Here is a 576,716-nt window from a genome sequence, read left to right as displayed (position 1 = left end):
ATAACAATTGGCTTTATTAAAAAGTATATTGGTCCAAAGGATCTTCAAATTCTAGCGAAAGTTGTTGACTTTTAAGGTTTGCATTACCTTCCATTCATTTCATGTCGCCATCTTGTTTTTCCAGATTATCGTTTCTATCCACGATCATCGAGCTCAAGATGACAGCATAAAACCATAGTTTATTTTTGAAAATTTTAATCATTAAAATTACTTCTTTAAATGGCATTTAGTAATTGGATCATAATCAAATAACACACTATTTATGGATAACAATTACTGTGGTTTATTTCACTGCGACGTTTCAACATCTCCTCAAATCAATTACAATTTGCTTTACTGCATATTGCCTTCACTGTTAGGATTAACTGCTTATGGCTTCAGTTTCACCCCCCATAATACTTGTCCTTTCATCTATTATTATTACTTTCATCTATAACTAATTACTGTATATATATATATATATATATATATATATAGATTTATTTAATATGATTTTACAGCCAGGACCAGTTGCTCGTGACTCATTATACCTGCTAATAATTGTTTGATCCTTTGGCTTCATTCCTGCACTTATCTATACCAATTACAGTTTATAACCATCTATGTACATTGTTTATTTAACGGCTTGGGACAGTTGCTCATGCTTGCTGATTTTGCATCCCATTGGAGGGTTCGCACTGCTCGTGTATATATATATAGCTATTTTGTTTTCATTTTATTTATTTGTGTTATATGCTTGATAACGACTTGTGAAATCTTGTTGAAACGTCGCAGTGAAATAAACCACAGTAATTGTTATCCATAAATAGTGTGTTATTTGATTAAAATTACTATTTAAAGGACTTTTCAAACACTCCATTCAGTTAAAATTAGCTTAGGCCTATGGATATGGCGATACGGCAAATTGGGGCTTTCACTGTTCCCGTGTATAATGCAATGAAATGGGGTTTAACATCCTACTGTTCTGCTCCGACTAGGCTAATGAAGACGGGCATAGGTCACACAGTGTGATATGAGGGAAATTTTGCCCGGACGGTGGCGCTACGACCTACTCTTATATCGAATTCCACCTGCCAAGGGATCTTTTACGTGCACGCCAATGTTTACACAGGACATCGGGTTTTCGTCCCATCCGAACGACTAGATAGCTGTCCTTGTCAGACCCTCTGTCCTGCACCACTGACAAGAGGAATCCACACCGGGAAATCCGATGAATTTTCTCATCCAACACCGGGCGGGGTCGAACCCGCGACCTACAGGCTAGCGAGCCAGTCTTACTTATACTAAGCCACCGTGGCTCCCATTCTTGTGTATAACTTCAGCTGATTCCGCAATTCTGTTATTTCGTCTCAATTAGTCTCTCTGCTGTGAGACCTTTGTGTGTCTGGACACCAGAGAATTAAATCGTATCAAACTGTGTAATTCCAAGATAGATGCAGCGAGTTTAAGTTGTTTGCCAGGACGTTCAAGTCAACCCTTCAGCACGAATCCGAAGGCAGGCGAACTTGGCACAGCTCTCAAACAGAAATTATAAATAAGAAACACTGTATATATATATATATATGGCTTTTGGATATCAGATGTATACTATTCAAAAAAAGTAGGGGATATTTGATTTTTAAGTGTTATTAAAGTCACCTAATGAAACTGACGAAGAAACAAATGGCAAAATGAAATGAAGTTCACATTCATCGATTTATTCCAAATGATCGTTAGACTAAGTAAGGCACAGACTGACCATAATAAGGGTAAAATGATACCCGGGGTCAAACAGCAAAGTTACCACAGCATCACAACCAAGTCAGTAACGGGTAAATCCTCCTCTGTTTGCCAAACAAGCATTGATCCGACGTGGCATACTCCTAATGAGACGTCTAAGGTCATTTTGGTCCAGATTGTCCCATTCCTGTTGCAACGCAGCAGCAAGTTCTTGGACATTGGCAGGACGTTGTTGACGTTGACGTAACCTCTGTCCAAGCATGTCCCAGACATGCTCGATGGGGGAGAGGTCGGGACTCAGTGCTGGCCAAGGTAATGTGGTGATGTTCTGTTGTTGGAGGTAACCTGTAACGATCCTGGCCCTGTGACATCTTGCGTTGTCATCCTGGAAGATGAAACGGCGGCCATGACGTCGTGCGAACGGCACAACATGGACTGCCAAGATGTTGTCCCGGTAGTACTGGCCTGTAACACGCCCTGCAACAACATGTAAAGCCGTTCTTCCAGCAACAGTGATGCCTCCCCACACCATAACAGAACCACCCCCAAATCGATCATGTCTGATGACGTTAACGTCTTGGAAGCGCTCGTTTCGACGACGCCACATCCTCCTACGTCTGTCCAAAAAATCAACAGTGAACCTTGACTCATCTGAAAACATCACATTGCTCCAGCGTCGATTATCCCAGTGTTGATGATCCCTACACCAACGACGTCTTGCCTGAATGTGATGATCTCTCAAACAAGGGATCACGCGAGGACGTCGGGCGCGAAGGTGACCCCTATGCAGTCGATTCCGAATCGTCTGGCCACTCACTCTCACACCAGTGTCTGTTTGAAGACGAGCGCTGATCTGATTTGCTGTGATGACATGATTTCTCAAGGCCAAGGTACGGATAAATGGATCCTGGGCTTGAGTTGTCGCCCTTGGTCGACCTGAGCGTGGTCTGTCCTGTACAGATTGTGTATCACGGTATCTGGACCATAGCCTGCTTATGACAGACTGAGAAACATTCATCGTCCGCGCCACAACCGCCTGTGTTGTGCCGATCTGTAGCATGCCAAGGGCACGTAACCTTTCATTTTGGGTAAGCCGACGCATATCAAAATTTGTTTTCTGGTCACTAAAACAATTAAACTGATGTTTCCACCCTGGAATTCAATGCCACAATGACTGTAACATTCAAAGTCAGAGTCGTGCAAATCTTGGGTTGGACCCCCATGATGATCCCAAGCATCACCTGCATTCCATGCGGTAGCTATTGGTGCGTTTGGGCGTCACATGTAACTGGAAATGTTTCTTCTGTTAGGTTCTATAGTGACTTTTTTCGTAGTCATTTGCATATTTTAGTATTATGCCCCCAAAATCAAATATCCCCTACTTTTTTTGAATAGTATAGCTTCTAACTAGAAACTTGGGTACATGATCTGGTTGCAGATCATATGTCAAGACTAACATTTTTTTTTACAGTATTCACCAATCACCATGAAACACAACGGATATCCGGAACATTGTTTTCATATGCATAAAAAGTCGACGCAACTAGATTCCGGAGAAGAATGGTAACAAATAGCAAGATGTCTGGTCTATACATTAATAAAGGTCAATGGTCGTTTCATTCCAGAACCCCTGTTGTCTAATGTTATTCAGTACCCTCATGTCATAATCTAGAAATTGAGTTGGCCCGTTGAAATAGTATTCCTTCCAATGAAGGCGTTGGTAAACTTTGTAGAATGAAAGTTACGGAGGACGAATTTTATCAGGTGTTCGGTGTTCCACAAATTGATGAAAAATTCCCATCCATGTAAATATACTGCATACCCTAAAAATATTATACAATTTATTCAATGACCAAATAATCCAACACAAATTTTCAATAAAACTAGTGACCCTACATTAGTTATATGGTCTTCATTAACATAATATATAATTGGTTGTTAATTGTTACGTATTTAGAATAGGCCAACTCCTAACATTGTCCGATGAGGATTACTTCCCTTTGCCAACTACCTTTTCAAATAACAATTTATGGGATTGGTCGATAAAAATAGCACAATCATCAAGGGCGGATAACTTGAAAACGTGTCTCCCCCATAGATTAACCCAGGGTATAGTGAAGTAGAACGGAATGAGTACACTGGGTAACCGAGGATGACTCTATACAGAATTGAATTGGTAACATTTTGGGAGATGAAGCCATTAATCTTTAAATGCATTACTATAAATTGTCACCAGTACCGCCATAAGCCATACATCAGTTTTCATTGTCAGAAATTCCTATATTAAGGATTGATCTCCATTTTAGATCATCCAAATCAGAAATAATCATTTGGTCAATTTCATCATTAATACTGCTCCAACTACAAAATAAATAGCAGCATTAAAGTTCTTGTAAATCTGTTTATTATGAAGTTATTATAATCTTGCTTTCTTTCAGTTTCAAGGGTGTTCACATTGCGTGCAAGATGGATAACTCCCACGAACCAATACTGCAATATATATTTCCATATATAGAGAGATTTACATCATAGTAAGGTTGTATTTGGTAGAAGAAATTGGGACACGTACTTTTAGTACCATTTGATATCTGGTATTTCCCAGGGGACCGTTTCTGTCTGGCGAGTTTGGGTGGCCGATTGGGTTCGCGTGCGCGTCAGAACATCAGGACCATCATTGAGTCGAGTGGCGTGATTTCAATCCCCCGGGTTTTCTCTGGGTCCTCCGGTTTCTTCCAACAGCTAAAGACCTCTACACACAAGCGAATTGTTGCAATAAAATTAAACCAGATGTTAGTCCCCAAATAAGCCAGTTTGTGTCGAGTGCATGTTAAACCCCCCCCCCCCCCCCGGTTTCGGCCTCAAAACTGTTTAAACCAATTCAACAAAATGGTTAATATTATTATTATACTGGGCATTAGTGAATATTCCGATACGTTTTCAAAGTGTTATATGTAAAAGAAACATTTTTTAAAAGATTTCATTGCTGTCCTGAAAATACAAAATATATCAGCTTATGATGACTAACATTTTGTTGGAATACTTTTAAAATAAGCCATTTAGAACACGCGAAGGACATGAATGATCGTTCCACTGTCGATTTCATTTTGTTATTGGCCATTTATTTATTTTATGAAGTCTGTGCAGGTGTGTTATATGATTGATATTCTTGGGGGATTTATTTTCTTCAAAGGCATTTAGCATCGTTACAGTGTTGATAAACGTAATTTTTATATTAAAAAAAGGAAACACATTATGTTGCAAAAGCCTTGCAAAATTTTCATCTTTAAGCCTTTTTTTAAAAGCATTTAACCTGAGAGCTGGTAATTTTGAACTGCCTTATTAATGTGAACCATCTTTCAGAGAAAGCAGGGAACTATTAAAAATGGATCTGTCCATACGCTAGTCCGTCGTCAGATCCTTTAAATACAATAACTTTGGGATTGAGGCTTTTTAAAATTTTTTTACTGGATTCTAGGCACTTTTATTGTTCATCGTAGTCTTCAAAATTATCTGGCGAGACTAAACACCATTGCATTGCTTTAGATTGTGTTTCGGCTACACGTTCATATGTTCAAAGCAATATGTCTTTAACCAGTTTAAGGAATTCAGGAGATATCTAAACTACTATGTGCAGGTCAATGTTGTGGTGTTTAGATTGATAGCGCAAGGCTTAAACAAGGAAATATAGAATACAAGATGAATGGAATGACAATGCCATTCGTTCTTAAAATATAACAGCATGTAACTCAATCATCTCTATTAGAAAATTATATTTTTCCCGACTTAATGTGAATTTATTGCCGCTAAGCTATGATACAGTTTCTCAATATATTAACACAGCAAGAGAGACGTAAAACGCTTTCCATTAGCTATTAATTTATTGATACCAGAAACGACCTATCGTCTCATACTCCTTTGCGATACAAAAGTCCAAATATGCAATGATTATTAGTTTTAATAAATAGACGAAAAAATGATTCTCTATACAATCCGATTTGTATAGTGTATGTTGTATTGTTCGGGTAACACGAGTTGTTTTACTGTTAATATTAACTGAACATTTTAAACTACATGTATATATGAATATGGAAAATCATTATAATATCACTCTCTAAGCCACATGTTACGTCCAAAATAAATACAAAAAATCGAAAGAGATCGAAGGAAAGTGTCACGTTGAGAAAATTACCGAAAACTTAAATTTGAGAAGTTATGACATTTTAATGTCCATTTGCGACAGAGCTGTCTGCCACCGAGAAGAAAACATAGATTGTTGGAAGATTCAGTTAAATCTGATATCGATTGCTCTAGGTGACGATTTGCGCAGACGCGAGTTGGAGCTTTAGCAGACGACATACCGACTCACTGTTGTAAGGCTATATCATATGTAGCATTATTTTCACACGGAGACATAGTCATAAGTTTTTGTTTTATTTTTTTCATAATATTGATGCGAAAACATCAGGTAAGAATATAATATTATTTTACTTTTGAATTTTAACAGTAATTGCATGCCATGGTCCGTCTTGATGTAAACAATTTAGGAATGTCTCCATGTACTTACACATCATCGGTCACAATAATTCTTGACCGGCATGCGGCATTTCCATTACCATATCCATTCTTCGTTCAGACGACCAAAATCAAGTTCACTTAAAGGTTACAATAGACTCGATCTATGCTCTAATTTGTGTAATTTTCTTTAATACCTTTAAAACGCGTAGCCAAGATACCATTACTAGAAAAGTCCATCAATTTAACACACCTCGGGAGATAAAGAACTAGCATGATTACAAATATCTGAAATACTTTTTTTTATTAGAGAAGACAATTAGATTAGTATCGCTTTTTCGCTGTCATAATAGCATTGCAATAAATAATAAATTAAAGTACTATAGCTGTGAAAGTATTGTGGTCAGTCTTTTTCTTTTCTTTTGTGAATGGTCGCACCCGTAGGGAAACTGCAATCAAAGAGAGGAACATGTAAAATAAGAACGGACAACTGTAACGTGACTTTATTATTAAGAAATGGTACTGAGAGCAGATCGTTCAAGTAAGATGATCTCTGTGAGTATCTCCTTGGAATAATTTCCAATACAAATGTAGCTTTGTATAATATTTAAAACAGTATGTTATATCACATTATAATTTGTAATAGAAAACAGTTCGATTTACTATACATCCACATATTTTGAAGGAATACAATTGCGTCGCGGGTGATAAGTGGGGAATAATACTACTTCGGTGAAGTGAATATCTGACGGCACAAAGCGAGGAGATCCAATATTTTTTGTAATATGCATTGCATATACAATATCTATATTGATTTAGATTTGTATTTTGTTCATTCAAATTGATTATACTACAGTTTTAACGCACTAGGTTACCAGACGTTTATTTCAAAATGATACCAACCCACACAACAATGAATGTATAAAATTCATTCCGCAATTAAATATTCTCACAAATAATAGTCTATTGTAATAATACTAATATTCTCCAAAGCTTCGTCTATCTCACAGTACACACACGGCTATCGGTACGCCATGAATGAAACCATGATAGTATTCTGTAATGTGGTGGGGTGTGTGTGATGTTTGTCAGGATTTTAAGCATCAAGAATATATATTAACTCAATGAGGGAAGGGGGGGGGGGGTAAATGGGGTTTAACGTACACTCGGGACTAACCCATGGTTCAATTTTATTTCAATAATTCGCTTGCAAGCAGGGGTCTTTAGCAGTGGGAGGAAACCGGAGTACCCGTAGAAAACCAACGAGGTTCGACAGGCAACCATACCCTTTGTCACGTACAACTGGGGAATGGCAGATCTTATGATAAATCCAAACTCTTAACTCAATGAAAAACCAGTTAGATCAAATAAGAAAGGATCTGTACGATCATTTTATCCATTCAGATAACTCTCAAATGATTTTTGAGCCACAGGCCAATCGTTCTTGGGGGCCACGGTGATTCAGTAAATATGTTACTGGCTCATATTAAGGAGGTTCCTAGTTGAATCCTGATTTTGGCCGAGTATTTTCCAGCCAGTTTTCTCACACTTTGAGTGCAGCAGGACGAAAAGCCGAGGTCCACAGGTGTTCAAGACGTCTTGGTCCTTGACAGTTGGAATTTGATAACGAGTAAGTTAAAACGTTGCTGTCCAGGCAAATCTTTCCTCATAGCTCATTGTACATGTCAGTCTTCATTAGCCCTGTCGGTGCTAAAACGTAAGATGTTTCACTCCATTGCATTTCCATGGTTTTGAAATGATGGAAAAAACAAAATATCACGGATTGATTTTCTGATATGACGCACCATGATGTCACGATTCGTGACGAAAGATATGCTCATAACGTTATGGTCACAGTGATACCCGGGTTTGGGAACCATTCACCTACGCAAGTGTTAGCGATTAAGAAATCCCGAAATTCGCATTACTAAAGTAAACAGTAGAATGAAAACTGACCAATTTTCAAATGGATGCTTTTCCCTTTATACCATACGAATGTACATTGGTTGTAGTCTGCGTAAAGAAATGATTAAGAATTTTTAGGTATAACTGTCTCCTAAAGGAGAATATTATAGCACAGCATATAAAATTAAAACATGTAGTCGGATTTGTGTTCCCTCAGTCCAAACATCTTTTGCATTTGTCTTGCCTCCCATTTATTGCGTTAAAAGGGTCGATAATTGATACCTTTTGTCTATTAGAACATGTTAGTGGACCCCGAGGGCGTGTAGTCGTCTGTGTATGACATGCGCGCTGCATGGTTGTTTTTCTTTTAAGGGAATCCGGTATTTTTTCTAGCAAGATTGGTGTGTCTACTTTCCATATATACCGAAATTGTCATACTTTTATTGGAAATAGTTGGATGGCTGAATGGTTAGCGTGCGCGCGCTGTATCATAAAGTCTGTCATTGAGTCGACTCGCGTGGTTTCGAATCCCCGGTTGTACGTGACAAGGAGTAGGGTCGCCTGTCCAACCTCGTGGGTTTTCTCCGGGTCCTCCGGTTTCCTCCCACTGCTAAAGACCCCTACGCGCAAGCGAATTATTGAAATAAAATTAAACCATGTTAGTCCCGAAATGACCTAGTTTGTGTCGAGTGGACGTTAAACTCCATTTCTCTCTCTCTCTCTCATTGGAAATAGCCACCCGATAAATACCTTTGTGGGACTGCATATTTAAAATCTAGTTGTGTTTTGAGATCTTGAAGTAAATATAAAGAGCATTAGCATAGTACAAAAATAATCTCTAAAGAAATACTAATTGTAGAAGATGTATCCAAATAAAAAAAATATTTGGAAGTTAAATTGATTACTAAAATGTTTATTTTTATAACAAAATATGCCTAAAATAAATTTTCTATTTTGAGTACACCTTAAAAGTGCCCATTATCGTTTTTAGCAAAATATTTTCACTTCTTATTTTCTATTTCACGGATGTTTATTTTCAAAACACTTCTTCAACATACTGCTAATTTCGCCGGTTTTTTTCCGGAGACAATAAACATTTGTCAAATTGATTTTGTAGACAAAGTGGTTTTCGACAATATGATATTTTGGGGTTCATTTTCTTAATGCCAACACGCATCGAACGACATATCTGTCGATTATTGGTCAGAGAACCGTATATCATGCTCTATTCAAAATGGAACCTTTGATTTTTTAGTTCCTTTGCGGGCAGATTTATCGGATAAACATTTTCCACTTGGTTTAAATGAAGGGAATTGGTATTCCTTCACGTATCTGTAGCAATTTAATAACAACGTTCCCTTTGGCTTTCATCTGGTTTTCAGTATACGATGGTGTTTCATGGTGAGCTGGTATAGATTATTTTGCAAGTTCGTGACTGTATTTTGCAAATACTATATAAATAACAGCACATCCTAACTTTGTGCCATTGCGCAACATTTTAGTCCACGAAAGTGGGAATAAAATAAGGATATAGCTGTATCTATATGTCATGTTAGTTCCTAATGTAGGACTCAAATATTTGACAAAATGTTAAGATTATAAATAAATATTGTAGAGGTAATGACTGAATTAACATTTACGAACTATCATATAACGTTAAAGATTTTTTCCCTCGGGAATAATTTGTTTATCCTTAAACTTATTTAAAAATGTAGTGTTTGTAAGAATACGCCAACCACCGCGTCTGCTGTTGCTACTTTAGGATGCGCATTACTCACCGTTAACGCCATCGAATTCGTCGATTTTGCACAATGTAACGTGTAATAGTCACTACGTTAAATTGTGAAGATTGTCAAAAAGCATCCATTGAAGTTTTTTGAAAGGTAATTTGTTTAATATGGTTTTCAATCAATTGATACGACCGCGGCTGTTGAGGAAATATAATTCTTGAAAACGAAGCTAATCCAAATCATTAAAGTATGTTTTCAATTGGGCCATGGGTTATTTCCATACGCAGTCAACTCGTGTATTATTGTCTTTTGAATATTTGTGATGTGATTGACTGTATCTGAAAGCGGTAGAAGGTCCTCAGAAGTTACCAGTTCATATATTGAATAAAAGCGCTCACAAGATATTAATGAAAATATAATATATCGAAATTGACCAGTCAAGTTATCTTTATATCACCAGCTTTGATTTGTTATTGCTTCATAGACTTCAAACAAGTCACAATCGTTATCAAATCAAATAATTTTAATGAAAGTTCCAGCTCCAGAACAAAATGATCGGATATATAGTCCACCAAAAGTTGCCGTTGCGCATTAAATTATGAAAGCAGTATATGATATGAGGAAACAAATGCTTAAATTTGACCGAGAAGAATAATTAAGACTTTTGAGATCGTATCATAATCAACGAAAGAAAGGTAATTAAAATTGACCAACCACAAATGGATATAATTCGAGTCGCTCTAGATTCGTGTGAGTTACCCGTGTATTATTATTGTTCAGTATCCAAACTGGTTGAAAAACAAGCCAACTGTTAGGCTGAAGTCCCCCGCCAAAATCCCAAAATAAATAGATGACACATATTAATTAATCGCACATTTATGTTTTCAAAAGTATACACTAAGTTTCATCACTCTCTGTCAGATAGAATCAAGATTATCTTGTCCCAAAGCATCGACCAATGAAATTGATTAGCTCTGCTTGGTTTCGGCTCGAAATGTTAATCATTGAACTCAGTCAAGACATTCACCTAATGAACATCTACATCAAGTTTAAACATTCTACCTCAATTAAAAGCAGAGTTGTTATGTTCCAAAGTGTTGACCAATCAAATTGCTTATCGCTCATTAGCCTAACCAAAAAATTCTCACTATCGAACTTAGTCAAGGTAATGATATAATGAATCTATATTCGGAGTTTCATCGCTCCCACTTTTATTATAATCACAGTTATCGTGCCCCAAAGCATCAACCAATCTGATTGCTTATCTCTCCATCAAGGCATTCCCCTATTGAACGCCTACGTCAAGTTTGAACATTCTAGCTCGATTAGAGAGTGAGAGAAATGGGGTTTAACGTCCACTCGACACAAACTAGGTCATTTCGGGACTAACATATGGTTTTTTTAATTTTATTTCAATAATTCGCTTGCGCGTAGGGGTCTTTAGCAGTGGGAAGAAACTGGAGGACCCGGAGAAAACCCACGAGGTTGGACAGGCGACCCTACTCCTTGTCACGTACAACCGGGGATTCGAAACCACGCCAGTTGACTCAATGACAGACTTTATGATACAGCGCGCGCACGCTAACCATTCAGCCATCCAACCCCCCCCCCCCCCAGCTCAATTAGAAAGAGAGTTACTGTGTTCCAAAGTATTGACCAATCAAATTCTTATCGCTCTGCTTACCCTGAGCAAAAAATGCTCATTATCGAACTTAGTCAAGGTATTGATGTAATGAAACTATACACCAAGTTTCATCATTCTCACTTAATTAGAACTAAAGTTATCGTGTCCCAAAGCTGAGCAGCAACCAATCAAATTGCTTATCCCTGCTTACCCATCAAGGCATTGACTTAATAAACACCTACACCAAGTTTAAACATTCTAGCTCAATTAGAAAGAGAGTTATTGTGTCCCAAAAAGTGTGACGGACATACAGACGAGCCCATTTTAATAGCCCCCTGCTTTCTTCGAAAGGCGGGGGACAATAAATATTCATATCCGCACACCAAAAATTGAATATGGCTAACTGTGTACCCGGGTAAAACGATCAACACGATAATTTAGGTAGACATCTGGATACAGTGTTTTAATTAAAAGGGTGTGAACATGGTGAAAAGTAATACTGGACAGTAAGGCTGGACATTTACTGACACAAATATTCAACAACTAACCACGGAGGCTATAACAACTTAACTTTACAATGAAACGTAGGCTTACGGGATAAAAATCAGTAACATATGTGTCCACCCGGAGCAGCTACACACGTTATCCTCCGTTGCCTCACTGAGGAGATACGCTTCTGAATTTCTGCGGAACACTTCTCTACTCGCGTTACAATGATACTTCCAGATTTTTCCAGCTGGCGGGACCTGTGAGAGACGACGTCAAATACTGTCCCACAGATATATTAACGCCTGCTACCACCACTTAATCTGCTCTTTCTGTCTTCCTCGTATATTATATCCCTTGGCATGTCAATATTCTTCTTTGTGATATAGGTATTATATTTACAGCTCTAGGCTCAGAATAATGTTATATCTTCTCCGTTTTGATTTATGTTATTCTTTTGCAACACACTTCATCAATTTCATAGAAACACGTCATGTCCCATAATATGTTCATATCCGCAACACTGCATTGGTAGCTGCATTTATAACCCTGCTCAAGACTGATCCGATATTTTTGTTTAACAAGCCAACAGTGAGACGGGTGTCCCCCGCCGCAATCCCAAAATAAATTGATGCCACATATTACTTAATTACACATTCATCTTTTTGAGAGGTATCGAGCAATGGGACTGATTATTGTCCCCCGCCTTTCGGAGAAAGCAGGGGGCTATTAAAATGGGACTGTCCTTCCGTCACACTTTTTGAGATACAATCACTCTCCTTCTAATTGAGCTAGAATGTTCAAACTTGGTGTAGGTGTTTATGGGGTGATTGCCTTGATGGGGTTCGAAGATGAGCTTTTGTTTGGTTAGTATAAGCAGAGATAAGCAATTTGATTTGTTGATGCTTTGAGACACGAGATTTGTTGATGCTTTGAGACACGAGACCTTTAGTTCTAATTAAGTGCGATTGATGAAATTTGGTGTATATACAGTTAAAAATTTATAATAAGGTAGTTTACACCAATTCGGGTGGAAACTAGTTGCCACCTAAATAAGGGTAACTCCTAGCCTTTAGTGGTGTAAACCGACAACACCCAAGTAGTGTAGAACATTACACCAATTCAGGCGGAAACTAGTTGCCACTTCCAGTAGTGTAACCTGCCTGATTCACTCAGTGTAATGTTACACTTAAATAGTTTACACCCGGTGGTGTAGATTAAGCATTACCCCCACGGATGTTTTGTAAATTAATTGTTACACAAACGCGGGTGTAATTTGTTTTGTTGGATATTTATTTCAAGCCAACGACTTCTAACTTGAAATTGGCTATCGGTCTCTATGATAATTAGTATAGGGCGTTTAGCTCGACTTACCCATCAGACAAATTCAAATGCAACTGCTGTTGGGCAATTAGACAATCTGCATCAATCTACAATGAATATAAATCATGAGAAAAAAATCAATACACATATCCTTACAACTTAGGTGAATAATGTGGTTTATTCATTTATGCACCTTACCTGAATTAATAATTATTAAGATACTGTACTTGGTAATATTGTGGAACATTTACACGTCTTTAGGTGTATACAAGCTAAAATAATCTATACTTTACTCATGATGAGTAAACATTCTGAAATGAGTTATAGTTGTGTTACTAGTGCAATTACCGCCATATTTTACAAAAACAAAAAAGAGAAAAAACACACAAATTGGAGTACACAAATACTTATGTAACGCAAGATACGGTGTAAAATTGACACCTTATTCGTAGGAATGTTGCCCTAAAATAATTACATATATTGGTGGAAATGCAATAAAACGCTTGTAGAGGGGTAGCTCATCCCAAACACCCTTTAGCGGCTACAATTACACCTATTCTGGTGTTCAGTACACATGAATATCGATAAGACTTTTGCCACCCAATAAACGCTGTAAAATTAACGCTGTTCTATGTTTTATTCCCCAATAATAGTTCCACGCTTTGGTGTAAATGCAGTAGAACACTGGTAGTGGTGTAGCTTATCCACAACACTCCACAATTAAACCTATTCAGGTGTTCAGTAGTCATGAATATCGGTTACACTTGTTAGGTGTAGTTCTTTTAGTTGGTTATCCTTGGACATGTATTACATTCAAAAAAACGCTAGCTGTCGTTTACACTTAATTCAATTTTTAATTACACCCGTTTTTAACAGTGTAGTTTCATTACTTAAGCAGAGCGATAATCAATTTGATTGGCCGAGACTTTGTAGCTTGATCACTTTGAGTGATATATAAAAACCAACAGCGCCTTAAAAACTGTTTTCTTCAGTATTAACGCGGTTTATAAATGACGATATTATTATTATTATTATAGTTTCATTACATCAAAGGTCGATATTGACCATGTTCAATCTGATTGTTCCAGACTTTAGAACATAATAACTTGGTGTATTAGGTGAATGCATTGACAGATTTCGATCATACTTAATTTAAGCAGAAAATGTTCACGATCGAACTCAGTCAAGGTTTTAAAGTATATGGTAGTGAAACTCGACACCACGTTTCATCATTCTCCATAAGTTAGATGATAGGGCGCCCCACGGATCGACATTTAAGCACTAATAAAATGTTGTCCTACCTCACGGGGTGTTAACTGTCAAGTGGCACTCATCGGAGTAAACATTCATTAAATCACGAATGCTCACTCGTCCGCGGGTTCACTAGTCCGTCGGTATCTATTACGGTCATTTTTACGACTGATGATCACATGTAAATGCACACCCGTAACGAACTCTTGACAATAATACTAACACACCCACCAAACCTAACAATGAAATGTAACGCACCAATCCCGACAATGGTATGTACGCAACGCACCCACACTGTCAATGGTGTGTAACCATTTTCCCAAAAAATGATCGGACACGTTGAGCCAATAGTAACCATTTTTCCATGAATTGATTGGACACGTTGAGCCAATAGAGAGCGATCAAATGCGCAACATTGTTTCAATTTCCCCACTTTTCCACGAAATGAAATAAGAAAGACGGGCATACGCAATACAGTGTACTTAAATAAAACCCCGACAGTTGGAGTTCAATAAAAGAATTTTCCAGTGTGTTTTCTCTTTGACAGTATTGTAGGGCTAGGTGACAAGGAATAACGTATAGTCCTTCGGATGGTACAGAAACGTAAAGGACCCACTGTCAGAATTCAATATAAGAGTAGGCCGAAGTGTCGCTATCCAGGCAGTTCCCCACCATTGTACTTTGAATAGCGCATGTCCGCCTTCATTAGCCCACTCGGAGCAGAATAGTGGGACGTTAAACCAAACCTATCCCCAAGGCCCACTTTAAATCCAATTTAACCATTTTTACATACCTAGTCATATTAAATTGTTTATAAACCTGTCAATCAAAACTTATTATATATTATATATATATATATATATATATATATATATATCAATTTCCAGACAAAATGTATTTATCCATTTGTAAATATTCCTCCAAATTTTATTTTTTCTTCCACCAAGTTTCTTTTGGTTTCTGGTTTTCACGGGATTTCTTCTAGACAGATACTTCCCCTTAGAGGTCGAATCCTAATCTGGCGCCAAATCAAATATGTAGCACCATGCCTAGTGCTATGTGTCGCTGGCTAGATGTGGAAAGCCAGTAAGCCGAAGACTCCCCACATCCAACATGTGACCCATACTCTCTTCTGCTATATATTTTCATAGCCCTGTGATCGTGTAGTATTTTTAATTGTCTTCTTTGGCTTTCTTTTCACGTTGTGTATTTTCTTTTTAGTATCACAGTAGTTAAGACGTTTGCCTTACCAGGAATAACAACGCATAGATTAAAATAAAGTCATTCTCTCAATCCCATTGCTACGTCTTCTCCCTCTCGAATCTAGTGGCTGTCTGTCGAATGCCCAGAGATATAATAGTTTTCTAGCTTTGGGGTTTGGCTGTCAATTATCTAATTGGTCAAATGTGACGTAATTAATTATGATTGGTTAATTAGCCTGATGACGTCGAAAACCACCCTCATATGGCCAATGGAAACTTTCCAACAGGAGTGTCAGACTTGTTATTTTGTTATTTACCTAAAATTACATGTTTACCAAATTATAGCTGATTTTATGTATCAACTTATCGTTCATTTGAATGCATGAGATCTGACTTCCCTACAATATATGTATGTGGACCCAATAATTATTTAAAGATATAATATAATGCTATTATTAATTTAAAGAGCAAAAGTTTTACCAATCTTACTACATTTGCCAGGCCCATCGTCCGCACTACCGACAGGAATATACCACGCTGCAAAATTCTGGGGAACTTCTTGACCAACACTAGGATCAGTGTACATAATCCTACTGTATATCGAGAGGAAGGTGTCGACAATCCGGCATCACGGCATTTTTACGCGAAATTACATTTTTAATGTCGTGTTAAAATGTCGGGTTGTCGATGTGATACCAATCAGCCATCATACCTGTTTTTTTTTATACCCACATTTATAGCGGCGGACTAGTAAACCCGCCGACTAGTGGACCCGTCTCCATTCAACATAAAATAATTTATAAGGCCATGTAAAAAAAATCTCACCACGCGTTTGTCTTTAGATATTATTGGATCGCTAACTACGTTAAAGTTTGTAGAAATCATTGTATTTTTTATTTTTCAAATTGCTATTTATCTCGAGAGCGACATCGTTTAGTTTCAGCGATTTCATATCTGCAAAACTCTCACATTAGTCAAGATAAAAATACAACCTGTAATTTTCTTTTAATTTTGCAAGGTTTATAAAACCTTCGTTGCATTGTCTTCGCAAAATTGTAAATCTTAAGTCATTTATTGCTTTGCCTAGCCCAAATATATTACAATCTAATTTCTTCAAACATTCCAATTCTGTTTCCCCTGCTTACCTAAATTTCGTTTCGTCCTATAGGGCCGAGTGACATAATTTTAAGCGTTACCCTATATTTAGATTTCAATGGCTTCTGCCAAGCTGTTTAGAAGAAGGGGACGTATTTTTAACAGCATGTTGTGTCGGGCATACTGACCATAGCGAGGTAAGCAAGGTCTTATTTTTTCACTAAAATGTTCCTTTACATTGTACAGCAGTAAAAAGTTACCAAGTAAAATTGACTTGGAACCGAAAGTTTTTCGACAATTGGATTCAATAGGACGGATTGTAAACGTACAGGGCGAGTGTAATGAGACCTAGTTCAGAGCTGAACTAGTTCGATCCCTGCATTGGCCAAGAAAGTTCATCTAAATTTTCGACGTGGTGCAGGACGGAGGGCCTGACACGGACAACCGTCTAGTCGTTCGGGTGGGACGAAAAACATTGGCGTGCACGTAAAAGATATAAGAGTAGGCCATAGCGCCGCTGGCCGGGCAAAATTTCCCTCACAGCACACTGTATGGCGTAATGCTGTCTTCATTAGCCCAGTCGGAGCAGAACATTAGGACATCAAACCCTATTTCATTTCATGTAAAATTAACTAATTGTTTCGTATTTTAAATTTGCTACCGGAAATTAAAATAAACGAAATGTAGTCTCAATTGTTAGGGTTAGGGAAACGCATCTTTTTAATTTGTTTAGGAATTGACACCCCTTTGTTGTCATTTGATTCGGTTAGCAGGAATAGCGTCCAACGATGAATTACTATCCAACATTGGTTTAGGCGAACACTATGATTTCGGTACAATATTTAAACGTCCCATTACAAAAATTACAATTAGGTCTAGGCATTATTAATTAATTTCCGACCAATACGGAGCACCAGTCTATATTACTGCTTTACATGACGACTGCGTGACGTTTAATGACAAAGATGTTCGAAATAGGCTGGCCAGACTGACAACAAAACCTAGAAAGCTATGTAAAGAAGTAAATAATTCTTATAAATCTTCAAAATTAAATGACGATTATCTCGACGGCCCTTTATTCCGGTGATAGTCGACTAGACACTTTCCCAACCTTGTGGGCAAGAAGTATTTTTGAAATTCCGCTATTTCATATTGAGTGTCAGGCTTTGGGCTTGATAGTTAAATTAATTACTGCTCCATTTCTAGCGCATATTAGAAAGCGACAGTAATGATCTTGATATGGAAACTATTTATCAAAAATGACGTATTTTTCTTTAAAAGAAAACCGCGAATACTCAAAACTTTGTTAAAGGTAAATCAGACCCGTTTGAATCTCTAATAAAAATTGAAAATGATTGGTCATTGCTAACCTGACAAAATTTAATTCTGATCTGAATCTTAAATCAGCCCTGATCCATGTTTTGGAAATACTATTTGCCGAGTTTAGAGAGTACATTTCAAAAAGTTTACTTGAATATCGAGATGACTTTAATCCTTCGTGATCGAGTTCTGTTTGCCTCACAACAAATTGACGGTAAACCGTGTTCAGTCATCTCACTAGATTACTGATGATCGCGCCCTCCTCCCAGCAGACCGACTTTTCCGACACTTCTGCCAGTGTTTTAACAATTCATTATTCAATAAATGGTTTCTTCAAACCATTCGATTAATTTTCGGATGGCAATTTTGGTTTACCAAATTTATTTTTATGTCGTGTTTGAAAAGTTGCCGTTGACATAATTATAAGTAAAACTATTCGAAAGGACGTTTATAAGTTTTAATAACTTTTGTCCAATCCAATTGTATCAATTAATATAAAATCTGTTTAAACTAAACGAATAGAGTCGAATGGTAGTGGGTGTTCATTCGTTTCGGTACAAAAATTTCGAATTTGGATAAAGAAGAGAACCCAACTGCGTTAACATTGAAACCTCAAAACAAATATGTCGGACCCATTGTAAACAAAGGCAGTCTTTTTTAACGGACATTCAAGTACATATATCTTAGGAAATACAACATGGAGCTACATTTTCTTGCTAGTTTATGATAGAGAATCCCTGAGGGTTGTTGTATAGCCATAACTATCCACAGTTTTCAGCTCGGGGCATCCTACCCATTATACGTCAATTAGAAGGTGAGTTATTTTGTTCCAGCCTGGAACAATCAGATTGAAGTCTTTACTTAGGCTAAGCAGAAAATGCGTAACATCGAACTTGTTGTAATGAAGCTATGCACGAAGTTTCAACAAGTTTCGCGCAATTAGAATCAAAGTTATCGAGTCCCAAAGTCACAACCAATTAAATTGCTTATCGCTCTGCTTATCCCGAGTTTCATCATCCTCACTTAAACATATTATGCAAGAGCTAAATCTGTCTATAAACTATTTTATCACCTAATAATACAGTAGATATCGCTTTTGTGATATATTTCATAATCTACTGCGATATCTCCTTAGGAGATATCGCTTTACATGAATTTGTTGGTCAGTTGAAAAGGAACTACTTTTTTTTATTTTCAAACAGTTCATTTATTATTAAAAGTAACTATTTTTTTTATTAAAAATGAACTATTATTATTCAATTGACCTTGATGGAAACACTAGGTCAATATAAAGGACTTTGCAATGGTTGAATTGCTGTCAAAAAATAATGTATCACTACGCCGTAATGTTCAGTAAAAGTGAAATCTACAGCAAAGAATTATAATTATCTATTTGTGCATGTAAGAAGGGATTGGGTGATAAATAAAATCTCCTACTCGTCTTTTTTGATATAAAAAAATATCAACACTCGTTGATAAAGTAAAAAAACCTCGGCAGAGCCTCGTTTTTTGTTACTTTATCAACTTGTGTTGATATTTTTTGATATTAAAAAAAGACAGGTAGGAGATTCTCTATATATAAACTATTAATTAGTCATTTATTAACATGAAAAGGCCATAATCAACTCTCGATGCCATCTTATGTGTCCGATATTCATTGGATTTTATTCCGATCTACTGTTCAATACGCATTGCTGATTAACCGCTAAAATGGATATTCAAGACTTTGCTAATTATCGCGAAAGCGGAAACAATGACAATCGAGGCTACAGTGATTTTAATTTGAGTGAAGCAATTTTACTGCAATTTTCAGCATATTCCCTTTACATTATCTAGTTTTTATCTATTATAGCGAGAACTACCTGCTCTTTATCTAATCGTCCATAATGTCTCTTTAATTAGAACCAAATTTATCGTGTCCCAAAGCATCAATCAATCAAATTGCTTATCTCTGCTTAGTGTAAGCAGAAAATGCTCATCTTCGAACTCCATTAAGGCATTCAACTAATAAACACCTATACTAAGTTATTGTGTTCCAAAGCCTCGACCAATCAAATTGATTATCGCTCTGCTTACCCAGAGCAGAAAAATAATACTCATTATCGAACTTAGTCAAGGTATTGGTGTAATGAAACTATACACCAAGTTTTATTACTCTATATTAATTAGAACCAAAGTTATCTTGTCCCAATACATCAACGGATTTTGGAATTTGACTTACTGTTGGAATCGGCACCAACCCTTTCGGACATATTTCCTTTTATCGTATCTGCTGTTCAAGATCCACCTACTAGCAATTCTTTGTCTGAAATATAGTGAATATTCATCGCACCATGCCCCCGTCTAATACAATGTCGTTTTTGTTCGTGAGAAATTCATCAGCCCTCGTGGTTTACATAGCAATATGCAGCTCACACGAACAATGTTAAAAAAAACATTTATATAAATATCAACGGGAGTTTTTTGTTTTACTGTCTCCTTTGTCATTTATCCTTTGTGTCACACAGATTAAGATGACACATCTTCAACAAATAAGCTTATATATCATCCAACTATATTCGTCTACACGGAATGTAGGCATACAGCAAAACATAGATCACTGGCGTTATCTTATACATTATACCACGCACAATCACAGACGATTTCCTTTATATTGTAAGTAATATTTCCGATTGAGTTAGATTGGAAAGGAGAACCTGGCTATATTGTCGAGAGGTCGTGTTTGGACGATGGCCTAACATGAAGTAACAATGGTATAAAGGAACTATAAAATGCGGAAAGGAAGAACACTTTAGCGCATTTCACCTTATTTAATTATAATGTATTTAAAGGAGCTAAATCGCTAATATTTGGGACTTAAAAATTGACACAAATGGACCGCAACGCATAATGTAATATGAATGTATATAAACTGATTTACATTCAATTGTTTCCGTTTTATACGCCGACATTTTCATGTGGACGTATATTGTCGTCGCCCTGTCCGTTCACAATTTGATTGTAGACACTCTACAGGTCACAATTTGTATCCAATTTTGACGAAACTTGAAATATATGTCTATCTCCCAAAGATCTCGGTTCCTTTCGATATTGGCATGTATCGGACCATAACTTCATGGATTATGGCCCCTGATTGTACGACAAATCACGTTTTTAGCTTGTGAACACTCTAGAGGTCACAATTTTCATCCGATTTTGATGAAACTTGGAATGCTTGTTTTTATCACAAAGATTTTGATTGCTTTCGATATTCGCGCATATTGAATGGTAACTTCCTGAATAATGGCCCTTGATTTTACGAAAAATCACCCTTTTAGTTTATTGTCCCTCTAGAGGTCACAATTTCTTTCCAGTTTAAAAACGTTTTAGTATATCACCGTTACACTCTAATGATGTTTGAGTTCGAATTTCGTGAAAATCGTACCAAAACTGTCGGACAAAATGGCCGCCCCTTATACGCAAATAGTGTAAACATCTGGTCTATCAAGGTTGTGGACCTCCTAGACTAGAGGTCACAATTTTTATCCGATTTTGATGAACCTTGAAATGCATGTTTATAACTCAAAGATCTTGGTTCCTTTAGATATTGGCGCATATTGGATCGTAACGTCCTGAATTATGGCCGCTAATTTTACGAAAAATCGCGCTTTTAGCTTGTGGTCCCTCTATCCAATTTAAAACAAAAAACGTTTTAGTAGCCTATATCACCGTTACTCCCTAGTGATAGTTGAGTTCGAATTTCGTGAAAATCGGACAAAAACTGACGGATATAATGGCTTCCCGTTGTACGCAAATAGTGTAAAAATATGGTATATCAAGGTTGTGGACCCTCTAGAGACCACAGTTTTTATCCGATTTGGATGAAACTTTAAATATATGTTTTTATCATAAAGATCTTGGTTCCAATTGATAATCACACATATCCGAACGTAACTTCCTGGATTATGGCCCTCGATTGGTCGAACAATCGCATTTTTAGCTTATGGATTCTCTAGAGGTCACAATTTTTTTTCCGATTTTAAAACCCGTTTAGATATATCACTATTCCACCACAATGAAGGTTGAATTGGAATTTCGGGAAAATCGAAATGAAAGTGCCCGACAAAATGGCCGCTCTTTGTACGCTAATGGTGTATAAGTATGTAATACAAAGGTTATGGGCCCTCTAGAGGTCACAAGTTTTATCCGATTTTGATGAAACTTGAAAGATATCTTCATATTCCGAAAATCTCGGTCCCTTTTGATATATGCGCATTTCAGACCATAACTTTCTGGATAATGGCCCCTGATTGTATAAAAACTCGTTTTGTTTTTAGCTTTTCTCTATCCATCTCTTGCAAAATGTGGGCGTATCCTGCCTGGCAGCCGCTGGTTACTCTTAATTTCAAATCAGTTATGTTCGGCGAAATACGCCTGAAGTCTCAATCGAATGGCAATCTCTAGCGTCTGGTTATTCCAATTTACACCAATAGTATTTATTGCGCATGCTCTCCAGATAAAAATATGGCATCACTGTTCGATTCCCTGGTTACAAATAGCGCTGAACGCATTCCAATGGTAAAATATTTATTTTGTCTTAAATACTGGATATCAGAAGCCTATCTTTTCACGGTAATATCACAACATAATGTTGTTTGAATTAACAAATAATTCGTGTTTTTTATGTCGAAGAGACTTGGCTACTATAAAAGTTCAGAAAAAAAGATGACAATCAGAACAAACTACTTTTATTTTTATTATAGGAAAGCTGAGCTTAAGAGTTAATGTTGTCTGAAGATTCATTATCTGTATTGGATTGAAAATCCTCTCTGGATCTCTTTCATTAATATGGACCTTTGCCTCATTTAGCGATATGCAGTGGCGAAGAGTATCTAGATGTAAAAAATTGTTCCAACAATTTCCTTTTAGGGGGGTCACCTAGCTAACAGCCTTTACTATTAATTTCTAAAACACGAGCTTCAGTCTAATTGCTCATGGACTATCTTCTAATCAGAAGGGTTAGCTTGTGAAGTCGTGATTACCCCCACATAAGTCAAAACAGTGTTCTGTTGTTCATAAATGATCTTGGTGCATAGCTGACAAAACTATAATTTTGCTTTCATTAGATATAATATGTATTATCAAAGTTCCGATGCGCCGTTTTAGCACTATTAGAATCACTTACAAACTACCATATTATTGTGAAAGATGAATCTCTAATAGAAATATCAGTCCATAAATTCCGTTCATTATTTACAAAGATATTCGGAATGGAACAATTTATATTTTATCAATCTATGCCGCTTTGCTCTGTAATAAGCCCAACTCTATTTTGTTGTCCGTGAAAATTTATTGGTAGGCCTCATTTTAAATATACTTTCCAGTGATGTATTACACACAAAATTGAATTTCGTATTAAGTCCCGTAATTTGACATGTTAAACACTCGCCGCCGCCCTTTCTCTCTATAGAGTTTCGTACATGCTAATTAACATTAATCCATTTATTAAAAAAATATATATGCATTGTGTCCAGCAAAAAATGAATGTAGTTAAAGAGAGGAATGACTAAACATTTTTATACGCCTACATTTTCATGTATACGTAATATGCCGTCGCCCCTGTCCGTCCGGACGTCAACAATTTGTTGGTGGACACTACAGGTGACAATTTGTTTTCGATTTTGACGAAACTTGACATATAGGTTTATCTCCCAAAGATCTCGGTTCCTTTCAATATTAGCATGTATCGGACCATAACTTCGTTGATTATAGCCCCTGATTGTACGAAAACTCACGTGTTTAGTTTTTGGATACTCTTAGAGGTCACAATATTCATCCGATTTTAATGAAACCTGAATATGTTTATAACTCAAAGATCTCGGTTCCTTTCGATATTGGCATGTATCGGACCACAACTTTCTGCATTATGGCCCCTGATTTTACGAAAAATCGCATTTTTAGCTTGTAATCACTCTAGAGGTCACAATTATTATCCAATTTATAAAACAGTTTAAATATATCGCCGCTACACCGTAATGTCGGTTAAGTTCGAATTTCGTGAAAATCAGATCAAAACTAACGGACAAAATGGCTATCCATTTTACGCAAATAGTGTAAAAAATATGGTATATTAAGGTTGTGGACTCTCTAGAGGTCACAATTTTAATCCAATTTTAATGAAACTTGAAAAACATGTTTATAACCAAAAAATCTTGGTTTCTTTCGATATTCGCGCATATTGGATCGTAACGTCCTGAATTATCCAACACTCTTTTTTTATCGTAAAATTTCTTTCTTCATAGGCCAAATCTATTTTTAAATTAATCCTAATTCACCGTCATGATTCATGTTTGTTTATATTAATGCAAGAATTATGGGATTTACTTCGGGAAGGGGAGCAACTCTTACTTGACTTGGCATGGGCAATGGACTTTTCGTCAGATATTGACAACGGTCCCAGATGTTGAAGACTATCAGCTATCTCTTGCAAATGTGGGTGTTGCCTGATTTAGAATAGATATACGGAATTCTGGATTAGTCTCCCCCCCCCCTCTCTTTCTCTTCAACTTGAACGTGCTTTTCAGTTATTAAGACCCGTATGTTTACTTTCAATACCCCTAACCGCGTCATTAAATATAGTTTCTTACCACCCGACTATTTTCAAGGTATGCAAATATGAATGTGCCAGGAAGTTATTTACAGATTTGAAATGGGCAATGTACGTGTTTTTCAGTTATAGGCAACACGATACTTGGAAATTCGTATTTTAACATTGAATTCTCACCCCACTTGTAGAGGTTAGTACCATTCATATGATCTATTCACAAGTTATGAAAATACGAATCAAAAAATTCCTGTAATCATGGTTATAAGAGTTTAGTACCATCCAAATTTGATCGTTCAAGATTAAGTAAATTTCTAATAGTGTGCCAAGTTAATTTCCTCTTTTCGTATAGTGAATATCCTTATAGTGTGCTGGCTTATAGTTTGCCAGGTTGATCCCGGCGTCGTTTCCATATATGTTAATAAGTCACGTGGTATCTACGTTTGCAGTCCTGTGCGTAAGCTGCTATGTAGAAAGCGTGAAGGACAAATGAGATGCGCCAGAGGGCAAATGTAGAATGGAATGATAGAAATGTAAAATGTTGACATGTCAAAAACAGCATTTTCCATTAAAACATTTGTCATTTGACACATTACTTTTGACGTTTTATATTTAACTTTTGTCTTAGTGGTATTTTGACTTTATCATTACCGGTATGTACATTGTACTTTTTATACATAATCAATGGAAAATACATTTTAGCACAGCATTTAATATTGACAGCGATACCCTTCAATAGGTTGAATGTCGTTTCTCGACTGATTACGAACACCACTTTGTAATTTGAAGATGATTATCTACAACATTACTTACACGTATCTATACAGATTAATTATAGAGATACATGTACCAACATCAATTTTCTATATATAAAAAAACAGTATATACAATTTAAATTACAGTATAGATATATGTGTATACATCATAATCGAGTTCTGTTTTTGACGATACTTTAAAATATTTTACGTTTACTATTTGTATGTTATGTTTGTGCAACTTGAAAGTAAATAGCCATGACCTTTAATTCGGTTCTTCGCTTGGATTGGAAAAATATGTTATTGTTGCTTCTATTTTATGCTTTTCGGCCAGTGGGAATAGTAAGATGTTTTACATATCCAGGTAGGCCCTTAGAATGCGAGAAAAGTTCTAGGAGCTCCAGTGATCATATATTTCAATTTATTCTTTGTTGACCACCACGGCGACTCTATGCGTATGCGAACATCAATTGGAGAAAAAAAGCTAGGTTGCCAGGCAATAATACACATATTCACGACCGCTTGATCGGCCGAAGCTGTCAATAAAGACTGACGAATTGTTATTCTGTTGTTGGCAACAGAAGGGCAACAATTATTTAAGGAAAATGGATGGGGTTTAACGTCTTACTTCTCAGCTGCTTGCGGGCTAATGAAGACGAGCATACGCCATGCAGTGCCAATTAAGTAATCATTGGAAATTTCAATTTCAAGTCGACCAGATAATATTAGCTTCTAAAGCGCGCAAATTTTTTTTTAAAAAAAAGTATCCAAAAGCATGAATCAAGAAAGTAATTATCGGAAATCACCTCATGAACATAAACACTGTTTAAATTAAATCAATCGGATAGTTTATGCCTCCAGCAATTGTGGTGGAAGGATTAGGATGACGACACAATACGACCGCAGATAAATATGTGGGCGTAAAACAACAACTAACTTTACTTCGTTTGATGGTATTAACGTCTGCTTCCACCGAGGGTGATATGGCAGATGAAACCAACCGTCTCTTTATCAGCAGATTAAACTGTACAGGACAACGTTAAACCAATAAAAGGTTGCTCTACCCCTTCTTCAGGATTTTATAACAGGTTAAATTATTTTACTTCCATAAAATTTAAAAACTTATAAATTTGGAATTAAACACTTTTTTTCTTTTTATTATTGTTTTTTTCCCGAAAAAAAAGAAAGCCGAATTTGTAATAAATTCAAATTGGTGCATAAGACACGTTCCGATTTCATCTTTGTGTGGTTATGGTTTGTGGCGTATATGTACCACATAAATTGACACCAGGGAACGTTTACCCAACAATGTCCGTGGCAAGTGCGTTTCCTCCAGGCGTTCAAGTTAAGGTGATAATTGGCTTAAACACCAACCAGTTGTTCATTTAAAGTTTAACTTGATTTAATTGCTTGCGTCCTACCTTTCTGCTCCGAACTGGGCTAATGAAGACGGGCATACACCATACAGTGTGCTATAAGGGAAATTTTGTCCGTACAGCGGCACTACGGCCTACTCTTAAATCGAATTCCAACAGTCAAGGGATCTTTTACGTGCACGCCAATGTGTACACGGGACCTCGGTTTTTCGTTCCATCTGAACGACTAGACAGCTGTCCGTGTCATGGGGAACTACGCCGGAAAATCTAGATGAAATTTCTGGGCCAATGCAGGTATCGAACACCCGACCTCCAGACTAGCGAGCCAGCGTCCTACCCACTTACCCACCGCCTCCCCCCACCCGCTTGCGGGCTTTAGGCCTTAGGCCGGAGGCCTTGACAATATGAGACCCGTAGCACTAGGCTAATACAACACTAGTTTAAGAGAATATTTTACAATTGAATTTAATATAAATTCTATAATATTATATTTGACAAATTCTTATTATGCCGTTTCAACATATTCTCTATAATGATAAGAAAATCACTTAGAAATTTATTATCAGAACTTATGAAAAGGGGCCCGATATAGGGTTGTAAATGTTTGACTGAACCAAATCGGATTGCTATCCTATTTCATTTATTTGGCCCAAAATGCTAAACATGGTGTTACAAGGTTGATGGGTAGCTACCCATCTTAGCTTTGATCATATATATGTATATAATTAGGTAGTCCGGTGTTTTAGGCAAGCTCAGTGGTATAGTTACATTTTCGAAGGAAGTTATAAGCAAATGAGTCTTTTATGGCATACATCTTACATTAGCTAACCATGCACCCTCGTTACTGAGTATCGACCCTTTTCTACTGGATACCATTTGACTCGTTAGACCTTTATAACGTTGCCATTTACAAGTTCAAACAAATGACTAGATAGCGCATCAGGAAAACAATTAGGAGATAACATAATTATCGACGAAAAGACATTATATATAAATGACCACATCTGTCATAAGAGGGTAGATTAATAACACCGCACTTTAATGTTCGCGGCTCCATATCATCTTCAGGGATTTCTAACACTAAAAAAGACATTAAGGACAACTCTGTAAAACTGAACAGACATAATATCAACTGCGATTATTTAAGATAAGCTTGGGTTTTATTTTGTGTTAAAAACAAAAAGCTTACAAAATCCGTGACATTAAAATTTGTTGACATTTGGTGGCGAAAGGGCAAATCATAAAATTTCACTTTTGTATCCCACCCCCGCTTATCGTGTAGATCGTAAATCTGGCTAAGTAACCAGTCGTATATGAAAGAGGTGATTTTTTTGCATCTGATATCCACACCAACGCTACAACTAGCTATAATTAGGTACGGTGATCGGGATGTGATAGCTTTATGGACTAAGTTTAAAGTTTGTGTAATTTTTTTTACCTACAGCATATTTAGTTTTAAAGCTATTCAAGAACATAGACTAGTGATTATCAATTACGTCTTTCAAATTCGATCCGACAAATAATTTTTAATCATTTAAGTCAGTTATCTGGCATTTTAACTAAAACGTCATCGAGGTCGTTTAGGCGTTCGAAATTTACGGGATCAACAAAGCAGCTTGCCAATTTCAAACAGTGTTCTTGCTTATATATAAACTTCCCATAACGACTGTTGATCATGGCAATACAATACTAGTGTTCTACTTTAATAGATACTTTTGGGTATAGGTTCTAAGAAATAAGTACCGGATCAAGTTACTAAGTAATTGTTGATGAAACTTATATAGATATTTTATGGGTATAGGTTCTAAGAAATTAGCACCGGATCAAGTTACTAAGTAATTATTGATGGAACATAATATGATTATACTAGCAGGATACCCGGCTTCGCTCGGGGGTCATAACTCCGAAACCGGAAGTGGTAGACTAACGCCACCTGGTCTATGTTACTCCCAGGTCCGAGCTACCCCTATACCCAAAATTTCAGACTCGGGGCAGACCTAGTGTAGCCGCCAACCCCGAACAGACCGGCTTCGCTCGGGGGTCATAACTCCGAAACTGGAAGTGGTAGACTAACGCCACCTGGCCTATGTTACTCCCCGGTCCGAGCTACCCCTATACCCCAAATTTCAGACTCGGGGCAGACCTAGTGTAGCCGCCAACCCCGAACAGACAGACAGACAGATACCCGGTTTCGCTCGGGGGTCATAACTCCGAAACCGGAAGTGGTAGACTAACGCTACCTGGTCTGTGTTACTCCCCGGTCCGAGCTACCCCTATACCCCAAATTTCAGACTCGGGGAAGACCTAGTGTAGCCGCCAACCCCGAACAGACCGGCTTCGCTCGGGGGTCATAACTCCGAAACCGGAAGTGGAAGACTAACGCCACCTGGCCTATGTTACTCCCCGGTCCGAGCTACCCCTATATCCCAAATTTCAGACTCGGGGCAGACCTAGTGTAGCCGCCAACCCCGAACAGACAGACAGACAGACAGACAAACGACAGTCACAAATATATATATATATAGATTAGATTTATATCATGACCATGAACTTAATATACATTTTGGTCATTAAGGATCATTACATTTCGTTCCATGCGTCACTGTATAAAACAAACGGTTGCCATGCAAGATAGGCCCACATTTTGCAAGAGATAAACAAAGAACAAGCTAAAACTTAAACATGCATTATGCAAGAGCTAAATCTGTCCATTGCAGGTCTTTCTTTAGGCCTGAAATATTATCTAAATTATTAATTAGACATTAATTAACTTATCCAGACCATAATCAACTCTAGATGGCATCGCTAGCCTGCGATCTTAAGTGGATTGTGAGCGGATTTACTGCATAACTTTCCTTCTCGATTAGGGAGCCACGGTGGCTAGGTGGTTAAGACGCTGGCTCGCTAGCCTGGAGGTCGGGTGTTCGATCCCTGCATTGGCCGAGAAAGTTCATCTGGATTTTCCGACGTGGTTTCCCCTTGTCAGTGGTGCAGAACGGAGGGCCCCGACAAGGACAGCTGTCTAGTCCTTTGGATGACACGAAAAACCGAGGTCCCGTGTGTACATTGGAATGCACGTAAAAGATCCCTTGGCAGTTGGAACTCTATATAAGAGTAGGCGATAGTGCCGCTGCCCGGGCAAAATTTCCCCCCACAGCACACTGTATGGCGTATGCCCGTCTTCATTAGCCCAGTATAGGAGCAGAACAGTAGGACGTTAAACCCCATTTCATTTCCTTCTCGATTAAACGATTAAATGGATAATCAAGACTATGCTGTTTATCGTACTTACTTTAGTAAGGATGACCGAGGATAGGCAGAAATGTCATTCGCTTAGTTCTCGGTTCATAGTGGATCAATTTGAATGACATTTTCAGCAAATTGCCTTTACGTTATCTGGTTTTTAACTATTATAGTGAGAACTGCCAGCTCGTTATCGAATCTCCCATAATGTATCTTTAAGCTATTTTTCGTACAATCAGGGGCCATAATCCAGGACGCTACTGCTTGAATATCGAAAGGAACATATATCTTTTTAAAATTAGATACAAATTGTGACTTCTAGAGGGTCCACAAGCTAAAAACGCGATATTTCGGACAATCAGGGGCCATAATACAGGAAGTTACGTTCAGATATGCGCGAATATCACAAGGACCCGTGACCGTTGGAAAATAAACATAGTTTCATCAAAATCGGATCAAAATGGTCATTTTGTCGAGTAGTTGCGGTCCGATTTCTACGGTCCGATTTCAATATAACGTAACGGTGATATATTCGAGGGACTACAACCTTGATATTGCGTATAAGGAGCGGCCATTTTTTGAGGAGTCCGATTTCTTCGAAATTAGAAATTAACTGTCATTATGATGTAACGGTGATATATTCCAAGGTTTTTTTTTAAATCGGATACAATATCTGACCTCTAGATGGACCATAAGCTACAAACCCAATTTTTCATACAATCAGGGACCACCACACCCGATATGCGCGAATATCGACAGGAATCGAGATCTTTGGGTTATTTCATCGAAATCGGATAAAAATTGTGACCTCTAGAATGTCCACAAACTAAAAACGTGAATTTTCGCACAATCAGGGGCCTTATTCCATGAAGTTACAGTGCGCTACATGACAATATTGAAAAGAACAGATCTTTAGGAGATTAACCTATATTTCAAGATTCGTCAAAATCAAATAAAATTGTGACATGTAGAGTGTTCCCAAACAAATTGTGGACGGACGGACAGGGGCGAAGACAATATACGTCCACATTGAAAGTGTGGGCGTGTAAAAAACTGTGTATTGGATCTTTAGTATTTATAACCATTGAAAAATTTGTGTAAACGTTATCATCTAAATTCGCATAAAATTGGTAAACAATAGTTTCGAGGTGACAAAATTGTTTACGAAACGAGAATTTTCCAGCTTCTCAGGACTGCGTTATTTCCGGACTAACACTTTTATTTCAATAATTCGCTTCTTTGTGATGACCCGGAGAAAATCCACGTAGTTGGGAGAGTCGACCCTACCCCTTTTCCCATACAAGATTGGGATCGAAAGTACGCCGCTTGAATCACTGATTTGAACACCGAGAACGCGCTATTGTGTTACAAATGGACACAGAGCCGTAACCCGGGGGTTTGGATGCCAATACACTGCTATCCCGGTACTCACCGAACCATTCCCACAGACGGAGTCCACTGGGGATCAGCCAAGCCCTGGCATCTCCTCGGTAAGACTGGCCCCTTATACGGCTACATCTGCAGCTGCCAGTTTGCTGTACTGACGCGGGACGGGGATCTCGTGTAGACAATGGCGCACGTAAATAACGCCTGACATTCGACGAAGAGTATGGGGAAACGCCACTGTTCGGGGAATTTTCCTGGCGTATGTCAGTCTCCATTATCCCGGTTGATGCAGAAAAGTAGGACTTAATACCGCAAGTTTATGTCCTGTTCGTCGTCGACTACGCTCTGTCGTACTCCGTGTCAGACTACCTTACACATGGACTCTTACACAGTGCCCGTTTTTGTTTCATTGTAAAGTAAGGATGTTATCGCCGCAATGGTGGCTTCCATTGCGATGAAATATTGCCCCACCACAACCATCCAATGTGAAAAGTTTATAAATATATCTCTTTATTATACGCTGATTGGCAGATGGCACAGTGTAGAAAACACATTTCCGCACAGGAAGTACTTTTCCATGGTCGTCATCATACGATTCACCATAGCAGATGTCGAAGATTACTAAATTATACATGTATTCATTGTCTGTATGTATATTATGGGGTCCTCTGGCTAACAGTCACCAAATCCACAGCTTTGTAGCCCTAATAAAGTGTATACCTAATCGGTTCAAAGCCTGGTGGACTAATAGGATTCCATTGAAACAGTCAATGCGAATGCTCGTATCACAATAAAATCAGGCAAACGAGACAGCAGGGCCCTTATTCACGATAAATTAAACTAAGATACAATCGAAATTTTAAGAAATACTGCAATTCGATTGGCTGACCAGTAAAATCAATTTGCATATATCCAATGAAGTTGCAGTATTTCTTAAAATTTGGGTTGTAACTTAGTTTAAGTTTTCGTGAATAAGGGCCCAGAAATCAAATGAACGTAAGTTTTCGTGAATAAGGGCCCAGAAATCAAATGAACGTAACATTATGACTTCACATTGGTTTTGCCAGCGAAATGTACCAAAACTTGCCAAAATCCTGATATATTTCAGAGAATAAAACTTTTTTTTAATTCGGTATGTTAAGATTTTTAGAACCGATTATTATAGCCAAAGACAACTACTAATTGCAACTTGGGTCAGCAGAGGCAACCAGGAACACAAAACCATGTCGCGGTATGACGGGTATAATAGGCACTACCTATAAGTGCCTACCTATAACACCGCAATACGGTTTCCGCTGCTGCCAAGTTGCCAGTAATAGGGTGTGCTATGATACGTTTTCAAGGGAATACCTACAAGTTGTCATGGAGGCGAGCGTGCTGAATAACAGTCACCCATGTGCCTGGATAAACCCTTTAAAAACGCATACCATACCCTCTCTACATTTAGCTATATATAGTGGTATGTGCCGTATATATACAGTGTATGTTAAGGACCACTCTTTCTACAACACCTCATAACATCTCATTTGTGAATATATCACTCATTTTATTGTATTTTCTTTCTTAAAAAAAAAGGGAGGGCGGTAAAAGCAAAGATCATCTACAGCAATATGATACGTTCTTTCATATTTCACTTATATTATTGGAATAAACATATACCTTAGAATACCTCGCAGTGCTGTTTCTAAATTGCTTGGTCTGTCGACATTGCTTTGCCTCGTGCATATCAACTATGTTGTGACTGCCACTCACCTCGTGTACCGCTGAATGATTCGAATGCCAACGTCAAAAACATTTGACATTTCATAGTTGCTCTGATGTTATTAGCGGGTTGATGACATCACTAGCCAGTCGTTACTCTACAAATACATCAACCAAAAGCTATATATTCATCTTCATTAAGCTTGACTTCTTTTGTTAGTGTATGACACTTGAGGATTTCTTCCTTTGTGATCGGATCAAGGTTGATTCCTGATATCTTGAACAGCTTCAATATTGCACGGGTGGCCCTGGGAGCCAGATAGTAATTTAAAAAAGACAAACAATTGTCGATTCATTTAGACCGTTCTCAGAATCCCCCCTCACTCGTCTTGTATTTATTTTTATGTCGTACTTGTTTTTCTGGTTATGTAGCAAGGTTGAAACATCCATGTTGAGCTTTGCCAATTCCAGGTAGAGGCGGGGAAAAGAGGGGGAGGGGTTACGGTGTTGAGCTCCAGGATGATACTTATAATAGTATATTAGTGATTGGACATCCTAGTAAGCAATATATAAAAAATTTACAAATTAAACGAGCTTACCTTTAGAGAAGTGAAGTTTGATTTTAATTCTACGAGTCATGTTCTGGAACGGAGAATTCATGTGAGATGCGCATGCGTCATCGCCAGTCAATCTTTAAAGAGTATACTTATATTATCAGAACGGAGAATTCAAAAAAAAAAAAAAAAAAAAAAAAAAAAAAAAGGGTGGGTTCCAGTAAATTACTATTCCCAGGGAGGGACATGAATTCTCCGTTCCAGAACATGACTCGTAGAATTAAAATCAAACTTCACTTCCCTAAAGGTAAGCTCGTTTAATTTGTAAATTCTACTTCATCATTGTTCTGGACTACAAAACCATGTGAGACTTGAGAGCAATATAAGTATTACGCAAGTTCAGATAAAAGCACAACTTAAACACATGTATAAACTTCACATGTCTTTATTATTATTAAATAAGAAAATGCAAATAATGAACAATATGAACTGTTGAGTCACTTTTTATCAATACCTATGATAAATTGTAACAAGTCAAATACACTTTATCACTGTTTATCAGCACTTTAGATAGACTTAACAAACACTGTTTATCAACACTTTAGATAAACTTATAAACCTGAGATAAACTTAAAATAAACTAAACAAAACACATTTTTCATGTTAATTTAAGTTCTTAATGAGTTCACTCCCAAAATTTAAACTATTATCATTGTAATGGGTATCTTTCCCTTTAAAATAAAACTTATAAAAAGTAGAATCTCTGCTCCAGCCAGCTGCTTTCATTATTAATGAAATAGGCAAATTAGAAAGTTTAGCTTTCGAAGTTGCAGCTGACCGAACACTATGTGATGAAAACAAGGTGGTATCAATTCCAGACTCTTTCAATGCTAATTTTATCCATCTGGATATAGTATTTACAGACACAGCCTTATGTGGCTTTAAATAACTAATTAATAATTGAGACGTTGCTCCTCTTAGTGTTTTAGTCCTTGCTATATATTCATTTAAAATCGTTACAACACAAACATTTTGATTTTCTTTATATGTCTCAGATTCTAAGGGTTGTATATGATGCCCAGGTCGAGTTTGTTTCAATGGCATCATTATATGAAAAATAATTGTTTTTTAGTTCCACTTCTCCACGACTGCATGATGGTATCTGAAGTTGAGACTGATAATCCTTCATTTTGGCATTCATCCCTGATATATGGCATATCATTAGTTTCAAAACTTTTTGCATTGGATGATGAAGGTTTGGAGAAGTCTTTGATAACAGTAGATTCTGTCTTGGAGAAATTAGTATTGGATCTGAGATTAACATCCTCATCAACTTTGGAAACCACGGCTGAGTTGTCCAATATGGAGCCACTAATACACCAGTTGCCCTGTCATTCAATACCTTTTGGAGACATCTTGGAATGACACTAAAAGGTGGAAAAGCATAAAAATCATAATGTGTCCATGATATTGTAAAAGAATTCACCGCAAAACAGTCTGGGTCACACATATAAGAAACATAAGGTTTCAACTGATAATTTAGCCTACTCGCAAATAAATCTATATTTGGCTTAAAGTTCAAAATATTCATAGATTCGAGAAAAATATTAACATTTAACATCCATTCTAGATCTGTTCTAGATTTTCTTGACTCAAAGTCAGCCTGAACATTAGTGACGCCTGGTATGTAAGAGGCAGACAACCAAATATTATGCTGTTTAGCCCATAACCAAATATCACGGGTAATCTGATTACATTTCTCAGAATGACTAGTACCCATATGGTTAATGCAGAAAACTGCAGTAGTATTGTCTATCAATAATTTAACATGACTATTTACAATCATAGATTTAAAGCTTTTCAAAGCCAGAAAAACAGCACATATTTCTAAGTAATTAATGTGCTCAAGTTTTTCTTCTAAAGACTATTCCCCCCCAATACAATGATCATTCATAACAGCTCCCCATCCAATAGTAGAGGAGGCATCAGTTGAAATAATGTGTGAGGGGTTAGAAAGTTGTATAAAATTATAAGATTCATCAATATTATGAATCCACCATAGAATATCAGAAACATTCTTTTGGGAAATTGACATAAGTTCATCAAAATTTCCATATTTAATCTTTAAGCAACGAGTTTTTTCAGTTTCTAATTGTCTATAATATAATTGACCATGCATGACACCTGGCATGCTAGATGTCATTAAACCTAAAACCCTAGCAACAGATCTTATAGTCATAAATGTTTGATCAAGCAACTGTTCACAAGCCTGTTTCAATTTAAGTTTCTTTGCAGGTGTCAATCGTACAGTCATATTAACAGAGTTAATTAAAAAACCCAAAAAAGTAATAGAATTTGAGGGAAAAAATACAGATTTATCTGGATGTACAGTAAATCCCAAACTATCAAATAATTCAGTGGTATCTTTAACATTTTGAGCACAATCAGAAAAATCTGACCCCATTAAAAATATATCATCTATATAAGCAGATGAAATATGTCCCCTTTTTCTCAAACTAGCTAAAGGAGGCTTCAATAATTTTGTGAACTTCCTTGGGCAAATACAAAGACCATTAGGAAAGCATGTGTAACAATAACATTGACCTTTCCAGCAAAATTTTAAATATTTCCTATAATTTTGATCAACATTAACAGTATAGTAAGCATCTTTAAGATCAATGGATGCCATAAAACAATTTTGCTCTACAAGACTTAAAACTGAAGCAAGAGTATCCATTTTAAAATGGTTGTATTCAATAATAGAATTAAGTTTCTTTAAATTTAATATCATGCGAAAAGATAAATCTTTCTTTTCTCTGACAAAAATAGGAGATAGTATATCATTCTTGTGTTTACTAGTTTTTATTAGCACTTCTTTAGATAGAAGCTTTTCAATTTCAAGATCAATTGCTATAGTTTCTGTTTCATTAAAGTGATTTAAGTAATGCTGATTTTTCTCTGGCCTTTCTGTGAAAGTTATTTTTGCACCCTTAACTAATTCTAGAATTTCATAATCAGACGTCAATGATTTCCAGTTGTCTAAATAGTTCGTTAAACAACCAGCTTTAAACTGTAATGCTTTACTAACTAATATTAGTTTTAATTCAGCACAATAATTTTTAAAAGAGTTCACCTCTTGAGCATTTGTGGTTTCTGTACAAGTAGCAATTATTGTTTTGCTCGATTTTTGTAAATCTTCTGTTTTGTCTGTTGATTGGATTTTCCTGTTGACCTCTGTCTGGGGTAGTTTCCCCTCCCCTTTTTGTCTAAAAAATGACTGGTAGATGTATTCGTGTATGGACGATATGATGATGAGGGTCGAATAGGTTTCCCTGATATCTTTCAAGTGTTTATGTAAATCGTCACTAAAAAGATATTCAGGAGTAACAGGTACATTGGTCGAACAAAGACCTCCAAATTTAGGACTGAGACCGGGTTTTATTAATTCGCGCCTTTTAAGAGAAAGGTCGTATGAAGCATGGCCCAATAAAGCAACTGAGTCAATTAGTTTCCTAGCCACAACTGACTTATCATTAATCTTGTCATCAAGTATTTCATCTGCACATACTGTAATTGCAGAGGCAGCTTTAGAAATAGCTTTCTGTATATAACTTAATCTAAGGTCTTGCCTTTTAATGTTATTTGATAACTGTTTCCAAATTTCGTTATTGACATTTGGAATACTGAGACCAGAACAATTCCTTGGTCTGAGATATTTGGAAAAAGTCTTTTTCAGAATATCATCTGTTAGTCTATTTTGAAACCTTTTGTTAATTATCTCTGCAAGTTTGTCTGTTACCTCTGGCCCAGTTTGATCTGGTTCTTCAAAGGACTGATTTATGTCTTGTAAGACATTATCATTGCTGGTGCTAGCACCTGTATCTAAAGGTTTGGTTTGTTTAGATGTATGAAGTAAATCTTCTATGTCATCAGTGACATCAGTCTGGGAAGGCCCACCAATAGGCCTATGCCTAGATCTGTCTTGCTTGAAACGTGCATCCTTACTACACGTAAATGAACCAGAGGACTGACTGTCTGAATCACTATTACTGATAGAGTGTGATACTCTTCGCCTTTTAGGGGAAATAGATGGCGACAAAATTGACCTCCTCTTTTTATTGGGTGATATAGAAAATGATCTCCTTTTTGGGATCCTAAAACTGGACCGTGACCGAGATCTCGAACTTCTTCCTTCCGCCATCTTACCCATAGCCTCACTCAATTTTTCCAATGATTGAGACATAATTGCCATTGTGTCCTGAACGGATACTAAAATGGTATCAGTCTTGAGATCAGAGTTACCAGTACAGGTTTTCCTATAATGTTTTGAAGACTAGACTGTGATGCCGTAATAGTACTACTAGTAGCAGTACTACCGACAGTTGTCGTAATCTCTATCGACTTCGACGCCATATTAAAAAAAATAACCACACTTAAAACTAGTCAAAAACGAAACTGTACAACAGTCAAACACGAGCCGATAAATTACAAAATTAAAGTACCAAGAGAGTCTCTGGGTACTAACAAGTATTATGCAGAGTCTGCTATTACTAAAAACCTTTATTAAAGTAATAAATCGGTAAAAATGAAAGAACTGTGAGTCACAGACTTCCTGACTTCGGCAAACGCACGAGCTAATTGACTGGCGATGACGCATGCGCATCTCACATGGTTTTGTAGTCCAGAACAATGATGAAGTAGAATAAATATGTTTTGACTTTCTTAGAACATACGCAGCTATCGCTTTAATGTATATTTCCATAATAACGTAATTCACAAACTGTAATTATTCCCCCAAACAGTCTCTAATAATGCAGTAAAAGCATCTACAGAGGCGTTTATCGGGTCTGTAGGAATTGCCATTCTGCTGATGATACAGTCATTGGCTATAGGATAGCTGCTCATGCTGGAATGATTAAAGTAGATCACGAAGAAGTAGCTGGGGCCAAGAAATCAAACCGACCAAAGAGGGGGACGGTGATCACAACAAATGGCGAAGCAAAAATAAGAAACAACGCTTGAACGGAAAAGATTAGGTGTAGGAATGCTGGGCAGAAAGAAATATGACTGTTTTGACAGAGATGGAAGAATTCTGGGAGATGGGGGATTAAATCAGAAGATGTGAGAAATCTAGGAAATGTCCACAGAAAAATATTTCTAGTCTTGAAATGGGAAGGATCTATACGTAGGAAACTTGGTTGAAAAGTGTAATAAAGTCTGTAAAAAATTGTTTTTCTCGGTGCTAGGAATAGCTGAACATAATTTATAAATGGATGGAAGCAACGCATGATCATGGTCTACTAGGAACATAAATATAAACCCAAGCAACTCCCCAGAATGCCATCGCATTATTACATAGCTTAATCAACAAAAGAATACTACCTTTTCTGAACTTTATAGTGTATATAACGGTGATTACGACACCAATAGAAAACTGACTGTCAGTTCAAAAGTCCTTCGGAAATGCACTTATCTTTATATCAACCAAAGAAGGAACAACGCGACATAAACATGACACAGGGAATGTGACAAATTATGCAGTCCATGTTAAATGTAAAATGCCCATCTATTTCCCATCAAAACTACCTAGAATTAATGAAATATACTAGACGAAGTCAACCATATGTAGTGAACTACCTTGACCGTGACTTCTTTAAAGAGTATAGCACATTGAAATATTTTACAATCTGACCAGAAAACAAAGTCGGGGATCCTTACGACAACGTTTTGGGAGTTTTGAGATATTTACTATCCGGTGTTATTGAATTGAAATTTGACGAACGCTATCAGTCATTACCAAGACATTGAAATTCAAATGCACCAGCAAATTAGGATATCATTTCCACCGGCATACCATGTACAACGATCAATCAATAAATCTGAGTGTGATCTTCCAACAAATTAAATCTGTTATCCCAGTTGATTATCATGCGTGTTATGATGAACTTTCTCATGATTAAAAATAAATAAACTATGGTAGTCTGTTGTTTTCAAAATAGTTGACATGACAAATGACACAATACAAAAAACTGTCGTTAATTCTCCACATGGTTAGTCCTTGTTTGTTACTGCACGAAGAATGAGACCAGAGCTCCAAATGCGCACGTAAAAAAGAACCCTCGACAGTTAACAATCGAAAGTATGAAGGCGAAAACAATGTCCTACCTAACATTACTCACGTAGCATAAAAAACCAAAATTACTATAAAATAATGCTTGTCTCTAAGTTGGTGAGACATTAAACCCAAGCATTCCATATCTTCCATCTTTACTAAAGAGTTTCTAAGCTGTTAGAAGACAATAGCTATGGTACGAAATTCCGTACTATGAAACAGATTATTAGCCGCTCCATTCATTAACATATTAGCAAATATATCTTCATTTTATGAAAGAAATCCTCACATCTTAAATTAGATAGTTTCATCCAAAGTGTTAGATGAGAAAATCTCGCTCAACTCGTATCACAAAAGTTAAGAAAATATTTTGGATCAAATTTCCAATAAGTCGGAATACAACAAAGGCAACATGATTTGATTTTCTGGACTCCGACACATGACAAAACATTTCATTTGGTTCTGTTCTAAACGCTTTTGAATTAGGTAATGTTTTTTCTTCCTCCCACAAGATTGAGAAAATCGAGTTCAGGCGCCCATAGACGATGCGTAGATAATGCACAGTTAAGATGAACTTCTTAAGAAAAAAATGGATCTGGGACTGACCAACAATGACACGTGGATTTCTTAATACAATGGAATGAATTTTTACATGATAAAATTATTAAATATAAAAAAACCCAAATCAAGCCGATAACATTACTTACATTTAATCAGACTGTTCAGAATAATAAAATCTCTAAAAATAAGGAGTAGGCTTAGTGCCTTAGTTTATTATCACAGGGGTGCAATAGACTAATTCTAATCATCTAATACGTCTTCCGGCGCATGCGCCAGAAATTGGCCATTGCTAAGTTATACCATTGCTTTTAAATTAAATACGCATGCATACAATTGATGTTAAACTCTTTTTTTTAAAAAAAACAAAACATAACCATCGGTTATGCCCTGTTAGTATTGTTTTGATAATCGAGTCCGTCATTTCTTAAATCCTTTGTCTAAAATATTGCGAATTAGTGAGTATTGCGACTGGTTGACAGAGGGTATGATCTCTATCCAGGTGGCTTAATCCCAGATTTGTTATTTTTTAAATAGATTTTTCATTCATGTTAAGTGCTAAAACGATTTTGGAACAAAGGTGCAGAACTCTGGATGTTATAGAGGGTGGCTTGAATTCTATGGATACGCACGACGTTTCGACGAGATTTTACCTTATGCTTGCTAGCGACCAGTGAAATCTTGTCGAAACGTATTGTGATGGGGATTTTTATTCATATAACTGTGTTGTGTTGTATTATGTTCAATCGCTAAATACCATTATGATTATGTTTCTAACAACAGTTTAATAACACTCGACAACTCAAACCTTTCGTATTATGGTAAAAAAAAATTCCAAAGCAAAGGGGAATATCCCTGTAAGTGAGTATGGAAAATTGTTGAAAATAGACAACCTATATAAATTTCAGAAAGATAGGTTAATGATTGTACTCTGTCAAGTTTCGTAAGAAACGCACATAAATCTGGTTATTGAAAAACGTTAAAAATAAACATCAGGATTCTTCGTTTCAAAGTGCGAACAAGAATGGGTTGTAATAAGAATACTCCCACATGTCTTCCACAATAAAACATTAAGATATGAAAAGTAGAACTAGTTGGGAATATACATATTATAATCGAAGATAACTCAAATTTTGGCCTTCTGAAAAAGTTGCAAATGTTTTCCTAGCAACACTGCTGTGGGTACAAAAATCAAGGACTATAATAACACGTGTTTAGTCTCCGATTATCTAAAACTCAGTTTTATTGAATTATGGCATTGTAATTTATCAGGCGACATAGATATTGTTTTAAATTCAATGAAATCTATAAGAAGAATAGGATTATTCATGAATTTTTTTTTTATTTATACAAGACACCTCGTAATGAGTTTCTGAATAATTCAAATGTTTTACAATAAATAAAAACCCTGTTGAGTTTTTTAGGCAATGTTTAGCGATTTTAATGAGTTAAAGCGCGCTTTTAGACTGTTTATGGAGATTCCTGCAAATGCCTCCAGCAATATCTAAATTAGTCTAAACATGTTATTGATGAAATCGTGGTAACCAAATATTCTTTATCTAAATCTACTTATTTAATTACGACATAGATAAATCAATCCGCTATTGTCCGCTGACGCTTACATCCGTATAAGAAATAAATGAACTGGAGATTTCAACCTCTTACTTTTGTACCAACCGGGATAATGAAGAGGGGCGTACGCCTTATAGGGTGTTTGAGGGGAAATTTAACCGGGCAGCTCCATGGCCCATCCGAACGACTAGGTGTTGTTCCATGCCAGTACATCCATCACCACTGACGAGGGGTAAAACAGGGTGGAAAAGAATTCTATTGGCCAACATCGAGATTAAACCTACCCCCCCCCCCCCCACGGTTATTGAGCCACTCCCATTCTCACTGAGTAACCGTACTCTCGGTTATCTGAAGGTACTAAATCTCGTGTGTTCCGCTCTGCCTTTTCCTCAGCGGTTGGTTTTGGTTGCTGACGTAAACCCATCGATAAAGTTGTTTCATCGAATCTATCGGCGAGCATGGCATATTAAAATTATAATATTTATAAAACAAATAATTAGTTTAGTGGATCATTGGTGAAAACATGTATACTTTAATGGACGCTCCAACATGCGATATAAATCCATACAAAATATGTGCCAATGTTTATTATAGTTCTTATCCCCCATTAATACAAAACAAAATAACATTTACATAATAGATAGGCAATTACATCCATTGGTTGTAGCCGGTGCCTTTTCTGAACTCTATCGTTCAGCTTTGGTCATTAGTCATGACCTGACGATACGGACGACACCAGTAAACAACAGACGTCATTTTTAGATCTTCATAATGTCTCTTCTACTTGTTGATCAAAAGAATATTTCATTCCTAGTAGATTTTCAGTCTTAACCAAAAAATTAGAAGGCAAAATCATCACTGACATGGGCATAGACAAGGAGTTATATGAGCTTCCGACATTTCTGAAAACCTACAAATGGAATGACACCCAGTCGAAATATTTTCATCATAAGAGTTTCTTAAAATTGTATTATGGAAGATTTAGATAAAGAGGTAGCCGTTCAAAAATAGACATATTCAAAATTTCATTTAAATTAAACAGAAAACCATATTGTGTTAACCTATGTAGAAGTATATAAACACGCAAACAGATCAATTTTTCTATGAATACTGTGCAAGATTAGCAGGAAATGTTAATAAGTCGGATGAGAAATGATTATCAATGTACTGAAGATCGCCTTATTGTGGCTTTAGAGCACTAGCCGAACCGCCATTTTGTTACCCATTTCGCAGAGGCATTAGACATATAATGGAATGAAAATAAAAACCGGAATAAACCGTATCTATCGTTTATAATGTAAGCACAACATTAATCAAAGCTAGTCGATGTACAAACTGCTTTTTTTCTGTTTTTCTCGCTATTTCTGATCTCGTGGCAAACAATTCTTTTTATTAATAGGTTTCGAAGAGATATAAACAGTCTTACATACTGTTCAAAAAAAGTAGGGGATATTTGATTTTTAAGTGTTATTAAAGTCACCTAATGAAACTGACGAAGAAACAAATGACAAAATGAAATGAAGTTCACATTCATCGATTTAATCCAAATGATCGTTAGACTAAGTTAGGCACAGACTGACCATTATAAGGGTAAAATGATACCCGGGGTCAAACAGCAAAGTTACCACAGCATCACAACCAAGTCAGTAACGGGTAAATCCTCCTCTGTTTGCCAAACAAGCATTGATCCGACGTGGCATACTCCTAATGAGACGTCTAAGGTCATTTTGGTCTAGATTGTCCCATTCCTGTTGCAACGCAGCAGCAAGTTCTTGGACATTGGCAGGACGTTGTTGACGTTGACGTAACCTCTGTCCAAGCATGTCCCAGACATGCTCGATGGGGGAGAGGTCGGGACTCAGTGCTGGCCAAGGTAATGTGGTGATGTTCTGTTGTTGGAGGTAACCTGTAACGATCCTGGCCCTGTGACATCTTGCGTTGTCATCCTGGAAGATGAAACGGCGGCCATGACGTCGTGCGAACGGCACAACATGGACTGCCAAGATGTTGTCCCGGTAGTACTGGCCTGTAACACGCCCTGCAACAACATGTAAAGCCGTTCTTCCAGCAACAGTGATGCCTCCCCACACCATAACAGAACCACCCCAAATCGATCATGTCTGATGACGTTAACGTCTTGGAAGCGCTCGTTTCGACGACGCCACACCCTCCTACGTCTGTCCAAAAATCAACAGTGAACCTTGACTCATCTGAAAACATCACATTGCTCCAGCGTCGATTATCCCAGTGTTGACGATCCCTACACCAACGACGTCTTGCCTGAATGTGATGATCTCTCAAACAAGGGATCACGCGAGGACGTCGGGCGCGAAGGTGACCCCTATGCAGTCGATTCCGAATCGTCTGGCCACTCACTCTTACACCAGTGTCTGTTTGAAGACGAGCGCTGATCTGATTTGCTGTGATGACACGATTTCTCAAGGCCAAGGTACGAATAAATGGATCCTGGGCTTGAGTTGTCGCCCTTGGTCGACCTGAGCGTGGTCTGTCCTGTACAGATTGTGTATCACGGTATCTGGACCATAGCCTGCTTATGACAGACTGAGAAACATTCATCGTCCGCGCCACAACCGCCTGTGTTGTGCCGATCTGTAGCATGCCAAGGGCACGTAACCTTTCATTTTGGGTAAGCCGACGCATATCAAAATTTGTTTTCTGGTCACTAAAACAATTAAACTGATGTTTCCACCCTGGAATTCAATGCCACAATGACTGTAACATTCAAAGTCAGAGTCGTGCAAATCTTGGGTTGGACCCCCATGATGATCCCAAGCATCACCTGCATTCCATGCGGTAGCTATTGGTGCGTTTGGGCGTCACATGTAACTGGAAATGTTTCTTCTGTTAGGTTCTATAGTGACTTTTTTCGTAGTCATTTGCATATTTTAGTATTATGCCCCCAAAATCAAATATCCCCTACTTTTTTTGAATAGTATATAACAACTCTTCATATTCATTTAAATTTACAGTGGGCTGAAAATTGTTCGTGCAGCTGTTACCATTATCTACTTCAATGGCAACAATAATAAACCTTTGTTAGCGTTCAAGACCTCTATGTAACAATTATATTTGGAATATAAAATAAATGAAAAGGGGTTTAACATACTACTGTTCTGCTCCGACTGGGCTAATTAAGACGGGGGAATATGATATGAAATGAGATGCTATGTCCTACTTTTCTCTAACACAGGGCTAATGAACATGCAGTGTACTATGAAGGAAATGTTACCCTGATAGCGTTGCTACGACTTACTCTTGCTTAGAATTCCAACTGACATGTGTTCTTTTATGTATACGCCAACATGTTCACGGTAACGCGTGATATTTGTTCCATTCGAACGACGGCTAGCCATTGTTCCTTGACAGGTCCTGAATTCCTGACAAGAGGGAAACCTGGGCTACGGTGCCAGCGCCTTAGTAAGCGCATTGGAATATGCTTAACCATTTCGAACGACGGCTAGCCATTGTTCCTTCAAAGGCCCTTCGCCATGCATGCCTGACAAGGGGAAATCAGGCCAGAAAATCCCGCAGAATATTCTCTGAAAACATCAAGCGCAAATCCGAGACACCCGGGCTAGGGCGCCAGTGCCTTGGGATATGCTTAACCATTTCTAACTACATTGGTGAACACGAACATTGCCCTTTAAAGAGTTTTCCTCGTTTATTAGTTCAACTAATATATAAATTTTGATTATTATATAAATCATAATCTGATGTACTCAAACTTTAATTTTATCAAATATAAGAAAGATATGGAATATTGTTTAACTTCCACAATTCTGCACAAAGCGGGTTAATGAAGACTGAGTATCATATACAAACTCACAAAATAGATTGTAATAAGGTGGGACCAATGGCATCGCGTCGCTTTAGGTTATTAGGAAACACAACATTCAATATTAACATTCATTCGCACATGTAACAATGTGGATACTGTTTAACCCCAAAAATGTACTATTGGTATAATGCTATATTATTATATAAATCAACAGAAATTTACCGTTCAAGGTGGCAGATGAGATAACATACGCCCGGCATCGAATTAAAAATTATATAAATGTACCACCCACGATAATACATTTAAAGATCACATTACTAACACGAAAGTACATGTTTCGGTCTACAAAAGATATCAACTTTATTATGACATTTAATCTTGGAAGTCAAATTTTATCTGGCTTACAAGAAACTGTCTTTATGAAAGTTGTTGTCAAATGTGATTGATTTTGTCAAATAAAAAAATTAACATTATCTTTAATCATTTATAGATATTTGAAATCTTGTACATCATAAAAACAAAGACAGACTTTTTATCGCTTACTTTATTAATTCTCATCTTATTTACTTATTTTATTAATACTTATTAAATACTAAGTAAGTGAAAGTATCCATAACTTTCAGCAAAAATCGGTTTCACTACATAGTTTAAGAACTGTTTATCATTAACAAGCATTATCCAGCCAAATTACTATGCCGAAATAAAATGATGGGTTCAAAAACATTTTGGTCAAATAGCCCAATTTACCCCAGTGTGGAGTAAGTTGTTCCACCATATGAGGTAAGTTGAGTCGAGTCAATGTAATGAAGAAGTATTAATGTATTTCACAAAAATACCTTTTATTCATGTTGTTGTTTCAATTCGTCAAAGGATATTACAATGATATATGTATGCTAAGATCCACAAGCATTTACTTATGTATTAGGAACACCCACTCTATATAATAGAATTCGTGTACATTTATTTTAATTCTACTCGGTTAATGAAATAGAACCTGTATTCAAGAAATTTCACTTTGGAGTTTAAAACTAGATTTTTGTACGTGGCTCCTTTGCTCTTGATAAAATTGACTTGTCCCGTACATCAAAAACTATCATTTACTAGACGTGATAAAGACTGCAGCTATTGGATGTTTTTCAAATTTGATGAAGCATTAGAATTTTGACAGGATGAACCCATTGATTTTCAAAGTTGGTGTGAAGCATTTGGATCGAAGAGGACGAACCCTGTTGATTTTCAGCATTTCAGTGCCCGAGTGAGAGAGAAAGGGGATTTAACGTCCACTCGATACAAATTAGATCATTTCGGGACTAACATATGGTTCAATTGTATTTCAATAATTCGCGTTTATCAGTAGCAGGTAGCCGGAGAAAACCCATGAGGTTGGATAGGCGACCCTACTCCTTGTCACATACAAGCGAGGAATCGACTTGAAAACAGGTTACTGGACTCAATGATAGATCTTATGATTTCACGCGCACGCGTAAAACCACTAGACCATCCAACCCCCTATGCGAGAGATAATTATGTGTTCAAAAAACACTTGTGAACAGGATAGAGATCGGATTTCTTGGAAGAATCCTTATAAACTTTGGTTAACATCCAAGTCTTACTTTCGGATAAGCTGCTGTCTTCGGCTATCTGTGTGGGCGTATTTCCACGCTTTGCCATGATTATAAACATGATACAGGACAGAGTTCCTAATGGGCTTGATTTAACAACTTGGTTGGGTTGTTTGAAACATGTTCATGTTTGCAGCAATTTGAAAGCTATCGCGGACGACGTTATACTGAACCAAAGGGGCTAGAGAAATGAAATGGTCGTACTTTGGGATAAGTTCTTTAGCAATGCCACGTTTTCCAGTTTTATCAAATTTAAACGTACCTCACGGAAACTATATAACAACATTTTCAACAAAGGTGTCCCAGACAGTTGGTTTTCCATTAATTGGTAAGGTATATTCTGGTGGATATTTCTTAAACAAAAATTAAACCTTTATGAGATCATTTTGTAAAAAAAACCTCTAAATTTAACTTGCTTTAATCCATTGTTAACGTTCTTATGGCCAAAGTAATAACATTAATATTGAAAATAGGCAGCCTATTGATCTTCAACGGTTTCCGGAAATTCGAACCGCTAAAATTATCATATGATAATCGGTACATATTTTGCTCTGTTGGCATTAAGAACAGGGCTATCTAATTTTAATAATTTCTAGTAATGAGTTCAAGAGTTCTTGTCTTTTATAACCGTTTTAAATGACCCCTTACCTACAAAATTATATAACAATGCAACAAACATTATGGACTGTCTAGATTTAGCTGCCGTGGACAGGTCTGTTGTGACCTGAATGACAATTTGCCTTTTGAAAATAATTTGAGGTCTAACAATGAATAAGAAAGAGGGTTTATTTGAGGTATTTAGTGTTGATCTCATACATGTAGCTTAGCTCAACATGTATGGACTTCTATGTGGATATTTAAAGATCCCCAGTCTTAAGCATATATAAGAAGTTTGAATTCAATTGACCTCATTTTTACTTAACAAATGAAGTGCTACCCTTTCTTAATAAATAATTACAACAGATTAAATCCTACTTCAAAGAGAACAGTTAACTTAAAAAGAAAACGCTAGTCCTTCTTGTATTGTAGACCAACGAAATATTTAATTTAGTACGCAGTACAGATTCAATTATGATACGATTGGTACCCCAAACTCTGGAAGTGGTACCTTTCGCTTTGGAACATAAGTTTTTGTGTCACGTTATCGATAAATCAGAACGGCTATGAGGCATACTAGATACGTGTGATTGAAAGTATGATTACGCACAAACAAGTGAAAGATGTGATTCAGCTGGACAGTTTTGACACGAAGGCAGTAATAATAACTGTCTAATATATAGTGACGTGTCAGTTCCCCTATATCTTATCGTTCATCAGTTATATTACATTAAGAAATCCGAACTCGTAACTATGTTCAAAATAATTAACTTGGCGAAAAAGATCGAATCATGAACAGTCTTTTAGATTTCAATTACCCTCTGGATAAAAAATCAACTAAGACTTTTATTTTTTTAAAAAAGGGAAAAAGATCATGACTGTAGTGTCCTACTATTTTTGTCTGCGATTAACTTACCAGTTGAATTGTTTTTATATCAAGAAAGCGAATTTCGCATTACAAGGAAGTCTATTATAATATGACATTATACTGGCATGGTCCGACAGGAAAATTTGATAAAGGAAATCTTTTAAAATCATAACAAGAATGACGAGAATAAACATGTTGTTCTTATACCCAGCTATTTATCAGTCAAATAAATATGAATAAAATGAACGTTGAATAATTTTGGTCAGAAAGTTGTTTTTCACCTTTATGTATTACATGTATAAACTTCATCCAGTTATATGAGGATAATAGAAATGATACGAAGCAAATTAATAAAAATGATTTATTGTTCGGAAATAATTAAAAGGATTTGGAGTCAATAATACCACTTTGATATATGAAGATGCTGGGGAAAGGATATTGGATGGTGATTAATTCTGTAATAACGATTAAAAAACAGACTTTTGTTGAGAAATCTTGTAATATAAGCGATGCCAATCACGGTTCATCTGAGTGAACTTTCTATTCTTCTTTATATCATTGCCAGATAATACGTTTCTAAGCAAATATTGTTTTCTGATATTCGCTAAATTAAATGTGCAGTTTTCTGTCAAATAAATCAGATCTGAAACTGAAATAATTAAATATTCAAGGGGCATACCCACTTCTTCATCTGAGAGGCCTTTAGGATTCTGGAGCGGGGAATAATTGGTAGCATACAGGTAATGGAATGGATGAGTATTGAGGTGGATTTTGTGTTGACAAGTTTTATTTGGGCTGAATGTTCGTATTCTATATTCATTTTTGCGAGGAGGTTATTCTGAATTTTCTCCTTGCAATAAATTCGCAAACATAGCCATTTAAAAAAAGAAAAAAAAAAGAAGGAAGAACAAGTATAATGTGAACTCAAATGATATATTATGGTGATATTTATAAAATTAGTGTATGGACATTTGGCATTTAACAAAATTAATCAGCTGTGTCCCTCCGCCCATTAGTTTATCGATGAGTAGGACGTTTACCAGAAGGATAGATTGCAATGAATGTCATGTGCCCAGATATCACTGATATCAGCACTCCAGTTAAGACTTATTATGACGATATATTAATTGTTTAGTTGATGTCGACCAATCAGATTGCAAAAGGCTATTTAAATACGCACATATCAAAATCTGGTCACTCAAAGTCATTTTGTTTCAAAAGATCAACCAGATTATAGTAAACCAATTATGTACATGACTGTGATAAATATGGTGTACAAGTTTCATCAAAATCCATTCACTAAAAATAAAGATAACCAACCAGACAGTACCAGACCAATAGCGCGTTCTACGGCTGACTTCACATATTTTGACGCATCGCCTTAAGAAAGTTTTCAAGTATCGTTCTTTTTTCGGAAGATATAACACATAATTGTAGAAAAAGATGTCCCCGGAGCTTGTTTTTCCAGAAATTCAACTTAAATATTCGGTATTAGAGTTAATTATAACGATTGCTTGAATTTACCATGGTGTAAAACGAACAAGGCAAAACTACTATTTGACAGCGGGATTCAACTGCGAATAAGAAAGTAACATATCCTAAATTAAAAAGTGATGTTAGAACGGCGAAGACCTCAGATTTAAAATTATACCTGGTCCAGCGCTAGATATCCGTAACCGAAACAATTATACGGGTTGCTACTGCCAAATCAAATTTTATTTGTACACAGTGTTCATGTAATAAAACTTCCATACTAAATCCATTTCTAGTCAAATAGTTTATATAAAAAAAAATTTACCGGTAAAATTTATTCAGCACAGTCAAACTATTTGTCCATATCTCGGCATATTAGATACTTGAAAAATAATTAATAACTAAATATAAATCGTCATTGAATAAACCCCGACGAAATATAAGAATGATATGCGCGTGGCGTGCATATTATATTATCACCTTCATGTGTCATCGAGTTACAGATGGAATTAGGTTAACAAGGCAATTATCTAATATTTACCGGTAAGACATAGAATGTCATACACAAGCTTTGCCTTTGTCCTTATTAGTGAAGGCAATTTCAAGTATGGACAAGTAACCGTAACGCACTGGCTCACTAACAAGGGGGCCCGGGGTTCGATCCCGGTATTGGTAGGTGTTCCCCTGACAGTGGTGCAGGACGGTTGCCTGACAAGGAACAGTATCAAGTCGGATAGGACGAACAACCGAGGCCTGTGTTCAATTAGATCGGTATACGCGGAGAGCATTAGATGGATTCAATATGCACAATGAAAATCCCTTAAAAGGAGTGCATTTCAGACAACTTTCTTTTTTATCGAAGTCGTTTTACAAGAACAACACGTGTAGAAAAAAAGTGTTATGGTGGTGGTTGTGGTGGTGGTGGTAAAGGGTATTGGAAAATTCACTTTTAAACTGTCATTATTGTTGGTGTGTGTAGATATTAAATTGTGGGGGTTGGATGGCCGAATGGTTAGCACGTGCGCGTTGTATCATGAAACCTGTCATTGAGTCAGCCGGCGTGGTTTCGATTCCCCGGTTGTACGTGACAAGGTGTAGGAACGCCTGTCCAACCTCGTGGGTTTTCTCCGGGTCCTCCGGTTTCCTACCACTGCTAAAAGACCCCTACACGCAAGCGAATTATTGAAATAAAATTAAACCATATGTTAGTCTCGAAATGACCTAGTTTGTGTCGAGTGGACGTTAAACCCCATTTCTCTCTCTCTCTAGATATTAAATCTAATAAGAATATTATTAATTACATGTACATTTTCAGAAAACAATCAGTTCAATCATTCGATGACGACTGTTACCAATGCAATGGATTATATATCTTTACTGTATCAACTAAGAAGTTGTAAGCGGATGACCGTTGTCAAATAAAGTAATCGATTCATATTCGAAGATTAGTAATGGTGGTCGTTTTGACACGTCCAAGTGGTGAAATCCACAAATTGTTAAACGGAAATGAACTTTTCATGATATGCATTATGTGTTTTGAGTACCGTTTAAGAATATCGATAGTATTACATTTTAATCCAGATCAAGTTTGAATTTCAGCATACATATTAAAGATACCTTATGTAAGATTTAGATAAAGCGCTAGCCATTCTTGCTATAATAGTTCGAAAATAGATAATGTAAAATGAATAATTTGAAAATTTCATTCAAATTACTCTATTGCGAGCGAAGATATTAGTCGTTGAAGGTTTGACGAGACGTGTGCAATAATTTCAACTACCGCACTGGTTCGAAGCTAAGCCTCGCTCCTCCATTTTTAAATTATATCAAAATATGGCTGAAACTTTTTAATCTATTTAATATCGCAGATATCTGATGCCATCGAGAGTTGATTATGGCCTGGATCAGTTAATTAATGTCTAATTAATAATCTAGAAAACATTTCAGGCCTACAGAAAGACTTGCAATAGGCAGATTTAGCTCTAGCATAATGTATGTTTAATGTTAAATATTTTGATCAATTGCATTTTATGTTGTATTCTGAAGTGATAAAATCAGTATCAACATTTGCTTCCTGCAATATGTTTGGTTTTATGACTAAAAAATAAAAGTAATTGATTGATCGAACCATAGTCAGTTTAAAATTCATCTCATCAGCCTATTAAGAAACTCAAGAAAACTGTAATCGAAGTAATAAAACTGGGCTCTATCGGTGATAACAGTAGGAACTGTTGGTTTTATTGCTAGCCCGTTACAACCTCCGTACACGTTAGGAATAAAAAAACAACATCGTAACCGAGAAATCTAAAATTTATATGCTAGCCATGTATCAAGTGGAAGTATTTTGTAGGATTTACTGCTTTAGCATGGTATGCAAGAACTACAGAGATTTGTTTAATGTTGTTTATTGATGCATCGCTGCGCTGCACCTCTCTCTAACCAAACTGAGTAAAATCGAATGATAGGCAATTCAATGATTTTAGCTAACACTCTAACACTCTAAGCATTCTAATTATTGAGTCTGTTTAGGAAAGCAATCTAACCAATACCAAGATAAATAACAAAAATACACAAAAGAATTGTGTACGCTGAGTTCTATATTCCAACCGAAAATACATCACAATTCCAATGTAATATCAGTCTGACAAAGTAACCAAAAACGGATTATTTGAGCATTTTGTACATTGGAGTTTCGACGCCCCATGGTATAATATTTAAAGTATTAACATATAGCATGTAAAACACTCGTCAGATGATCTACTCGATATTCCAGACACGCCAGATTCTGGATTAAGGCGACGATGCTTTGTTGTCTGGTATTATCCTAATTAATTGAATCAGCACATACGTGGCTTTCAACGTATCATACCTTAATATTCTACTACGCTTTTAATCAAGCGGGAGATTAATGTTTTTCATTAACTGCGGTCCTGTGAAAAACCCTAGGAGTTCTCTCAAGTCATATTGAAGTCTTCATATATAATTGATTCAATATAAGTAAGTACGTAAAGATGCCACTATGAAACAATGTTCATAACTCGAATAGACATGATATAGACTGACTTTTGCCATTGATGACATGAGTAGGAAATCTATAATGACATTCCCATCTGATCGTCCAAGCAGTGATTGTCATAGATGGTCAGGACAGAGTTGGCTTGGTGTCGTTTTGGGGGCATGTACAAACTTACTCTATTCCTATACTCCACTTATTAATGGCGTATTGACTTGCACAAGCGTATGTGGAACAAATCTAATGTGTCTATTTTATTATCACACGGTGGAACGAAATTAATTGAAGGATATTGAAATGGGCTCTGTCCGTCGTTTCGTACCGGTTCATGATATCTTTAGAAAACACGTATCAATAACCAATTATAGTAGCTACTTATGTCATTTGCTAATTAGTAATTCCTTGAATTTGATATTTGTTGCCATGGAGGTATCATACTCGATACTTTAAGAGAAGTTTAGTTTACCTTCTATGAATTTAAACATTGTCGCCATTGTGTTTGGAAATGAACTGGTGGTGGTTGGCGTTACTGATCAACGTGAGATAACCGGAAGCACTCGGATAGCCAAGACCCAATCGCTGACTCTTCTGTTATACTGAATCTATTGGAAGCTACCTATGCAATTTCTCGGTCATTAGAAATGTATTTTCAGATGAAATAAGATCTGTGGGTTGAAATGATGACCTACGTATGTGCCCGGGGAAAACATAGATTTGTTAAGATTATGAAATACATAACATATAGTAAAACATGTATATTATGGAAATGTTATTTAATTTTTTATATCAATATTCTGTATATAACTTATAAATACGGTTTGCTGTATTTATTACATGGAATTGGAGTGATTGTACTGTAAAATTAAGCTGACAAATTCCTAAGTGGAAGATGTATAAAGTCACGTAACATCAAATCAATATGCCATATATCTAGATACAACGTCGCCAGAACAAAGCCAGCAGGCTTAATTTTCCTTATGAAGCATCGGTACACAAGTATAAAACACTTCTGAACTTAGGTTATCAGGTTAAAGAATCAGTCATATTAAGGCGAGTGGTCATGCAAGAAGGTGGTATGATCGGCTAAAATTAAAAAAGGACATCGATATCGAATGATTATGTCAAGTGAAGCCTGATAAATTGGTCATAACTTCAGTACAACTTGATGAAGTTCCCAGGTTTTGATCGATATAGGCGTTAGTATACGACAAACAATATCATAACTTCCCTCATATCCTTATTAACAAGGACGCAACCAACTATTTGACTTAAAAACATGAAAGTATGGATTTAATTAACTCTGAAAAACATTAATAGAGACTGTGGCTCACTAAGGCATTGACTCACTAACCAGGAGGTCCGACGTGCATTACCGGTGTTGGACCAAGAAGTTCTCCTGGATTTTCTAGATTGGTTTCCCCATGTCTAGTCATTCGGGTGTGACGATAACCTGAACTGCCGTGCAGACGTTGGTCTGTACGTAACATAACACTTGATAGTTGCGCCAATGAGCAGAAAAAGCAAATGAACCATCCTAGTAATGGCCAATATCAAAACGTTGATACACTGGATCCATTAGTATAACATTATTGTTTATAATGGATAATAGCGGTCTCCATGTGGGTTAATGTCCACAGACATGTAATTGGTAATAGGATACACGTGCGATTCCTGTGTAAGTACTTAAATAGTTCATTAGATAAATAAATGAAATATCGTTTTGTTTTATTCTATTAATCTTTTATTATTTCTGGTACGGTCTACGAAACGTATAGCTATTGCCAATCAGACGCAAGGGGCCCTGTTTCTCGAAATCTTAATTAAGATAAAATCCAAATTTTAGTAGATACTTCAATTTTGATTGGCTAAGCACTAAAACCAATATGATATTATCCAATCAAATTACTAAAATTTGGATTTTATCTTAGTTAAAATTTCATGAAACAGGCCCCTGAACTTCATCATACTTTACATTAATCCTATGGATTCCATCGTTAAGAAAACACTGTATAGCTACTCGCGATATGATTTGACAACGTTCACAAATAGTGCTAAAATGGAAAGCACACGTTTCATAGTTCAATCAATCTGAATTACCCTGTCAAGTCGAGGAGGATCGGAGATAGTCTCTGGGGAACTGAATCTTTTTAACTGTAGACAAGTACATGCAGGAACAATCTCTTCTGCAATATACCATAAATCATTTAATTTAACGATCCAATATAAATGGTCTGATAGTGTTGTGAGGTATCCTATATGGGATGCTTCTTCAAAGTAATGTCTGGAGACCATCAAGTTATGGAGTCTTTGTAAAACCCCAACAGAATTGATAGTCTATAATCTCCTTAAACCTTAGAGATCATGCAATTTGTCTCAAGTGACGCAAAGTTTCTGACAAATCATGCTTGCATCAATAATATAGGTTATTGTCAGTTATTACATTAATTATAGGCAAAACGAAGAAAACTTAATATCCCACAGTCCACATCATACTACATATGACTATTTTGGTGTCCATTGATCTTCGTTGGGTCAACATGTGCGCAAAAAATGCTGCACCATAAGCATATTACGCATGACCCTGAAGCCTTAAGATGGAAATACTAGCTAGGATTGCATCATTACGTAGACAAAAACTATTGAAAACCGATAAAACTGGTTTTAAGTGCATGCATTGTGTTAGCCGTCATGCGTTGTCATTTGAGTCTCGTCTATATATGGACAGAAGTTTTGTTTATAAATAGTGATAAGGTTTTGATTTGTTAATGAAAATCGGAATGATTTTTATTGATGACTGTGCAGAAACAGTGGTCAAAAGTACAACCATCTTTTTTTATCGTCTTTGAATTTCACAAATAATAAGTGATATCCTAATCAGGATTATAATTATCAAGCCAGTACAAACGTCTAGAACCCGGCAGGCATATGGATAAAAACCGAAACATTAATATCTCATAAATATTGATTGGGTTTCACCACTGCGAAACTAGAAAATCCCTCAACGTGAACCGGTGTCGTTTAGTCCGAAAGATGGGTTATACATGGAAGAATATATAATACATATTTTAGACATCGAAGTTCAAACATTACTAGTGGTTGACCCAGTGTAGAACTGGAAGTAGCATAACTCAAAAACCGGAGGTGGTAGGTCATTGCCACCAGGTGTATGTTAATCCCCGGTCCGGGCCACCGCTTTGCACCAAATTTCAGCCTCGGGACAACCCTAGTGTAGCCACCAACCCTGAACAGCCAGACAGATAAACAAACGAGTCACAAATATTAGTATAGATAAAATAGCATTCAATATACATAGTGTCTATACGTTTATATGACTGTCATCTTGATGATTGAGTAAAAGTGATATCAATGTCAAGCTATCAATGGATTTCTATCTAGGTTGGAAGCATGTCTTGCCCGTTTTATTATTCACCATCAAGACGTAGCGTTTAGTGTCTTTTTTACCCGACTAAATCTCCTCGGTATAGGTGATGGAAGCAGAAGAGCAATTTATGGGTATTCAAGGAAAGTTTATGGTTCTTATGGATCAGTTTAGCAGCCGGAAAGACATAATTTACGGCTGATTTGCTTTTAAATCAAGGTTGTGTGATGTATGCTTTACGGTGTAAAACCCAGAACAACAACCGCATCGATATTAGCGTCGATTGAAATAATTACGAACCGGGAAAGATAGATTCAACGACAATTTGTCTTCTCGCCTATTAAGTAATGTAAATGCAATTATGAAAACCGTCAAATTGGTAATGTTCAAATTAGATTGGACTTAAAATTAGGTTTACATGTTTTAAGACCCATTACCGGGGGTTGGATGACCGAATGGTTAGCGCGTGCGCGCTGTATTATAAGGTCTGTCATTGAGTCAACTGGTGTGGTTTCGATTTCCCGGTTGTATGTGACAAGGAGTATTGGCCTGCCCAACCTCGTGGGGTTTCTCCGGGACCTCCGGTTCCCCCTCCCCCCCCCAAAAAAAGACCCCTATGCGCAAGCGAATTATTGAAATACATTGAGCCATGTGTTAGTCGCGAAATGACCTAGTCTGTTGCGAGTGGACGTTAAACCCCATTTCTCTCTGGTTAAGACCCATTACACACAACAGTACAGATCATATTCTGTTTTTTTTAGGAGCAGAGCGAACACTGATCGAAATTTATTAGCTATAATTATGTCTCTAAGAATACCTGTCAAGAAAGCATAACTGAATAGATTCATATTTCAATACCGAAGACTTATATTGTTCTGATTCGAGTCGTAACTAGCATAAATGTAGAAATGAAGTAAATGGGGTTTATTGTCCTACTGTTTTGCACCGACTGGGCTAATGAAGACAAGCATACGCCACACTGTGTTCTATGACGGACATTTTGCCCGGACAGCAGCACAACGGCCTACTCTTATATCGATTTCCAACTATCGAGGGTTCTTTACATGTACGCCAATGTGTACACTGGACCTCGGTCTTTTTGTCCAATCCGAACGACTATACGTTGTCCCTTGTCAGGACCCCCGTCCTGCAGCACTGAAAAGGGGGAACCACGTCGGAAAATCCGACGAACCTTTTCGTTCAAAATAGGGATAGGGGTAGAACACAGGACCTCCAGGTTAGTGAGCCAAAGTCTTAGAGCTTTTTCTGCATGAAAAATTTATATAGAATCCAGACGCATAGGTTTCCTCTTACACCAGCACGCTTCATTCCAGCCTTGATGATTGGGTAGTAGAAGCGATATTAATGACAAGTTATCAATGGTTTTCTATCTAGGTTAGAAGCATGTCTTGTGTGTCTTTTATTCATCATCAAGACTTTTTTTTATATCAGATCCAACCTCCTTGGTATATTTTATCCGATTCAATCTCCTTGCTATATGTGATGTAATTTTATAAAACGGGAGGCCCAAATAAACAGATCTTTAAACAGTAAGTAAATTATTTCAATATTTACATCGCATCGATCTAATTCAGTATTATCGCATTTAATGAGACAGAATATCTCATGAATAGCATTGTTCTTTAGCTTGCTATAACTGTATTGCGTTTCTCAAATGTTTCTATTAACCGAACTTCGTATTCAGTTTTTCCTAATTACAATCTATACCATGTCTGAAAATGGAAATTACATATACAATGGGTAATTATATCTCCTATAACCATATATTTTAACCGCAGGAAATCTAGGATGAACGATAATTCCTCATAATTTACTCCATAAAGTTGACCGCGATTAGACGTTTTCATATCAAAATAATAATCTTATTTCCATTCATTCTAGATTATATATCAATTATGTCTGTACTCTACTTTCTGAAGATTATTGCATTAAGCAAGATATATATTATATCAGTCAATTTACAATGTAAACAAATGTTATCTGGTTTAAACAGCATTGTACGCTTCAATCAAAAATGGCAAACATCAATTCTGTTTCATTATCCACTGGATAGCCCTAAGCTATACGTTTAGCTCAAGATTTTTTTAGTTAAGCCTAGTCTGTTTTAATACGCCAATATATAATTTGGTGGTATATTGCCGCAACCACTGATCGCCCGTCGGTTTGTTACATTGTTTGGGAGATTACATATACTATTCAAAAAAAGTAGGGGATATTTGATTTTTAAGTGTTATTAAAGTCACCTAATGAAACTGACGAAGAAACAAATGACAAAATGAAATGAAGTTCACATTCATCGATTTATTCCAAATGATCGTTAGACTAAGTAAGGCACAGACTGACCATTATAAGGGTAAAATGATACCAGGGGTCAAACAGCAAAGTTACCACAGCATCACAACCAAGTCAGTAACGGGTAAATCCTCCTCTGTTTGCCAAACAAGCATTGATCCGACGTGACATACTCCTAATGAGACGTCTAAGGTCATTTTGGTCCAGATTGTCCCATTCCTGTTGCAACGCAGCAGCAAGTTCTTGGACATTGGCAGGACGTTGTTGACGTTGACGTAACCTCTGTCCAAGCATGTCCCAGACATGCTCGATGGGGGAGAGGTCGGGACTCAGTGCTGGCCAAGGTAATGTGGTGATGTTCTGTTGTTGGAGGTAACCTGTAACGATCCTGGCCCTGTGACATCTTGCGTTGTCATCCTGGAAGATGAAACGGCGGCCATGACGTCGTGCGAACGGCACAACATGGACTGCCAAGATGTTGTCCCGGTAGTACTGGCCTGTAACACGCCCTGCAACAACATGTAAAGCCGTTCTTCCAGCAACAGTGATGCCTCCCCACACCATAACAGAACCACCCCCAAATCGATCATGTCTGATGACGTTAACGTCTTGGAAGCGCTCGTTTCGACGACGCCACACCCTCCTACGCCTGTCCAAAAAATCAACAGTGAACCTTGACTCATCTGAAAACATCACATTGCTCCAGCGTCGATTATCCCAGTGTTGACGATCCCTACACCAACGACGTCTTGCCTGAATGTGATGATCTCTCAAACAAGGGATCACGCGAGGACGTCGGGCGCGAAGGTGACCCCTATGCAGTCGATTCCGAATCGTCTGGCCACTCACTCTCACACCAGTGTCTGTTTGAAGACGAGCGCTGATCTGATTTGCTGTGATGACACGATTTCTCAAGGCCAAGGTACGGATAAATCGATCCTGGGCTTGAGTTGTCGCCCTTGGTCGACCTGAGCGTGGTCTGTCCTGTACAGATTGTGTATCACGGTATCTGGACCATAGCCTGCTTATGACAGACTGAGAAACATTCATCGTCCGCGCCACAACCGCCTGTGTTGTGCCGATCTGTAGCATGCCAAGGGCATGTAACCTTTCATTTTGGGTAAGCCGACGCATATCAAAATTTGTTTTCTGGTCACTAAAACAATTAAACTGATGTTTCCACCCTGGAATTCAATGCCACAATGACTGTAACATTCAAAGTCAGAGTCGTGCATATCTTGGGTTGGACCCCCATGATGATCCCAAGCATCACCTGCATTCCATGCGGTAGCTATTGGTGCGTTTGGGCGTCACATGTAACTGGAAATGTTTCTTCTGTTAGGTTCTATAGTGACTTTTTTCGTAGTCATTTGCATATTTTAGTATTATGCCCCCAAAATCAAATATCCCCTACTTTTTTTGAATAGTATATATATCTTTATTAAATTAATATAGGATGTCTATCTGATTAATCAAAAAAGCATATCAATTTGCGATAACGACTCCATGGCTCCATATGCACCTTTGTTACGAAATCTCCGAAGGATTAACAATGTTAGCTTCCAGTTATGATATGGTCATTCTGAAATTGATATGAACTGCATTTCTCAAAAGTGCTCATAGGCAAGTAAAGCGATTTAGTTCGTATACGCCAAAGGGCGTATAGAGCTTTATTCTGTAAAGTAGAAAACATTAATGTAATGTGAATGTATATAAATAAAGTGATTTAAGAGCGAGTCCACAAAAGAACCATGCAAACATTGAAAAAAAAACCGACAAGCCTGGGGGTCAGCAATTCCCAATCATACTTGGTCTATGGGGAACCCTAGGCGATGCAATGAACATGTTTTGAAATGTTAGTCCCGAGGATATCTGACAATTCATAAAAATAATTGACTGCCACTAGATAAGAAAACACGGAAGAAAAACAGAAAAAGTCCGTGCATTACCATGTTTTTATAAGGTAAAGAATGAATATAAACAAGGGAATGTACGGACTATTTCTATTTTTCTCGTGTTCTCTTATCTAATGATATTCAATTACTTTATTGAATTGTCAGGTATCCTCTTACAGTCCCACATATAACAATTTTTGGTCTCGGAAGGAATTATTAGTGAGCAGAAATTCGGCCGTGTATCTGTTATCACTCGTCACTTCAGTCAGTTACATAGAGGGGTGGCTCGTGTTTTCCTTTGGCGTTCGTCACTTCCGATTCAGGAAACTTGTATTACTCAGCTATCGTAGCAATGATCTCTGTGATAAAATTATATTTGGAACCACATATGTGATAATGACTGGCGCTAATATTGTCCTTTAAAGTGGTCATTTTACATATATTGAAAACTATGTCATCCTAAAACGTGTGTACTGCTTCTGGGCGGGTATGACATAGAATTGCTTGGTGTAGTTGTCAAGGGCATTCGTCCAAGTATATGTCAGACGAAAAAACTGACCAGCACTAAACCCATTAGTGTACTACAATATTCTGAATATGTGTAAAAATCAGTAATTTCCATGCGATTCTTCATTTACTGTTGACCGACGACTATCTTCAAGAGTTCAAATGACCATTGACTATCAACATTAGTACTATTCGTGCCAAATATGTTATTTTGGTTAAAAATCATAACGTTTTTGTGACAAAATCGGACGATCACGATCATCGTAACTGGTGTATAATTTTGTAGAATCAGACAACAATTATTCTCATTTGTATTAATTAATTAGTAGCAAAGAAGTGAATAAATGTATGGACTGGCATGGCAAACTTTTATATCAGCATAATATAACCAAAGCAGCACTTTTTCACCAATGTCCAACGATTATTTTCATAATAATTACTGATGATCACCATTACTACTATAAGTTTCATTTATTGAATATGTCTGTCTAATAGGGTTTTTCTGACAAAATCGGACTTTGAAACTTGTGTGAAAATCTGCACAGCACTTCTCTTAAAATTTCTGAAACTTGTGTTGAAATTTCGCACAAACTTACGTATAACCACCAATAAAAACTAGTGAACTGTATTTTACCAATTTATATCCAGTATAGCAGCCTTTACCATGCAGCCCCTCTTTTAGTTCTGTTTTAAATATAATGTTTCATAAATGACATGACAATAATTTTGTTTGTAAAATTATTATTTATTCATTCATTCAATTATTATATATTCATTAAATGCTATGATTAATTAAATCAATGTCAAATCAATACTAAACAGACATTTCGACGGGTAATAGAAACAAGTAAATCCAATACTGATAAAATTGTGGTATACACAATAGCGCCCTATAAGTCTTTATGATTTACGACCAAATTCTAAGTGTTACAGCCTATATTTTACACAGATTTCTGGAGAGAATTACAATATAATTGTGTTTGGGAGAAGGGAGAGAGAGAGAGAAATGAGGTTTAACGTTCTCTCGACACAAACTAGGTCATTTCGGGACTAACATGGTTCAATTTTATTTTAATAATTCGCTTGCGTGTAGCGGTCTTTAGCAATGGGGGAAACCGGGGGACCCGGAGAAAATCCACGCCTCGATGTTAGACAGGCAACCCCACTCCTTGTCACGTACAGCCGGTAAATTTGTTTGAACAAAACAAAACCCCAATAAAAGTGGGATGTTAAACCCTGTTTCATTTTATAAGCAAAGGAAAGTCACCATAATGTTACTGCCTGGACAGAAATACCCTCATAACATAGAAAAGTAGGATGTTAAAACCTATTTACTACTTTATGATTTCCGACCAAATTGATTTATAGGTCACTTTAAAGTATATATTTTACACAAACATGGAGATAATTACAAGATAATTGTGTTTGTGAAGGATATTTAAAGTTACAATTTCATAATTTCTAAGAAAGTCAAAACATAATTTTTTCTATGTCTTTTGTTCAATAGGTTGTCAACTAACTATTATACGATCATAGGTTATCTTTCGTACACTTACAAATCTTCACACCGGAAATAATAACACAATTACCTCCCAATTACCTCCCCTGTTTTCCTATTCTCCACCATGGAATAGCTATCTTCAAACATTTGAATTTGAAGTTGAAAATGATATTTTTGCCAATTTCTCAACTGGCAATAGTGAATTATGGGACTAATAGGATTATTCTTTAACAAGATAGGACTGTTTATAGATACCATATATTGCATAGCTTTATTTTAATACATTTTAAAAATATAACTTAAAAATATGAAATTGTAACTTTAACATTAAAAACAAAAACAAATATTTAAATAACACGTCAAATTCAATAGATAACTTATTAGATTTTACAATCACTGCATTCTTTTTCAGAATTATAAAATAATTTGATGACTTAATATTCAAAAGGTTTATGCTTTGGCTCTCTTGTTGTTATACATCAAATGCTCTTTAGCCTGAAAAAAATAATATTATTGTTGGCAATAAATGTATTTCTGTGGTTCAGAATGTTTAAATAAACAACTCGTTTTGCCACATACTTAGTCTCTATTTTGTTTCAACTTTGCATAACAGTTATTGGGCCTTTTCAAGTTACAGACCCAGGCAGATTAGTATACCTCAATGGGTCAAAAGCCAGAACAAAAGTCTTGAATTTTGGGACTAAAATCTTATAACAGGTCATCTATTCACTTTTATAATATTGTGTCTCCAAATCCAGATTCATTCTACATAAAGGCAATGGCTATTTACTTGGCAATGTGTAATTACTTTTGGGTCCATTCATTTTCTTCTAACAACCTTTTAAAATCTATTGAAATCCAATATTGAAACTGAAAAAATAAATATAAGACATGTAATTAACCTTTAAAGATACCTTACCATATACAAACTGTATGATATGAAATTGAAACTAGTGTATCTACATTATCAAACGTTTGTTTCAAATCCTCTATAAACATTTTAATCCCAAGGAACTACCTAAGCCGTGAAAATCTATTTTAATTATCCTTTTTTGTCACATGATTTCACTGTCGCAGTAATTATGAGAGAGCCACGGTGACTGAGTGACTAAGGCGCTGCCACGCTAGCCTGGAGGCCGCAGGTTACCCCTTGGTGTTGACCGAAAAAGTTCATCCGGATTTTGCAGCATGGTGTCCCCTGGGGTCCCATGTACACATTGGCGTACATGTAAAATATCCCTTGGCAGTTGTAATTCAATATAAGAGTAGGCCATAGTGCCCGTCCCCATTAGCCCATTTCATTTCAGGGAATCCACTATTTCTCTCATAAGATCAAAGTCTCTACTTTCTTTATATGCAAATGTCATATTTGAAATAAGACATACTTTTATTCGATAGGTCCTACGCTAAATACCCCTACGCGAAAACGAATTATTCATATTAAATTGAACCATATGTTAGTCCCAAAATGACCTAGCGCCAGAAAGTACATCTAGATAAGGACCCATCCTACAAATTCATGCAACATATCAATTTTTAATACATGTAGAATAAGGCAGTACGCAGGAAGGGGGCGGAAACGGAAGTAGGCTACTCGTCGTAGTTGATTACCGGTAGGCTATGCATGCAGGACATAGCATATGCTATCTACACAACTTGAACTACTTTATTCGGTCAATACAAGTACATGTCAGGCCTTGTACATGTCATGTCCCCCCTATTGCATATAAGTACGGGGATCACGGTGGCTAAGTGGGTAAGACGCTGACTCTCTAGCCTGGAGGTCGGGTGTTCGATAGGGTGTTTTATTTTACAGACTTTAGATTACATTTCAACTAACACAAAAGTACAAAAAGTTATTATCTACATGTATGTCTACTTTTGCCAGAATGTGTATAAAAAAACATGAAACAAGAATCAACATTGGCCGCCAATCCACCCTCCCTGAATATAATTTCAAAACAGATTCTTACCTGCTGGTAAGTCGAGCAGTTTCTGGTTGGATGTGATTCCGTAATATAAGTATTTGAACAACGGCGTAGCGCCGGTATACAGACAACTCATCCCAAAGACAACTCATCCCAAGTTAGACGACAACTCATCCCAAGATAAAAGACAGCGCATTCCAACTTTAAAACATGGGTCGAGATATAAGATAACTCGTCCCAACAAATAGACGTGCTAGTTATATTTGTCTTAATACAACCGCTTTCTTCAAAGACCACTCCCGCCAATCTGATTTTGTTATGTGTTATTTTAATCAAATAGATATTGTTGTTTTAATCAAATTGATATTGTTGCTTTGTTTTAATCAAATTGATATTGTTGTTTTAATCAAAGTGATGGTTGTGTTTCATTGTTTGTATTAATGTCGACTAGTGGTTTTAACAGATTGGTAGTTGTGTTCGTTTGAGTATTTCATCATGAAGCACTTCAAAGAAAATCAATTAACAGAACATCGATTTACTAAACTGAGTAGTAGTACTTTTACACCGCTGTGCTTTCCATTGGGGTCAGGCAGTTTGGAGAAATGAAATGAAGTTTAACTGTCTCTACCGTTTCTACCTTCGGAACACATACTACCTACATTCGATAAATAAGAGGAGAAAGCCGCCACAGTGGCTGTAACGCGCTACATATCTGACAATAGGATATAAGGCGGCAGCATAGCTACCAACCCAGATCAAAATTTGATTAATTTAATATTATATTATAAATTGTTGGTGTAAAAAATTCTTATATTACTGATTAATTTAATAAATAAAAATGATAAATAAAATACAATATTTGTTGCAGTACATTTTTTTATTTGTGATCTTCATAACTTGGTCCGAGTGGTCTTATATCTTGACCCGTGTATTAAACCAAACAAAACTTTTTTGCGATGAGTGTTTTTTTTAAGTTGGGATGAGTTGCTTTTATCTTGGGATGAGTTGTCTTCTAACTTGGGATGAGTTGTCTTATATTCGGATGAGTTGTTTTGGGATGAGTTGTCTTTGGGAAGAGTTCAATATTTGTTGACGGAACACATTACTTGTGTTAATTATATGGAAAAAAACAACAAGATTTTATAAATCTACACACAAAACGAACACACGTTTGTGTTAATGAAATGTAAAACAACACAAGTTTGTGTAGAATAATTTTCACACAAGTACCTATGTTGAGATCCAACACAAGATTCTTTTCAGTGTAAAGATGTATGATGGGCCATGGCTACCATAAACTTGATATATCTATTATCTACATTCTCATGTAAAAAGAACTACAAGAAGAAATATTTAGAAGTGGTCATGGAGAGGAATGTACTACCTGGTGGTGTTCTTGTTTAGGAGAACGTCTTGCTTTCCATATTGAAATCCCTGAAGGGGAAGATGGCATAGATCACAACAGGATTTATGGCACTCCAGACAATCCAGGATAATTCTGACTGCACATGCTAACGTTCTACATTTGCCCACGTTCGAGCAGAAATGTTCACTTACTTCGATTCTGACCTGTCTTCCCATGTTCTTAGTTTTGGGACCCCATTTTTGTAATGTTGCTTTTGGCCAATACATGACATCTTCCCCTTTAGGCGATTTCAATATGGAATGTATGTTGTCTCCTGATTTTCAATACCTCTCCATTAAAACTTCCAAATGTTTATATACATTGATCAGCTCCTAAATACAGATGGGAATAAGCGAGGAATGTTTTTGACCAAAATAACGTATTTGCCACGAGGGATGTTCAAGGTGATTAAAGATAGACGATAGTTAACAGATGCACCCGTTGAATAATGCCATGCTTACCACCTCTATATATGTGTACATATGCAATTCTAACCAAAATGAAATGAAATAGGGGTTTAACGTCTTACTGTTCTGCTCTGAACTGGGCTAATGAAGACGTGCTATGGGGGAAATTTATTAATGAAGACGGGCATACGCCATACAGTGTGCCATGAGGGAAATTTTGCCCGGACAGCGGCACTACGGCCAATTCAAACCGCCATGGGATCTTTTACGTGCACGCCAATGTGTACATGGGACCTCGTTTTTCGTCCCATCCGAACGACTAGACAGCTGACATTCTCGGGCAATGCAGGGATCGAACACCCGACCTCCAGGCTAGCGAGCCAGCATCTTACCCACTTAGCCACCGTGATCCCCTGCAATTCTAACATCCCATCCATTGTTTATTTGAAAGATATAATGATAACCAATTTTGGCTTGTGTAGTCCCTTGCTGATCATGTCTCAATGTCACTGGATCATCTACAATCCCCCGTCCTTAAAATCTGTTACACGAGCAAACATGTACATTCCTCAGAAAAACTTGGAATTTCTTCAAGCCATGGGCGACGTTGTCCGGTTCCCCACGGAACATTTCCAATCACGAGAACGTACTGGCGATGCAGCTGAGAACCTCCCGCATCTATTGACAGCTGAGTGATCTTTTACCCGAGAGCTGAAATATGTTTCATAGCATTACTACATATATATCATATTCATATAAGATTTATTCTGTGTAAATTTCATTGGACATTCGTGAAACTTGTCCCTTGATTAAGTCAATGGTTTAACGTCCTACTGTTCTGCTCAAACTTGCTAATGAAGACGAACATACGCCATACATTGTGCTATGAGGGACATTTTGCCCGGACAGCGGCGCTACGGCCTACTCTTAAATCGAATTCCAACTGTCAAGGGACCTCGGTTTTTTGTCCCATCCGAACGACCATACGTTGTCCTATGCCAGACCCTCGGTCATGCACAAGGAGGAACCACGCTTTAGATCATAAGGTATGTCATAGAGTTAAGTGGCGTGGTTTCCATTACAAGCATGTAGGTAATAATGATCTAGTGTTGTCTGTCCAACCCCATGGATTCTCTCATTTCGCGTAAGCGAGTTATTGAAATAAAACTGTCATATGTTAGTCCTAAAATTACCTAGTTTGTGTCGAGTGGAAGTTAACCCCCATTTCTCTGTCTCAAGTCAAAATCATGCTTGATGACGACTGAATGGAATATACGAATTTTGTAAAGATGTCCAAACATATGCATTATCATATGTTCGTCCCAAAATGACATAGTTTGTGTCCAGTGGACGTTAAACCGGTTTACCTCTCATGTCTAAATCATCCTTGCTAACGATTAAATGGAATATATCAAATTTGTAAAGATGTCCATGCATATACTTCATCTGGGGTATTGATAAATAGAACATTTTATCCCTATTTTTGGTGTTTTTCATTTACGTCTGCTGATTTTATTATGCCTGTGTCGGACATTTTTATTTTGTTAGTAGGAAGGTCGCTAGTTGTGGGTAACATTCAACTTTGGTCCTAGTCCCTGCCATGAACGAGCTATAGCCTCTCATTAATTCAATTTTCAGAGAGAGTAGAGTACCTGGCCAGTACCAAGATATCATTATCAGTAGAGATTTAAAACTCTGTGTGTAGGAGGAGCCTGATTGGTCCCACTAATGCTCAAAATCTTGTCTGTCCAAATCTATTATTGTCCGAATAAAAGATCATCCAAATTTGGTGTCAAAATAGCCCCAGGTCTGTATCAACTGAATCAATCTAATATTTTGTGGGGGTGTATCTGGGTACTAACCCATCTCACAGAAAAAAAATAGGTCCAAATCCCCGACCCAAGGGTTATCACCCTCTGCATGGTGCTCTCGCGGACACGCTCTTAAATTCAATTTTGTTGTAATTCGTAATGAGTTATGTTCGGTAAAATGAATGAAAACAACAGTTTGCGCCCACTTAGTCAATTATTAGTTTACCGTTTGTGAATCACCCATTTCCAGGTATTCCCACATTGTCTTGTGGATGTGTTTTCTTCATTATAAATAGCGCTCGAAACCATAGTGAACACGACGTTGTGCATTGATTTAAAAATGTCCGCAGTTTCTTAAATGTAAGGTATTAGCATCCAATATTGCCAGGGTAAGATATCAAAATTGATTGGAATGGACAGATAGTGACTTCTAATTTCGAACATTATGAATAATAATGTTTAAGAAGTTTAGCTCCTTTAACGACAACTTCGGCGAAGATTGTAAAGTAACGAAGAACTGCAGGTACCCAACATTCCGCGGCCTTCTGTTCCGGGCTTGCCGCTATCCCTTTTCGTACAATCAGGGGTCATAATCCAATAAGTTATGATCTGAAATGCGCGAATATCGAAAGGAACTGAGATCTTTAGGATATAAATAACACAAATCGGACAAAAATTGTCACCTCTAGAGGGGACCACAACCTTCGTATTACATACTTTTACACTATTTGCGTACAAGGAGCGGCCATTTTGTCGGGCAGTTTGGTTTCGATTTTCCCGAAATTCGATCTCAACCTTCATTATGGTGTAACGCTGATATATTTAAACGGCTTTTTTTAAATCTGATAAAAAAAAAAGTGTGACCTCTCGAGGGCCCACAAGTTAAAAATGTCATTTTCCGTAAAATCTTGGGCCATAATCCAGGCAGTCATGGTCCGATATGCGCGAATATCGACAGGTACCAAGCTCTTTGGGATATAAATATACATTTTATTAAGCTTCATTAATATTGGATAAAAATTGTTATCTCTTAGAGTGCCCACAAGCTAAAACGGGATTTTTCGTGCAATCAGGGGCCATAATACATGAAGTTACGGTCCGATACATGCCAATATCGAAAGGAACCCAGATCTTGTGGAATTCGACCTACATTTCAAGTTTTGTCAAAATCGGATAAAATGTGTGACCTGTATAGTGTCCACAAACTTATGCTTTAATAATAATGTTTTAATATTGACAATGACAGCTATATCTATATCTTTAAGGCGCCAAGACTTCGGATCTCTATTGTTGTTTACGAGCATCTTTCTAGAAAGCTGAAATAAAATCAACGCTTCACACACAATTTGAGAATCAATAGGATTCACTCTTTCACAGTAATGCTTCACACTAAAACTAAACTCCAGATTGGAAGGTCGCGGAACGTTGAATATCGATAGGGTATAACAGTAGGGTGGTTCAGTTAAGTATGGTGCAGGCTCGCAAACCATGCAGTACAATGTTCAATCTCGAACTGAATTCCCGATGTCGGCGGTGCAAGGCAGTTGTTTTATTTCATTGAAATTTTGAAGTGTTGTTATGTAAGTCCGGAAGATTTGAACACTTTCTATATCAATTTTATCACTTCAAAAGCCTCTAACTGTCATTTTATAAACGCTTCGCATGGGTGGTGCATTGCTTCATTTGAGTGTTAGCTGATTTTCACATAAAATAAACGCAAGAAATGTGCGCATAAAATGTCAAACTAACCCCTGGATACATGACTCATTAAATGTCATTTATAGTTTTTACCTTCATGTAGATAATTACAAAAAAATAAATTTAATCGACCCCAGCCGCTATATTTAACCATAGCATCACAATTCCTGGCAAGATAATTATTCGCGTGACAGTTCATCGAAGTATTTGGAAATGAAAAACCGAAATATTGTTACAGGATAAAGGCAATTTGGTCATATCGGTATTCATCACGTTTACGTACTGAAAAACATGCATTTCAAGTCGATAAAAATACAGACTTATAAAGGCGAAACCAACGATGTGGTGATGCACACAGTCTTTGTCCACAAATTAAATGGTTCTTATCGCCCATCAAAGCAATCAAATGTGGCTACATGGACGATCCAATTCGCATCTTTAATATTTGCCGAAATTGCTTTGTTTGATCAACATTTTGATATCTGAAGCATTTTAAATTGCTTTATTTCTAGAATGATGAAAATAAATATATATGAAAATTTTATTGTGCACTAGTAAAGAGAAGAAACTGTTCAGTGTTTTTTTTCCTTTGAAAACTGGCATATGAGAATATATCGATTCCCTAAATGTTCTGAATGCAAGAGTCAAGCGAAAATATATGAGCTATGTGTATGCCTTAGACGAGAATTTGTAAGAGGTGTTCCAGAAAGAGTATCCAGCATGGGGTAAAACAGTCGCCACTGATGCGGTTTTAGGAAAAAAAAAATCATAATATCAACATTAACGTCATTAGGCATTCTTTTATCGGCATGGAAAAGTACTAAATAAAAGAAAGACGTGATATTAAGTGTCATAGAACTGCAGACTTTTTAAAAGAAATTTCCTACGAAGTACGTTTGGCCTTATAATGGGGTAAACGATTCTTATATTATGCAGATGCTAGTCATGAAATTTATTAATTTCAATAAATATGACGCAAAACATTATAAAGTTCAATTTTTGAAATGACATTTAGATCTGTGTTCTGTTATCTTAAATGTCGTCTATACGATAAATTAAACGGCACATTATTTCTTTATTTGTATGTTTCTGGTGTTACCTTATTACGAACTACCTCATATTAAGAACGTTGGCAATTAATGTATCCTATATATGATTGATATGAACAATACGTTGTTATCTTTTGTTGAAATCTTGTTTTCTTATAAATGCTTTAAGCATACTCAATAATAATGAAGTCCACATATTTATAATAAATCTATCTATACTAATATTTGTGACTGTCGTTTGTCTGTCTGTCTGTTCGGGGTTGGCGGCTACACTAGGTCTGCCCCGAGTCTGAAATTTTGGGTATAGGGGTAGCTCGGACCGGGGAGTAACATAGGCCAGATGGCGTTAGTCTACCATTTCCGGTTTCGGGGTTATGACCCCCGGGCTGTTCGGGGTTGGCGGCTACACTAGGTCTGCCCCGAGTCTGAAATTTGGGGTATAGGGGTAGCTCGGACCGGGGAGTAATATAGACCAGGTGGCGTTAGTCTACCACTTCCGGTTTCTGGGTTATGACCCCCGAGCGAAGCCGGGCATTCTGCTAGTATTTCTTAAAGATGCCTTCCCGCGACAAACTGGGTGATTTGACTAATTGTAATCTATCAAAAACTTACTTCAAATCCCTCGTGATGAAATACCCGTATATATAAAAACGTCTATTTTTGGAAGCCATGTTTGTCATGTAACTTAATTGAGGAAGGGTCCATTTTCAGAATGTATTTGTCGTTACTGAATGTCCATTTGCATTGGACACGGTGAATGTGCACGCTTCAGTGACCTGTCTCGAAGTGATTTCTACCCAGTCACGCACTTTCTTTGAGCCTATAAATAGCCATTGCACGTGAAATTCTCAACACATCTATCAACTATTACAGCCGTAAAAGAAATCTATGGTTGACGATTCTGAATAGCAGTAATACTTAGCTTTTTGGTATTACAGCAGATTTAAAAATTACGTTCGTTTTATTTTTTAAATTGCTTTATCATTAACTATACCGTTAGGAGCGGCATCTTTTGGTTTAGTACAAATAATATCTCTGAAAAAACTCGGGTTAGACAGGAACATGATACTAGCAGTAGTTTCATTTAACTTTTATAAGGTTCTTAAAACATTTGTTGAGTTGCCTACCGTGCGTGTTTCTAAATTCAATTGCTTGTTCCAGCTTTCTGTCATGTTTCGTAAAAAAGTAGTCTTGATTATCCCGGCCTGTCAATCAGACGGAGAATGGTCGGTAGACTGGTTAAGCGAGACTAATTTCAAAACAAGGGCGCGTAACCTATTTTTTGCTCAAAAGAGCTTGAATATTATTTATTATCGATGGTTAAATGGTCATAGCTTATTAAGTACAATATGGCCGTTTATTTAGTGACTATAAATGTGCCAAACAGATTTAAGGATTGGTATATATATATAAATATTGTGGTGTAATGTCGAGCTATTTGGAGATATTTATTTATGGTGGGGCACCCTAACTCTGGGGCACCCTAACCCTGGTATTACATACTCTTTACACTATTTGCGTAAAGGGGAGCGGCCATTTGACGAGAAGTTTCGGTCCGATTTTCAGGAAATACGGACTCAACCATAATTATGGTGTAGCGGTAATATATGTGAACGATTTTGAAAATAAGATAACGTGGTTTTTCGTACAATCACGGTTCTTAATCCAGAAAGTTACGGCCCAATAAACGCAAATCTGAAATAAATTGTGGCATTTAGTTCAACCCCTGGCCGTGACCAGCCGATAGAGCACGGTCGGGATATTTCAAGGATGGCTGTAAAGGCTGATAGGTGTGTAGATTTGTCTGAAAAATATAAAATTGCCGATTGCCAATGCGTCATTTACACCATGGACCGTATTTCAGGGTCAATGTAACGCCCGGGAGTTAAGTTAAAGAATGAGGGTTAGGGTATAGATATTAACAACTTTGATTTTTATTCGAGTTTTCTTGATGAATTTGACAGATTAAGATCTTCTTATTTGAATATATATATAGGCCCATGACAAAAAAACTTTGTGAAATGATCCATGTTACCAGTTAACCCGGATGGAGTCAGCGTTGTAAGAAATGTTTTAAAAGCATTTCTTCATATAGTTTTAGAAATGAGTAAATAGCAGAAAATGTAGCAGGCGAAACAACTGACATGGTCCGGGCCATTTGCGTTCGGGTGCTGGTTCAGACTGTAGTCGCGACCACAGTTTATATTCAAAGGTCGCCCTGGGTATTATATGCTTTTACATTATTTTCGTAAAGGGGAGCGGCCATTTAAACTTTGAATTTGTACTCAGTCGTAATGGTGTAACTGTGATATATTTGAACGGTTTTTACAATCAATAAAAAACTGTGAAACCTAGAGGGTCACAAGCTAAAAAATGAGAGATTTCGTACAATCAGGGGCCATAATCCAAGAAGTTATGGTTATAAAGATACATTGTAAGTTTCATCAAAGCCGAATAAAAATTGTGACCTCTGGTTATAATATTATGTATATATTTGTCCAGTTCAGCATCACAGGAAATCAACACCGACTGCAGTGCTTTCGTGGTAAGGGATTAAAAATTTTACACCATAAAAACTTCATTGCTGAGTAATTTTACTAGCCAGTAAGAATTGCTTGAAATAGTATAGGCCTAATTATCAAGTTGTTTATAGATAACCTAATAAGGTATCGCGTTATTTAAAATATTTGTCATCTCAAGAGATCAACATTTGCTTCAGTAGCATATTTATCCTGACATTCATGATGAGATCAAAGAGAAAATGGAAAAGAAAAACGTTTGTGGTAAAAACCCACGCTAGTATTGAACGATGTAATCTTTCGTTTCCATCTATCGACCTATCAGTTGATTGTGGCCATTAAGCGCTTTACTTAAGGTTTTACCCCTAAGTATGTTCGAATTGCTGACCTCTATTTCCATGGGGACGGTCGTGCTTCTATAAACGCCCAGCGACTGAAAAACGACCATAGATATCAGTGTCCAACATTTGCACAAGAACTGGAAACCCCAAAGTGCGAATTGGGGTAGAAGGAAGTGACAAATTAAATGAGACAAATTGATAGGCCGGCGTCTTTAATTACGCTTTGACAAATACACGGACACTTCCTGTTCCTACCACAGTAACATTGTTGTGTTTCATGGCATTTCATAATGTTTGGTACGACGTGAATATGCTTCATTGTTTTACTTCACGTTTCAAATCACAGAATAATCAGTACAAGTCATTTCGGTACACATTTTCTGTAACGTAAGAAAACTCGTTAGCATTCGATTGTTTGTGTCATCATTATAAGGCAGTGGCTGTGATACAATGTAGATGCAAACATTTCCGACCAGATCGGGAAAGATGTAAAGCTTGAATGCTACGGTTCTTGTCATTTAAACTAAGTTATGTTGTAAATACTAGGGCCTACTGTCTTGGGCACATGATTACAACATCCCGGTGGGGGGGGGGGTAATTAACTTATCAATGGAAACGTTTTATTATCAAAAGCATGTGACGTACACGGCATGACTATTATCGACAAAAAATACATGTCTAATCTACAGAAATAATGTTGTTGGTATGCAAATAATACTAGTTACGCTAGGTAATACGTCAGATAAAACTGCTAGAATCTCATTGTTAAAATGGTATCGCCCCTTCCACCCCATTTATGAACTTTTAGTTTAAATAACAGGTAATCAATCCAGTATGTGCTTATTGAGTGTGCATCTGGATAATCCCCAGGGATATAACTACAATGATCTGGGTTAATTGTCGCAATTAAAGTATAAGTAAGGTTTTGAAACGCTCACGCCTGATATTTGTGTCAACCGTCGTCCGAATGCAGTTAACGGGACTAAAGCTCGAACTCAATATCATCCATAATATTCAAGATTAATAAAACGAATTAGAATTCAATGTTGGTCCATTTCAATCAATATTGGTGTTGTTGTCTTGCTGTGAAAATATGGGATTCTAATATCGACTAGTGAACACACAATGAACATTTTATAAAGGTTTTGAGCTCCATTTGTAATTTACAAAGCAAAAAAAAATTTCCCTCAAGACATACTGAACTAATTAAAAGCGATTGATTCACAAACGACAAAATATTTTTTTAGAAACACCTGTAGAATGAACAAAGCAACAGCAAACTTGTCCAATTTGGACTGTTCACGCTTTTTAGCGAACTTAATTGATAAGAAATTGTAATTTTAACAAAAAAATTGAACGTAAATCATTGTATATACACTCATATTACATTAAGTTGTGCGTTTTGACCCAGAGGACAGAACTTTTTTACACCCAACTCACCTATATTTTACAATCGCGGTCATAATTCTGTAGTCATCGATAAACGAATTAACATCTAAACTATCGGGAAGCACCAAGCCAATTCTAATAATTATACCTTACGGGAAGCATAATTTACTGGAAATAGATGAATTACACGTAACTGACGTCAATTAATGATCGTTAGAAGAACAAGCCAAGAGCCTGACAATTTCCCTCTACCTCACAGAGTTATTGTTTTCCAAAGTGTCGACCAGTCATATTGCGTATGACTTCTTAACCCAAGTAGAAAATGCTTATCATACCTGCATGGTCCAATCTTGGCCTCAGAGATAACTTTACCCTCGGCCATAATTCAGCGTGAAATCGGTTCCTAAGCTTCTCCCCCAGTGACTCCTGATTGGCAGGATTTTTTTTAATGAAATGCTGTCGATTTCCCGACAATTAGGCTTCGATTAGTTGCATGAGTTACACATTAATGATTCTTGGAACCTTTTACAGTTCTTGACATCAAAAGTTTATTCGAAAACAGCGGATTTGATGATTTACCGGTAACTATTTTTAGCGTACAATGTGGGTAATTCGGCTAAATACGTGAAATTTCTGAAGAAACGCGAGTTTGAGCCGTCATCTTGGATCTTTATGAACCGACCGACGAAAGGATACATCACGTTACATTCAAATGGCTTTTGTATGGTCGGCGAGTTATTGTGTTTTAAAAAGTGGGACGGACTGAGACAAACCTGCTTAGACTAAGCGGAAAATGCTCATCATCGAACTGTTTCATAACATTCATCTAACCAACATTTACACCAATTAGAAATGGGATGGGGTTTATTGTCATACACCAACCAGGGTAATGCATATGGGACAATTAGAAGCAGAGTTATGTGTTAGAAAACGTGTTACGGGACAGACAGTCAGTCTGATGAACACGTGCTCAATCTAAGCAGAAAATGATCATCATGAAACGCAGTAAAGACATCGCCTATTGATCATCTACACCAAGTTCAAATATACTATTCAAAAAAAGTAGGGGATATTTGATTTTTAAGTGTTATTAAAGTCACCTAATGAAACTGACGAAGAAACAAATGACAAAATGAAATGAAGTTCACATTCATCGATTTATTCCAAATGATCGTTAGACTAAGTAAGGCACAGACTGACCATTATAAGGGTAAAATGATACCCGGGGTCAAACAGCAAAGTTACCACAGCATCACAACCAAGTCAGTAACGGGTAAATCCTCCTCTGTTTGCCAAACAAGCATTGATCCGACGTGGCATACTCCTAATGAGACGTCTAAGGTCATTTTGGTCCAGATTGTCCCATTCCTGTTGCAACGCAGCAGCAAGTTCTTGGACATTGGCAGGACGTTGTTGACGTTGACGTAACCTCTGTCCAAGCATGTCCCAGACATGCTCGATGGGGGAGAGGTCGGGACTCAGTGCTGGCCAAGGTAATGTGGTGATGTTCTGTTGTTGGAGGTAACCGGTAACGATCCTGGCCCTGTGACATCTTGCGTTGTCATCCTAGAAGATGAAACGGTGGCCATGACGTCGTGCGAACGGCACAACATGGACTGCCAAGATGTTGTCCCGGTAGTACTGGCCTGTAACACGCCCTGCAACAACATGTAAAGCCGTTCTTCCAGCAACAGTGATGCCTCCCCACACCATAACAGAACCACCCCCAAATCGATCATGTCTGATGACGTTAACGTCTTGGAAGCGCTCGTTTCGACGACGCCACACCCTCCTACGTCTGTCCAAAAAATCAACAGTGAACCTTGACTCATCTGAAAACATCACATTGCTCCAGCGTCGATTATCCCAGTGTTGACGATCCCTACACCAACGACGTCTTGCCTGAATGTGATGATCTCTCAAACAAGGGATCACGCGAGGACGTCGGGCGCGAAGGTGACCCCTATGCAGTCGATTCCGAATCGTCTGGCCACTCACTCTCACACCAGTGTCTGTTTGAAGACGAGCGCTGATCTGATTTGCTGTGATGACACGATTTCTCAAGGCCAAGGTACGGATAAATGGATCCTGGGCTTGAGTTGTCGCCCTTGGTCGACCTGAGCGTGGTCTGTCCTGTACAGATTGTGTATCACGGTATCTGGACCATAGCCTGCTTATGACAGACTGAGAAACATTCATCGTCCGCGCCACAACCGCCTGTGTTGTGCTGATCTGTAGCATGCCAAGGGCACGTAACCTTTCATTTTGGGTAAGCCGACGCATATCAAAATTTGTTTTCTGGTCACTAAAACAATTAAACTGATGTTTCCACCCTGGAATTCAATGCCACAATGACTGTAACATTCAAAGTCAGAGTCGTGCATATCTTGGGTTGGACCCCCATGATGATCCCAAGCATCACCTGCATTCCATGCGGTAGCTATTGGTGCGTTTGGGCGTCACATGTAACTGGAAATGTTTCTTCTGTTAGGTTCTATAGTGACTTTTTTCGTAGTCATTTGCATATTTTAGTATTATGCCCCCAAAATCAAATATCCCCTACTTTTTTTGAATAGTATATTTACCTCAGTTAGAAGCAGGGTCATTGTGTAGCAAAACATTGAATAATCAAATTACTTATTTCTGATTATCCTACACGTAGTAGGGTGGAATTTATTAATGTTTAATTGTATATTTGTAAATATACGGTGTTGTATGTTATACTCTTAAAAAAAAGTAGGGGATATTCAGAATCAATACAAAACTGCGGAAATGCACTGCTGTTTTTATTAGAGTTAACCAGTGTATGTTAATAACAGGCTAATTGCCTACACATGGACATAAACAGTTAATCATATGGGCGACTTATCTGACGGCCCCATTTCACTCGCAAAAAGATACAATGGACGTTTTAGATTTTTGTCTTAATAATGAGTAATTGCTCCACCGATCCTCAGACATTCAGCAATTCGTCGTGGCATGCTCCTAATCAACCGTCCAATCACGATTTGCGGCAATCTGACCCACTCCTCTTGCAGTGCCACGACCAATTCTTGCAGTGTTGCCGGTTGACGTCGACGAACACGTCTCCTGGTCAAATTAAAAGTAACACACCAAAGCAAAGATACACTGAACAGTAAATCGTATGCAAGAACCGATAGGAAAGCAAACATGCACAGGATAAACCAGGAAGTGGCAGTTTTCATCAACCCTTCCTTGAAGTGTCAAATTTGACAATGAACCCCTCCCATGTGTATGGCGTGTCGCACATGCAGCTCAGTGGTTCTGTTGGGGCGATAAGTTCTTCATCTGTGAACATACTCTCAAAGCATGTCAAGTGTCCATGACTATTTATCATATCACAACCTGCATAGGACTAGCCAAGTTGTAAAATCCAGTGTGTGTGTGTTGTATGGTAATTTTGTTCACGGAGTTGTTTTGTAGTACTACGGACTTCTTTATTTGTTGTGTTCCTTGTGATCGTAAATAATACTACAGCAACAATGATTTCACAGCTTTATTAGTAAACTGGAAATAACTTTGCAGGTTCCTCGTTCTCAAATATATAATGGGTTCTTGGAATAATCTGGTGAGAGTCTAAACCAGCTCTCCTCTACACCCTAATTTATACCCCCCAATTTCTGCAGGTCTTCGATAACCTTGACGTGAATTTCCACTCCATATAAGGAATAAAACTCTTTATTTTCCACTAATAAGATAGGAAACATTACCTATTTTTGGTCGACCGACCATAGGTCAATAAACAGCTAGAATTTGATGACTATTTTGACAATGATTATAATTTAACCAAAACATCACTGTTTTTTACGAACAACTATATCCACGTTCATTTAGTACTGTGTGATTTGACTTTATAGACAAAATTGAAGAGACAATTTTATAAAGAGCCAAAATTGTCTCAAGGGCCAAAGTGCTACAGTTTTTAACGAGTTTACCCGGTTTGCACCGTCTTGTTTAAAATTGCACTTTTTACTTGATATGACTAATACGTTTTCTCCAATTTCAGGTATTCTATATCTCTTGTTTTAGTAATTTGATTAAGTTTTGTTTTCCCGCCTTTTTTGCATTTTTCCCGTGGTCGATACTTATTGTGGTGTTTGTTTTATTTTAGCTTTGCGAAATATAGTTTGTACATAATTGGTACTTTTATAATTAAAACACCTTTCCCAGGGTATGTTTAGTTTTCTTGCTTTCCTCTTCTATCTTTCTAAATGTCTATCCATGTATGTAGTTTATACTAATATTCTTGGTCCCTTTTGTATATTTTATTATTTATTTCTAATTTGATTCTATGTTCTGTCTGTCTTGATTGTAATATATTTGTATTTATATTTTCAGTGTTTTTTTTAAGTTATCTTAATTTTGTTTAGGTTTGATTATAAATAAACTGTTTAAAGCACGGCTGCTTCCTCTCCTCTGTTAATAATAATAATAATAATAATAATAATGTCGATTTCTAGAGCGCCAAATCCATCCATAAGCATGCCCAAAGCGCTTTTAAAAAGGAGTAAAAACATATCAATTAATTTAGTCTGGATAAGATAGTTTAAACATGTAAGTTTTTAAATGTGATTTAAAACTTGATAGAGTTTTACAGTCACGGATATTGATTGGCAAAATTTTCCAGAGTTTGGGTGCAGCAACACTGAAACATCTATCGAAAAATTGTTTCCATTTTGATGACGGACTGCATAAAAAGGTTTTGATGTTGGGATCTCAAAGTACGGGTAGGCTGGTATATAGTTAATACTTCTGAAAGATACAAGGGTGCAGTACCCTGTTGACACTGGTAAGTCAAACACAAGATCTTAAATTCAATACGTGCATGAATCGGAAGCCAATGCAGGGATTTCAAGACCCCTTGTTCCGGCTACATACACTCATAATGGTCATCATAGTAAGGAGTCATGACGTAAAGTACTTAGAAGCAAAGGTGTGACAGACGGACACATTCATTGTAATAGTCCCATGCTTTCTTCCAAAGACGGGACACAATTAATACCACTAACAATTATACGGAAGAACACTATTTATTGCAAGTAGCTGAAATTATTGAAAGACACGTCACTGGCGTTTTAACTTGAGTACTCTGTATGTTTCACACACCATTATTTTATCTTTATTTTTTACCATTTTGCTTATCTCAGGAAATAGTTGTGGGATAGATTCGGACCCTCATATTTTATGGGTAACGTTAGTGTAAAACAGGTTATTCGATAGCAGCAATTTCTATGACACCAAAAACGTCATTCCTCACGGCTATTGTTTGTGCGTAATCCGCAGGTCATGTTTGGTTTAAACATGTTTTATTGACAATACATCAGTAGGATGTGATACAAGTTTTAAAAACTTGGGAGTAGCCTTTTGCGTGAATATTGTCATAGACATTAGAATTTTGTATAAGATAGCGAAAAGAGAGAGAGAGAGAAATGGGGTTTAACGTCCACTCGACACAAACTAGGTCATTTCGGGACTACCATATGGTTTAATTTTATTTACATAATTCGCTTGCGCGTAGGGGTCTTTAGCAGTGGGAGGAAACCTGGGGACCCGGAGAAAACCCACGAGGTTGGACAGGCGACCCTACTCCTTGTCACGTACAACCGGGAATTCGAAACCACGCCAGTCGACTCAATGATGGACTTTATGATACAGCGCGCGCACGCTAACCATTCAGCCATCCAACCCCCCAATAGCGAAAAGGCATACATTATTATTTAAATACAGGTATTATATAACGCAATAAATAACAAACCATATCAAATAAGTGTAGTTATATAAAATAGATCAAAGCAACTTTGAATACAACTTAAAAAAGAACATCCTGAAAAACATAATGTTTAAAATATATATGTAATTAAAAAGTTGATAGAATATAACTGACCCTGTTATGGCTTAACAAATGTGTGATTGTGGTAAAGATATAGGTCTAATGTAAGATTGTGTAGAATGTGATGGTCGTATCCGTCGTTCCAAAAGTTTAAGATGCATATATCCGATTCAGAACCACACAGGTGCAGACCAACGATGACGTCACAAGAATGTTAGAATTAGTAACAGGCACCAAGCAAGTAATTACTATTCTTATGGGTACTAATTCTGACCGTGTACTTATTTAATTATTTATGCATTCTTAGGAGACAGATTTAATACAAGGCATCATTAAGAAAAACACAGCTGTTACTTTATTAATGACCACCTTTCCCCAGAAATCAGAAATGCACAAGCTGGAGGTTAAATATATTTCAACCCGGTATCTTACTTACGAGACAAAATATTCAACTAATATGTTGAAAGTGTTTAAATTATTTACACTGGTCAAACAAATCTTCTGTACTTAAGAGACAACCTCGTATTATCAATTGCACCCATTGAGTGCCTAAGTGAAATCCAGAGAAAAAAATCATCTAAATCTGAAAGGAATTAGTGAAATACTTTTTCATCCGTAACAAACCCACTTCTCGTAATGTAATAATTCGATTTCTAGAGAATAGTCAAGTCTCATCTGGAAGGATAAGTTTTGAATAATTTAAGCGTTGGCGCTGTGTATGTTGTCACTAAAATGCCATTTGGAAGGTAAAGTTTTATTTAATTACTTAACTATGGCACCAAATTTCTCTACTTGTGTTATTAACGCCTCGAAATAGAGACACTAATGACCCTTAAGAATACCAGGTTGTGACACTTAGGTTACATTCTGGTAAATGTAGTAATTTTATGTGCTTTATGAGTGCCATTATTTTAAGGAAAAAATATTTAATTAACGCACCTATCTGTAAAATTTCCATTATTCGAACCTTTAAAGTAAATGTCTAGATCATTATTTCTAGTATATCTAATAATATGATCCAAATGTTTACCTAATAATCATACTTATATTAACACGCTTTGCTGCAATAAAACTTCAATATTTTAAAGGGTTCATCATAATCTTCGTTGACACGGAATGAGTAATATATGATTTGAGTACTAGAGATTTCTATTTCAGCAGGTTAATTTTGAAGTTATTTTGGTGTTATGAATCAAAAAAGACTATGTCGCATTTACATTTTGAAATACATAACGATAATCTTAAACCAAGAATGTCATTGAGTCGACTGGCGTGGTTTCGAATCCCCGGTTGTACGTGACAAGGAGTAGGGTCGCCTTCCAACCTCGTGGGTTTTCTCCGGGTCCTCCGGTTTCCTCCCACTGCTAAAGACCCCTACGCTCAAGCGAATTATTGAAATAAAATTAAACCATATGTTAGTCCCGAAATGACCTAGTTTGTGTCGAGTGGACGTTTAACCTTTTTTCTCACTATCTCTCTCTCTTAAACCAAGAATCATTTCTTGCTGAGAGACCTGAACATTTGGAAACAATCTATATAATTTACTGGGTGCCAATAATTATTCGCCGGTTATGGAGAATCGCCGACTTATTAACCTTTTTGTGCGTGTGTGGAGGTGGTGTTTGTGGGGGCGCAGGCCTTGATATGAAAGTATAAAACAAGTGATAGTTCGGTTTATACTTTACGAGTCGTAGTTTTTTAGTTATATTGTTTTCAAGTCATTTATTGAATAAATCTTTGAAGCTTAAAGGGCGTAATGGCTCTGTTGTTGTTCTTGGTGTTTAACGCCCGCTTCCACCGATAGTGAAATCGCAGACCAGTTGTCTTATTTCTATTTTTATTATCTGTCTTATGGAAAGAAACCCACATCTCCAAGCCACATACGCTCACACCAGGGATCGAAACCACGACCGCAAGCTAGAGCTGGAAGCGCGACACCCTAGGCCACTAGAGGCTATTCCAACCCCCGTATGACGCTATTCTGTGAAGCCTAAAAATGACGAAAATAGGTCTAAAAGTACATATTAATGTAAGATAAATGCATATAACGTGATTTATATTCAATTTAAAAAAAAATATGTAATTTCTGACCAAGTATGTTCGATGAAATACGCGAACAGTCCAAATTGACGCCTGGTTGTCCATTCTATTATTATTTTGTCGTTTGTGAATTAGCCATTACTAATTAGTTCCGCATTGTCTTGTATGATATGTTTTGAATTGTTCATATCAAAAATATTGGATATTAGTATCCCATAGTTTCACGGCAACAAAACAACATCAACATTGATTGAAATGAACTAAGACTGAATTCCATTTCGTATTGAAAATATTGAGTTAGAGGTTTAGTTCCTTTAATATAATTGATTACTAGCAACAAATCTTAAGATCTTAAGAAATTCGATCTCATGAAAGGGAAAAGTAATATCCGATATTAAAAATTACCGTATTAATTTTTCTATTTTACAGACTTTAATTACAACATATCAGTGTAATAATTCACCCCTAGTAGGAGATATTTATCAAAAAGATAACAAAATTACCAACTGCTGAATTATTCATCTGATTTATCTCCTTTATAAAATCTGTATTGGGCATTAAATATATTTTACCCTGAAGTGTTGTTAATAAATGTATATATATAAATATACATACAGACCTCTGCTGTAACCATTATCACCATGCAAATACCAGCAATTTCCTTTGTGCCCTTAGATCATTTATAGCTTTAATCTGGAAAATGATAGCCTAATTATTTTTCATGTAACGGTTCAACTTTCATTTTCGATGATCAAAGTGTAGCTAAACGCAAAAAACTGAATTTTAGCATGGAGAAATGACACGGAGAGTGATGAGCTAATATATCTTCCAGGAGAACAAAATGACGTTTCATGTATTTTGCACTATATAGCTGCTGACGATTTGATCTTTAATCTAGACTATCTCATTTGATCATTTGGAAATCCTCGTCAGATTCTTTTGACAGTCTATATTTCAAGCATTCAAACAAATGAATCCGGAATTGGATGTTTTGGTTTTTCTTCCTTCAGTGAAATACATACGACTGAAGGGTGGGAATAATTGAATTTTCAATGCATATCACCCAGTAGAGACAGCTGGTGATAAACAATATGTGGATTATTTTCTTCAAGATGAGCTACAAACAATTTGACCATTTACCTATAGTAATCATTCCACACACAAAGGATATTATGCCCACCCTTCTTGGGCCACCCCTCACCGAGGACCCCGGGCCCTGGGATAAACATCTCGGCGAGGGGTTGGGGTGTGCTCATGGGTTCGAAAATGTTTGAAAGATACATGTTCTCTAGTATCAGTGTGGCGTATATCTAGGGTAACTTTGCTAAAAACAGAAAATAAGAGTTAACACAACATGGGACATACCAAATACATATACTGTGTTTTAGTTTTACTGATGTAATAATACTCAAATGGTGGTATGGCCGAAAGGATAACAAGCTTCTCCCAGACATTGGTCGGAAATTGGTCCACAATCGGCAAAAATATTATAAAACGAAGACGAAAGCAAAATTTTCACTTTCAGCTTTGTTTTTAATGATCAGATACGGCCACAGATCACTAAAGATTTCCCCATTGACTCCAATGTTAATTCTCGTATCTTAGACCGGCTATAACTTTTTCCCAAATTTTCGTTTGGTAGAACGCTTTCTACCACAGATGGAGCAACATGTGGCAACCTCTTGCACAAAAGCACGTATGAGGTTCTTCATGAAAAACCTTGAGATACACAAGCTGGAAGTAGAGACAAAGTAAACATGCAATTTTAGGCCCTACATTTCAACCTAACCAACCTCTCAACTCTTGTATCCTTCCGCATCAAAATTATGAATATTCACCAAAACCTGGCAGAAAATGTATTTTCAAACCCTTTTCTTCGATTCTACACCAAAAAGTCAACAGATATCGCCATGCAAAAGGGGAGAAAAGAAAAAGGGAGAGGAAGACTAAAAATAGCGTAGAAATATTTGGTGATCTGTGACTGTGTCCATACCAGTCAGCTTATCTAGAGTGAAGGATAACCGCGTACATGACCATCATTTTAGACTAAGCCCCGATTGTCTGCCGGGGCACGGATACCCTGACAGTGACGAGACCCTCAAAAGGAACGAGGACGGATCGGGGCCCTCGGCGCAGAGGACCGGGCAGGTGACTTATACTTTTTAATTCACTAATTTTTCCAAAAAAAGTGGACCGACAGTATATGATTTCAATTCAATCCTACCCACGCCACTAAGTACACACATTATTTTATGCCAACAATGTTTTTAAAAACATTACTCGACATACCTCTAGGCTCGGGCCCCTGGTCAAGTGTACCAACCGCCCATCCCCTTCTCACGGGCCCTGAGTATTCCCTATTATTTTCTTTCTTCCTGCCAAACAGAACAATGAATTCTGTGGATGGCATTTTCACATCGATTTTGTCATTAGCGACAGTGCTGACCTCCATCTAAACGACTTTCTTACCTTAATGATTATGCCCTAATCGAAGATTTTTTTATTTTAAACTTAAAGTAGCATTAGCGCCACATTTATGATCAATGTGGCTATATACAATAAATGCATGTTTTATGTCTATATATTGTCCACCAAAGATTTATAATGAATTGTAGTCTACCACTGCATATTCTTCCATTCGTATTATTTTAAATTTCTGAGATGCATACATATGTATCACCCAATAATACGTTCTAAAGTAGATATCGCGTGTGTGATAATTTACATATTCTACCGACAGAGGAAATATCGCTTTACATAAATTAATATCAATACCAAAGAATTATATTTATTTATTTGTGCGTGTAAGAATGGGTTGGGTGATACATAAAATCTTCTACTCGACGTTTTGGATAGCAAAAAAAGACTCATAGGAGATTCTCTATATAACCTATGCACGCTTTGTGTGTATATAGTGACCAGTAAAGATTGATATTGAATTGTATTCTGTAACTTTAAGTCTCACGGAGGTCAGTCTACAACTATCTAAACTTCCATTCGTATTATTTTAGTAAATTTCTGACAACAAATTCGTAGTTCGATATATCATTTTATTATTTCCGGGTACACATTTGGGAGTCAAGTTTACTATTTGTTTGTAAGTACGATGACAGCAAAAGTGGAAGATACAATTTAAGCAGTCGTGCATAAATACCCCTGGGGGCCGTGTTTCAACAATCAACAAAGTTTTGATTAAATTTCATATTATACATAGATTTGCGGTTGATTAACTCCAGTTTTAAACCAACCGGTTTGAAATATCATGAGAGAAATAGATTTATTTTGGACGAACATAAGTAAAATACTAAACCATAAAGATCAAAAGTTGAACGGTAATCTTTGATTCTACTTCTTTATAGAAAAGCTGGTGTTTACGAAGCACCAATATATCACTTGTCATTTGATAATTCAGATAGCTAATTCAGAAGAACATGGAATACAACAAACATAGAATATCACAACCATGGTTGTATATATACGATTATAGTATTGATTATCTTTTAGGGGAAATATAGGATCGATTTTATGGAAATGTAGAGGGATCCGTTGATGCATTTCGTCTCATTAAACAACGCTTAACTTTACTTCAACCAAAGTTCAAGTTGCAATTCACAATTGATTCGTGGAGTGTTATCACCAGCTTGCTATTTTTTTCCTGTGTTTTGATGAAAAGGCGTTACTCAATCGCTTAGCATATCTTAACAAAATTGAAAATACGTATTTATATAAGTTAATTTAACCATTGCCGTTATAATCTGACACTATGACAGAGAAGACATTGTTTGAACAGTACATTGCAATCGTTAAAACAAACTATCTTTAAATCGATAATTTCAATAGCAATGCTGCTATTACCATATTGTAACAATAAAAGGTTAATTTGGGTGTTTAATTGCCTAACTGCTGATCGATGCTATAATTTATAATATAAGGTCACATTGCTACGGTCATTGATTAAATGTCCGGCTCTATTTGAACTATATACTAGTAGTTGTAAAAAAATCCAATTCTTGCTATCTGCCCAATTCCCCGGATACATCAATCGTAGAAGAGAAAGGGTTAATCTTATTTTGGGATTCGCTAATAATGTTTTCCGTTTTTTAAACAATTTACGGAATTCGTGCAGGATTGCTAATGTCATGTTATAAAGTTGGATGCTGATTGAATTACTTAACATGTTCCCGAAAGATCGACATCGGGAGGATTTTTTTCAAGCCCGAAAGAAACAAAAATCAGAAAAACATTAATGAGTATAAATTGATGCAATTACAAAATAGTGTTATGACCAAAGTCACGAATCTATTGTGTTCTGTTTTCTTCCAGGAATAGTTGTTGATCTTTAATGGTTATATTTCAAGTTGTTTTCAGTATAGTGCTAAAAAGCACTTATTATATTTGCAGATCATGGATATTGGTCCTGCAAATATTTCAACCAATCCATCTTTACAAACGATATGGCCTCTTAAGTTCCCTTTTTATACGCCCACATTTTCATGTGGACGTATATTGTCGTCGCCACTGTCTGGACGTCCGTCCACAATTTCTTTATGGACACTCTACTGGTCACAGTTTTTATCCGATTTTGACGAAACTTGAAATATAGCTTTTATCTACGAAAGATCTCGATTCCTTTCGATATTGGCGTGTATCGGACCGTACCTTCATGGATTATGGCCCTCTTGATTGTACGAAAAATCACGTTTTTAGCTTGTGGATAGACTAGAGGTCATAATGTTTATCCGATTTTGATGAAGCTTGACATGTATATTTATAACCCAAAGATCTCAGTTCCTTTCGATATTCGCGCATATCGGACCGTAACGCTGTGGATTACGGCCACTGGTTGTATGAAAAACCGCGTTTATAGATTGTGTTCCCTGTAGGGCGTCACAATTTTTATCAGATTTAAACGACCTTTCGGGCAAATCACCGTTACACCATAATGATGGTTGAGTTCGAATTTCGTGAAAATGGATTTAAACTGCCGGACAAAATGGTCGCTCCCTGTACGCAAATCATGTTAACGTGTGTAATATTAAGGTTGTGGGCCCTCTAGAGGTCACAATTTTGATTCGATTTTGATGAAACGTGTTTATATCACAAGATCTCCATTTCTTTCGATATTCGAGCATATCGGATTATGGTCCCTGATTGTACGAAAAGTCGTTAATATAGCTGGTGGACCCTCTAGAGTTCACAGTTTGTGTCCGATTTTAATATATTACCGTTACACTCGATGATATTTGAGTTTCGTGACAATCGGACAGAAACAGGCCGACAAAATGACCGCCCCTTGTAAAATAGTGTAAACGTATGTAATACGAAGGTTGATGAAATATATCCAAAAGACCTCAGTTCCTTTCGATATTCGCGCATTTCAGACCATAACTTACTGGATTATGGCTCCTGATTGGAAGAAAAATCGCGTACTTTTTTTTAGCTTGTTCTCTATCCATCTCTCGCCAAATATAGGCGTATCTTGCACGGCAACTGCTGGTATTCTATTGGTTCAACAATGTCACTTTTCTCTAAGATTGTTAGCAATAACCGATGTCTGGGCGATATTTCATTATGCGACAATGATGCGCAAGACGGGATCTAACCCGTTTCTTTTAATAGTTTATATTACTATCTAAAGAATTTTTTTTATTTTTATTCTAATCGTTTTTCTTTTTTTTTATTAGTATTATTATTATGTCGTTTGTGAATCAGCCATTACTAATTACTTCCGCATTGTCTATATATTGTCTTTGTTTATTCATTACAAAGGCGCTCGAAACCACAGAATACACTACTCGTGTACTGTCTTAAATATTGATATTAAGATCTCATATTTTCACGGCAAGATAACAACATCAATTCGTGTTTTTGATTTCGAATATTATGGAAAATATTGAGGTAGCGGTTTAGCTCCTTTAAGATATAAAGTAAAGAAAATAATATTGGTCCGCCATGTTCAAACTACATGTAATTACATTGTGATCAGCATATTTCTTTTTGGCGAAATCAAAGGCAATATACCTAAATATAACACGATCTTTTATAGTAAACAGCGATCCAGGTATTTGTATAAATACTATAACCACATATCAAAGAAAAATGCAACCTTTTCGTTCAAAGTATGAAACACTTAAAATAATATTTAAAATAATATATGTGATACTCTGAGAGAAATGTTAAACATACGGTTTGCCGTGTGCACGAGATTATTAGGTTAAAGCTTGATTTGCAATAGAAAAAACATTACAACAAAAATTCATGAAATCAATAAAGAGGACGAGATTAATGTTGATATTCATAAGCGCGAACAAGCAAACGTTATAATAGGAAGTAAAAACAGTTATACAGCAGAGATATTGATTGAAAACAATATTTACTTAAGAATCATTTTCTTAGACTCATCATCCAGTAAATGAAAATACCCATAACATGACAGGTTATATTGGGAAACACCGGTTGCCATCAATCTCCACATCGCCCGGACCAGCGTTATACCATTATTTATGATCGTCTATGGTTTAGGCGTGTCAGTAACCGTAACATTATCATAGTATATTCATTAACTGTATTATCGAAACAATCACGCCGCCGAAATAGAATTAAGAGACTTAACATGCTAGCCCGGTATTCTTAGACTGTCCGAAAACATATTGACACATTGGAAATTAACTTGTCTAATTCGATTATTCAATTTAGCCTAACAGATCTCACAAGGGGAATTGGGATCATTCACTGGGGTTAGTACATACGCTTCATTAGTTAATGTGGTTTGAATCAGACCATATTAACCCCTCCTTACCCCTTGTAGCGAAACGGAATTTTGATATCCATGACAATCTTAATTAGTTGCTACACTTACCCCACATAAAGAAGTGACATACCAACACGACATTGCTTAGTGGGGAATCCATAAAATACAGTGCACTGGATTCATGTGTTACGTGACTTGATTGGCCAGCGAGCTCTGACTTAGATCATTCAATGATTATTACCGGAACTACTTTCTAGCAATGATTTGATTTATGATTATCTTAATTACACCTAGACATCAATAATGATCAAATTAACCTTTCATATTCTATATTGGTGACGGAAGAATAATTCACATGATCATAAAGTAGAATTGGGTGATTTTTAAAATTGACGAAAACTTCGGTATGAATCGACATAGTATTGGTGTTTTAAAATACTAATTTTGGTAAGAAAAAGCTATTAGAACAAGGCTTGTAGTGTTGGCCCTCTTCCAGAATTACTTGCTCTTCAAATCTTGCAATTATCAACATTTCCTATCTTAGGGATATATTATTATCTAGATTAGACTGACCTATATAAAATTTACCAAGACACAATCATTCTAAACTCTTAAACATTTATCTCTGATAGCAGTCATCAAGATACAGTTGATGGTATGGCGAGACGATTCATTCAGTCGATGATTCCAGGCATTATTCATCCTGAATAGCTATTAAGAACAGTCTTGGGAATGGAGAATCAGAGACGCTCGCTTTATTGCAAGCACCTGGTGGCAAAATTAGTACCGATTATAGGCATACTGATGTCTGTACCTCCAAGTCTCGGTCCATTCTAAACAATTACAAACCCAACTACAAAAAACAAGCCGCTGGAGTTTTAACATTGTCTGCGACATCACAGCGGTGGAAGCTGATGTTAAATAAAGTTATTTGACACGAGTTTTAAACATAGTTTTCTGTGTACATTAGTCTTCAAGTCCAAGGCAATACGTCCTTAGAAAAGAAATGCGGAGATTTATAGTTTGAGAAAAATACTGGATTTGGTCATCAAGTGCCACATAAAGCAGTATCTCAAAGAGCCTTCCAACGTACAAACTGTGTGATTTGATAAAGTATTAGGACTAAAAACATTATTCATACTAATTTATGAAATTCAAACTAATTTATCTATCCAACGTTCACTAAAATTCCGCTCATAACATTTTAAACTCAAGCAAACTACCGCAAGCCGTAAAAATCTATTTTAACAGCATTCTTTGTCACTTGACTTGAATGAGGGAGAATCCAATTCTAGTTTGTATTTGTCTTTACTGGCTGCCCATTAAACCATAAATGTCGAAGCCGGGGTAAATTCTTGGATTATTCCCGGCCAACTTCTTTTTCCACCGTTTAAGTGCCCCTTGTGTCACTCAAGTAAGCAACTGGTTGCCAGTAAGTGACACACCTACATTTTGGTCCCGTGGGCGCCCAATGAGTGTTTTTCACGGAATCCTGTGTTTTCTAGTAAGGCCGAGTGTGTCTCTACTTTCCTTTACTTTTATGCGAATGCATCTTTAAACAAAAAGTATATAATTTGTTATAACATAGGAACTCAACTCAACACAACACGGGACTGACAATGACATTTAAAGACTTCATTATTGTATTTATTCTCACTATTCACTCTCTCAGTCTATAATTTTATTGTTCCTATAGCTTCCACAAGAACACACTATCTTAAGTTACATCTATACTAGTACTTTAACAGAATACAATTTTTATGGAAAACAATCGCTTATACCGTTATCAAAATTGTATTCTGTAAATGTGTTTCTCAACCGCTTAATGCCACTGAAAGATTATGTACTACTGGCGGTATTTATACATGTACTTGAAATTCAACATGGTTTTACAATCATTATATATCGTGTTAAGCAAACAATCTGTTTTTCAATCAGTGATTATGAATTCAGGTTATTTATAGGTATAAAATAAATTTGTATAAAACAAATTTAATGTGGACTTGCGCTGTAATTAACTTGATGGGATGTCTTTTGACATAATAAGCTGAAAATCTGACTAGACAACATTTTTTTCAAAGAACAAGACAGTAAATAAGACAACCGTGTTTAACATGATTAACTTTGTGCAGCAAGAACTGTGGGAATTTTAAAAGAAATATAATTTGATTATTGTGGCGTCTATGAGTCACAATGCAATACCAGCGTTAATCTTTATCATATAAATAAATTCAGGTTTCTGGACCGTTTGAGTTTTGGAAACATTGTAAAATGCATATTTATTATCTGATCTCATGGATGAAATTATTATTTAATTATAACCGAATGCCATGAAAAGTATTATATTTCAAATGAAATGACATCCCACGAAAATTTTCATCTTCCACAGTGTAATAAAAAAGTTTGGAAGGTGTCAATTATTCTTGTGTTTTCCTTAGTATTTTCTGGGAAAATGTCTTGTTTTCCAATTTAATAAAAAAAAACTTCGAATGGATATAATGTAGTGAAATCTATAAATAATAATTCAACCGACCTCGAAGCGGTATCGATCATTTCAGTAAAATATAAATGTTTGGTCGAGTCGTCGTTGTTTTCAAGATAGATATAAGATCAAATTACTTAAGTGCCGAAAAGTAGAATACGGTCAAAGTGCGATTTGGGAACATGGGCGTTCTAATAAAAAAAAGGGCCTGAAATGACCTAGTTTGTGTCGAGTGGACGTTAAACCCCATTTCTCTCTCTCTCTCTCCCTAACAAAAAATATCGACGTTTATACTTTAAAAGCTCTGAAGCAAAATTCAGGGGTCTGATTTCCAAGGTTCATCCACATGGTCAAAGTCTAGCCGTATGAAGTAATCCACTTTACTTCATTTAAATTGTAAATTATATTAAAAAATGAGCTCAACGAAAAAAAAGGGGGGTGATTTCTGTAAATGTTGAGAGCATAACCAGATTTATGTATATGTCTTATACATTAGAAAAATATGAAACCTCCTATAGAAAATGTCATACATGTACACGATTAAATAATTATAATAATAATATGAATATAAGAATAGGGAAACATTATAAACATTATCCAAACTCAAATTTAGAAATAAACACGATTTTAGAAAGACCAATACTTTTGATAAAGTTGAAATAGGAATATTAATACTTTCTCGGTTTATTTCTCCTTTCTGTGTGTGTATCTGTATATGTATATACCAGGCACTACTATAGTTGAAGTTAACGAGAAGCTGATGAGCTGCACCTCGAGTTCTAATGATTTATATTTATCCATTTGGGAGCTACCAGTCGTATATTGCCGTTAAATCGTGGGAATTATTGAGAAAACATCGCCGTTATATTCGCCTTCATAACTATATTATAGCTTTAATCATTAGCTGTATTCTTCTAAATTACAGGTCATTAACGCAAATTTTACAAATGGAACTCGTCTCTCAACTTTCCGTTGCCCTTCCTTTGTTTTATAGCCAGTAAGTGTTATATTGGCCTTCCGTAAGTGTCGTTGAAGTAAATATTCAGTGAGTGGCCGAAAATATTTTCAATGAACACTGAAAAAAATGTGTTGAAACAACATAAACTTGTGTTGAAAACAACACAAACTTTTGTTGTTTTCAACACACGTTAGGTGTCTTTATTTAAGAACACAAACTTGTGTTAAATGTTGAAACAACACAAAACTCGTGTTAAAATTTATCAAACAGCACAAACTTGTGTGAAAATCATCACATTTGTGTTGAAATTTCTGAAATGTGTGTTGAAATTTCTGAAACTGGTGAGTTTTCATACAAACTTGTGTATGACCATCAACTTGTGTTGTATTTCCCCCCAATTTATATCCAGTATAGCAACCTTTCCCATGCCGCACCCGTCCTTTGCTCTATTTAACCTGTAAAGTTTGATAAATGACGTAACAATAAATCCGTTTGTTAAATTATTATTATTCATAAAATGATAAGAAAAAGTAAATTAATACTATCAAATAAAAACTAAATAGACATTTGGCATGTTAACAGAAAAATAATTCGAATAGTAATAAAATTGTGTTACATAATGACAAAATCCCCCCCCCCCCCAATCACAAAATAGCTATTTAAATTTTTCTTTACAAAACAAGAACTGAGAATATAAAAATATGTACATAGTATTCCTACCCCCAAAAATATATAATTCAAATATATATAAATTTAATAACATCCAAACCAAGCACTAATAAGATTAATTATGTACTAAATTGAACTACTTTCAAAAATTTAAAGGGGTACAAAATCATATTACAAGTGATTTGTGGGGCAATTAGAAAACTAACAATAGAAAAATACACTATTGAAGGAGTTATAAAAAAACAAACAAAATGAATCTTTTGTACATAAAAGAGGCGTCCATTGAATAATAAAAGCATCAAGATTACGGGTTGTTGAAAAATAAATAAAATAAAATTATCAGAGAAAATGGCAAATATTAAATAATATGTACAAACTATTTATATACAAGTCATAAGCAAGGGTGGGGGGTTGGTTGGCCGAATGGTTAGCACGTGCGCGCTGTATCATAAGACCTGTCATTGAGTCAACTGGCGTGGTTTCGAATCCCCGGTTGTACGTGACAAGGAGTAGGGTCGCCTGTCCAACCTCGTGGGTTTTCTCCGGGTCCTCCCACTGCTAAAGACCCCTACGCGCAAGCGAATTATTGAAAGAAAATTAAACCATGTTAGTCCCGAAATGACCTAGTTTGTGTCGAGTGGACGCTAAACCCCATTTCTCTCTCTCTTATAAGCAACGGGGAGCCACAGTGGTTCAGTGAGTATAAGGCGTTGGCCGAGAAATTTCGTCTGGATTTTTCGGCATAGTTCCCCCGTGTAAGTGGTGTAGGACATGACAAAGGACAATATATAGTCGTTCGGATAGGACATTAACCTAGGTCTCATATACACATTGGCGTGCATTTTAAAGAGAGAGACACAAACTACGAGGTTCAATTTTATTTCAATAATTCACTTGAGCGTAGGGGTCTTTAAAAGTGGGAGGAAACCAAAGGACCCGCGACGTTTGACAGACTCCCCCTGCTCCTTGGCATGTGCTGCGTTAACTTATTTGACTCAATGAAAGACCTTCTGATCCAACTTGCATGTGTTAACTATCCCGCCCCCCTCCCCACCTACGACTACTTTAAAGAACCCTTGACAGTTGAAATATTTGATATAAGAGTAGGTTGTAGGGCAGAATTACTCTAATAACACAGAAAAGTAGGATATTAAACCCTATTTCATTTCATATTCAAGGGAAAGTCACCTTAATGTGGGTCAAGTTTTTTTATTGTAATTCTGCTATATTTGATCTACATTTAGTTTCTAAATAATGCCTTTTAAGAACGCGTCCGTGAGAGGACCATGCAAAAATTAAGAAGAACGATAACCCTGTGGGTCAGCAATTGGTCTTGGTCTATGGGGACCCATAGGCGTCAGGAAGTCACGCGATGCAGTGAAAAAACAATTAAACGACATCTTCCGATATAACTGGAAATTGTTGTTTTTGGTCAATATTTGCCATATTTCGACCAATGTTTTGCCCAAATTTCAAAACGCTCCTACTCGAAATTTTGTGACCCTAAAATTTTTATATTGGTCAGGTATGATAGGCCAAGTGGTCGACTTAAAATCCCGCAGTCGTTTGGGAATGAATGAATCGTGTGGAATTTTCTGTGAGTTATCTTAAAGTGGTCATTTTGCGTATATTGAAAACTATGTCATCCTTAAACGTATGCAGCAGCTTCTTGGCGAGTCTGACCTAGAGCTGCTGGGTGTGGCTATGAAGGGCATTCGGCAAAGTATATGTCAGAAGAAACAAATTGACCGGCACTAAACCCACTAGTGGGCCCCAATATTCTGAAAATGTGTAAAAATCAATTTTCCATGCCATTCGTCTTTTACTGATGACCGACGACTATCTTAAAGAGTTCAAATGTCCATCGATTATCAACGTTAGTACTATATTTTGTTAGTTGAGCGTTCATCATGCCAAATATGTTATTTTGGTTAAAAATGTGACAAAATCGGACGTTCACGAACGTCATTTGTATTATGTAGTTGATAGCTGGGAAGTGTATAAATGTATGGACTGGCATGGCAAGCTTTTATATCAGCACAATCTAACCCAAGCAGCGCCTTTTCACCAATGACCAACGATTATTTTTCAATGACCACTGATCATTACCATTACTACTATATGTTTCGTTATTTGAATATGCCTGTCAAATGGGGTATTTTGGTAAAAAAAAATCATAACGTTTTCGTGACATAATCAGACTTTCACGCTCGTCAGATAACCGAAAGGAAGGTTATAAGTCATGCACAATTTTGCAGTGATCAACCATGTTATGAGATTTTACATGAGAACCTCAGGACATGTCTATTGCACAATAACACCCATCTAAATGCGAAACTGCAAGTGTTTATCTCCTAAATATTTTTAAATATAAAAAGCCTGAATGGGGTGTAAATATCTCACTTTGACACCTTTTTCACCTTTAAATCGAAATAGCGCAAATGCAAAACCGAAACTTTTTTTCCGTCTGTAGTAGGTGTATTCATCTTGATCTGTAAGATTTGTAATAATTAATATTTACTTTCAAAAAGACGTTCCTAACCGCCACAATAGTAGTTTTTAGCAATATTACGTCATTTCCGGTGCCGACAGAAAACTTTGTCGGTAATAAAAAAAGTTGAGAAATTGCACTATTGAGCATCTGAACTTTGTTTTATACAAATCGAGCAATATATAATTAACATAGAATCCATAAACTGAATTAGCCAATAACGGCCAAGGAAAATTATCGAGACAAAAATTGTTCACGTTTGTGCTCAAATTTTATGACCTTTTAATCCTGGGTAAAATTTCATAAAAAAAAAGTATTCATAAAAAAGAAAAGTTTTTTGTCAAAATTTAAACTTTCAAAATTTGGCGCCTAATATCTTCGAAGATTAATCAAAAATCTAAAGAATCGTAGCTATTTGCCTTGTCTCGGGCTATGTCAAAATGTATCAAATGTTAGAATCCGACAATTATTGTTAATATTACGGCAATATTTAAAAAAAAACCCGACAACTTCCGTGATTTCGGATATTTCGCATTGTCGCAGAAAGTTCGAAATAGCTTTAATCTCTAAGTCACACCCACTTTCTCAATAAAACCGAAGACATCGAGTTCCAATAAGTAGTTTCTGAGATATGCTCAAGTGGAAAAAATAATAATAAGAAGAATAATAATCTTAACAAAAAACAATAGTGTTTCACACAAGCCAGGGGTGTGAAACCCTAATAAGAGCGGTTTAATTCCTAAAATATTTTTGACCAAAATAACCTTTATGGCACGTTCAAGTAACCAACCATGGAAGAAAAAGTGATAATCAGCGGTCATTTAAAAATAGTCGACAGTGACGAGACGCACCCGTCGAACAATGCTATACTTAACATCTCTATATTTGTGTAAATATGGAATTCTAACATTGTTAATTGGAAAGATATAATGATAATCAATTTCAGCATGTGTAGTCATGCTGATCATGTATTTATGGCCCAATGCTACTGGGCCATCTACAATCCCCCCGTCCTTAAAACCTGTTACACGCGCGAACACTTCAATTTCTTCAAGCCACAGGCGACGTAACAGTTTGTGATCGGTTCTCCACGGAACATTTCTAGCCACGAGAACGTACTGGAGATGCTGCTGCGAACCCCCTGCAGCTATTAACAACGTAGTGATCTTTTATCCGCGAGCTGAAATATGTTTCATTTCATTACTATATCATATTCATATAAAATTTATTCTGTGTAAATTTCATTGGACATTCATGAAACTTGAACCTTGGTTAAGACAAAAATGGTCTAACACATGCGCTTTAGATCATAAGGTATGTCATATAGTTAAGTGGCGTCGTTTGCATTACAAGCTTGTACGTAACATGGTCTAGTGGTGTCTGTTAAAATCTCACGGATTCTCTATTTTCGCGCACGCGAATTATTGGAATAAAACTGTATCATATGTTAGTCCCAAAATACCTAGTTTGTGTCGAGTGGACTTAAACCTCATTTCTCTGTCCAGTCAAAATCATCCTTGATGACGGCTGATTGGAATATATTAACTTTGTAAACATAAGCATCACCATAATATCTTCGTCCGAAAATGACCTAGTTTGTGTCCAGTGGACGTTAAACCCATTTTTTTCTCCCTCTCAAGCCTAAATCATCCTTGCCAATGCTTTAATGGAATATTTTAAATTTGTAAAGATGTCCATACATATTCTCCATTTGGGGTATTGATAAACGGGACATTTTATCCCAATTTTTGTTTTGGTGTTTTTAATTCATTTTTGCTTTTTTTATTATGCCTGTGCTGGTCATTTGTATTTTTCATTTTGTTAGTAGGAAGGTTGCTAGTTGTGGGTAACATTCAACTTTGGTCCTATAGTATCTTAAACTTTGGTTTTCATTAAATTCAATTTTCAGAGCGAGTGGAGTATCTGGTCAGTACCAAGATATCAAAACTTGGAAGAAAATCAACCGATATGATTGACAATAAACAAGCATGCCAAGTCCTAGGCATTGCCCCAAGAAGAATAACTAGATTACCAAGTGTATAGACCCAGTTCCTGATTACAAAAAATATGTATGGCACTTACTTTTTGCCTGATTATCAAGCCCTTAGCTCCGTGAGAAAAAGTTTCCACAATATGAATAGCCATTTCCAACTGTCTTGATCTTTTCAATGTGGTTAACTGACAAAAAAAATACTATGTATTGGTTGACTTAAATTGCCTAGACAGTTAAAAAATGAAAGTGTTAATTTAATTACATTGTATGTCTGATGTGTTGGTTTGCTTTGTCACAGATGAGACGAAATGAAAAAGTAAAATGAAATGGGGTTTAACATCCTGCTGCTCTGCTCCGACTGGGCTAATGAAGATGGGTTTATGCCATACAGAGTGCTATGAGGGAAGGTTTTCCGGTATCGCAGTGCTAAGGCCAGGGGATCTTTTACGTGCTCGCCAATATGGAAGAGTGGGAAGGATCAACATAACTGAAAAATAAAATATCGAAATATAGACAAATTTCATCAGACATAGGCTAATGGTTGAATCAGTGAAGGTCTAATATTAGACATTGACATAAAGCCTGACGGAGTGTTTGCGGGAAATATCTGCTTATTTGTTTGTTGTTATTTTTCTTTTACAGAAATTAGATTACATTTCAACCAAACCAAATAACACAATATTTATTGTCTAGTGCATGCTTGGGTTTATTTTTTTCATTTTGCCAGAACGTCTATAACAATCAAAGATGGCGGTCAATTATCATCCATTCCTTTCCGGGTACATGAAATCAAGACGGATTCTTACCTGCTGGTCCTAGTCGGGAGGTTTCTTGTAATTCTAAGTATTTCAACAACGGCGTAGCGCCGAACAACTAATATGATAATTAAGCATGATTTCAGAAAAATTAAGACAGATTCATTAGATCGCTGAATTACTGAAACGCTTTTATAACGCGCCGAAATTTGTTCCTTGTCCACAATTATATAAATACACACTTCCGGTGAAATTGTTCTGAATCTGAATTAGTCTCTGTCATCCGGAAAAATATTCTACGAAGACTATGAGGTTCAGGGTAACCGAGACTAAATCTGACTTGTTTGTTTTAAACGAAAATAATTATTAATATACATAGAAAAGCAATATCGATGCTAGATTAAATACATGGTATTATTTTTTTGTACAAATTTACAAACCTGCGATCTTGTATTCTGTCAACAAATAATATTGATAGGGGAAAGGGAGAGCACTACTATACATACAGCGATATTGTGGTTACCGAGACACGGGAAAGTAATTGGTGATCTGTATCCACAGGTTTGGTAGAACTGGCCAATTGTCATGTAATGACGCTATTTGAAATATATGTGTATGGTTAACCCAGTCATATCTAATAATATATGCTTTATTCAGAAACAAATAATATGGGGATAGTTTTGGATGTGGTTCCCAATCGTTGTTTATATAGAACATAACTAAAATAATTAAAGCTAATGATTCATGTCGTCAATAATATTAACATTACAACAAAATGCTGTAACACGTACGTCCGGAAGGTGATGACAGATACAAGACATTGAACATAGACATGCGTCTACTATATTGACAACAGCAAGCCATAGTTTACACTACTTGTATGTCTTTATCTGTAAATGTCATAATCGCATCGGATCACAAAAGAGGTCAAATCATTTTGACAACAGATGAACATAAACAACGCCGTGTTTCTGTTAAATTATTGTACGCGAGAAATCTAATGCTCAAAACATACATCAAATTTTACATGACACAAAATGTCATAGACGATAAGGAAAAATAAGTACGGACCAATGATCTTCGGGTTTAACAACTTCTCCTCTCTTTAATAACAGTTACAATACCTCGAATCCTACAATTAGAATCAATTATTAAACAAAAGTTGGCAGGCATGTCAAGATTTCATTCACACGGTGTCTTACTTTGGAAATCTAAGGGAAATAGGATTCTGTCTATAAGAAAACGGTGAAATTGTAGAAGATCAAATAAGGATTTTGCTTTTCCAAGTTACCGAAATTATAATTGAAAATCAATAAGATTGTTCCCTCCAGTCAGCAAGAACGCCCATAGGCGATTGATTACAAATTGGGTGATGCATGCACAATAAGAAGAAATATGAATAACGGACAAAGATTTGTGTTAATATGAATAACAAAGATTTCGCTAATATGCGGCTGTACAACTAGACGGAAAGTGTTTACTTTTATAAACTATTATTGATATTTTACTTATTTTAGTTATTGGATATAAAATATAATTCAACTTATTAATTTCGCATCAACCAATAACAGGTATAATAAATCTATTTTTCGAATACATCACCACGCTGTTCGCGTAACAGGAACCGATTTATGATTCCCTCATATTGCTTATTATTTTCGATAAGCACGTTCTTAAAAACAAGACTCGGTTACTTTCGTCGGCTGTGATTGTTACGGATACCTTAAGTGAGTAGAAGATTTGACAGACAGGAATAATGGACGGGAAATGTCAAAGAAATCAACGTAAACTACACTCCAAGCATCGCACTAGCGAGAGCAATATTGTCTCCTTATTAATGTTATTAGGAGGCAAATAAGCCTTGAAGATTGGTGTATAGTTGCCACCCTGGGTGTTCAATCAACAATTGCTGAAAAGATCAACAAATTGATCTGAGAATAGCCCCAAGACACCGTCATTAAGTAAGATTCATTCCGTTATAACGACCATAAATAAGACCTTAAGTCTGATCATCAATAGCCAAGTCTTGAATAAAGCATCTCGGGGGTTGTATGGTCGGTGTAGCGTATACAATTTAAAAACATGCTCTTGCTTTGTGTTATTTTTGTATGATTGTACAATATAGCAGCAATCACAGACTCAGCATCGAAATGGGTTAAGATTCTAAAATTTGTAATCGTATGCTGTTTGTTGTATTGTTTGTTGGGAATGTATTGTCTATTTTGTTATTTATCTCTTAAATTATGCTGTTGTGTTTCTAAACTGCACTGTAAAAGTAAAAGTATCTTAAGATACAGAAGTTAATTCCCGCATTCGATTTAGATTATAAAAAGAATGTGCTTCATAGAATGTTACTATTGAGTTTACAATATATGTATTAAATTATAAACTTAAATCGATTAATTTATTATTATCCGCCTGCCTAATGTGTTTGTTTTATTCTAATATTTAATTATTTTTTACAGGGAGATTTAACATTTGACTAGAGAGCACAGAGTTGGTAGAATCAGAGAGGCAAGTGTTGAATTTAGGTCACCTCTCTTTATTGGTGTGATATAAAGTTGAGAAGTTGCTTGGATTTATACATCCGTGCGAGTAATGATCAATTCAGTGTATACCGTACCATCCGTGAAATGCGTAGTGCCTGTAGTCAATAGCTATGTTTGGTCACATTAGTTTTAAACCAATTTCACATAACCTTATTTGATTTGTGAGGTGCCATCTCTACCGTAGGAACACTGCCTGGGAGGCGATTGTATGTCGTGAAGACCGGAGAAAATAAACCAATCGATTTGTTGAGTATTTACCCGGACAAAAAACACACCGGGAATTCATTTAGTCAACTAATAAAGTGTCCAAATAGCCATATCATAACATAAGTGTTTCAGTGATAAATATTTTGGAATTTTTTTTAGATCTTATTTACAATGATATCCGTGGGCGTGTTTTATTTGCCCGTTATGAAACACGAATTGCAGTTCTTCTGTATCCACCTTAGTCTAGACAACCTACTTTCATTTTAAACACCTTGAACGTATCGCACCGGTATTTGTGTGTTTATGTAATGATCCAGTAATACATCGCTCCTGTTTTCGATTAGAACCGATAGTTTGCAAATATTTGACTAACACCGAATCACCATAATAAGAAATAAATGTGTTCTATCATGAATTATGTGTCTCTTGGGATAATAAACTGGTGATTGTGTTAGTGGCTTTAAACAGGCTTGCTTTATCCCCAATAAATTAGACTTGCCTTTCATATAATCGTTTTTGATAAAATATTTACCCAAGGTTATTGGGATCCACATATCTTTCGGCTAAATCCGACAGGATTGAGCATCAAACATATTTCTGGACATTGCAAAGCATTTAATGTGTAATCAAATTGTCATCTGAGTTAAACTAGATTTGACTGTCAATTGCCAACATATCGACATGGCATATGTGCATCTCTTGACGATATCTTTGCTCCTTAGCGGAATCCGTTTTTCTGAAGCTGTAACCCGTTCTTTTTCTGTGGCTAAAATAACGACTTTATTACCAAGTAATGGGGAATATATGTTTTCTGTCAAAAGAGTTGCACCTGCTATAGAAGTAGCCGTAAAGCAGGTTGCAAAACAACGAATTTTGTCGTACGTAAACCTCGTTGTATATTATGCTGATTCAAAGTGTTCAATTTCGGATGGTATGAACGAAGCTATAGATTACTATGCTAAGAAAAAAGTTGATGTGTTTTTTGGGCCAGTGTGTGATTATTCGGCAGCACCAGTGGGACGTCAAATAAAATATTGGAACATACCTATGTTAACAGCAGGGGCTATTGCTGGTGACTTCGGTCGCCATAAGAAGGCCACCTTCCAGACAATGACAAGGGTGGGGCCTCATATCAATTCCTTGTATCAATTCATGAAATGTGTCTTGACGACGTTCAATTGGAGAAAAGTGAAACTAGTTTATGACCCTAATGGCCAAGGATACATCACAGAATTATTTTGTCATATTGCCACTGATGGACTTCACAATGGGCTCAGAAAGAACCATTTCACCCACACGTATTTCAAGTTCCACAATCCAAGAGATATTTTTGATTCAATGAAGACAGAAATAGGAACAGAATACTCAGGTAGGTAAATATAATCATAGAACAGCCATAACCATGTATGCACAAAACTACCCGGAACATACTGACGGTTTCGCAATGTTGACATATATTTTCAACTTCAACTATATGGTAAATTCCAACACCTACGTAGCTAATAATCGAGTCCCATATACATTACAGATTGTATATTATTGCCATTCTTCACACGTGTGTCCAGAGGAACCGTACGAATAACATTCAGTTTATAGGATACCATGTTATGTCTTTATAATACATCATCCACAAACATCAATAGATAGACTGGGGCAATATTATTGAAACACGGTAAATAAATAATACAATCTTATAATATATAGCAAGACATGGGTAACAAAAAAAATATGCATAATTGATAAAGTACGGACGTGAAATATCCATATACCCGAGTAAGAGTAGTGCCACTGTCCGAGCAAAATTTGCTTAATAGCACACTGTATGGCGTACGCCCGTCTTCTATAGCCCAGGCGATGTGGAGTGGTAGGGCGTTAAAAACTATTTCATTTCTCCTAGTAAGAGTAATAAATGTTACACTCTATTGGAACTTCCTGCTTTAAAGCATGTTATAACGGAGCCGTATTACAACATCTTATGATAACTTTGTTGTATCAACGAATATGCGCGCGTTTTATTTCGTAACCAGCACATTTAGTTTTCTAGTAACAAGGAAGAGTGTCGTGTTAGTTTCTGCAGATATGAAAATAATAAATGCATTTGTATATATATATATGTATACGTACAATTTATCATGGATTGTATGTTATCACTAATTCCTCTTTAATGTTTAGTATATCCATAAACCATATGAAATTATATGGAAATGATCTCCGCTGATGATAAATGAATAAACCCACTCCCTGATAAATTACTATTTGCTGTATCATTTGTATTCAACTACTTAATGATTCACAACCCTAACAGCGTTCGAATCCATGCCACAAAATTGCGTAATTATGTTTTAACAGCACATTATCTGTCTAATCACTAAAATGGTTTATGGTGCTCTTTTTAATACCTCGATCGATTCAGATAGAGAAAAAAGCCTATACCAGGTCTCCGGTAAGTATGTACTAAACGTCTTATATTAAGTAATTTCGGGTCACCTTGCTCGCGTAGAATAACATAAAGAGGTTGGATTTAATTACTAGGCTAGCCATAGTGATTTAACACCATCATTAAATGATTCACTTAGTAAAAACGCGCAGCATATTATGTTTCATTTGCTTGGCTTTACATTGAAATTAGCAATCAATGAACACTAATATATAACAAAAGCCTTTGAACATCTTAAATAATGAGTTAATAATACCAAATTATTTATATCACTAGGTATTTGTATCTATGAATGATGCCTACTTCACCAATAATGTTCAATTCCACAAGTTGTTTAACTTTCATTTTTATTATCAAAAATTGTTTTCTTCTTGATAAAATTTTAGAAAATAATGGGGCGGGGGTCCTTAAAAAAACAACGCTCAAATCAACAGGCTTCATCGGACTACATACGGATAAAAAATATTACACGCTTATATATTAAAACAAGGTCATTGTTGGTATCATAACCTTTAATCTCTTAGGAGACGCTTAACAAATTTGGCTAAGGGTCAATATCCGGCGTCTTGTTTGCACTATGGAAAGGTTAAGCTAGAGAGGAAGGTGGACCGGAACACGGAGTGGATAAAGAACAGATATCTTCGACTACAGCAAACACTACTTCCATTCACGATCTTTGTATTGAAGACCTACACATGATCAATACATCCTATTTGGCCCCGTGTCCATTTGTTTACAATTCATCCAACTAACATGTTCAATTTCATTTACTTCCATTGCCAAACCCACTTAACTTCCCAGGGCCGTCGTGATCTATTATGTCAGTTCCTGGGTTTAAGGAATATTTATGTTATTCGATTACCATTCCATAAAATGGAATTTATTTCTATGAAAAACGAAATTGCTATTAATCTGAGTATTCTATTTAAATGAATTACTGAATCATTCTTTTTTAAACACTTCGCTGCCAAGTTTGAGTACTAACAACATATTCAATCTGTTAATGGAATTTATCACACATTGCAGGTCTACAAAGCAAGATACATGTAAAAGTACTTTGATATTGCCAGTGATAATTTTAAGACAATGCAAAACGGCATTTAGATAAAAAGAATACAGCACAACATTGTGTCTTATACGTTTATCGGCAATATATTGTTATCCTTGTTTAATGGTATTTTAAACAAAGAGGTGCCGACCCCGGATTTAATTTGCTGATTTCATATAGCACCCAAATACAAAACACGCTGATAAGTATGTAAATCTGCATTTTTGGACATGTGTGTAATAATTGTCCATTCGGTTTTGGATTCCGAAATAGTCAGGTCAATAGCATACCACCATAATAGTCTAGTTAAATTACGGGAAGACCCACCACAAATTCCTTTAGTAGGTTTTTTGGTACCAACTTGTAGATGACCTTTCCCTGTACATCATACTGAAAATACACCGAAAACCAATGATTAAAACACAGATCCTATTTCGTTTCGTTTTTTTTCTAGTTCAAAATTTCGTTTTACTTGTCTTTACTACACTAGGATCTGGAAGAGTTGTTATATTACCGGCGTTCTGGTTGTAGTGAGGGATTAGTCAATGAAACGGCCTGTTAGTGTTACGGTGAGTTCGTGGCGTGTGATGTACGGAACTGTGGGTGAACCACTAGAAGCGTCAATCCCGATTGACTAATCAATGTCTGGCGACATAGGGTTAAAAGCCGCTCGTACCTCTGACACGACCATCCAATACAACAGGTCAGATTTTCATGTAGTGTGGACCATCGAAAGTATAAAAAAACGAAACGAAATATAGATCTGTGTTTTAATCAGATTGCCGAAAACCATGGATATTCTCTCCCGACAAAGGTTTTCGGGGGAATTCATGGATTTTTAGTATGATGTATAGGGGATGGTGCTCAACAAGTTGGTGCCCAAAAATCTTCTAAGGGATTTTGTGGTGGGTTGACCCCTATATTGGCGTATTTTGACTAGAATAAAGCTCGGGTCACAGTAGTCGACATGCAGGGGATCATAGTTAGGCAGAAAGTTAGCCAGAAATGCACATTGTGATAGATTATTAACGCATTTAATTGCGTGATAAACATCAAGGCCCCAACGGATTGTGAGGTACTAAGCTAGAGCCAATGCCTAAATTGGGACTTCTGAATCAAGCAGGTTTTGATTTCCAACTATCGCTAATAACGATGTAATGTAAGCTTATAGTTTTACACAATTGCTAAATATTCAGTTATTTTGACAAGTATTGACATTGTAATGATTTGTGTTATAATATAGATTTGTATGTTGTCTCTGAATAATATTAAAACAATATCAGCTTATATCCAATGCAAAATTTGGTTTTCTTAGTCAGTTATTTAGTACCAGTCAAATTTGCTTAATAATGTTATGATTACTGTACCAACAGAACGTTGGCCTAGTAATAGGATGCTTCAGAACCAGTCTACAGACATTTCTTGATAGAGTGCCTTCAGTAATGCGCAGATCAACCTTCTGCATAATCTACTGAAAGGCTTTGATCACCAAGTCAATATCATCCAAAGTCTTCAACATTATATAATTATTTGTCAATTTAAATCAACATTGATGTTGTGATCTTGCTGGGAAAAGATGGGCTTCTGGTATCCAATATTTAAGATAAACTAAACATTTTACCATTGGTGCACGAATCGTGCACCAATATACGTTTCAGTGCCATTTGAAACAAGGGACCCAAAGAAAGAGGCTAGACATATTCCTCAAGTCATGTCAAACGGTGACCTCATTTTCTTATTTGGAGAGCATGCGCAACAAATACTATCGGTGTAGACTGGAATAACCAGACTTTAGAGATTGCCATTCAATTGAGACTTCTGGCGTATTTCGCGGAACATGACTGATTAGAAATTATAGTAAAAACAGAAACGATTGAATGTTAATCAGTTTATATACATTCATATTACATTATTATATGCGTTGCTACCCATTTGTGTCAATTTCTAGGTCCCAGATATTAGCGATTTAGCTCCTTTTAATTAAAATATTTTAAGAAAATTAATATTTGTTGGAGGATCTTAACCGTTCACCAATGAGAAAGCGCCTCATCCTTATTTTAGTATTAAGTTTTCATGAATTAGCCGAAGTAGATTGGGTTGGGGGTCACTGTTTTCAGAATGGGATATAGACCTGGTTACTGTTAATATTGTTTTATTAATTAGAACTATATACCTATCATTGATATTGAACTTGCAACAAAATGGAGCACATATTTGCCTGTCCATGAGTCCATTCAGTATTTTGTTAAATTTGGTTTTCATTTAACCAGAATAATCTCTATCCAACCTGCCAAAAACCGAGGCTTCGATGTACAACACTAGTTTCAGCATGCTAAAGATCAACTGACAGTTGAAATTCCAATAAGAGTAAGTCGTAGCGCCGCTGCCAGGGCAAAATTTCCCTTATAGCACACTGAATAGCATATCGTATGCTCGTTGTCATTTCTATCCGCAATCTAGTATTTTGGTTTAAAGTTAGCAATAATAGCTGTATCCAGTCCAGAAGAATAATTATTAGTAGCAATGATTGATTCTATTTTAATTATGTGTATGCTGAAAAATTCGCTTCCCTGTTACACTCTACCCAAAACAAACAGTCCTATGTTTATTAGAAAAGTGGATATGGTACCACACTCACCGAGATTCGCTAAATAATGCTAAAGTATATTGCAACAAATATAACCAAGCCCCTATCAGTTTCTTTCTTAAAGCTGGGTGGAAGATCAGTTTTTTGTGTGCTGAATTATTTTCGGGTTTGGAAACTGTATACCACTTATCGTGTGAGATTTCACAAGCATAGTTAGCAAACGTTTGTTGAAATGGTATACAGACTCCAGATAATTAAATTTTGCATTGAAAAACTTGATTAACTTACCTAACCAAAAGTTTGTATAAAATGTAACCAACTTTTAAAATTTTACTCTTGGGGACATACTTTGGGGCTCCTTCATGATGTTTGGTCATTCAAACATGAACATATCCTTTAATTATTGGATACGTTATTGACGCGTTTGAATCATTTACCCTAATTTCATCTTTTTCATATGAGATATTTATACATATGAACCTTCGGATCTCAGTCTAGACTACTGCATTATTTACAGATATAAAACTTCTGCTCGTCACTTTCTTCAGATCAGCAGTTCTACAATTATTAAAGCGTGGTTAGAAACAAGGCAGTGAAAAAAAACCCTAGACAGGGTCATGGAAATATGCGAAATTCGCGCATATCGGCATCAGCGTAGCCAAAGATTCGACTGACCAGCCCACAACCCCACCCCCACCAATTCGAAAATGCTCCAAATAAAATCAAATTAATAAATGGTATTTGATATATACGGTTTCACTCCAGCGAAAAGAATTCATCACAATCTGAAGAAGCGCATCGCTGTGTGTAATCGGGTACGTACGGATACGGACTTGGTAGTATTCTTTAAGAAAATTTTGATATTTAACTTCGTTCAATCTCTGTGAGTTCTGTACCAAATTTTGGGAATTTGATTAATTTATCTGCTTTTCTAATACACATTGGATTGTCTTGCCTAAAGCAGTTCAATGTGTAATATCGCAAACAAAATAATTAAGATAGGCATGTAACATCGCTATGCAATTTACGTCCTTTGGGACAAAGAAACCCGGTATTTAAATGGGTAGCCGAGACTACTAAGGGTGTTGGAGATGGACGAGTGGTCGGCCAGCAGAGAAATGTCTGATATTTTAAAACCTTTTTGGAGCAATCTGGACATTCTGTGTATTTTTAAAAGGACGGGGGCTTGATCATACCCTTTTGCTTGTCTACGAAAAGGGGGACGGGTGCGCCACACTAAAAGCTATCATTAGATCTCCGTAGCACTAAAGAGAAATAAAATTGTCATTTGCCCATACTGCCGCGTACATGGCTCTAGAGAAAGCTCTTCAATTAATAATAGCAAAGCATGCATATGTTATCGATAATTCGTGGTTTAGACACAAAGGCTGCCACTCGTAGCCCTTCCTGAATATGTCCAAAGGAAGAAACAAAATTATCTTATTAGACCAATGGACCTGAGCCAATTATACCTTGGATGCGCAAAGAACATAATAGATACGATCGATTCGTACATTTATATGCTATTTATATTTAATTAAAGACAGAATCTTCTAACGTTGTGTGTAATAAAGTCAACAGTGAGGACATGTTTTGATGCGCAAAGCTAGGATTATGTTGCTCTGTTGCCTTAAAAATTAAACACAGATTTATGTTGACCATTGCATTATCGTACACTGTGATCCAAATGAAATGAAATGAAACAAAGTGAGGTTGAACGCTCTACTATTATGTAACAACAACAGGTATGTCGTTCCTAACTGTAATTCTACCATCGGTAAGTCACCAGCAGAATGACAGAAGTGACTTGTAAAAAGTAAAGCCTTGAGCTATACATTTTGTTACCCAATCTTAATGGTGAAGCCAAAAGAAATCATGGATCAGGAGTGTTTTCGGTGCTATTTAGTTCGGCATCAGTCATTAATGGGGTAGGGCTTGTGATTTAGGGCTATTTATTTGTCAATGGGTGGCTTATTAATTATTATGTAAACTAGATGCGTTGTTTTGTCGACCATCGTTTATTTGTTGACTAAATTATTTACCGTGCCTTATACAATATTCATACATGTATTATACCTAAAAATGTTACTGGTAACCCTGCAATCGCTCTGCAGGTCGAAATGTTTAATATATTTACCCAAAACTTGTTGGAATAGTTTCACGAAATATGTAAATAAAATGTATCGAAATCATGCACGCAGTATTAAGTGATAAATTAATACTTTATTCTGAGCGAAATTCTGAATATTCTTACAAGACATAGTCAGGTGGAGGATCCGCCCACCATTCATATTCTCCATTTTCAAGTACCATTGCCATGATAATATAGGAAGTCTCCGGTCATAATACCGTTTAACTCAGATAATGTGGACATTGTCTTGTCGACTCAATATCTAAGCCAGTCGGTGGTCTAGCGGGTTAAATTTGAGCTTGTGTGATAATTAATATAACATTCGAAGCCTGCAGTATAGCGCCCGGCAAAAGGACCCGGGGGTCAAGACAAGGTATAATTGTTCCAACGGGACGAAATATCCAGGTCTCGTGTACTCAATGGCATACACATAAAAGTACAATGGGAATTGGGAATTCGAAATATAAGTAGGTCGCTGTCCTTTCAGAATTTCCCTCATAGACTACTACATGGCATATACCCGTCTTCATAACCCCATTTCAGTTTATTTCAAATGTGATCTTATTTTGCCGTCAACCTGGCTGTCCGTCGATTGTTCACATTTCTTGTCAGAGAGGCAACTATAAACCATTTATCGTTTTTGAAATTGATACGAATATGAAAATGAACAAACATGTTGATTTACAACTATTTCGCTTTGTTTAGAAACCTTGTACAGGCTTAAATTATAAACCGATCTTTTTAAAAATGTATATAGGTTTTCTATACTTAGACAAGAGCAATAGTTATTGATGTTTAAAGATTTTTAACCACAAATTCCAGAGGTGTTCCTGTTGTTACAAAATGTTGTTAACACTTGAGAGGCTACAATTATCATCCGATTTGCCGCACGCCTTACCTTCTTGTGTTCTGGTTTCGTTACCGAGAAACCTATATTTATTTATCCTCGCAATGAAAATCGCGGAACAGAAGACTGCATACCGGTTATAGACGTCATGATATAATTAAATTATTATTGGAAATAGGCATTAGTGGCATCTATAGCTTTAAAATAATCCTGGCATCCATTAATTTACTTACGATTGGCGAATCCTGTGAGGTCCAAACAAATGACCTCGTCAACTCTTGTTTCCGCGATCTATAGGGTATGCTGTCTTGGCTCGATTATTGCGTGACAAACTAATACTACTTTGAGACTGCATATGTTTAGTTCATGTTTACAAAAAAAAATATTAATAATTTGTTTACGTGTGTCCCTTGGGAGAAAACACACTTTGTGTCAATTTTGTAGTCTGCGGTTATTCATCATGGGAATATTATATAGAGGGTTAGTTGCCAAATTGTAGAGACAGCTAAAGTGAAGTGCTAACCTTCGAATTAACATATGTTCAAAAGTATTAGACAAAAATAATGGCAAGAGGTGACCAAGCTGTAGATCCTAACTAATTCACCAAGGATTTGTATCTTGGTATGTTGGCTGTTAAGGGGCACATATAGACAACACTTAACACTAAGATGCGTAACACATTGCCGGAAATGACCGCGGTTTACCTAGGATTTTCCCGGCTCATAAACAAGGGCCGTTTTGGCGGGAAGTCAGTCTAGTTCGCGTCTCGACTACGGTGCCACTACATTTATTACCACTGCACATCATCAAGATCTGTGTAAGGTTTGTCCCGGTATATCCCGATTCACCACGGCAACTTACGGTAGTGATACGATGCCACCACCAGTCGCTATTTTGCGGTGTTCTTCCACGGTTCACCCTAGTACACGTCACCATTTTAAAACCATCATAGCGACCTACTGTTGAATACGGTTTGTCCCCGATCCCATACGGTTTTCTCACTGTAGGGCCGATTACCGGTAAGGTGTGAATGGGGCTTTAATAATGAGGATTAGCGGAGTCTTTATCTACAAGGTCTCATGTTACAATATCTATGCAGATATTATGTGACAAATGGTTTGAATTGTAGTAGAATTGCTTTCTAAACTTCGATAATCTTGTCAAGACTTGTTATATTTCTTATGGTCAGTCGTTGGAATCCCATTGGCAAGCGCTTGTCATTTGATTGTCTGATATTGGTAATTACGTGATTAATAGGTTCATATAAGCATAAATTGCATGTAACCGAATGACACTTGTCTGCTGTTTCCCCAACTACTGACCAGGTCTACTTGTACATCTTACAGAGGAAAGGTCAACAGCTAAAGCTCAATATGACAGAAATGACCTCGTGTTTATAAAATCAATAAACCCACAATAGCCGATACGACGACGCTGAAAATATGTTTCCAAGATGTAAAACTTACACAGATATACATCAAGCTTGCTATAATATTGACATGATAAAATGGCATTAAGTAATATTAAAATACAGATGTATTTAATCCTTTGAAGCTGACGTATCATTATTTCAAATAATGGTACGGGCAATATGCCAAGCGTACATTATTTATACTAGTTAAAATTTTGGACCCGTCTGGCATATTTCATTACAAAGCACGTGCGAGTCTGTATTTTAAGTTGTTTAATGGTCTCGAGCTTAAGACATTGCGTAATATCGTGTTATTTCAATATAAAATTACTTAATGTCTCGCTCTCGACCATTAACAACTGGCGTGGTTTCGAATCCCCGGTTGTACGTGACAAGGAGTAGGGTCGCCTGTCCAACCTCGTGGTTTTTTTCTCCGGTCCTCCGGTTTCCTCCCACTGCTAAAGACCCCTACGCGCAAGCGAATTATTAAAATAAATAATTAAAGGATATGTTAGTCCCGAAATGACCTAGTTTGTGTCGAGTGGACGTTAAACCCCATCTCTCTCTCTCTCTCTCTCTCTCTCTCTCTCTCTCGACCATTAAACCACGCTTAATGGAACTGAATAAGGCATAAATCCCAAATCAAAAATAAAGACCAGCTCCTATACATCTCATTTTTATCTCTAAATAAAAAAAATGTCCGGAGGATAGTCTGATATATTTTTTATATTCTTTCGTTTCCTAGTCATAGATCGTTATTTGAAATTTCAAGCTTTCATTTCTAAGAAGATAATACCAAGTAAAGCTCTGAAAACAAAATAGTGCACCTTATTCACGCGTTAACCTGATCAAATATTAGAAATTCATACTCTTAAGAGATTGGATCAACAATATAATATCTTTATTCACAATAACAATAATATTTATTTATTGCATTACATATTAAAATATAAACGTTATACATTTTAAACCGAGAACGCCCACAAGGAACTAGGGTACTCGTAATTTGTATATCATCCAAGTAGAATACAAGCATTGGAATTCATAACTAAGCAATTTTGCTCATATGTAGGATTTAACAATTTATCCATATCAGTTAAGTACATATTTCTAAAATTCTTAACTGTTAAATAGGAAACATCATTATAATATAAAACAATATTAATTTTAATATTTATAAAACACTGCAAGCTTCATCAAGTTCATGTAGCCTTTGTGAAAGAGTTTTATTTAACGCCCGTTTCACCGAAGTGATATCATCGAGGAGGCACACAAATCACCCCACCCCCGCTTTACATTCACAGTCTGTGTATGAAAGGAGTCTATCTGTTTATTAGACGTATTTGTCAGTTTTGTTACCAGGTAACGAAGGATTGTTCAATGGGGTCCTACGAAGAATTGACAAGAACCGTCAATAGCCTTCTATTGTCAAAGGCGCCAAAGTACTGCAACACGTCGATCAGTGCAAGCCATTGTTTTTACCAGTCGGTATTACGGAGCTTTGGCAAAATTTCAATTATACATACTTCAGTGATGTATTTATGAAATCATATAAATTCTGGATATGTAGAATATGTACGTTTAACATATATTACCTTGGCAATATTTTGGGCGCTATTGACCAAAACGCTCATATCGGTGATTAATTATTAGGACCGGTCCAATGTACTATTAAGTAACGCCATATCAGAACAATACGGATTGCATATATGATGTGAAGTAATTGGCAGCAGTTCGTCTTAACCCGATAATGTGCATCCACATAATATTATTTAACTCGGAAGAATCCAGAAATTTTCTCCTAAATCGCTCATTAATTAGTATTGAAGAATAGGGGTGAGCACTTATTGTAGTTTTTGTACCTTGAAGATTGAGAACGATGAGTGGAATGTCTCGTTAACATTTTATACTTTAATATTTATTTCTAATACATAAAAGAGTTTCAATCCAGCATGGTTGTATGTGCAAATCATTTGGTGTAACGTTTTATTCAAAAAGTGTTTTTACGCCTGAGTTTTCAATTTTTTTTAAAGTCGCCATGCAAGTGCAATAATGATATAAGCTCTACTCTATCATCCTACCGACAAATGGATGGTCTGGTCTAAAGCTGTTAATGACATTTTACCATAATTGCGCTTTATAAAATCTTTTGAAAAAAATGTATAAAGCTAACCGGATTACTGGTGTCTATAGGTGATATTTGCGAAAACAAATGAACTGGGTTTTTAAAAAATGGGACAAATAAACGTTTAATATAAGTAGGAATCTGTCTCTGTTTACATTTAAAATATTGGGTCCACAGATCGTGGCGAGGTTGGGATATAACCGATTTTGTATTTAAATTAAAGTAGGTTGCCAGGCAAAAAACATACAATTCTTAAAAACTAATCAATTCCAATAAATTCACCAAGTTTGACACAGCGAGCGACTACTGTTAGTTTTTAATTCTAGGGGAATTACAAGGTTTTGTTTAATAAATCTAATGGGTTTAACATCCTATTCTTCTGCTCCGGTTGAGCTAATGAAGACGGTTTTGTTTTTATTAATTACTTATAAATGATACAACTATGACTTTCGATATTTCATAACTGTTTCAGTAGTGCTAGTAAGTTTCGACTCATCAGATTAACCAAATTCTATACTTTATTATGATTTAATAGAGATTATGCTCCTTTAGCAACGACACAGTACTAGTTTGTACTAATATGGATCAGGCGTGTTTTGATGCCTTGTTCCTTTACCACTGATCAAAACTGAATCGAGTGATAACCTTTCCGTTGTGGAATTTAGCTTCTGTTGATAGGCTTATAGTGACAAAACCATGTGTAGAATATGATCTAGGGAGCAGCTTATGGGACTATTTATTAGCTCTAAGCCATAAAGAAAACTTCACTTGGGAGTAATTAACCAAACTTTCGTCTACAATTGTTGTGAAGAGCGTAGTTTCTTTATATCTCCACTTTTACACTCGTGAAGAATATTGAGATTTCTTTTCGTGTAAATCCCAGACAGTGGATCAGGCAGTACATTTTCCCATATTTTTTAAATTAATGGCTCGATTTTATTTTGACAGGAGTGGGTACATGAGCATCGATTGTCACTTTACGGTTAAGAACTTGAGTTTGAGAGAGATGATATGCTGCAAATACGGTATTGATATACGTATATAGACTTGTGCCCTATCCCGATGTAGTTTAGATACGATAAGCCTAATCATGTAAACATATTCATATTTCAACCACGAATTCGACAACCCACCGATGTGTGATATGAATCGTTAGATACTTCAAAATAAAATACAAAGTTTATATAATTGCCATGGTTGAACATGCCCAAAACAAACTTCGTGACTCGGCGATCAATGGCGACCATGGAGACCATATCACGATATCTGGCGTTTCCACCACGCTTAGGACGATCTTGACCCGCTCGGAGACATTTTCCGTCGCCGTAGCAGCGCAATAAGGACGCCACCCCGGTCTGACGGGGGTATTACCAACAAGAGCGTGGTAACAGCTACACTGACATTTTCTATGTAGACAAAGGGTTGTTATACGAGACTCAAAGACACTAGTTCGAAATTAACTAATCATAATAGGAAATGACTTCTGTAATATCTATCAAAACGCAGAGAGAGAGAGAGAGAGAGAGAGAGAGAGAGGGGGGGGTATCAATGATAGACGCTATGATACATCGCGTACGCGCTAACCATTGAAATAATTAAATCTTCAATGTGGATTTGAAATTCGATAAGGATGGGCAATATTTCAATGAATTGGGAAGGTTATTCTAATATGAAGCTGCCAGATATGAAACGATCTTGATCCAAAACGTTTTTAGATTGTAGGTCGGTAACTGTAGCTGCATTTAATTATTTCTTCATCGGAGGTTCCTTATGGCTAAATCTTAATGGCCGAATTCCCGGGGTTATCCGACGTGCATGAACAAAATAATTTGAATTCAATACGTTCATTTTACCATCTCGTCCGTATCCGATTTCTACCAATAAGACATGATATTTATATAAAGGATGATCTCTGTCTGGAACTAAATACGAGAACAACTGGTCAGGTTTCTAATAAGTTTATAGTTAGTAAACGTAACTCAAAATATGAATGATAAAAATACAGTAAGTATTACAAAATAATATTGAATATGAATAATTTATGATATCAAGTTAAAATGAATATAATAACTATTATTAATTATTCTTAGAAACTTAGAAACTTGATATTAAACCTAATATATTTACACATACCTAAATACGAGAACAACTGGTCAGGTTTCTAATAAGTTTATAGTTAGTAAACGTAACTAGAGAACTGGCTGTTTCTTGGGTTTATATAATTATCTTTGAGTTGTTAAGTTCCCAAATCTATAGAAACCGTTACTAACTTACAAACAAACTTACCAGTTGCCTCACTACGATTACGTAAAATGGTTAATCCCCAACAACTTAAACAATTCTAATTACTATATTGTTTAGTTGATTATCACGAGAACAGTAGTTATAATATTTAAATATGCAAATTTCAATAAAGCCTTTTCAGGAGGAAATGTACAATCATTTATTGCTATTCTATGGACTCTGGTATTGTACTTTTAAGCTTATATGATACCAACAAAAGTGTTGGTGCTAGAGACGTCGATCAATATTTGAAAAAAAATCCCAACGAGAGGTGAAGCTCAAATTACCACTTCAGGGTTTTGAAACAGTAAAATTCCAGGTTTAGGATACGGGATATCTGTACATATTGACCTAGAAGGCAGGAAGTATGAGTGTAGTTCTTATTAACAATTAATGCATCGCTTTTTATTTGCTATATAAGAACAAGAGGAAATAAAAGCAAATTTACTGAAAATACCTTTTTTCCCACATTTGGACATTTGAGGATTTATGGGAGACCAAAGTCTTTAACCCAATCAGAAAAGGACAGCAAAACAGTGGTCCTTCGTAAAAGTAAGAATCTCTTACTGCCAACGCTGTGATGACGCGTCATATTGGTTTTCCAGCAAGAATAAACAAACTTGCTGCTCGTGGCTTCTAACAATCAAGAAATCCATCTGTAAAACAAACTACGACCAGCACGCAATAATATTATTCTACATATCATATAATGTTTTATATACACTTGTCATGCAATAATATTATTCTACATATCATGTCATATTTTATATACACTTTAGATTATAATCAAACAGTATATTTAGATTAAATAGACCCATACAGGGAACGCAAACATTAATTATATGAAATAGAAATAATGTCGAATACAGTAATTAATTTCGAATGTCATTCTCCGGTAAAAAAAAAAGGAAAAGACAAACTATATCGCATTAAGACCAAAATAATAGAGATCCAAACAAATGTGTATATTTAGATTAACTAGATCCATAAAGACAATGCAAAACATACATTATATGAAATAGAAATAATGTCAAATACAAGTAATTAATTTCGAATGTTAAAAAGAAAAAGACAAACTATATCGGATTAGGCGCAACATGATAGAGACCTTAGCAACTTATGTATTGTTTACTCAATTTACATTGATCTATAAAGGTTTACCATCTATAGTATAAATTACTATCAATCGATATTTTATCAAAATAACTCGTATAAATATAATTTCCATTTTAGGACCAGGAAGCGAAGTTTAGTTATTCATGCGTCCTTTATTAACTACACAATGGTATAGTCACATATTTCTTTGGATACGTAGTATGCAGGTTTTGTATGGTTCTCTACGACTTAACTAACTCAAAACCATAAAATAATCCAGTTTTTGCTTTCCTTCGATGGATGCATTAAATAAGTGTGCAATTTGGAAGATAATTATGTCAATCAATTATAGTGAAAGGGTATAATAAGAGAAATACTGAAGACTTCATCATTGCGTCTGAAGTTTATAATTGCCATTCTAGGAGCACTTCAAAATTAACCTGAGAAAAAACCTAATTAACCAAAGTTGAATCTAGAAATCAAATTTGTTTCCTTCCGAATGGACATTAAGTTGTCAAGACAGTTTCTTAATTCGAAGATTTAGTTAAATAATTGCATAATATTGGCCATAAACAAGTGTACCATCGATTTTAAGGGGTGAATTCAAGGTCCATAAATACAAACTGACAAATTAGTGTTATTTAGTACGTGACGCTGGATGGCGTCAAAGTGGTTGAATTTACAACAGCATTGTGTGGTGTTAAGTAGAAGGGGCCATCTACTACCATTATAGCTTTATCTTTATTTGTATATTATCTGTCATTGTGTGTAAACAAAATATACCGTCGATCCTAAATTCACAATATTGTGTTGATTGGGTGTTGAGATGAGAAACGTGGGAGGGCATCAAGGTTAGTAACAAATAACAGATAACTTTTAAAAGATAATTAGAACTTTAAATGAATAATTCTAAAAAATATCAGTATTTGATTAAAGAAAGTGTGAGGGCATCAAAATGATAACTGGGGAGAGGAAATATTACAATGGAAAATTGTTACTTTGAAAATGTTATGATAAGCAACTACCAAAAGTTGAGGGGTGTCTAATACATAACCGGAATGAAGTGTTGGGGTGGAGAATGGCTGTTTTCAAAATGTGGGGAGCAACTGTTCAAAGTGACATGTCAGTGTTTCTATATTATGATATTGTACATCTTCACCCAAAACTATAAACATATTAGAAATCTGACCAGTACTCATATTTAGACTTGTATAGAGACCGAGTTACTCGATACAAGACAACATTAATCTTGAACTCGACCCTCCTAATAGTACTTCGTTTATCTCTAATAACCTACGTGCAGCGTTTTAACATTTCACCTGAAAGCTCCAGAACAGTACCCATGCTGCGTAGAAGAGCATGACACGCCGGGTCTTTTGACATGATGATAAATGGAAACTAATTTTTACTGGGTCGTTTTTAATTTGCCACCTGATGTGGTAAAAGAAAAGTAATTAGTACTATAGGTTTATTCTGTCAGTATTTCCAATTTGTTATTTTGCAATATCCAATACTGTAGAATATACTATAATGTCTCGCCTTGGAGCAATGAACTACTACACATCAACATGTATATGATTACTTAGAGGCATCACCCCTCTGGCATACTTAAGTCCATAGAACTTATTTTTATCTGAAATGATATTGTATTTCTAATGAAATTATACATAGAAATTGCACACTAATTACTGAGTGTTGTTAACAACTGTTTGGAAGCCTGCTCTTACTAAGCTCGATAACATCAGCGATCTTCCATCCATCACCAAGAGCATGCAATAAATATTAGCGATTGCTTTAAATTTGGTAAACTGGGAAGCGAACTTCACGTGAAATATCACGTAAGATAAAAATTTTTGTCAAGGCTAAATTGATTTTCCCGTTTATGGTCATGTATTTAGGATTTCAGCTTTAAAATTTGACCATGGGTATCAATGCGTTCTTTTGGTGTAAGATACTTATATCATGTGTTTAACCCTTGTGCGGACACGTCGCACGAAAAACATTGTCGGCAATAATGGGTAATCTAAGACTCCGGACAGAAATTGTTTTTTGGATGCATAATTTTATTCAAATATGATCAAACTATATAGCTTCATGTAAAGACTGAATAAAAATCAATGAGAGTAAAAAAAAAATATTTTAGGTATTAACAGTGACGATATAAATTATAAGGTATTTTTGAAACCATACAAATCTACAAATAACTTAATTGTCATTTCCATGTAGAATCTTCTTTTGATGGGGTTGATAGAGTGCCTAGATTTGCTTTCAGATCTAGATTACTAGAATGACCAACACAATATCATCAGAAAGATTCCAAATACAAAGCTTGCACCGAGAGTAGAACATATTAGACACTTGAAACCAGAAAAATGTTGAAAGGAAAGGGAAGGGGGGAGTCCACAAGTCCCCCTGTGTCCGATGATGTAATACTCGTAGTTTCCTGTCAAATGATGAATGCTGTCATTGCCTCACTTCCATTCTATTTTCAGCATTATACTCGACATTAAGTATAGCTGACAATGAATAAAATTCTCGCTAGACAATAAAATGAACCAGTTCCTCGCAAACGTTAAGGATATGGTCGTGGGGTCCCGAAATGCCCCTTGTTTACTCACAAGGGTTAAGTAACGAATCAAGTGAACAGGTCGGTTTTAAGGCAGAGAAATATTGTCTATAAACTGGCGAGTTAACCCGGTAAGAACACATTATTAGTTTTATGCTGTAAGTGACAAGGCGTATGGTCGCCTGTCCAACCTCGTGGATTTTTTCCGGGTCCTCCGGTTTACTCCCACTACTAAAGAACCCTACGCGCAAGTAAATTATTGAAATAAAATTGAACCACATGTTAGTCCCGAAATGACCTAGCCCGGGTCTAGTGGACGTTAAACCCCATTTCTATCTCTATTATATTTATGATGCAAGAGTGTGGGTTCCAGAAAACTAAATATAATTTGACCCCAACAGCCTATTGGTTGTTATGGGAATATTATACACCTCAGTAGGTCTTTGCTTGTAATACCATTAATTCCAATTTGTAGGCAGACTATACTATAATCCAAGAGGAGACATTGCTATGACAGGCTAGTTGTTCGCAACACTTCAGTCGGAACCATAGTACGAAAACGTTCTTGTTTGTCTCTCAAATGGATGGTACCCTTTAAAACCCCGATGCCAGATTGGATTTTACGTTTCATGAATATGTTTTAATGAGATCATTTGAGATAACGGTTAAAATATTGCACTTCAGGGATTTTAGTTTCTGTATAAATACAACAGAAATTTACATTAATTCCGAAGATCTATTTTTCTTACGCGGACCCATGTCTTTATAAATTACTCTACATATTATCATCTGTCTATAATAGTGATATATATTATTTTCTATCTCATTCAGTGATTTAATCCAGATACTTTAACAATTCGATGTCTGGCTTTAACTTATTTCACTTGTTGTCCATATTGATAGCTGTAGTTGATAATGACAGGCATTAACCTCCTGCGATATATTTCCTCTCGTAGACTATTACTTCTAATGATAAGACAATTTATTGCCACAGACGTTGTTGATCAAGTGGCTGCAAGACGGAGTAATAGATTATATAAATCAAGTGACCGTTCCTTAACAATAACATCCGATACACTAGCGGGGTCCACAGAAGATAGCGTAATGGATTGATGACGCTGATGATTGGGTAAGGTCTGAAGGTACTATCAAAAACACTGTAGGGGAAAATTGCCTTTTCATTAACTGAAAGTGAAAAAGGTGGGGAGCCACTTTTCGGTTCTAGCTGAAACATACATTTTTCAGTGGAACAACACTCATTCAACCATTATGCCCATGGCCATCTTCCTTTTTTCACTTTAGTATTCCTTAGTTAGTAATCTATGTCATTTTAATCTTAATGTTGGTAATCATTTTTGTGGAGTCACGGTGGCTAAGTGGGTAAGACGCTGGCTCGCTAGCCTGGAGGTCGAATGTTCGATCCCTGCATTGGTCGAGGAGTCCACAGGGATTTTTCGACGTGGTTTCCACTTGTCAGTGGTGCAGGACGGAGGGCCTGACAAGGACAGATGTCTAGTCGTTCGGATGGGACGAAATACCGAGGTCCCGTGTACATGTTGGCGTGCACGTAAAAGATCCCTTGGCAGTTGGTATTCGATATAAGAGTAGGCCATAGTGCCACTGCTCGGGCAAAATTTCCCTCATAGCACACTGCATGGCGTATGTCCGTCGTCATTAGCCCAGTCGGAGCAGAACAGTAGGACGTTAAACCCCATTCTCATTTCATTTCCATGGTAATCATTTGATTGCTACAATAACGAGACCTCTTTGTTTTGGGTAAAAAGGAAATGTCAGTTGATTACGTGTGCTGTTTTGCTTTGCGAAATGGATATAAGTGTACATTAAAAATTTTAGGTAGGCAGTACATGTAGATAGAGACAGTAATGAGATACAACTGATTTGGTTCTCAGCAGTTGACAGTTTATGAAAATCCCGAAACTAAAACAAGTAAACAGACCAAATTCCACTTTATCTATCAACGGTATATTAGATAAACTCAGTTTAGCACTGTTTATACGCCCACATTTTCATGTGGACGTATATTGTCGTCGCCCCTGTCCCGTCCGGACGTCCGTCCACAATTTGTTTGTGGACACTCTACAGGTCACAATTCTTATCCGATTTTGACGAAACTTGAAATATAGGTTTATCTCCAAAAGATCTCGGCTGCTTTCGATATTGGCATGTATCGGACCGAAACTTCATGGATTATGGCCCCTGTTTGTACGAAAAATCACGTTTTTAGCTTGTGGACACTATAGAGGTCACAATTCCTATCCGATTTTGTTGAAACTTGAAATGTAAGTTGATAACCCAAAGATCTCGGTTCCTTTCGATATTCGCGCATATCGGATCGTAACTTCCTGAATTATGGCCCCTGATTGTACGGAAAATCGCGTTTTTAGCTTGTAGACCCTATAGGGGTCATAATTTTTATCCGATTTAAAAAAAAACGTATTATTATATCACCGTTACACCCTAAGGACGGCTGAGTTCGGATTTTTTTTGAAAATCGGCCCAAAATTGACAGACGAAATGGCCGCCGTTCGTTCTCAAATAGCGTAAAAATATGGTATATCAAGGTTGTGGACCCTATAGAGGTCACAATTTTTATCCGATTTTGTTGAAACTTGAAATGTAAGTTTATAACCCAAAGATCTCGGTTCCTTTCGGTATTCGTGCATATCGGACCGTAACTTCCTGAATTATGGCCCCTGATTGTATGAAAAATCGCTTTCTTTTTAGCTTGTTCTCTATCCATCTCTCGAAAATGTGGGCGTATCCTGCCTGGCAGCCGCTGGTTGTTTAACAAAAAGGCTGTTAGCAAGACCTTATTTTGTTTACCCAAAAGATTATTAACAAGACTTCTTACCTATATCATGTACGGGCAACAGAACTACGTGGTTTTTAAAAGGTGCATCAAAACATAATGTTTTATCTTAGATATCGATTTTAGAAACCCAAGCCTATCTGAAGCCATTGGTAGAGCACCGTCAAGTAATAAATAAATGCATACTTAGTTTTTGTTTTTCAGTTTATTACACCTGACACACGCCCATTTAAGAATACGGAATGGCAGAAATTCAGCATTGTGAGTCACGTGTCACTTAAGACTGCTAAGACTAATATAGCCTAGAGTCTCTAGAACTCTTGTAAAAATAATCAACTTAAGATGGATAAGAAATAGATAGCTTTGTGTTTCTGGTTCTCGAGCAGATATTGGAATGGCTGAACAAAGGCTAGAGCTAGTGTGAACTGCTCCGCGTGCAAATTGAGTCAGTCAGTCGTATGAAAGTGAACAGATTAGAAGCGACTAGTTTCTATAGGGCCCCCATAATGAACCCCCAACAGTTGACTTGTCATTTATTAGACCCTCTCAGCTATATATTTACAAACTGTTCATTAATAAGTTCATACAGGGACACTTTATGAACTTGAATACCAAAATTACCTAATTTCCCACGAACAATTTATTTATCTTAAATTGGAAATGATAACTGCATGGGAATTGCAATGATCAAAAGAATTCGGTCTGTTTACATTTTGACAGTTTTCTTCGTTTCCAAAAAGCTATACTGTACTAAAATATAAAACCACTTACTATAAATCAAAATTTCACACTCGATAGATCCATATTATATGCTTATGATTCATTGAGTCGGTATTAGTTGTCTCATTTGAGAAGATAAACAGTCAAATAATATTTACGTCCTGTGAACGATTAATGGAATTATATACCCAGATTGGGAATACATAGGCTAATATATTAGTAAAGCTCGAAATATATCGTTTGATCTATATGCAGTCACCAATGTTGTTATTAATAATCCAGTTAATGCACCAGCTTTGAATTAATAGCAAGGACGCATTGAGTTTGTTTCCAAAGGTTGAACATTAACTATGGCTACAGATTAGAAACGCTGCCAGGTTAATTTGAAATTCATACCTCATTGGGATAAAATCCTAAAGAGATCTCTTCATCGTATTGGACACATGAATGCACATCCATTTAAAACTAATAGCATGTAAATATTGCTCCTTAAGTGTACGTGACATATCTGGAAATTTACTAAATTTCGAATGTTAGAAATAGCCAAAAGCATGATCAATAGTGGTGTGATACCGTCTTTAATTGGAAAATTTATATTTGGGGGCATAACCATGCACGCCAAACTGGTGCTGTGTATGGGTTTTTTTGGACATTAGGATTTGACCGATGTTTTTGATCACCATAGTTTAATATTTATGATATAACATAAACGTATTCTTTTGTAATAAGCACACTATGTGAAAGTTTTTTGTCTGTTCGCTGGCATGTTAGTAGTGTGCTATTTTTTTAAAAGAGGGCCAAGGTTCAACATTTTCTTACGGAACCGCATATGTTAGAGATACATACACATTATTTTACACATCGTATCTAATTGATTTACAGAATACTGACAAGGATGGACTATAATTTACACTGGATAAAACCAACAGCTAAGAACGTGTCCGGCTTAGGGGCCCATGAATGCATACACGATCAACGTTTGTCACCAATGAGCACGATACATTCACGTACAAGGACAAAGATACTAGAAAAATATATATTGCAGCAATATATATTCTACCTTTATCAATAAAATAGCTATGTTTGTATAAATATTAATGGAGATATTTCAAAAGGAAAACTGCTTTCCCTATAAAATAAATGCAGCTATCTTGAATCTCCAATACCCATTCAGAGAAGTTTACTTCTTTAACTGAATATCGTGGACTAAGATTATGGAAATGCCATAGATTTATAGTAAAATTGTACCTTAATAGTAAGTGCAGGAGGACCGCACTACACGCAAAACAAAAATCTACAAGATAAACCTGCAGACAAGACAGAAAATAGACATTGCACCAAATAAAATATACGTCCACATGAAAATGTGGGCGTATAACAAATATCAAATCAAGTGAATGGATCCGGGGGCCAGCCGTAAGCGTCCACTGCGCTGCACAGTTCCGGGCCTGTAGTGACACAGACTTCACTCAAATTTGAAAACAATCAGGAATACGAAAAAGACGTAACAGAAATAATGCGCCGATCTTGACAGTGGTCGTCTCCTCAATGGCGATAGTCTGCCAGTTGACGTCATGAGTTATTACATCAAACAATTTTAAAAATAAGGGCGATAATCCGGATAGAATCTCTGAAAACGCTAAAATAATAAGTGTAGTGAGTAAACAGGAGCAAAACCCAACAAAGATAACATTCTGCAGTACGAAGGGTTAAAACTCTATACTCTAATAGTAAGTGCAGGAGGACCGCACTACACGCAAAACAAAAATCTACAAGATGACCTGCGGACAAGACAGAAAATAGACATTATATCAAATCAAGTGAATGGATCCGGGGGCCAGCCGTAAGCGTCCAGTCCCGGGCCTGTACCTTAAATTCAGGATAGTTAACACGGATCCTGAAGATATCATTACAGGTGTAATTCATCATGCCAGTCAGTAGCTTGTATAAACATAGTCCAGTTGATTGTATATTATACTTGCAATAAACATAGTCCAGTTGATTGCAAATTACATTAGCAATACACACGGACCAGTATAATGCATATCATACTAATTTAGGTCTCGATCACAAGAACAGATAAGTCCAATAGGTCATCATACTTCTGTTTAATTTTTTTTCCAAAAAATAAAATAAAGTTTGCCTTAAAGTTGGACCAATATCAAAAAAGTTTATCCCCTTGAGAATTCTTCGAATACAGCGTATAAATCTGCAATTTATTTTATTGAACAGCTGCTGAATGTGTATTTGCCTGATTGTGTCTGTTTTTGAGAGGTATAAACTTTGAAATAACCAAGGCTCGGCTCGCCCAAAGGCTTGGGGTGTGTTTAACGTTAATTGGTTGTCTGCTCTTACCAGAACGTGATTAGTTATCTTGAAACTTGTATATGATTAGACATTCTTCGATAGATTTTTGAACACGCGTGTGACAATTCTTTCCTTAAGGTAACCTTATTTTGTTTAAGTTACGAGAAAACTGCCTTTTTCCAGAAGGCAAATGGATTGTTTATCTATGAAAACAAATGTAAAACAAGAGATTTGAGCTTGACTGATACATTTGTATTTTTTCTTAAAACGAGGTGATCCATCCAAGAAGTTTTATATTCTAGTAAAACACAGATAATGATGACAGATACCCGTATCCCATTTTTTGAAAAAAAAAACCAACAAAAAACACTAGGTGCATAAATGTAAAGACAAATGTGTACTAAATAAGTTTTTTTTCTTTTGTGCATGTGAAAATTAGTTTTTAAACTATCAGTATTTGTTCATTTATATACCAGAATCCTGTGCATCATTTTGTAAGGATAGCCATTAGAATGAGAAAAATGAAATCTACATGTATTTTCCACCATAAACATTAATTGATTAAACATTTTGTTCCCGTGATAATCCGGTTATCTATAAGAAGAAAATATCCATCTAAAATTTCTTTAATCATGGTTGCTCATGGCAAGCATTTTATTGTAAAATATATGAAAACACGTGGTTATAGAGTTGTTCCCTCATCTGCTCAGTTCTGAAATGTTTATGGAACATTAAGATCGTGTTAAGTTATGTTGTGCAGTGGATGATGTATCGAAGAAAATGTACAAAATTGTTATACAAAACCGTGTGGAATATTGAAGGCTATACTGTTATTACACGGGACATTTAATATTTCGCATTTTGCAAACATACCTGGCAATCATTTTAATATACTCGAGATAACTAACAATTTGGTATTTTTCTTGCATTTCCAATGGGTTCAACATACGATGAATAACTGGGAGATAAATGTATATTAGGTTCAAGAACACAACAGAAAAGGGTTAATTTAAAAATCAATTTAAAAAAAAAATATAACAAACAATGGACATTTATCAGACTTCTGGCTCAGAAAGATTTTTCGTAATGCTACATAAAATTGACCAGGGGTTAGAGCGGGCGTTGGGTTGGGTTAAACTGTTACGGATTTCTTCTTTGAGCGGCATTTAGCAATTGACATACGTAATACACACAAAAACATAATATGGAACACAATTACTATTTTAATTAAAGCGACGTTTCGTTGATGGTTCTCTCTATGTTTTCAAGCAACTGATAATGAAAATTCGTTCGTTCGTTTCTAGAGTTTTACGTCCACTTCCACCTAATGAAAATAATGTACAGAAGGTTTATATACAAAAACAAGTAACAGCTAATTAAACATAATCAATAGAGAAACTATTTAATATATTAAGTCAATCTCCGATATAGGAATAAGAGCCTATGAAACCATATACACAAAATATATAACAACTAATTATACCCAATAAACTATTTGGGAAATCACTAATCATAGTAAAGTTACGGGTCAAAGGGAAACTTATAATAACATACAAAATAAATTACATCTGATTAGCCAATAATAGTTACGGATTTGTTGATTTTTCACATTCTATTAAAAAATGATTTACAATTTCTTTTGTTGTATTGTTCTGATTTATCATACAATCCAATAATTTTATGCCAAACCAATGAAGTAAGACGGCAACGTGACGGACTTAATGTCACTCTAAAAATTATGGGGGTTTTATAGTCCTTATATATTATTAGTAATGGTTTAGAACCCAAGCTTGTACTCGAGATTTATTTCCTGGGTTAATAATGGATATTTTTAGATGTCGGTTTAGAAATGACCTAGGCTGAGTTGAACGGGCATCGAACAGCAAATTAAAGATTTGACAGTTTCTTGAATTTTTTCTCCAGATAATTCTACGTTTCTTCATTTTTAAGGTAAGCTACGTGGATGCCACAAAAAAAGTTAAATACATGTTCTGTCTAGTATTTTGTGTGAACAAGATTAATGTTTTCTCCAGTACGTAAATTATCCTAGATGCCATTGATGTAGTACAAGATTTTTAACTCGCCATGTCTAATACATTAATAACACATAATCGCCTATAAATGTCAATTAACCGACGCTTTCATTGTGATGAGGGGTGGGGGATCAATTCTTGGTAATTATCTTGATGTTTACTAGGTACCATCATAGTACATGTATAATTCTCTATGAAAACATAGATCGGTTTCAAATTCAATTATTGTTTCGAATCAACTCATCATGTATTAATTTTGAACATCACGTATACACATAGTTTCGAATCAATTAGCATCGCGTTACCTACCAACATAGCGATATCTCTGTATCCGGTGTTCTGTAAATAGTAAGCACATACTGTACAAGTCAATTACTTCTTCAAATGCACGACACCAGTCACTGCCATCTACAGCTAAATCTAGTTAATAGTTTGAACATGGATTTGAGATACAAAGGTACAACATAAAAGAGTGAACTTCTCAAATGAAAAGTTGTATCAAGAGGAACCATAAGTTCTAAACCAATTCAAATGAAGCACACTCGCCCCTTAGGTCAAATGCAGTGTCCAGTGGACGCATTTGGCAAAATCAAATAACGACTAGAACTGCGATGCAGTAATGACGGGTTTCACCGGTGCCACTTTACCCGTGAACTTATGTCACTTCCGGTATCAATGAAACCGTTAAACATATTGCACTAGCATTGCACACACGTGTTATAAATTTTTTAGCTGTCTTTCTAATGGGAAAATCAAATGCGAAAAAAATCTTAAAAGTAATCTTGACAAAATTGATTATTTCTTGCCAAGGGAAGGTGCTAGAAGCAATTTTTGGACATCTATATATTCGTATTGATCCAATCTATATGTCCATTGGAATCAAATAAGTAACGTTAAATGAATAATAAATATAACTTACTTCAACAACAAATGTTTGTTTTAAAGGCTCCAAATACAGTTTTTACAAATATCATAATTTTAAAAAAATTACAAATCAGACTCATTTGAATAAAATATCTGTTTTGAAGGTTAAAATACAGTTTTTGCCCAAATGACGTCATTTCCGGCGACAGTGAAAATGATAAATTGGTTTGACCAAGTCAAAATTGGCTTTAGGCATAAAATGGTAAAAACAAATAGAAACTCGAATAATAATTGACTTTTTTTACAGGCAAAATATCGTGAAAAGTGACGCATGCAATATTGCCTATTTCTCGACAACTGCTCATATTACAAACTAATTTTCACACACATTGTCTTCGTATGGATTAATGCTACAGGTTTATGAGAGATGTCAAGAAATATTTTAAAATATGAAAAGCCTGAATACATTGTAAATAGCTAATTTTTACCCTTTTTTATTCCTGTAAATCAAAATGGCACAGATACAAAACCGAAATTTTAAAAAAAAATAAGCCCGACATATTTTGTGTCTTTAGTAGGAGCATTTATCTTGATCTTTTAGATTTGTAAACATTCATATTTGCATTTGGAAAGACCTTTTAACTGTCAAAATTGAAGTTTTGGGCAAAATTACTTCACTTCGGGTGCCGACAGAAAATTTTATTGGTATAAAAAGAAAGTTAAGAATTTGCACATCGGGGCATATGAGTTTTTCTTTTATACAAATCAGGCAATACATAATAAACCTAGAACCCATGAACTGAAATTAAAATGCGAAAAATCTTAAAAAGTGATCCTGACAAAATTCGTTATTCCTCGGCAAGGGTAGATGTTAGAAACATTTTTGATATCTATATGATCGCATTGATTCATACTATTTGTCCATTGGAATTAAATATCATAATTTTATACGAATAATGAATATCACTTACTTCAAATAAATATTTGGTAGAGAGTCTAAAAATACAATTTTTCTCAAAATAACATTACTTCCGGTGATAATGAAAATCTTAAATTACTTGTATGAAATTGTAAATGGCGTTAGGTATCACATGGTGAAGATTTTTATGAAAATCGAATAATAATTAACACATTTAAGGGCCAAAAACATTGAAAAATGACCTGTTGAAAATCGCCTATTTCTACGCAACTAAGTTAGAAACCATTTTTTAAAGGGACAATAACACTCTGGCTGGCTTGACAGCTCCAGAAAATAAAAAAATAGCCTTATTCTAACTACTAGATGTGTTAGTGTCTTACCTGATGTGTAAATTATCCATTAAATCCTATTTTACTTGTCCAGAGGGTTCAAAAATATTTTTAAATCCAAGTCACATTTGAAAAGCTTTACGTCAGGCTTTTCAAATCATTTAGTTGAATTTTTCCAATTTTTGAAATTAGGTGTGTTAAGATGAAATTTATATCACCAATTAATTGGAATATTGTAAAAAAAAAGTACAATTTCTTGACCAGAATAAAGATTGGGACATATTATTCAGTTACAACAAGAGTGGTATTGAGCCTTTAATATCTATATGATCGTATGGGTTCATTCTATTTGTTGATTGGAATCAAATATCAACTTTTAAAACAAATAACAAATACGACTCATTTGAATAAAACATTTGTTTTTAGGGCTATAAATACAGTTTTTGCCAAAATGTCGCCATTACGCTTCAAATGGTGCTTTTACATAGGTGGTTTTCATAGGAAAAAAAGATCTATTTCATATTGTGAAATATAATTTGTATTTCGGTGGAAGGGAGGTAACTGCGTTTGACGAAGTATACAGTGGAGACCGCAGCAGTGTAAATGTTTTGCTATAAGTATTACAGGTTTGTTTTGTTTTAGATAATAGTTATTAACACTATTGTTTAAGGATCTCATGACTTACTTCGTCTAATGTTTTATTCGTTATCTCACGGGACTGGGGTCCTGGCTTATCGCGAGAGATTTTTATGAAGAAACATACGGGCAGCAGTATTTCAGGCCAAATAATAAGAAGTAATGGCATTTCATCCGGGTTTTTTTTTGTGTGAGAGAGATTCCAACTATGTGCGCGGTTTTCACGTGGATTCAATACCTCCTTCATTGTGGGCGAAACAGATATAAGGTGTAGTACCCACCCTGGAATCTGGCGTGCACGTTTCTTGATGATTCATGACAGTTCAGTCTTTTTTGTATAAGAGCGATTCCTAGCGGCATTCCAACCCTTGTGTGGTTTTCCTTACCTCATTGTTGGATGAAACCGGTATAAGTACCTTTGAAGGGGGATAACTCTTTTAAATCTAACTTACACGTTTGGCCACAGATCATCAATAATTTCCCTATTGACTTTAATGTTAATTCTCGTCTTTAAGACCAGCTATAACTTTTTCCAAAATTTTCGTTGGGTAGAACGCTTTCTACCACATATGGAACAACATGTGACAACCTATTACCCAAAGGCACGTATGAGGTTCATGAAAAACTTGAGATACACATGCTGGAAGTAGAGACAAGTAAGCATATAATTTCCCGCCCTATATTTTAACCTAACCAACCTCTAGACTCTTGTATCCTTCCGCCTCAAAATCACGAATATTCACCAAAACCTGACAGAAAATGTATATATAAACCCTTTTCTTCAATTCTACACCAAAAAGTCAACAAAGATCACCATGTAAAAGGAGGAAAAAGAAAGGGGGAGAAAGACTAAAAATAGTTTTAAAATAGATGGACATATTTCTGAGCATACCATACAATGGAACTTGAGCAATTATTTTCTAATATTGCACCAAATAGAAAAACATGACACAGCAATTTTTTTTAACCCGTAAATATGTATGTCCTATATGATCCGAAAGACATAACCATGGATGTCCATCAAAATCATATCCAGACCACCAGAAAAATTATGTAACCAAAACATTCTATTTTCCGGGATTCTTAAAGGGAAACCTTTCCTTGTTATCTACAAATTTTTGACGTAGCCGCAAATATGTATTACATTATGCAAGACGATTAATGGACGGGCGCTGACATTGCCTGAGAATAATGTGTGGGAAAGGGATGGACTTTAAAATACGAACGCCTGAACGCCTCAGCGGTTGACACTCTGTTAATGTTATAATTAAATTTCTTAATTTATTGCATGCTCATGGGTCAATTTCAGTTCATAATTTGATTTGTACTATTCATAATCATACAGTGACCCTACTTTATTTGATACATTCATAATCATACAATGACCCTATTTTATTTGATATTTACTACTCATAATCATACAATGCCCCTATTTTATTTGATATTTACTACTCATAATCATACAATGACCCTATTTTATTTGATTTTTATGAATCATAATCATTCATTAACCCTAGGGGGTTGGATGGCCGAATGGTTAGCACGTGCGCTGTATCATACGGTCTGTCATTGAGTCAACTGGCGGGGTTTCGATTCCCCGGTTGTACGTGACAAGGAGTAGGGTCGCCTGTCCAACCTCGTGGGTTTTCTCCGGGTCCTCCGGTTTCCTCCCACTGCTAAAGACCCCTACGCGCAAGCGAATTATTGAAATAAAATTGAACCATGTGTTAGTCCTGAAATGACCTAGTTTGTGTCGAGTGGACGTTAAACCCAATTTCTCTCTCTCTCTCATTGACCCGTAAATTGCCTATTGATTATTTGTTTTTTGAAATTATTTTTTAAGAATGATCTTGTCTTCTACTTCAATATATATGACTATTAAATTTTTCCGAAACCATTTTAGGCTATGAGGAATTTATTTTGAGACGTAGTTTTTGCTATATGCTAAAACATATAAATTTCATGGTGCTATATCTCACCCAATGCAGGACTGGGAACAATTCTATTAATAATGGAAGTTGAGGACTACTTATACTAATATTTGGTTTTGACAAAATGACTGGCTCGGATTTCTTTCATATAAAATTTGATGGTCGAACTTGAAGAAAATACATCATTTTTCCAATAAAATCATCCATTGCCTGGATTATTAGGCCTGATAATGCCCCATGCAACCGCCTTCCAGCAACCCTATGTTGGGCCGGTACAGATGATTCGGGAATTCCACAAGGATCAGTCCTTGAACCTGTCCTTTTTGTAATGTATACTAAGAATTTAGGACAACTGATGGATAATCGTGGTTTCTAGGACATTCTTATGCAGATGATACACAGCTGATTGCAAAATACTCCGTTTGAAAAACTGTTCCATCCCCTAACTATTCTGACATAAAATTGTGTACACATGACATTAAATATAGGATGACAAGAAATATGTTGAAATTAAATGTAATTGAATTAAGTAAATTAGAATGTATTTTATTTGGTCCAAATACACATCTGAAAAATACAAGTTCAAATGATGTGGTTGTACGAGATGCAATACTTGTACCATGAGACACTGTGAAGAACTTAGGTGTCCTCTTAGGGTCCAATTTAAGCATGGACCGTCACATTAGTGAAATTTGTCAAAAATGTTATCTTCAGTCAAGGAACATTGGCCATATAAGACACTTGATTAGCCAGGAAGTAGCTGCTACACGTGTATGTTCTTTGGTATTCTTAAGGATTGACTACTGTAACAGCTTGTTAGAAACATCTAGTGCCAATATCTTGTACAAAATACCGCAGCTCGAATTGTTACCAGAGCATCAACATACTCTCATATTACCCCTGTTTTGAAATCACTCTATTGACAGCCAATAAATGAATGAACCATCTTCAAAGGGCTGTCTTTGACGTATCAGTGTGTGAATGGCTTAGCTCAAATATACTTATCTAACTTTATGCAAATACGGGTTAACTCGCGTAACCTCCAGCCGAACACACCTCCATCAGTTGTGTTGCTCAAGGTGGAAATTAAAATCATTTGGATACGGATCGTTCTCAGTGAATGTGCCAAAACGGTGCAACAATCTTCCAGAGATCATTAAATCATCTCAAACTCTTTCTTGTTTTAAATCAAGACATAAAACCCACCTTGTTGTCTTTGACGTATCAGTGTGTAAGTGGCTTAGCTCAAGCTCAAATATACTTACCTAACCTTATGCAAATACAAGTTCCACCGCGTAACCTCCGACCACCCCCACCCCCATCAGTTATGTTGCTCAAGGTGGAAATTAAAATCATTTGGATACGGATCGTTCTCAGATCATTAAATCACCTCAAACCTTTTCTTGTTTTAAATCAAAACTTAAAACCCATATTGTTATCAGGGTTAATTAAGTTAATTTAATTGTATGCGCAGTAAACATGCCTCATTATTCGTCAGGCTGAAGTCAAATTTGGACTCCAGCATCCAAGATGGCGGCTGAAATCAGCTTTTCATTTTCTTGTCTTTTCCACAAGTAAAATGCGGTTTAGTAGCCAATTATCCGAAAGAAACTACAATAGCATATTCCTGAAGTAATGACCCGAGAAATACCTATCTGGCCATTGCTGGGTTGACTTCTGATACTTATGTTTTTGAGGGAATGTGCCTATTCTTCCCGTTGAATCAAATCTCTCCTAAGTACATCAACATGACAGCCCTTCGTTTAATCTGGGTTCTTCTCCAAAACCTTGGACAGTGATTTAATGTATTAAAAACAGTATTGTTTACATTGTAGCCGTTTTGATAGCCTCGTTTGTCACGCAATTAGTTTTTCTTCAATATTCTGCTATGAACTAGTTAATTGGGCTTTATAAATTTCGTGAATCATGACATAACGTTATGTAAACATATTTGGAGCCCTGTTTAAACCCGAATGATATTGTTACATAGTTAGGTATTGGTTGTTAATCGGACTATTGACCAGTTATAATTTGGAACAGAAATTTGCTTCCATTACGGCAGTGTTGAGTGGGATTAGGTGTATGCTATTTGTTTTTTTTTTAAATATCACTTGATTCGTTTGTCAAGTATAGACAGATGTATATGACTACTATGCTAGTATAAAATACGACTTGCTGTTCAAAAATGCACCATCCATCTACTAGATCATGAGATTATATTGCCGAATTAATAAAATGTTGAAAAATAGTCTAGAGAGAAAATTGAAATATTTATGCAGTTATCTCCCTTTACAACCGATAAATAGATTAATCATATTGTTGGACTTTGCAGTTTGTTTTCAAGATGACGAAGTGGAAATAAGGAAAACAAGTTGTTATAGATGGCCCCGCTATAGTTTATTCATCCAATATTACATGTTAAAAGCTTATAAATATATAATATAACATAAAATAAAAAGAGTTTTAAAAGAAATTAACAAAGACTTAAAAATGCATTAAAGTAAAATCAGTTTATAAAATAAACAGCCAAACATCCAAATAAAAGAGTATTTTAGAGGTTGATTTAAAATTGTTCATTTAACGGTCTCGTGGCCTACTCAAAAGTCTTCTTATACTATATTTCTTCACGCGGTCCTGTAAAACATCATTTGGGTATAATTTGACAGGAAAGCACACGAATTTATCTTTATATCTGTCTTTTAATGACTTATTAACGCGTTTCCTTTGTATTTTAAATGATTCCGGTTCCAAACTAGGCGCCTTTGAAAAATCTCCTCTTGTCAAAATTTCACCAATTCTTCGAATATTATTGTCACTATTGAACAAATTCTAATTATTCTACAGTACATATGCACAGGTGACGATGTCGCGGCGATTTCATTACCACCTAAGTGAATAGACACGGTCTCCAGTTTCCTCCCACTGCTAAAGACCTCTATATGTGCAAGCGAATTCTTGAAATATAGACCTGAAATGACCTAGTTTGTGTCGAGTGGACGTTAACCCCACCCTCTCCCTGTCATGTCAAGGATTAAGTTATTGCAATTTACTTAATGGGCAATGTTTTATTTTAACGAAATTGCGCATGTCTATTACAATGCAAATGTGGAATGCTCTACTCGTATATACATAACAATTAATCCACGGGGTTAAGATTGTTGATTGAGTAATCATGTTCTGGTTTATTTATCTTATCAAAGAAACCGACAGAGCTGTAACAGGCCGCAAATGAGAGAGAGAGAGAGAGAGAGAGAGATGGGGTTTAACGTCCACTCGACACAAACTAGGTCATTTCAGGACTAACATATGGTTTAATTTTATTTCAATAATTCACTTGCGCGTAGGGAGGAAATCGGAGGACCCGGGAGAAATCCACGAGGTTGGACAGGCGATCCTACTCCTTGTCACGTACAACTGGGGATTCGAAACCACGCCAGTTGACTCAATGACAGGCTTTATGATACAGCGCGCATGTGGAACCATTGTAAAGTATACGGACATTTTTTAATTTGAAATACTTATTGTTAATAAGTATTTGTAGTTATGATAATGGAACATTTTTTAAACCTGAATTATTTGATGAAAGAATATTATGCGTTTATATACATTTGTTTATTTCTATTATGACTTGTTCTTAATGGAACTGGAACCCACGTTAATTTGGTTTCCAGTGCCATGTTACACTTTTCAGTGTGTAAATAAAGCGGGTTTGTTGAAAATCGTTATTTTTGGACAAAAATGGAGATTATTTACTACTTAACGGATCGAGTGCCACCCAATTTTTTACTTGATCTTAATACTATAGATCATTGCCTTTTCATTCAGCATTCCCCAAAAATTCTTACACCCGCAGTGGCTGAGATATACATAGAATAAAACGACATACCTAAATTGAGCTATTTTGGTACCTTGCAGCACTAAGTCCCTGTACCAAACACCTTTCGATGAAAGTCTATCAAAATTTCAGAATGTATACTCACTAACCATACCTGTTATCCTATAGAGTTTCATTAATCTACTCGCCGTAGTTTAGATGTACCCCATAATTGAAAAAATGGCCTGAAAATGATGATTTCTTTTGGCTTTATTCGGTCTTAAAATTTAAAAAATATTTCTACACTCTAAAAATGGGTCGATTGATCTAAATTGTGGCAGTGGGGTTTGGAGGGGTTACTCATCATACATAAAAAAAATGGTGAAAATCCGTCATCCCTCATTCTTAACAGAAAAATACCCCAGTGGAATGCGGTATAAGTATTATTGAGTAACGAAATTATCGTTGTTCTAAAAGACGTTGTTGATGATATGGGTTTGGTTTAAGGCAATTCTTGGCTTGTTTATGGTTTAGTTGCCCTTATTTGACCCCACTAGTAATCCTCTCATTTCTACTTGCTTTTGATTGTTTATCACTTCGAATTCGAGGTATAGATTTCATTTTGGCCGTATCAGAAAACGTCTTGTATATCCTTTTTTTTCAAATTCTAACATCTACTATACATGATTGTGATATCTTATTACAAAGCAAATACCCAGAAGCGACCATTATATTCAGACGAGGAGCATTATTCCTACCAACGAAAGATTCATACTGGATTGGACATTAGCTTGCAAAAGGTGTATGGGGAAACCTAATTATAAACAAATTTTCTTCATCGTCTCTTTTGCCCTTAATGGCACGGACAAGTACTAATTAAATATCGCATTAGTCTTTCTTGACCGCTGTGTGACCGTCAATATGAGAATCTTCATGTTATATTCACGCTATGTGCCACTGGTACAGAATCATTATGCTGCACAGGCTAAGAAAATGTGCTAAAATCCTGGTTATCGTAAAAGTGCCTAAACTACTAATGTTATATGGCAGTGGTTTTTATACGCCCACATTTTCTTGTTGAGATATCGTCCCGTCGCTCCTGTCCATCGGCGTGTCCATTCGCATTTGTTTGTGGACATTCTACAGGTCAGAAGTTTTATCCGATTTCGCTGAAATTTAAAATATATATGCTTATATCCTAACGACCTCGGTTCCTTTTGACATTGGCACGTGGATTGTAGGACAAATCGCGTTTTTAGCTTGTGCACCCTCTGGAGGTCACAATTGTTTACCTAAAATTTATGGTTATATCCCAAAGATCTCGGTTCCTGAAGATATTTGCGCATATTGTACCGTAACCTCCTGGATTATGGCCCCTGATTGTAAGAAAACTGGCGTTTTTAATTTATGGGCCTCCGAACGATTATGAAGGCACATATGCTCATGACAATGGTTGGATTGAAGAAATAGAGCCTAAGTGGATGGAGACAATGGTGCCTGCAGGATTTGTTTATTAACCTACACAGGCCCATATGCTTTTCTATGAGTTGTTAGCGACCGTTTTTAAGAGCGCCCTCACAATTAATGCAAAATGTTGCCATTGTTTTGCCTAATAAATGCATATTTAAAAATATATACTGTTTATCTATGATTTTCTCGAATATTCATAGGCCATAATCCATGAAGTTACGGTCTGATATATGCGGGTATCGAAAGGAACCGAGATCTTTGCGAAATAAACCTATATTTCAAGTTTCGTGAAAATAGGATAAACATTGTGACCCGTAGATGGGCGGACGGACAGGGGTGACAATATAAGTCATGTGGGCCAATACAAATATACAATGTAAAAAGAACATGACGTGCAACTTAAGGGGTTAAGATAATTATATAAAATTCAATCCTTTAAAATGACAGTTATTTCTAAAACTATGAAAATACACACGAATTAGAGGTAAGCGATAGACAATGAAATTGGATGGACTTGTTTTGATCGAAGCGCAGGGGTTGGATCCCTAATTGTTATCGCGTGCGTGTTGTATCATACGGTCTGTCATTGAGTCAACTGGCGTGGGTTCAATTCCCCGGTTTTACGTGACAAGGAGTAGGGTATTCTGTCCAACCTCGTGGGTTTTCCCCGGGTCCTCCGGTTTCCTCCCACTGCTAAAAATTCCTACACTGTAAGAAAAAATTCTGGCAGCTGGTTTACCAGAATTTCTTTTTCTGTTGCTTTTATTCTGTTTTTTTTAAACAGAGAATATACAGAGAAAAATATCTGGTAAACTAGCTGCCGGAACTTTTTCTGTTGGTTTACAGAATTATGCCCTGTTAAAATAGGGCTTCTGCCAGAAGATGTTCGGTTCTTAACATAATTATTTTCGTTAAATATAAAACAAAATCATTGTAAAAAATAATTTATTTTCTGTAAATGTAATTTTTCAGTAATGCATGTACAAACATATTAAAAATGAACAGAAATTAAGAGCAAAAAAAATATTGAATGGCTTCAAATTTTGTAATTTCTGAAGGCCAGGTTTACTACTTTCTGCCGTCCTTTCGTCTTCTTGCAAATTTTGTTACCTTCAATACAAACCTGAAACAAAATGATGAAGCACATATATAGGACATAAAATCAAAAGGTCTTAACTTTCCTGGATATGTCATGATGGAGTATCCTCTCGACGACATCTTGCCAAGGAAGCGGAGATAACTGTTTAGGGCTTAAGGACCTTTAACAGGTACGGTCAATAGCACACAGGGTCCCAGTTGTTAGTCCAAACTGAACAATTTAGACCATGTACCATTGACAAGGAAGGGCAAGTTGCAAAATAAGCACGGGTAGTTTTCTAGGCTAATGGTTAATAATCCAGCAGCATATTCTCTGAACAATAATTTAATATTGTTTACATGGTCGATTTTAAATTCACAATACAGCATACATTTGCATGGCCACTATGTATATTGATCATAGATTCTAAACATAAAAAAGCATCAAACTGAACAGATAGTACAGAGGCTGTATCTTTAAATCCAATAACATACTCAGTATCTACCTATGCTGTAGATTTGTCTTCACACCTACATACTTTTAGGAAGACTGACCTTCACATCTTATTTCCCCCTGTTCTTTCTTCTGCGTCGTCAGCACACGTTCGAACATTCACCGCCATAAGTTAAGTCTGCGACGCGCATGCGTTAACCGAATCCAACAGTATAACTATGTGAATTAACATAACTGTGCCGTTAATATACAAGTTATTCTGGAATATTACAGGTCTTTTTATTAATGGTACGAATTATATTGTTAATAAACAGTTTCTATCAGCTTATATACTGATACGTATGTAACAATACAGGCGTTTCTGTCCAAATACAGAAATGCAACTAAAACAACAGATTTTATGGTAAAAATACGAGTTACATGTATTTATCTCAAATCACAGATATTTCTGTGATAATATGGATAATTTCCTTTAGATAAAAAAAGTAGGGATTTTAAAAACACATATTTTTACAGTGTATGCGCAAGAGAATTATTGAAATAAAATTGGACCATTAGTGCCGAAATGACCTAGGTAAGCAAGGTCTTATTTTCTCAATAAAATGTTCCTTTAAATTGTACCGTTTAGCAGTGAAAAGTTGTCCAGTAAAATTGTCTGGGAATCGACAAGGATTCAATAAGACGGTTCCCGAACGTACAGGGCGAGTGTAATGAGACCTACACTCAGAGCTGAACTACACTGTGAGTTAAACACAGTAAACTGGAAAATATTGATTTTATGATCAACATATTAAACAATGTATGCTTCAATCTTTGTTCATTGTCCCTAATAATAGACAATAGCCTTGGCGGTAAATCTTGAATCATATTTTTTTCTAATTCGATGTGAGACACGGGGACAGCGAGAGGATGCATCCTATTGATTTTCACTGTTCTACGCCAATCTATTGCAAAATGTGGGCTTATCTTGCATGGCAACCGCTTGTAATTAAAACTGTCATTTCCATCAAGTCCAATATAAACTTTCTGAGAAAATGTTTATGCCATTCAGGCTAATAAAAATACACCCCTTTTCTTCTAAACTAGAACACATCTACTTCACGAGAAAACATATGTTTTGAGATCAATGAGGTCGAAAGACTATAAACCAAACGGAGAAAAAAATATCCCGGAGACATGAAATTGTTAATGACAAAAAACGCAAGATTTATCCCTGCACCGTGTAATCTTTCCATGAATTAAAGGGAGAATATTTCTATTCAGTGGAACCTTAAACTAGACGAAAATGGTCCTAAAGGCATATGTAATAAGAGTGCATATAAAGATATTACTTTTCAATTTTTAAAGTTTTGATGGTAATTTCTAATTATATTCGATGAAATAATTGAATGGCAGTCATTTGCGCCTACTTATTCCATTCTACACGTTTGTCTTGTTTGGTTTTTTTTTTCGTTTGTGAATCATTTTTAAATACTTCCGCATTGTCCTCTGAGATGTTTCTTTGGTCATACCAACTGGCACTCGAAACCTTTATGTCCAAGAATTTTCAATATTATGGATCATATTGAGTTGAGGGTTTAGCTACATTAAGTTATGTATTTAAAAATAATGCGTCATGGTATGCACAATGTTCTTTTGTCGACATGTAGATCAACTTGGGACAGGGGGAGAAAAAGCCATGCATAAATGGGTATTTTATAACTGTTTGCGTCGCTGTGGCAATGATTATTTGATCTGGTTAAGGGTAAGGGTAATACCAAACTCAGATTTTAAATAGATGACGGAGATAAACCAAAGCGCAATCATTACTAACTTCATGGACTTCATTACTAACCTCATTCGATGTTTGGAGCTATATTATTTATTTCATTCAATATCTATTGAATTTCATTCATTTTACCGACGTCAAGTCGAAAAAAAACCCCGCCGTAACTGAATTTCTTTTAAATACATAAGTCAAACGAAGAGGAATATTAAGAACGTTATTTTTTATTTTCGCCAGATTTCCTTCTGACCATTCCAACATCAAATAATGCCTTCTAGCCAAAACTCTTAGATGGAAATATAAATTCAACTCCTAAACAACAATTCTGTAGAACCGTAATGTCAACAAAATCAAATTGAAATGCAGAGGAAAAAATGTGGCTAAAATATAAACTAGCATACATTCAAACTCGACGCAAGTAATAAGTCTTGGTCGTATAAAAGTCGATTCAATCATGGTGCATGTGTTTTTGTGATCTACGAATACCAGCTAGGTTGTTAGATATAACAAAATGTACTTAGTACAACGGCCGGGAGAGTGTTTCTCTTCTGTTATGTTGCTTTAAACATAATTTGAATATTTGTCATCCTCTTATGGGTTTTTAAACGTCAAAGAGCCGGGCACTCGGGGATGTCTGATAATTTGTTGATTCGGGATCCTAACCTTTGAACTACAGCCCCATTCATACAAAACAGCATTTTGAATATTATTTTATAGTCAAAATTATGCACTGGTAGTTATGAAAACCTACAGCATACCGAATATTTATGAGCAAGAAACACGCGTTTTACAGCAAATACATTTCTCTTGAATAGTATTAGATTAGAATTCGTAATTGGTGTGTAAACGTTTTATATTAAAAGGAATTTAATTGGCACCCCCACCCCACACAAAGATGTAAGAGAAGATATTCGAGAATTTCCGCTAGCAACTGCTGGTTTTAACATATTAATGTCTAGTAAGGTGTGAGCACTTACCTCTTAAAACTACGCAATTACAAGGGACGCCTACAGTTGTGTTGTGCAATTACAGGCAGGGCTTCGGAATAATCTTGACAGCTTAAAAGAATATATACATGCATTTCATGTCTCTGGAGACAGTATTGCCTTTTTTTAGTTTAGAGACAATCATTGCTAACAAATTTAGTAATTATGGCATGTTGCAGGTCAAATTAGTGTGTATGAGCGGTCATTATGGCACAAGGAGTGTTCAAACCACAAGCTTGCGCATTTTATGTTTTTGTTTTTCTTAACCCTAACCCTTGTTTGTCTTTATTTTCTAAAACTAAACACTAAGAAAAATGTTCATTTTTATACGCCTACAATGCTTGTGAACGCTCTAGAGGCTAAAGTTAATATCCGATTGACTTTAAATTTATACACCGTGTTTAAGGCTATGAGACAAAGAATCCTACTGATTTCAACATTTTTTGATAATTACTGCCTGAGTTATGGCCCTTTAAGGTCTTGAGATAAAGAACCCTATTAATTTTTAACGATTTCCGATGATTATGACAATAGATATTAAATGGTTTGTATGCTAAATGTTAGAAAAGGGCAGAACTGGAAGCCAAATGGATTGTTACTTGTAATCAGATTTCAGTGTATTGTAAATGTTTTCATTTCTAACAAAAGAAAAAATATGCCACAACCCTTGTTGACTCCTCGGATGAGTTAGCTGCTGTGGGCGTATGTTTCGTTGCTTGGAAACCATCTTCCAACTGTTTAATTCGTGTAATCTTGAATTATTACTACCAGCGGAGGTTTATGTCCGCTTCAACCTAGAGTGGATCTGGATTGAACTAAAGACATTTCTTTAAAGGTTATGACCTAAGACGAGCTTACCAATCAAAACCAGAAAAATCTTTTTAAAGGCTTTGATTATCCAAACATTTGACTGGGAGTATTAGATTGTTGTCACCACAGGCCAAGGACGAGTTCTTCTTAAATATATCTTTAGATGGAGTCAGTAACCGAATACATGTAAGAAAAATAACAATTATTATTATATTATCCATATCCATATTGTATACTGGATACATCCTTACAGTTACAGATGTCCCCTCAGAATTAGGTATCTTTCTAATGACAAGCAAAGTAAAGTTATAGAGTCTAATATCTGAGGTTCGGTGGATCAGTGAGTTTATTGAGAGAAGCGCGTGCTAATATGTGTTAATATCGCCACACAAATCACAAGGCGTAATGTTATATACGACATGCAAATAAATAAATACATAGATCAGGAAGGCATATGAAAATATTTGATATGTCGCCTCGAGACGTGATAGACTGACAATGAATAGAAAATACAGCAAATCAATTCTGTTTTTGTGAAAAGAGAAGACAAACAAATTGACAAGATAAGTGACCGGACAATGAAGTCCTAATTCAATATCACTAGAGTAGCTATTGGCGACCGCGAGGAGAGATATTTTCAGGAAGGTGAATAAATCAAATAAGGCCGGGAATTGATTTCTAAAATCTATCTGCTTCTGAATGTATTACCTCCATGATTCAATATACAATAAAGTAAAGAACGAATTATATACTCAGTGTTCTATTGGCACTTTCTTAGTGAAATACCCTTGAACAGTATTAGTATCGCTCCAGACGGAAGTAAAGATACATAAAACCGGAAACATAGCAAGACAAACCAAACTGAATGTTGTTACATTGTAGACAAAATAAAGATAGGAAGCAATTGTGACTCAGTGAGTATTATAGATCTGGCTCACTTATATGGGATACGGGTTCCATTCCTTAAGAAAGTTCGTCGGGATTGTCCAACCTGTTTTCTCAATGGCGCAGGACGGAGGTCAGGCAATGAACAGTGTCCGGTTGTTCTGATGAACGCACAATCGAGGTCCTGTGCATGTAAAAAAAAAGGAATCCACGGCTGTTGGAATTCGATGAAGATTACTGAGAGGGGTTTTACGTAGGCGTAGGCTAAGCCTGTTCCCCAATCCCACTGAGATATCCTGAATAAAATGTTTAAAACCAGATGAAGAGTAGGCCGCCTTAAATATACTGGTTGGTGCAGAAAGTAGGAGGTTAAAGCCCCATTCAAATGCACGCCACAAATAAAAGTTAATATTGATAATTGGATATTTTAGCGCAATTTGATAATAATTTTTAAATTATCATCAAACTGTTGACGTTTTATTAATTGTTTATTTAAAAATTAGATGTAGCACCCCCCCCCCCCCCTCAACCATTTAGGAAAACCATTAGAGCTGGATCAGTAGGAAGGTCCAAGTCGTCATGTTACAGTACACTTGAATATTTCGATTTGTACACATGAATCAAATAACCTTCGATATTTTTATATCCTAAAAATCAGACATTAATAATATGTCTACCTGTAATTGTGAACAACTTTTAACCGCCTCGGGTATTTTTGCCCAAAACCGGTAGTATTTACGGATATTTCGCTCATCCTAAAGATTTGTGCGACTTCAAAGCGTATCTCAAAGATGAACATACTTTCAGTTTCAAAGAATATAGGTCAACATAAAGCGAACATAACTATTTTGCCTATAACGTTTTTTAGGACTTCGAATTCTGTCTTATGATTTGGATTGTTCGTACTTGGTTTTATTTTATGTAACTTGGTCTAGAGTTATAATACATGTATTTTCTCGGGGTAATCGAACATTGGCCATCTAGTCAAAGAAGCATAGAGTTTGGTGATTTTAGGTATCAGAATGGGGCTGACGGTAAATTATTTGTTGTCTTGGGAGCGGCGGTGCTACGTGCCTCTCAAGGGGTAACTAAAGGTGGGTAGGAAATATCACATTATAGACGACATTGTATAAAATGCAGTAATAGAGCAAAATAAACATAATAAATGCCAGTCTTACATATCAATGCCATGAGAGAGATGGGGTTTAACGTCAAATGACACAATCTAGGTCACTTCGGGACTAACATATGGTTCAATTTTATTTCAATAATTCGCTTACGCGTGGGGGTCTTTAGCAGTGGGAGGAAACAAGGGTACCCGGAGAAAAACCACGAGGTTGGACAGGCGACCCTACTCCGTGTCACGTACAACCGGGGAATCAAACCACACCAGTTGACTCAATGCGCACACGCTAACCATTCAGCAATCAAACCCCCGCATGGCATAAAACAGCTCTCGTTATTTTTACGGCTTTTAAAGTACAGCTGTCTTCTTTGTTTCGTAAAATAACAACATAGGAAAACGTGATTTAACATTTTTATAACGTAAATAATATTAGTGTTGAAGTCAGTATAGTGTCGTCCGTATTCCACCACATTGCCCTTCTAACAGATATCCAGCAAACGGCTTATTTTCGGTTTTTCTAAATACAGTGGCATACATCTGTACATCTCTACGATGTATTCTAATCTTTTTGTTTTATTAAATGACAACACATAAATACGAAACTTAGTTAAGCAATTTTGTACATTAAAACTCCTTTTTTCATAGGGCTCTTATAATAGATATACTAGTACCTTGATGTTATCCAGAAGCTTGCAGCAAATTCATCTGCTGAGATAAATGCAGTGTAATTCAATATTCTGATCAAATGAAATCAATTATTTGAAACATCCATGATATTGTTTTCACCTGTCAACTGACACGTTTTCTATGTTTCAATTACTGCTATATTGATCTATATTGATGGTACAGTTTTTTTATTTGGTAAAATGGTAACATAATTTGATTTAATAATAATAATAATAATAATAATAATGAATATTTATATTGCGCGCATTCCATCCAAACAGTATGCTCATGGCGCAGGTTTGTTTAGCTCTTCAGTTTTATAGTTCACTCTTTATAATAGGATTCAAACATATGATATTTTAATTTTGATTTGAAAGTTTCCAAACATTGCGAAGTTTTAAGATTTACGGGTAAAGAGTTCCATAGTTTTGACACACTGTGAGAAAATCGTCGAAATCCAAAGGATTTAAGTCTATAACTTGGTACTGTTAGAAGGTGATGATTTTTTGACCTTAGGGTGCGTTTGGGGATATATTCAGATAGCATTGAACTAAGATATTCTGGGGCTGTTCCATTTAAACATTTATGGGCCATACACAGGAGTTTGAAATGGATTCTGTGGATGATTAATAGCCAGTGCAGTTCTTTTAAAACAGGTGTAATGTGACAGTTTCTGTCAGATCTGCAAACGACCTGTCGGACAGACCGGAGATGGAAGTAGCAAACTTTACACAACTGATTGACATGGTTTTCCATACTAAGCTCATAATCAAATGGACACCAAGATCCTTAACCGAGTTAACAATATTTATTTGAGAGTCAGCGATGTGGATGGTAGATGCTGATTTATTAGAAAGCTTTTGTTTGGTACCAATAACCATGACCTCTGTTTTATCATCATTGAATTTGAGCATATTATTGGTCATCCATGATTTGATATCTTTTGTACATAATGCGATTCTATTAAATGAACCCTGATGATCTATGGAATTCCAGCTGTCAACAATTTGTGTATCATCAGCATAAGAGTGGTACATAAGCTGGTGCTTCTTAAGTATATTGGCGACACTGACTGTGTAAAGTACAAATAGCACTGGTCCCAGCACAGAACCTTGGGGAACTCCATTCGAACGATTAACAGAATCTGAGTTGGTGTTTGTAATATGTACCGACTGACTACGACTGAGAAGGTAAGATTCAAACCATGCAAGGACACCGTCTGTAATGCCAAACTCTACGTGAAGTTTCTTTAGGAGCACGAATGGATCAATCGTGTCGAAAGCGGCTGAAAGATCCAACATTACTAAAGAACAGCAGTTACCTATGTCGGCAATATGTCTGATATCATCCACGACCTTGAGAAGAGCTGTCTCGGTTGAATGGCCTTGTCTGTAAGCTGACTGATACTGATCTAACAGTGAGTGCCGAATCAAAATGATCGTTCAACCGAATGTTTGCAGCTTTTTCCAATATCTTTGAAATGAATGGTAAATTGGATACAGGACGATAGTTTTTGAATATTTCCTTATCCATTGAAGGTTTCTTAAGTAGGGATTTAACCAATGCATGTTTAGAAATTTCGGGAAAGACGCCTGATTGAAGGCTGTTATTAATTATCAAAGTTATTGTAGGAAGAAGCACGTCTGCAAGTTGAATCACTAGAGGTGTGGGAATGGGATCTGATGAACAAGTGGTTGGCTTAGATGAACGGATAATCTTCAAGACGTCATCTTCAGAAAACAACTGAAATTTTTCGAGTGCGCCACCAGAAAATTCAACTGTTGAATCAGTTGAGGTTGAATTATGAGAAGATTCAAAAAGCAGGGTTCTGATTCTATTGATCTTGTCAACAAAGTAACGATTGAACTCGTGGAACTATCAGAAGAAGGCAGTTTCGTTTCAGATTTCTTACATAGAAGAGAATCCATGAATGTGTGTATCCTGCGTGCATCTTGACCACAGTGCTCGAGCTTAGCTAAACAGTTTTTACTTTTAGCTTTTCGGATAACGCTGGTTAAGTGAGAGTTCTGAGAGCAATACAGTTGTCTGTGGATCTCCAATTTAGATTTACGCCATTTTCTCTCTGCTCGACGCCGAGAACGTTTTGCTTCTAGAACATTTGAGTCATACCATGGTGTATTAGGTCTGACAGTCACAGTTCTGTTTCTTGGAGGCGCATATGAGTCTAGAAGGTCAGACAGAGTCTTGTTGTACAAAGTGGCAAGATCATTCACAGATTGGAGTTGATCTTGAAGAAGAGTTGAATTTAGCAAGTCAGATCTGAAATTACTATAATCAATAACTTTAAGATTCCTACACACAAGATGTTTTTGTTCCTTCTCTGGTTTCTGAATCTTACATTCAGTAAGAATCAGGTAATGATCAGAGATTTGTTTATCTTCTACCATGACACTTTGAATGATTTCCGAGTCTTCATAGGTAATGATTCAGTCAATAATGTTACCAGACCTGTGAGTTGGTTGTTGAACATGTTGCCGCAAGGAATGAGAGTCAACAATGGAAATAACTGTTTTACATCGGATCTATCAGATTTATTCCAGTGAATATTAAAATCTCCCAAAAATATTGTATCCAATTGGTGATACTATTCAAAAGGTTTTGTAATATCTTCCGAAAATGATGGATATGAGAATTTATTCTTTGTCGAGGGTGGAGGCCTGTAAATACAGACAAGGTGGAATGATCTGTTCTGAGCGCTCACTGTCAGACTGAGATTCTCGACCGAGGGCAGATCAATTGACGATGCGTTGAGTTTTACTGAAACTACGGATTTATAGATTACTGCAAGACCCCCTCCTCTAGATGTAAGCCGAGGTTGGTGTAAGAGGGGGGTGTTATCTGAGCAATTATTGCTTCGTCACCAGTAGGTTTAAACCATGATTCTGTGACGATCAATTACTAAGTCAAATATTTCAACACTTTTATTACGAGCCGACTGTGCATTCAAGAGCGCAATTTTCAATGATGATGATATTTTTGTTTTCTTCCTGGCCTTCTTTGTGAGCCAGAAGTACACCCACGCCGTGTTTTAGTTTGAACATTTTTTAAGAATATGGAGTGTTGCATCTTGTAAAAATTAAAACTGGTTAACAGATAAAGTGTTAAGTTGTTGTTTTGAAATGAGTTCCTCTCTAGATATCTTAATCACATGTGAGTTATACTTAACTGGATTAAAGGTGAGCATGTTAAAACAATAGGAAAGAAACCCAAGTCTAATAAAATGGCTGTTGCTATGCTTCATTGATCACTCTATAACACTTCAAATGTATTCCAATTCTCTGAAAATAGTAAATACTGCAAGAGATAATCCAATGACAATGATTCGTTCACAAATGTGTTTCATGTAACCTTATACACACATATTTCCACTTTTCACATGAATAAACTAAATTAGCGATATAAAGTTTTTGATAATAATGTACCAATAGTTTGAGTGAGTTATAAGAATGGTAAAGATAATTTTGTCGTCAATTGAGTCACAAAAAAGTATGCACAAACGTTTCTGACGATAATACATAATCACAGACATTTCAGTCTTTGGGTTTGCGGCTTCCTTTTGTACAGTAATGTCCACAATGTGATATTGCTATAAAACTCCTGGAAATACACTGCATGAACTTAACTTAAATATGCTGCTGTTGTCCACGACCATGGTGGGCCCCACAGCAATTGCTTTTTGATGCAATTTTACGCCCATTGGTTAAGTTACAATGGCTATTTTAGTTTCAGTAGATTGTGACCGCAAGATTGCATGTATGTACCGATGGAAGCACGACTATGTCTTGCTGAGATTAAAGGACAAAATTTGGTATCAGTCATTATCACATATTAACGGTCATCGTCACAATATTAATAAGGGTAGCAACTAGATTCTTTATAGACATTTTAACCAACCTGACCACTCTACCCTATCTATGACGGTGTCTATATTAGAGAAAATTTACCACCATACCAACAGCCCTACTTTGAGTACTCCCTTTCGCAGAAGCCGAGAGGAATAATGGATACTTGATAGATTGCAATCTAGATCACTGCCACCCCTTACGAATGCAATGACAATGTAGCTAGTATTGGAAATTTGTCTAGTCCTGCGTGTAGCAATGTAATGTTAATGTCATGACGTTATTCCCAAAGTTTCTTCGTCGAAAACGCAGTCATGGACATCGTCGCTACACACCACCCAAGCTCAGCACTATTTCACTTGATGCCCCTTTGGAAATTATCCATACTAAATTATATTCGATTCCACTTACTATTTTGAAATGTTTGGATTCAAATTGTACTGATCCTGCATCCACTGAATACAGGGTTGTATCCATTGTTCTTGACATTGCCCACCGTGGTTTGGACATTGCGACTGAGCCTAATGTGTCTTAACACCACCAATAGTTCATTTCTAAAACTGAAATTTGCTAATAAAGGCATTGATGCTATCGGGTTAAGCCAAATATTACACCATAAGCAAGTCACATCAGACATCCTTCCTTACTTCAAAACTGTTACTGTTCCTAGGATTTCTTATACGTATACTAAACCCATTGCATCCAAAATATTTAATTACATCATCTAATTATCTAACATCAATGCATAAGAATTATATGATAACCCTCTACCCTGTTCTTGCTCTACGTCGTCCTTCATTTACCAACCAGCTGGACATGTAGTCACTGGTGATTTAAACATAGTCCAGAATAATAAGTTACGTGAGATTTTGTCTAAAGGACCCAAATACCGGGAACCGCAACCATTTTCATGGGATCAAAATTTCAAACTGATTATGGAGGCCGTAGAGGACTACGCTAGATCATGGGCCAAGAGGGAAGATGTTATCTCTGATACTCTCTCAGATTGGACTAAGTCTATCAGTCGTTTACTTAAACGAAGAATTTATATGCAACGTTTGTTAGTTGACACTAGGCCTAAATCTATATTCAATGATGTTAGCATTGTTGAAAATCTCAACGCCTTACATGACAAGTATGTCATTGTACCGGCTGACAAAGCGTCCAATCAATTAGTGTTTATATGTAAACGATATTATTATGACTGCCTGTTCTTTCGGGAAATCAATCGACAGTGCTACGTATAAACGCTCTACACTTAGTAAGGATTAAATTATATCCAATCACAGATCTGTACTCACTTCATTTGGTACTCCATGTGGAGATACCTATACAGATATGCCCTTGTTATATTGAATACCTAAACTACATAAAAATCCCTACAAGCAACGTTTTATAGCAGGTTCATCCCGTTGTTCCACAAAACCACTTTCAAAAGTATTGACATCTATTCTAACGGCAGTGAAAGAGGGTATTCAAAAATACTGTGAAAAAATATACTCTCGTAGTGGTTATAATCAAATGTGGATATTAAAAAATTCCAAAGAATTACTTGATGGTTTGTAATCTAGATCACTTGCTTCAATCTCATCTATACAAACGTTTGACTTTTCTACTTTGTACACTAAAATTCCCCTTGGTAAATTAAAAGCTCGGTTAAAAGACATTATTCACAGTGTCTTTTCATCTAAATCGGGAAATGTTAGATATCAATATTTAGTTGTTAATTACAATTTCACATATTTTGTTAAGAACCATAGTGATTCTAAATATAAATTCACCGCCAACAAGATAATTCAGGTGTTGGATTTTTTAATTGATAATATCTTAGTTGAATTAGGAGGGGAAATTTATCAGCAAGTGGTAGGTATCCCCATGGGCACCAACTGTTCACCTTTGCTTGCTGATTTGTTTCTCTATTCCTACGAAGCCGATTACATACAGGCACTCGTAAAATCAAATAAACGATTAGTCAGACATTTTAATTTCACTTATCGATATATCGATGATGTTCTATCACTGAATAATCCAAAATTTAGTGATTATGTAGAATTCATATATCCTGATGAGCTCGAAATTAAAAACACTACTGACAGTGACAATTACTTTTCCTACTTGGATCTGCGTCTCGATTTTGACAATTGCAATAAACTTAAGTGTTAAATTGTACGATAAACGTGATGACTTTGACTTTCCAATTGTTAACTTTCCATTTATTTGTAGTAACATTCCGATATCACCAGCTTATGGAGTGTTTGTATCTCAGCTAATTCGTTACGCGAGAACTTGTTCATTTTATTCTGATTTTTTAAGTAGATCGAGGCATTTGTCATTTAAGCTTCAACTACAGGGATACTTGCGAACTAAACTTATTAAAACTTTTAAAAAGTTTTATGGTCGTCATATTGACTTGATTGGTAAATATAACATGTCTCTCTCAGCTATTATTCTAGATATATTTAATTGACGAGTATACTATCTCCTTGATAATGTCTGTCTACTACATCGTTAACACTGTTTATCACGTGCATTTTGCATACCGATAGTCCATTGGCAAATCACGCTATTTTACCGAGATTTCGCCTAATAGTTTGGATGCAGCTGTGGCGCCAGGCGGGGTAAGCTTACTCTTCCGGGCACCTGTTACCACTGTTTGTCGTGTATTTTGTACACGGTGAACAGTCCATATTATGCTGATTACACCATTTTGCCTGATTACACTATTTTGCCTATACAGCTTTTTTAGGACTTCGAATTTTGTCTAATGGTTTGGATTGTTCGTACTTGGTTTTATTTTATTTATAGAACTGGTTAAACACGTTCCAGATATAATTTTAACACAGAGATCATTGCTACGATAGATGCGTAATAAAGGTTTCAACAATCGGAAGTGACGAACACAAAAGGAAAACACGAGTTATCCCTCTGTATAATTGACTGAAGTGACGAGTGATAACAGATACATGGGCAAATTTCTGCTCACTAATAATTCCTTCGAAGACCAAAAGTTGTGTGAGACTGTGAGAGGATATCAGACAATTCATAAAAAGTATTGACTGTCACGAAAGAAAAATAGATAAAGTCCCTGCATTACCATGTTTTTTTTACCATTTTCATGTGGACGTATCTTGTCGTCAGTCCGTCCACAATTTGTTTGTGAATACTCTACAGGTCACAATTTTTATTCGAGTTTGACGAAACTTAAAATATAGGTCTATCTCCCAAAGATCTCAGTACCTTTCGATGTGGCCATAGATCACTAAAGATTTCCCCATTGACTTTAATGTTTATTCTCGTATCTTAGACCGGCTCTAACTTTTTCCCAAATTTTCGTTGGGTACAACGCTTTCTACCACAGATGGAGCAACATGTGGCAACCTCTTGCCCAAAAGCACGTATGAGGTTCTTCATGAAAAACTTGAGATACACAAGCTGGAAGTAGAGACAAGTAAACATGCAATTTCAGGCCCCACATTTCAACCTAACCAACCTCTCAACTCTTGTATCCTTCTGCATCAAAATTGTGAATATTCACCAAAACCTGGCAGAAAATGTATTTTCAAACCCTTTTCTTCGATTCTCCACCAAAAATTGCCATGCAAAAGGGGGAAAAGGGAGAGGAAGATTAAAAATAGCTATGGCCCTTGTCGTGGGCGTAGGAATACTTGGTGATCCGTGTCCTATATTGGCATATATCAAACCATAACTACTTCATGAATTATGACCCCTGACTGTACGAAAAATCACGTTTTTAGCTTGTGGTCCCTCTAGAGTAACAATTTTTATCCGATTAAAAAAAGTTTGAATATTTTACCGTTACACCCTAATGATAGCGGAGTTCGAATTTCGTGAAAATCGGACCAAAATGGCCGCCCCTTGTAGGTAGGCAAATAGTGTAAATATATGATATATCAAGGTTGTGGACACTCCGGAGGCCACAATTTTGATCCGATTTTGATCAAACTTGAAATACATATTTAAGCTTGTGGTTCCTCTAGAGGTAACAATTTTTGTCCGATTTAAAAAAAAAACCGCTTGAATATTTCTCCTTTACACACTAATGACGGCTGAGTTCGAATTTCTTGAAAATCAGACAAAAACTGCCGGACAAAATGGCCGCCCCTCGTACGCAAATAGTGTAAATATATGGTATATCAAGGTTGTGGACCCTCTAGAAATCACATTCAATTGTGATCCGATTTTGATGAAACTTGAAATATATCTTTATAACCCAAAGACCTTGGTTCCTGTCGATATTCGCGCATACCCCGATATCCCGAAAAATCGCTTTTTATTTTAGTTTGTTCTCTATCCATCTCTTGCAAAATGTGGGCGTATCCTGCCTAGCAGCCGCTGGTTCAGATATATATCTCCAAATATTTAGCTTACCATTATAAATGTGGAAATTAATATAACATGTTTATTAAAATATAAAATCTACACTTAGCTTGACAACTGTGATAGAAAATAAAATTATAGAAAATTTCAATGTAATCTCTCTTTTAGATTTTATGTCATTAACTGAGGTATTCCTGCGGTGTGAAAAATGGACGGATGAAACATTAACCCATTTAAAATTAACCCCAAGCTGCTGCAGTACATCAACGCATAATCTATGTAACCTATCATATTATTCAAAAATATTGAAGATCATAGAAAAAGGGCTGGCCGTTCTCGCTATAATATTTCTATAATAGACAATGCAAATGAACATTGAAAACTTCATTCAAATTACTTTTTTGGTCGAAGTTATCAATGGTTGTAGTTTTGACAAAATATGTGCATTGGTCGTAAACACCGTACTGGTCATTCGAGTCTTAGCCTCGCTTCTCCATTTTTATAGATATGATAAGACCTGGTAGGATCATCACGATTATTCAAAGATTAAAACCACGACTTAAATCGTAGCGCGAATCGTGATGGTGGGAATCTAGAAATGGTCGCACTACCGATGTCTTTCGTCTTGCTCCAAGTTACTGGCCTATAACCCCTTAATTTCCAATTACACTCATCCAAACTGTACAGTACATAGCTTAACATATAATAAACCAATTCCCATTGAAATAAAGGAGAAACCTTAACGCATAATTATATGTTTGATTAAACGCAACTGATCTGCGAAATTTCTGTTCATTTTAAAATGGCCACCGAACCAGAATTAGGTGATTTCATGTCACTCGTAAATACAGAAAAACTGTTCCGCAAGATAAGATTAAAATTTCAGTGTTCCACTCTTCACTATTTGTAACATAATTAAACATTTCCATGCAAACTGTTTTGAAAATTTGCAGCTGAACCTACTTTTACTTGCGCAAAGTCTCGAATATTGTATCAATTGTAGGTGCGTATAAGACAGGACACGGGTACAATATTGTAGCTAGTGGGAACTTGGCACAAAGGACTGATACGCTCGTATAATACTTCTGTTGTGTTTTGATGCCCAATGCATTAAATTATTGGCAATGTTTACACATGCGATATTGCAATTATTAGCACCTAGTCGAGGGAATGTCGCATTTGATTACTCGAAATTAGTTGCTGAATTGCCACAACTATAGTAAGATTTAACTCGCTAATTTATACCAATGTAATCAAATTGTTTCAAAGCCAGAAAACGTATCAAGGAGATATTTAAAGCAAAAACAGAAATAATAATTGCATCATACCGCAGTTGCATCATACCGCAGTCAGATACACAGGCGAAGGTGGTTAATTTCAATCAATATTGATGTTATCTAACAGTGAAAATATAAATTCATTATATTTAAGACAAAATTAACATTTTAATATCAGTCGGCGTTGTTTCTATATGCTCTCGAGTGACATTTGTTATAACGTCATGCTAAAACCGTACAGCCGATGGAGATTTGACTAGACAGGCACAAGCGACTGTCATTCAATTAAGACTGTTCGTGTATTTCGACAAACATAACTGATTAGAACAAACTAGTTTATATAAATTAATATTACAATAATGTGTGCCGTTTGACTTATTTTCGTCATTTTAAGTTCCAAAGAATAGAGATTTGGATCCTGTAATAGGCGGTATAGGCAAGGGAGTTAATGTCACATCCATATTTGCAATACGCTGCATTTCCTAATGACTCCAATTCTTACAACTACGAAGGTTTAAGCAAGTGACAAGTATCTGCATTATGAAAACTGTTAACCAGCGGCTGCCAGACAGGATACGCCCACATTTTGCAAGAGATGGATAGAGAGCAAGCTAAAAACAAAAACGATTTTTTGTACAATCAGGTGCCATAATCCTGAAAGTCATGGCCTGAAATACTCAAATATCGACAGGACTAAGATTTTTGGAATATAAAGATATGTTTTAAGTTTCATCAAAATCGGATAAAAATTGTGACCTCTAGAGGGCTCATAACCTTTTATTACATACTTATACACAATTTCGATTTTCTCCAAATAATTCGAATTCAACCTACATTACGGTGGAATGGTGATATATCTAAATGGTTTTTAAAATTGGAAAAAAGTGTGACCTCTTGAGAAGCCACTAGCTAAAATGCGATTTTTCGATCAATCTGGGGCCATAATACAGGAAGTTACATTCAGATATTTGTGACTATCAAAATGAACCAAGATCTTTATGATAAAAACATATATTTAAAGTTCCATCCAAATAAGATAAAAATTGTGGCCTCTAGAGGATCCACAACCTTGATATACCAGATTTGTACATTATTTGCGTATACTGGGCGGTCATGTCCGTCAGTTTTAGTCCGATTTTCACGAAATTCGAACGAAACCATCATTAGTGTATAACTGTGATATAAGCTCAAACGCAATTTTTCGTACAATCAGGGGCCATAATTCAGGAAGTTACGATCCGATGTGCGCGAATATCGAAAGGAACCACGATCGTTGGGTTATAAACATGCATTTCAAGTGCAATCGGGGGTCATAATCCATGAAGGTATGGTCCGATACATGCCAATATCGAAATCAATCGAGTTCTTTGGTGGATAGACCTATATTTCAAGTTTCGTCAAAATCGGATTAAAATTGAGACCTGTAGAGTGTCCACAAACCAATTGTGGACGGACAGGGGCGACGACAATATACGTCCACATGAAAATGTGGGCGTATACAAAGGGTTACCATCTTGATTACCATCTTAGGATTTTCCTACGCCATATCTGACGAACTGGGAGCATTCCTATCACGTCTGTTTACTTAATGATCTGTCCGCTTAAATGCACTAAAACCTTAACACATGAAACAATTATGTGGAATACACGTTACTTGAAGAGTTTATTTCGGTGACGTTTCGACGATGGATCTCCCGTCTTCATCAAGCAAAGAATGACAAACAACCATAGTACAATGAAGATATATATACCAAATATGGAACAAAGACAAACATCTATATAAAATTAGAGATAATCATTTGGAAACCATCAAAGGGGTGGGAATCCATAAGGGTGGGTATAGTGAACTATGTACAAAGAAAACATGATAATAAAGACAGCTAGATTGGGCGGTGACTATGCTAGAACAGAACGAACCCACTAAGAGACCATATAGAGAAGCCATATTGTGAAATAACATAAGATTATCCGTTATTAAATCAATGAGGCATTTAAAAAGTAAAATACAAGATTTTTTTTTTTTAAAAAATGGATATACATAAATTTGCCTAAAAAATTCCCGATTTATCAATATGTTTAAGAATTTAAAAAAAATAATAATTGAGAAACAGAGTGGAAATTGAAAAACATATGAAAACTATAACATATAAAGGATATACAAAAATATTTGGGTAAAATTGTTAAGATAGAAGTATGAAACATTGGGTGTTAGGAAATTAATTAAGTACATGTATAAAGATAAAGTACTTAAAGTAAAAATTCAAGTATAAATGAAATTATGTAAAAGACATGTTAAAATTCATTTCCAAAAGCATTGTTAAATATAAAAGAACATTGCGCCAAACTATATGCTATCACAAAGTATTCATGTACACAAATAAAAGCAAATATCACAGTGTATTTAAATTATTAAAAGTAAAAAACACAACTTCATGTACACAAATATTTAAAAATGAAAAACAAGATGATATATATATTTACAATTAAAACTGACGACAAAACTTTGTCTCTTTTAAAAAGTCTAGCAGTTTGCAATATAGACCCGGTTGGGCAAATAATTGATTTAACGATTGGCAACGGTAAAACTTAGATCTGATGTCCGAAACTTGCACTCAATCAGACTGTGCTTAACTGTCAAAGAAACATGACAGTGTTGACATTCTGGTTGAGGCTCTCGCTTTAAGATGAAAATCTGTGTTAAACAAAAGTATGACCTATGCACAACACATCTCTTCTGTTGGTTCTGTAGGAGTTTGGCCAATCCCCTAAGAGATTTGTTAGTGCCTGCACGATCCTAAGACCGTTGCCAGCGGCCATAAATGAAATTGTTTATGGAAGCTTTAAAATCCTTAAATGGTATTAAAAGGGTGATTGGGGAAGATCTAAAGCAGCTTTGGCAGCAAAATCTGCTTGACCATTCCCCCTTATATCCACGTGAATGGGGAGCCAGCAAAAGACGACGTCTTTGTTGTTGAACTTGCAAGATAGTAGCAGACGATAAACATCTGCTACTAATAGGTGTTCTAGCTGTTTATAGTTAAATGCATGAAGTGAGGGTAGATAATCAGTAAAGATGATGTGCTGTAATAGATGCGATGATTGAATGAACTCCAATGCCTGACGAATGGCATGGGGCTCAGCTGTAAATATTGAAGCAGCAGGTGGAAGACACACAGAAATGGTCTCAGATGGTGTCACAGAAGCCGAAGCTACCCGATCGCCATCTTTAGAACCGTCTGTGTAAATAGGAGCATAATCACCATATTTAGGCCTTAGCTCTCAATAGAGACAGAAATACCATTGAGCTAGTATCTCCTTTTTTTATGTTGAGTAAGATCGAGATCAATCTTTGGGGGAGATATAGCACACGGTGGAATCCTAATGAAAGGGGCTTATCACAATACTGTCAAGGCTGATACCAGTATCAGGCAAAAGAAGTTGTATGCGAATACCGAATGGTGGTAACTTTAGTCTTGAGCAGGTATAAATGCTCATGATATGGTCTAAATTGGTGTTAAATGAAATATGATTTGGTAAAGATACTAATTTCGTAGCATACTGCAGGGCCAGTTTATCACGTCAGTTGTGCAGGGAGGGCTCATGCGCCTCGACGTATAAACTGTCCACTGGAGATATACGAAATTCTCCTAAAGTGATTCTAAGTCCCTGGTTGTGTATAGTGTCAAGCTCTTTGAGATAAGACTCGCGGGCAGACCCATAGACAATACACCTTACGGTCTGCTCCCCAGTCAATATTTGATCAGACTCTCAATATGTTGAGGGCTTTCAGACATTTCTTTCGACGTATACACTGTCCACTGGAGATGTACGAAATGCTCCACGACTGATTCTAAGTCCCTGGTTGTGTACGGTGTCAAGTTCTTTGAGATAAGTTTCGCGGGCAGACCCTTACACAATACACCCATAATCGAGTTTTTATCGAATTAATGCTCGATATAATCGCAGCTAGATCTTACGGTCTGCTCCCCAGCCAGTATTTGATAAAGACTCTCAATATGTCGAGGGCTTTCAGACATTTCTTTTTTAGGTTTTTAATGTGGGGGATAAATGATAATTTCTTATCAAATATCAGCCCCAGAAATTTGGTTTCACCCACAACTGGAAGGCGATTGCCATCCAAATAAAGTTCTGGGTCTGGACGCAAACCTCGTTTCTGACAGAAATGCACGCAGACAGTCTTGGATATCGAAAAACGAAATCCATTTTCGGTTGCAACTTACGTTCGATTATCCGCATGCCTGTAGAACCATAGCACATCTGAAAGTCATCAACATAGATAGCACCGTTTGTACCTGTTTTAAGGCACGCTGGGATCGTGTTAATTTTTATAGCAAAAAGTGTTGGTGATAAAACACTTCCCATTGCTTGACGAAATGGGTCAGAGAATATTTATCCCAGTCGTACCTTAAATGATCTATCTTCCAGAAATTTTTAATGAAGATAGGTAAGCGACATCGTAGGCCGAGGTTATGGAGGTCGCGCATGATACCATGTTTCCATGTAGTATCATAAGTTTTCTCCAGCTCGAAAAATATTGCAACTAATTGTTGCTTCTGGATGAAAGCGTCCCCGACAAACGTTTCAAATCGAACGAGATGATCAAGAGTGCTCCTTTGGGGCCGAAATCCACATTGGAGGTCAGTAATGAGGTTGTTGGACTCAAGGTACCAAACAAGCTTTCGATTGATCAATCGCTCCATGGTTTTGCAAATACAGTTAGCTAAAGCGATCGGACGATAATTGGTAGGATTCGGGTGATCTTTACCCGGTTTAGGAATGGGAATCATTGTGGCTTCGTGCCACGAATGAGGGAAATTTCCATCAATCCAAATCTGGTTAAAAAGATCTAATAATATTAAGAGAGTTGGAAAAAGTAAATGTTTTAGAATTTGATAGTGAATTTCATCTGGACCAGTGGCAGTGTCCCGAGCTCGCTTTAGCGAATCCCGGAGCTCTGCAATGGAAAAATGATCATTATAGCATTCATCATTAAGGGACTTGAAATTAAGTCGCCTTTTCTCCTGTTGTGCTTTAATGTCTGGAAAGGCATCAGAGGAAAAATTGGATGATGAATTGAATGAAAATGTACTGGCCAGAGAATTAGCAATATCAGGAAATGTTGTTAAGGTGGTATTATCAACATTTAGATGATTAACTGATAATGTACTACTTTTACCTTTAATCCTTCGAATCCTATCCCATACCGATTTAGATGTGGTACGGGAATTGATCCTCGAGACGTAACCTTGCCATGAAGACTTCTTTGCTTGACGCATGGTTCTACGGGCCCGGGCCATTTGGTATGATGCAATATCCTCCATGGAAGGATGGTTCTTTAATCGTCTCAGGATACGATCACGCTCTTTTAGAGCGGATTTTCAATCGTCATTATACCATGGTTTATTGAAACGTTTTGGTTCAGTCGTGGTTTTTGGAATCGCCTGCCCAGCTACATCTTGAAGAATTGAAGTGAATAAGGCCATAGGCTCATCTACCCCTTCTTACTCTTTTGTATCAAAAGAAAAGAGACGCAACGATTCAAATAGAGCCCAATCAGTCTTATGCAATTTCCACTTCTAGGGTATTTAGATCGGAGACGGACCATTATTATGAATCAAGATAGGAAAGTGGTCACTGCCACATATATCTTCATTTACTCTCCTCGTAAAATCATGAAACAGGACCGGAGAGCAAAATGGTGAGATCCAGGGAAGGTTAATGAAGTCCGCTATTTGTTTATCGAAACAGGACCGGAGAGCAAAATGGTGAGATCCATGGAAGGTTAATGAAGTCCGCTATTTGTTTATCTCTGTTGTGTGACTATTGAAATACATGTTAAAATTCATTGATGCGACTGTCGCGGTTGAGTTCTGGATAGTACCTTTTTATGTTGATGGCTTCTAGAGTTTCCTTGTCTTTTAGTTGTGTTGGTTTACTGTCAGTGTTTTCGTACCTTTCCAATTCACTTTGTGACGACCATTGTTGCTGAGATGTTGGGCTATTGCAGAGGTATTGTTGGCTGCTACGGATGGGTGCTCTTTGATACGGGCATTTAACGGGCGTTTGGTTTCTCCTATATATGTCTGTTCGCACGAAACATGGTAGACACATTCTTTTGGTTGTTGTGGGATGGTTGGTTTTATTTTTCCGTTGGCTCGCAGTAAATCTTTCAGGGTACTGCTACTGGAAAAGACCGTGTAAATGCCTGCCTGTTTCAGGATTCATTTGATATGGTAGGATGAACTGCCGTTGAATGGTAAGCTGACGCGTATGGGTGAAGGGTCTATTCTTGCTGGCTTCACGGTAGAATGTCAGATTGCTTTTGTGGAATTAATGGTTTGATTGATTAGCTGCTTGGGGTACTGGATAAAAGTGGAGAAGACTTCCCTGAGATGTTCGATTTCATGCTGTAGGAGACCTTGGTCACAGATATTGAGGGCGCGGTTAGTGAGTGTTGTAATTGTGGCTTTCTTCGTTTGGGACGGATGGTTGGATTTAAAACGGAGATACTGATCGGTGTGGGTCGGTTTCCTATAAACTGAAGTACGGAGAGAGTTGTTAGTCCTTTGAACACTGACGTCTAAAAGGTAATTGTCTGTTTCCAATTCGATAGTGCGTACAGGTGGTTTAATAGGGCTTGCGGGTCATCTTCATTATCCAGCATGACGAAAGTGTCGTCAACTCGCCTGTACCAGCAGAGGGGTTACATAGGTGAAGAATTGAGAGCGTGTTTTTCAAAGGCGGCGATGTAAACTTAAGCTAACAGGGGTGATAGTGGGCTTCCCATGGGTAATCTTCTAGTTTGCTCATTTATGTCGTCTCCCCATGTGAAGTAGGTGGCCGAAATACAGGTTTGAACTAGGTCTATGATGCTGTCAGTGGTAAGGCTGGTGATCAGTGGGATTTGTATTTACTCAATACATTTACGTAAGCTATTAATGGCTCCCTTTCTTGGTACATTGATGAAGAGGTTAACAACAACGTAGGAGACGAGTTTCCCTGAATTGGTGACTTTTCTGATGTTGCTGCAAAATTCATTGGAGTCCAGAATCTAAGAATCAGCAGTTTTGGCTATTGACGATAGTTATTTGGATAGGTGCTGTGCTGTTTTGTAGTACACCGAGTCTCTGGAGCACACAAGTAGTCTGGCTTTGGGTGTGTTTTGTGGATTTTGATTGTGGCTCTGACAGAAGGCGGGTGAGGGTGAGTCGGTTTGAATTGGTAGAAAAGCTGGTTTGAAATCTTGATTCTGTTCTTTAAGGGATGTGAGGCGTTTTAGGAGCTTCGTTTGGTAGACAGAAGTAGGGTCTTTCCCTTATCTTTTGTAGCTGGCTTGGTCTTGAAGGAGGGTTTTCACTGTGTTGACGTAGTCCGGGGTATCCATTATAACCGTTGCTTTTCCTTTGTCTGCAGGAACTATCATCATATCTCTGTCTTCTTTAAGTTCTTTGAGGGCTTCACGTTCAGTCTTAATGATTTTGTTGGTTTGTTTTGCTGGCTTGGGGAGGACATTGGTTATCTGGTGAACTAGGTAGTCGACTTTTTCCCCTGGTGCTAATTGGCGTAGACCCTTCTCAATGCCAAGGATGTAATGGTCATAATTCTTGGGCTTGATTGTGGGTATAAACTTGAGTCCACGTGAAAGTAGGGTAATCTGGTCATCTGTGAGGGACCGTTGGCTGAGATTAATAACAGTTTTGGTGATGTATTCTTTCTTGGTAGTTTTTGAAGTGGCAGGATTGGTGGGCTGTTGGTTGTTGCGTTTCAACTGGTTAAACTTATTGGTTTGGGTGTCTAGCTTAGCATTGGTTTCTACCTGTTTGTTGCGTAGAGGATTATATGTTTCCGGGGTTAGTATAGTAGCGAGTTGGTGACGTTGATCTTCTGTTGCTTTCAAAATACGATGTATTTCATTTCTTAAATGCTGAATACGTTCACGCATTTGGCACTTAATAGCTTTACGGGGAATTGTCTGTTTTGTTGATGACGCAACTGGTGACTTGAGGGTGAATCCTTTCGGCACCAAACAACTATCTCTACTTCGCATGAGAAATGTTAAGACTGTTACACACCTTGATATATTTACCCTAAGATTTACTAATCTGGTTGATGAGATTGACTGCCACATCTCCATGTTGATGACGAATATCTCCATGTTGATGACGAATCAATTGTTTAAGTGGCATATAGTAACTGGATGAGAATAACACATGATCCAATTATATGGAATATAAGTTACTTGAAGAGTTTATTTCGGCGACCATTGATTCTAGATCAAACGTTGACAAAACCCGCCATTAATAATGTGTTAGACTTTTTAAAAGAGACAGGATTTTATCATAAATTTTAATTGTATGTATATGTATATTATTTCATTTTTGTATTTTGAATATTTATATGCATAACAGATTTACTTTATTTTTTATTTTACTTATTGTGATATTGTTTGTATTTTAAATATTTATATGCATAAAAGATTTATTTTATTTTTAATTTTACTTACTGTGATATTGTATGCATATAATTTTTTCTGTGATATAAATACTTACCATATGTTTGGCGATATATATAGGCTGGTTGGAGCTGGCGTGCCATAAAACCACATTTCATTTCATTTCAATAAATAGAGAAACTATAATGAAATACGGTGATATAATTATTATTCTCGGTTAGTTTTGGCGATAGTCTGCTGTGTCGAATAGCTTTAGGAATGGACCTAAGGCAACAAGAGTAATAGTTCAGTTAAGCGAGGTTATTTGACCAGAAGAAGGCTGGATCCATATATAAGAAAAGTTAAAGAAAACAAAGTTAAATATTAGTCTGATTAAGACAAGCCGACAAATTAGATCAGCTTGACCTATCCCACTTTTCTTACCCACTTCCCAACTGATGGACATTGACTAACTTGTGGCTAGCTTGAAGTGGTCAGATTTCGTTGACCAGTCCAATTAATGTCAATTTCGATAACTTCACAAAGATACATGATTTATTAGAAGACTCTCGGTTGTATTCAGCGTAGTTCCAATGTCATTAATTTCAACGCCATTTCATATACATGTAATTTAATGGCCGTGAGATAGTGCACCATCTTTTAAAGAAACTGGCGTAAATTCGATTCTTCCATCAAATTGGAGAGCCTGACAAGGACAGCTGTCTAGTCGTTCGGACGGGACGTAAAAGGTCCATTGGCTGTTGGAATTCGATATAAGAGGATGCTCTTCTTCATTAGCCCAGTCGGAGCAGAACAGTAGGCCGTTAAACCCCATTTCATTTCATTTTCCATCGAATCACAATCTTAACACTTCTAATGAGGACGAATGCATCTTTTTACAAATACATGTGTAAATTAAAAACCACCAATGAATTCTTTGTGGATAGCTTTTCATAAACTTCGTTTCTTAAGCTTTAAATCAATACATATTTGTATACTTGCTTGCTACGCTTTGTATTACAAAGTTTAAGTTAAATCCCGATTTTTGCGTCAGTGGGAATACTATTATTTTGAAAATCGATATTTTATGTCCTGTAGGTGGCACAGAAGTATTTCTATCTTATCCCGTTAGTTCTCATTGGGTATTTAAAATATAAATTCTCCGCCGTTTAAAGTTTTTAGAATTAATGACGACGACATAAGTATTTAATTTGAATTATTTCATTTACAATGGATTATTTCTCTATTTAATTACATTTTCATTCCCGAAAGTAAGTCTATAACTTGTTATTCTGCTGGGGATGTGGAGGAATGGTAACCGTTAATACCATCACCAGGCTTTCTTTTGTGGATATAAAATAAACTAGGATTAATGTGGCAACCTACAGCCCATTATATCGTATAAATCGGAATGGCCGTTAATCTTCATATGGAAATATTATTGATATAAAATACAATGTATTATGATAACCGTGGGACTATTTTACAGTATCAGGGTATCCATGAAAGCTCTAGGGTCAGTATTTCCATTTGATAATGACTAAACGGGCTTCTAAATGGTTGTAAATGATCGTCAATGGGATATCCCAATTCTTTAATCTGATTGTGTCTACTTTGAAACCCAGGTTTATAAATATGTTGCTTTTGTTGTTGGTAGACCAATAGGTTTTACTCGGGAATCTAATTTCAATCAGTATAGCTTTTATCATTAACTTTTTTTCAGACAGTACAGAAGACTACCTCTAAAGTTTTAGCGATGTTATTGAACAAACATAATGCCAGGAGCCCTTAGATGATTAAGTGGGTTATATAAAAATGTTCTTCGTAGATATAATCAAACTATATAGACAAGGCCATGCTCTGTAGACATTCATTAATCCATTTATATTTAGTATTCAACTCGCTATAGCCAGGAAATTAATGAAAAGTCTGTTTTAATACTCAATGGGGCAAATTGTAATATATATTATGAAGTGATTTTTCCGCCGCTCTTGGAAAGTAATCAACCGTTGTTGATTTGAAAATATGGTTGTGTCTGTTACTGAAGTAGGGCAGCCGTTGATTGGCTTGTCTTAAAGGGCTATCACAACAATTCCAAAACACAAAAAAATCCACCATATGTAGGACTGTCGATGCAAGGGGGACTATTACGCGAATTTGAACGTAACAAAGCATGTCTCAGGCCATAAGTCCTTTCATTTCATACATTTTACAGAATCGGGTTTTCTTAGGATATTTGCATCGGTTGGCGACCATTTGCTGCAAATTGATTAACAGGCATCAGTTCTTTTAAAACACTTAATTATAATATACGATACATTCATTGTTTCAGTATCGGTATATGGAGTCAAAAAAATACTATAGCATGCGGGTATGGCACCTGGCAGGGTAAGCTTACTCTTCCGGACACTTGTTACCACTATTTGTCGTGTATTTTGTACACGGCGAACAGGCCATTTGCTGATTACACTATTTTTTTACCGTTTTGTTTAGGACTTCGAATTTTGTCTGTTTGTACTTGGTTCTATCTTATTTATAGCAACGGATAGAAAACGACATTAATGTTACACCTTTTATCACTAACCTTAACATTATTGGTTTTAACCGAGAAAAGTCGATTTATCCTAGACGATCACATTTCAGGTATGTTCATGAAAATGAAACTAATCGAATTATATTATTCATAGCAAACGGGGATTTAAAGACAGCAGTAAAATATGTATGTACTATTGCGGAATACACCGAAGGCATATCTTATTTCTCAAAGATTTACCTTATTGGCTTTTTTCTAATTAAGATAACGAAAACAGTCGATGTTCATGACCACGATCTATAGAGCAATGATTAAATAAATATCTTTTTTTTTTCAAAAAAAGTTAGTTCAAATCTCATAATCATGTTTTTGTATTCTGTAATTCCTTCCCATATATTTATATCCAATAATAATTTCCCCAAAGTTTTCAAATTTAGTTTTGAACAAGGTGATTATTGGTAATTGAAAAACAATCGGAGGCAGTAGCCACTATCGATCAGATCGGATATAACAAGAAGTTTTTTTAAGAACAGCTGCCACATTACTATGTCCTTGGTATTAGTTTTGCCACATTATTGATTATCCATCACCACCCCCGTTTACTAAAAAATATGAGCATACGTTTTAGTTTTAGTTTATCTAATTAGCCTAAGCAAAAATATACTTATCTCGACACCAGGTATAAACATTCTAACTCAAAGTCTCGACACATGGCATTGTTTATTTATGCTTATCCCGGGTAGAAAATGTCGATCATATAACTGCATCAACGCATTTACCTAATGAACATCTACACCAAGATTGAACATTCTACCTCAATTAGAAACAGAGGTATTGTGTCCCAAGGTCTCGGCAAATGGCATTACGTTTATATGCCGTCACCACGCCAAGATTTACATAAGTGGTCCAATCATTGAAGAGAGAGAAAGAGAGAAATGGGGTTTAACGTCCACTCGACACAAACTAGGTCATTTCGGGACTAACATATGGTTTAATTTTATTTACATAATTCGCTTGCGCGTAGGGGTCTTTAGCGGTGGGAGGAAACCGGAGGACCCGGAGAAAACCCACGAGGTTGGACAGGCGACCCTACTCCTTGCCACGTACAACCGGGGATTCGAAACCACGCCAGTCGACTCAATGACAGACTTTATGATACAGCGCGCGCACGCTAACCATTCAGCCCCCCCCCCCCCCCAAATCATTGAAAGGATTCTTAGAGATTTTCTGGATATAGAATATTTCCGATGTGCCCAAGAAGTGTCGCCCCCGGGCATATGCCTTCCCCAGCCCTCCCCTGTGTGAAGGCCATGGCCCTGGTTCTTGTGTGTGCACCCCAACCGGAAAACCTCGCTTGAAAAATCTCGTTAGTGAAATAGCTCGATAATGAAATTTTTTTATGGTACAGTTTGTAGCATTCAGCACCGAAATAGACGGCGTACTTATCGGCATTTAGATCGGTTATCAATGTCTAAGATATCTTTTAGAATTTTCTTTTCGTCCACATTTCGTTTATTTCTCCACACACTCCAAGACTTGAAAGTATGTATAGCCCAAAAGTTCCCTTGTAAAGTATTTTTGGGTACAGTCCACTTAACACAGTCAATCAAATCCTTCTCTGAACATACTGAAAACCTTAACAGTTCACCGTCAGAATTATCGGAAAATATTGCCTTTTGGTCGAAATTTTTTTTCAGCATTTGACTAGCAATAGTAGATCCTCGTCGGAATTTACATTCACATCTATTCCACCGTCAATCTGTTGGCTAAAACGAATTGATTATTCGTCTGATAACGTATTACTGTCCATTTTGTTTTGCTTTCAATTCATTTGATCCTATATTTGCTCCAAAATGGCGACAAGATAAACAATGCATTCACGTAATTAATTCGGTAATTTCGTTATTTGGCGGAAACTATCGAGCAATTATCCAATCATTGTTGACTTTTAATGGAAGAGTCCATTTAATTTAAGGGTGATTAAAACTATGACGTTGTATATGTATGTCGGATATAAACCGATTTTTGAATTTTGATTTCGTTGACTTCTGGTTTCACTCTGAATTTCCAGTTCTCACCCGTTTGTGTCTTCCTGCAAACAGTGAACGAATTCATTCAAATTGGCCAAACTATGTTATAGACTGTATATTTGTTTTGCGTGATCACTGGTGGTTTAGATTCATCTGGCGATTTTATGGAGAAAATTATGAATGTTGCAAAGTGATAAAAAAAAAATGTTGTTGATGGGAATATTTGAATGTCAAGCCTATTTTGAGATAACGAAATGAAATGAACTGAACTGAACTGGTGTTTAACGTCCTACTGTTGTGCTCGGACTGGGATAATGAAGACGGCAACCGAGATAACAAAACGATTTGTGGCAGAACTGCTTATTAAAATCTTGGGCAGTATATACTACTGGTTGATTAAAACGGTAGTAAACCTGACCTGATAGACCATAAATATCGTTCAAAAATGTACACATTTCAATGAAATATATTGCACGTAAGTAACCCTGCAGGTTGTGCTACTTTGAGAAATTTTCTGATCGGTAAATAACAAGCTTACAGAAACATTGCACCATAAAGAAATAAGCATCGCCTCTGGGAATAATAATTGTACAGGTGTCAAGACAAGTGCAAGTCATTATATTGGTCAATAGCTTTGCAATAAGTCATACTTAATTGAGCTTCTAATGCCCAGCTGAAAATAATTAACTCATTCCAGACTGGCGGATGTCAAGCGGTAATTCGTTAATATTATTTGCTTAGGACACCGGCCTTTCAATGTTGGATAATTTTTCAATTGCCCAGTGATGTATGCTTCGTTTAGATCACAGTCATCGTCGTGTATCGTGTAACTTGTTTTTAAAAAAAATGATTTTTATACACGAATACACGAATGGTGTATAATTGACCACGACGTATCCCTTTTTTTAATGTACATGCAATGCAATAACCAACGCTATGTTTATTACAACTAATCTTTTTTTTTAAACTGATGATAATATGGGTGTCAAGACAAGTGCAAGTCATTATATTGGTCAATAGCTTTGCAATAAGTCATACTTAATTGAGCTTCTAATGCCCAGCTGAAAATAATTAACTCATTCCAGACTGGCGGATGTCAAGCGGTAATTCGTTAATATTATTTGCTTAGGACACCGGCCTTTCAATGTTGGATAATTTTTCAATTGCCCAGTGATGTATGCTTCGTTTAGATCACAGTCATCGTCGTGTATCGTGTAACTTTTTTTTTTTAAAAAATGATTTAATACACGAACACGAATGGTGTATAATTGACCACGACGTATCCCTTTTTTTAATGTACATGCAATGCAATAACCAACACTATGTTTATTACAACTAATCTTTTTTTTTTAAACTGATGATAAATACAAATCCTATCACGAAGTCGTCTATTTGTTTCATTCTCTTAAGAAGGGATATTATTGAACAAGTGCGAAACATTTTACATTTTAAGATCATTAAATTTTATTAGTAATGAATTCGTTAGTTGTATTAACCAAAACTTGTGTAATATCTTCATATAATTAAATTATTTAGTAATTAATTCATTAGTTGTATTTCCAAAATTTGTGTCATATCTTCAATACCACATTTGCACACACTGATTCGGTTAACTGACTTGTACTGGGTCAATTTGCCATTTCGACACACTTTTTGAGAGCCAACAAGAAGTGGATTTTGCTAAACATGGAATGTAACTTCATTATCACAATCAATCGAACAAGAACGCTATGAATTTTGATCAAACATGGATTGGGTGGGGGGAGGGGTGACGATTGTCCAACGCGTTAGATCATTCGGTCTGCCATTGACTCAAGTGCCGTGGTTTTACTTTCCAGCTTATTACGGGCGTGGCAAGTAGTAGGATCGCCTGTACAACCTCGCGGGTTTTCTCAGGATCCTCCTGTTTCCTCCCACTGCTAAATGACCCACACACGCGAATAAATTATCAAAATAAAATTGAAACATGTTAGTCCCGAAATGACCTAGTTTGTGTCGATTCGACGTTAAACCCCACCCTCTCTCTCTCTCTCTCTCAAACATACATTTATCATCACAGTCATTCGCCTCTAGTGCAAGAATTGTGAAGATATTGGAAAATACAGACACAGTTACGCACCTGCAGCCACCTGCTTAACTTTATAAGTTAGTGTTTGCAAAAATCTTGCATGTTAATTTTACTCATGTGACAATGTGTGCAACATATCTGTACAAATGTAAACTTGCGATTATTTGAGATAAATTATGCCTTGTGCATCTCTCATGTCAAATAAAACTGTATGGACCATAACCATGTTTAACTAAAATCAAGTAAGATTGCATTTACCAAGCAATATATTTAGTGAGTACATGATTAAATGCACAACTAACTGCAGCTTGTAACCAGGACGTAGTACTGTGTACCAGTACTGTGGCCTTAACCATGTCAGGGACCCAAGGGCCACATAGACCGCCCCTGAAAAGGTGAGCTGAACATTGAAAAAAAAAATTCTACCCGCAAAAACGAAAATACCCCCCACAAAACTAGGTAATATCTAGTTTTATCGTGTAGTCGTGTTTCTGGCTGCAACCCGTGACAGCACAAGCGCAAAATACTGTATATTCTAAGCCATCCCTAGTGCAGCTTAGTCTCTATCATCCAGAAAAATATTCTACGAATATTAGTCTGGATAGGTTGTCAACATTTGAGAAAAATTGGCTAGATAATCCGGTCTTTCACATTATCATAAACAATGTCTAAGGGAAGTAACTCCTCTTAAAACAAGATGTTTACGCCTATGAAATTAATTTAAGAATGTCATTTCAAAAAATCCATTTGATTGCATGCGAGTTCAGTATCTAACACTCTTAATTTTTTATTGTAAAATTTCTCTCTTCATGGGCCATTTCTATGCTTTTAAAATTAATCCTAATTCGTCGTCACGATTCATGTTTGTTTATATTAATGCAAGAATTATGGGATTTATTGTGGGAAGGGGCGCAACTCTTACTTGACTTGGCTAAAGAGACTGGATAATCAACCACATTAAAAACCAAACTCCCGGTTACGCATGGGCAATGGACTTTACGTCAAATATTGACAACCATCCCAGGCCCTCCGTATGTTGAAGACTAGGAGGTTCTGGGTGACCGAGACTAAGTGCAGCTAAACCAAGCGTACTACTTGTAGTGCCACTCTTGCATCCGCATCTGGTGAGCCACATGACAGACTCAGGGGCAAATTAGGCGGTTATAATGTTCTCAAGTTAGTACCCTTCACCCAGCAAAACACTTCCGGATTACGTTCCCGGCGGATTACGATCTTCCAGTGAACGCCATACAATAGCTTGGTGATGAGCTCTTTAACGTTCCCTGCAAATGCATAATTCGTTGAGCATGACTACATGGTTTGGTGGGGATGATTACATACATTTCCAGTTTTGGATGTTCATATCCCTCAGCGTGTTTCACACATCGATTTGCTAGAACCATGGACCGTATATGCTGGAAAATCCTGATGACCAAACACGGAACCTCCATGTTATCGAGCCAGCATCTTACCCACTGTGGCTCCTATCGGAATATAACTAAATATGTATATACTATTTTAGAATATTAAATATGGCGGATTTCTTGGACGCCATCTTGGATTTCTCAAAACGCCCAAGGGTGACCGAGGTTCACCCGGCAGATTCTGAAAGAGGACACCCTAGACTACTAAAATCAATCATAGAAAAATTTGTATACAATTTTCAGGTTCGTCGGACTAGATAATACGTGTCTAAGAACTTGATTTGATCGCGCTGAGCATATTTGTGCCTACTGAGATATTTTGAATTTGAATCGTTCTCAGTATGAACATTCTCAACACCTGCACGTTAACATAACTAATTAAACCAAAATTGGTATCGTCACACGATTGGATCATTAGTTTTTGTCTAAATCAGTAGTCAGTATTCAAATATTTGATTTTAATTAGCTTAGTAACTTTCACGAATACCTAGAACAATTGAATGATTGTTCTATATATAAACACACAGTGCCTTTATTCTGGTACATAAAAAATGACGACAATGCTCTCAAAGGAATCTGAAGATAAATGGAGAGATGTCAAGTATGGGAAAATCGTTATACTTTTTGAACAAATATTATGCTGGGATGTTAACACCTTCATTGGACATAGTATAAAATCCTCATTTACTCGCGAAAGCCTAATTAATACAGCGAGGTTAAATCGTATTGAATGCTAGGTTCAATAACGATTCCAGAATGCCCTAAATTATTTAAACGATAACGTTGACATTACAAATTAAGATTAAGTGTCTACATAACAGGTACTAACAAATAAATGGTGGTGTCAAAGTGAGAAATAAAAAGAATGATGTTATACCTTTGGTCTGTGTCTGCTTTACTAAAGCTAAACGAGTATCATAACATGTCATACTTGACATCTCTAAGTCATTAAAACACGTTTGCCCGTATTAGATCTCGCCCAAGATGACCCACGTACCCAACTCTCCTAATTTCTTCCGAGTGCACAAGACTGGGAGTCAATAATGATAAAGCGCGTGGATGGGAGTAATTATGAAATTACGTCGTAATTTGAAGCAAACCAAAATATCACAAATGCATGCGTGGTAGATCATACGTTCTGTTATTTATGAAAGCCGTGGATTCGATTGTAGGTTTGTTCGTGATAAGGGGATGGGAGGAGTCGCCTGACTAACATTCAGCGGAGCTCTCTGGGCATCAGGATTTCGACCCACTTCTAAAGACCTTGTGCGCGTAAGAATTGGAATAAAAATATACCGCGCTTAGTGACCTGGAGGTACAGTGATATTCCCATCCCATATTTTTATAGTCTTTTACCCATGTGGGGGATCACGTGGCTAAGTGGGTAAGACGCTGGCTCGCTAGCCTGGAGGTCGGGTGTTCGATCCCTGCATTGGCCGAGAAAGTTCATCCCGATTTTCCGGCGTGGTTTCCCCTTGTCAATGATGCAGGACGGAGGGCCTGACAAGGACAGCTGTCTAGTCGTTCGGATGGGACGAAAACCCGAGGTCCCGCGTACACATTGGCGTGCACGTAAAAGATCCCTTGGCAGTTGGAATTCGATATAAGAGTAGGCCGTAGCGCAGCTGCCCGGGCAAAATTTCCCTCATAGCACTCTGTATGGCGTATGCCCGTCTTCATTAGCCCAGATTAGGAGCAGAACAGTAGACGTTAAACCCCATTTCATTTCATTTTCATTTCTTTTACCCATGTGATATCGGGGTAGGATTTCAAATATCTTTTCTGTTTAAATTATTATTCCCCCGCATACAAATCTAAATTCATACCAAAAATAAATAATCCAATGGACAACCAAAAAGGACGCCGAAAGAATGTATCTAAACATAACGCTCACTACAAAATGTTGTTCCTATATAATAAAGTTCATAACTCGCTTTGACGCTTAACAGTAATAAGGTTTACCACCACCGTCACCTATATCAGGCGTTTATTTGAAAGCAGCTGCTTACGGTTACTAGTTTGTGCAGCGGTTGTACAGTTGCCCAAAACGTTCATATAAATAAATAAGTAAACAAAGAAAACGTTGGCATTCGAAACTAATTTCTCTGCCAACACGAGTATGATTAACGAAATGAATCACAGGGAAACAGTTGTGTTTTATGTAGTTTAGAGCAGCTTCGTTTCACTTAACAAAAAAGCTCAATATTATTGAAGGACTGATTGTCAAATATTACCAATTGTTGGGGTTTATTATTTTTACATTAGCAGAGTACATCAAAGATCCCACAATAGTTGTAATTTGAGTAGCACGAATTTAAAATGAGCACTTCTTGAGGTTAAAATGAGAAAGAAAAATTCTGTGCCATTCCGTAAACAATTTCCAATTGTGCGTAGTTTAGGATCCATAGATATTCCATATTTAGAATCATTTGCTTGAAGTCCCATAATAGTAACAACCCAAGGAATTAATGAGAGAATTGCTAATCTGGTCTATTAGGCTTGGCCGTTAATGACAATGGTCCATTCAACCGTTCGATCTTTGCTCATATTGCACTGTCTATTGTGATTGGTTTGCTGTGAATCAGTCATTGATTATAAATAGTGCATGAATTAGATATATAATTTAAAGTCTTTACATCTGGGTATCATTTTGATATAATAACTACGGATTTATCATAAAAATAGTAACATTATCCAAACATAGACGTTTTTCACGAAAGCCTTGACTTAAAGGGCAAATAGCTGACAAGGTCGTCTTTTAATAACATCTACACTATGTACGATATAAGGAAATGGTTATGAGTATGACAAGGGTATGATATGATCAGCTTCATGTTTATGAAAAAAATTCTAAATAAATCCCCAAGCAACTTCCTACCAATATAAAAGTCTTCGTGTATAACAGACCTATTATGTCTGGCTCCCGGGTATTGGCTGATAATAAAGGATGCTTGACGTTAAACCGGGTCGATTTAGAATACCAGTTTTCTTTAAAAGTATATAGAATATGTCGACAACGTTTTTGATTTGTACGTAAAAGGTGCACTAACCATTTTCTAAAGAAATCGATACACGGGGCGGACTGGTTGTAATTCTTGTACTAGCGTTGTATAGCGTAGAGTTGTTATTACTGCCAGTCAATATTGGTCATGTGTGATTGATGGTCAATTAGGGGATTTCCCGCTTGTAATATCGTTCTCTTGGTAGTACCTATGTGAAATGGTGTTTTGCCTGCCAGCAACAGAGCCAACACATCACTTCTACAGCGTCTCTCGTGGCGCGGCACACTGAAAGGTTTTAATGTGTAACTCAAAAGATAGTTGGCGACTTTCTGGTACATATTTTGAATTCAAAAAAGTGTGAAGATTTTCTGAAAAAATATTACCAGTCAGTATGACTTATCGAGAAATATTACCAATTATTGTTAATGGACACCATAGCCTCTTCACTAGAAGACATTTGTGCTTTTGATCGTAAAGAATTACATAACAATGCGCATGATGTTTGGCGATCATTAGGAGCGTGATTTATAAGCGATAGATACATATTACACAGTGTCAAATAATATAATTACACAGTGAATTTATAAGAGTGTCAAATAATATAATAAATCTGTCCTGTTATGGTCGAGAACAATATACTCGATTCCATCGTGTACACCGATTCTTTGGATTATTTATACTATCGCATTTAATTACAGCCAAGCTAACTACTAGAGTAAGCCTTCCTGAAGTCTGTATTTATTGTATTGTGTATACCAATGACAGATAGTATTGTTCTTCTCTGACATATTGATACTCGCAGGAACACTGTTGGTGCCAACATGTATACTATTCCATTTCATACATTGTTTGATCGTCATTGGGATTAACACGTGAACCTTGTGAGCTTCTACTTGCCACAATTCGCTTTGTTATTGCAAATCGTATTTGAATTCATTTACACGTAACTGCGAGTTTGAAACATAATTGAGAGTATAGCGGGATTTCTTTAATCAAGTTCTGAGATTCAAAAATTTCCAAATAGTATATAGAATTTGCGTTCTTATTAAATTTGCTTTTGCTATAATTGATGGCAATATGTCGTTACCATTGTTTTTACATGGTCGACATTGTTGATCGTTAAGGGCATTTTTATTTGAAAAATTACCAATCGGATTAAAAATATATATAACTGTTAATCGATATCTTTTTGGAATCCACTTGTTCGGTTGGAGTGTTATTTTTTAGTGAAATAATTGTTTTGTATTAAAATGGAATATTTATGCATAACATGTCGAGATGTATTGAAAACATACCAGAACTTTCAACTGAAGGTAAAGCATTGATCCTTTAACATCAACTGTAGCAACGGTGGCGGTCGACTTGTAAACTTAAATTGCAGCAGGAGAAAAATAGTTCTCCGTTTGTGGCCTAAATGTTAAGTGAAACTTGTTGCAAAACAGCTCGCAGATTAGTAAATCAAATACCAAGGACAGCAATTCTTGATCGGTGATTATAGCCAAAGGGCAACCATGGGTGGACGAGTGTGTGGAGTTTATTTATCTTTGTTTATTGTTATCAGTAGTTGTGCAAAGTTAAATGTGAAGCTTGCGGCCATATTACCAAGGATGGACTCGCGCAAGTTTTCGATTCATAATATCCAACCCGTATTACAATATACTACAGATTATGTGGAGAGAACAATCTTACCGAATGTTCACATATCCGTTAATTATGCCAATTCACGTTGTACATCAAAAGATGCTCCCATTGCCGCTTTTAATTTCTATATGAAAAATGAAGTGAATGTATTTTTCGGTCCTGTTTGTGACTACAGTTTGGCCCCTGTAGCACGTTACGCTCCTTATTGGAACATACCGGTACTTTCTCCGGGGGGATTTGCCCATGATTTTGGAGACGATAAAAGAATAGCCAACGCTGAATACTCCTCCCTGACCAGAGTAGGAGCAACATTTAATTCTCTAGCAGTGTCCATGATAGATATGGTCAAGGAATTTAAATGGCGGCGTGTTAAGGTTATATATGATGGAAACGGTCATGGGAATATTACGCCCCGATTTTGCTTTTTGGCTGCTGCAGCTTTTGTAGCTTATAGCAAGAATTTTAAACTTGCGTATGACTTTCATATCTACATACCATCAAATCATGATATTGAGGAAATGTTGAAGGAAAAGATTGGCAATGACTACAGTGGTAAGTATATCAGATTAAGATACAGATCTAAATGTCGCTTCATTTGATATATACTTTAAAGTCATCCAATGGTTCTGGAGTGTTAAAATGAAATTTAAACTCTAAAAACGAAATAAAAGAGGCTTATGTCTGTGTTAATCTGATTCCTTGAATTTTTATTATCGTATTTTTATTATGAAAACCGTGACAGATAACATCTTGAATCCTTTAGAGAAATGGCAAAATGTATATTTTGCATTATTAACAAAGAATTAATAAATGAATAGGAAACAGTTTTTAAAATTTACAAAGCACCTGCTCTGAACGCCACACAACGATTAATATATTATGATCAGGGGGTAAAAACTGTAACCTCGACAAAAACATATTTTTCTTATAATCGCTAATTCCATTAACCCAATTTGCATGCCATTACCTTAGATCGATAGGGCAAACTTTGATCTTAATCGTTTACATTCAGTGTGGAAGAAATGTGTCTCCAAGATGACTACATAAGCTTTAATTTTGTTTTAGATGTAGGGATTTTTGAAAAGAACTTATTTCAACATAATGCATGTTCAGTCAACTTTGGCGTCTCCTCTCCACTGCAATAATTGCAGAACAGTTGATCACATCTTTGATTACTACTGATGGTTGTGATGCACTGGTGCGATTATTCAGTTTGTTCGCAAAATAAGTTCCGAGTTCGGTATCTCGTTTTCTTGTAACATATACATGTATATCAAAGTCATTACTGTCATCGAATAACAGAAAATGTTTTCTTGGGCACCCAAAAAAGTCCACAACTCTTGCTTATGTCATCTCATAATTGGACATTTAAGTCATTTTCTTAACTGGGGTCTCAAACATGAACACCCCAACTCATTCATTTCCAAAATAAGATAGAATGTGCTCAATTATTAGGTTAGTCAAAATAGACAAAATAAATCCATCTATTCCGAAACGTTTATTGCATTAAACCCAGAGATTTATTGTTCCAGAGCAAATTATGTGAAATATTTGAATTGTGGTTGTTTACAAGCATATTATAAAGGCTCCGTTTCGGCCTTTATCAACAACCTTTAAACTGTTGAAATAGTATGAAATAAAAATAAAACGTTCTTAATTCTGGCGACTTATTCCAAGCTGCTGACCACTGCTTATTTGAGCGTGCCAAATCCTATTTTCGAGTAATAAGGAAATAAAGGTCATATACTGAATGAACAACGCCGTCGGCGTTGTTCGTTTATAGGAATTATAAGTTAATGAGATATCGTCTATATTCAATCTGCTTTATTTCCGTGCACAAACACAGACAAAAATGATAAATTTTTCATTGCACATCAATTCAATATACCTATCTTCATCGGGTAGAAGTTTATATTTGAAGAATGCAAATTGAATCAGAAGCAATGGTCGTTTTCTCAAACTGGCTTTATAAACAGCGAAGTAACTATTTAAGTACTATAAATGTAGTTACTGGTCTTTTTTGCACGACCGTTGTAATGGCACTTCACATGTTTAATAGCATTCCAAGCCTCTCAGGACATGCCATTACTTTCTCAAGAAACACTTAAATGAAAAAAGAGAGACGTTTTGTTTAGAGCTCGTCTACTTAATTCATATTGTTTCCTAATCGTTCACCTTTTTCTATCTTATTCTCTTATCCCTTTCTTTCTTTCCACAAGACATACAGTTTAGATATTGTTTATTTATCTTAGTGCGAGCTTCATCTTATATTATTAAGTCGATATTGCTTATTGGCATAGCTCTATGAAGAGTATCCATTAATAGCAACAGACATATTCGCCGACACATTGATTATTTGAAGAAAGAAGTATTCAAAGTATATTACAGATAGTTATCTGTTATTAATGTTTATATAGTAGAAATACAAAAGGTCATCAACAGTGTATTGGCCATCCAGGTGTTTTTTTACCTTGATATTACATCGTTTTTTTAGTCAGATATATCAAATAAAAGAAGATTAAAATGTAGGATTCAGAAGGAATAATTTTTTAAGTGGAAGATTGAACCTTTTTTCGTCAATGTATTCAGACAATTATGAAAATATAATTCAATACTTATAACAACAGAAAGCTTACAATGTATGATCTGTACACCGGTTTAGGAAAATAAAATAAAATCAATATACTTATCCGCTAGTTTATTGTAAACAAACACTTTATACCTGTAATAACAGAAGGTATGCGATATAAGAATTTTTAGGCAGGTCAATAAAAAACAAAGAAAACACATTTTATACGCTGCTTCTCGTTTACTTTAGTTACTATAACGAAAAATTGTTCTTGTGTCTAGATTATGAATACACTTAAATTTAAATTTCATGAAGAGTAACTGTTGTGTATTTCCCAGTGGGGTAGTTTAATAAGTTTAGACCAGGAACCCACGAATAATTAGTATCCCATATGTGTTTCCATTCTACCCAAGGTATCTTACGCACTTTGATTAAGATTCGTAATGAATAAAGAGCGAGAATCAGAAGGCCATTTGAAACATATCTAAAACTGTACATAATGGTAGTTTCGTATAGTTTATTAATAATCACATCTGATGAATTCGGACATAGCATCCACGTGTTCATTTTCTATGTTTTTTTTCAGCGGTGTCTAATGATGGAAAAGATCCTATAATATAAATCGCATATTTTGTTTTAGAAAAGAAATCTGGACTCACAAATAAAAATATGTTTCAAGATTGTCTTCCATGTTCTTGAAGTGTATATTATTTGAATTGTGGGCCATGAGTTCCTGGTTTATCTCTGAAACGTTGGTATCACAAAAAAATCAGCTGTTCAACTGTGGGGTGATGGTCTTACAGAGAATTAATATTATTTTTTTTCTTAGTAATATCATATGGACCCAGCTCACCAATTCCCCCCCCCCCATTCATTTGCATGGGGTTCATTGTTGACTGTTTGGTGTAGAAAGGAAGAAAAAAGGTTTGAATATACCTTTTCTGTCAGGTTTTGGTGAATATTCATGATTTGGAGGCGGAGGGATATGAGAGTTAAGAAGTTGGTTAGGTTGAAATGTAGTGCGGAAAGTTTCATTGTCTCTACTTCCAGGTTGTGTATCTCAAGTTTTCAATGATGAACTTTATACGTGCTTTTGGACAAGAGATTGTCACATGTTGCCTCATCTGTGGTAGAAAGCGTTCTACAAAACGAAAATTTGGCAAAAGGTTAAAGCCGGTCTAAGAGACGAAAATTAACATTAAGTCAGTGGGGAAATCATTGGTGATCTTTGGTAATATGGCTGACAAAAAACTGCAATACTGATGGACAATACTGGCATAATTAGTTCTATTCCACGTGGACAGGTGTTTCAGGTTGTTATTAATAAAACCTGATGAATGCTTCAAAATGTTGTTACCTATAAACTATTATTCTCTTTTTTTTAGTTTCCAGGTAAAAGTGGTTCGTATTATTGTCAAATTTAGCATAAACTTTATTGGTCAAGTATTATAACGAGTTAAAGAGTTGATATTGTCAAATGTGTGGCATTACTGTAATCAACCGTTTCCATTTTAAGAGTCCAGGGGAAGAACGATCTAAGTCACATTTTTGTATTTTCGCATAAAAGGCAAAACCGACTTTTGGACGAGAATGCTTAACGCAAACAGAACAACGAGTGGGTTTAATTACAACTTCAAAATGATGTTTAATGCGAATCATAAATATCAGTACAACAAGCGACATCCACTTTTCAGCCAAATAAATACGATGGACATTTATTTGTCCGGAAGGCCATTTCAGAAGGGCCTTGTTCTCGATGTGACTCCGATCGTTTTTACCTGAAATGGTTGTTCCACAGAAAGCTTATACAATTTGCTACCAGATGGCGCCATTAATTGGGGTTCGTTGAAAAAGTGATTTAGATCGTTTTTTCCGGGGCTCTTCATTTGTGACTTTCGTTTGCTCTTCATTTGTGACTGTTCAGGGTTGGCGGCTACACTAGAGTTCCCGAGATTAAAATTTCGTGTATAGCGGTATAGCTCAAACCGGGCAGTAACACAGGAGTTATACTACTTTCAACCGGTGCATCAAGGTATTTAGTGACTTGGCTCAGGGGGTCTTGAAATCAATAATTATACATGTATGATACCCCGTGGTTTTTATTTTTATAATTACCATTGCTTGATTAAGACTACATCTTCGTGGTCAAACTTTACTAATTAGGTTTGTGTCCCTTTCACAAAATGGAGGCGTGGCAAATTTTTAATTAGCCTTTCATATCCAGCAATATACTGTAAGCCTTATGTTATGGAGTGTACATTTCTCTGATGACTTGACATGCTAGAGCTTACACCAATGAAATACCCCATCTATAATTAAATGGTCCTCGCATAGGGATTAACAAATATTGTTTGTTAATTCATTAGATCATATGGTTTATAGTTGTGTTGGGTGCCAAACGCGGCCAAAGTGTGCTTACTATTTCATAGACACTTGATACTACCTTTCGACCTCTGTAATCCAGCGCCCAGGATAGCTATTTAGCCGTCGTTTGCGAAGCATGGGTGTACTTTTGCGTTTAACCCACTGAGTCAGACAACAGAGGCCTTAATTAACTCAAGTTTTAACTTAACACCAGTAACGGCTTCTGAAATCATTGGACTGTGGACTCCTCGACCGGTGACATTAATTTTGACTCTTATCTTAAATCTATTAAACTTCGGTTTCTGAAATCTAGGAACATTGTTCACAAAGTCTTAATGTGAAATGTTGGTCTAGAAAATCGACGTGTGCTGTGCACATGTCATTGGATGTTTTCTTTCTAGAATACATGATATCACTTCTCGTTTGAGGAGTTGTTAGAAAACTAACAAATTTTTGTTTTGTCTGATGGTTTCCTATTTAAGAATTTCATGTAATATTTGCTCAGTTTTGCCCTTTGTTTCATCTTTATGTGATTATTATATATTTATACACCACACCTTTCACATAACATGTGTCCGTATGTATTTCACAGTTTACAAACATAAATACAATAAAAAGTAACGATTTTACAGATCTTGGTAAAACATTAATAAAATGAGTTTTTTAATTTAGAATTAAACATATAGTGTCAAATGTGCAGCGTCGGATCTCAAAATACGATAATTCCTATCGTAGACCACCAAATATATATTGGCATCTTCAATCTTACAACAAGGAGGATAATTACGTTTCTAAAGTAGGCCTTAGCTCTTTAATAGCCACATTTAACCATGTATTCCAGATCTATGCATACCACAAGATGACATCTAATCCGTGCTCCCGCAATGTTTGCTTGTTTTACTTGTTATTGGATAGTGTGTATTTACTTTCCAACCGCAGGAATGAAAACCCTTACCATATGTTCAGCAACTATCTCTTTTGCTTGCCAATATATATACCTGTTTAACAACGCAATTAACGCTAGGTACCCGCATTCGAGGTCTTCAAATCAATCTGTCGAAATTAGCAGTACTAAAACACTGGGTTTTAACGCCTTCTATCACTATCTGTGAGTAGAGCAATCTCGCGATGTTCACCTAAACATACAGTAAATCTAGACATCACATTTTCACAGCGTTAGCAGAATTTAGACCAGTGCAGATGTTAGAAAACATGGTTAACAGATTTTAAGGAACACTTCATATCTTGTTGATGTAGACTGTGCTTCAGACTATTTCCTACCATATCAAGGCTTTGATTATCAACATACATAATTACTTTTTGAATTATACCCTTGATATATGGAATTATATTAAACAAAAAGTCATATCTAATTAAATTGTCTACTTTATTATGAGCATGCTTTTATTTAAGAGTTCATTGATATAATGCAATATTGATTACAATCTTTTCGAAAGACCCAATGATTACAGGCTCTAGGGTCCACACTACTAATTAAAAGCTTTACGACACACAACTGATTACAGTACGGTGTATAATGATTACGATACGCAATTTATTACAGTACTGTACATGCTCTAGGGTCCACACTACTAATTAAAAGCTTTACGACACACAACTGATTACAGTACGGTGTATAATGATTACGATACGCAATTTATTACAGTACTGTACATGATACCGAGTACAGGCTCTACGAATACACAACTGATTACAGTACGGTACATACATATACTACTGAATATAAGCTCTACGATACACGCGATTGATTACAGTGCGGTACGTACTACTGAGTGTTTACAGACTCTACTGTCTTATTTTTATGCTCTTTAAATTTGATTTTAAAAACAAAAACATTAAATTTTCAAGTCATACGGTACAAATTGATATAAACATAAGATTAACGCCAACTCGATTCTTAATACAACCTTAGTACCGTCTTCAGTAGCCCACTCGGAGTAGGACGTTAAACCCCATTTCATTTCATTTCTAATACATCCTTGGACGTTCTGCGCTATATTACTCCTTTTAAGTTGCATAGTCAAACTAGAAACTCGGTAAAGGACGCCAGGACAAAACTACTCATATTGACAAATCAATCCTAAGCTTCAACTGTATGCATTGAACTTTGCTGCAGTATTTGGCAACACCCCTTTAAAAAGATTTAGAAATCTACTAAGAAAACGCAATTTTCGCAATGATGCACTTCCGAAAAAAAGATGAATGTTTAAGTTTAGATTATTCCATATAAAGAATAATATTGCTTTATTCCCCCAAGCATTTGAGTTCTATCTAAAATACTGACAACCTATAAAAATGCCCTTGAGGATCTTATCATGTAATTCGTATTTAAATCATGGCATTACTGTATGATTATGCAGGGAAATTTAATAACCTAGTACATTTATAGAATATGCGTTAAATGGAAGGGTTAGTTTTGCCTACAGATAGAGCAATAGCAAATTGGATGTTAAAGTGAAACAATTCAGATGCACCATGTTGAGACATTGACAGTGATTCTGAATTAAAGAACCTGGCATATGCATCCCCCGGTCTGATTTGAATCGAACTAGTCAATGTGTACACCCAATCATCACTTTGTCACAAATTACCACTTTTAAGGGGCGTATAGATCAAAATCAGTATTATCCATAATATTCCACTTCAATACTTGTCCATTTCAAGCAATGTTGATGGGGTTATCTAACCGTGAAGGCAATTTTTAAGACCGAATGCAGATTTCAAAATCTATTCCTGACGTCGAGTTCTCTGTGGTTTCGTGTGCCATTTGTAATGATAAGACTTGGTGAACAAAGTAAAACATTACATAGTCAATGCGAAAGTAATTGAAACTAGTTGATTCACAAGCGGGAAAAGGGATGATTTGCAGACTGGCTAAATGGGTACAAACGACAGCCCTTCCGTAACACCGAAGCCAATTGATTAGAAATTATAATTAAAATAATAAACATTCAATGAAAATCAGTATGTGCACTGGTATAACATCAATGTGATTTTTATCTATCTTAACATTCCAAAGACTAGAGTTATACACCCTTTAATATAACATAAAGAAAAAAAACGATATAAGGCGAAAAAAGTAATTCTAAGAATGAATAAACGAGAAGTATTAAATATAAAAATGGACTCGAGTACGGATGATAAAGAAAAGCATATACTGGTTATGGTCAAAACACAAACTAATGATTTTATATCCCAGTCCAATCAACAGCTAAAACTTTTCTTTGATTAAATATATTTCTACCATAAAATAATTATTATTATCCTGATTAATGTAAATCAATATTTGCCAGGTAAAGTTTTAATGAACCACACAGTAATACAGTGCTTATATTTAAACAGAGAACTTACGTAAAGCTTTCATAAATGGAAGAGGCAATTTATTAATACAGTGCTTATATAAAAAAAAATTGATTTGATTTAAAAAGAGAACTTCGGTAAAGCTTTCATAAATGGAAGAGGCAATTTATTAATAATTTGTAGCTCTATAACAATACGGTTTTCATCTTTGAACCTGTATTTGACTTGTGTTAATTTTGTTTTATTTACTTGTATTAGGGTAAGGTAAATACGACAATTTTTTCATAAAATACTGACACTACAAGTGTTTCTTAAGGAAAAATTCAACGCTGAATCCAAATCCGTTGAAAAAATGGCGGCCAAAATATGACTTTTTGCCGTTATACTCCTAAAATTATGTGAGATATAGCGTGTAATATGTTTTTTCAATGGTTTTCTGGACCGCGGAGTACGATTCCGCGTTCCAAAATGCAGTTAAAAACGCTATAGTGGAAACATAAACAAGTATCAGTGTAAAAAATCAGAAATTAAGTCTCGCATTTACAGCCACTGAAGCAATAGAGACGCACAAAAGCAGCAATAACATCTAGTAAGGAATGTAAGAAACAGATTGATTGAGAATGAACATGCTTTGATACACTGAAAGAGTAAATAGATCATCCAAGAACAGATTTCAATAATGTATCGGGATTATTTTCAACTCATTTCTGGTTTTATAGCATTCCGAATAGAGGTTTTTAGCTCATCCACTGAAAATCTTTCGTACTTAAATTTACCACCAGGAAGGTTAACTCCTCGCCTGTAAAGGATGTCGGGGCGATGGTGGTGCACAAATAGCTTATAATTAAGAGTAATTGTTTTTCGTTGAATTCGTCAAGTAAGTTTATATCAATCTCATTTACTGGGCCACCATGTTCAAACCAAGCATTTTGGACTGTTTAACTGTCGCTAGAATGTCTTTTTTTCAACTTTTCTCACCGGCTTCACTTCATCTGAAGTTCTCACCCACTTCCATTTATGTTTCTTCCCTTCTTCCATCATCCCAATGAAGTCTGAATCAATAAGATGCGCATTCCTAGTTACATTATTCTTCTGTGATATAGTCGGTACTAATGTTAGTCCTCCACATACCTGAGAAGATTTCAGAACTAGAAAGGTATAAAAATGGCACGGATTTGGAAACTGGTAAAGGAAGGTTGATGAAAGTGGTAATTGAAGAATTTCTGGAAATGCTTGAGCGTCAGCTCAGTGAAATGAAGTTCTTTGCGCCTATCTTTGCTGGTGAAGTCGTGGAAGGTACACAAGGTAGGTAGCTGACTCAAAGATGAAGTTGGGGTGCGAAAACGAATTTGCGAAGCTAAATAATCGCTTAAAGGTATGTGGAGGAACAACATCAGTACAGACTATATCACAGAAGAATATTGTAACTAGGATTGCCCACTTTTTTTATTCAGACTTCATTGAGATGATGGAAGAAGAAATGAAACAGAAATGGAAGTGGGTGAGAAATTTAGATGAAGTGAAGTTGGAAAAAGACAGTCCAAAATCAAAATACTTGGTTTGAAGAAAAAGAAAGACTCTAGAAATATGAAGGAAATGTAAAGAACATGGTGGTCCAGTAACTGAGATGGATATAAACTTACTTGACGAATTCAGCGAAAAACAATTACTCTTAGAAATAAGATATTTGCGCACCACCATCGCCCCGTCATCCTTTACAGGCGACGAGTTAAACTTCCTGGTGGTAAATTTAAGTACGAAAGATTTTCAGTGGATGAGCTAAAAACCTCTTTTGGGAATGCTATAAAACCAGAAATGAATTGAAAAATGATGCCGATACATTATTGAAATCTGATCTTAGATGGGCTGTTTGCTCTAAGAAGTTTGTTTTCCTCCTTTCAGTGTATAAAAACATGCTTATTGTCAACCATTCTGTTTCTTACATTCCTTACTACACGTTATTACTGCGTCTGTGCTTCTCTATTGATTCAGTGGCTGTAAATGCGGGAAGAATTTTAGATTTTTACACCAATAATTGATTATTTTCTACTATGGCGCTTTTAACTGCATTTTCGAACACGGCATGGTTTTCTGTGATCCAGAAAACCATATAAAAAATATATTACACGCCATATCTCACATAAGTTTAGGAGTATAACGGCAAAAAAATAATATTTTGACCGCCATTTTGGAAAATGGAGGCTGTACTGACCGAAAGACACACATTAGGTCGAAAATGTCAACGGATTCGAATTCATCGTTTAATTTACCCTACCCTACTTGTATGTATTATTATAAACTATTTTGACGTCCAACAAAACTTAATCATTGTATATTTGCTGTAGTATGATGGAATAAATCATTAGAGATACCGGAAATTGTTAATCATGACTATATATCGATGTAACATAATTAGTACGTATATATAATCAGTTCGAAACCAATATTGATTGCTATGTTCATTATCTTTGAAGCTTCTGTTGTCACTTTGTATATTACGATAATAAAGGCAGATACGTGTGAAAAACTCTAATAACGATTGGATTGGATTTAAAGTAACATAGTCCTTTGAAAAGTGTATATAAATAAAAATTGTCTTTTCATTGGGTTTTACAAGATTTTTTTTTTTCGTGTGGGATTTTACGTCCATAGATAAATCCAGAGTTGAAATATAACAAGTGTTGTGTTCTATTGTCAACATAGTAAACCAAATTTAATATTAAACTAATCTTATTATAGTAAACCCAAGACACCCGCTTAATTTAATTGTATAGATTGTCACATTGAAAGAACACAACAGGTAAACCTTATTCAATGGCGTAGCTATAGGTCTTTCAATCAGGGCCGTCCTTGCGTTCGATTCCAGTGAGAAGTTTTGCATCGAGTTCACAAGTTTAACAGAAAACTGTGAACGGAAATAAGCGACATGATAAAATGTGATGATTTTGTCCTATGTCGCCTTCATAGTTTAAGGTTATTGCTTGCAACCCTAATGAACAGTCCCACCGAGGTATAAAAAGCAAAATGGTTCTTCCTGTATCTAATGCACAAGCTTTCATAAAAATGTGAGGATAGCTTCTGAATTACTTGTTTATTCTTACGACCAAATGTGGGTGAAAAAGAGGCATTAACAGTATACCACATTCCGCTAATAACAATTGCGCAGTAAGACCGACAGAATCGACCTTCCAAAATTTAGCACGCGTGGGATATGCTATACACTAACGACCTTCGATACCTCGTTATTTTTTAAAACTCTTCCAGTGTATAATTTTGTATATACTACTCGAATAAAACAATAACAATAATATGCAGTGACAGAATCGGCCATCCAAAATTTAGCACACTTAAAGCGTGGGATATGTTATATATATATATATACTAGCTTAAAATAGGGGAAAAATAAAATGATAAATCAATATAGAGATACGTGTATAATTTTTAGGTACACGAGAATAATTATATATCGGCTCAAAATTTCATCGCCAATACAGTATATATAAATTAAGGTTACCCCACCGGTGTGCACCTCGGTTTTTGCCCCATCCGAACGACTACGCGTGGTCCCTTGGCAGCGCACGCCAGTGTACATCTCGGTTTTTGTACCATCTGAACGACTACACGTGGTCCCTTGCCAGGCCCTACGTCCTGCACCATTGACGAGAGTGAACTTTCTGTCAACACCGGGATCGAATATTGAACCTCCAGGTTAGCGAGCCAACGTCTTACCCTCAATTCGGAAATGGTTTCATTTTCTGAATGGCTTTAAATCTTCAATTGCATTCATCAGTTGTATCGGTGACTTACTAATCGCGACGATCACTTACATATACCAAGTATATGGACACTATCTAAGCACTTACATAGCGCTGAATTTCGGGACTTCGAAAAACAATCACAGGGCTTTCAATAATTGCACAGGGTCGTGAAAAAGTATACCAAGAATAACTCAAGCAGGATTAACCTGTCTGATTTCCTAAAGTATATCTGCTTTAACCATGTCGACTGCTTTCTACAAGTGTCATGGATAAAGTCGATTATATTACTTCAAACTATATCCAACCTGAAGACAATATTCTGACATATTTGTTATAACCTGGTACTGGACTATAGATTTGATTTAATATTAATTAATATATAATTAATAATCATGCATGGAATTCCCAAACTTCTGTGGTGCGTTTTAATTACAGAAAAAATCCAACTTCCTGTTGTCAGAAAGTGGAGACGAGCTTTTTAACTAGAGATCACCTTGTGGCTTCACAAACGCTAATGAAAACTGGAATATGTTCTATAATCTATTTCTTTAATGCAGATTGTTATATCTCCTGTTTAGCTGTTCGCTTTGAGTATGTATCTATCCATATCGACGCCGGAAAAGTATTCACCCGTTTGTCTGTTCTGCGGTCTTCTAGCCATACCAGTATTTGTGTCTTATGAAATAAGCTAGTCAGCCCTATTGTCCGTCCCGGACGTCTTCATGAGCCAAGTCGGAGCAGAACAGTGGGACGTTAAACCCCATTTCTTTTTGTCCGTTTAAGAACACACTTCTAAACTACGAGACAAAGTTTGAGGTACACGAATTCATCCTCATTCTCGGATAATACCGTAGCTGTTCAATCACATTTTCCCTGGATGACAATTAATATGTTCTATTCAACTACAATGATGTATTATATGGCGAATGGCTTTTAATGGCAAAGAACGTAAATACAATTTCGTTATGAGTAATGCCATCTAAATCAAATTGTTGGCAGCCAGTTGATATATGTATGAGTAAATGTTACTTTCTCCACTTTTTACGAAATAAAATTTACTATTAACGCCAAATTTGATTTATTCAATTGTCAGAGGTTGAATTATCTTTAATATTTCCTCATCTGTATATGTCTATAAAGATACGAGTCTTTCCATTTGGGCAGGTTTTTCATGCAGAATATGTACAAAGATCATGTTAACGACTCTTTTATGTTGAATGAAGGAGGAGATATTAAACGGTCTGGGAAGATTTGTTTGGCTAGATGTTCATTCGTATTTTCTACAGCAGAGAAAACTAATGGAACAGAAAAATGACACGATATTCCAATATTTGAGCAATGAAGACAAATTTAAGGAAAGATGTGAAGCTAAAAAAAAAACCCATCAAGCACAGAGAGATAGTAGCGGTTTACCGTACACTCTACACAAACTAGGTCATTTAAGTTTTATTTCAATAATTATCTTGCACGTATGGGTCTTTAGCAATGGGGTGAAACCGGGGGCTCCGGAGAAACCCAAGAGGTTGAACAGACGACCCTACTCCTTGAAACGTACAAGCTGTTGACCGAAACCACAAAATCTGAGTTAATCTGTTAATATATTGCCTAATATAGTTCAGTAAATGTAGCTTAAAGATACACTATGTAAGATTTAGATAAAGAGCTGACCATTCTTGCTATAATAGCTAAAAAATAGATAATGTAAAATGAAAATATTGAAAATTTCATTTAGATTACTTCATTCTGAGCCAAGTTATCACTTTTTGTAGTTTTGACAAGATGTGTGCATTGTGGTAACCAGGGCACTGGTATATTCGAGGCCTAGCCTAGCTTTCCCATTTTTAAATTAAATTTTTAAATGGCGAACATTTCTAATCTAGTTAAAATCATCTCGAGTATCCGATGCCGTCGAGAGTTGATTATGGTCTTGTTTTGTTAATAAATGTCCAATTAATAGTTTATATAACATTTCATGCCTACAGAAAGACCTACAATAGGCAGCTTTAGCTCTTACATAATGTATATTTAACTCGGCCAAGATAGTTTAATTTAAACAATATTTTATTTATTATATCGGATCGAACAACAGGTAGACACATCTATAAGTTATCTCCAAAAATATAAAATGGTTAAATCTTATATTTATACAAATTAACAACTGTGGCCAAACTAGTCCCACTTTTCTGCTCCGACTAGGCTAATGAAGACGGACAAACTAGTACAGCTTTACGGTTGTGCCAATACTTTTGGGTGTATATATAGAGAGTGATTTATAAACACACAATTGTTGGGGGTGAAATGTAAGATCATTTGAAAGATAAAGGTTGCCATATAAAATTAGATAATACTGTAACATTTTGAGTTAGGTAGTGTAGGTTATTTTGTAGAATTGTTCTTGGGACATATGAAAAAGAGCGGCATTTATCTTCGTCTGCAGAATTGAACACAGGGGCACTGAATTTAGCTAATAAACCTGTTTGTCAAACTTGGTCGATATAGTTCATATCGGCCCCAATAAAATGTATCGACAGATCCACATACATTAGTCAAGTCGCTAAGGTGACGTTCGATCGGGCCCCATTTTCAATTTCAATTATCCGATAAGAGCTTCACAATTTAGAATATATAGTTCAAGTAGACATTACAGCTAATTACAAAGAATGTCTCTAGAGGACTGCCCAAAAATAGAATTATGTTTTTTCGGTGGCTAAACTTAAAACTGTGGCAATAAACGTACTTCTGATGAATTCAGAGGGTGCAAAACATAGATCGACCATACTAGACCGGAGGCTCAGTGCGTGTGGGGGGGGGGGGTCAAATGGGCACATAACCAGACCCAACTTACGTAGAATACGATGCCGAGTGGCAATCAGTCGTTGGGGCGTTGCCGAGATAATCGGGGTCAAGGGTCAAATGAAGTCATTTGCACTAAAAGTGAATGCGCAGCCATTCTTGTATCATGAAAACATGCTGAAAATGGTTGAAAGTAATCACTCTTTCAATAAAAATGTAAACTTGCTAAATTCATCTTTGTTATGTGTGACCCCGGAGGTCAAATTCTTCGTTTTTGCACTAGGAAGATTTAAAGCAATAACATGTCAGCGTAAAATATACAAACTAAAGCGAAACCTGTTCTAATTAATAATAGGAACATTTAAAACCTATCTTTAGGTGGTCTTAGCACCGTATATTTACTTTGGAACGTCGAAAAAGATCTTGCATAACGTAACCAAAACACTTCGAAGCCTGTTTCAAAAATACGTTTGGGTTTTGTGCCCATTTGAGGGACACCCCCATGATGTCAAATCACGGGTTTCCCACTCTTATATCCCATATAAATAACCATGTACCAATTTTGATGCTTTTTCAAAAAGTTAACGATTCTTCGAGAATAGCGACCTGACTTCATGGGATGTCAGTCTATGCCTATGAATAATAATGGTAATGGAATTGGTCTTGCTAAATAATATACTCTTCAAAAAAAGTAGGGGATATTCAGAAACAATACAAAAATGCGGAAATGCACTGCTGTTTTTATTAGAGGTAACCAGTGTATGTTAATAACAGGCCAATTGACTACACATGAACATAAATAGTTCATAGGGGCGGTTTATCTGACGGTCCCATTTCACTAGCAAAGAGATACACTGTCAAAAGTAAAACTGGACGTTTTTGATTTTTGTCTTAATAATGAGTAATTACTCCACCAATCCTCAGATATTCAGAAATTCTTCGTAGCATGCTCCTAATCAACCGTCCAATCACGATTTGGGGCAATCTGACCCACTCCTCTTCCAGTGCCACGGCCAATTCTTGCAGTGTTGTCGGTTGACGTTGATGTCCACGAACACGTCTCCCGTTCATGTCCCAGATATGCTCTATAGTGAAAAGGTCAGGACACATGGCTGGCCAAGGCATATGGATAATATGGTGACAATGAACCCTTCCCACGGGTATGGCGCTATTTGTCGCACGTGCAGCTCAGTGGTTCTGTTGGGGCGATAAGTTCTTCATCTGTGACCATACTCTCAAAGCATGTCAAGTGTCCATGACTATTTATCATATCACAACCAGCATAGGTATTTGCATTTCAATATCCCCTACTTTTTTTTTGAAGAGGATAAACATCGATTTAAGTATATTATTATTATATTTTGTCTTTTCTCAAATGATATATTGGAATTTCGAGAAATCTTAAATTAAACCCTGGGGTCATTTAGGTATAATACAGCCAGTTAGAATCTAGGTGCATTTTATTTTACGGGATCACGTGTCTAGGTCGGGTGTTCGATCCCTGCATTGGCCGAGAAAGTTCATCCAGATTTTCCGGCAGGACGGAGGGCTTGACAAGGACAACTGTCTAGTCGTTCGGATGGTACGAAAAACCGAGGTCCCGTGTACACATTGGCGTGCACGTAAAAGATCCCTTGACAGTTGGAAGTTGATATAAGAGTAGGCCGTAGTGCCGCTGTCCGGGCAAAATTTCCCTCGTAGCACACTGTCTTCATTAGCCCAGTTTGGAGCAGAACAGTAGGACGTTAAACCCCATTTCATTTCATTTCATTTTATTTTATTTACTCTTTCTAGAAAACCCTTTACCACTTTTGTTCACATGGCTTATATAAGTGTTTGTTTTAACTTTGTAATTGTAATTTCTTTATAGAAATAAGATGTAGACTGTAAATATTTCAACCTTTAGTTTAAACATGACCAGACAATCATTTGTATGTCTATCCCGAGGCGTTGGGATTTTAAAATTTATAGATTATCTGTAATTTCTAAAATATTTAATCCGAATGTAAAGCTTAGATCGCGTGACAAATTTAATCAAGATATGTGTATGTCGACTATAATAATTGAAATGCCCCTGTCTCAATATTGTTTTGAACAAGCTTATATGACTACAGGCTAAGACAAGATGAATAACCACCGAGACATGATTATATGAAATTAAACAAAACAGAACCCTTTATGGATATATAATCATTCATATACATGTTAAGTCAGGGATAATTCTAATAGATAAATATAGATTTCTTCTGGGTTTACTGAAATCACAATTACATTATTTATAGGAAAAAATATGGTTGTCGGGTCATTTTCATTGAAAAATTGATTTTGATGTAAACAAGCTATACAATGGATTTTGATGGATTAGGGTTACAGCTTGGGTTCGAGGTCTTTTACACCTAACAACTGAGTATCGATGGACACTGCCACACGTGCAGATATTCTCACCTGTCCACCGAATTATTGCAAGTAAATAGAATATCCCCCAACTTATGATCATTACGAGCCATTAAGTTAAAACTGTATGGCTAAAAAAAGTATATGTTATATATTCCCTCATGTGTTTAGTATATGCCAGCTTTGAGAAGAGACTTTATAATTGAATCCACAAATGATTTTAATTAAAGCAGTTATACTTATCGTATGGTAATATTCCCTCATGTGTTAAGTGTATGCCAGCTATGGGAATAGACTTTATAATTGAATCCACAAATGATTTTAATTAAAGCAGTTATACTTATCGTATGGTAATATTCCCTCATGTGTTTAGTATATGCCAGCTTTGGGAAGAGACTTTATAATTGAATCCACAAATGATTTTAATTAACGCAGTTATACTTATCGTATGGTAATATTCTGCAAATTATAAGATTTCAATTTTCCAAAATCGTAAAATACTTGCTGAGAACACCTTTAATGTTAGACAGTGGGCTACTAAATAACACACGTTCATGTGTCCGGTATGATTTTAATTTGTCAATCAATGAAGGCGATACGATGTAACAAAGATCACTTGGTGGCAATGTGAATTCCTGAAACTCCTTACTTAATTCAACTTTTTGATCCCATTAATTCTCAAGAGTTAAAGGCTTCCCAGTGAGATCGTGAACTGGATATTAAGAAGAAAAAAAGACCGTTCTTCCTTTCTCTTAAAGTATCGATTGCCGTTTCATTCAGTAGTAATGTCACTACCTCCCAGCGGTATCTGACAGTCATCCGACCAAAGTGCAAAACTACCTCAACATTCTTTAACCCACGTGTTCATTAATTTTTGAACTGTGTGATCTGCTTGACAGTTAAAGACATATAGCTATCAATAATTTCACCCCCAGTGTCTAGATGAAAATTATTAACTTTTTGGGGAGGCGTTTCTATTGTGCTACTCTAAGGAAAATGATGAATGGGTATCTAATTTGTTGATTTCGTTCAGGTATATTGATGGGAGACGCGAGTACTCGTTTCGGAAATTGTTTTCATGTCATCAGTAATTTAGCCACATAAGCTAATCATCAAAATTAGAAGATATAACGTTGATTATTGGCTTACTCGGTTGTTGGGCTTTTTCGACATCCGCTTATTAAATTCTATATAGGAAAGTCGGTAAGAACCAGCATTCCGTATCCAAAGGGATTGCTTTCGAAATTATCTGGAGATTTCTATCTTAAATCTACCCAGATTTACTCTATGTTGATCCGGCATTTCAGTACCAGTAGCCCCCCCCCCCGGCCCTCTCGAGCATATGAAAATGAAATGAATTTAGTTACAATCTAAAAGCTTGGCTTTCAATTGCGGAATATTTTTTTTATTTAATTTTAGGATTTTACTATCTCTAATGTTTTTGCATTAATCCACATCTATAACCTTTCTTTCAAATCTGTTTTTAAAGAAAATCCAGGAATGTATAATAATTTAGTTTCCTATAATCTTAACTAACTTAAAAGACTTAATCTGAAAATCAGTCAAGTTGTACTTAATTGGACTTAAATCAGATGCCAAAATTCTCTGTGTTGGTAGTTTGGCTTCGCCGTGTGATGAATTATGTGAATTTGAAATCCCAAGCGTGTAAGAGTGGATCTGATGGGTTTTGTGAGTTGGTGAACATGGAACACGATTGGGATAGAAATAAGGTAAGATTATTATCAGAGACGGTAAACGAAACGAAATTATAGGAAAAGATGTGAAAAACAGATGTGGCTACTGGAACTTTAATAGATTATACCCCAAAATGGAACTGGTCCATTAAATTCATGTTGTACAGGGGCGCCGGAACGCAAGGTTATGGGTGCAAATCCTCCCCCCCCCCCCCGTCTCCAAAAGCATGGGGCATTTGCCCAACGGACCTTACTTTTTTGCTGACTTTCTTTTAAAATGTTTTCGTACACCGGCAATGAAATTATCTGACCATCCTTCTCGCTTCAACTCTTCACCGATTGTAACAATTGATATGTGTTCGAACATTGGTTGCTTAGGTAAGGGTGGGGGATCCCATCTTGTGCTCGTCTCGGGTAAGTGAGTGGAGACATGAGTGCAGGTTCGCACAGTTTGCTGTATTCATAAAAATCGTATGGACGAAGTAGATGTATATAAGGTAGTATTAGAGTTCCTTGCTAGATCGCAGCAGCACAAAATATATTTTGGTTAAGTATACGATGCCGCACTATGTCATAATAAAATTTTATATTTTTGAATATATCCGATGATATTGTTTAAATAGGTTTAGAGATTTTTGTTCTATATGCTACGTCGAAGAAAACCGAATCAGTTATTGATTCTAGTGATCAGAGTTGTATTTTTGATCAGATAGGTTCTGACTGGTAACCTGCCTAAAGACCTCTCGGGAGGAGAACGGCCCCTCCCCCCTATGAACCTCGAATGTTCCGGCGCCCCTGATGAAGGAATGTATTCAGACTGGAATTCAGGGAAAAGCAGGCGAACCGCCAATGCAATAACTTCTGCTTTAACAATTCAAATATTATAAGTTTTTTTGGAAATATATAACAGATAAGGATGCTACTGTTTGGAATTCTGTTTTTGGTCTTGGAAGAAAGCCAATCATATCAGATTATTGTAATTAACCATTTAACACGGTCCTGGGAATAAGCTTGACCACATGACGCTAGACAACACGAGTCTTTAATATTTAATGAAAGTGATGTTAACTTTGTGGAGTACAAGAAGGTCATATTTTGTTGACCTCATCTTAGGGAATTTGTACTAACGTTAGTTGAAAAATTGATTTTGAACAACACAGCTGAATTGTAAATGCCGTAATTAAATTGATTTGGGTTTGTTTGGAAGTGACTTGTAGTGCCAGTTGGCCGATAGTGCAATAAATAAAACAATTTATATTCAGGAATTCGACGTAAATCTTGCTACATATTACGTTTATTACCGAGGACGAAATTCTAATGGAACAATGCTTTCTCGAAAATGAGATGATAAAAAGTCGGGATGACTTTTTGATGCTGAGTGTTTGAGACAATCAGATTAGAGCGCAACATGGCCATAGCTTTTATAATTTGTTACATGAATTTTATGAGTTCTTTGCACCAGACTTCTTGATTTATTTTGACTGGTATGAACTTACAATTTATAATAAGATAAATTATAAGACCAGACACGTCTTCATATACGACAATCTCGTCAAAAGAAATTGGAAACTGGGCACTTTAGGATACTATTCACCATGATAGTAACTCCCCAAAGAAAGTAACCGTAGAGAAGATGTCTTTAAAATAAACCAAATTGTTTTCGAATATTTTCATTCTTTAGGTTAAATTTTACTGTTCTGTTTTTTCTCACCATGGTGATCGTAATATCGCTGTTCTTGTAGGTGGATTTGTTAAGGGTTCAAACGGTGATTGAGTTGTTCTTGCGGTATGATTAAATCTTCTGCGATGTTGTTATTCCTAATGTACAACAATTCTTGATGTCTCCATTTCCAATTTATATGTATTTATGATAATGATCGTGAGAGATCCAGCCATCATGGGCATTTGAGTTATTTTAAAGAAAGTTCTGTTTATTTATATATCATGTCCAATAAGCCAAACTAAGATAAATTATTATTATTATTTTGTTCCTGTAGTATAGGATAAGAAGTACTGCTAGGTAGTCGACATTAAGGTAACTAATATGGTTGGCATTACTGCCTTGTCAGATCACAAGATTTACTTCGCTAACCTTGATGATACTAAAGATACCACTATACCACATATTGCTTATTAATATATATATCGTCTCTGATTTATAGTAACGCCATGTATTGAGTTAGCACAACGTCCACGCAAACCTGTATAGTTTGGCTTATGAGCAGGGTCAATAACGTGATATCATTCCGATAAAGCCGAATACATTTATCTATATGTTCGTCATTGTGGTAAACCCTTAAGTGCGCAAGAAAACTATAGGGACGCTGCAAATTCGGTAACCTGCCCCCTCCCCTTGCATACCTGATAACGTGAAATTTACATTTAGAATATTTTCGTCAATGTGGTACGCCCTTCATGTGTGCATTGACCAAGAACAACTATAGGGACGCTGCAAGTTCGGTTCCATGCCCCCTCCCCTTGCACACCTTATAACGTGCCCTTTATATTTAGAGTGGTCTAACGCGCGTGCGTTATAGAAATAATAGGTATGTCCGTGTGGCGAACCCTCCGGCAGCAATCCCAGGGCTGTACGTGGCAAAAGGAATCGGTCGCTGCCCTCCGCCAACGTTGCTAAAGAACCCTGCACGAAAGAAAATAATTATTGAAATACAGATATACCATAATGTCAGTTCATCTGTGACCTAGTTCGCGTTGATTGGACGTTAAACTATCACTCTGGTGAATTCTAGACTAACTGGACTTTTACTTGAGTGTTATGACTTGTATTGAAAAACTGAACATTTTGACCCGAATGGACACATTAATTCAACTGCCTCTTTCGACCCAGAGGTGTGATTAAATATGTTAAGACAAATAAATCGCTTGAATTTCCACGCTCGATATTGTGAACACATATCAGTCACCAGAACTGCTTGCTTCATTACAAAATATATCAATGTTAAACACCAAACACAATTCTAATTCTAGATTATAAATTTAAAGGGGCACATGTCGAGTGGTGAGATGTTCAAATCAAATTACAGCAATCATTATGTTGCTAAATTAACGTTAATTACATATCAAATACGACCATGCTTTACATGGAAATTCGTGATTCATACAAACTAGTCTTCCGCAATGACCCCATGGATTTGGTTTAGATATTACTTACGACTCTCTTGAGATCTTTGTCGAATCCACATAATATAACTTAATTCGATAATAAATTTCTCTTCAGTTTCAAGATTATATGTATGCTTGTATCTGAAGTATTATATTTGTAATTAGCAAATAGAGGCATGCATGAGAAATAATGTACCATTGTTACCCACAAGTAGTCTTGATGGAGATCGCTGTGTTGGTTTTTTTCTCCCATATTTATCTATTTGAACAGTTTTCGTTCAATCAGGGGTCATAATCCATGAAGTTACGGTTCGATACCCACCAATTTCGAAAGGAACCGAGATCTTTGGGAGATACACTTATTTCAAGTTTGGTTAAAATCGGATAAAAATTGTGACCATAAAATACGTCCACATGATAATGTGATGTGAGCGTATAAAAAACAAAGTATAATCTTTATTCCTTTAATTTCCGTTATTCTTTAAGACATTAAATATCAGCCATCGCAGAAACAGATTTGTTCACATCATTTTGTGCCAAATGATTTTGTAAAGAATGTCTGTGTCAAAGTCTATAAAAAAAACACTTCTGTTTTTCATCCACGTTAGCGATTTTACAGGTTTTTGACTGACATAATGACAGTTTAAATTTGAGTATTGACATCATCCAAAAAACTCCGTCTTCAATATCTCATCTAAACGAACATTGTTAAATCTTTTTCTGAACGAATCAACGATTTAAATGTATTCACGCGATTGGAAACGGAGCTTTTAAAACGTCTCACAGTTCGTTTCAACAAAATAGAAAAATCAAAAAATAATTTAGATAGAGGAAAGAAATCCTGTGCTCGAGACGTAAGACGATCGAAGTTGAATGAAGTAATCTCGTCTGTTTCTAGAACTATCATGCATAAACCCCACCGTTCCCTTCTAAGACATTTAAAATGAAAACGCTTATCATTAGCATTTTTCTCAATGGACCCTCCAACGACAATTCTATACGTTAAAGTAATGGTATCAGAGGGGTCAATTTTTGATGATGTGTGACTTATGGTTAGCCTAGTTGAGGTCCTCATTTTAGGATCCCGAATGGTTAGAAATTTTTCTACAGTTGAACTATCCAGTTTGTTGAAAATGTATCTTTTGAGATGAACCGTTTTCAAGTTGGAGGTTGACACCCCACATCATCTCCACTCCTTAGTTCTTTTTTATTTTGCACGAACTAAAGGTGGTGAATTTTCAACAACATTTTTTGGGAAAAATTATCAGCGATGTGGAAATAAATTTTCTCCCGATGACTTATGGAAATGATCGCCGATTCAAAAAGGGATGTTCTTTATGCAGGTCATCAAATGGTCGCCGAACATTCACCGAGGATTCAAATATCCCCGAAGGTCCCCCGATACTTTGGAGAGACATCGTTGATGCCTCGGGGAAATAAATATTTCGCGGAAGCTCCAGGGAACCATTCCCGTGGATCTGGAAACTCCAGGGATGCCACCCGACCTGTTCCCCTAACAAAATGTCGGAAAACAATTCTCCCCATGCCTCCTGGTGCTTCCATATGGCTCTCGACGCTCCCGAAGTTCCCCGGGAAACCTGTTCCCGCCTCTCATCTATTTCCATCGGTAGTATATATATTCCCGAGGTATAAAATGTCCAGTGGACTTTGGCTTTAACTCCAACCGGCGTTTTGGACATGACACAAAATAAATTAGTCGGATTTTAAAGGTGCGGGACACACGATTTAACTTTTCGTTTTATCGGATTAAGTCCATATTTTAAAGGCTTCCGAATTAACAAAAAGTGCTACCTGTTGACGTATATATTTGGAAATAGGTGGGTATTCGTTTCGCAAAGAAAATCAGATTTAATTAATTTGCCTCTTTTAATTTGTATCTTTATTTCCGATAGACCCACAAGAAAATATTAAAGCACCTTAAATTATAAATCTAATGTGCTTAGCAACGAGAATATAATTATTCCCTTGCCTCTCGTTTTAGTTTGTTGCTTCCGATTTTTAATATTTTTATTATTACACGAAACTAATGACCCAGTAATGACACCATAAAGGGCCAAATTAGACATATCAATCATTGTTGGTCGCTGTAGCTGTTTTCTAATATCTAATAATATAAAACGAATTTATTTTATGATCAGTAGTGGAATACCGCGTTTTATCAGTGAAATAAAAGTGTTATTCCACTGGCTAGTTGTTTTTACCTAAAATGATTGTAAAATCATAAAATAAATAGAACATTTGTCGCATTCGTGAAAATATAAGTTTTCTTGCTTCTCGATGAAATAAAATATGTTATTCACGACAAAACGACAAATATCATCTATATATTATATTGAGAATTAGGAATCCCGAGTTACTGGAAACGGTATTGAAAATGATCGTGTCTACGGTGAATGCTGATGCTCACGTGATGATTCAGTTGCCTCTTGACATTGATTGTGGAAAATCCGTATAGAACCTTCAGCAGGTGCTTTTGATACACATATTTATAGCAATATACATTGCTGCGGACTTGTGAACCCGCGCACTTGTGAACCCATTTCGTGTATGATGTTCACGGAACGTGGTTTTGGTTCGGCTGATTTATAAAACAATATTTATCATAATAATGCTACTTTTCGGTACCAACAATCTGCTATTAACAATTTTTCTGCTGGGCTGGGTACAGTTATTATTGTTAATTTTAAATCTAAATACTACATTGGCGGATAGAAATGAAAACGGGTATACACGTGCTGAGGGAAAGTTTGCCCTGACCAACGGCGCTACGTACGGCCTACTCTGATTTCATAGTGTTATACATATAAGAGTTAAGACCTAGAGATTATTCTGGTTTAATCCAAACCGATATTAACAAAATACTGACTGGACAGGCAATTTTGTGCTCCATTTCGTTTTGCTAACTTAATGATAGGTATATAGTTTTAATTAGTAAAACAATATTATCAGTGACTAGGGCTATATCACATTCAGTAAAACAATATTAACAGTGACTAAGGCTATATCCCATTCAGAAATCAGTGCCCCCCCCCCCCCACGTCCAATCTATTTCAGCTTTATTCACTTAAACATACATTATGCAAGAACTAAATCTGCCTATTGCAGGTCTTTCTTTGGGTCTGAAATGTTATATAAACTATTAATTAGACATTTATTAACATGAAAAGACCTTAATCAACTGTTCGATGCCATCTTATGTGTTCGATTTTCACTGGATTTGAATCCGATCTGCTGCTCAACGCTCATTGATGATTAAATGCAAAAATGCGCAATCGAGACTATGTTTTTTTATGGTATCGACAAAATTTAATCGCTAATATCTCGGTTCAGTGTGTAGCAATTTGACTGAAATTTTCAGCATATTCCCTTTACACTAAATAGTTTTTAACTATTATTGTGAGAATTGTCAGCTCTTTATCTAATCTTCCATAATGCCCCTTTAAACTAAAATATGTATAAGGATGAGGCTCTTCCTCATTGGTCGAGGGTAAAGATCGTAGAACAAATATTAACTTTCTTAAAATATTTTAGTTTAAATTTTCGTGAATAATTACGCCCGTGATCGAAGCCTTTCAGTAGATTATGCAGACTTTTCAGCATTTTCAGGCTTCGATTGGTAGATACAACTGGAGTTGACCCAATCTGCGCATTACTGAAGGCACACTACACTATCAAGAATGTCTGTTTGTTTTGAAACACCCAATTACTAGGCCAACGTACTCCTGATAGAGTAGTCATACTATTATTAAACTTATCTTTTTTGTGTAAGTGGAATTTGACTAGTACTAAATAACTGACTTTGAACGTAAGAAAACAAAATTTTGCATTGGATAGGAGGTGATATTATTTTAATATTATTCAGAGAAAACGTACAAATTTATATTATAGCCCTAATCATTACAATAAATGAATGTTAAAGCAGTTGTGTAAAACTATACATAGTTATTGGAAAAAGTTGAAACTGAAAAGACTTCTTTGTCAACTCGCTCAAAGGACCCCCAAGTGCATGAGCCTCTTATATCAAGGTAAAGTCATTGTGCTAGACCGTCTCCAATCTAGCATTCTCCTATACTATTAGCATTCATAAGCACTTCCATGTATGATGAAAGCTAAATAAAAGAGAGAAACATATCTGAATTTCAATTCCTGCTAACATGTAATTTATACTTATTCATTCATTTCTAACTAGTTAAGATTCAAACCTCATTGCTGCGAATTCAAGCCTCACTTCTCTGAGACCGTTGAATGTATACTATACATATCTCAAGGTAGTGTCACTGTGTCTATTATTTGTATCGTGCCAAATCCGTATAATAAAGAAACTAATCAAATATCGATGTACTATGGTATACGCGGTTGACAATTCTTTGGTTTAAAAGTTTTATTCAGTTCTTGATAAACTCTTGGGTTTTTTTTTAAATGACCATGCAATCCTGATGGCTTACATTATGATTCTGTCAAATCATTTCTTTACCTTGCTAATATTATTCATAATCGTTAAATATATATATTTTCGAGTCATTTTGCGACCTAATGTGGCTGATCTGGGTATCTAATTTTGGCGTCTCTGTTGTAGCTTTTTCTGTTTATTGTAGTTATACTGCATTACGCATCCGTAGAATTAAAACTAAAATGAACACAATCATTACAGATACTCTGTATACATTTTAATGAACATGAATATCAGACAGCTTCAAATAAGAATGATAGATTCAAATTTCGCACATGCATTTTTTTCTTAATATCATAATGGATTCGTTGGTAACAAGTGGATCCGAGGGTGGGTCTTTAAATTACTGGTGTCGACATTGTTTCAAACACAGACATTTTCGTTAAATATTCTTTCCGGGTAAATTCCGATCTAATGTTGATGTAGATTGTGTCGTTTTGCGTACTTATCATGTACATAAGTGGGTTAGATAAATGAATTTCGATAGAAACTAATTTTGTGTCTGCTCTGGGAATGTGTACCTAATTGTGACGTCTCTGCTGTGGATTATTTTTGTGTAGTGTTGCTGCGTAATTATCACGTACATAAGACGGTTAGATATATGAATTTCCAAAGAAACTGAGAAGTGGTATCGTAGAACTCTCAGTCTCGGCAATTAACCTTAGAATGTATAAACCTGTGCTACTTGGATATTGAACAAGGTCAGTGAGATATACAATGCGATAACAGCAAGGCGTGGAGTTAGCTTCTCGTCAGCACAACACTGCTATCATTTAAAGATTACGAACCCGTGACACTTTACAAGTGGGACCTGGCCTTGAAAAATCCCAATCTTCCTCCCGACCCAAGTCGGGATTCGAACCTGTTGCATTCTACTCGGGAATCCAACGACCTTATTGCCCTCCCGCCCCGCCCCATACATGGCGATATATAGGATTGTTAGTTGTTAAGCAGGGTAGACTAATTGGATTGTAGAGCAATGGACATGTTCTGAAATTGCCAACACGACATCCTCATAGGATATTTATTCATTAAAATTTATCAAATCGTGAGAAGAGAACTTGTCACGCAGAAAATGGGGGCTCAAATGTAAATAATCCGATGTTATCCACAACCCTATTACTCGTAAATCTTGAAAGTAGAATGAGTTGATAACCATTGGGAATTGGCCACTTCCCGCTCGAATTTGTATTTGATGAAGTAATTTGTTCCTTTACATGTTTCTCTTTGCCTACTGAACACACTAGAGTAAATGCAGCATAAGCTAAAGGGTATTCTATACATTTCATTTTTCTTACAAATAAAATTGTAATTTTTCTGTGTACACTTTTGCTAATTTAAGCGATGTTCTAAACATTGTTTTACCAATAAACTTGTAATTTATCTGACTATAATTATGAAGTCAGGGTATGCTCAGTATTTTTGAGGGCTTTTGATCGTGGACTGGAGGTTAATTCAAACTTAGCAATCTTCGACTTCTGAAATAGTGACTGGCGTTGTGCACGAGGTATGCGCACTCTTTCTTGAACACCTGATATCACTTCTTGTTTGAGTAGTTCATATATACATGTGGCTAAATATGTTGTTCAACTGACATTAGCTTTTAAGCATTATTGGTACTTTCATCTCATTATACATTAGTAATATGGTTCTTGTATGAGATCCGATCTACGTTGCTTGTACAGAATATTAAAATACGAAAGGTTAATTAACTTTGTATACAGCCTTTTGTTTCTTGGTACCACATATTTCCATGGAGAACATATCGCAATAGTGAACATAGTTTTCAGTCAACGATAGACTTCAACGACCATCTCATTCATCAATGAAAACCCGAGGTCAATAATTTCGCTGGGTTATTAACGAAGAAGACTTATTGAGAGTATTTTGGCGTGTGTCGACATCTTTTTAGTAATCGACGAGTGTTTACTGAGGAGGAATCACAATCGCCTGGTGTTTACTTTTTTATGAGAGTAGCGTTAATTCCAAATAGCTTTCCAGATTGCTATCAATATTTCCACAGTAGGTTCGCTACCGGTATTACCCGAAACAGTTCCACGTGGTTCCTCATGTATCTGGTGCAGATTGGAGGGCCTGGCAAGGTACAATGTTCAGACGGAACAAAAATTGCGGCCCCGTGTGTACATTGTCGTGGACAAATCGGATCGAAACTGCCCGATACAATGACCGCTCGCTCCTTGTACGCAAATAGTTTAAAAGTATGTAAAATACGAAGGTTGGTGAAACTTAAAATATATCCCGAGGATCTAGGTTCCTGTAGATTCACCCATATCGGACTGGAACTTCCTGGATTATGCCCTCTGGTTGTACAAGAAATTGTTTCTTTTTCCTTTGAGCTTGTTCTCTGTCCATCTCTTGCAAAATGTTGGCATATCTTGCTTGCATGACAATCGCTTGTTTTAAAAAATGCCAAACTTTGAAATCGGGTAAAATGTTGATGGTAAACGAGTAACTAAGCAATTTGGTGCTTATTCCGAATTTTTACCATACTAGGTCTGTATATAAACATAGGAACAGGAAATTTTGCTTGCTGAAATTTTTTTAGCTATATAAGATAAGAGACTTTTTGACAGATTTTAATAATCCTATTTTTCTTTGAGATTCTTGAGAAAGAAAACCAGGACCACAAAACATATTAATCTACTTAACGTTGAAAGATGTTAAAATTAATGTATAAGTTAAGATTGGGTTGTATAAAAACTATCAAACCCGTTTCGGGGACAGGTCTAGTTAATCTTATTTTTTATGTTAATCAAGTAGGTATCCGCGACAAAATGTAGGATTTTGTGAACTTTTACAATGTTATGCCATGCATGTTCAGTTTATTCAGATCCCACAACCCCATATATTCATGATGTCCTCTAACAACACTGACTGCATCATTAAGTATCAATTTCAACGAGGACATCCGAATAGCCTTTATGTGAATTTGGCGAGGATATTGTCTAGGAAGTGTTCTGATTGAATATTGTTAGACAATGAAATTCGGTTAGTTGATTGTTGTTTACTGATTTGTAAAATATTATCGACATAATTCTATTGGAATGTGAAATTAATTGAAGTTGTATTTAATAACGCTAGATTGATTAGATGTCAGGATTACAATTAAGGAACTTCCAGCAGTTCTTAAGAATATGTGATATCATTTAAGACGTTAAAGATATTGAAAACCACTGCTAATTATTTGAATATTCCCACAATCTTAGAAAATGCCGAAATTAATGAGAATGTCTGAAAACTCCGGACACGTAGGTTAGGGCCTTTGATAGACACAAACGGATCATATTCAGACCGTGGAGGATACGTCTAAAGCAACAATTGTTATGTTTTAATTAATCGTAGTAAGATATACAATTTTATACATTTTGTATTCTATTAAAACCGAATCTTAGAATAGAAAGCGGTACCTTCCAAATCAGAATCAGGTAGATTAAATTAAATACGTATTTTCGAAGTAACAAAACATTGATTGTCACGAATTTGAAACTAATGAAATACAAAAAGTCAATCACCATCTTACACCAAGGTGCTTCGCAACTACAATAACTTTTACACTTACTCTTTTTACTAGAAAGCGTGAAATACGCCCACATTGAAATGTGGTCGTATATTGCCTTCGCGCGTCCGTCCATAGTCCACGATTTCTTGTGAATGTTTTGAAATAAATATATGTTGTTTACATTAATTAAACAAAGAATCATATTGAATTTCAACAATTTCCGCTAATTACTTCTAGAGTTATGATCCTTTTTTTTTTAACTTTGTTGAACCTTGTGAACCTTATATGCATCATTTGAATTGTGAAACCCAGAATCCTATTGAATTTCAGCAATTTCTGTCAATTACTTCAAGAGTTGTAACCCTTGTAGACCGCCCGGATGATTTAGCTGCTATGGTTAGCCAGCCACTTATTAAAAACCTGTTATAATGAACCCCTCAAAGGGTTCCTTTATTAATTAGTGATCTTCTGCAGAATCAATGGTGACATTTAACTAGCGCTCTGATAAACTACATTATCTTTTTCAGTTAGCGTTACATCTATATCTGATTTAAAAAATATATTCAAACCACGTAAAGCAATTCCTGTGATTAGAAATCAATCTGTCACAACTTGGCACCAGGGACATGTGATATTATACTGTATCCTCGTATTTAACACCGATATCTCCACTTTAAATATTTTAAGCGCTAGTATCGGGAATCTTAATTGCTAGATTTAGTTAGTATCACTCTCAGACTGGCGGTAAATCTGAAATAATTCTGGCTCTTGCACGGAGACACTCTTTACATTATCGCCACCATTCGTGTATACCCCAATGGGGTAATATGTTAGTAATTATCTTTTAACATGACCTTATATAAATGACATGGACCTGGATTCAAGAGAAACATTGGTAACGAGTTTTATTTTATTTTGTCTGAGTAATATAAGGTTATATAAATTTGCCGTCATGTTTTTTCAAAATTGCGTTAATTGGCGTGCCATATCGTAGACTTAAACGATCTTTGGCGGGCCGATCTGCTTTTGATCCTATCACAAATTAACAAGAATACTTTTGACACACCTCCGTTCTTAAAAAGATTAAAACCTTTTCCAAAAGTAATAAAATGCTTATTTTAAACTCAATTAAACCTTAAAATGTTTTTTAGAAAAAATATTTCGTTGTTTTGGTTTTTGCATTAAAACGTCCATTCTTAAAAAGAGTTAAAGCTCCACCAGAATTAATGAAATGCTTACTTTAATTGAAACTAGATTGTTAAAAATTACCAGTTTTAAGAGTCCACGTTGAACCTTAAAATAACGTCTTAAGCGCAAACAACGTTTCTCCTTTGTCGTTCTGGTATTTGCATTCTATATAATCGTTTAAATTTTGGTTCAAGTTGAACCCTAGGCCTAAACGTTGCGATGTTTTTCAACACGCCAAATACTTTCGTGACCAACGAGTCTCTTGCATAAAGTCTTTAGTGAGAAACATTTCGCAGTTAAGTTTAAAATATACTTTAAGAAACCAAGATCATGACTTTGCTATCTCAATTATAGCCGAGATCAGCAACTGAAACTCGCCTTGTTATCGCTGTTAGCTCTCTATGTCAATCTCATCCCATTATTCACTCCAACTATTGGCTTTTTAGATCCATGTAACTGATGGGTAAAGTCACGGAAGTTTGAAAGTCAACATGTACACCAAGATAGTTTACTGAGAGAGGACGTCATTTCATTTACTACTGCGAATACAACCTGATTTATTGGCGATCCAAGTAAAGGGATTAGCTATAAATCACATAGACATAAATCTAGCTTATATCAATTTGAAATGTTGAATTACCTAACAAGATGAAAGTAATGTATTTCCTATACGCATGGTGGAAGCAAAGTTTCCTAATCTGTGCCGTTTTATGGGGCCATATTTTACATAATACACACGGAAGCTTCTGTATTGTAACAAAGTACTCTATAATTTTCATCAAATTAAACGATCATTTAGGTGCTTAAAACTTTAGGACCTCGGCTGGTTTTTGGTCATATATGATGTTGACGTTTCAACTCTGTATAAACTTCTGTTAAGTGACGAACTGGCTTTGATCTAATTAAACATGTAATAATCCCATATGTCATTTACAAACTACATAATTATGATCTGTGTACAAGCTCCACATGACTTCAAAGGAATATGCACTGGTCAGTAAGCATACCATGACGTGATAAAGAGACAATTGCATGTATGATCATGAGTCTTATCTATTCTCCGGCGCTATATAATCACGAGTTTACTGAGAGACAGACAGAGCGGGGAAGAAAAGGGGGGCTTGGACGAGTGCATGGACTCACCCGAGTTCAGCCGCTGCCTTGGCAGAGGGGCGGAATGGTGGATTTAATATTGTTATATGTGTTCCTGTTGTGGTCTAGTTCATGATGTAGTTTAGTTCATGTTGTATCTATGTAACTGTTTGATACTCTGATCCGATGTAAATAAATCCTATATTTACTAATCTGTTCTACTGCTATCACTAAGATAGTGTTACAGTGGAAAATGACATCGCAACTATTAAAGGTGATGGGATACACGTAGATTAGATTACAGGACAGTTATTACTACTGTAGAATTAGCGAGTATTCGTCAGCACTTAACGAGATATTTCTTCTTTTGCCATTTGGCTATATTGATTTCAAAAAACAACCATCGATATGTTCAAGACCCAAACACTGTATGCTACATAAAAATATATTAACCAAACAAAACAACTGTCATTTTTATACGTCCACATTACGTATGTGTCGCCTACAGGCCACAATTATTAAGTGCTCATCTTGAAACTTTCCCCACTTATTCCTTATACCCTAAGGATGATCCCTATTGTTTTTGGTGCATGCCCGATCCCCAGGGGCAGAGCCTCTCCCATTTCTTGTGTTTGTTTGTCGTCTAAAGGCCGCATTTCTTAACGTATCATCTTGAAACTTTGCATACTTATTCTTTGTTTCATAAGGAACATCTCTATCTTTTGAGGTGCATGCCCTACCACCAGGGGCAGAGCCACGCCCGTTTTCTTTTTGTGTGTCTGTGTGTCGCCTACAGGCCACAATTCATAAGTGATCATCTTGAAACTTAACATACTTATTCCTTATACCTTAAGGATGACCCCTATTGGTTTTTTGTGCATGCCCGACCCTCAGGGGCAGAGCAACGCCCATTTCTTGTTTGTTTGTCGTCTACAGACCGCATTTCGTAACGTATCATCTTGAAACTTTGCATACATATTCTTTGTACCCTAAGGAACATCCCTATCGTTTGGGGTGCATGACCAACCCCCAGGGGCAGAGTCACGCCCAGTTTCTTTTTGTGTGTCGCCTACAGGCCACAATTCTTAATCGATCGTCTTGAAAAAAAATTCATATTAATTTCTTATACCCTAAATATGATTCCCTATTGTTTTTGGTGCATGCCCGACCCTAAGTGGCAGAGTCACGCCCATATGATTCCCTATTGTTTTTGGTGCATGCCCGACCCTAAGTGGCAGAGTCACACCCACTTTTTTGTAAATATTTTGTCTGTAAATTTGGTAAAACAAACCCAACGCCTAGCCTTCTTTGTCTCTTGTCATATTACAGCCATTTCATATTTCAATCTCTTCATTTTAAAAAGTACCATATATCAATCAAAGCAGGCATGTGGACATATATTGCAGCGTTAGCGATGCTCTTGTTTTTACACGACCAGGCTTTATCTTTTAACCCATGTCATAAATATAAGGCAACACACCTTATAGTTTCTTTAAGACGTTCTACAAGTATGTTGTGTAATTATGGCTACCTATTATCTCCTGATGCTAGAATTAAATTAACTAGAAAAATTGGTCAAACACTTTCAAAGTTTTATGGAGCCCCATAACAGTCTTTTTCTCTTATCACCTTCTTTCTGGTTGACAGCATTTATTGGTCTCCAAGAATGATTAATAGGGTTGGTTTTCTGGAGTCTGTTTAAGTTACGGATTGTATTATCCACGTGTATACAGTGTGAAATTAAAACTGTGATAGGAAGATAGCTGGGTCTCATTATTATCAGAGCAAACTGCAAAATGTCCACGATTTTATCTGTAATATTTTTATATTTTTGTTTCAAAAGATCGATCCGGTTGTAAATGCAGGAATAGAAGTGAACTTCTCAACTCCCCATTCATCACTGTTTTTATGGGGATGTATAAACGCGAATAATGTAGTTTGTAACATGAACATTATTTCGGACGCTTAGAAATATAATACAATGTAGGATTGACCGATACAAATATTGGTTATTACATTTTTATTTTTCAAACATACAAATCATAGCTTCAACTCAACATTTGATGAACAAAGATGATGTAATACCTACACTGTTGTGAACAGATCTGTAGTAATGTGTTAATAAATCAAAGTGCAAGCCAAATTTTCGATTAAAAAAACATAGAGCATTTTATCAACATAAAAAATCAACATTTTTTGAAGAAAAAATAAGACCAAAACCTCCCCATCTATCTTCATACCGCGAGGCGCAACCATTGGCACAATGTAATCCGTTTCCCAATATCTCAATCGCTGTAAGCTCTGGATGTCAATCTCAGTCACAAGGCAGCTAATTTCTTACTGCAACTATTGACTTTTTTATATCCATGTAACCAATCTGTGAAGTGAATGAAGTGGTAAAGTAAACATGTACACCAAGATAATTTAGTGAGGCATGGTGCTATTTTGGCACTATCTATACTACTTATTCATTAGTGATTTACATAACACTCATTTCTAGAGAATATCAATAGTTGAAGTGTTGAATTGCTTAACAAGATGAAAGCCTAATATTGACTGTTTACTCAAATAATTTATCAGGCTTCATAATCTGTTGATTACAGTCTGCAACCGACTGATCTCTGCACACAGCGACATTAATAGATGCCCTTTTATTCAATATTGTTAATTGGCACATACAAAGTCTTCAAATGTATGTACGAATCCATGTCTCCTCTTTTATCAGTTTTAGAATGAGTAGGTATGCGCGACTATCTATGCTGTTAGATTTGAAAGATTCACAAAACCCTGATGCTATTAAAAAAACCAGTTAAGATCTATTATTTTGTTGGGGATAGTATAGGGTAAACACATCGCTCTGATTGACAGTATAGGTCTCCAAGAATGATTAATATAGAAGCTTTAGTTTTCTGGAGTCTGTTAGTGGTATTATTCTCTTGTGTAAAATCATAACAATATCAACGTTTCATTTAAAATAAACGCGTGCAATAAAGGAAAGGGGTTGCATTCCAATTCGTAATGTCATAACATTCCAGATTGGACACGATTTATAAAAATGAAATGAAATGGGGTTTGTCGACCTACTTGTCTGCACCAACAGGAAAAATAAAGACAGGCATACGCCATACTGCGCTATGCCTACTCTTATATCAAATTCCAACTGTCAGGGGTTCTTTCACATGTATGCCAGACATGTTATCAAATATATACGCTATGCCTACTCTTATATCAAATTCCAACTGTCAGGGGTTCTTTCACATGTATGCCAGACATGTTATCAAATATATACATGTATTAGCTCTATTCCCCAACCCTAATATTTCTGAAGCGATTAATCTTTCACCTATATATAAAGGTGTTTTACAGATGTCAGTCTACATTAGGTTTAGGATTAAACGTGTTTGGTATTCAGGGAGTTTGGTTGCAGTCATATTCATATGGGTCATTTTTCATATTGTCAGTTTTCAGAGAAATTATACATGTGGGGTTTTCTTACTTACATATATTCTAAAACATTTCGACATGATTAATGGCATGCCATGGTGAGTTGATCAGACCAAATCTTTAATTATATATAACATTTGTCTCTGTTTCATATAAAGAGACGATATCGTACCAATCGTTTAATCTTTTGAACATATTTATCTTTATTGATCAGATTTGTTAATGTTCCTTTAAATACGAAAAGGACATTTAAAAAAAAGAAAAGAAAAACGGCAGGATAATCTTCGATGATAAAAACAATATGTCGGTTTAGTACTATCATTTTCAACTAATCCCAACAACGTTCGCTAAATCAACATTCCGTCAAGCTTTCCATTTAACGACAGCACTACTACTGGGACACTGATTTTTTTTGGATAATACCCATTTCAGAAGTCAACTAACTATTAGCTCTGCTGTGCCCTTTGGTTTAATATATTTTTTTTTTGTAGTTGTCTTAGGAAAGTATAATTGATGTATTATCAGCCAAAGTCTGGATTTTAGATTTTCCATATGTTGTGATCAATCACATAAATCAGCCCTTGATGATTTGATTGTGTTGTTCTGACACTGTGAAATTATTTATTCAAGCTTATTGGCCAGTGATTGAAGAAGCTGTAATAACAAAGATTATTTTCTAGTCATCGAATTTAATATCCTCTTTATTTTCATGTGTGCATAGATCGGAAATAATAAATTTTCTCTTGATCGTGAAAGTGCATTCAATTCGGTTTTATATAACTTTTTTTTTTCGGGGGGGGGGGGTATACAAATGTTTTAAAGGTAAAATTAGTAGTTTATTCGGAATCACCTGTCAGAATCTGCCATGAACAGAATGACAATTTAAAGGGACTATGAAATTTAAGCGCCCAAATATAGACAAATGGTGTATTTACCTTGTCGCCAAATTTCAGCTCAAAATATTGAGTCGTTTGGACGTGAACGTCAAAACCGCTTATCCAGACACATAACTCTTTTAAGATTTGGGGTCAATTTTTTCGTTGGGTGATCTGATAATCGATTGCCGTTCCTTTAGAGGTGTATACAGTGCAGGACCCACGTGCTGTATTTGATAACGAAAGGAAATTTTATCCAGACACGGTGTAATACAGCTTGGGACACAGGTCAACATTTCTAGTGCCAGTATTCTGTACTAACTACACTAATGTTTGTGACCTCTTACTGCGAATTCTGAAGCTGTTTTAGAATGAATGAATGGATCAGTGAGGTTGTTCTAAGAATGTAGTGCAACAAGTCTTTAGTGATCTGATTTGCCTTATGATCTTAGCGTATGTAGTAAATAGTCTGTTTAACAAATTTCCAAACAACTAGGCTATTAGTGATCAGTTGTCTGGGTGACGGAAGTGTGTTAAAGATACATTTCTGAACACATAAAAGGCAAGTATATTAAAATCTTAGAAGATGAAATGTATGGAGTTTTCATTTTCTGAAATAAAACCATTGATATAATGTATGCTTTTAGTGTGATACACATTCTTGAAGATTGAGTCAGGGAATTACGGGGTATAAATGAACAGAGGGAAATCTATAACGGTACAAATATTAAATACTTGAACATATTCTGACTATCTAAACTGGTAAATGTTATAAACGTGGTATGCGTTTCTGTAAGTCCAATCAAACTAATTGCTATTTACCGCGCTCGCCTAACTAAACAAGTATGTTGATAGCAGCCACAGACATATTATGTCTATCGACATATTCATAGTGCCGACGGTAAAAGAAGACTTCATTTATATACTTTTCAAAAAAAGTAAGGGATATTCAGAAACAATACAAAACTGCGGAAATGCACTGCTGTTTTTATTAGAGATAACTAGTGTATGTTAATAACAGGCCAATTGCCTACACGTGAACATAAACAGTTCATATAGGCGGCTTAATCTGACGGCCCCATTTCACTGTCAAAAGTGAAAATGGACGGTTTTTTTTATTTTTGTCTTAATAATGACTTATTGCTCCACAAATCTTCAGACATAGAGCAATTCGTCGTGGCATGCTCCTAATCAACAGTCCAATCATGATTTGGAACAATCTGACCCACTCCTCTTGCAGTGCCACGGCCAATTCTTGCAGTGTTGTCGGTTGACGTCGACGAACATGTTTCCCTATAAAATTAAACGTAATACACTAAAGCAAAGATACGCTAAACAGTAAATCTTATGCAATAACCGATAGGAAAGCAAACATGGATAGATAAACCAACACGCGGCAGTTTTCATCAACTTTTCCTTGAAGTGTCAAATTTGACAAGGAATCCCTCCCACGTGTATGGCGCTATTGCGTGTCGCATGTGCAGCTCAGTGGTTCTGTTGGGCCGAAAGTTCTTCATCTGTGAACATACTCTCAAAGCATGTCCATGATTGTTTATCATATCACAACCTGCATAGGTATTTGCATTTCAATATCCCCTCCTTTTTTGAAGAGTATATATCCTAGTCTTAGCATTTTGGATGTTACAAGTCGCTAGATAGTGCATATAAACAATTATATACTTCAGAAGCTGGTGACTATTGCTGCATGTAAATGGAAACTTAACGGTAGGGAAATATAAATAGAGTTGTCCATTTCAATATAACTGCCATCGTGTTGCTTTCTGTGCGTTATAGACTATCCCAAGACTACGACGATAACTCAGATATATAAATTGTACGTTTTAGTCGTGTCCATAACCTACTGTCTGTAATAGTTAAAACAACGAACCGGTCTCTAGACTAAATTACAAATTGTAATTCTATTAAAACATATACCCAACACATATCTTAGATATAAGTATAATAATATTTGATAAGACATGTAAATTGTACATAGCACCAGCGCGCGTTAATTATAATTACACAACATAATACGTTCATATCATTCATAAAGTGTAAATAGTTAAGAGATTTCGAAATTGACGAGATATCAAGTCGGACATTGGTAAATTCTTACTTTTAATTTTAACCAAAATTTTAACAATTGAATCGACTTTTAATTGTAACCACTACAGTGATAAACTAACTAGTGACAGACTTCCAATATGGAGCATGGTATTCTTACTCTCCTCAAATAAAATTATTATTATTATACAACTTATTATATTGTTACAAAAACTCAGTCAGTTTCTCGGCAACATTTCTAAACAATTATCTTAAACGACCCGTTATTGTGCTGTTCTGACAAAAAATATTATTTCTAATTTCGATCAAACATTTCTCAAGAGAGAACACCTGACTGCGCTAATATACCATTAGATTGGAGGTCGCATTACCAGCAAAAGGAAACAACTTCATCAATAATCCATTGAGACTGTACGTTGATTATCGGCTAATAGAACGAGGAACTCCGACAATATTTAATCCAGCTGCATTATGGAGTTGAGAGCTCCGAATCCCCTTTACTTGCGTATAGCTATTCCGATCCAAGACGTGACCATCGATAGTAATTGGTTTGTCTTCGCGTATAATCCCTTGGTGCTTGACCACGAAACAGTATCTGCATATTTTCCTGGTGAATAGTTGAATATAAAATCAGATTCCTAAGTCAATTATGTGTTTTTTGTACACGAACGGCCTTAGGAAATGATTACACCAAGAAGCATGCATTTGCCTCAAAACATCTAACTGCCTTAAAATGGCAAGACATTTATGCAAGTCGGAATAACGTGGCGTCATTAATCAGCCTTTAATCATACACATTGCTAATATGCATATTGATTTAGATCTCTGACAGTCTAAGCTTCGTTATACAAAACACTTTCAACTAATATCCCTTGTTTACACCTCGATAACGTCGCCATTTAAGAAGTGGGATTTCCAAAATTTAATTTATGAAAATGTGGGTATACAGTAAATACATTATGTTTTTACATTATGCAGAGTTTGAGTTATATAGATTTAGGTTATATGGATTAATAACAATATTACTTTTACAATTAGTGGTATCAGTGGTCAATGGGCTACCTTTTAAGAGAAAAGCTCCCATATGTGACTTGATTGGATTTTTTAATGATACGTACGCCTGGTGGGAATTATAATTATTTGGTCTAAAAGGTTTAAAGAATGAACAATGGGCTATTAAGCAGTAGAGAGAAAGAGATAGAGAGAGAGATGGGGTTTAACGTCCACTCGACACAAACTAGGTCATTTCGGGACTAACATATGGTTCCATTTTATTTCCATAATTCGCTTCCGCGTAGGGTCTTTAGCAGTGGGAGGAAACCGGAGGACCCGGTGAAAACCCACGAAGTTGGACAGGAAATACCTATGCAGGTTGTGATATGATAAATAGTCATGGACATGCTTTGAGGGTATGTTCACAGATCAAGAACTTATCGCCCCAACAGAACCACTGAGCTGCACCTGCGACACGCAATAGCGCCATACACGTGGGAGGGGTTCATTAAAACTGCCGCCTGTTGGTTTATCTATCCATGTTTGCTTTCCTATCGGTTCTTGCGTAAGATTTACTATTTAGCGTATCTTTGCTTTAGTGTGTTACGTTTAATTTGATCGGGAGGCGTGTTCGTCAACGTCAACCGACAACACTGGCCGTGGCACTGCAAGAGGAGTGGGTCAAATTGCCCCAAATCGTGATTGGACGGTTGTTTAGGAGAATGCCACGACAAATGGCTGAATGTCTGAGGATTGGTGGAGCAATTACTCATTATTAAGACAAAAATCAAAAACGTACATTTTCATTTTTGACGGTGTATCTCTTTACGAGTGAAATGGGGCCGTCAGATAAGCCGCCTATGTGAACCGTTTATGTTCATGTGAAGGCAATTCGCCTGTTATTAACATACACTGGTTACCTCTAATAAAAACAGCAGTGCATTTCCGCAGTTTTGTATCGTTTCTGAATATCCCCTACTTTTTTTTTGAAGAGTAGAGTTGAAATTTTGCAACATTTTGATCATTTTCAAAAAACGATGCTGCTGCTTCAACGAAATCTCTGTGGCACCTTTACGTCACCCAAATACCGACACTCGCCTTGCCCTTCCTTTGTACTCACAAAGTGCGCATTGACCTACGTAAATTCCTACGCTAGGTGGCGCCATTGGTACACTTCAAGGAACATTCCTAACATGGCGGATGACCGAGTAAGCTGCGCTTACCCTTTCAGGGTTTTACTCGTGTGCCGAAATTTCGTATTTGACACTTGTTAGGATCGATTGTGCGTCACTGTCTCCTTAACTAATAAATAACACCTGTATATATATATAATTACAAATCTGAATGACCGAATTTCCTTATGAACAAAAATAACTTTGGGGTTCGGTGGTCTATGACCATGTCCTACGTGGTCACATATTTAACAGCTACGGATTGAGGATGTACCGTTGATAGTGTGAAGATGAATGGAAACGTCTGTCTGACCGATCGATAGTCATTGTGAACGAATGTTTCATTGTATTTATATGTATATTATTTACTTTTGAATAACAATTACTACATAAATTGCTTAATCCAACTAGACAATACGCTTAAAGCACAATTTAGGACGAATTAGTGGTACAAAATACAACATAACACATTATTTGTTATGTTTAAGGAAGTCGCCAGTGGCGTGAAGATGGAGACCACAGCCCCAGGGATTCCTTTCAATATGGATTGGATTGGAATTTTTTTTAAAAAAACAAAATGAAATCGTACAATTTGCGCCACCGTCCCACAAGCTGGTGTGAATGTTCATCAATCTTTTAATAAGCGAGAACAGAGTGGAGAACCTGTTACATTGAAGTAGTTCAAGTGTTTTCTTTCAGGAAATCTCATTTGTGGCACCGAACTTAATTAATGTGATTGATTGATATTTGATTTCATCTGGTTTTACATATTTAAATTGCCTTACGTTCTGACAGTTCTCAGTACTAGGCCCTATACTTGAGTCTTGGGGGCGTACATTCGTTGGCCCCGTGCATCACCGAACCTTTGAACGTCATTTGTCACATGCAAATGAATTTTCAGTTCATCCATCTTTAAGGATCTTCCAAAAATACGGGAGATATAAATGGATTTTATAGTCATTCGGTCAGTGAAAGGGGTATGTCTACTGTATTCTATTTGACGTATGTCTTCGGTTAGTAAGTTTGAAGTTTATAGCGTTACAACACAAAAATTATATATATTATATGTACAATAAATCATTGTCGTACACATTTTCTTTAAGAGCAAATAGTTTTTGTACAAATCTTCATTTTGACTTCTGTTAACTCGGATATCTATTAAAGCTTAAAGCAAAATGTAACTATAGATGGTGCATCAATGTTAAAGCTACTGGGATTATTATTTGGTGATAACAAAAACTTGTTATTATTCATTTTCGATACTTATAAACCTATAACGGTAAATCTCTTTAATCTTTCTGGTATATTCTATGCCCGGAATAACTTGCGGTCACAATATATAGAGAAAGGAATTTGGGGTCAATAAAATCGCCCACTATACTTCATTAGCCCCCTCGGTTTATTTTAGTAATTGAATAGATTTGTGAAATTGCGTTAGAAGTTGCGAGATTTTTTTTGTGTCAATATAAATGATGTTTTTGTGTGGCAGACAAATAACATTATTTGTACCTTTTATCCTTAAAGGAGACAATACATAATTCACACAAAATATATAGACCGAACACTTAATTATCAAACTATTCAACTTGTATGTAAATTTAAACCATAAATATTTATGTGTTAGAAGAATGATGGCCAATATTGCTTAACGGGGGATAAAGAACTTAATATTTACTTCTAGTGGGTCACTGTCACACTATTGCAAGCGTAAGAGTTATGAATTCGTGCCACTCGTTCCCGACCACCACAAAAAGTTAGCACAGAGTTTAATTAGCTTATCATACGTGTCCAAACGAGAGGTTAGCCCCTACCAACGAACGACATTAGCTATACATAATGTAACGGTGACACAACTGGTAAATTGTATCATCGAGTGATGTAAGGAGCGCCTCTTATGTGTTGATCTAATGGCTAACGGTTGTGGGAACATTGGGAGACGTAAACGCCTAGTAGACTCTGCAATTCAACAATGGACATCCACTAACGACAAAATAAACAGTAAATGAATTCTCCATCAATCAAGTCATCTGACAAACAATAGTTCTTAAAATATTTGAGAGGGCGTTGAAGCAAGCATTTGATAGAATATGTTTTAGTCTAATTTATCATCCAATAACACAGTTTGTTCGCGGGACGTCACCTTAAAAGTTAAGCTCTGTGGACATCTAAACCGTAATTCATTGGTTCTAGAAATATCGAAGTTTGTTCCCCGACCGCCATTCGTTTATAATGAATAAAATAAAAATGAGAAAAAAATCATTGTATTACTGCTTCCGTCTAAAATTGCATCATAATTGCTATTCCTTAGGTAGAAGAAAACATATTTCACTTGCTTAAAAGTGAAAAGAAATAAATGTTGTCTCGGAACGAAATGGAAAATAAATTATACTTTTATTCTTCAAAGAGAGAAATGTGTTCCCCCTGAAGTGTAATTGCCACAAAGAAGTCGTTAAAAGCAGTTTGTGGTTTTTTTTGTAACTTTTCGTTGTATCTATCATAATATATATCTCCATTAACCTTAAATTATCTTCTGTGTATCGTGCATGTCATCACGCACTTATCTTAAAGTATTTGTGTTCCTTAAAGCAGCATTATGGAAGATTAGATAACGAGCGGACAGTTTTCGCAATAATAGTTAAAACAGATAATGTAAAGGGAATATACTTAAAATTTCAAACAGATACATCCTCAGTTTAATAACACTGTAGCCTCGATTATCACTGTTACCGTTTTTGCGATAATAAATAAAGTCTCGATTATCCATTTTTACGGTTAATCATCAACGGCCGTTGAACCGTAGATCGGTTTCAAATCTGTTGAGAATTGGACCCATCGGATGACATTGAGAGATGATTATGGTCTTGACATGTTAAAAAAATGTCTAGTTAATAGTTTATGTATTATAACATTTAAGGTAATTTATGGTTAACATGTTTATGTAAACGATTCTAAGAAACCTTCATATTCGTATCAAAATATGCAGAGGTATTGGTGATAACTTCCAATTTGTGTATAATTGTGATTTGGCTGCTAATCTTAAAACTCGGGCGCTTTCAGATATAAAGGGCATTATACACAATAAATAATTTCATGTTTTTATTGATAACATTGCGAAACGATCCACACTTATTGTTAAAATTTCTGATAAAATCTGTTACAAAATGGTAGACGTAAAGCTTAATGTGGCTCATTTCTTCGCGACTAATGACAATAAAACAGAGCAGAGGCCTTCGCTTTGAAACAAAATGAGTAGTTACAATGATTTCTAAAAGTAAATTTAAATACATTGCTTCTTTTAATGCTCCCTTTGGAGACTCTTGGGGTCTTAAGCCAGCATTTAGTATTTAAATCATAATTATTTCTTTGCTCCTTATACAGCCACCATAGAGTTCCTAAAAACTGTATAGACAATACTAAATGTATGTCTCCATAATACAAGTATCATGACGATACTCGTTTGGAGAGTTTGTTCGACATTATCCAACTGTTTTACAATATAAAGTGCACATACGACCTTTAAAAGGAAATACTTTAAACATACCTTTAAACAATACAACCCCAATTTAACAATAAGAATCTGGACACATACTATACATTTACTGAATATTAAAATGGGTATTTGGTGAACACGAACGTACAAAATAGGTTGTCAGCTTGGGGTGTTAGATGCAATTGTATCAGATGGTGCTTTTGTCTATTTGTGCGAAACTTTACCTTTTTACTACTGGTTGAACCTATGTGAAAGGTGATTATTATTACAAAGTTTAGCTTCAATCTTTTCTGAATCGCGGTAGAGGAGCACTTACAATACTGCATCTTAGGCAATCCCGAGTTGAAATCTGATACGTCAGCAACATTACTATTTGTCAGGGTTAACGTAGGCCTATGCTTTTTCGAAAAGTCCTATCCGGACGAAAACCCGATTGCCATCCGTTTACATATTGACTTGCTGGTAAAAGATAGGAAACTACTGGATCTGTAATTGTTTAGCAGAAACTAGCTTTTAAACAACGAGAAATAACAGTTTGTTTGAAACAACACATTTTTTTATTATGTTGCCGGAAGTTTGTCTATTTAAGGTAATATAATATCTCAGTTTTATCCTTAGGGAAAAGTATTCACTGTTAACGGTGTCTTTTGCATCATGGTATTCGCTTTCATATCACTATGGACCACATATTTAATCAATTTGATGGGCTTTGTAATATAAATTATCATTTTAAGTGCCAATGTGAATAAAAGGACTTCTGTGATATTTCGTTTCATGTTATCTATTATATTTCTTTATAACATGACAGTTGATTCTACACAGATATAAATACCGGATATCATAAAACAATCACACACAACTGATATTGAACATTATAGACAGTTATATAACTAGTACAAAATATCAGTTAAATACCTTTTTAGAACTATATGCTTCTGAATCTTTTGTGTTTTTGTATAATTTTGTTCATAATGGTGTGTTTTTTTGTGTGTACGTGTGTAACTAGGCCAATTTCAAACCTTATACTTAACAGGCATTAGCGCGGTGGTGAAATGACATGAGTGTAACGGTCCCACTTTTCGACACTAATCGAGATAATTTGCGCTTTGGTATTTTTCTGTTAACTTCTCTTAGATACATAATTATTTTGATTTAAAGAGCCGTACAAGTTTTAGTGATTTTCAAGGAGTTTAACGAACGCTTGTTAATAATGCTTTACTCTATGCAGGCCAAGTTTATTTTTTATTTCCGATGAGATTATGTTATAATTAAACATTAATTACGTTATTTTCTTGGTTAAGGTCATAACTCTTTAAAATTCGGTATATCTTCTGTAATGCTTTCAAAATCCGAAATTCGTATGCAATGACCCCTTTTCTTCTTTAACATTCAGTGTAATTTGTAATTGAATTGTTCAAAAATCAATACGGAAATTTTTACATAAACGGGGTTGGCTGTTGTTTTCATTTCAGAATATTTTAGTGAAAGTAAATTCGCCCCTATGGCGGAAGCTTTAGCATTTTTTTTTCTCAATATCTGCACAGAAAAGTGCTTGGCATTAGCTCGATGCATGTTATGCTATACCTCGTTAGTTTGCAAAGAGCGGAATCTATGTAGTTTCTTTCCAAACTTATTCTTCAGAGAGAATGAGTTTAATGTATCTAAATGTAACGGAACGGATGGAGATTAATGTACCCAGCTGTCGATTATCGGAACTAGTTAAAATGTTAAGAAATAACAGGAAAAAATATTGCAGCGCATATCTAAGAAAAGTGTTAACTTTCATTTTACAGTTCGCAATTACGCCTACACGTTCATCAGTTTATTTACCCTACTAACAATTTTATATGGTCATTTTTGTTTATTTTTTTGGTCCAGAATGGAAGAAGAGAGTTTGAATTAACATTGTTAAACACTTATCTGCACCAACCTAGCTAATGGGGACGGATTTTATTTTTCCTTGACAGAACGGTGTGATAATAAAAGTTCGTAAAATTACAATGTAGTGTAAAAAAACAGAAACAAATCTAGTGGCATGAAGCTCAATAAATGTAGTCTTTGAACCTTTATCCACAACCTTCTAGAGCATGTATATCAGTCATAGCCTGATGGAACAGAGCATTTCTTGACCTAGAAGCTAACTTTAAATTACGTTTATTCTAGATTTAAGATATCTCAATACAAGAGATCTGACATGTATGTAACATTGTAGGTCAGTAGTGAAGGCGTATATGGTATAAAATGTGATTAATCCACTAACCAACCGCAGAAACGTGATCAGCATTCTAAGTACTGTTCTTGTACTGATTAAAGGAATATGAAGGAGGAAGACATGTAACATTTAAAAATCAATTAGAATTACGATAGTTTCTCTATTATTAATATGACAAGTTCTGAGTCTATATTTGGTTACTTCGGTTGAGGAAGTCAAAAGATAATTTAACTTCTGGTAATATACATAAACTTGCCAGTAGGCTGCAAAATTAAATAAAAACTGCGAGTGGACTGTGTTTTAGATAATTACGTTGGGTGTGGTCCGAAAAAGGAGAGACAGGTCTATAATTAACAATGTCGACAATTATGGACATCAGAATAGACAATCTAATTAAATTTATGTATCGGTTGTTTATCCCACATTAACTCGCCAAAGGTTTCACAGCTGTAATGTGAAATCCTTTTTTTTTTAACACTGCACAAGCTGACTGACCTCTAAGGTACCGCCCAATGTTGTTGTATGTGTGACGTCAAATCAAATGGCGTCGATAACACGTGCGTTGATTACATTGGACATGACAGTAATACAAACTCATTATACACCCTCGGGTACGTAATTTACTCGCAGATTGTTGTGCGCTACGTGTGCCCGTTGTTGATCGGCCGTAAAATATCGCTGGCGAATTTCAATCGGCGCGATTAGGCAAAAATATACGCTCGTCTGCCCATAGCATTAGCATAGAAACCATCGCGCTTCATATTGTCTACACGTCTATCAATAATGATAAAGCGCTAAAAATCAAATTTTAACAATTCTCAATTACAGTAATATCTTGGTTATTACAAGAACTTTAGAAAATTACGTTCGCACTTTTCTATTATCAATTTGCTATGTTATTAACTCTACCGTTAGGGGCTGCATATTTTGGTTTCTTTACATCTTCGAAGTTCGCGAGGTAGGAAAACATGGAATACTAGTCGTACTGTCGGTGTGTTTTACAGGGGTTTTAAAATATTCATTGGATTGCCTAGCTAACTGGTGGGCTTCTGAATAAGGGTTCTATCCACGTTTTCTATAATGTTACATAGAGTCTTGATAATCCACTGCCGTCAGTCAGCCAGAGAACTGTTAGTAGAGTGGCCTAGCGCGGTTAATTTCAACCATGGCCAGGTAGTTTTCAAACTGCTCATTAACCTTTCTTAAAATATTGTCCGTGAAATTACCCTATATGAAAGCGAATGTTTACCCCAGTTTAATGACGTGGGTCTATTTTGATCGGAATAATGCCGGAGATTAAAAAAACACGGCATTGTTTATAGAAGCATAGAGGTTATGTTCTTGTATTTAGAAAACAAATAATCCCTCAAGTGTCTTTGATGCTACTAATCACGATGAAAATTTATCGGTTTTATTTTATTGTTTTAGACTTTCCTAAAGCTCGCATCACAATAGAATTTGTTTAAAGAAAACAACCATGCACTAGATGAATGATACTGAAAATAGTGTCTTCAAAGGAAATCTTTTGCTACATCAAGTCTAATAATACAAGACAATTAAGATAGCAGAAGAACCTTTGTAGTTACGAAAGGGTGGATAGGTTGGATTTAATAGCCATGATTAGTTGCTAAAATGGAAAATTGATTTTAAGAGATGCTGACTGTTGGTACAATGGAGAATTCTGTCGTACCGAGCTCTAGAATGACACATGCGGTTTCTCAAATTCCAGTGGTCGTCATGTCGAAATTGAATAATAAATCGAGGTGCCGACTGTAGTTGCAGTGGAATATTCTTTAGTATACTGAGTTCCAGATTGACATGAAATTATGGATACTGTTTCTTAAATCTCAGTGACCACCTCGTTTTAGTAAAGTGTATGTATGAATCATAGATTGGTCCCAAAATTGCAATCTATTTATAATTGTGTATTGGTATTCAAACCCCCGCCCCCTTTAATGACATTATGAGGGAAATGAAATAAAGTTTAATCTCCAGAATGATAATAAAAGAATCCCGATAAAACAATTCGTAAATATTAATCTTGAATTTGAAACATAAAAAACGAATCTCATGGGAAAACAATATTATTGCTTTTTGAATAAAGAATAAAAAAATGGCCATAAAATAATTCGTAAAGATGTGTATTTTCAATAAACATCATAAACTAGAAATTGAAACCTTTTTAAATTTTCTCATAGCAAACCAGTATTAATCTTTTCATACGTTATTTTAGAGAAAAGATTTAGTTCAAGTCCCGAATTCCGTTTTCTTGGCAAACATAAATCAAAGTTATAATAGATCTTGCTGGCAGAATCACATCCTAGGGGAAGAACAAATTATTTTTAAATTGCATAAGCAATCAGCGCCTTTAGCCCCTTTGTTCCGGTGTAACTGCAAATGTATCCCAAACCGGACATTTTATAACAGAGTCGTTATAACCTATGGTTTAAAATGAAAAATATCAATATGTATGCCTTTGTCTAAAAAGTAAATTTATTTCGTGAGTTTAAAATCAATTGTAAAAAAACGAAAAAAAATGTTTTTTTTGGTTTTTTTTTGGTTTTTTTTTAAAGTGGCAAAAGACAAAAGACAATAACCTTTTCTGAAAGTGTCTAAAGGTAATAAAATTTCCTGTAAATGTCTAAAGGCAATAACATGTCTTGTAAATTTCTAAAGGGTATAATAATGATTTAAAACTATACAACAGCCAACGATCCATGTTTCTCGAAACAATGAGTTGGTGGTGTCATTGTGTCAAGTCGGTAAATTTATTTTATTGTTAGATCAATTTGTCAAAGTACTGTTCAGATGTCGTCGAAATGTCTCTCTAATCTGAATTAAACGCCATCTATAAAGCTATTAGCACTTTAAGAATATTTGCCATTTTATAAAAACAGTTGTATATGATTTTCGACTTGACTATACACTTGTTAGGTTAAATGCGAAATGTGAGACAAATCTATCGACCCATCCTAGAGATTTTAACTGCAAATTTACTGGTTGTACAATATGTATAGTGGTTAAGGACTTTAACAAATAATTTTTGTGACTATGGTTATTTTGAATATGATACTATTCGAAATTAATTACAGTTATACTGCCTATTTAAGTGAGAGGTTTCATTCAAAAGTTGATCTGTATCGCCGAGATCTACCGATAGATCCTGTGACAGGCGATTTCCAGTAGTCGAACTCTTTGCACTTTCCATTTTCCTAATGCCAGAGCCTTTTAGAACTATTAACTATATTGCATCTTCCTTTATATATTTATCATAAAACCCTTCATCAAACCCCACTTATATAATAGATAACATCTATTGCTTTAATATCCGTATTTAAGAAAAAATTATATAGCAATAAAAGGTGACGTGTACTACTACTCTTTAACTAATGTTTAGTAGTTCATATACTTTTGGATATTACGGATTCTATGCTTTGTATAAGCAACGGCCTGATATGTCTGTACATACACCATGACAGCATCTTGATTTTACATCCGTGGGAGTAGGTTTATAGTGGGATTTATAGCTCTAATATCTTAAATTTTCATCTTACCCTGGCCTAAAGGGAAACGTTCTGCTTTTAAATCTAAATTACCTTCTATAGCAGCATATAACGCTATCAGTATGAACATCACGTTGGAGTATATCCGAGTCTCAGATGTCTCATTTAATGTTTTCGTCGAACATAATTACAGGAATTTATGATGTGAATAGGTCTGTCTGAAGGGTTAATATTTCATTGATTGGGTCAGATTGAAATTAAGGCTTATGGATTTCGAGTAGAACTCGTCGTATCTGACTCGGTAATTATTTAATGGGAAATGAATAGGGCACGGGGATTACACCTGAACCTGTGTAAACCCAATGCGATTCCCGGGACTCAAAGAATAAGAGAAATCAATTTAAACATCATCCCCATTATAATGATAGAAAATCCTGTTGTTATACTGCGGTATTTTGTTTATGATATAAAAACCGCCCCCATCTAAAACAACGCAAAACGGAGGCATTTTTTTTTAAAGCTTAACCTTAAAAGGTCTGGATGGAACAGAAGTAGGAACATCTTTAATGATTGTAGTTAATATATAATTATCAAGATACAGACCATAATATATTGTCGATCTTACCCATAAGATCTTTTGGCATACACATTAAAGAGCAGTTTGTGTTAACTATTAGCCGGGAAGAAGACGTTTATTTGATAACATACCACATAGTTTATATTTGGAGACATCAAAAATAGCCGTAAAAGTGCTTTCAAACTAACGATTTTTATATGTTAAAAATAAAGATAGGTTGATACGCCACAAAACATACGCCCACCAGCAACTAAGTTAATCAAAATGTTATGAGCAAAATAACTCATAAAAAGATCAGATCATAATTAAAGCCTCTATTAAAATTTGCAAACAAGATTTCGTAACAAAGGGTAATAACCCTGGGAGATGTTATCGAAAATCTTTGAAAATCAATAAGATGATTACTTTCAAATGGACAGAAACTGATAACCAATATCCGTTTACGAAAGGCAGGTTAATATTTGCTGGTTATAAAGTGCTAAAGCAAATTAGGTTAACGCTTCTAATTATTATCCAAAATCAATAGGGTGCGTAATTTAAATAGAACAGATAACCATATAAATTTCAGACAGATTTCGTAACAAAGGGGTATAACTCTAGACGGGGTTCTGTAAAATGTTCAAAGTCAATAGGTTTCTTCATTTGAGATATACAAGTTTTATCAATTACAAAAAAATACTAGAACTCCGAAGGAGTACTGACGTGTTTCGGTACGTCAGGTCACACCTTGTCGCGTCAACAATCAAGTTACATCATCGATTATTGAGTATAGTAACATCCAATACCTATTAAAGTGGAAAAATCTGTCATTTTCAACTCCTAATAAAACCCGTTATACTTGAAGTCCGAACTTTTCGATATTATCTGTTAGTTGACATCAGGGTCATTGAAAGGCTAGGTCACCAGATAGAAGGTCAAACGTCCGGAAGTAATCGAAATTGAAAAATCGGACTGTTGCCATTTAGAGTAGGTTCAAAACAAAACAAGTTTTTGAAAATCGGAATCAAAATGGCGGCTGAATATCGATTTGAAGGTTGTTTTTTTGTAAAATCCAATATGGCGGCCAAACGTTTGAAAATGTTATGGAACAAGGTCTTTGAAAATGAAAGATAATATCTGGGGCTAACATTAGTCTATATTATGTCATTTTGGTCTATTTATGTTCGGGAAAAATCGGAAGGCCTCGGTTATTTCCGTCACAAAATTTCTTAATATGTAATTTTGAAGGCATCAATGTGTTCATTATTCCTACCAAGTTTCAACTTGATACCTCAGATACTAAAGGAGATACGCCCTCTTGAGTGCCAAAAACATGCTGAAGAAAACATTAAAAAATCTTCGGATGTTCGCTCGGTTAGTTTTAGCAACTAACCGAGCGAACTTCCGAATTTCGAAAAACCAGTTTAACTATTCTGACCTCTTCGGTTGGAGGTTAGAGTTAAGTACGCATGGGTAGCTTCATATTGTTTATTCGGTTCTCGCACGCTTTCGATAACATTAGCACTGTCTGACCCCGATATTTTCACAGGAATGTAACTTACTGCGTACTGCGCATGCTCAAAGCAGACTGGAGCCGGGGTTTTTGGGCCAACCCGTTCAGACGGCTAAGATGAACCAGTTTAAAATAAAAAAGCCTTCTCGAAGACAGGTCGCGAGCTGGGGTTTTTAAGCTGGTTTATTTGCCCCACATTTGCGTTTAGACGCTTAAGTTAAACTGGTTTAAAGATCCCCGGGGATTTTAAACCAGTTCAACTTAAATGTTGAACTTAAAGACATTAAAGTGGATGTTTAGCAGTCTTTGCTTTTGAATTGATTGACAGCATCGATCAAAATGGGACTAAATTTGTTTAGATTTGAATCTAAGTATTCCCAGATATGCTTTTTGATGTCAGGTTACCTACTTCTAGAAATATTAGATGGGTTGAAGAGATCAGAGCTAATAATCTCACATGTCATAAACGGAATTAAGTATTTTATAAGAAAAGGGCTGTTATTATATCCAATATTAATGTGAGGTTTCGCTCACGATTCTAACTAGTCATTCCAGTACAAGATAAATCAGTGCCTTCGGAAATTAGCCAAAAATTCCTTGATTATATTAAAGCTTATGTCGCCTTAGTTTCTCAAGCCAAAAATCGACGTCAGTTATCTATTAGTCTGAATTGGTAGCCGTTCAGAAATGTGTATATAATTGATGGATACAAAGATTTTTCTTACTAGATCCTTGACTAATGCCATATTCATCAAATACGCGAGAAGAAACTAAGTCTTCGCCTTATTTTTATTTCCGATGAGTGGAAGGTATTAATCCCAACAGCGACTCTTGTTCGCTGAATTATTGTCAATATGTGTTAGGCTGATCAAGTGTTATTTCCGATCTAACGTTGTGATATTGGAATGGCGGAAAGGTCAACACCAGGGGTCTCATGAACTTCTTTCCATTCAGTCTTTTTTTTTATGATATATTGAATTAATTACACGATTCCTAGAACTGTCTGTAGTGGAAGTGGCATCATATTAATAATTACTAGAATTAATTTAAAGGTCGTCTAAACCTCGTGCTATGTTTTGACCTCGGCTAACTAGCTGTATCATCTGAAATGAACAAATTACCATTCGTTTCTGACATCCAAAGTATTAGAATATTGAAATCTGTTGTGAAAAATTCTGAGTTTCACTTCAACCTGTGACATCACATCATACCACGCCGATAACACAGCTGCATTATTTACATCGAACGGCGTAAGGCAAACTGATCCGAGCAGAAGTGGTGCCTTTTACTCATTTTACGCCATAGGTCTTCGTGTGACGTCACACCATAAGACGTCGTTAACAACGGCATTGTTTACACCGAACGTCGTTAGACAAACTGATCTGGGCACAACTAGTGCCTTTAACTCATTTTACGCCATCGGGTACTATTTTATGTAAACATTTATACTTAATACGAAATATTCTTTTTTCAGATATACGCCTACATTTTCATATGGATGTTATCTGTCGTCGCCTCTCCTCCGTCCATCCGTGTGTCCGTTCACATCTGTTTGTGGACAGTCTACAATTTTTATCCGATTAAAAAAAAAACGTTACACCATACACCATATTGATGGTTAATTTCGAATTTCGTGAAAATCAGACAGAAACTGTCTGACAAAATAGTATAGTGTAAAATAGGTCACAATTTTGATCCGATTTTTATGAAACATTACATTTATGTTTATATCACAAAGATCTCGGTTCGATTCGATAATCGCGCATATCGCAACGTATCTTCCTAGATTATGGCCCCTGGCTGTTCGAAAAATCACGTTTTTAGCTTGTGGACCCTTTGTATTCAATATATCATCGTTATATCTCAGTGAAGGTTGAGTTCGAATTTCATAGAAATCCAACGGAAACAGCCAGACAAAATGGCCGCTGCTTGTAGACAAATAATCTAAAAGTATGTAATACCAAGGTTGTGAACTCTATAGAAGTCACAATTTATATCCGATTTTGATGAAACTTGAAATGTATGTTTATAACCCAGAGATCTCAGTTCCCTTCGATATCCACGCATATCAGACCGTAACTTCCTGACCGTACACAAATCACATTATTTGTACAAAAAATCACATTATTTGTATAAAAAATCACATTATTTGAATAAAAAATCAAATTATTTGTACAAAAAATCACACTATTTGTACAAAAAATCACACTATTTGTACAAAAAAATCACATTATTTTTTTAGCTCGTTCTCTGTCCATCTCTTGCAAAATATGGGTGTATCTTGCATGGCAACCTCTTGTTTCTTAATACTTCAAAAAAAGAATTTAGTGTTGAATTTTCAGAAATAAAAAAGTTAATATTGAGAGCCTAGTAACCTGTCCCGATGTCATCCCCTTCAGCGATAGTAGCGGCCAGGCAAATATTTACTGCTCATCAGTTAGGTTTAACTTGTGCCATGCTGAATACAGAATATGCGTTAAATTGAATGAAATGAAATGGGGTTTTACGTCCTAGGCTTACTGTTCTGCACCGACTGTGCTAATGAAGACAGGCAGACGTCATACATTGTGCTATGGTGGAAATTTTACTCAGACACTTATTTCGAATTCTAACTGTCAAGGATTCTTTTTCGTGCACGCCAATGTCTACACGGGACCTCGGTTTTCTATATTAAATTTCTCTTGCCAGGCCCTCCGTCGTACGCCACTGACAAGAGAGAACCACGCTGGAAAATCCCGATGAACTTTCTCGGCGAACGCAGGGATCCCACACGGGATCTCTAGGCTAGCGAGCCAACGTCTTCTCACCGGGTCACCAGAAAATACACTAAAGAAATTGAAATACTTAATACTAAACTACCTATAAGCAGTATTCAAAGCAAAAAGGTACCGAAACTACATGTAAGTTTGCCAAATTCAGCTATCTTTGAATGATAAAGCCCATATTTTGAAATTATATTTCAGATTTGGTAGGCCGATATTATCGAAATAATTAGGTGTCAAATTAACAAATTTCGAAAATTCGCATTTTATTTTATTAAAAGAGAAATACTTTTTCAAACATACTATAATATGTCAAATGGCTGTCTTCTCAAAGGAAAATAGACAGAAATAATTACCCATTAAACAGCAGTAATTTTGAGATCTCTAATAGAATTAAACATTATTACTTTATAATGTATAGATATTGTATCCGGATGTCATCCGCTATACTGCAAAATTATCTGTGGAAGGGTATGCTGGATAGCAACTGTTGATATTATAATATTCAATGTGCAACGCCTCACACAAAGCAACAACGACTGGTCTTAATATCGGTAAAATATAACGGTAATTTTCATTTTAATAAACTTGTGACAATAAATCAGTCTGGAAAGTAGCTTTTTATGCTTCCTTTCTTATTACGTTCATTTCCCATTGTTCCACTTCACAATTTCCGTAACTATAGAATATACCGAATTGAATTTATTAATAATGTTGTGAGGTAGCAGTCTAATTGAAATTATGTCTTTATGGTTCTGGTGTTCTGTATCAATATTAAAACCAAATCCGCTGAAATATAAAAAAAAAAACGTGTAAAACGAATTGAAAAATTGGCTATTGCTCACGCCCTGTATGGCTTCTTGTCTATAACTTACTAATAATGCTATTGCTATTATATCCAGTGCGTTATTTTATCATCCGTTAAATTTAGCATTATGAAACAATTTTATTTGACATCCTGGCAACAACGAGGCCGTTAAAGATGCATTATGTATGATTTAGATAAAAAGCTGGCATATCTTGCTATAATAGTTCCAAAATAGATAATTCAAAATTGATATATTGAAATTTTTTTTTGCTTAAAGTTTGGCTATAGAGCGTTTATTATCGTAGCAACATTTCTTGTTAATCGAGACTCGGCCCCATTCAAATCATTAAATGGCGATCGTATTTCAATCCGTTTACATCCGCGCCACTGAATGTCCTAGAGTGTTGATTATAGGCTTGCCATGTGAATAAATGTCAATTTATGTCAATAAATTTCAATTCGTTTTCTTTCGTTTTACACCCCGTTTTTTTTATACTTTACCGGATTTGGTTTTAATATTGGTACAGAACACCAGAACCATAAAGACATAATTCTCTAACTCAAAATAAAAACCTGTAATAGGCAGATTTAGCTCTTACCATAATGCATCTTTAACTAATAATTTGCAAACGCCAATGTCGTACGTAATACCCTACGCTTAAATTTGTTCTGTCAACTAATTTATTGATGTCCGCTGGGTGCTCAGTTAATTTTATATCAGGATCGCATTAAAACATTGCCAATATATAATGACTTAAAGAACTAATCATGTCTTAGTTATTGCTGTTCCTTGGGGCCAAAAAGCCTGATCAATAAATGTATATTGGTCATTGGTGAGATTATCTTATACTTTTATAGTTTTTCTGATTAGTTGATCACTGTCTTACTGTGCAAGATCGTGGCGATATAAATAATAGACTTTTGTAAGTAGCTATGGTATGTCCACCGACTCGGCAATACATTTATGATATTACTTTGATTATTGGGATAAGGGGTATAATTTGAGGAAAATCGATGACCTCCCTCGTGTTTTCGTCAACCGACCTTTGTTACACGTATAGTTACAATTAACGTATATAATTCATAATGAGCTTAAATTAGAAGTCCTAGAATCATAGGGGATTGGTAATTATAAGTGGGTTTCAGTATGTACATGTCAAGTTTCATTTCGATCGCACTTGAATTGGCAGAGCCATAGGCTTTTTTGAGATCTTCGACTACAAGAAGGAATAGTTCATGGTTCAAAAATACTGAGTCCTTGGGGGAAAAAAGGTCTGCTTAACGGATAATTCGTTCAATGGAATAATGTTGTTCAGTTATATAAATGGCTTGATAATCGCGGCATTCACCACTGCAACATCCGCAAGCCTATTCAGGCTCCTCCAATACAGCATGAGATTTTGTGGCCTTGCATGCTAACAAAACGTTTTATTTGTCACCTAAATTCAGATAGGTTGTACGGGACTAGTATTATAGGTTCCAATATTCTTCAAAGCGGAATTATCAAGTTTTATTCGCTGCAAATATAACGCAGACTGATAACATTTGTCAGGATATCTCAATATTTACTCAAAATCATTTTATTTCCTGTTAAAATCTTTGGTCATCTCCCTCGCACACTTATAATTACATTTTCTTTGAAATCACGGGATTATTCATAATTATACACGAAAGAAGTTTTACGTTGCTGATAATGTAGCCAATCAAACACGTGGTTATATTTCAAATTTTAGGTTGTAAGACGGAAGGGGGGGGGGGTATGGGGTTTAACGTTAACTCAACACAAACTTTATGAAATAACATATGGTACAATTTTATTTCAATATATTGCTAAAGAAAAAAACCTACGCGGAAGCGAATTATTGAAATGAAATTGAGTTACGAATCGTGCTTGTTTGTGTCGAGTAGTCGTCACACCTCATTTGTCTCTCTCTCTCTCTCGCTCTCATCGAAGGTAACAACCGTGCCATTCCAATGGAAATTGTATTGCCTATTAAAATTAAAACTGTTTTATGCCATCCTACAATGATCTAATTTAATGATTTTCAAATTGGCAGATTATTATAAGTGGCCTTAATCCAGTTCATACCTGCAATGTACATGAATATGGAAACTAGTACCACCCCGAATACAACTGATAAGTTCTATTTCAAGGATATGGATGGTCTCTAATGAGTATCACAAATCTTTAAAAACTAGATACTCTGTGGAAGATAACATGGATATGTATTAGGCTGTATTAATATACAAGATCTTGACGCTATAAAATATAATATAGTGACTTGGTGTGTGGTGGAACACTGGCGTTGGTAAATATTTTTCTTCTTAATCAACATGCTCAATCTTTCAATGGGTTTGGGGCGTAGGGGAGACAACCTCAAAGACTATTATTAATTAATTTGTTATCTTTTGCGGTAATCTCACATTATAAGAACAAGTTAAATGCTTTTAAAGTTATTAAAGGTTTATTAAACCACGAGACAGCTATAATCGATATGTATAATTGAATGACTATAATGAGAAGTTAAATAAGATAAATCTATAACTGCCATGTCATTTCGTTGTATAAGTAATATTATATCACCAAGGGCGAACACATATGGTTAAATGCTACTTCCGGATCCATTTATAAGAGCCCCATTTGTCAGCGTCACAGATAGATGGATATATGATGTTATACTTAGTAACGGATAATTCAAATGTATGGGGAGAGATGACGAATGAGTCTGGAGTTCACGACCAGGAATCGGCTCATGTTGGGATTTTTTTAGCGTAACATGACCAACCAATTTATTGAATTTTGATTTTGCGAGACGACGTGAATTTGAGACATCAAAATTTCAAGAGTATTTTACAAAATTAAAAAAAATATATAAGGCGTTATTGTCATTGTAATACATGTATAACACACAAAAACATATTTTGCGTTATTATCCCTGTGGGTGTGGTGTGTGGGGGAAGGGGGTGGGGTATTTCAGCAAAATGTCAAGAGTATAAATTTAAAAAATGCAAGGCGATACTGTTATTGTAATATAACACCCATGAATTTAAAAAAATATATATATTGCGTTATTATCCCTGTGTGTGTGTCGGTGGGGGGGGGGGATTTGAGCTTTTCGAGAAAAGAAATATTAAAATGAATATAGTGGCAATGCTTTCCAAACTCTAATACGAACTGATGATATCAGAACCACTTTTAATCGAATTTCAATTGTCGGGGGTTAGTTTAAGTGTAAGGGATCATGGTGAGCTATCCCTTGGTTGTTTCGTAACACCCGAAAGACAAGACACTATTACCGGCCAAGGCGGAGATTGACATAGGGGAAAGAAACTGAGAAATACCACGGAACGTTATCGACCAACCCGGGATTTCCATGTTAGTGAGCCAGTGCCTTACTCACTGACCCACAATGGTTTCCTTAAAGAATAGCAATCACATTGATACATGGGGCAATCTAATTAGTAACGGTATTTTGCGAATCTTGCAACAAATTACATCGAGCAATTTCTAAAACTGTTTAGGTGATTATATATCAGAGGAATGTTTTCGATTGACACTTAGATTTGAAGAGACTGGTGAAGTCAAATACGCTTAATCTAGCATTGCGAGGCTGAGGTAAAACTAATATTTACCGGCTTTCTCTGCGTTACTGCCTGGATTACTCTAATGACAAAGATAGCTAGAACTGTGTGAGACGTCCATCAAATTAAAGCCCACATTCTGACTTAAAGTAAATCCTCGAACATGGATTTGAAACGTATTTCTCACCGATCAATCAATCTAAATGAATGGTGATTAAATCTATAAATGTTCTCGGTACAATAGGTCAATTCCCAAATAACATTAACTAGATGAAGGTCAATATCTAATCTAATTGTTTTAATGGTTTCGACAACTTTTAATATGTACGAGAAAAATACCATTTAGCTACTCTCACAATTGCAATTCTGTCATCTTACCATTTTAAAGAGATATGCACTCGAATAAAATTGTAGACTAACCCCAAGGTTTCACATTAAATTGCAAATAGAATTCGTTAACGAGGATTTTGGAAAAGTGTGTGTGTGGTGGGGGGGGGGGGTACGGAACATAAGGCTCGCAGAACGCTGAATATTGATAAAATTCGTCCTAATATTATCAAGCCAATTGTTGACGATCGAACTGTGGTGTTGAGTTGGTCGAAATAAATAAGACGTTGGCTCGATAACCAGGAGATCTCGGGTTCGCTGCTGACGTTGATGGTAAAGTTCCTCGGGTTGTCAGTGGCGCAGGACGAGGAACGGTATCACTTAGTGCCGGTGTCTGTGCAAAATTTCAATCACTAGATAGTGTATGCCTGTTTTCATTAGTCCAGTCGGTGCAGAACAGTAGAAATGTAAACCTAATTTTATTTCTGTTCAACTAAATAAGGGAAATAACTCTTTTACGGAATAACTGTGCCAAATTGTATAACCATGCTGTGAACTAGTAATAGTCTGATTTCCTCATTGCATTTTCCCGAATGGATTGTCATAAATTCTCATATTGAGTTGGAATTCATTATTTGTAAATAAACGCCATATTACTGTTTCACTCAAAGCACGTGTCTTTAGTTTCATTCAGTGTTTTTCTTGCTTTTCTGTGATTACCACAAATCAGAATTTAGCAAATTATGATTATATAAACTTTTTCCTTTCCTATTTGTGAATACAAGATTAATCGAATATTACACCTACTAATAAATATGATCATTTTACTACTGTTGTGGACCTATCTTTATTTCGTGTTACATAAACGTTTCTCAACAGTTCGTTGGGTTTTTTTGTCAGTAAGTAAAGGGAAATAACTACAATATATCGGCGTGTCTCTTGATGAATATGAACCAATAAGGTTGGTCCATTTTGGGCTAATGAAGACGGGTATACCCGGACATCTTATATCAAAATCGAACTGCCAAGGGTTCTTATGCGTGCACGCCAATTGGTACACGGGACCTCAATTTTTCGTCCCATCCGAACGACTATACCAGGTGGAACATTTAAAACAAGTTGTTAATTCAATCTTTGTGACATTATTCAAAATAAATGAAATCGGAAACTTCAGTGTGATTGTCCTAATCGGGTTATGGTTTACTTATATATAGTTATTTTATCGCCTGTATTTCACATGATTTTGAAACGACGTTTTCCCCACTTTTATTCCTTCACTCATCCCCGCCGTCTGGGTAAGTATAATAAGGATAATTTTTTGTAAATATTATTTGTTTTCCATGGTAATGTTATGATATTTGTAAGTGTTTCAGATAAGTATAGTAAGGTCAATATGGATAATATTCTCCTCAAACGAAAAACAATGAATATCGGTTGCACTTAAACAACGTAAACAGTTTTCCTTACAACAGATAATTCTAATAAAATTTTCACAGAAGGTAAAGTAGCACCAAATCGATCTTTATTGGTATGTCCGTCATCCTGTGTAATCAAGCATAAAATAGTCTGTATGGAAACGTCAATCAAAGTAGCTACTGCTTTTTTTCTTCACTTGATGTCACTGACAATGATACGAATTATTCAAGAACTATCTCATGAACCGTGTTTTCCCGCTTAATTAATAGATACATCAACCCCGCTCCCCAATTGATGTCTAAATTCGACAATGGCATATGTTGTCCTTATGAAACCAAATGTTCAATTTATTTAAATGTAATAAGTTTCTTTATGGACCGATGGTGGCGTTCAAAATATCCAATGATAAAATATGAAAATGAGTTTGAAACAATTTATCAGACATCAGTATGGAGATGTGGCAGTCAAACTCATTTTCATATTTATCATTGCTTGATAATCATGACTAGAGAAGCCTAGTCGAAACGTCGTTCAGTAATAGTCCAGGAGCTAATGACAAAATAATATGGTCATCAGTTACAAAAGGTTTGAACACCCAAATTCGTAGCAGGTGTCCGTACGAGTAAAAATCAGTTGGTCAGATCGGGCACTGCTGGGGCGTATAGCCACAGCAGCACCTTAACGTAGGCCCCAGGGGGCCTTGAATTAGGTCATAAGTTACATGGCTGAAACTTTGTAGGGATAATGGTATCCATAGTCGGAGTAAATATTTCACAAATCTAACCAAAATTTCCGGGGCTTTCCCCAAGTCAGACCACGCCCAATATCGCCTCACGGGGCTAATAATATGGTCATAAGTTACATGGCTGAAACTTACCAGAAACAAAGATCCACACTTGGTAAATACAATTTTCAAAAATCTAACCAAAAATATGGGGGCTTTCCCCAAGTCAGATCGCTCTAAAGTATGTCCGACCACACCCTAAAAATGGGGCTTTTTATATGGTCATAAGTTACATGGCTGAAACCTACCAGAAACAAAGATCCACACTTGGTAAATACAATTTTCAAAAATCTAACCAAAAATTTGGGGGCTTTCCCCAAGTCAGATCGCTCTAAAGTATGTCCGACCACACCCTAAAAATGGGACTTTTTATATGGTCATCAGTTACATGGCTGAAACTTACCAGAAACAAAGATCCATACTTGGAAAACATATTTTTCAAAAATCTAACCAAAAATGTTGGGGCTTTCCTCAAGTCAGATCGTCCTAAAGCCCACCTGGCCACGCCCTAAAAGTGGGACTTTTTATATGGTCATTAGTTACATGGCTGAAACTTACCAGAAATATTGTTCTATGCATGAAAAATGTATTTTTCGAAAATCTAACCATAAATGTGGGGGCTTTCCCCAAGTCAGACGGGCCTTAAAATTGCAGCCCCACCCACCCCCTCTATATAAAGCTTATAATAAGGTAATATCAATAATACATTGTTGATCCGCAACAAGATTCAAAATTATAGCACAAAAATAGAACAATTTAATGTTTATTAGCTATGTGAAATCCTAAAATGAGCAATGGTATCAAGTGTTGTAGGAAGAGTAAGCATGTCATACCTCATTCACGACACATGTCTCCACACGTTCTGTATTCCATCACAACAACCCATTCAACGATGATTCAGAATGTTATTCAATATCTTATATCAAAGTGGAAAATTCAAACAAATATTTCGAAAGTATTTATTGTATTAAAGATACATTATGTAAGATTTAGATAAAGAACTAGCCATTCTTGCTATAATAGTTCGAAAGTAGATGATGTAAAATGAATAATTTGAAAATTTCATTTAAATTACTCTATTGCAAGCGAAGATATTAGCCTTTGAAGGTTTGACAGACGTGTGCAATAATTTCAACCACCGAACTGGCTGTTCGAAGCTAAGTCTCGGTCCTCCATATTTGATTAAATCAAAGTATCGCTGAACCATTCTAATCTATTCAATATCGGAGAAAACTGATGCCATCGAGAGTTGATTAAGGCCTGGATCAGTTAATTAATGTCTAATTAATACTTTAGAAAACATTTCAGACCTAAAGAAAGACCTGCAATACGCAGATTTAGCTCTTGCATAATGCATGTTTAATAAGTTGCTTTGGTTTGAATTCGGTAGTTTTTGCCTTTCCCGATCTTCGATCATGAATAACAACCTAATGGATTTTTAAAAATGTTAGTCAGTGATGAATTTCTGAAATTATGAAATCTATTCATAGTTTTAATACATATAACTTTAGTTATCCTTCCTCATCATTGGTAAATATTTGTTCCACATAACATTTTAATGATTTAAAATAAGTGAGTAAGCGTGGCTGGATGACGCAAATAGTTAACCTGTCACACTTTCATCATCACTACAAGGATTGTTTGATTCGTCATCGAAGTCCTTGCTTTCTTGGTCACTATCTTCATCTATGCAAATACTCTCAACTAACACGGGAGCAACATCACCATCAAACCACTTTAATTCATACACCCCATCATCATTTAAAATCCTCCTTCTATTCTCTGGATGGAAATTGGGGAGATTATTCTTTGATGCATTTATCCAGATACTACAAATATAATTCGCTCTCTTGATTTTCAAAGTTAATACCTGTGAGCATGGCGGCAAAGGACTTACTTCTATGCCTTTAATACCAGAAAGGCATCCATTTTTAGGCATCCAAACAAATCCTTCAATAACTATTTACTCCAGAAAGAATGGATTCGCTTCTACCGAGAGAAAACAAGGCTTTCTGGACATAAACAGCCTTTTCTAATAATTTTAAAGGTCGGGCATTCCCTTTCCTATTAAACGATGTAGTATGATCAAAGCCAGTGAGTGCATGGATGCTTCAAATCTTTTTCTCCTTTTACGGCTGATTGGTTTATATGCAATTATTGGCGATTGGTTGAATGCCTACTGTATCAAGAAGAGTGTCTTTACCAGAAAGAATTTCAACAAATCTATCGTAATTTTTAAAAACAATCCTAGTTGATAGGTGTGGTGACACCATCATGCCAATGGGTGTTTCTTGGTTGCGCTCAGTGGATGTAAATGTCAATTCTGTTCGAGTTCCTCAATGCTATTGTAACTTAATGTATGTCCCAAACGATTAAGAATCTCAATAACTTTTTTACTGCCTGTAAGACTTTTCACTGCAAGACCCAGTTATAGGTGATTTGATGGCTTAGTTGTACCCCTGATTAAAGAATAAATGACATGCTGACTAATGGAATTAATTCTCTTGACTTTGTTTTATCCACAATTAGATTATGGACCAACTAGTAGATGTGTAAAGAAAGCGGAGACCATGTCTGGTACTGCTATTTCACCAATTATGATATGTTGTATGGTTAAATTTTCAGGCAGTTTAATTTTCTTTGTACTGAATATTTCTCATCGGAGTAAGAAAGTGACACCCTGAACTGTATGTTCAGTTTCTCTGGCGTTGTCAGATGCCTTGCGAACAGCGTCATCAACATTTAAACCTTTACTGAAGACAATATTACCATATTTATTTCCACTGTCAATTGAAATATTCTCACCAAAGAATTTATATAACCAGCTTGTTCTGCAAATCGCTGGGCAAAATACCTAACTCTGTATAGTTTCCGCCACCAAATTCTAATAAACATGACTGATAGTATTGCAGTAAGCTATTTAACAGGTAGATCTCTTGGTTTTCCAGAATAATGTCAGTCACAAAACTACATAAAGCAGTCACAAAACTACATAAAGCATCAAATGCTTTGGTATGTATATTCCTAGCATCATGTCATTCACTTTTATCATATGACCCGCTTACTTCTCGCATCTTTTCAGCTCTGCGTTGATATTCTATTCTGCACATTACATGATAATGAATGTCTTTGCCAATGAAATCTATATCTTGGATGTTCTTAAGCATATTTTCATCCTGAAGAATTGTTGAATATTCTTCAATATTTTTTTCGATTGTCTTTGTGACACAGGTTACTTTCTGTTTCTGACCTTGATGTTTTCTGTTTGATTTTCTGCAAAACAGGCAGACCTTCTCGAACACACCAGAACTGGATGCAGAAGTCAATGTTAAACATGATCTCATCAATTTGGGATTGGAATTTGGATTGTCATTTTCTTGTACTTCATCATTCTGTTTCTTTTGAATTTTAGATAGCTCCGTAAATCTTTTACATCATTCCATATGAAATCCTTGAAACTCATTAACAACTTTGGGGAGCATAATTTCAGCATACTTCAAACGTGACTTTTTCCGGATTTCTAAAATTTGTTGACAGTTTTGTAGAGTATCTTTCTTAAAAACAAGAATCCGACCGACATCTGGACCATTTCCAGAATGAAGACAGCACCAGCCTTCGTACGATATGATGTATACCAGAATATAGAAGTAAGGGTGGTTGATTTTTTCCAACTTGACGTATTTGTATTTTTGTATGTATTTATCTACATGGACATATTTGTACTGGATCTACTCTAATCTATATACATGCTTGTATATATTACTGCTTGACTTTACGCCTTAATTCAGAATATTTGTAAATTTCAGTTGTATTACCAATTGGATTGATTTTAACATCGTCTTTTTCAATTTCCATGTTGTAATGAGTTCTTAGGCTTCAACTTGCAAAATGAATGAAATTTGTTCCGACTGTAAAAATTGCATACCTGTTGTGTGGAAGAAAACAAAATAATTGTACTCTATGAGACACTGTAACTGAAGACTAATATACAATACATGTACACCTATAGAATATTATATTGTACAAAATATTTATATTATGAGATAAAAAAGTTCATTGTTGGTAGCACAGAGATAAACTGTTCTAATGATCACCATGGGAACTGCCAGACCCAAGTTATAAACCATACTACAACACTGTTATTTAATTTTAAATGTAAATATGTTTAGATGATTTATATAGAGGGGCTTGGTGGGGCTGCAATGGTAAGGCCCTTCTGACTTGGGGAAAGCCCCCCACATTAATGGTTAGATTTTCGAAAAATACATTTTCCATGCATGGGACAATATTTCTGGTAAGTTGCAGCCATTTAACTGATGACCATATAAAAAGTCTCATTTTTAGGGCGTGGCTAGGTGGGCTTTAGGACCATCTGACTTGTGGAAAGCCCCAACATTTTTGGTTACATTTTTGAAAAATATGTTTTCCAAGTATTGATCTTTGTTTCCAGTAAGTTTCAGCCATGTAACTTATGACCATATAAAAAGCCCCATTTTTAGGGTGTGGTCGGACATACTTTAGAGCGATCTGACTTGGGGAAAGCCCCCAAATTTTTGGTTAGATTTTTGAAAATTGTATTTACCAAGTGTGGATCTTTGTTTCTGGTAAGTTTCAGCCATGTAACTTATGACCATATAAAAAGCCCCATTTTTAGGGTGTGGTCGGACATACTTTAGAGCGATCTGACTTAGGGAAAGCCCCCAAATTTTTGGTTAGATTTTTGAAAATTGTATTTACCAAGTGTGGATCTTTGTTTCTGGTAAGTTTCAGCCATGTAACTGATGACCATATTATTAGCCCCACGAGGCGATATTGGGTGTGGTCTGACTTGGGGAAAGCCCCGGAAATTTTGGTTAGATTTGTGAAATATTTACTCCGACTATGGATACTATTGTCCCTACAAAGTTTCAGCCATGTAACTTATGACTTAATTTTAGGCCCCCTGGGGCCTACTTTAAGGTGCTGCTGCGGCTATACGCCCCAGCAGTGCCCGATCTGACCAACTGATTTTTACTCGTACGGACACCTGCTACGAATTTGGGGGGTCAAACCTTTTGTAACTGATGACCATATTATTTTGTCATTAGCTCCTGGACTATAATAATTGTGACCTGTAAACATTTCTATTACATACTTTTACACTATTTGCGTACGTGGAGCTGCCATTTTTTCTGTCAGTTTCGGTTCGATTATCAAGAAATTATCACGCAACAACCATTATCATGTAACAGTGATATATTTAAACGGTTTTTAAAATCGGATAAAAATTGTGACTTCTAGAGAGTCCACAAGCTCAAAACGCGTGAATATACAAAGGCTATTTACAGCTTACTGCATACCAAATCCTCCAATATTTCCTGGAATACAGCGCTTTATAATCTCATTCTTAAATTACTTGACTACCAACATGGCGTTTGATGCTCAATATCTAGAGACAGACCAGGAATAATGATTGAGGAGGTTGTAATTACAGAGCCTAGATAAACTGTTAGAATACCTAAATCAATATTTAACAATTCTTATGATTAAAGAGTATTTAGTGACAGCAAATTATTTCCTCTCGCCAATTCAAATTTAGAATTTCGTTTCTATAACATTGCATGTGGACATGAACTTACAAATCAGTGAAAAAATAGAGTGGTTGTTCATGTTGAAAACATGATAGTTTATATGTGCTCGATAGGGTTTAAGGTTGTTGAAAGGTTCTGAACATTAATTTAGATTTATAAAAGTATTGTTAGTTTATTGCCAATGAGGCTATTCGTAGATGAACATGTTGGTTCGACTGAATTGCTTTTGTAATATTATTCATAACCTAATCATGTTCACTGTTCCGTTTCTTTTTAACAAATTGTCACTGTACAAACTATTAAATGGATCTTTTCCGAAAAAATACACGTGAAGAATAACAACTACTTGAATGATCGCTTATTAACCTGGTCATGTTCGTTCTATTATTTTATAATTATCTCAATGAAAGATCAATTCAAAAAATAATGACATCATATACATAATCTTCTGACGTCATGTTATATATATATAGAAATTGATTGCTATTATAATCATCACATTATGACATTTATTCTTGATTTTAATATTAATTAAGTAATGCTATTACATAGTTATAATGTAGAAACCTATCAAAACACTTCATTTTCTAGCAGTGTGGTATATCAGTTTTGATTTGATTTGACGTCAAGGACAAGGTTATGTAAAATAATTTGCGTCAGTTATAAGTATACACAAATTATGAGATATGTACTTATCTGCTTTTTAGGCATCCTATCACTATGCGATTTCTCTATTTTAAGATTCGCTTTTAGAATAGAATGCACTGTACCGAAATAGGTGAATAACGCTTGCGTTTAAGCATGTTTTATTAAACACTCACATCCGTAGGTTACAAGAGAATTTCTTCTTAGCGCATGTAAACATATAACACTAAAAGACCTGTTGACCATTATGAAGTACACTATTTGCATACATAGTCATGTAAATTGATTTTATCAACATCTTCCCACAAGATAAACCATTCATTCTAGACGAATGTTGCCCATTACGCTTTAAAATCTGTAATAACAAACGTTATCTAGACCGGTTTTGTAAGAAAACGAATTTAAGATATCTGACTTTCCTAATTCCTGAGATTGCTAGCTTAAAACGATAGCCAACTAGTCCGCTATTGAATTATACTGCACTTAAATGCGAATTATCCTTCTAAAATGACATTTGTTAGATATTCTACTAGCACCTGCATACAAGGAGTCACTGAGAACTAGGAACATGTGACAAACCAATTTGTTCAAATTTTGGAGGAGAGGAAACAGCACGCACATCAAATAAAACCTGTAATTGTAAACCTTTGCAGCCATTACAATAAGATGTTCTGTCCATACTGTCAAGAAATGTATTTTAACTCCGAACGATGCACTTGAAATGCAGTGAATTAGGAAAATTCTGATATCATGTGTGATTGTAATGTAGGCGATATGTTAAGGCAGTGCACTTTTGAAGATATTTTACTGGACAATCGGCTTAATAATTCGATTGAAAAATGTGCTCGAACAATCAAGGACATAATATATTTCCAAAGACACCCCTAAAGTACCAACCATTATTTGGCACACGAATAAGTCACAACCTTGCAATGGGGAGGGTGGGGGGTGGTTAGCACGTGCGCGCTGTATCATAAGATCTATCATTAAGTCAACTGGCGTGAATTCGATTCCCCGGTTGTACGTGACAAGGAGTAGGGTTGCCTGTCCAACCTCATGGGTTTTCTCAGAGTTTTCCGGTTTGTTCTCACTGATAAAGATCCCCACGAACAAGCGAATTTTTTAAATAAATTGACGTTGACGTTAAACCCCATTTCCCTCTTTCTCTGCAATGGGGAGAGTGACAATTGCGGTAGACGCTTCGATAATACATAATTTAGTTAATTTACTGTGAGCTGAGCTTACCGTGCCATTTGATCCATATTCTGATATTTCTTTGTTCTTAACAATATACTTTCAAATAAAAATAAATCACACGATTGTGCTTGAAGGGACGTTACTTTGGCTTTGATCAGTCAAATTAAAGTTTTGATATGTTTTGTGCCAAACCCCATTGGCTTTTACTGTTATGTTTATCAAGACAGGGACAAAAACCACGGATGCCAAAAGGCTTCTAATCGAATCAAATAACAACATTTTAGTTACTAAAGAAGTGGGTAGTTCATCTTATGTTATTGGAGGCATATCTTAAGCAGGACACTTTTCATTGTGATTGTGATTATGTTTTTGCAAGGTTTGTTCGAACAGATCACGAATTTAATATTGTGGTAAAACCACTGAAATTTAACCCACTTTATAGTATTTATGTTTAAATAAAATACGAACTGTCTAAACCATTAGATAAAATTCGAAGCCCTAAAAAAAGTACAGGCAAAATAGTGTAATCAACAATGGACTGTTCACCGTGTACAAAATACACGACAAACAGTGGTAACATAGGTGTCCGGTAGAATACGCTTACCCTGCCTGACGCCACACCCACCATAGCTGCATCCAAACCATTAGACGAAATCTCGGTAAAATATCGTAATTGGCCAATGGACTTTCCGTATGCAAAAAGCACATGATGAAAAGTGTTAACGAATGTAGTAGACATAATCAGGAGGATAGTATATGCGTCAATTAAACATATCTAGAATAATAGCCGAAAGAGAACGCTATATTTAGTATCAAGTCAATGGCGGTCATCAAACTTTTTAAAGGTTATTGTAAATTAGTGGGCAAGTATCCCAGTAGGTGAAGCTAAGATGACAAATGCCTCTATCTACTTAACAAAATCAAATAAAAGGAACAAGCTCTCGCGTATCGTACTAGCTGATACACATACACTCCGTAAGCTGGTGATAATGGAATGTTACTACTGTACTATAAATAAATTGAAAGTTGACAATCGGAAAGTCAAAGTCATTACGTTTATCGTACAATTTAACACTCAGTTTATGGTAGTTGTCTAAATCGAGACGCAGATCCAAGTAGAAAGCGTAATTGTCACTGTCAGTAGTATTTTTAATTTCGAGCTCATCAGGATATATGAATTCTACATAATGACTAAATTTAGGATTTTTCAGTGACAGAACATCATCGATATATCGATAAGGGAAATTAAAACGTCTGACTAATCGGTTTTTTTTGTTTTTACGAATGACTGTATATAATCGGATTCGTAAGAATACAGAAAGAAATCAGCAAGCAAAGCTGCACAGTTGGTTCCCATGGGGATACCTGCCACTTGCTGATATGTTTCCCCTCCAACAAAGATATTATGAATTAAAAAGTCCAACATCTGAATTATCTTGTTGGTGGTGTACTTATTTTTAATATTACTATGGTTCTTAACAAAATATGTGGAATTGTAATTAACCACTAGATATTCATATCTATCAGTTCCCGATTTAGATGAAAAGGCTGACAATGTTTTTAATTTACTATGGGGTAGAAAAGTCAAAGGTTTGTATAGATGAGGCTGAAGCAAGTGATCTAGATTGCAAACCATCAAATAATTCTTTGGAATTTCTTAATATCCACATTTGATTAATACCACTACGAGAGTATATTTTGTCACAGTTTGTTTGAATACCATCTTTAACTGCCGTTAGTATAGATGTCAATACTTTTGAAAGTGCTTTTGTAGAACAACGGGATAAACCTGCTATAAAATGTTGTTTGTATGGATTTTTATGTAGTTTAGGTATCCAATATAACAAGGGCAGATCTGTATAGGTATCTCCACACGGAGTACCAAATGAATATAATTTCATACTTACTAAGAGTAGAGTGTTTATAAGTAGCACTGTCGATTGATTTCCCGAAACCAAGTTCTTCGACGAGATAGTTCGAAGTCAGTGCTGACATCAACCAATAGAAGAATCTGGGAAATCTATACATTTAGTGAGATATCTAAACAATCAAAATGGTACTAATAGAGAATGACACTAGAGATATAAAGGCATGTACTTTTATCTCCAGACTTTCACAGCAAGATCTTCTGAGGATTTCTCATAATAGCTCCTTTCAAGCTTATGTTCGGTTGAAGATGGAATATACTGCATTATTAAAAGCACCAGGGTCCAGAACTGGAGTGAAATAACAGCACATAACATAATATGACTAATAACATGGGTGACGGTCATATCAATTTTTATAGAATTTATTGGTAGATTGTAGAAATAAAACGCAAGTACAAAATTGAATGCGACAATATCATCGCGACATAAGAAAGTACCAGAAATACCCTTGGGGTGGGATACGAGAAGTGTGATAACAGTATCTAGGTATATATAACATTAAATGTGTGGTCGTCTGGTTCTCGCTTTAAATTTCGCTGTTTTCTTTAAGATCAAAAGGATCCCCAAATCATTAAACCTGTTTCTATAATAAAGATGTCTGAATATTATTGTAACGATTAGAAATGTAAAGTATTCAAAACTACAGGATTGTCTGTACTAGTAGTTGATAAATTTCAGCAATTTTTAATAGTGTATCTGAATCGAAAATACAGACAATATTTTTATTCAGTTGTTGCTGTCACAAACTGTATATCGTTCCATCTATATAATGCTGTTCATGTTTACTTTATTACGACCATTGCAAATATATATATATATGGCCAGACAAAAGATATGTCAAAGCTTTCAACCATAATATTTCTATTTCTCTCACGTCAAATATTAGTGGGAATGTGTTGCTATATTTCGCTGATTCTAACAGATCAACCAGAAACCAAGCGGTAGCTTTTAACTATTGCTATATAACAATCAGTAAAATCATTGATTATATTAAGTTTTCATTTGTGTGCTGTTGTGCTAATGAGAATGAATCAGAGTTAATTAGAAATGCGAATTCGATAGGTCAAGTAACTTGACTGTAGGGCTTATTTTGCTGAATAATTATGTTTGATTGAAAAGATCAATTAATCAAGTTCGTCGTCTTAAATTTATAATTTTATGATTGTTTTATGATAAATTAAAGCCCAATGAGAGATAAAGGCTGATGTCCCCCCCCCCCACCATTCGCCAATCTATTTACGGGAAAGGGTAAGTTACACTCAGTAGATTTGGCAGACATCTATGTTCACATACCAACTACCTCTCCCTTTTCTTTAGTTATCAGTAGTATGAAAGTGTGGCATATTTTGTTATTTTTTAATTTTAGATAAAGTAACAATTAGCCGATGTCCGAATTGATATCTCACTATTCACTGAATTATTGACTCATTGAATTATTGAAGTGTCCCAACTGCATTGCTCACTTTGTCTGAAACACTGCAATCGGCAAGTCTAGTTCACGATCTGCTAAAATGTCGCGAATAAAGTGGGACGGGAAAGTAAACCCTTTTCAAATAAATTTCTGAAGGCGTTTAGCGACCCCCCCCCCCACTCCCTGATGTAAATATCGAAACTTTGTGTAAAACAGATATTATAATGTGCGGTCGACATTAACCTTGATAACGAAGAAGCCAGAGAAAATTGTTTGAATATAGAAGCTAGAAGAGAGGATTATCTACAATTAGTTGTCGCGGCTATTATAGTGTTAGACATAAAAGTATCTGAAACTAGAAGGGATAGGTATGGTATATTATGTGTATATCTGTATTCGACGGAAGACGTCGATATGGGTCACGCACGCTTGCGCGTGGCTTCTGTTTAGTTGTGGTGGATTAGGGTGTGTCGCCAACTCCAATACAAATACGGTAATAAATGTCTGATTTTCTTTATTAATACATTTGGTCAGCCTTATTGTTCTACAATATTTATACTCATCGACTATTTCGGCAAGTTTTTTGTCTTTAGTAATTTTGAATAAGCCTGTTCAGCCTTTATTGTTCCGTAATCTAACATGGAATGTCCATTGTTGTTGTTGTTTATTACAAATTTAACGTCTAATACATAATATATGATATTATGGACATGTTGATTTAATTAAGTTATTTATATGTGAAGGAGTAATTTATAGAAAATGGGCAAAAAGACTAAAGACTAAAAATAACAAAAATATTGTATATCAAAAGTCACTTTAAATCACAGTTTTAAAACAGGGGTCCAGCTGCTGATGCCATCGATGTCGATTGAAGAGAAACTGTGTGAAAAAGAATGCGCTGTTTTAATGTGGAAAAGCCAAGTTCTCACAGTAAAACCCACATAGCTGGATCCGTGGAGTATTCACATATAAAAAAAGTTATTTCCATATAATTAAAAGTTAGTTAAAAGTCCTTTGACACAGATCAGAACTTCGGTGTTTCAAATCATTTATTGTCTGCAGTCCATTAATTAAATAAATTTCTTTGTGGGTGACTCTTCCCTGATAAAAGTTACCTGAAAAGGGAAAGAGGAGCCAACAGAAAGACAGAACCATTTTAACATTTATAAGAATAATGCATTTCTGTAGATGTTTAAATACAAATTAAATAGATTTTTTGCACTGCCATTGTTAATAAAGGGTTGTGTAGGCCCCTATTCCCTTTGTCATTATTATTCTTTGATATGCTATTATATTAAATCATGCAGTAGACTGAACCGCTGTCCTGCAACAATAGTTCCTTCCTTTGTAACTATATATTATTATATAGTTCCCTCCCTTAACGTTAATTTATTCTGATATTATTAAAGCATCCAGGTCTACACAACTAGTTATTCTTCCATGAATATAGTCATAGAGTACTCTATTTTGCGTATTAGAAGTTTATTCCCGATTCAGCTATGAATTTTGAAATTGCTAGTATTAGTGAGTGTTTAAGATTAAGTAAATGTGTTAATAAAGTTCACATAATTTGTTATTGTCTTAGTTTTGATATTCCTAAACTGATCCCGGGGTGGAAGCACTATGCCTGCAATACTTACATCTATAGGCAAGGCGGTAATTCAGAGGAAAGTATGCATTGCTGCTTATGTAAAATAGCTTCCATAAACATTGTTCATTGAAAAGGTATACGACTGGATATATGCAATTTACATATTTTCCAGGGTGCGAAAGGTAAAGATCCCTTGGAAAGAGCGTACAAAACACAGACAATACGTTATAACGGTCGATGTTGATGCACATTTTGAGTTGGTTTGCTCGTGAAAAATAATGATTAATATAATATATAAAATAATAGCGCACTGCCTTGGGGGCCCACCTGGTAGTTTTGGTGGTGATCCAAGGAATTTTAAAGCGTTTAGTTAGTTTGATATAGTGATGTACGATTTCAACGATGAAAGAATTGTCCTCAAAAGAAATCGCTGTGTGTTTCTCGAAAGTATTGTTTGTGTATGTTTGTGTTCGAAGTCTAATTTATCTATAGTTATTTTTCGCTGGGAATTGTAAAGTAAACAGTATAAAAAAAATAATGCTTACAGTCTTCTACACCATCATGACCACATAAACAAGAGTTTAAATCGCTCTTTGTGTTTCGAAGTTTACAATGTATTCTCTGGACAGGAGATGCCTTTCGCCTATATAGTAGTGGTCATTAGTTTTTATTAATATTAAGCGAATGCTTGATTTTAATTTCGATTTCAATTCAAAAATAGTTTTACAATATTTTATTGGCAGGCTTAGTTCATTCCACTGTTTAACAGGGAATGGAAAAATAATTTTGGTAAAGTAAATGTTCTATACAATCAATTTGTTTTTGGTTTGAGTTACGAAGAAAGTAGAGTTGGTCAGAGGAGACAATCGGCGGAACTATATCAGTTAGATATTTAGGAACTAGTCCTTTGACAATTTTATAGAAAAGTATCATTTATCTTGATAGCGTCTTAATTGAAGCTGGCAAATTCCAGTTTCAGTATAAAGTATATTATGAGAGGTACCACGTGGAAGTCGGGTTATAGTACGCAATGCGTCGAGTTGAATCTTCAAGTTGGTTCGATTTATCTTTAGAAAAATTATTCCATACAGAATGTGCATAATCGAAAAATGGGAGAATGAATGACTCATGTACATTTTCACATTATTTTAGTCCTAAGATTGTATATGTTCTATATTCTACTGGGACTTTAGTCTGGTGACTGGCTCGCTCTAGCGATACATGTCTCATTATTGTGACCGTTAGCCGGTTTTGGAAACTCGTTTGTTAAAAGTGTGTGTGTGTGTGTGAGAGAGAGAGAGAGAGAGAGAGAGAGAGATGGGTTTAACGTCCACTCGGCACAAACTAGGTCATTTCGGGACTAACATATGGTTTAATTTTATTTCAATAATTCGCTTGCGCATAGGGGTCTTTAGCAGTGGGAGGAGACCCTACTCCTTGTCACGTACAACTGGGGAATCAAAACCACGCCAGTTAACTCAATGCCAGACTTTATGATACAGCGCACACACGCTAACCATTCAGCCATCCAACACCCCTGTTAAAAGTGTAGTTTTAATAATCGTCGTTAGTGTTGGAATAAGCTACAACCCACAGAAAACAGTACTACAACAGTGGTAACAAGAAATGAAATGAAATGGGGTTTAACGTCCCACTGTTCTGCTCTTTTACCCCATCTAGGACATGTAATACCACTTCTCAATTGGGTCATTCTCATTCCTAAATAAACTGTTTGTATAGCTCTTATTTTTACATCTTTTGTATGCAGGTTTGTAGAAAGTTCAGCTGGACGTATTTGCATTTTTATATTCAAATTAATAGAAAAATTATATCATGATCAGCATTGTATTTGTTATTAGTAAAGAATGTTGGTACACATGTCTGTGTTGGTTTTAAAGAAATGTTGGATTACCTAGACCATACATAAATAATGTGGTGTGGGTTAATGCAATTTTATTCAAGTAATTTGATAGAACATACTTCCGAATCGTCCCTCAGTTTACCTAAGGTCTGTAAACAATCTTTCTAATTGTGACTTACTGGCGAAGTCTCGCATTATCGTCGTGTCCGAGCAATTTCAATTTCCTCTTAGGACTATTACGCGCACTATTTAACAAAGATGATGACAGGCCGATCACTCTATAGGATTGAAGAGATGAAGTGAAGCAATCTCAGTTTGTAAGCTTACTGTCACAGTTCTACAAGATATCGCCATGTTTGGCCACACTAACACTAAACGGTAAATTGATACACAGTTTTTCGTTGGCGGATCATTTTAATGTTTGCCCAACACGAATTTGTGTCCTAATACAAATATAACAACTGAACGCGTTCTTGTTCAGCGATGCCAAATTAATATCGGTATCTAGTCAAGCCTATGTAATAAGCTTACACGTTTTCAATTTTCTATTCTCTGATCGGTTTCATCTGTAGGCAGCATCGCTAGAAAGTATTTAAATTAGTCAAAAACTCAAAAAGATAAGTTTATTCATTTAACCTATTTTATTCAACAGTTTTGTTAGGCATCTTCTTAATTATTAGCGTTAAAGTCGACATCAATAAAATCAGTTTATAGTTGCACTCGGTCATAATTAAGTTAACATAAATGGGTACAGAAAGGCCACCTTGTTGACCAAGCCTTTATAGTTGCAACAGTAATTCAAGCCAGAATTCATATATGTGCACCTTAATACTCATACAATGAGCAGCATGTTAATTGGAATGGTCTAAATTAAAACGTGTTCCTTCTGGTCTACTTTTATAGTATACTCGATTCAAACTGACGATCAAATTAAAAGATGTTACGGAACGAGTAACAATACCTTCCCTGCAACCATTTTTACACATATAGTTATTGAGTTAGGTAAATAGAGCAAAATCAAGGTAAGAAACAGAATAATACACCTTGCCTCGTTCTCTTATATTTTCTACGATTTATACCTCCGGTTGGCCTGCTCTCTCGTATCAGTTTACTTTCTAACCAGACCGTTTCCACCACAAAATTACGGCCTGGTTGTAATTCAATGGTTTGGACGAAAAGGCGTATTTGCACGCTGAAGCATAGTAAGGTATTTTCAGCATTTACAGTATTTACACAATATCCATTAGCTATATCTTAAAGGAAACAAAAATGAAAATTTATCTATCTTTAATGGCTTTCAATTGCTCTGTTGTATTTTACGTTTAAAATTTAAATTATTTATATTTTAAGTAATTTTATCATTCATGTATTGTGTTAAGTATGTAAAGTACGCCGAAGCACTTTATTGTTGCAAAGATATGCTGTAATCTGTAGACAGCTGCAGAGACCGTGCCAAGAGGAATCCCTCGTGGTAGATTTGCATCCTTCTGCCAGAAAAGGAGTGACGAAAGAGCGGGGCTGGTGTATTAAATTAGGCTCCCCAGACTTGTCTAAAGTACCCAGTTCCTTCTGATAACTTCTCTTGAGTAACCAACCCTTTCTGATAACTGATTTGAAATACCCAACCCTTTCTGATAACTTGTCTGAAGTACTCAGTCCTTTCTGGTAAGTATCCAACCCTTTCTGATGATAACTGATCTGGAATGGCCAACCTACCTAATCTGATAATTAAATACTCAGTTTTTATCCCAATCTCCCTACAACTTTAACTAACGAGTAGCAAAGGCCAGAGTAGAGGATGGAGGTCCCTAGAGAACATTTCAGAACCATCTGCTGGCGACTTTCGGGCGCTATGTAATCAGCCACCACCAATTAATTAGCCTATTAATGGTTGTTAGCTTGGTGTGTCATAAGTCTGTAGTCACAGTGTCTAATATTTGCCATTAAATCTGTACAAATTATCCCATATTAATTATAATTTATTTATCATTTTGACATATACAACACCTCACAGCCTCGCTGATTAATCAGGATTGATGACTTACGATAATTACGAGTTTCCAAATGAAACAAGTTATGAAACACGACGAAAAGATAAATAATGGAAAACCATTTTATTAAAACAGACGTTCCCCAGCTTAATAGTCAATAAGTAACAATTGGCCGTTAATTTAATTAAATTTCTTAATCTATCCCTAGAATACCTTCCACTCATTGTTCCTAAATTATTGTATCCATATATAATAGATTAACACACGTGTATGCATGTTTTCTGTTAGTTACCTATATTATACCATGTAACCATAGACAATGGTAACTATAGACAATGTTAATGTGTAAATATGTATAAATTATATATGGTGTCCATCTCTATGCAATAATATTATTTATAAATAGCGCGAAGACGGGTCAAAAGTACTTTAAAGTGTTAGTAAACCAGAGTAGAAATCAGTTTGTGTCGGCATATACCTATTATCTTTTATCGTTTACCGTGAAACACAGTAATGCAGCTTTACGGTTGTGCTAAGAAAAATATGGGTATGTATATATACTCTTCAAAAAAAAAAGAAACGCATAGGGACATTTCGTCGTAGGTACACCCTCGTTGTGTGTCTGAACCCATTGAAGTCAGATTTGACGGTGTCGGCGTATTTCAAAACAACAGCCCTAACGGGACGTCTTGCTCGTAATCCGGTTTTACGTAGGTGTTTATGGAGTGTCGGGTCTGGGACCTACGACGTCCAGGAATTGCTGCTGCAGTAGAGATCTATGTTGTGAACTGTTTCCGCAAATGACGTAACCAGATGTGACGATCCAGGGCAGGTGGGGGCACTCTTGTTTGGCCTGAGCTTGGGCGGTCACGTGTTGAACTTGACTGTCAGTACCTATCCCAAAGGAAATATTCAGCAGCCTAGCTACATCTGTCTGGGATTCATCTGTTTGTAACCGACCGATAGTGTTGTTGTACTGGTCTTCGTTCAGATGTGGCATCTCTTGGCTCGTTGAGTATTTACATGTGCAACTGATTTTGAAACCGAGAACCCCGGGATTTTAAAGGCCTTAGAATTTGTGTTTCATGCGAAAAACTTGCGAAGTTGTTAACCACATGTGTCTTGGTGCAATCAAAAGCATGATCCTACATTTAAAACCAATAATGAATTTCTTTTATCCTTACATAATGGCATTAAAAACAAGTAAGATTTTGGGATACAACGATCCCGTTCAAATAAAAAAAATGATGAAAATGGGATTGTAATATTGAAAATGGGCCCTTATTTGTAAATAGACATATCTTTAGATGTGCACAACACCTACAAGTAAAATTCCTAATTTTCTCTTTTTATAAAATGAAAACCGATGAAATCACGAAAAGGAAATTAATGGAGAACCATTTTATTAAAAATACGTTTCTCGACTTAATAGTCAATTGGCCATTAACTTCATTAATTTTCTTAAATCTATCCCATGATTATCTTCCACTCATTGTTCCTATACTACAGATTAACACATGTGAGTACATGTTTTCTATTAGTTAGCGATATATACTCTTCAAAAAAAAAAGTAGTAGGGGATATTGAAATACAAATACCTATGCAGGTTGTGATATGATAAATAGTCATGGACACTTGACATGCTTTGAGTGTATGTCCACAGATGAAGAATTTATCGCCCCAACAGAACCACTGACCTGTATATGCGACACGCTATAGCGCCATACACGTGGGAGGGGTTCATTGTCAAATTTGACACTTCAAGGAAGGGTTGATGAAAACTGCCGCGTGCTTGTTTATCCTATCCATGTTTGCTTTCCTATCGATTCTTGCATAAGATTTACTGTTTAGCGTATCTTTGCTTTAGTGTGTTACGTTTAATTTGCAATGAGGCGTCTTCAACATGATGAACATCTACGTGCTATTGGCATGCTTCAAATGGGTCCTACAGTAGTCAACATGCTTAATGTGTCACAGTCTGTGATCAGCAGACTGTGGAACCGGTACCAACAAACACACAATGTTGATGATAGACATCTTTCAGGTCGTCCTAGAGCCACTACACTAGCCCGGGATCGATACATTCGTACACAGGTCCTGCGAAATCGAGGACAAACGGCCAATCAGCTTTCTGTAAACTTGTGCCAAGTTACAGGAATTCGAGTTACACTCCAAACGATTAGAAATCGGCTACACGTGCCTCCATTAACTCGCCAGCACATGGCAAACAGGCGTCAATGGTGTAGGCAGCGTAGAAATTGGGGTAATCGTGTAATGTTCTTAGATTAGTCCAGATTTACTCAGCATTACAGATGTGGGCGTGGGTCTGTTATGGTGTGGGGAGGAATCACCATGACTGGAAGAACGGACTTGCATATTGTTCAAGGACGCGTCACTGGTGTGTACTGCCGTGACCACATCCTGGCACCGATATTTCTGCAATTTGCTCAACATGCAGGTCGACGTTTCATCTTTCAAGATGATAATGTCCGTGCCCACCGCGCTCGTGTCGTGAATGACTACCTCCAGCGTCACCATATTATTCATATGCCTTGGCCAACCATGAGTCGTGAACTTTCCCCTATAGAGCATGTGTGGGACATGATCGGGAGACGTGTTCGTCGACGTCAACGTCAACCGACAACACTGCAAGAATTGGCCGTGGCACTGCCAGAGGAGTGGGTCAGATTGTCCCATTTCTCGATTGGGCAGTTAATTAGGAGCATGCCACGAAGAATTGCTGAATTTCTGAGGATTGGTGGAGCAATTACGCATTATTAAGACAAAAATCAAAAACGTCCATTTTCACTTTTGACAGTGTATCTCTTTGCGAGTGAAATGGGGCCGTCAGATAAGCCGGCCATATGAACTGTTTATGTTCATGTGTAGCGGCAGTACTATATACCGGAAAACACCGGAAAAGTTTTCCGGTATATAGTATAGCCCATGTGTAGGCAATTGGCCTGTTATTAATATACACTGGTTACCTCTAATAAAAACAGCAGTGCATTTCCGCAGTTTTGTATTGTTTCTGAATATCCCCTACTTTTTTTTAAGAGTACTATGTAACCATAGACAATGGTAACTATAGCCAATTAAAACTACAGTGCTACTCTCTAAATATGTATAAACATTAAAATATACTATACTATTCGGCTTGATATATACCTGTACTAAAATAGCTGAAACATTTCTCCTACTTAGTACTTTTAAAATACTTGTTACGCTCACCCAGGGTAATATTTTAAAGTCTCGTTTTCGCACATCTTTATACATGGAATTTTATTGAATCAAGTTCCGGCAACAGAAAACAGGATTTAATTTTAACTCATATAAGCGAAGCTTTATGAGCTTCGTGGCGCTTGGGGCTACACGATTAAAGGAGATGTCCAACCGTTGCAGACCTTTTAAATTGTATTCGTCATCTGTACTATATCTGCTCAATCAGTACTGTACTATATAGTATAGCCTCCGGGCCAATGACATTCTGAGTCCTAGAGTCACATATTTGCGCAGAGTAGCTGCTATTGTACGAGCACACTGTTTTGATGAGTAACGGTAACGTCAGTGGAAACTGTTTTAATAATGAATAAAATTTGCAGCGGTAACTTATCCTTTGAGCACATTCGAGAATTCGATCACGTGTTTTTCTAAGCTACTCAAATGATCACATATGATTACGTGTCAATTTCACTTATGTTGTGTTATCATCCAAACAGTTTAGTATAACGAACAACAAAAGAAACGCCTACCCCGACCGTGATATTTATCATCTATAACTATTCGTAAAATGTGTATTCTCGAATAGATGTAGTAGGATATATTTATCAGAACGTATTAGGTCTGGGTGTCGTAAATGTGGAAGTGGTATCGGGTGTTATGTACTAAGCATACACTGCCTCATGAGCGACTTGAAATCGTTCTTTGATTATAAGATTTTGTAATATTGTAACAGAAAAATGGTTTGTGGATTTTTTTTTTTTTTTATTCTCAAGATTAATGATACATTCGTGGGGGGGGGGGGGATTCCATCAAAATAACCCAGTATAACGATGATATGCAAGAATTTTCAGTTTGGTCCAATATTAGCCAGTATATAAAAATAACAGAATAATCGCTGCTGGGTTAGTAATATGTGACCTAGTTTCACAATAATAACACATTTGCTCATTATGGTGTTATTATTCTTGCACGCTGTATCCTATTATCGTCAAACGTATGACGACTGTGACAATTCGGATTAGAAGAATGTGAAGATGTTACAGTAACTCTATTTGTTTTGGTTTTTTTTTGTTTTTAGCAATTCTTGAGCTATTGGATTTTGAGAACCGTAAAAGGGTATTTGGTTCACAAGATATTTGTATAGTTCTTTTTAAATGAGGGCAGGTTGCTAAGCTACGATATTAATATATATTTCTATAGCGGTGACTAGTATTAATTTTGGCGTACAATTTACCGAACACAATCATTTCATAGTAAACGAGGCAATACTAAATCGGTTATTAATCCATGCATTGCTCTGAATTCTAATTAGGCCACTAATAAGATCAGGCTTTTAAACTGACAAATGGGGCATGTTTTAAATCAGTCTGTCTAATATTCAAATAACTGTTTCCCGCCAGCTGTTGATTTATGAAGTTACAAATTATTGCCTTACATATATTGCTGAACAGGTATTAATGTAATTTATGCCCCTATTCTCAAAGTCATCTTTAAATCTGCATTGAACAAGTATTACAGTCCTATTGTTAATGGGTCAGTTATCTTCCCGTTTATAGTTTATATATATATATAGTTTATATAAAAATCCAATCTACAATCTACTACATCCTACTACACTAATTGGGTAAAAACTTATATATAATCAAAATCTGTGCACGGCAAAGGGAACCAAGTGGATGTCAAATGGTCGTCAAATCTCCGTAAAATGTTACCATGACAACGAATGCAATCGAGAATCTACTCCAAAGATACACTTTATTATATACTATAAACTTTCCAATAAGTTTTACAAATCAGTCTTATAGTTTAGCTTTAACTTTACCCAAAACGATAAAGTCGGTATTTGGATCACTTGGCTACTCAGCCCTCCAATTGTAATCCAACCCGAGTAATCATCTTAAGAAAAGTATTATCAGTCGGCTTATTAAAGTGATATTTCTACTGTATTCTAACAATGTTATAATATCAATGAACACAGTTATGCGAGATACACGAGCAAAAACCTTATTTATACATTTCCAAAGGAAAGTTACTACAACCAAAGATAGAACTAAGCAAAATCTATCATGACAATTCTAGACATCGGTCTCCAAAGTATAAGCTCTCGGATTTAATAATTTAGAGTGACGTATATTAGTTCTGATTGGCAGTAAAAAAGAAACGCGGCACCCGGATATCCAATAAACCATCGGCATTTCATACCAAGTGAGATGTAAGGTGGATACATAGCGTGATTGGTTTAAGGGATATTCACGTGTCTTTGATATTGGAACAAATTGATAAAAAAAATGTGAGAATGTAGGGAAATATTGATAATGAGTAAACGAAAGCTGATGTTTGTGGTATAATGGTGAGAAGACAGGAAAAAGAAACATTAATGGCAATTAACGGGCTAGGAAAACTGGAATTAATTGAGTATACAATACTTGTTATCAAGTAAAGAAGGTATACAGAATTCAATATCGAAAGTGCGACGGCTTTCGTAATGCCAATGTGTTAATCGCTAAATGATAATAGCACGACGGCCTATAATAGGCAAGGTTTATAATCAGGTGGCATAAAGGCGGAATAATATTCCTGGTAGAAAACTCTTTATACAGAAGTTATTACTTCAACTCGTAAAGTAGTCTCTTAAAGTATGTCGTCCTCCAACAACAAAAGATGTCCGAGTATGTTTAGAAAGTGAAATTATTGCCAGATATTGTTATATAAATGTCAAGTGCAGCAATTGATGTTTAAGGATCGGTTCTTACTAAATCATTTAATCAGCAATCAGGAAAGGACGGGACAACACACAGGGCGAACGGCAGGATATTAATGATATGGCGGGAAGACGTACAATCTTCAATTGAGACGTATTAATATAGCGAGGAGAACGATGAAACAATAACAGGAACATCTAAAAACAATTCTCTAAAAATGTCTCCAGCCTTCAAAGAATACTCAATGTGAACAATTAAGGATTCCGTATCGACTAATTTGCGATTAAACCAAACATAAAGGGCTGTACATTGTTTAAAGCGGACAAATCTCTATCGATCTACCATACTTGAGTATCCAGTAATAACCAACCAGTAGGAATTTGGTGACAAATCTATATGTATCTAGACAAGAGAGATACGGTTTCAGATATATGAAAGCTTTGGCATATGCAATTTCCATCTTACTGAAAGATTAGTGGCATATTATAAATCAGAGCAATATGTATTTAAGGATAAATCCTTTAGTAGGCAGATCTGTTGTTTCGTCGGAGACTCGTCACAATCAATTTCTTCAGTGACGCTGGCGCAAAATCGTTTGTGACACCACTGAAAACCATCATGTAACTGTGGACTTCAGAGAGATGTTTTGTTAGAATACGCATATAAGAAAAACGAAAGACGATGTGGATATATTTCTCTATTGTATTCTTGTTAAATAGTGGTTTAGGTACTATAGACTGTAAGAAATTGAACATTGGTGTCATTTTACCTTTTAACGGAAGATTTCCTTGGGTGTTAAAGAGAACAAAGCCAGCAATTGAATTCGCAGTGAACCACTCTTTTCCAAGAGATTTTGATGTTTCCATTCTATACAGAGATTCAGCATGTTCGGACACGGAAGGGCCCTTAGCAGCAATAGACATGTATGTCGAAAGAAAGGCTCATGTGTTTATCGGACCAGCTTGCGATTATGCCGTGGCACCCATAGCAAGATTTTCCCTGAGATGGGGGATACCGGTTTTAAGTGCCGGCGCCCTCGTTAGTGCGTTCTCAGACAAGAGTGAATATAGTCTGTTAACGCGGGTTCAAGGATCTTACGCGAAAGCAGGTGTGTGTTTTGTAAAGTTGTGTGAAAAGTTTGATTTTAGATCCATCGGTTTAATTTATCACGATTTCAAAAACAAACCAAACGGTGCCAAATCGAATTGCCATTTTACGATGGAAGCAGTGTATTTGTCTATTCGGTCCAAATTTAAGGATCCCTGGTATAAATCATTTGATCAAACAGCACCGAATAACAATTATGAGGAATTGCTTAAGGCAGCATCCGTAAATACAAGAGGTAGGTCAATATTAGAAATATCTTCTTTTTTTGGTCGGGAAATCTTACAGCTATATATGGCGAAGAATAAAATCAATTATTTTATAACCCTTTGAGACCATGTAATTTGATATTTCGAAAGGATGACTATTAGGGTTAATGTTGATTTCAAACGTGATTTTTCTTAACTTTGTCGTATAAAGCTTATCACCAATAACATTCGTGATATCAGTTACCTGTTGATTACATGGACTTATAGTCAATGGACATTACTCTCTTAAAATATCATTCACTAAAAAGAAAAACTTTATTGAAGTTATAGGAATCGATTGATTGGTACACATTGGTGAAATGATTGATATAATAATCATTGACGGTAGAAGTCCGTGCGAACTGGAATCAAAACGATCTCTCCCCATTAACAGGAAGATTAATTACGCACCGTGTTTGTCTGAACTGAACACCTAGCTTTCCCATGATCCCATTGGCAATCGACCTCTTTAGATCCTAGTTATTGGAATATTGTGGACATGTTATTGATCAAGACTTTCTTAATGCATATTATTTAGGAATATTATGATAATTAGCACCAAAGCAGCTGTCCTCGGTGGATTTGGAAATGCATCAAATATTAATCATAATAAAATTGCCATGACAACCAAGATTATATTTTTAAAAAAGGTGTTTGTTTGGATGGAAAATGTTTGCATGTCATCGACAGAAATCTTACGGTGTCTATAAGAAGACATAGAGTTGTACACTGGATTTCTTTCGCTATTGAATTCCCCGTAATTGTAGCCCAGAGTTGACCCGCAAGGAAGATATTGTCATATTTGTATTTTTAATACATATGATAGGTCTTCCTACAAGCCAACAAAATTGTATAGCGCCATATTCTTTTTTATTATAGAAAATATTTGAAATGGAAAGCTAGAAGCTCTGTATTCAGACAAAAGAAGACTACATGTCTAATATATCTTCTTGTTAATGAATGGGAGAGTTATTTTAAATTCAAGTTCGCTCATTCATAAATATTTGAATTAATCAATGGATTCTTATATCTTTTTTTATTACTTCAATATAGTTAATTCCAGTGAATATTTTAATAGAGTGGTATGCCCATTGACATAATACATGTAATCAATACATGTAAACGTTCAGGAAATCACGTTTGAAATCAACCTTAACCCCTAATAATCATAACTTTAAAATATCAAATTGCTGAGTATCTAAAGATTCTAAATTCATCTATTTAACAGGTAGAATTTTTATTTTTCATTTTCAACACGTCTCACTTGGTTCTGATAAAAGATCATAATAACTAGCTTAACTCTAAACCCAAACTGAAGATGCAATCTTTTCCTTTTAAGACACTTTGTTTTGCAAACGTATGCCCAGACGTAATAATCATTCTATGCCATCTAGAATATTGATAATGCATTAAATCTACGTTTGGGGGTGTCGCTCTTCTTAAACTTTAGTATTTTACAGGGTTTTCTCACGAGATCTGTACGTGCCTATGTCTGAATTGTTATTTAAGTATACAATAAATGGCCAGCCGGATTTAAGACACATCTATCAGCATTTATTACCCTTCTTATAAAGCATTATAATAGAGATAGGTTTGCTGTTTTAATTGCTATTTAAAAACCGCATTTGATAGTATGAGATCATCGTGGTTATCTTAAAACAATTCAGTAGTTAATGGACTTGGTTGAAATTGTTAGGTTCCAAGATTCGTGGCTGTATAAACATTCTCATTAAGTAAAAAGTAGTATTGTGTGTTATATAGAAACCTTTATCATACCCTATATCATTAAAGATCCCACCAACTTGTACAGTAGTTCTGAACTTGACTAAAACGTTGTTAGTCTCCCAAATCCTTAGCTGTCTGGACTTTCTAAATAAATACGAAATGGTATTTTGTGTTATAGGAACCTTAAGCATGTCATATATCGTGCACAATCCCAGCCACTTAATGTTGATAAAAATAGATAACATTATACAATACTTTGGTATGCAATGCCTACAGAGATCTTTATATTATAACAGTATACAGTTCCGAAAACCATATAATATCTGGCAGGAAATGAATTAAAAGCGACAATCTGAGAAAACAGACTAGCATGGCATATTTCACAATAATGTGACGTATTGGTACTCTTTATAGTTTATATCAATTATCAAGTGATATTTAATAATATTAATACATATATCGAATCTAACAGATGTGGTAATTGAGCCATAATTGTTGACAATCCTTATTTCGTACGACCTTTAATAGTAAGCTAACTAAGAAACAATGGAGGATGTTAAAGTAAAAGACTTATATAGACCTTGCCTGTTGTTCTCATCGGTAGTTGACAAAAGAGACACAATCGATATAGTCAAAAGGAGGGTCAGATCCGGGTATAATATTAAATAGTCAGGGGTTAAGTAAAGGGGGCGCGTGGGTTTAGAGATTTTGTGCCTCATTTCAAATTGAAAAAAGCACTTGGTTTATATAAAGTTTGCAACGCTAAAATATGCTCAACCAGTGTCAGTACAGTGAATAAGATATACCAATCGACGATAGCATGTTCCACACAGCCCAAAATATCTCGGTGCCGAACCGTATAATATATAGAAAACACATTTCTGCGTTATTTGTACTTTCATTTCAATTATGTACTACTAGGTTTTTTTAATACACCATCTCTGTACCCTTCAATGCATATTCCAATGTAATATGTAATATTGAAAATGTAATCTAATTCCTATTACACTCCAAGAAATGTATTATTGTGTGTAACTCGCTGTCCATATATGTCCGCCATTGTTTATTTTAAATAAAAGATTTAGCTATTTTTTATTTTTGGAGAGAACTTATTATAGGTTTTTTCCAGTTGTTCAATGCCATTCATTTTATTGAATAAAATTTACATGTAGTTCGAGCAAATATTCTAAATTATATATAATGACGTAGTTCACAAGAAACGTTTATATTTAAATATTCCTATATCAATCATTATATCATAGCAACACTTGAGTTATTTTCCTTCCCACACATTTATCTCGGTCGAGAAATCGAGTAAATTCTTAATTTACATGCCAACATCGTTTGTGTAAGAATTCAGAAATGGCAAGGAACCAATAATAATGGTGTTATACGTGCATTTGACGTCAAATTTGGATAGGGATGTAAAATGATTTATCAAATTAGGCAGACTAATGCATAAATTGAGCTAGTACAATCTACGAAACAAATATAAATTATGTTATTTTAGCCCACTATAAGCTAATTTGTATCGCACACTCACCTGCAAAAACAATCGGTGTCATTCTCTTTTTTCAGATTTTATTTCAACTAGCATAGCTTAAAGTACACCGCGAAATTTTACATTTGTTATTAAAATTAAACCTTATCTCAATTTTTTTCTTCTGTCCATTTATTGTAACATCGGTGGAAATAATGAATTTAGCAGGTCTGCATATAAAGTGATGTATAAATGTAACCACTCTGGTTGTCTTCTTATAATTAAAGATTACGATGGTATGAATGTAAATGTAGAAAATAATCATAGCCATTGATTTGTAACGAGCGGATTAGCAACACAAATTAGGAATCCAATGACAACAAGTTATTCCTTGTTATCAGATGCTCGCTGCCTTAACATCAATTAGAATCTAGCCATAGAAATAGTATTAAAGAATGGGATAACCGGTTCTCTAATCAAATACGTTCCCCTCGTCAGGATCTATGATTTTAAACCCATTTTACCTCATTATCGCGTCTGGTAGATCGTACAGCAAATATTCCATAAAACAAGTACATGTATGCTTAATTATATACCCACAGCAAATTCTTTTTAACTGGGGTAACTGGTTTCAGAAGAAATATGTTATCAAAAGATTAATTACATATCTATATTTATAATGAGATATTACCTAGGGGTTAATTGAAATAAGTCTTCAGACAAAATACTTTTTAAGTCAGTTAACGAAATAATTTATAAGTCTTGATGGCAAGTACAATTTGTCCAAGCGTTTACGTGCCATTTTTCTGAACTGATATAAAATGATAATCTATTAGGGCACACAGCTTAAGCTTGATGCTTTGTTTTAATGTTATAGAATTATGCCATGTCTAGTCAAATAACTCAGTTAATTACATACAAGTATAAAGTCAAATTCCCCTAAGATGTACATTCATTTAGGCTTTACCCATCTGAAAGCATGGCTTTATTCAAGGAGTTAGTGTACATTCGTTTAAAATGGTTTACTCTTGTTTTAAGTAGGTATGTGCCTAGATTTTCGATTCAATAATTGTTTTTTTTTTCTGAATATGACATTTTAAAAAAATACTTTAAAGAGATAATGCATTGTTAATAATTTAAATATCTCTATAGTAATTTGGATATATTTTCAGAACAGTATACTAAAAATATAATTACAGTAGTGTTGATTCGCAGGAAAATCCATCTGTAAGTGCTCGACTAAATGCTCTATATCAGGGTTGATGCATGTAAGAACAACTAGACCGAGTTGGAACCGTTAACATATCGCGTGTTCTAACGCCCAAGTAACATTCTTCGAAAGACAATATCGTAAATCGATGACTAAAGGTTGGAAGTTTAAACAAAACTCTATTTGATTGTGTAAAAGCGGTCTAAAACATATAGATACGTCTAAAGAAAGCTTGTGGATGTAGGCAATATATTAATTAAACCTTGCAAAAAAAATTGTAAATGGCGTCGATGTACAGTGCATAGCACATCTTTAATTTGAAGGACACTTCAAGCAAATACATTAATTGGTTTTCATTTCATCCAAATGGAATCTGGCATATCAAAATCAATCTTCGATTAACATGATGGGTGTCAAATGAACAAATTACCCCTGGGTATAACAGGTTATTCGAATGATTAGCATTAGTATTGTATTCTTATCCTGCTCATATCCGCCTATTCGCTGGTCGTTTACTGGACATCTTTGCCATGGTCATCTCTATCTCCTTGGATATCATGAATTTAAAGTACGATAATCTTCTCTCTCCTGAGTATTTCTTAATGGTAAATACTACCAATTCGTCAACACAAAATTAGCACAATCTTAATTAAATCCAGAAGTACTAGCATTATGGGTAGAATTTTATATTCATTAATAAAGTCATCATTTGTTTTCTCATTCTTCATAGTTGAAATATCTTGTAAATTGAAGAGGCAAAAGAGCAATTTTTGTACACTATTAACATAAACAAAAATGTTGTGCAGTGGATACTTAATGTTAAATTGGACGCATATATTGGTTAAGTTTTCCATTGGACCCTGTGTATTTAATTAGACACTTGCTAACCCTGAGGAGTAAGACACTGGCCCGCTGACCAGGAGGTCCGTGAGTCAATCCCAGTGTTCGTCAAGAAAATTCTCTGAAATTTTCACGTTTAATTTCCCCTTGCCAGTGCATACAGGGCAGAGTAAGAGTAGGCCGTAGCGCCGCTGTCCAAGCAAAAGTTTCTCTCATAACTGAATGTATGGTGTATGTTCGCCTTCATTATGTCAGTCTGCAGAAAAGTAGGACGTTTAACCTAATTTCATTAAACCTTTACGTCATTGGACGTAAAGCACCGTAGAAAAACTTGGACGTTCGATTATCATATTACAGTGGCGTCAAAACTATAAAACTTTGATGGCAGCACTATGAGATAATTCGCTCTAATTGATACATCAATTACATAGTCTACACGTTACTAATGATCCTAAGATTGCGGACACAAACATCGCAATTACCGCAAATTTAAATAGCAAGAAAACTACACTAGAAAGCATTTAGGCCCATATTTTCGAAAATGGATTAGTCCAAATCAAAGATTTAATCTCCGATTTTTTGACCAGCTGATTAAATTTTAAACTAAGGTTTTTTATAAACTCTGATTAGCCTAATCATTGATTTTATCATTGTTTGAGAATACCATAAAGGCCAGTATTCTTAAAAAGTGACTTGGTCTAATTGGAGGTTAAATGATTGATTATAAAGCAAATGATATTTGCAAACGTTGTCTAATTTTAACAATAAACAGTGATTAACATAAACTTTGATTAATCTAATCACTAAACAAATCAGCTTTTGAGAATAAGCCAAAAATTTGTATTCTCAAACATTGACTTGCCTTTAATCTGTGTCCAAATGTCAAAATTCAGTCAGCTCAAGGGGTAGTTTAAAGGCTGATTAAATTCAAAAATTGTCTAAAATAAAGTGAAATGTATGGGTTTAATGTGCGACTTTTCTACGTTAACTGGGATAATGATCATGGGCTTACACCATGCAGTGGGATAGAGAGAAGAGATTAGGGACTACCATGCTTCATACAGGTATACGCCATACAGTGTGCTATGAGGAAAGTTGTGGTCCGGCCAGCAGCGCTATTGCCTACTCATGTATTGAATTCCAACTGCAAGGGATCATTTACGTTCACGCCAATGAGAACACAGGACCTTGGTTTTTCGTACCATCCGAACGACTAGACAGTTGTTCTTGTCGGGCCCTCTGTCCTGCACCACTGGCACGGGGAAACACGCCGGAAAATCCGGATGAACTGTCTCGACCAACACCGATCAGCGATCTCCAGGCTTGTGAGCCAGTATCTTACTCACTTAGCCACAGTTGATGGAAACCACCCCACTTGACTCAATTACCTTATGATCTAAACCACTCCATCACACCACCCCCATCCTCTGGTGAGCTATGAGGATAATTCTGCCCAGACAGTACGATACTGCCTACTCTTTAATTCGAATTTGGCCAATACCAGAATCGAACCCACAACCTCTTGGTTAGTGAACCAGACCTATTTAATCACTGAGCCATCGCCCACTTACATCCATTGTGTGGTTCATCAGGGAGAACATATTATGGTTTAATTCAACAAGAGGTCTTCGTACTAAGCTGACTATACGTATAAGGCTCATGAACCATGTCATGCCAAAAAAAGCAAAAAAAAAACATGTAATAAATTCCTTTTATTAATGTAAAACAAATCATATAAAATCTGAAAAATTTAAAATAAAATAAAAATAACCATTTCAAAATCTTGTGACAAGGTGTATTACCTTTCACACAAGTGAACAATAAACAATAATATACATACAAAAAACGAATGGATTATATCAATTAGAAATCAAGCTTTAGATACCATAAAAGTCAAAGGGATTCCCCGATCTCTAAAAACACGCTCCCTACGCATTGCTCTTCTTACATAATTTACTGGATTAACTTGAATAATTGTTTGATATGCCATACTATTAAATACATGTAACTTATAACAGTCTTGAAAAGTATACATGAATAATGCTTAATTAAAAGTTAAAGGAAATTACCTTCATGAATATACTTAAGTAAATAATACTACATATATCAAACATAAACCATGAACTATGGGTGTATAACATTGAAAAAACATGAATTTGGTTTAGATTTTAGAAATATTTCCAAATCATATTCTAAAAAATAATTATTAGGTGCTAGCTTCAAAAATAATGAAAAAATGTTATCAATCAAATGTACCATAATTACAATTTCTAACATTAAACAATAAACAATACTTCGTATAAAGGATATTAAATCATTCTTCTAATTGAACTACTGTGAAATATAAAATTAAAATGGTCTGTAAAGTTAAAAATATATTTTAATAAAACAACTTAAACATAAATTATTCAAGAGCTTAATCTGCCTATTGCAGGTATTTCTTTAGGCCTGAAGTGTTACATAAACTATTAATTAAACATTAATTAACTTATCCAGACCATAATCAACTCTCGATGTCATCGCTATCCTGCGATATTTACTGGATTAGGATCCGGTTTGCTGCTCAACTTTCATTCATAATTAAATCATGAATTGGATAATTGAGACTATGTTTTTTTTATCGTACCGACTTTAGTAATGATCATCGAGGCAAGGCCGAAAATTCAATCGCTAAATTCTCGGTTCAGATTGGATCAATTCGACTGAAATGTTCAGCAAATTCCCTTTACATTATCTAGTTTTTAACTATTATAGTGAGAACTGCCAGTTCTTTATCTAATCTCCCATAATGTATCTTTAACTCTTTTTTTTTCATTTATTTAAATTAACTTGGCTATTATGACCTATATGCTGCTTCTTCCTAGGACAAGTATAACAAGCGGTTGTCATGAAAGATATGCTTTACAAGAGATGGTCATAAGCTAAAAAAACGATTGTTCAATCATAGTCCATAATTCAGATTGTTACAGCTCAAAATCGGATAAAAACTGTGATTTCGACAGGGTCAACCACCTTGGTACTACATGCTTATACTATTTGCATAAAGGAGGGTGACCATTTTGTCAGTCAGTCCAATTTTCATGAAATACAAATTCAAATTAGATTATGACCTCTAGAGGGTCCACAAGCTAAAAACGAAGGGAAAGGTACCAATATCTGTGGGTTATAAACATACATTGTCAGTTTCATCACAATGGGCTTGATGGGCATGGTGAGCTTGGTCTTCTGAAATTGTTAAGTTTATTTTCTAGAAGTTGCTTCTTAAGATCAAGAATTTGCATTTTGATGGTATGTTCTTCTTTCAAGAGCTGTAATTTGCAGTTATGCTCTGTTTTGGAGTTTTCGTATATACTGCTTTCAAATTCACTCACTATTAGTGAAACAGAAGTTTTCACTCTTTTTTGAACTGGTTCAAGTTTTCGCCTGAAAAACATAGCATAATTTACCAAATTAAAGATGCATCCCCGCGTACAAACTGGCTGATTATTCAAACTAATTAATTTATCATAATTTTGCTTCATATCCTTCACAAAACATTGTAATTGTCAGGGAATACTCCTGCTATAAAAATCGATCAAAAAAGGGCATGTTTGTGTTACGTGACTTGCCTCTCTCGGTACCTAGCAACGGGTGCGAACCCGGAGGAGAATTCATTGCATATACAAGACCAGGTTGTCTTTAATCGCTAACTATTTATTACAAATTTTGAAGCCCAATAAATTCTCGGATTATCCACTGTCAATAAAGTTTTTCTTCGTGTTTTTTTAACTCAGAAAGGCAATCTTCGCGTGCTATACCTTTGACGTTACTCGAGCAGACATCACTAATCGTCGGGTTGCCGGTTAGGGAAACCCTTATATTTTTGCCTTGTATGCACATCATGGGTGTTTTTCATGGAATCCAGTATTTTTCTAGTAAGATTGGATGTTTCTACTTTCCATATATACCAAAATCGCCATACTTTTATTGGAAATAAACACCCGATAAATACTTGTCTGCGAAAGTATCTATCAATCAATCTCGATTCTTTATTTAAAAAATTATGAACAGAGAGAGAGAGCTTAACGTCCAATCGACACAAACTAGGTCATTTTGGGACTAACACATGGTTCAATTTCATTTCAATAATTCGCTTGCGCGTAGGGGTCTTTAGCAGTGGAAGGAAACCGGGGGACTTGGAGAAAAAACACAATGTTGGAAAGACGACACTACTCCTTGTCACGTACAACCGGGAAATCGAAACCACACCAGTTGACTCAATGACCGACCTTATGATACAGCGCGCACGCGCTAACCATTCGCCCCCCCCCCCGGATTTATCGTACAATTACGGGCCATAACCCGGGAGGTTAGGGTTCGATATAAACATATAATATTACGTTTTATCAAAATCAGATGAAATTTTTGTTTGATTAGATTATGACCTCTAGAGGGTTCGCAGCCTTTGTATTACATAATTTCCAATATTTGCGTTCGGGGGCATCATTTTTTGGGGCACTTTTGGTCAGATTTTCACGAACTTCGAACCCAACTGTCATTATCATGTAACGGTGTTATATTTTCATATTTCACCACCTAAATCTACAGGATTGTTACTTACCTTAAAACTGGGGTTTCATTTTCTAATTCTTTAATTCTTCATCTATCGCCAATATCATTAGGTCTAGTCTCATCTTCAGCTAATTCTATATGTTCATAAACATCCTCAGTCATTTCTGTGTCCTCCTCACTTATATAAAATGCACCTAAAAATGAATGCTTCATACATAAAAAGGGGATTCATAGGTACTTTGACCTTGAATGCTGTGAAAGCTATTACACGAGTAGGGTGGCCTGCCGAACCTTGTGGGGTTTTTTCTCCGATTTCTTCACGCAGCTATTGATCCAAACACAAGCGATTTATTGAAATAAAATTGTTTCACAAGATATGGGCCTTTTATTGACGGGGAAGGGGGGGGGGCTGCTGTATCATTTTTTTCCCGAAAAAATTATTGTATCAGCGCCCGAAATACCTGATGTAAAATCTTTAAAATTAACGACAAGTAGCGACCGGGGTTTGAAAACTGCTCACCCTGAGAATAATTGTGCGTTTTTCTGAAACTATGATCTACCTCGATTGGGAGATGCAAGACAATACCCAACCAACTTTCGGATTACGATCACTTCATTTTGCCGGGTGGGTGAGGGGTGTCGCTGGGTAGATGCTCGAAGGCCTTGTCAAGCGTCATATCCAAAAATGACCTCATCTAGTGCGTGTCTAGTGGGCTTCTCTCCCTCTGCAAGCTTGACTTTCAAAAAATATCTTTCCATGTGCCTTCTATATTAGTCAGAAATTTTCGTTATTCTGCAGCATCGTCGTCATACGGGTTGTTAAACTGGCCGATTTTCTGGGTAACCTTCGATGGTAGTGGGTGTCCTCCAGTTTTCTTCTGTTCTTTCAAATGGTGCAAATACTCTTTCTTAGTATTATTTTTAATCCGTATCCATTGTTCTTTCATTCTCTTAAGTTCCTTGTGGTCATGAGTTTTCATGAAATCCGTCTGGATTATTTTTTCAGATAAGTTTCTTTTTTTTTCTTCGCGTTATTATCCTTCTTTTTATTTTTGCCTTTTACCTCTGTCTTGCCATTGCCATGTCACTCGTAATTTTAAATAAATTCTCACCTTGGTTACGTCTAAAACAAATTTGTGAAATGGGAAGAGTAAAGAGTAATCCACGTGCCTTCGGATTGAGCTATCTTCCTGTCTGAAGGAAAAAATACCTTTTAATTTTCGACTATCAGAAATCAGCGATTAAAAAGGATAATATAAAATCGGTGTTTAAAGGGGAATTAAGACAGCGGAGATTTTTTTAATCATCAATTGAAAATACGGGCCTTTAAGACAATGGTGTTTGGTGTGTAATGTGTACTGAAACAGTTCTACCAGGGGATATCCTCCATCAAGGGCAACGGTCTATCTAGTGCAGGGTATATTTGATTTCCCTTTTTTTTTCCAAAACATATCCAATAAAACCATATAATTATATGAAAGAATTTATTGCATCAGAAGGATAGAAACGTTGTATACAGATTTTTGTTATTAATGGAAAAAGAACTGTTAAGGCATAAAAATGTATATTATTTAGATATGTCTGTAAATATGCAAGCGACCATCTTGAGATTTCTACAGTCCCCTGAGCGTATTGTATGTTAACTCTCAGATGTCTTCAAACTTATTAAATGTTGTTTACCTGTTTTCCTCTTATGTTATACATTTTTATTGTCTGTTTTCTATTAGAACATAATATTTCACTGAAATTTTGCAATACTTTTTAAAGCTTATTGGTAAAGCTTCCATGGTTACTAATGCATCAGAAAAGACTAGCCAAGCTTTCACATGTGATGTGTATAAATGCCCTGTCTGTTATCATCAACATTAATCCAATCTTTCACTTTATGTGATTCCTCTCTACAGCTATTCATTTTATGACTATTGTGATTTGCTTTATAATCGACCTTCGTGTTGGCACGGAACACATAAAACCACGTCCCAGTAAGGATCCTTCGAGCTTATTGTGTAACTCCGATAAAACCCGCTAACAATATTCCTGAAAGCCCCTCTTAGCGCTGGAAACCAGATTTTTGTTTATTATCTGATGAATAAGAAAAGTATGTCATTGAACGATTCGACAAGATGGGTTGTTGGTATACCGAGCTAATAATCCAAAGTGATTTATAACAAAAAATTTGAGGAGGTTGATCTTAGCAAGAAAAGAAATTTAGACTTAACGAGGCTTAACACAAATACGGACCGACACATTCATTTGGTTGTATTTGGTATAAGTTTGACCCAACCGTAAGTCACATATCACCGATACGATTATCAGTATATATACCGATATACAATATCCTCGAAATTAAAGGGATCATTAGGTAGCGTGACACTGTGGAGGTCATCTAAATGATAATAGATTTTAAAGGGAAATTAAAATTTGTCTAAATCTGCCCATGACACTTGTTGTATACATTTTGATTTTTTTAAAGATCAAAGAATACATTAAATAGCTATGTGTTATGAGGGTTTCTAGATATATTAAATATTCAATGCCTCATGCACAAGATAGATACACCGATAGTTTTGAACTAAATTGCAGAAGCTGAAACTCATGGGCTTCTGATATCCTCTGGACCAACACAATCACTAGTCCAGTACAGTGAAAAATGACAAGACTGTTTCAGTAATAGTTTACCTTTGTTAACTAAATTTTCTATTAAGACTTCTCTAGTAACTATGTGAGTTAGTCAGAATGTCTAGCTTGAAATTTCGCTACATAGTCCTCCAAGCTAATATTAAATAGATGAGCATATTTTAAAACTAATTCCAATTAGTTCCAAGCATTATGGGCGCACAAACGGGAGCAATTAATAATTATATTTCTACCAAATTTTATTATGTCGCGCTGTTAAATATTACTTTTAAGGTAAACACGAAACAGTAAAGATTGTAATTTTGATTTTCCTTGTTTGTTTTATTTAAAAAAGTTAATTGTGAAATTGGATGAAAGAAAATAAAATGAAAAGAGGTTTAACTTTAACGTCCTACTTTTCTGAACCGATAGTGCATACAGACACACAGTGCGCTATGGGGGTTCTTCTGCGTTCCATCCGAACGACTAGACACTGTCCTGGCCCTCCGTACTGTACCACTGACAAGGGAAAACCGTACCGGAAAATCCCGAACAAATCTCATGGCTAACACTAGGAGCGAACCCGAGATCTCCTGGCAAGCGAGCCAGAATCTTATTTACTTAGTCACTTCAGCATTTTTAGTATAACCATAGCATTCGTATATGCATAGCATCTGGCTCGAAATCGAGTCTGTGCAAAAGTTTTGCTTGGAACTATGTGAATTCGTGTTCCTCGGGTTTCTAAGCACGCAGGTAATTCTGGAAGCAGGTCTACTTGTCTGGTCGTCGATGTCAGATTAATTTGTTTTTACTCACAACTATTCTGGGCGTTGAATAATTAATTACATCGTCTACTGTCTATCACGACTCTTTTATTTCTAATAGTTTGGTGAGATTAATAGTAGCATTGTTTAGGTTTAGCAGGATTCTTAAATCAAAACATTGTCCGTAATCACACGCAAGAGCAACCAGTCTTGCATTTGTGAACAACGGATTTCTGCCTAGCAGTATTTTTTGGACAAATGCATTCAAGATTTGTCAAAATGAACCTTTGTCACAGTCAACATTTTCATAGGATTCCAAATCATTAGCTGATCAATTTTCGATTTTTTCGATAATAAAGATAATCCCAAAACAAATCCTCTTTGCTTTACAGGACCTTTACAAAAGGGCTAAACAAGTGGTGTACATATTCAGCGTGAAGTGATGAGACTACACGACATTTGTATTTTGTCGTATAAACCATATTTAAACAGATAAAATCAATCATACGTTCTCGAGTGATTGAAAACATGGAAAATGTATATTGGCTTAATATGCATTATTTATTACTTTATATTTATAACTTAACGGTCCTCCTTCTATTTTTTACAGTTGTCGTTTTGTGTGCATCACCAAATTCTGTTCGAGAAATAATGATAAAAGCTCATGAACTGAACTTCGACAATGGTGAATATGTCTTCTTCAACATTGATTTGTTTAGCAGGTAAGCTTTAAAACACTATTGGTGGACATACAGACTGGTGGTTATTTTTTCAACCATTTACTTGAAATACTTTAAAGTCAACTGTTTTAAAACAACTGACTGCACGACGTTCTTATGGCGGGATTCATTTGGATACCGGTACATGGTTTTGTTTACAATAGTGACTATCAATAACACCCCGATGATGTCCTATAAGGCGTCTTAATTTGTTAATTAAAGTCAAAATCATTTGTATTCATGGTTGCGAATATATAAAACTATTTTAATAGATACTGTATAAATCGAAAGCCACTACTTTAAATTCTCCGTTTATTTGTCCCATTATAAAAGTAACCATTATAAAAGTCTTTCGATATAAAAAAAACTACCAATCAATTCCATCCCCGTAGACAAATAACGAGACCTCAAAGTATATTTGTATTCTTCTGAGTATTCACATTTTCTTCTATCTTTATCAAGGATGTGGTCAACCATTTGAACATCATCGGAGTAAATACATACGACTGTAGACGCGCGACACTTTGCAATATATGTTTTTAAAATTTCGATATTTTCCCGAAGACGAGCATTCTTCCTTAATATATTTATATCTTGCTAATTGCATCATTATGTTTAGATAAGACTGCTTGTTAGGGAACCGTCACTACACATCCATGACAAACACGAGAACTGTGAGAAACTCATTAATGAAACCGTTAAAGATATTAGACAAATCATATTGAGATCTCTTTAAGAAATGTAACGGTAAAGCTGAACACTGGTTTTTATTATATTTGGTGTGTTATTTAATCTAATTAACCTTATCAAACAATAGACAACCCATCGTTTTCTTAAGGCTTGTAACGTATTTCATCTAAATTTTCGTTGAGCTTTATGCTTTCTATCACTACGAAACTCTTGACAATGTCGCTTTTAGAGGTGGAGTGTTTGAAGGGATGTACAAAATTTAATTAAAATCGCAGTAAACTTGCCCATTTCCTAAAAATCAGAATTTGCATAAATCAAACACTTGATCAAAAATTTCACCAAATATCAGCATGTACAAGGGAGGAAACGAGAAGGGTTTTGCAAAGCTATATTCGTCAGTAACCAATTGAGATGACTAATTATACAAGACACGATAACAACTTTTTATGGAATAACGACGACTGGTTAATTGACATGCTACGTCTTTATCAAGCATATGAGTACAACCCTGAGTAAGGAAGCCATAAATATATATATGGTCTGAAGTAAAAGTTCTTTTCATTACTAAATGTCACTCAAAGAAGTGGTCATACAAGAAAGATGTGGCTAAGATTTGTTTGAAAACTCTCTTAAGGGTAATACATTTGGCGGAAGATAATTTCTCCAAAGTTTAATTAACTACCTGCAGTTGGTTAAAGTTATAACAATTTCTGTTTTCACCATTCGTTTTCTAATCTAGTCGTAATAGCCATCGGCAAATTGGTTCCTAAGTGAGATGTGCCAGCAGCTGATGTATAGTAAGGATTAATTCATGCGACCAGTGCACAACGTAATTGGGCATTGTCTTGTCATTGCATCGTAAAATATAAATTAGTTCGTGTTGCAGAACCTTAATAACCTTCTTGAAAGTTCTTGTCCATCAATTTTTGTTGTTATTAACACGAGAATTAATTTACAGTGGAATGTTGCATGAACTTTGAAATGCTATTTTATGCCATTAATGAGACGGAAACTACTTGCAGCGTCTAAAATGTAGCCAAAACTCTTAACATACAGGACAAATTGGGGTGTTTGCAGTTATTGCAAAGTGCATGGAAATCGTGTTTAATTCGCTTCTATGGCGCCTTAATAAGCTACACGATGGTAACTTGTCTTCGACTGATTGCAAATTCTGCGCTCGTCTCATGAATAAAGTAAGACAAAATTAGATTTCTAACACAGAGGAATGGACACGAGGACAATAAATCTCGCAAGTTTTTCAAATGATCACCCGCTTGATTAGCTTTTTTGGATATTAAAGAGCTATTTAGATTAGACGAGTTCACTGAATTTGATTCGTTTAACAGTTTTTTTCTGTTCAGTTATTCCGCATCGTTCATTCATCAAAAATATCATGCATGGAGTTGACACCAAGACGCCTGAATTTGAATAGCATCGCGATTGAAGACGTTATTCATTTTCTTTTAAAAAATATGTATTCTGGTCTTAATATATGCAAAGTCAATGAAGTATCCTCTTCATCTTGTGGGGCTTTACGTCCGCTTCCACCTACGGTCATCTTATTAAAGGAAACCTAGGGTCATTATACGTTCAGTGTTCAATACACGTCTTTCTATATAAAGAATAGCAAGCCAAATACTATATCGTCGACCGAGGATTAACTAGTTCTATCTGTCAAAATGAAAAAAAATGTTTTATTGTATTAAAATAATCCCTTCTCAAGTAGCTCCATTTTGATTTAAATATAATCCCTCTGTCATATTTCCCTAAATATTATACCCATTATTACAAAGGTGTATCTGTAAATTTAATCTTTCACTAAGTGTTAACTTGGTATAACTAACATAGCCAATAGGAATGCCCGTATATGGTCACGTGATAACAAAATCCAACATGGAGGGCACAGGCAGAAAGCTTAGGTCAAATAGAGGAAAACTGATGTCTGCTGATGAAATTAGATCTTTATTTGAAACGTAATTTTAGTTTTATGTTCTTATCCTATCTCAGATAATTTATAACTAAATACAGATATAGAATTTTAAAAAATAAAGTCAATAATGGTGATTATTGTGTAACATCAACTCTGCAGATACACCTAGTTAATCCTAATTTTTTGTGGATCATGCTATTTATTAATTAACTATCATTTATTTAGTATCATATTACACAATTTAATGAAAATTATTTTAAATATTGGTATTTGCTACTTGGCAACATTTTGTCAATTATTTTTTAACTGGTAGTTTGTTTTTTGGCAATAGTTCCTGCTAAAACACTTCCACAGGATAAAATTCAAGACATTAAAGCTATGTTAAAATTTATGCCACCATCTGACAGGGCTTACATGTCATTAGTATGTTAACTGTACAGCAGTTTTGCCATTATGATTATGTGTTTGATGCCGAACCAAAAAAAAAAAAAAAAATGTTTCCAAAAACTGTGTTCATTAAACTGTTGTAGGTTGTTAAAAACTTTATTTTATACTTAAATGAAATGATAATTTAATGTTTATGGTTTAAATGTTCAATAATTCATGAAATATTATTAGTTAACCTATTTTGTTATTTTTTTTAAAACAACAGATATTAAGATACACCTTTGTGACATCCAGATTAAAAACATTTCGAAGTCACAAAGGTGTATCTGCAAAATCGACCAATGAAATTATTATGTTCCGGTGCTACATGGGACATGTCAATTAGTATGGACACTAATATCAACCCATGTTAGTTACATGCAAAATACCAAAAGCAAATCTTTAAAGGTAACAGAAATATAGAATCCCGAAACTTTAAACTCAATTTCCTCAGAACTAGAAAAATGTAAGATAGAACTAGTTAATTCTCTGCCGACGATATGTGTAATAGACCCTAAGGGAATACCATGAATACGTACGATGTACTATTAGCCTTCTAGATCGTTGATGACACTTCCAGATGTCTGAATATCTACATTACTATTTCTGTCAACACGCATGCGTTAATCCCGATTACAATTAAACGGATGACATTGATTTTAACTTATTGGTTTTATCTTATTTGGTTTTATCAAAGGCCGTAAAATCTTTAATAGAAACAGGTCACATACATATTTGGTTAATCTTTTTATATAACATACGTTGCAGATGTAGATCTCAAAATTATCAATCGTCAAGAAATCATCGTATTGATGAAAAAAAATTAACCGGGACTAGTATTTATTTCCTAACAAGCGACTCAATATTCTGTCCAATTTTTAGTCGATAAGTATTTTTCCAGTGCGTGTAACTGTGCAAAAGATATAATTATTATATATCGAGACATGTACTCTTTCCACAGCCACCTGCTCGATCATGTTTCCATTAAAACCTAAATATCACATGTGTAAACTTGTATATGTAAGTGATGTCGTTTATAAATCATTTAAATTACAATTAGTTGTTAAACGTACAGACGATAAGACAATATCAAAACGCTACATAAAATATTAACGTAAATCAAGGTTCTTGATTAATGCCTAGAAAGGAAAAAAAGCGCGGCATCTATTAGAAATACATAAAGCATGAACACAGCAATGTATACAATGGGTGAGTTCAGAACAAAAAGTTACTGTTAGAGTTTGTGTCAGTAAAAGAGTTAACATGCCCATTAATCTGATCTTATGGCTAGCAAAAAGATTACAATTTGGAAAAATATTAAATTTTAAAATTTAAACTCATGGTTATTTTCAATAATTTATTTGTTCTATCTACATGATAAGTAGGTAGGTAATTATATGATTCATATTAAAACTTTATTCTTTACTTTATTATTTACCTTATCATACATTCCTGTGTACAAACTGGGCAATTTGATGATATATTTGGCCTAAAAACATATTGAAACTAATTAATTTATCATAATTTTGCTTCAAATCCTTCTCAAAACATTGTAATTTTCAAGGAATACCCTTGCTATAAAATATCGACCAAAAGAGGTCATGTTTGTGTCACGTGACTTACGAGTGCGAAGTCGGAGGAGAATTCATTGCATACACAAGACGATGTTGTATTTAATCGCTGAATATTTATTACAAATATCGAATCCTAATTAACTTCTCGGGTTATCCACTGCCTGCGTCTTTTTCCGTGATTTTTATCTCAGAAAGTGTTGTACGTCTAACTCTTCATAAAGTTTTATCAACATGTACATCAAGCGTTCAATCTCCGCGTGCAACCGTTGACGTCACGCGTGCAGATATTCCTAATCGTCGGGCTGTCGATTAGGGGAACCCTGACATTTTTGTCCTGTATTACGCTCCATGGGTGTTTTTCAGGGAATCCAGTATTTTTCTAGTAAGATTGGATATCTTTACTTTCCATATATACCAAACCTATCTTTAACAATAACTCACTGTTTTGACCTCAGCCAAATTTGTAACATTCTTTTAGCTTTTAATTACGCAAGTCAAGTGTTTCCCTAATCTCAGTTCATGGAATTTTCCCCATGCTTTAACATGCACTCCAATAGGACAGTACCCCTAGAGGTTGACACTTTATCGAAGTCAAAAGTACGATATAAAGTGTTAACTAACTTGCATAAAATGTTGTCATGTTTTCGCCTAGTATCCATATTTAATATTAAAAGCCTTTCAATATTAAAATAAAACACACAAAATCTGAGATTCCTTGGGGTCAATTCTTTATAAATAGGTCAAGAAATTAAGTCAAGTAATTTTATCCACAGTTGAATAAAAATAAGCTGTAATTGTCTCCCATTTTGACATAACATTTTATTTGATGTCAAAAGTGAGGAAAAGGGGTACACTAGTGTTCCATTACGTCATAACTATTTACTCCTTTACTCCAACACTACGCTTGACCTCAACCAACGTAATGCTATATGGAATACAATTACTGTTTATAAAGACCACATAATTCTATACAGGTCACAATTCTATGGAATACAATTCAATTACTAAATGCCATTGAAACAGTTCACATAATTCTAGTGAAACCTTAGAATTGTATACTATGTATTTCCAGTTCATTTACTAAATATCACTACAGTTTTAATAGTCAAATCATCAAAATTGCAAAGATCTTCCAAGAACCATGGTGTTTTCTAACACTCAAAAGGGGAAGTTGCAGTATCTATGTGGACAATCTCGCCGGGGTTTTAGTTTAAATATGCAATATTGAATACCTAAATGTTAAGAAATGGTCTATTTACCATGGCTGTAAATTTCGGCCTAATAAATTTTTCGTGTTTAAAATATCAAATATAAAGGGCTGAATTGTATTCTTTGGTTATTTTGACGATTATAACTATTTACCCTTTATGTATGTGGATATTTTCAGTATCTATAAATAGACAGCTACGTTTACTTTACCCATCAATTAGCTTGAATTATGGTTTAATCAATTTTTATAAGTTTTGGGTTCCTATGCATTTGGTAAGACTACAGTAAAGATTTTAGTTACAATTATTAAGAAAATACAGCAGCTTTGGAGACGATTCAAAAATAAAAACAAAACTGACGGTTTGCATTTCTTCGAAAATTATCAAAGAGCTTCTAAGAATCGTTCACCCGATATTACTTTGTTATCGGAACGCCAATTGCTTTGTCACATTTCCTTTGTTATGTACACGTACTAGTATACTAATTTGTCTATTTGTTTTTATAAACTTTGATAGGTTTGATGATACTTGATTTTGTTTTCACGCAGAACTAACCAGTCCAGAACATATTTTAAAATAATTTGGCGACTGCGACCACTGGCTATACTTCCCATTTTAACAATATATTCCCTTATGTTTCCTGTGAGGATGGGTAGTCGAGTGGTCTAACACCTCGTGGGTTATCCCTGCCCCCCCCCCCTCACGATTCCTCTCACTGCATGTTTGTCCGAAAATGACATAGTTTGTGTCGAGTGGACGCTCAAGTCCATTTCCCTCTCCTCCCACTGCTAAAGGACATATAATTAATCCCGAAATAACCAAGTATATGGGATTGTAAAAGTGTTCGTTTACTGAGTTTGAGTGTTTCTGAAGAAATAGCACTGTGTTCCGGGTCAGGCTAAACGTTCTAAGTTATCATACATGCCTATTTTTCAGTTTAGTCTTCTGACCTTAGAAGTCATTTGCTTGGGGAAAATGGTTGCCACGTTACAGTTATGTTTCCGATGTTTCGTTGGCTAAAATTTACTTTAATACATAAATAATTATTGTGAGTTTTCATTGTGACCTCGGCCTTCAAGCCTTTAACTCACTGTTTACCTTGTAATTAACAAACGAAAATAAAATACTGGTTAACGGAAGAAATAAAACTACATAAATATGAACATTTACGATTGTAAGCTTAATGGTTTTATATGCCTAATATGGAAATAATTTGAATTTTGACAACTTCCATTAAAACGTTAGGGGGATTTCAGCATATGTGGTCCAAACATGTGATGCATTATATCTTCGATATTTCAAAATGTTTAACGTGTTAATGCTACGTTGGACTCGTGCGTTTAGGGTTTTACGAATACGTGGCGTCCAAATCACGTCACACGTTATATGTTCTATTTGCAAACACTAAGAGTTATATAAGCATTCCATTTGATAGAAGACGTGTATCATCATTTGAGCAAACCTTTTTAGTCAAGTCTATATTAAAAGCCTGACGCACACTGGTGATTTTGTTTTTTCGCTTGCTGAAAAGCAGAAGAAAAGTGCACACTTTAAGCAATCAGCTGTGCTGTCGAAATTTCAATTGTGCGTAGAAGCAGAGTGCAGCCAATGGTTCCGGGAATATCACCGATGACCTTCTCAATATTCAGACCAGACATTTAATAAGACGCGTAATGTATAAAGGGGTGCATAGATGAAAAATGTAGGCCAGATCATTTTTAGCGTTAAAATATGTAGGAAGTAAGACATTAAAATTACATCATACTTTTAAAATTTATTAATACGGCTAATTTACCCTTGAAGTTATCTGTGTTTGAAACATCTGCCTTAAAACCTGCTGGAAGTAACATACATGTAATACAAATTGTACTTCGTTAAGTCGGTCTATTATATTGTTTTTGGTGTAATTTCTATTCGATTACATGAGATTAATTATTTCGAATAGTAAAATGAAACATTGTCCTTGTGTATATAGTTAGCCGAATAGAAATCGTGGGTTTCGTAGTTTTACTCAATCCGTCGTAAGCCAAATGGTAAAACGGGACACCTGTTGTTATTGGTGGACTTTACGGTCACAAATTACCTACTTAACACATCCGATCTAATGAATTTGACACCTTGATACTCCACATAATATAAATAATAGGACTTCGATCGGTGTGTTGGGAACAAGCTGCGAGGCGAATTCGCCATAAGCTATATATATCTCACCGACTGTTGGGCTACATAGCTCTAAGTTACAAGTGTCTTGCCTATAAGTATTCGTGGAGGGTAAATTAAGTAAAGTCAGTAACACTCTTTGACTTTACAGTTCTGCTCGTCTTGTCAGTTATAAGATGTCTGATTCTCAGTCGTTTTAAGTAGTTTTGTCAACATGGGTTTTTAATTTTATTTGTTCTGCTCCTAGCTGGGCTAATGAAGACGGAAGATGTGTTAACTATTATCCCGTTCAATGTGTGATATATTTTGACAGCAGTCGTCATTCCGATTAAAAATTAAATTATCCGAACAATTATTCGAATTACCCGAACGACGTAAACCAATAATTAAGTACGTACATTAGAAGGTATCACAACAACCGAAACCAGTCGCTACATTCTCAATAAATTCCAGCCTTTCAAATATTTATAAAAATGTCTCAATATTATCCATTTTATATATCCCATATGTTCTATATTTATGTAATAATATATATATATATATATTGTGTATATTCTGTTCATAGGCGTACACATAGGTATAGCCTGTTCTCCAATGCAAATTCAGATGTCTACTGAATCAAATACTGTGTGTTTGTAATAAGAAAAACATACAAGAAGAGAGAGAGAGAGAGAGAGAGAAATGGGGTTTAACGTCACAAACTAGGTCATTTCGGGACTAACATATTTTTTATTTCAATAATTCGCTTGCGCGTAGGGGTCTTTAGCAGTGGGAGGAAACCGGGGGACCCGGAGAAAACCCACGAGGTTGGACAGGCGACCCTATTCCTTGTCATGTACAACCGGGGATTCTAAACCACGCCAGTTGACGCAATGACAGGCCTTATGATACAGCACGCACGTCCTAACCATTCGGTCATCCAACCCTCCTAACAAACAAGAAGATATGTGGGTTTTTCCCGTGTCCTACTGTTCTACTCCATCTGGGCTTAAAAAAAAGGCGGGAGCGTATCTGGATTTAAATTGATTTCATACAAGGTTAACAATTCGGTTCTGTAGGGACGTGATATTTTTTAAAATATAAATTGCTATATCTGCTCACATGATCCCAGGATGTTTATTTGTATAGGTCATAAGGTAAATATCTTACTCTTAAATCTCTTACCATTGAGCAATCTAACGTTAATGAGTGGAGTTGGTCTTCGATGGCAATAATGTTGCAAAGCTTATTATAATATATAATCTTTAAGCCATGAGCATCTTAAAGATGCTTAATATATTCTCAATAGGCAGACGAATCACATAAGTTTCTAACATCAAATAGAACTACACAGCCACAATTATGCAAACTATTTTTATCGTTGGTGTACAAGGTGGATCTGTTAAATGCATCAAGATTGTATAACATTTTGAAAGAGTACTGAGGCAGCTATTAAGAATTTGGCACTTTATGCCCTATAATTATTCTACATATTGAAATTAATGATATGTTAACACACGTTAATGTAAGGAACTTAACTAATTAGTTGTGCATGAACAAAATATAAATGTTTTGATCCTCCATTAAATATCATATAGGTATGAGTGATAAAAATGTTAAAGGTCAAAGGTTCGTATCGATCATTAACTCTGATCAAAGAAAATGGCATCTGCTGTTGTCATCTCCCAGTTAATCAGTACCTAGTTCACTGTATTAATCTAAAATAATGATAAATAAACCCCGGGGACTACTTTTCCATCAAATCTTCCCATCTCAAAATGAGCTGAATGTTCGTCTCATTAATTTTCATTCAAACATTGCCACGCATCTTTTAACAGTCTGAAGACTTATTTACACATATTTTTTTTCCATTGAAGTCGACTTATTTCATTTTAATCATAAAGATGGTTGTGTCAGTGAGAGCAATCATTACAAAAGCTTGATATGATGAAGATTCGCTAAATAGCTGTAGATATCGACTCCATTTTGTGTTTTCGTCTTCAATGGGCGATCTCTTAACTCTCTATACAACATATTACTGAATCCGAACAGAGAAGTAGGTTACTTTAAAAAGAACGTACATGTCCAATGTAATAGATATACAACATGAAAGTTATAGGGTTTACGTCACACTTTTCTGAGCTACTGGGATAATGGCGATGATAATCTGCCATTCAAGGGAAATTTTTCCCGGACAGCGGCGTTTCCGCCTACTCTTTCACGAATTCCAACTGCCAGTGTTTCTTTGACGTGCTCGTCAATAGACGAAACGAGGTCTCGTGTAGACATTAACGTGAAAAGCAACATGTGGCATCGAAAGCATAAAAAAACGGAACGAAATATAGATCTGTATTTTGATCAGATTGAATTAAAATCAGACGTCAATTAAATTTTATTCTTATTTATTTTGGTACGCCAACATTTCATTGTGGGCGTATTATGTTGTCGGTTCGGCAACTTCTACACATACCATTATATAGAGCTATCTGGTTTAAAGAAAGAATCAGATTAAAATTGCAATTGTCAGAATGTGTATTAACAAGTTACTTGTTTAATGATATTGGTTCTGTGTCGTTATTATCATTTGCTATACGGCTGTTTAACATAAACAGAAATCTTTTTGGCAGAACCCGTTGACGATATAGGCAACAATAGGCCTATACAATTAATTTCCCCATTGACTCCAATGTTAGTTCTCATCTCTCTGACCGACTCTAACAATTCCCCAATTGTTAGTGGAATAACGCTTTCTTCCTTAGATTGCAACCTCTTAACTATCTTCTTACCTTCCGCCACAAAATCATGAATATTCACCAAAAGCTGACAGAAAATATATTATATTCAAACACTTTCTTCGATTCTACACCAAAAAGTCAACAAAAATATCTATGCAAAAGGGGGGAAGGAAGAGAAAGATTAAATATAACTTCTGCGCTAGATTCGTAACCAGCACGGGAATTAATGGTGTCCTGTGTCCATATAAAGTTGGTTAGATTTCAGTCTAGTGTAAAAATCAGAAAAAAAACATAAAGAAAACGAAATTATATTCTAATTCTAGATTGTGACTAGCCATGCATATTTTACAGTAGTTCAAACTTTACTTATTGTTTTCTACCGTCTTTTTCCTCATGAATCTATATAATCTATCATCACTGTTGATGTTTCGCTGATTTTGGAATTGAGTTTCTTATTTCTGTATTTGATTCGTATTTTCAGTAAAAATGAAAGCCAGACTCCTTGGTACAGAGCTGACGACTCACAAGAGAGAAATGAAGCTGCTCGAAAATCGTACGAATCATTAATGACGGTGACATTACGAAAGCCAACGTCCCCGGAGTACAAGATATTTTCAGAGGAAGTAAAAAGAAAAGCCAAAGAGCTATATCCTAATTTCACCTATGGTGAAGAAGAGGTAAGCATTTTTATGTAATATTCTTAATTGTTTGGAGTCATTGATCCATGTGTATACCATTCTATTCAAAGTTCAATTACATAACATCATGAAAAGGTTAAGGCCGCCAGGTACCTCACGATATTACGGCCTTAACTTAAAATAGTAAGTGCAGGAGAACTGCAACACGCACTCATAAGACAAACCTGCGGACAAGACGCACCCAAAAGCATTGCAAGCAATATGGTTAATATTTCCCCCCCCCCTTTTTTTTTAGATGGGTACATGCATTGAGAACAGGTGACGTACATGTTTATCCATTTAGGCAGGGTTTCGTTTTCCTTTTTTAAAAGGGAGGTTGGGAGGCCAAATGGTTAGCATGAGCGCGCTGTATCATAAAGTCTGTCATTGGGTCAACTAGCGTGGCTTCGATTTCCCGGTGGTACGTAACAAGGAGTAGGGGCGCCTGTCCAACCTCGTGGGTTTTCTCCGGGTCCTCCCGTTTCCTCCAACTGCTAAAGACCCCTACGCACAAACAAATTATTGAAATAAAGTTGAGCCATATGTTCGTCACGAAATGGCCTAGTTTGTATCGAGTGGACGTTACCCCCCCCCCCCCTCTCTCTCTCTCTCTCTCTCTCTCTCTCTCTCTCCTTTTTTTAAAAACAAAGTAAGATCTGTCCCCAAACATTGGATTTTGTCCATGTCAAATGCGAATTGTTTTTTTAGCCACATTTAAAGCCACGATAGAAACATTCTATAAAACAAATGCAAATCATATTCCTTTGGCCATTGTTATTATACCGTTATGTCTCGTTAAAGCAACGATTTGTCTGGATATTTCAACTTTGTTTCAAGTAATCCCATTTGACAACTCAAGTGTGAAACAATACTAGTTGTTTTCAAATGAGTATATTTGATAGGTTTTTGGGGTGTTACAATGTATATCAGTGGGTATCAACGTTTAATATAAGTGTTGAATGAACCATTTATTACAAAGATTAATATGTCTGGTTTAGTTTACACCAGTTACCACTTTTGACCATAGATAAGCCACTGTCACTATCTCAATGGATCTGATGTAATGGAAAGCGTGGTCTTTTCTTTGATTTAGGGGGGAAAAATGTCAGCTACATCTTTTATTCTTAGATAAGCCAACCTAAATTTATGAAACGACATTAACTGTGATCACTCAACGACAATCTCAATCACAATGGATCTGGTGTGATAATAAAAACGACTTTTACTTTCTTCTTTTACTCAGGATAAAAATGGGTAGTTCCATATACTTAGATTGGTCAAAACGAGATTGAATATTAGTATATTACGAAACGAAGTTCGCAATGTCACAATCTCAATCAAAGGATCTGATGTAATAACCAAACGCAGTCTTTTCTTCTTTTCTCTACTTAATCCCTTATACTTAGATTAGATCAATTTGATATATATGAGCCAAATATTACGAGGATGTCGTAATTCAAAGAATCTGATAAAATATTGCCAATAAAATATGAATACGCCCACCAACAACTATGTCTTCATGAACTCCTCTTTCGTCAACTTTTTTTTGTTTGAAAAGACCCCTGAGATCGGTTTTATTGAAGAAAGAATCAAATTAAAATTGTAACTGTCATATTCTACATCGACAAAAAAAGAATGCTCATAATTATGTTGTCATATTAAGTTCCTATTAAATTGGCCAAATATAGAAACAGAACGAGATTTCCACACAAAGGTTTTGTTGAAGTATAACTGATCCAGTTGTGATAACTGAAAGGTTGTCATTTTTTTCAGTTTGTCTTTTGTGATATTAGACTGATTAAAAAATAAATAGAGCGCTAAATACAGGAAGATTAGTTTACGTGGTCGTTTGTTTCGCGTTAAAAATAAATGCACGGCGGAAATTAACATTGAAACTGTTTAACACCGGAAATCATGAATTTAGAAATAAAGTTCACATAGACCTATGTTGATCTGAGATTAGGTGGTGGGATGGTTAACGCGTGCGCGCTGGATTAAAAGGTCTGCCATAGAGTCAAATGGTGTGGTTTCGATTTTTCGCTTGTATATGGCAAGGAGTAAGGTCGCCTATCCAACCTCGTGGGTTTTCTCCGGTTTCCTCCCACTGCTAAAGACCTTCTACACGCACGCGACTTATTAAAGTAGAATTGGACCATTATGTTAGTCCCGAAATGACCTAGTATGTGTCGAATGGACGTTAAACATTATGAAACATCCGACATTATAATGGCCCAATTTATATTTACATTAAAATAAGGACTGACGAGCTTTAACTACAATGTAGGTTAGTTTTTGGATCCAGTAATACTGTTGGTGAAAAATTTTCAATTACGATAAACAATTACAATACTTCCCATAACCTTAAAGTTGCAATTTCATATTTTTATGTTATATTTTTAAAATTTATTAAAATAAAGCCTTAAAATAGATGGTATCTTTAAACAGTCCTACCTTGTTAAAGAATTATCCTATTAATCCTATAATTCACTATTGCCAGTTGAGAAATTGGCAAAAATATCATTTTCCTCTTCAAATTCAGACGTTTGAGGATAGCTACTCCATGGTGGAGAATAGAAACCAAGGGAGGTAATTGTTTTATTTTTTCCGGTGTAAATGAGTTTTAAGTGTGAGAATGACACCTATGATCGTATAATAGTGAGTTGACAACCTATTGAGCAAAAGACATAGAAATAATTATGTTTTGACTTTCTTAGAAATTATGAAATGGTAACTTTAAAGGAAACACCGGGTCAGTATATGGGCCATTCTATGAACTCGCTCACCTTTTGACGGCGCCCCTACGCGCAAGCGAATTATGGAAATAAAATTGAACCATATGTTGGTCCCGAAATGACCTAGTTTGTGTCGAGTGGACGTTAAACCTCTCTCTCTCTCTCTCTCTCTCTTTTAACGGCGAGAAAGTAAAATTAAAATATATTAAAATGGTTGATGATTGTTATTGATTATACAGATTTATTTTTCGAGTGAATAATTGTGTATGTGGGCACGGTTAATTTGCGCAACTTTTCCGAGTTTTTGACTTATTAGTAATTACTACTCGGGGAGTTTCATCATTACCGCGATCTTTCTTTACTCTTGGACAAAATGGAAAAGAATATGAGCATACTATCGAAAAAGGGTACACAACAACGTGAAAGATTTAAATAAAAGTGTATACGAGAATCAGAATAAGCAAAAGAAAAACACGAGCTTCTGCATTTTCAAAATAGAGGAATTTCAAAACGTTGTTTTCAGGAATAAGGTGACAATAATTACACAAACGTGTACGTTTTAATTGATCACACTTCCTACCTTTAAAATAAACCTACCCGAGACTGTCATTCGCGGTGATGACAAACGTCTTATTCTAGACTCCCGGTAATGATGTTTTTTCGCGGCAATGACGTTCAAATTGTATTTTATAACAAGGAAACTTCAAATGCGTATACTCATTGAACATTTCGATTGGGTTTTTTTTTGGTTTTTTTACAAGGCCCCCACGAACAACATAAATTTATTCGGCAATGGAGTCAAATTCATTCAATAATTTCTATTCTAAGCAATGACCAAAGTAATAAAAAAACAAGACGATCGACGCTGAATTATCTTAAATTGTCTTTAATATATAACACAAATCAAAATGCCAACATTGTCATACAATAAAAATCACATAGTCCCGATGCGTCATTTTAACGCAACACCAATCCCTTGCCAACTGTAATATTATGAAAGCTCGATCTCAGTATTTACAAATATTATGTTGAATGAAAATGAAATAAGCCGGCCTTCATTTTGCTGCGGGAGAACAGAAATGATAGCCCATTTTAAAATCCGATCTAAGCCGGGACATTATCTAGCGTTGGTATTTTGATTTCTTAATTAAATGTTACATAATCAATCTGGGTACATATTAGTGTGAAATAAGCCGTGAGAAATTTGATACAGCGAAAAGTTCAAAGTGCCTACTTTAAAGAAATTCGTCGTATTTGATTGCTAAAACTTTATAAATCTCCGGGTCTATTTGGTGATGACGTCCAGTAACATGCGCTGGAGGGTCAATCAATGCAATGACTTGATCTGGTTTATACCATAAAATATCTTCAGATGTTTGCTTAAAGTATCGGTTTTTGCCAATTCTCATCATGACAGACACCTCTACCTCCTGGTCATCTACATCAATAATTTGACCGGGATAAAATCTGTTTTGGTAGACGACAAGGCACCATTTACTTAACAAAGAATGATCTATATCAAAAATCTTCTTTTGATATGTTTGGTTCTTTATTGGTTTCAAAAAACAATGTTTTGTGTCAAAGCAAAAACAGATTTCCGGATGTTTGCAGAAACAGCTGATATCGCGGTAAGAAATCGAAAATGGCGAATTTACTACTACTTGGTGTATTTTCATCGAACCTGAAATAGTTTTAATAAATTTATACTTAGTGTTGTCCATCTTTTTTATATCTTCGGATGATATCAGCTTTATGTATATATTAGTATTTTCAGCAACAACACGGGCAAATGTGTCTGCATCCCCAATTGTTCCACCTTGGGCAACAAAGCTGCCCGCAACCGTGCGAACTTTCAAAATAGTTCCACGTTGCACCCTTAAACCCGAACTGAAAAATAATATCTTACATCATATAGAAATTTGACTTGTTTCTATACTGGGTTGTAGACCCGTCACTTTGTATCACTACGCCGTAATGTAATCAGGCTCAGTAAAATTAAATCTATATCAAAGATTTATCTTTTATTGTCAGACGCCTTTCGAAGAAAGCAGGGGATTATTAAAATGGGTTCGCCCGTCTGTCTGCTTGCCAGTCCGTATATCTGTCTGTCCGTCACACTTTTTGGAACACAATAACTCTCACTGTAATTGAGCTAGAATGTTCAAACTTGGCTTAGGTGTTTATTAGGTCAATGCCGACAATGTCTTGATGGAGTTCGAAGATGAGCATTTTCTGCATAGGGTAAGCGGAGATAAACAATTTGATTGGTTGATGCTTTGAGACACGATAACTTTAGTTCCAATCAAGTGAGAGTGATGCAACTTGGTATATAGTTTCATTACATCAATACCTTGACTAATCTTTAAGTTCGATAATGAGCATTTATTTTCTGCTCAGGGTAAGCAGAGTGATAAGCAATTTGATTGGTTGAGACTTTGGTACACAATAACTCTCCTTCTAATTGAGCTAGAGCATTCAAATTTGGTGTAGGTGTTTATTAGATCAATGCCTTGATGGAGTAAACAGAGGTAAGCAATTTGATTGGTTGGTGCTTTGGGACACGATAACTTTAGTTCTGATTAAGTGAGAGTGATGAAATTTGATGTATAGTTTTATTACATCAATACCTTGACTAAGTTCGATAATGAGCATTTTCTGCTCAGGGTAAGCAGTGCGATAAGCAATTTGATTGGTCGAGAATTTGGAACACAATAACTCCCATTCTAATTGAGCTAGAATGTTCACACTTGGCGTAGGTGTTTATTCGGTGAATGCCTTGATGTAGATAATAAACCTCATCTCTCAACCCTCCAATTTTCGAGATAAGAGATGGTCCTATTAACTTCAACGTAGCAAATGCGAGCGCGAATCGCATCGGGCATTAGTAAACAAAATTGACAATATTTTTCATCAAAACAACGATTGAATATTGTTATTTATAATATTTCTGCCACACCCAACTACAATTACGCATATAATCCTACCTGAAATGGGTACAAATCATCTCATTTTAAATCGAGGCGTTGTAAGTCGTTACTAGGAAGCCAACTTGAAAAGCTGTCTGTGATTACAAGAAGTCAATCGGCACACCTCGGTTAACTCCGGTTCCATAAAACCATGCAATGAAAGCTCTACCCACTCTTCGAACGGCGCCATTTTGATAATTTCTTTCTAAAAGCGGCAAGTTTTAATAATAAGTAAACCAGGAGCCGCATCACAATTGTATGGGTTTAGCTACATATTATCATTGGCCGTATTTACGGTCCATGATATCACTTACCGTCGCACAGCCGATGATAGATGTGGTCCAGATGTCGAGGTTTTCCGAATGAAAAGAAGCGTGTAGGATGGATTTCGATGACGATAGTAAGTTTAATAAGTCATAGAGTATAAAATTATTTTATTTTTAAGATGATACATGTATTAATAAAATCATTGAGTTTGACACGTCAAACTGAAGGCTCCCAATCTTAAATAAAAACAAACATTTCAGTATATCTCAATAGCTACGTTCTCATAGCTAGCCTTGATGGAGTTCGAAAATGAGAATTTTCTGCTTAGGGTAAGGAGGGGTAAGCAATTTGATTGGTTAATGCTTTGGGACACGAAAACTTTAGTTCTAATTAAGTGAGCGTGAGAACACTTATTTATTTATTTATTTATTTATTCTTCTTAAAGTAAAGGTTACAACATGACAGTTAATTAATGTATTATAATACGACTGGGAAAGTGAGAACAATAATTACATATATGTATATGAAAATGTGCTACATTGTATAATTGGGATGCCAAATGAGACAATCATAGAGAAATATGATAGGTATGGTGTCATGAAGAGACCTTTAATTGGGATAGCCCATAAAGCCTGACGTATATAACATCCGTTGCTTGGTATATAGTTTTATCACATCAATACCTTGACTAAGTTCGATAATGAGCATTTTCCACTATGGGTAAGCAGAGCGATAAGCAATTTGATTGGTCGAGACTTTGGAACACAATAACCCTCCTTCTAATTGAGGTAGAATGTTCAAACTTGGTGTAGGCGATAGGTGAATGCCCTGATGGAGTTCGGTGATGAACATTGTCTGCTTACTGTAAACAGATAAGCTATCTGATTTGTTGATGCTTTGGGGCACGATAACTTTGGTTTTAATTAAGTGAGAGTGATGAAACCCCGAGTATAGATTCATTTATCATTACTTCAACTAAGTTCGATGATGATAATTTTCTGCTTAGGCTAAGGAGCAATAAGCAATTTGATTGGTCAAGACTTTGGAACATAACAACTCTGCTTTTAATTGAGGTAGAATGTTTAAACTTGATGTAGATGTTCACTGGGTGGATGTCTAAGCAGTTTCATTGGTCGATGCATGATCAAAATCTAAGAGATCCAGCTATTTTATGTCTTTTCATGGACTATTATGTTGCTTTGTTGCTCAAAATAGTATTTCATCGCTTTATTATATACATAAAACCTTACACAATAAAATATAATAAACCAAACGTAAAAATATGTGGAATGCCAGTGCAACAGATGCTGTTTGGTACTTCTTGTGTAAAATATGTGTTATGCATTACATCGATGATCTCATTTTGTAGTTGACTGAAATAGGTTTCAAATCTGATGTAGATTTATTATTTTTTTCATGATTCTGATATAAAAGACGGAATTCATGTATCATTTAATAAGGTATTTGAAATTGGGCATATTAGAGAAGGAAGCGGTTATATTATAATTTATAGTTCCACAATTACTGGAATGTCATGTGTTTATCAGAAGGGGATGTTAGGGTATTAAGAAGCTTAGAATTTAGTCGCCTTATGTCAGGATAAAATTCTTGTTTACGGCCAAGTAAAGTCAGAAAGGATAATAAATAAAACTGGATATGATTCGGGTGTTTAACCTATCAGTGTTCATCTCTACAGATGACCGTTTCTTCCATGAATAACAAACAGACAGAAAGGGTGTCGAGAACGTCATCTAGCACTGCTTGCGTGAATAAATCGGATAATGACTAGACAATGCAACTTTGTTAGGCATTTTATCTTTCTAGTCTACTGAAATCTAATTAACGTCGGAACAATGTATGTAGTGTATCTGCAATTTGTTTGTTCAGTTTAGGAAAGATTTGACTTGACTGACGACACAAGATAAATGTTCGCTATGACTTGAATAAAAATAGTTATTGTCTGGATCCAAGAATTACAAAATGAAATTTCGCTTGTATTTTAAAACTACAAATAAGACGATTTTGCTTTGGGGTAGTTTTTTCTACACACTAAACAATCTCTGAAATTATATCCCCACTGAAACCATTGTCTCATAGAAAATGTTGTTAATAACTAAAGATAATGAGCAAACAAAAATTGTATTTGTAACCCATGTTGTACAGATTACAGATACACAAGTTAAACAAAACTATGTTAGCTATGTGAACTCCTTAATTAAGAATGGTTACCGCATGTTCTGTAGAGAGCAGGCATACCCTACTAAAGCGATAGATTTCAGATTTCAGATGATGAAGCTCTGGTGATCATTATTCTATGCATTTCTCTATTTATCTGACATTAGATCCAACCAAGAAAGTTCAGATCTCAAAAACTGTTTACCAATGACAATACCTAAAAAATAATGATGGGTGACCCTGGATTTCGATACGGTCAATTCGAGCAAAGTTGAAAAACAATCCCAAAACCATTGACTTGTAAGAGGGTCGATTACAGAGTTTCGATGGAAAGGGCAATAATTCTGCGAATGAGTTGATAAATAGTTGGGCGATCGACGGGACAGCAACTTTGTACTGCATAGGTTCATAATGTCACAAGACTGGCTTTCTTTTATTTACCATTATAACATCTAAACCGCACTTTATTTTGTTTTGACCATGGCTTTAGCCATTTGATTTAGTAAGGTCACTCTCCTTTGATTTGTGTCCACATTTACAGCAGATAATTCAGCTTTATATCGACGGTGAGTTGACATGGACAGTGATAACACTAGATAAGTAGGAGTGGAGGAAAAGACTAGTGGTAAGAGGGCCGTGACCTCGCTACTCAATTAAACAGTGGTTTGTCATTTATTGTATTGATATATATTAAAACATGGACGACCATGTAGGGCCTGAGATTAATCGGTACGATGACATCTTGATTTGTCATGTTTCATCTTGATTTATTTTCCCTCTGCACGAAACCTTCAAGTTGGTAATATAGTTGTTTAACTTCTTATCGTGGTGAATTGATATTACAACTACTTGTGGTAATCTTTGTAACTTTAGTGGCTCTCTTTGGTGGGTGGGGGGAACGGGGAACATGGTTAGGGGATCTTAATATCCGAGAATCCAATTCGGGTAGGGACTGTATGTCAGCTAGATCAACTTAACCACGTGATGTGAAGTCTTTGGGCACAATACGTTGGCAGTGGATGCACAGGGATTTAAACAACGTCACAGAACCACGTGTGCTATTGTACTACTATTTAACACGAGATCCCTCACTCCATGACCGGTAGCAACAGGGGCTCACTGGCTGATGGCATTTGCCTTATCATTGTGAACATACCATGGGACGTTTTCTAGGTATTTGACGCTTCTTGACATTTCACTAGGAATTAGTAACGTAATCAATGAGTAGCAATTAATCAAGCATTATTGATGATTTGTTCAAGTTCAAATGATATCATCCTTTTTGTGGAAGGATAACATTGCCAATATTATTTCAATGTTCACTGTACAAACTGCATATGTCAGCAGTTAAAAATACGTATTTTAGTTTTACAAATTGCAATTTCCATTCCTCCACAATATCATTGTCACAGTGTTAAAATACAAAGTACACTTTTCAATAATACAAATACAGTATATTAGTTATTTTGCACATTACACTTCTCCGTTCTGCATTTTGCATAATAGACAAATGCATAATAGAACTTAGCATATTAGAACATATACCTTATATAGTATCTACGACGAAGCTTATTTGCATACGGAATACAGTCCGGACTAGTGGACAAAAAAAACGAGGTCCAGTGTACACATTAGCGTGCACGTAAAAGATCCCTTGGCAGTTGGAATTTGATATTTTGCACCGTGAACATTGAAATAATTTGGCAACGTTATCCTTCCATACCTTTTTGGGGTCTAAAAGAAAACCGACCAGACCACTGAGGATTTGCGGAGTCGTTATCTTATTACTTTCGTAAGTTAAATCCTGTCCTAATATTGGAAACTGTATGTACCAGTCCATCGAAGCACCAGCTATATGATAGTCCTGTTTCACAAATTAAATAAGACAGCTTAGCCAAATGACTGGGAACTTCAGACATTTGATTAAATCACTTGCGGTACTGGCCAAATGTCCAGTTTGACAGATTAACTACAATATACGTACACCTTGAGAATTTCTAACCTGTTTTGGTTTACATATTTCAGAAAAAAAACGTTTCATTTCAAATCATTTGTGTGGGTCTTAAATATGTAGAATAAACTAAATAATATATACAAATTTAAGTAAAAGGAAATTTGGAAAAATGAGTTTACGCTGTTGACGTCACTATCAAGAAAACACCCACATAGTTTCTGGATTGATATTCGGAAAATCCAAGCTTTGAGACTTGATTAGATTAAGAGTATCTCACAAATGATTTAAATGAGATTAATTTCAAACTCCGACTTTTAAAAGGCGTTAACACTTTTGAGATCTTCGCTGCAGTGTGTGAAAATGAATTTTCGATTTGACGTGATTTAACTAAAGTTACATCGGTGATGTTCAAATTAGATTGAATTCTAAATTTGAAATGTAATTGCCAAGTCATCACTGAGGTATAGACGTTTTAGCTTTTAATTTGCGAGCTGTACACGTGTTTTTGTTCAAGGAGTTTCAAGAACGATCTTTAGAAAGACCTTAGTCTATGTAGGCAATTGATTGGAGTTTTGATCATTAGGTGAAATTTTGGTGAAAGTGAACTACATTATGTTTCTAAAGTATATTATTTCTTATAGACAATGCAGCCTCAATAACTCACATCTCACGAAAAATTTGCGAACGCCATGTGTCGTAAGATGTCATGCGAATTACTGCTTTTGATGCCCTAGAACATTAAATATATCTCATTGTTATCTCATATTACTTTTATACACCCCACTTACATTTTATTATAAGTGTCTGATAAAAACCCGAAAAGTGCTGTAAAAGCATAGTTCTTCAAAAGTTAGATGGACTAGATAAGATTGAATATTAAAATAAAATCAGGAACTAACGCGAAACACGTTTAGAAAGAGGTTTTTTTTTTCTTTCTTACTGTAAAAGTCACTCGCTGACAATCTTCTTATTCATTTGAAAGAAGTGAATAGTTTGACTATCTTGATATATTGCTTTTTAATGATTTAGTACTTTTCCCCCTATTATTTAATTACATCCTTATTATTAAATTACAGAATTCCTTAAATAGCAAAGGGAATAATCTAAGTTCAGAATTCTCTAGGTTGTGGCCACGTATTCGTGGTCACTGATGCTCTCTCAGTGGTGGTAACATATTAAGCGCCTATTAAATCAACATTAGAGAGGACGTTTATTGCCGCTAATCGGATGTTAATGCTGTTTTTCTTAAAATGTATGGTAATGTCGGTGGATTTGATGCATTGTTTGTACTGGAATGGGTTTGTATAGGAGGCATCGACGGTTAAGGGCCTTTACTAGAATACAATGGTCTCAGATAAATCTACTCGATTACTGCAAATGAGGGTAAAAATCTACTTTATGCTATCCTAGAGATATCCATACGTGCAAGATTTGTATCAGAAGCGGTATACGGCACCGTTTGAATTTGTTAAGCACGATACGCATAATCACCATGGTTCCCTAATGTTATATAATACACTTTTCATTTCAGGTTAACAGTTTTGTCGGTGCATTCCACGATGCCGTTATTCTTTACGCCACCGCCCTTAATGAAACACTGGAGGCAAATGGCTCTATTACTGACGGTGCTGCTATTACCAGCCGCATGTGGAATCGCACATTTGAAGGTAATAAAGTTTACACCTTGTAGTGCTGATTTCTAAAATAGATCCGACTAAAATTAAAATTATATAATATTCCAAAATCGGAGTGCCTTATCTTTGAGACTTTGAGTAATACAAAATGTGTTTTAGAAAACGCATTTTGTAGGGCATATTTTTTAATCCAGAAACTAAAACAGTGACTTTTACAATTACCTGCTATTTCATACACATTTTTATTCATTGACATATAGTTGAAAAGTTTTTAATTGCTTTTTCTAGGTATTACTGGAACAGTGAGTATTGATGCAAATGGCGACAGAAACGCGGATTATTCTTTGTTAGATTTAAATCCTAATAATAATCAGTTTGAGGTAAATATTATGAATTAGTTTTGACGCTTGCTAAATCCAAAGACAAAGACACTTTCCTCAAACATTCTATTGTTTAAGGGGATCACGTGGCTAAGTGGGTAGGACTCTGGCTCGCTAGCCTGGAGGTCGGGTGTTCGATCCCTGCTTTGGCCGAGAAAGTTCATCCAGATTTTCCGGCGTGGTTCCCCCTTGTCAGTGATGCAGGACGGAGGGCCTGACAAGGACAGCTGTCTAGTCCTTCGGATAAGACGAAAAACCGAGGTCCCGTGTATACATCGGAATGCACGTAAAAGATCCCTTGGCAGTTGGAATTCGATATAAGAGTAGGCGATAGTGCCGCTGCCCGGGCAAAATTTCCCTCATAGCACACTGTATGGCGTATGTCCGTCTTCATTAGCCCAGTTTAGGAGTAGGACGTTAAACCCCATTTCATTTCATTTCATTTCTATTGTTTAATGCAAATACTTGAGAAGAATGATTCTGTTCATTCTCTTGCTGATACCAATGTTCATCATATATTAGCACATATTAGCACAACCGTAAAGCTGCACTACTTTGTTTCACGGTAAACGATGAAAAGATAAAAGGTATGCCGACAAAAAACTGATTTCAACACTGGTTTAATAACATTTTAACATTTTAAAGTACTTTTCGTCCGTCTTGGGACTATTCATAAATAATGTCATTGTATAGAGATGGACAGTATAGTATATTTATACATATTTACAGAGTAACACTGTGGTTTTAATTGACTATAGTTACCATTGTCTATGGTTACATAGTATATCGTTTACTTATAGAAAACATGTATACACCTGTGTTAATCTGTAGTGTATGGGTTCAATTTAGAAACAATGAGTGGAAGATAATCATGGGATAGATTTAAGAAAATTAATGAAGCTAATGGCCAATTGTTACTTATTGACTATTACGTCGAGGAAGGTATTTTTTAATAAAATGGGTTTCCATTAATTTCCTTTTCGTTGTGTCATCGACTTTCATTTTATAAAAAGGGAAAATTTGGAATTTTACTTGTAGGTGTTGTGCACATTTAAAGGTATGTCTATTTACAAATAAGGGCCCATTTTCAATATTACAATCCCGTCGATGGTTGCGTACTCTATCCCGTAGATGCGTGGACGTCTTCCCTATGTAGAAATTTAGACAAGCATTGCAAGTCAAGACATATATGAGATTTTTTGTGTCACAATTCATATTGTCGTTGACACTAAACGTAAACTTATGAAAATTGTATTTGTTATTTGGTGTAATATGGTCGCAACATTTACATCGAAGATCCGCGCATTTAGATACATAAAAGCCGGTCCTTGTGATAGATGAATTGAATTTTTCTTTGGTTAGGAGGCGTTTGAGATTAGGTGGCTGTCTTTGTGATTTAATGAATTGAACATTATCAAATTTCGTTCTGAGGTTGGATAAAGTAGAAGTATTTCTATCTTTACGGTAGATGAATACATAAATCAATAAAAAAAATACGTCCAGGTAAAAAATTCTCCACTTTACATCATGTCAGAATCAAGTAGAGTAGAGAATGTTTTAACTGAACGTATGTTTTATTTATGTATACATATATGATATATTTAACACGGAAAACTTTCTCCTGGGATAATAACCATTTTATATGAGAGCAATAAATATTGTGGGTTTTTCTTAGAATTTATCGAGGTTAATAAGAAAAATAAATATGAAGAGACATTAAATAATTGTGACTTCGAAGCTGAAGATGAAATGTTCATTTGGGATTATAAAAAGGATAACCAGATGTAACAGAACATAATTTACCTTCATTTTACTAAGTAACTGGATGGTGTTTTGCCCCCGCTTCTATCTTAAGGGAGATGACATACTTGTGTAAACCTTTTTAACCTTAAAAATTAGAATGTACAATCATGATATTCTAGGTGGTGGCTAACTATTATGGTAATAAGAAACAATATGAACCAGTACCTGGAAAGAGGATTCACTGGGCTGGAGGTAGGACAGGTCCACCACCCGATACACCTGTCTGTGGTTTTGATGGATCGCTTTGCCCACCAGAAGGTAATACAGCATTTGCATATGATTTTTGGTACAAACATATACTTGAGAATAAATTGAATAATATAAAAAGGCTATCATAAACATTCCATTTCTTTATATTAATTCACTAGTATCGAATAAAAATAGATTAATACAGCACAATACAGTTTATTTTAACTGCATGTAATAATTCGCTATCTTGGGTTGTATCTATTTATTAGTATCGAATGATATTAATACAACACACTATATTATTATATACTCTTCAAAAAAAGTAGGGGATATTGAAATGCAATTACCAATGCAGGTTGTGATATGATAAATAGTCATGGACACTTGACATGCTTTGACAGTATGTTCACAGATGAAGAACGTATCGCCCTAACAGAACCACTGAGCTACACGTGCGACACGCAGTAGCGCCATGCACATGGGAGGGGTTCATTGTCAAATATGGCACTTCAAGGAAGGGTTGATGAAAACTGCCGCGTGCTGGATTATCCTATCCATGTTTGCTTTTCTATTGCATAAGATTTACTGTTTAGCGTATCTTTGCTTTAGTGTGTTACGGTTAACTTCCAATGAGACGTCTTCAACATGATGAACGTCGTCTACGTACTATTGGCATGCTTCAATGGGTTCTACATAGCGAGCAGTAGCCAACATGCTTAATGTGTCACAGTCTTTGATCAGCAGACTGTGGAACCGGTACCAACAAACACACAATATTGTTGATAGACCTCGTACAGGTCGTCCTAGAGCCACTACACAAGCCCAGGATCGATACATTCGTACACAGGCCCTGCGAAATCGAGGACAAACGGCCAATCAACTTTCTGTAAACTTGTACCAAGTTACAGGAATTCGAGTTACACCCTAAAAGATTAGAAATCGGCTATATGTAGCCCATTTTCATGCGCGATGACCGCCAGCACATGGCAAACAGGCGTCAATGGGGTTGGCAGCGTAGACATTAGGGTAATCGTCGATGGGCGCGTGTAATGTTCTCAGATGAGTCCAGATTTACTCTGGATTTCACGATTGCCCCAAATCGTGATTGGACGGTTGATTAGGAACATACCACGACGAATTGCTGAATGTCTGAGGATTGGTGGAGCAATTACTCATTTTTAAGAAAGAAATCAAAAACGTCCATTTTCACTTTTGACAGTGTATCTCTTTGCGAGTGAAATGGGGCCGTCAGATAAGCCACCCATATGAACTGTTTATGTTCATGTGTAGGCATTTCATTTCCGCAGTTTTTTATTGTTTCTGAATATCCCCTACTTTTTTTGAAGAGTATATGTAGGAAAGAATCAACCGAATATTAGAACATTAATGTTGTCTACAGCTGATGCTACAACTAAATACATGTTCAAACCAAACACCAACCGTAACAAAGATTAAAACACGCGGCTGCCATGCAAGATACTGCCACATTTTCCAAGAGATGGACATAGAACAAGCTAAAACTGCGATTTTTCGTACAATCAGGGGCAATAATCCATGATATGGTCGGACATGCGTCAATGGCGAAAGGAAACAAGATCTTGGGATATAAACATATATTTTAAGTTTCATCAGGGGCGACGACACTACGTGCATATGACAATGTGGGGTATAAAAAAATTGGCATGATTTAATTAACAACCGTTAACAGCCCAACAATGTGAAATAGGGTGGGGTCGGTAGGTAGGGTTGTTTTTTTTTTCTTTTTCTTAATGTTACATTGTTAGATCTAGTATATCTACCGTAGCATAATATTCTGTGCGAAAATCTTCAATTTTTTGTTAGGTTGAGTCGGCACCGGGGAACATGAAGCACGAATAGATTGGTGGATGGAGTTCTTGGATATTTGTTTTAAATGTATCAAGAGGCTAGATTATGATTTAAATATTCTCTTAGGGGGCAAATGGACTTTTTTATTGTTCTATGCTAAAAACAAATTGCGTAGGGAGGCCATTTTGTTCAAGGGAAAAAAACTCGCGATGAAAACTTGAAAAATCATATCGTACCGTCGCACGAAATAGGTGCGTAATAAATTTATTTGTCTTGTTTTAAATACCAATCGAACAGATCCTATCCACCGGTTTGAAATATATACATTCATTGTTTTTGTCCAATTGCGTGCCGTTACTTATTAGAAGGAATGTGCAGTGGTAAATCTATACGAAACATGTAGTCTCGATTTTCACGTCAGTTAGCAATCTCGCCTCAACAATATAATGGCAGTTGTTAATAATCGTTCTCTGTACAGTACCCACCTATTCCGATCGGTAAATGCAGATTCAAATTAGAACAATGACATTTATATTCATTTATAGCAATAAAAAGTATAGGCATTTTAACGAATCCAGTAGGCTTAGAGTATTCTGAACGGTATTCGTTGTACAAAAAGATTTTTATTTCTCTTGACAATAAAAAAATTTAAGAGTCGTCAGGTTACTGGAAACAGAACATTTTTTGGGGTTTTTTTTGGCCTAAGGTGCTTGTTAACAGAATTATCTATTCTGGTTTCCTGCTTTCTCTTTCCCCCTTCAGCAAAGAAGTTCGATTTATTTTTATACAATCACATTCATAACGGGGACGTATATTGCGGCCGCCCCTGTCTCTGTGTGTTGGTCTGTGTGTCTGTGTGTCGCCTACAGGCCATAATTCTAAATGGATCATCTTGGAACTTGACATATTAAATTCCGTATACTGTAAGGATAGCAACTATTTATTTTGGTGCATGTCCTGACCTCCAGGGGTGTGGTACCAAACCCACTTTTTGTTAGTTTTTATCAGTAAATTATACTCTATAGGTTGTAATAATAACAGATTTTGTTCAAATTCAGCATATCAATCATTCAATAACAGGGTGGTACCTATTTATATTCTTCCATATCCAACCCCCAGGGGCAGAGCCACGCCCAATTTTTGTATTTTTGTCTACAGGCTGCAATTCTGAATGCCCCGACCCCCTGGGGCAGTGTCACACCCACCTTTTTGTTAATATATCTGTAAATTTGGCAAAACAAAACCAACGCCTAGCCTTCTTTGCCTCTTGTCATCTTACAGATATTTCTTATTTCATTTTCTTCATTTTAAAAAGTACCATATCAAGGAAAGGAATGTGGACGTATATTGCAGCATTAGCAATGCTCTTGTTGTATAAATCTGAAACTTTGTTTAAATATACAAATGTCTGATTGCATTAAGATTCTGTCTTATTACTTCAATCAAGACATCCATAGATTTATGCGCATTATATTTTAATATGGTCTGAAACACCAAATATGTAGGAAAACTTTCACAACGGAGCAACCAGATTCGAATTTGTTAACCAGAGTGGATGTGATTCCAATAATAGATGCAATATAGTATTCAGTGCACCTTCGTCGTGTCTCGTTATCAAAACATTTTGAGACGAGAAAGTTGATCTTTGATTAATATTTTATCCTGAATACATGAGAGTAAACATTGATAACTAATATAATTTACGTGTACATATATTTTTGTTTTAGAACCATTTCCAGAATATGGTATAGTAATAATAGTATTGGGATCTATATTACTTATTGTTTTGGTTACCGTCTTCTTTATATACAGGTATGTTACTTCCTCTTCTTGGACAATCGTTTTGTTAATTATTATTAGAAAATAATCAACTAAAGTTACATTCGTCACAGACACAACCCTATTCTTTTGGAGACTTCATCATTTGTTTCTATTTCCAGAATGAAAGCTGAACGCAAATAGTTTTCTTAATCCCTTTGATTAGTTTGAACAGAAATAAAAACAGTCTGCATTGTTGACTCGTGGCCACCATTCTAAATCCCAAGAACAAATCATCACTTTTCTTCCCTATTAAATTATAATCAGACGTTGATTACGTTTTGTTTAGTTATTGGTGTTGTTCTTCGATACCAATGTAATGTACAGGAAATCCCGTACAGACTTTAACAGCTCTGGATCATTTCTTACTTCAAGTGGGCTCAAACTAGTAACCCTCCCCGGTTGACATTCATAATCCATACATCCATTCCTTTGCGTTTTGAACATTCCGATGATCTTAATCTACGACACACCAAAGAGCCCAATATGTCACAATCATCTGATAGAAATATTGAAGGGTGTTGATAATCTTATTCTTTATAGGCTCTGTTAAAGGCATATATAGGTTGTGATTTATCAACTTCTTGTATGCGTACTGCCTAATCCTTTCGTCTCAAAGTCATAAATATTCACTAAAACGTTGCAGAAAATGTCAAACACTTTTCGTCATTGCTAGACCAAAAGGTCAACAAACATTGACATGCAAAAAGGGTAACAGGGAGAAAGAGAGAACTGCTTTATAGACAAATTACATTCAGGGAAAGCAATTAGTCAGAGACGTGTTGATGCTTTTTTACATGACCTGTATTGATGTACATAGAAGGCCGTATTACCGTTCATAAAATAATCAGCGTTTAGGCCTGATCAGTTGTGGGCTAATCAGTGATTAGTCCATACTTAGTTTGTATTCCACGAGGCCTGAATAGTTAAACACTAATTATCTGCCTAGTGAACCGTGTTGAAACCGAACATTTCTGGTTTCACAAGTAACTGAATTGTGATAAATCCCCTTAAAATGACCCACAATGTACTGTGTAGATAAATGGGGTAATGGAAACAACATACTTCTATAGGCCATCTCCAACATCTGATAATCAAAAAATCTTTGAACCAGATTTAAACCGAACAGTACTAGTTACACAAGTAACTGAATTGTTGAAATGACTTACAATTTACTATGTAGATACATGTGATAATCGAAACTATTTTTATTGCTATAGTCTAACGTTATAATCTGAAAATCAAAAAAACGTTTTTGTCCACCCACGTGTACATGTGTATATTGTCCGTTCGTCCTTATAATCGATCAACCGTTTAAAAAATGTATCCACACCCTTGTTCTGGAAACTTTGCCATCCCTTTTCTGATCACAGTTTATAAAAAAATATCATTTCAAACCGGCTGGTGTCATAGTATAGTAATGATTCTTCGGTTTCTTGTGATTTTTACTGTGCACCTCGTTCGATTATGTCGCTAGGCCATTGCCAGGAAGATGTCATGTTTAATCAAAGTCGGGGTTTTAAGATTTTTTTTTTCAAACTTCTGAAGAAAATGTTTTCAAAACACCAAAACATTAATTTAGTGAGTAATAAAGACTGTGTCGTTGGTGGGGGGGGGGGGGTTTCACTGTTATATTTTGAATTCACTATTTACTTGACATCATTTAATGGTCAGATGTAAACATACATTATGCAAGAGCTAAATCTGTCTATTACGGGTCGTTCTTTAGGCCTGAAATGTTATCTAAATTGTTAATTGACATTAATTAACTTATCCAGACCATGATCACTTCTCGGTGCCATCGCTAACCTGCGATATTTTGCGGATTGGAATGCATTTTTTGAAAAAAAATTAAAAGTAAAAATGGAGCAATTTGACTGAATGCCCTTTTAAGAAAACAGCGAAATCCGGTATAATTTTATAACATAATTATTAAAGCGTTCATGTTTGTACAGCTAAATACATTAGAAAGACGCACGGATAAAAATACGAAAGCCCAGAAGGCTCATTCCAAATTCCAGATTCCAAATTCCAAATTCCAGATTCCAAATTCCAAATTCCAAATTTGCTGCTGTAGCAAAATAAAAAATGCCAGTCCTAGGATACCGAGTAGCAGAGTTGCCAACTGCAGAGGAACTTTGCCCCAAAATGTTCACATCTGCCGAAGTAAACCCGAACTGGAATATTGTTATTATACTCTAACTGATTGGGGGGGGGGGGGGGGGGGTTGGATGGCCGAATGGTTAGCACGTGCGTGCTGTATCATACGGCCTGTCATTGAGTCAACTGGCGTGGTTTCGAATTCCCGGTTGTACGTGACAAGGAGTAGGATGCCCTGTCCAACCTCGTGGGTTTTCTCCGGGTCCTCCGGTTTCCTCCCACTGCTAAAGACCCCTACGCGCAAGCGAATTATTGAAATAAAATTAAAACCATATGTTAGTCCCGAAATGACCTAGTTTGTGTCGAGTGGACTTTAAACCCCGTTTCTCTCTCTCTCTCTCTCTCTCTCTCTCTCTCTCTCTCTCTCTCTCTAACTGATTAGTCAAAAGCAAAGACCTGATCCGATTGGTCGGATCAGATTTGGAATTTGGAATCTGGAATTTGGAATTTGGAATCTGGGATTTGGAATTTGAAATCTTGAATTTGGAATTTGGAATCTAGTAATTTGGAACGGGTATTTATCCGGCCCAGATAGGTAAACTAGAAGTAATTAGTTGTGTAAATTTACAATTTATATAAATTCTAATTTGTTTATTTGAGGGGGGCTGCCAATTTGCTATTTTATCGGTATGACATGAATTTGGAATTTGGAATTTGGAATTTCGCATTTGGAATTTGGAATTTGGAATGAGCCTTCTGGGCTTTCGTATAAAAATGATGGTCTTAAAGGGTTCAGGGGGGTTGGATGGCCGAATGTTTAGCGTGTGCGCGCTGCATCATGAGGTCTGTCATTGAGTCAACTGGCGTGGTTTCGATTCCCCGTTTGTACGTGACAAGGGGTATGGTCGCCTGTCCAGCCTCGTGGGTTTCTCCGGACCCTCCGGTTTCCTTCCACTGCTAAAGACCCCTGCACGCAAGCGAATTATTGGAATAAAATTGAACCATATGTTAGTGTTCCAATAAATACGTAATAATATGGATATCTATATCTACCAACTACAAGGCGCCTCTTGTATGGATAGCCATATCTACCAAAAGACAAAATAATTTGTCGGGATTTTCAGCCATCGCAGGTTGAATCGTTGGGGAAACTCTGAGAATACTTTTATATATAATGTAGTTCCATCAACACCTGGATTTGTCAACGCAATTACTGGACGAGCTTAGCTGTGTAGTCGTCCCAGACAGTAGATTTGAAAATAGCCAAGTTTTGTGGTATATATATTATTTTTAATTTTGAGATTTGTCATGCTCTAGTGCTATCGATTGAAAAGTAACTTTATTGTGTCGCAATCAGTCTTGCATCCATAAATTTTGTTCAACAAAAAAAATCGTTATTTCGTCTAACAAAAGCTCAACTTAAAAGCCTGAACATAAACGCAATAATTAATTAGCAAGTATACACTTTCAAGTTTTGTGTTCGACTAATTTTTATTGGAATCTATTTTGTAGATTTCAATGATAAATTACCCAGTTCAAACATTGTCTGGGCACAATAACACTTTAAGCTTTATCTAACTAGCAATGGGTCTATTTTCATTTCACTTGTCATAAGATATTTAGACCGAATACATGTAAAGATGTTGAGAGTGGCGGGGTAATGATATGCATTGCAAAAATTAAGAATGTATATTTAGATGTATACTTGTATAAAGTCATAGAACGTCTGACAATGCAAACTAAAAGGGCTTAATCCAAGTACCAGCTTACCCCTAACTAGGTCAAGGCAGAAAAGACAATACTATAGAAATTTTACTTCAGGAAATTCCTTTTGTCACTATCTAACCTTAAGCATTTACTAATTTTATTGACAAACAACAGAGAGGTACATTACAAAATCCGCTTGACACAGCATTCTATAATTGGATTCCTGAACGTGACGATGAACAGCAAGGTGTAAATTACTGTATGAATGGTGGATGTCAATCAAAGGGTACAAGAAGGTCAACGGTATTAAATTGTGATGAGATTGAAACACTCGATAGGATGATCGGACTTATATTTTTATTTTCTAATATGTTTATATCTCCAATATCGATATTTTCTGACGTCTAGTGGCTTTCTGTGTCAGTTATGTCTTACTGAAAATCGAATTTATCCTTTAGAGGTCCTGATTTGAAACGATTATATGTAGAATAGAACTAGATATCATCCATCGTCTGCCTAGATGATCAGTTAATTACTGTAATTTAACTCGGGCTTTAGATCAACTGATAGTTCCTATGTCAAGAAGATTTGTCGATGAAAGAAATTATACGAAGAGCAACTGATAATATTGTAATCTTGTAGCTCTCGGTATTTGTGGATTAGGGAAATGTTATATCTCTATTATTTTTTGTATGGCCCCGTTTTGTATTGAAAATTGCGTAAAGCAGTGTTATTTAAAGCGATATTCCATCTCTAACAGGGATCAAAATAAAAGCATCAATTGCATTCGATTTTAAGTGTTTATAGTTTTGCAGATGGAAGTTTGTCTTAGTTTTGAATTTCATGTCCTAAACCAACAGACTTACGTTTGACATTCCTAAATGTACAGAGAGCGTCCTATTTGTTTCTCTGTGTTGACCGAAATCAAAGCGGATTAGTTTCTTATTAGTCAGCTGATTAATTTCGGGTACGCTTTTAATCAGTTCACTTGGAATCATGTACTGGCAACAATAATCAGATCATATTCCTTTAATCGGCCAGTCTGTCTTACTATGCACATTGTCTTTTGATTTCATAGTATTATTGTGATCGATGAAACTTTAGGTGGGCGTTGATTCTGTTTGTAAAAGTCTGGGCAAGACACTTTATACAGGTCGCTTATTGAATTGTAACTTCATATCGATTCATCGATTCACTCAGTTAGACATTCAAATAGATGACTTTGATATACATTATTACTATAAAATGTGACATGGCTTAAAAGCAGATTACGACCTATTAATTTACGAAACTGTATATACGGTTTACTACAAGATGCCGAACTGTGGCGTTATTAAACAATATCGGAAACAATTTCAATCATATTACCTCTTCCTTTCATATTTCAGACACATTAAGCTAGAGGCAGAATTGGCCGAGATGAATTGGCGAGTCAAGTGGGACGACATTCTCTTTGGGTCACCCGAGAAGAACCATAAACTAGAGCGACAAGGGAGTCGTATGAGTTTAAACAGAGTAGGTCGATTTATAGCTTCTTAATCAAAATAAGCCTTTCGATAAATCTAATTTGTCACAAATAATTTGTCTCATTATCTAACAAAAGCACTGATAATATGGGGAATAACATATAAATACAATAAAGAAGTCGATGGGAAGATTATCTAGGTGGAAGTGCAAGATGAGACAAAATAAAATATTTCTGGACAGCATGAATTTCAGACGACAATATGGTTAATCCAAGCTTTACTTAATAGAAAGACTACTATATGCCCATTTATAACGATGAAAGGTTGCAGTATCATTGAATCCTAATAATTCAGCCTGTAGGACCCCCACAATAACAATATCTAAGAAACGAAACACATGCTTTCCCTGTAAATGCATTAGGGACAAGTCCTGCGGAACTACTAAACTGGAATGCAAGATGGTATGATTATTATTAGTTAAAGGTACAACATTGAGGACCATTGAAATAACTCTCAAAATATAAAAATAGTCGGTTTGAATTAATTTTTGCATCACAGTGTTGGTTTTATTTTTCAAATAACAATGCTTTTGCTTGGGTATAATCTTAAACTCTATATTTAATTTTTATTCGGATATGTTGGAACAATAAACGGGATGGGGGTATCTTGTATCTATCAAGATGGGCATATTCTCTGGAAACTTTTAGAGCTGCTTTGGCTGAACGTTGTCGCACTTCCTGTTCTCACAACAATGTATGACTTTTCTTACTGAAAAAAAATTTATTTGGTGACTCCTGGTCTTTTAATCTTCGATTATCACAGTGAATAATGTCTTGGAAATAACAATTTAAGATTTTGAATACCAAAGATTATTGTGTCTAGACGTGGTATCAGAACTATGGCGATTAACTTTTAGACATAATAAAGAAGGTCGTTTTTTTACAATTTTTACTCATAGTCCTAATATCATCATTGTAGCCCCGGGAAAACAAAATAATCAGGAAATTATAAGTTAAACATACAACCTACGATTTGATCTAAAAAGACTTAGAAGTGGATGTATAGCACATAGTTGGGTTGGGAGTGTTTTTTGAAAGGGATGGGTCTGGGCTAAACTATGATTAAGACTGAAACGTAACGGAAAGAAAATAAATCAATGGAGTGCAGTACACCAGAAGTCCCCCCCCCCTCGCCACCCCATCGCCCCATAAGTACGCTACTGTTCCCACCTAAACTGTTCTCCTACAGCAACTGCTCTTTGATCTGTGTGCATATTTGAAGACAAGCTATATCTAGTGTATCGATGATCTGAATTTATTTATGATGAGGACTAATTGGGTTACTAATTTCAAGCCCCGATATTCGCTTAAAATACGCGAAACCCAATTCAGTAATTCCTAAATTTTATAAATGTGTGATTTGTTTTAATATTTTGCAGAAATATTCGTATGCTAGTTCATGCTCTGGTGACACTATAGCTGTTCACCTGAATGATGGTGCCAACAGGCAACTCTTTACAAAAACAGGATACTATAAGGTAAACTATAAGTGATTTTAGCCAAATATAATGCAGATTATGCCAAATTCTTTCGGGACATCAACAACAACCAACTGATAATTCTGCACCTACAGTAAAAAAAAAGAGATTAGAAGGTGGGCTGAGCTTGAAAATATCGAAACTTACAATTAACTGATTATAATAAAACGTTTCTATTTTTAATTTAATTTGCAATGGAAATAGTGGTGTCTGGCAGTACTAAACAGCAACAATTTATATACTAATAAAAACCATTGATCTTCAATTCAAAATGTTGAATGATTCTTCGTAATCCTTATTGTATTAAACTAAGTGAACTGTCTACGTATTGGCACACAAAATGTCCTCTCGAATCCTGATCTTTGATCTGGAATAAATTACATGGGTTATTTCCGTATAGCGGCTAATCGCTTATAGTCATAAAAATAATTCTCTCGAGTTCTTTAACCGAATAATAGATAGTGTACTGTTATTGATGAGCTTATGGAATCTATCTTATGATAATGTATTGATAATAATACCTTAGATATCGGTCATATCTAAATTTTTTCAATTATCAATTAGTTTTCTAGTCAATGAGATTTGTCTGGGATGAATTTCTAAATTGTACAGGTTTCGTATGCTGATATTTGAAGCTTTTATTAAACCAATCTTCGAACACACGATTCATATAAAAGAGATGCATTATTGAAGACATTGAAAGAGAATGTTTAAATTTAACATAAATATGGAATGCAGTTAATTTAACGTCTCGTCAGCATGTGTGTTTGTATGCTCTTGTTTGTAATGCCAGGGAGGGGCTATTTGAGTTTACACCTACTCATCATCGAATTTCACCTATTATAAGTATTTTATCTACACATCCGAACAACTTGACAACACTGTAGCGCTACCACAGACAAATCGGAAACGGACACTAGCAATAAGAACGTAGCGGTTTTATTTGGCTTGTATTCTAGACTATTAAATTTAAAAAACCTATGTTAGATGCTATCTAAATCTTGATGTTCATGAGATGTAACATTCTGTATTATTCGTTTTAAGACGTAAAAGATGGTGTCATGAATTCAATAGAAAGTAATGTAAACTTTTAGTCTGGAATATTGTACATTTAATAGTGATTTCTATATAAAGCGCTTTACTGTAAACCGGTTTTTATCCAACATTATTTTTTCTGAGTTTTTATTTCACTTTCATAAGATAAAGTTTGGTTTCCATGGAGCTTCAATATAATTATACTTCCAACAGAACAATGCATGCCCGAGACTATGCCAGGATATTAAAATCTTTCATTAGGATGAAAATGTCATTGCACTTCTAGAGCCTACACCAACTGTCCTTTTCCGTAATATTACAGATGAGCTTGCTTTCTTTTTTTCAATTGATTGTTTCATCGAGACTATAAAGTGAATGTCTATATAAATTTGATTAAATTTAGTTTGTCCAAGCCTATTAACGTCTTTATGGTGTTAATAATGTTGTTTTCACAACGGATGGCATTATCGGTTCGAAAGAGACAGTGCTTATTAACCCGGTTAAAGCAGACAAATAGGACGTTGAACTCCATTTCATTTAACATTAAAAGGCAGTCTTTGAGTCCACCAAATTTACATTCCAAAAGATATGAAAAGGCGAGAAAATAGAAAAAGCCCTTGCATTTATTAGTCCTATCACCAACATTGGCCTTTAAAAACCAAAGGAAAATGTTAATATTACATAGATGAATGATACCATTCACTTAGGTATATTGAATTAAAGACATTTATAAACACACAGCATATCAAACTTTATTTCATGAATTTATATAAGCTTAATATCTAAATCCATTTAGGGTCTACTTCTGCATAGTATAATATTGCATACTAACATGTTACCCGCCGCATTTGTTAAAGAGGAATTAAAATTTTCTCCAAGAACATAATTGTAATTCTCAAAGTACGATATTTTTCAGAAGCGGTAGCTAAACTCCTATAATACTCTAATTTAAAAGCTCAGTATATTCGCGATAAACAGGCCGGTGCGTGTCAAATTTTTGCTGACAATATAATTTGACAGCCCCCCCCCCCCGCGAATATAACTGTATCGACACATCACATCAAATCAAACATTCTATTTTTTATATACCAGTAGAATTATCCAAAGGCCTAATGCCTTTTTACAATACATTGTCATATTTATTTAAACTATGTATCTACATTACATGGATGTGTTTGTTACGAAATATCTTAGGAATTTTGGTTTGTTTAATAAAACATTAGACCGTATTTGGTAACTGGTTAAAATTAATGCCAAAACTAATATCAATATACAAAATGTAAGCCTGTGTAATACGCAATGGCACAACTTATTTATATCTGGGGTAATATTAATTTCCTGTTAGTGGAACTACAAAGTTCAGTTATTTAAAATCACGTGAAATTTCAAATATTTCATTGTATATACTATGATTACAATCCACATGAAGTCTCACTACTTTATTGGTAAAAAGGAACTCATCGTCATCGTATTAATAACTAAAGGTAATAATGTCTTTGATTCTTATTTGCAGGGTGCCATTCTCGCTGTAAAACCCATTCACAAAACCAATATCACCATAACCAAGAGTCTACTGATAGAAATTAAACGAGTAAGTATTGGATTGAATTATACTTGCTCTTTCATGTCTTTGTCGGTCTTTTATATGTTTTAATTACAACCCTGTAATAATATTCTAGATACGTAGTTAAGTTAATATGATCAACATTTCAACATGACACGTGGTCTATCTATGCCAACATATTAACTGTTCACCACATAAATCTGGAATACCCTGGATTAGGTTGTCACTGTTTGTGATCCGCAAATACCAGATAATTATTTTTTTATGGTAATGACTTGAAACATGACCAACCCAGAACACGAACGCGTGTTTCAGATTAAGTCGTTACCTTAAATGCATTAACACGAACGGATCGTTACAGATCAAGTTGTAACCTATATGCAGTGCCAAGAACGGATCATAACAGACCAAATTGTTACCCTATATGCATTGCAAAGAATGGATGGTAATAGATCAGGTCGTTACTCTATATCCATTGCCACGAACGCGTGTTCCAGAATAAGTCGTGGCCTTAAATGCATTAACACGAACAGATCATTACAGATCAAAGCATTAACACGAATGGGTCGTAACAGATCAAGTCGTTACCTTAAATGTATTAACACCGAAAGTCTAAGACCTGGACAGCCTCAACTTAATATACATCAAGATATCAATCAACTTGCCCAGCTTTGGAATAACAGCATGGGCTAATCTACTGAATACTCAGCTATAGGAATCAACGAAATTTTAATGTGTTTTTCAACATCATTGGGCAGCTACACTTTGCCACATAACAGTTTTGCCGTGGTTAGGCAATACTAGCCTCGTCCCAGGCGCTGGCAATCCACTGGATGTAACATTAGTGTCTACTGTTTGTGAACCGTTATATTTCTTTGATCCTTTTACATAAAATGAAATCCAAGAAAACAAAACGTTCAACAGAAATTGTTCGTACTATTAAGTTACCCTCTGTACTTATCGGGACCGTTCACTCCCAGTTATAACAAAGTTAATTAATGTGTTTGATAAATACAAGAGAATAATTGTTCCTATTGAATACCGTGATTTTATTCCATAAAAAGTTCTGTGCATTATTTATTTAACGCCAGTTTCATCCCAGGGGTGTTTCGGATTTTTTGTAACGGGACTGTGGTATAATCTTTGGGCAAAAAGGATATCCCAAGAACTGCGTCTAGCTTTAATAATTCTTGAAAAGGCGGTTAACAAGACTTACGGGCATCTCTAATAATAAGCTCTACAGAATATGAACAGCAATAATAAGAATTATCTAAGGTGTGGCTCATGATAATATATTGCTTCTTTGATCCTAGTGGCTCTTTCAGCTGCCTTTGATACCGCCTGTATGTTACCATCAAGGACGATTCATCACAAGGGATTAAGTGGCACAGAGGTCGCCGGGCCTTTATTGCCTGTGCTTTATAAGGAATGTTTCAGTGGTGTCCTTGAAACATGCAATGTGAATCAATATGTATATGCTGGTCATACTCAGCTCGCTGATATTCTCAATTTTTCATCTTGTTCACAGACAGTAAAATCGGGAGAACAGCCAATAAGTTAAATCTGAATGATGATAAGACTGACGACATGCTTGTCGGAACAAGTCAACCACAAGATGAAACATTGGACATATACTATTCAAAAAAAGTAGGGGATATTTGATTTTTAAGTGTTATTAAAGTCACCTAATGAAACTGACGAAGAAACAAATGACAAAATGAAATGAAGTTCACATTCATCGATTTATTCCAAATGATCGTTAGACTAAGTAAGGCACAGACTGACCATTATAAGGGTAAAATGATACCCGGGGTCAAACAGCAAAGTTACCACAGCATCACAACCAAGTCAGTAACGGGTAAATCCTCCTCTGTTTGCCAAACAAGCATTGATCCGACGTGGCATACTCCTAATGAGACGTCTAAGCAAGTTCTTGGACATTGGCAGGACGTTGTTGACGTTGACGTAACCTCTGTCCAAGCATGTCCCAGACATGCTCGATGGGGGAGAGGTCGGGACTCAGTGCTGGCCAAGGTAATGTGGTGATGTTCTGTTGTTGGAGGTAACCTGTAACGATCCTGGCCCTGTGACATCTTGCGTTGTCATCCTGAGAGATGAAACGGCGGCCATGACGTCGTGCGAACGGCACAACATTGACTGCCAAGATGTTGTACCGGTAGTACTGGCCTGTAACACGCCCTGCAACAACATGTAAAGCCGTTCTTCCAGCAACAGTGATGCCTCCCCACACCATAACAGAACCACCCCCAAATCGATCATGTCTGATGACGTTAACGTCTTGGAAGCGCTCGTTTCGACGACGCCACACCCTCCTACGTCTGTCCAAAAAATCAACAGTGAACCTTGACTCATCTGAAAACATCACATTGCTCCAGCGTCGATTATCCCAGTGTTGACGATCCCTACACCAACGACGTCTTGCCTGAATGTGATGATCTCTCAAACAAGGGATCACGCGAGGACGTCGGGCGCGAAGGTGACCCCTATGCAGTCGATTCCGAATCGTCTGGCCACTCACTCTCACACCAGTGTCTGTTTGAAGACGAGCGCTGATCTGATTTGCTGTGATGACACGATTTCTCAAGGCCAAGGTACGGATAAATCGATCCTGGGCTTGAGTTGTCGCCCTTGGTCGACCTGAGCGTGGTCTGTCCTGTACAGATTGTGTATCACGGTATCTGGACCATAGCCTGCTTATGACAGACTGAGAAACATTCATCGTCCGCGCCACAACCGCCTGTGTTGTGCCGAACTGTAGCATGACAAGGGCACGTAACCTTTCATTTTGGGTAAGCCGACGCATATCAAAATTTGTTTTTTGGTCACTAAAACAATTAAACTGATGTTTCCACCCTGGAATTCAATGCCACAATGACTGTAACATTCAAAGTCAGAGTCGTGCAAATCTTGGGTTGGACCCCCATGATGATCCCAAGCATCACCTGCATTCCATGCGGTAGCTATTGGTGCGTTTGGGCGTCACATGTAACTGGAAATGTTTCTTCTGTTAGGTTCTATAGTGACTTTTTTCGTAGTCATTTGCATATTTTAGTATTATGCCCCCAAAATCAAATATCCCCTACTTTTTTTGAATAGTATATTAAACCAATTTTTACAACTATGTCAACAAATAAATGATTTAAAATTGATTATTGCAACAGCTTATTATATGGTCATAATCATGTTACATCTATCAGTTGCATCGTGAATATACATTTAGTATAAAGTTTTATTTTTAGTTTGTGAACGCGATCTTGCCTTGTATTTTGGTGTTAGATGATTAATCCTTTACAGCGATTTTAAAGCAACGCTTAAAATAAATCTGTTCAAAGTGTCTTAGTATGTATATACATACACATGCTTGTGCGGGGCTTTGAGTATGTTGCTAGGGTGTACACATTGTACAGGGGTATCATAACTAGACATAGTTCTTATTATGTCCCACAACGGTTGCCCTTTCGAAAGACCTTAATAAACCACTGGTCTTGTCAGTGTTTCAAGACGGGAGGACTCCCGTCAAAAGGCAAAACCTAGTAACTCACTTTTTTTTTTATCAAAATTGAGTTAGAACCAAATTTGTAGTTACTAGGGTATGTGCCTCCTGTTGTTGTACTAGATATTCCAATTTTTGGATTTTGTAAGCAGTTACACCCATGACACAACCTAGCAACTTCCTTCATTTGCCTAGTATACCACAGCAAAACCTAGTAACTCAATAGACAAATCAATGGATGAGTTGGCGTTTAATATTCATTCATTACGTTTTCCTTTGTTTTCTCAAAATAAGAAAAAAGTGAGTTACTAGGTTTTGCCTTTGACGGGAGAGGAGGGGGTGTTGGGGTCTAATCGTTCTGATGGGACGAAAACTAAAACAACTCTTGAGTAAGCGATGTATACCTGTCGCCATTATCATGCCTCGCAACAATATGAAGTTTAACTTCATTTCTTTACATCGACAAGGACGACATTTGTTGCTAACATTTCAACACAGCAGCGAAAATTAAAGTAATTAAACCCCTAGTCTGCATTTATCAGATATTGATCAAGGCTAGCAGAAATGATTAAACTCGACACATTGTAGAGAGTTGTTTCGATATTTCGATATTTAGATATGTATGGCAAGGGAATATGCTTATGTTACACTACAAATATAAGATACACAGGCCCGTTGCCAGGATTTTAAGTGGATGGGATGGGGACACACTCTATCATTTCAATTGGCAGTTTGTTTTGTTTTTGGTAATGTCGACACTATAATAGGAAAGCTTGTCGGAAATAAAATTTCTTGCATTACTATTATACTTGAATTGTCAACTTTGTGCAATATCACTATTCTTCATACATTTATCCGTCTAACACCCCCTTCACACATACGCCCTGTCCACTTATGTCATGAACGTGGTGGGGCCTTTATTAACGTGGTGAGGGCTTGGTGGTAGAGAAAGCGTGGCGACAGCGTTTTGACATAGCCGGCGCCACACCCACACTGCGATCAATACCCCCACACCCACCCCTCACATATAATTAAGTCCTCGCTACGCCCTCACCACGTAAAATAATGAATATAAAACGTAGTTAAAAACTTCATTCGACTCCGTGTTGAGGTCGTGGCTAATGTCCCCATCAGACATGGGTGGCGTCAGCGACCTACGGCGACAAGAAAATGCACAAGGTCGCCGGCAAACGTGAGCACAACGTGAGACAATGTCTCAAAAAATTACAAACTTAAAAAGCCACTTTCTCACAGCCTTCCGGGTCAGATCGCAGAACCTTGACGTTTTTTTTGAACATCGTGACTCGGCGAACATTGACGACCATAGAGACCACAGCACGATATCTGGCGTTTCCACGACGCTTTTACCGCGCTTAGAGCGATCTTGGCGCGATCTAAAACAATTTTTCGTTGCGTAGCAGCGTAGTAAGGACATCATGCCACGTTGATGCTGTTCTGAGACACGAACAAGCGGATTGTTTTAGGTCGCAGCGAAGCTGTGGTGTATGTGTGACGCTGGAACTAGTGGACGAGGCTGAGTATCTCCCCATATACCACAAATCAGCTAATCGAGGTGAGGTCTTTGTAACAGCGCAGGAGTGTCGTGTCAGGGTGGCGCGGTCTTCTAAAAGGTGGTAGTAACGTGGTGATGATCAGGGAGCCGAGGTGGCTCAGTGGGTAAGGCACTGGCTCACTAATCAGATGATCCGGGGTTCGATCCCGGTGTTAGTCGAGAAAGTTCCCCCAGTATTTTCAAGCGTCCTTTCACCTTCTTAGTAGGTGCAGGAAGGAGAACCTGGCAAGGACAGTGTCTAGTTGTTCGGATAGGGCAAAAACAGAGGTCTCGTGTACACTTTGGTGTGTGCGCACAAGAACCCCTGAGAATTGAAATTAAGCCGTACCGCCAGTGCCCGGGCAAATCTCCCTCCTAGCGCACTGTACGGCGTAGCCCAGTCGGCGCATAAATGTCAGACGTTAAACTCCTTTTCATTTCATTTCGTGATAGTACGGGGTACTTCCGGTATATCTGTGTGCAAATATCCTTTTAAAAAAATACTAAAATGTATAAATTCATGGTAGAACGGGATTTTTGTAGGAGCATGTTCTTTACATAATTTATTTTTGATTGCAATTCAAAAGTATTCTGTTGATTGCATATTCTTTATTTATAACACGGGGCTTTCTCTTCAAATAAGAAGTGATACAGTTCAGTAAGCATGTGTCTGGGGTCTGGGAAATATCCGGTTTATTCTATTGATAAGACAAACCAACGACGGTAGATTGACTTCCTTTTAGTGAGGCAACTAAGGAATTAGATTTCCATGAAAATACAATGACGAGCTGATATAGCAGAAGTATATATTTACACTAACACGTCTGGTCTCATCAAAGCACTGAATTGAAATATGGCAAATAAATTGTATTCCAAGTCTAAGAGCCTTCAAGCAAATCCAAAATACGTATAATTTTTTATTGGAAAATGTCATTTTAAGCATACAGATGAAGATAAAATGCGTCTGATATTCTTAAAAACTATAATGAAATATGCAGGACATGAAATATATATTTTGAACAAAAAATAGGATAAGAAGGATATCAGTAATATAAACAGCCATGGTATCTCTCCCAACGGGAATCTGAAACTTGCAAATTTATACACCTAATTCCTTTTTTGTGCTAGAGACACAGTGGCTCACTAAATAAGAGGTCCTGTGTTCGATCCAGGTATTGGCCGACAAAGATCCAGCTATCTCCTTGTCATTGGTGTAGGATCAATGGCATGGCAAGATAGGGTATCAAGTCGTTCAGACAAACAATTAACAACACGTTAAAGATCCCCTGGTTGCTGTTAGTCCAGGTTACTTACTATACTACCACCGTTACCCCTGACAAGTCAAAGGTCCGTGGTTATATATATTACATATTTGTGTATTGCAAATTAGATTTCATTCAAATGGAATCATGTTTTCTTTTCAGATGAAAGACCTACAGAATGACCATATTGTGAGATTTGCTGGAGCTTGTATTGATCCACCCCATGCTTGTATTTTAACTGAATATTGTCCTAAAGGAAGTCTACAGGCAAGGTTTTTTTTTCACATGATTGTACATTTCAATCAATCAAACATTTTATTGAAGATATAAACACCATTGGCTTTTTTTAGAACACATTTTATATTCATTGGGCTAAAGTTTTGAAACAATGTATGGAAATGGTTATTGAAGATTTGGCATCTGTGTTTCTTTGATATGTTGTACATGTCGCAAACGGCACTAATTTTAATATTACAGATTTAAATTGCAAAAATGGCTGATGTACATGTAGCAGACGACACTAATTTTAATATCACAGACTGGTTTAATTTGCAAATATGGCTGTTTTCCTTGTTTATGGCGACGTATATTTATATAACTGTCAATAAAAGAAAACGTTCATATACTATTCAAAAAAAGTAGGGGATATTTGATTTTAAAGTGTTATTAAAGTCACCTAATGAAACTGACGAAGAAACAAATGACAAAATGAAATGAAGTTCACATTCATCGATTTATTCCAAATGATCGTTAGACTAAGTAAGGCACAGACTGACCATTATAAGGGTAAAATGATACCCGGGGTCAAACAGCAAAGTTACCACAGCATCACAACCAAGTCAGTAACGGGTAAATCCTCCTCTGTTTGCCAAACAAGCATTGATCCGACGTGGCATACTCCTAATGAGACGTCTAAGGTCATTTTGGTCCAGATTGTCCCATTCCTGTTGCAACGCAGCAGCAAGTTCTTGGACATTGGCAGGACGTTGTTGACGTTGACGTAACCTCTGTCCAAGCATGTCCCAGACATGCTCGATGGGGGAGAGGTCGGGACTCAGTGCTGGCCAAGGTAATGTGGTGATGTTCTGTTGTTGGAGGTAACCTGTAACGATCCTGGCCCTGTGACATCTTGCGTTGTCATCCTGGAAGATGAAACGGCGGCCATGACGTCGTGCGAACGGCACAACATGGACTGCCAAGATGTTGACCCGGTAGTACTGGCCTGTAACACGCCCTGCAACAACATGTAAAGCCGTTCTTCCAGCAACAGTGATGCCTCCCCACACCATAACAGAACCACCCCCAAATCGATCATGTCTGATGACGTTAACGTCTTGGAAGCGCTCGTTTCGACGACGCCACACCCTCCTACGTCTGTCCAAAAAATCAACAGTGAACCTTGACTCATCTGAAAACATCACATTGCTCCAGCGTCGATTATCCCAGTGTTGATGATCCCTACACCAACGACGTCTTGCCTGAATGTGATGATCTCTCAAACAAGGGATCACGCGAGGACGTCGGGCGCGAAGGTGACCCCTATACAGTCGATTCCGAATCGTCTGGCCACTCACTCTCACACCAGTGTCTGTTTGAAGACGAGCGCTGATCTGATTTGCTGTGATGACACGATTTCTCAAGGCCAAGGTACGGATAAATCGATCTTGGGCTTGAGTTGTCGCCCTTGGTCGACCTGAGCGTGGTCTGTCCTGTACAGATTGTGTATCACGGTATCTGGACCATAGCCTGCTTATGACAGACTGAGAAACATTCATCGTCCGCGCCACAACCGCCTGTGTTGTGCCGATCTGTAGCATGCCAAGGGCACGTAACCTTTCATTTTGGGTAAGCCGACGCATATCAAAATTTGTTTTCTGGTCACTAAAACAATTAAACTGATGTTTCCACCCTGGAATTCAATGCCACAATGACTGTAACATTCAAAGTCAGAGTCGTGCAAATCTTGGGTTGGACCCCCATGATGATCCCAAGCATCACCTGCATTCCATGCGGTAGCTATTGGTGCGTTTGGGCGTCACATGTAACTGGAAATGTTTCTTCTGTTAGGTTCTATAGTGACTTTTTTCGTAGTCATTTGCATATTTTAGTATTATGCCCCCAAAATCAAATATCCCCTACTTTTTTTGAATAGTATATATGTCTTTTTAAAACTAATGTGTCTTATATAAAGGCTAAGCATAAATTATGCAAAATCTAAAAGTGCCTACTGCAGGTCTTTCTTTGGGTCTGAAATGTTATATAAACTATTAATTAGACATTTATTAACATGAGAAGGCCTTAATCAAATGTTCAGCATATTCCTTTTACAATATCTAGTTTCTTCCTATTATAGTGAGAATTGTCAGCTCTTTATTTAATCCTTTTTAAATTGTTTCTTATATTACATCACGGGCAATAAAAGACAGCATATTAAATCACTTTAAAACTAATGTTTCGTATATTATTACATTAAAGTCATGTTAAGAATACTGTTTTTTATATTACGATTACGTTCACATAAATTATCATTTTTAGAACTAATATTTCTTATATTTTTTTTTTCTAAATTCTAGGATGTTTTAGAAAATGAGCAAATAAAATTAGACTGGATGTTTCGATATTCTATCATGCAAGATATATTGAGGGTAGGTAATTACTTCTTTGGGTGGCATTTAATTGAACAGCAAACCTACTCAATATATAAAACTATATGTAATAAAAATTACTGGTTTATTAACGATGACACTCTCGTCTTTACCAAGAAAATGATAAAGACGAGAGTGCCATCGTGGACATGTTGCATGTTAATAAATATGGACCAAACAGCTCTTTATTCAGCATTCTTAGTTCTTAATTCATAGTCCTTAATTATTATTTCTTCATGTGTTGTCGTATTTCGGTATTTTTACACTAAAATTAACATTTGTATCTTAAAATCAATATTCGTTTTAAAAATCAGACATTTGTCATATCAGATTTGTAAAATATATTTTTGTTTAATTTAATTGTATTTTAATATAAAGATAGAATTTATTTTAGCAAATCAAAAAAGAATAATCTACATTTACATTTCAGCATAGACATACAACGAAAATCAAATCTCAAACAACAAATTTCCAAACACAAATCTCCAAATACAAATCTTGCAAAGCATTTCTCTAAAAACATTTCTCTAAAAACATTTCTCGAAATTCATCGAACCGGAACATTATGACGACATGAGCCGAAATCCACCTGGCATACAATAAGTCACCATACAATAAAGGTGAATCGTGCAAGCATATATACAATAGTTCCGCGCATGTCGTCAAAATGTTCCGGTTCGATGAATTTCGAGAAATGTTTTTAGAAATTTTTTTTTTAAAAAAAATTTGTATTTGGAAATTTGTACTTTGAGATTTGTTTTCGTTGTATTTCTCTGATGAAATGTAAATGTAGGCTATTTTTTTTATTTTCTAAAATAAATTTTATCTTTATTTTAAAATACAATTAAGTTAAATAAAATGTATTTTACAAATCTGATATGACAAATGTCCGATTTGTAAAACAAATATTGGTTTTAAGATACAAATGTTAATTTTAGTGTATAAATATCGAAATACGACAACAAATGAAGAAATAAGAATTAAGTATTATGAATTAAGAACTAAAAACTTAAAACACCGAATAGAGTGCTGTTTGGTTTTCCATAAATAAACCAGCACTTTATTTCCCATTATAGTTTGTAGTTAATTACCTTGTGGTCCAATATCCTATATATTTCGCATCAGTATATCAAGGAGTTTGTACATTACGTATAGTGGGTTTTCTAAAGCCCTCATATTGGGGATTACACCTTTTTTTCAATTAATTGCTTTAAGTAGCGGTTGTACTATGACGCGACTATAATATTAATTTTACCGCCAGTATTTTCCATCGAAACAATAATTCTCGTATGAAATGAATAACACTTCACTCAAAACAAAATATGTATTTTGCTCCATACAGGGACTCTCGTATTTACACACGAGTGAAATAAGGTGCCACGGGAATTTAAAGAGCACTAATTGTGTCGTTGACAGCCGATTTGTGGTGAAAATCACAGATTTTGGTCTTCATTACTTTAGAGAAGATAACGAAGTGGATGAAGATGAAAATTCATATGCCTTTTATAACAGTATGTATTAACTCTGAGTATTTTATTAAGCCCATGGGTATCTCTAGGAGAATAGCTGACCCTCTCAGGGAATATAAAACATACTTCCATATTCCCTTGTGTAATTTGTTTTACGAAAATATTCCGCTTTTTGACAACGAGGATTTCTTAAGAATGATTTAAAAGCCATTTCGCCACCTACATCCATAATAAATTTGAAAATGTGTTTTAACGTTAAGATAAAGAGAAGTAAAGTACAAGACCCCAGGGAAGTATAATAGAACGAGAATCATTAGCTTATATGAACTACTTCTGATCAAACAGACAGTATTTTTGTCTTGGGTATTCCAGTTCATTACAGAATATGTAAACATTTCCGTTGAGAGGGAACTTAGGTTGGTAGTAAATAGGACAATGATGGTGGATGGGAGCGGTGAGCTAACTCGTGTCCTATTACCATTAATCATAAAGTATATCATCCATGCAAGTTGTGTGTTTGGTAATATATGCTTTACTAGAAATAGGGTTGCTTATTTAACCTCGTTGGTTGCCTCTCATTTTTAAATATCACTGCTGTACCAAAATTACATTGTTTGTGTTGAGTGGACGTTTATGACGGGGGATTTGAGTCAAAAGTCAGTGCTATGTTGTTAGTGCTTTTACATCTACAATGTTGAATGTAATGTGTAAATTGAAGGACGTCAAATTTAACAAAATATTGTAATACTGACAAATACATCGTGTAAATTGACATCTACGTTTTGTCATTAAACATTTCACATTAGACATTTCAAAACTTCCACAACACGCCTAACTCCATCTACCCAGATCTTTAAACACTGAACTCTCACATCTTCTCATATGACACGCGCACTATGTATTGTACCGTTCAACATTTCACATTTACATCGTAACACAGAACTCACGACATGAATTTAGCCAGTATGCAAATTTTTTAATCACGTGACATCTCGCGTGAAGAAAACATAATTTTCAAGCAGGGAATTTCCACCGGCATGAGACCTGCAACCGGGTGTTGATTTCATGATTTTTTTCTACGTAAAGAACGAAAAGTAAAATACCTCGGCTTCCACATATAACACAAGAGATTGTTCGTAGAATTCATAGACTTTCCTACGAATAATTTTACTCCGAAGTCGCCAGGGTTTTGTGTGAACGTGTGCGACAGTCCATGAGCAATGTGGACATAAAAAGTTGCCACAACAACCATCCTGCCCTTCATGATAAGTATACATAATACAAAATATAATAGCTCAACAAATAAAAGGAGAAGAATGAACAATGGCCCATGGATGGGTATTATATAATTTATAAACAGGATAGCATTATAATGCAAAAGATGACAGCACCAAAAAGAGACAGTCATACAGCTTAGATCTCGCGTGATTAAAAATAGGTACCGTATGAACTAATTTGCATACTGGCTAATTCCATTACTTGTTCTGTGTTACGATACACAAGACATATGTCGAAGGGTACAATACATAGGGCGAGTGTCAAATGAGAAGATGTCAGAGTTCAGTGTTGAAAGTTCTGGGTAGATGGACTTCGGCTTGTTGTGAAATGTTTACTGACAAAAAGAAGATGTCATTTTACACGATGTATTTGTCAGTATTACAGGATTTTTTACTTTTGACTTGGTCCAATTTACACATTACATTCAACATTTGCAACATTCGACATGTAATAGCACTAACAACATAGCACTGACTTTTGACTCAAATCCCCCGCCATAGACGTTAGGCCACATGTATTTCTCTCGAGGAAGGGGATGCTATAGTAGTACTGCACCAGATGATCATGCATAGCATCCACTCATATCTCCATTGTTCTTATAAACGTATCTTGATATAATCCAGGAAAATTGTGGACTGCACCTGAATTATTGAGGATGTCTACAAAACTCCCCGGTGGGACACAGAAAGGGGACATGTACAGTTTTTCTATAATTTGTCAAGAGATTGTATATAGAAATGGTGTCTTTTATCTTCATAATCTAGATCTTAGTCCAAAAGGTAAGATTCATTTTAATTTTGTACCAGATAAATCGTTGAAATAATTGTCAAAGAATGTGGGAGTTGATAAGAAAAGATATAAGTGTATTGTTATTCCATTAAAGACTGAAATAAATGCCATGTAAACCATTCAAATAGGAAATTGTCCACAAATGAAACTCGGCAACATATGTACTGATTGAGAATAACCATGAAATGAAAAAGCACATGCATTTATTGTTCTTTTATTATTAACAGAAATATTTACTAAAGTACGGAATGGTCTAAGACCCTATTTTAGACCAACATTAGATGAGTATGATTGTCCCTGTGATGAGTTAGCTGCTGTAATAACCAGATGTTGGGCCGAGGATCCAGCAGAAAGACCAGATTGTCAAGCCTTAAAATCAATCATAAGAAAATTAAATAGGTCAGTTTGTGGCATGTTTAATTGTCGTGAAAACAAATCAATAAATTCGTTCATGAGCCCGGTGCAGCTATATGCATTTGTTTTTGTTTGTTTTTTAAATCAGAAAACGTTTGCCTTTTCCCCGTCGTGTGTATCTGTAATCAGAATTTAGATCTAGATCCATAGCAATCACACCATACATCCGCCATTTTCTTTGATTTAACAAAGCTAAGGCTCGTCGTGTGCCCATAGAAAAAGCTACTCCCTTTAGTCGCAAATTTAGATTTTACATTATATCCCAGCGTAATAAGAGGAAACTTTCTCTGCGAAAAAGGAAGTATGTCAGGTTTTACCATTTAACGAAAAGCTTATATAAGCTGCCTCCGCTTTGATCCGTAACATCATGATCTAATTATACTTATGTGTATTACAAGTTGAGACTAGATTGCGACAAGGGATAATATAGTTTATAATATAAAGAGGATTGTACAATATTTGATGTTTGAAGCTGAACTACTGTTGGGTTAATTTACCCGATTTGATAGTGTTAATAGGTTTCTTTAACAGTCCACTAAAAGTTTGTCTTAGAATTTGATTTCCGGTTTTCTTTATGCTTATTAATGTGTCAGGTGTGGTACTTATGAGCTACTCATAAGGCAGTTGTACCTTTATCTAAGGAAACGGAATCGATTAAATCTCTTAATCTCCATCCAATGCGGAGACGAGTCTGCGATATCATCCTAGATGGAAGCGGACGATAAACCCCAAATAAGAAGTAAAAGATCTCCTGCACTTTATATTACAGATAGTACAAATAGGAGATCGTAAATGATGTTTTATGCCATCCCCGCCCCATCTTCACTATAAACACACCTCAAAATTCTCTTCAGTTTGATTCACATTGTGTATATCACAAAGCCTCTGAAATATATCAACATATTATATTGCTATTCAGCTATATATATTTTTCCACGTATTTCCATAGGGACGGAGATAAGGGAAATATATTAGATAATTTATTATCAAGAATGGAACAATATGCTAATAACCTGGAAGCTCTTGTAGAAGAAAGAACATCAGATTATTTAGAAGAGAAGAAAAAAGCAGAAGATCTTCTTTATCTAATGTTACCAAAGTAGGTTCCATGAAGTTATATGTTTTGCCTTTTCTCTTCCTAATGTAATTATTGATACACACATGGCATTCGGCTTTTTATTTATATATATATGCTAACAAGACAGGATATGATAATAAAACCTCGGTCTGTGAAAAAAACCGACGTAATGTTATTAACCATGGCTAGAACACGACTGAATATCACAACAAAGGGTAAAAATAACTAGTGTGTCAGTTCAAAAGGATTCATCCGCGCCATATAACTTTTGTCCGGAAATAGATAACAACATAATACCACTAACGATATGGATATGTTCTTTGAACTCATGCATCAGAATGGGATTCTTGGAAAAGCCAGTAAGATTTCCAGCACCCCACAACCAACCGGAAAATATTAAACATAACAGTACCTATATGATATAATAAAAGACGATCATTTTAGTATCTTGTATAATCCAAACATGCCCTATGTCTATATTTACCGGCATATCCTCGAATGATTATTTAAAAATCAAGCACAAACGACTCGAATCAATGCCCATATACAAAGTCCAGCAAACTAGGATAATATGAACGACCTTAACTTTGGTTTATCGTAGAAATGCCTCATATATATTTATTGATTAAAACTTGCTAATGTGGTATTGAAGGCACTTAGAACCCTCTATTGTAGTCGTAAGCATATATCTAAACCATTTGTGATACGTTTTCAAAGCAAAATCAAGCAATCGCCTTATAGTTGGTTCAACCCGTCTAATACTCAGACGACTCTTAGTATTGTGTTCGGGTATAAACTATATAGAAATTCCTGTTTAAATCCATAAAATGGTCATATCAAGGGACCTTTTATTTCTCTATACATAACGCATTTCTCTCCTTTACAATGTCAGATTATAGTCCAATTATTTAGAGTTCCATTACTTTCCTTTTTCAGACCAGTTGCTGGGCAGTTAATACGGGGAGAATCCGTTGCGGCAGAAACCTTTGAACAAGTAACAATATATTTTAGTGATATCTGTGGTTTTACAGCTCTCTCAGCTGAAAGTACACCAATGCAGGTTTGTTAAAGATCTTTTTGTGGTAAAAGTCTAATACTTTAAGCCATAAACACAGACAATATTGAAAGACTAGAGGTTGGGTATTGACAAGTTTAACGCTTGAGACGGATCTGTCAATCTACGTCAACATTACATGTAATCTCACTAATCTGACTGACGCATGTATGTATTGGACTTAATTGTACTATTATTAAAGAATATTGCTGACATTTCCATTTTTATACGCCCACATGGAAATGTAGTCGTATATTGCCGTCGTATAATTGCTGTAGAGTGAACACTCTACAGCAGTGATTCTCAACCAGTGTGCCGCCGCACACAGGTGTGCCGTCAGATCTTCCTAAGTGTGCCGCGAAATTTTGAACGGCACTCTAAGAAAATGCGAAAATCCACGTGATCCAAATTGTGTATCCACTGGTGTCTACTGATAAGCTGGGTTTGTCTTTATTTAATTTTAGTCATTCTATGTGTCTATGACTAGTCTCTGTGTACGGTTGTATGCCGTCTAACTTACCATGTTTTTATTTTGCAAAATTCAAATATTTTTCATATATATATAGTCAGGTGTGCCGCTATTTTAAAATTGATATAAGTTGTTTACATTAGTGAGATGAAGAAGCCTATTTAATTTCAATATTTTTCTTTAATTTCGTCTGCAGTTACGGCCCTTGTTTCAGTTTGTTGCACCTTATGGACGCTCTAATGACAGAAGTTATCATCCAATCTGTATGGAATTTATATGCATAATTTAAATTAGAGAATCCCTTTTGATTTTCGGCAATTTCCGTTAATTGCATCTAGAGTTATGGCTCTCGTTTCACTTTGTTGAACGATCAAAGTTATCATCCGATCTGTATTAAATTGATATGGATTTATTTGAATTAGTAAAACGTAAAAGCCTGTTGAATTTCAACAATTTTTGTAAATTACTTCCAGAGTTAAGCCCTGGTTTCAGTTTGTAGAACCTTGTGAACCCTCAAACGATAAAAATTATAATTTAATCTGTATGAAATTTTCTTGTTAATGCTCTCATTAAAATTAGATATGCGAGGGAATATGTTTCGTTGTCTGGCAGCATATCCTTTTAAAATTCAAGGTGATGTTTTTGCTGGTTTCGGATGCCATATTTACCTTTCTCTTTTTCTTGTAAACACCCCAATGAGTTTGTAGATTTTAGTGATTTTGAAATTGTTATGGTTGTTTTGTTTATTGAAAGTTATGAAATAGCAAATGTAACCCAGTATCCTGTCTTTAGTAGTGGTCTTGTAAGAGATCTGACTCATCTTGCCATCAATAATGTTTATACAGCACATGTCTAGTTTACCATGATAGACAGTCTAGATAAACCTATCACGGATGTCGCTATAATAATGCACTATTATGTAAAGCCTATCAAAGGACCGTCTAGAAAGATAAAAGTTCTAAGATCTTGTTAAGCGCTTTACCTGTCAAATCCTTGATCAGTCTTCTAGCCGCCATTATCGTCAATAATTCCAATTATTCTCTTTGGAAGGATTTTCTTCCACTTAAAATAATGTCTAAAATAATGTATAATAATGTCGGACCATACTACATGTAGTTTCACAGCCTACATAAAGGTTATAGAAATTCCCTAAGAAATCTCAGATGCATAAATTTGATGTCAGTCATATTCAAAGCCAAAGATTCACCGAATTTCTGCAGTCTGTCTCGTTTAGCCAAATATATCGCGAAAATTATCCAAAACGATGAACCCATTAGATTGTAATAGTTAATCTATTAGTGATACTTTTTTCCACTTAATTCATATGTGATAGGAAATCTGGGTGTAGCTCACAGTTTGGTTCATTCTACCATCTTGGTTTGTGTGCCCTGTATTCATGAAGTTTTTGTTCTATGTGCTTTATTAGAAGCAACAATACGGAGCCATTTTAGATTTATTGTTTTGGGCCATGTCCCTAACCTGTAACCAGGGTGAGAGGGAGCTGGGTTTGATCCCGGTATTGATCGTGAAAGTTTCTCGGAATTTACCAGTCTGACTTCACCTTGGAGGGTGGGCCTCATCAGGAAGTGCGCTTAGTTGGCAGTACGTAAAGAAAATCTTGGCAGATGCAATTTGATAAGACTAGGCGGAAATGCCGCTGTGCGGGCTGAATGTCCGTCATCGCACAGTTCATGGCTTATATCAACTTTCATGGGCAGGTTTGTGCAGAAACGAACAATGTTAAACCACACAGAATTTTATTTCGTTTCGTTTATATTTTCAGGTTGTGAATCTGTTAAATGATCTGTATACAACATTCGATTCTATTATAGAAAATTTTGACGTCTATAAGGTAACACTCTCATTAAATGATGTTCGAAAATAATTTCTTGTGTCAACCAAATTTCGTTTGGAATAAATGAGGAAGTATGTAATATAAAGTATTAAAGTTATATTGATTACTGTTATCCTATACTTTGTATATTAGTCGATATCAATTTAATAATTTATTAAATGCATTCTAAAAATGTTCTATCATAGGTGGAAACTATTGGTGATGCTTATATGGTAGTATCTGGACTGCCGGTTAGAAATGGAAACCTTCATGCCAGAGAGATATGTCGGATGTCTTTAGCATTGTTAGATGCTGTTTTATCATTCCGTATTAAACACAGACCAGATTTACAACTAAAACTTAGAATAGGTTTACACACAGGTAGGTTATACATAATGTAATATATTACACACATCTAAATTACATAGAACTTAAATGGACACAAAAAAGGTAATTTCGGGACTAACATTAGGTTCAATTTTATTTCAATAATTCGCTTGCGCGTAGATGGCTTTTACATCGGTTATATGGAGCCGAATCATAGTCATGTTTCATCAATCTTTCTTAGACCCACATCCGATTTACAACTAGGTTTACATACATGAAATGAAATGAAATGTGGTTTAACGTCCTACTATTCTGCTCCGAACTGGGCTAATGAAGACCTAGGGTTTACATACAGGTAGGTTAAACATAATGTTTCATCAATCTTTCTTAGACACCCATCCGATTTACAACTAAAACGTAGACTAGGTTTACATACAGGTAACTTAATGGTTTCTCATTCTATATTAAACACAGACTAGATTTATATAAATTAAACTATGAGTTTAAAGGTTGTGTGGCTCTATTGTTTGGAACCTTAAAATAGACGACATAGGTCTAAAAGCACATGTTAATGTAACATGAATTTGTATAAAGTAATTTATATTAATTTTTTAAAATTTATTGTAATTTCTAATTAATTATGTTCAGTGAAATACGTGAATGATCAAAGTAGTGTTTAGGCCTGCTTAGTCAATTTTACACATTTGTTTTTATTATTTTTTGTCGTTTAGGAATCAGCCAATACTAATTACTTCCGCATTTTCCTGTAAGATATGTTTTTCTTTGTTCATTACAATGACACCCGAACCATATAATACACAACTCGTGTACTGATTATATAATGTTTACTGTGTCTTAAATATTGGATATTAGGATGCAAGATAGCATCATCAATATTGATTGAAACTGATCAATATCGAATTCTAATTTGTGTTTTTAATTTTGAATATAATGGAAAATATTGAGTTAGAGGTTTAGCTCCTGTATGTACTAAATACAGATTTAGGTAAAACATAATGTTAGAGTTACAAGACATGCAATAATTTACACAGGTTTATGTAGGTGTATGTGTAATATACTATTCAAAAAAAGTAGGGGATATTTGATTTTTAAGTGTTATTAAAGTCACCTAATGAAACTGACGAAGAAACAAATGACAAAATGAAATGAAGTTCACATTCATCGATTTATTCCAAATGATCGTTAGACTAAGTAAGGCACAGACTGACCATTATAAGGGTAAAATGATACCCGGGGTCAAACAGCAAAGTTACCACAGCATCACAACCAAGTCAGTAACGGGTAAATCCTCCTCTGTTTGCCAAACAAGCATTGATCCGACGTGGCATACTCCTAATGAGACGTCTAAGGTCATTTTGGTCCAGATTGTCCCATTCCTGTTGCAACGCAGCAGCAAGTTCTTGGACATTGGCAGGACGTTGTTGACGTTGACGTAACCTCTGTCCAAGCATGTCCCAGACATGCTCGATGGGGGAGAGGTCGGGACTCAGTGCTGGCCAAGGTAATTTTGTGATGTTCTGTTGTTGGAGGTAACCTGTAACGATCCTGGCCCTGTGACATCTTGCGTTGTCATCCTGGAAGATGAAACGGCGGCCATGACGTCGTGCGAACGGCACAACATGGACTGCCAAGATGTTGTCCCGGTAGTACTGGCCTGTAACACGCCCTGCAACAACATGTAAAGCCGTTCTTCCAGCAACAGTGATGCCTCCCCACACCATAACAGAACCACCCCCAAATCGATCATGTCTGATGACGTTAACGTCTTGGAAGCGCTCGTTTCGACGACGCCACACCCTCCTACGTCTGTCCAAAAAATCAACAGTGAACCTTGACTCATCTGAAAACATCACATTGCTCCAGCGTCGATTATCCCAGTGTTGACGATCCCTACACCAACGACGTCTTGCCTGAATGTGATGATCTCTCAAACAAGGGATCACGCGAGGACGTCGGGCGCGAAGGTGACCCCTATGCAGTCGATTCCGAATTGTCTGGCCACTCACTCTCACACCAGTGTCTGTTTGAAGACGAGCGCTGATCTGATTTGCTGTGATGACACGATTTCTCAAGGCCAAGGTACGGATAAATCGATCCTGGGCTTGAGTTGTCGCCCTTGGTCGACCTGAGCGTGGTCTGTCCTGTACAGATTGTGTATCACGGTATCTGGACCATTGCCTGCTTATGACAGACTGAGAAACATTCATCGTCCGCGCCACAACCGCCTGTGTTGTGCCAATCTGTAGCATGCCAAGGGCACGTAACCTTTCATTTTGGGTAAGCCGACGTATATCAAAATTTGTTTTCTGGTCACTTAAACAATTAAACTGATGTTTCCACCCTGGAATTCAATGCCACAATGACTGTAACATTCAAAGTCAGAGTCGTGCAAATCTTGGGTTGGACCCCCATGATGATCCCAAGCATCACCTGCATTCCATGCGGTAGCTATTGGTGCGTTTGGGCGTCACATGTAACTGGAAATGTTTCTTCTGTTAGGTTCTATAGTGACTTTTTTCGTAGTCATTTGCATATTTTAGTATTATGCCCCCAAAATCAAATATCCCCTACTTTTTTTGAATAGTATATTTGTTTACAGATGAAACGTAAAAGAAAAATTATATTCGTGAATGTTTAGATGGAAATGGTAAATGGCATACCAGAGAGTCACACATAAATAATTTAGTTTTGTCGCTTAAAACCATATATCAACCTCAGTATTATTCCTTTCCGTACAATTCCCCCAGCCAGTTTTTCCTAGTCCAACATCTAATAGTTACCACAGGACATGAACGATTAGAAAATTGTCATTTTACGTTTGACTTATTTTTGGTGATCTGTCGAAATGTATTCCCTTACAAAGATTATATTTGCATAAAATCATCGAACTATTGTGTCTAGATCGCTTCAACTCTTTGTGGGCCATCAAACAGCAATCTGTCTACTAAAAGATTTGACCATTATGGGATAATAAAGGTCGATCTTTCCATGGTTAACCTTTCGGGGATTGTCTATAGACTTTACTTAGGCAATAAAATAGAAAATCTATGAATAACTTAACAGTATTAAACAGCAATTAAATACGTTGTGGAACTCAAACTTACGTTGATTATTGTTTACATGCGTCATACGATTGTGTTTAAAATCTATAACCTAGATGAGTTAAAGACGGGTTACGCTTTGTGTGTCTTGGTCAGTTGGTCAAACGATCTTTCTTGATTTGACATGATTTAATTATGCACTTACTTCTGCATAACATGTTTGGCTGCGTTGAAGGGGGATAACTGTTTTAATATAATTTTATTTTATATTTTTCAGGATTTGTTGTAGCTGGTGTAGTAGGATTAAAAATGCCTCGTTATTGTTTATTTGGTGATACTGTTAATACAGCTTCTAGAATGGAATCAAACGGATTACGTGAGTGAAATATTTTTAGGAAATGAAATGAAATTAGGCTTTAAGTACTTATTTTTTCTGCTTCATCTTGGCTAATGCGGTGTAATAGGAGGGAAATATTGCCATGGCAGCGATGCTTCTGCCTACTCTTACTTCGAATTCCAACCGCCAACATGTATACGGCATCTCGGTTTAAGTCCCACCAGAACGACAAGACGCCGATACGTGCCAGGCTGCAAGATTTTGATTGGGGGAGGAGCCGACGCGTTTTAATTGACATTTAAGGCTTGTACATGCCCAAAACAGCATTATTTTGATTGTACCCATCTCGTATTTAAATTCATAATTAGTCAATAATTTAGAAGCAGTGTCAGTTTAGAATGTTTACTAATAAAAAGTAGTCTGCAGTTGAATAGTTCAGAGTGTTTAGAATCAAAGTCTGCTTATGGTAAACAGTAAGCCCCCCCCCCCCTCCACCACACACACACACACACCCCGTCCCAACAACCCACCTCCAACGGTCCCACTTAGCTATGGACTAGCGTTGGTGGTTAAATGTATGGAAGGATAACGTTGCCAATATTATTTCAATGTTCACAGTACAAACACTGCATATGTCAGCAGTTCCAAATACGTATTTTCGTTTTCCAATTTGCAATTTCCATTGCTCCACAATACCATTGTTCCAGTGTTAAAATACAGAATACACTTTTCAATAATAGAAATAGAGTATAATAGTTATTTTGCACATTACACTTCTCAATTCTCCATTTTTTTTAATAGACAAATGCATAATATAACTTAACATATTAGAACATATACCTTATATGAGATCTACGACGAAGCTCATTTGCATACGGAAAAAAGTCCGGGCTATGACGGAAACTAAAAATTTACGCAATCAATCTATAAGATCAATGTGCAGATATCAAACTGACATACAATAAGTCGCCATACAATAAGTCGGCTTACCATACAATAAGAGCGAATGACGCTAGCATGCAGTAAGGAGTTCGATGGATGACCATGACTTCTGTGAAATCATGCGCTCGGTATGGCTAATCCGAGCCTTCGATAATCCTTACATTTTTTTCTTTATACCCCCCCCCCCATCTTCACTTCAAGTTTAATCTTTATATCTTTTTTTCAAAGTAGGGAGCCATGGTGGCTAAGTGGGTAAGACGCTTGCTCGCTAGCCTGTAGTGTAGGTCGCGTGTTCGATCATTGCATTGGCCCAGAGAAGTATATTGGGATTTTCCTACGTGCTTTCACCTTGTCAGTCCTGGTTGTACGTGGCGAGGAGTAGGGTCGCCTGTCCAACCTTATGGGTTTTCTCCGGGTACTCCGGTTTCTTCCCACTGCTAAAGATCCCTACGCGCAAGCGAATTATTGAAATAAAATTGAACCATGTGTTAGTCCCGAAATGACCTAGTTTGTGTCGAGTGGTGCAGGAAAGAGGGCCTGACAAGGACAGCTGTCTAGTCGTTCGGATGTTACGAAAAACCGAGGTCCCGTGAATACTTTGTCGTGCACGTAAAAGATCCCTTGGCAGTTGGAATTCGGAGCAGAACAGTAGGACGTTAAACACCATTTCATTTCATTTTATTTTTTCAAAGTGTGTAAATATAAATGTGCCAGAGAATTATTTAAATATTTGAAAAAAAGAAATAAACGTGCCTTTTAGTGATACGTAACATGATATCTAGAATTCGTATTAAGACAGGTACATGAATGTTTACTTTACCCCCCCCCCCCCATGTCATTTAATAGCGTTTCATACCAGCCGACTTTGATCTTTTTTCTTTCCCCTTGTCAGTGATACAGGACGGAGGGCCTGACAAGTACAACTGTCTAATCAATCGGATGGGACGAAGAAACGAAGTCCCGTGTACACATTAGTGTGCACGTAAAAGATCCCTTGGCAGTTCGAATTCAATATAAGAGTACTGTAGCCGAGTCGGAGCAGAACAGTAGGACGTTAAACCCCATTTCATTTCATTTCTTTGATCGTTTTTCGATGGTCTGTAAATATGACAACTAACGTGGTTTGGTTTCGATTCCCTGGTTGTACATGACAAGGAGTATGGGTTTTCTCCGGGTCCCCCGGTTTCCACCCACGGCTAAAGACCCCTATGTACAAACGAATTATAGAAATAAAATTGAACAATATGTTAACCCCGAAATGACCTAGTTTGTGTCGAGTGGGCGTTAAAATCCCATTTTTCTTTTCTCTCTGTAAATATTATGAGTACCGCCCCCTTTTACTGACATTGTCGTTGTAGATTGATCGCGTAAATTATTTATTTTCCGTCCAAGTCCAAACTTTTTTTCGTATACAAATGAGCTTCGTCGTAGATCTCATATAAGATAAATGTTCTAATCTGCTACATGTAAGTTCAATTATACATTTGTCTTTTATGAAAAATGCAGAATGGAGAAGTGTAATGTGCAAATAACTATTGTATTGTATATAGTATTATTGAAAAATGTATTCTGTATTTTAACACCTGTGCCATTGGTATTGTGGAGCAATGGAAATTGCAAATTGTAAAACTAAAATACGTATTTTGAACTTCTGAGATCTGCATTTTGCACCGTGAACATTGAAATAATATTGGTAACGTTATCCTTCCATATGAATGAAGTAGTAGTATTTAGCTTTATAAAAAACAAACAAACAAACCAGAAAAAACAAACACTTATGCTACCTATTGAAGGGACGTGCTAACAATTTTTCAAGCACGAAGGGAATGAAAAATCGTATACAAGGGAAACAACTCCGGGTATTTTAAGGAACAACTTAATGATAATTCTACAAGCGAGAAAATACAATCAATATGTGTTCAATGTATTTTGTTTATACAATAATCTTAACATTTCAGCATTAAAGATTCACATGAGCACACAGACCAAGGACATATTGGATCAGTTTGGTAGTTTTGAAGTTGAACTTAGAGGTCAAGTTGATATGAAGGTACATGTAACCTAAAATTGTGTGTAAAAGTTGTCGTCATCTATGACAATTTGAATAAAACATTCGATAGGCTGTAAATCGGCGAACTAGTTATAAGTCGACCAGTTGCAGTACATCCCTGGGCGTGGATTTGGGGGGGGGGGGCGTCCCCCCTTAGAATCGGAAGGGGGGACGAATTGGTATCTGCCCCCCTCCCCCCGCATGATTTTGATCGTCGCCAGGACAAAATTTCAGGTTTATATCCACATGAATGTCCCGTTCTGAAGGCTATCTAACCACTGTCTTGGCAATATTTGAAAATGCTAGATGCAGCCATGAATAATTTTGACGTTTATTTCACCTCGACTGACTTGGCCCACTACGGTAAATTATTAACAGAAATGCTGGTGAGCTTGTTCCTACGTATCCGGAACTGAATCGGGACTTGCAACAACAATTGCCAGTTTTCGGTCAAATCTATTTCACTTGTGCACGAAGCTGTTCCTCAGTATGTCACCTGAAGTGAGGCAGATGTTCCCTTCTATCGAAGTTCTTCCCCGTCTCACACTGCTGAACCCTGCTATTTCCTGCTCAGCCCAGCGATCCTTCAGCACTCTGTGCACAACTCCATGGAGCAAAATCGGCTGAACCACCTGATTGCGTGTACGGTGCATAATGACCTCCTTTATGATCAGGGCCCAAATCCTGTCGCCAAGGTATTCATTAAGAACAGTTCTGGTCGTAGAATGAGCGTCTTTGGACGATTCACTTCAGTTCATGAACAAATAATAATTTTTACATATCGTCATCATATTACCCCTAGTTACAGCTTTCATCGAAATAACACTGGTAAGGTAAACTGTTCGTAATTATTATTTTGGCTAGCTTGGTAATGAAATACTCCATGTTCCAGGGTTCGCCCCCCCCCCCCCAAAAAAAACCCCAACAACATTATGACAAATCCACGCCCTTGCGTACAACGCATTTCTTCATTGGTTTATAGACAAACTATGTGCTCGTGTCTCGTACTCTTGAAACAAGTGACGGAACATGAATACCCTAAGGTAGTGCCAAATGCAAACTCTTTCGCAAGAATTTGAACAATTCGTTTAAAATCGTATCCTGAAAATATAATTTTTGAAAGGATGCAATATATTTGATAGCTGAATTTTCATGTCAATTATTATAAGGTTGTTATCAAAGCAAAATATGTTCAAATAATCATGATCCTTTTGTAAATAACGTACTTAACATAATACAGAGTGCTGATGTACAACCAAGGTACAAACGGTCAGTGATGACGTCATGCTCGGGGCCTTGCCCATATAGTACTATCATAGTTGTTGAAATACAAGCCAGTCAAGTCTAAATACGTGTACTAGAATATGGGATGATACAGTTAAAACAAATTCTTAACCCTCGCATATCCGTCTATTTTCTTTGAATTGTGACAGTCAAACATGTATGATGACGTTCACATATTATCAGAGACCGTGTAGGTCCTTGACTTTCTCACCAACCGAACATACACACATTTATTTTCCAAAAAGCATCGCACCTTATATCTAGCGAAATAATAAAAAAATACTTCCAATATTTATTTTCCTTTTTCCATTCCAGGGAAAGGGAACACAAACTACTTATTGGTTATTAGGAGAGAAGCAAATCAACGATAACACAACTTCGAATCTGGATATTTTATGACCTAAGTGAACAAAACCGCCCGTCGCACACTTTGCTAATCTATTTATAATTATGGGTGGAACCTAGCACGAACGTTCACATTTGTGTGGATTATCCGAAATCAGCGAACACCAGATAGCTTAAGACACAATCACGTATAGTTTGGACTATCCACGTCAATTTCTGACAATCGTTTTTATTGTGATTATTTCACGTTTATAATAAGTTAGATGTGAATTGTATAAAAACATTAACTTTTAGTCTGTGCCAAGGATACATCAGTTTTTTTAAATACATATCGCATCAATTGGATACAATCAAAACCTTGTACTATATAGGAATAATCATCTTTGATTAGGACAATTAGGCCTATTACGCGAGTGTGTCATCAATCGACATTTGGTAAATACATTCGTTAGGAGAACTAAATGGGCATTACAAGTCTGTTATTGTTTTAATAAAGTCAATGATAAATTGTTGCATCGATTGTGCTTGTTTGAGTCGGATAAAGATCATTAATAAAAGACAATGATAAAGATCATTAATAAAAGACAATGAAAATGGAAATGAAATGGGGGTTAACGTCCAATTTTTCTACAGCCGGACTAATAAAGACGGGCAATGTAATTGAAGATCACTTCAGTGATAATAACAAATTTATACCTCATATCATAAATATATAAGTAATGTTATGTTAGTAATGTCTACCGTAAATATCGTGTAATGTCTATATAAGAATAAAATACGTACATGTTGTTATTGATGGATAAACAATGGAAAATAATCCGTTAAATATTATTATCATCACTGCTATTGTTTATTGTTATTACTATCATTATTATTTTATGATTGTTTGATTGATTGATTGATAACTTAACCCTGTGAGATTTGGAATGATGTTTGCTCAAGCCAAATAAATAAAATAATTAAATGTACACGTATTAAATAAAGAGTTGGTATTATTTATTAATGCTGTGTTATTGTTTATCTAGATTAAAACCCTGTATCTACAAGAGCCAGAGAAGAGCACGCCAAACGAAAATATAAAACTTGTGTTTACTTGATGCAGGTGTTTATAATTACAAAAATTTTATTGAGATCCTTTTATAATTAATTCAGACATCTTCAGACATATTTTTATTCAGATTGCTATATGAAAAGTAAAATTTAAAGAAAGAGTTAACTATTTTACTAAAGATAATTAAATAAATGACCATAATAATTATAGTCCTACACACTTCCCTCCAATAGACACACACACGTTTGCACAACGTTGTTTGAATACATTTGAATAAATACCACCCAGTTATTATCATTCTGCACACAGAGAACTCTCTACTTTACTTCCAGAATAGATGGATTAAGACTAGTCATTATTTCCTCTTATTTCATGGTGGTGAATGTAGTGCGAGTTATAAATAGACAATTTTTCCCTTAATTTTTTTCTCCCCTCTTCCTACATTTTTGGGTTGACTTTTTGGTCTAGAATTGGAGAAAAGGGATCAAATTTGCAATTTCATGGCAGTTTTGGGTAATACTGATGATATTACAGCGGAGGGATAGGGGGTGTAAAGTGTCCTTTTGCAGAGCAATCATTGTGTCGGAAGTGAGATTTTCACCCCAGTCAACGGGATGTTGAGCAAAAAGCTACAGCCTGTTATGTTACAGCCATTTAACATTGAAGTCAATGGGCAGATCTCTGTCCTAAATGGCCGCCATATCCACACGGCATATTCTTTTTTCTTCTGCGATTCTACCCCTTTTCACATCTGTCATACACACAAAGACTAAATAACCCTTTTCAATAATATTAAAGTTAAGCAAAATAAATCCTTCTCAAAATTCTTAAAATATAGACAGTCGCCAATTTAGGTCAGGCAGCATAAGTTTAATAATGATCATGTTATAGCTCATGATTATTTAATATCAAATGTCTTGAAAAGCTGAATTAATATAATATGTCCCAAAGATTTCTTCTTTCAATAAAAAATAGTTAACGGTAAATAAATATTAATACCTAATGAGAAGAATAGAGATCTGAATCTGTGACATTCTAATCGACAGTACAGTTTCAATATCATTATTGGATACATTTTGATACAAATCAGATACTCAACCCTGCAATTTAACAAGATGTCGTAATATAAAGTCTATTTCTGGAGCAGAATTCGTAAATGGTATAATTTTTATCCACATTATATACCAATTCACCTTCTGGTGTCAATGAACTTATTTGACTTTACAAGGCTACCCTTTGCGACATTACAAATAAACATGGACCTATAGTGGAAAGGAAAAAAACCACAGAAAAGCAAACTCTGCCTGGTATTTTGATGTTGTAAAACTGGCAAAAAATAGAACGTCGTCAAGCGGAACGTTTTTGGCGTTCACCTGGCAATATTTGTAAATTTAGTTGCTACACCTCTTTTTTTGCAAATGAAATTCTAAACCAAGTCTTGGGGAAGGTTTTGTTCTTAGCTCACTCAAAACTGCAGTTGTAAAACCACTCCTAAAGAAGGCAGGCCCCAATCCCGATTGTTTTAGTAACTACAGACCTGTGTTTAATTTGTCCTTTCTCTCAAATATTCTAGAATAAATGATCACTCGAATTAATATAATTTATTAGATACTTTTCAGTCAGCATATAGAACAGCCCATAGCACAGAGAAAACTTTGAACCGTGCCGTCAACGACTTGCGTGGTAGGGTAGATAACGGAATAATTCTGTTAGTTCTCCTTTGACACCATTGACCACTCACGGTTGATAGACCGTCTTCATTTAGCTTTGATTGCTTAGTTCTTCGGTGGTTAGATCCTATCTTTCTTCAGATCACCAACAATATGTTAATATTGGGGACTCCAATTTTGAGCGCAAGTTATTAAATTGCGCAGTTCCCCAAGGATTAGTGCTTGGGCCGATCTTATTCAATTCTCCCTCTACACTTAGCCACTAGGCTGCATCGTCAGTACATCAGGCATTCTATATCATTTGTATGCTGATGACACCCAGTTGTCTGATCAATACTCCCTCGAGAACCAGCATGATATTATTAACACGGTGGTGCGATGCTTTGTTTCTTTAAAGGCACGATGACCAACAACATGTGGGAACTGACTGACGACAAAACATCGACTGAAGGTAGAGCGTGTTGGTATAAACATTGATCAAAATAAAATATCATTTTCACCATTTGGATGCCTCTAAACATGGACATACACGTCTTGGAAATAGTCAGAAAGTGTTATCCCCCACGTGTTGACACAGTCCACTGTCGCGACCATAAACAGGGGCGGTCGCCTAGAAACGATTGTCAGGACGCTATCGGGCGAAAGTTTGTCGGAGATAGGTTGGCTGGCCGCACATATACACCGTTGGACGACCGACAGTAGAAATTCTGATAGTCTGTCGGAGTGCAATGGCTAACAGTGCTAGGGTCCTCAAATTAGCTATTTTTTAGATTTCCTGGATCTCGACGTGCATAATCACACAGACAATTCATCACTGAACACTAAGAAACCCAAGTGAACAGTTAAACATCCCAAAATGGCTTAAAAGCCTGTTCCAGCCGCTGATTATCAGCGCCGGGCCATTAAATAAAGCGGTCCAATCTGTAACAAATCGCCTGAGCAACAATGTGAATGTACCGACTTGACCTTCTTGGACCAACACCGTGAACATCTCCTACCATTGCCAGAAATCCGCCTTGGGCAATGTATCGTACAGCTACGCACAGCTGCAGCGATGGATCTAGTGATTGTGATCTGAATCAACAGAAAAATATTCTTAGCCTATAATCCAGATCACAATTGATTAAACTTTATTTGATTCAGGCGTATATTTAATATTCAGATTCGGGCGTAGATTTAAGCCCACAGTTCAATCCGATTCAATAAGATACCCAAACGGATCATATTTCCAATTCAACAATGCTGGTTGTTGGGCCGTTAGAATCCGTCAGTTGCTATCTGAGTTTCTTGGCGGTCGCCCCAGATCTCCTGAAAGCAGATAATTTGCCTATAATGCAGCACATACATGGGACTTTGTACCACTACAACTACGGATAGAAAAAAAATCAAAACCTACCTGTTTCAGTGTTCATATTTATAACTATTTCCTGTAGACTTTGTCAGCGCTTTGAGCAAACAATATTGTTGGGGGTCTGGCTTACTTTTTCCAGAATTCGTCACTGTTCACATTTACTGTTGTGTAATTTCAGTCAAATTGCTTCACTCTAAGCCGAGAAAATCTTATATTGAAATCACTGTAGCATCGATTGTCATTGTTACAGCTGTCACGATGATTAACAAAGTCTCGATTATCCATTTTTGAGGTAAATCATCAATGGGCGTTAAACAACAGATGGATTCAAGTCCAACGAAAATCGGACACATAAGATGGTATTGGGAGTTGATTATTAATGTATAATTAATAGTTTACATAACATTTAATGCCTAAAGAAGACCTGCAATATGCAGATTTAGCTCTTGCATAATGTATGTTTATCCATGATCTATATATATATATATATATCCTCTAATGAACTTATTAATCAATAGCGAATCGGAAAATTACGTATGATGCTGAACTCTAAGATGAAAATAGCAATGTAACAAAATTGAATGTGAATGAAATATTAACAATTATGACATAGAGATATCAAACATCCTGCCTTACAGACACCCTAAAAGAGGAGAAGCATGATTATTTCACCAAAACCCTTATTCAGAAAGGGGTGTTAGATAGCCGAATGGTTTAGCGCGTGGGTGTTATATAGGAAGGTCGGTCATCGAGTCGAGTGGTGTGGTTTCATTTCCCCGTTTTTAGCGACAAGGAGTAGGGTCACCCACCCCAACGCCCACTGCTAAAAACCGTTATGCGCAATAGAATTGTTGAAATAAAAGTCCCGAAATGCTCTAGCGTGTATCGAGTGGACGTTACCCCCCCCCCCCCTCTCTCTCTCTCTCTTATTCAGGAATGTGTGCCTTTTATTCTTAAAGCGTATAAAGATATTTGTAGAAAATAGAACTACCAAAGTTTGTTAATCAGACCTAGTTAAACATACATTATGCAAGGGCTAGATTTGCCTATTGTACGTCTTTCTTTTAGCCTGAAATGTTATCTAAATTATAAATTATACAATTAACTTATCCAGACCATAATGAACTCTCCATGTCATCGCTAGCCTGCGATGTTTATTGGATTAGGTTCCAATAATTTAATCATGAATTAGATAATCGAGACTATGTTTTTTATCGTACCGACTTTAGTAATGATTATCGAGGCTAGGCCGAAAATTCAATTTTCAGCAAATTCCCTTTACATTGTCTAGTTTTTAATTATTATAGTGAGAACTGGCAGCTCTTTATCTAATCTCCCATAATGTTTCTTTAATGGATTAATAATGTTTAAAATGTTTAAAATATTCTCAGGGGGATACATTGAGCTTCAATTACTACACCCACCAATTTCCGAAAATATGCATTATATCCTTAACATCAATTTTGGTCTGGGATTGCATTTTACCTTAAAAGTTTCAATAACTGGGAATGATTCGGGCCACAAACTCGCTCTAATCGGGAATTACAAATTATAACTCTTTGTTTAAACATACATTATGCAAGAGCTAAATCTGTCTATTGCAGGTCTTTCTTTAGGCCTGAAATGTTATCTAAATTATTAATTAGACATTAATTAACTTATCCAGACCATAATCAACTCTAGATGGCATCGCTAGCCTGCGATCTTAAGTGGATTGTGAGCCGATTTACTGCATAACTTTCCTTCTCGATTAAGCGATTAAATAGATAATCGAGACTATGCTGTTTATCGTACTGACTTTAGTAATGATGACCGAGGCTAGGCAGAAATTTCATTCGCTTAGTTTTCGGTTCATAGTGGATCAATTTGAATGAAATTTTCAGCAAATTGCCTTTACGTTATCTAGTTTTTAACTATTATAGTGAGAACTGCCAACTCATTATCGAATCTCCCATAATGTATCTTTAAATTTGTATTTTCCGTGCATGACGTTGTTATATCAGACAGTAACTGTTTAGAAGACATATTATCTAAGCCTGGATGTTATAGAATATTAACATTGTTGATTGCCGACTAGAAGAGGGCTTAAAAATTTTAATCTGAGCCATGGATCGTCATTTTGCTGCATGTAGAAGCTTAATCTTTTCACTGCATATTCTTGTTAAGATTAATATCAGTACAATATATTTCCAGATATTTTGTAAAACAATCTACACATGTGTGACTGCTAAGCATTTGTAATCTAGATACATTTGACGAACAGGCTTGGTTAACTCTGTCACCCGAAGAAAATAGTCATTACCAAATTTCTACATCCTCGATTTGTATCGTATAAGATTTAAAAGAATCGATAAAATAGAGTTTACGTCCCAACCGGACAATAAGACATACTTTCCTGTACCGAAAGATCTCACGAACTGTGAATATAACATCGGCGAATACGGCAGTTCAACTTGGAGGCTAATCATGATAATAATTACCATGGAAACTATTCACAATATTATAAAACAAATCTCTGACTGCTCATAACTGAACCAATGAAGTGAGTCAATCAATTGCACTGACATTATATTGCATTGGTTGTAAAAGAAATATTGAACCTGGCTTAATTTTGTAAAGATCCAATATAATACTCATTATACAGTGATTGATATGTAGTATGACATCCACTATGTTGTCAGGTTTTCCTAATAACCCCAAAACAGTAAATGTACAGAATGTAAACAATTACATAGCTAGAGAGGTTGAACTAGTTGGATTTCAATACAATAGCGAGGTGGGACACTCCGTTAATCTCGAAATAACCCATTTCCTTGTATATGATATTATTAAGGACAATTTGTTATAAACTAACGTGAGCGTGATACGCGGAACGTTATCTCGATGTCAACGAACACAATTCCAAAACGATGTGACATTCATAAAAAAATAAATAAACAAACGCTTGGGAGAATTGGCAGTATAAAACCCTTAATCAACCCGTTGTACTTCTTGTTAACCTGGAGTAACTCAAACGGTCATATATGTACATATAACACCATGCAATACTTTGTTAGCAACCGGGCTAATAAAGGAAATTTTGCCCGTACAGCGGTGCTTCGTGCTACTTTTATTCGAATTCCAACTGTCACGGGTTGGTTATTTTATGTTTTATAGAAAAGTTTTGGTTGTTTTATTTTTCGTGGGGGGTTGGATGGTCGAATGGTTAGCATGTGCGTGCTGTATCATGAGGCCTGTCATTGAGTCAACTGGCGTGGTTTCGAATCCCCGGTTGTACGTGACAAGGAGTAGGGTCGCCTGTCCAACCTCGTGGGTTTTCTCCGGGTCCTCCGTTTTCCTCCCACTGCTAAAGACCCCTACGCACAAGCGAATTATTGAAATAAAAATAAACCATATGTTAGTCCCGAAATGACCTAGTTTGTGTCGAGTGGACGTTAAACCCCCATCTCTCTCTCTCTCTCTCTCTCTCTCTCTCTCTCTCTCTCTCTCTCTCTATTTTTCGTTTTTTCGAAATTTTATTTTTTCGTATGGGAAGATTTTTTCTCGTTCTTTTTTTTTTCGTTTTGTTTAATCGAAAGTTTTATCGAAAGATATGTTTTCGGTTTATTGTAATATTTTGTTTTCGTTTAATAACATTGATAAAAAACGGAATCGTCAAGATCTTAACTGCTTCGTGGTCTTTATTCCTAATATACTATTCAAAAAAAGTAGGGGATATTTGATTTTTAAGTGTTATTAAAGTCACCTAATGAAACTGACGAAGAAACAAATGACAAAATTAAATGAAGTTCACATTCATCGATTTATTCCAAATGATCGTTAGACTAAGTAAGGCACAGACTGACCATTATAAGGGTAAAATGATACCCGGGGTCAAACAGCAAAGTTACCACAGCATCACAACCAAGTCAGTAACGGGTAAATCCTCCTCTGTTTGCCAAACAAGCATTGATCCGACGTGGCATACTCCTAATGAGACGTCTAAGGTCATTTTGGTCCAGATTGTCCCATTCCTGTTGCAACGCAGCAGCAAGTTCTTGGACATTGGCAGGACGTTGTTGACGTTGACGTAACCTCTGTCCAAGCATGTCCCAGACATGCTCGATGGGGGAGAGGTCGGGACTCAGTGTTGGCCAAGGTAATGTGGTGATGTTCTGTTGTTGGAGGTAACCTGTAACGATCCTGGCCCTGTGACATCTTGCGTTGTCATCCTGGAAGATGAAACGGCGGCCATGACGTCGTGCGAACGGCACAACATGGACTGCCAAGATGTTGTCCCGGTAGTACTGGCCTGTAACACGCCCTGCAACAACATGTAAAGCCGTTCTTCCAGCAACAGTGATGCCTCCCCACACCATAACAGAACCACCCCCAAATCGATCATGTCTGATGACGTTAACGTCTTGGAAGCGCTCGTTTCGACGACGCCACACCCTCCTACGTCTGTCCAAAAAATCAACAGTGAACCTTGACTCATCTGAAAACATCACATTGCTCCAGCGTCGATTATCCCAGTGTTGACGATCCCTACACCATGGACGTCTTGCCTGAATGTGATGATCTCTCAAACAAGGGATCACGCGAGGACGTCGGGCGCGAAGGTGGCCCCTATGCAGTCGATTCCGAATCGTCTGGCCACTCACTCTCACACCAGTGTCTGTTTGAAGACGAGCGCTGATCTGATTTGCTGTGATGACACGATTTCTCAAGGCCAAGGTACGGATAAATCGATCCTGGGCTTGAGTTGTCGCCCTTGGTCGACCTGAGCGTGGTCTGTCCTGTACAGATTGTGTATCACGGTATCTGGACCATAGCCTGCTTATGACAGACTGAGAAACATTCATCGTCCGCGCCACAACCGCCTGTGTTGTGCCGATCTGTAGCATGCCAAGGGCACGTAACCTTTCATTTTGGGTAAGCCGACGCATATCAAAATTTGTTTTCTGGTCACTAAAACAATTAAACTGATGTTTCCACCCTGGAATTCAATGCCACAATGACTGTAACATTCAAAGTCAGAGTCGTGCAAATCTTGGGTTGGACCCCCATGATGATCCCAAGCATCACCTGCATTCCATGCGGTAGCTATTGGTGCGTTTGGGCGTCACATGTAACTGGAAATGTTTCTTCTGTTAGGTTCTATAGTGACCTTTTTCGTAGTCATTTGCATATTTTAGTATTATGCCCCCAAAATCAAATATCCCCTACTTTTTTTGAATAGTATATTTGTCACGGAAATGGGGTGACATTGCCAGATGGAATGATAGTAATGTAAGACCTTTTTGAGGTTTTACCTTTAACTCCAGTGTATTCCAGATCATAGGCTGTTGTTGAAACAGATAGAAATCTTTATTTACTAACATAATAGAAAATAATTATGTACATTAATTGTATTTGAAGGCTAATAGAGACACGTTTATATCATACGGTGCTATGGCCTTCTCTTATTTCGAATTCCCACTGTCAGGGGTTCTTTTAGGTGTACGCAGGACCTCGTTTTTTTGGCCCATCCAAATCGCTAGACATTGTCTTAGACCCTCCGTCCTACTCTACTGACACGAGGAAACCGCGCCAGAAAATAGCGAGGAACTTTCTCGGCCAACAATGGAATATTATCTTGAACAAGCAAAGACGAGAGAACCCTCGTCAAAATGCCGCCAGAAATAAAGATCTAAATAACTTGTATTCCACTGTATCATGTCTTCCCAGTGCAAGACGGTGTAGGAAATATTTTCATTCAAACCGCATACATTGAGCTTAAATCCATTTTATATTTTTGTTATTTACTGAAGATGTTAAGAAGCGTGGGATTTAAGACAAAGCTTCAAAACGAAACACTCTGTTGATATATTGATCGATTAATCTCGACTCTACTAAAACCTGGACAATAAAGACTCATAAGATAACTAGTTCAGTAGTCATGATCGCCACTCCAAGATAAAGTCGGAGATATCTTGAATATAATTTGTGTACAGTATATGTAACTAAATGAAACAAAATGACAGGAATATTTAAAATATTAATGTGTGGATTTTTACCTGTGGTTACTCTATTAAGTTTTCAATTGACAGAATCCAGATATCAAGCCACGATATGTTCCATAGTGGTCAATAATACATTTTTACCGTATGATATTAGACGCTCGGGTCCAGCAATTGATATGGCAATCGAATATGTTCAGCAACTGTACAATGATACAATAGAGTTTCGGTATTTATATCGAGATGGGGGATCAGTTTGTGGTTCCTCTGTATCGGGTTATAGAGCGTCTGAAGTTTACTATAAAGACAACGTTTCAGTATTCATTGGACCCGGTAAGTAGTTTTTACATTTACATTAATATAAATACGACCATAGCGTGGGAGCAGTATCATTCAAATTCACGCAATACCAATAACATAATAATAAATGAAATGGGATTTAAAGTCCTACGTTTCAGCACAGACCAGACAAATGGGGTTTAAAGTTGCAATTTCATATTTTTACGTTATATTTTTAAAATTTATTAAAATAAAGCCTTAAAATAGATAGTATCTATAAACAGTCCTACCTTGTTAAAGAATAATCCTATTAATCCTATAATTCACTATTGCCAGTTGAGAAATTGTCAAAAATATCATTTTCCTCTTCAAATTCAAACGTTTGAAGATCGCTACTCCATTGTGGAGAATAGAAAACAAGGGATGTAATTGGGAGGTAATTGTGTTATTATTTCCGGTGTAAATGAGTTTTAAGTGTGAGAATGACACCTATGATCGTATAATAGTGAGTTGACAACCTATTGAGCAAAAGACATTATAGCAATAATTATGTTTTGACTTTCTTAGAAAATATGAAATTGTAACTTTAACGACTTACTGTGTTCTGCTCCGAATGACGTCCTACGATTCTGCTAATGAAGATGGAGGCAATAAAGACCACCAAAAAGATGACTGGCGTTTAAATATTTCCCATACGACTTTCCTTGCAGAGTAAGTGTTTGTCGAACTTCCTGGAATTATTTCTCAATTTAACACGGGTTGTGTGTATGTTTGATATCAATTTGAAAGGATTAGTGTTAGAATTTTGTTTACGTTATATTAGCAACTATTACTTGTATTTTATCAGCGCATTCTAGAAAGGTTAGGTAGAAGTCAGTAAAATTTCGCACTTTATATTTTTAGTAACGAATTAAACTCTCACAAAGCTGATAATATTGTGTTGCTTTCTACCTAAAAACTGTTTATGGTTGTCAATGTAGCCAATATTAATGATATAAAAGTAAATAGATGGACTTTAAAGAAGTGATAAGAGTAACTATTTTTTACTTCAAGAGCACAAACATCAAGCACACAAACCTGACATGTGCTTAAAGATCTTGCTTTTTAACACACTAAAACCAAATTTCGGCTAAATAAATTCGATCTACAGTGAACTTAGCATAGCCTTAGTCATGTTCCTGAAGCAACGACTGCGAGTTTCACAACATCTGACCGTTGCTTGTTGACTTCAAAATTCCCGAACTTGTAGCTATGTTATCTACAGACACGTGGGCAGTAGCGTCCAATCAGAGGTTGTGACATCGCGACCTCCACGGAAACCTTGACATTGAATGAACCTTGAACTTTGCAACTCGGTTATCACACGTTGACATTTTAGCTTGAAAGCGCGAGTCTTGTTATTCGCGACGATCGAGGAATCTGATAGGCTCACAAGTTGGGCTTGTTCCCAATCGAAATTAGTGCCGCAGTATGCAGGGTATTACGTGAAGGCCCTGATCAGATGTACGTAGTTAAAGCGAGATCAAGTCTTCTATTGAAGCACTCAACTGGGCTTACATACGCCCAGATGGGTTAGGGTAGACTACCGGGATAGCATGCATTGATACTAACAATAATTAAACGTCGATATGCTCAGATTAATAATATACTAACTTGACTTTATTATTGGCTACACAATATGCGTAATTAAAGTCTAAGATAATGTTAGATAGTTGATTGAGGTCAAATCAGCGAGTTAATTTTACGTCGCGAGGTTGACAATTACTTTAAAATAATATGGTTTGAAGTGTATAATATTATCTTTGAACGTAAATCAAGTCGAGTATCGCCCGAACACTACATGGCGGTTCACTGGGTAAGGCACTGGCCCACTATCCGGTAGGTCACTGGTTCGATCCCGGTGTTGACCGGGAAAATTCCTAAGGATTTTCCAGTGTGTACGAGTTGCAGGATGGAGGGCCTGGCAAGGACAGCGTCTAGTCGCTCGGATGGAAATAAGGACCTAGGTCCTGTGTACACGTTGACGTGCACGTGACAGAACTTTTTGCAGTTGCAATTCGATATAAGAATAGACCGTAGCGCCGCTGTTCGGGCAAAATTTCGCTCATAGTATACTGTATGGTATATGGTCATTTTCATTAGAACAGTCGGTGCAGTATGACGTTAACTTTAATCCCAAATCGATATTTTCTGTAAACAAAACTAAATGAAATTGGATAATATTTTATCTATGTGCTCTAATGCATATTCTTATAAACCTGCTGATGCATAAAAAAGTTATTCTAGATCAAATCAGCTATTTTCAAACTTATCCTGTATTTGATTTGATATCGCGTTGTTTAGAACTAAAATATATCTTTCGTCTATTGTCGCAAATCTATTTCAGTAATACTGCGCTGATGTTTCTGTATTAATAACTCACGCGTGATATAAGCTAGATATCTTTTATGAAATCATTTTAATTCGGGCATGGTGAGCTAAATATGCATATCTATAATATCTTTTGGACGGTACTATTTTGTCTTTTTAGCCCATGGATTTGAAATTTGATTGCTCGTTATATACTTATTTATACCTTCTCTAAATTCATAGTTCAAACAATATCTAGATCATAGATAGTTATCAAAGACAGAACACTAAAACCATCTATAAGTTTGACTATATTTAGCCACAGCTTTATTGCAAACAAATAATATTATACTAATATAACTAAACTAATATGATTCAAAAATACCAATGCTAATTATTCTCGCCCTGGGTTTCATAGTTCCAACTACGTAATCCATAATGCCATTCGATTTTGTAGCCTTGGGTTTCATAGTTCCATCTACATACATACATAATTCAAATTAATATGTGTGGCCCTGGATTGCAGAGTACCAACTACATGTACATACAAAATTTACTATTTCCAACAACACGTACACGTACACACAAATACCAATACATCTCAATAAGATCATTATTCAGAACAGCAAAATCGGAAATTGGCAGTAAAAAGAGCACGTTTTATCATAGCTACGAGAACGTAACTAAAAACGAGATATACTGATGTGCTTGTTTTTAGTTACGATTGGATGCCTTTAGTTCCAAGTGGCAAACTCAATTTCTTTATTAATGTATGTACCATCTTAAAAATAAGTTAATTTTATACTATTAGTACTTATTACACATACGCAGCCCAATCTACTGAAACAACATTCATTTATCAGCAAATATTGACAATAAAGTAAATCAAGCGTTGTTTTTTTATCAAAATTGATTCGGGCGTTCATAATTACGCCGTATTACTACTGCGCAACTCTGATCAGATGGGTACTTTGATTGGCTATTGCACACGAGGCCCCGCCTTTATGTGTTACAGACGTAAATTTTAAATGTCGAAAAAAGCAATCTACTGTCGCTTCGATTTAAAAAGAGGGGATTTGTACCCGTTTCAGGTAGGATTATATGCTTAATTGTAGTTGGGTGTGGCAGAAATATTAAAAATAACAATAACCAATCGTTTTTTTTGATTAAAAATATTGTCAATTTTGTTTACAAATGCCGGGTGCGAATCTCCCCCGCATGTGCTACATTGAAGGTAATGGCATCATCTCTTATCTCGAAACACGGAGGGTTGAGTGATTAAGGTTTGTTATCTAGTTTTATCATAGTAGTGAGGCAAGCAAGAACAGCGGCGTTATCATACAGGCTCTGAAAATAGAAAGAGAACAAAAAGTCTGGATCGCAATAACATATTACGAGTATCTAATAACAAAAAGTGTAAAAGGATGGTGGGTTTAAAATTTTCCTTCTCTTGACAGAAACACGTCTTGTACTACTAGAGAGGCAGGTCACATGCTTAGTAAACTATATTTGCATATTAGAAATGTTTAACTATTTGTATGCATACACTCTAAAAATACCGATCTCTTCGATACAGGGGCCTGGTGATGGTCATTTGAGGTTACGTACGACCGAGACTCATCCTTACCTTGGACTTGCATATGGCATGCACGCCCCCATAAAAAAAATGAAAACGGAAATTATGGAAAATGAGAATGATTGTTTCATTAAAAAATTTAGCAATTAGGAAATATTAAAAATATGATACGAAAAAAACAAAATTATTCTGAGAATAATATTGTGCACTATTCTGATATGCCGGTTATGATTTTGATTTCTGGTGCAAGAATGATTGCAAAACTGGGGCAAAGTCATTGTGACAGTGGCGCATGAGTATTACGACTCACCTACTAATTATCACCAGGCCCTTGCGTCAATAACCAAATTTAAGCATAAACTTAAATTCCCTTATTTGAAATGCTTGCGCTTAAATAACATTCCTATAAAATATGTAGCCTGATTCTACCCGTAATTCTTTATCATACCATTCGATGTAAATGCGTTCATATGTATACAGAATCTGTGTAATTAGTAAGTCTTGGCGTTGGCGTCGTGTATAGAAATAATGAACCAATTATAAACGCATTATGCAAGGTTACTGTGATAATTGTGGTTTTCATAATAATAGGTATAATACATAGTTCACCGGTTTTAAATTTTCAGAACAAGTAAGAAGTGTTTATAATTTATAAACCTATTTGTTCTGTTATTTATCTTTTGTGTTTTTCCAACGCCATTTCGGATCTTTATTTAAGAGTTCTTCATACATGCATCGACTTGATTCACACAATTTTAAATTAAACTATTTTAAGAGTGCTGCCTCTTTCAATGACTAAAGACTAAAATTCTTCAAGAATTGTAAATCTGAGGCAATGAAAATTGATATTAATGCACCGCAATCCAGATTATATGCACCATAATCCACATTTGTTTTCAATGCTCTTTCTACATTTGTTAAATAATATTACCGAGTTGCAAGCATTTAGACCCAAGATCGCTTACCACAGGGCTAACATGTTTTCTGTAATGAACATTCTTTGTTTCTCGACTTGACAGTGACTCTCTATAGCCAAACTGTGTTGGTCGAGAAAGTACCTTGGGGTTTTCCGGTGCGGTTCCCCTTACCAGTGGTGCAGTCGTTCGGATGGAACAAAAAAGCCCCTTTAATTTTAATTTTCAGAAAGAAATAATTATCTGATTAGCGTAATATTTGTTGATATATATATATTATCTTTTGCAGGTTGTAGTCTTGCAGTAGAAGCAGTGGCACACATGGCAGCCAAGTGGAATATTCCAATAATAACCCCAGCTGGCTCTGCTGGAATATTGGCCGATAAAGTGCAATTCCCTACTCTTACCCGTTTGTCCTTCGGTATGCAAGAATACGCTGCCTTTTATTTGGACTTATTGAAGCTGTATGGTTGGAACCATGTGGCACTCTTTTATGAGAGCGATGACGTATTCTCAGGAATTATTGGAAATACATTTTATGAAATATTCCGATCCACTCAATTGTTATTGGTCTACTACCAGATTAAAGGAAGAACTTTTAATGCAAATGATTATAAAAATATTTTACAGAAAGGTCACGCTAATGCAAGAGGTTTGGCTTTATTTTTATCTTTTAAGAGGGGTTGGTGGCCGAATGGTAAACGCGTGCGCGTTCTATCATTAGGTCTGTATTGGGTCAAGTGGCGTGGTTTCGATTTCCCGCTTGTACGTGACAAGGAGTACGGTCGCCTGTCCAACCTCGTAAGTTTTCTCCGGGTCCTCCAGTTTCCTCCCACTGCTAAGGACCCCTCCGCGCAAGCGAATTAATGAAATAAAAATTGAGCCATGTGATAGTCCTAAAATGACCTAGTTTGTGTCAAGTTAAACTCCCCCTCTCTCTCTCTCTCTCTCTCTCTCTCTCTCTTCAGCAGAATTTAAAACGGCCTTTGAATCCCTATCACGTTTAATGTAAAATATCTACTATTTACCACGAAATTCGTTCTAGGTGTATCTTGAATAAAAAAAAACGTTATTCATCAGCTAAATTACTATTCTATTACCATTAAACAGATAACAATCAACTTTATTAAATCAATACACACCCAACAAGGTTTCTTTCTTTATATGTAATATACTTGCAGTTAGACAATTAAAACATCGATTAGGAGCATATTAGTATAGATAATATGCAGTGATGTGTGATACTTATTTATCAAGATAACCATAAATGTTATATTGCAAGTATGAATTTATTTGAAATCTAAACACGATGTTTTTGTCGATGGAGCCATTGTTCCATGCTAAGTTTTATTTTTAAAATGTCGAAAAGATTTTGTAAACACAAGGAGTTTAATTGCAGTAATAAAAGTAGGAATCGTCCAAGCTCTTCCCAGGGACAGATCTACTCTGAAATTAATGATGCTTGAGCTTCTAAATCCTCTAGTCCACATTGCTTAAAACCAGTAGGCACCTTGTTTGTTGCTGTACTGTTACTACACAGAATCAACAAATGTCTCCCATATACCTTATAAAGTTACCTGGAGTTCCTTAGATCCCTGTGTTCACCGAGAAAGTTCTTCAGGATTTTCCGACGTGCTCACCCCAGGTACGAAATGGGGTTTAACGTCCACTCGACACAAACTAGGTCATTTCGGGACTAACATATTGTTTAATTTTTATTTCAATAAAACGTTTGGCAAATAGGGTCGGTGGTCTGAGTTGTTGATACCATTACTGGTGTTCAATTAATTTTTCGCTTGTTATTACTCACCTCGTTTGTATAATTTTCATAAAATTAACCCATTCCTTTTTTTTATTCAGTCTTTATTTTGTTGGCCTCGCCAAACACTGTCAGAAAATTTCTTTCTGTGGCATCCGCATTGGAGTATACATTTGGAGATCATGTGATTATAGCAACCATTCCTGTCAACACAAATTTGGATATTTGGCAAAGAGGCGATGCAGAAGATGAGGTAAGACTTCTAATCAATATGTTCCATTAATGCTGATGACCATTCTTTGTAAAAAAAAAATGTAATAAATCTCAGAAGATTAACGTTTCGGGATAATATTCCAATGAGCAGGCACGGACATGGAGTTCTGTAAAGATCGCTTTTTTCATAATAATTTTTAATTATTTTCTGTTTAGTGAACATGCCTTACAAGTTACATAATAATCTTAAATCTTAAATCAGGAAATGCATAGTAGCTTGGTCTGATAAATTTCGTGCACCATTTTGAATCTTTTGGAGAATGGAAAAACACTGTTTTTGATCTCTTGTCAAAAAGAATCAAATATATAAAACTTAACCCAAGACACCCGCCACCCGAAGTCCTAAATAATACATCCGCAGTTGAATGGCTTGCTTCTCTTCAAGATAGATTTGTTCTAACGCCTGTCGATAAGGCCAGCAATAATTATTCTTACTGAAGTTGGACTTTGGCCTAATACCCATAATGACACTTATAAATGCATTACGGATTTAACTAAACTAGATATTTTACATAACCAATATACATTTAATAGGAGTAATGATATTAAAGACAATGTGAAAATAGATGCACTACCTTACATTTATTATATACCTAAATTCCATAAAAACCCAGTAAAATTCAGATATATAATATCTTCCAGTATCTGCCAAACGAAACCATTAGCTAAGACTATCACCAAAGGGCTTAAATTATGCCAAACCCAACATGCCATTTGGTGCAGAACACTTCGTAGCTATACTGGAATTAATAGTTTTTTTATAATTGATAAAAATTAACCTATAGTAGACACTTTAGAAAAAAATCAATAAAAAAAATTAATACAAACACAATAGAAACGTTCGATTTTTCTACTTTCTATACTATGCTTCAACATGCAGATCTTAAAGATAATTTAGATTGGTTTGTAGATAAAGCCTTTAATGGAGCTTTCGGGAAAGGCAGAAACTTGATGGCCATTTATGCAGAAGATGCTATATGGATTATAAAACGTCGCAATGCCGACACTGTAGTTTTTGATAAAGAAAAATTTCAAAATATCATACATTTCCTCATTGACAATGCCATATTTGAGGTTGGGGATCAGATAATGCAACAAACCATTGGTTTACCAACGGGAACTGACTCCGCCCCATTTATGGCAAATGCACATTTATATAAATACGAATTCGACTTTCAAGACCATAAAAGAAAAACAGATTACAAAGTAGCTAAAAGTCTAAACCATACCTTCCGATACATTGATGGCATAACACCTATCAATGATAACGGAAATTTCAACAAATATAAAAGTGAAATATATCCTCCTGAACTAATATTAAATAAAGAAAATTCCGGTACTATAAATGCATCTGTTCTTGACCTGGACATCAATATAATTAACAATAAATTTAATTTCGGTATTTTAGACAAAACGGACAAATTTGGTTTTGAAGTAGTAAAATACCTGTGTTTCCTATTCACAGGCATTACGATTTTTGACAATATGTAACAATAAAGAATTATTTCTCTCCCGAATAAAATCTCTTTAGTTTAAATGCACTGCCAAAGGCGCTACATAATTACGCATTTTAAAAGAAATTTCAAAACTTCCATTTCTTCAACATACCAAGTTTGACATTTCATGTAAGTATATAACCGACTACATACTGGATAATGATCCAATTTAAATTTTTTTTTAGATTTTCTGTAGTTACCTAACCCTGTCTGAATTACCGCCCTTAATTTTATGCCTTTATAAATACACTTACATAGTACGATTTCTTCGACATACCTGTGGGGTATTATATTAATATATTATAAATTGTACAATTACATAACTTAATAATTCCGATTAGTCGCTAAAACTTATGGTTTTTAAGCTTTTAACGTTATTTTATCTGGATTATCGCCCTTATTATTGTGATTTTTTTATCACCTTCTAAGATATGACGTCATTCCCAAAATAACGTCGCAACTCAGTCAGCAGTCGGTTGTCCCTCGAGACAGTCTACATTTCCTATTTGCTTCTTTGTATTCAGTTTTGTTTTTGTGACGATGGAACATGCACCCTATAATGTATTGAATACTGAAGCGTTTCTTGATTGTATTTAGAGTTTAGACTTTTTTTTATACATTTCACCGATGTGGTTACTTGTATAGTTGAATTTAACTACATATGCTTACATTCGTATTTCGTTTAGCATATAGCAGATCATGACTCATGCTGGCATTACACAATGGGTTCTTTGGGTTGTATTCCTAATTGTTTTCAAATTTGAGTGAAGTCTGTGTCACTACAGACCCGGGACTGTACAGCTCAGTGGACGCTTACTGCTAGCCCCCGGACCCATTCACTTTTTTTTAATTGTCTGTATGTTTGTGTTTTCCTGAGTATGATGTCCTGTCCATGTATTTGTTTTTGTGTAAATTTTGTGTGGTGCAGTCCCCCCGCACTTACTATTGTAGTGATAACTGATATCAGTTTCGTAAATATATGATTTATATACATCAGGAAAATAAATATAAAACAGCTACATAAATTAAACAGGAACTAAACTAAACCAGGAACATAAATAATAACACCAACAAGGCACAGTTTAAGATAACTATTTCGCCCCTCTGCCACGGCAGCGGCCATACGCCGGTCTCCCCTCTCCTCTCCTTTCTCGTCTCTCTAACTTCCAGTAAACAATTAGTGAAAATGGATACGAACGGGATGCTAATTTCTTATAAGGAATTTGAGTCTAACAACACAAACCCATATGGAGTTGCTTATTTACTACGTCATTGTATAGCTGATCACATACGTATTTCATTTTAAGACAATGGCCAGGTTATACACGTGGGATTCATTAATTCTGTAATTCCAACACAGCGAATACATTTCTCGTAGAGCTGAAAAAATAATATCATATATATGTATTATCAAAACTAGCTGGAGGTCATTAAGTTCACTGCACCTAAATAATCGTTCAATTTGTTAAAAGTTATAGAACACTTTGTCACATACCCTAACAAAGCATTGGCTACTTGGAACATGAACTCCCACAGGTTCAGTGTTTAATGCATGTAAGTGTTTTTGTCTTTAACATTTTAAGACACTCTGTTAGTCTTAAAGATATATTATGTAAGATTTCTATAAAGATCTGACAGTCATTGTCATGGCCACTGTTGTTACGATAAGAAACAATCTCTCGATTATCCATTTCTTAATTGAATTATTAACTTGCGATCGTGTTAAAAGACATCTAATAATCTAGAGAGTTGATTATGGTCTTGGCATATGAATAAAAGTTAAATGAATGATTTATTTTTTGAGGCAAAACGAAAGATCTGCATTAGGCAGATTTAGCTCTTACATAATGTATCTTTAATCTCTATAGCAAAGAGCCCAACTTGACAAAACTATGTGTTAAAAAAACAATGATTGTTGTTGGCCATATCCGGTTATTTTGTCTTCTCGCGATCTATAGGATATATTGTTATTTATCTGTCGACGTCTTTGCATTTCCGTCTCTCAAAATCATGAATATTCGCTCCAAACATGACATAATTCAAACACCCTCCATCTCCGGGATGGGTGTCGGGGGACTGTAAATGATCTACATTCGTGAAATATGGGGACATAATGTGCATACAATGCCCCGTACACTTTTTCATTTGATTATCGCCTTCGTGAATATGAACGTATTAGACTTGAGCATAATGTTTAGCCTAACCTAAGTGTTATTTTCCATTCACCAAATCTTATATCACCAGTGTCATACGATATATATATTTATCTGTGTATTGTTCGGTTTATAGCCAGATTACTTAATTGATCTAAGGAAAATTCATTTCATCTCATTACTTCTGTATTGTACTACTGTCAGACTGCACCGGCAAGACTATGTATTGTTCATACACGTTGCAACCTTTGATTTTATTTTACCTGATGTTATTTATAATCCATTGTAATGGCTATCTATTATTGTACGTATGTTTAAAATGTATGGGTGATATATACCCATTACATACATTATAACCACTGAAGGCGCCCGAGAAAGAGCGGACATCTAGCTTATTATACCAGTGTATGTTAATAACAGGCCAATTGCCTACACATGAACATAAACAGTTCATATGGGTGGCTTATCTGACGGCCCAATTTCACTCGCAAAGAGATACACCGCCAAGAGTGGAAATGGACGTTTTTGATTTTTGTCTTAATAATGAGTAATTGCTCCACCAATCCTCAGACATTCAGCAATTCGTCGTGGCATGCTCCTAATCAACCGTCCAATCATGATTTGGGGCAATTTTACCCACTCTTCTTACAGTCCCACGGTCAATTCTTGCAGTGTTGTCGGTTGACGTTGACGTCGACTAACACTCTCTCGATCAAATTAAACGTAACACACTAAAGCAAAGATACGCTAAACAGTAAATCGTATGCAAAAACGGGTAGGAAAACAAACATGGATAAATAAACCAGCACGCGGCAGTTTTCATCAACCCTTCCTTTAAGTGTCAAATTTGACAATGAACCCCTCCCACGTGTATGGCGCTATGTGCAGCTCGGTGGTTCTGTTGGGGCGATAAGTTCTTCATCTGTAAACATACTCTCAAAGCATGTCCATGACTATTTATCATATCGCAACCTGCATAGGTATTTCCATTTCAATATCCCCTACTTTTTTTGAAGATTATATTTGATGCCTATGTATAGGAATAAATTAAATCCTGGCGCATTCTTTTATATATTTTTTTATGTATTTATCTAAGTAAAGATATAATTGCTTGTACATTATCTACTTGAACATTTATATTAAAAAACAGTATTGATGAATGTTTCGTCAAACATAATAATTGTTTGTGGTTGTTTCATATTATGTGACATTTTGCGGGTTGTTTACCGTTTGTTAGCCTTGATTTATTTATCAATTGACGAAACTACTGTCTTATTTGAATCCTTGATCTGGATCGAAATAGTTCTAACAGGCCTTTCTTTTTACCACTCCGAAAATAACCTCCTTTTTTGTTGTTGTAAAAAAATCTAAGGCTCCGGCAATTCATTTACCATCGACATAAAACTTGTCATGCGTGTTACTTGGACAATTAGTCATCGATTGACGTCTTAATTCCAAGATGGCGGCTGTGGTGACGTCACACTTAGTTCTTGGTCTTGCGGACAAATACGATGGAGGTGTAGGGTGAAGAAGCGTCTGGGAATAACTTTCCTGCTTTGTTTTTCTTTTGTTTTTTGCTTTATCTTTTTAATGTTTTAGATATTATTTTGTCCCAACATCATATAATTTACATTGCGTTTTTGAACGATTACTTCTGTTTAAATTAAGTGAATTACCTGTTGTTTATTTTTTAAAAATTAATGTTAATAGCAATAGCCGTTGTATCGTTTACGGGGATGTGTTGTGTTTCTGGATAATAAAACTCTGAAACTATTTTGAATAAGAAGATGAGGAATATGATCAGTTGTTCTTAAAAGCATAACATACCTCTTGCATGGTATAATATCCGTCATCAATTATAATTTGGATTTCAGAAGCCAAGAGATGTTATTAGAAAAGCCTCCATAGCCCTGTGTTTTAATATAAATAAATACAACCAACCATCAGTTTAAAGAAACAGTTCCCTCGGGGGGTTATTAGATCGAACTCTCAAAACTTTATAGAAAATACGATCGCCTTACAAGTTTTAATTGCGTAAAATAAACAAAGAAACCCTACGTACGTATTTGATATAATAAAAGGTTCCTCTAATCCATTAATTTAATGTCACTTAATGGATTTAATTTGTATTCTTGTATATTGTTTTCAGGTTGTTAAACAGGCTTGTCAATGTACAATGTTTATTGCTCTATCAGAAGACTTCAACTTGGAATATATTACCTTTAAAAACGACATCAAGACACGAGCCCTTACCGACTATGGCTTCAATTTTGGAAACGAAGAGGTGAAATCTTTTATCTATTGTAGTAGTGAGAATCTTCGGTAATAATTAAAGACTTGAACTATCCTTGAAATTAATTATTACCGGAAAACATATACGAGGAACAGCATGTCCAACAAGCAGATTAACTGTCCTGGAAACGGGATGAAATGGTATCTCAGGAATTAACTATATACACTCATGTTACTAATAACAATTAAAGAGGAAAGATTAAAATATAAAAGAGATTGCAATAAAATAAAACAATAAGATAGTAATTAAACTCATTAATGTGTCAGCTGTCAATCGTCTGTCATCAGATTAGCAGCTTAACGTCTAATTAAAATCAGGGATTAACAGAAATATAAAAATAATAGAAATGTTTGATTGAATGGGTGAATAATGAACGAACGGATTATTGAAAGAATTAAATAAAAACAGTTCATAAATTTATCACCATTATACTATTAAGACGTGGTTAATCTTATATAAATTTTGGAATATATGTATCTTTCTTGTTATACTGCGGCAGAACAATAGGACGTTAAACCCCATTTTATTTCATTTCATTTATTATACTGCGACATTACTTTCTCCTGGACTTCCGGTTTCACCCCACATATAGAAAGACATAAATAGAATTGTACGTACTACGTGTTACTCCCGAAATGATCTAGTTTGTGCCTGTCACTCTCTATAACAGGTCGTGCTTATTGACCCCAAACTACATACTATTAAGTTATATCCCCACCAATAGCCACCGCAGTTTGGCCTCTCGATTCTCCAGGCGACATACTAAGTTAAGTCTCCACCAATAACATTCGGTTGGTCGAGGATACACAGACTCCACGTTCTAATGTTACGGGGTAACGAATTATTCATTGTTGTATCTCAACTTTAGCAGCCTTTTACGAGCGTGCTCTCTAAACAGAAAACAAAATATTTTAAGATTGTTTAGAAAAATATATCAATTTGTGTCACATTAAGCTACAGTTATCAATACTACTGACCTTGAACTTGTTAATTTCCTACCACACCCTATAAACATGATTGGGGTCTTTAACTTTGATGATTGCCATAAACTGGTAATTCATTGGCCCGTTACAAAATCTCTAATTATAATAATGATTTTAGCTTGTTCCTGCAATAATTGATTGAACAAATATACCGATGTTCGGATGGTACGAGAGAAAGTGATTGTCCGATATATCATGAAACTGAAAACAAGTACAAGCATACTGTATGAACAAGGAAATGAACATCACATCATCGCAGCTGACTTGGAATTGTGACGTTAGATCAAAACTATAAGTCCGAAACGTACTAGAGTTGGTGGAGCTTTTTAGAAATACAAGGAACAAATGTTTGCAACCAGTTTCTGGTTGTCATGAACGAGATACGTATTTTGTTCTCTGAAATAACTGATATCATTTGTTACTACATTTCATTTGGCTCTAATCTCTTGAATATGCAGTGTATTCTCTACCTAAAAATTTAGAAGCTCGCTAATTATCGAATAAAACTCAATAGCTTGTTGGTAACGTTCAGATTTTTGTGCCACTAACCATCTTCTTCTGTACATATAAATCTATATAAACTCTGGCTTGTTTTCAGATCTATATATACTGTAGCTTCATTAGTGTGTAAATATTTATTGGATAAATATTGTTAGGAAAAAATTGCTTGGCCATATTTGGGTCAAATATAAATTTCTCGATTTCATTGGATTGTATGAATTTGAGTTGCTTTTTGTGGATTGGCAATCTATCTTCGTTGAAAATGTTAGGTCCATCAGCAAATGTAGCGCCATGGGTTGTCTGTCAGATGTGGGGAGGGGACGACGCACTAAAACCGATCACCACATCTGGCGTAGACCCATACACTTTTTCTTACTACATATTTTATAACAGCCCTTGGTCGTCTAGTATTGTCTCTGGTCGCATTTGTAATTCTTTAACTGGTTAGAACGTATCTTTAAATGTCACTCTGATATTCCACATTAATGACAGCTTCACGTTGTGATTGAATATACTGCATCTTAAATAGTATGATTAACAAACAAGATGACCGGGACAAAAGTACGGTTTCTACAGTTTTATATCACGCTGGACATATAGTTATAAGGATACATTAAAATATAGTCATTCTCTACTCCCTCTCTCAACCCATATGTTGTCCCTCGAACCTCAACGGTCTCTCCTCTCTTAGAATCTGCCTGGTGTCTGATCTTCTAAAGAATCTGCATGATATCTAAAATTATTCTAGCCCCGCTCTCTATCTTATAGATGCCGAATGACGTAGGCTAATTAGTAATTTTCCACTCACGTGCATTTCAAACAATAACAACTTATCCTTGAAAAACATGTAAATGACAAACATGTTTACTAAACTATACCTCCGTTAACCTCTCAAAATAACCAGCATACTTTCTATATTTTTGGTTATGAACTTTAGAATCAATAGTTTGTAAAGATAAAAATAGTTTCAGTCATCATATTTCTCCATTCCTTGACTTTAGACTCCATATCCTGTTATTGTCACAATATTTCATAAACAATTTAATTTGTGTTTTAAACAAACTTATGCCATAGCTATTATTTTGACAATGGGGAATAATTAATCTGGGCCATAATATTATTTTACATATGTTCTTTAGCACAAATCCCGCCATCCATATTACTGATCTTCCGATCATCTATAATGGATTTGTTCTAGGTGATGGTTTATTGACCCTGTAATTTGGCACTTAGTGCTATATATTTTTTTTTTCGATTTGCCTGTGATTCTTAAAGGTCTTCTTTTTAATTATTTTCAATACGGTAAGGTCTCAATAGCACACAACGCCCCGTTTGCATTAGCCTGGTATGTGCAAAATAGTAGGAATTTCTTATTAAAATTTCTGACACCCAGTTTACGAATTGTTGCTGTAATACTAGGTTCCCACTAACATAATTCCCGCTACGATTGAAATCGTCGTTTTAACCCTGGAGTAATCGTGGTGATCCTATCAAGTTTTATCATATACTATTCAAAAAAAGTAGGGGATATTTGATTTTGGGGGCATAATACTAAAATATGCAAATGACTACGAAAAAAGTCACTATAGAACCTAACAGAAGAAACATTTCCAGTTACATGTGACGCCCAAACGCACCAATAGCTACCGCATGGAATGCAGGTGATGCTTGGGATCATCATGGGGGTCCAACCCAAGATTTGCACGACTCTGACTTTGAATGTTACAGTCATTGTGGCATTGAATTCCAGGGTGGAAACATCAGTTTAATTGTTTTAGTGACCAGAAAACAAATTTTGATATGCGTCGGCTTACCCAAAATGAAAGGTTACGTGCCCTTGGCATGCTACAGATCGGCACAACACAGGCGGTTGTGGCGCGGACGATGAATGTTTCTCAGTCTGTCATAAGCAGGCTATGGTCCAGATACCGTGATACACAATCTGTACAGGACAGACCACGCTCAGGTCGACCATGGGCGACAACTCAAGCCCAGGATCGATTTATCCGTACCTTGGCCTTGAGAAATCGTGTCATCACAGCAAATCAGATCAGCGCTCGTCTTCAAACAGACACTGGTGTGAGAGTGAGTGGCCAGACGATTCGGAATCGACTGCATAGGGGTCACCTTCGCGCCCGACGTCCTCGCGTGATCCCTTGTTTGAGAGATCATCACATTCAGGCAAGACGTCGTTGGTGTAGGGATCGTCAACACTGGGATAATCGACGCTGGAGCAATGTGATGTTTTCAGATGAGTCAAGGTTCACTGTTGATTTTTTGGACAGACGTAGGAGGGTGTGGCGTCGTCGAAACGAGCGCTTCCAAGACGTTAACGTCATCAGACATGATCGATTTGGGGGTGGTTCTGTTATGGTGTGGGGAGGCATCACTGTTGCTGGAAGAACGGCTTTACATGTTGTTGCAGGGCGTGTTACAGGCCAGTACTACCGGGACAACATCTTGGCAGTCCATGTTGTGCCGTTCGCACGACGTCATGGCCGCCGTTTCATCTTCCAGGATGACAACGCAAGATGTCACAGGGCCAGGATCGTTACAGGTTACCTCCAACAACAGAACATCACCACATTACCTTGGCCAGCACTGAGTCCCGACCTCTCCCCCATCGAGCATGTCTGGGACATGCTTGGACAGAGGTTACGTCAACGTCAACAACGTCCTGCCAATGTCCAAGAACTTGCTGCTGCGTTGCAACAGGAATGGGACAATCTGGACCAAAATGACCTTAGACGTCTCATTAGGAGTATGCCACGTCGGATCAATGCTTGTTTGGCAAACAGAGGAGGATTTACCCGTTACTGACTTGGTTGTGATGCTGTGGTAACTTTGCTGTTTGACCCCGGGTATCATTTTACCCTTATAATGGTCAGTCTGTGCCTTACTTAGTCTAACGATCATTTGGAATAAATCGATGAATGTGAACTTCATTTCATTTTGTCATTTGTTTCTTCGTCAGTTTCATTAGGTGACTTTAATAACACTTAAAAATCAAATATCCCCTACTTTTTTGAATAGTATATATTGGGGTCAGTCGTAGCAATTGTATTGATAGTATAGAAACGTACCTGAACGTATCTGCACGTACCAGATCGTGGAATCAATAGGGACAATCCCGTCGTAACGCATCGCACGACAATGGGAACTTAGGATAAGCTTGAAAAAAAAATTCCTCGTTGAACTTGAAGGACTATATCTTAGTTCATAACTGTTTATTTGTAGCCAACAGTTTTGGTATCCGGATTCTACGATGCGGTTGTGATTTATGCCCGGATATTAAACGAGACACTTACAAAAGGTGGAGATCCTTTAAATGGAACATATATATTCTCACAGATGAACAATAGAGTATTTCAGGGTAAGCTACAAACTTTCATTGTCAGACATTTTCAATTCGTTAATGCATTTTGTTAGAGTTAAAACTGTCTGTACTGTATTATTTCTGTCAATTATTTACATTGGATATCGTAGTTGGTATTGACACTATGGAATGGATCAACATATCAGCTTAATGTTTCCTATTGTATTAATGTAATTACGTTTGAGATACACATACTTGAATGGTTTGGTTTTGTGGTCAGGACAATAGACTTGCAACTAGAATGTCCAAATCCTGACTAAGTAAAGAAGAACCCGTGGGATTACCTTACTTAGCTCCATATCCCTAAACAATATTTTATTCGCATCGGGTTTTAGAAAATCCCAGGCTAAATATATTTGTAGTCTGACAAGGAAAGTTTTAAGACCATAAATTAAATGCTGTTATTAAAAATTATTTTGAATCAAAAACATTCAGATTGTACAATTCTAATTTGAATGGTATCCATTTAAATTTTACATTGATTTCTGTCGAGTTCACACCTTTATCTTTACTTATCTGAGATAAATAAAGTAATAATAATATCCGTTTTCTTACAAGCCAACCCATTGTGTATGAAAGTTTTGTTTCATTCTGGCTCTACTTAATTCCATAATAACAAGTGTCTGTCTATTAAAATAATAATAACGACCTGGCTTGTTATGCCTTTAACTTCATATCGTCGTTGATCTAAAGTCTATTCCAATATTTATAACAGATATGAATTATTACTTTAGCTTGGAGAGCCATGTTTATTAGCTTTGATAACATACACTGGAAAGTTGATATCATTGATTTATAAATAAAAAAAAAAACTAATTAGTTAGTTAAAATGATTAGTAATCAGGCTGTGGTCATTAAGTACACGAAGTGTTATGTCACTAATTTTCTAAAACCGTGACCATTGAACGATATACACCACTTTTAGCCAAGTTGGTGTATTCAGTAATGATGGTTATTATACTTAGTCATGCACGATTCTACACAAGCAAAATCTTTTACACACCTTCTAATAAATGGCTACTGTAGAATTTCTGATCATTTTCTATCTAATTATACTAAGTAATGACCCATAGTATGATTTAATAACAAATAATGATCCAAGTTCATTATTAAATGATCCAAGTTCATTATTAAATGATCCAAGTTCATTATTAAATGATCCAAGTTCATTATTAAATGATCCAAGTTCATTATTCAATGGTATCAGGTTAACAGTGATAATTAAGTGTATTACTGTTTCAACAGGTATTGGGGGTAAAGTGTCTATTAATTCAAAAGGTGATAAATATACAGATTTTATATTATATGATATGACCATACCAGATTCAGGCGTTTTTGAGGTAGGAAAGTCATTGTCTATATAAGATACTGTTACTATACCAAACAGCAAAAAAAAACGTCAGTACGATTTCAAAATCAGAGAGGCACTTTAATCAAATCATTCTAGAAAACGACTTATTAAATGGATCAAAACATTTTTTGTGAACACAATTCCAAGATATTAAGAGTGTCTGGACACAGTCTATATATCAGTATCTGGTGTCTCCAAGGCGAGTGTCAATAACAGCAACGCAGCGTCTTAACACATAGGTCAGAATAACGCTGGCCACGTCGACGCCATATTCTGGTCCTGCCATCTGCAGTTGATACGCAATACCGACTCTCATCTGTGAACAAAACAGTTCTCCATTGCCTGTGTCGCCAGTTCTGGTGTTGTTGGGCAAACTGTAGACTTTCACGTCGATGGCGAGGGGTGAGGATCGGTCCACGGTAAGGTCTACGGCAATAGATGTTCTCTCTGGTGGGACGTCGGCGCACTGTATCGGCACTGATGGGTCTTCCGTGTGTTCCTCCTGTCTTACGTGCTGTCTCAGATGCCTTGTGCCGGGGGTTCCGCATGTGCTGTCGCACAGCATGGCGGTCTTGTCGCCTTGTGGTAACCTTTGGTCTACCAGTTCGGGGGCGATCATCCATCATGTTGGTGGCCCGAAAGCGTTGCTGATGCCTGTAGATGGTCCAAACATTGACCTGGAAGTGATTGGCAACGGCTTGGGCAGTGTGGCCAGCGCCGAGTCTTCCAAGCGTCTGGTTCCTCTGAGCTGTCGTGAGTCGTGGCATGCTGCTGACGTTGTAGTGTGAATGATTCAACCAGGTAGGGGGATGCATTTTATGGGGCTGGTCCCGGTGAACAGCACGTGCCGCATTAGTTACATGAAAATTATGGAGAACACATTACCATCTCAGAAGTCCGGTTGCGTTTTTGAGAACATTTTCTTTCTTTCAAATCTGTGTTTGGGAAGGAGCCTTATTGCTCAGGTAAAGTTGGAGACGTGGTCACAAATATACAATAAAAACATTTGGCAAGTTTTACGCAATGCGTCTATTCAGAGTAGCATACCAACCTGACGTTGCTTTTGCTGCTTAGTATATTTTCTAGTATACATGTAGTCTCAAAAGAAAATATGCAAATATACCATCCAATGAATAGCCCGCTTACATTTTAAATATTACAATTACAAATTTGAAATGATTCAGGAATGTCCATGTCGATTGTCATGTCCACGTAAACCTTATAATCGGGATTTTCGCTTCAAAAAGGCCAGGTCAAGTAAATTAAATAAATAGTATATACAACTCTCTTCAAGTTTCCTGTAGATATAGCTAATTAACTCAGGTTTATCTCAAATAATTCTATACAACTATTAGTAACTGGAAAACTAAATTAACATCGTCAATAGTCACATCAACCCAGAATAACGAGCTTAACTTCTTTTAACAAAAAGCGAGCAATATGTATTAAGTTGTACTGCAAAGATAATAACACGTGGGGTCTTATTCGATTTGATTAATTTAGGATAGCTGGTAATTGTTTTTGATTTATTATAGATTGTTGGTTCTTACGATGGTATGACTAAACAATATGTACCAAGAAGTGGTAAAACTATACATTGGCCTGATGATAAAGGTCCACCTCCAGACGTACCAATATGTGGCTTTAGATCAGATATGTGTTCTTCTTCAGGTAACATAAAATTATGTACAATAAAATTAATTGTGTTCATTGCTCTGGGGTTTACTCTTGCCATTAGCTTAGACCACTTCTCATTTATTTGAGAAATCAATAATAGCTATCAATCTCAGTTTAAGGTTGGTGACATCAGCAAAATTGTTGTCAATATATTATATGAAATACGACCAATGAATAACTTGCCATTATACAATGAACTCATTATTTTCGGCGACTACAATAATCGGATATAATCCTGGGATTGACTGCTGTGGCTTACTGGATATCGGACGGGTATATCGAGAATTTTTTATAAAACGGTTATATATTTTTTAACAAATGCTAAAATGATGATAATCACTTTTATAACGTAAGAGAATTTGTGATGGTATAGATATTTCAGATTGATGAAATAATTATCCCGCAAAATTTATCGGGACAATACGCCCTTTCAATCGTTTCAGCATTAGTGCAGCATAACAACTGGGGAATTGTTCAAATTTGAATACAAGTGTAAAAATTGGCACAGATACTCCCTGGAGACTACTGTTTGTAAAAACCCATTAGCCACTCAAAACTCCAAGGATGGTGGCCATTTTCAAGATGTTGGCTATTTTCAAGATGGTCATCTTTCAGGCAACGACAAACCGTCCTATTTCTCTGATCCTTAACATATATTTTAAATCGGACAAAAATGGACATTAAATGGTCCACAATCTTCGTACATATTTCAAAATTGTATGTAAAAGCCGGGGGCCATAACCTACGAAGTAGAGATCCTAAAATGGAACTTGTCCAAGAACTAATGTTGGACACAAACATCTATTGTAAGTCGGGACAGGGGGAAGAGGGCGACAACATAGTACGTTCAAGGGAAAATGTGGGCGTATAAAATGCCTCTCAATCGGCCCAATTGGAACATGACAGCCATCTTGGGAAATGAAAGATATCTTGGAAAATGACAGCCATCTTGAAAATTCTATCCAGATTTGAGAGATTCTTACAGTCATCTCCTCAATTGCATAGACTGATCTGCTACGTGGAAAGGGCATAAACATATATACAAGCTCAGTAAATGTTCTTAATGACACCAGTGAAGGACTGGGTAGCTCTGGGGCCTGGGATCAACTGGTTTCCTTGGACTCCCATCCCGGTGAAGAATAGGTGACGTGATGTTTCTATCTTAACAGAGGACAACCAAGACTACGTTTTCAAATATCCAGTTTATCGTTAAATTCTTAAATCTCGCGAGTGTTCAAATCCATATAAATCTCAGCCATCCGATGATCTAGAGGTTGCTTATTGGATTGTCATGTGAATAAATGTCTAGATAATAATTTATTTAAGAAGCCAAAAGAAAGACGTGCAATAGATTGATTTAGCTCTTACATAATGCGTATATAAATGAATATATTTTTTACTTTTTAGGTATTTCAGATTTTACCGTTACAGTTTTATGTGTTGGTTTTGCCGTTATTATTATTACGGCTATAACCATTGTAGGTTTCATTTACAGGTCAGTTATATTTTTTATAAACAAATTTACCTTCAATTAAACGAGCAAGATTTCAAAGTTGTTTTTCCATACTGTAATGGGATTCGGTAATACAGAATCTTAAGTAGGTCATTAAACCTTATTATAGTTTATTTAATTTAATAGAATCGTGATAGATGCATCATAAAAGACTAATGACATAATTTGTTTGGGTTTTTTTATGGGAAATCAATCACTGTTTTTTTTTATTCTAAAAGCACGACGTTTCGATAAGAATCGATATCAAGCACAATTTTTTTAATAATGAATTTTAGGCGATGGAAGAGGAATATGGAGTCTGACATGTGGTGGTGGAGAATAGCAAAGGATGATCTAGACATAGTAGACAAACAGGATTTAAACAGTTCGGCGATATCTTTTATATCTAAGGTAAAGAAGAAAATTGGGAATTAACTGCACTCGAGTCATAATATGTCGGTTAATACTAATATTAAGTTCTAACTCATGTATAGCTTTGAAATTATAAAAACCAGCCCAACACGTCTGCGCATCGAGGAAAGAATAATCAAACTTGGAGCTGAAAGTCGCAGGTCGTCATTTGAAAAGTTTTATATCGATTGCAAACTACATTACAATATTATTAAAGTTGAATCGCTAAAATGATTCAGTTCCGTTCAGTATTTACAGTGTCACCTAAAAGTGTTGAGTCTTTATAAAACCCTATCGATATATATATTCTTGATTAAAATTTGGCGTTCTTTTAATAAAGGACAAAAAACTGAATACTGCTATAAGAGTGTACAATTATTATAGAAGCAAAAGTAATGCCGTTTTATTTATTCGGTTAGTAGTAGATTTTGAAATTTTAAATTTGTGTGTTTTATCGATTTTTTTTACTTCTCCGGAATCTGTTGAATTATGTCCAATTTTAATGTAATAAACTAATTAACCACATCCAATACAGAAAAGATTAATCAGGAATGTAAACAAATGATAGCGGAATTAACATTACTTTATTTCCCCCTAACGCTAAAAGGTGCTGATCTGAAATAAACAGAAACCGGTGTAAACTTCAATTGGCTCTAATAAGTTACCAATGCTATACTTAAATAATTTTAGGACCAGGATGTTTTGTGTATGAATCCTTTTGATTGGGTATGATTTTAAACTATGTATATTGACTTTCCCTTTAATATATATGCGTGCTTAAAGAGTTGATATATATTAATATATTTATATCAGTAAATCTCAATCTGATTAAAATACAAATTTATATTTCGTTTCGTTTTTTAACTATATAAAACGAAACGAAATAGGACCTGTGTTTAAATCACATTGATTAGATCGGAGTTAGAGGGCACAGTCGTGAAATGAAAAAAAACCTATTTCTCTCTCTCTCACTACAAATAAAAACAGAAGACCCCTTAGCAACAATAAATCTAGAATGCACACACCAGACTTGCAAGCATGTAATTGTAAATATCAATATTTCTGCCAGAAAGCAAACCAATTAATATGTTTAATTCACATAAAGTACGTTTTATTTTATATTAGTAAATCAATAGAAATGTAGAACTCAAATTTACAATTTGTATCAGCTTCCAGTAATACGAGCTACTATTCCCCCTTTCCCAACAGCTTTTGGATTGGAAATTACTTTGGGAGGGGGGGTGGTATCCAATTCCTAAAACTCTATATTCCACTTCATTTGCAATTTAAGTACGTCATCAAAAATTTATTCTAACCACACACACGCACTTTCGAAAAGTTTCCGTTCTCCAGAGCATCGTGTTATTGTTACTCTCCGGTATTCCATTCAATAATCCCTTTTATTTTTATTTCTTTGTCTCCTTATCGGCGTTTCCTACTAGCTATGATTTTTATGTGGATTGGGTGGGACGGAGATTAGTTTAGGGGATTCTTGTCGATATTGTGCTCGTCTTCTATACAGTGGGCTAGATATGTTTCTGAAAACCATCTTCAAACAGCTTTTGGTCTGTCGTGTTGGTCCTTTTAATAATATCCGACAGTCACACCACCCCTCTTTAGAGGAATACACATAGCTAACAAACATGTGTCGTGCTTTTATAGTTACTGCGCAAATAAACAACATTTTCATAAAACCAGCTAATCTTATATTATGCCAAGAAAGTAATCTCCGAAATATAAATACAGGTAGATTGAATTTTAAGCAAATTCCCAACTGGTTTTCACTACTAACAAAAATACAGATATGGAGACTTCTAGAAATCTCACGTCACTAGCACTTTTGAGATTTTCTGATTTACAATAATGTTCTAAGCCAAGCTCGGCTATAAATCAAAGACTCCTTATTTGGCCACGTTTACTATGAGATTAAACCATGACAGTTATACAAACTGTACCATATTGTACAAGATACACACAGATTGTAACGTCATATATTATGTGCATGAGTATCTAGGTTGGAAATTTAAAGTACTACCGTGTACCTTAAAGGCCAATGTCAACTTTGCGGACGTCGATATCGACCAAGGGGTCTATATGATTACTTAGAATACATAGGTGGGTCAACGTAAATGGGTATAAAATTTATCTCATAACTCTTGGTTTCCCAGATGTCGACCAATTGGATACTGTGTGCCATGGGTCCAACAGAATAGACCTTATCATACCCGACATAAATCCACTCATGCATACTGTTTGGTAAATATGACAATGCGTACAACACTCGACAGATGCTAAAAGGGGCTCCTACTTTCTGGCCCGTAGGGGAAAAGGCTTTGCTCACCTTCGATTATTAACAACTAATTAGGACTAAGTATCTCTTAATTAGGATCCAAGGAAAACATGGATAATTTGAAGAAGGCCCTGCACAAGCATAAAAACGTTAAAAGAGTAGCGTCTATCGCGTTCGGAAGGGGGATAACTTCGGAATAGAAAGTCGCGGAACGCTGAATATCGATGATTTTGTCCTCCCGCCAATGTTTCTTCTCACACAATTTGAACAATATCAGTTATAAACTGTAGCTTCTGGAGGGTAGCGGAACGCTGAATAATGAACGGGTTTGTCCTCTCAAACCTCCAATGATTCAAACAAAATTGGAAACAAATCCTTAAAACTGTAGCCTCTTTCGAGTTCAGATGGTTTTCGGAAAAGGGAGTTTAACTTTGGGATGGGAGGTAGTGGAACGCTGAATATCGATACGACTCGTCCGTTCATGAACCAATACTTCACATGCGTGTAGCCTTTATCGTAGAACGGTTTACATCGATAGAAATGCTATTGGTATTAACCACTGGAGGAAGGTCACGTAACGCTCAATGACCACAGTGCTTCGGACCAGAATTGGGTATTAATCCGTTAAAAAAAGGTAGCCTCTATCGCGATTATGGCAATGGGTGTGAGCCCGGAGCGGAAGTTATTAGCGGAACGTTAAATATCGATAGAGCTCGTGAACCCAATCCTTAAATTTAAAGTTTACAAACTTTTCGGTGTGGGGGTAAGGGTGGGAGACATCGATAGGGATTGTCCATCATGACTCCTTCGCTCACACCAATTTATTTGTAAAAATTGCTCTCACAAGCACATTGTCAATGGAAGGACGTGTGGGCGGACGGACGAGAGAGAGAGAGAAATGGGGTTTAACGTCCACTCGACACAAACTAGGTCATTTCGGGACTAACATATGGTTTAATTTTATTTACATAATTCGCTTGCGCGTAGGGGTCTTTAGCAGTGGGAGGAAACCGGAGGACCCGGAGGAAACCCACGAGGTTGGACAGGCGACCCTACTCCTTGTCACGTACAACCGGGGATTCGAAACCACGCCAGTCGACTCAATGACAGACTTTATGATACAGCGCGTGCACGCTAACCATTCAGCCATCCAAGTCCCCGCGGACGGACGAGCGGACAGGGCTACGATGCAATACGCCCACATGAATTAGGAAATACTATGTCTAAATTAGGAGATAATAAGTCCTAATTAGAAGATAAACTAAGTCCTAATTAGAACTGCTAATTGAAATTAGCAAATGATTTATAATTTATTCGACCCTAACAATAAGTCCTAAATATTCTAGGGCTTACCATATTCTAATAAGGACTTAATTTTATTTCTTTTTATTTGGCCTTAATACACGTCTGCAATAACCGTGCGTTTTTCTAATAAATTATATGTTTTGCAAATGCATGTTTTAAACTTACTGGCTGAAACCATGCGGAATTCGCGGATTTTATGAAAATTGATTGGGGTCTATAAAGTGAAAATCATAATAGAAAAAGTGTTGACAGAGGTAAACATTGTTTTTAAAAGAAATCGGTTTTCGTTGTGAATGCATTATATCAGCTTATAATATAATCACAGTCATTTGCTTTCTTATAATCAAACTGCAATATGCCTAATTATCGATACTTTAATTGCCAAATACCTTTAAATGTAACAGGGACCGTACACAGATTTTTGTCAAAAATTTATATTTTTAGGAAAATTTGTAGTGTAATTTTATGATTTTTATGATGTTTTTATCAAATTTTATGATAATTTTATAATGTTTTGTTGTTTTGTTTTATTATCACATCTCATGACTTTTTATGTTTTTATCATTATTAAATATTATGATTTTTGTTATATATATATATATAACTGCTCTGACAGCAAATACCTTATCATCGGTCCATGAAGTAGTGTTCAGCCAGTGGTATGCCGATAAGAACGTCCCACCAGTAGCACTGGTGATATTAATGGTCGCAGTCATCTTCTCCACTGTTCATACAGGGCTCTCAGGGTAAACGTTTCAGTGACGTCCCCCCCCCTCTCCCCACGCATACTGTAACTGCTTAGTTTAGTGCCTGCGGTCAGTTGATGTTTAATGATTAAAGAAATTTTAAAATAAAATTTTTATACGCCCTCATTGAAATGTGGTCGTAACTAGAGGCCAAAGTTAATATCCGATTGACTTTAAATTTATACACAGGTGACGAAATTTTATGAAAATATAAATGTTTTTATATTGTACGGTCCCTTATGTAAGCAAGATTAATTGACTCAATTATTTTAGTCACCGCAGATGATAACTAACTTTGCCTCTGTATTGTTTTATGGGGGAATATATAGAGGATATTTGTCGTTTTAGAGTGAATAACATATTTTATTTCATCGAGAAGCAAGAAAACTTATATTTTCACGAATGCGTAGCATGAGTGAAAATATAAATGTTTTCTTGCTTAGAGATAAAATAAAATATGTTATTCACGACAAAACGACAAATGTTCTATTTATTTTATGATTTTACAATCATTTTAGGTAAAAACAACATGGACTTCTTTAGCCAGTGGAATAACACTTTTATTTCACTGATAAAACGCGGTATTCCACTACTGATCATAAAATAAATATATAATACTGTATAATTGAGAACCAAACGTTTCAACACGTTTATCACAATTTTAAAATTGGATATAGTTTTTAAAATGTTACTCTCTTTTACCGTTTAGCAGTCCCTCATATTGTGTTTATATATTGTGTTTATATACTATTCAAAAAAAGTAGGGGATATTTGATTTTTAAGTGTTATTAAAGTCACCTAATGAAACTGACGAAGAAACAAATGACAAAATGAAATGAAGTTCACATTCATCGATTTATTCCAAATGATCGTTAGACTACGTAAGGCACAGACTGACCATTATAAGGGTAAAATGATACCCGGGGTCAAACAGCAAAGTTACCACAGCATCACAACCAAGTCAGTAACGGGTAAATCCTCCTCTGTTTGCCAAACAAGCATTGATCCGACGTGGCATACTCCTAATGAGACGTCTAAGGTCATTTTGGTCCAGATTGTCCCATTCCTGTTGCAACGCAGCAGCAAGTTCTTGGACATTGGCAGGACGTTGTTGACGTTGACGTAACCTCTGTCCAAGCATGTCCCAGACATGCTCGATGGGGGAGAGGTCGGGACTCAGTGCTGGCCAAGGTAATGTGGTGATGTTCTGTTGTTGGAGGTAACCTGTAACGATCCTGGCCCTGTGACATCTTGCGTTGTCATCCTGGAAGATGAAACGGCGGCCATGACGTCGTGCGAACGGCACAACATGGACTGCCAAGATGTTGTCCCGGTAGTACTGGCCTGTAACACGCCCTGCAACAACATGTAAAGCCGTTCTTCCAGCAACAGTGATGCCTCCCCACACCATAACAGAACCATCCCCAAATCGATCATGTCTGATGACGTTAACGTCTTGGAAGCGCTCGTTTCGACGACGCCACACCCTCCTACGTCTGTCCAAAAAATCAACAGTGAACCTTGACTCATCTGAAAACATCACATTGCTTCAGCGTCGATTATCCCAGTGTTGACGATCCCTACACCAACGACGTCTTGCCTGAATGTGATGATCTCTCAAACAAGGGATCACGCGAGGACGTCGGGCGCGAAGGTGACCCCTATGCAGTCGATTCCGAATCGTCTGGCCACTCACTCTCACACCAGTGTCTGTTTGAAGACGAGCGCTGATCTGATTTGCTGTGATGACACGATTTCTCAAGGCCAAGGTACGGATAAATCGATCCTGGGCTTGAGTTTTCGCCCTTGGTCGACCTGAGCGTGGTCTGTCCTGTACAGATTGTGTATCACGGTATGTGGACCATAGCCTGCTTATGACAGACTGAGAAACATTCATCGTCCGCGCCACAACCGCCTGTGTTGTGCCGATCTGTAGCATGCCAAGGGCACGTAACCTTTCATTTTGGGTAAGCCGACGCATATCAAAATTTGTTTTCTGGTCACTAAAACAATTAAACTGATGTTTCCACCCTGGAATTCAATGCCACAATGACTGTAACATTCAAAGTCAGAGTCGTGCAAATCTTGGGTTGGACCCCCATGATGATCCCAAGCATCACCTGCATTCCATGCGGTAGCTATTGGTGCGTTTGGGCGTCACATGTAACTGGAAATTTTTCTTCTGTTAGGTTCTATAGTGACTTTTTTCGTAGTCATTTGCATATTTTAGTATTATGCCCCCAAAATCAAATATCCCCTACTTTTTTTGAATAGTATATATGAGGGGACTTCTAAACGGTAACAGAGAGTAACATTTAAAAACTGTGTCCAATATTAAAATTGTGACAATTATCCAGTATTATTAACACATTATTAACAGATTATTGGACCTATGATTCATTGGCAAAGTTAGTATTTTAGTTTTAATTTATTCCTGCTTACATCAATCTCCACCGATTTTCAAACCTGCAGCTTTACTCCAGATAACATTATATAATTTATATCTTCCAGCGCTTATGGCTTTAACATTCATATCAATTCTATAACTGCCCCTACGCGTTTCCCCTAATTTAGTTTTAGATAATTAAATATAAACAGTAAATGACGTAATGGTAATACTTTTTTACAATTGAATGATCTGTCAATAACATTCTATGACGCGGCCAGTTCATTTTGATTTTAATAAATACAATGACATTCAATGACATTAACAGTCCATTTTGATCTTAATAAACTAGAAGATTATATAAGAATATTGGTCGATAGTTAATTTATATGATATTCTAATTTCTATTGTATAAATTTACTTTCAGCTTACTTCTTTGAAGAGTGACGCAGGAGTTAATATGGATAGATTTATAGATGTGGCGATGTTTAGGGTTTGTCTACATTTGATCGTATTATATTTGGCTGATAAATGATAGAATAATCATATCTATTCTTGAACATAAACCATGTTTAGTAAACTGTATAGCCTCGAATAACTAATGTAGTAGTCTACTTTACTGCACAACAGATATTCAGAAATGTAAAGATTTTATTCTTGAAAATAATCTAATAGCATAACAACTGGCTAGAACAGTGGTTCCCAACATTTGGGGACTCATTGGGGCAATATATATATATATATATGTCGTATAGAACCTCCAAATCTGCAGTTACTCTGTTCAACCAGAGTTTCCATATTATTAGAGACTTATGGCGCGAACAACCCATTGTCACGTAACTCTTTCATAACTCCTAGCATGGATCATCTCAGTCTGTAAAACTAAGATATAAAACTAGTATGAATGAAACAATGTCATACATTCAAATTCTGTTCAGAAACGTGGTACTTAACCCATGACAAGATGATCGCCATTCCTATGTATGTGACTGGGCTATTCCTTGTAAGAATACCAACAAATTCATACTGGATTTTAAATTACCTGTGTTCCCCCCCCCCCCGTTTCCCTTAAGAAATCGTAAGGGGCCCGAGTGCCACAGGCTTAGAAACAACGGTGAATACATTTTAAATCATCAAATCCAACCTCAATAAAGCCCCACCAATACAACATACTTTTGATGGCGATATGTAGAAACTTAAATAATCAAGTTGAAGAAATCTCCCCGTCCTCAGTCTGTGATGACACAGACTTCAATCAGTCAGTCCGTAAGTGGAAAAGATAACAAACTTTAATTATTATGAAAAATTGTATGATTCTAAAAATCTTATAAGACTATCATTAAATATTTGTTCATATAAATACTCTCTGATCTGTATACACAGTTGTCACCTAGAAACTGTTGTAGGTCACAGCCTTAAATTCACCAGTTTATTAAACAGTATTTTATAATACCGTGGGTTTTTGTATCTGTAGGGTATCATGGTCCAACTTAAAAAGTTAGATTTGAAAGATGTCCCTCTAACAAAGAGACTTTTAGCAGAATTTAAAGAGGTAATTGTCGCAATCTGGTATGATCACTGACATAATCATCTACAAAATCTGTGTCGCATCCACCCTCTCCTCTTCCACCAACTAACACCCACTCACTTGCAGTCAGTTTCTATGAAACCAGTAAATATGAAGTTTTTTGTTAGTCGCAGTATAGCCAACCAAACTGTAGCTTAATTGTGAAATTGAATGTTGTATTATTCGGGTCCATTATGCGTCACAAATCACCACTGACAGTCCAATTTTTCTTAATTGTTTCGGAGCATGCCCCCACCCCCCGAGCACACACCCCTAACTCCCCTCATCAACCTTCCGTTCACGGAATATTCTGTCATAGGTTTCTAGTATCATTGGCCAATCATAAACTCAGCATGACGTTAATGGAAAGGACTTTATTTGTGAAGTCAGTCGACACGATTGTATAAGAGAATAAATTTCGATGTTCATACTTGGATTTGATTTTACGCGTATTAAGATTTAGTAGAATGAAATAGGGCTTAAAATCTTAACAACATAATACCTCGGTTATTTGGAGACTAATATATGACAATCTGATTAAATATATGGTTATCTTTTCTATGGTGTACAACCCAAGAGAGAAGAATTTGCGCTTACAACAGGATTTAATCGGAACAAATTTTCCGATCTCTACCCACTGAATAATTATATCTCATCAGGACCCATGTTATTTTTTCTCTTATCTGATATATTGTCTATTTCCAGATCCGGGATGTCAATCAGACCAACATTGCTAAAGTCTTTGGTGCATGTTTGGACCCTGGCTTTAAATGTATTGTTATAGAACATTGTTCTAAGGGAACTCTACAGGTCATATATAAACTCATTATATTGCTACCGTTCTGTCTGTGTTCTGTTGTGCAGTTATCCTGGTGTTGTCTATTAAAGATGCGTTATGTAAGATTTAGATAAAGAGTCGACCGTTCATGTTGTAATAGTTCAACAATAGATAAAGAAAATGATTATATCGAAAAATTCATTAAAATTACTTTATTCGGAGCGAGGTTTTGGCAAGGTGTGCAAAGGCTGTTAATTGTCATAATAACGGTACTTGATTTAAAGACTTGGCCTCGATTCGCCATTTTTAAATTAAGTCATTAATTGACAACCGTGTTTCAATCCGTTTAAATCTCCGCCATCCGATGTTTTAGAAAGTTGATTATAGGCTTTTCAAGTGAATAAATGAGTAAATGTTTATATAACAAATTGATACACAAGTAAAAACCTGTAATAGGAAAGGGGTTAGATAGAGTGTACCCATATTCGGCGGTACATATATTCTTTAAAATGTAACCATTAAAACCGAAATTTTATCTCATTATATTTTACTTTGTTTCCTGGTGTTTAGCAGATATCCTGCATTCTACATTCATTTTAATAGATTGGAATTTTTCTAAAAATGAAGCCATTAAAAAAAATTATTTTCAATTATAACGATATTAAGTCTACGGGAAGTTAAATGTCCCAGAATAGAAGCTGGTTAAAAATTGACTACGCGTTGCTTATTATTAAACATTGAAACGATTTTGCTATCAGTACATGTATAGAATACATGTAGAAGTCTGTTAATTAGAAACCTAATTTAAAAAAATAGCGATCTTAAGGATTTTTAATTTTAAAAATATCGTAATATTTTATACTACATGGGCTTGACATCCTGTGTGAAGAATCTTGTTGCGCTACTGGATTCCTCGTTAACCATGGAGAAACACGTTGAACAACTTTGCCGTACGTGATATTACCATCTCCGATGTATTGGCAATATTCGACACCTCTTGACAGTTGAGGTCCGTAAGCTGCTCCTCGAGGCTCGATTAGTGCAACAGTGCTTTGATTGGAATTCCCCAAAACCTGTGTGGAAAACTCAAAACACCGCCGCCAGAATAATAACAAGAACACAAAAGTACTCTCACATAACACCCATATCTTAAAATCACTACATTGGTTACCCATAGAAGCCCGGATAACTTTCAAGATTCTAACATTGGTTTATATGTCAACACGATCTTTCCCCATCTTACTTCACGGATCTCATTCAATCATATCAACTAAATCGACCACTTCGCACACAAAATAAGCCCTCATTGGTTGTGCCGCAAGCTAAACTGAAATCCTATGGGTATAAAACCATCAGTGTCTGTGGACCGGTTTGTGGAATATCTTACCATTGGAGATACAGAGTTCTCAAACATTAGCTGTGTTCAAATCCAAACTCAAAACTCATTTGTTTGTTACTTCGCGCATGCAATATGGATGAAGTGAGCGCAATCGTAAATGGACATTATTATTATAATTATCAGTGTTTGGTATATTTAAGTATTTAGATTTAGATATGTTGATTGTGACGTGTTTCTCTCTACATTAAATATATGAGGGCTATAAATGTTGAAATATGATTGGTTGTGTGAAATAAATCTAACATTTTCGAAAATGTTCATATAACACCGGATCAACCGAATGAAAAGTCGACAGCTCGACTGCAAGTCAAAATGATAGATCACTGATATCGCGGTGTGTTAATATCCTAATTTCTACTTTTGGCATGGTATGCGTGTTGGCGCCTTCTTACTGAAATGAATAAAAATACGAAAATAATATGACTTATTCGAAAGTCTACAAAACGCTATCCAACACGAGGGGCGCTATTATCGCGGTGTGTTTATTACTTAATTTCCTATTTATGAGTCGGGGGGTTGGATGGCTGAATGGTCAGTCGACTGGCGTGGTTTCGAATCCCCGGTTGTACGTGACAAGGAGTAGGGTCACCTGTCCAACCTCGTGGGTTGTCTCCGGGTCCTCCGCTTTCTCCCACTGCTAAAGACCCCTATGCGCAAGCGACTTATTAAAATAAAATTAAACCATATGATAGTCCCGAAATGACCTAGTTTGTGTCGAGTGGACGTTAAACCCCATTTCTCTCTCTCCCCTATTTACGGGTCGATTTTTTTTTTTTTTTTTTGGTGTGTGTGCAATCTCCTCACATTTTGTCAGAACTTCTACTTTTCGACTTCTCGAATGGTAATTATAGGCTTCCATAATTACTGAGTAATTACTGAGTAACCTGAGATGTAGAACTCGATAATGGATAATCACTGCTAAAGGCAAAAATTTGACGACCCCAACAATACGCGCATTCGAAATACTATTCCCGGAAGCTCGTGAAGGTATGATACCACTTTAGGATATTAATAATTACTTTACGAATAAGGAAAATCTTGTTATGGTAAAAATTGTACCTTAAGGTGATTAATGGAAGATGCGCTACGTAAGATTTAGATAAAAGGTTAGTGGGTCTTCCTATAATTAATAGCTCATAAATAGATAATGAATATTGAATATATCGAAAATATTAGTCCAATTACTCGTTTCTGGGCGAAGTTACATTCCTATCAAGTGCCATTGTTACCACAATAAACAAAGTCTTGGTTATCATTTTTAAATCCAAAATCGCGACCATCCAGAGAATTGATAATGGGCTTGGCATGTGAATAAATCTCTAATTAATTATTTATATAAGATTTGAGATCAACAAAAAGACTCGCAAGTTTAAGATAGCTAATTGAATACGACCCCTGGGTCCTAGATAGTGTTGGTCATATTTGTTTTTAAATAGATTTTCGGACTGTATTTATGAGACACTATTCCAGACTAAAAGACAAATATTTTCATTCATACGCCTTAAATTTATTCAAATCGGCCTGTCCTAACGTAAGTAGTGGTCATCTAAAGTCCTCCTTACATCATCTTTTTCTGTCTTAGTACCACATCCATATACTAAACTCGTTTGTATTAATTTACATCGAGGTACAGTCTTATTACTTAAATGTGTCAATCATACACCCGCCCTTAGATCGGGTGTTATCAGTGTGTATGCCTTTGGTGTTTTATTTTGCGGCTAAGCCGATACTTAATTCGAGAACAATTATGTTAAAAACTGTAAAATTTTCTTTATATTTTAAAGCAGAAAGCTATAGATTATTACGCATTGCATATTTTGTAATAATAAAATAAAACCAAGTACGAACAATCCAAACCATTAGACAAAATTCGAAGTCCTAAAAAAACGGTATAGGCAAAATAGTGTAATAAGGCAAAATAGTGTAATCAGCATATGGACTGTTCACCGTGTACAAAATACACGACAAACAGTGGTAACAGGTGTCCGGAAGAGTAAGCTTACCCTGCCTGGCGCCACACCCGCCATAGCTGCATCCAAACTATTAGGCGAAATCTCGGTAAAATAGCGTGATTGGCAAATGAACTATCGGTATGCAAATGCACGTGATGAACAGTGTTAACGATGTAGTAGACAGACATTATCAGGGAGATAGTATACACGTCAATTAAATATATCTAGAATAATAGCCGAGAGAGACATGTTATATTTACAAATCAAGTCAATATGACGGCCATAAAACTTTTTAAAGGTTTTAATAAGTTTAGTTCGCAAGTATCCCTGTAGTTGAAGCTTAGATGACAAATGCCTCGATCTACTTAAAAACAGAATAAAATGAACAAGCTCTCGCGTAACGAATTAGTTGAGACACAAACACTCCATAAGCTGGTGATATTGGAATGTTACTACTAATAAATGGAAAGTTAACAATCGGAAAGTCAAAGTCATCACGTTTATGGCAATTGTCAAAATCGAGACGCAAATCAAATGTAGTTTTTATTAAACATGCATTATGCAAGAGCTAAATCTGATTATTGCAAGTCTTAATTTAGGCTTCAGATGTTATAGAAATTATAAATTAGATCTTTATTTAAACAACAAGACCAAAATCTACTCTGTAGACCCACAGCTCGGATTTAAATAGGATTTCACTAATTGATTAAATCAGATAAGGGGTAACCTGATGAAAATACGTCAGTTAGATCGAGGCTAAATGATAGAGTGTATTTAGCGAGGCCGCTGTAAAGCGTTTCCGTATGCCATTGAAAACTTTACTTGATAATCGAGATATGTAGGTGGAGTTAACGCCTGTCAATCAAACGTTCGGCGAAGGTGAAGACACATTTCGCTACCATTTCTAGGCAAATATTACAACGATGATAACTATGTTCAGAATAAAGTAATTTGACTGAATTTTTCAATATATTCTTCTTTCATCATCTACTTTTGAACTGTTATAGCAAGAATGGCCAACTCTCTATAAATATCTCCCATAATGTATCTTTAAATGATAAAGAATAATTTACAAAATACAAAATAAATCACCAAACAACCAGTGTAATGATATATAATTGCCTATAGTCCAACTAAATAGGATATAGTCCTGTTTAATAATTTTATTTTCATATGGTTGCTTCTTGGCGAAAATGAAACATACACCCTTTAAGGTCACAGCCCGGTGTGATAGTTTGAGTTGACTCCTGGTGTGTGTTTTCCCCTGGGCACTTGCGCATGTCCGAAACTGAGGTTTGCCTTAACAACGAAACTATATCTACTTCCTGCGGTGTGAGTTGGTTCCTGATCACTGGTCAGTACAGGAAAAAGTATATCATGTACATGATTAGAGTTTTGTCATTAATAAAAATACTTGTTATCGTGATTAGCTGTTCTTTTAGTGATCAGTTGTTACACGATCAACGGATCTAAGTTGATTGGCTTGAAATTGATACTTCTATCGTTCGTGATTTGTTGCCGTTGTTTTTTTTTAGTGATTAGTCGTTCTACACACGTACGATCAGTGGAAAACATACAATTGATGATTGGCTTGAAATTATCAATTAATTCACCTCCAAAGGAAGATTAAGGCCTTTGATATTTCGTGGCTTCATTTATCACAAATATAAAAGTATGGAATTTCGTATTCTCTCATTTTCTATTGACTATCGCATTCGTAAAAGACAAGTAGTAGTAATAATAGTAATTGATCGATCATCACAATGGCAGATATTAATACAAGCAAAAGAGAGATTCGACTTCAGCACTTTCGTGAAAAGATAGCAAGAATAGAATTGTACTTAGCAACACAAAGCCACAAACCTGGAACTACAAAGCTTGAACAAAAAAACGTGAGAAATCATTCAAAAACACATGTGATTCAAGGTAGGTCGACTGCACATTTGGCTATTTATACTATTTACAATTAGCTATTTACAATTAGTATGCCTTCTGACCAAAGTATGTAACAATGACATGTTCTGTTGCTGATGGTTTAGTCAATGGGTTTTAATTCAGTTTGTTAACATTATTCTGCAGGTAATATGTTTTGCTTTACATGAACACTAAATATTTGAAAAACTAAATATGCAAGAGCAGAAAAATTTAATTTCAATGAAAAATCTATTCAAACCTATTGACCTATTTGTCAGAGACCTACATGATAACTACAATTACCAAAGATATTGGTTACACTGATCTATGTCTTTAAAAGTCACGCGATAGATTTTCACAGCTCTTTTGTTGCCCCTCAGCGCTCAGTCTCAGTTCTTTTTTGACATGTCCTCTAGCAATAAATCACTGTATGTTTTAATACGATGCTGCATCCGAACATCATCGGGCTTTATATATGAATAATATGACACATGTTATATCTGTGTGTTATCTTTTTTTTAAATTTTTCAGATGGTCGTGTTTACTATGTGGGTGGGAAATGTAAACAGGAAGTCGTCACTGACATTTCGCCTGGTTACGCAGTAAGTTAATATGAAAATATTTTGTTAACATGTCAACAAATTTTTTGTTTATGGCTAGAAGTCAGACATCACCCTATGTTTATAGTAATAAATTATGGTTGGTTAGAATTTAAAAAAATCCTAACTCTTGTATTGCAAGAAATCCGACATCCCTTTATCTATATTCACATCAATAAATTAAAATTCCTAATAAACCATATCTCTTGTATGACATCACTTTAAAGTTTATGTATATTCATTAAAAAATTTAAAATTTACCTTTTTTCCAGGTATTAAACCAATGAGTTTTTGGAAAGGTAACCAAAATAAAGAATTTTATGTGCCATTTAATGTAAAGAAATGTGGGTTTTCTGAAATGCTGTATAAAGAAGATTGTCCAGGATATTGGAGTGGGCGGGGTAAATATGGGGGATTATATGGGCTTTGTTAATAAAATGGGTTTCACTGGTTACTGCAGCTACCACTGTCGAAGACTGCTGGAGTCAGAATGGTATGACAAGTGGGAGTGGATATCAATGTTAATAGATGAATGTATATAATGTAAATAGTTTGTATTTTTATTTTTGGTCAATATCTTTTTTTTTCTTACATATCATTTTTTATTGTATTTGTTCTTTGCTTGTAAAAATTTGTTTATTGTGCTGATATATTACATGGTTCATTGAGGGCCTGACAAGGACAGCTGTCTAATCGTTCGGATGGGACGAAAAACCGAGGTCCCGTGTACACATTGGCGTGCACGTAAAAGATCCCTTGGCAGTTGGAATTCGATATAAGAGTAGGCCGTAGCGCCACTGTCCGGGCAAAATTTCCCTCATAGCACACTGTATGGCGTATGCCCGTCTTCATTAGCCCAGGTTAGGAGCAGAACAGTAGGACGTTAAGCCCCATTTCATTTCACTTAATTTCCAGTGGTGTAATATCTTTTTTGTTAAAAATGCATAAATCACCTTTTTGTTAAAATGTATCAATCACTTTTTTGTTGAAAATTCATAAATCACTTTTTGGTGTTTTAACTATGTTTTAATAATCAACTATTTTGCAGATTGAATATTGGCTTTTCAGATTGGGATTTCTCTGTATAGTTTTTATTTCAATTTTTTACTTCGTATTAAAATGTTTACAACTTCACAATAGCATGTGTTTTATTACTTAATACAATTTAAATCATTTCATGCAAACCATAGCTAAACACCGATTTCTTTAACAAATATAGATTTATTACACCATCCCATACATTCAAACATGCATGTAAACAGCCCAAATACAAGAGAGAATGTTCGCATTGTGGACGGGTATATATACTAAATATATAATAATAAAGATCGTCAATTTGCATCAATAGTCTAGAAATTGATTTGACCTAGGGTGGCCCACCATAAATAAATATCTCCAAATATCTCGACAATTACGCCACAATATTTATATATATGCCAAGCCTCAAATCAGTTTCACACAATTATAGTCACTAAATAAACGATCATGTTGTACTTAATAAGCTATGACCATTAATCATCTATAAATAATAGACTGAAAACTGGTTCCAAGTGTCGTCCATAACATCCAGACACTTTTGAGTAAAAGATAGGTTACGTGCCCTTGTTTTGAAATTAGTCTCGCTTAACCAGTCTATCGACCATTCTACGTCTGATTGACAGGTCGGGATAATCAAGACTACTTTTTTACGAAACATAACAGAAAGCTAGAACAAGAAATTGAATTTAGAAATAAGCACGTTAGCTAGCTCAACAATTGTTTTAAGAAGCTTGTAAAAGTAAAATGAAACTACTGCTAGTATCATGTTCCTGTCTAAACCGAGTGATTCAGAGATATTATTTGTACTTAACCAAAAGATGCCGCTCTTAACGGTACAGTTAATGATAAAGCGATTTAAAAAATAAAACGAACGTAATTTCTAAATCTGCTGTAATAACCAAGAAGCTTAATTTTACCGCTATTCAAAATCGTCAACAATAATTTTTTTTACGGCTGTAATAGTTGATAGATTTGTAGAGAATTGCAAGTGCCATGGCTATTTATAGTATCATACTGTCAGAAAGTTGGTCTCGACACAGCGAATATGCACGCTTCAGTGGTAGTCTCGAACTATCGGCGGTGGACTGTATTTCTGTAGAGTGCACGGGTCACCCTACCGTAAGGAAATCTTAGGGGAAATCCTATCACGAGGAGTCAATGCACACCGCGACTGTAACGGTGTGAGGTGACTCCTACAACTGCGCATGCGCCAAACGGTAATCACACACCAGGAACCATCTGAAACTGCCACACCGGTAAATATGGTTGTTACTGTTTATTACAAATTTAACGTCATATACGGTATACATGAGATTATAGATACGTTGATTTAATTATGTTACTTACATGGAGGAGATAGGGAGGTCACCTTCTCCCTTCATCATAATAACTGCCATTAGATATCAAGGTTTAAGGCTCATTCTCAATAATAATAAACAGACTTCACTTTACCTGAGTGACAAGATTTAACTACACAAGTCATTTCTGATTAATCAGCGGCTGATAGTCGTCCGGCATTCGCCGAACTAATTCCTCTAGGAAATGTATCTGATCGGACAATGTTCTCTCACCGTTCCTATTTGTCTCTATTAACCTGCAATATGAAAATACCGCTTTACTCCACCTCTGTTCTAAGGCTATTTTGGAATCCTTGCCGTCTATTCGCCAAAAGGAATCATTTCTCTCAACATATGACACAAATTTATTATAATACAACACTTTTTTCAAGTAGAATTTTGCGATTTAGCCACAAACCGAGACCCCCGGTCTGCACAAACGCGGGCCAATTCAAGCGTATTTTGTTTACGTTTTTAAATCACGATGAACATTAATAGACGGCAGAGATTCCAATATGTCCTTAGAACAGAGGTGGCGGTAAAGCATATTGGTCACCCCTTTTCCATACAATATTGCCAACGAAAATGTTTTCCATCCGTTTTGATTATGTAAACATTTACTCTATACAAATAAATACAATCGAACAACATCTGTAAGAAATTAAGAAATGTTATTCAACTGATCTGGGGCAAAAAGGATTTCAACCAACCACATCGGCCTCTAGTCAATGTACAAAGAACCCCCCCCCCCCCCAAAAAAAGTAGTTAGATCTTTATCATCGAAACGAAGAAAAGGAATAGACTGAATCGAGGCCAACCGCACCTGAGCTGGTACTTGGATTAATCACGCACTATATAAGCTAATAACAATTTTTTGTTTCAAACTTTATGGGCTTGTTCGAAATTGAGATTGTTGACTTACACCACAAACAACACATTATGGTTATGTTTTTAAAGGAAATTAATTTGATATAGTTCTGGGGGACGCTGAAAGTCTCTATTACTGTTAGATGCATGAAAGTAAATGAAATCAGAGTTTTACACAAAGTTTACTTGTTCATCTTGCATGACATTCGGTGGTATTGTGTTTCGGCGGGTTTTGTTTGTATTGTATTATCTTTGTTCCATTGTTGTTTTAATGGCATTATTCTGTTTTCTCGGTGCCGTAAAAACTTTGATAGTAAAATCAAAGGCTACATGTATTCGTGATTAGTCCTTTTGAAATACAACTTTTTTCATTATACCCTTTTATTCTAGGATATACTAGGAAGTTCAGAGTTAACATTAGACGCCCACTTCAAGTTCTCTCTCGCTATTGACATTGCACAGGTTAGTTAATATGATCTTTTATATAAATGTAGACCTTAATGTCATGCATGTTTAAAATAATAATAACATTAAGCACGCACGAATTCCAAACCACGCTTCCGTTATTCGCTTATATAATTAAAATTAGATGTTTTTTTTGTTTTTTGGGTTTTTTTTAAATCGGTCTGGGACGTCAACAACAGTGTAACTTTGATTATTGATTATACTTCCAATCATACTTCTTGTGACACAGCTGGATACAGACCGTTGCGGATGGTTCGATCTGAAGTGGAATTTGTTGTAGTGTGTACACATATTATCTTGATCACTCGAGCTCAAAACCAACATAATGAATACTTGTTGCAAGAAAGAAAAGAAATATACTAGTAGGCTATACTAACATAACAAAAACAAACAAAATATATGCAAATTTATGTCTTTAAATATCAAATATTCAATATGACTAATTACATAAACTTTTGGGCTCTATTGCAGTATCGCACCTCTACCAGTTCCCGGGGTCGTAGAGACTTGAAATTTTCAGGGGATGTTCTGGTGGGCTAGCAATGACCTCACACCAAATTTTACCATAGTTTAGCTTCTATAAGAGATAAGTTTATCCGATTTTGACGCCATTTTGTTTAGGCTCGAATGACGTAATATGTGGATTGTGGGTTAGGATAAGGGTTAGGGTAAGGGCTAGGACCTATAGATTTCGTCATAGTCTCAAGATGTAGACAGGACTAGCCCTAACCCTAACCCTGTCTTGTTATTCGAGTCTAAATAGCCAACAAACAAAATGGCGTCAAAATCGGATAAACTTTTCTCGTATAAGCTAAACTACAGTAAAATAAAAAAAAGTTATTGACAGATTCGGCTGAAATTTGGTGTGAGGTCATGGCTAGGCCCCATGAATACCCCCTGAAAATGTCAAGTCTCTATGATCATGGGAACTGGTAGAGGTGCGATACTGAAATAGAGCCGACTTTTGTAAACGAAAATGACTACTATTAAATATACATTATGTAAGATGTAGATAAAGAGCTGGCCGTTCTTGCTATAATTGTTCCAAAATAGATAATGCAAAATCAATATATTGAAAATTGATTTAAATTACTTTATTCTGAGACAAGTTATCACTGTTTGTGGTTTTGACAAGATGTGTTCATTGATAGTTTATATCGTAACCACGGTACTGGTATATTCGAGTCTTAGTCTCGCCTCATCCATTTTTAAATGGCTGAGCCGTTCTAATCTTCTGTCTGATTCATCGTAAATTTTAAACGGATTTCTTCGATTATGAACAAACTACTTAACGTTGGTTATTATAAACTTACCTGTGTGTTTGTAATGAACTCCCGTTCGATAAAATCCATTGCACAACTAATTATCACAACGATGAAAACAAGTTCTCTCTTGAAAAATTGAAATATCACAAACTTTTCCCAGAGAAAAATACCAATATGGAAGATGGTTACGTCACTCTGCGGAAGATATCATTTCGTATTAGGGGTGACAGCATAGGAAATTCAAGTACAATTACGACAAGAATCCATGACCACTCGGACCAAAGATCACTCGGTTCAAGACCAGTCGGACCAAGTGATAGACCACTCAGCCCAAACAAATCGACTACTCGGACCATACAAAAAGACTATTCGGACCCAACAGAAAGACGACTCGGACCAATAATAAAATGTTGTTTTAATAAATTGATAATTGCGTTTGTTTTAATATAATTACTCGAACCAATAATAAAGTGTTATTTTAATAAATTGATAATTGTGTTTATTTTAATATGACTACTCGAACCAATAATAAAGTGTTATTTGAATAAATTGATAATTGTGTGTGTTTTAATATGACTACTCCAACTAATAATAACGTGTTGTTTGAATAAATTGATAATTGTATTCCAAATCGCAAAATATCGAGAACCACACTTGTAGTCACGTTTAAAAAGGGGCATATAAACGTCCGGTCTTCGTATTATTATGTGCTGTTTATATTAACGCATCAAGGGCGGATAACTTGAAAACGTGTCTCCCCCCCCCCCCCATATATAGTAACCCAGGGGTTAGTGGGGTAGAACGGAATGAAACCACTGGGGATACCGCGAATGTGGAAAAAGTAAAATTAGGCTATCAGACAAGAACAATATTCCCGTATATGTAGAAACTGTCAAAAGTCTGGACATACCGAGTCTCATTGCAAGAGTAAAGAAAAATTAGATTGATATTTTTTTTGGCACCATTATTAATTAATTTTAAAACTAATCGTTGATTTATTTACGTACACAAAATTGAACCAAACAACTCTAAATATAAGAATTCCGTATAAGAATTATTTGCTTCTTTGTATTGTGATTTAATAATAAATAAATAGCATATTGTCTAGCCTTATAATATAATTTAATTGGTCCGACTGGTCTTGTTTTGGTCCGACTGGTCTTAGTCCGAGTAGTCTTTGGTCCGAGTGGTCTGGATACCTACGACAATTGGCATTGAGTTTGAGCGTTCGCACACATAACTACCCGCATTCCTGTATTTAGTTACCGTCTTTTACATTCTAGTAAAATCTCTGCAAATTTTATAGCTTTACTTTTTGAAATATTTTGTTCTAATTATTTGATTAGCGACTCGGATGGGATTATTTACTTTTGAACACTCATGCCGCACAAACACAACTATACATTCGTTTTACGGGCTTTATCACACTTCGGTCAAAACTGTCGAATCGAGAATTAATGTTCCGCTTCTTACGGGGTCATACGGGCTTAGTAGCATTATATACCCACCCGGGCACCCAATACGGCAATAGACACGCTGAGGGCTGCCGCAACACGCTTAAAGATGTTACTGAAGCGGTTATTATTCGATCGAAAGAATGCGTATAAAATTAAAAATACACTCAGAGAATTCGGAGGTAAGCTTCATGATCCTTGTTAAATTATTTATAACATAAAGAAGATAGGATATTTATAGTTTATTCATGACTTTATTTTTACGAGTATCCGTGCAATCAGTGATATTTTAATTGTGAAGAAAATTTGATAGACTGGCGATCAATGGTTTCCATATAAATCTCCTATGTAATTGCCTTCAATTGATATTTTTCGTCGCCCAAACCCATATACGATCAAAATGATCGCGCTGTCAAACTATCTTTCAATGTTAACCAACCCCCGCAACAGGTATATTGGATTCGACCAATACGTCACGAAGACATTGTTGACATCGACTCTGTCGAAATTACAAGTAAATTTTCAAATTTTTCAAGAGAGAAATTGTTCTCATCGTTGTGATAATTAGTTGTGCAATGGATTTTATCGAACGGGAGTTCATTACAAACACACAGGTGAGTTTATAATAACCAAAGTTAAGTAGTTTGTTCATAATCGAAGAAATCCGTTTAAAATTTACGATGAATCAGACAGTAGTTTAAGTCACGAGCACCCGATGGTATCGAGCGTTTATTATGGTCTTGTCTTGTCTAATTAACAGTTTATATAACATGTAAAGCGTATGTATCTTTAAAATGTTGAAAAGAATATACTAGCCGGATTACTGACCAATGGATTTTTAAAAGTACCGACTTCCAGTAACATAATCAGTAAATTTGCGATGTAAAACAACAAACATCCAAAAGCTACGACATGTGTCGGACATTGTGGACCTATGCTAATAATGATATCCATTCATAGGCCAAAATGGTAAATAAGTTTGCATCACGGGCTATATTTTATACAATGACCATGGAATCGAACTGGACCAGTTACAGCCCTTGCTTGGCAAACAATTGTGTAGAATGTTTTCCTCGAATGAACCGTGGAATAAACAGTCGAAAAATAAAACGGCAAGGAATGTTGGTATAATTTTAATTTCACTAGACTGTGAAACCCCTCAAAAGCCCTCAACAAATAGAATTTTTGTCGGTTCGTTTTCAAGTTGAAATCGACTTTGGCATTTACATCTTAAGAGTCGTGAGTTTTTCAGGACTCAGAAATTTTTATTTAAAAAACACTTCAGAGCAACCAATCAAATCGCAGAAGTTTGGAGAAATGTTAAAACTTCAACATATTATACAAATAGTGGTTTTGCATATCTTTGATTTTGTATTATTTTAGGGTATGGCATATATTCATCAAAGTACCATCCATCACCATGGTAAATTATCTAGTGTCGTCTGTTTAATAGATAATAGGTTTTGTGTTAAAATAACGGATGTTGGGTTAAGGTATTTGCATGAAAATCTCAATGAAGACATCTCAACACAAGAATATTTAAATGGTGAGTAATTTTGTGCAATCTAATTAAAACACAGATACTATTTTGTTTCGTTGACCCCTGATGCAACCTCTTACTACAACCGGTCAGATGGAGGTCATCGAAAGTACTGAAAAACGAAACGAAATATGGATCTGTATCTTAAGCAGACTTAATTTTATGGTAGTTTAACGAAAACATTTCTCGGATAGGAAATGTAATATCTCTTCCATTTGAAGTTTTTTGACAGATGTAATTCTTTAACATTAATGTAGTCTAGAGACGGATTTTATAATAGAATTTCTGTTTTAAGCATTGCGGGAACCGCGTTAGCTCGGTGAGTGGAGATGGCATACTAACCAGGATGTCCGATTTTTGATCAAGGTAACCGACAATTTTACAGCGTGGTTTTCCCGTGTCTGTTGTGGCGGACAGAGAGTCTGGCAAGGAACAACGTTTAGTCGATCGGATGGGACGAACATTTCGAGGTTCAGTGTATAAATCGGCGTGCACGTAAAAGGACCATTGCCAAGTGGAATTCAATTGTTGTCCGATCTGTATGGCGTATGTCCGTCTTCATTAAACCACATGTCTTCATTCATTTAAGGATTGATATATATTGAGAAATAAAAGCTTGGTTGAATATCTAATATTTGAAATGGGACTTTCACAGGAATCAAATTCAATTTAAAAATAATTGTTGTTCTTGTAGAATGTTTATGGAAAGCTCCCGAAAACTTACGAAATGAAATTTTGGGTGGTTCTAAAGAAGGAGATAGATATAGTTTTAGTATTATATTACAAGAGATCTTAACAAGAGAATCGCCATTTTATATGGAAACTGAAGAACTTGGTTTGACAGGTAATATTAATAAGCAGTATATTTAACTGCTACTTAGTGTCTGAAAGATGCATTATGCAAGAGCTAAATCTGCCTATGGGTGCCCCCCGTGCACCGAAAATTTTCCCTAAAGAATGTTGAACTCGACACGGCGAATGTGCACGCTTCAGTGGCTTGACTCGAAGTGATTTCTATCTAATCACGCAGAAATAACACTCAGCAGAAGAGTCTATGAGCCTATAAATAGCTTTCGCACGTGAAATTTTCCACAAATCTATCAACTAGTACAGCCGTAATATTTACCTTATTACAGCAGCTTTAGAAATTACGTTCGTTTTATTTTTTAAATTGCTTTATCATTAACCATACCGTTGGGAACGGCATCTTTTGGTTTAGTACAAATAATATCTCTGAAACACTCGGGTTAGGCAAGAACATGATACTAGCAGTAGTTTTATTTTACTTTTACAAGGTTGTTAAAACAATTGTTGAGTAGCCTAACGTCCGTGTTTCTAAATTCAATTTCTTGTTCCAACTTTCTGTTATGTTTCGTAAAAAAGTAGTCTTGATTATACCGGCTTGTCAATCAGACGTAGAATGGTCGCGATCGGTAGACTGGTTAAGCAAGACTAATTTCAAAACAAGGGCACGTAACCTATTTTTTACTCAAAAGTGCCCGGATGTTATAGCCGCCACTCGTAACCATTTTCACTCTATTATTTATGGATGGTTAAATCGTTATAGCTTATTAAGTACATCATGACCGTTTATTTAGTGACTATAAATGTGCATTCCAAGTTTCATCAATATTGGATCAAAATTGTGAGCTCTAGAGGATCCACAACCTTGATATACCAGATGTTTACACTATTTGCATACGGTGGGGGGGGGGGGCTTTTTTATGGCAGTTTTGGTCCTATTTTCATGAAATTCGAACTCAATCAACAATACGGTGTAACGGTGATATATTCGAATGGTTTTTATAAAGAGATAATAATTGTGACCTCTAGAGGGACCACAAGCTAAAAACGCGATTTTTCGTACAATAAGGGGCCATAATTCAGGAAGTTACTATCCGATATGCACAAATATCAAAAGGAACCAAGATCTGTGGGTTATACACATGCATTCCAAGTTTCATCAAAATCGGGTGAAAATTGTGACCTCTAGAGAGTCCACAACATTGATATACCATATTTTTACACTATTAGCGTACGAGGGGCGGCCATTTTGTCCGTCAGTTTTTGTCCAAATTTTATGAAATTTGAAATCAACCATCATTACGGTGTAACGGTGATATATTCACACGATTTGTTAAATCGGATAATAATTTGTGTACAAGGAGCGGCCATTCTGTCGGGCAGTTTCGGTTCGATTTTCACGAAATTCGAACTCAATCTTCATTGATGTGTAACGGTGATATATTTAAACGTTTTTTAAAGTCGGATAAAAATTGTGACTTCTAGAGGGACCACAAGCTAAAAACGCGATTTTTCGTGCAGTCAAGGGCCATATTCGTGAAGTTACGGTCCGATATGTGCAAATATCGAAAGGAACCAAGATCTTTGGGTAATAAACATGTATTTCAAGTTTAATCAAAATCGGATCAAAAATTGTGAGCTCTAGAGGGTCCATGAAGTTACGGTCCGATACATGCCAATATCGAGAGGAACCGAGATCTTAGGGAGATAAATCTATATTTCAAATTGTAACCTGTAGGGTGTCCACAAACAATTGTGGACGGACGGACGGACGGACAGGGTCGACGACAATATACGTCCACACGAAAATGTGGGTGTATAAAAACTAGCTTTTAATGGGTTTTTTCAGAGTAGATCCTGATGTTTCTAGTTGTGCAATCTCAATAAAAACAACGTAAATTCAAGACCAAAAAGAGCCCCAAACTAAAACAGCCCCTCCAATCCCGACGAGCCTACTTGTGAGAGCTTTAACTTTTTAGTACGATTCATTGGGGTCACGAGGGGACGAAACCTAGGTTATCTTCTATTTCTGTTGTCTTCATTTATATTTCAGCTTTTATTCTGCAACTTAACGAAGTCTTTCTTATGGGAAGGCCTTAGGTGTACTTAGAGTTTTTGTACGGATTCAATTACTAATAGTTTACGTTTTACGAAGTAGATGGTTTTATAATACGCACGAGTTTATTTTTCGATCTAGATTTATGAAGAGATTTCTCTAATTATATTGAACTCTCATATATTCATTAAATATTATAAAACCATCTACTTCGTAATTAAAATGTCTATTACTCACAAAGTTTTCTACTCAAGGGCATTCATTATAATTTATATTTATTAAACCACTTGTTCATATAGAAATAGATTTCACTAGAAATAAACACACTTATAATATATGGATATACAACTTCTGTAAGTGTTTATATAATCCACTTGTTATTTACTTTAATGGCAGTCATTCATATAAAAAGCATTGCAAGATATGTCAGCTATGTATAATGCATTCAATCTGTCATAGAGTCATGCGGGATGGCCGACTAGTTAGCGCGTGCGTGTTGTATCATAAGGTCTTTCACTGAGTCAAATGGCATTATTTCAATTCCCTGCTTTTAATGTATGTTACAAGGAGTAGAGTCGCCTGGCCAACCTCGCGGGTTTTCACCGAGTCTTCTGGTTTCCCCCCACTGCTAAATACCCATATTCGCAAGCGAACTATTGAAATAAAATTCAACCATATGCTAGTCCCGAGATGACCTAGTTTGTGTTGAGTGGGCGTATGCCGCAGTTTGATTAGCATTTGAAATCTAAATGAAATTTGAGCATAGCTTTTGATGCCGTCATTGTTAGATGACGAGTAGATAATACTGCTCGGTGGTCAAGGGAATAATTCAATTCATAAACGAGACTGGATTTCGTTGCGAAATTTTGCAGTCGCTATTTATACCTTCACTTTTCAATGTTTTGCGCCTCCTCCATTGAATCACCATATAAATAGTAGGCCAATCTAATTTGATAAAGTGTTTTATATGCCATTACTAACCTGTCTAACCTCGTGTTTTTTCCGTGACTTCCAGTTTCATGAAACAGATAAAGAACCCTACGCACAAACGAATTATTGAATATAATATTATACCAAATGTTAGTTCTGAAATGGCTTTAACCACCACTATCCTAAAATCAGTAGTGAAATATTCCCAGGTAACCAAATTTGCCATTTATTAGGACACTTACAGTCAAATCTTTAGCTTTTGTATCCATTATGGAATCATTTTGTGTATGCATATGACTTTATCAAATTAACGTCTGTTAAATTAAATGACAAACATTCGTTTTTATAGAAGTGTTACAGAAAATTAAAATGCCCAGTGATATACCATTCCGACCAAGCGTTGATATCCCACCAAAACTAACAGACATGTACAAGCTAATGAAACAGTGTTGGTCAGAAATTCCAAATCAGCGGCCAACATTTCCAACTATTGTAAATGAGCTCAAATCTATGGCAGGGTGAGTACATACAATCCAAATCCCATATCTCGAAGGGACTCGTATATAATTGACTCGAAATAGATGAGGTTCGAGTTATCCGTATCTGTCTGAGTTTGGGCGGCTAGAATTAACCACCTAACTATTTAAAAACCCGACTTGGCATGAAACAGCTCTTTCATAGTTTTATAATATAGCAGTTATAGATTATCATAAAAATAAAAATAACAATTTACACACAAACAACAATATATTTAGATTGATATTGAATTCGGTTTTTTTATTACAATGGCTATATATATAAAACAAGTAGGTGTAATTTAAGGGCTAATCCCGATAAATTTTTGGAAAATAAATCTGATTAATTTTGTGTTAATATCCCTTAAAATCCTCTACGTAAGGGTCGAGCAACTAACTCAATATTTGAGATACGTTTTCAAACAACTTAAACTCGCCAGTCTTCATCTGGAAATGGAGACCTGTGTCCCAAGCTGTATTATGCGGTGTCTGGATAAAACCAGATATTTTTTTTATAGAACTAATGTGAAGTAGGTTTAATTTACCTTTCGTTATCAAGTATAGCGCGTGGGTCATTCATTGTATAGACCTCTAAAGGAACGGAAATCGATTATCATGTCACCCAACGAGAAAAATGATCCGAAATCTAAAAAGGGTTACGTGTGCGGATAAGCAGTTTTGACGTTTACGTCCAAACGAATCTATATTTTGGCGCTTAAATTTCATACGTACTCGGACTTTTATTTTTTGAGACTCTGTTTAAATCGGGAGTCTCAATAATGTATTAGGAAAGGGGGGGAGGGGGTAAAGAAATTCTTTAGAGTGACAAAATCCAAACAGAATACACTTTATCGGTCAGTATACCCATACAAAAGTCCAGTTTAAAACCGTTGCCATAATTCATTGTCTATGAAGGTTTAGTAAATGGAAGAACTAGAGCAATATTGTCCAATAGTTCAAGTATTGATAAAGCCAAGACAATTTAATTATAATGAAAATAATCCCCAATTACCATCCTGAAACGTCCTCTTAATAGAAGTTGCAAAATGATTGTAGTGTGTAATGTAATATTTCATGTAATTTTTTTTAGAAAATTTGGTGATTCTGGTAACTTGTTAGACAATCTTCTTAGGCGTATGGAACTTTATGCCAATAACCTAGAAAAATTGGTTGACGAAAAAACACAGGAATTGAAAGAAGAGAAAAAGAGGTCTGAAGAATTATTGTACCAGATTCTACCCAGGTAAACAAGTTTCAATGCGGGGTTTTATAATTACAGCTCTAAACGTCAATCTATAGTAAACTCAACCCCGAGTATCATTTCCACATCAATCTATGTTATTTTTTGTTGGGTTTTTTTTGGTAAAAACAAATAATCCAAATAGGAACAGAAAATGTGAAAAAGCATGGGCCATATATGACAAACATACAGAACTGACTGCAGATGCTAGGTATTTACATCATGTAGCTTTGTTGCTTCAGCAAAATCATCATTCCTTTTTTTAATTTCAAGTATATCATATGTTTAATTATCCCATGCAAGCACAATAACTAAACATTGGGTAATACAATGTTCGTTTATCTTTTCAATTTTTTGGGGGGTTTAATTTGCCGTGTGATGAAATAAGAATATATAGAACCGTGTCTAGCATAAAGTGTATTTAATAGAATAAATTATAACTGTATTTGTCTAGATCCGTAGCAGAAAGATTAAAACGTGGATTAAGAATAGAACCAGAAGCCTATGATTGTGTTACGATCTATTTTAGCGATATATGTGGGTTTACAACGATTTCAGCACGGTCTCAGCCCATGGAGGTGAGTAAAATGAATGAAATAGGGTTTAACGTCCTACAGTTCTGCACCGACTGGGCTAATGAAGAGGGAAACTTTGCCCAAACAGCGGCACTGCGGCCATTATGTACACAGAACTTTGGTTTTTGTCCCATCCGATTACTATACGTTGACCCTTGCCAGCCCCTCTGCCCTGCACAGCTGACAAGGGGTACTATGTTGAATTTTCTCGGTCAACACAGTTATCGAACATCTTACTCTCTGGGCCACTGTGACTCCCGGGGGGTAAATGATTGCAACAACAAAACGACATTTCGACGATTTTTTGAAAGAGTTATGGTCCTTGTTTGAAATATTATATGAAAGGTAATGCAAAAGACTTTGATGAAATTGGAGGAATGTTCAGTTACGTATTATAAACGTTTTCTGTAACTTTTCTGATAACATCTTGTGGACAACCATGACAGTAGTGCTTCTACTATATTAGTCCGCAAGGCTATACTGTTCTTTGATCATTCGAGATTTGTTGATAATATCAATTTCAACGAGACAGCAACGTCCATGCATACTGACGAATTACCTTTTCATACTGCCATTTACGGTCCATTCAATCCAATCGTCAGTTATCAACGATTGGAACTCTACATACAAAATGTGGATTGTGAAACGCCCTTGCTATCAGTCCTTCTATACTGGTTTCTTATTGCGGTTAGAGAGTCAAAAATTGAAAATCAAGCGTAGTATTAGACGTTTCTTTTATTGTTTTAGGTTGTAGATCTTTTAAATGACCTTTACTCTTGTTTTGATTCTATTTTGGGAGAATTTGATGTATATAAAGTAAGTAGCATTATTCTATTTAGGCGAATGTTCCATTCCTACCAAGCCAATTAGGACTGGGGGAAATCAAACTCTATAGTAGGTCTTTTCAAATTTTGGCTTGTGTTGGTGTAATAGAGGCGTTGCGCTCTTGTTCTCAGAATACTTATACACCGTTCAGACGCTTATTTTTAAACCAGTTCAAAATCTCCGGCGTTTTTTAAGACAGGATCGTGGGCGTTCACGTATAAGCCAACCCAGTTTAACTATTCTAACCTCTTCGGTGGGAGGTTAGAGTTAACTACACATGGGCAGCTTCAAATTCTTTATTCGGTTCTTGCACGCATCTGCGGACTTTTTGTACCCATTTCCCTGATAGATAATAGAAAGATGTTTAAGTTTGTCGAATCAAAATCAAACATTTACCGATTCCGGAAAGGAAATTTATGCGTGTACACATGGCATTACTTTGAAATAGATATAAATATAATTTTGGTAGAATAATGACTGGCTCGCCTGAACTGATCAGGTCAGAAAGAAAGTCCAATTCGCGATTTTAAAAAAAATGTCAGCAGAACAAAATAAATAACTAAACTCATGTCTATTGGCAATAGACGGTCACACCTGTATGTTTCTGGAGGGCGTCCTCTCCCCCACAGAAATAAGAAAAAGTGTTTCCTCATCGCCCCAATTCACCCCTCGATTATTGTTAATATTATTACCGCTTTCCATAATATTGGCACTGCATGACGCCGTCGTTTTCCCAATGTAACTTACTGCTTACTGCGCATGTCTAAAGCTAGCTTGAGCTGGGGTGTTTTTTTTAAGTCAACCCGTACAGGCGGCCAAGATGAACCAGATTAAAATAAAAAGCCTTCTCAAAGACTGGTCGCGAACTATGGTTTTTAAAGTGGAATATTTACCCCCACTCATTTGTAAACCAGTTCAACTTAAGCGTCTGAACGGGCTAAATCAATCCCATCATCTAAACCATAATGTAATTTAGACCCAGTTGGTTTAAGTCATTGCTATAAGACATTACATACGGACCACTTTGGCCACATTAATCTTTTTCATAAAAATGGATATTATACCATAGTGAAAATATACGTGCTATTTCAAATGTCTTCACATATTCATTTAAAATCACTCTTACACTGATCTATATAGTGTTTGAGTTTCAAGTCTACTTTTAGTGCAGTTAAAAAGTATAGGAACATAACAAAGGTAAACGGGTGTATTAAAAAACTGGATTCGGCTTGTTTGGCTGAAGATTACCATATTAAATGGATTGTAAAGGAACCACGGTAGAAAAAACCCTTTTAATTGGAATGCCTTGAAATCTTTTCCACCATTTCTAGTACAAATGTTAACATAAATTTCACTTTTTGTACCGTATTGTGATTATACTGTTCAGGTTGAAACGATTGGTGATGCTTACATGGTTGCTTCCGGTCTACCGCAAAGAAACGGTAACAGACATGCCCAAGAAATAGCCCGTACGTCTCTTGCTTTATTGAAAGCTATTGACACTTTTCAAATCCGGCATTTACCAGATGAGAAACTTCGATTAAGAATTGGATTACATTCTGGTAAATTATAATTTAATACAAATAATTATATTATGGTTTCTATTCTATTAATAGTTTTAGCTTTGCAGCTATTCGCAATCTGAAGCGCGACTCCTTAAAACCACCTGGTTCCTTATCACTTTTTAGTTTTTGCAGTCATACTTTAAAAGCCTAAAATGTAAATGTAGTGAAATTTATATACCTGTACCATTAAAGTCCCACACACTATTCCTCGGTAACGCTATGGTAATTCCGAAAATTAATAAATTCTGTGCAGACAAAAATAATAATTTGTGGTCATAATAAGGCTTTCATTCATAATACATCTATTTGATGAATATGCATATTAATTTAGAAATTCCATCAGTTTAAGCTCCAATACTTACACCACTCTTGAATAATGCCCTTTTTTATCCCTCGGATAACGTGCACTTCCTTTAAATCAATCTGGTTAAAATACAAATCATATTTCGTTTCGGTTTTTTTTTTTATATTTTCGATAGCCTCTACTACATGAAGATCTGACCAGTTGTAGTAGGAGGTCGCGTCAGGGGTCATTCAAGCGGCTTTTAGCCCTAAGCCGTCAGACATTTGATTAACAAATCAGCGTTCATACCCACATTCTTGTAGGATACCCACAGTTCCGTGCAACAGACCGTTTCATTGGCTAATCCCTAACATCAACTAGAACGCCAGTTATATAACAACTCTTCCGCGTCGTAGTGTAGTAAAGACAAGTAAAACGAAATTTTGAACTATAAAAAACGAAACAAAATAGGACCCGTGTTTTAATCAGACTGCTTTTAAATAAACGTCATTTTGGTAGCAAGTCAATTCAAGAATTAGAGGTTTGTAAGATTCAATAAGCTAGTAAATAAGTTGATATATTGGACAAGGTTGGTGTTTATAAATTACTAAGACTGTTGTTACTTTAAGGACCTGTATGTGCCGGTGTTGTAGGGGTTAAGATGCCTAGATATTGTTTATTTGGTGATACTGTAAATACAGCTTCTAGAATGGAATCTCATGGTGAAGGTAGGTATGGGGAAGCCAAGAAATCAATTCAAAATTTTAGATAACCCACGGCTTTTGGTCTAAATGGTTGGATTTTTTTTTTCTTTTAAGCTGGAAATTAGAACACAAAACGTGGGTTATTTACAAAATAACACAAATGCGTGTGTTATTGAAAAAGAATGTATTTCAATTAAAATTTAAAACTGGTCTGCTGACAATTTTTGAAAAAATATTAAATCGGTTATCAAGTTCAGATAAAAAATTTTTAATAAATATTAAAATATAATTGGATAATATACATTAGCTCTTAATTGTGTTGTCTAAACGACAAGCATTTTATAGCCCTTGTAACGTTGCCTGTTTCATATGCCCAACAAAGATTCATCCGTTTATTCAGTGTTTTCTTGCTTAAATTTAAATTTAAATTTACTTCAGGTTTGAAAATCCATATGAGTGATAGCACCAAAACCATTCTTGACGAACATGGATTGTTCCATATAATAGAAAGGGGAGAAATTGAAGTAAAAGTAAGCGCCCATATTAACCATATAAACATTTTTATACATCAATAAGTGCAGTAAAGCAAATACAACAAAATAAAATGGGGTTTAACTATGGAAGACCAAACAACTCTTTATTCAGTTTTCTTTGTCCTTATTTCTTAATTCATAGTCCTTAATTCTTATTTCTTCAAATTTGTTGTCGTATTTCGACATTTGTACACTAAAATTAACATTTGTATCTTAAAATCCATATTTGTTTTCCAAATCAGACATAAGAGACTTTTGGCAAACGTAAATTATTGGTCCGTATTGCGTATCCGTAACGATTTTGCGTGTGACGTCATCAATGCGTGTGTATTTATCATACGTGATACGACACACGGATACGGCAGCACGTATCGAACAGCTGTCATACGGAAAAGGTCCGTATAACATCGTCGTCTTTTTACCGTATGTTTTGCTACTTTTAGACGCTGAAATGTTGCGCCGTAGCGTTTCTAGGAATGTGTATCCTAGAACACGAAGGTGTATATTTGACGTGATTTTAACCATGGCAAACACTGGAATTTAATTATTACTTTTGATGAGCTTTTCGCAAAATAACTTATGTCTTTATATTAAAATAAAATTAGATTAAACAAAAATACATTTTACAAAAATATTGATTTTACGATACAAATGTTAATTATGGTGTACAAATGTCGAAATACGGCAACAAATGAAGAAATACAGATTTAAGGACTATGAATTAAGAACTAAGAATTACGAACACTGAATAAAGAGCTGTTTGGTCTTCCATATTTAACACCCCACTGTTCTGCGCCGACTTGGGTAATGTATACGGTCATACACCATGTAGTGTGCTATATGTGAAATTTTGCCCCGACAGTGGCGCTACGACCAACTCTTATTTCGAATTACAACTGTCAAAGGTTATTTACGCGCACGCCAATGTGTACACGGGGAAATCGGTGTTTCGTTCCATCCAAGCGACTAAACGTTGAACCTTGCAAGGCCCCTTGCCCTACACCACTGACAATGATAGAACCCCAGTTAGCGAGCTAACCTCTCCCTCACTGGGCCACATTGTAATGTAATCGAATACAACAAATCTATAAATAAATGAAATACGGCTCAGATTACCATAAAATCGGGTTGAGGTGACATTTTGGGTTTTGAATTATTTACAGGAAGATGGCATCGGGAAACATTGTTTTCGATACATGAGGACAGCATTAGTCTATCGCCAGTTCAATTGGGTTTATTAACTTTCGGTTTTTACGTTTTATGTAAAGACTAATTTATGAATTGTACAGCTCATTGTCGCTGTTTATTATTCAGACATTAAAGGCAATGGCTACATTTGTTACCAAATCGGAGCATTAAGGACCCTATTAAAATAATTCAAATTGCAGTAAGACGTCACGATCCTTATTGAAATTTAATTCGATTGGAGGGGTCGATAAAAAATTGTTAATCTTTCTACATTTTAAGATCAAAGGAATATGAGTAAAACGTTGTGAATGATAGAGTAAGATAGATTTGGTCCACCTGGATACCAAATGATACATTTAAAACTATTTATGTAATCTTGACATTAGATTGGCTAATGCAGTACCAAATATGGTAAAACCAACCCACATTAATGTTATATACTTCTTATTATTTTAACATCCAATATCAAATTTTTGAGAATTTTCTTTTCTTACAGGGAAAGGGTTTTATGAAAACGTTTTGGTTGTTGAATGAAGAAGTGAACAAAAACAGGTCTTCGAATTTTTTACGATAATAGAGAATCCCTGATGGTAGAACGAGGAAGTGGTCGGTGATACGGCGAAGGTCCATAATAATAACAAACCCACGATGGCTAAATAAATATTTGAGGATTGCATTATTGAAGGAAAAGTGTAAAATTATCGTTTTCTTACTCGTTTAGGATAATTTCAAAGTAACCTGTTTAAGCGACAGTTAGTAACTGACTCCAATAAGTGTGTGTATTATATGACGTACATGTGTCATTTGATACAATTATGACCGACATAAGTCATATATGAGTTCTATATATTAAAACCCAATGTTACATTTCTCATTTTTGTAAACATATCTTTGACAACATTAATGTATTTTAAATCTGTTTTAATTTACCTAATTATTTCTCCTGTAAGATACGCGTTGAATTAAACAGACTCTGGCATGAGGAAAACTCTTTACAATCCCTGACCCCTAGGCTATAGAATCTTATTAAACCAGCCACTGGCTATTACGTCAGAGAGAGAGAGAGAAATGTGGTTTAACGTCCACTCGACACAAACTAGGTCATTTCGGGACTAACATATGGTTTAATTTTATTTCAATAATTCGCTTGCGCGTAGGGGTCTTTAGCAGTAGGAGGAAAGCGGAGGACCCGGAGAAAACCCACGAGGTTGGACAGGCGACCCTTCTCCTTGTCACGTACAACTGGGGATTCGAAACCACGCCAGTTGACTCAATGACAGGCTTTATGATACAGCGCGCACGCTATTACGTCAGATATAATTTAGACGAAGCCTCGAAGTCTAACAATGGAGGGATTAAGTATTGGTCATTGACCAAACTCTCTATAAAACAAACTATTGTTTTAGATTTCAATTTAGGAGCAATGTTTTACACTTTAATTGTCAATGTGTCATAATTATTGTCTATGATATATTTTGTAGAACTGTATGTCAAAGATAAAGTGAGCTATAAATTAAAACGGATCGGATCTCTCTCTTTCTTTTAAATATTTGTTGAGTTATCTATGTTTAATAAATCACATAGAAGTTACCTGGACTCTTAATTTAATAAGACCAGAAATAACATGGTCACAAAATCGTGGTTTTCTCGATAATTTGTTCAAGCAGCATTTAGCAACTGGCTCAAACCATGTCCATTGTATGAAGTAATTGTGGCATTTGATACAATCGTCGTTGTTTTCCGGATAATTTCAAGCGGCATGTAGTATCCAACTCATGTATATATGTTTATTGTATGGTGTAAATGTGGTATCTGATAAAAAATTTCGTCGTTTTCCGGATGTTTTGTAGATCATGGCCGGCAGAAGAAAGCGGGCTGACTGGGCGGCAACAAGATCACAAAAACAGTTGTCTTAGTTTTCTTAAGATGTTACAAAATTGTACGAATTGGGGATTGTAAACATACCGGTACATGAGGCTATGTTAAAGTCTCATCTAACTCCGTCCCCAAACACATAATATCGTTTATAAATTTCATAAACGTAATATTTGTAAATGTTAATAAATCAACAAAATCCATCCTGTCTAAATGTTGATAGTAAATCAATATTTATGAATGAAGACAGCATTATATGAATTGGCTATGAAATAAAAGGAAACGCATAAACATATATTTTAATTACCGGTTAACATGTTAATATAATTCAACATATTGATATATTTATTTATGTGTATGCTAAATATATATTTACATTAAATCAGTGTCGAATAGACTACCCAGTATTATTTCGTATCAATTAGTTATACAAACCTGAATACAGTTCAGGTTTTATTAATGTAAACTGAACTGGTACGTATTGTTATCATCTGAACTGGTGCTTTTTTTTATTTCTTTTAATTTCGGGTTTTACTTAAAGAATGATTGAATGAAACAGATTCCGGTAGCCCATTTTCGGTGAGAGCTGAGGGCGGGAAATGAGTGACTCATTCTAAGAGAGCAGAATTTTGCAAGGGCTATCGCATTTCGCGTTCAAACGGTTTACGACAAAGGGTGGTAATTCCAAAACGGATCGGCTCGTCATCTCGCATACTCCTTCCAGTGTTTCGTTTGATTAGAGCTAATCCCACTACTCACTGCTGTAAAGAAAGCAAATTTTTGTTCTAAATTATGACTGGTCAATAGTCCGATTAACAACCATAGCTAACTGCGTAACAATACCAAACAGAGCTCCAAATTGGAACTTAATGTGTTCACATAACGTTACGTCATGACTCACGATTTTATTATTCCCAATTAACCAGTGCATAGCAGAATATTGCAGAAAAACTAATTGTGTGACAAAAGAGGCTATCAACACAGATATAATGTAAACAATATTGTTTTGAGACGAACAACACTTTCACCGGTTTCAATACCTTAAATCACTGTCCTAAATTTTAGGGAAGGCCCCCGATTAAAAGAAGGGCTGTCATGTTGCTGTGCTTGGGGATAGATTTGATTGAACGGGAAGAATAGACACACTCCCTCAAAAGCGCAAGTATCAGAAGCTAATCCAGCAATGGCCAGAGAGGGATTTCTCCATTGCTTCAGGAATATGGTCATCTCGTGACCACAATGCTTCACACCGCATTTGAAAATAAATCCGTTAAAACTGTAGCACCTATCGCGTTCAAGAGTTAATTGTTGACGGATTGGCCGAAGTGTGGCGACATTATACGTCCGCGTCTGCGTGTCTAAAACCCTCGAACAGCTTAATTATTGTAACTGCTAACTGCGTGTAGTCAAAATCACATCAAAAATTGCTATATTACCGACCGGTGTAGAATTCCAAAGCATCGACTTTGTTAGCCTCTTTTCTGCAGCCTTATTTACGGTAATCGGTACAAACCATTTAGTTACAGTGTGCAAATAAATAAACGTACAAGAGAGTTGTCAAAGTGCATAATATAGAAAATGGCTATAAATAACATTTTCCTGAAGTAATGGCCCGAGAAATCCCCCTCTGACCATTGCAGCACTTGGAACGAAAAGTTGTGGGGTTTTTTACACTGTCTCTAATATATTATCTTTCTATCACATTTCTGCTGAGTACATTGTTAGAAGTCGTAGTTCTATCCAGTTTGGTGAAATATCATTCTAATTACAAGCATGAAATACTGTTATTGCACGTAATAAATAATAAAGTACTTTCGCAGCAACCACGTGGCTTGAATCGATGACAGACAGACATCTAGACCACTCGGCCACCAAACCCCTCTACTTCCTACTTTCTGCCAAAGCGGTGGCACTCGGCCCTATTAAATGTTGAAAGCGAATAGACATGTTTTGCTCCGTTCCAAAACCTAGACGCTCAAACATCGCAAGTTTGGGATTTTTTTCTTTTAAAAAGAAACACAACAAAAGCGCTTTTTGCGTCCTTAACGGTAATTCGTGTAAACAGCTGAAGGTCAATATAAAGTTATTAAATACGGGATTGTTTTGAGTTCCAAACTATACGATATTGAACTGTTGGTATATCTGATTTTTACTTATCAGTTTACCATATAACCAGCTGTCACTGTCACGTGATATATCTTATAAGCCATATTCCAGGTCATATTATTAATCATACTGATAATCATATAATAAATAGGAATTCAGCTGTCAAATTGATACGTATCAAGTATATGTATTCGACTGATAGTTAGAACGAAAATTGAAAAATTGATTCGTAATGTTGGATTTTGGAAATAGCGGATGGTAATATTATTAAATCTGGATTGCTGTTATTAACATATTTAAATAAGTTTGTCAGAGGTGGGTAAATTATATATTATGTTATTGATTTGAGCGTTTTTAATTATATATTATATGCACGTGCAGGAACGCAATTTATGTTTTTGGGATTGGTCTACATGCACACGCTAAACATATATAAATTGCATGGCTATCATAAAACTTTGAAATAAGTGCGAAAAAATTATTTTTCTGATAACCGTTTACACGTATTAATACATTGCCCTTACTGTTAGAAACCTATATTACATGTATTGTTAGATTTGTGAAAAGCAATAAAAAATGAATGTATAATCTACCCGGTTAACGTCACCTGTCACTGTCTGAACTTAATTTCAAAACATGAAGCCCAGAGTCGACCATCTCCATCCCCTGGATCTAAATTTAGACTTTAATTATACACAGATCTGATCTCTGAGAAGGACAATGAGTTTTACATAAAACACATCATTCTATTATAAATAGAGGTTCTCAAGGTATGATATTCATAATGAAAAGACAATATAAAATATACTGACTAGGGATATCATAATATAGGTTTTATCATAGGAGCCATGCTGGTTAAGTGAGTAAAACACTCACTCACTAGTCTGGAGGTCGTTGTTGGCCGAGAAAGTTCATCGGGATTTTCCGGCGTGGTGTTCCCTCGTCAGTGGTACAGGTCGGAGAGTCTGACAAGGACAGCTGTATAGTCGTTTTGGTGGACGAAAAACCGAAGTCCCGTGTACACTGGCCGCCACGTAAAAGATCACTTGGCAGTTGGAATTCGATATAAGAGTAGACCATAGCGCTGCTGTCCGGGCAAAAATTTCCCTGAAAGCACACTGTTGGCATATGACAGTGTTCAGTTATGCAGTAGGAGCAGAACTGTAGGACGTTAAACCACATTTCCTTTCATTTCATTTCAGGTTTTACCATGGTATGAGTTTCTAATAAATTTAAAAATGTAAATTTTAGTTTTTATAAACAAATGACAATAATGGTTTCAAACGTAAAGCTTAACCATAAACATGACATGTAGAAAATGTTATAACATGTTAATGTCAGATTTCTGATGATTTTTCTACTAAATTACTGTATTACATAAACCTAGATTTTAAATACCACTATCACCATGTGTTCATTTATATTATTTAGAAAAATGTTTAATATAAATACTATAATAATAAGTCTAGTAATACATGAATGTATAAAAGTTATTGATTTATTTTACCACATATGTTATTGAATATTTTACTTATGATACATTTATACCTATAGTTGATACTTTAAAGAGACATAGTCAATCCTCCAAATAGCTTTATTTAACGTCCGCTTCCATATTATATTGCCAACTATGGCAGTTTTGGAGATAAATGTAAATGAAACGAAATAAAATAGGATTTAACGGCCTACTGGAATACGTCATGCATTGTGCTGTGAGTGAAATTATTTCGAATTCCAACTGTCATGGGTTCTGTTACGTGCATGCCAATGTGTACCAGGGATCGCTATTTTTCTTTTGTGTATCATCCGAACGACTATACGCTGTCCCTTGCCAGGCTGCCCTATCATTGAAGAGATACTTGATAATTATGTACGAAACAAGTAAGGTCAATGTACATGTTTGACATTAATACAGACTAATTATTGGACGTCTGCTTGATTTGATTTTTAGGGTGACTATCTTTGTTCAAAATTTACGTCCATAGATAAAGCAAATGTTGAGATATAGCCGATTATGTGTATTTTATTAAGCATGTGAAGCATATCTAATAGGATTCCTCACGCTCTTTCGAATATTTTGTTTGCCCAGCAGTTATACGACAGCTTGTGTTACAGTGTGTAACAAACAGGTTTAGGCCCATTGCACGGTAACTAAAAGTCGTTTGTTTTCGATTTGATAATCCCATACTTAGCATTTTGGTCTGGTCTTTAATCTAAAAAAAAACGTTTAAACATTTTGGGGATGCAATGTACTTTTATTCAATGGTAACCACATTCACGACAGTAACCTACAACCTCAGAGGTATAATCACCATTCCCTCTTAAGGCATTAAAGACAGTATGTGTTTAGTGAACTTATTCTTATTATTAAAGTAAGTAAGTCATTATATTTACAATTTCATAATATTGTTCAGCTAAATAGTACTCGTTATAAAATTATATATTATAACTAGATATTTAACTTAAATAATACGCTGATTAAATAAATAATACGCTGATTAAATATCTTAGACATGCCAAATACTTTTTGCTTTCAAAGTAATCTATATTATAATGTTTCCATCATTTCCTCCAATCCGGGTCCAACCGATTCCACTGTCAATGTCCGAACCCTTGTTTGGGAAGCGTAAGGGGCTACCGAAATAATTCGGTTATTTTTCTCGCCGAAATTGCAAGCAGAGTCCGTGCTTTCTTCAAAATTGTCGACCCATCTTTTTATGTCGTTTGCCAATTTAACTACATTCATTGTGTATTTACATATCCGTATAATTTAATGAAATTATTAAATAAGTAAAACAAAAAAGAGGGTGTTAACGATAAATAGCAATGTAAATAGAAGTTCCAAATAGTTTCAAAAGAAATGACTAAAATTATGTGTATTTTGCGTCAAAAAACCCCAAAAAACAATCTTTATGAAGTTTATTGATATAGCAGATATCATAATATTAAGAAAGGGTTAAAGTAACATTAGACGTTTCAACAAGAAACTGATGTAATAAAATCTACATAATATTAATATCATTTTAAAAAAAAACTTTGACTGGGGGCCACGGTTCAATCCTAGTATTGTTCGAGAAAGTTCCTTGGGATTTTCCGACGTTATTTCCCCTTGTCAGTGGTGCAGGGCGAAGGGTCTGGCAATGAACAGCGGCTATATTCGGGTGGGAAGCTAATATGGGCATATAACGAAACATCGTGCACCTAAAAGAACCCGTGACAGTTGGAATTCTTTGCTGTCCGGGCAAAATTTCAGAAATAGCACACTGTATTACAATTTATAATGCACGATTTCATTATCCCGGTTGGTGCAGACGTTAAACCCACCTCTCTTTTAAAACCATTATTTGATTATTCTTTTTAGGTCAATAAAAATGGGTGGAGTACTTGGGTTTTTTAAACCTGAACTCAGTGAATTCCAGAAAAAGAAGCTAATGCACGAATTTCATACATTTTTTGGTAAGAAAAATGAATTGGATATTTATTGTCGGGGGTATTCAGTTTTTGAGCACACGAAATTTACTAGAAATGGTTCCGCGTCTTCCGTCTTGCTCCAGCCACAGTAGTGGACCGTCTTAAGGCCTTCCTTTGAGCAAGTTTTGTAGTCAACTGACTACAAAAAGGTATGGCCCATAACTCCCTTAATTTCCAATAATACTGTACTGTACATGACTTAAATATAATAAGATAATTCCCATTGAAATAACGGTGAAACCTTATCGTATAATTATATGATTTGATTAAACCCAACTTCTATGCGGAATTTCTGTTCAGTTTAAAATGGCCGCCGAACCAGAATCACTGGGTGTCATGTCACTCGAAAATACAGAAAAACTGTTCGGTAAGATAAGATTATGATTTCAGTGTCCAACTCTTCACTATTTGTAACATAAGTACTTATTTCCCTGCAAACTGTGATGATATGTGTTGAAAATTTTGCAATTGAGCCTAATTTTACTTGCTCAAAGTCTCGAATAGTGTATCAATTGCAGCCGTAGATAGGAATTATCATGGCTAAACATTGCAGCTAGAAATTTACCAGTTGTTTTCACTCACAATTTACTCACTTCTATTCATTTACGCATTTCCGCCATTTAAAAAATAAAAACAGCTGCTCCCAGGCAAGATACGCCCACATTTTGCAAGAGATAGATAGAGAACAAGATAAAAAAACAACAAATTTTCGTACAATCAGGGGTCATAATCCAAGAAGTTATGGTCTGAAATGCGCGAATATCGACATGGACTGAGATCTTTGGGATATAAAGATATATTTTAAGTTTCATCTAAATCGGACAACAATTTATTGTGACCTCTAGAGGGTCCACAAACTTCGTATTACAATTTGTGTACAAGGAGCGGCCATTCTGTCGGGCAGTTTCGGTTCGATTTTCACAAAATTCGAACTCAACCTTCATTGATGTGTAACGGTGATATATTTGAACGGTTTTTTTTAAAGTCGGCCATTTCGTCAGACAGTTTTGGTCAGATTTTTTCGAAATTCGAACTCAACCTTCATTGATGTGTAACGGTGAAACATTTAAACGTTTTTAAGAAATGTGACTTCTAGCGGCTCCACAAGCTAAAAATGCGATTTACCTAACAATTAGGGGCCATAATCCAGGAAGTTACGTTCGGATATGCGCGATTATCAAACTGAACCAAGATCTTTGTGATTTAAACACAAATTTAAAGTTTCATCAAAATCGGTTCAACATTGTGGCCTCTAAAGGGTCCACAACTTTAATATACCATATTTTTACACTATTTGCATACGAGGGGCGGCCATCTTGTCCGGCAGTTTTGGTCCGATTTTCACGAAATTTAAACTCAAACGTCATTGGGATGTAACGGTGATATATTCAAACGTTTTTGGTTTGGTTTTTTTTAATTGGATAAAAAATGTGACCTCTAGAAGGACTACAATCTAAAAACGCGATTCAGGAAGTAACGATCTGATATGCGCGAATATCGAAAGGAACCAAGATATTTGGGTTATAAACATGTATTTGAAGTCTCATCAAAATCGTATCCAAACTATGATCTCCAGAGGGTCCACAGCCTTGATATGCCATATTGTTTACACTATTTGCGTACGAGGGGCGGTCATTTTAGTTTTGATCCGATTTTCATGAAATTTGAACTCAATCGACATTACAGTGTAACGGTGATATATTCGAACGTTTTTTTTTTTAAATCGGATAATAATTGTGACCCCCTACAAGACTACAATCAGGGGCCATAATTCAGGAAGTTACGATCCGATATGCGCAAATATCGAAAGGAACCAAGATCTTTGGGTTATAAACATGCATTTCAAGTTTCATAAAAATCGGTTTAAAATTGTGACCTCTATAGGGTTCACAAGCTAAAAACGTGATTTTCCGTACAATCAGGGGCCATAACCCATGAAGTTTCGATCCGATACATGCCAATATCGAAAGCAACCGAGATCTTTTGGAGATAAACCTATATTATTTCAAGTTTCGTCAAAATCGGATAAGAATTGTGACCTGTAGAGTGTCCACAAACAATTGTGGACGGACGGGCGGACAGGCAGGGGAGACGACATGAAAATGTGGGCGTATAAAAATTGTGATCTGTAGAGTGTCCACAAACAAATTGTGGACGGACGGATACGGGCGACGTCATAATACCTCCACATGAAAATGTGGGCGTGTAAAAACGGAACAAATTTTTTAATTGTCTTAGTTTATAAAGTCTAAAATCTTTCCAAACTTTATAAAATCTCTATGTATAGGTTGCGGTTTGTGGGGTTTATTCAAACGTGTCTACATTTGGTCGTGTTTAAAATGCTTGCTATAACTGTTAATCGAGGAACGTTCAAATGAAATAAAATTGTATTTATCATAGTAACCTATAATAAGTAGATCGATATTCTACATTATCAGCTGTTGCACTATAGAAAATAAATAAATCCAATCGTAATACATGTAAGTCGATAAACAAAATGCATTAAACAATCCGGCAGATAATTATGAAGTAATAGTGTTGTATATTTACTGTTCAGATTTAATAGAAATTGCGCTGGGGTTTGAATCCTCAAGGTGCAATCTTTCGTATGGTTGACAAAATTATCTTGTCTGAGCAACTTGATACAGAAAACTTTATTTTAGTCTAAAACATTTACCAAACATGCTTTCTGCGTTAAGGAGTATTGTGTACGGCGACAATCTCATTAAAATACACATCTATATTTCGATGCCCTCCACGCAGGTTAAATTATAAAAAAACGAAATGAAATAGGATCAGATCGGCACGGTAACTGCCAGGTTAGATCTATTTGATACGGCCAACATTTTCAAAGGTCACGAGATGTAAACAGGGCTAGCGCTAATCCCAACCCTTATAAACCTGGGGCCTGTTTCACGAAATTTTAACTAAGATAAAATCCAAATTTTAGTAATTTGATTGGATAATATTAGATTGATTTTAGTGCTTAGCTAACAGGGCCCAGAACCTAGAACTAATGCTTACCCTAACCTACAATCTCGCAAACAATCACGTCCCCTAACTTTATTTATGTCTTGGCGACGTTAACGAAATTTGAGCTGGCCTTAACAAATATATTTAGCCGTAACTGCCACCAATTAAAAATTATTTCTTTTAGATCTGAATAAAGATGGAAAGTTGGAATGGAAAGATTTTGATTTAGCAAGACAAGTGAGTTAACTTTACAGCTATTCGTCCTTGTAGATGTTTATCCGTGCCACTGTTTATTTGTGTGACACACTTCCAACATTACAATGTTTACAAACATTGCGAGAAATAGCGAGTAGAGAAGTGGGTGAGGTGAGGGTAATGTTCACCCGAAGCAGTGGGGGGAAACCAGAGGACCAGAAGAAAAAACAGGAGTTGGGCAGACATTCATTGCCACGCGCAAACTTCGGGTCGTAACCACGCAACTTGACTCAATGGTAGACCTTATAGTTACCCCCACCCCCCGCCCTCGCCCCCAACCAACCCACACTTCACCCACCATGCTACATACAATAGTACAATCAATCTAGAATGTTATGGTGGATGGCAAGGTCCTTTACGTCGAAACACCCATTCACAAAATACCAGTATGCACTGAATGTTATAGAAATCTAATGAAAATGTCTAATAATTGCAATGACAGTTGGGTGGATGGGATCATTCAATTTTGATTTTAAAATGTTTAAATGTTTAATTCTCAATGTTTAGAGAGTGTGTGAACTAAGTGGTTGGAAAGTCGGTACTGAAAAATATATGCAAACACAGGATATATTTATAGAAATATGGAGGAAATTACAAGATGATGGTGATAGTAATTGTGATGGTGTTATTACAACAGATGAATGGGTAATTAGTTTTATCACTATACAAGTATCAAATTATGAAATTAAATATAAATTTAAAATATTATTCATATTTATTATTATTCATTCGTTCTATACTATATCTAGTAAGCTCTAGTTGTTCGGATGGAACGTTGCAAACAGTATACGAATAATACATTATATTATATAGTAAACGTCAAAACCTATTTATATCATTTCTTCAGATTCGCATGTGGGAATCTTTTAATGATGAATGTATGAAGAAAACCGAGAAAGATGTTGATGCGGCTAGTTTAGTACCAACGTGGTTAGAGAAATATATATTATATAAGTTTAACTTATATGACAGAACAGGTATTCTTTTAAAAATATATTTTTACTGTTGGGGGGGGGGGGGGGTGTTATTATATACGGTCTTTAATTCACCTTTGATTTACTCCTTGATCCAAAAATATTTCTGGGTAAAAGGCGAAGAGATAATTTAGCGACACAATAAATCCATAAAACATGAGATATTAGAGTAAAATATCGGCTAGCCCTTTTTTTTAAAGTTACAACAAACCAGATCGCAAATTTCAAAAGGGAAATATACAGATTATTGTTTATAGAAATATTATTGGTTTATTTACATTACATTTATTCAGGTGGTGGTGTAAAATCAAAAGAAATCAATGTTGATCAATCTCAATGATTTGTAGACCAAAATGTTTATCTTAATAAGATTGTGTATATATGACCTTAAACTTCATATTTAACCTTAATTCTGGCATGTTGGAGCTTTAACGACGAAAGCATGTATTTTTGTGTTTATGTTAGGAGATGGGGTGATAGATTTAGAAGAGTATGAATATGTCCTTTCTGATTTCGGCGTTCCAGCCAAAGACGCCAGAGCAGCTTATTTAATGTTTTCAGAGGTATGCCCCAGTTTAATTAGCATTTTCACTATAAACTTAAAATTTAAACAAAATTTCAGCATAGCTTTTGATGCCGTCATTGTTAGATGACGAGTAGATAATACTGCTCGGTGGTCAAGGGTATAATGCAATTCATAAACGAGACTGGATTTCGTTGCCACTTCTGAGTCAATTTTGCAGTCGCTATAATTTATACCTTCACTTTTCAATGTTTTGCGCCTCCTCCATTGAATCACCATATAAATGGTAAGCCCATCTAATTTGATAAAGTGTTTATTATGCTATCACGTCCTGTCTAACGACGTGATTTTTTTTCGAGTCGTCCGGTAACAGATAAAGAACCATACGCACCAGTCTGATTAAAACATAGATACTATTTCGTTTCGTTTTTTATAGTTCAAAATTTCGTTTTACTTGTCTTCACAACACTAGGATCTGGAAGGGTTGTTATATAACAGGCGCTCTGGTTGATATGAGGAATTAGACAATAAAACTGTCTGTGACGGGGAGTTCTTGGCGTGCCCAGCACGGAACGTTGGGTAAATCCCTAGAAACGTCAACGTTGATTGATTAATCAATGTCTGGCTTCATAGTATCAAAAGCCTCTCGTACGACACCCTGACACAACCTTCCAGTACAATTGGTCAGATCTTCATGTAGTGTAGGCCATCAAAAGTATTAAAAAACCGAAACGAAATATAGATCTGTATTTTAATCAGAATGCATACGCGCAAGCGAAGTATTGAATTGAATATTGTACCAAATACTTGTATCAATGGAGGAGGGAGAGGGTTTAACATCCACTCGACACAAACTAGGTAATTTTGGGACTACATAATATGATTCAATTTTATCTCAATATTTCGCTTACGCATAGGGGTATTTAGCGGGGGCGGGAGACCCAGAGAAAACCCACCTTGTTGGACAAGCGGCCCTATTCCCTGTCACGTACAAGCAGGGAATCGAAACCACGCCACTTGACTCAATGACAGACCCTGTGATTTCACCCGCAAGCGTTAAACCACTAAACATCTCTACAACTTAAATAGAAGTTCGCATCCATTGCTTTTTACAATATCCATGATATAGCCTTAGTAATATTTTATTTCAAATTTAGACTAATTTGATTTTTTTCTATATTATTGTCGCTACCTTTTTTTCAGAATTACAACAAAAAGATTGACATAGATTATTTCAGAATTTTATCAGCCGAATACTTCCGTTCAAATGACCCAGGTGCTTTAGGTAACTTTATCACAGGGAAACTAACCTTCGATGACTGAAGTTATATGTGACTCTGTTCTAAACTTAAAACAAAGGTCACTGATTATTCAATTTCTTTCCATAAGGTACAATTAAAATGTAAATTTGGGACTTTTTTAATGACTTATATATCGATGTATTTAATGTTAAGTGTTATTATAAAATCATTGTTAAAAGATGCTGTTGTTTTTATGATGTATACAAATAATGCAAACATTTTGAAAACATCAATCGGGCTACGCTTGCCCTCACTAGTTATCTTCTACCTAGTAGATTCGATTTATGAAATCCTAATCCAAATCATCCACCCAGTACACTACAGGATGTCGTTGATAAGAAGGCGATATAAGTAAATTTCCCCTATTGACATCCACTAAGCATTGTCGAACATTATCAGTAGTCCAGCGGATGAAATCGGCAAGATCCAGTCATGAACGCAAGTGGAATTGTCGCAAACGATAAGTGCAATAATCCAAATTGGTACCCGTTGTTTATGAAAGGATAAGCCCCTCTCCGTTATTCGAGTATATATAGCACCTAAAAAAATTAATTTCGTCGATACATAAAACATAATATTTATGATCTGTGAAATATTTTGCCACTTAAACTCAAAATTTGCTATTGTGCCTAGTGGGTGAATATACGCAAGTTGTTATAGCTGTATATTGCACGGTATATTTTGCATATCATCATAATTCTAGTTTAAGATTTAATAGGATATGGTTAGAATTCATAGCACACAACATTAAAAACATATTACACAAATGGAATAAAAACATAATCATAATATCACACAAACGAAACATACGCCCACAGCAGTCGACAAGGGTTGTCACATATTATATTTATTCTTTTGTAAGTAATGACCAATGGGTGCATCTACAAGACACTGATATCAATTTCATACACACCAGGTGATAACTTTAGAAGTAATATACGGAAATTGATGAAATTCTAAGATTCTTTGTTTTACTAATCTAAATTGTGCATATAAATTTAATACAGATCTGATGATAACTTTTGTCGCCAGAGCATTCACATGGTTCAACAAAGTGAAACAAGGACCCTAACATTAGAAGTCATAAATACATAATTTGCTGAAATTCGACAGGCCTCTCGTTTTACTTACCTAAATAATGCAAATGGATTTAATACAGATCGGAGGATAAATTAAACAGGATCCTTTGTCTCACTAATGTTAACCACATAATAGATAACCTACACTTAAAAAAGATCAGATAATAAATGTACAGTAGTTTGTAGAGTGTTCACAAGAAATTGTGGACGACGAAAGGACGCATGGACGGAGGCGATGGCAATATACCGGCACATGTCCATGTGGAAGTATAAAAACATAATCATAAAATCACATAATGGGTTAAAACATAATCATAATATCACACGATGTTAAACGCATAACCATAATACCATACAAATGTATTATAATAAACATAATCATAATATCATATAAACTGATTAACAACATAACCATAATATTACATCAATGGATTAAAAACATAATTATAATACCACACAAATGGATTAAAACCATAATAATCATAATAACATGCACAAGGATTATAAACCTAATAATAATATAACATGAATTGGCAGAGAGCCTCGCCCCTAATAACGTAACAAGAACAACGCGATGCGTAGCGGTTGGGGCCCTGTTTCTGGTCTAATAATGAGTAAGATTAAACCCTCGGCTTGATCAAAAATAAGGTGTTATGTGTACATGTATGCAACTATATTTATGAAATTAATTTCGGATTTCTGAATTATCATAAATGTTTATATCAGTTATAATTTCGGATTTCTGAATTATCATAAAAGTTTATATCAGTTGAAGCAACTTGGCAGCTTTTTCTTCCACCGCTTTTTTGTCTGTTTTTCCATTCCGATTGAGTGGAAAAGAATCAAACTTTAAGTAATATTTTGGACAGGCCGTCTTATCGTTAGAATTATGATTTACAAACTGTTTCTTACAAAATTCATTTACGTTATCAGGCGTAATATTTGAATTTGGTTTCGGAAGAAAACAAGCACAAATTTCGTTAAATAATTCTTCATCGGGAACTTTAACAACAAGAACATCAACCACACCAGAGCATCCTCTAATTATATTCTCAATCCATGATGGATGAAAATAGTTCTCCCCTCGCATTATAACATCATTAAATCTGCCTTGTACTATCATTTCGCCGTTTTCACATAAACAGCCATAATCATTAGTTAGAAACCAGCCATCCTCTGTGAAAGCTGAGCGTGTTTTATCCTCTTCTCCGACATATCCTTTAAAAACACTTGGACTTTTGACCAAAATATGACCATATTGTCTTGTGTGAACCTCGTCCATATTATCATCAACAATTTTTACGGTGACTCCTTTCTTCAAAAATCCTGCATCAAAATCCTCAAATCCTGAATACTTGGTGATTATCTTAGCGCTGACCACCCCGATTTCTGACATCCCATATGTATTAATTACAGTTTTGGTTAAAGTGTCAATAATTGATAGTACGTTCTTTTTTAATGGCTGTCCAGTAACATACGCTATCTCTAATGGCCATTTGGGATAAGTAATTGAATCCGTTTGATTTATATGCATCAGACGCAGGGCTGTCGCTGCTGATAATTTAGCAACCCGGCACTTTTCTTGCATTATAATGTCTCTAAGAAATTGAAAATACTCTGCATCCTTTGGAACATTACTATGATCTAATGAAATCCTTTTACAGCCTGTTTTCAAATACCAAACGGGCAAACCCCAAGCCCAATTAAATGGATGGGGGTCTAAAATAGAAATTTCAGGTTCGTTGATATCCGAAAATATCATATCACCCAGGTATTTTAGGTTACGGTGGCTATATAAAATCAATTTTGAGATTCCAGTTGTTCCCGAAGAAATCACTATAACGACACCATCATCAGCTTTTATTGATAATTCTTCAACGCGTTCCGTTGACTCTACTTGATCTTGCCACACAAATCCTAAGTCATCCGGTAATGTATTCGATCCGGTATAAATGACGTACTTTAGATGTGGCAATTTACTGGATATCACCCGATTGCCAGAGACGCTATCAAAATGTCGAGACAAAATTTGATTGGCTTGGTTATCAGGATCGGAGGAAAGTATGACAGCTTGGCATTTTGACTTATGTAGATTATTTAGAAGATATGTCCCATCCGCCACATGAATCGTACTGTTCTGGACAATACCACCAGCACATATAATTCCAAAGAAGGCTACCAGACCTTCAGGTGAGTCAGGAATGAAACTGCAGACCACGCGTCCTGGTTTAAATCCAATCAGAGCCAGATGATTTCCAAATTTCATCGACCGATCATAAATTTCTCGTGATGTAAGCGTTGCCCTAGGTTTGTTTCGCGATACAAAAACTATGGCTTCTCGGTCAGGTTGCTGTTTAGCCCAATATCTGAGTCTCTTTGGAACAGTATCCGCACTTTCAAATGATTCCATTTTAAGTATTCTAAAAGAAGAGGATCATATTTAAAATGAGTATGTTATTTAACAAATAAAAGTACACAAAGTAATATGATTTATACGTCCCACATTGTTGCGTTTGATAAATCCGACGTTTCGTAGAAAAAGAGGAGTCACAGTGGCTAAGTCGCTGGCTGGCTAGTCTGGAAGTTGCGTGTTCGATCCCTGCATTGACCGAGAAAGTTCATCTTGTTAGTGGTGCAGAACAGCTGTCTAGTAGTGCGGATAGGACGAAAACCCGAGGTCCCGTGTATACATTGGCATGCACGTAAAATATCCCTTGGCAGTTGGAATTCGATATAATAATGCCGCTGCCCGGGCAAAATTTCGCCCACAGCACACTGTATGGCGTATGTCCGTCTTCATTAGCCCATTCAGTCGGAGCAGAACAGGTGGACGTTAAACCCCATTTCATTTCATTTCCAAGAAAAAGAATCAAAAGCTTGCGAGGAAGATGCAGATAACATCTATACCTCAAACAGATTTGTCGCGTTCCAAAGGCTCGACCTATCAAATTTCTCATCATCGAACTTAGTCAATGTATTGATATAATGAATCTATATTCAGAGTTTCATCGCTCTCACCCAATTAGAAAGTTATCGTGTTCCAAAGTCTCAGCCAATCAAATTGCTTATCTCTGCTTAGCCTTAGTGGAAGATGCGCATTATCGAACGATGTCAAGACGTTCACTTAATAGACACCTACGCCAATTTTGAACATTCTACCTCAATTAGAAGGAGAGTTATTGTGTTCCAAAGTCTCGACCAATCAGATTGAAGTCGCTACTTTGCCTTAGCAGAAAACGCTCAGCATTAGACCTTGTTAAAGATACATTATGGGAGATTCGATAACGAGTTGGCAGTTCTCACTATAATAGTTAACCAGCGGCTGCCAGGCAGGATACGCCCACATTTTCGAGAGATGGATAGAAAACAAGCTAAAACGAAAGTGATTTTTCCTACAATCAAGGGCCATAATTCAGGAAATTACAATTCGATATGCGCAAATATCGAAAGGGACCAAGATCTTTGAGTTATAAACTTACATTTCAAGTTTCAAAAAAATCGGATAAAAATTGTGAGCTCTATAGGGTCCACAACCTTGATATACCATATTTTTAAGCTATTTGAGAACGAGGGGCGGCCATTTTGTCTGTCATGTTTGGGCCGATTTTCACGAAATTCGAACTTAGCCGTCCTCAGGGTGTAACGGTGATATAATAATACGTTTTTTTAAATCGGATAAAAAATTATGACCTCTATAGGGTCCACAAGCTAAAAACGCGATTTTTGGGTTATAAACTTATATTTCAAGTTTCAACAAAATCAGATAAAAATTGTGACCACTATAGGGTCTACAACCTTGATATACCATGTTTTTACGCTATTTGAGAACGAAGGGCGGCCATTTTGTCTGTCAATTTTGGGCTGAATTTCACGAAATTCGAACTGAGCCGTCCTTCGGGTGTAACGGTGATATAATAATACGATTTTTTTTAAATCGGATAAAAATTATGACCTCTATAGGGTCCACAAGCTAAAAACGCGATTTTCCGTACAATCAGGGGCCATAATTCAGGAAGTTACGGTCCGATATGCACGAATATCGAAAGGAACCGAGATCTTTGGGTTATAAACTAACATTTCAAGTTTCAACAAAATCGGATAAAAATTGTGACCCCTATAGGGTCCACAACCTTGATATACCATATTCTTACGCTATTTGAGAACGAACGGTGGCCATTTTGTCTGTCAATTTTGGGCCGATTTTCACGAAATTCGAACTCAGCCCTTCTTAGGGTTTAATAATACGTTTTTTTAAATCAGATAAAAATTATGACCTCTATAGGGTCCACAAGCTAAAAACGCGATTTTTCGTACAATCAGGGGGCATAATTCAGGAAGTTGCGGTCCGATATGCGCGAATGTCGAAAGGAACTGAGATCTTAGACTGTCATGGACCATTTTGATCCACTTCCACAGAAATTTTGCGAGGGTACCACGTGACGAGCAAGGTCGATTTAGTGGGGGTAGCCGTGAGACAAGTTCCGCGGAAGATCTGAAAAAATTAGAAACAATCAATTCAAACGTCTCAGAATTCCGGTTCGGGAATTGGGCCCAAAAGCAGCTTTTTTCAATCGTGTTTTGGGCGTGGATTTCGCCCACTTCCGGTATCTGGAAGGCCATTTTTATGTGACCGGGCGACTTTTCGGGGTTAATAAAGTTACAAATACCCAATCTGGGACCCTGCCCAAGAGCCGTTTGGAATGTGACGTTATACCTAAAATGCCGCCGGGGAGAGGGTCTGCCAGCTAAGGTCATGACCTTGACCAGTGAGACAGCCCCGTCACCGGCCTTGTTTGCCGTGACCTTGGAATTGACCTTGACACTTATGGCGAAATTCTGGACGGTACATGAAGTTTTGGGATTTTTTCAATACCAAGGTCAAAGTTCAGGTCAAATGGTCAAGACCAAATTCAAATGGTCAGTGGGGTGTCCATCCAAGGTCATGACCTTTGACTTGCCACGTAGAACTTGGGCCCCGCGAGGGCCCGAGGAAGACACGTGTCGGTAGAAATTATGGTGACCTTGACCCTTTCAGATGACCTTGACCCTTTCAGATGACCTTGTCATGATGATATGTCGGAAGGTCAAGGTCTTGTGGTCTTGAATTTATTAGTTTTGCCCCTAGGGGGCAAAAACCGATAAACTTCCGGGGCCCCTAGTGGGTCAAGGTCGCGACTTTTTGTGGGCGAAATATAAAAATGAAGAACAAATATGGGGTCGGTCTATCCGGTCACCAAATCCCGGGCCGATGGGAAGACATTTTTGGGCAAAATTGTCTGTGAAAGTTAAATAGCTTGCTTTTTACTGCTGTGGTCAAAGGGGAGATAACTGGCATCTAACGACCTTGAGGTCGCGGCCTTTTGAACTAAATCGACACCTGGGAGTCGCGTGGTGATCTTGGTTTGATCCTTCAAGGTCAAGGTCATGGTCAAATGGCTATCATTGACCATTTTGTCCCACTTCAGGTCGCCGCAGAAAATTTTCGAGGGCACCACGTGACGCACAGAAATTGCACAAGTATATCTACGGGAGTACGTCCGGACGTCCGTCCGTCCACAATTTGTTTGTGGACACTCTACAGGTCACAATTCTTTGTTTGATCCTTCAAGGTCAAGGTCATGGTCAAATGGCTATCATTGACCATTTTATCCCACTTCCGGTCGCCGCAGAAAATTTTCGAGGGCACCACGTGACGCACATGGGTCGCTTTAGTAGGGGTAGCCGCGAGGACAAGTTCCGCGGAAGATTTGGAAAAATGAGAAAAAATAATTAATAAACTGCAAAAAATATTCCCCACAAAAAACCGCCAGAATTCCTCACAATTTTGTCACTTTTACCCCTCAATTGCCGTCCGAAAACATATCGCGCAAGTAGAGTTCGTACCCCCATGAAGCCCGCAAGTCAGAAATTGCACAAGTATACCTAAAAATGCCGCCGGGGAGAGGGTCTGCCAGCTAAGGTCATGACCTTGACCCGTGAGACAGCCCCATCACCGGCCTTTTTGGCGTGACCTAGGAATTGAATATGACACTTATGGCGAAATTTTGGACGGTACATGAAGTTTTGGGACTTTTTCCCGGGCCGATCGGAAGACATTTTTCGGCAAAATTGTCTGTAAAAGTCAAATAGCTGGCTTTTTACTGCTGTGGTCAAAGGGGAGATAACTGGCATCTCCCGAATCGCATCTGACGACCTTGAGGTCGCGGCCTCTTGAACTAAATCGACCCCTGGGAGTCGCGTGGTGATCTTGGTTTGATCCTTCAAGGTCAAGGTCATGGTCAAATGGCTATCATTGACCATTTTGTCCCACTTCAGGTCGCCGCAGAAAATTTTCGAGGGCACCAGGTGACGCACAGAAATTGCACAAGTATATCTACGGGAGTACGTCCGGACGTCCGTCCGTCCACAATTTGTTTGTGGACACTCTACAGGTCACAATTCTTATCCGATTTTAACGAAACTTGAAATATAGGTGTATCTCCAAAAGATCTCGGCTGCTTTCGATATTGGCATGTATCGGATCGAAACTTCATGGATTATCGCCCCTGTTTGTACGAAAAATCACGTTTTTTGGCTTGTGGACCCTATAGAGGTCACAATTTTTATCCGATTTTGTTGAAACTTGAAATGTAAGTTTACAACCCAACGATCTCGGTTCCTTTCGATATTCGCGCATATCGGACCGTAACTTCCTGAATTGTGGCCCCTGATTGTACAAAAAATTGCGTTATTGGGTTATGGACCCTATAGAGGTCATAATTTTTATCCGATTTAAAAAAACGTATTTTTATATCACCGTTACACCATAAGGACGACTGAGTTCGAATTTCGTGAAAATCGGCCTAAAATTGACAGACAAAATGGCCGCCGTTCGTTCTCAAATAGCGTAAAAATATGGTATATAAAGGTTGTGGGCCCTATAGAGGTCACAATTTTTATCCGATTTTGTTGAAACTTGAAATGTAAGTTTATAACCCAAAGATCTCGGTTCCTTTCGATATTTGCGCATATCGGACCGTAACTTCCTGAATTATGGCCCGTGATTGTACGAAAAATCGCGTTTTTAGCTTGTGGACCCTAAAGAGGTCATAATTTTTATCTGATTTAAAAAAACGTATTATTATATCACCGTTACACACTAAGGACGACTGAGTTTGAATTTCGTGAAAATCGGCCCAAAAGTGACATAATTTTTATCCGATTTAATAAAAACGTATTATTATATCACCGTTACACCCCAAGGACGACTGAGTTCGAATTTCGTGAAAATCGGACCAAAAATGACAGACAAAATGGCCGCCCTTCGTTCTCAAATAGCGTAAAAATATGGTATATCAAGGTTGTGGACCCTATAGAGGTCACAATTTTTATCCGATTTTGTTGAAACTTGAAATGTAGATTTATAACACAAAGATCTCAGTTCCTTTCGACATTCGCGTATATCGGACCATAACTTCCTGAATTATGCCCCCTGATTGTACGAAAAATCGCGTTTTTAGCTTGTGGACCCTATAGAGGTCATAATTTTTATCTGATTTAAAAAAACGTATTATTATATCACCGTTAAACCCTAAGAAGGGCCGAGTTCGAATTTCGTGAAAATCGGCCAAAAACTGACAGACAAAATGGCCACCGTTCGTTCTCAAATAGCTTAAAAATATGGTATATCAAGGTTGTGGACCCTATAGAGGTCACAATTTTTATCCGATTTTGTTTCGATATTCGCGCATATCGGACCGCAACTTCCCGAATTATGGCCCCTGATTGTACGAAAAATCGCGTTTTTAGCTTGTGGATCCTATAGAGGTCATAATTTTTATCCGATTTAAAAAATCGTATTATTATATCACCGTTACACCCTAAGGACGGCTAAGTTCGAATTTCGTGAAAATCGGCCCAAAACTGACAGACAAAATGGCCGCCCCTCGGTATATCAAAGTTGTGGACCCTATAGAGGTCACAATTTTTATCCGATTTTGTTGAAACTTGAAATGTAAGTTTATAACCCAAAGATTTCAGTTCCTTTCGATATTTGCGCATATCGAATCGTAATTTCCTGAATTATGGCCCTTGATTGTAGGAAAAATCACTTTCTTTTTAGCTTGTTCTCTATCCATCTCTCGAAAATGTGGGCGTATTCTGCCTGGCAGCCGCTGGTCTCCTATATGGTATCAATGTATGTATATCTGGTATCATCAGAATGTAAGTCCGCCGGGTTTCTGGTGGTGGGTGTGGTATTCCACGCCCAAAATGCCATGCCCCCCAACTAGTCTAGATTAGCTCAAAAGTGTACCACATGAAAATTGCACAGCAATGTACCGTACATCTTCAGGTATTACAAAAACACTCTGGCAGACATTTCTAGTGGTGGGGTACAGCTGACAGCTATCTCATATAAATATATTGAAAAATATGTATCGTTATATCTTTTAATACTATAGTCCGTCCGCCCGTCCGTCTGTCTGTCTGTCCGTCACACTTTTTGGGACACAATAACTTTCATTCTAATTGAGGTAGAATCTTCAAACTTGGTGTAGGGGTTTGTTAGGTGAATGCCTTGATGGAGTTCGAAGATGAGCATTTTCTACTTAGGGTAAGCAGAGATCGGCAATTTGATTGGTTGATGCTTTGGTACACGATGACTAGTTCTAATTATGAGACAGCGGTGAAACTTCATGTATAGTTTCATTAGGACCATGACTTACTGCGATATTGAACATTTTCTGCTCAAGGTAAGCAGAACGACAAGCAGTTTGATTTTTCGAAAATTTGGAACACAATAATTCTCCTTCGAATTGAGGTAGAATGTTCAAACCTGGTGTAGGCGTTCATTCGGTGAATGCATTGATGGAGTTCGAACATGAACATTTTCTGCTTAGGATAAGCAATTTGGATGGCTGATGCTTTGGGACACGATAATTATTGTTCTAATTAAGTGAAAGTGACGAAACTTGGGTGTATAGTTTCATCACATCAATACCTGGACTGAGATGGATAATGAGCATTTTCGGCTCAGGGTAAGCAGAGCGATAAGCAATAGGCCTATGATTGGTGGAGACTTTGGAGCTCGAGAACTTTGATTTTGATTGATAGCCTTGGATCTGACTATGGTTCTGTATAAAAATTTGAGTAGGGGGAATTTTTTTTGTTGGGTGGACACTCACAGCGTGGTAGTTTATTCCCCGATGACGTCATCAAAGATGAACTCCGACGTTATATCAATTTTATCCTACCTGTTCTAGTTTTTTGCCAATTTCTATGAGATAACTGCAAGAATGAAGCTGTTTACGCAAACTAAAGTGAAAAATTTCATTACATCAATACCTTAAACATACATTATGCAAGAGCTAAATCTGTCTATTGCAGGTCTTTATTTAGAACTGAAATGTTATCTAAATTATTAATTAGACATTAATTAGCCTATCGAGACCATAATCAACTCTAGATGGCATCGCTAGCCTGCTATCTTTAGTGGATTATGAACCGATTTACTGCATAACTTTCCTTCACGATTTAGCGATTAAATGGATAATCGAGACTATGCTGTTTATCGTACTGACTTTAGTAATGACGATCGAGGCTAGGCGGAAATTTCAATTTCTTACATTATCTAGTTTTTATACACCCACATTTTCATGTGGACGTATATTGTCGTCGCCCCTGTCCGTCAGTCCGTCCGTCCATCCACAGTTTGTGAACAGTCTACAGCTCACAATTTTTATCCGATTTCAATGAAACTTGAAATATAGGTTTATCACCCTTAGATCTCGGTTCCTTTCGATATTGGCATCAATCGGACCGTAACTTCATGGATTATGGCCCCTGATTGTACGAAAAATCACGTTTTTGGCTTGTGAACACTGTAGAGGTCACAATTTTTATCCGATTTTGTTGAAACGTGAAATGTAAGTTTATAACCCAAAGATCTCGGTTCCTTTCCATATTCGCGCATATCGGACCGTAATTTCCTGAATTATGGCCCCTGATTGTACGTAAAAACACGGTTTTTATACGCCCACATTTTCATGTGGACGTATTATGCCGTCGCCCCTGTCCGTCCGGACGTCCGTCCGTCCACAATTTGTTTGTGGACACTCTACAGGTCACAATTCTTATCCGATTTTAACGAAACTTGAAATATAGGTGTATCTCCAAAAGATCTCGGCTGCTTTCCATATTGGCATGTATCGGATCGAAACTTCATGGATTATGGCCCCTGTTTGTACGAAAAATCACATTTTTGGCTTGTGGACCCTATAGAGGTCAAAATTTTTATCCGATTTTGTTGAAACTTGCAATGTAAGTTTAAAACCCAAAGATCTCGGTTCCTTTCGATATTCGCGCATATCAGACCGTAACTTCCTGAATTATGGCCCCTGATTGTACGAAAAATCGCGTTTTTAGCTTGTGGACCCTATAGAGGTCATAATTTTTTATCCGATTTAAAAAAACGTATTATTAAACCCTAAGAAGGGCTGAGTTCGAATTTCGTGAAAATCGGCCCAAAATTGACAGACAAAATGGCCACCGTTCGTTCTCAAATAGCGTAAGAATATGGTATATCAAGGTTGTGGACCCTATAGGGGTCACAATTTTTATCCGATTTTGTTGAAACTTGAAATTTTAGTTTATAACCCAAAGATCTCGGTTCCTTTCGATATTCGTGCATATCGGACCGTAACTTCCTGAATTATGGCCCCTGATTGTACGGAAAATCGCGTTTTTAGCTTGTGGACCCTATAGAGGTCATAATTTTTATCCGATTTAAAAAAACATTCTATTATATCACCGTTACACCCTAAGGATGACTGAGTTCGAATTTCGTGAAAATCTTCCCAAAATTGACAGACAAAATGGCCGCCGTTCGTTCCCAAATAGCGTAAGAATATGGTATACCAAGGTTGTGAACACTGTAAGTTTATAACCCAAAGATCTCGGTTCCTTTCGATATTCGTGCATATCGGACCGTAACTTCCTGAATTATGGCCCCTGATTGTACGAAAAATCACGTTTTTAGCTTGTGGACCCTATAGAAGTCATAATTTTTATACGATTTAAAAAACCGTTCTATTATATCACCGTTACACCCTAAGGATGACTGAGTTCGAATTTCGTGAAAATCGGCATTTAGTAATTGGAACATAATCAAATAACACACTATTTATGGATAACAATTACTGTGGTTTATTTCACTGCGACGTTTCAACAAGATTTCACAAGTCGTTATCAAGCATATAACACAAATAAATAAAATGAAAACAAAATAGCTATATATATATACACGAGCAGTGCGAACCCTCCAATGGGATGCAAAATCAGCAAGCATGAGCAACTGTCCCAAGCTGTTAAATAAACAATGTACATAGATGGTTATAAACTGTTATTGGTATAGATAAGTGCAGGAATGAAGCCAAAGGATCAAACAATTATTAGCAGGTATAATGAGTCACGAGCAACTGGTCCTGACTGTAAAAACATATTAAATAAATCTATATATATATATATATACAGTAATTAGTTATAGATGAAAGTAATAATAAAAGATGAAAGGACAAGTATTATGGGGGGGGGGGGGGGTGAAACTGAAGCCATAAGCAGTTAATCCTAACAGTGAAGGCAATATGCAGTAAAGCAAATTGTAATTGATTTGAGGAGATGTACAAAGTTAAAAGCAATACAAATATTAAAATTAAAGGATAGTTCAGAGACGATGTAAACTACATTTTAATGATGCGATCATACGCTCTTGGAATGTAAATTCGAAAGCAGTCGTCCTTATGGTGTAACGGTGATATAAAAATACGTTTTTTTAAATCGGATAAAAAATTATGACCTCTATAGGGTCCACATCCTAAAAACGCGATTTTTCGTACAATCAGGGGCCATAATTCAGGAAGTTACGGTCTGATATGCGCGAATATCGAAAGGAACCGAGATCTTTGGGTTTTAAACTTACATTGCAAGTTTCAACAAAATCGGATAAAAATTGTGACCTCTATAGGGTCCACAAGCCAAAAATGTGATTTTTCGTACAAACAGGGGTCATAATCCATGAAGTTTCGATCCGATACATGCCAATATCGAAAGCAGCCGAGATCTTTTGGAGATACACCTATATTTCAAGTTTCGTTAAAATCGGATAAGAATTGTGACCTGTAGAGTGTCCACAAACAAATTGTGGACGGACGGACAGGGGCGACGGCATAATACGTCCACATGAAAATGTGGGCGTATAAAAAACGTGTTTTTACGTACAATCAGGGGCCATAATTCAGGAAGTTACGGTCCGATATGCGCGAATATCGAAAGGAACCGAGATCTTTGGGTTATAAACTTACATTTCAAGTTTCAACAAAATCGGATAAAAATTGTGACCTCTACAGTGTTCACAAGCCAAAAACGTGATTTTTCGTACAATCAGGGGCCATAATCCATGAAGTTACGGTCCGATTGATGCCAATATCGAAAGGAACCGAGATCTAAGGGTGATAAACCTATATTTCAAGTTTCATTGAAATCGGATAAAAATTGTGACCTGTAGACTGTTCACAAACAATTGTGGATGGACGGACGGACTGACGGACAGGGGCGACGACAATATACGTCCACATGAAAATGTGGGTGTATAAAAACTAGTTAATGTAAAGGCAATTTGCTGAAAATTTCATTCAAATTAATTCACTATGATCCGAGAACTAAGAAATTGAAATGTCCGCCTAGCCTCGATCGTCATTACTAAAGTCAGTAGGCCTACGATAAACAGCATAGTCTCGATTATCCATTTAATCGTTAAATCGTGAAGGAAAGTTATGCAGTAAATCGGTTCATAATCCACTAAAGATAACAGGCTAGCGATGCCATCTAGAGTTGATTATGGTCTCGATAGGCTAATTAATGTCTAATTAATAATTTAGATAACATTTCAGTTCTAAATAAAGACCTGCAATAGACAGATTTAGCTCTTGCATAATGTATGTTTAAGGTATTGATGTAATGAAATTTTTCACTTTAGTTTGCGTAAACAGCTTCATTCTTGCAGTTATCTCATAGAAATTGGCAAAAAACTAAAACAGGTAGGATAAAATTGATATAACGTCGGAGGTCATCTTTGATGACGTCATCGGGGAATAAACTACCACGCGGTGAGTGTCCACCCAAGTCCATAATATTGACTAAGCCGCCTACTAAACATTTCTACAAAAAAATTCCCCCTACTCAAATTTTTATACAGAACCATAGTCAGATCCAAGGCTATCAATCAAAATCAAAGTTCTCGAGCTCCAAAGTCTCGACCAATCATAGGCCTATTGCTTATCGCTCTGCTTACCCTGAGCCGAAAATGCTCATTATCCATCTCAGTCCAGGTATTGATGTGATGAAACTATACACCCAAGTTTCGTCACTTTCACTTAATTAGAACAAAAGTTATCGTGTCCCAAAGCATCAGCCATCCAAATTGCTTATCTATGCTTACCCTAAGCAGAAAATGTTCATGTTCGAACTCCATCAATGCATTCACCGAATGAACGCCTACACCAAGTTTGAACATTCTACCTCAATTCGAAGGAGAATTATTGTGTTCCAAATTTTCGAAAAATCAAACTGCTTGTCGCTCCGCTTACCTTGAGCAGAAAATGTTCAATATCGCAGTAAGTCATGGTCCTAATGAAACTATACATGAAGTTTCACCGCTGTCTCATAATTAGAACTAGTCATCGTGTACCAAAGCATCAACCAATCAAATTGCCGATCTCTGCTTACCCTAAGTAGAAAATGCTCATCTTCGAACTCCATCAAGGCATTCACCTAACAAACACCTACACCAAGTTTGAAGATTCTACCTCAATTAGAATGAAAGTTATTGTGTCCCAAAAAGTGTGACGGACAGACAGACAGACACACGGACGGGCGGACGGACTATAGTATTAAAAGATATACCGATACATATTTTTTAAAGGTTCATATATTTAAACCTGTTGATGTTTTAAAATTTGTAAAGTTATGGAAGTTATTTACCCTTCTTTTAATCTTTATGTTTCACCCTAAGAGCCTGTTACCTCAATTACAGAATTAGAACTAAAATATGATACAAGCCTTTATCACCCAATAACACATACTACAGTTGATATCGCTTGTGGGATAACTTTCATATTCTACTGAGATATTGCTTTACATGAATTTGATTGGTCAATTAAAATGGATGGAAAAGGTTGGGTGATAAAATCTTTTACTCGTCTTTTTTATTTAAAAAAATATCAACACAACTCGATGATAATGTAAAAACGAAAGCCTCTTTCTTTTTTACATTATCGACTTGTGTTGATATTTTTGATAGACAATGAATGGATCCCGTAATTGTACACCTGAATAAGATTTAAAAAAAAAACCTTCTATATTTATATGACATAGCTGTCAGCTGTACCCCACCACTAGAAATGTCTGCCAGAGTGTTTTTGTAATACCTGAAGATGTACGGTACATTGCTGTGCAATTTTCATGTGGTACACTTTTGAGCTAATCTAGACTAGTTGGGGGGCATGGCATTTTGTGCGTGGAATACCACACCCACCACCAGAAACCCGGCAGACTTACATTCTGATGATACCAGATATACATACATTGATACCATATAGGAGACCAGCGGCTGCCAGGCAGAATACGCCCACATTTTCGAGAGATGGATAGAGAACAAGCTAAAAAGAAAGTGATTTTTCCTACAATCAACGGCCATAATTCAGGAAATTACAATTCGATATGCGCAAATATCGAAAGGAACTGAAATCTTTGGGTTATAAACTTACATTTCAAGTTTCAACAAAATCGGATAAAAATTGTGACCTCTATAGGGTCCACAACTTTGATATACCGAGGGGCGGCCATTTTGGTCTGTCAGTTTTGGGCCGATTTTCACGAAATTCGAACTTAGCCGTCCTTAGGGTGTAACGGTGATATAATAATACGATTTTTTAAATCGGATAAAAATTATGACCTCTATAGGATCCACAAGCTAAAAACGCGATTTTTCGTACAATCAGGGGCCATAATTCGGGAAGTTGCGGTCCGATATGCGCGAATATCGAAAGGAACTGAGATCTTTGGGTTATGAACTTACATTTCAAGTCTCAACAAAATCGGATAAAAATTGTGACCTCTATAGGTTCCACAACCTTGATATACCATATTTTTAAGCTATTTGAGAACGAACGGTGGCCATTTTGTCTGTCAGTTTTTGGCCGATTTTCACGAAATTCGAACTCAGCCCTTCTTAGGGTTTAACGGTGATATAATAATACGTTTTTTTAAATCAGATAAAAATTATGACCTCTATAGGGTCCACAAGCTAAAAACGCGATTTTTCGTACAATCACGGGCCATAATTCAGGAAGTTACTGTCCGATATGCGCAAATATCGAAATCGGATAAAAGTTCCGATTTTATTCAAGTTCTCCCGTAAAAGTCGAATTATAGGTAAGGCAAGTGTCGGATCAGAACCCAACTCGACCTAATCCCCCACCGGGGATGTTAACCAAAATTTTTTTCCGGTTTAGATGGTTAGGCCTAATACCTAGGCCCTCCGAATCTGGTCTCAAAATTAAAATCAGAGTATTCTACGAATTTTCGAAAAAAAAAGTTCATTTCGGTAACCTCAGAAAAATGGCAACCCCTCGACTTAAGGAAACCGGATCTCAGGGGGTTCCGATTTTATTCAAGTTCTCCCGTAAAAGTCGAATTATAGGTAAGGCAAGTGTCGCATCAGAACCCTACTCGACCTAATCCCGTCTAGGGATGTTAACCCAAATTTGTTCTCTTTTTCCCGGTTTAGGTGGGTTAGGCCTAATTCCTAGGCCATCCGAATCTGGTCTCAAAATTAAAATCGGTGTATTCTACGATTTTTCGAAAAAAAAAATGATTTCGGTAACCTCGGAAAATGGCCACCCCTCGACTTACCGAAGCCGGAACCGGAAGAGATGATATGGGACGCTGCGCAATGTCCTAGGGTAGGTACCCAGTGAATTTCACGTTGAAACCCCCGAAGGTACGGATGTTGTGAGCAAACGGACACGTGTATTCGGAATTTTAGCCAAAATTATTAGAATTTTGCTCCGAAAAGGGGCACTTACTCAGCCCCCAGGGGTCTGAGGGATCCCAAATTTGGCCGAAAGATGGGTGATGTGGTGATGTACCTGGCTTGAAAATTTGGTGTCGAACGTAAAGCTGGGAGGGTCGGGTGTAGCGATAATCCTAATGAAAAATCGGCGAAAACAGAAAAAAATCGATTTTGCCATTTCGGTGCCACCCTAGAAAACGCCCATAAATCATCCCCATGCGATTTGGCGGGCGGTCAGTGGGGATCCGTGGGCAGGTGTTCATCAAAAATGAGCAGGATCGGCAAAGGGTTCTTATTTTATTCAAGTTCTCCCGTAAAAGTCGAATTATAGGTAGGCAAGTATCGGATAAGAACCCTACTCGACCTAATCCGCCTTGGGGATGTTCTTGGGCAGGCCCCTACACGGTAAACCCCGAGCCTTCAGCGCTCGCAAATAACTTGCGCGGCCGTCTTTAAACGGTAATTTTCGGGTATTTCAGGCCTGCCCCTCCGTACGCTTATGCGATAACACCAAGCCGGAATATAGGTTGATAGCGTAAATGCTTTCCTTGAGATCCAACACCAATTAGAGCAACTGAGGACATGTGTTTATTGATAAGGGGAAGAAATTTCCACTAAACCAATTTTATGGTCACGGGCCGCAAACAGAAAGTTTGCAAAATCATATTCTAACATACATGGTCATGCTTCGGCTTTTCCTAGGTCTTCTCTTAGACAGAATCTCTTGGATAGAGTGCTATTCGAGACATGTTTCATCTTGTTTTCGTGTATGTGTATGTCAATATCGATTTGGCTGTACTTTAAAGACTTTATTTTTATCTAGAAAACATCCCCTGAACAAACTGTTATTCCGTGAGATGCAATACAAAACAAGTATTAGCCGAATAATATTTTAGCGTGCCTTAACTTTACGTATGTCACATGAGGAAGAAGGTCAGTAAAGGGTACTAGCTATATTGCAATGCGTGTCCTGGCATATAATTGAGACAAACGCAATGACATTTGTAGGTTAATATTAATTTACACGCCTGCTAAGAGAAGGAATATGACTTTCACCAATGACTAGACACAAACAGTGATTTTTTTTAAATAATAACGTTAACAAGTACAATAAAGGTATGTTGGTTATGTGAACTCCTTGAAGGCGAAGTTGTATCGCGTGTTCTAGAAAGAACTACCATTGGGTGTATTGCAGCTTGTGATATAAAAAAAAAATCATATTTACTTCTCTGGGGATATTCCCACTGTAACATTTCAGCTTAACGACATTTTGATATTTCTCTTTAGCAAGGTTTATCATATATCAGGACTGGATTAACCATTAAGCAAACTAAGCACATGCTAAGGACGTAATGGGATCTGGGGGATTTACCACAAAATTTATATTTTGTTAGATGCCAAATTAAAAATATTTAATCTAAAAATTAAGAACGTTTAATTAGTTTTTCATTGTTTTTTTTATCTTTTTGTCCTGTTACCTCCTTTTTCTCAATTAATTTTGACAAATGCAATTTTGTTTTGTGGTTTATTATGGTTAAATATATAATATGGCAGAAATGGTTTCACTATTAATGTCTCCCGTCTTGATCCAACCTTGGTGTTGTGTTTTGTTATGAAATATACATAGTTGCATAGGTACGTAGCCTATTCAATAAGTATACAAAATATTTCAAACAGTTCAAACCCTTCAATATTTCAAACGAATATGTCTAAACTTCACAGTCATGTGCTTCTAATAATCACAGTTTAAGAATGGGTCTTTTTAGAACCGAATTCTTAGTTTTAACTTCAACATTCTGAACTAAATTGTCCAGGGAATACATCAGTTACGCGGCCAAGAAGACATTGGTTCTTGGGAATATTGTCTTCATACACTAAGACTAAATCGTCTATACACAAAATTAATTACGCTTAGGTTTTAACCTTTTTTTTTTGAAGAGTGGGGATATACACCTTTACCGCCTATTCCAATAGTGATTGGATAATAATTGGCACTGGCGCCATCTTTTCCTACTCAATTTATCAGTTTCACAAATAATTTCCTGGGGAATAATCACTGGGTTTAACATTCAAGAAATGGTTCGGAGTTAAAGGGTCTTCGGCATTTTCGCTCAATGGGTTTCGCGTTAAAGGGTTTCGCGTCTACTGTTTGCGATCCTTTCAGCTTCTTCAAAACTGTTGTTAATACCTCCTCGTTGATAGTGTCATTTCCGATCATCGCTTTCAAACTACGCTTTACACTTTTTGCAATTTCTACCATGCCGAAGTTCAGTTTCTGGATGCATTCTCGGATTTCTTTTCCAGCTTCCATTGCCGAGGAAACCTAGTGATTTCACAAGTTCCAAATGAATGGCACGAGAGTTCATGCATACAAATAACGCACCACGTTTTTCTACAACTTTTCTACTACGCCTCACATACATAGGACCAAAATAATCTAGTCCAGTATAAGTAAAGGGGTTTTCAAACTGGGTTAGTCTATAACTAGGAAGATTCACCATTTCTTGTACCATATGGCATTACGCTTTCTACACAATATGCAGGGCTGTATCACTTCACGAATGGCAATTCTTGATTTGAAAATCCAAAACCTTTCTCGGATTAACGAAAGCCCTTGTTCGTGTCAACGGTGTCCATTTGCTTTATGGAAATGACGATTATCATATTCGTAACATGATGTTTTCGCGGAAGTATCGATGTTTCGCATCATATTATGAGATAGGAGCCTTTGTCAGTTTACTACTTACACGGATGACGGATGATGCCATCGTTTAATAAAGGTTTAAGCCTGACAATGTTACTCGAGTTGCTCACACATTGACTTGATTACAAACGTGTCAATTCATTTGGAAAATTCCGAATTGGACTTCTCGGATGATACATTTGGTTGCAAATTCACAGTCTTCAGTTGTAATTCGTTTCTCGATTTTCGATCTGTTATTTGGATCGGTTTTAAACCAGCCAATAAATTTCACGATCCAAGCTACATTTCTGACACACAAATTCCAGTTAGAATGTTTGTTTATTAATTGGGAAAGACACGATTTGGGTTCAGAAGAAAACGCGTTGACCTCCTTAACTTCTAACATTTCAACGGGAACAGTATCGATCTTCAAATCCGCCCATTGATCTTTGGGTTTCCAAAGAAATTGAGGTCCTCTAATCGAACGATTGTCACAATTGAATTGTTCAAGTCCCCTGCTTACATCATCAGCAGGGCTCAACTTCCCAGGGCTGTGATGCCATTGGTCGGGTTCTGTTTCACGGATTTCGGTTACGACGATTTTCATTTGTTAATATAGTTCCGTGTTATCATCGAATCAGTCCAGAAATAGGTTCTGTCAATATCAATTTCTATTTCACGGATTAAACTGATATGGATTCTAGCGGCTAGTACATCACCCTGTAATTCTAGTGTAGGAATACTGGTTGATTTTATTAGTTGATTTCTGGATTTACCCATCACAAAGGAACATTCAATTTCACCATTTGGGTACACGATTCTCCTATAGGACACGCACCCTAAGGAAATTTCCAAGGCGTCACAAAAATGATGCAATTCAACAACTGTACCCTGTTCATGTCTGTCTTGGTGGAAATAGCTTCTTTGAACTTTGACGTTTTCCAAGCGTTGGAGGTTATCTTTCCCAAGCAATTCTCATACCTTTTGATCCCACGACCACTTCTTACGCCAGAGTTCTTGCATGATCTGTTCAGCAGGAATCATTACAAGGGCAGCAATATTGATAGGGTCAAACACCGAACAAATTGTTGATAACACTCCTCTCATTGTGTTTGGTTTGTCTAAATTCGTGACTTTGAATCCCAGTGTCCAATTCAACAAACCACTAAAGCCCGAGTGCTCTGGAATTCGGCAGTTGGTCAAAATCTAAACCAAGTGAATATTCCTAAAACGTTTCTGTCATTACTTAGAAATTTTGTCAATTTAAAACCGCCATTTTTACATATTTCAACAACTTATTGTCCAATATCAATAGCCTCTTCTGGAGTGGGAAATTCAATCTCACTGTCTTTCGCGGTCCTCAATAAAGCAGAATTGGCTGAGCAGGGCGGGTCGCTGCTCCGAAAGTTTGAACAGTCATGACGTATTTATATAGGGGTTTATTAAATCCATGTGTCCACCACAGAAATCTTAGAGAATCTTGATCTTCCTTTCTAACACGCACCTGGTGGAACATACTTTCAACATCGGCGGCAAGGCCTATTTTATCTTGACGGATTCGTAAGAGTCCTCCGACTAAGTTGTTTGTTCTATCTGGTCCAGTCAATAATTGTTTATTCAACGATGTACCACCGTATTTCGCTGTGGCATCAAACACAATTCTTACTTAACAGTATCGATCTTCAAATCCGCCCATTGATCTTTGGGTTTCCAAAGAAATTGAGGTCCTCTAATCGAACGATTGTCACAATTGAATTGTTCAAGTCCCCTGCTTACATCATCAGCAGGGCTCAACTTCCCAGGGCTGTGATGCCATTGGTCGGGTTCTGTTTCACGGATTTCGGTTACGACGATTTTCATTTGTTAATATAGTTCCGTGTTATCATCGAATCAGTCCAGAAATAGGTTCTGTCAATATCAATTTCTATTTCACGGATTAAACTGATATGGATTCTAGCGGCTAGTACATCACCCTGTAATTCTAGTGTAGGAATACTGGTTGATTTTATTAGTTGATTTCTGGATTTACCCATCACAAAGGAACATTCAATTTCACCATTTGGGTACACGATTCTCCTATAGGACACGCACCCTAAGGAAATTTCCAAGGCGTCACAAAAATGATGCAATTCAACAACTGTACCCTGTTCATGTCTGTCTTGGTGGAAATAGCTTCTTTGAACTTTGACGTTTTCCAAGCGTTGGAGGTTATCTTTCCCAAGCAATTCTCATACCTTTTGATCCCACGACCACTTCTTACGCCAGAGTTCTTGCATGATCTGTTCAGCAGGAATCATTACAAGGGCAGCAATATTGATAGGGTCAAACACCGAACAAATTGTTGATAACACTCCTCTCATTGTGTTTGGTTTGTCTAAATTCGTGACTTTGAATCCCAGTGTCCAATTCAACAAACCACTAAAGCCCGAGTGCTCTGGAATTCGGCAGTTGGTCAAAATCTAAACCAAGTGAATATTCCTAAAACGTTTCTGTCATTACTTAGAAATTTTGTCAATTTAAAACCGCCATTTTTACATATTTCAACAACTTATTGTCCAATATCAATAGCCTCTTCTGGAGTGGGAAATTCAATCTCACTGTCTTTCGCGGTCCTCAATAAAGCAGAATTGGCTGAGCAGGGCGGGTCGCTGCTCCGAAAGTTTGAACAGTCATGACGTATTTATATAGGGGTTTATTAAATCCATGTGTCCACCACAGAAATCTTAGAGAATCTTGATCTTCCTTTCTAACACGCACCTGGTGGAACATACTTTCAACATCGGCGGCAAGGCCTATTTTATCTTGACGGATTCGTAAGAGTCCTCCGACTAAGTTGTTTGTTCTATCTGGTCCAGTCAATAATTGTTTATTCAACGATGTACCACCGTATTTCGCTGTGGCATCAAACACAATTCTTACTTTACCGGGTTTATTCTCGTTCTTTATTCCAAAATGTGGCAAATAAAACGTTCTCAGGCCTGTCGGTTTCGCCTCCTCATCAGAAAGCTTTCTAACATATCCCTTTGGGATGTAATCCGCCATTGTAAACGATACCAATATCGTCATCTTTTTCGAACCAACGTTTCAATCTTCTCAGCCGATCTTCGGCTTGGTGTCGATTATTTGGTAGAATCACGTTATCGTTTTTCCACAACAGACCGTTTTCATAGTGTCCATTAATTAACCGGGTAGTCTTGTCTAAAATCATATTAGTACGCTTTTCTTCAATCAATTCATTTTCAAACCGTTCTGGAATATTCAATCTTTTCGAACCAAAGTCATCTAATTTCCAGAACTTTTCAACCAAATTGTGCAAGTCAGGGGCGTGCTGGCCCCGAAGGAGCCCGGGAGGCGCCGAAGGCGCGACGCTGGTAGGGGGGTCTGAGGGGATTCTCCCCCCAGAAAATTTTTGAAATTTGACAACGGGGAAACGCGTTTTGCAAGCACTTCTGGGAGAAATCTAGGTATCATATTTTCCAAATTGATGCTGCTATTTTGACTATAAGACATACTACTGTACTACACAAGACACTCATGACAGGTCTGCTTAATATAATGCTAATGAAAATTAGAGCTCTCAGGGGGGCCCGCTTATACGGGTGGACTTATTGTTTAATGGGGGCCTGGGAGGACACCTTCCTCCTAAACTCCCTGCCAGCACACCCCTGGTGCAAGTCTTTATCAACATGAGTAAAATTGCAGGTAACTGATTTCGGAACTAGAACTCTTCCTAAAGTACCGGTTATCACCCATCCTAAAGGTACACGTGGTCCTTGTAGTTCACTTCCGTGTTTATCAGATTTTCGAATTTCTAAAATATGAAGCTCGGGCATGTCTTTACCTATCAAAATGGTCACCTTCTTGATATCAACGTCCGGAAGATCGAGATCTTTTAAATGTGTATGTAGACTCAAGTTAATGTAGTGTGGTAACACCTTCTTCTCGTTGATATTAAATTTATCAGTAATAAGTCCTTCTTTTACTTCAAACACAGCACCATCGCCAGATACAGATTGGATGTTAAAATTCGCAATTTCAAATTGTTCGGATTTACTTTGGGTAATTGTGCTCACATTGACCAGACTTTTTCGACCTCGAATTCCGAGAGGTTTAGAAATCTCACAACCTATAATAGTTGCCCTAGAAGCATTGGCAATAAGCCCAGGGACTTTCCCTGGGGTCCAAATACTCGCACAGCAACAACATGTAATAGGACCGTCAGAGTTGGATTTTCAATCATTGTAGCATGGCATACTGAAGTTTTAACGTCGGTTTCGTCAGTGTTTTTATCATCGGGTGTTTTTTTATTTTTATAATTTTCACGCTTGCCCCTAGGAATGTGTAACAATGGTTGGTGTTTTCTTTCATTCGAGCAGGGACAATGAATACTAACACGACAGTTGTCACAAAGGTATCCTGGCAATAAACACACGTGACACACTTTCGATTCTTTTATAACTTTCCAACGAGTGTCTAAATATTTCTGTGTAAATTCGCCACATTTAGATAGGTTATGATTTTTTGAACAATATGCACATGTTTTATGTGCAGATTTTTTGTGAAACATCAATTAATAATGTAGTTGTGCGTCTATTAGGATAATTTTATCTTTTTTATGCTTAATAAAGTTATCACTGGAGTTCAGTGGCACAAAGGCTGGGTCAATAGCAGCGTGCTTCTCTACAAATTCGCCCAAGTCTCTTAATCGTGGTGTGCTACCCTTACTTCTCAAATTATAACAGCAATCACCCCACTTATTGATGAGATAATTGGGCAAACAAGATACAACCAAGTTTAGATTAGCCATGGTACTAGCTTCAGCCTCATAAATACCTATCAAACGTTTGATAGCTGATTGTAAGTTCTCAGAAAATTTCAACAATTCTTTAGTATCAGAGCTTGTCAGTACGGGGACATTCACTAAACCTTTCAAAGTTTCTGCTGCTACTTTTGCAGGGTGTCCATATCTGGCTTCAAGCATAGAAACTATGGTACTATAAGAACAACCCGATACTCTTTCCATCACCCCAAGAGCTTCGCTAAATGATATCCATAAGAAAGTAAAATAGCTCAAGATATCTATAAGCTTATAAGAAAGTAAAATAGTTAAAAGACATCCATACGAATGTAAAGTAGTTAAAAAATAAATAAATTATATTTAGAAGAAAGTAAAACAAGAAATGAAATTGGGTTTAATACCATTTAATTCCTATTTTTCTGCGGTTTTAATGAGTTATAAGTTTTAGTCTAATTTTTGATGTTTTGATGTTTAAAAACACCTTTTTAACTGCAAACAAACTGTATAGAACTTCTTATTAATTGTTGTAGAATTATTCATTTGACGTGGTGAATACGTACAATATTGTTGTCAATATTGTCACTCTAATTTTGTTTTTTGGGACAATAAAATGCTGACACCTATGTCAGTGGTCTGAATCCCACATTAAAAGTAAGGAAATTTGATTACAATCCAGATATTACATCTGAAATACAGATGAGAGAGAGAGAGAGAGCGAGAGAGAGAGAGATTTAACACTGACATAAACTAGGTCATTTCGGGACTAACATATGGTTTAATTTGAAATACAGATTAGAGATAATATTATAGATAAATTTGGGCTGGGGTAGAATAAAGACAACCACAAGGGCCACTGTTTTTTTTTCAGAAACAAATCAGCCTAAAACTAACTATTATCAAATACTGTTGATGTGATGTGCAGTAGTTTTCTTTTTGTTTTGTACGAGATCCAATTAACTGAGAAATAAAAAAGGAAAAGACTTACAGGAGAATTACATGCAGTCTTTATTGTTTATTGACAAGGAACTAAGCAGAGAGCTGCAGCTGCCATCAAGATATATAGCTGCACAATTTCCAAGAAATTCCTATTAAATTCAATTGTAATCTAAAATATAATCTTAAATATAACCTTTAAAACAGTATGAAATTTAATAAATATAGTAGTAACTATAGCAACAAAATTAGCTTGTTTCTTATACAATACATGTATTCATATAAACATAAAGCTTCTATCTCTATCCACATACAACATGTTTACATACTATAAAAATGAATAAAACTGTGATCATTAAATCCATATAGCTTTTGTTTTTCTTCAATAGATGGTCAATATTAACTTACTTCAACTTCAAGCAAATAAAAAAGTAAAGAAATTAAAAATTTCATCCAACTATTCCACTCTCGGAGAGTGTATTTGTCGTAGGTGAGCATATTCAGTATGAATAGATTCAGTACTAAATCTTAATGGGAAATAACCCTTCTGCCCACATGATGTCCAAGTATAAATTCTAACATGTCAGAAGTTACTGGAATTGAATTTCTACCAGATTCTACCATCAGCATAAGCAGGATGAGCAAGTCTATAAGCATGCCTCTTCCAGGATTCTTCTGTATTATGTTGTATCAACTGACGATGTGCTGCGTCATCTTTCTTTCTTTGTCTTAATCGTTCCTCCATGTCTTGTCTGAAAAATAATATAAGGGAAAATTCACTTCAATAAGAGACTTTAGAATTAAATTGATTAATTATATTTTCGAAATTTTCAATGAATATAGTGTTCATACAAAACCAATCAGTATATAAAATCAAATAAAATCGACAATTTCATTTTTGACCCAAATCAAAAAGGACAAGTCATTTTAAGACGGAAATTTATTACCTAGCTTTTCTTTCCGCTTCAGTACCAGCGTTGTCTTCAATCCTAACTTTTATTCTTGAAATCATAAATGGCTGACCAAACACTTTTGCCTGGAATAAGATTTTAAACATAAGTCCTCTGACAATTACAATAGTCATAAGGTATGTTACATTTAAAGGGATAATTGTGTCATTTCTTTGTTTATTTTTCATAAATCTGCTGACACACTGTCTAAGAATTTTAAATTTAAATATGAAGCAACCACAGAGAAAAATACAATTTTTACATAAAGGTGCCCTACCATTATGCTAGATTATTTGATAGTGCGAGGTGTTTGACCTCATGGTTGGTTGAGATTATATTCAGTTAGTGTGTTACCCAAACCTTGACATCTTTCATAGCACTGAGAGAATTCAATCTGAAAATAAACTATAAACTCATTCAATACATGTACCTCTCCTTGATGGAAGAAATCTACAGCTTTATTAACACTGGTCTCATCACACATTAACACCCATCCAACACCATTATTACATCGGGTTACAGGATCCTATAATAATATATCATTATATTTATAATCACATTCTTATCCCTAATAAAGAGGGGAAACAAGTACTCTCTTCCTTGTATGTTACTGGATCTCATGTCATGTTATATATAGAATGCTGGGAGTACATACCACAGAACCTGCAATATGTATAGTCAGAATTTAATGAAAGTAACAGTCCCAGATTCAAAGGACATGAATTGATAAAACCGGATTAAGTACACATATTAAATGCCAATTGTGAAGAAACAGACCAAATGGCTTGTTTAAAAGAATATACTTATACTTAGCCATTCAGAAGTGATTTCTATGTTTGAATAACAGGGTTACATAACTCATATGAGGTGACCACTGTTCAATTGTTCAGTTCCAACAATCATTTACCACTATACCTTTAGCAAGTATGTAGATATAACTATAAAGGTATTCAAGGATTGTATGGAATTTGGACAAAACAGAGAGGGAAATTGAGCTTCAGAAGTTCACCAGTGGTTTTTTTTTTTAAAAAAGGAAAACGTTTTTATTTGAATTTATAAGAAGAGGGCCAATCTAATAAAAACAATCCCATCCAGATAATTATAGTTAATGTAACTGGATTATGCTGTAATTCCGTTCACCTTCATAAGACAGACTTCATCCACACTACAATCAGCTTCCATATCAAATAGTGCTTCTATTTTATTAACTGTAGCATTACCAGGTAGATTAGACAGGTATAAAGCTAATTCTCTTTTACCTGATACCTGTTAAATATAAACATTATAATAACTAGTTTCATCTGTATGCTTTTTTAAAATATTTTCTCCACTAGATATATACTAACGTCCAAAAGAAAGTATACACTGGGCATTTTGTGCTGCATCAATCAAAGTCGTTTTTCTATGGTATACAGTATTTGGGTAGAATGTCAATTTGTTTCACATTTTTATTTTGCTTAGACAAACTCAGTAATGCTTTATCAAATGTTTTTAATCTAAACAAAACTTAGTCATACTTTTAGTGTGTATACTTTCTTTTGGACATCAGTATAGCATATAGTCGACAGCTATGGATCAGTAAACAACTACAAAATGACATAAAGTAAAATATGGAATATAAAACTGAAAACCATGAATCCAGGTCAGAAGTTTATCAAACTTTGATATTCTGTTTTTACTTTCTTAATTAAATGTGAGTACTTTTTACTGGATTATATATTGAAAAATTATATATTGTCCGAAAAATGCATGATCAGAATGTCTAAACTGAACAAATTTATGACAATTTTATGTCAATAGTCAAGATATGTGAACTCTTACTGGAACACTGTTTGCCACTGGAACACCTTTTATTGGGCTTATCTGTGAGAGATGTTGCTCTCAGGTAGGTTCACAAGGCTAACAGTTACTGATATTTAAGTTGAATTGTACTTTGTCAACTTGCTTCTTTTTCTTGACAGCTTTGCCCACATTACATCAGGGGCGGATTGGGGCCAGGAACCGGCCCGTGCTTCCGTGTCGGAGTGGCCCCTTTTACTGACCGCAGAGCCAAGACGGGGGGTCCTGGGGCTCTCCCCCGTGAAAATTTTGAAAAAAGAACCCCAAATATGCGATTTTGTGGCATATCTAATTATAATCTCTGTCAAATAATATATCTCATAAATCGATTAATTTAGGCCAAAACCCCGACCTGCAAGTAATTTACAACCATCAACCTGTGAAATTATCATATCGTCATATTATTAACGTATTATCATTGTATCGTCAAGAGTCAAGAGAATTTAACTGGTTAAAAAATGGGACAGTTGAGAAAATTTTGACCATTCCGAATTCTGGCCCACACCCACGCACCCAGCCCAGAAAGTGTATTATACCAGCCCATTCCAGTGATGGCATGGCGGCCCGTTAAAGCCACTGGCCACATACAACATGATCATCATCACTCCATGGCCGGTCCAATACACCCCCCCCCCCCCCCAATATAATGTTCAGCAGAAAAAGGTTTTTTTAGATGAATTGGACAAAATTATTTTTTTCATTTTTTGTCCGACCGGCCCCTCGGGCGATCGCCCGTTGGCCCAATCTGCCCCTGCATTACATGTATTAAAGCTACTCTTCTTTAACTTGAGTCATAATTAAAATAATATACTTACCTGTAACCATGACGGCACTTCTCTATCTTTATTAGCACCAGTAATCTGACTAAATTCTTCCATAGACAATATACAATCACAATTATCTGTTTTTATTAAAAAAAAACCCAGAATAAAACAATCAATTTTCAAAGATTCCAATAGTCCGAAATTGCAAAATGTCAGCCTCTTTCCTTGTGACTATTGTGATGTCTGACAACCAGAAAACAGTTAAAACTATAAAGTAGTAGAGAGTTCTAAGATATATTTGTCGAAAGGTAAGATTAAGAAATCCTGCTTTTTAACAATGTATAAGGTATTTTAATAATGGATTCTGTATGAAACAACTTAAACACCTGCAAACCTTCTGCCTATCTTCCCTGGCCAACAACCCTTAAATTAGTCATAAAAAAGGTGAGAGAAGGAATCAATACTTCAAACTAACATTCCAAATACAACTTTCTGTGTTCAAAACGTAAAACGTATAGTGACCGATTGTCTGTGAAGAATTGTAATTATGTAGGTTACATTAACATCATTTGAGAAAAGAAACATAGCTGTCCATATACATTCATTAATCAAAACATTTTATTGTCCTAAAATTTTCAAGGATATTGTTTTCGATGTGCTGCTAAATGACGGGATGACAGTTGGTAAATCATACATGAAATCCGTAGAAAGAGGTTATTATACTTATACAATTTCTACAGCATACATACCATATCCTTTTAAAGATGAAGCTAACTCCATTATATCAGAAAATGAAAGATTTAGAAGCTGTCTGGTTGATAAATCAGTAATGATGGCTTGACAATCTAGTTTATAACCAATATCACCTGTAAAAACAACAATTTAAATACAATTTTCTGAAGGTCCAATACAGAAAGATTAATAATACATGAGTTTACATCATCATGTAATGCAAGTTAAAAATAAAAAATCTGTGTCATTATATTTAAACAATTACATACCTGTGGTTCCACCTAGACCGGATATATTCACGAGGAAACCATCAGGTAATGTAGGTAAATCACTACATCCGATTTCTATCATACCATCTTTGTTATTGACTTTATAACCTAAATATTATATAAATTGTGGAATAAATTCTCAAATACTTGTTTTTGTTCACCTATGTGTTTTCATTCTGAGAAACAATACAGTCTGAATAATAAACAGCACAAATGAAAACAGTACAAAGTCAGTGCAATAAAATGCTAAAATATTGAATTAACCCACCACAACATAGCATCAGGTGATCTGAAGGAGCAATCATACCATGCTTCATGTACGACAATCATCAAAATTTGTAGTACTGACAACAGTTTATGCCAACAAAATTAAATAAAATAAAGTGTATAAAAAGAAAAGTAAAGTAGTAATCCAAACTAGAAATAATCACAACATTTGATTTGCCATTTAACAATACCTCTCCTCAGAATAACAATTTAAAAAAAAAACTAATATTTGTGACAAGATACATTTGCAATGCATAAGAAATGTACCTAAACAATCTGCCAACTTTAAACCGATCTCAATAACCTCTGATTCTTCAAGAGCTTTACTTTGGTTTTGCATATACAGAGTTTTTAATGTTGAATTGGGTCCTAAACATGATATTAGACTTAAAACTCCACATTTACCTAGAATATAAAAAGGGTTTTATTAATTACAACTATAAAGGAAACATGAATGAAGTGTGACATTAAATATAAGAACTTTTACATAAAATAATATGCTTTTCACACTAATCCACACTATCGATTCATTCATTTGTTAAGAGATAAATGTATTCATGTTTCATGTTAAAATCTTTTGAAGAAAATGGATCCATATTAAACTGTGAATTATTAAATACCAATATATATAGCTATTTCAACAGAAACTTGATATACAAATAAACAACTTGCCAATATTATTTCCGTGTAGATTAATACTATGTAAAGAAGACCCTTTCTTCAGATACAATTTACTTATTTCAATTGGACTTGGATCACACAGCTAAAATAAATATAAAAATCTTTGTATATATGAACACAAGAAATATTTAACAATCATTTTCCTCACTTCAGTATTTTTAATAGGGATAAGAATAATACAATTGTGGTTTGCTTTTTAAAAAAAAACGTGAACTGCTTAAAAGGTTTTCTATTGATAGACTTGATTAAAACACAGATCCTATTTCATTTCATTTTATATATATACTCTTCAAAAAAAGTAGGGGATATTGAAATGCAAATACCTATGCAGGTTGTCATATGATAAATAGTCATGGACACTTGACATGCTTTGAGGGTATGTTCACAGATGAAGAACTTATCGCCCCAACAGAAGCACTGAGCTGCACATGTAACACGCAATAGCGCCCTACACGTGGGAGGGGTTCATTGTCAAATTTGACACTTCAAGGAAGGGTTGATGAAAGCTGCCGCTTGCTGGTTTATCCTATCTATGTTTGCTTTCCTATCGGTTTTTGCATAAGATTTACTGTTTTTCCATAAGAATTACTGTTTAGCGTATCTTTGCTTTAGTGTGTTACGTTTAATTTGATCGGGAGACGTGTTCATCGACGTCAACCGACAACACTGCAAGAATTGGCTGTGCCACTGCAAGAGGAGTGGGTCAGATTGCCCCAAATCATGATTGGACGGTTGATTGGGAGCATGCCATGACGAATTGCTGAATGTCTGAGGATTGGTGGAGCAATTACCCATTATTAAGACACAAAAACAAAAACGTCCATTTTCACTTTTGACAGTGTATCTCTTTGCGAGTGAAATGGGGCCGTCAGATAAGCCGCCCATATGAACTGTTTATATTCATGTGTAGGCAATTGGCCTGTTATTAACATACACTGGTTACCTCTAATAAAAACCGCAGTGCATTTCCGCAGTTTTGTATTGTTTCTGAATATCTCCTACTTTTTTTGAAGAGTATAGTTCAAAATTTTGTTTTACTTGTCTTCACAACACTAGGACATGGAAGAGTTGTTATATAACAGGCGTTCTAGTTGATGTGAGGAATTAGTCAATGAAACGGTCTGTTACGGTGAATTCTTGGCGTGCTCTGCACGGTACTGTGGGTAAACCCCTAGAAGCGTCAAAGCTGATTGACTAATCGATGTCTGAAGTCATAGAGTCAAACTGGTCAGATCTTCATGTAGTGTAGGCCATCGAAAGTATAGAAAAACAAAACAAAATATAGATCTGTATTTTAATCAAATTGTGACAAATTTATTTTACAAATGTGTTTATATTTTTATAGTTTCCAGCTCTTTATTTTACTGTGTGTGAGTTTCAAAATTGTCTGTGCTGTAGCACTTTCTGGTGTTCTTTATTAACAGGCTGCCAGTTTAAAGACAGTGATAAAGAAACAATAAATTCCAAACCTGAATAGCTAGGGATGGGAGTCAATGAACTATCATCCAGTAACAGGTTTTATACAGGAATTATTTTAATATACATATAGGAATAAATAGAAGCTAACCTCGTTATTTGAAACATCTAAAACTGCTAAGGGATAGTCTGTTTTCTTCAGCAGAACCATAACAAGTTGTGTTATTAATTCATCAGTGAAGCGATTAGCAGACAATTTCAACATATGCAATTTAAGTTGTGCATTCATGGCATCAAATAACTGTAACATATCCTTATCAGCTAGGGAGCACCCATCAAAACTTAAAGCTGTTATATTACTGGAAGACAATGCAGCTGTAAACAAAATTATAGAAATGAATGGAGAAGAATTCTAAAACATATACCATGTATAGCTGAAATGCCAAAAGTGGCAAAAAGAAGGAGTTATCCCCCTTTAGTCTCCCAACTTTAACACAATCAATTGAATTAATTTGACTTTAATTCAGCAAGATGCATAGATTAATATTGTAATACTGGCTGCAGGTACACAAAAAAAAAACCCACTACACTGAACATTGTGCAAAATCATCCAAAAACATGAAGATTTTGAGTTGTTCCCCTTAATCTTCTAAACAAGAAACATTTATATGAAAGATTCAACTTTGAGAACTTTGTTTCAAATGATATTAATCGTTATGGTATTATCTAGGTATACATAAGAACTACTCACCATTAAGAGATTTCATAGCTTCGGTTCCTGAAAGTTTTAACCCATCTAAAACTAAAGTTGATATTTGAAGACCTTTATTCTTGACAATTATCGATAACCCTTCCAATTTCTCAACACTCATCCTGGCTTTTCTCAGGTTTAAATATTCCAAATTGGGGAACTGTGTTTGAAGATTCTCTGCTATACTATCACATTCATTCAACCCAAACGTTAACTTTTGTAATGAACTATTTCCAGCAGCATCTTGAAAAGAAGAATTTTTTAGATAAGCAACAAACAATTTCAGCACAACAATTGCATTGAGAAGAATGCTACATTTTAGCTTAATAAAAGAAAAAATATATACATAAATAATGAGTCAGACCACACTAGTGTCAGAGTTTAGCCCAGTACCGGTTGGGCTCAGTTATAAACAATTGTAAACATAACACTAGATCAACAGTTTATACTAGTAATAAACAGTTAGGGTTGAGCAAAATTAATCTTGTGGAGTATAACATAAACACAATGAAAACAAAAATGCAGTAACAAATAAACTCTCAGTTGTGAACTTATATACCATAAGAAAACAGGGACCAAGCAACACTAGGATATGATTTGAAACACTGTGATAGTACATACCCTGTGTAAGCTTTACAATATCTTGTAGACATTCTGGCTTAAGATCATTATTATTGCTAATATCCAGATCAAGTAAATTACACAATTTCCCACAGAAATTTCTGCCCAGGAAAGACAGCATCTGATTGGTAATTTTGCTTGAATTCAACTTTAAACTAGTCATGGATGATATAGTTGAAGAAGTTACTGAAACTAGAAGTAGAAAAAAAAAACAAATGGATACTTTAAAATACCAAATAAATTGCATGTAATATTTATAGCAAATAGGAGCCACGGTGGCTTAGTGAGTATAACACTGGCTTGCTAACCTGGAGGTCTCGGGTTCGCTCCCTGTGTCACTCGAGAAAATTCCTCAGGATTTTCCGGTGTGTTCCCCCTTGTCAGTGGTGCAGGACGGAGGGCCTGACAAAGACAGCTGTCTAGTCATTTGGATGGAACGAAAAAAATGAGGTCCCATGTATACATTGGCGTGCTTGTAGAAGAACCCTTGACAGTTAGAATTCAATTTAGTAGTCTGTAGCGCCACTGTCCAGGCAATATGTTCCTCACAGCACACTGCATGGTGTATGCCCATCTTCATCAGCCCAGTCTGTACAGAAAAGTAGGACATAAAACCCCATTTCATTTCATTTTCATAGCAAATATATAACTGTCATAATAAATTCCAATCACCAGTGTATTTATAAAATTTATTAAACCATGACAATATAAGTGTTTTTTTTAAATACACAATTCCTTAGCATAATTCATCTATGTAGTTCATCATTGAGAAGTATACAGTGGATAAATTTGACAGAGCAATCCCGTTTCAGTCTTCTCTTCAACTTGTTAAAGGGGTAGAAGCAGATAGCTGGAATAATGAAAACTTCTCCCTCTGACAAAGACTGATACCGAACATGACAATGTAAGAGAAAGTAGTTTGGCTTTAAAACTAAATTGCCATCTCTTCAAACTGAATATTTTGGCGATACTGTATTATATTGTGGCAAGTAATATTAGAGCCTGTTGATAAAAACCTTAGAAAGGGACAAAATATTTACATTGTATTATATTTTGTACAATTACCTTCACTTGTCAATGATGTATTGGATATTCTGGCATCATTTATATAAAGATGAGACAAAGAATCATGTTGGAAAGCAGAAACAAGAAAATTATATAGCAATTCACTCTCTTCAAACTGCAATTCAAAAGATAGGTTGTTGGGCAATGAAGCATACACCCACAGAAAGTAAGTCATCAGAAATGTCCATAAAGGTTATCATAATTGGCACTTTTGACAAGATTCTATAACATAATCAAGGACATTTGTTGAAATAGAATTCTTCAGGAATTGCTATAAATTAATACTAATAGTCTTCGCCACCTCATTAATATAGAGATCATTTGGTAAATGTAGTCAGTGTTCATAAGAAATGGTGGAAAGCAGGTGGACAGGGGCACCGACAATATACAACATCATATATCAATGTGAGCATTTAAGAAAATAGCATAAAACAAACAATCAGATCCATTCATAAAGACTGTACATGTATATAAAAGCATATGTAACTTATTCACAAGCTGGAATAATTTCATTTATCTATAGTCTTCAGATTTTACCTCATTTCCACTAAGATTAAGTTCTACAAGAGATTTATTGAGCTGTAATCCATCCAACAACAGTTTAATACCATCACTATTTATATCACAGTTACACAAACACAGAGAGCTTAGTTTGCAATCAACATTCTGAAAATTATACAAAAATGCAGTACACAGAAACAAATCAAGAATTAAACTAGTAGAATTTTTCAATACTTTGGCTACATTTCAATGATCAGAATAAATATGTTAATGAACTCTGTTTGAACCACATTCACATACAAAATAAAGAGCTGTCTTAACAGAGCATATTATTGATCCAAAACTATTAAATCCTAATGTAAAGTAAGACCATCTTAAGTTCACATTACTTTTCATTGATTCCATGCTGCCATTTTTTCCTGTTGTAGAATGGTCAGTCAAAGATATCTGATAAATCATTTCTATTTGAATGGTTTACTAGCCAAAGAACAGTTTGAGGCAGAGAACTATTTAGGATTAACATCCACTCGATACAAACAATGTTTCGGGATTAACATGTTGTATAATTTATATAGAGGTCTTTTAGCAGTAGGATATAACCGGAGGACTGGTTGGGCAGATGACCTCCTTGTCACTTACAAGCATGGGATTGAAACCATGCCACCTGACTCAATGATCTAAAGTGCATGCATTTTCTATACATTTCTATAGATTGTTTTATATTAATGAAAGTCAACCTTTAGAACTGTGTTGAGTCCCTCTCCTAAAGAACGTCTGTCTGTTACTTGGTTGCTACTCAGATCTAATTCTGTTATAGTTTTATTCTCTTTTAACCCTTCTAATAAAACATTCACATCAACAATTCCAATACTTTGGGCTCTGTAAAAGCAGCACATGTATTTAAAGTCATTGGCTACTAGACGATACACATGTTACAACTCAATTGATTAAATTTCTGTTTATTTTTGCACTAGTTTTAATTTTGATCTCAACAAGACGTTTAAAATATCAGTATATTCTATATTCTATGTACGACCTGAGGAGAAAAGAACATTCTCTACTTCATTCTGTTTTTCTTTTTATTCATCTAGAAGTGTACCGTACATTTATTGCCAAATATGAAATTCTCTAGATCACTCCACTCTAATCCTATACATGTATGCACCTAAATGAGCAGAAATATTATCTCAGAGCTTCTGATTTGATCAAATTCTTGGATATTCCCCTAGACCTCACGCAATTCTTGACGTTTTCTCCACCCTGGAACTCCTGAAAATCTTGATGCTTTCTCCACCCCGGACACACAAAAGCCCCACACCCCATCGTTAAATACTTGAACATACCCCTGCTGGTCTCAGGCCTGACAGTTCACCATACCAACAATCAATTAACCAAATTTCAGCTGTTATTTCAAGTCGTTATTCTGAGCTTGGCAATATACCACACTGTCTACTTACTTTAATCTTGTCAATGAAGTATTTGTTTTAAGAGCTGGACCAACACATCTTGAAAAATAATCCTTTCCTAGACTATTACCAGATACATCTAAATACTGTAATGTGCCGTTTTCTTGTACCATTTTACCTATGCATGCCTGTAAAATCAGTCCAAATAGAAATGGACAAGTGATCTCGTGGAGGCCTCTGCCGACTTCATGACATTAATCAATTTCTCATTATCAAACAATATTTTATGATCAAGGGACATGAAATGATATCTGGACTAGTAAGCATCAGTATCTAGCTGCAGCTTGCCGCAGTTTGACCTCACTTGTTTCTGCACTAACAAAAAGGAAAATACGCCATGCAGTGTGCTAGTGTTATTTTGCCCCGACAGCAGTGTGTTTCTGTCTACTCTCCATCAAATTCCAACTAACATGGGTTTGGTTACATGTATGCGAACGTGTACATCCAAATGACTAGAAGTTCCGCCAGGCTGTCCATCTTGCAGTACTAACAAAAGGAAGCCACGCTAAAAATCTGGAGGTAGCTTATCATCTGCCAACACCCAGGACTTCCTGGTTAGTAAGCAAAGCCACTGTGGCTCCCAGATTACTTAGAACTTTTTTGTTCACTTGCAGACTATAGCTATTTTTGGCTTTGCCATTAATTATAAACTTTTTAAAGATACCTATAATGATCAAGGCAAAACCAAAAATTTATTTAGTTTATTGCTATGGCTTTTTATACTGATACTAAAATTTATATAGAGAGTCTATAAGTATTAAACTTATTATAGTTATATTTCATACCAGAGATCTATAGTGTATATTCTATCTATATAAAATTGTTTTAGTCCTACCGAAGTATCTGTATCTGTTCTATTATCTGCCAGATTCAAACTAGTGATAGTTATATTACTGCACATAGCTAGACACACAGCTCGGAAAGCCTGTGGACCCATATTATTGTAGGAAAGATCTAATATCTGAAAAAAATTTATTGAAAATACATAAAATATAATTTAAAAAACGTTTATTTTAAAAACAGACATATTATTTAACAATAAATGCTTCAACAAGAACTGAAATGAAATGAAATGGAGTAAACCATCCTACGGCTCTGCACCAAATGGGCTAATGAAACTTAGTCGAAGACAAATGCATGTTAATGCATCACATAAGGTCAGGGGTGGATTGGGCTGGTCAGACAAAAAATGAAAAAAAAAAATTCGTCTAAAAAAAACTTTTCCAGCTGAACATTATAGGGGGGGGGGGGGGGTATTGGACCGGCCATGGAGCGATGATCACCCGAAGGGCCGGTCGGACAAAAAATGAAAAAAATAATTTGGTCCAATTCGTCTAAAAAACCTTTTCCTGCTGAACATTATAGGGGGGGGGGGGAGTATTGGACCGGCCATGAAGCGATGATGATCATGTTGTATGTGGCCGGTGGCTTTAACGGGCACCATGCCATCACTGGAATGGGCTGGTATAATAGACTTTCTGGGCCGGGTGTGCTGGGTGTGGACCGGAATTCGGAATCCTGCAATGGAGATTCCGAATATCACCCGAAAATTTCATTGGATTCACCCGCAAATTTACTAATTATTGAGTCACCTGCACCCTGTCCCATATTTTAACCAGTTGAATTCTCTTGTCGATACAATGATAATACGTTAATTAATAATATGACGATATGATGATTTCACAGGTTGATGGTTGTAAATTACTTGCAGGTCGATTTATGAGATATATTATTTGACAGAGATTATAATCAGATATGCCACTAAATCGCATATTTGGGGTTTATTTTTCATAATTTTCCCGGACCCCCCATGTTGGCCTCGCGGTCAGTAAAAGGGGCCGCTCAGACATGGGAGCCCGGGCCGGTTCCCGCGCCCAATCCGCCCCTGCATAAGGTACAGCTAAATGTCATCTGCTTTATAAGAGTGAATATGTCATAGTATCTGGTCAAGAAATAGAGGCTATTTTTACAATATCACACATTTTATTGCATATATAGATCTTTAAGGCCTACCTGTAAATTGGAGAGATTTTTTAATAACTGCGAAAAACTGATTGTTCTTGGTAGAGAACGTTTCAGATGTAGCTTCATCACTTGTTTTGTGGCCAATTTATAAAGATTTTCGGGTTTGACTAAAAGATTACAGCACTTCACACCCATATCAAAACATCTCTGTTCTTTGTCCAAGCTATCATCAGCTACTGTTTCAAGCTTGGTTTTTGACATTTTGGATGGTGATGGAGATTTTCTTTTATTATCTAGCCTATTGTGGAATTCTGTTTGAATTCAACGTTATTGTCTATTCCAGTTTGACGCTTTTCAACTGACTGTAATTTTAATTCTTTAGGAATGCTGTTTTTCACCAAGTGTAACAGATTTAATTCTCTCTGTATGCTACTTTTAACCAAAGATGACAAGTTTAATTCTTTTGGAATGTTGTTTTTCACTGATTCCAATGATTGCAATTGTGTTGGGATTCTTGTATCACTATCAGTTATATATGTATTGATGGGTTGTTGACCTGAAATTTATTTTCACCATTTGCAATGTCAGAATTAATGATGTCATTCGTTGACGTAATTCCCCTTACATTAGCAATTCCCATTACATTAGCAATAGATGTTTTGATTCTGCTTTATGATTGAGAAGTTCTGAATTTGAATTATCACTACAGCTTTTGTTGAGGAAGGGGGGACTTTTTCTGCAATTTTTTAAAAATTATCTGATCTTACACTGTCTGCTGGTCACCTTGTGGAACTTTAGACACAGTAATTTCACTCTGGCTCCTTAATTCACTATTTCCATTATGAGTGTTTTTGTTCTATTCTTTAAATGACATCTAGAAGCACGGTTAACTATTCATAACAAAACACAACACAAGGTATATATGGATATAACTACTTCTCTATTATTTAATAACGATGTTTTGTAACACATACAGGTCACGTTTTCTAGTTAATGATAAATATCCATCTAGTCAGCCTATTTATACATATTTTAGCTTACACCAACTTAATTAATAATTAAATTAAAGCTAGCTTTACTAAATTTAGATTGGGCTGACATGATTTCATTGATCAATTTTTGTGTCACATCTCCATAGTTATTAAATAATAGAGAAGTAGTTATATCCATATACACCTTGTGTTGTGTTTTGTTATGAATTGTTTTTGTTCTGTTTAGCATTTTTAATATCCCCCAGAGTTCGATCTATTGTTGGGCTACAACCATAGAGATGTATATATTATTGACTAGAGTGTGTGGTGATTACATGATCGCGTGCCAGCTATGGGGCTTGGCGGCAATTTTACAACCTGAAAGATTTAGCATACGTTGCATATACAAACATACCGGAGAGTTGTTGTTGTTTTGGTTAATTCAATGTTAGGTGAAAAGGGGGTAGATTATCATTTCATAAGTAGGTATGATAAGTTATAATTAAAATAGTGATCTAATAGATGTATAATCATGATAATAGTGTAAAATAATTTAATAAACACAGCGAGCAGATGTCGAACACTCGAAGCTTGAGGCCAGAAACCGGGCGGGTCCATTCACTTAATTTATTAGTACCGTTATTATGTAATAATTACAATATCCGTGTGTATAGTGAACTTCTAAATTAATGTATTTTTAATTATTATGGAAATTGCATACCGGTATATTATATAAACATACACATCTGGCATTGTACAAAAATATCATGGGGAGGAAGTCTGCTTATTGGAGTGGAGCTTTTAGTCACAGACATGCACTAACTGGCCAGTAGTTGCTTTAACTCCCTCAAATTTAATTAATTAGGCCGCCAGACACAGTTCCAAAAATTAATTCTTGTAAACCGATTGTGACAAATGGATGTATTTAAGTGAAAGTTTCTTGCAATATGCTTTTTTTTTTTTTTAGAAAACCCGAATAAAAAACCCTGAACTAGTTTTTAAAAAATTGGTTAATAAAAATAACGACAAAGTCGTGAAAACTTCATTCCCAGTCAAATTTTGTAAAAAATTAGGCCCGCTTTTTTTTTTTAATCGCTGCTACTGAGAAAATCTCATTAAGTTAATCTTATTTTTTTGTACAATTTAATATACATGTACCACCATATTTTTCAACCAAAGAAAAATCAGACACTATATGGAAATTGAAAACCATATAAGCCCTATTTATATTTTCCTTCTTTTTTTTTAAATATTTCCCATCAGACAAGTTAGATTATTTATTTATTTTTAAAATCTATCTTATTTCTTTATTTATCACTGTTATCATCTGGATGACGTTATAGTTATCTGTCAATCAAGCAGTCCTTTCATTTCAAATCATCCAACAAATTATTTAAATCTATCCAAAATTAAGTTTTATATGAACTACAAGGAGCCATGTTTCAAAATTTAGCCGAACACTTTATGGATCTGGACATTCGAGGACGGTCACTTTGCTCAATTAATAAAATAAACATGATTTCGTCTACACTAATATACACCATACCAATACTATGTCCACAGACCACGGTTGTCATTATGATGATTATGATAGAGTTATTCTTAATAATAAAGGTCCAAAAATATACCAGTTGACCAAAATGATTTTGTTTTTAGGACAGTAAAGTAAGAAATATCAATTATCATTTTTTTTAGGTTGACATTGTTGAATTAGAACTGCTTTTTTAACTGGGGCTTGTCCACCCTCCATCAGTCTATTTCCCTTTGTTTACAGAGCTTTCATCCGGGCACTTCCGTCATTCTTTCCCGGTTGAAACATGGCGCCGGTCTCAAGTGGCGACCTAAGACGTTAACGTTACGTCAATGGGGGTCCGTGACCACAATAGGCCTACTGTGAATACACTCTAGTCAAGATATACACCTCCATGGCTACACCCCATCATGGGAAGTTATTCTCTTCATATTTCAAGAAAACAAGTAAATTCTAAATTGTCTGACACTTTGCCCTAGACATTTTGATGGTTGCAATGGTTTTTGCCAGGTTTTTGAGTAGGCCTATAACATAGCCTAACCGTTAATTTATGGGTCTATTGCCTATTTATTGAAAGATTGCTCTTAAAGTCTTTATTTACCTAGATCCTGAACTTTCTAGAATTCAGAACCTGTGTCAAAAACAACAAGCCCACATACGATAAACTAGTTGAAAATGCTAACTGTGTAGGCCTATTATTTTACTCATCTATGGAAAATCTCAAAAAGATCCAATCCTTTGAAAGTTTGTACCGTATATATTATCTGATTCTCCATTGACGGCCAGTAGCCTACAGATTAAAGTATGTTAGCCAATTTATATTTTCGTTGTCAATAATGGCTCTGCACTAGCCTGCCATATTATATAACATACGACAATGGTCATGCATAGACTTGCACGTTACTACTTTACTTTAGGTAGACAGTTTTAAATCTAATCAGGTTATAACTTATTGAACGAGTATCAGAGCATAGCATAGTAGTAAAAACAAATAGTTCTTGTTTTGGTAACAAACGTGAATTAATAAACTCTAAGTAGTATTAGGATTAGTAAGTATATTTTGTATATTTACCAGTAGGCTACACACACATACAACAACTATTTGGTATTGGCACTTTTAATCAGGTGTCTTAATTATGGCTAAGGAATTATCTATCGTCTATCTTTCCTGTTGTCAATCACAACATTATTTTAAAAAATGACAGAGTTGCCTCCCTTGCACCGCTAGACTTGATTAACATTTGATTACATCATAGATAATACGGTATTATCTATGATTACATCATAGAACTGTATACGATCCATGATTACAATACATAGGCCTATGGTTATTGTAGCTACATACATAACCAAAACAGTCAAAATGGCCAATCAAAATTCACTTGCCTGCGATCTTTAAATTAGTGGATTATGAGCCGATTTACTGCAAAACTTTCCTTCACGATTTAACGATTAATTGGATAATCGAGACTATGCTGTTTATCGTAGGCCTACTGATTTTAGTAATGATGGCCGAGGCTAGGCGGAAATTTCAATCGCTTAGTTCTCGGTTCATAGTCAATCAATTTGAATGAAATTTTCAGCAAATTGCCTGAATTATTGTCTATTTTTTAACTATTATAGTGAGAACTGCCAACTCGTTATCGAATCTCCTATAGGCTAATTATCTTTTAACTTAACATTTAGATTCCTCTCTCTCCTCTATCTATGACTTTTTGTATTTCAATGTGTGGGCCTACAGAAAAATCGCTGAAATGTTTGCGGAATCCCATGTAAATTACATCATACGCGAGGATTTCTCTGTACAGCACCATGTCCAAAAAATCGGCCATTTGAAAGCTGAATTTGGTGAACCAATTAAGAGCGGTTGATCGACTTAGTCAAGGAGAACCTGTGTTTGTGCGCCAAAACGTAAACATTGCATGCGCACACTTCACACAAGAAAAACTTCAATGCAACCCTGGCACCTAGACACAATTTATATTCATATTTAAAAAAAACACGTTTCAAAGACATTCAAGTAAGAAATTTTTAATAAATACAGCACATCACACAATATGTAGTGTAGATCTATAAAATTAAAAATCATATAGTAAATCTGATGAATGTGGACAATATAACAGAACTTACATCGATAAACACATAATGTTATAAAAGCTTATAGGTATTATGGCGCCTGTTGTTATAAAGCAGCAACAAAGTCTTGGACATCCTCGTTCAATTTCAAAAGTAGGCTACATGTGTAGCAGTAGAACCCACAATTATAGAAGTACAGTACATAAAAACATTTAAGATCCCTCAATTAGTAAAATACAAATTACAGATGAAGTGAAATCCACTATATCTATAATCAAATTTACATTTATTTTTTTAGTGCTTGGATACAGATATTCAAGTTTCTTTTCCTAATTTTAACAGCATCAAATGATATTGGTCTAACTTTAAAGCCACTGATAGATAATCACGTCAGTTGAATTCCATCAGATTATAAAGTAGCCCACATAAGTTTTTGTTTGTCATCTGCAGGCCACGCAGAATTTTCAATCATTTTTAATTCATTATATCTTTATAAATACTGAAAGGAATTGAACCATTTTGGGACCAATATCCCTTTCAAAGATCCAACTTTCACAATACTGTACATTCAAAATTGCTCAATTGATGGCTTTAAACAAAGCTATACTAGATATTTTTAATACCAAATATTCATCTTTGACAACTTTAACTGAAATATTTTTGCAGAATATAATGCCTGTGTGAACAATGTTAGCTTGTATTAGCCATAGTGCTCTTATATTGGACAAGATCTTCAAAAATGTATTGTCTTATGCATTGGAAAAATTGGTATAAGGTTACAATGAATACCTTTCTACAACACAATCAAAAACCAGTTTCTGATTTTGAAACAAATAATAAATGTTAAAGTCCACAATGATTGTACTAACAATTGACACCTTTTCACTGTAATCAATACCATAATCAACATAAATATAGTATACAAATTGATGTATATAACAAACAATGCATTGTGTATTAAAATGTAAACTGATTTAAATTACCCATATTATAGTTCCAGACCAAAAACTTTCATTTTCTTAATCACGATTGAAGATAATATCAATACAATACGTATAACAATGAACAATTTCATACACAATTACATTTTGGTTCAACACCAATATAACACACGACTAAAACACAATCCAGATTCACCTATAAATGACCTTCAATACTTCAACATTGAACAATTTTACACTTTTGGTTTTTTGAGCTTTAAGAATTCTAGTCCCAGTCGTTCCAGTCTAAGCTGTCCATGCTTTGACAACAACAAGTACTGCTTTATGCTATTTTGTTTAGACCAATACTCATTGAAGCCAAGACAATTTGTGATGTGGAGCAATCAAGACTACAGGAATTCTGCTGTAAACAGTATTTCATTTATCTAATAACAAAACAATTAATTAATTACAAATGCATTAGATACTATTTCAGGAGATATGACTTAAAAATTTTATTCTGTTAATTTACCCTCAAAAATGGAAAATTCCTCTTTGTATTTTATTTAGGTGTAGTTAAAATACCGACAGCTGAAGTGATTCATATATTTACAAAATTTAGTTTCAGAAAAAATATTGACATTGTCCTTGAATACTAAAATTTGATAGATGTGTCATCTGTAAGTAATAAATTCATCTCTTTACTTTAACAATTAACATGAACGCAATAACTTTCAACAATTCACAACAGGGAACTAACATTTTAGAAATTAATTTACATTAATCAATTTGAACATTTAGGTGCCTTTTCAGATCTGCAGTGGCCTGACGGGATGGTTGCGCAATGTGGAAAGATATTGTAGTCCCCCTCCAACTAGCTGTCAGTAGAAGCATTCTTTCTGGGTCTATGGAGCAAAACTCTTATATTTCCCATTGACCACTCACATTTGCATCTTTCGCATCCTAAAGGAATCAAATATTTAGCATTCTATAGTCAATAAAGCTCCAAAAATTTCTGTGATTTTAAATCTATTTTTCTCTTAAATTGTTTACAGTTCTATCCCTAGCTACATGTATGAATAGAAGCATCTGAAGGAATGAACCAATAAAAATTTGGCACCTTACAACTATATAGAAATCAATAAAATATTGGCACCAATGGTGCCCCTGCTGAAAAATAAACCCCTGTGTCCCACCCAATCAGCCACTACGATCAGAGGCAGTATGGAAAAATAGAAATATTATATATATTACTAGTATTTTTCAATTTACATCATTACAGTTCACATGATTGAAAATTAACAAGCGAACTGTGAGGCTTATGTCCCCCGCTGAAATCCTAAAATAAACAGATGACACTTATTAATTAATTGCAAGTTTATCCATTTCAAAAGTATGGAGCAATCAAACTGATTATCAACTCTATAAACTAAGTTTCATCACTCTCTATCAGATAGAATCATAGTCAAAGCAATTGCTTAGCTCTGCTTAGCTTTAGCGGGAAATGTTAATCATTGAACTCAGTCAAGACATTCACCTAATGAACATCAGCATCAAGTTTAAACATTCTACATCAATTAAAAGCAGAGTTCTTATGTTCCAAAGTCTTGACCAATCAAACTGCTTATCGCTCCTTACTTTAAGTAGAAAATTCTCCACAAGTAATGATATAATGAATCTATACTCAAAGTTTCATAGCTCTCACTTAAACATACATTATGCAAGAGCTAAATCTGCCTATTGCAGATCTTTCTTTAGGCCTGAAATGTTATCTAAATTATTAATTAGACATTAATTAAGTTATCCAGACCACAATCAACGCTAGTCTGCGATATTTACTAGATTAGGATTCGATTTGATGCTCAACTTTCATTCATGATTTAATCATGAAATGGATAATCAAGACTATGTTCTTTATTGTACTGACTTTAGTAATGATGATTGAGGCTAGGCCGAAAATTCAATCGCTAAAATCAAAGTTCAGAGGGGATCAATTTTAATGCAATTTTCAGCAAATTCCCTTTACATTATCTAGTTTTTAACTATTATAGTGAGAACTGCCAGCTCTTTATCTAATCTCCCATAATGTATCTTTAATTATAATCAAAGTTATTGTGCCCCAAAAACATAAACCAATCAAATTGCTTATCCCTGCTTACTGTAAGCAGACAATGTTCATCGTCAAACTCCATCAAGGCATTCACCTGATGAACGCCTACACCAAGTTTGAACATTCTATCTCAATTAGAAAGAGAGTTATTGTGTTTCAAAGTCTCAAACAATCAAACTGCTTACCCTCTGCAGAAAATGTTTATTATCAAACTTAGTCAAGGTATTGATGTGATGAAACTTGAACTCTCACTTAATTAGAACTAAAGTTATCGTGTCCCAAAGTATTAACCAATCAAATTGCTTATCTCTGCTAACTCTTAGCAGAAAATTCTCATCTTCGAACTCCATCAAGGCATTGACCAAATATAAACATACACCGAGTGTGAACATTGTTGCTCAATTTGAAGGAGAGTTGTTGTGTTCCAAAGTCTTGACCAAGGAGAGTTGTTGTGTTCCAAAGTCTTGACCAATCAAACTGCTTATCACTCTGCTCACCCTGAGCAGAAAATGTTTATTATCGAACTTAGTCAAGGTACTGATGTTATGCAACTATACACCAAGTTTGATCACTCTCATTTAATCAGAACTAAAGTTATTGTGACCCAAAGCATCAACCAATCAAATTGCTTATCTCTGCTTACCCTAAGCAGAAAATGCTCATTTCGAACTCCATCAAGGCATCGACCTAATAAACACCTGCACCAAGTTTGAACATTCTAGCTCAATAAGAAGAAGAGTTATTGTGTCCCAAAAAATGTGATGGACAGACGTCCGTCTGAACGGACGGACAGACCCATTTTAATAGTTGAAAGGCTGGGGACAATAAAAAAACCATTAATTCCCTGTATACCAAACCCATTATCACTAGAGTGATATATCTATTAAATTTCATGAAACATTCACACGTCAAGTCATAATACAAATTAATTCCAAAGGTACACTGATATAACCATTTTTTACAATTACAAATAACACAAAGCACTTAATTTATGAACAACCCTACAATAAAGAGAGCATCTTTTTATATGTTTACGGTATTTTTTTTTTAAAGAGGCTGAAACAGATATTGTACTAAAAGAATATCTAACTCATTGGTCATGACTTAACAATACATGTACAATATAAAATTTAAAAAGACTTGTACACGTACATGGACATAAATCTTCACAGCAAGAAATACAGCAAGAAAACCATATTTTTTAGGCAATAATAGTGCATATAGGCTTGGCAATGAAATATATGTGTAATTCTGATTAAGCTTTGGAAGAAATTCTGGAACATTACTTGCCATCACCAAGTTCTTCAAATGAAATTCACATACACAGTATAGAAAATATAGTCATAAGAAACATAACATGACACAATTATACATGGAATACAAGTTACCGTACTTGAAGGATTTATTTCAGCGACATTTCGAAGAGGATTCTCCCGACTTTATCAAGCAAAGATAAAGACGGGAGAACCCTTGTTGAAACGTTGCTGAAATAAACTCTTCAAGTAACTTGTATTCCATATAATTGTGTCATGTGTTATTCTCATCCAGTTACTAAATGCCGCTAAAACAATTAATTCATAAGAAACATTTTGTGCCATGCTTTGACATTGGAATTTTACACACTTTACTTAATGTCAAAGTTGAAGGAAACAGTTATGTTGATTCATTTGATTAGCATTTTAAAAGACTTCTAAGAAAAATTTAGAGTCTTTAACAATCACAATATGACTTACAATAAAACTTCACAAACTATAAAGACGTGTATATATATACAATTTTTATTTATAGGAGATAAAAATTTGCAAAATAGAGAAAAGAATATGAAACGTACTTAGTACAAATGTGCGTGAAATGATAGTTAAAAGTTTTCTGCAAATTATAACTTATTTGGCACAAAGTCATTGCTTAAAAAACATTTAATTCAATATAAATTAATTGTAGCATATAATGGCTAGATTTCTTTTCGAGTCAATTTAAAAATGGGTGTAAAAAAATACTTGTATAAATATTTTCAGAAAAGAAGTACAAATCACAAATTTTATTACTCTCATGTGCAAATTATATTCTTACTGTATATTCATTTTTGTTTTTTGTTTTTCTTTTGCTTTTAAAAATGTGTCTAAAAATTGAGAAACTAAGATCAGATCTATGTAAAATGTCAACAAAAACATATGTATATTGAACTAAGAACTTAATCTTTAAACGAGAAATTTCAGCTAAATTTAATAGAAGTATAAACCAATACCAGACTGTACAGGGGCGGATACAGTATTTTTTCAAAAGGGTGGTGGTGGAAATAAAAGTTGCCAAGAGTAGGGATGCAAAAAAAAAAAATATCACTGTAACTTCCAAAAGTCTTTTTTTTTTAAAAATTAAACCAAATAAAGCAATAAAAAAATCCCACCGTTCTCTCGGTCAAGAAATAGTTTCTGAGAACTGTACAGGTAGATAAATAAATGAACAACAGGGATATTGCATGTTCATACATACATGTAATTGACAAATATATTGATAACAATATAATGATAATTTTGTAAACAGTTTACAAGACTCCATGGTTAAATCCCCATATGCGTTCCTATTGACACCCACCCTCTGTATCCCCCACCCTCAGTATATGTTCATGTAAATACTTGGGGAGCTAAACCTCTCCGATTTAGATCAAAATTAAGTATTGAATTGTGTTTTTGTACAGTATTATTTAAAAGAGAGCCGAGCCATGCTCTAAACAATGTTTTAGTTTCATTTTTAGCCTTACTGTGTGGACCCTGGAACACAAAATCGATTTACCAATTGATGTAAACTTTCAACAGACACAGATTGTCTTCCAATAAACCTATCAAAATACAAAATCAACAATTTGACCTAATTCAAAGAGGTCTAATCATATTAACTTCCACAATTGACATCATAACCTAAAGAAAAAATATTAAATAAATTTACCAAATTTGGATTATTGCAGAGCTTGAAATTATTGCAAATAAACTACACTTAAATTTACCACCCAATATGCATTTCATAACTAAATGATCATTACTGCGACATTTACTAGGTGATATCACATCAATATAATATTTTAATTTCCTGTAACAGATAGTCAAACTCTTCGACAAAACCTCAGATTCTTCTCTTATCAACCATTCATATGAAAGAAGGCAAATATATATATATTCTAATATATGCAAAACACCTCACTCCATAATTAAAATAATGTAGTCAGTTCTTGCAATAATTTCATGTCCTGTATCTTTCTAATAACAAATTTTACAAAATACATTTAGAAATTAAGTGTTTTAAAGTAAATACATGTAGTAGCCCTATATCTTTTCTTTGGAATCAAACATAGATAATCTGTATAAACATTAACTATGAGTTAAAAGCACCTAAATTAATTTCCAAAAGGCACAAAAATGCAATTTCATGCTTTTATATGATAGTCTGAATTATTCTGTAGGAGAAAAATAAATAAATAATGTAATGTATGTGTACTGTTAATCTTTACAAAAAAAAACGTTATAGCAAATAGGCAATGGAGATTTTAACACATGTTACGTATGATACATGTTAAAATTAATTGGATGACTTAATATTTTTCAACAATTGGTAAAACAATGGAGACTCCCACTGATGGTTATATTATACATGTACCTCAGATACAAACATGTTTACTATATGAGTCTTGAGGCCTGGCAATAGAGATTTCATATGTGCTACTAATTAACTGCATACTTGAAGAGTCTTTATGTACTTAGAACCCGATATAGCAGGGGTGTGGACAGCTAAAACTATGTTGTGCGGGGGGACGGGGGTAGTAGGAAAGTAACATTTCTCCAAACATGCAAGGCAAAATTTTTGTTTAGCTTTTGAAGTGGGAGTGGCACACAGTATAATATACTCTTCAAAAAAAGTTGGGGATATTGAAATGCAAATACCTATGCAGGTTGTCATATGATAAATAGTCATGAACACTTGACATGCTTTGAGAGTATGTTCACAGGTGAAGAACTTATCGCCCCAACAGATCCACTGAGCTGCACATGCAACACGCAATAGCGCCATACACGTGGGAGGGGTTCATTGTCAATTTGACAGATCAAGGAAGGGTTGATGAAAACTGCCGTTTGCTGGTTTATCCTATCCATGTTTGCTTTCCTATCGGTTTTTCCATAAGAATTACTGTTTAGCGTATCTTTACTTTAGTGTGTTATGTTTAATTTGATCAGGAGACGTGTTCGTTGACGTCAACGTCAACCGACAACACTGCAAGAATTGGCCGTGGCACTGCAAGAGGAGTGGGTCAGATTGCCCCAAATCGTGATTGGACGGTTGATTAGGAGCATGCCACAACAAATTGCTGAATGTCTGAGGATTGATGGAGCAATTAGTCATTATTAAGACAAAAATCAAAAAAGTCCATTTTCACTTTTGACAGTGTATCCCTTTGCGAGTGAAATGGGGCCATCAGATATGCCACCCATATGAACTGCTTATGTGCTTATGTTCATGTGTAGGCAATTGGCCTGTAATTAACATACACTGGTTAACTCTAATAAAAACAGCAGTGCATTTCCGCAGTTTTGTATTGTTTCTGAATATCCCCTACTTTTTTTGAAGAGTATAGTTCAAAATTTCGTTTTACTTGTCTTCACAACACTAGGACCCGGAAGAGTTGTTATATAACAGGCGTTCCATTTTTTGAAGAGTATATATCAGATCATTTCCTTGAAAGTTACACTCTGACAGATAAACACATTTTTTAATCTCAGACTGAGATTTTGTGTTCATCTGAACAGATCTCTCAATTTTCAAAATAAAAGCTTGTGAAATACATGTAATGGCCTGATCAAGACACTTTTAGTAATGAAATGATATTTAACATTCTACATTTTCAGCTTTTATAATATAAATGTCCCAAATGAAAATCACGAACCAGGCTGATTTATACTTGGTGTGGCTAGTAGACTGCATGAAAATATATTTTAAGAATATAAAAAAACAAAGAATAGAAGGTTTCTCTTCATTTTTGGTCAAACTATGGGAAGAAGACTTCATAGTGGAGGATTTGGATTCCTATTACCCCACCACCATATTTTCAGGTTGTATCAAGTTTTTATATACCAAATAACTAAGTGTAGTAAAAGCCAAAATTCACAATATTTCTAGATGTAACATTTGCATCAAAACAGGACTTGAAAGCGCATTTAGCATTACAAGATATATTGATATTCAATATATTTATATAAAAAAAAAATCAAGATTTCTTAAGAGCACACTCTAAAGAGTTCAATTACCAAAACATACTGATGAAATAGTAGTGATTAAGTAGACCAGCACAACACTTTGTTTTAGATAAAACCAAGCAAATAAGTTATCTTTTCATAAACATGTACAAAGTTTACAAAGAAAGCAAAGGGCCATATGAACTGATCTTACATTTAGGTGATGTTGTTCCTCATTGGAATATTAAAAGTCAAGTATGAATATATCAAGAATAGCAGCAAGTTTACCTTACAGATAATTATTGAATGACAAATATTTGATTTTACAAACATTTATGAAGCATTAATATTAAGAAATCGTTCATCACTGAGTGTGACTTTAAAGGAGCAGCTCCAAATAAATATTAGTGAAATAAATGGTTTAATGTGGATTGATTGAATCCTAGACCTATGCAGCTATCTTGAGCTTGGGTGGGACAATTTACCCAATACTACCCAACACCACCCCAATATCACCACATACTACCCAATACTACAACATAATGATGCAAAATAGAGATATCATTTGATTTTTTCAAAAATAGAGAGTTATATAGCTGGAAATGTGCTTTAAATGTGATACCGATGTCTGGCTGTTCCATTTGCCTCTCTATACCACCCAAAACAAGCCAATAATAACCCAATACTACCAAATATTAATCAAGTACTACCAAATACTACCCAATATGATCAAATAACAACCTAATACTGTCAAATAACAGCACATTAGTATAATTACTGCAACGAATATTCAATATTTTGCAGAAAATTGAAATGTTTACCCAGTTATCTCCCTTTATAACCGATAAATAGATTTTAGATTACTACTCGGATTAATTATTTTCTTTGGCTTTGCAGTTAAAATAAGAAAAACAAGTAACCATATACCATATTTTTTTCCCAAAACAGACCACCTCTCTCTTACCGCTTGATAGTGACAAGGCGTGGAGTCGTCTGTCAAACAAGGTGGGTTTTCTCTGGTCCCCTGGTTTCGTCTCACTGTTAAACACCCCTTCGCGCAAGTGAGTTAATGAAATAATATTGAACTATATGTTAGTCCTGAAATTACCTAGTTAGTGTCGATTGTTTATTTATTTTAAAATTAATGCTTTAACAAAACAAACTGTATAATGTTTATATTCCTTTTTTCATGTCAACTATTAAGTTATTGCATATTTACTTGCTGCACAATATTTTATTTTAAAATTAACGAAATTGCACATGTTTCTGTCAAGTGTGTAATGCTCGACGCGATACTTCACAGTTCATCAAAACTATCATTTGCGGCCGTTACAGAGAGATTGACATTTCGAAGAGAGAGAGAGAGAGAGAGAGAGGGTTTAATCTCCACTCCTATATTTCAATGATTCGCTTGCGCATATCGAGGTCTTAAGCAGTGGGAGGAAACTGGAGACCGTGTCTATTCATTTTGGTGGTAATGAAATCACTGTCAATAGTGACAATATTCGAAGAATTGGTGAAATTTTGAAAAGAGGAGATTTTTCAAACGCGCACAGTTTGGAACCAGAATCATTTAAAAGAAAAAGGAAACACGTTAATAAGTCATTAAAAGACAGATATAAAGATAAATTTGTGTGCTTTCCTGACATATTATACCCAAATGTTTTACAGGACTGCGTGAAGAAATATAGTATAAGAAGACTTCTGAGTAGGCCAAAAGACCGTTAAATGAACATTTTTAAATCTACCTCTAAAATACTCTTTTATTTGGATGTTTGACTGTTTATTTTATAAACTGGTTTTACTTTAATGCATTTTTAAATCTTTGTAATTTCTTTTAAAACTCTTTTTATTTTAAGTTATGTTAAATATTGATAAGCTTTTAATGTGTAATATTAGATGAATAAACTATAGCGGGGGCATCCACAACAACTTGGTTTCCTTATTTTAACTTCGTTGTCTTGGAAACAAACTGCAAAGCCCAACAAGATGATTCATCTATTTATCGGTTTTAAAGGGAGATAATTACGGAAATATTTCAATTTTTTGCAAATAATCGAATACCGGTATTCGTTGCAATTATTTTACTGATGTGCTGCGAATTGGTGATATTAGGTTTGTATTTTATAATATAGGGTAGTATTTGGTTATTATTTGCTTGATTTGGGTGATATAGGCAGGTAAATGGAACAGCCAAGACATCGGTAATCACAATTGAAGTACATTTCCCACGATATATCTCACTATTTTTGAAAACAATCAAGTAATATGCTCATTTTGCACAATTATGTTGAAGTATTTGGTAGTATGTATGTTGTGATATTGGAGTGGTATTCGGGTGGTATTGGGTAAATCGTCCCGCTGCTTTAGCTCTGTGATACTTTTTCCGAAAAAATACAAACTTTCAGTTTCCATGTGGGTTTAACAATATGTCCCCAAATTCTACATTGACAGTAAGTTGAATGGATAACCATGTCTATATACCTGCATAATTTATAGTGGTAAGTGATTGTAGAGATTATCAAGTCAGTTCTTAAAGTTATGTAACAGCTCAATACATGTATATTGATTGGAAATGTTCAGATCTGGTAAATAGACAATATTATAACATTTGGGTATTTGATTTGCACACTTTTTTTTACAGGACTGCCCCTTTAGCTAAAGTAAATAAGCGGTGAATATGATCCTTAGTATGCAAAGAACTGTTTATCATACAAGAAACTGTTTAGCATACAAAATCCATACTTATCATATACAATTACGAATATTAAGATTTCATTAAATAATCATACACGAATAATATCAGCACTATTATAGTTACACAATGAAGTCAAAGTTTCTTTTGAAACAGATGTCAACTAGATAAAGTTTCACTTCTGTAGTGTGGTTGATCTGATGATATTGTTTCTGATGAAGACGGTAATGTAGAATGAAGATTTTCAACGTCTAATTCAGCTTTGGAAAAATACTGTCCTCCTAAACTTAAAATATCCATATATGGGGGTAGATCTGAATCATTTGTTCGTTCTGAATTGTCATTTACAATCGGTTTTGTTACAGTTTGATTGTTATCACAGAATACAGGTGTGGATTTAGTGCTTGGTTTATGTAATATGTTACTTAAATCAATATTAGGAGCACTACCAATATAGTTCACATTTGGTAAATCATAAGCAGGATACAATCCTGCTAGTTGATCACCCGAAATTTGGCCATTCACTTGAAGTTCAGATGGCAACAGATTTTGAGATTTTCTAACATCATCACTTCTAGAATCGATAAGAATTTTACCAGACACAGTTTGAAAATTTGAATTTATATCATCTAGAGAACTAGCAACCGTAAATTGTGTAGGAGAATCCAAAGTTCCAATTAAATCCGATAAATTATCAAAGAAGACTTTGTCAGGTTCTGACGAAACTGAAACTTGCTTAGAAATAGGTACAGGCAATGGTGTCTGTATTTTTTCATGTAACAGTGCCAGCTGATATGAAAATGGATATTCTTTGGACAATACAGGTTCAGATGTATTTTCCTGAGCATTACTTTCCCCTGTTAAAATTCTTGTAAGTAACTGAGATGAATCACTTGATGTAGTTACAACTACAGGAGTAACACATTCTATTATAGATTCTTTTGGATTATGCTTTTTGGAGGATGGAGTTCTCCCAATCTGCTTTAATGCTTCTTCATAAGTTGGTAACGTTGATGTCTCTGTTGATGTTGTTCTGGAATTGGAACTGCTTCTCTGATGAGAAATATTTTCTTTGGGTTTCGGAGAAACTATAATCATATCATCATCTGGTGTTGAACAGGATACACTTGGACTTCGTTGTATAGGAGATTCAGATTGTAATCGAATGGCATTAATGAGTGATAAATTTGGAGGAACTGTATCTCCATTGGTGTTGGTAATAACAAACCGGTTATTGAAACTGGAAGGGTTTAAAGAAACAAAACCACTGGGATCAAGCTGTTGAGCTAACAGCCTCTGATGTGTCTGTAAAGCTGCCTTAGTTAACCCCGGAGCTTTTTTCATGATATTTAATAACTGATTAGCTGTTGCACTTGCAGCAGAGGTACCTGTCATGGATGGTTCTGCTAAAGTAACTACCGGTCTGATAGGAGTCACAATACGTGGATTAATCAATGGTCCAACACCTGTGCTCATGCCTTGTATTGGCATGAATGCATTGGGGGAACCTATATATTCAACAGGACTTTGATTTATGCTGCCTTGTGATAAGCAATGTGGAGACATAATAGAAGATGGTGTTGATGTAGCACTTGGCCTTGGATGTGGTGATGTATGTGAAATAGGGCTAACAATTTGTTGGTCTGTGGTTATGCTATGAGATGATTCTGATCTTCCAATATAGCTCTCTGATACAAGTGTCACTTCAGTGGATGGTACTGGTGTGGAATTCATAACAGGGCTGGTGTTAAAGCTATGATAGCCAGCATCAGATATTAGGGTTTGGTTCTTAAACTGCTCTACTGAATGCTGCCTCTGCCTCCTTATAGGTTTTCTTGGAGGAGTAGTAAAGTCATGTGGAGAAATTGGCTTCTGAGTTATGGCATTAACTGGAGATACAGCTTCTATCCTAACATTGGGTTGCTGTGCTGGAAATGATTGTGGTTGCTGTGGGTTTGAAGGTACAGTGAAAACAGGCATGGAGATACTTCTCTGCACAGGTTGAAGTTTATATTTGGCGTTAAAGTACTCAGGTCTGTTTTGCCTGATAGGTGGTGTATTTGGTACAATAAATGGCTCTTGCTGGTCTTTTTCTGTTGTTTTTAGAGTAACATTAGGTGGCTCAGTCCAGATTAAATCGGCATTCATTCCTTCAGGTTTATTGCTCAAGTTACATGTACTGTCATTGAAACTCTGGTCTGCACCTTCTGTGGAATAATTTGAAGCCCTGCTTTGTGCCCTGGCTGTCAGAGCTTCAGTGACAAACTCAGCTACATCAGATGGAAGTTCTCCCTCATCTGTATTATCATTGTAGCCACATTTAGTGTCTAACTTATCAAGGGTTTCAACACACTCCATTTGAGCTGTATGCTCCACTTCTTTCTCTGGTTTCTTGTCTTCATCTTTTATTTTCTTATTCTTCGGTCTACCCAGTAATTCTACAATTTTACTCTGAGTAAAATCCTCATTTCGCCTCTTTGGGATATAATCCATGTTCATTCTAGCTTCAATTGATCTACTTGGCAGTGGAGATGGTGGTTCTTTAGACAAAGATTTTGCGGGCTGATGAATACTTCTAAGGAGATTAGGATTATCTAATTTAATAGGCTTTTTTAGCAGAGAAAGAAGATTTACTGGATGACAACTACCTTGCTTTTGTTTTTCAGGCTTTTTAGATTGTGGATCCACACTTTTGCTAACTTCTGGAGGGTCTACATCCACAAGTTTGTTCAAAAAATTATGAATTCTTTCATCAAGCTGCATCTTTTCTTTCATAAGCTGTTTTTGAGATGGACGAAGAGATTTAGCACTAATACCGATGGAAGAAGTTTCTGTTTTAGAGTTTCTGTTAACGGACTGACAAAGATTCTTATCAACTGCCACTGAATTTGAATCTAGCAGAGCATCGTGCTCCAAGCTCTCAAGATTAAGATTATTGCTTAAAAGTTGTATATTTGTTTCAGCATGTGAGTTGGTAACACCTTTAGATACTAATTTGCAGCTTTGGTTTATACTTCTTCCATGCTTTGACTGGTTTACATTCTCAGATGTTTCTCCTTTTTGCTTGCTCTCCATCATAGAATTTGTTTTCTTTGAAATCAAAGCTGACCCTTGGTCAGAGCTTTTGCGCTTCCTGTTAAGTGTGTCATTTTCAGACTTACTGACTTCCATCATAGTCATTTCTGGCTGTTTACATGAATTTTCAATTTGGTTAAAACTTATCTCAGACATCTCAGTGTATGTACTGTTTTTAGAACTTTGGGAAATATTGGGCTGTATGTTTGTTGGTCTTACGTATTCCTGACTTGAAACTATTGTTGAAGTAGTGATGGTTGTGGGTTCCATACTACTCCTAACAGTGCTAATATTGGAAGATCTTTTCATTTGGTTTTGACTTGCAGGGTAGAATGTCAAAATGCCTGAATTTTCCTTGGAAGAGGCATGATTGTGTGTTGACATACTGGTTATGGCAGTGGTAGTAACAGTTTGACATGGCGACACAATGGTGCTGTTTTTTGTGGTCATGCTCTGCTGTGCAGATGAACCTAATATGATAAGAACGTCATTTGTTTTGGTACCTGCAGCAGATGCTGGAATTCTTAAGATTTGTGGTGCTACAACTGGTAAAGATCCAGTTACAGTGCTAGTTGCTTGTGGAGTTGGAATAGTAGTGAAATGTGTTCTCACTTCTTGAGCTTCTTTAGCTCTTTTCTCTTTCAAAATGGCTGCAACAGGTCTGCTGTCATAAGTTGGTGCTTCAGCTGGAGGTTTTTGAGAAACTGATGTTTTTGTAGGTGTAACTTTAGGTTTGATTGGTGTAAATCTATTTTTGGATTTTCTAGGTGTTTGTGGGGACAGTGATTTAGATTGAACAGTAGATGAGACTTGTGAACCCGATGAAGAATCTAGTGTTATTTGCTGTGTGTTTTCAGATTTGAGTATATCATAGGTCATTTCTTGATCATTCTGGATCTTTTCAGACAATGTTACTCCAAGAGATACGGACGGATCATTACTGAAGGCTGATTCTTTCCTTTGATTTGAGACTGGAACAAAAGCACTTCGAGTGGAAGGAGTGGATGGTAAAATGATTATACTGTTTTCGTTGGACATAGCACTATTATCTACACATATAGCATAATTTGAATATTGAGTAATATTTTCTTTTTCATTAGTGTCCATTGCTTGAGAATCACCTCTAGTAATGTTTTTATTTTCGTCTGATTTATGACCAATGACTTGTATCACAGATCGTTTTTGCACAACACTATAAGGTTGTTGAGATGAACTGGATGATTCACAAGTAGAAAGTGATGTATTGGTAAATATATTATTATGAGATGTAATGGGATAATTATCTTTTCCTACATTCACAACAGTAGCACTATCTGAACACATAATAACTGGTTCACTGGGTTCAGTGGTTTTCTGTTTAGCAGAATTGAGCACAGATATATCAACAGTGTTTCTACCATTGGTGGTAGCAGAGTTTGTTTCATTTGACTGACTGTCACTAAGTGAACGCCGTCTGTTTTTAGACGAATCACTATTGGGTGATTGAAGAAGTTTGGATATGTCACGTGCAGCACCTTTTCCTTGGAATGATTGTTTCAGATTTTTGGGAGACAAAATGAGTCCTCTTGATTGTATTAGTTGTTCATGCTCTTGCTCATTCTCATATTTCTGCTGTTGAAGAATTTTTTTCTGTTCTTTAAGAATTTCTCTTTCCTGCAGTTTCCTTTGTAACTGCAGTTGGGTTTCTCTGTGCTTATTTCCATTGGACGGACTTGAAAACAGCATAGAAACAGGAACTGAAAGGGAAAAAATATTATTCAGAAATCAACTTTTACTTAATAAATGAATTGGGATTATTAGAAATTACTACTCAACTGATATGTAAGGCTTCATACTGAAGCATGTCAGATAGCCAAGTATCAAATCCAAGACCAAACACCATAAAAAATTAGTCAAATTGATCAATCTTGTCAAGTTCTCGCCATTTCAATTTACACCATCGCCATAAAAAGAGTCGATAAGATAATAATAATTCTGAAACATTCTCCATACAATTGTTAATACAGGTTTTTATGTAATAGATTTTAAGTAGATAGTACATACAGTAGAATCTGTATTAAGCAGCCACTCAAGGGAATTTTCAGGATTGACCGCGGAGGTGCTACAAAGTATGTCAAGATGGTATCATTCAACATTGACCGTTGAATAGGCAAGGTTTTGTTAAATTTATTAGTAAAATAGTGAACGCTGCCGGCGTTAGAGGAGTGAAATAAAGAGATGAAATAATAGAATTTCTATGGGGGGAATTTATTGTGACCACTTACAAAGATATGTTGCTGAATAGGAGTGGCTGCTCGTATAGATTCTACTGTATTTTTAAAAGGCTTATTTACCAAGTAGTACGATGCCCTTTCAATGCATTTTGGAAACATTTTAACTTCTCAATCAAACAAATAAAGAGAGAGAGAGAGAGAGAAATGGGGTTTAACGTCCACTCAACACAAACTAGGTCATTTCGGGACTAACATGGTTTAATTTTATTTCAATAATTCGCTTGCGCGTAGGGGTCTTTAGCAGTGGGAGGAAACCAGACGACCCGGAAAAAACCCACAAGGTTGTAAAGGCGGGCGACCCTACTCCTTGTCACATACAACCGGGATTCGAAACCACACCAGTTGACTCAATGACAGGCCTTATGATACAGCGCGCACGTGCTAACCATTCGCCCATCCAACTCCCCCAAACAAATAAAAGTTAAACAAATAGTTACCTTTAGAACTGTGCATTCCCGAGTCCTGCATAGCTGCAAGAACCGTAAAGGCTGCCATTGACTTGCTGTTAACATAATGGTTACCAACCAAGTATTCTGATAGCTCTCCAAGGCTGTTGAAATGAGAACCCAGTAATTTTTGAGCCCATTCACAAACAAGTTGACAAGATGCCAAAAACAATTCATCCTCTTCACTACCTTCATCCTATAAAATTAACAAATAGATTCATTTATGGTACTCTGTTTCTTGTTATCTTACCACTGATTTTGGATATATTCTAAACTACGAAATTAATGACTGAATGATTGAAATGGTGTTTAACGTCATACTTTTCAGCACCAAACAGACTAATGTGAACATTAATATGTTAAATGTGATCTATGACTCATTGCATCAATTTCAATACACATTTTTGTTTTCCACCATAAAACATAGGTTTTCAGGCAATGTACATGTACCACAAGTTTACTAGCAGTTTCATCGTCCAATTTTTAAAGTCTAGATAGTGATAGTTTAATCTCTATGGTGTGTGTTCCATTATGCCAATGTATAAAATTCATTGTGGATAACACAAACAAGATTTCATGGCAAATTGCTTGCTAGAATAAAGTTTTGAAGTGTAGAATATTTTGTTACTGCAGAGACATTCTAATGCCAAAGAAATATTCGTTAGCACCACTTTTTGACCAATCATAATCAAAGAAATTTCCATTTTTCTTACAAAACATATTACGGCATCACACTAATTGAGGTCAAATTTATTTCCTTATGCATATATTTTTCTTGTCTTACAGAATTGACTATTTTCTTTTTAATTACATTAAATACAGAGGAATTAATAATGACATGTCAATTAACAACTGCTAACAGTACTTGGATGTACAATAAATATAGCTAGTATTAGTGTTGGTCAGATTCCTAAGCCAATATCATAATAATGTTGCAATGTCAAATACTACACATATTAGGCAGTGTAATCTATAACTTAAGTCACAGAAGTTCAAATTTTTTTTCATCAGGACAACACAATCTAAAGGCAGAAAACATTTGGTTGCTCTTCTCAAAAGTTCATAGCTGCAAATATTAAAATATTTCATAGGTTACCTTTATCTTTCTTGAACTAACTTCCAATTCTGGTAATGATGGTGGCTGAACTTCAAGTTTTTTCCGTAACCCACTGTAGCAATATGTTTGACTAGCTAAGGAAAAGAATTTTACAATACATACACACACAATAACAATAAGGAAGGTCATCTGTCCCAAGAAACTTTCTCGGCCAACAACGGGATTGAACCCTGGATCTCTTGGTTAGTGAGTCAGTGTACTACTCACTGAGCCACTGTGCAGCTCCTTCAAACCATAAACTTGGACATAACTTCATAATTTGCCACCCTGATTCTTTGAATAGTAGTCAAACAGGTCTCCTTAATAGCTCATGCATATCCCTTTATTTCTCATAAATAGATTTAAAAGTCAGAATGCAATTTGTGACAGAAAAAGAAAGTTTCTAGATAAGGGACTTCAGTGCATTCTACTTTCTGCCCATTTTATGTGAATAAACCAAGGGATGACAATACATCAACAATATATATGTAATTCATTATTTAGCAGTTAATTTTTTAAAACACAGAGAATTAACACATTACATTATCAACCATGAAAAAAACTAATTAGAGAGAAAGAGAAATAGGGTTTAACATCCACTCAACACAAACTAGGTCATTTCAGGACTAACACATGGTTTAATTTTATTTCAATAATTCCCTTGCGTGTAGGGTTCTTTAGCAGTGGGAGGAAACCGGAGGTCCTGGAGGAAACCCATGAGGTTGGACAGGCAACGCTACTCCTTGTCACGTACAACCGGCAAATCGAAACCATACTAGTTGACTCAATGAAAGACCTTATGATACAGCACGCACATGCTAACCATTCGGCCATCCAAGCCCCCCAATTAATTATAAAGGATATCTGGACTGTCCTCTTTGTCCAAGTCGTCTGGCTTTCACATTTGGAAATACACACTTCATAACTTTCCCAAAATCTGCTGGACATAAAAACTTCCTATCATGACTGTCACAGTACTCTCTGAAAGTTTAAATTAATGATTAAAATAAAAAATTTAAGAAAGATGAAATAAAATCCAATTGTTACCATTTAAATGGGCAAATTTCCACATAGATAAATCTCTATGAGAAATTAGTGACATTGACACTCGTTCAATTAAAGATTCATATCAAAACATCTGCATATGTATGATATTTTGCCTAGATCTAATATTTTACCATATTTATCGATGATTATATTATAAGGTGATATAACTGGGAGACCTCACTACAGCCTTTCTTTATGGTTTATATTTGTGTAGTCAAACTTCTGTCCACTACAAATTGATAGATAAATACATACTTATAATCATCATAAACTTCATGTTTCGGAACACAGATTTCACCGTCTTCTTCTAAATGACTTCTTATCCATGTAAAAGCTTGAGCTTGTTCTACTCTATTTGACGAATGTAGAAAAGAATTTGGTGTTCTAAAATGTATTTAAAAAGAATACAAATTACATAACATCTCATCCTTACTAAAAACATTGATATGACAGCTTTATTTACAAAATCTAAATATTCCACTGCTTTGAATTGAATATAAATTTTTTTATTCAAGGCAGTAGAATATTTCCCACAAGGTCATTTGGATCATAGTCTAGAATGCCATCAACCTCTCCGGGCGTTATACAACTAATATACATTATATGCATGCAGTTCAATCTGTGAACAAAAATGTCTGATAACTTTACTTTGGTTGATCTGTAACCACAATTTGAAGGTTCCTGATGTAACGCAAAAGGAAATCAGTTGTAACTTGCTGAAGTAAAGAGCTGTAATTTACTTACTGCCTCAAAACTTCTTCTGTAGCAGAACCTGTAGGAAGTTTCAGATATAATAGTAACTTTTCAACATCAGACAACTGGCTCACTTCACCCTGAAAATTTAAATTTATGAAACTAGAGATTAGTTACAGTACTAATAAAACAAAGCAATAGTAAATAGATTAAATAACAATGCCTCAATCCTGTACAAGCTCTGTTCATGTGAAACCGTACATGTAACTGATGTTGATGATTGTCATGAAAAATGGGTATGGACGGGCATCTTCAATAGAAGGCTTGATCTCGCTTTAACTACGTACATCTTATCAAGAACTTTATGTAATACCCTGCATATTTCGTCACTAATTTCTATTGGGTACAAGCCCAGCTTGTGAGCCTATTACAGATTCCTTGATCGTCGCGAATACCAAGCCTCACATTTTCAAGCTAAAATGTCTATCTGTGATAATCGATTTGCAAAGTATAACTTATACTTACCAAAATATTAGATATTCTATCTTTGCCCTCAAGACTGAAAAAAAAAAAAGGAGTAATTTCAGGAGAAAATAAATCTAATTAATTCTGCCAATGCATACAAAGAAATTTGAAATGAACCTTTTATTGTTCTGTGAAAAACATTATTTTAGTTAATAATTCATCAAAATTTTCCTGAAATATTCCAAGAAGCAGCAGGTTGAAAAGTCGTATATTTAAAAGGGGGATTGGATTGGATGGCCGAATGGTTAGCACTTGCACGCTGTATTAGAAGGTCTGTTGTACGTGACAAGGAATAGGGTCGCCTGTCCAACCTTGTGGGTTTTCTCCGGACCTCACACTGCTGAAGACCCCTATGCACCCCTATTAGGGTGGTCTAATTTGTGTCGAGTTGACGTTAAACTCTCTCTCTCTCTCTCTCTCCCTCTCTTCAATCAGTCAGGAGGTAATTGGTAGTTGACTGGCTAAGCGGATGTGGAGAGTTTGCTTAACACAGGATACATTGGACGTGGGCGTGGCCTGCCTGTGTTTTTGTTACCCATAAGCGATCGCCATGTTTCTTCTTCAAATTTAAAACAAGTATGGCAGTCGTTTAGGGTGTAACCTTTTTTTTATTTAATTATTTCTGTATTTTTGTAATCAGAGTTCAGCTTTAATGTTTGGCTTGAGAGTAGTAAGTTTATTGTTAAGATGATTATAAGGAGCTTGATAATAATGAAAGAAGTCAAATAAGTAATCAAGGCATTGTTTTAACGAAATTTTATAGATAAATATAGGCTACACTGATTAGAGCTATGTCGATTTACTAATGTCAGAATTTCCAATTTGTCTAGTCGAGGGTAAACATCGACAGTATGTTTTACTTCTAAGATTAATTTTAAGGCCATTGTTTGCAGTCGAGAAAGACGGTCAAGAGATTTAGCGTCACAACGGTCCCATACTGAGGAACAATAATCTATATGTGGTTGAAAGTGGGCATTATAGAAAAGGATTCAGAACGGAGTTGGAAGAATTTTTTTAATTTGACAGAGTTGAAAAACTCTCTGGCTTGATTTTTTAGAGATACATGTAAACTCGATATGATCTTTCCAAGTTAGATTATGATTGAGAAAAACACCTAATTACGTAATTTAATATTCAAAGTAGCAAGGAGGATATTTATTTTTTGTTGCATCATAATTAGCATAGTTTTTGTTTTCGAAATATTTAATCTCATATGGTTTTTATCACACCAGGCTAATACTATATTGGCATCAAGTTGAAGTTTGTATTCTAATTCTTTGACAGTAGACCCAGAGGTGGAGACGAATCCATGACCACTCGGACCAAGACCAGTCAGACCAACTGATAGACCACTCGGACCAAACAAAAAGACTACTTGGACCATACAACAAGACTACTCGTACCAAAGATAAGACCACTCGGACCAATAATAAAGTGTTGTTTTAATAAATTAATAATTGTGTTTGTTTTAATATGACTGCTTGGACCAATAATAAAGTGTTGTTTTAATAAATTGATAATTGTGTTTGTTTTAATACATGTGTATGCATCAGTTAAAACAACGATAACTGAGTAGTGATTAATTTGTATGTATCTGTACTCACCTGGGTTACTAGCTGCAATATTTGTGATAATTCTTATTAACAGCTACAACTGATACATTATTCGAGGCTTTGAGCAAGTAAAATTACGCTCAATTGCAAAATTTGCAACACATATCATCACAGTTTGCATGGAAATAAGTAATTACATGTATGTTACAAATACTGAAATCTTAATCTTATCTTACCGAGTGTGATTGTGGTTCGCGGACATTTTAAAAGGAAAAGAAATTTCCCATAGCAGTTGGGTTTAATCAAATCATATAATTATATGGTAAGGTTTCACCTTTATTTTAATTGGTTTATTATATGTTAAGCTATGTACAGTACAGTTTGGGGTCAGTGTAATTGAAAATTAACGAAGACATAGGTCAGTAACTTTTTTGTAGTCAAATGTCTACTGTGGCTGGAGCAAGACGGAAGACATTAGTAGTGGAACTATTTCTTCCCCGTTACATGCTAATCAAATTGATGAAGCACATCAAAGAAAAACAATTAAAGCTACGTTCCCAGAAAAGTATTTATCGGGTGGTTATTTCCAATAAAAGTATGGCAATTTTGGTATATATGGAAAAGTAGAAATATCCAATCTTACTAGAAAAATACTGGATTCCCTGAAAAACACTCATGGAGCGCATACAGGACAAAAATGTACAGGTTTCCCTAATCGACAGCCCGACGATTAGGAGTGTCTGCACGCGTGACATCAAGGGTTGCACGCGGAGCTTGAGCACTTGATGTACATGTTGATAAACTTTATGAAGAGTTAAACGTACAAACACTTTCTGAGATAAAAATCATGGAAAAAGACGCCGGCAGAGGATAATCCAAGAATTTAATTAGGCTTTGATATTTGTAATAAATAGTCAGTGATAAAGGTAACATCCTTTTTTCTATGCTATGAATTCTAATCCAACATCGTACCTGTTGTGTCACAAAACACAAACTAGGGCTGGCAATCGATCCTGTTTCAAGTATCGATTATCGCAGACCATCCGCCGATCAATAATCGATAATATCGGCAAATTATTTTGACTTACAATTGGTTTGAAAACAATCATAATTTGTACATGAATAACGAATTATATGCGAATTTATGGTGTGATATCATTCTGTATACATGTAGAATTTTTTTTGGGGCATTTGACTTTGACAATAAGATAATAGCATTCCACAATAAAACCAAGGTGTGGAAAGAAATTCAATCATCTTCGTTTGGAAGACAGAACCGCCACCGCTTGCCATATCTTTGTCGCTTGTGACCTGAACAATAATGAGTAAAATGTAGTTATTTCCTCTTCAGACATTTCTTCGCAAATTAACTGATAAGATAATAAAGGGAAAGTACGTGTAGGACTTAGAAACAGAGAAGACGAAAGAAATGAAGAGTTAATATAAGGGGCAAAACTGAATGGTACATGAAACCATTGGCTCTCATCATGACATAAACGGCCGACATTTCTCACCGGTGGCGTCTCGAGTGAAAAAACAAAACGTGTGTGTTTTATTATGACTATTCTGTTTAATTACAGTTCCAGGTCTAAGCACACGTTGCAAAGAATACAGTAATAAGGATTATTTTTATGGACTTCCTCTTACAAGTGAAGTATCTATAATTGCGCGATAATCGATATTTTAAAACTGTATCGATAATCGATTTTCAAAACGTTTACCGACGATTATCGGCAATATCAATATTTTCCGCCAGCCGTAACACAAACATGACCTCTTTTGATCAAGTTTTTATAGCAGGGTATTCCCTAACAATTGCAATGTTTTGAGAAGGATTTGAAGCAAAATTATGATAAATTAATTAGTTTGAATATGTTTTTAGTCCGAATATATCAGCAAATCACCCAGTTTGTACCAGGGAATGTATCTTTAAATTGTTGATGTAATAATATGAAGTAAGTTATGTATATACTCACCTATAAATTATTCATCTCTTTGTATTGTGATTTACTAATAAATAACATATTGTCTGTATTTTATTTTTAAAATGAACAAGTCAAGCCTTACAATATAATTTAATTGGTTTGAGTGGTCCTTTGGGTTGGTCCGAGTAGCAAAGATAAATATTGGTCCGAGTGGTCTTACAATATAAATTAATTGGTCCGAGTGGCTTTTTGGTTTGGTCCGAGTAGTCTTTTGGGTTGGCCCGAGTGGTCCCTATTTTGGTCCGACTGGTCTTTTTTGGGTCCGAGTGGTCTTGGTCCGAGTGGTCTGGATATTGGTCCGAGTGGTCTTACAATATAAATTAATTGGTCCGAGTGGCTTTTTGGTTTGGTCCGAGTAGTCTTTTGGATTGGTCCGAGTGGTCCCTATTTTGGTCCGACTGGTCTTTTTTTGGTCCGAGTGGTCTTTGGTCCGAGTGGTCTGGATACCGTGTAGACGGTTGTGTCATCCGCAAAGAGGTCAGTTTTAGAGGATAGGTATAAAGGTAAATCATTTATAAAAATATTAAATAATATGGGTCCTAATATTGATCCTTAGATTACACCGTGATAAATAGGTTTATTTTCAGATAATATGCCATTAACCGACGTGCACCATCTTATTTAATAAATAAAATGATAACTTAATATAGGTACCGGTAGCTAAATAATTTTCTATTACAAATAAAAAAAATATAATGTCATTAAGAATGCCTATTATTCATACTATATCTACAGCACTATACATGACATACTGTATGCAGTATATATATATATATATATACATGTATATATATGAGGCATGCACATTTCTTATAATGAATAAAATAATAATCAATCCTGGTAGATTAGACCAAATTTATTACAAATATCAAAATCATAATGTCTTTAATAATATCTACTATCCATTCATACATGTACTACATGTGTTTTTGTCCAATATTGTAACCAAAGTAATTTCATCTTGACATTTTAGAATAGAATAAGCCTTAAGTCTGACTCATCCAATAAATTTGCTGTCAGATTCCAATTCCTTAATGACAGAGGGATATACTGTGTTCTTATTTCACTATCCTTTCTACATTTACATGATATTCATCTGTAATCTTGATTTTTTAATGAAACATAGCTAGAAATGTCAAATGCATTATCATTGTAATAGTTTACCCTAGCTGTCAGTGTCAGACACACGCCAGACAGCACCAGACTGGCTTTCGTTGCCCTTGTGTACTCTGTCAGAAGGAATGAAATTATTTAAATACTACAATAAAACTAACCTAACAGAGGTTTCAATTCGTTCTTCGATGTTTCCAAGCTTGCGTTTGGCCTGTGCATCCCCAGGTCGAGTTGTCATCTCTATCCCATTATTGCCAATCAAATTCTTCCCACCTTCATTTTCATTGTAAACACACTGGTGTTGTCCGTCGGATCCGTCTACTTCGCTGTTCTCCGAGTCAATTTTCTGCCATTGTGGACAATTATTATTTACTAAGTCATTATTTCTATCATTTACATCGCTACAGTCCTGATTCATAGTATTTTAAGATAGAAATCTAGAGTTAAACATGATAAACATTACACATGTTGATTTTACATTCAGAAATGTACAATGCCACTGCTGTGCGCATGCGTAAGTAATGTAGTGAGGGCACCTGCCAATGTCGTAAAACAACAGACATGTTATTTTGTACAAATGCTCGGGCAGTACGCCTACGTGACTGACAGTTATTATTCTACAGATTTTCAAGTGATAGGAATCTAATTTTAAACATAGCGTAAGTGTTTATTGTTGTATAGTAAATTATTCAAAAATATAAAAATTACGACATTATTGTTTACGTTCGAAACAAGATGGCTACAAGAAATGAAAATGTAAAAATTCTTTTCTATTTATTTTATTTTTTATAATATGTGGTTCTATTTCTAAATTATGGGTGCAAGCTGTTTCGTACTTAGTTCATTCGTACCTCACTTCGTGTACACAGTACGGTACCTCAAATCACAGGAATCTGATCACCTATCCGTATATTCTTCGAAAAAAAGTAGGGGATATTGAAATGCAAATACCTATCTATGCAGGTTGTGATATGATAAATAGTCATGGACACTTGACATGCTTTGAGAGTATGTTCACAGATGAAGAACTTATCGCCCTAGCATACGAGAACGTAACTAAAAACGCTGAGATATACTGATGTGCTTGTTTTTAGCTACGATTGGATGCCTTTAGATAACAAACCTTATCTCTCAACCCTCCGTGTTTTGAGATAAGAAATGGTGCTATTAACTTCAACGTAGCGCATGCGGGAGCGATTCGCACCCGACATTGTAAACAAAATTGACAATATTTTTAATCAAAACTACGAGTGGCAAACTCAATTTCTTTATTAATGTATGTACCATCTTAAAAATAAGTTAATTTTATACTATTAGTACTTATTACACATACGCAGTCCAATCTACTGAAACAACATTCATTTATCAGCAAATATTGACAATAAAGTAAATCAAGCGTTGTTTTTATCAAAATTGATTCGGACGTTCATAATTACGCCATATTTCTACTGATCAGATGGGTACTTTGATTGGCTATTGCACACGAGGTCCCGCTTTATGTGTTACAGACGTAAATTTAAAATGTCGGAAAAAGCAATCTACTGTCGCTTTGATTTAAAAAGAGGGGATTTGTACCCGTTTCAGGTAGGATTATATGCTTAATTGTAGTTGAGTGTGGCAGAAATATTATAAATAACAATAACCAATCGTTGTTTTGATTAAAAATATTGTCAATTTTGTTTACAAATGCAGGGTGCGAATCGCTCCCTCATGTGCTACATTGAAGGTAATAGCATCATCTCTTATCTCGAAACACGGAGGGTTGAGAGATAAGGTTTGTTATCTATTATCGCCCCAACAGAACCACTGAGCTGCACATGCGAAACACAATAGCGCCATACACGTGGGAGGGGTTCATTCAATTGTCAAATTTGACACTTCAAGGAAGGGTTGATGAAAACTGACGCGTGCTGGTTTATCTATCCATGTTTGCTTTCCTACCGGTTCTTGCATAAGATTTACTGTTTAGTGTATCTTTGCTTCAGTGTGTTATGTTTTATTTGATCTGATCGGGAGACGTGTTCGGCGACGACAACATCACCCACAACACTGCAAGAATTAGCTGTGGCACTGCAAGAGGAGTGGGTCAGATTGCCCCAAATCGTGATTGGACGGTTGATTAGGAGCATGCCACGATGAATTGCTGAGGATTGGTGGAGCAATTACTCATTATTAAGAAAAAATCAAAAAGGTTCATTTTCACTTTTGACAGTGTATGGGGCCATCAGATAAGCCGGCCATATGAACTGGTTATGTTCATGTGTAGGCAATTGGCCTGTTATTAACATACAATTGTTACCTCTAATAAAAACTGCAGTGTATTTCCGCAGTTTTGTATTGTTTCTATAGCCCCTACTTTTTTTGAAGAGTATATATATGCATACACCATACTCAACAAGACAATAATAAAGGCAGTGGCTATTGTTACTACAAGTCGTAAAAATAGTCCTCAGACTATTGTTATGACGATGCTTTCAGAGCCCTCCATCGGTGAAGTTAAAAACTGAATAGTCGTAAAAATAGTCCTCTGAATCAATGGATTTCAACTTCACTACAGGCCCGGATCCAGGGGCCCATGCCATGCCCCCCCCCCCTCAGCCCACGCCACTAATGCACTCTGATGATTATCCTTTGTATCCTTTGCTCCAATGTATCCCCCCCCCCCCTGACTAAATCCTGGATCCGTGCCTGACTAGGGTTAGGGTTAACCCTAAACTTTGCCAATGGAGGGCTCTAAAAGCATCATCGTAACAATAGTCTGAGGCTTATTTTTACGACTTGTCATAACAATAGCCATTGCCTATAATAAAAACAAGAACAGGAATGCAATGCCTGTTGAAGCCTCAAATTTACCTGCTCTCGCTTCGGCTCGTTTTTTTTTCAACAGTTCTTAATGTCAGGCAATCTAACCTCTGTCGATTCACTCAGATATGTTATTTCTTCAATCTAGCCATTTTGATTTTCATAAATACTCTCCACAAAACGATATCATAGCCACTTGTTTCCAATATTTACATTATTTTCGTTCGTTAACGTAGTAGGATGCCCTACAAAAAGTATGTTAGTAGGCCAATATTAAAATTAAATTTTATTGTGTATACTAACTAGCATACACAGCTTCGTACTTGGCCCAAATTCGACTGGGTCCCTAATTTGCTGAGGGGCCTAATTCACCCAGACCCAAATTAGACCTGGGCCCAAATTCGGTGGCCTAAAACATGCTGATTAATTGAGTAATTTGATACAAGATATGTGGGCGGGGGGGGGGCTTGGCAACAAAGAAATATTCGCCCAAGGCCCAGGCCCAATTCGCTATTGGTACAAATTCGATGGCCTAAAACATTAGCGTGGTCATGCTGGTTAAGCCGATACCGTACCAGAGTATGTGGGGGTGATGATACACACATACATACATACACACTTTGATTTTATTTATATAGATGATGATGATGATGATGTATCATAATTATTTGCCATCATAATGTTTATTGATCATTGTACATGTTTATATATATATTGTATGATTCCCTTAATGGGTGCTTCGGTACAATAAACGAAACCTTATCTTACCTGTAGTCAATCACAACTCTATGCCAATGGCAATGCCTATGATGAATAATAATTAAATCAAACAAACATCCTTTAGAAAAGTGATATTTGATTATAATCCTATGAGTTTTTGTCAGGATGGAGGAATCATGTGAGCAAACAAACATGGTCAGAAGTCAGTCAGTGCTGCCCTAAGAACTGATAATCAGACCAGTCGAGTTATTCACAAAATTTGTCTGATGAACCCTACATAGACTGATATTACAATCTGTCCTATTTTTTTTTAACACTATAGATTTTACCAGGGATAACTTGAATGGTCACCTGTACTGTCAATGCAGCTTGGAAAGATATCAGTAATATGGTATCCGCTAAGTGTTTGCCTGACAAAATGGTGACTTGCTGATGATGAATTAGGTTGTCGGCAATAAAGAATCCTTGGTGTGTGTAGACCTTTAGTTGCTAGTAATCATTCAGTCAAGTACAAGTAAACTCATCTACAATAGTTAACGTAATAGTGCCAACAAGTCATCTACAAATAATATTTTTATATCCAAATCATAGCTCCAGTTACATTGAAGTTGTGTCAGGTGTCATACCTATGGCAGTTTTAGCGATATGTTGACAGTCTACAAAACATGATATATAATGTATAAATGTGTCAGGGGAGAATGTTAAATACATATATTCATTTTCATAATAGGGCGCAATACGCTGTGGGTCCGACCGGTGATTTCTCGGCCGTCCCTAATCGGCGCGTGGGGCGAGGTGGACTTCGTGGTCCTGCCTCGTTTTTCTCCTTCATGGGAGAGAACCCACCGCATTTGCATGTAATAAACCAAGAAGTAGTAAATCCATAAAGTTGTGTTCTTATGAATATTTTACCTGTACTTTTAAATGTCATTTAAGGATACATATTAATTTGCATATAATTGTTTCATTGATTTTTGATCAATTGATTTATCTACAGCTCCGAAATGCAAGAGCATCAAGTGCTAAAAAATCAAATAATAATGCTCAAAGCACTACAAAAAGTAAAAGTGCAGGAGATATTTTGAGTAGAGAAGAAGAATACAAGTAAGTTCAGACTAGACTAACTGCAGGATTTCTTTTAAAATTATTGTCGACATATATGGTAATTTGATTATTAGAGCAATGCCATACATTCCAGATATAAAAGATATGATATACAGGTACAATATAATTCGGAAAATTGTTATGAAGTTTTTTGGGTGTAAATGATATTTCATTTTAAATTAATAAGTTGAATGATATTTTACTATGAGAAATAATTTGGTGCAATTTAGTACTTTGAATGAACCATATCTCTTTTTTTGTCAACAAGAGATATTTTAATTTATTATCTATTGTGTGCTTTAATTTATGTAACTCATTTATTTTATGAAGACGATTGAATGAAGAACTGGAAGCAAAAACAGCAAGTCTTGTTAGAGAAGCAGAACAGGTTATGGTACGTAAAAACTACTTATATACATGACTGCAATCAAATGTTCAAGTAACATTAACTAACTTACTAACATATTGAGACAATATACCTATGTACATACATAATGTTTTTTTAAATTATTGAGATTAACTCATTTCCTTATAGAGGGGACAAGAAGCTACATTATCTAGATCAAGATTGTTAGACAACATTAGCCCAAATGATTTTCTTAAGTAAGTGTTATAATAAATTTAATTATACATGTATGAATAGTATATCTTTTGCATTGAAATTTGTTCATATCAATTGTTTATTTGGATTTTAAACTAACACTGTTATACTTTTAATTGAAAATAAGAGATGCAGGGTAAGCATTTAAATTTATGTTCAGACATGCATGATTTTATAATTGTATATTACACTACTCATTTATGAAGTGCATAATTTCATGTGCATCAAGTTATTCAAAGATTCTGACAATGAATTAACAGGCCACAATAATAATTTGAAGTACATCAAATATTTCAGAGATTTTGATGATGAATTAACAGGTCGCAACGAAGACACCAAACAAAAGGTAAGATGATATAATTCAAGTAAAGATAACATTTTTAAAAGATCAATTGTTTTTTAGATATTAAATAGTGTTGATTCGTTAATGTTATTTAATGTTTCTTGTATCTCATGTTTGTTAATTATTTTACTGGGTTTCAGGCTTCCGGTCGACCAGAATCAAAGACTTCTAATTCAAGACCGCAATCGCAGAACAAGAAACCTCCATCAGCAAGGTTATTTTTTTTTAACAATCACAGTATAATCTAGTGTACATGTAATAAAAAGAAACAAAATCAGAGCCTCCCACCAGACAATAAAGATCACTCCAGTCCTGTTCATACTGCTATTTTCTTGATCCACAAAAACATGTCTAATGCTCAAGATTGCCCATTTTCTTTAATTTTTTCCACAAAGCAAACCCAGTCAAGAGCCCTGGGCATTTTTTTGTAAATGTGATATTTAAATTTATCCTTAATATGGGTAAACTTTCTTACCTTGGGCTCCTGTCAAAAATTATACGTGACAAAGATGTATTCTCATGCTTTCTGGATGGATTTAACAGAAAATAAAATGAATATGGAAAAAAACAGGTGCATTAATCTATACACGTCATTATACTCAAGTTCAATTGATGCTGCAATAGAATATACTTCCAGAAATTCATTATGATATACAGTTTGGACTTCAGCCGTACCTGTACATTTACCATTACTGTATTGCTCAGCCCCACTTTCTTGAAAGTATTGATCCATTATTGTTATTTCTATAATGTCTTTCTTTTACCCCGGAATGGGTAGACTGTAATACATAGCACAAGACACAAACACAAAGCCAAGTGATTATTGGTTAATAATCATCAAAACGTGTTAATTGGCTTTAAATCTCTCATTCAATGTGTGTTTTTATTGAATTATTGTGTTGGAAACTAAATTCTTGAATTTAAATCCATTGACAGAAACAGGAGCAAAGTTTCAGCTAAGATAAATAAAGCTGACGATGTGGCCGTACCAGATGAAACATTTTTAACAGATTTCAAGGATTTTTCTTTGACTAATACCATATCTAATATAGAGGGTCAACCCTATCATTCTGATGATGAAGATGATGACATTCTACCTCAAGCTGCAGCAGATATGGGTTCAGGTTAATATGTCATGCTAATTTTTAATTATATTTGTTGCCTTTAAAAATCCAGATTTTGGCAAAATGCAGGGACTATCTTGATATTTGGTACCATTTCCACCACTTTTGTGACCTAAGAAGAAAAGTAAGTCTTATATTGACAATGGTCGGTGATGGACATGTTTTATATAATAATGGCTACAGTAGCAACCGTTCATTGACAGCAATCTGATTTTGTTAAGACTTTAGAGTATAGAGATAATTCTGATATCCAAAATTAAGTAACTATTTAGGCTTGTTAGTAGGACTGTTTAGTAGACCACATAAATCTATTTATAAAAAAAAACTATTAGTACATTGTACCAAAGATTATTAATCATTGTCATAAGTGCTAGGATGAGTTGGGTAGCTGAATGTAGATCACAACATTTTGATTTCTGGTTTCTTTAAGATGAGAAGTAGTTCCAATGTGTGGGTTTTCTCTAAGTTCTGCCAAATTTGAAAAATGGACTTACAAGTCCCTCAACAAACTGAATATTTTATATGGGTGCATTTTGCATGGGATTACCATAAGTAGGCCTGTACAGTTTTCTAGGCTGAGTATATAGTTATATCTTATAATTAATATTTCAGAGGCTACTATCAGATTTCTAAAAGCAAAGTTGAGAGTAATGCAAGAAGAATTAGATAGATTAAGCCGTGAATGTAGCAAAAAGGTACTGTTGTGTCATTCTTATCCTTTTTGAAGTTCATACATTTTATTTATAATGAAATTAATAGTTGCTAAGCATTTCATTTCATTTCATCTTAGAGATTTGCACATTAATTTTCACAATTTCATGAAGGTTGGCGATAAAAATACAAAATTAACTTTGAGGGTGTAATATACACTAAATATCGAATAATGATTAGTCATGAGTTTATAGGAATTAAATGTTTGACATTTTCTTATAAGGAAGAAGAAAATCAACAAGTGGTCTCTCGATCAAAAGAGACGGAAGAGGAGAAAAATAGATTACATCGAACTGTTGCCTCACAGCAAACACAGATAGATAAATATAAAAAAATTGCAGAAGATGCTAAAAGTGTTTCAGATAGTCTTCAAAATCAACTGTCTGCTCTTCGCAAGGTTATCAAATTTTATTTTAATTGTTGGAATTTTATCCCATTATTTCATATTTCAAACTCTGAAAATATATTACCCTACCATTGTTCAGAAGATTATTTGTATTGTTAACATTTTACTGACAATAACCTTTAAAACGTAAGGTCCGTCAAAAAGTAATGTGGAGTGGTTTTTCTATTCCCAGCTTGTATGTGACAAGGAGTAGGGTCACCTGTCCAATCTGGGGGTTTTTCTCTGGGTTCTCCAATGTCCTCCCACTGCTAAATACCCCTAAGTGTGAGCAAAGTATTGAAATAAAATTGAACCAAAATAACCAGGTGTGTGTCCAGTGAAAGTTAAACCCATCTCTCTCTCTCTTTATAATTGTAGAGTAATATCTAGGGCTGTAATCCCACTCTGAGAGTCGATCTATGAGTTATTTGATTGTCAGTTCTTGAAATCCAAAACATACTGTGATGTTCTTACATCTGTGTCTCTTCAATGGTAATATTTTTGCTAAAAATTTCGGTGTTATATTGATTATATGTTACACTGAACTTTACTGAACCCAATACCAGTACCCAAGTACAGTTGGGTAGGCTGGAAATACAGGGATATGGAGTATGGATAAAATATGCTATTGCGAGGTGACACACCTTACAGCTTACACCTATATGCACTGTAATTCATCTTGTAGGAAAATGAACAAATGAAAAGAACACAGAAACAACACACAGCCAATCAAAGTGCCACAGAAGTTCGCTTGAACAGAGCGTTAGAAGAAATAGAAAGATATAAGGAACAGTTACTGAAAGCCAAATCTTCATCAAAAGTAAGACTGAATTAGCTTTTAGGTCATGGCTGATCTGACTTTCATTGACAATTGTTATTAATGTTTCTGTGTTTATTTTTATGTGGTCTCCCTCTATGACAAAATAAGCATGCTTATAAACCTATAGGAAGCCACAGTGGCTAAGTGGGTAAGACGCTGGCTCGTTAGCCTGGAGGTCGCATGTTTGATCCCTGCATTGGGCGAGAAAGTTCATTGGGATTTTCCGACGTGGTTTCCCCTTGTCAGTGGTGCAGGACAGAGGGCCTGACAAGGACAGCTGTCTAGTTGTTCAGATGTGATGAAAAAATGAGGTCCTGTGTATACATTGGCATGCATGTAAAAGATCCCCTCATTAGCCAAATATAGGAGCAGAACAGTAAGACGTTAAAACTTCATTTCATTTATAAACCTGTAACGGTAAATCTCTTTGATCTACAGAATTCGGAAGTCTACAAGGGCATTGCCTGTCCATATATATACGTTCCATGGATATATACAGGGGAATTTGGGGTTATTCTTCTGGAAGTTTTTCTTTAAATCCAGCCACGGGTTATTCTTCCAGGGTAGGGTTTTTTTCCATAAGAAAACACGATATAAGGTTTTTCTCACTGGAATATTCTGATTTTACGTACATTTAATTAAACATAGATGGTTTATAAGCAAGATAAAGCCCTCGACTTCGGTTATGCTGGGGAGCATAACCTCAGCATAACCTCACTCTGTGCTTTATCCCACACGTAAAACTTAACAATAATATCTATGACCTCTTACATTAGTCCTTTTTTTCTCCCGAATCAATGAATATTACAAAGTAATGAATAGATAATTACATGTACAGATAATTTTGTATTTTCTAACAACTTATCTCTTTAATTTTTATTAAAAAAGTGTGTAAATCTATTATATTTACAGACAATATTTTATTTCATACAAATGGAAATTCTATGGAATGGAAATCTTTTTATAAATAAAATAAATTGAATGTTGATACAGAATGTTACAATCAGGATTAGAGACTCTGAGAAAATTGGGAGACTAAAGGGGGAATAACTCATTATGTTTTAATGTTCACCTCTGGGATATTTCTCTGTTTTGTTATACATGTATATATATATATGCAATTTGTGGTTTCCTTACAATAACTATGGCTTATATAACAATGGTGTAATTATCTAGTGTATTACTTCTTAGTTTACCTTAAAAAAAGCCATATACTATCATCATTTTCATGTCCCGATTTATTTCCTCATTACTTCAACCAAAAAAGTTTTGAGTAATCCATCACACGATTACCAAAAATGTTTTAAGTAATCCGTCACATGATTTGCATACAATTAACACTGAATAATCCTGCCTTCAATCAGTGGGTGTTAACCAACACACAATCAACTCTGACAAGCAATCATGAATCAATTATCTGTAGTTGTAATTTTAGAAAAGACGATGCAGCAAGTCGCTTTAATTTCCTTTCAGGTTGGATTCATTTAGTAACACATCTTTATGGGACGGGGGTTTATAGTAATCTTTTGTGATGTAACTCAGGTAAAAGCATGTAATAAACATCATAATTTTCAGGATGTTACTGATCAAGAAAAGAAGAAGGTTGAACAATTGATGAATGAAAATAGACTGTTACAAAAACAGAAAAATGAATTGATGACAGGATTCAAAAAACAATTAAAACTGATAGATGTATTAAAACGACAAAAGGTTTGGAATGAATTTTCTTTTTTAAAAAAGGACCCACATGGCTCACTAACCTGGAGGTCTGGTGTTATAACCCAATATTGGCCGAGAAAGTTCCCCTTGATTCTCAAGGATGGTTTTTCCCTTGATAGTTGTCCAGGACAAAGAACCTGGAAAAGATAGTGTCTAGTTGTTCAGATGGTACAGAACCCTTTACAGTTGGAATTCGAAATAAAGAGTAGGCTGTAGTGCCTAAATTTTCCTCATAGCACACTGTATGGTGTACACCCATCTTCATTAGCCCAGTCGGTGCTGAAAAGTAGGACATTAGATCCCATTTCATTTCATTTCTTTAAAAATGTATAAATTCTTGACAATCCACATCATATTGATAACTGTCTTGTGTAAATGTATTTTTATAGTAACATATGTACGTAATAATTCTATTTCATCCAAGCTAATTTATATTTTTAGATGCATATTGAAGCTGCTAAGATGTTACAGTTTTCTGAAGAAGAATTTGTTAAAGCCTTAGAATGGGGAAATTAATATTTGTTAACATGTCATTTCATTTTTTTTATCATTTTTTAAACATTAAAAATTTGCAATTAAATTATTTCTTGTATGTTTGTTTTTGTCTAGACAGTAAGATAATGTTAAGGAAGGAAGTTCATGAACTGTCAATGGCTCTGATTTAATGTCATAAATATCTTTCGTTGACAAGAAAGCTTTTAATTTGTCTACATAATTTATAGTCGAGCTGGAAATATGAAAGAATATTTTGTGTGTGTGTGTGTTGGGGCGCTTTCCTAATTTTGCACATCTCTGTAGTCTTGAAAGGATTTTGGGTAAATTCTTCGAATACATCCACAACAAGTTTGAAAATACAACAATTCAGGTGTAAAAAGTAAATATTATTTTACCCATTCAAAAATGGTAGTCATCAACCACCAAAAATAGAAATTCATTGATGTTCCAGTCATGATAGATGGTAGACCTGGATAATTGTGTCGCAGAGGGAAATCCTTCTGGTCACAGGACTTAATTGGGATACGTCGTCCAGTGTGAAACTGTTGTTGGATGCAGCCATGATTGTTTACAGCGGATCACGTCATCGATGTGTGCGCCATAATTTATCTAGGTCAGGAAAACCTTCTCGTTTGCTATAAATAGTTTTTTCTTTCCGCTTATATCTCCATCATTACAAACGATCAGACAGTTATGTGTCCTTGGGGTATATTACACATGGAACAAGTATGCAAAGTCTTAATAAGATTGGAGCTGAATAAAAAAAACTAAGCCAACATTGTGAGCTTTTTCATCTTTATATATCCTAACTGAAGCCCACTCCTGCAAATGACTTTTAGATGTGAGCATATCCAAAAAAATCTGAGGGTAACTTTATGCACTCGTTTTGTCTACATGAAGTGAATAATTATAGCCTAAGTTATCCAGGCAATATTTAAAGATAGGTTGCCAGGCAACAAAACATACACCCACAGCAGCTATATCGTCCGGGCAGTCAAAAAGAGTTGTCGCGTATTTTGACTTTTTTCAGTAATACATTAAAATCTGATTAAGAGTAACAACTCATTAAGTAATTATCAGAAAACTATTAGAATTTGTTTGGTTTTTATAAAGTTCTGTCCCATGCTACCGTTTAGTATACGAAACTTTTAACATCATGGATTTAGATGTTTCAAGTCATAAAGATTCATTGAAAGTCAATATACTTGTTCATCTCAAGACCTTTTAAAAACTCTGTGTTATCAATCTGAAGTCAATCAGATGATAACTTTAGCCTCTAGAGCGTCACAAGATTTTTCATAACTCTGTCAGTAATTATCCGAAATCGTTGAAAATCAATAGGCTTCTTCGTCTCATGACCTTCAACACTGTGTATAAATTTAAAGTCAATCGGATATTAACTTTAGCCTCTAGAGCGTCCACAAGATTTTTCAAAGTGATCAAGGGCCATAACTCTGGCCGTTATTATCGGAAATCACTGAAAATCAATAGGCTTTTTAGTCTCATGACCTTAAACACTGTGTATAAGTTATAAGTCAATCGGATATTAACTTTAGCCTCTAGAGCGTCCACAAGATTTTTGAAAGCGATCAAGGGCCATAACTCTGGCAGTAATTATCGGAAATCACTGAAAATCAATAGGCTTCTTCGTCTCATGACCTTAAACACTGTGTATAAATTTAAAGTCAATCGGATATTAACTTTAGCCTCTAGACAGACGGGGGCGACAACAATATATATGACCACATTTCAATGTGGGCGAATAAAAATACTGATATAATTAAAATGTCAAGTTATTTCCTACTTCAAGTTACTTCCTACTTAATTCTTCAGTTGATAACTTGTGAAAGCAGAAATCAAATTTACATTACATATTTTCATTGTACTAGTGTCTGAAATCATCAGTGAAATATCCAAAGAAAATCAAATTCGTCGTCACTACAATATCTGGTGAAACATGACATCACAGTTTAGAGGATACAGCTATCATTGTTAGGTCGAGAATTACTATTGTGGTGGAGGGTTCATAAGTCATTTCCGTAAAATGTTGCACTTAAATGATCATCTTTACAATAGATTTTTCTGTTTAACTACAATTTTTTATTATCACAGCATTCTCATCTTGCAAGTCAACATTTTATGTTTATAATAGTACAATAACTTCTCATGTAACTGAACGAGTAAAACTCAACATAATCATGTTATGAAAAAAAATGCCATGTATTGTGGTATCATTAGTTTTATGTTGTCTTCTTATTGTTACTGATATTAATTAGGCTACAAAACTAATAAAATTTAACACACGAAAGATGATACACTTTGTCCACTGTATAGAGTAATCTCCATAGCACTTATTAAACTGTTCAATGAACAATGGGATCTCTCAGTTCTCTTTAATCAGACGTAGAGATGAATCGTAGGCTTTTTTACTGTATTCTCTAGCTTTTGATGGGGCATTTGATAGCACTGAGAAGGTCTTTTTCACACCTTCAAAAAATAGAAATGATAAGACATTTAGAATCATAGCTAAATATTCCAGTGACGTTAATAAATAAACCAGCGGCTGCCAGGCAGGATACGCCCACATTTTCGAGAGATGGATAGAGAACAAGCTAACAAGAAAGTGATTTTTCCTACAATCAAGGGCCATAATTCAGGAAATTACAATTCGATATACGCATATATCGAAAGGAACTGAGATCTTTGTGTTATAAACTTACATTTCAAGTTTCAACAAAATCGGATAAAAATTGTGACCTCTATAGGGTCCACAACCTTGATATACCATATTTTTACGCTATTTGAGAACGAACGGCGGCCATTTTGTCTGTCAATTTTGGGGCGATTTTCACAAAATTCAAACTCAACTGTCCTTACGGTGGAACGGTAATATAATAATACGTTTTTTTAAATCGGATAAAAATTATGACCTCTAATGGGTCCACAAGCTAAAAACATGATTTTTCGTACAATCAGGGGCCATAATTCAGGAAGTTACGGTCCGATATGGGCAAATATTGAAAGGAACCGAGATCTTTGGGTTATAAACTTATATTTCAAGTTTCAACAAAATCGGATTATAATTGTGACCTCTATAGGGCCCACAACCTTGATATACCATATTTTTACGCTATTTGAGAATGAACGGCGGCCATTTTGTCTGTCAATTTTGGGCCGATTTTCATGAAATTCAAACTCAGTTGTCCTTAGGGTGTAACGGTGATATAATAATACGTTTTTTTAAATCGGATAAAAATTATGACCTCTATAGGGTCCACAAGCTAAAAACGCGATTTTTCGTACAATCAGGGGCCATAATTCAGGAAATTACGGTCCGATATGCGCGAATATCTAAAGGAACCGAGATCTTTGGGTTATAGACTTACATTTCAAGTTTCAACAAAATTGGATAAAAATTGTGACCTCTATAGGGTCCACAACCTTGATATACCATTTTCTTACGCTATTTGAGAACGAACGGCGGCCATTTTGTCTGTCAATTTTGGGCCGATTTTCACGAAATTCGAATTCAGTCGTCCATAGGGTGTAATGGTGATATAATAATACGTTTTTTTAAATCGGGTAAAAATTATGACTTCTATAGGGTCCACAAGCTAAAAACGTGATTTTTCGTACAATCAGGGGCCATAATTCAGGAAGTTATGGTCCGATATCTACGAATATCGAGATCTTTGGGTTATAAACTTACATTTCAAGTTTCAACAAAATTGGATAAAAATTGTGACCCCTATAGGGTCCACATTCCACAACCTTGATATACCATATTCTTACGCTATTTGGGAACGAACGGCGGCCATTTTGTCTGTCAATTTTGGGCCAATTTTCACGAAATTCGAACTCAGTAATCCTTAGGGTGTAACAGTGATATAATAGAACGATTTTTTAAATCGGATAAAAATTATGACTTCTATAGGGTCCACAAGCTAAAAACGTGATTTTTCGTACAATCAGGGGCCATAATTCAGGAAGTTACTGTCCGATATGCGCAAATATCGAAAGGAACTGAGATCTTTGGGTTATAAACTTACATTTCAAGTTTCAACAAAATCGGATAAAAATTGTGACCTCTATAGGGTCCACAAGCTAAAAACGTGATTTTTCGTACAAACAGGGCCATAATCCATGAAGTTTCGATCCGATACATGCCAATATCGAAAGCAGCCGAGATCTTTTGGGGATAAACCTATATTTCAAGTTTCAAACAATTGTGGACGGACGGACTGGGGCGACGGCATAATACGTCCACATGAAAATGTGGGCGTATAAAAACACAACACAATTTATACCTGTATGAATAATAATCACCAGTTTGTACAAATATTTTGTTGTTTGGGAGCTGCAGGGACTCACTAATCAGGAAGTTAGGGATTTGATCCCAGTGTTGACCAAGAAAGTTTCTCAAGATTTTCTAGCAAGGACAGCATCTACTTATTTGGTTCAACCAAAAAACCGGTGACCCATGTACACATTGGCATGTACATAAAAGAACTCTTGACAGTTGGAATTCAAACCAGCGGTTGCCAGATAAGATACGACAGACAGAAATGAAATGGGGTTAACGTCCTACTGTTCTGCTCTGAACTGGGCTAATGAAGACCAGCATATGCCATATGTGCTATGAGGGAAATTTTGCCCAGACAACAGCACTACGGCCTACTCTTATATCGAATTCCAACTGTCAAGGGATCTTTTACGTGCATGTCAATGTGTACACAGGACCTCGGTTTCTCATACCATCTGAATGACTAGACCTCTGTCCTGTATCACTGACAAGGGGGAACCATGCCAGAAAATCTGGATAAACTTTCTCATCCAATGCAAGGATCGAACACCCGACCTCCAGGCTAGCAAGTCGGCGCCTAGAGTCAGCAACACAACATGCTGATAAAAATTTGTTCCCTTCTGCTAAACGGCTTTGGAGGATGCCATCGGGGTCTAGATGTCGGGTGGCGTACGGATTTACATGGCTTGGCCATATATGACGAAACGAAATTAAGGTAAGCTTGGGTGGAGAAAAATTAGAATCGTTGAAAAGCTGAGAAACTTCAGTCAATTATTGCTTTGCCTAGCCCAATTACAATCAAATTTTTTCAAAAATTTCAATTTCATTTTGTCTTATATGGCCGAGTTGCGCAAATTTGTGCGCTGCCCTGTATTTGGATTTCAATGGCGTTAGCCAGGTCGTTTGGCGGAGGGGGGCGTATTTTTAACAGCATGTTGTGAACATACTGCTAATCCCACTTAGGCAGAGGAAAAGATAGGTTGCCAGGCAACGAAACATACCCCCACAGCAGCTATATCGTCCGGGCAGTCAACAAGAGTTGTCGCATATTTTTACTTTTTTCGGTAATGAAACATTTATAATACATTAAAATCTGATTAAGAGTAACATCTCATTAAGTAATTATCAGAAAACCATTAGAATTTGTTTGGTTTTTATAACGTTCTGCCCATACGTTTAGTAAACGAAACTTTTAACATCATGGATTTAGCTGTTCAAGTCATAAAGAATCATTGAAAATCAATATACTTGTTCGTCTCAAGACCTTAAACACTGTGTATCAATTTAAAGTCAATCGGATATTAACTTTAGCCTCTAGAGCGTCCACAAGATTTTTCAAAGTGATCAAGGGCCATAACTCTGGCAGTAATTATCATAAATCGCTGAAAATCAATAGGATTCTTCGTCTCATGACCTTAAACACTGTGTATAAATTTAAAGTCAATTGGATATTAACTTTAGCCTCTAGAGCATCTACACGCAATTGTGGACACCAGACGGACGGACGGACGGGGGCGACGACAATATACGACCAAATTTCAATGTGAGCGTATAATAAAAATTGTGACTTCTACGGGTCCACATTTTGTCCGGCATAGAGCGTCCACAGGATTTGTCAAAGTGAACAGGGGCCATAACTCTGACATTATCAGAAATCGCTGAAAATCAATAGGCTTCTTCGTCTCATGACCCTAAACACTGTGTATAAATTTAAAGTCAATCAGATATTAAATTTGACCTCTAGAGCGTCCACAAGATTTTTTTAAGTGATCAAGGGCCATAACTCTGGCAGTAATTATTGAAAATCGTTGAAAGTCAATAGGCTTCTTTATCTTATGACCTTAAACACTGTGTATAAATTTAAAGTCAATCGGATATTAACTTTGACCTCTAGAGCTCTCACGAGGTTTTTCAAAGTGATCAAGGGCCATAACTCTGGCAGTAATTATCGGAAAACGCTGAAAATCAATAGGATTCTTCGTCTCATGGCCTTAAACACTGTATATAAATTTAAAGTCAATCAGATATTAACTTTAGCCTCTAGAGCTTCTACAAGCAATTGTGGACGCCAGACCGACGGACGGGGGCGACGACAATATACGACCAAATTTCAATGTGAGCGTATAATAAAAATTGTGACTTCTACGGGTCCACATTTTGTCTGGCAGTTTCGGTCAGATTTTTACAAAATTTGAACTCGACCTTCACTGAGGTGTAACGGTGATATATTCAGAGTTTTATTTTTTTAACTGAATACAAATTGTGACTTCTAAAGGGTTCACAATCTAAAAATGTAATTTTTCGAACAATCAGGAGCCATAATACAAGAAGTTATGTTCCGATATGTGTGATTATCAAGAGGAACCAAGAACTTTGTGATTTAAACATATACACTTCAAGTTTCATCAAAAATTGTGACTTCTAAAGGGTCCACACTCCATAACCTTGGTATTACATACTTTTATACTATTTACATACAGTTAGCGGCCATTTTGTCCGGCAGTTTCAGTTGGATTTTTAGGAAATTCAAACTAAACATTCATTGAGGTGTAACGGTGATATATTTAAACGGTTTTTAAAATTGAATCCAAATTGTGACTTCTAGAGGGTCCACAAGCTAAAAATGTGATTTTTCGAAAAATAAGGGCCCATAATCCAGGAAGTTACATTCCAATGCGTGATTATTGAAAGGAACCAAGATCTTTGTGATATAAAAAGAAATTTAAAGTTTTATCAAAATTGGATCAAAATTGTGACCTCTAGAGGGTCCACAACCTTGATATGACATACTTTTACACTATTTGCATTCGATGATCCGGCATTTTTTCCGGCAGCATCGGTCCAATTTTCACGAAATTCGAACTCAACCCTCATTATGGTGTAACGGTGATATGTTTTTTTTTAAAAATTTAAATCGGATAAAAATTGTGACCTCTAGAGGGACCACAAGCTAAAAACACGACTTTTCGTAAAATCAGGGTCCATAATCAAGGAAGTTATGGTCTGATATGCACGAATATCAAAAGTAACTGAGATCTTTGGGTTATAAACATACATGTCAAGTTTCATCTTTGGCTTGCTGTAACAGAAATATTTGTGATTAATTCATTCTTACCAGAATTCCATGTTCTTAGAACTGAATTGTTGATATCATTTAGAGATGGAATCTGCAATTACAATAGTTTAAATACAATATTAAAACACAGAGGTTTGCAAGTCAACGTTAATTTATACACACATCAACGTCTTGATGGAGTTCGAAGATGAGCATTTTCTGCTTAGGGTAAACAGAGATAAGCAATTTGATTGGTTGATGCTTTGGGACACCATAACTTTAGTTCTGATTAAGTGATTAAAGTGAGAGTGATGAAACATGGATGTAGTTTTATCACAACAATACCTTGACTAAGTTTGATAATGAACATTTTCTGCTGATAGTAAGCACAGCGATAAGCAATTTCATTGGTCGAGACTTTGGAACACAATAACTCTCCTCCTAATTGAGGTAGAATGTTCAAACTTATTGTAGGCGTTCATTACGCGAATGCCTTGATGGAGATCAATCAATGATGAACATTTTCTGCTTACGGTAAGTAGAGATAAGCAATCTGATTGGTTGATGCTTTGCGGCACAATAACTTTGGTTATAATTAAGTGAGAGCGATAAAACTCCGAGTATAGATTCATTATATCAGTACCTTGACTAAGTTCGATGATGGGAATTTTCTGCTTAGGCGTTAAGCAATTTGATTGGTCGAGACTTTGGAACATAACAACTTTTAATTGGGGTAGAATGTTTAAACTTGATGTAGAGGATCATTAGGTGAATGTCTTAACCGAGTTCAATGATTAACATTTCGAGCTAAAGCTAAGCAGAGCTATATGTAAGTAATTTCATTGGTCGATGCTTTGAGACAAGATAACTTTGATTCTATCTGATAGAGTGATGAAACTTAGTGTACAGTTGATAATCAGTTTGACTGCTCAATACTTTTGAAAAAAATAAATGTGCAATTAATTAATATGTGTCATCTATTTATTTTGGTATTTCAGCGGGGGACATCAACTTGACTGCAGTTGGCTTGTTCTTTATCTAAATCTTACATAATGCATCTTTAATCTCATGATTCTGTTCCCCCTCCCGGAGATTTAGAATATTTAGATGATGAACACAATACCAATTACCATATGTGACTCATCACATGGAAATGGGTAGTTAGCAATTTGGCCATATTATTGAGTTACACACAGAATCATATTCCTTGTGTTCCAAGCTTCCTGTTCGCTGGCCGAGATATTGCCAAATACGTCCGCGTCAATTGGAGAGAATTTCAAAACCAGTTTTGAGAAAATCAAGTTAAAAATGAATTATTAATTTGAAAGATAAAATTTCCTTAGCAAATCTGTACTTGGGATATATAAATAAGGTATTTATGAAGCATTTATTTTTGAATATCTGAGAGTCGATCAAAATTTACACATATATTTTTATTGAGTGCTAGCACAATACAGGCCTATGCGACTAACTATCTGTTTCGATGTGATGTGTCACTGACATATCATATTGAAATAGTTCCTTTTTCTTTTTTTTTCTACATGTATATTCCCCTCAAAATATGATAAATTTATTCTCGGTATGTAGACTACATAGCTGTGTGGTGAACTGAAAAAAAAGGTGAACACGAGATAGCTGTACAGAATGCTAGGACCATGCTCGATACTTGCAAAGCCATGTTGATTGCACCAGGACAAAGGAATGCAAACTGGAATACTTACTGATTTCACATAATCATTGGCTGCTGGTAAAACAGAACTTCTAACTTTGTCTACTGCTTTGACTGCTTGACTGTTTGTACCCCATACCCCCTGGTCTACAGTAACATATACTGCACCAACTCCTACAGCAACTTTAGTTGCAACTCTGAAATTGTTAAGTCTCATAGTTATAAAATCACTAAATTTGTAATTACATACATAAATATTTGAACTGAAGTAAATTTTCCTTGCATACAATATTACAATTTTATAATATTTTAAAAAAATATATTACGAGGATCCCATCATACGTAAGTACCAGTACCAGGGAAGATTTGTACAATGTGTAACAGTATAAACAATTAATTAGTTGTACCCTGTGCCAGGGGTTATTTTTGACCTCTGAATTTAAGATCATGTTATATATATATACTTGTTGAATTAAAGAAGACACCTTAGCCACAGCATTATAATGGGAACTATCCAATGTCTTCATATTTTGAAAGATAAAGTAAGGAAATTGCAAGTGATCTATTGAAACAAAATAACAGAATGAACAATGAACTTAAATTGTCGTAAACACTGAAAGTGTCCCAAACCGTTTCGACAGATAGGCCGGGAGGCCCTATAGTTGGCTATAGCCTACTGTAGTGTAGGCCTGCTGTCGCCCTCATGATGATTCATATAATATATATATATATATATATATATTTCCTTCAGTTCTACTAGTAGTACTACCTATTTCCCATTGACAAACTTTATGATAAGTTACAAATTTCAAGCCAAAACTTTTAAGAATTGAAATATTTCATTGTACAAAGGTGTGTATTTTACCAGAGATGGAATGATGGAAACACTTTTTTTTAATTTTTTATTACCATCTTTCATCTGATTGAGTACTAGTAGACACGGACAGCTGGCCCTAGCTCGAGAAGCCTACCGGTAAGTTCTGATGCAAGCCTCATAGCAAACATTAAACCTGTAACAACATCACCGCTAATCGTTGTTACCCCTTCGTAGTTTTAGTTAAAGTTAAATTTATATTTAAATATAATTATAAATTTTGTGTACATTCTTTACTTACTTCACTAAGGTGGCTGCCATTTTGTCAATGGGTCACCTTCAAATAACTTCCGGGTAAACGTAATATCGCGCGAACTAGTTACACATTTTTACTCTGTGCTATTTATAAATGGACGGCTAAAGTTTTACGTCCACTTCCACCATAGGTGATATCGTAGACAACTTTTTTATTTGCATATTACGTCCATTAAGAACATTATACAAAAACATACGCATACATCAATATACATGTATACAAAAATATATTTTACATGGAATAATAATGAATATAATGACATATTATTATGTATATCAGTATTTGAAGAAAAACGTTGATATGGGTCACGCACGTGCATGCGTCACTTGTGTTTAGCTGTGGTCGATTGATTAGGATGTATTAAATGTCTGTTTGTCTTTATTAATAATTTTGGGTGAGCCTGTTCGGCTTTGTTGTTCCGCAATATAATTATAACATAGAGCATCCACAAAGGTTGTCTTATTTATTTATGCTGTGTAGACAAAGTAATGAATGTTTTCTTCAATAATTTGGGCGAGTCGTGCTCAACCTTGTTGTTTCGCGATCTAACATGGAGCACAAAATAAGGTTGTCTTAATTTATTTCAACTGTGTCGGCAAGAAGTAAAGCAAATGTTTTCTTTAATAATTTAGGGTGAAACTGTTCAGCCTTGTTGTTCCGCAGTCTAACATGGGACATACAATAAGTTTGTTTTAATTTATTTCTACTGTGTCGGCAAGAAGTAAACTGAATGTTTTTCTTTAATAATTTTAGGAGAGACTGTTCAGCCTTGTTGTTCCTCAATCTAACATGGAACATACGCTACGGTTGACCTCTTTTTTTAGTATATAAAAGGGCTTTACCTGTGTGCAGGCAAGTAGTAAAGCTAATGTTTTCTTTAATAATTTTGGGTGAACCTGTTCAGCCTTGTTGTTCAGTAATCTAACAGAGACTAAGGTTGTTTTAATTTAATTTAGAGTGAAACTGTTCAGCCTTGTTGTTCCGCAATCTAACATGGGACATATAAAGGTTGTTTTAATTTATTTATTCTGTGTCGGCAAGTAGTAATTAGTGAATGTTTTTTCTTTAATAACTTTGAGTGAGACTGTTCAGCCTTATTATTCCACAACCTAACATGGAACATACACTAAGAGGGCTTATCTCTGCGCAAGCGAAGTTAAGGGGGCTTACCTGTGTGGAAGCAAATTAAGGGGGCTTACCTGTGTGGAAGCAAATTAAGGGGGCTTACCTGTGTGGAAGCAAATTAAAGAGGGCTTATCTGTGTGAAAGTAGTGGAAACAAAGTTTAGATGGCTTGAGTGATAGCAATTTAAGGGGAGCATAGTTTAGATGGCTGACCTGCAGTGTGGAAGCAAATTAAATGGGGCTTACCTGTGTGGAAGCGAATTAAGAGGCTTACCTGTGTGGAAGCATAGTTTAGATGGCTTCCCTGTCACGCTGAAGCAAAGTAAGTGAGCTTACCTGTGTGGAAGCATAGTTTAGTTGGCTTACCTGTGTGGAGGCTTACCTGTGTGGAAGCATAGATTAGTTGGCTTACTTGTGTGGAAGGGGGTTTACCTGTGTAGAAGCAGATTAAGGGGCTTACCTGTGTGGAAGCATAGTTTTTAAGGGGGATTACCTGTGTGAAATCAAAGAAAGGTTGCAAAGCAATTTGGGATTTGGGTAGTCATCGATAATAGCCATTATGACCTTTTTAATCTGTGGTATTAAAATTTAGCTAGAATCATAGTGGTTAAATTATCGGGACTGAAACCACGAAGATATTCAAAAATGGGAACAGAATGTATAAAAGTTCAAAGCCTTATGTACGGAATAATTGACCGAGATTACCAAAAATGGGTTAAACGGGAAAAATATGTGGTGGGATGAAGTGTGTTATGGGATGAAGTGTGTTATGGGGCGAAGTTTGTTGTGGGGCGAAGTGAGTTGTGAGTTGAGATAGTATTTTATGTTAATAAAGTTCATATTGTTGTCATTGTCTTAGTTTTGATATTCGTAAAATGATTCCGGAGCAGAAGCACTGTGCCTGCAATACTTAAATCTATAGGCAAGACGGTAATTCAGTGGAAAGTATACTATTCACTGAGTTACCGGCCCTTGCCGTAAGAGACAAGTGTCCCATCTGTTACTTTGTCTGAAACACTGGGGGACAGTATTTGTGAAGGGCACGAGCAGTCATATGAGGTCGTCCGCATGCCTCCTAAGTAGAATACAGTGGGCCAAAGCCGTGCTTAAGAATTATCATAACCCCTTCTTCCAGGCAGCCTACATGGTAGTTAGTAAGATAATGCCAAATAGGGATCGGGTTCTGTCATTTGTCAGTAGTGTACCCCTCATAAGTAAGGTATTAAAAAATAAAAAAAAAAATAAAAATAGGGAGTTGCGTTTTGCCTATAGGACTCCTCACAGTAGAAGCACTGTGCCTGCAATACTTAAATCTATAGGCAAGACGGTAATTCAGTGGAAAGTATACTAAGATATGTAGTAAGAAAAGATGCATGGGTCGTACGTGGGATGTGGCGACCGGTTTTGGAATATCCCGATCTCCACGTCTGACAGAAATGCCCCATGGTGCTTTAATTATTTTATCCATTATTTCAACTTTTTTATGAAATTATTTAAATTTTGGATATGTCATTGTGTAGAATGTGGATATATATCTTTCCTTGTCGGTAACTGTTTTCAATACTTTGGGCGCTATTGAATTGACAAAAGAAACGCTCTTGTTGGTTTATGTCGGTGATTAGTACTAGGAGTAGGAGTAGGACCGGCACAAAAGGCATCCGAATAGCTGGAGGGGATCAAGTCTTAAACAAAAACGAAAAATGTACTTTTCGATCAAATTCCTGTGGGTGCATGGTCTCTCCAACTACATGTGGCCATACTATTATGAGTAGGGCCTATATATGTATTGCATAAATAATAGGCCTACTATCAAATCAATTAGTGAGTTGATCTAGGGCCAACCATAAGCTCCCACCATGTCTATTGCACTGCGCAGGCCTACGACTTCAAGCGTGGTTCCCCCCGTAACGGCGCACCTGGCCTGGCATGGGGCAGCATTATATTATTGGATGGGACGAACACTGAGGTCCCGTGTAAAAGAACCCTTGTAAGTTGGAATTCAATGGCTGCCTGACAATATGTCCGCCATAGCATACTGCAGTGTGGCGTCTTCATTAACCCGGTTGGAGCAGAAAGGTAGGACGTTAAACCATTTCATTCATTCATTACTTCGATTGAAGTATTTGAAGTGTAGTTAAACACCATGGTGACCATGTTCGATACGAAGCCAAAGGAATGACGAAACGATGTATTTCTGTAATTTTAAGGAATCCTCACATCTTGTACAATTAATGATGCAAACAAACGATGTCAATCAAAACAACGATTTAGCCTAAGGCAAACAGCCATTTTCCCCCGAACTCACCCCGACCACTAGCGGACAGTTAATTCGAAATGCGATATTTTCAAAATCATTTTGACTTGACGATGTACGAGTGTGCACTTACATACATATGTATGGAAGTCTATAACTACCATTCATAATTTCTACTTTTCGTAGCAGAACAGTAGGACGTTAAACCCCATTTCATTTCATTTCATTTCTACTTTTCGCCCTTTCAAAACACGAAAGTCGAAAAGTAGACAGCACGCTATACAAGCCAGATTTTCGACTTGCATTTTGGCTTGTCGACTTTCGACTTAGTCATATTTTTGTATTTACTGATGTCAGTAAATAAAAAGGCGCCAACACGCATTATACCAAGTCATAATGCAACTCGAAAAGTAGAAATTAGGAAATAAACACATCGCGCTATTGGCGACCTATCGTTTTGGCTTGCTGTCGAACTGTCGACTTTGTAGATAGTTTTGATTTCACGATACAATAAAACATTGAATTAGTCTCGAACTCTTCGTTTCTGCCGTTATCTTGAAGACTGATGATGGCTAATTCTAATTTATCAGCGAACTATTCTATGCTTTTTAAATCAGGACTAACAGGTTTCATTTGAGGATTGTATCTAAATGCATAAGAATACCACGACGCTCACCTCCGAATTTATCTTCAAGGCGTTTCTTGGTTGCTTCATTGCCTACCTCTCACACTGAAAACCCTTCAATAGTTTTAAGTGCATTGCCTTCTAAACACTGACGACGTTGTAACATTTTATATGCTGAACTGCATGTTGTTTTATCAATACATTCAAAAAACGCATATTTAAAAATCTGATAAAGTTTTTTTTATCACCCGAGAATTTAGGCACTTCTTCTTTCCTTGTATTGAGTTTCACGTCCAGTTCCACCAAGGAATACTGCACGCAGCGATCCATCTACGTTATACTTCGAGCTGCGGAGCTAGCTGTAGACAGGCTGAGGCAGCCTAAGTTTGGGATGCCACCAAGGGTGATATCGTAGACGAGCACTGTGACTTTCTGTAAATGACGATACGTGTCCTTATCAATCTGCTGAGAATTATTAAGCTTTAATGCGCTATTCAGGGGCGTAAATGTGTGTGTGTGGGGGGGGGGGGGGGGTCGCAAATAATGGCAGTACGTCGGTCGCAAAATAAGTATAGTCGATCTCAAAATAAGGGCTCACTGAATTAATGAGGTAAACAAACAATGCCAAATAGAAGGAAAAATCCCAAACTTTTATGTAATGTATTTGCGTAAATCCGTGCACCTAAATTGCATACGTCACGCTAATCACCCAAAACTTTAGTATAAAATAACCTAGTCAACTTATTCTGTTGTGTTTGTCTAAGAAAATAATTCCCTCTCTGGGAGAAAAATAGTCGGTCTCAAAATTCGTGAAGTCACTGCAGTCGGTCTCAGAATTATGCATCTGCGACTGACGAAATGAATTAATGAGGTAAACAAACAATGTCAGAATAGGAGGCAAAATACTTAATATACGTGCACCTAAATTTCTTAAGTCACATAGTCGGTCTCAAAATAAGTGCTCACTGCAGTCGGTCTCAGACTAAATGAATTAATGAGGTAAACAATGCCAAAATAGAAGGGAAACATTTTGTGTGAATCCGTGCACCTAAATTGCAGCGGTCTAGTATAAAATAACCTAGTCAACTTGTAATATTTGAAAAAAAACCTGTTATGAGTATATTGGTCTAAGAAAGTGAGAGCTTGTTACGAAGATTTTGATAACTTAAAGGACAATATTGGTGCCAGTCATTATCACATATGTGATAGAGCTGGTTAAACACATTCCAAATATAATTTTAACACAGAGATCATTGCTACGATAGCTGAGTAATACAGGTTTCCTGAGTCGGAAGTGACGAACGCCAAAGGAAAACACGAGTCATCTCTCTATATAACTGACTGATGTGACGAGTGATAACGGATATACGGCCGAATTTCTGCTCACTAATAATTCCCTCGAAGACCAAAAGTTGATATATGGGACTGTAAGAGGATACCTGACAATTCAATAAAGTAATTGAATGTCATTAGATAAGAGAACACGAGAAATATAGAAATAGTCCGTACATTCCCTTGTTTATATTCATTCTATATCTTATAAAAACATGGTAATGCACGGACTTTTTCTGTTTTCTTTCGTGGCAGTCAATTCTTTTTATGAATTGTCATATCCTCTCACAATCTCATACAACAACTTTTGGTCTTCGAATGAATTATTAGTGAGCAGAAATTCGCCCGTAAATCCGTTATCACTCGTCACATCAGTCAGTTATATAGAGAGATGACTCGTGTTTTCCTTTGGCGTTCGTCACTTCCGATTCTGGAAAACTGTATTACTCAGCTATCGTAGCAATGATCTCTGTGTTAAAATTATATTTGGAATGTGTTTAACCAGCTCTATCACATATGTGATAATGACTGGCACCAATATTGTCCTTTAAATTATATTATTGATTGTCATACGAATAACATTAGTCGAACAGTTGGTAAGAAGTTATCGGAAGCATAGTTTGTTTCAGAAATACGTAAAAAAAAATCTTTAAATTATGAAATGTTAAGGCGATCTATTGTACTTAAGAATTTTTACTTGTTGCATATTTAATCCCAGTATAAAATTAAAACGTATTTTACTCATGTTAGTATTTTCTGACCATCAGAATTCTGCAAAACCATTCCCCAGACCCCAAAGTCCAGTAAATGACATTTCAGAGACCAAGTAAGCGCCCCGGTGAGACAAAGTCCCCTCGGGTCCAGTCCCAAAAAATTAAAAGCTCAGTCACTTAATCTAATTTCTTTCGCGGCTACGGTGCTCAATTCCATATACTATGTCATTATTCTTTAACTCCTCTGTCTTATAAATCTCATCACTATCATATTCACAGTTACAGTGAATCGCCCAGTTAGTAGTACCATTAGAGAGTGGGGCGACAGACTTGAATTGTTATTTCTGCTCTCACAAAACAGGCGAAATTGACGTACGGGCCTTAAGATTCTGTCCCATTTCTTATCCCATCGTTAAGGAAAATGTAATCCCATTTGTCATAACATTGACTAAAATTTGTCAGGCCCAGTCCCAAAAATTTGAAAGGTCAGTTACATATCTGAAATTTTTTCGCGCCTGCGCCGCAAGCTTCCATTATGACATCATTCTTCCACTCCTCTGTGGTCTTATACTGCCTCAGCACTATCGTATTCGCGGTTATAGTGAACAGCCCAGTTAGTAGTACCGCAGGTGCGTGGGTCGTGAGGCGTCAGCCTGTACAAATATTCTGACAACTCTTGCAAAACAGGCGGAATTGACAGGGGCAGATTTCGAGATTCTGTTCCATTGACTGAGTTGACTCCTATTTCTGGTTTTCTTGTTCACAAGAATTTGCTCCCAGCAATGACCTCAAATGCCAGGATATTGATTTAATTTTTCAAAATTTTGACAGGTTGCTCAAGGGTTACATAAATTTAATAACAAAATCAATAACAATCATCATATTATATGACATAAATTTTATGTCAACTTGAATAAAACTGCTTTCCGACGAGATAAGAGGCCAGAATTAAATAGTCAATGGGGAAATTAATGGTGGTCTGCCTCCTGTATCAGTTGGTGGCATAATGGGAGTTGTCTCTCTTGAACCAGCAATAGGCCTAACCGAACACGGTATTTTGATTTATAATACATTGGTGGCTCTTACAACCGCGTTGAAAACTGAAGGGTCATTTTGAACAGAGTTTAATTTTACATATTTATTTTCGTCAATGTCATAAAGAATTAATAAAAGGTCTATAACGTCTTCTTGCGATGACAAAACCTGTCCTAGGGCACTACGCGTTCGACGACCGAACACAATTTGGCGACCTATTCGGCTAGCGACCTATTCGACCGATCCAGCTGGCAACCTGTTCGTTGGCAACCTATTCAGAATAAATTCAACAGTCGCCCAAACTCAACTATTTTTATCAACCAATCAAATCCAACGTTACGTCTTTCAAATGAAAGTAGAATACATCTACCGGTATATTATTATTAATCCATTCCTTTAGCTCAGAATAGAGATGTAATTTCGCATTATCTTACAAATTTCTTGACATCCAACTAAATATATTCCCAAAGGTAATTAAATAAGCTTTCCAAATATTATTATTAAAAGTCGGCACAGTCATATTAAAGGGGTGCACTCTCATCCTAAACATGGCCAATTTTTCAATATTTTAAAGTGAAAGAACGGTAATATTCCGAGTCAAAATTCGGATCATCGTACAAAATTCTGAGCACCCGGCTATATATATTCTGAAAGGTAATTGAATAAAATTTCTAAATATTATTAGTAAAAGTTGGCACAATCATATTAAAGGGTGGCGCTCTCATCCTAAACGTCACCAATTTTTCAAAGCTTTTTCAAGTAAAAGAACGGAAATTGGCTATGTTCAGGTTGAGAGCGCTCCCCTTTAATATGATTGTGCCAACTTTTACTAATAATAATTGGAAAGCTTGTCGACGTTTAGGATGAGAGCGCACCCCTTTAATATGATTGTACCAATTTTTACTAATAATATTTGTAAAGCTTATTCAATTACCTTTCAGAATATTTATAGCTGGATGCTCAGAATTTTGTACGATGATCCGAATTTCGACTTCGAAAAAAATACCGGCCTATCTTTACATTTAGAATATTGAAAAATTGGCTATGTTCAGGTTGAGAACGCACTCCTTTAATATGATTGTGCCAACTCTTACTAATAATATTTGGAAAGCTTATTCAATTACCTTTCAGAATATATATAGCTGGATGCTCAGAATTTTGTACGATGGTCAGAATTTTTACTCGGAATATTATCGTTCTTTCACTTTAAAATATTGAAAAATTGGCGACGTTTAGGATGAGAGCGCACCCCTTTAATATGATTGTGCCAACTTTTACTAATAATATTTGGAAAGCTTATTCAATTACCTTTCAGAATATTTATAGCTGGATGCTCAGAATTTTGTACGATGATCCGAATTTCGACTTCGAAAAAAATACCGGCCTATCTTTACATTTAGAATATTGAAAAATTGGCTATGTTCAGGTTGAGAACGCACCCCTTTAATATGATTGTGCCAACTTTTACTAATAATATTTGGAAAGCTTATTCAATTACCGTTCAGAATATATATAGCTGGATGCTCAGAATTTTGTACGATGTTCAGAATTTTTACTCGGAATATTATCGTTCTTTCACTTTAAAATATTGAAAAATTGGCGACGTTTAGGGTGAGAGCGCACTCCTATAATATGATTGTGCCAACTTTTACTAATAATATTTGGAAAGCTTATTCAATTACCTTTCAGAATATATATAGCTAGATGCTCAGAATTTTGTACGATGGTCCGCATTTTGACTCGGAATATTACCGTTCTTTCACTTTAAAATATTGAAAAATTGTCGACGTTTAGGATGAGAGGACACCCCTTTAATATGATTGTGCCATATTTTACTAAGTATATTTGGAAATCTTTTTTAATCACTTTTTAGAATATATATAGCTGGATGCTCAAAATTTTGTACGATGGTCCGAATTTTGACTCGGAATATTACCGTTCTTTCTCTTTAAAATATTGAAAAATTGGCGACGTTTAGGGTGAGAGCGCACTCCTATAATATGATTGTGCCAACTTTTACTAATAATATTTGGAAAGCTTATTCAATTACCTTTCAGAATATATATAGCTAGATGCTCAGAATTTTGTACGATGGTCCGCATTTTGACTCGGAATATTACCGTTCTTTCACTTTAAAATATTGAAAAATTGGCGACGTTTAGGATGAGAGCGCACCCCTTTAATATGATTGTGCCAACTTTTACTAATATTTAGAAAGCTTATTCAATTATCTTTCAGAATATATATAGCTAGATGCTGAGAATTTTGTACGATGATCCTAATTTGGACTTCGAAAAAAATACAGGTCTATCTTTACATTTAGAATATTGAAAAATTGGCTTTATTCAGGTTGGGAGCGCGCCCCATTAATATGATTGTGCCAACTTTTACTAATAATATTTGGAAAGCTTATTCAATTACCTTTCAGAATATATATAGCTGGATGCTCATAATTTTGTACGATGGTCCGAATTTTGACTCGGAATATTACCGTTCTTTCACTTTAAAATATTGAAAATTGGGCTATGTTCAGGTTGAGAGCGCACCCCTTTAATATGATAGTGCCAACTTGTATACTAATAATATTTAGAAAGCTTAATCAATTACCTTTCAGAATAGCTGTATGTTCAGAATTTTGTACGATGATCCGAATATGGACTTCGAAAAAAAATACAGGTCTATTTTTACATTTAGAATATTGAAAAATTGGCTATGTTCAGGTTGAGAGCGAGCCCCTTTAATATCATTGCGCCAACTTTTACTAATAATATTTGGAAAGCTTATCCAATTACCTTTCAGAATATATATAGCTGGATGCTCAGAATTTTGTACGATGGTTCTAATTTTGACTCGGAATATTACCGTTCTTTCACTTTAAAAATATTGAAAAATAGACGACGTTTAGGATGAGAGCGCACCCCTTTAATATGATTGTGCCAACTTTTACTAATAATATTTGGAAAGCTTATTCAATTACATTTCAGAATATATATAGCCCGATGCTCAGAATTTTGTACGATGATCCGAATTTGAACTTCGAAAAAAATACAGGTCTATCTTTACATTTAGAATATTGAAAAATTGGCTATATTCAGGGTGAGCGCACCCCTTAATATGATTGTGCCAACTTTTACTAATAATATTTGGAAAGCTTATTCAATTACATTTCAGAATATATATAGCTGGATGCTCAGAATTTTGTACGATGGCCCGAATTTTGACTCGGAATATTACTGTTCTTTCACTTTAAAATATTGAAACATTTTCGACGTTTAGGATGAGAGCTCAAGGCATCAATTAAGTAAATCTGCACAAGATAACCCCCCTGTTGTAATTGGTAATTGTGATATATTTTCATCTTATTCTCCTCGTAATATTGGCGCTATCTTTGATAGTTTTATGCTTATGGGAGCTCAAGTAAATAATATTTGTAAATTGTGCTATTTTAATATTAGAAATATAGGTAAAATACGTAAATGTGTAACTGTAGAGGCCACTAAGTCACTTGTTAATTCTCTGGTCACTTCTCGATTAGATAACTTTAATTCACTTTTAGTTGGTTTACCTTTAAAGCTTATAGATAAATTACAAAAAGTACAGAATACTGCGGCTAGACTTGTTACTTTAACTAAGAAATGTGACCACATAACTCCTGTTTTATATAATTTACACTGGTTACCAGTTAAATATCGAATTGATTTTAAGATTTTATTACTTACTTTTAAATGTTTAAATAATTTAGCTCCTGTTTACCTCTCAGATCTTTTAGAACTTTATACACCTGGCCGAACATTACGTACATCAGATAAACTACTTTTAAAGCCCAAAACTGTTCAACTAGTCTCTTATGGTCAGCGCTCTTTTAGTTATCAAGCACCTGTTTTATGGAATAATCTACCATTTAGTTTAAGATGTTGTACATCTCTATATTCTTTTAAAAAACAACTTAAAACACATTTATTTAATCAGGCTTTTAACTGACTCTGTATACAATCGTTAACATGCCCATAATCTTGTTGTTTATGTGTGATTTACATTGTCACTTTGTAAAGTGCCCCTGAACATGTTATATGAAAGGGTGCACTATAAATATGCTGTAATAATAATAATAATAATAATATGATTGTGCCATATTTTACTAAGTATATTTGGAAAGCTTATTTAATCACCTTTTAGAATATACATAGCTGGATGCTCAGAATTTTGTACGATGGTCCGAATTTTGACTCGGAATACTACCGTTCTTTCACTTTAAAATATTGAAAAATTGGCGATGTTTAGGATGAGAGCGCACCCCTTTAATATGATTGCGCCAACTTTTACTAATAATATTTGTAAAGCTTATTCAATTACCTTTCAGAATATATTAACTGGATGCTCAGAATTTTGTACGATGATCCGAATTTCGACTTCGAAAAAAATACCGGCCTATCTTTACATTTAGAATATTGAAAAATTGGCTATGTTCAGGTTGAGAACGCACCCCTTTAATATGATTGTGCCAACTTTTACTAATAATATTTGGAAAGCTTATTCAATTACCGTTCAGAATATATATAGCTGGATGCTCAGAATTTTGTACGATGTTCAGAATTTTTACTCGGAATATTATCGTTCTTTCACTTTAAAATATTGAAAAATTGGCGACGTTTAGGATGAGAGCGCACCCCTTTAATATAATTGTGCCAACTTTTACTAATAATATTTATAAAGCTTATTCAATTAACTTTCAGAATATTTATAGCTTGATGCTCAGAAATTTGTACGATGGTCCTAATTTTGACTCGGAATATTATCGTTCTTTCACTTTAAAATATTGAATAATTGGCGACGTTTAATATTAGAGCGCACCCCTTTAATATGATTGTGCCAACTTTTACTAATATTATTTAGAAAGCTTATTCAATTACCTTTCAGAATATATATAGCTGGATGCTTAGAATTTTGTACGATGATCCGATTTTGACTTCGAAAAAAATACCGGCCTATCTTTACATGTAGAATATTGAAAAATGGCTATGTTCAGGTTGAGAGCGCGCCCCTTTAATATGATTGTGCCAACTTGTACTAATAATATTTGGAAAGCTTATTCAATTACCTTTTAGAATATGTTTAGTTGGATTATCAGAATTTTGTACGATGGTCCGAATTTTGACACGGGATATTAACATTAACAGTCTTTCCGTTTAATTTTTTTTTCAAAATTGGCCATGTTTAGGATGAGAGTGCATCGCTTTAATATGACTGTGCCAACTTTTACTAATAATATTTGGAAAGCTTATTTATTTACCTTTCGGAATATATTTAGTTGGATGTCCAGAATTTTGTAAGATAATGCGAAAATACATCTCTATTCTGGGCTAAAGGAATGGATAAATAATAATATATTCTACTTTCATTTGATAGACGTAACGTTGGATTTGATTGGTTGATAAAAATAGATGAGTTTGGGCGACTGTTGAATTTATTCTGAATAGGTTGTCAGCTGGATCGGTCGAATAGGTCGCTAGCCGAATAGTTCGCCAAATTGTGTTCGGTCGTACGACGGCTAGGCTAGAGATAGTATAGTAGATTCAATTTCTGACTCGACCTCAGCACATAATAATGATGATTAATATAATGTAATGCAGTCAAATTAATTCTGGCCTTTGTTAATTGCGTTTTCAACTTACGTTTCTTCATCAATAATTCTTCTAATCTATTATCACTATGACTTCAGACTTGTATTAACTGTGGCTTGGTAGTAGGGGAGCTAGCTGACCGTTGTTCCCAAACTCGCGGACAAAATTGGGGGAATTGATATATTCAGAAAATTTCTATATTTAATTATCTGTATAGGCCTACAGATAAAAATGAAGTTTTCTGAATTATTATACAGATCGCCAATTTCAGAAATTTTCTGAATTGTTAGCTTCGTATATTATACAGATCGCTCAATTCAGAAATTTTCTGAATTGTTAGCTTTGTATATTATACCGATCGCCAATTCAGAAATTTTCTGAATACACACATCTGTGCATTATATATTATACCGATCACCAAATTCAGAAATTTTCTGAATTGTTAGCTTCGTATATTATACAGATCGCCAAATTCAGAAATTTTCTGAATTGTTAGCTTCGTTTATTATACAGATCGCCAAATTCAGAAATTTTCTGAATTGTCAGCTTCGTATATTGTACCGATCACCAAATTCAGAAATTTTCAGAATTGTGAAACCTCTACATATATATTATACAGATCGGCAAATTCAGAAAATTTCCCTTTGGCCTACAGATCACCAAATTCAGAAAATTTCTGAATTGTGAAACCTGTGCATATACATTATACAGATCGGCAAATTCAGAAAATTTCCCTTTTATCAGTACTGATAATTAAATATAGAAATTTTCTGAAGTTATAATTGCCCCAAAATTGGCACTAGGGGCCTCTAGGCCTATGCCTAAAACGGATGCGCCATAGGCATGATGGCTGATTGTCAAGATAGGGAATTCTTAAGTTGCACATCCCCTGGGTTTAGGGGCTGTACACCTCCGAAATCGCGGAAAAGGTCGATTTAATTCATATTTTGCAGGCAAAGTTAATCTTCGCTACATGTTCACGTTGGTAAGACAAACTTTATATAAAAGTGCCTTCAGAACAAAAAATCTCCTGGTTTCTGCCTGGCTTCAGAACGCCCCCTAGTGACCCGAGGACGTAGGTTTATTTCAAATATGACAGACAACTTTGATTCTTTTTTCCTACTCCAGAACTGGTTCCAAACTGAATGGTGACGATGCAAATGCTGGGCCCATAAAAATTCTATTGTTCACCATATGGCCTATAATGCGATTAACAAATACATTCGATGCGATCGACAGTCTGGGAGAGAGAAACAACCAACAACAACGACTTCGATGGATGATCTGATTTTATTCAAGTGTATTACAAATCATGGGACTATCAAAAGCATGCACACAAACAACCAATCAGAACACAGCGCATTCCAACTGTCACCAGTTCGTACCCCAAACACAAAATGTCTACCTAGTTCGTCCCCAGACACGTTTCGTCCATAATCCCCCTCCTGGATGTGACGATATCCAAAACATCCACTATTTGCTATGACTGGTGCTATTACAGTGAACAAATTTATACGATTGATCCATCACAGCTATTTTTTTTCAACACAAGAACACTCGATATTCGATAGAAACACTATTACGATGTACGATAAGAATTCCAAATTACTGGACACTAAACGATGCGATTGACGATCCAAATTCCAAATATTCACACAAAATGCGAACACAACACAACACTATTAATAAATATTCCAAAATTCGATGCGATAGACGATAGTCGAAAGAATTCATTAACTCGTATCTTAATACACTAAGATTCGATAAACGATGCGGTAGACGATGCGATGCGATAGTCGATACAATAGAACACTATAAAAAGTTCTTTAATATTATGCCTCCAAAGGACACAAACGATGAATTGGTCTCTTGATAACAGAATCTCCAATTCTAACATCCACAACTCGTACTTTATTATCAACACCGGGATACGATTTCACTACACGACCCAAAGGCCACTTGCCCCTAGGATTCGACTGGTCGATAACGAGAACCATATCCCCTTCACACAAATTATTATGTGGAGTCTTCCACTTAGACCTATTATTAAGCATGGGAAGAAATTCGCGTATCCAACGTTTCCAAAACTGGTTCACTAGATCATGGATCCGACGCCATCTATTACGAGGATTAAAGCGGACATCATCTATGACGTGAGGTGGTACTAAATGTTCACCTACTTGACCAAACAAGAAATGATTCGGTGTTAAAACCGGTTCGTCCCTATGATCATTTCCTTGGTAGCAAAGTGGTCTTGAATTCAACAATCCTTCGGCATGGACAAACGCGGTGAGTAGGTCCTCATCCTTAATGTCAGCATTGCCTAAAATCGCTTTAATTGCGCGTTTAGCGGATTTTATTAGTGATTCGAATACACCACCAAAATGCGGCGCTAAGGGTGGGTTAAATTTCCATTCAATGTCCTTAGATGCCAGATGATCACCGACTTTCTGAGTATCTAATTTGTATAATTCACGGAGCTCCCGATTTGCACCTACAAAATTAGTCCCATTGTCACTTATAAATCGGCTTTCCCCGTCTATATACGAAGCGATCGAATACCATTAAGAATGATTGCGTGTCCAATCCCCAAGCCATTTCTAAATGTACAGCTCTCGATGCTAAACATGTAAATAGGCACAAATAACGTTTAGTCTTGATCTTGCCTCGCCCTTGCTTTGTGATAAAAGGACCAGCAAAGTCAACCCCAACCTTCGCGAATGCTCGAAGTGGTTGTCCTAAACGAATCAAAGGAAGGGGCGCCATGACCTGCTTAGCAGATTTGCATTTACGCCGTTTACATTCGGCACAATGAAATTCAACAGTCTTAATTACCTGTCTTGCTCGAATTATCCAGTACTTTTGACGAAGGTCACTCAACGTATGCGAAAGTCCTAAATCGTGGTTTCCTTCTGTATGAAAAAAAAGTAACTATCAGACGTGTAACATGGTTCCTAGGTAAAATCACAGGAAATCGAGAATCGTATGAAAGATGACTGGCTTGACGTAAACGTCCGTCAATGCGGATAACACCATCGTTATCGACAATAGGGTTTAACGATGCTAAATTCGAACGACAGTCTACAGGTTGACCCAAAATCAAAGATTTTCGTTCATCATGAAATTCATCACACTGCGCGATACAAATCCAAAACTTTTCAGATTGTGCTAGTTCTAGAACAGAAAGTCCATTACTCAAGTTCCGATGTTGTACAAGAGTACGACAGTTTCTTAAAAAACGATATATCCAAGCTGTTACGCGTGTTAATTTCAACCAACTGGAATAATGCGACGGAGCCAATCTTCCAAAATCTTGTTGTACACGCTGTGTTACAAATGATGTTACCTGTTTAGGTCTAATTTCTTCGAGTCCTTCCTGTGACGGTTCCGGGGCGAACGCAGTAGGCCAGAATTCTGGGTTTTGACAAAGAAAATTCGGTCCATGCCACCATAAGCTAACACAGCGGCAGATAAACCTCTCGTAGCTAGATCGCTTGAATTCTGTTTCGATGGAACATAACGCCATTGGCACGGATCGGACAAGGAGTGGATCTCACCAATTAGATGAGAAACAAAGGGCTTATATTTCCGGGATTCACCTTTAATCCAGAACAATACATTGTGGCTGTCACTCCAGTAAGTTACTGTCGAAGTACAAATGTTTAAAACTTGACAAACAGTCTGGGTTAGACGTAAACCCAATACCGCAGCGGACAATTCTAATTTCGGTATCGATAGTGCTTTAAGAGGAGCTACTCTAGTTTTTGCGACGATTAGGTTGACACTATCAGGTCCCGTCTCATATTCGGAGCGCAAATAAACTGCTGCGGCATATGAAACTTCGGATGCATCGACAAAGGTGTGAACGGTTTTACTAACGACTTTTAGATTCTTATTAATTAGACATCTTGAAATGTTCACATCCCGAAGTTGTGGTAGCTCACTAAACCACTGATTCCATGAATTTAGTAGGTCTCTTGGCAACGGAGCATCCCAGTCAAGACCTTTTACCCATGTTTCCTGAATACCTATCTTGGCACGCACAGTAAAAGGAGCCAAGAGATTTTAACGGGTCAAAGAGTTTGGCGGTCTTGCTCACTACGATACGTTTAGTCAAATCGGAATCAACATATGGTTCATCTATATCGAAAGTAAAGCAGTCAGTTTGCGCAATCCATAAAACCCCTAAAGTTTTTAAAGTCGGCAATCCCGATTTGTCGGTAATCTCTAAACTTCCTACTCGATCTTCCTGGGGAATGTCAGATAACACAGCAAGCTCATTTGATGACCATTTTCTAATGTGAAAACCGCCTCGACTCAACAGTTCTGTAATTTCACGTCGGAGAGTTTTGGCTTGATCAATTGATTCTACGCTATCTAACAAATCATCAACGTACATGGAATTAAGTACTGATTCAACACCCAATGGAAATTCCAACGATTTGGATTTACAGTGTTCCTGGATTACTAATTGAGATAAATACGGAGATGAAGTATTGCCGAAAACTAGTCTCTGATACTCATATTGTTTTATGGGTTGAGTGGGATCTAAGTCGCGCCAAAGAAATCGATGATAACGCCTATCTTCAGGTTTCATCTCGATTTGAAGAAACATTTCACTAATGTCGGAAGCGATAGCAATAGGCTTGCATCTAAATCTGATCAAAACATCAAGTAACTCTTTTTGCAATTTTGGACCTGCGTGTATACAGTCATTAAGTGATTTACCATCAAATCTGGCAGCGGCGTCCATTACAATTCTTACTTTAGTTGTCTCTTTAGCAAGGCGAACAACTGGAAAATGGGGGATGAACCAGACATGATCCCCATGGTATTCAGTAGTTGGAACTAGCCAGATATAACCTTTTTGCTCATGATCGCGTATTATATTTTTATACTCGGAAGCTACAAGTGGTCGATTTGCTAAAGATCGTTCTAAGTTTCTGAGTCGTAATAGTGCCAAATTAAAATTATTCAAAAGTTGTGGTTCACTATCTTTCCAAGGAATGTCAACTATATATCGATCCCCATTAAATTCCAAGTGCGATTTCGATTTATCTAGTATCTGTTTTTCATAAGGTGTAACCGAATTAGGGTTAACACCTGAAGTTTCGAGTTCCCACATGCGACGTAACAATTCATTTGTTTCATCTTGTGATGTGAAAAAGGTTCGTGCTAAATGGTTATACGATGTTGTACGAGGGTCTACCTCACATAACGGTCCAATGCAAGTCCACCCCAAAGGTGTTAATCGTGCAATAGGTTCACCCGGGCAACCACTAATTTCAGTCAGAGCGCGATGCACTTCCGGTAAATTCAAACCTAATAGCAGATCTACGCGAGTGTTTTTCTCTACTCTTGGAAAGTCAATTCCTTGTAAATGAGGCCAATTATGGACATACTTTGACCAATCAATCATTTGTAAGTCTCCAGTAACATTTTTCACTGTTGATGCCTTTATGTTAAAGCGAGTTTTACCATCAAGGCTTGTCAATTCACTAATCGACATCGCGATTGGTCAACTCGCTTTCCTCCTAAAACGGACACATTCAAACGCGATTCATGTCCCCGAAGTCCTAATTCTGAAGCGACTGATTCACTTACGTAAGAGTCAGTTGAGCACTCGTCCAAGAGGGCATTTACTCGAAGTCTGCGTTCCCTATTGCTTAGCCATACCGGGACAATGCGCATAGCTACCTTATCACCACCTGGAGTACGAAGATACGGGTCTGGTCGAGTACGACTCGAGTTTTCCTGTTCAGTGGGAGCGGAATACCTGGTGTATCCCCCTCCGTGCAACAAGGAGTGGTGGGATCGACGACAATCACCAACATTGCACCGACGAGTCTACTTACAGTTACTTCCATGATGGGACGCAGAAAGACATCGAAAGCATAACCAGTACTCCTTAGCTACTTCCCATCGATCAGAAACGTTCAGTGACCTAAATTTAGTACAATCGACAAGTTTATGATTAGCATTACACAAAACACATGGAACATAAAGGAATGTCCTTCGAACTAAAGGTACGTGGCTTTCCTACATGATTATTAACATTTGATGGTTTGGGATACGAACGCGATTGACTGTAATTATTAAAACCATCAACTTCTTCCTGTGCTTCTACACGAAAGCGAACTTCTTGAGACAACCAAGAATGCAAATGAACGAGATTTTCAGTTTTCTTTTCCAAAGCAGACCAACGCTTGAAATTTGCAACATTTAAGGGTGATAATTTTGATTTGGCAACGGAATAATACATGGAGTTGGCTTCAAATTCTTCCACCCTACCGGCATCTTTAAGAGATATTATAGAAAGTTCTAGTTTATCAGTAAATTCCTCTAACTGTTTTAAATCATGAAAATTAATGGGTTTCATTTGACGAACACTATCAAGGTGGAGTAACACAGCACGACGATGACCGCCGAACTTCTCTTCGAGTCTATTTTTTGCAGCGGAATACCCATGTTCAGTGGCTGAAAAGCCTTCAATAGCGTGAAGGGCTTCACCCTCCAAGTACTGTCGGAGTTGCAACATCTTGTAACCGTCACTACAATTTACTTTATTTATACATTGTTCGAATGCATCTTTAAATAGGGGGTAATCTCGTTTGTTGCCCCTAATTTTGGTATGGATACACGTAACTGTTGGTACATATCTCTATCAATTTGAAAAGTGTTACTACTCGAAGGCGGATGGCATGGGGAAGTCAAACCGATTTCATCATGCTTAGCGGACCCTTGGTCTGTCGACGATGTTTGTCTACTTGAATTGTTTATCACGTTTGACCGCACTTTCAACGAGTCCGAAGCTCTCAACAAAAGTTCCGATAACTTACTGTCATCTTGCACTGCGTCTAATTCTGCTTCAAAGCGTCCAGCGTCCACATCACACAACGACAATAGTATATTGATAACTTCGGTCTGTATAATCTTAACACATTATCAATACTAAATTTCAATGGCTCTGTACTTTCTGGAGCAGAACAAATAATACTAGTAAGATGAGATTTGGCTTTAGTAAACAGATTTTGCTAAGCGTTTCTGTTTAAGTAAATCAGATAGCCGATCAGACTCAACATCGTCTGGCAGCGGGATCGCTGCCACATCGACTGCTGCTTCAGACATTGTTACTTGGAAAATTGTTTTACAATTACCAGATTAAATGTTAGTTGAAAGCATATTATTATTAAAAATACCAAAATGATCCTGGCTGTTGACGATGACTGTCGGTTGTTGTTGACCTGGTGATGGAATGCACGTGCAGCTTTCTCTCCCGTAAGTGTTCATAACAATACACCAAAAAACCATAATTACGAATAACCGCAGCAACCACGCTCTGCTACCAAAAATGGTGACGATGCAAATGCTGGGCCCATAAAAATTCTATTGTTCACCATATCATGGCCTATAATGCGATGAACAAATACATTCGATGCGATCGACAGTCTGGGAGAGAGAAACAACCAACAACGACTTCGATGGATGATCTGATTTTATTCACGTGTATTACAAATCATGGGATTATCAAAAGCATGCACACAAACAACCAATCAGAACACAGCGCATTCCAACTGTCACCAGTTCGTACCCCAAACACAAAATGTCTACCTAGTTCGTCCCCAGACACGTTTCGTCCACTGAACACATCACAAAATCCCGGTAGAACTTTCGTGAGCATGGTGCCACAATTGACCTATAAATAAAAAGTGCCCTTCAGAAGAGAATATCACCTGGTAGGGTAGATCTATGGTCCCAAAGTAAATAAAATACCACTTCAGAACAAAAAATCCCCAGGGTTTCTACTCCAGAACCGGTTCCAAGCTGAACACATATACGAAATTCCGGTAGAACGACAAGAAGACTTGTTTCAAGTAGGCTAGGCCTATGGCGGACAAAATTCTTCTTTTGTGAGCATGGTGCCACAATAGACCTATAAATTATAAATAAAAAGGCCCTTCAGAAGAGAATATCATTGGTTTCTGCACTTCAGAACGCCCCCTAGTGACCCCGATAGACAGGGGAGGGGGGGGGGGCGAATGGTTAGCGCGTGGGCGTTGTATCATAAGGTTTGACATTGAAGTTGCAATTTCATATTTTCTAAGAAAATCAAAACATAATTATTTGTATGTCTTTTGCTTATAGGTTGTCAACTCGCTATTATTATAGTATTACGATCACAGGTATCATGGTAACACTAAAAAATCATTCATATAAAAATTTGAAATATTTTCTACTCGCCCTGAGGTGGTTTCGATTCCCTGGTTGTAGGTAGGCCTACGTGACAAGGAGCAGGCTAACATATTTCAGTAAAATAATTATGAAAATATTTATAGTTATTCAGGATCTTAACAAAATAGTTTAATTAAAAGAGTTGTAGTAATTTGCCTTTTTCTGATAAAATTTTGATTTTGGGGATTCCGTCGTAATTAAATAAGTTGGAAGTGAAATTTGATGTTTTATATAATCCTAATATTTTTATTACAGAATCCATAAAATGTTTTGAATAACATTATGCGATAAAAAAAACAAATTTCAAGAATTGTCGTGAGCTGTAAATTGTGACTGTATTTTTGGAATAATGTAACACCTTTAACTGGAGATTCGCTGTAAGGACGTCGCGGCCAATCGAGATATTTGATAGCTCTGATCCAGAAAGGCACGTGAGTGTAGCGCGATCAGTGGCAGACGAAGTTATAGCAGGGCGACAAAGGTCGCATTTTTTAGTTTTTCGGAGCAATATTAGGAGTTGTAAACGGAAAAGTATATTTTAAAGGTAAGTAAAGGTTAATTGGTTATATTTCGATGTATGTAAAGTATGTAAACCTAAAATGACATTGGGCTATGTTTGTAAACAATGTCGGTGAACTCCACTTCGCTGTTTGATTATTTTGTTTATGTTGGCAAAATGCCGTTTGACAAATCGCGTGTAACCGATCATGCTATTATAAATAGATTTAAGACATCACACTAATAGATTTAATTTATTACACAGAAACAGAGGCGTAACCATGTCTTCATAACAAAAATGTGTAGTTATATTTATAGATAGAAGTTTATATTTATCTATATGTATTACATATTCCAAGGCAAACGTCGTCTTATTGAGATAAACTTATGTCATATGCACAACGGTTTAGAAAAAAATCACATTATTACTTAAAGTTACTTTTATAGCATCGTCGAACATCTTTATGCGTGAATGAGGGCAGGTGGGGATATCCGAGGATGCTTTTAAGATTTGCATTATACATGTTCAACCTGACTGTATATACTGTCAAAGTATGTAATATATCACACAGGGTATTTAATAGTATTTATCTTACAATGTTGTACAACGTATTCCTAAAGATGACACTAGTTAAAGGTAACTTGTATTCAAGGGTCTTTCTTGCGCTGCCACTTATCGGTAGGCTACTAAAGTCATAATATGAATTACCAACATAAATGTTATGTTATTATAGTTAAACAGCTTATTGACTGGTGGTCAAATGGCACAGGAACGCAATCGGATTAAAGAAACCTCCCCACTTTCAACACCCCACAAAATATTTATCTTTGCGAGAAATATGAACTTGAACATACATCTCAAAGAGAAGTGAATAAGAAAAAATAATTTATACTGTTATGAATCTTAAAATCATTTTTTGGATAAGTTAAAAAGAGGAGAGGTATTTAACAAGCCATTTCATTTTCCACTGCAACTATCTATAGTTCTTCTGCCAGAGATACAAGTCTGGGGTATTGCCTTAATTTCTTGAAACTTTTTGAAAAAAAGTGATATACTCTTCAAAAAAGTAGGGGATATTGAAATGCAAATACCTATGCAGGTTGTGATATGATAAATAGTCATGGACACTTGACACGCAATAGCGCAATACATGATGTGGAAAGGGTTCATTGTCAAATTTGATACTTCAAGGAAGGGTTAATGAAAACTGCCGCGTTTATCTATCCATGTTAGCATTGCTATCGGTTCTTGCATAAGATTTACTATTTAGCGTATCTTTGCTTTAGTGTGTTACGTTTATTTTCATCGGGAGATGTGTTCGTCAACGTCAACCGACAACACTGCAAGAATTGGCTTTGGCACTGCAAGGGGAGTGGGTCAGATTGCCCAAAATTGTGATTGGACGGTTGATTAGGAGCATGCCACGACGAATTGCTGATTGTCTGAGGATTGGTAGAGCAATTACTCATTATTAAGACAAAAATCAAAAACGTCCATTTTTTTAACTTTTGACGTGTATCTCTTTGCGAGTGAAATGGGGCCGTCAGATAAGCCGCCCATATGAACTATTTATGTTCATGTGTAGGCAATTGGCCTATTATTAACATACACTTGTTACCTCTAATAAAAACAGCGGTGCATTTCTGCAGTTTTGTATTGTTTCTGAATATCCCCTACTTTTTTTGAAGAGTATATTTAAAAAGTTTGAGAGGTCATTTCGAACTCATGGTGATATATTGTGAATTACCAGCACATTGTCATGGTGACAGTTTAATGAATTTTCGTCCTGAAGTGTTCATTCTGTTTCACAGCTTAATGGAGATTTAGCTGTGAATTTTATATGAAGGCAAATATCCTGTGATTTTATACTTTAATTATGAAGTTGGCAAACATTAGTACATTGTACATGTATGTAATCAAGCAAAACATATGACATGCATGTAGTAGCTTCTCTGCCTCAGTTATATAGTTTATTTACATTCACAAAGATGTTCAGTGGGGTGTGAGAAATATAAAACATATTTACCTTCCATCAAGTAAAGAAGATTTCAAATATTTACTTCAAAAGTACAGATTTTCATAGATTAATTTTTATAGATTAATTATATGAATGTGAACGTATATTTCCGTCACCCCTGTGTGTCGCCTACAGGCCACAATTCTTAAGTGATCATCTTGAAACTTTACATACTTATTCCTTATACCCTAAGGATGGTCCCTATTGTTTTTTGATGCATGCCCGACCCCCAGGGGCAGAGCCACGCCCATTTCTTGTATTTCTTTGTCATCTACAGACCGCATTTCTTAACATATCATCTTGAAACTTTGCATACATATTCTTTGTACCCTAAGGAACATCCCTATTGTTTGGGGTGCATGCCCAACCCTTAGGGGCAGAGCCACGCCCATTTTCCTTTTGTGTGTCTGTCGCCTACAGGCCACAATTCTTAATCGATCATCTTGAAAATGCCCGACCCTAGTGGCAGAGCCACGACCATTTCTTGTATTTATTTGTTTGTCATCTACAGACCGCATTTATTAACATATCACCTTGAAACTTTGCATACTTAATCCTTCTATCCCCCAGGGGCAGAGCCACACCCATTTTCTTTTTGTGTGTCTGTGTGTCACTTACAGCCCGCATTTCTTAATCGATCGTCTTGAAAACTTTTTTATACTTATCCCTTATACCCTAAGGCTGCCCTTGCCCGAACCCCTGGGACAGAGCCACGCCCAATATTTGTGTATCTTGTGTTTTGCCTACAGGCTGCAATTCTTAACAGATCCTTTTGAAAATTTGCATACCTATTTCTTATACCCTAAGGATGACCCCTATTGTTTTTTGGTGATTGCCCAAACCCCAGGGGCAGAGCCACACCCATTTTTTCTTTGTGTCTCTGTGTGTTGCCTACAGATCACGATTCTTAATAGATCGTCTTTGAACTTGGGATATGTATTCCTTATAGCCTAAGGACGACAACTGCATGTCCCAACCCCCAGGGGCAGAGCCACGTCCAATCTTTGTGTTTATCGTTTACAGGCCGCGAATGGATCAACTTGGCATATGTATTCCCTATAGTTAAGGGCGTCAACTATTGATTTTGATGAATGTCCCAACCCCCAGGGGCAGAGCCACACCCAATTTTTGCCTTTAGCGCCCGAAGGCCACAATTCTGAATGGATTATCTTGGAACTTTGTATAATTATTCCTTATACCCTAAGGACAGCAGTTATTGATGTTGGTGCACGACCCCCTTTTTGTTAATATTTTGTCTGTAAATTTGGCAAAACAAACCCAACACCTATTATAGCCTTCTTTGCCTCTTGTCATATTACAGTCATTTCATATTTCATTCTCTTCATTTTAAAAAGTACCATATCAATCAATCAATCAATCAATCAAAGCAGGAATGTGGACGTATATTGTGATGCTCTTTATAAGAAGCCAGTCTAATGAACAAACTTATATTGGGAATTCCTTTTTCTTTGTAAAGTAATTAAATATGGATATCCCCTGTTTGGTATTTTGTATGCATAGTTGGGGTTTAAAATCTTACTTGTGCATTATTCACATTGTACACAAATACTTTTATCACTTTCTCTGTCAAACTTTAAAGATGCATTATGTACGAATTACATAAAGAGCTGACAGTTCTCCCTATAATAGTTTAAAGCAAGATCATGAAATAGGAATATAGGTTTCAAAATTTCAGTCAATTTATTTCATTCTCAGCAAAAGTATGACTGTTTAAAGAATAGCGTAGTCTTCATTTTCATTGTTACCGTTGTTACGATAATAAACAAAGTCTTGCTTTTCATTGTTACTGTTGTTACGATAAAAAAAAAAGTCTTGATTATCTATTTTGAAATGAAAATATTATATGGTGATCGTGTTTCAATCCATTCAAAATTACAACCACATCGTGGTCTAGAGTGTTGATTATTGGCTTGTCATGTGAATAATTGTCCAATTAAGTGTGATTTAATGGACGAGAGCGAGACATTAAGTAATATATTGAAGCAACACGAATGACGTAGTCACGAGTTGTTGTTTCAATATATTATGCAATGTCTTAAGCTCAAGACCATTAAACAACTTAAAATACAGACACTTGCACGTGCTTTGCAATGAAATATGTCACATGGGTCCAAAATGTTAACTAGTATAAATAATGTACGCTTGGCACATTGCCTGTACCATTATTTGAAATAATGATACGCCAACTTAAAGGATGACATCACAACTGTATTTTAATAACAAATTATATAACATCTGAAGTCAAAAGAAAGATCTGCAATAGGCAAATTTAGCTTTTACACAATGCATCTTTAAACAATTAACCTAATGTGAAAATTATAAAAGTTTTAATTTTAATACTAAATCAATGTAAGTTTGAGTAAGCTATTAATTGGTTTTGCAGAAATAGACGTATCAGTATTCGCCTAGATTTGTCTTTAAACTATATCAGTTTATCTTAACTATATCAGTTATCTTTGATGTGGTTTCATACATTTTTCTAGAATTCCTGAGGTTTACCATGCATACATATATTCTACTAGTGTTTTTATTACCTAATAAATGTTGGCCTAATTTCTATAAAATGCGTTTAATTGTCAAGCACTGAGATTTGGGTGAAAAATTAAAAGTGTTGATTTGAGGAATTTTCACAAACCACTCAGCCAATCTTAATCATCTGATTATAGTGAGCTACAGCCATTTGATGATAGCAAAAGCTTATTTATAAAACAATGAACGTGCCACCTTGGTACCATGAATTAATCTACAATCTAAATAATTATAGCATCTTTAAAAGGCATTTAGTGAAAGTATTATGGATGTCATTCACTAATTTTATTAACTGCAAGGTTTTCTTTTATAGATAAGATAAGATAAGATGTTTATTGATATGTACAACAACATGTACATACACAGTTTTTAGTATTGCCTGAAAGTCTAGACACTGTTCCTTGCCAGGTGCTCTGTTTTGCATCACTGACAAGGGGAAAGCATGCCAATACAGGACTGACCTGGAACCTCCTTTTTAGCGAGTCAGCTCCTTACTCACTGAGCCTAGCTCTATCTTGTAATTTCCATCCACAGTTGGAAAAAAAACTGAATCGATCTTCCTTTTTATTGAACACTTTATTTGAGATCAAAATTTTTGTTGGTGCTTTTGATGTCACCCAATGTTTTTACCCTATAGAGAAGCAATAGACTTTGTCCGAAACACTGAAATATAAGATATATATGCAAAACATGTTATTCTACAAATTCCTGGCATATTTTGGTGCCATGATTACTTTTTTGTTATTCCAGTATCAAACTTTCCAAATTTCTGTATGTGCAAGAAATGTTATCAAATAATATAAATATTGTTATTAGACAAATTCATAAAAATACAAAGTAAGTTGGCAAAAATGTATATATATATATTTACCATATTTCATAATATTCTATGTAGATATTAACGACCTTGACTAAGATATTAAACCCCTTAAATTGTGCACATTATATGAAAGACCATGGATATTTATTTGCATAATAAATAGGTACCGTGGTGACATGAGGAATACATTAAGTGGTAAATAAAGCATATGTTTAAGAAAAGAGTCACCTGTGACAAATTGTCAAGTTATATGATAGAACATATTTTCCTTATCAGCATAATGTTGTCATAAATCAGGGAAAAGACATTTCCTTTTAACCTCGACTTGTGACTTTAACACTTGAAGTATACCATTCATTGAGATACCATTCATAATCAACACTGAAATAAAAGCAATATTTATATTTAAATTTTAGATGAGGGAGGATTGTCATTATTACCTTTTGGGATATACTTATAATTATTTTTTTGGTTTATGTATGACTTGTTTCTCCTTTTTATACGCCCACATTTTCATGTGGACGTATATTGTCGTCGCCCCTGTCCGTCCACAATTGTTTGTGAACAGTCTACAGGTAACAATTTTTATCCGATTTGAATGAAACTTGAAATATAGGTTTATCACCCTAAGATCTCAGTTCCTTTCGATATTGGCATGTATCGGACTGTAACTTCATGGATTATGGCCCCTGATTGTACGAAAAATCACGTTTTTAGCATGTGAACACTGTATAGAGGTCACAATTTTTATCCAATTTGGTTTAAACTTGAAATGAATGCTTATAACCCAAAGATCTCGGTTACTTTCGATATTCGCGCATATCGGAACGTAACTTCCTGACTTATCGCCCATGATTGTATGAAAAATCACGTTTTTAGCTTGTGGACCCTATAGAGGTCATAATTTTTATCTGATTTGAAAAAAAACGTATTATTATATCACCGTTACACCCTAAGGATGACTGAGTTTGAATTTCGTGAAAATCGGCCCAAAACTGACAGACAAAATGGCCGCCCTTCGTTCTCAAATAGCGTAAAAATATGGTATATCAAGGTTGTGGACCCTATAGAGGTCACAATTTTTATGTGATTTTGTTGAAACTTGAAATGTAAGTTTATAACCCAAAGATTTCGGGTCCTGTCGATATTCGCGCTTATCGGACTGTAACTTCCTGAATTATGGCCCCTGATTGTATGAAAAATAGCGTTTTTAGCTTATGGACCCTATAGAGGTCATATTATTATATCACCGTTACACCCTAAGGACGGCTGAGTTCGAATTTCGTGAAAATCAGCCCAAAACTGACAGACAAAATGGCCGCCCCTCGTTCTCAAATAGGGTAAAAATATGGTATATCAAGGTTGTGGACCCTATAGAGGTCACAATTTTTATACGCCCACATAGAAATGTGGACGTATATTGCCGTCGCCCCTGTCGGTCTGTAAGTCCGTCCGTCCATCGTCTACAATTTCTTGTGAACGCTCTAACGCCAAAAGTTATCATCCAATTGTTTTAAAATTGATATATCTTGTTAACATTAGTGAGATGAAGAAACCTATTTAATTTCCATAATTTCCGTTTCTAATGTCTAGAGTTATGGCCCCTGTTTCACTTTGTTGAACCTTGTGAACGCTCTAATGCCAAAATTTATCATCCGATCTATGTGAAATTTATATGCAATATTTATATTAGGGAAACGAAGAAGCCTATTGATTTTCACCAATTTCCGTTTATTACTTCTAGAGTTATGGCCCTTGTTTCACTTTGTTTAACCTTGTGAACGCTCTAACCCCAAAAGTTATCATCCTATCTTTCTGAAATTTATATGCATTATTTAAATTAGTGAAACGAAGAAGCCTATTTAATTTCAATAATTTCTGTTTATAATGTCTAGAGTTATGGCCCTTGTTTCACTTTGTTGAACCTTGTTAACGCTCTAATGCCAAAAGTTAACATCCGATCTTTGTGAAATTTATGTGAAATATTTGAATTAGGTACACAAAGAGGCCTATTGAATTTCAGCAATTTCCGTTTATTACTTCTAGAGTTATGGCCCTTGTTTCACTTTGTTTAACCTTGTGAACGCTCTTACCCCAAAAGTTATCATCCTATCTTTCTCAAATTTATATGCATTATTTAAATTAGTGAAATGAAGACGCCTATTGAATTTCAGCAATTTCTGTGTATTATGTCTAGAGTTATGGCCCTTATTTCACTATATTGAACCTTGTGAAAGCTCTAATGCCAAAAGTTAACATCCGATCTTTGTGAAATTTATATGCAATATTTGAATTAGGGAAACGAAGAAGCCTATTGAATTTCAGCAAAATTATGTTTATTACTTCTAGAGTTATGGCCCTTGTTTCACTTTGTTTAACCTTGTGAACACTCTAACCCCAGAAGTTATCATCCTATCTTTCTGAAATTTATATGCATTATTTAAATTAGTGAAATGAAGACGCCTATTGAATTTCAGCAATTTCTGTGTATTATGTCTAGAGTTATGGCCCTTATTTCACTTTATTGAACCTTGTGAACGCTCCAACGCCAAAAGTTATCATCTGATCTTTCTGAAATTTATATGCATTATTTAAATAAGTGAAATGAAGAAGCTTATTGAATTTCAGCAATTTCTGTTTATTACGTCTAGAGTTATGGCCCGTGTTTCACTTTATTGAACTTTGTGAATGCTCTAACATCAAAAGTTATATGCTGATCTGTATGAAATTTACGTGCGTCATTTAGATTAGTAAAGAGAAGAATCCTATTGAATTTCAGCAATTTCCATTTATTACTTCTGGAGTTATTGCCCTTGTTTGACTTTGTTCAACCTTGTTAATTCTCGATTGATGAAAGTTATCATCCGATATGTATGAAATTTATATGCATCATTTAAATTTGTGAAACGAAAAAGCCTGTCAAATTTCAACAATTTCTGTAGATTACTTCCAGAGTTGAGACCCTTGTTTCAATTTGTAGAACCTTGTGAACCCTCAAACAGCAAAAATTATAATCTGATCTGTATGGAACTGTCTTGTAAAGGCCCCCAATTACCTACAAAGGAATAAATATGCGACAACCCTTGCCAACCGCTCGGACGATTTAGCCGCTGTGGGCATATATTTCTTTGCCTGGCAACCTATCTCTATTCGATTTTGTTGAAACGTGAAATGTAAGTTTATAACCCAAAGATCTCGATTCCTTTTGATATTTGCACATATCGAATTGTAATTTCCTGAATTATAGCCCTTGATTGTAGGGAAAATCACTTTCTTTTTAGATTGTTCTCTATCCATCTCTCAAAATTGTGGGCGTGGTTTTATTTTGAATAATATTATATCAAGAAAAGTTTTTAAAGATACATTGTGGGAGATTAGATAAAGAGCTGGTAGTTCTCACTATAATAGTTAAAAACAAGATAATGTAAAGGGAATTTGCTGAAAATTTCAGTCAAATTGATCAATCCTGAACCGAGTATTTAGCGATTTAATTTTGGGCTTAGCCTCGATCATCATTGTTAAAGTCGGTACGATAAAAAACATAGTCTCGATTATCCATTTTTTCATTTAATCAGAAGCAGCAGACCGGGTTCTAATACAGTAAATATCGCAGGCTAGCGATGCCATTGAGAGTTGATTATGATCTGGATAAGTTAATTAATGTCTAATTAACAATTTAGATAACATTTCAGGCCTAAAGAAAGACCTGCAATAGGCAGATTTAGCTCTTGCATAATGTATGTTTAATTCTGTGTAAATATGGTCTAATATGATTACGTTAATAAAGTTTTCAAGACGGACACATTTCTGATTTCTTCCTTTTGTATCGATATAAAAATTCAGAACCGAAAAATATTAGGATACATTTTAAACATAAACTGTATCTGTTTATCTAACTTAATTTTATTCATCCATCATGGCCAATGTATTTTCTATTGACTGGATAGTTTTCACCAAACAAACCCTAGAATTAGAAGTATTGTTGAATGCATTTTTCAACATCTGGTTTTCCTTGTGGTCAATTACTGGAAAAGGTCAAGACGGTGCAGTATCAGGGAGTAAAATCTAGGTGGTTCTAGAAACATGTATACTTAATAAAAAGTTAGTGATGCAAATACATTTTTAATTCACGTTTCACCTACACAAACCTTAATGATCTAGGTGGTGGCAGACCATTTAACCCGATCTGTAATTTCATCTATATTCTCACTAAAGTTCAGTTTCAGACAAACTTGAGTTTTGTGAGAACACCCAATAATGATATTATGTCTGGAATAGTACAAGTCTGATTTCCTGGTAAGTTAGAAATGGAATAAAATGGAAACCACTATTGATTTTAGACAGTTTGGAATCTTGTTGGTAAAATTCTGATCATCCTACAGTCTAGCTTGATGCTATCACCATAATCATCTTTATTGTCCTCAAGAGTTCTTTTATAATCTTCATCTTCCATTAATTTGATAATTTGTCATTCGTTGGGGATTATGGTTTTAGTTAGTGTTCACAATGATAATGGTGATGACATAACTGTCAAACAGTTAATATGTGACAATTTCCAAGTAGACCCAAAACAATCCGTAGAATGGACCGTTAATGATGTCCATCTTACAGACTGAATATATGAGTTATAATACCAATAAAATCCTTGGTGTATTAGAAATGAATCAGATCAAATAAAAATTAAATAGTCCAATGTCTACAAATGTTGAGGGTTTTTTCTGGGAATTTCAACGATTTCTGGTTCAGTGGGCAAATTTTGGGTAAATTCTTTTACAAAGATGAACAGGTCTGTACCTTCAGCCCTGCTCTTCCTGAAAACATTTGATACACATAGAGACTTGCTCTGTCTGGCAAAATATACCCTTTATACTTTGTAATGAAATATATATTTACAAAAGTGCTATGTTATATACAGGTGCAGGTTTTTTTGTATTTATTACAGGTTTTACAGATTTGAATTTTATCTACAATATGTATGTACAATAAGTGGCACAACAGGTTTAACAGAAAATGACTAGAAATTGCTCTTTTGATTGAACATTGATAAAACCTGTCCGACATTGAGATAAAATAGTCCATTAGCCTCTCATCCTGGATATTTTAAAAGAGATTTTGAGTACTTTAAAAGGAAACAAAAACTTTGGTAGATGAATTAAAATGTTGATTTAAAATTAAATTTGATTTAATTGTAATTTATTTTTAATATACATGTTGTAGTTTGCATGGGATTCCCAAATCCCTCAAATGACGATGAGCTCAGAGACTTTAAATATATTGTAATAAGTATAAGATTTATAAATATGTATTTATTTGATGGATATTGTTTATATATTACCTATACTGAGGAAACATTGAACATAAATTCTCGCCTAACACACCCGAGAGAGCATGGATCATCCATATGCCCATAAGAGATCTGTGTATTAATTTATCCTTATAGTGTATTAAGGATAAATTTGGGGTAATGCACCCGTTTTTAGGAAATGATATGGGGTTTAACATCCTACTGTTCTGCAGTTGATCACTATATTGAGAGTAATCTTTTAGAGGCATTTGGTAACTTGATAGAGCAATAAACAAAAACCCGTACTTATGGAAAATCAGCTACTTATTTATTTGGGCGACGTTTCAAATGGTATTCTCTCAACTTTATCAACCTAATACAGTAATACAAGAATTATGAGATCAATATATACAGAAAAACTATAACAAATATTCATGAAACCATACAGGACAACAAGAAAATCAAAGGGGGTTATTCTACAAAAACTAATATAGTGATAAGTGTAGCCATTGAGTAAAGTTAAGCAATTAAGTAGCTATAATGATAGACAATACTACAGAATGGAATAGTACCTACAATACAATTATGATATACCATGGTATGTTTAGATAATGGTAATTAAAGGAGCTTAATCTCTAACATTTGGGACCTAGAAATTGACACAAGTGGGTCGCAACTCATATAATACTGTAATATGAATGTATATAAACTGATTTACATTCAGTCGTTTCCGTTTTTACTCTAATTTCAAATCAGTTATGTTCCGTAAAATAAGCCAGCAGTCTCAATCGAATGCAAATTCGTAGTGTCTGGTTATTCCAGTCTACAACGCCGTTTGGTTTGGTGCAATATGTCTAGCCTCGTTCCTCGAGTCTCTTGCTAGAACTGGGGCTGAAACGCATTATGGTACACGATTCGTGTACCAATGGTAAAATATTTATTTTGTCTTAAATATTGGATATCAGAAGCCCATCTTTTTCCGGTAAAATCATAGCATCAATGTTGTTTTAAATTGACAAATAATTCGTGTTTTCAATGTTGAAGATTTTGGATGATATTGAGTTAGAGACTTAGCTACTTTAACTTGAAGCAACTATATATCTGTGTGATTAAATGTACAATTAGACTAAAATAAACCATATGTTGTAATAAATCTAAAAAATAGAGTGGATATAACAGATAATATTGATAATAATATTAGGAAATTGAAAAATAATAAAACTCATAAAAAGTTAACAAAGGTTTCTTTTCCACAGTACTGAAGAATGAGTAGGGGTGATAGAAAACACATTATTTAGGTTATTTAACCTGTTAAGCGTGACGTTTTTAAAACGTTAACTACCTCCTATTGTGTAATTAATTTGACGAAGTGACGAAGAACTATGTACTATGTTCTAAGAATAGGTTGGGGAAAATACCTTCAAGGCGTTATATTACGCCCTACACACAGTGAGTGGCAGTTTTCCAGGACGTAATATAAAGTCCTACACATGCTGCGATCATGGGGGAATTCCCGAGGGATTCCCCCAAGTGACGAACTATGTTCTAAGAATAGGTTGTGGAAAATACCTCCAAGGCATTGTTTGGTTGGGGGGAAGTTTGCCACTTGCCTTCAGGAGATCTTTGAGGGTTCTTCCTTTAGAAAATGTTACCTGGATGCCTGTTGGGGTTAGGAGTCTTCTGAGGTTTTATTGAGAGCTTGAGGTGTGTGTCATAATAGGTGTGTTAAACAACTGGAGATACAACTGATTTATTTAAACATGCATTATGTATATGTAAGAGCCAAATCTGTCTATTGCAGGTTTTTGTTCTGTCTTCAAATGTAGTATAAATCATTATCTAAACTTTTATTAACATGACAAGCTCATAAATAAATCTCTGGGTCATCAAACGGCTCCATTAGGTGTTTAACGATAAAATAAATAATTTAGTCTTGATTCTGGAGTACTGTTGCTATGATAATAATCTATGCTACATTTTATCAAAACATCAAACACCCATCACTTTGCACATCAGTAATTTAATTAGATATTCAGTATACTTGCTTGATATGACAAAAAAGAAACAAGTTCCTTACAGTAAGCATTAATTGTCCTGAAGCGGTGAACACATTAGCTGAATCATTCGGCCAAATCAATCGGCGCCAAATTTTATTTGGCTGAATGGGTGGACGCACTAGGCGAATGCTTCACCTGATTCACCAGTCGATTGCATTACCTTTCATGTTACATGATTAAACATGGCGGCGACTATGTCTTCAAAGAATTTATATTATCAAATGTCAATCCTGTAACAGAAGTTGTCCATCCAGTAACAAAACTATCCATTACAGAAAGGACTGTTACAGGACTGATAATACAGACACTAAATTGTTGATTAAATAATTTAATTCTCCCACTATACAGTGTTAATTTCTTGCTTCTAGGTAAGGTCACTCAAATTTATACTTGCTGGGAACACTACTACTTTTACCTTGAATATATGAAGTTACTTTAAAGAGGCTTTTAAAAAATACTCAAAAATTTTAGATACCAAATCTTTTTTTTCTGGAAAATATTTTATCTAGGCAGATCAAATGTTGTTGTCATTTAAACTAGAAGGTACTAAGACAAGAAATTACATCATTCAACAACAAAGGGGCCATTTATTATTTTACGGTTTAATACTCTTGTTTCAAAATGGGACATAATTTCTAGGGACAGAAACTTTTTCAAAAACTAAGTTGAATTAAAATTATTTGTAACCATTACAAAATACATAATTGTTTTTAAAGAGGAGTTGACTTTTATATTAATTCATTCAAGTTGTTGTTGGTAAAAATAATATGTGAAATATACATAAAACAAACCCATACTTTTTAAAAAAAAAAAAAAAAAAAAAAAAGTGCAAAGGGACGAAAAATTTGAGCATTTTTTGAGCACTAAATCAAATGTTTTGGGAATATTTAAATGTATCTGTTATTTTTTCTGTTTTGATATAATCAAACACCTCATAATGTATTTAGTGAATACCTAAAACAGTGTGTTTTTCAGTTAGTTTAAAAAAAAATGCAGAAAGACAGGAATTTCTACCGATTTTGATAATTAGCCTACCCATATATCATTAACATTTTCAAAGGGAAATTATATTTAAGGGATTACTTTTTTGTAGGGGTGGAAGGTAATAGAAAGGAGAAAAACAACACAACCAATTCGTTTGGGGCTACCCTTTATATGCATTTAGAAACACAGGAACCCCCACAAGGTTAGACAGACAAACAAACTCCTTGTACAAGTGTATGGTTGTGGTTGCGGTTTGAACTATAACATACTTTCTTTTAAACAAACCAAACACCAACACTGTAGACAACCAATTCAAAATAAAAAGAGAGGGCAAGGATAGCCAAGTGGTTTAACACACGAGCTGTAAATCCTAAAATTGGTTATTTTTTGCAAGTAGTAGTTTGATTCCTATGTTTGTAGATGACAAGGAGTATGATCGCCTGCTTAACCATGTGTGTTTTCTCAGGGGTCTCCATTCATATTTCCCTTCTTATTAAGACGCCCGAGGACAAAAATATTACTTAGATAAAATATACAATGTGTTAGTCTGAGAAATGACTTAGTGTTGAATGGACATTAAATGTCTCTCATTGTCTCAAGAATAGAAATAAAAAATTAAACGAAAAATAGAAAAAAACGGTGTGTTTAACACAGAAACACTGTCTAAATGTAACCTTTATCAACTTTTTGTTGACATTTTAACAGTTAAACAAACACTTTTGGAATGTCATACCCCCATCCCCCCTTTCCATGTCCTAATTGAATAAGCAGTACAAGGGTAAAGGCTTATTGTTTTAGTGTTTGGGTTAGAAAAACAGACTTTTCATCACTTATTGTCAATGTAAATAAACTGTTTGCTGTAAGGTTAAAAAAAGTTACACCATGCATGACCGGAGGTATTTGTAATGTTGAGCACAATTTGTGGAATTTTCCAAGTTTAGAATTTGTTGTTTAAATGAATTCAATACAACAACTGAAGCTGGAAGTCATTCACACTATAGGCTTATGGTAAATACTAGTATTATTTCATTATTGTTACAGGCAAGTTCTACTTGTAGTTATATATATTATTTACTTACATTTTACAGACTGTTACACCAAGAATATTTTAATTTATCAGGAAATATTTTTGAATATTATTTGTCTTGATAATTGTCTTCTTTTAATTCACGGTTGAATTGTGTTAGTTTTAGTAGCGTGCAGAGAAGGTGGCATCCCCAGGCTTTTATCTTGGCTGTACAAGCTGTCCAACTTAATTTAAATAGAAACTTTATTTCATTAGTATTCACATATTTATAATGTCTTCCTTTCTCACATGTGAGTACAAGACCCTATTGACTTGAGTTTTGGGGGCCTCCAGTCAAGATGTCAGCCCCTGGCATCACCAAACCTCTGAACACCGCTGTTTAGTTTTCAAATCTGTTAAGTATTAATTTTATTCTTTTAACGGCTAAGGTAATCAGGACATGATACATAAAATCATACTTTTATAAATGAAATGTTCTGCTACGACTGGGCTAATAAAGAGAGGCAAACGTCATACAGTGTGTTATGGTGGGAATTTTGCCTGGAGGGTTGCACTACAGCCTACTCTTATATAGAATTCCAACTGACAAGGGTTCTTTTACATGCACTCCAATGTCTACACAGCACTGCTATTATTATTTAAACTACAGTTATATTGTCAAGTGAGAATCATGATGTTCATGTATCATTGCAGCCTTAAAGATACATTGTGTAAAAATAGATAAAAAGCTGGTTGTTCTTGCTATAAAAGTTCAAATATTGATAATGAAAAATGAATATATTGAAAATTTTATTCAAATTACCTTTCAGATCTAAGTTATCAGTGTTGAAAGATGTGTCATTGATTGTTATTATCGTACCAACAGTACTGTACACACAAGACTAATACTCAATTTTAAGTCTCTCTGCTATCTGATGTTCTAGAGAGATAATTATGGGCTTGTCATGTTAATAAACGTCTAACTAAATAATAATTTATATTACGTTTTAAGCTAACAGATTTAACTCTTACATAATATGTATCTATAATAAGACTGTGATATGTTCAGATTGTAGCTATCGTAAGTGAAATGTGACAATAATCCATCATTTCAGCAGAACAATAGTCTGAAATATTTGTAGAATCCAACTCTGTATATTTCAACCTAACCCTCTACAAATACTATGATATTATAACCTTGTTTGATAAATAAACAAAGGAAGTTAATAATTGGTCATATGAACTGTACATCTGAGACAAAACCCCTCTTCTGTGAAATATTAACATTGGAATACCACACAACGACCCCCAGTGAAACAACAGTTTGTCTGAAACTCTACAAGTATAAAATGCAGATGTTTTTAAGATTGAGATCGCATGTGAATGTATGATTTTTTCGAGGACATTACCTTATGCAAAAACCTATGCATGAAATAAAAAAAATTATCTCTGTGACATGTGAACGAGCACCTGTGGTATAGGGAACAGCCAGCGAGCACCTGTGATGCTGTTTCTCCACAGGTGCCTACGTACATTGCAAGCAACTATTATTAAATCGACTTGAGTAATCGGTTATAATGATAGCTGCATTATAGAATGAATAGCAGTACAGGAAATTGACCAGGCATACTTACAATTATTACATCTTTTTTTTATTGGTCAACCCCGGGTCGGAATTTGAGATTCCACTGCCACTGATTGATTTTCATGAGGGATCCTTTAGAAACATCATTAAGGTGCTTGAAGACTATTGTAAAGGATGTTTATTGTTGTTGCCAAAATTTGCAATGCATTTGAAATTGTTTAGGTGAAAAAACTGAACTGAAAATACTGTTGGATTGTTTATGTCTATTTCTTTATATGGGCCCACAATGATCTAGATATTTTTCATGTGAAGAAACTGTTCGAAGGTGGGTCCTAGATTGGCGCGATAAGGATTAATTCCCTCTTGGTCTATGATTCTCTCTCTTTTCTTAGTAGCATTCCGTATTCGAGTTGTGTGGCCTAATAGCTGTTTCTGTTGATGCAGAGTCAACATCCCTGGGGTTAATTCACAAATCCTTCTTGTCTAGTCTGTGACTCATTAGATTTTTGGGGCGCTTTTGCTTTCTATCCATACAGTAATGTGTTCGGTAAATAAGCGATTAAACCATTGATTGCTATTTAAACGATATGAGTCCACAAATATTACGAGAATAAAGTACACTTTGATGTTTAGCCATTCCTTTTGATGTCTCCCACAGAAAAAAAATGGGGGAAACATACACAGAATCAAGTATGATATTTCACTCAAACGGTCTGAAAATATTTATTTTGAAGGAAAGCATTTTATAGTGTCTTTATTAAACAGGTAGGAGGGGACGGTGCAATTATGAATACAGTGGGAAATTAGATTATAAATAGGGAGTAATATCAAAGTATTTACTTTAATAACACATTTGTTTGAGAAACATGTGGGAATATTTATTCTATAAAATAGTCAGATCTTCTTTACTGCGGTGATTACACATCCTACACATGTCGTTTTAAACAGTATTCAAGCAGTCGTGTTGTGTGCCTCATTTTCTCAAGATTGATATTTAAATTATTAACTCCCCTTCTATGTAAGTTATTTATTATAATATATTTTTTTGCATTTTAATCTTCAAAACACATTTAATTTTGAAATGTTTTAATTATTTTGTTTCTATGGGATGAAATATCTGTTTTTCTAAATCTGCTAATTTCTCAGACTGCTGCATTATAGATAATGTTTTTATTTTAAAAATCTAAAGTATACTACAAGAAATGGTTAGCTTCATTAAACTCCATTTCGTTCTATAATTAGTGGTATCGGGTGTTCTAGGACTATCAAATCTCATGCATAAATAATTAGTGGTATCATGTGTTCTAGAAAGATTAGGACTATCAAACATGCATAAATAATTTATTTAAAAGAGATTTGTTTGGAAATTGATGAGGGGTTTCCTCAGTTTGCCAGCAGGCTTTAATCTGCATTTTTGCTGCTAATCCTTAAATAATATGAAAACAATAGTGTTATAAACTATGGTCTGTTTCACTTAGTCCGTTTCATATTATACAGTATTCTTCAGGATTTTTTAGTGGGGTTCCATCTTGTCAGTGGTGCAGGACAGAGGACCATGCAGGAACTGCGTCTAGTCATTTGGATGGGACCAAAGAGATGAATGCTATACTAAACAGCAAAAAAAACAGTAGTACGATTTCAAAATCAGAGAGGCACTTTAATCAAATCATTCTATAAAACGACTTACTAAATGGATCGAAGCAATTTTTGGTGAACAGTATGTTGACACATTAGCGATTAATTCATCACAATTCCAAGAAGGTACTGATGGGTCTTCCGTGTGTTCCCACTCTCTGACGTGCTGTCTCAGATGCCTGTGTGAAGTGATTCTGCATGTGCTGTCGCACAACATGGCGGTCTTGTCACCTTGTGGTAACCCTTGGTCTACCAGTTTGGGGCGATCAACCATGGTGTTGATGGCCTGAAAGCATAGGTGAAGCCTGTAGATGGTCCGAACATTGACCTGGAAGTGATTGGCAACAGCTTAGGCAGTGTGGCCAGCGTCGAGTCTTCCAAGCGCCTGGTTCTTCTGAGCTGTCGTGAGTCGTGACATGCTGCTAACATTGTACTGTGAATGATTCAACCAGGTATGGGGGTGCATTTTATAGGGCTGGTCCTGGTGAACAGTGCATGCAGCATGAGTTACATGAAAATCATGGAGAACACATTACCATCTCAGAAGTCAGGTTGCGTTTTTGACACTATTTCCTGGGTTCAATTCTGTGTTTGGGAAGGAGCCTTAGTGCTCAGGTAAAGTTGGAGATGTGGTCACAAATATACAATAAAAACAATTGGCAATTTTTATACAATGCGTCTATTCAGATTAACACACATTCTGACGTTTCTTTTGCTGCTTAGTATATATTGAAATTGGTAGTTTACTGCCATTTATTAAAGATTTAAAATATTAAATTCACCAATTTCTAACCATTGTCAGCAGGAGATTAAGTATCTTGACTATAACTGAACACATCTCATTCATTTAGTGACTATGTTTAAACAGATTATAGTTTTTAATCCCCTTAATAGATTTTTAGCTGCTGACAAATGGAGGATAAACCATTGATGAAGCCCCCAATACATTTACGGTTAGTTCAGCATGTTATTTATTTATGTGGAGTATAAGAGAGAATCTGTGTGTTAATAGCGATAATCTATTACAGGTAATAACACCTGTCAATCTCCACTTCATGAGATCTGTCATCAGGTGAAAAATACATCATGATGTGGTGATTGCCAGCTGTACAGGCTGATCTTTGACTTATTGGTTATAAGACTTATTACCAGGTATCTACTCAAAGAAGGGTTACTGGGTACAAATGTATTGATTAAAACAAAATTCTCTAATGCAGATCAAAAAATACCCAACCAGTTTGTGTATCAGGTGGCTTGATAGTTGACTTATTTTTTTTTTAGATAAAAATATGTTTATTTGGTGTACACAATAAGAGGTCAAAGTATTATGTAACAAATTGATTTAATATCATCTTAACATTGACAAAGTAATTATGTGAAAGTATTAGAGTAATAACAGGTAATTATGAAGAATTGTTTTCTTTATTATTTCATATTTTTGTAACGTTTTTGTATGCTTTTATTGTAGTGGCAAAATTTTAGAAATGCTCCAAGGCACATTTTATTAACACTTTTTTTTTTTAAAATATGTTATTTATATACAAAATAAAAGTAATAAGCTTAAAGCCTGTTGTAATCATGGCTTTTTAGTTTTTACCATTTTTCCCTTCAGCAAAATAACTTTGTATGAATTAGAATTGGAAGATTTTGCAAATAAACACTGTCAGTTTCTGTACTGAGAGTTTAGACATTTAATTAACTTATCCAGACCATAATCAACTCTCGATATCAATGCTAGCCTGTGATATTTACTGGTGTAGGATCCGATTTGCTGCTCAAATTTTATCATGATTTAATCATGAAATGGATAATCGAGACTATGTTTTTTTTATCGTACCGGTGATCGAGGCTAGGACGAAAATTCATTCGCTAAAATCTTGGTTCAGAGTGGATCAATTTGACTGAAATTTGCAGCAAATTCCCTTTACATTATCTAGTTTTCAACTATTATAGTGTGAACTGCCAGCTCTTTATCTAATCTCCCATAATATATCTTTAATATTTGAATACCCATTCCATTCTCCTGCTAATGGATATTCAAATATCAATCAAAGCTTCTACTTCTATTGGGCGTGAAATGCAAGATTTGGGTGTTATTATGACAGATGAGCATAAATATCTTGAGGTTGTAAATTAGTATTTATATCCTGTGTTAATCTACTTTATAGCAATCCTAAAAATATATAATTTGTCGCTTTATGATGATAAACAATTTCTTGAACAGATATTTTATAGGAGAATGAGATAATTAGACGGGTTATAAAGGAATTTCCTGCCATTATTTTAGCATAGTTTAACAATAAAACACAAATTGCTACATGAATGAATTCAGGTAGTAAATTAATTTATGTCTACTCCTTTTATTCTGCCTCCCTATTCTATATTAGTTGTACAAAAAGAAAGGATATGTGGTATTGTCATTAGGATTCTTTTTGTATTCTACATAGCAATCTGTAATATATTTGTTATCTTTTGATTTTGGGAGGCTGCATGTTGCATTTGCTACTTCCATTTCTACAGCTGGTCTCTGAGTACAAAGTTAAAAGGGAAGTTCACTATAATTTTGATTTAGATTTTTTTTTCATTAGTAGTTTACAGATCTTTTATCGCTTATAGAAGATTGATGTAATCACAGTGGTTTATCCAGAATTACTGAAAGAGGGAGGGGTGAAAAATATATATATTCTTGAAAGAGTTGAATGTAAAAACACACATTTGGAGAATGAACCCAAAGGGGGTCGAATGCTGCAGCATGGCTAAATACCACCACCATCTTTCCTAGCATATCACTGATATGTGTGGATCAACATGGTCAAAATAGAAGATTGAAGAGACATTATTAACATTATACCTTATACTGGCATATGTCAGTGAGTGTGGCATTGTTTTGATCTTTGCGGTTATTGCTTTTTAAAAAAATTAAAATTTGTCTCTTTGAAATATTATTGCAGATGGAGGCCTACTTTATACAACGGTTTGATATATGAGTTCTATATATAAGCTTTAAGAACTCAGATTGAAAGGTTAATGGATTGTTTTTAAAGTCACTTTCATTAGTTTCATTAAGAATGTACTTTACTTTAAAGAGTCTTTTGATACAGAGTATTAAAATCTGTAAATATGATAAACTTATTGATGTGTAAAGAGACATTGATTGGGTGGTCTGTAGATGTAGTTAGTTAATTGGTTCTAATTAGTTCATTTTCTAGTCCGGTTAATTTCTCCTTGTTGGGAACAGCATCTTGTCTTTTAGATGGGACAAAAAACTGAGGCGCTGTGTATGCATTGACATGCACATAAAGAACCTTTGGCAGTTGGAATTTTTAGAAAAGTAGGCAGAAACGCAGCTGTCTGGGCTGAATTTCCCTCATAGCCCACTGCATGGTGTACAGGGGTGGATCCAGGAATTTTTGCAAGAGGGGGTTTGCAAGGTTCCTGAGACAATGAAACTTTTTGAGACATATATAGTCTCTATGACCATTTTGGCATATATCTGGGGTAACCAGAGGTCACTTTCACAAAACACAGAAACTGGGATTTTACATAAAAACATACTTAATACATGTACCCTGCTATGCTACCTTTTAGTTTTAACGATGTGTAATGAAATCAGTTCTGCACGATTTTGACAGGAAACTTTAAAGGACATTGGTGTCAGTCATTATATCAATGTGATAGAACTGGTTACACGTTCCAAATATAATTTTAACACGAGACCATTGCTACAATAGATGCATTATGAAGATTTCAAGAAAGGGAAGTGACAAATGCAAAAAGAAACATGAGTTATCCTTCTATATAACTGACTGAAGTGACAAGTGAAAACAGGTACACAGAGGAATTTCTGCTCACTAGACACAAACTAGGTCATTTTGGGACTAACTACGGTTCTATTTTATTTCATTAATTCGCTTGCGCAGAGAGGTCTTTAGCAGTGTAAGGAAACTGGAGGACCCGGAGAAAACACATGAGGTTGGACAGGCAACCCTACTCCTTGTCATGGACAACTGTTGAATCGAAACCACGCCAATTGATTCAATGACAAACCTTATGATGCAACGCCATCCACACCCCAACCCCCGGTCTTCGAAAGAATTATTAGTCACTTGTCACTTCAGTCAGTTATATATATATAGAGAGAGAGAAAAATGGGGTTTAACATCCACACGACACAAACTAGGTCATTTTGGTACTCAATATTGTTCAATTTTATTTCAATAATTCACTTGCGCGTGTATTGGTCTTTAGCAGTGGGGAGGAAACTTGAGGACCTGGAGAAAACCCTGAGTTTGGACAGGCGACCATACTCCTTGTCACATACAACCGGCCGGGGAATCGAAACCATGCCAGTTGACTCAATGACAAACCTTATGATACAACTTGCACACGCTAAATTTTCAAGTAAGTTTTCCATAAAATCAATTATGTGAATGATTATTTTAGATAGCATGCAGAATTCCCAAGAAATAGATGCTTCTGGTGGAATAAGACAACTTGTATAGATATTAGTTAATGTATTGGGTGTTTTAGCAAGAGAAGGCTTATCTTGTCTTCTAAATTATACATATAAAACCACAGTGTTACTATGTAAATTGTATGAATTGTAGTATTGTTTCCATCACTGTGCAATGACATTATTTATGAATAGCTCCAAGATGGGCGAAAAGTACTTTAAATTGTTAAAACGTTATAAAATCAGTGTTGAAATCAGTTTGTGTCGGCATACCTTTTATCTTTTCATCGTTTACCGTCAAACAAAGTAGTGCAGCTTTACGGTTGTGCTAATATTTTTGGATATATATATGGATATATATAACTTTTTGGGGAGACTGATTACTGCTTCTTTAAATACTTCATCATGTAAAACCATTTGTATATCAGAGACTAGTCAAGGCCATGGACCAGAATCACCAATGAATCAGTCATACAACAGAAAACATACATCCTTAAAAGATAATGTGAGCATTCATATAGAAGTAATATATAACTCCAACTAATAGTACTGGTAGACTATAATATACTAGAGATGAGATTATTAATATCTTCAGTAACAGGTTAAAGGAGCTAAATCGCTAATATTTTGGATCTAGAAATTGACACAAATGGGTCGCAACGCATATAATAATGTAATGTGAATGCATATATTCAATCGTTTCTGTTTTTACTGCAATTTCTAATCAGTTATGTTTGGCGAAATACGCCAGAAGTCTCAATCAAAAGGCAATCTCTAGCGTCTGGTTATTCCACTCTATACCGATAGTATTTATTGTGCATGATCTCCAGATAAGAATATGCCGTCACCGTTTGACATGACTTGTGGATTATATATAGCCTCTTTCTACGAGTCCCTTGTTAAAAATTTCGCTGAAATGCACCATGGTACACGAATCGTGTACCAACGGTAAAATGTTTATTTTGTCTTAATTAATGGATATCAGAAGCCCATCTTTTCCCTGTAAGATCACAACATCAATGTTGATTTAAATTGACAAATAATTTGTGTTTTCGATGTCGAAGATTTTAGATGATATTGAGTTAGAGACTAAGCTACTTTAACTTATTTATTGATACATCTTTTCTGTTTTCCTTCAAATAACTTCCCAGTTTCACAACAGTTTATTTGATATTCAGTAAAAAAAAAACCAAGAAGGGGTTTTTAAATGAAAGTAGCCAGAGACTGGAATGAGGTGAAGTACCTTATACTCTCTCTTCAACTGTAAACAACAATCTGTAGATAATAATGCTACTAATAAAATACTAATACACACGATTGATGAAAATAACAATCGACAATTTATACTGAAACTCTAAATAAAAAAATGATACCAAGGTTGGATGAAACATACAACCTTACTCTACCAAATTCTATCTAATAGTGACCAAGGTGATTTTACAAACAACTCCAATAAGAAACCTTCGGGTTAAAGGTGAAAATGAAACACCAGTGAGCAGGTTGAGTGAACTCTAACTCACTGTATACCTTTAAGAAGAGTGTATAGAACAGAACAGTTTAAAGATGCAGTGATGTGTAACATATTATCTAAGAGTAAATTAGAATTGTGACCATATTAAACTGTCCATACAATAAATAAGATTACTCTACTACATATATATATATATATAAATTGTCTGTATTCTTTAGTATTAGTAGGACATTAAACCCCACTTCATTGATTCATTCTTTGGTATTATTTTATACACTATATTATACAAGTATTACTATTTAGTGTATCCATTAAAGACATATAAGTTTTATATCTATCAGATATATTATAATAGATATAATCTTTTTTAAGAATAATAAGTAAAGTTCATGAATATGAATAGATAAGCTGACATAAATTAAGTCATTTTAAAGATTTATATATCATAATATATTGTATATATATATATGTATATATTTTGTTTAAACTGGGTATTATGAAGGTTAAGATATATATATATATATATATATATATATATAAGGTGTGTCACCTATATTTATTTTGAATAATTATGCTCTGTTATTAAATTACTATATTTAATAACATACCCTAAGGAAGTTTTATTAAAGCTACGTTCATCGAAAAGTATTTATTGGGTGGTTATTTCCAATAAAAGTATGGCAATTTTGGTATATATGGAAAGTAGAAATATCCAATCTTACTAGAAAAATACTGGATTCCCTGAAAAACACTCATGGAGCGCATACAGGACAAAAATGTAAGGGTTTCCCTAATTGACAGCCCGACGATTCGGAGTGTCTGCACGTGTGACGACGAAGGTTGCACCCGGAGATTGAGCGCCTAATGTACATTTTGATAAACATTATGAAGAATAAGACGTACAACACTTTCTGAGATAAAAAGACGCGGGCAGTAGATAATCCGAAAATTTAATTAGGCTTCGATATTTGTAATAAATAGTCAGCGATTAAAGACAACATCGTCTTGTGTATGCAATGATCGATTTTTTATAGCCAGGATATTCCCCGACAATTGCAACGCTTTGAGAGGGATTTGAAGCAAAATTATAATAAATTAATTAGTTTGAATATGTTTTTAGTTCAAATATATCATCAAATCACCCAGTTTGTACCCGGAAATGTATCTTTAAACAATCCAGTAACAAAGAGCTGTATTAAAGTTGATTTTCTTACATATCCATAGTACAATATAATGCTTGTGCTTAACCTATTTAGATGTTTTGCCTAGTTATGACCTTACCAAATAAGTGCTCATAATGTGATTTTAGAGATTCTTAAAGTGAATCAATTAAGGGTGAAGCCATGACCAAGAGAATGTGTCTTATCTTATGTTCCTCCAACAACAATCATGTTAATTGACTACTAATTATTAATCACCAGGAAGAGGTCAGTAAACACAAGAAGACAACAATCAGTTATAAACCTTAACACACACCTGATCACTAACCTTGCTTAGATTAATTGGATGCACCTTTAGAAATGATTTTAATTTAGAATTTTTAAGAACCATTCTGACACTTGAGCTGTATTAGCTCTATATATCAGTCAGATGTTTAATGTTAATGATCAGATTCTGTACTACTAGAAGACAGTATATAAAGAATAGACAGAAGCTCAATTTGTCTGCGATATCCCCTCGGTGGAAGCGGACGTTAAATACAACTAACTCACACATGCTCAATTTACAGCTAACAAAATGATATTAAGCAGACCCAGAGGATTATTTTGGCTTATCTGTCTGATATATTTGGGACTGTTGTAAGATGTCTTTTTCAGGATAACTTGGTGATGTACAGACTTACACTATAAGTGTAGTCTGCAATATTTCTAAATATAAGGTACTACAAAGAAATATTACATCTATGTGAAATTCTCCAACGATAAGTGGTATCATGTGTTGAAGAGTAAGCATACGCTGTTTAATTCACTACACATGTCAGTATTTATGGAATGATAGTTACAGATTTAGATTTCAGAAACTGAAGCGATTCGAATGGATTTAAAGGGAATTCTACTGTAAAGGATAATATTGTTTTTTTAATTCAAAATATTGTTTAGTTTGGCTTGTGCAAATCTAGTAGGTATGCTTACTCTTTGTAGAACACCTGATAACACTCATGCACTCATCTTCTTACCAAGTTTTAAAATGGTATTACAAGTTCTTTTCTCATTTGTTTTAACTGTGCAATATAAAATTTGGAGAAAATAAAAGAATCTGTCCACCATCCACCTTACCTGTAATTATATGTGAAGCAAATTTCAGTTACCGGCCAGCTCTCTATACGACTAGGCCATCCCAACCCCCCTCATTATAAATATGCCAACTAAAACTATATACATATAATATAGACCATGTCTAGGTCTAGATCTCTTGTATTGCAACTGAAATGTATGTGGTAGCGATCCAAACTGGGTACCAAGCCAAACCCTGACACCGGTAACCTAGGTATCCTACAACAGTCGTCTTTAACTATATGAACTTCACAAAAATACGGTTATGTGGTTTCACACTTAATCTTCTGGAACATTTGTTTTCTCAAAAATTAGCAGACTTATCTCTTTAAATTAGAAATCACCATCTTACTTGAGAGCTAATTTATCTGAAAACATATTAAAATTTACGAGATAGTAGTCAGTTGATCCTATTTAAAACCTGTAATGACACAGAGTACCTTGAGTCGTTCTACTAGGATTGCCAAGATTTATTATTATTGCTATAGATAACATGTAAGTCTAGCTCACCTCATATTACGGGTTGTTATGCATTACTCAGCTTGACTGCATTAATATCCTTTCATCATGAATCTGGTAATTTTGGGACTAACATATATATAGTATATTTGTATTTGAATAATTTGCTTGAACAAAATACAAGGGTAAATTGAACCATTTGAATAATTCATGAGTTGTTTTACTAGATAGTTGATTGGTGATGTGTGCTGGCCAAAGAAATCCTATAATACAACCACCAACATCACAGTTAATGTTGCACATTAATCAAATGGTTCATTAAATGGGTATTTATGTTGACCTATAAATAAAGTGCAACTTTTCCATACCGAGGTTAAATTTGCAAAATTAACTTGATTAAATAAAGAAGAACTAAATAGAAGTGATGAATATAGTAGGCCAAATCATTTTGATCTTTACTTGGTCAGAATTCCTGCACCTAATTTTGTTCATTGTAATTTTTTATTTATAAAAAGAAAAGATCCTGCTGCTATTCGTAAATTTACTCCCTCAGCTGAAAAACCTGAAGAACTACTGGTAAAACTCAGTTTTGTTGGTTACTTAAAAAAAGTTCCTGGCCCCGGTTTTACAAAACTAATGTCAGACTTAAGTTAAGAATTTACTCAAAATTGTTAGCCTTAATTTAACTTAAATATAGCACTTTATAAAACTTTTGTTGTTTTAATGTATCAAATACATCATTAAGATACTATGTACACATTTTTCTGTTTCTGGATCAAAGATGTGTAGAAAGTTGAGTAAATTCTAAACTTAAGTCGGATAATGATTTGTGAACTCAGGACCTGATTGTTTAAGGGAGTAAATCATAATAATAATAATAATAATCCTCTATTTATATAGTGTGATAATACTAAAACAGGAGTTTCTATCACGCTTTTCAAGTTTTCTCAATTGAACTACGTAAACGCTTCTGTAAACAGAAACCTCTGTAGCTGAGATTTAAATGCATCTAGGGAGTCAGTGGTTCTAGTGTTGTAAGGCAGTGAATTCTATAAGAGAGGAGCAAAGAATGAGAACTGATGGTTGAAGAACTGATGGTTGATACAGAAATTGTTTATCTGTGGATCTAAGAGTTCTTGTGGATTTATATGGGGTAATCGGATCTTTGATATATTTTGGTGATTGATCATATAACGCCTTGAAAGTGAACAGTAATATTTTGAACTTTATACGTTGTTGAACTGAGAGCCAATGTAAATTTTCCAGGATCGGGATGATGTGTTCTGATTTTTTGTACTTGTCAAATCTCTGGCGACAGCATTTTCAATTCGTTGAAGGTGTTGAATTTGATAATTCGGAAGGCCAAAAAATAAGACATTATGATAGTCTTGTTTATTTGTAATGAATGAATGAATGAGGAGTTCTGTTCTCTCAGCATTTAGATATTTCTTTATTTTGTTAATTCTGTAAAGATGGAAATAAGAACAGGAACAAACAGATTTGATGTGAAGGACATCGTGGAATCTAGAACTACACCAGTGTTTTTGGCTTCTTGAGATTGAGCAAGACTTTTGTGTTGAAATTTAAGAGGTGGTATTGAGAATCTACTAAGTTGTTGTTTTGTTCCAATTACCAGATACTCAGTTTTTTCAGGATTTAGTTTCATTAAATGTGATGTCATCCATAACCTGATTTCTTCCAGACAGTTTTCAATATTACTTAAAGTTGAATTAGTGGATTGTTGATTGAAGGAAGCATATCTGTGTATCATCAGCATACAAGTGAATATTAAGACTAAACTTTTCAGCAATTTTAGTTAATGGTTGGGTGAAGATAAGGAACAATACAGGGCCTAAAACCGACCCTTGGGGCACACCACACATCATTGGGATCTTAATAGATCGGCAATCTCAATCGAGTGCAAATTTCTAGCGTCTAGTTATTCTAGTCTACATAACTCCATTTGATTTGGTGCAATGTGTCTAGCCTCGTCCCCCGAGTCTCTCAATACAACTGGGGCTGAAGCGCATTATGGTACACGATTCGTGTACCAATGTTAAAAAAATTATTTTATCTTAAATATCGGATATCAGAAGCTCATCTTTTCCCGGTAAGTTTACATCATCAATGTTGATTTAAATTGACCAATAATTCGTGTTTTTGATGTCGAAGATTTTGGAGGATTTTGAGTTACGGACTTAGGTCCTTTAAAACAGTGCCATGAGCTTTGATTTCTTCCTGTAGAGCTTGGAGATGGTCTTTAACATCAAGAGTATCAAAGGCAGCCGATAGGTCCAAAAGTATCAGCAAAATACATTTTTGATCATCAATAGTTTGGTATATATCATTAGTTATTTTGATTAAAGCTGTCTCAGTGCTGTGAAAACATTTGTATGCAGATTGTAAGATGTTTGTTAGGTTGTTTGATTCCATGTGTTTTGACAGTTGATCAAGTACACATTGCTCTACCAGTTTCGCCCCACTGTGAAAAAATTGTCGACCATAGATATACATTGTCCGTCAATTTTACAGCACCCCTGAGAACACTTTCCGCCCCCCTCGTTGATCTGAGCTAGTTACAGTCCTGTATACATATGGAAATTCTTCCATAGATTTGCTGTTATGATTCTGTAAGTAGGCATTGATAGTGTCATAGAAGCTTGAACCTCCATGATATCAGTCCTAATCTTTAGAATCTTATCCCTAAAGTAGTGGACAAATCATACATCAAATATGAAGAAATGACCTTCCAGTATTTAACTTGTCTAAATATTGGATGCTCAAAATATTAAGCCGTTTAGAAAATAATTGCCATAACAGTTTACAGCACTTGCATCCAATTTTTAATTGACAAGGGGTAATTAAAATGCAGTCATAACTTCTATTACTCACTGGAAAACAGAAAGAAAAAAAATGCAATTCAGGATGGCACTGGACAGATGTCAGGGTTATAGACAGGATTTTTTCAGGAAAAGGGTGCTTCCTAGTCAGGCGGCTTGTCTAAAACTCCTCTGAAAACTGGACATTGATAGTTATTTGAAAATGTACCACACAGAACTTCAAATAGTTGTGTCATACTGGATCTTAGGACTGAAAAGCCTTCCACACAGCGTTAAACAGTTTTATTCACAGATATAAAACAGGGCTTGGGATGGCTCTAGTGGTCTAAAGTGTCGCACTTCAAACTCTAGCTGGCCGGTCACCTCTGACTTGCAGGCATGGTTTCGATTCATAGTGTGAGCATATGTGGCATTCCGGGTTCGGCAATTTCCTCCCACAGGAAAGACCCCTGATTAAACAAAATAATAAGACAACTTATCTGCGATATCACCCTTGGTGGTGGAATCAGATGTTAAACACTGATAGAAAAAGAACTAATATAAAACCAGGATTTCTCTACCAGTCTAGAGACAATGATGTGATCCAAGTAATATTAACCATTCTTATCATATTAAATATATAATTAGCAGAAAATACAAAAGTATATCAATATATATATAGTACAAATTATTTTTGTTACAGATCATTCTATATGTAATACTATAGATATTTTATTAGTATCTTATTGGTATGTATTTTTTTTTTGCAATTTATGGCTGGATGACTGGCGTTAAGCCAACTTAGCTTGGATGTTATTTGGCTTTACTGGATAAAAAAAGCAAAAGAGAAGGTGACATTCAGTCTTATCAGTTATTTTTTTATACTACTATCTATTGTTAGATCTACACATGTATATTCAGCAAAGATCTTACTACTCATAAGAAATTATTCAGTGCTTGTAGAAATGATATTGTCAGTTAAAAGTTATCCATTACTGTGGCACATACAATCCATGTTAGGAGATCTTGTATAATTCAATAATTTTTAAAAAGGTTTATGAATTTGTAGAAGAGATTATTTTTTTTTCGTCTCTTATAAATGGTATGTATTTTTGAGCTTCAATCATAATTTAATATTAGCCTGTCATTCATTTTACTTCGCTAATAGGATAAGACTCACTGATATAGGTTTTTCTTCTATTTTAAATTTCTTGTACTGTCAAGTATATTGGTATTGAAAGGTCATAAAAAATCAAAGAAAATCCATCAGATTAGATTAGATTAAACAAGAGATAGAAAGACTAAAATAGAATAATTCTAACTTAGCAGCCCATTTGTTATCCATGGTGACATGAAAATGAATCTATTACTGTCTCTGACCCACTATTTCTGCCCCACTATTTCTGCTAAAAATAGTCAGCTGTAACATTTTTTATCCACTTCATTTTTGTGCCTTCAGTGTAAAAATCAAAATTAAAAATTACAAAAACCTATAGGATGCAAAGTAAAAAGTTTTGAATATTTTTAATAGGCTTTTGGACAAATGGATGAAAGATTTGAGACATGTAACTATTATTTTAAAAATCTGAAACTTAAACAGGCTATACTGATGTTGATGAAAAGCAGATAATTTCCTAAGGATTGATGTCTTTATTTGCTCAACAGAACCCAAAACAGGTGGAATTCGAAATAAGAGTTTGCCGTAGTGCAGTTGTACCATCAAAATTTCATTTCTCACAATATTGTCAATTTGATCCCTTTTTAACAGAAAATTATAAAGTATAAGAAAAATGTGTAGTAGGACATAATATGAGGTATATATATAATGTGAATAAATATTTATTGTTGGATTAAGATATGTACAAAGATTTGACTTAAGTTGCTAGTTGAATGAGAAACCATCAGTAGAATAGCTTGTCATATTTACTTGGCTGTGTGTAGCATTCAAGAAAGGCAGAGATTCTAATGCTGCTTAATGAAAGGTTTTTGTTGTATGTACATTAATTGCTTAGTAATTGCTAATGATGAGTTCAAATGTAAAGTATGTGAAGTGTTTTATTTGTGTCAGGTTAAATATTGATGAAAGAGGAATGTAAACTTGTCAAGATATTGATTACATACACCTGTAAAATATAGTTTACATTGTGAAATATATCATTTCAAGCATCTGACGACTATAGATGTACAGTATATTTCTAACTTTGTTATTGGATGTTCATAACCACCAAGGCTGAATTGGAAAATTTTAATGTAGCAACGTTTTATGTGGACGTATATCGTAGTCACCTGTAGCTGTCTTGTATCAACAATTTCTTGTGAACAATCTGCTTAAATATTTGTCAAATCGCAGTGATTGTTCACTGGGTCATAAGGAAGAACCCTAAGGAATTCTTAATACACAGTTATTAAAGTTTGTTAATGCAATACAGGAAAGAGTTTTTGATGGAGTATTTTAAAAATTGGTGAGATTTTTTATGATATTTTAAATGTAAAGCTGGGAGATATTGCCCCATTTACATTTTGACTTAAACTTAAAGTTGTTTCAATGGCATTTAGTAATTGAACTAGAGTATACAGGTCACAATTCTATGGAATACAATTACTGCTTTTTACTGAGCGACGTTTCGACTAGGCTTCTCTAGTCATTATCAAGCTATGATAAAAAATGAAAATATGACAGGACAATATATAATGACTAGAGAAGCCTAGTCGAAACGTCGCTCAGTAAAAGGCAGTAATTGTATTCCATAGAATTGTGACCTGTATATTAAACTTAAAGTCTGTGAACTGGATACAGAACAGTGTTCTCTTTGGAATCTTACAGAACCTATTTGTATTTTTTAAAAACTTGTTAGCACTTTCCTGCAGATGTAGTCAGCATTGTTAGAAAATGTATAAAGTATTTCCCCAAAATTGTAAGAAATACTAGCATAAGTATGCCAAGTATCAAAAACCAAATTTGGAACACTTGATTGCTGGGAACCAGACTGAATCTGTTTTCATGTATTGGTGCAAGAAATTCCAGTCAGACAAAGTAATGTGGTAGTGTCTACTATAGGTGTAAGAACATAATTAAGATACCATGATAATGAATTAATTTTGAGTTGGTATGTTATGGACTGCATTTAATCAAAGTTATACGTTGCTATCTACATATAGTGATAAACAGTTTTAAAAGGTAGGCAAAATAAACATTATATATTTATAAGCTGAGGTGCAAAAAAAAAATTCAAGATGGGGGATCAAGCTGATAAATCTAATGCCAGATCTCCTGTAATCTAGAAAAACCTGTTAAGTCTAATTTTGGTGAAAATTGACTTATTATATAATATAGGTCTTCCTCCTTCACTATGAAAAGGCTTCTATGTATCTTCATCTAAAAAGTCAAAATAAAATTTGTTTTATATTCAGTAGCTTAATTAATCCTGAAACAAACAGTTTCCATTGTTTTCTCAAATTTGCATTCAACAAACTTACTAGGTTTTTCTAGATTACAGTAAGAGAGGTGTAGCAATTCAAAAGATTATTTTTTCAAGTATTTTGGTTTTTTGGTGTTGTAATCTATTGAATTATTTACATTATATTATAATGAGTTGACAAGTTGGTGAATTTGTTTGATCTAGAAATCCTTCATATTAGACTTTGCTATGATAATGAAATGTGACGAGCATGTTTTGTAGATTAAGAGTTAAGGTATAAATAATGGTTATTATGCACAGCAGTGGATCCAGCCTGTTAGCATGACCACCAGAGCACTACTTGTAAAATATTCATTATTATATGCCCACATTTTCATATGGACGTTTTATGCCGTCGCCCCAGTCCGTCCGGACACAATTTCCTTGTGGACACTCTACAGGTCACAGTTTTTATCCGATTTGGATGAAACTTGAAATATATATTTAGGTCTATCTCCCAAAGATCTCGGTTCCTGTTGTATTGGCATGTATCGGACCATAACTTCATGGATTATGGCCACTAATTATACAAAAAAATCATGTTTTTTAGCTGGTGGATCCGCTAGAAGTCACAATTTGTATTCAATTTTATAAAACGTTTAAATATATCGCCATTACACATCAATGAAGGATGAGTTTTGTAAAAATGTGATTGAAACTGCCGGACAAAATCACTGCTCCTTGTACGCAAATAGTGTAAAAGTATGTAATACCAAGGTTTGTGGACAATCTAGAAGTCACAAATGTTATCCGATCTTGATAAACTTAAAATCTATGTTTACAATCCAAAGATCTTGGTTCCTTTCGATATTTGTGCATATCAACATATATCAATTTCAAAACAATCAGATGATAAATGTAGCCTATAGAGTGTTCACAAGAAATTGTGGACGACGGACCGATATATGGGCGTATAAAAACAGATTCTTTCAATTCATTATATCTTTGATGAAAGAAACCTTCAAGCAATTTATAAACATACATGTAGCTGTCTGGATTATAATTCAGTAAGATAGGAAATGCTTGGTTGAATTTAATTGCCACACTTGCGACACTAATCCTGTCATTTAAAGTAATATTTTACCACGTTGGGTATCTATGTATCAAAGATATGTTATCTGTTTTCGTAACTTTTATACATAGAAACGCATTAAGTCAAGTTGTCTATAGAATTCCTTGTTTACTAATATATTAATGTTGTAAGTGGAAGGAACTAGGATTAAGTTTAACCAGGTCTATGGTTTAATAGCATGGACTTGTTATAAACAAGACCTTGAAATTATTTTTAAAGTGGGCCCAATAAAATATTTATGAAGATTATAATGATAAATGTATATCCCACTTTTGAAATTCAAAATCTTTTAGTTATGAAACTCTGTACAGGACAGAGTTTTTGGTGAACTGGTAAATGATGTATAAGGAATAGCTAAGTTTTTGGATCTTAAATTTCTAATATGTTATCTTTCCATTTACATTTTGAAGCTTGTGGAAACGAAACATTGAAAACTATTCATTAAAATATTTAAAATTTGACCTTATGGAGCTACTGTATCTAAACTTATCCCCTGTCCCAGCATAGGGTCCTTAACAGAATTTTTAAGAACCGTGGGAGATTGTTCCTTGGGTTATATAGAAAGTATCTTTACGTTCACATTTTGCTTGGAACAGAATTCATGGTGGATTTTTTTCAAAAATTGCTTTGTAGGATTTTTTGACAAAAATATTACAACAATCACAGACTTTCCTGCTGTTGGATATATAAGACAGCCTGACAAGCCCACATCTATGTTTTATTGTCCCCCGCCTTTCGAAGAAAGCAGGGGACTATTAAAATGGGTTCGTCTGTCTGTCTGTCCATCACACTTTTTGGGACACAATAACTCTGTTTCTAATTGATCTAGAATGTTCAAACTTGGTGTAGGTGTTTATTAGGTCAATGCCTTGATGGAGTTCGAAGATGAGCATTTTCTGCTTAGGGTAAGCAGAGATAAGCAATTTGATTGGTTGATGCTTTGGGACACGATAACTTTAGTTCTAATTAAGTGAGAGTGATGAAACTTGGTGTATAGTTTCATTACATCAATACCTTCACTAAGTTCGATAATGAGAATCTTCAGCTCAGGGTAAGCAGAGCGATAAGCAATTTGATTGGTCGAGACTTTGGAACAACTCTCCTTCTAATTGAGCTAAAATGTTAAAACTTGGTGTAGGTGTTTATTAGATCAAAGCCTTGATGGAGTTCGGAGATCAGCATTTTCTGCTTAGGGTAAGCAGAGATAAGCAATTTGATTGGTTGATACTTTGGGACACGATAACTTTAGTTCTAATTAAGTGAGAGTGATGAAACTTGGTGTATAGTTTCATTACATCAATACCTTGACTAAGTCCGATAATGAGCATTTTCTGCTCAGGGTAAGCAGAGCGATAAACAATTTGATTGGCTGAGACTTTGGAACACAACTCTCCTAATTGAGCTAAAATGTTCAAACTTGGTGTAGGTGTTTATTAGGTCAATGCCTTGATAGAGTGCGAAGATAAGCATTTTCTGCTTATGGTAAGTAGAGATAAGCAATTTGATTGGTTGATGCTTTGGGACACGATAACTTTAGTTCTAATTAAGTGAGAGTGATGAAACTTGGTGTATAGTTTCATTACATCAATACCTTGACTAAGTTCGATGATGAGAATTGTCTGCTTAGGCTAAGGAGCAATAAGCATTTTGATTGGTCAAGACATTGGAACATAACTTCTAATTGAGGTAGAATGTTTAAACTTGATGTAGATGTTCATTAGGTGAATGTCTTTTCTGAGTTCAATGATTAACATTTCGATCTAAAGCTAAGCAGAGATAAGCAATTTCCTTGGTCGATGCTTTGGGACAAGATAACTTTGATTCTATCTGATAGAGAGTGATGAAACTTAGTGTATAGTTGATAATCAGTTTGATTGCTTGATACTTTTGAAAAAAAATAGATGTACGATTAATTTATATGTGTCATCTATTTATTTGGGGATTTCGGCGGGGGACATCAGCCTCACTGTTGGCTTGTTTACTGTGTGGTCTTCCCATCTATCTTGTCCAAGTGAATCCACTTCCCAGACAGTGGTCTTTCCATCTGGTCTTCATTGAGAGAGAGAGAGAGAGAGAGAGAGAAAAATGGGGTTTAACCTCCACTCAACACAAACTAGGTCATTTCGGGACTAACATATGATTTAATTTTATTTTAATAATTCGCTTGCGTGTAGGGGTCTTTAGCAGTGGGAGGAAACCAGAGGACCCGGAGAAAACCCACGAGGTTGGACATGCGACCCTACGCCTTGCCATGTACAACCGGGGATTCGAAACCACGCCAGTCGACTCAATGACAGACTTTATGATACAGTGCGTGCACACTAACCATTCAGCCATCCACACACACCCCCCCCCCCCCGGTCTTCATTGAATACCAACCTATCTTATCTAAGTGAATCTACAAAATCTAAAGTTTCTGTTTTTCTGTCAATTCTATTTTTTTGTCTAAAGAAATAATATTAGTCTGGTCATGCATTAAGTCAGCTGGATGTATATTGGTGTCACCCGTTCCATCAGTATTAATATGTATTTTATTATAATTTACAGATTGTAATAAAGAATGTGGAAGAAAGTCATAGCAGTTATACTTGGTCTGATATTAGGTTATTGGTTTCTAGATGATTTTGACCCAGGTATTAAAGCAAGTATTATTTTTTGCGACAATCTAATAATTATAAGGTTTTAAGAAATGCAATATCAATGCTTCATTTAAAAGCTAGATCAACACTCTTACCACATGTTATAAACTTAAACTTTCTGAAACTTGGACCGTATTCAAAGGATATCTGCAGTTTAAGATAGTCACTTAACTACTAAATGTCACTTAAATATACATAACTTCCTCTAAGTGGTGTTCAATGGCAGTTTTAAGTATCAAATTTTTTCCTTAAAGTTAAGCTGCCTTTACTTATAAGTGTTTAGTCTTTTAGTGGTATTCAAAGGCCGGTTTAAGTGAGAGGTATCTTAAAGTTAAGTGAGATTATAATGACTTCTTTTAACCGAAGTAGCAGGCCCATACTGGCGATTTTAAAAGTTAGGCAATTGAGATTGAAACAAAGACAATGTCGCTGAGCGTAGCCGACATCAAACAATTTTTTTTTTTCATCATCAGCTTTGATTTTGTAGAGCCACAATTATAGTGTATACGTTTACTACCACCGAAATGGTCAAGGTTGTTTTCTCGATCATCTATCATGTTTGTATTGCTTAATCAATCATGTTTGCCACGACTGTCATATAATAAAGTTTCATGCGTTAAATATATTTGTAAATTTGACATTGCAATGACATATTCCATTGTAGATTTCAGAAATTATTAATACGGCCACGAGAAGCAATTAAGGCATGGTTTAATTTTTACAATTCATTCCCATATACATATTTGAAGTTTTGATTGCTACATGTTCTCGTCTTCGTTTGTATAAATTTACAAATATATGATGATGACTGCTGACCAAAGCGTGCCACCAATGATTTACAATGTACCATCATGGCTAGACCTTTGGGATTCTAAAGGTTAAGAACTGACACAATTTCTATGAATTTCTCAAATGATAGGTTGATAAACAACACCGAATGATTTGTTCAGTTTAACTTTAAAGCCAATAGCCTTGCGTATTGCTAATAAAAAGTTTACTACCACTATTCGATAACTGCTATTGAAATCTATTGTTGTTGAAAAACATCTATACGAAAACAGCTGTTCCAGTAACGGATGCGTACCATCATAATTTATCGTAAATTATAGTCATACTATTTTCATGCATTACAATATAATATTTCGACTTACATTTTCCTAGTAATGACAACTAAGATTTTAATAGAGTATAGTTGTGCTCTTAAGGGGACATAACTTGCGTGCGACGTGTTTAATTCGTGATTTTTGGCAGTGGAGGTTATTTCAAAAGCTAAAAATTCATGCTTTTTGGCTATGTTGGTATTCCATATTTTAAGTATGCAGTTAAGTTTTTCACATAGCCAAGTATATGTAAAATAGAGCCTTTGAATACCGATTTAAGGTAAGACAATTGGTTATGTGGAAAAATTAAGTATTTTTACTTAACTTTAAGAAAACCTTTGAATACGGACCCAGATGTAAATGTAACGGAATTAGTAACATGCACACATTGTTTTGGCAGAGATTTTGCCTTTGTGGTTAACATATGTATCTTGTTTTAAGTTTAATCTCATAGATATGGCACATTTTTATTTCAATCGATTCATTCTATAGATAACCTAAAGGGAAAACGTGTCTTAATAACCGGAGCATCAGCTGGTATTGGTGAACAAATAGCCTACCATTACGCTGCCTTTGGTGCTAAATTAATGATAACTTCTAGAAGAGAAAATGTGCTACAAGAGGTATGGTCATATGTTATTATCCAATTAAAAGAGTAAAATGTCATAGGAGTAGCTAATGTGTCAGACAAGCATCAATCTTGTAGTATAAGGATTAGCGTGTAATGAAGGTTTAGGTGTTGTAGTGGGAGGACAGAAAACATTCACTTCATCTGTCATTCACTGGTGCTTTATCTATATATATAATCAGTGTCCATTCAAGTGGGAGTAGAAACAAGAAATTGTTGCTTAGATACATTCCAGACACCTTTTTGAACTTAATAAAAAAAAGTACTTGAAGATGCTAGTGCAATAATGTGGACAAGTGCGTTGTTTTTAAATAATATCATTTGATTTTTTCAAATAAATCCATTTTTAGTAGATTTTCTTAACAGCTTGTTCATTTTATCAATTTTAGTTTTCGGGTCTAAAAATATGCAAAAATACTATTTTGGCAGTTTCTGTGAAATGGCACTATCCATCTTATTGCACTAGCATCCTCAATTTTTGACACAGAATTTTAAGGAAATACACAATTTAATGGTAGGTTTTTCCACTTGTTCGTGCTATTGATAGACAGAATTACATCATAAATAATCTTGGTTATTCAATAAGCACAGTGAGGGCTTGACCCCCTTGAAGTTCTAATGCACCCCCCCCCCCCCAACAAGTCATGCAATGCTACCACTTAGCAGACACAAATCCTATACATACATAAATACAGGCCTTATGATCTACAGTGTATCTGTTAGACCATTTGGCCACCCAACATCCCCGCAAAGCTAGGAGATACCTCTAACATGGTATATATTCGATAACATTCATAAGATGAGCATATATTTAATGGTATATTTAAAGTGATTGTTTTGTAGGTTATATCAAACTGTAGAGAGCGGGGTGCCAAAGATGGAGAATATTATTATGTTACAGCAGATATGGCCAACATGTCATCTACAGAACAAGTTATAAAAGTAAGACTTGTAATAATCTTTATCTGGACAACTTTAAAAAAATGAAGTCTTGATTCACAGTGCATCAAACAAATACCGCAAGAGAGCATGCTCGTCACACATTTTGTTAAACTTCATTTCATTTCATTTCGTCACACATTTTCTATTATATTCATTTCTATTCTTGTAAATCCTGTCTGTAAATTTGATAGAACAGAAATTATATATTCTATGGCATATAGAGAATAGATGTTTATACTTCTATTTTGCAGGAAGCAGTTAAGAAGTTAGGAGGACTAGATATTTTAGTATTAAATCATATCGTAATTATGCCACTCGGGGAATGGAGAGGAACTCCACAAAATCTGACAACCCTAGAACAAGTAACTGATATAAATTATAAAGCATATATATATCTAACATCTCATGCATTATCAGAATTAGAGAAAAATAAAGGCAGCATTATTGTGGTTAATTCTTTGGCAGGTGAGAAGAACATTTTGTATGATTTTCTGAAGAAAATATGAACAAAGCTACCAGTCTTTTCATGGCAACTAAGCCTGTAATTAAAATAAACCAAGAATGACTCAAAGAAACTGAAACTAATCTCGTTGCCCAGCTTAATGATATTTAAGTGGCAGTATGCATCATAATTATTCTCGCAACACAGAAATAAATTATTACTCCCATAAACATAATTATGAATCATTACTTCCCTTAAACATAATTATGAATTATTATTTGTCTTAAACATAATTATGAATTATTATTTCTTTTAAACATAATTATGAATTATTATTTCTCGTAAATATAATTATGAATTATTATTTCTCTTAAACATATTAATGAATTATGACTCCTCTTAAAAAATAATCATGAATCATTACTTTTCTTAAACATAATGTGTAGTGGAAGTTTTATCACATAGACAATAACTTCAGAAAGGGATAAAATAACAAAAAAATTAAAAGAAAATAAATCAAAATTCTGAAGACGAATCTTGTTTTTTTGGGGTTTTTTTTTGTGATGTACATATAGTTATAGTTTGAACATTTACATGTACCATGGTTGTTTTTCTTTTTTAGGAAAAGTAGCTATACCATTTGTAGCCGCCTATTCGGCATCAAAGTTTGCACTTGATGGATTTTTTAGTGCTTTACGCCAAGAATTCAAGATGAGAAACTGTGATATTTCTATAACCTCTTGTATTATGGGTTTTATAGGTGAGTACTGTAACATCTTTGAATTTTTAAAGGAGCACAGGTCCCTGTGCATGTAAAAGAACCCTTAACAGTTGGAATTCTTTTTGTCCCCCGCTATATGGAGAAAGCAGTTGACTATTAAAAAAGGTGTCAGTCTTTCTGTCCATGCATCACACCTTTTGGAACTCAGTAATTTCTGATTGAGGTACAATGTTTAAACTTCGTTAATTGGATAATGAGCATTTTTTGCCTAAGATTATAAGCTGGTATTATAAGCAATTTGAACATGATGACTTGATTCTAATTGAGTGAGAGAGTAAAGCTTGGTGTATAGTTACATTACATGAATATCTTGACTAAGTTTGATTATTAAAGATATATTATGGGAGATTAGATAAAGAGCTGGCAGTTCTCACTATAATAGTTAAAAACTAGATAATGTAAAGGGAATTTGCTGAAAATTTCAGTCAAATTGATCCACTTTGAACCAAGATTTTAGCGATTTAATTTTCGGCCTAGCCTTGATCATCATTACTAAAGTCAGTACGATAAAAAACATAGTCTCGATTATCCAGTTCATGATTAAATTATGAATGGAAGTCGAACGGCAAATCGGAACCTAATCCAATAAACATCGCAGGCTAGCGTTGACATCGAGAGTTGATTATGGTCTGGATAAGTTAATTAATGTCTAATTAATAATTTAGATAACATTTCAGGCCTAAAGAAAGACCTGCAATAGGCAGATTTAGCTTTTGCATAATGTATTTTTTAACTATTTCTGCTTAATTTGTTGATGCCTTGAAACATGATAACCCTGATTCTAATTGTGTAAGATCAATGAAATTTGGTGTATTGTTTGTTTGTTTTTTTTGCATTAATATCGATGACGAAGTTCATATTGACTGATAAGTCATATAAAATGTATATGTGCAAGTAATTAATTTTGAGATTGAGGCGGGGTACATCAGAATCAGTGCTGGTTTGATTAGAATAAACTGGCAATTATTAATGTAGTAAGATCTCCATCCTACAAAATAAACTAAAAACATTGATTTTTCACCCAAATCATTACAGGTACTGAGAATGCTGTATCCCAGTTAACACAGTTTGGTCAAGATTACTTATTGAGTGTGATGAATCAAGCTCGACCCTCTGATGCAGCCTTAGCAATAATAAAAGGGGGTGCTACAAGATCTAGAGAAATTTTCTTTCCATATATGTCTGTTCGACCATCATATTTATTGAGAGACTGGCTTCCAGAGTCTATAGAATACATGATACGATATATTAATACTCCATCGCATTATATATAGATGATCTTCCTTAAATCCAACTCAAGTCTATTTAATTAGTTTGCGAGTGTCCGAGAATGTTAATGTTAGTGAGTGACCTTGTTTTACCTTAGTAATGTCAATTTGTTATAGTATAGAATATTGAGATATGTATATTTGGTTTAATTAATTTATGGACATGTTAAATAATAATGCAGTATGTGGATGAGTGTGTGTGGTTATTAGAATACTTCTACTGTATTTTAACAATGATCTTTTATTAGATGTATTAGGAAATGTAAGGGAGGAAAATGGCACAGTGGTTAGCAAGCGAAATCTGTAACCTTCTTTTTGCATTCTCAATCATCACTTTAGCTTTTGTTTCCATGAATAAAATTTACACATTCGGGTCTAATCAGCTGTATTTGGTATAGTGCAATGTAAATTAAATGTAGATAAAGGACCTCTAAGGGGAGGTAAGAACATCAGAGTATGTTCTTTTGAGACCGACAGGGGTAAGCCATTGAGCTGCTCCCAGAGCTGGAAGAAAGAATTTAAATTTACATGTCATGTTACTTGTTGATCTGATGTTGTTACATTCAGAATTGCAATAAGATTCAAGTGTATCTCTCAATCGAGATTTACAATCATCCATTTATAAAAGTGGTTCGTTTACCTTGAGTCTCAGTACAAATCTCTATGAATATTTGATAGCGAAGAGAATGTGATTGCAGCAAAATAATGTTTATTGTTAAATTATATAGCTACAAGTAGATTTTTTAAATTGTTTATATAGATATGGATCAGAAAAATATAAAAATATTTAATATGTATGATTGTCTTATTTAATTAATTAGTATTATATTTTAATATTTAACGGCAACATAGTATTTATTGCTAGATTAAGTAATAATTCGAGATTAATAATGTAATAATTTTAATTAATAATAATAATTAGTAATAATACACAACAAACAAAATTTTGAAATATTTTATTATCCTTGATTATTAATAATAACAGTAAAGTCTGTATGGTCTAATCCGTCTTCATTGGCTCAGTTGGAGCAGAATAGTAGGACGTTAAACCCCATTTCATTTCATTTCATACTGTCAGAACATTTCGGCCAGCTCTTTTAGTTCATGTGGTTTGTCACACACCCTCTCCCTCTACTAGCTTTTTGGGGCCATTTGGTTTATGTCTCACACCCTCTCCTCTCTGTCGTCCATTCCTTAACTTGGATTGCAACCAAATTTGTCAGGTATGTGGCTTGGGTTGTGCTTATTTCATTTTGCTTAAATGAAGTTAATCAATCCAATAGGACACCTTATATATAATAGTCAAACTTTAGACATTTTCACAGCCTTTTTCAAATTCAATAAGTTCCCTAGATTTTATAAATATTTTCTAACCTGTTTGGTTCAAGTCCTGCAGACTGCAGTGACTTACCAGAAATCATGCCAACTGAATTGAGCTGGGGATATTTAAAGCTGCAACTACACATTGTGTAATTTATACCTTTATCATAGTATTGACAAATTATTTATAGATTTAAAAGTGATATTTTAATTACCTCATAGTTTATTTAATTTAATCAAAATAGTATGTTTCTTTCTATAGTCTATGTATATGAATTAGGATGTTGGTGCAAATAAATTATGATTATATTATGTTTGGGTGAATCAGGGAATATGACTCTGGGTCAATAGTAAATCATTCATGTTTATGATTTTTCTTGTTAATATATGTTGTTATGCTCAGATATGACCAATACTATTAATTAATTGTTCCATCCTACTAATATGATCAAATCCATTATATAGATTTCTATTTTTTGTACAAATGTTTTTTGTCTCCTAAAGCCTTATAGTCGCAATCATCATGATTTATATTACCTTGAAAAATATGATTACCATATAGGTGTATCAAATGAGTGTCTATTGTTTGATATGAGCATTGGTGGAACTAGTAATCTATAACATACTTACTGTAGGTAGAATTCCTAGTAACTGCCTAATCTGTGGAGACATGAAACATTTTCAAAGAAACCTAATTTATTTGACATTTAACAGAATTGCAGGGTTAACTTTGCATTGGCAGCACAATACAGACTTTATAGATGTCTTGTTATATTAGAAAATGGCACCTTGTCAGCTTTACTCTATGTAATAGTGTTCTTAAGAGTTTAGTTGAATATTTTTTTTATTTCATACTAATATGGATAATTCTTATTTAGTGAAATTTATATGATATATTTGTTAATAAAGAGACAATATAAACTTAAGTTGAGAGTTTTATTTATTGATTTTAAATCAGGGTTCAAAGAATAATGCAATTAAGTTATGTACCTTATATTGTATTATGTTCACATTTGAAAATATTAATGATATATAAATAACATCCCAAAAATAAATGCATATTTAAAAATGTAAATTTGAATAAGATATTTCTAGCCTCTGATCTGATAATAGGTATTGGGAAATCTTGCAAACTACAATATTATGATCATTGAATCTCTAAAAGAAATATCAGCCCCAAAATTCCGTTCAGTAATTTACAAAGATGATGAATTGAAAATCTGTCAACATCCTTTGCATACAATATAAAGGGGATATGGCAAAACAAGTTGGCGCCACCTCTAATCTTCGCTAAAATCTTTTGAGGGGCCTCTGATCGAATCCAAAGCCGGTAGATTATCAACCTTTGAAATTTTGATTTTGTTTTCTTAAATAAAGGTTAAAACAATCAATTTGAGTTATTTTAGCATGGATCAAGCCGAGAATAATTTAAGATTTTTCCAAAAATTCTAATGACGCACAGAGACTTGAAGCAATTTGTTGGAATCTTTAACTGTATATTGCACAAAATCCAGTATATTTCATTTATCATAATTGCTGTTCCGGAAATCAGTAGTCAATTAGTTTATTGAAACAATTTTCTATTTGCATCTAAAATCTATTAAATAACAATACTAGTTATTTCTTAGTGTTAGAGTTCTTTTTGTTTTTGTTATTTTAAAAATAAATAAAACTAATCTGCATGTTCTCTATATTAACTTTTCATATCTACCTCTAATGGTTGATCTTGTTCTTTCATTAAACAAAGTTTTATTAAAATGGTTTTGTTTTTATTTCAAAAAAATATAACCCAGAAATTCAACATACCGGTAACTTTCAGGAAACTTGCATTTATCAATATTTATCGCTGTGTAAAACAAGCGATTGCCATGCAAGATATGCCCACATTTTGCAAAAGATGGACAGAGAACAAGTTAAGGGCCATAATCCAGGATGTTACAGTCCGACGTGCATCAATATCAAATGGAATCGAGATCTGTGGGACATTAACATATTATTTTAAGTTTCATCAAATCAGAGAAAAATAGAGGGTTCAGAAC

The 576,716-nt window shown here is 35.7% G+C and overlaps 8 protein-coding genes and 4 long non-coding RNA genes across 22 annotated transcripts; 7 read left to right on the top strand and 5 right to left on the bottom strand.

Moving 5' to 3' along the window:
- The first annotated feature begins 101,993 nt into the window (after positions 1-101,993).
- Positions 101,994-341,447, top strand: LOC126815371 (atrial natriuretic peptide receptor 1). Of its 3 annotated transcripts, none has more exons than XM_050540962.2 (22): positions 101,994-103,636; positions 276,102-276,213; positions 287,394-287,589; positions 299,215-299,350; positions 299,606-299,697; positions 301,620-301,758; positions 305,244-305,328; positions 310,530-310,656; positions 312,046-312,144; positions 314,693-314,770; positions 321,234-321,338; positions 323,645-323,716; positions 325,059-325,227; positions 327,087-327,242; positions 327,480-327,651; positions 328,616-328,765; positions 329,681-329,804; positions 332,051-332,119; positions 332,308-332,482; positions 335,768-335,866; positions 338,728-338,819; positions 340,419-341,447. In XM_050540962.2, exons 1-22 carry the CDS (start codon positions 102,949-102,951, stop codon positions 340,500-340,502), a joined length of 3,219 nt encoding a protein of 1,072 aa, XP_050396919.1. In that variant the 5' UTR covers positions 101,994-102,948; the 3' UTR covers positions 340,503-341,447. The 3 variants fall into 3 exon arrangements, with proteins under 3 accessions (XP_050396919.1, XP_050396920.1, XP_050396921.1); XM_050540963.2 differs by lacking the exon at positions 101,994-103,636 and adding an exon at positions 176,624-177,599; XM_050540964.2 differs by lacking the exon at positions 101,994-103,636 and adding an exon at positions 260,888-262,295.
- Positions 341,448-355,915: 14,468 nt separating this feature from the next.
- On the top strand, positions 355,916-363,584 carry LOC130012171 (uncharacterized). The gene is made up of 3 exons (XR_008787542.1): positions 355,916-356,271; positions 357,480-357,631; positions 363,450-363,584. It is a non-coding gene; the product is annotated as an uncharacterized LOC130012171 (long non-coding RNA).
- Positions 363,585-371,367: 7,783 nt separating this feature from the next.
- Positions 371,368-396,261, top strand: LOC130012170 (uncharacterized). The gene is made up of 8 exons (XR_008787541.1): positions 371,368-371,475; positions 372,889-372,976; positions 373,270-373,384; positions 380,539-380,604; positions 381,586-381,663; positions 382,384-382,488; positions 391,953-392,024; positions 396,130-396,261. It is a non-coding gene; the product is annotated as an uncharacterized LOC130012170 (long non-coding RNA).
- A 733-nt stretch (positions 396,262-396,994) lies between these two features.
- On the top strand, positions 396,995-404,881 carry LOC126817010 (atrial natriuretic peptide receptor 1). Its single transcript, XM_050543819.2, has 6 exons — positions 396,995-397,130; positions 400,426-400,594; positions 401,682-401,834; positions 402,286-402,409; positions 403,154-403,222; positions 404,619-404,881. The coding sequence occupies exons 1-6, from the start codon at positions 397,103-397,105 to the stop codon at positions 404,802-404,804; spliced, it is 729 nt and encodes a 242-aa protein (XP_050399776.2). The 5' UTR covers positions 396,995-397,102; the 3' UTR covers positions 404,805-404,881.
- Positions 404,882-411,584: 6,703 nt separating this feature from the next.
- Positions 411,585-421,135, top strand: LOC126817012 (calexcitin-2). Of its 2 annotated transcripts, none has more exons than XM_050543822.2 (7): positions 411,585-411,800; positions 414,847-414,941; positions 418,114-418,166; positions 418,692-418,829; positions 419,032-419,161; positions 419,624-419,721; positions 420,885-421,135. In XM_050543822.2, the coding sequence occupies exons 2-7, from the start codon at positions 414,857-414,859 to the stop codon at positions 421,002-421,004; spliced, it is 624 nt and encodes a 207-aa protein (XP_050399779.1). In that variant the 5' UTR covers positions 411,585-411,800; positions 414,847-414,856; the 3' UTR covers positions 421,005-421,135. The 2 variants fall into 2 exon arrangements, with proteins under 2 accessions (XP_050399779.1, XP_050399778.1); XM_050543821.2 differs by lacking the exon at positions 411,585-411,800 and adding an exon at positions 413,676-413,857.
- An 18-nt stretch (positions 421,136-421,153) lies between these two features.
- LOC126817011 (putative acyl-CoA synthetase YngI) lies at positions 421,154-436,166 on the bottom strand. The gene is made up of 2 exons (XM_050543820.2): positions 436,078-436,166; positions 421,154-424,481 (listed from the first exon to the last, which is right to left on the bottom strand). Exon 2 carries the CDS (start codon positions 424,469-424,471, stop codon positions 422,822-422,824), a length of 1,650 nt encoding a protein of 549 aa, XP_050399777.2. The 5' UTR covers positions 424,472-424,481; positions 436,078-436,166; the 3' UTR covers positions 421,154-422,821.
- A 9,893-nt stretch (positions 436,167-446,059) lies between these two features.
- On the bottom strand, positions 446,060-463,555 carry LOC126817009 (uncharacterized). 3 transcript variants are annotated; one of them, XM_050543818.2, is made up of 19 exons: positions 463,445-463,555; positions 459,919-460,426; positions 458,741-458,866; positions 457,897-458,033; positions 457,177-457,318; positions 456,476-456,604; positions 455,939-456,053; positions 454,874-455,065; positions 454,253-454,495; positions 453,653-453,876; positions 452,077-452,167; positions 451,672-451,809; positions 451,138-451,245; positions 450,886-451,002; positions 450,188-450,273; positions 448,674-448,799; positions 447,964-448,059; positions 447,531-447,619; positions 446,060-447,335 (listed from the first exon to the last, which is right to left on the bottom strand). In XM_050543818.2, exons 2-19 carry the CDS (start codon positions 460,129-460,131, stop codon positions 447,191-447,193), a joined length of 2,517 nt encoding a protein of 838 aa, XP_050399775.2. In that variant the 5' UTR covers positions 460,132-460,426; positions 463,445-463,555; the 3' UTR covers positions 446,060-447,190. The 3 variants fall into 3 exon arrangements, with proteins under 3 accessions (XP_050399775.2, XP_055955858.1, XP_055955857.1); XM_056099883.1 differs by lacking the exon at positions 459,919-460,426 and having other exon boundaries at positions 463,445-463,535; XM_056099882.1 differs by lacking the exon at positions 463,445-463,555 and having other exon boundaries at positions 459,919-460,443.
- An 11,284-nt stretch (positions 463,556-474,839) lies between these two features.
- Positions 474,840-489,684, bottom strand: LOC126815839 (mucin-4). The gene is made up of 8 exons (XM_050541819.2): positions 489,360-489,684; positions 484,548-484,581; positions 484,074-484,162; positions 483,585-483,713; positions 483,147-483,263; positions 482,283-482,367; positions 481,178-481,382; positions 474,840-480,203 (listed from the first exon to the last, which is right to left on the bottom strand). The coding sequence occupies exons 1-8, from the start codon at positions 489,614-489,616 to the stop codon at positions 475,552-475,554; spliced, it is 5,568 nt and encodes a 1,855-aa protein (XP_050397776.2). The 5' UTR covers positions 489,617-489,684; the 3' UTR covers positions 474,840-475,551.
- Positions 489,685-489,915: 231 nt separating this feature from the next.
- LOC126814932 (testis-expressed protein 9) lies at positions 489,916-500,107 on the top strand. 3 transcript variants are annotated; one of them, XM_050540392.1, is made up of 12 exons: positions 489,916-489,954; positions 493,718-493,824; positions 494,155-494,218; positions 494,360-494,427; positions 494,723-494,771; positions 494,909-494,982; positions 495,705-495,892; positions 496,505-496,587; positions 496,827-497,000; positions 497,674-497,808; positions 499,384-499,518; positions 499,969-500,107. In XM_050540392.1, the coding sequence occupies exons 1-12, from the start codon at positions 489,934-489,936 to the stop codon at positions 500,041-500,043; spliced, it is 1,173 nt and encodes a 390-aa protein (XP_050396349.1). In that variant the 5' UTR covers positions 489,916-489,933; the 3' UTR covers positions 500,044-500,107. The 3 variants fall into 3 exon arrangements, with proteins under 3 accessions (XP_050396349.1, XP_055955529.1, XP_050396350.2); XM_056099554.1 differs by lacking the exon at positions 499,969-500,107 and having other exon boundaries at positions 499,384-499,893; XM_050540393.2 differs by lacking the exons at positions 489,916-489,954; positions 499,969-500,107 and adding an exon at positions 492,775-493,188 and having other exon boundaries at positions 499,384-499,953.
- Positions 500,108-500,800: 693 nt separating this feature from the next.
- Positions 500,801-510,292, bottom strand: LOC126814943 (uncharacterized). Of its 2 annotated transcripts, none has more exons than XR_007677806.2 (4): positions 510,165-510,292; positions 509,102-509,246; positions 507,441-507,492; positions 500,801-502,509 (listed from the first exon to the last, which is right to left on the bottom strand). It is a non-coding gene; the product is annotated as an uncharacterized LOC126814943 (long non-coding RNA). The 2 variants fall into 2 exon arrangements; XR_007677805.2 differs by lacking the exon at positions 510,165-510,292 and adding an exon at positions 509,915-509,933.
- A 21,236-nt stretch (positions 510,293-531,528) lies between these two features.
- Positions 531,529-576,435, top strand: LOC126814939 (hydroxysteroid 11-beta-dehydrogenase 1-like protein). 3 transcript variants are annotated; one of them, XM_050540406.2, is made up of 7 exons: positions 531,529-531,659; positions 568,105-568,190; positions 569,789-569,919; positions 570,768-570,866; positions 571,118-571,331; positions 571,931-572,068; positions 573,125-576,435. In XM_050540406.2, exons 2-7 carry the CDS (start codon positions 568,118-568,120, stop codon positions 573,361-573,363), a joined length of 894 nt encoding a protein of 297 aa, XP_050396363.1. In that variant the 5' UTR covers positions 531,529-531,659; positions 568,105-568,117; the 3' UTR covers positions 573,364-576,435. The 3 variants fall into 3 exon arrangements, with proteins under 3 accessions (XP_050396363.1, XP_050396366.1, XP_050396364.1); XM_050540409.2 differs by lacking the exon at positions 531,529-531,659 and adding an exon at positions 557,088-557,355; XM_050540407.2 differs by lacking the exon at positions 531,529-531,659 and adding an exon at positions 563,241-563,489.
- Positions 536,748-557,884, bottom strand: LOC126814947 (uncharacterized). Its single transcript, XR_007677812.2, has 3 exons — positions 557,753-557,884; positions 537,230-537,382; positions 536,748-536,844 (listed from the first exon to the last, which is right to left on the bottom strand). It is a non-coding gene; the product is annotated as an uncharacterized LOC126814947 (long non-coding RNA).
- Positions 576,436-576,716: the final 281 nt, after the last annotated feature.

The sequence above is a fragment of the Patella vulgata genome, chromosome 3 (genome assembly GCF_932274485.2).
Source record: "Patella vulgata chromosome 3, xgPatVulg1.2, whole genome shotgun sequence".
Classification (NCBI taxonomy): domain Eukaryota; kingdom Metazoa; phylum Mollusca; class Gastropoda; family Patellidae; genus Patella; species Patella vulgata.
Note: the sequence above shows the minus strand (reverse complement) of the source record. Positions and strands in the feature narration are given on the sequence as shown.

Excerpts from the sequence above, each read along its gene's own strand:
- LOC126817011 (XM_050543820.2), bottom strand. The coding sequence starts at position 424,471 with ATGGAATCATTTGAAAGTGCGGATACTGTTCCAAAGAGACTCAGATAT.
- LOC126815371 (XM_050540962.2), top strand. The coding sequence starts at position 102,949 with ATGGCATATGTGCATCTCTTGACGATATCTTTGCTCCTTAGCGGAATC. Across the intron at positions 327,652-328,615 it reads ATCATAAGAAAATTAAATAG|GGACGGAGATAAGGGAAATA; the intron begins GTCAGTTTGTGG and ends GTATTTCCATAG. Across the intron at positions 338,820-340,418 it reads GAGGTCAAGTTGATATGAAG|GGAAAGGGAACACAAACTAC; the intron begins GTACATGTAACC and ends TTTCCATTCCAG.
- LOC126817010 (XM_050543819.2), top strand. The coding sequence starts at position 397,103 with ATGGAAACTGAAGAACTTGGTTTGACAG. Across the intron at positions 397,131-400,425 it reads TGAAGAACTTGGTTTGACAG|AAGTGTTACAGAAAATTAAA; the intron begins GTAATATTAATA and ends TCGTTTTTATAG. Across the intron at positions 400,595-401,681 it reads GAGCTCAAATCTATGGCAGG|AAAATTTGGTGATTCTGGTA; the intron begins GTGAGTACATAC and ends AATTTTTTTTAG.
- LOC126817012 (XM_050543821.2), top strand. The coding sequence starts at position 413,826 with ATGTGTTTAGTGAACTTATTCTTATTATTAAA. Across the intron at positions 414,942-418,113 it reads CGAATTTCATACATTTTTTG|ATCTGAATAAAGATGGAAAG; the intron begins GTAAGAAAAATG and ends TATTTCTTTTAG. Across the intron at positions 419,722-420,884 it reads CTTATTTAATGTTTTCAGAG|AATTACAACAAAAAGATTGA; the intron begins GTATGCCCCAGT and ends CCTTTTTTTCAG.
- LOC126817009 (XM_050543818.2), bottom strand. The coding sequence starts at position 460,131 with ATGTCAAAAACCAAGCTTGAAACAGTAGCTGATGATAGCTTGGACAAA. Across the intron at positions 456,054-456,475 it reads TTAATCTTAGTGGAAATGAG|TTTGAAGAGAGTGAATTGCT; the intron begins GTAAAATCTGAA and ends TTTGAATTGCAG. Across the intron at positions 448,060-448,673 it reads ATGAAGTCTGTCTTATGAAG|GATCCTGTAACCCGATGTAA; the intron begins GTGAACGGAATT and ends ATATTATTATAG.
- LOC126815839 (XM_050541819.2), bottom strand. The coding sequence starts at position 489,616 with ATGAATCAGGACTGTAGCGATGTAAATGATAGAAATAATGACTTAGTA. Across the intron at positions 484,163-484,547 it reads ATAGAATATCTAATATTTTG|GGTGAAGTGAGCCAGTTGTC; the intron begins GTAAGTATAAGT and ends TTAAATTTTCAG. Across the intron at positions 482,368-483,146 it reads GGACAAAGAGGACAGTCCAG|ATATTGCTACAGTGGGTTAC; the intron begins ATATCCTTTATA and ends AGCTAGTCAAAC.
- LOC126814939 (XM_050540406.2), top strand. The coding sequence starts at position 568,118 with ATGTGGAAGAAAGTCATAGCAGTTATACTTGGTCTGATATTAGGTTAT. Across the intron at positions 568,191-569,788 it reads TCTAGATGATTTTGACCCAG|ATAACCTAAAGGGAAAACGT; the intron begins GTATTAAAGCAA and ends TTCATTCTATAG. Across the intron at positions 570,867-571,117 it reads CTACAGAACAAGTTATAAAA|GAAGCAGTTAAGAAGTTAGG; the intron begins GTAAGACTTGTA and ends TCTATTTTGCAG.
- LOC126814932 (XM_056099554.1), top strand. The coding sequence starts at position 489,934 with ATGGCTACAAGAAATGAAAAT. Across the intron at positions 493,825-494,154 it reads AGTAGAGAAGAAGAATACAA|ACGATTGAATGAAGAACTGG; the intron begins GTAAGTTCAGAC and ends TATTTTATGAAG. Across the intron at positions 494,983-495,704 it reads AAGAAACCTCCATCAGCAAG|AAACAGGAGCAAAGTTTCAG; the intron begins GTTATTTTTTTT and ends ATCCATTGACAG.